Genomic DNA, 576,716 nt, shown 5'->3' with positions numbered 1-576,716 from the left:
TTTCACCAGCCCGTGGTGGTAGAGGTTTTCCTCTAAATTGGCCCCCCTTTCCTTGGCAGCCGTCGACATCTTCATCAGTGACATCCTCAAGTAATAGGGCAAATTTAATGGCTTGTCATGGAAATGGGCGAGGAGCCGAATATGAAACAGGAATGCAAGCCCGAAGCAACCTTCACACGTGATGTATTTCTGCAGGAAAAACAATAAGTTCTAGTACTTACTCTTCAAGAAATCCTACGAGATTCCCTTACTCCAGTCGGGGTTTGAATTCTCTCCATGCAGGAAGGATGCGCACAAACTGTTGTTGAAACACTGGTTCCTAAACTAGCGTTCTCCCAATTGTGAAATCCCGCATGCTCGCATTACCAAACCATCGGTCAACCTGAATTGAACATCCCCAACTTGAGCCTTATCGCCATTCAGGTTCAAGGAGAAATATTTTGTTACCTTCGAGTTGTGGTTGCTGAACCGCTAGAAAAATGGTAGCCACCCTGCTTTTTCCAATCTTGCCTTACTGCGAGGGTCGACCTCCAGCAAGTTAGGCCCTTGTGGCTCAAAGAGGACAGGGGCATGTAATTTCGACATGGTGAAAGACTGGAAGATAGGGCATATGCACCTCTTTGGAAATCTTTGCTTAAGCTTTGTAATAGATTCGTGCAACAAGGGAGGGCTTATTATAGAAAGTTATCGCAAAGCACGAGATTTTCGAGAGACAAGTCATGATCATGATTTTCATCATGATCTGACTTGCAAGAAGATATGGGGAGTATGTCTAATGGTCGTGTCAAAATCATGGCAATTAGGTGAGGAGTTGGAGTCATAATACACCAGATTACGGCTGAGTCTTGCTGAAAGGGTGATCATAGCCAAAAAATCATACAAATATTTAAAAACAAAAGCATTAATTACCCTTTACCTCAAGTGTCACATCACCAGTTGTACTTTACCTTTCTACCTTCCAACAGTCTAGTACTTCGGATGACGTGTGCATGTCCTTGAGATGATAACCAACCTAATAGTTAAATCAGATATATGATTTCATAATTCATGACCTCAACTAGTATTTAAAAATCTATTAGTACTTTTTAAATAATTTGAATTAATGCTCTATCTATGCTTTTTATTTTTCAGAAAACTAGGGTCCCACTTCAGGAAATGGAACTGGGATTGCTGAGCTTTCTGCAGGAAATGGAATCGGGACTGTTGAGTCTTCTAGAAAATCGAACCATGACTTTCGAAACTTCTGTAGGAAATTAGACCATGACTTGTGGAGCTTCTATAGGAAATTGGACCATGACTTGCAGAGCTTCTGCAGGAAATCGAACCACCAACCAACACTTCTCCCTCACTTGTGTATAGTTCACTACACATTAATAAAAGGTGTTGATGTTGAATGTACAATGAGCTCATTGGATTACCAACCATTGAGGTTAGATGTTAACCATTGCGAGGCCCACACCTTTAATGAGAGCGAGGACCAAGGTACCCTGATGCATCCTATCAGGTGTGAATTAATGTGCTATTGTCAAACCCCCTTGTAGGATCCAGCATTCAAGGAGCCATAGTGATTCCCCATTGCTTCTGGCTAGATAGCCTGTCATTAGGGCATACAGGCTTCAAGGCATCATAAGGCTCTGATCTTGCACCCAGATAACTTGCTGATGTCGATGGGATAAGATTGTTGGAAGGAGGGCTTTAATAAATCCCACATCAATCCAACACAAGCAATCCAGATTTAACTGATATTTTTTTTTTTGAAAGAACCTACTTACTTGTAATTTTAACGAGCCCAGGGCAGTCCACGCTCACCAGATTTCATTTTTAGAGAGTCTGAAATACTTGGAAAAGAAGACTCCAGGGGGCTCCTTTTCCATAACTAGTCCATTGGGCCTGGAAAAAGGAATAAACCTATACTCAATAGACATTCCTCTCATATTTTACCGAGAACGAGGAGGAATAGAGTGAACTGATTGCCTCAGCAAGAAATCAGGAAGAGATAGTGGAAGGAATGATCCCTTCTCTCACCATCTCTAGCTCTCTTTTCTTCACAATTTCTTCAACAAATTCATCCTTAGATTGGGGTTTTTTATATAACTTGAGTCTGTGCCCATTCGCCAAGAAGGTAACATTTCCATCATCAATGGTTTTAACATGAACAGATCCATTATCAAAGACTTTTTCAATTTCATAGGGGCCCAACCAATGTGTGTTAAATTTTCCTTTAAAGTTATTAAATTTTGAATCATACAACAATGCCCAGTCTCCCTCTTTGAACTGCTTCTTTTTAATGTATTTGTTGTTCCATTTAGCCCGTCGTTGCTGAATCAAGTCAGTATGCTAAAAAGCATCCTACCTAATCTAATCCAACTCATTGAGTTACAAGATTCTTTGTTGCTGAGATTCATCAACATTTATACCCAAATCTATTGCCATTTTAAAAGTTTTGATCTAAAATTCAATGGGCAATAAAACTTGCTTTCCATACACCAATTCATATGGAGAAAATCCAGTGGTATTTCTCCATGTAATCTGGTAGGCCCACAATGCTTCAAGAAGTCAGTCAGACCAATCCTTCTTATGTAATTGCACCGTCCTGGTAAGGATTGTCTTCAACACCTTATTTTTTGATTCCACATGCCCATTGGCCTATGGATGATAAGGGGTGGACTTCTGGTGAGTAATATGATATTTCTGCACAATTTCCTGCATAAGATTTGATACAAATTGAGTACCTTGATCAATGAATATTTCCCTAGGTACCCCAAATCTTAGAAAAATAAAAAATAAAAAGAAAATCTACCATTGTTTTCTCTGTTGCTCTAGGTAATGCTCTTGCCTCCACCCACTTCGTAACACTATCAGTAAAAACTAAAATATACTTTTTTTTTGAATCAGTGATCGGAGAATCCACAGTTTTAACATCTTTGTACCAACGTTTCAAATCCCAAGTGGGATCCATCATCAGGGTTGAAGAATGATGGATCCCACTTGGGATTTGAAACGTTGGTACAAAGATGTTAAAACTGTGGATTCTCCGATCACTGATTCAAAAAACACTAGCCACAGATCTCTTAAATCTAAAATATACTTCTTACCTTTGGACATAGGGTTGATGGGACCTACAAAATTAAGAGCCCACCTCTCAAAAGGTTCTATGAGAACCTGTGGCTGCAAAGGCATCTCGTCTGATTGTATAGGCCACCCATTTTCTGGCAGCTATCACACTTCCGGACATATTCACTTGCATCTTTCAAAAGACTTGGCCAATAGTAACCTGAGCGAAGGATCTTGTAAGCTGTACGCTTGTCTACAAAATGTCCTACACACGGTTCATCGTGGCAGGCTCTCAAAATGTCATATATCTTGTCTTCCCGGACACACCTACAGATAATCAAATCAGGTCTAGTGAAGAAAAGATCTCCCCTAATCCAAGGGTAATCAACACTTTTTCTAATAATTCTCTTTTTCTGATTAGATGAAAAATAAGGAGGCAACTTTCCTGTAGCAATGTAATTGGCCATGTTTTCAAACCAAGGTGTTTTAACAGAAATAGCAAACAAATTTTCATCCATTAATAGGAACATCCTCACTTGCATGGTTGAGTCTAGATAAGAAATCGGCTACCTAATTTTCCTTTCCAGGCCTATCCAATACTGTGATGTCAAATTTCTATAGCAACAAAAGCCACCTAGTAATCCTGCCATTAGTAACTGGTTTATTCATGAGATATCAAATGGCAGAGTGATCGGTGTGTACAAAAACTTCATAGCCTATGATGTAATGTCTAAACTTATTAATAGCATAAATCACAGCAAGGAATTATTTTTCAGTTACTGTATAATTCAGTTCTACAGGAGTTAAGTTTTTACTAACATAATAAATAACATGGGTTACAAGATTCTCCTTTTGTCCCAATACTACTCCGATGGCTAAATCAGAGGCATTAGTGGAAATATGAAAAGGCAATATCCAATATGGGCCTCTCAGCTTGACACTCATCATCCCAATGAAATTCAGCTTCTTTAGTCAACAATTTAAATAATGGAGAGGCTACTTTTGTAAAATTTTCAACAAACCTTCTATAGTAGCCTGCATGTCCAAGAAAACTTTGGACTCCCTTCTGATTGGTTGGTGGGGGTAGCTTTGCAATGACTTCAATCTTTGTTGGATCAACTTTAATTCCTGCAACAAAAACATGATGACCCAAAACAATACCTTCATTCATAATCATAAAACATTTTTCATTACTTAATGAGAGGTTAGTTTCTCTACATCTCTGCAAAAATTTCTCAAGATTATGTAAATCTTCTTCAAAAGTATCACCCATGACTGTAAAGTCATCCATATAAACTTCTACGCAATCATGCAAAAGATCAGAAAAAATACCAAGGATCGCCCGCTGGAATGTGGCTAGTGCGTTGCATAGACCAAATGGTAGTACCCTATATGCATAAGTTCCCCAGGGACATGTGAATGTAGTCTTTTCCCGGTCTTTCGGGGCTATCCTAATCTAATTGTACCCGCTAAACCCATCTAGGAAGGAAAAATAATTTTTTCCTGCTAAAGTGTCCAACATTGTGTCAATAAAAGGTAAGGGAAAGTGATCTTTCAAGGTGGCCTTGTTTAGTTCCCTCTAATCCACACACGCTCGTCATTTACCATTCTTTTTGGGGACAATAGTCAATGGATATACCCACTGGATATTCGAGATAGAATATGTGAACCCTACATTTAACAATTTCTGCAATTCATCTTTCACAATTTCCCTTAAAGCGGGGTTCATCCTCCTTTGTGGCTGTCTCATGGGCCTGGATTTCTCTTCTATATAAATATGATGAATGCATGTGTCTAGGTGAATGCCTCTCATATCTGTATATTCCCAAGAAAAAGTATCTGAAAAGTTTTTCAATGCTTGAATTAACTGTTTTTCCTGTTCAAGGGTTAAGGCAGAATTAATATTCAAAGGTTTTTCAGGAAAAATTTCAACCACCTTACTCCCCCATTCAGTCATGGAATATGCAGGAAATGCAGATAATAAGGCTGAATGTAATTCGGTTGTTGTACTATATTCATGAAAATCCTGCAGATTAGTAATGAAATCTAAATTATGACTAGACTACCCTTCTTCTTGCTGCAAAAAATCAGGATTAGAAATACAACAATTTATCAAATTTTCTTCTGAATTTTTTTTTAAGGCTCATGGATTGGGCGATTGTCAAAACTGGTCAGGCACATTCTGAATCATGCTCTTCTTCTTCAAGCCAATGTGTATTTTCTGATCTTAAGAGAGGTTGAGCAGGGGGATACAAATTAATGTGCTTTATTTCAGTCCCATGAGTGATGGTCATATTTTCAGACCTACACCCTATATAAGCATCTGCCGTGGCTAACCACGATCTCCCCAAGATCAAAAGATGCCCTCCTAAGTTAGTTTTTGGTTGAAGAACATAAAAATCTGCAGGGTACTTCTAGGAATCTAATGAGATGACAATGTCTTCTAATACCCCCTCTGGCTTTACCTTAGACCTGTCTGCTAATTCTAACATGGTAGGAGTAGGCAATAAGTCAAAGGTTCCTATTCTAGATAAGGTCTCCATAGTCATCACATTAATGGCTGCACCCAAATCAATTAAAGTATTTTTTATAGGTTGTCCATTGATAAAGGTGGTAACCACAGGGATTCTAGGGTCTACATATTTTTTAGTAACAAATCCAGTAGACATTAAACTTGCAAGCTTTCCACCTACTTGAATTGTAGAGAGTTCTTTCTTTTGTCTTCCTAGTCTCTTGGTACATAGCTCCCTTACTGTTTTAGCATAGATTGGGATATATTTAATTTCCTGCAGCAATGGGATCTTAATGCATACATTTCTTAATTCAAACACAAGATCAAACTCGGGTTGTTTTAGTCTCATTTCTAGCTTCTCCGGAAAAGGAGGCTAGATTGTATGGGATGAGGAAGGTTCTTGTGGCCTTGAAGTAGGTTGTTCTACTAGTTCAGGCGTGGTTTCAACTTCAGGCATTTCTAGAGTGTCTTCCTCTACAATCTCTTCAATTCTTCTAGACTGATTCACCACTTTTCCTGACCTCAGCTGGATTTCCTGCAGCGACACAGGAAATTCTTGTAACACAGGAACATAAATTTCCTGCAATGATTGTGGTGCAATACAGTAGGTAGGAAAAGTGGGATAGGTGACCAATCCAATGTTGTGAGCGGATTGGATGGTTTTATTATTAGCATTAGACACTGGTTGGGGAGGAAGTTGTGTCGGACGAGGTTGATTTGGTGGGGCAGGGAACTAAATCTGCTATTGTTGAGGTTGAATCATTTGCTTTTGTGTGGGTTGCAGAGGATAAAAGTTTTGAGAAAGAAAATTCTGAGTGGTAGGGTAAGAAAATTTTCCCTACCAAGGCTGTTGTGGAGGCTAGGTCTACCAAGGCATTGGAATATTCCACATCTAATTTTGATTATAAGGAAGTTGAAAATGTGACTGAGCCATACCTGCAGCACGTGGTTGCCATGATCTTTGAGGTGCCATCACATAAAGTGTGTTGACATCTCCTTGATATGCTAGATATGCTGCGTTGATTTCAGGAAGTGAAGGGCATAGATCAATGGAGTGTTCTGCTTCACATATTCGACATATCTCTATGCTATCTACAGGAAATTCCCTCAAGGCATGATTCTTCCTGCATTTCGAAAAAAACACGGCCAAAGCTTTTTCCAGTTCCTCCTATTTTTCCTGTTTCTTCTTAACCTGCAAAACATCCAATTGAGAAGATAATGTGCTAAGAATATCAGTCTTAAATTTTTCAAATAAATTACCCATTTCAGCTCTGGTTTCTCCAGATCTAGCAACTGACTTGACAAGCCTAGAAGCAGTATCTCTTGTTCCTCCTCCAACTTTAGAATTTCCTCTTGAATATCGACGACATATCTCACACACTTCATCATAGCCCAACTTTGATATGTCACCTCCTCCCATCAGATTCAAGATCTCCAGAGATTCTGGTCTGATTGCTCTGAGAAAAATTGTTCTTTTAGTATCCTTGCTCAGTTGATTCATTTTAGACCTCTGCAGATTGTATTGAAATCTCTCCACTAAGTCCTCAAGACTCTCCCCTCCTTCTAAGTCATGCCAAAAATCTCTTCTCAGAGGTACCTAGTCTTGCAATAATGTTGATACTTTCTTAAGAATACCTTTTTCATTTCCTCCCAAGTTGTAATGGAGTTTGAAGCCAACCCCATAAACCACTTGAGAGTCGCATCCTTCAATGTTGCGAGAAACAACTTCAGCTTTTGAGCATTGGAAGAATAGTCATAGCTCTTGCATAACACATTGAACTCGAATAGAAAGGCATCAAGATCTTCACTGGGAACCCCACGAAAGTTAGGCAAGGCTAAAGGAGGAATATTCTTCATCTGAGTAGCTCCACCAGCCTCCCTAATATGGAATTCGAATGTGACCAGTTCTTCTTCCTTCTCATCGTATCCATCTGTGTGACCAGTCCCCTCTTCATGAGCCAATCTGGACCAAAAGGAAGTGGGGGATTTTTAGACTGCAAATCCTGTGGAACCAATGGTTTGGAGTTCTGGTTCTTGAACATGATTGCCAAGGAATTCCTTTTCAGGCTGACCACTGAGCAAAGATGTTGTTTTCCTTGTGACAAGAGATTAAAAATGGGCAACAATAGAATATTTTCCTACAGAAATTGCTATAGGAGAAGCAAGAATATGTTCTGGGCTTTTTTCAAGACCACAAACCTCCTGACCAGACTCTTCTTCTCTTGCTGCCTTATATCTTGCAAACTTCTTTTTCCTTACTAGTGTATTAGTAAATGAAGTGGTTCTCACACCACCACAAAAGACGTGTAGATGTTGGACCCAATCATCTACTATGAAAACAAATTCAAAAGAAACTACTTACCAAACAATCAGGACACGACTTTGGTGAATTTCTGACCTCCTTTGGTGCATGGGCTTTGCCCTTCGCCTTACCACTTCGACTCCCCTAGTCCTAAAAAATTTCAATCAATGCATGAAATACAAAAACACTTCAGTATTATATCTTTAGAAACTCCCCGACAACGACGCCAAAATGTTGAGTGAAATTAAAGCCTTATAATTTGATTAACATAAATCATCAACTTGGGTAGGTAAAATTGTGAGATGCATGCAAAGTATATGCAAACCTAACACTATAAGTGCTGATTAATCTAACTAGCCAATCACAAAAAACCAATGACTCTTTCCTGCATTAATCACTTAGCAGCAAAGGCTATAGAATGGGTCAAACTTGCCTCTACAGCTCTTAAGATTGCTGATGATGATTAGGAAAAGATATAGAAATCAACTTACAACAAATTTAGAAATTCAATCAACATGAGAAATCAAATATTCATTAACTGAATTCCACACATGAACAGAAAACTAGTTCATTTAATCTAGTGTTGCTGATATATTAGAAAGAGTGCATTAGCTGTGAAAATGAATTATTGCTACATAACAGAAATAAAATGCATAAAAACTAAACTATGGGAGTTGTGAGAAAAGGGGGCCCTCCCTTACTCACAACCCCTTCAAATTAGAAGAGCTTTCTCACTGCAATAGACAAAACATATATCTTTATATTAATATGAAAATACAGTCGAGTACAATATGATACACAGTCTGTGCTAAAACCAACCCAGCACTCTAACCACCCATATCATTGAAACTAGGAAAAAATTTATACATTTACAAAGCCCATATATGGCTCGAAATACAGGAGACTACTAATTTAAGCCATCGGCTAACAGAACTGTTACAAAATATTAATTTTAGCCATATTGGGTCTAGTCCATAACTGAAAGAATGGATTATAAGAAACTCGTTACATCGCTGTAGATTTCCTCCAAAGGACCAACGAGAGAAGGCTTCTGAATGTGGGTGGTATTGTTGGTAGATCTGAAAAGGCCAATAGGATAACAACCATATGTGATATATTCCCTGCAAAACCCATGTTCCCGTTTGACTTAGATATTCATAGAACATGGCTAACCATCGATGTTGCTGTAGGAAATCTAGGTGGTTACAGGAAATCCGCGACTACAGGAAATCCAGAGTATTTACAGGAAATAGAATCGCACAGCTATTTGCAGGAATTATGGCCTATTTCTGAATCAAAGCAAATCTGCACAGGAACTCGAGATTAGTTGGCATGGTAATAAAATAAATAATAGCTAGCTAAGGAATACTCAAAGTTAAGGTAAAAGACGCTTTTTAGTATTAATTTGCATACCTTCAGCCTATGGCACCCTTTTGGCAAAAACATAAGTATTATAACTGAAATAGGCATAGTAGGGGTTAAATATAGTCAAAATAGAAGAGGTAAAGTATAGAAAAAGGTGTCAAATTTGGACAAAACAAAGCCCCAACACTTCATCCTTCAATAAATAATTTAGCAAAATATCTCAACATCTTTCCAATACACATTTTGATTTAAAATGCATAATTTCATAGCTTTTAACTTGAGAAATATAGCTTTTGTTTTTGTTAAACTTGGAGGAGCTTGTAAATTTTGTAAAACAAGCATAATATCTGCATGCCATGGAGAGGTAGCAAATGCTTCTGATATCTGTGGAGTCGCTAACTCTTCCTATTCATCAAGTGCAGCTATAAAATTTATGTATAGTGCATGGAAATTGGACTCAGCCATTAGCTTAGCCAATCCCTGACCTTTGATGAGCTTAGTAGGTCTTATCTCAATGTCATATTCTATAATAACTACAATCCATTTGCCTCTTTTCCCATCTAGATCAGTTTGTGTAAGGATATCTTTTACTACAACACTTGGGACAAATGCAATGATATGGGAATGTAGAATGTAAACTCTAAAGTCTTTCAGTGCCTTTACTAAAGCAAAGGCTTGTTTCTCCATAATATTGTACTTTAAGGAGGCATGTCTCAAATATCTGTTGAAGAAAGCTATAGATTTTTCAAATCCTTCACTGTTTTTCTGCAATAGAACTGTTGCAATGGTGTGTTTAGATGCAAAAGAGAAAATAATGAAATCTTTAGTAAAATCAAGGCTAATTAAAATAGGAGTAGTTGTCAAAGCTAACTTTACTTCACTAAAATATTTTTTGGCTTCACTATTCCATTTTATTTCAATATCTTTCTTTAGCATGTTTGTAATGGCTCTCAAGATCTCGGTCAGGTTTGGAATAAATATTATGAGGAAATTTATCCTACCAATGAAGGACTGAAATTTTTTCTTGTTCCTGGGAGGGTAAATTTTCATTATGGCTTCAACTCTATTGGGAGCTGTTTTGATGCCTTCTTTCGAAATAATGTGACCCAATAGTTTTCCTTCCTCTAAACCAAAAAGAGTTTTCTTGGGGTTCAAGGAAATACCATATTTTCTGCATTTTTCAAAAACCTTTCTCAAGTGTAGCAATTGCTCTTCATTTGCTTTCGAAAACATAGTAATATCGTCCGGGTAAATCACAATGAACCTATCTTTCTCATAAAAAAATGCAATGCTCATTTCTCTCTGGAAAGTGGCCCCTGCATCCATAAGGCCAAAGGGAATTTTTACATACATAAAGGTTCCCCAAGGTGTAGTAAAAGTTGTTGTATGTTGATCATCAAGATGAACCAGAATTTGGTTGTATCCTGAGAAACCATCTAATAAAGAAATTCTGCTGGAACCAACTACTTTTTGTAAGACATGATCCATTTTGGGCATAGGGTAGTTGTCCTTGAGAGACATTTTGTTTAGATTCCTAAAATATACACAATCCTTATTTCTCCTATTTTCGTTCTTGTTGGTATTAGATTAGAGACCCATTTTGAAAATCTTAGGGGACAATGATTTTTTCATCAAAAGTTTTATTGACTTCCTTTTCTATCAAAGGTAACAGAATTGGATTTACCCTCCTTAATCTATGTTTGAAGGGTTTTTGATCTCCTTTGATGGGAATGGTATGATATATGATACTAGTATCATATGATTTTAGATCTTCATAGATCCAAGAAAGCACATCAAAAAATTATTTTAATAACTTAATGTATTCATGTTTTTCGTTAGGAGGAAAGGATTTGGATAGCTTTACAATCTTAGGACTTTTCTCAGTACCTATATTACAGTCCTCAACGTCATATTCTATAGGTTCTATTTTTGGCTTTCTGGAAACATCGTTAAAATAAAAAAGCTCTTCCAATGGCACCAATCCTCTTCGCATCACATTGTGTTTTAATTGTAGAACCTCATGTTCTTTTGGATTATCATCAGTTTAATTTAACACTATTTCCTTTTATTTTCATCTATATCATTATCTATATCAATATGTACACACTCAAATTCATCTTTCAACTGTAAATAAATTTTTACCTACTTATCGCTACCAAAAACCTGCCAAAATCTTACATTATCTAGAACAATTGGCTTGTGTTTTACTTCCACCTCATATTTTATATTTGGATGGAATGGGATTTTACAAGTACTGACTGAAGTAGCCAAATCATCAGCTAGGATATTTTTCCCTCTAGGGATAATAGACAATTGATATTCCAGAAAAAATTGCAAAAAATCCAAGGCCGCATTTATGTAGGCCCTTAGACTAGGGTGTTTAGCCGAGTACTCACCTTTAATTTGGTTAATGATGAGTTCAGAATCCCCATGTACACAAATTCTTTTAGCTCCCAACCTCTTCAAAATTTGCAGTCCCAAAATCAGTGCTTCATATTCAACTATATTATTTTTACATTGGAAATTAAGCTTGTAAGCATGTCCCTTAATTATACCTGTTTGTGAGTTTAAAATCCAAACACCTACCCTTGCTTCTTCCTTGCTCACAACCCCATCAAAATCCATATTCCAAAGGGCTTCACCCTCTTCATATTGTTTTCCAGCCTCTAATTTCATCTCCTCTGTGTTGCTCAATTCAGCTTCTAAGTGTGACACTTCCTCCTCTACACATTCATCATTATACAAAATAAAGGAGTCCAAATCTGAGTGCACAGAGTATAGGAGGTAATTGTTTGGTTTTTCTTGGCTACTAACAATATATTTCATTAATGTTTCCCTGTATAACCTTCTTTACTGACAAAAAACGAGAATGGTAGCATAGGTCATGTCCATCTGCAAAGTACCCTGTAACTTTTCTCCCCATGATCTTGATAGCAACATTCCACACTTGGGAGGTATGTTTGCCACTACAATATCCATTACCAAACTCTTTGCTAGTATTTGGACTAGCATAACACATAAATCTTTGATGAGACCTAAGAATCTCACTTTACTGGAGTCAAAAGAATATAAATCTTTGTAGGGTCTTGTTATGTCTAATACTAGCTTCTCCATGATGGCTCTAGGCATAAGATTGTGTGAAGCACCAGAGTCAAGCATAACATTGTGAAACTTTTTGTCATAAATGTTAAAATTGATATAGAAAGGTGGCACACTACCATCCTGGGACTTTCCTTCAACTTCAGGCCCAAACAATAACTCAGGTTGGTCATCAGTTAAGTTTATTGTGTCTGTCACTTCCCCTATCTTTAGATCCTTCATGAATTGAGATCTATATGCATTCTTGTTAATTAATTCAGTGAGGGTAATAGAAATTTTTACCTTGGACAATTCATTTTCAATACTAAAAGATGTCTGAGGTTTTTCTATTTCTTTGATATTTACATCCTGTTTTTTAGAAGTTTCCTTCTGAGAATCATCCTTTGGCTGGCTAGTAGAAGGGGTGTCATTCTAAATTTTCTTGGGAGGATTTTCAACAGCCTTTTTACTCCTCAAATTGTATTGTTTGTGCACCTCCATGATAGCATTTTGGTATCCTTGTTTATAATCATATGACTCTAAAGGGAGGACCTCTGGTTGCGATAGCAAGAACAGATCTTGATCTTCTTTGGTTTAGAAAATGTGGTCAATTTCACTTTCCTCAAAGAAGTTTATTTGATTTTCTTCATGATCCTGTGGTATCTCGGATTCTTCATCTAATTAATTCTCTTGGAAAGGAGGTCTAATTTGTTGTTGATCAGTTTGGCCTCTCTGTTTGATTTGAGGTGGGTTTTTTCTAAAATTAGGATTTCTAATTGGAGGACCACCTTGATTATCCCTTGGAGGATCCCTGTCAGTTAAACGTATCCTTTCCATCACTCTTTCCATAGTTTTAACTAAGGTATCCATTAACATCTGATGAATAAGAAGCATGCTCTTCTTTAATAGTGACTCTCCTCTCAGTCTTTAACCTAGCTCTCTTTTCCAAAAAATTTACTTCTACACTGACTACACTCCTCTACATTTCCTCAAGGGTATAAATATTCCTCTCCCTCAGTTGGTAAGACATGTCTAGATCAAATCCATCTGGGAATTTGATCAAAACTAATCCTGGTGAGGTTGTATAACGGTTGGGATAGAATTGTAAATGTTATTAAACCTAGTGCAATAGTCTTGGATAGTTTCACTAGGGCTCTCTTTATACTCTCACATTCAGTGAATATTTGGAGAGGATTCTTCTTTAATTCCCATCTTCTGAGGAAAGTTTGGTGAAATTGTGTGAGATCTGGGGTAGAGGCGTTGGAAATGCTTTAAACCATTTCTTAACTTCTCCTGTGAGACTTTGGCAAAATAGTCTCATCTTCACATCACCATTATCAATTTCTTGCAAATATAAATAATCATTCATTTTGTCTATATGTTGTTGAGTAGTAATTGGCCCTGTGCCATCAAATTGAGGTATTCTACTCTGATAATCTTGTGGCATGGCATTAAGTTGTCCAGGTAGGACCAGGGGGGCATAACGTGCTGCCATGATTGGTAAATGAGAGGAATATGTAACTACAATGGATGTGGATGTGGAAGGTATTAAAGGGGGTGGGATGGTACTTTGTTGTGTTGGTGTAGTGGTGGTAGGGATAGTCGATGAAATGGGTACACTGGTGATATGGGAAATTACTGGAGGTGTAGTAGAAATAGGGGGAAATCTTTGGAGGGGTAGTAGAAATAGGGGGAATCTCTGGTGGGATAGTAGTACTAGGTGGAATTAATGGTGGGGTCAGTGATGAAGTAGTGGATGAACAAGGTGAAGATTTAGATGATTCAAGAGATTTCTGCACAACCTGATCTAATTCAGTTATTAACACTTAAATCTTATTAAATTGTTTGATGACATCATCATCAAAGTCTCGATTAATAGGTCGATGCTTTTAAATGTAAGGTTTTAAAACGCTTTCATAAAAAACAATTTCAAGTACAAAGTTGTTAGACTTAGTAGGAAAAAGACTATGCTCAAAAGGTAAATCAAATTCAATATCATCTACAATTACAAAACTTTTAGGGAAAGAATTAAGTCTGGGTAGTGGATTAGTACTTGCTTGGCTCTCAGTAAAATTCTTCTTTTTGACAAGTTTTTCAGGATTATGTACGATTTTTGGTGGTTTAGGATCTAGATTAGCTCTAGTGTATATCTTTTTAGGAGCCAGGTCTACAATACTATATTTACATGTATAACTTATGTTCAACTTTTAAGTGGAAAACAACCTTAAATAAGATCTATTTCATAGCCACACACTTGAAATAGCTTTAAGCTCTAAAATAAATTTTACTAGGGAAAAATTGAATTCATATCAGATTTGTTCGAAGTTCCTAATATGGTCGCCAGAATGTTATCACTCCATAATTTCCCAAGGCTATGAGAGAAACCTAGAGGTAACCACAAAACCACTTGTAATCTTAGAAGCTAGCCCTTCTAAACTTAGAGAGGGATCTCTCAGTTTGATTTAGATTTGTTGTTTTGAGATTTTATGCTAGTTATTGAGTTCCGAGTTTGGTTTTTTCAAATGTTTGGTTAAAACTACAAGGAAAGGCCATTGGGAAATAGAGTTAAAAAGTCTTAGGGTGATCAGATACAAGAATGCCAGAATAGATGTAACAGGTCAATGTAGGCAGGCTATTGGATCTTTGAAGATTTTGTGGAATGAAAGGGAGGAAATTATTGAGATTCAATTAAACATAGAGCATTTTAGAATGAATTATCTATTTAATCTCAATTTGAAAACAAATATATTGTTTACAAGCCAGAGTAGAGTGTAATTAAACAAGTTCAACCCTTAATTTTCTTTAAACAATACAGATAGGAAAAACATATGGAAAAATAGGGAAATGACAATTACACAAGAGGAAAAACATCAACAATTTGCTTGACACATGAATCCTGGAACAACCTTCTGTATTAATTAAATCATCTCCTTAGCTCAGTACATAACTTTACATCAAAGGTCTGCTTTCTTAGTACAAATTCCAACCTTTGTACTTTGAATTATCTAGTATTTATACAAAATTTATCAAAATATCTTGATTTAAAATATCAAGATTTTCTACAAAATATCCTAGAACACTGTTTATAAAAATAGTACAAAAATATAGGCAAATAAAACTGTTGTAGCTCTCTGGCACTATCTTCGAGGATTCTGGTGCTGACTTGGCCTGAAAAGATGTTGCTTTGCTGTTGAATATGAACACCTATTTTACTCAAGTAGCTGGCATACTTTATCCAATATTTCTTCCTTTGGGGTGGAGAATTTAATTAACTTTCTGTAGGTTTCATTCACCTCGGTATATTTCTGGAAGGTGGGATTAATTACAAACAAATGTTTTATCTCATGTTTGATAAGTAAATTGAATTTCAAACCTTAGATGAAATATTTTCCTGTGATGGTTCCTTTGATGGTGGAAAACTTTTACTTATCTCTGGCTATGGCGTATAATTTCTCCTCATAATCATCTAACTAAACCAATTTATCTCCAATTCCTTTTAACCCTGGAAGTCCCTTTTGATTCAGTTCATTGAATTTTCTGTGGAACTTCTGAATGTTGGCCTCCAAGTTATGGCACTTATTCTCTAATTGTAACATCAAGTTCCTTTTGTAAGGACTCTTCTAACTTCAAGGATTGTTTTTGTCCTGTCTGCAATCTCAAATTCCTCTAATTCCTCCTTTTTCTTTGAATTTATAATCCTTATTAATGTAGTGGCTTCACTTGGCTTTTGTCCCAAACTTTCTTTTACTTCTCCAATAACTTCTTTGGATCTCTACACCAATTCCTCTTGCTCGAAAATTATTTCGATGGAAGCCCAGATTTCATTCATAGCTTCATTAATGTTCTCCTTTACCTTTGCAATTGTTTATGCCATGGAAGACTCATTTTCCAACAATTCAATTCTTTAGGTTAACCTACGAGTATTTTGAAGCTCTGCTATGTACACATTATCAATCTTTAATTTCTGTTCTTGGATATTGTTTAGCTAATCTTTACGCTTTTCAATCTCCTGCCCTCTGATAGATGGGTCCTCCATAGCTTTGAGTAGATTGTCCCTCTACTGTGATGGTTGTTGAAGTGGAAGCTCCTATTGTCGATGTACCTACAATCAAAATTGTTGTGACAAGAATGACTGCCAAATGTGTTTACTATTCTCTCTCCTTTAGCAGTTTCTCCATCTCAGTCTCCATCTCTTTATTCTGCCCGTTTTTTTCAATGATAATCATGAACATGTCTTCTTTCTCTTTCTCTAGCTGTCCAATTTCTTTGTCTGAGGCTATTCAATGGATGGAATCTTGAGTTGTTTCTTTAGTGCTGCAAAGTCAACATTCTTTCTTCAAATAATCTCCTCTGCAACTTTCACATTACTAGGATCATATCCTAGTTTTCTTACTAGATCCTCTAAAGACTCAAACTTAGTGTCTTTAGCTAAAGAAGATATATTTTCTAGTTTGAGTTGGGACTGAATGTTGTTGACTGAAGCTTGCAGCCTATAAGTTGTCATTGCTGAGTTTGTCAAGGTTGAATACAACATCTCATTTGTCTATTTGTGTAAGTCCATATGATCAATGGGATGGATTTGATCAAAATTGAAAGGAAAGATAGATTTCTTGTAATCATCTGGAGCTCTTGGAAAAGGAACCTCAACCTGGAGGAAGGCTATCTACATCTTTCCTTTCTTTGTGTCAAAGGCAGAGAAAATCCTACGCTATGAAGATGTTGTCTATTTCCAAAATTGAGAATAGGTAGTAGCTTTTAGAATCTCATTTTTCTTCTTAATTTCCTTATACGTGGAAAATATGTTTGGTTCAGCTTGGTCATGAACCAATTCTCTTGACTGAGATGTGTCCAGTGGCTCTTGGGAGGCTGAAGATGATGGAGATCCTATGAAAATGTCTTCCTTCCTAGCAAAAGTATAGGGGCCTATCAAAATAATGGTGGACTATACATTTTCCTCCAAAAATTCTCTTGCTGGATTGACTTTCTGTCTCTTCTTGTAAATTTTGAACTCCTTTCCCTGGATTTCTGTAACTGAAGGGGAACATCCTCCCTTGGTATTTTTTTCTGTTTCTCCTGTGGTGTTGGAGTCTGTGATGTCATTGTAGAGAGTACCTGTTCTTCTGCCTCCTGCAAAGTATTTTCCTGCCATTGGTCCTGATTCATATACTTTTCTATTTCTGGCCTGGGAGTATGAGTGTAGGGAGTAGTCTTCTATTCCACTCTCAGTTTTGAAATTATTCCCAAAGGGTCATATGACCAGGTAAAGATGAGTTTAAAATTCATATGCATGAGGAGAAGATCTGCTTCTTTGGCTGTTGTCCTAGTATTTCAAATAAAAGGCCCAACCTGTGTTTTGATCTTGAATTGAGATTTCTTCTTGGCTTCCACAAAGTGCAACTCATCCATATTAATCATTTGTCTAATATATTCTAGTGAAAACATTCTCATAGGAACAAATTTGGGAAACCTATATGGAGGTAATTCACATGCATACACTCTGATCTCCGTGTAATTTTGGTACAGGTACCCGTCACCTGTCTTGGTTTGCTCACTGAGGTGTAGAAATATTTTTATCTTAGGTCTTATCCTTGGTTCAACATCACTATTCAATAGGCAAACAACTGTATACAAGAACTGATCTACATAATCACTGAAGGTGAATTCATTGGTATGCTTCCTTACCAAGGAAGTCCAATGAATCACAGACTAGGCATTCCCTTGTTCATCCAATTTTTGTAATGGAAATTGAAACCTGTCTACCTGATGGAACAAAAACAAATACACTAAAACTGAAGCATACTTAAAAACTCCTTCTGTAGAAAACTTTAGGAATTGTTCATGGATGGCATCTGCTAGGAATTCACTGTAATTGAAGATGACTAAGGGATTTTCACCTGTTGAAAAAACTGATAAAAACCCTATGATGGCTTCATCAACCCACTGATCAGATTGATAGGCCAGTAAACAAGAAACTATTGAGATAATCTTCTTTGTCATTTCAGGGAACATGCAGGATGGATAAGGAGGATTTTTCTTAAGCAATTGGACATCCTCAGGTAGAAATGTCTCAAATATTTCGCTCTATGGGGAAAGTGATGTTTTTGTAGAGTTTCATGCGGGAATCTACTAAAAAGGGTTTCAGAGATTCAACATTATGAATCTGAAGCAATTGGCTTATGGAATTAGAGGTAATTGTGAAAAGAATATCATTGTTCTTGGCTACAATTTCCCTTTGACTAGGATTATATCGGAAGTGGCAACATGAAACAAATTCACAAAAATGTTGGGTTTGAGGAAAGAGGAATTTGGGTAGGAAGGAGTCCCATAAACCCAATTCGTCACTAAGATCAATGATTTTTTTTTTTTAACCAGTTGTGGAGTTTGTAGAGATCAAACTCACAACTAGTTTCAATGATTTAGTATTCTTTATCTACCAGGGGATGGTGGTCGAAGTCAATTACAGGGGGCAAAAGGGGGTTTTCAACTATAGATTTGGATTTACCCTTAGAAGACATGCTGGAAAGAAAAGAGCTAAGTGTTGTAATTACCCGGGAATTTGGTCAGATGACACCACGGGGGCTTCACTGGAGGAGCAATATCATACCACGTGGGTTCATATTGGGGGATATATATTGAGGAAAAAATGACATAATATATTGGGGGATATATAGGGGGTAAAGGATTTTTATATTGGAAAATATAAAAAATGGAGCTCAAAGTTAATGAAAAAATATAAAGGGGTATAAAAAATGTTAATGAAAAAATGGATACCTACAATATCTAGTGAAAGTAATGGTTTTTTAAATTGGGAATTTGTATTGGGTTCATATTGTTAGGGGGTTAAATAATGTGATTTTTAGAGGGATTTTCCAATATGTAGTCAAATTAAGGGTATTGTTTAATATGCCATGAACACACGTTATATGTCAGAGGTTCACTGAGTGAATCCCCCGTGGATGACACTTGTGGCTCGATGACTGGTAGCAGTGACAGGTCGACTTGCTGACTAGTCGCTGCAACAGGTTCTGTCGTTCAATGTCTTGGAACAGTAAAGGGAAGGGCCAATTGAACGATTTTATGCTTTATTTAAGCGTGAAAGCATTTACCGTTGAAGAATTATCTGTGTAATGGAGCAGGTCTGTTATTATGGGAACAATTACTTTAACAGTTAAATGACAGGCATGGATGTGACAGGAGTGGGGGCGGGATGGGAAGGGGAAATGCCATGTGGCAGGAGTAGATTGGAATGGAGCGGGAAGGGATGTGACAATAGAGGAAGCAGAGTTGGATGGGATGTGCCACTTGGAAGTAGTGGAGTGGGGCGGGTGGGATGTGCCATGTGGCATGACGGGATGGAGTGGAGTAGGAAACAAAGTTAATAGTCACTTTTCTAGGTGGGAAGAGGGAAAATCTAATTTCGGGGGGGGGGGGGGGGGGGGGGTCTAAAGTCTGCCTAGGAGTGCCACGTCGCAAAAGTTGGATTTGGGGAATCAACTTTTCGGAACCCCACCCCACCCGCCCCCCCCTCCCTTGATTAACTGTTGGAGAGGCAGGGGGGGGGTCCGAAGTGATCGTCTATCGTTGATCTAGGTAGGTTAGGTCACGACCCTTCATTGTAGCTCGAAACTTATTACAAAATGAAAAAAATGTGTATAAAATATAATTTTATTAAGACTAATCTAATCGTGCTTAAATGGTGTGATTAAACTAATTAAACACACTTTATTAAAACTAATATAATCACACTTATACTATATGATTAAATAATCCAACATATTTATTCAAATCTAATGTGCCATTTAGACTAGCTACACATATTTTTATTTTCTAAGGTTGTATTTCATCATATTTTTTTATTTTTTCAATATATCACTGTTTTTTTAATTGAAGTGGCATTTGAATTGGCTCACTTATTGGGGCTATTTTCATTTTTTCATATTTTTTATTTCTTTTGTTTTTTCACACACACACACACACGCACACACACACACACACACACACACACATACACACACACACACACACATATATATCCTTTTTTTTGTATTCACTTTCATTTTTGTTTTTTTCTTTTCTTTTTCTTTTTCCTTGGAAATAATATGCAGAATGAAAAATTATTTACAATATCTCATATAAAAAAACAACATATGATCCTATAAATTATAGGATCCTAACACAATACAACCCTTGATTTGATGTTCAAATCATGTTATACTCAGATCCTAGTTATGTTTTAGTGTTATTCTAGACCTGATATGTGAAGTTATGGGCCTGATTTGTAGTGTTGGTATATCTATGATGCTTAGTGCCCAGGAAATCAACTATCTTTGATGGTATAGTATTCTATGACACTTGTGATAGTGGTAGTTCTCTTGTTGATGTGACAATGATCTCCACAATGGAAGACTCTCTCATAAGCATGTACTTTGATATTGTTATGACCTTACTTGAATATTGATGACCATGATTCCCTAGATGCATATGTCCAAGATTTGTATTGCAGTGATCTTTACATGAATGACAATACTTTGGATGATGATTTTTCTTATGATGGAAACCCTCTTGGATATATCTCATTTTTTTCACAAACATAGTTGTGAACCACTTTGTATTGGCCCTAGGTAGCTTGATGTAATGTTGTACTTTGTATCTCAATTGAACAATTGATGAAATCTAATAGAAGAAGAAGGATTGGATTTCGGGTTTTCCTCCTCATGGGGTTTTTCCTTGGTCTTTGACCAAATTTTGGTGTCTCTTTGTGTGCATGCTTTTAATTTGATGTTCCTTTTAGTGTTTCATTGCATTACTAATGATCTTGTTATTTATACATAATTGTATATGATATAATGATGTTATAATGTTTTGGGGTGAATTCAATGTGTAATGCAATTATCTTAAGCAAAGAACAATATAGCCCTAAAGAAAATTAACATGGTTTTAGAGCTAGCCTAGAAGAAAATCCATTGAGATCACCCCCTTTGAAGACACTAATAATGAAGAAGTGAAGTAGTTGGAGACCTAAAAGAAAGCCAGGGTTTGAAGGAAAACCTAGGCAATCTTGTTTTGTTAAGAGGAGCTATGGTTTTGTAAATAACATGAAGTTAGGGTTCATAATAAACCCCTAAATTATGCTTGGAGGAAGGGTTTGAAAATGATTAGTTCGCATAGTTTTGAAGTTGGTTTGAAAATTGGTTTGTGGAAGTTTGAAATTGTAAGGTCTAACGAAGAGAAGAATTTTGTTTATGGCTACACGTTTGAAAGGTAGAATTCTTGGATGTAGCCATACGCTTGATAGGGTGCTCCATGTAGCTGGAAAGCTTCAGCCACATGCATGGTCACTAGCTCCATGCGACTATGACCTAGGTTTTTGTTGATGTTTGAATGTTTACTTTAACTGTTGAATGCAAGCTTGGAAACCCTCATCTAGATCAGATCTATCTATTGGAATCATCTCTTGGATATTGTTTGATTAGTTCTATTGGATAGTCTCCTAAAGATTCTGTGTAATTCTATATTGGCTAGCCTCAGTTGGGTCTAGAAGCTGATGAAGATGGTTGAAAATATTGATGGAAACATTGACAAGGAGTTGATCATTTCCGTCCATCCTTGTTAAAGATAAGTTCTTCCTAAACCTTTATTATCTCTTTGTGACATTGCTCTTGTTTTGACTTATCATTTAGATTATTCCTTATCATTCCTGAATGTTTGAGTATCCACTTCTAACTTCCTGATGAAGATATGATAAGAAGATTTCATTTGAGGATCATACAGATACTAAATGGTGCAGGAAAAGAGAGATTATATAGGTAGTAATGGAGGAGAAAATCTAGTACTAGAAGAAGTTTGTGTAGGACAAAGGAAGTTCAAGTAGATATGCAAGTGGAAAAGAAACTACAGTATGCAAGTGTTACAACAACCAATGGCAAATACGTGCTACAAATTGCTAAAGATATCTGAATGTTACAAGGTATGTATAGTATATTGTTTATGTGTTATGATTTAGTTGCAATGTTTGATGGCAAGTTAAGCCCTGAGGTATGACAAGAGTATCACCCTCCGTAATTACTTGATTCATGCATACTAGTATCCTCCGTAATTACTTGATTCATGCATACCAGTCACATACATATGTAAGTTTGATTTCCGGTACATGTTATATATTGGCGCACTTTTGGAATTTGGATACCTCTCATATGATTTTATAAAGTAAGGCAAAAAACATTGACTTTCATATGCCATAACTTGATATTGATGTCAATGCTTGTAATGAGTAGGGTAACCTTGATGGAAATAGTGTTATTGATCTACTAACTATCTTCTTGATAGGGTTCTGATATGATATTTATAACATAGTGAATTTGACAATGTAACAAATGGATTCCTTGACTTGATGGTGTTCGTACTCTGATGAAATATGTATGTGTAAATGTTGTGATAAAATTTTTAGTTGCGCTAATTGTATGACACTAACCCTTGATGAATATTTGATGACATGCTCTTATGTCATAATGAAAAAACTGATGGTGACTTGTCATGAATATGGTGTGTATATTTATGAGAAACTGATATAGTTTAACTCTGTGATCTAATAGTTTTTTTGATACATAATAGTAATATGTAAGATAGGTTGATGTATTGATTGATGATCATTGAAGAGCCTTCCCATTCAAAGGGAGAAATGCTTGATGATATCACATAACCTACTATTTATTTACAGTGGATGATTGGAAGTCCCATGATTGCATAATGACACAAACCTTCTACTAATGAACATCTTATATAATTAAAGATATGTCTTTGCCTATTAATTTTATGATCTAATAGTTCTTTACTGACAGGACTAGTTTACCCAATGTAGTATCATGATCCACCTATTGTGTAGAAGTATTTTTATGGAATGTTGGATTGCATTGATGGATTATTGTTATTGGATGGATCCTTGTATGCACTCTAAGTCAGACATAGTCTGATCATAGCTAGGACAGAAACATCTTCATGATTTGAGATAAAATTGTTGTATGCAACAAGATCAGGCTTGGGGTTTCTGTCTCCTTGTGGAAGAGGGAGAAAGGATGAATATGGTGCTCCCTCCTTTATGTCATATATTTGTTATAACATTCGATGTCCTATATGAAGAGGAAACTAGAAAATTGTTGCTCTTGATTCTCATTAGCAACTTTTTTGAGTTGGTATCGGAAATGAGCACTTTGATATGTTTTTTTATCTTCATAGAGAAACATGGATTGATGGATGTGACACTCTTGGGCAAGGATATGAGATGATCGAGGACATTGATCTATTCTCTTCTCCCCTGTTTGAGCTCTCAGGGCAAGGAATTAAGCCTTAGAGCTCTAAGGGTTGAAGGACCTCTATATTTGATAGAGTATACCCCAGTTGGCATCTCCCTTTCCCACCCATATAGCCAATGGGTGGTGACTGCTTGAGTTAGGGGCGATCCTTACCATTTATATTAAGTGGCATCCACTCAAGCTACAGATGCAGGTGTTTTACCACTAATTCTTAAGGGTCATGTTGGGAAGATCAACATAGATTCTCCGGTTGTAGCACTGGCTTCCCACTAGAAGAGTTTCCTGGGTTGTAACATTGGCCCCACTGGCTGAGAATCCCGAGTTGTAGAATTGGCACCCCGCTGGCAGAGATTCTCGAGTTGTAGCATTGGCTCCCCACTTGTAGAATTTCCCGGGTCCTAGCATTGGATCCCCGATGACAATGATTTTAGGTGGTAGCACAGACTCCCCGATGGATAGAGGTTTGTAGCTTTAGCTCCCCTATGTTGTCAGATTCTTCCTCTTTAGATCGAGATTGTTTGACAACTAGAGATGGATAGAAATGAGTTGCAATGAGATATGACTTGATGACGATGATGATTATATTCAGATGACCACATTGATGGAATTTGTATGCTCCCCTAAGGTGATGATTTGGGTTGAGATGGACTCCCCTATTCTTCTTCTTCTTCTAATAGATCGAGATTGTTCATTTGATGATCAAAGGTCGAGTGTGATGAGATGGATGCCTTATTGATATAGTTGTGGGATATGTCTTCGGAACTAGTAGGGTTTGGAGGTCTAATTTCCCCTATCATTGGTTATGTATTTTGTTTCTTTCCTGAGATTATATGAGATGGGTCTTATCGTTGATACAATTTTCTGCCTCCCTTATGTTTGAGATATGTTCACTCAAGATACACCATGATGAAGCTATAATGAGACATCCTAGATGAGTCTTATAATGTAAACGGAAATTCCTCCATAGTTGAGAGGGAGTGATAAAATATGGGGCAGTATTGGGATGAATTTCCCCAAAGGGAAAACTTAAGCCCCAAATGAAATTTCATTTTCCCCATTAGAAATAGAAGAACTTAAAATTGGTCAAAAGAAAATTATAATTATATGGACAAAGAATTATTAAAATGAAATATATCTAAATTATTTTGAACAAAATTAAAATTCATATGCTTCCCTCCTAGAATTCCAAGTTGACATCACAAAAGGGATACCGTATCGAATTTTATATAATGAAGGTCTATATGACTCGTTGGAGATCATCTCACATCCTTATATATTTTATGAGATTCACACTTATTGGATAATGGTTCACATTTTCTTCTAGCACGTATAGGTTCACATTTTCTTCTGGCATGTATAGGTTCACACATTTCTCTGCAATTTGGCATTTTGCAAGCTCACATTTTTTTGGCATCACACTATACAATGAATTCAGGTGGCTCGCATATAGCTATGGTGTAAATATTATCTCTGCAACATCTCTCATGGATAAGTCACACGTCATTGATGGAATTGCATCTTCCTATAGCATGATCGATTATGTTTCTGTTCCATAGTTTGGGCAAATCTTATCCTCTTTCTTAGTTCAGATGACACATAATTCTGGCACATTGAATTTCACAGTTCGGATAGCACTTCGGATGACTCTTCAAATGAAAACCTTTTTGAATGACATATTGGATTGCACATTTTTTCTAGCATTTCGGATGGCACATGTATGTCTGGATTTTCAGATGATTCATATAGTTCAGAGTTTTCGAGTTGCAAGTGTTATGGTTTAGTTCTTCTCTCGTACCTGACCACTAGACTTATGCTCAATATGGTATCTCTCCTCTCACACTACAACAATGTGTCTCCTATCTCATAACATTTTAGTGATTTCTTGCATTACAGTGGTGTGATACCACATTATGAAATGCTCTCAAGTATGGACAACCCTTTCATACAATAAAAATCCTTATTTGATGTTCATATCATGGTAGATTCATATCCTAGTTATGTTTTAGTGTTGTTATAGACCTGAGATGTGAAGTTATGGGCTTTATTGAAGTGTTGGTATATCTATGATGCTTAGTGTTCAGGACATCAACTAGATTTGTGATGGTATAATATTCTATGACACTTGTGATAGTGGTAGTTCTCTTTCTCCTATAATGTTGTGACAGTGATCTCCACAATGGAAGACTCTTTGATGAGCATATACTTTGATATTGTCATGATATTACTTTAATATTTATGATAGTGATTCCCTAGATGCATAAGTCCAATATTTTTATTGCAGTGATCTTTACATGAATGACAGTACTCTAGATGATGATTTTTCCTATTATGGCAACCCTCTTGGATATGTCTAGTTTTGTTCACAAACGTAGTTCTGAACCACTTTGTATTGGCCCTAGGTAGCCTAATGTAATGTTTTACTTTGTATCTTAGCTGAACAATTGATGAAATCTAATAGAAGAAGAAGAATCAAATTTCGAGTTTTCCCCCTTGTGGTGTTTTCCCTTGGTCTCCGACCAAATTTCGGTGTCCCTTTATGTGCATGCTTTTCTTTTAATGTTCCTTTTACTATTCCACTGCATTACTAGTGATGTTGTTCTTTCTACATAATTGCATATGATATAATGTTATTATAATGTCATGGGGTGAATTCTATGTGTAAATGCTATAATGCAATTATCTTAAGCAAAGAACAATATAGCCCTAAATAAAATTAACATGGTTTCAGAGATAGGCTAGAAGAAAATTCATTGAAATCACCCCCTTTGAAGACGATGATAATGAATAAGTGAAGAAGTTGGAGACCTAAATGAAATCTAGTATTTGAGCACCCTGTTTCTCCTCCAATAGTTTAATGTTCTTTTGTTTTCTGCCTTTATTCCTTGAGCTTCAAGAGAGTGTATATCCTACTTTGAATGACAAGACATAGTTTACCTTGGAATTCTTGAGAAAGTTGAAAGGTTGAGAGGTATACGTTTGGAGGAAGGCTAAATTGTTTACCATACATGAGGAAGTAAGGGGAAGTCTATAGACAGGGTTTGGGTGTGACACATCAACCCATAAAGCATTCACCAATTCATTTTGCTAGTTCCTTTTCTCAGATTAAACAATTGTTTTGATGATTTTGATCAAATTCGTGTAGGTAGACTTAGCTAAACCATTTTCCTGAGGATAGTAATTAGATGAGTGCTTTAAAATGATACAATTTTGTAATGAAAAATCGTAAATATTTAGTGATGAAAAATAAGTTGCATTGTAAAAAACAAGTGACGTGGGAACGCCAAACCTGGTGATGATATTCTTCTTAAGGAAGTTGATGACTTCCTGCTCATTCACTTGTTTCAATGGAATTTCTTCAGCCCACCGAATAGAATAATTTGTAGTGGCCAAAATATATTAGTGTTTCTTTGATGAATGTGGAAATATTTTGTCAATAACATCCAATCGCAAAGGTTCCTCAACAACAATGGGATACAATGGGGTGAGTGAGTTTCTATCACGATCAACACATATTTGACAAACATAACACTTACGGATATAGGAATTTGCATCCTTGATTAATGTAGGCCAATAATAACCAACCCACATAACTTTATGTGTAGTAGTATCGCCTACATAGTGTCCACCAACTGGCCCATAGTGTAAGTATTTCAATACCCTTCTGATTCTTGTGCTTCTAGATATCTGAGCATGACACCATTGTGATGCTTCTAGAAAATCACACCATGTACAAGCTGATATGATAAATCTTTAAGTCGAATAGCCCTCTTTTGTTTATCTGATAAATGTGAGGGAAAGATACCATTCTCTAGACACTGACGCAAATTCGCGTACCAAGATGTGGCTACGTTTGTAGGGGTAGCTTGTTCAATGTTGTACATTTCGATTTCTTTCCCTCATCTAGAAGATTCTTGTTCTAGTGAATTAACCACTTCTGCTACAAGATGACAGAGGCCATGACCTTTTATCATATGAATTTTCTTAAATTCTAGGTCATATTCTTGAAGGCTTGTCATCTAGTTCACCCTCCTCTCACCCAACTCATCATCATATTCTTGAAGGCTTGTCATCTTTGTATCTAACCATTGGGTGAGGTACAAAGATGATAACATGACTTTTTAGAAGTAAGGCCTAAAGTGCTTCATCGCCTTGTATACTGCATATGCCTTCTTATTAATAGCGGAATAGTTCAATTCATATCCCTATAAGCCAACACTCATAAATGATATAAGCCACTAATTTCCTTGATTGTCCTTTTGGGTAAGAATGGCCGCAAAAGAAGTGTCAGAAGAAAAAGTATATAACAATAAATCTTTGCCAAAATCTAGGTTATACAATGTTGGGGCTTCGATAATTGCTTATTTAATCTGGGTGAATGCATCTTTTTCCCTTTTATCACACTTGTAAACTACATCCTTCTTAATCATCTCTTGTAATGGCTTAAAAATCTATGAAAATTTTGAGATGAAATTTCAGAGGAAATTAATTTTCCCCAAGAAGGATTGCATGGTTTTTTATTTATGGGAAAGAGAATCTTAGTAATAGTCTTGACCTGTTTCGAGACCACTCTAATATTTCTTTTATCTATGATGTGGCCTAAGGTATTACCCTCAAACACTCTGAATATGCTCTTCTTATGTGATCCAGATTGTATCATTATATTGTTTTTCATCCATCTTGATGCATTCAAAGTTGAAAAAGTGGAGGAATCAATTCATGAGACTGTTTTTACCGACGAGGCCCAGTTTGGAAAAATGGGGACTAAAACTTTCTAAGAGAATTTTGAGGCATCAAATGATGTTTTTTGGGGGTAAAACGTTTCTTTTGTATTTTAACACCTTTTCATGCTATTATACAGACATAGATCTTTCCAACAATGTAAGAAGCGCGTCAATCGAAGTCTATGTGCAATAGTTATGGCACTCAGAAGTTGACCTTCTTGTTTTCACACCTATAGTTTGGGAGGATGTTGCGTCAGACCCCATTATTCATGGAAAAGGGCTAGACACATGTTTTTAACGTAAAAATATATAGAAGAGTCTAAATTGTAACTCTAGTTAAGGGTTGATGTAGTCGCACTTAACCACTAGTAGACTATCAGGTTGTGTTATAATCGGGCCACTAGGAGGAAGAGGCATTTCATTTTTTCGAGAGAATTTTGTTCCATAGTTGAGCAAAGATAGCTAAGAGAGATAGAAGGTAGAGCACATAGAAATTATTTATTCACTGTAGCATCCCACGGGCCACAAACATTACTTCTTTGTTCCTGCAACCATATTTCTAGATAGAGAAAAAGAGCGAAGTGACCTCACCTTCTAGCTGGGTTTTCTCCCGAAAAGGTTTCCCAAAGCATATCTTGTGTCTTATGTGTGTGTGAAATTATTTTTTTTCGTTCTCTACTTTTATACATAATTTTCATTCACATGCATGCACTAATTATAGTTAAATTTACAGATCTAGAAGTGTAATAAAAACTGTAATAGTGTGCAAATCCAAAATTTTAATATATATTATTATAAGATCTGTTGTGACAAACTGTCCAGTGGAATATCCATGGCAGTTTCTGGATCATTAGGATTTAGAAATATGCCATATTTTTTACATCTCTCAAAATTTTTCCTCACATGACAAAAGTGATCAAATCTTTTCTTTGAAAATACTGTGACATCACCCAAGTACACCACTACACTTTTTCCAATCAAACTGTGGAATGTGATGTCCATAGCTCGTTGAAATGTAGCACCAACATTGATGAGTCCAAAACGAATCTGCTTAAAGGCAAATGTACCCAACTTAGTCCTAAATGTGGTTCTATGTCTGTCGGGTTCTACTACTAAAACTTGGTTGTATCCAGAAAATCCATCAAATAGTGAAAACATCTATGACCTAGATATTGTTTGAAGTATCTACTCCATGGACGACACTGGATAATTTTCCTTATCCGAAGCCCGGTTCAAATTGTAGAAGTCAACACATAAGGGTATCTCTCTAAACTTCTTCTTCATGGGAACCAAATTGGACACCAGGTAGAATGAAAAACGCTAAATATGATTTGAGCATCTAGCAATTATATTAGTTCTTTTTTAATGAGGGTTTCAAGCATAGGATGGACTTTTAACTTCCGCTAAAATGGATTTACCCCTTCCTTGACAGGGATCACATATTAGATAATTCACGTATCATAATTTTTCAAATCATCATACGTTCACGTGAACACATCTCGATATTGCTTAAAAAGAAAGATAAAATCTTGTTACTCTTAACATGTGCAACATGTATCGAGATTCACATATTTCGTATCTTCATTGGTACCCAAATTTACTTTTCCATGTGACAGTGTGGAACTATGAGTCTTTGCATTAGTTGGTCCCTTAAAATGGTTATGCAAGTCATACAACTTTTCTAATGATACTACGCCCTTGGGTATGGGATTCCCTTTATTTTCCTGAGCTGATTCCTGCAAGGATTTCTCATGCTTGTCTTCATCAATTGTCATGTCTTTAAAAAAATTAGAATTTTCCATGAAATACGTAATATGTTTGTCATCATTGAAAACATGAAAATTAGTAACATTATTAGGAATAGATGGCTTATAAATAATCTCAACTGAAAAACCATCTCTCAATGGTGATAACCTAGTAGCTGTGTTAATGTATATGTGGATACATTATGAATTCTAGGAACATAATTAATATTAAAATCTTGGAAATATGAAATGAGACGCCATACCTCTTACAAGTGATTTCTAAGATTAGGTGACACACAATGAATAATATTTCGTATGTCGTGTAACAATCTTTGAGTCACCAATTACCTTAAGGGACTTATTTTGACCTTTATGTATTTCTTTAAACCCAAAATAGGTGCCTCATATTCGATAACATTGTGTTTGCAATCAAATTCCAAGTGGCATGAGATCAAATGTTTGTTATTTCGCGAGTCTATCAAAACACAACCAACTCTAGAACCCTCCTTTTTTTTTGAACCATTGAAATACAAAGTCCAAATGTTAACAGCGACAGGGCTAGTTCCTACACTAGTACTATTTACATCTATGTTACAAAAATCATAAGCACCAATTGGATTGCAAGGAAGGAGTTCCAACTATGTATCTGGTGGTACAAGGGAAGGCTACAAAAGATAACATCCATGATCAACTTCTAGAAAATAATTTCTAAAAATCATTTGCACATAATTGATAGGTTCATTAGGATCTTCAAGCACTATGATAGTATGTTTCATGATAGGTTCACTCTCGACTCAGATTTCATTGTTCTTTCCCTTATACAGAAGACATAAATGTGATCAATCTGTAGCAAAGTATCCTTGCAACTTTCTAGACCAATCTATACTTAAAAGTAAGCCATAAGCTTCCGGGATGTACCCAATGAAAATATCAATAAGTTGGTGAACTCTATGATCTGATGATAAATAAATTATAACATTATTAAGCTCACTAACTACTTGTATTAAAGATCTATCTAACTAAATGATCTTGCCAATAGTGTTTTCCCATTTAGCATTGATTTTATTTGCAGTAGATAAAGGCAAGACATTCGTGAATGCCCCAGAATCAACTAGGAAATTATGGACATTATAGTTAAAGATTTCAAAAGTTAAAAGAAAACAGGGGCAAGTGGATCTAGCATTTACGTTAGATGTATTAACAGTCGATTCAAGAATTGTTAGAGACTTACTGGAGGAGGCTTGAGAAGTAGAAATTGCTATCCCTGACATAGTCTGAGATGCAAATGATCAATTCTCGTTGCCCTGCTATCTTAGCTAGTTCATATATGGAAATATTTGCATGAGCCTTTTTCATATCTTCAATAATATTATAATTAATATCTTCATCTTGAGAAACTGTGTTTAGGTGGTAGGTAGTTTGACTTTTTTTGATACCTTAGGGGTGGCAGACTTGTTCTTATTATTTTCAGAAGCACTCTTCTGTGATTATATATTCCCGGATTTATTCTGAGTGCCCTGAGTAGGATTATTAGGAGGTAAGATCTTTCTTAACAATTTCTTTCTCACATATTACTCAGGCACTGGTCCTTTGCTCCTCAATTTATATTTCTTAGTAGGTTGATTTGGATGAGCATCACCAACTGAGGGCTCACAAGCACCTTGTTAATCATTGTTGAATATCATATCAAGAGTGAAAATTGAATCACCGACATTAGATTTTCCCTCTATAGAGGCAGGTTCATTAGTCTCTTGTGTTTGCTATGAATGCTCTTCTGTTGTCAAAATTTATATAACCTTTTCAACCACAACAATCATTTTGTGTTTCCATTGAGGGCATGTTTTCTTTGAATGGGCCTCTTGATTAAAGGTATAATAGTTATCCATGCCCAAGTTCTAAGAATTAAATACAACATTGGAGCTTTGTGAAGACTTAGCTGATTGATTGAAATTCTTCTTAAGAAACAACTTAAAAGACTTGTTGTTAGTAGAAGCCTCACTTGACTTCCTCTTGAGTTCTAATACTTCGTTAGTTAACAACTTCAAAGATTTAGTCAAGTTGTCCATGTCAAAAGGATCTTTCTCTTTAGCTTTGGTGGAAGAGGGCTGGGACTTTTTACTAGTGTCTTTGGAGTCTTTTGAATCTTCTTGATCAACAATGACCCCAATAGACCTTAAGTCCTTCTCAACGGTGATTGCTTCTGCAAATTTAAGATTCAAATAATATTTTGCAGCATGTTTGAAAAAAGAGAAATGTTAGTAGGCAAGGCAACATTATAGAAATCATTAGTAATTGAATCATGTGTTTGTACATCAGTGGGGAGTTTGTTAAAAGTATGAGTGAATATTTGATTGAAATCCTTGACCTTTTCTTTATCCCCCATCTTAAGATTTCTGAGTTCTTTAAGTAACATGGTTGGATTTTTATCATCAACAAACTTTTCTAAGAATAATTATTTAAACTCTCTTCACTTATGGATTGAATTTAGTGGAACAATATGGTACCAAATTGATGCTCTACCTTTTAAAGTGTATGGAAATAATCTACAAGAAACATCATCAAAACTTACCTCTAAAATTCGTAGATGCAAGTAGAAGTCATTAATATGATCTTCGACCTTCACTTTCTTATCAAGATCATACTTTATAAGCAACTTTTTTAGGTTCTTTAGTAAGGGATGGAGATTGCCCGAAAGAGAAAGAGGCCCTTGGGCCATCCAACCCAATTGGTCATCGACCATGTCTTTTTTCTCCTCCTCCTCCTCACTCTCTGATTCAGAAGACTCTTCTCCTTCACCATTCAAATTATCATTATTATCAGGCTTTTCTTCTTCCCTTGGTTGTTCCTCATCGAAAAAATATTCCCCGTCTCCTTCTAGATTTTTCCCAATATGTGGTGGAAGATCCCCTTGGTGTATTTCTTTAAGAGAATTAGCTAAATCATCAAGGGTTGCATTAACCAACTCTTCCATTGAATATATTAACACACCACGAGGGGTTGTCTCTTTCTTTGTTTTCTTATGGGGAAGAAAGGGTGAGACAAGAAGCAATCCAATAGCTTTAGAAACCTGACGAGTGATAGGCCAAAGTGTCTGGAGTTGAAAGTAAATGACTTTGTATACAAGATCTAGACCTTGATGAGAGGAATCTCCTTTCTCAGATATATGAGTTGGAGTTTGGATCAGATGATTTTTTCCTTGTATAGAAGGTTTATGTGAATGTGGTGAGTTATCAGCCACAAAAAGGTGTCCCTCCTTCTAGTGCAAGAAATGTTGATGGTGTTGGATGCAACCAACAGTAAGGGGGTCTCCCCAATATGAAATCCCAATTTGACCTCACACCGTTTGGAATAGGAGCCCCAACTCGAAAGTATGGTTGGTTTCCATTATCTTAAAGATATGCCTTGGTTGCAATAAATGACACAAGAGAAACACATATAATTTTGGGATATACAAGTAAGTTATCCTTGTGATGTATTCAATTGCAAAGTGTATAATGGTTATTTCATGGAAAGGAAAAGAAAGTGAATCTTTAAGGGAAAAGTAGAAATACTATCCTAATAAATACACACACATACATATGAAAGATTCGTTAGTAATCTTGTGAAATAGTTCACAAAGAAATAACAATCATGAAATCATAAGAAACAAAATTAAATGATGCATACTAAATCCAATGAAATAGTTCATTTTCATTAGTATGTGTTAACAAAAAAATACACCACAAACAATGAAATATTAGTCTTATAATTATTCACGACATATGCATGAAAAGTATGTCAGATCCAAGAGCTTCAAATTATTAAGTGAGAGTACCAAGATACACCATTACAATGATACAACATTGGCTCCAATAGTGCAACATTAAGCAACTACTTGCTTCTCAAAAGCCTAATATTGTCTCCTATGCCTAGCTTGAGAATTCAAGGTGAAAAATCTTTTGCTTAATCTATGAGGGTGTATATATAACAAATGAGGTGACTCTTGAGCTTCCATGTGAATTTTCAAACTCCTATGAGACCTTTGGACTTCTACATGAATTTTCACATTTTATGAGTTACCTTTGGACTTCCACACACTTTAAATTTTCCCATTTTGAAAATTACATAATTACATTCACAAATGATGTGGCAAAATACAATGACACATGAGACTCTTGAGGTGACACTTGGACAAGCCATGACTTGGCACTGATGACATGGAACTTCATAGTGATGTGCCAATGTTCAACTTTCCTCCTTGCTGCCATCTTTGTATATTCATGATAGGTTTTGCAAGTGCTTCATCTTCTTCCTCCAAGAGGCTGTAACAATGTGGAGCTCTCTATGTATTCTTGACCTTCCTTCTTTTGTTGTGTTCTAGTGTCCCTTCATATTCTTTCTTGATGACCTTCTTGTATCTTCAGCTTTTCAAGTGTCTTCTTACATGCTATCCTTGGCATCCTCCTTGAGCATCATCCTATAATGACAAGATAAAAACACTTGTAAATGGAATTTACACATGAAAATATGACATCATTCAAAAAATATCTTAGTCTACCATGTTCTCCATGCATCACAATGGTTGATTTGAGACATAGTGCAGGATTGAGGAGGAGGCTCATGGATTGCACGGAGCGTAGTTCCAAGTGGAAGTGATCAGTGTTTGATGAATATGACTATGCAATGCGTAGTGGCTAAGGGATTGGAGGACAAGACTATGCAATTGAAGGATTCAGTGATGTAGTTAGGCAAGCTTGCTCATTGTGATTGCGTAGTGTGCAATTCTAGATAGACTGAGCCAAGTGATTGTGTAGTTGCGCAAGTCAAGGACTAAGACATGCCTGACTGTTGACTGAAACTGTGAAGTGCATAATGGAAGATTGATTGGGACAAGGGTTATGTAGTTTTCAAGTGCAAGACGCAGATATTGAGCACTTAGTACAACATAAAACACTAAAGTTTCCTCTTAAGGATGTGTTAAAACTCCCTTTCACAAAGCATGAAACCGCCCTTACCAAAATACAACACTTTGAATTTCTTCACAAAGGGACTTGGAAACCTAGAAAACAAGCATGAAATGTCCTTTATTACTAGAAATGACAACTCACATGGTTAAAGAAGGCTCCAATGTTTGAATATATGCCAAAATATGGAGGGCGTTGTAGCAGCAACAACAGAGCCTTCTTGAGAATGTTAAACGTTGTTTGAACAACTTCTCCTAGTAATTATGTGGCACCTATTAACATTCACTTCAGAAATTTTGAAATTTCGTAATAACTTGCAAACTTCTTGCCTCTATCATACTTGGTCGCACATTAACTAGCCATAAAAGTTATATTTCAATCATCTTGAAACCTTCTGTTGTGCTACCATGACCAAAAGGGGAGGACCAACGAAGATTCTTTACATAAGATTGCATGCATTATTTCTTGATGATATATGTGTTAATGACTATGCATTCTTGGTTTGAAGTAGAACGGTTGAATATAACGACATGTATATGGTTGAAATATGAAGTGGCCTTGACCAAACTATATATCACTTCTTTTTTACCATTATCAAAACATTGGAATTATATTTTCTTAATGGTTCATGGCACAAACCATGTTACAAAGGGTCGAAATGCTTATTGTTTCTTTAAAGGTATTTAAAGGTATCAAATGCAATATTTGAAATTCCAATTTATGACTCAAGACTTAGCATAACCATACAAGTTTGTATTTTGATCATTTAACTTGCATTAAGCGCTATGGTATAATCACTTGGTGTAAATTTTATGAGGTTAAATTCTATAATTGTTTTGGTGCTTTGATATGGTTATTTAATGTTATGGTTTTAGCAGACATTTATGTTTGGTTTTATTGTGAATATATATCAATGGTTCCTTCATGGCCCTTCCGCCTTACTCCTACGCAGTCAATAGATTATAAATGTTTTGGTATTAACATTGATATGCTATTGGAAGCCTGTTGGGTGCATACATTGGAACTTCCACATTGAAAACCACCTTTGCTCCATGATCATGAGATGTCACATGGCACGACCCATGCATTGGTATACGAGGTAATATTCTCTTGTTTCTACTCATTTGAGACTTGTTGTTTCTTTGAGATGCATGTATTTGGTTAAACCATTAGACCTATGAAAGCTCCACACTATTTCTTGTCTTAAATACATAACCTAGAAAATCACAACTTTGTTTTGCCATTTAAATGCACCAGTTCCGTGTTTGATCTACAGTAAAAAATGGATCTCAATCTAGATTAATGGTTGTTGTTAATGAGGGTTTTTACTCCCTTAATGTTTAATCTTTTGTCTTTGAATGTTCAGGTTCATTTGGTATTTTTACTACCTGGGTTACCACCGTGACCACTAGGAAATATTGAGCTTTAACTGAGGTCTGTGAGTTGTTCAGTGGGATAATTGTGTCTTCCATCAGTATTTGAGTTAGATTACAGATAATTTATTGATGGTTTACTACACATTTCAGTGAATTTTTCACTAGTTGACTAATCTATGTGCATTTTATATCAAATTTGATATTAAAATAAATATTTTATCGTGTTTACCCTATGGTCATTCCTTCTCATCCCTTGCTAAGCTCTTTGCCTCTGCAATTCAAAACTATATTGCGAAATGGGGTTTTAATAGAAGCTTTAGTCATTTTTTAATTCTAAAGGAAACTCTTTTAAAGAGTCTTTACTTTTCCTTAGTTTTGAAAAACTATAAATCCCCCATCCGAAAAAAACCCTATTTTTACTTTGCACTCTTCCAAGTATTCTTTGTAATTATATCCTACTCTCTATAGCTTTTATGCTCTAAGAAAATAAAAAAAGGAGGAAAGGCCCAGATAAATGTCAAGCATCCCCACATGCATAGTCTTTTTTACCTAAGTAATTACCTACGGGAAAATTCCTATTGCATGTTTTCATTACTCAGTCTTGCATCCCCCATTCCATTGTCCAATTCTTTTGATTACCCTAAATCCTCCAATGCCATAAACCCTATTCCAAAAAAAAAATCCTCGTTTGAAGACTGTGTCAGTAAATAAAATTTTGGCATTTTGGTACTTTGAAATTAGATCCCTAGAGTATGAAGGAAGTCTCTGTCAAAATATGATAGAGTTTTGAGTTCAAAACTACTTTGTAAATAGCCAGAAATAATAATAAAAAAAACTAAGAGAAAATGGGCAAAAAAAATTAAAAGGTCAAATGAATAAATGGAATAGTGTGTTTTTTGTCAAATATTTATGGTACTCATGCCCCTGCACAATTTTAACTCCCAACCCATTCTATAATTTGAACTCCCTTATAGGCAATCTTTACTTAGCCACATGAGAAATAGTTAGCCTTTGTTAATGCATCTAGATTGTAGTAATTTAAAAGAGAATTGAGTTGATGTATTAACTTATCATGTTTTGGTTGGTTTCTATTAATTTTTCTTTGATTGCAGACATGAATTTAGGTTCTCTAGGACAAGACAGAGGAAGAGGCAGAAGAAATAGGCCCCCTGGCTAGTGGGATACATGGAGGAATACATAAATTCATTTTTCTATGCATTTCAATGTTGATTTTGAGGAATCCCATCAATTGGCTACTACAGGCCACATGCATCTTAGTTCCACTAAAGTTTTTTGTTTCCCTCTTGTGTACCATAATAGTGCCACTCCTCTCAAGCCACACAAATATACACAATATTCTTGGACCACATCCAGATAATAATGCTTAGGATTCTAATAATGGATGGAACCTTATCCTAGAACCATCCAATGCTAATAATAAATGTTGGGGAGTTGACCCTAAAGAAATTCATCACAATTACAAACATTCTCGTTCCCCTTATTGAAAATGGCAACAAAAAATACTAAAAATAGAAGTGCTAAAAATAGCACTGCTATAAATAGTAGTTTGGGTACCAGTGCTGGAATGAGCAACAGGGAATGAAAAATGGAAGTGCTAAAAATAGCATTCTATCTTTAGCAGTTCGGGATGGATTCCTATTTTAGTCAGTCCCTAGACTAAAATAGGAAGTAAAATTTGAATTTGAACTTAACAGCTGTTTGAAAATAAATTAATTAATTCACCATGAGTTAATTAGTTGTGAAAAATCAAACATGAAGTCTATGTGAGGACATGCAACAGTTTCTCTATTAATTGAGGAATTTATCCATCAGTCAAAGAGATAAGGATGAGTTCTAATTTGAGTTGTAATTATTTGGCTCAGTTAACTGAGTCAAGTCCAGTTAGATTGACTTAAACAATTTTTTTAAATTAATGTGAGTTCAGTTAGCTAATGCATGCTTGCATATAACTGCTGCACTTCAGATAACTGAATATTCTCTCATGAATAAATCATGCATGTTAGTTCAGACAGAGACCCAGTTGAGATCAGAGGAGGGACAGTGTACTATCAGTTGGATGGATTTTTCCTATAAAGGAAGCTCATCCATGGAGAAGAATTTATCTCCTTCAGGACTGCGTATTTGGATCAGAGGTTAGTGAGTGTGTGAAGAGACCAATTCACACAAGTGGCTGCATTGGATCCCAATCAAAATTGCACAAAGAAATAGGAGGCTTGGAGGGTAGAGGAGAAGGTTTGAGAGAGGCCTTTGACTGTCTATGAGCAGCAGAGGGATTGCAGAGAGAGCATAATAGCTTGTGAGCTGATTCTTTTTGTAATCCGGACTATATTTCCACTTGTATGATAATACAAAGATTGTGGTTTTAGGTTGAGGCTTTCCCCGGGTTATTTCTTCTGTGTTATGTGTGATCGATTTCTCCTTATCAGTTATATGTGTTCAATTGATCTTGTTCAATTCAATTAAGCTTCCGCAAAGTGTTGTAGAAGTAGATCTTGTATTGTGTTTTAGTATATTGCATAATCTGTTGGTCTATAGTGGGAATTTATACATGGTATCAGAGCAAAGGTGATCAAAGTGAAGAACAATGTACAAAGAAGAGAAATTGAAGTAAAAAAAAAAAAAAATTGGGCCGCGAGTTTGTAGAGAATATCTGAAAAATATTTGTGCAAAATTTTCAGAAACAAATAGCATATATAGATTCCTTGCGGAAAAATGCCCAAATTCAAAAAAAATCGGCTGAATCGGAGTTCGGATGAGGGATATCGCTGATTTAAAATCAGCTCTTTTTCCAGAAAATTTCGTGACGACGGGAAAGATGAAACAGATTGGTGTGCTATCCAAGAACCTGTATGCACTTGAGGTACAAGATGCATGCAAAGCCTTGAGGAGCAAGGCAAAGGTTAGATACTTGGTGGTTGAGAGGGAGAGTAAATTACCTCTCAACATGCAGCACCAAAAAAGGTCTCAAACAATTGTGGAGGAGCCATAATTGGTGAAGCAGGTTCAAGAGGTTGTGGAGCAGCCACAACTGGAGAAGCCGAGAGGAGACCGAGTGGAGACATCCACTCATGCAGAGACCTCCAGTAGGGGGAAATTTCGAGCCAGGTGGGCAAAGAGATCACATGCATCCATACCTCCAGGTAGGAGGTGTGGCGATGTGGAGTGACAGTCCCAAGAAGGCTGGAATGGGGGCAAGATCCTTGAGGTACCCAACCTCTTTGATTCAACTTTGCTATAGGATCCCTGATGAGGAGTAGTAAGACTGGCTGAGTGGGTAGAGACAAATGCAGATGGAGCGACAGAGAGAGCTATAGTACAGGAATCCCAAGACAGTGTAGAGCTAGCAGGCTGCAACAATGCGAGAGGCACAGGAGTGTTGCACCAGTGCAGGATAGCACAGAGGGGTGTGCAACAGTGTGAGATGCATGGAGTGTTGCAGCAGCTCAGAGGTCAGAGAGGGAGCACTTGTCAGCAGTAGGTAGAGCTTCAGCATCAGAGTATGTTTCTAGCCCAACAGAGAAGTCAGTGGGGAGTTTTTTTGTTTCTAGAGTTGTTGGAGTAACCACACATGGGAGAAGTGTTGCATGCAGAACATTCCAAAGATACAGGATTGGGTTCGAGTTGAATGTCTTTCTTGTTGAGAGGGAGTGTTGAAAATGGCAACAAGAAATGCTAAAAATAGAAGTGCTAAAAATAGCACTGCTATAAATAGCAGTTTGGGTACCAGTGCTGGATTGAGCAACAGAGAATGAAAAATGGAAGTGCTAAAAATAACATTCTATTTTTAGCAGTTTGGGATGGATTCCTATTTTAGTCAGTCCCTAGACTAAAATAGGAAGTAAAATTTGAATTTGAACTTAACAACTGTTTGAAAATAAATTAATTAATTCTCCATGAGTTAATTAGTTGTGAAAAATCAAACATGAAGTCTATGTGAGGACATGCAATAGTTTCTCTATTAATTGAGGAATTTATCCATCAATCAAAGAGATAAGGATGAGTTCTAATTTGAGTTGTAATTAGTTGGCTCAGTTAATTGAGTCAAGTCTAGTTAGATTGATTTAAAAAGTTTGTTTAAATTAATGTGAGTTCAGTTAGCTAATGCATGCTTGCATATAACTGCTGCACTTCAGATAACTGAATATTCTCTCATGAATAACTCATGCATGTCAGTTCAGACAGAGACCCAGTTGAGATCAGAGGAGGGACAGTGTACTATCAGTTGGATGGATTTTTCCTATAAAGGAATCTCATCCATGGAGATGGATTTATCTCCTTTAGGACTGCGTAATTGGATCAGAGGTTAGTGAGTGTGTGAAGAGGCCAATTCACACAAGTGGTTGCACTGGACCCCAATCATAATTGCGCAAAGAAATAGGAGGCTTGGAGGGAAAAGGAGAATGTTTGAGAGAGGCCTTTGACTGTCTATGAGTAGTAGAGGGATTGCAGAGAGAGCAGGATAGCTTGTGAGCTGATTCTTTTTGTAATCTGAACTATATTTCCACTTGTATGATAATACAGAGATTCAGATTTTAGGCTGAGGCTTTCCCCGGGTTATTTCTTCTGTGTTGTGTGATTGATTTCTCCTTATCAGTTATATGTGTTCAATTGATCTTGCTCAATTCGATTAAGCTTCCGCAAAGTGTAGTAGAAGTAGATCTTGTATTGTGTTTTAGTATATTGCATAATCTGTTGATTTGCAGTGGGAATTTCTATACCCCTACTACTCATGCCTCTTCATCTCCTTTTGAATAAGTCAAATCATTATTTGAATTCTATAGATGTTATTCCCCCTACTACAAATGTTGATGCTCTCCTTAGAAATTCCTAGGATGGCATATCTATTGATGTTTTATTTGCTAAACCCACCAAACTTGAGCCATTGTTTGCAAACCTTGCAAGTTTAAATTTGGAAAAAAAAACCTCACCAGGTTTTACCCTTGAACCAATTACTATCTCCACTACTTATTCCTCTAGAGACAAGTGAACAAGAACACATGGATATCAAGCAATCTAATTTTTCATTGGAGAAGTTCTTGGCAGAAAACAAGAACAATTAAGTGGCATTTTCTTATAAGTTTTGATATCTGGTTGCAGGTTTAATTTCTGATACAGTAAGTTTTGACTATGCCTTATATTTTAGGTGTACAATTTCATGGCAACATGAGTTTTTGTTTTAGTGGTTGAATGCACAGATATGCATATTTCTGGACTTGGTCATATATACATATATATGTTTTGAAGTTGTCAATTTAATGATTCGAATTTTATGTGATGCATGCACATGTGATATTTGTATGTAAATTATCTTGCATCTTAATTTCGGATAACAATGGTCACATGGAAATTTCGTTGACATGGATGCGGGTCCTCCCCCCTTTTTGAGTGATTGCATACTCCTATTTTTTAGAAGCATATTTTCATTTGTCTTTCTTTTGACTTAACTAATCATATGGCTAGTTATTAAAACTAAGATTTTTTACTTAAAGAAAAATAAACAATTATATAATTGTCATGAAGACAGCCTGACTACAAATATGGGATTGTACGAGGAAGATAGAATCCCTCAATTTCTACACAATTTGGTATGATATAGATTTTATTCTTCACTTGGGTATTTGATTTGGTGTTTATATATTTGTATATTACAAACTCTAGTCTATAGGGCTTCCTTTAAATAGAAGCATTGATGGAGGCCTGACAATCTTCCTTGCTATCAGAGTTATCTTTTATTTCAGTCATTGATGATTAATATCTTATACACTTTTTTCGATAATGATATATTGACTCCTTTGTAGTAGCATACCAATGCCTGAATTCTTTTTCTAAGTTGGCTGCAACAAGCTTTGATTAATTTGTTGTTCATAGTTGTTAGCATTTGACCTATACGGTCCTAAAAATGTGGTCATTTGTTAAGAATCTCTTAAGCACATATTTCTAAATTTGCTAAGTTTGTTTTATTATATCTGAACATTATTCTTTAAATTATTCAATTAAGGATCTCATGTTGGTTTTTCCATCTTGTGTACTATTATTATTGTTTATATTTTTCATCTTCTTGATTGTTATGACATGTGTATTATACATTGTATCTTGAATGTTTATGGAAATATACTTTAAATGAAGGAAGTCATCTATTTGCACAGAACTTTTAATATTTTTGTAGTTTAAATCTATTGAATTTAACTCCCACTCTTATAGGCCATTTTGTCACATCTGGTCAATAGGCCTACAAACTAGATCCATCAACATCCATGAACACCTTGTCATCATCCCTACACAAAGGCCTAAGAATGACTCTCTTAAATCCTTGAGTTTCTGACCTTTACTACCTCATTTTAGTGCTTTTAAGGCCCAACGCACCTTGGCCCCTTAGGGAGTTTCTTTGAGTGGTAGGTTTCTCAGTTTTGCACCTGCTCTGATCACAGAAGGTCTAGCCATGTTAGGGGTGCGCTGATCAAGAAAATTCGGGAAAATAAGAAGAATACCAAAGGTTCCTCTTCCATAAGATTCCAGGAGTTATTACAACCATTTACCTTGAATAAGAACTTCAAATCCTATCTCCCCTACCTTGGATTTTTCACCTTCTTATCCCTTGAGCTCATCCTCCCATTAAGAGTGGATCTCAAGCCTAGATTGGTAAATGGATAAGAATTCCTAATATACCATCCTCTCCTATATATTTACTTCCATCCACAAGCTAGGGGTTGGATTTTGGATACTAATCATACTCTTATGTTGCTACTTTGACCATAAGAGAGACATCATTCCCATCCATTAGGGTAGCTTTGAGGTGTACATTGTGGCAAGGAAGGACGAGTCAACCTGGGAGGTTCTCTACAAATTAGGTTCCACTTTTGGTTGTAAACTATCTCCCTTCCATTTTAATATAAAGAGTATATCATTTTCCTATATGTGTTATGTTATGTTTATGTATATGTGTTTCATTGCTATGTAGATCGATTGACTAGAATGATTGGATAATGCTACATAGGTGTCGTAGATATTTGGCTTGTGTTGTTTATTTTTGCAGGTTATAATTATAGCAATCAGAGCTACTGTTGGAGCTGACAAGCCAAGAGGAGAGAAGGACTTGCAATGGAGCACAAGTAAGTCATCTTTCCATTCTCCAATTCTTCTAAAGAAAACTCTACGGTCTTTGATTTACATTGTTCTATATCAGGCCACTAGGTTTAGGAAAGATACTTCTATTTGTAGACGTAGATTTTGTATAACAAATTGGTGACTCCGCTGGGGAGTGGTTCATTCCCTTAGTGTTTTCCTTCACTTTTCCCTTGTTACACATCTTCATAAGACCTTCAGTGTCTCACTCAGCTTGAATTGACCCTAAGAAGACCCTTCATTGTGCTGCATTTAACTTGTAGTGTCAAAAAATCCTGTTTCCCTGATCAGCGCACCGCTTGGTCTGCTGACAGAGCAGTGCAAAGCACCCTGGCCTTCTTTGTACCTGCATTGCAGAGCACTTGTAGCCTCTTAGCATCTGCAGTGACCCTTGTTTCATAAAAAACATTCCTTTTGATGTTTTTCTCTCTGATTGACTTGGTTCCAGTTGGTCCTCCTTGTGTCCCTAAGTGTTTTTGGTCCTCTCAGAAGCATTCATCTAGTTTACTTTTGGTTTTGAGTGCCTTTGATAAGAATTTGTTTAGGTTTTACTTTATTCTTATCATTACGTCATTAGTGAACTGATTTTTTGATCATTGGATTGCTTGAAAAAATTGGTGTTTCAGTCATTGTTTTGAAAAGTGTTTTTTATTAGTGGTTAGGCGAATATCTTAGTTTTTATCTAAAAATTAAGTGGAATTGAAAAGAAAAATCTTATGCATTATGCATTGCATCTAGGGTTTTGTGAGTGAAAGTTGTAGTTAAAAACATTAGCATCAGGGGAATTTCTTGACAAATCTTGTTTGTTGCATATTGTATGCTGCATATTCTTTGTCCTCTTCCCTCTTTGTTGGGCAACAGATCCCCCCCCATAGCGGGTTTTGGGGCTTGTAGCCCGAATTTTGGTCATTGTAGGGTAAAGACCCCGCAAAATGCGGGCACGGAGTGCGAGAGTCTAGGGTTGTCCACCCTAAAATAATATAATTTAATGTATGGTGCATCGGTCTACTCATGGTCTGTGGACCATGGGATTGTATAAATACAACAAGGCTCTAAGTGTAAAAGGTAGTTTTTAGTTTGGATCTTAAGTCATAGATGGGTTTTGAATAAGGAATTCACTCTGAGTCTGTAAGTCCGAGTCTTGGGTTGTAGTAGTAGGAAGAGGCTCTGTAGCTAAGTGCGTAGAGGCCTGGTAGAGTCCGCAGCTGTGTGCGTAGGCCCCTGCAGCTGAGTGCGTGGGGTGGAGTTGGGATTGTACGGGAACAAAAGATTAACAAAAGATAAGTTGATTCTAAAATATTGTGCATCTGCTCGTAGATCTGCGTATTTAAGCTTTTGTTATATATTTGAATCTCTTACATTTTATGATTGCACACACTTATTATGAATATTGAATGATTGATGAGAATATTGGGCCCACATAATTAAATTAAGATCTATAATAATAACATAGTAAGCACAAAGAATCTAGACAGCGCCTCTTCACGCTCTTTACAGAGCTACGCGAAGGTCAGATGACTGTGCGGAGCAGGGCAAGCGCGCAGGATCGGTCCGTGAACTTCCTAGACTTCATCAAGACATGCCTAGGGTGTGGAAACCTGGTTCCAGCACCCTCCCATACTACCTCGGGTGAGACCTCAGTCTGCGTATCGTGGACTGCTGCCGAAAGGGCCGGTAGTTTCGAGATTTGTTTGGCTAAACCACTTCTGAACCTGGGTCAGGCCCAACAAGCCAACAAATGGTTCCGTTGCCGGGACCAGGATCTGCCTAAGGGATGTCTGATGTCGAAACACTGGAATCCCACGAAGAAGGAAATTGAAGAGTGGTTGGATCAGAAGATTCACGAATTTGTGATACAGGAAAAAAAAACTCTGCAACTATCTGAGAAAAGGTGGTTGGATCGTTATGTGTATACGGAAATCCACGAGATCTTCTTTGCATCCTTTCCATCAGAGCTGTATGATTGGATCGCGAGGTTAGTCGACAGCCAGGGAAGGCACAAGCTTGATCGACCGATAGTGTGGACTCTGGAGTTAGTGCGTCGACTAGAGGCATCAAAAGATAAGATCGCACGAGTTGTGGACCATTGGCTCGACCGGATAATAGGGGGGTTTATCACTGTGTTCACGATAGACACGATTGTGAGCTATAGCAAAGCAGAACGACATTTTCTCAAAGGACCGCGAGGTAGGTACATTAAATCCCTGAATACCTGGATTAAGATGTTGTTATGTGAGAAGCGGATTATGCGAATACATTAATGTTTGGAATGACGCGGAGTGGAAAGATCTACAAAGGCACCGAGGGGTTAGGGAACAACCCCTTAATTTCACCTTCGCGCGAGAGCGAGGAAGAGCTCGCTCGGGTTTCTCCAAGAAGTGCGGTCAATTTGATAAGGCAGCGCATTCCGCAGTTATCACCTCCACTTACGCCATCACCCACTTCACCTACTTCACCTCCATATTCAACCACCCCACCTCCACCAAACCTACAATTCAGCATGGCGAGCATAATCAAGCTACCCGTATTCATAGGAGTAGGGAATGAGGTTCTAGACCAGTTCTGGTTCGTGGTAAGAGCAGTGTGGCTAGCACAAGGGATCACAGACGATAACATCAAGAAGGCAACATTGGTGAGCACACTGCAGGATCGCACATTGACATGGTATATCAAGCACTCTAGTGATCACCCAAATGCAGGAATCGCGGAGATCTAGAATGCGTTGAACAGAGAATTTAGTTGATCGAAATCAGAGACGCAATCAATCATCGGTTTCAAAGAGATCGCGATGCTTCTGAGCGAAACCCCTTGGGATCTAGATCAGAGGCTGAAGAGTACGATCCGCGAGGCCAATATGATGCTAACGGATGTGCAACACTGCGCATGGTTTGTGGCGTCTTTAACACCACACCTGAGGACGACGCTGTCATAGCAGAAGCTTTCAACCCAGGCCGAAGCATTGGAAATGGCAATGAGGTTGCATGAAACACCGATACAGGATCCAGGATTGGTAGTCCAACAGATCTGCGTGCAACTACAGAATCTATGCTTGGAGATGCAGAGTTTGAAGCAGGATAGGGGCACCACGACCAGAGGCACACGAAGAAGTATGGTGCATAAAATGCAAAGGCCAGGGCCATGAAAAAGACCACTGTCCAGTATTCGCGAACTACTTGGCAGGAGGGGGGCCAATGTCGTTGAGACCGGAGGCATAGGCAGGGCCAAGTGCAGCACCCGCGCTCTAGTACATGATCTGTCATATAGGAGGAAAACACACGGCGGATAACTGTCATTTGTTGCAGAAGTATACATAGACTCACTGCAGCTATTTTGTAATTTATGTAGGTCAGTGGGCCACGACGAGCATACGTGTCACAGCTACGAATTGATGGTGGAGCGGACCCTAGCCTATAGAATGCAGACGGAAACGTGAAGCCTTGACCCGTTGCTGGGATGGCGCGCACTGGATTTCAGGGATGAGGTCGAGGACAATGAGGAATGGGACTGAGAAGGGGTTGCAGGCAGTTAATTTTTTACAATTGGGGAGGACCAAGGCACTACGCCTGCGATTGTACTAACCTAACGAGACTATCTTGTGCATACTATGCTCAATTCGATCATGAAGCAGTAGATTGTCCTACGTTGATCGCGCAGATGCGCGAGAAAGGGGTACTCCAGCCTACTCCGACGCAGAATATTCAAATGATGAGGTCTGAACCACGCGAAGAAGACCCAAATGTGAATATGGTGCTCAGAAGCGGCTCGACCACAGGGAAGATAAGGGGAAGTAGCCTGAGGAAGATACATGGGTTCGTAAGGCTCCTACAAAGGAACTTGAGTTTGACTTGGAATGCGCAAGGGAGATGTTTATGGAAGCTAATAAAAGCTTCATGGAGGCCTCTACTTCAGGTAGTAAGGACCAACCAAAGCCAGGAATGGATCCTTCTATGCTTACTACCTTTTTAGAGACATGCATGAAGCTGCTATGCGACAATAAGGCAATTAAAGGACTACAAGAGCTGATCACTAGGTGCGCAGGGTCGGGTGAACCGCGTGTAGTCCGGAAACTAGGAAAGCATACATTGCGCACTGAGAGGGAAATGAGATTAACGGTGCAGATTGGCAAATATGAGATGGATCAGGTAATCCTAGACTTGGGTTCGAACGCGAATGTGTTACCAAAGCAGACATGGGAACACATGGGCAGGCCCGCGTTGCAGTGGTCCCCGATTCAATTGCAAATGGCAAACCAATAGAAGATTTTGCCCATGGGGAGGTTGCAAGGGGTAACAGTGGATATTGAAGGCGCGAGCACACATACAGACTTTGAAGTAATATAGATTATTGATGACATCAATCCTTATCCCGCATTGCTAGGAATAGACTGGGCCACTGATATGAATGGAGTCATCAACCTGAAGAAGCAGAAGATGATATTTGAGAAAAAGTCCCTACGCGTAGTAGTTCCGCTAGATCCAGCCGAAGGAGCGCGCTACACTGAACTTGTGCACAACGAGGACAACGACGATGAGCTAGATTGCATTTACCAACTAACGGCACAAGATCAGGATTGAGTGAACCCGACGGCAGATGAGAGAGTCTCGTGGGAATGCGACAGTTCCTGTAATTCAGATTCAGATGAAGAAATAGAACGGTGGCAGAACCGGTTGCACGAAGTGACAATGCTGAATTGCAACATGATGATTAGATCACTGCAGTGCGTGACAACATAAGCAAGGAAATTTCCAACATATGATGGGGTAACAACAGTGGATGAATTCTTAAACCAATTTGAAAGTGCAGTACCGGAACAACAGTGGTACGGTGTGCTGGAATGGGCGTTGCGCACAACACCTACACAATGGTGGAGTACACATCAGAAGACTATTGGAAACTAGCGGGAATGTAGAATATGGATGCACTTACGGTTTGGAAGTCCCAAAATAAAAGCTGGGCAGCCAGGACAAAGCAGCTTGCGCGCCCACCTATGTCGATGGTGCAGAAGTGTGTTGTGCAAGTGCGTCCCAGACTAAGGATCGAAAATCAGAACCAGACGCGACAACAAGAAAAGCAACCACAATTCCACGTCAGGGCATTTAAAAAGCTCTGCGGAATCATGAACAAAGTTCACCAGGCGAGATGAACTGACTGGGACCTACGCATACCAGCGATTCGATGGGCCTATAGGGCCATAAGCAAAAACCGGAGCATGGAAGCAATCCCAACACTGACGAGAGGAGATGAGACCATAAGAGCAAAGGAGAATCCTCATACCACAACTCCCGCAGTTAGGACGGTATGCGAGGATCCGGGTAAAGGAATTATACAGTTACAGGAAGACATTCGGCGAGGGAACTTGAAACTTCGTGAACTCGAAGAAGCTCGGGTATGACTGAAGAGAAGAAGCATGGTAATAGACGTGAAAATCAAAAAACTGGAAACCGAAATCGTGCAACCATGTCACGTCGACGGAAGGGCAGGACAAGATACGAGCAGCCATACCACCGCATTAAGAGATTGTTGCCAAGAACTTCTAGCTTTGCTACCATGGCTGCAACCGCACCTTATCACACAAAGTCACCAGGGGAGCACATCGTATAAGGAAGAACGCGAGGTGCTGACTGGCGCAAGGGTAACTAAGGAAGGCCCACGGACCGGGTTGAAAGGTGACTTGAAGCCTCGCACCACGGGTGCGATCACCTGACTATTTGTTGGAATCACAGTCTCAATGCTCCCAGTAGTTGAAAGAGAGCGTGGGAATATAAACAAGTCTGTAGGAGAGCTGTGTAGGACAGAGGTTACGCGCAGGGTCAGTATGTCACAGGGGTCGTGGTCGCGCATAAGGGGTTGCGCTGTTGCGCGGATAGGCTGGAAGATGACCATTGATGTCACTGTTCATGACAAGAGGTCTAATTTAAGGAAAAAAGGAGTAGGCGGCGGGCAATTAAGATAGGAATTAAGAGCTAGATTTGGGACGATCTGCTGCCAAGAAGGTATTAATGACTCAGAAGTGGAGGGAATGATCGAATTCAAATTCAAGCGCTACTATAAAATCCCTTGGGGTAGCCTCGAGATAACACTTGATTTTTTAAGAGTTGATCCAGTACAGAGAATTGAGCGCCACGCATCCTTGCCACTCTTGAGCACGCGACCGAACAAATCCAATATAGACAAAATGACAGCTGCAAGAACCAGAGTTCGATTCAGGGAAGTTACCCCAGAGCCCCATATAATCCAGGAGGAGCCGGGAGAGGCGGCAGCAGCACCAGAGGTTCCAAAGTCACCCCGCACACTGCGACCATAGAAAGATAAGCAGACAATGGGGCTAGTCCACGTATCACCACGGAACCCGCAGTTTAGTAAATTGTCAATGGCAGAGAAGGGCAAAGTCGTCACCCTTGAACCAAAGGAGGAGGAGGAAGATTTGCAAGTCCTGATTGCCCAAATTGAGGTGTAGGACGATGAGGCAGAGAATGTCTCCCAAGTGCCCTCAGTGATAAATTTAACCCCCTACATCCCCTCGTGGAAGGGGAAAGCCAAGATACCGAAGGACCTGGAGGCCATAAAGAGTACGCTCCAAACCTCGCTCCTTCTTGACGAAATAAGGTTTGAAGGTCCGTCGTTGGGATGGGTACCTAATATGAAGTTCGAAGATTGGGACCTCGCGGACAGCGAGAATTTCCCACAGTTGGCCGCGGAGAAATTACGGCAGCAAAAATGGTTGCGCGGCGTGGAGAAGGCTGGGTTACTCCATCTGCGGTGGATACCCTACTACCACCACACGCCTATCATAATTTTTGTCATCCGGCAGCTGTTATGCCTAGTACATGATGGGTATCTCTAGCTGGAGGAGCCGATTCCCATCACGACCGATTTAATTCACCGGATTTCTCGGCTGCCCATCAAAGGAAATGACCCCGCAGCCATAGCAGGAAAGAATGGTGACTTGGCCCTCGCCGAGGCTATGAAGGCCAAATATAAGCTGGAGAAGAGGAAGCGAGGGTACGTAATAGCAAGCATCAAAGACCAAGGGGTGCGTGTAGCCACCCAGTTGCTGGTTGGAAAACTAATGAGGAAATTCCATGCAGACGAAGGCCAGCATCTGTAATTGCATTAGCAGAGTAATGCGCAAAGGGGGTCCAGTTCAACTGGGCGCAGTTCCTCTGTGACGAGTTTTTAACAAATTATAGAGAGGCCCAGGAGCAGGGTAAGACCTTCCACTACGCGTGGTTGCTGTTATCCATCCTGTTGGTTGCAGGAGAGTTGCCGGAAGACAGCCAGTTTCCTACGGTTGAGGGTGAATTACCTGAAGCCGCGAGGTACACCTCCCTTTGGGCAACGAAAGACGCGATGAAGATTCATGAGATAAAGGTGTTTTGGGCGTTCGTAACAGTGAACATACAAACATGGATCAACTGTAGGCTACGCATGTCCCCTATAGTATATAACAGCTTGCAAAGCGCGACAAATTTCAAGGTGGATATGCATAACATGTATATTCGGGTGCGCAAGGATCTAGCCCAAACATGGGTGAAGCTTTCATTCATTGCAACGGATGATGCAATCTTCGATGTGATGGCGGCATGGTCCCTGGAGTGGTGCACTCCGGACCTAGCAGAACTAGAAAATATCGCAACACAACAGTAGAAGAGGGAAACCAAGCTGCGCATCACGAAGCTGGCGGAGAGAAAGCGCCAAGAACAAGAAGCGGCCACGCAGCGGAAAGCGGCTGAGGCAGCGGTAGTACAGATGGCAGAAACCACAACCGCGCCCACCAACAAGATCGAGGAAGGCTAGGAAATGTCCACGGAGTAGGACATACTGAGGGAGGCTAAGACAGAGGAACGCACGGACCCTGCACCAAAATCGACCCAACTCAAGAGGTCACACATCCATGAGAAGCCAACCGTGCGGAAAAAGACAAAGGCAACAAAGACCTCCGAGGGAGACCTTGTTGACATTGACGAACTAGTTCACGATGCTACCAAGGATGCTTTGGAAGACTTGATGACAAAGCAGACAACTATGTTGGGGGTACTTAGAGCGCAGTTGCAGGAATTACAGGTGCGACCCCCAGGAATGATGACACCACACCTTGTGGAAGGTGCATCCGAAGCTGAGTAGATGTTGTGCGCTTGCACAACGAACACCTTTGTGTTACCAGAAGGCGCAGTCTTAGCAGCAGCCGAGGGCGACATGAGGGGCTGGGGGTTGAATTTGGTTGCCCTCCCCAGGGAAACCCTATACCAGCTGCAGGATGGGGTAACTGCTAAGCTTCACGCCAGGGAGGGTCGCACCCTCCAAGTCTTGAGCGAGTAGAAGGTAAATATAGAACAGCTCAGCCTGCAGTGCGACAACTTGGTTGCACAAGCCTAGGGACTGGAACAGGCCATGGAGGAGGCCTGTAGCAGCATACTAGGGTTGGTCGTGCCGGCGGCACTCCCAATAATGGAAAAGATTCACCAGCTAGCAACTGGAGTCCTTAAGGCCCAGGAGGAGGCAGAAAAGGTTCAGTTAGAGTTGAAGTCGTAGATCACGGAACTGCGATTGAAGGGCAGCCCTCTACACCCCCAGAAGTTAGAGAGTAGCACCACCACGCCATTCAATCGGGGTTGGAAGCAATAGAGCACGTCGTACAGGACTGCACGGGATTGTTGGATCAGTCACTCTTCACCCTCAACTCACTGCAAGAAGACCCAACGCTACAACGTTTAGAGACAGAAGCACGGGAGTTGCAGCAGGCCTATGACAATGTTCGGGGGACCACGCAGAGAATCGCCCTTACTCAAAAATTGGCCAAAATGAGGGAAGCCCATGCTCTAAAGGAACAGGTGGACATCGTGCGCCAGAAAGAAGCAGGGCTTAAAGCATGCATCTAGCCTTGGCTCGAGGAAGCATTCACAGTCACAGCCACGATCAAGGGAAAGTTGGCCTAGATGCAGGATACATATGCGCTAAGGTAAGAAGGTGCCTCAGACAATGATGCATCAGTGAGTTGCGCACAACTAATATAGTGGACAGCAGACAGTCAACCTAAGGAGCATTTGTAATATTAATGAAAACATCTAGAGGTCTAGGATAGAGATGTGCTTCGGCGTCTTTAAACATAGAAGTTGTCATTTTTTTCTACTGTTTCATTCCAGGGGTGATATCCCGTTCCACGTATGTAAGTGTATCAGGTCATTATCCACGTACCTTCGGGTATATTAGATGGCACTCCATGCATGAAAAGTATATGGGAACTCTCTCATCATACGGTTATGCATTAGACATCACTAACATGAACTGCACTTCCACGTATCGTCGAGTATATTTTGGAAGTCCACCATAGGTTGCTATCCTCACCATAGGTAACTGAGTTGGTCACCTTGTACACTGTGATACATTGAAAACAACATTTGGGGAGATTTCATGCCCATATGTGAATCTTTTCTTCTCCAAGGTTGTATATTTCATTTCACAGTTGCTTGGTAAGCCTTTATGCGTAGTTTACCCTATTTTATTTATCTTTTGTGTTAATTGTTAAAATTTATTAATCCACCACAGAAGAACAAGACCCTTTACCCCGTCGTTCATGTAGAATGAAAAATAAGCCTCCTCTTCCTCCATAGACAACTCTTGGTCGTCGTTTGAAGCATAAGAAAACATAGAATACTGAATCCAGTACTTCAGGGGCTATTACTTCTGGTCCTTCATCTGAGATAGATCCACTAGAATAATCTTTTCCTGTGAGTATGAAGCCCAAGATCACCTCTCCATTAGCCAGTGAATTTGACATAGTCGATATTGAAGCACCTAAAATCTCTTGACCTGAGGTTATTGAACCTGACTTTCTTGAGTCAAAGACAACTCAACCCAAGGTTATACAACCTAAGGTACCTCAGTCATCTACACTTATCACTTTGGTACCTTTTCCTTCTCTTCCATTATCTCAGACACAACCTCAAACTATATATCTTGGACTCGACGGTGAACCCCTTCCACATGGTCTTGTGAGTATCAAAGATATTCCACAGGAAGGTCCTCAACCCTCCTCTCCCATTCAAGCAGGGACTCATCTTTATCAAGCCCATCCTTTTCGTCTGCTCAAACTCCATTTCAACCTTCTTTGTCTGATTATCTTCTACCATGGTTGAGAAAACCCAAGTTGCAACCTCATCCATGTTTGTAACCACACCATAGGCATAGTAATCCTTGTCTCGTACCTTCTCTGGTGCAGTAACCAATCCATGGACATCTCCCATCGCATATACATATGCCACTTCGTTAATGATTGCTACATAGTATGCTCCTTTTCCTCCATCTACATCTACAATTCAACAGCAGGCTAGCCCTGATGTCAGTGCACATGGTTATTTACTACAACCCAATCCATCTCTTATTGGGAACCCTGCACTTGAGGGGTAGTTGCCTCTGTATTACCCTCCTCTTTTGGCAGGGGGGAAACCTATTACAGGCTCGTTTCCATCTCCTCAAATTAGTGCTTAGTATTAAATGAGTCCTCCTTATTCAGGAATGACTGCTAGTGTTTTGAAACCTACTTTGTCTATTCAACTTGGCTCCATTGTGGCTTCATATTTAGCTTCTCAACCTGTTCCATCTACCCCTCAAATTTTTGTTCAGTAACCCATGACTCAACCCGTTCAAACTCAAATGAATGTGAACCAAACTTCACAAGTTGTACCTTTAACTCAACCCATCCCACCGGTATTTGGCACATCTCAACCATGTATACCCAACCTCTTCAAGGTAACTTACAATCACAACAATTTGGACAGGCCATTCCTCAAGCTCAGATGGGTCAGAATGTGTATGGTATGGCATAGGAACAACCACAACCGAATCCACCTTATGTTGGGATGATACAGAATCCCATGGGGCAGCCATATCCACTGTATCAAGCTATCCCTAATATGCCTTATGGTCGTCAACTCCAAACTTAGTTGCTCCAACCTTTACAAGGTTATCTTGGAACTGGACAATAGGGTTATGTGTATACTAGCTATCAAAATCCTCCATATCCCGGGACACAGATACCTGTTGCTTAGGCTATTCATTCTTATCCAGGATACCCTCCACCAAGCCTTAATATTCAGCTGCCATTCGTGGCAACTCTCGAATTCCCATATTTTACTAGGCTTACCAATTATCCCATTGCATATTCTCCTTGGTGGCCTATTATTCCTACCATTTTTCCTTGTGATATTCCTAAATTCAATGGAAATCCTGGAGAAGACCCATCCACACATATAATGTTGTATCATTTGTGGTGTTCTTCGAATTCCCTCAATGATGATTTTGTTCATTTTCATCTTTTCCAACGTACACTCATTGGTACGACAACTAAATGGTACATAGAATTACCTCGAGCTTCATTTGATAACTTTAGCACCTTAGCTACTACATTCCTAACATATTTCTAGTTACCCATCAGATATGAGACTAGAAAGAAAGTTTTAACTAATTTAAAACAGACCAAAGCCACTCACATCTCTGATCATATTAATGAGTGGCGACGTCGTTGTCGTTTGGTTAAGACTTTAGTTCCTAATCAATTGTTAGCTGAATGGTTCATAAAGTCTATGTTTCCATCTATCACAAAATACGTAGCCAAAGGCGGAGTCGTAATTGAATAACATGTGATCACCCATGCCCAGTACTTGGATCTCATTTATACCCAATTTGACACATTGTATGATAAGATACTTGATGCTACGTGACCTAGAGATATTTTTTCTCAAAGTCCTGGTAAAGAATCACATGCTACTAATGGCATGATTGGTTCTACCAGCCAACATTGATGGGTAAACCATCTAGTTCAACCCTTGTTTTCACTGCTTAAAACCCTCCTTCCACGCCTGTGGCTTCTACTTCTGAGATCAATGTCATTTAATCATCTAAAGGCAAATCTCTGCAATCAGGAAGTAAGAAGAAAAGAAAAGGAAAGAAGAAGAAAGACAATGCTCCGTAGGATAAACAAATAATCAATCTCCTAAATAGAAGAGGAAACCTCGTTACTCATGTCTAATATGTAATGAGGAGCACTTCACTCATGATTTTCCACACAGGGAAAAGGTGAATCAAATCCCTAAATCCTTTGCTACACCTGCTATGTTGATAGATCCTTTCCCAAATCAGGAGACCAATTTGGTTGCCTGAGACCCTACTTCCTCTAATTTAGTTTTAATGCTTTCATCCACTAAGCATTGCAAAATTCTAGTGAGAACCAAGTCACTAGACTTTTTAGCATGAAGTCACTTCTAGGTCACCAATCCTCTCAATTGTGAAATTCATTGAGCTTGTCCCTCAATCACTGCACATTGTGTAGTTATAGTGGCCAGTCTTACCGCTCCTTCTTACTGAAACACCTACTATGCAATCCCTTACCTTTTATGATCTAGATTTAAACATGAACGCAAAAAAATACAAAGATAACCATATAAACAGAGATACAATGGAAATAATACTTCATTTCATTACTGTAAAATACTAAAATATGCTTACAAACAAAAATGGAAATAAACTAGCTAGGGGGATGGTAGCTTATCTCTGAGAAGAGATGTGGTGGCTACATGCCTCTGAACTGTGTTATAATGAGGCTCGAAGGCCTATTTATTGTTGAGAAACAATGAAAAACCCTAAACATTCAAAAGCTTAACCCTAGAAGATGAAACACAAAACAGTGGGCCCTGTTTGGGTAAATTGGTACATCAACTTCTCGGGGTCGTAACTTGGCATACGATCTCTGTTTGACATGCACAATATCTCATTAGAAAGATCTATTTGAGACCCAAGTTGCTCCTAGTTTTCCCAAAAAACGTTGTTTAGGGCCTAAAAACAGCTCTAGAAGTTCAAAACCCGAAAAACTGGTAAAAATAGTAAACTGTGCTACAATTAAGGAAACTGAAAAGCTGAAAGAGACAATTTTGGGTGCCCAAGTGGGATAGGTGGGTGGCCACCAACATCCACCTGGATCATTCCTCCCCCTTAGGAAGCAATGGTCCCCATTGCGTTGAGTTCCTCCATCTGCTGAACTTGGTCCCTGGTGAGTTGTTCTACAATCTCTGATGTGTCCAGTAATGGTGGGAAGCATGGTAGAGGGCATTCCATATTGAACACTCGGTGCAAGCGAAGGAATGGAGGAATGTTGTGCTCCAAAGCATTGTTTCCCATAGCCTTGGTAATGCTGTAAGGACCATGTCGGAGTGGTCTGAGCTTCTGATGGGCTCTTGTAAGGCATTCTTTCTGCAGATGTAACCAAACTTTGTCGCCCACCTGAAACTTGTGTGGTACCCCTATGGGTGAGGAGAAGTTGTTCCTGTGTTCTGTCATGACCGTATCCCTTTGTTGTTGCTGCTACGTGGAGGAACCCTTTGCAGGAGTCATGGATGTGGCGATGATCTTCCCCTTACTTTGGGAGCGAACTAGACAGAAAATAAATTTCCTAGTCTATGAGATGAGCTTGCTGCCTTTCTTAGCAGCGATCAAAGAGGTGGTGGTAGGTGGGAATACCTCCGATATCCTGTATAATGAATTACCCAAAGAAATAATAACAGTGCGAGGCCTTGACTGATACACAACATGTCGCCTCCACAAGTATGGCTGGCCTAATAATACATCACAAACATCCAAAGGTGTAACATCACACAATACCTCATCCGTGAAGGGTTTGATGCTGTAGGGAAGGCGACATTGCTGGTGAGCTTGGAGATCTCGTCCTTGGTGAAGCAACCCAATACTGTACAGCTATGGGTGTGGTGTAGTCGGTAGGCCCAACTGCTTCATGATCTCTACTGAAATGAGGTTCTTTTGGCTCTCACTGTCAACAATGAATTGCAGTGGCGAACCCTTCACCCACATCTGTGAGTGGAAAAGACGCTCCCCCTCCTCTGGATCTTTGAGCTCATTCTTCTGGATCTTGGTAGTGGAAACATTGGCGCTTGGCTCCATGTCAATGATCTGTTTCCCTTTTCCATTCCCCTTGTTGAGTTCTGACTTAGGGTTAGAACATGCATCTGATTCGGAAGCCTTCAACTCGGCCACCAATGACTGCTTGGTCCGACACTCACTTGTGTTATGAGTGGGGCTCTTGTGGAACTCACACCACTTGCTTGTGTCCTTCTTTGACTTCGTGGTGTTGTTTTTTTCTTGCATCTTCGATGGGTTGTCTTGGGTAACCACGCCTTATCTTTGTCCTTTGGTCTTCGGATTCGCAGATCCAAAGTCTCACTTCTTCTTTTTAAACTTCTGCTCGATTTTGACAGCGTATCGGTACGCTGTGTCGAGCGAGGAGATGTTCAGGAACTCCGGCACATCTTGGTCCCTTCCCTGTCATAGCGTGGTCCACTTTATGTATTTTTCTTCATAGCTTTTAACAGGGTAGTACTGCTCCTTGATGACATCCCGGAAGGAATTCCAAGTGGGTGTGGTTGAAGATAGTGAGCCCATACTTTCATCCTTCTGCTCGCAATAGGTTTCCCACTAGTCCTTGACGTGGGGGGTTGCTTTGAGAAGAGCAAAAACAATCTTTTCCCGACTCGAAAATCCATGAACAAAAAAATACCCTTCTAGCATATTTAACTATTTATCTACGGCATCTGCGTCTATTTGACCCTCGAATATGGGGATTTCAAAATTAACTTGTACCTTAAACGGCGTGGCGTTTCTAGAATAGCTGTTGGAAGTCGATGCATCGCCTCTAGGTAACCACTGAAGGATCTGGGCAAAGTTGTCCATCATCGCATTCCTTTACCGCTCAGGGCTTCTTTGAGCAAGACTTTGATAGGATCTCCTACCCCCTCATCTTTCTTTTCATCCACCATGAGAGGCCGTCGGGATTTTCGAGGCTGGTCTTACAAAGGTTCGACCAGTTCAAGCCCTAACTCCTTATATCTCGACCTCGTTGGGGACATGCAAAGAAAAACAGAGAAAAAGCAGACCGCTTTGATACCACTGATCCAGATTTAAAAAAGAACACAACAAAATATAGAGATAACCATATACACAGAGATGCAGCTGAAATAATAACCATTTCATTACTGTAAAAACTGAAATATGCTTACAAATAGAAATGGAAATAAACTAGCTAGGGCGATGGTAGCTTATCTCTAAGAAGAGATGTGGCGGGTACATGCCTCTAAACTATGTTACAATGAGGTTCAAAGGCCTATTTATTGTTGAGAAACAATGAAAAACCCCGAACATCCAAAATCCTAACCCTATAGATGAAACACCAAACAGTGGGCATCGTTTGGGTAAATTGGTACATCAACTTCCTGGGTTCGTAACTTTGGCATACAATCTCCGTTTGATGCGCACAATATCTCGTTAGAAAGATCTATCCAAGAACTACAACTTTGAGAAGTGCAATATCAATCCAGAGACCCATGTTGCTCCCAATTTTCCCAAAAAACGTCGTTTAGGGCCTCAAAATGGCTCTGGAAGTTCAGGACCCAAAAAACTGCTAAAAATAGTAAATTGTGCTACAATTAAGGAAACTGAAAAGCTGAAAGAGACAGTTGTGGGGGCCCAAGTGGGATAGGTGGGTGGCCAACAACATCTACCTAGATCATTTTATTTCCTCCTATTGTGTATTACATGGTTTTAGTGAATAGGGAGGTCATCGCTCAACCCTTGTGGTGCTCAATTACGCAATCCTTAACCTCCTACTCTCAAAACCCTTATTTGTTGCCTCATCATAGTCAACATATTCCATGATCAAAGCAGAGGTAGAATAGGTGGTTTCTGGTTTGATGTTGGCCTGTCATGAGTGGAATTCATCTGTAGGTGTTATCATTTCAACATGGCAAGGTGATGCTCAAGGAATATGTCAAGAAGGATTTATAAGGGAGAACTTATGGAGGAGTAGAATAAAGAACCATCATGAAGGACATGAATGAATCTTGGACCAAGACAAAGACATCACAACTCATGCTGACTTGGAAGGTTCTGACACTCACCTAGACCCTTTGGAGGGTGAAGATAGAGTACAAGCAAAGATCCATCATGAAGAAGATACAAACATGGCAGCTAGGAGAAAGACTTGGCTTGGACACATCACAATCAAGTTCCATGTCATCAATGGCAAGTCATGGCTTGTTCAAGTGTCATCAGAAAGTCATATGTGTCAATGTATCTTGTCATATCATTCATAGATATAATTATTGTGTTTTAAAAATGAGAAAATGTAAAATGTGTGGAATACCAAAGGTTCGACATGGAATGTGAAAATTCACTAGAAAGTTCTAGAGTCATTTAGAAGCTCAAAGGTCACATACTAATTTGAAAAGTCTTTGTAGAAGCTCAAGATTCATGAGGGAGGTCAAGAGTCACATAGGAGGTGAAGAGTCACCTCATTTTTTTATAAATACACCCTCATAATTCAAGAGAGGGGACTTGGGAATTTTCACCTTGGCTTCTCTAGCTTGGCAGAGGAGAGAAGATCTTTCTTTGGATGAGCAAGTGGTGACTTAATGTTCCACTATTGGGGTTAGTGTGGCAGCATTGTAATTATATATATTGGGAATTTCACTTAATATATGAATCTCTAAGAGTTTTCATTCTTTCATGAATATGTTGTGAATGATTGCGAGACTATTCTTTCATTGTTTGTGGTCTATGTTTATGTTAACACATACTAATGAAAATGAACCATTTCTTTGGCTTTGGTATGCATATTATTGAATATGTGTTGTTACTTGCTTTTATTATCATTGTTATCTTGTGAAATACTTTGTAGGTTAATTAACGATTCCTTCCATTATCTTGTGTGTCTCTTTTAGGATAGTACTATTACTTTTCTTCTAGAGGCTCACTCTCTCTTTTCCCTATCGGAAAGTACTTTATGTGCATTGTAATTGTTTACCTCACAGTGTCAACTTGCTTGTTTCAAAGATTATTTGCATAATTTCTTAAGTTGATAATTGCAATCAAGGAAAATTCCTAAGAATGATGGCAACTGGCCTTATTTCTTGGTTGGGGCTCCTACTCCAAACGGTGTGAGGTCTAGTTGGGACTTCATACTAGGGAGACCCCCTTGGTTGACATATTTATAGAATTGTCAACAGAGGGATATGGTAGCATCATATAAGTGTTCTAGTCGTAGAGGATGCTAAGAGGCTAAGGAACATGAGATCTCCAAAACCCAATAAAGGTTTCATGAGATAAGATTGGGAAACACCTTAATTAAATTAATTTGTCATAATTCAATTATTTCCTACGTCTAACCTAGAAAAAGTGGTAAATTAAAGTTAATTAAATAAGAATGTTTGAGATTTCTCTATAGACTTCTATTGATGAAGTATAATTGATATTATTTGTCAATGGAGATTAAATCGTGGCCATTGAGACTCCAACGAGAGATTATAAGAGTAGGTCTAAGGGCTTGGAGATGGCATTAGTGTGATCATTGTGAGCAAGGCAAATTGAGCTACCCAGTTCACAGTTTTTAGTGAGGGAAACGTTCGAGTCAGGGAAAGAGCATCCGAGATAAGAGGAAATAGAGATCTGGGAAGAACAAGATTCCAGATAGTTTCCCACCAATTTTCCATTGTTAGAGATACATGAGAAAGGAGGTCAACTTATATGCAGAGAGTGTCGCTACAACTAGTTCGAATAGCTAGAAACCATAATGAAAGTTGCCGAAAATGGATTGATTCATTTTCCATAGGTTGGATCAGTGTTTGGAAGGTAGAGGGATTTCATTCCAAAAGTAGTGGGAGGAAGGATGACTCATCCAGAGTCAGATTCCAGGTTGTACAAAATTATTTTAGCCAATAATGCACATTTCAGGTGGCTAGTGCAAGGAGTGTGAGTAATCCAAGGGAGGATGAGTCGATTACAAAAGGAGATTCAGATATTTCTCTAGTGATTGTTGGAGGTTTTCCAGTTTGCAAACAGTTGTAATAATTTTCAAACTACTGCATCATAAAATAAACCCTGATTTGTTGCATCAGTTTTCCCTTCAAGGTTTTTCTGGGGATGTTTAGTCCAAAATAACATTGTCATTTTATTGTGTGTGTGCATATATTTCTAAGTTTGTATTCTATTTGGTGAAAAATTGCAGCGTGGTTTATTCGTTATTTTCTATAACAATAATTATAGAAGACAAAGAAACTGATAAGTGAAGAGAATAATACTCAGTTGTCGTAGTTCAAGGAGATTTCACACTTTGACTCCATGTTAATTTTAAGGTTAGATTGTTCTCTATTGTAAATGTTTTCAAAAATTTACACATTACATGCACCACATAACATCATATCACCATTAGCAATTATGTAGAGGGAACATTAACATCAACATTGTAGTGGAATAGTAAGGAACAATAGAAGAAAAACATACAAAACAAAGACACCAAGATTTATGTTAAAGACCAGGGAAAAACCCCACAAGGGGGGAAACCCAATCGAATTCTTATTCTTATATATTCATCAAACGTTCAGCGACGATACAATGTACAAATATCATGTCATCAATCAAATTAGGCCACCTAGGGCCAATCTTGGATCATACAGGATCTTCGTGAGATGGCAGTTGTCAAGACAATCAAGGAGGCATTCAGACTACCTTCAGATATATGTAAGTAGCATAGATATATGCCTTCAAGAAGAGTAGAAGTAACACTATCATACATCACACTGTCTTGATCCATGTATCAAAGTCATAGGGTAATTTCCATACATCACACTGTCTTGAGCCATGTATAACTGTCATGTTAGTTTTTGTAGCCATGGATGGTGTTCTAGTCTCAAAACATTGTGGAGAGGCTAAAACATAGGAGTTCTTGAAAACCCATAAATCATTTTTGGAAATCTCACCTAGAGATAGATAAATTAAATTAATTGAACACCATTTAAATTTTTCTTAAGTCTAACCTAGGAAAACTAGTTAATTAACAATAATTAATTGAGAAAGGTAAGAATTCTCTAGAAACTCACACGAATCGACTTAGAGATGATCTCCGCCATGATTAAGTTTTAATCTTGGTTGTTGGAGTCACAACTGGAGATTATAAGAAGAGGTTGATGGGAAAATGGAGGACACACTAGTTTCAAATACTTAGTGATCAAGGCAGTTCGATTTCCCAGTGGTAGGTGATTCAACAGTGAGATCAAGCCAGTGATTGAGTAGCAGGTGGAAGAGGGGTAGCATAGAGATTTTCGGGAGGAGTTTCTAGTTCCAGAGGATGCCAAAATTATTCTTCAGGAGGTTGCACAAGGGTTGTGCAAAGCCTCAATTGAGAAATTCGATTTAGTTGTGGGGAAGTTTGATTCAGTTGCCAAAGGTCAGGAAGTCTTCCAAAAGTTCAGGAGGATCATTTCCAAAGCGGCAACAGGCATGCCGACTTGTTTTGAGAGGGTTTTCCAGCCACGCGTGTGGAGGCTAGCATAGGAGCAACGCAAAATGGTTTGCGTAGAGGTTGGACGAATAATATTTGAAAGGGATTTATTTGCCTGGATTGCTTGAGGAGGAGGGTAAATTCCACCAGATGTTGTTGCTAGTATTTCTCTCAGATAGAAATGCTAGTTTCACATCATTTTATTGTACTTAGAATTTATGTTTCTACATAATAATAAAAACCCTCACTATTGCATTTGTTTTTCTGCATTGGCTTTTTTTGGAGACATTTGTCCAAAAGTAATGGTGTCAAATTTTTTGTGTTCGTGCTATCATTTCTCTGTTTCCAACTTTTTTATTTCCGCAACGTTTATTTTATTTGTGAAGAAATTACAGTGTGATTAATTCAATATTAATCAGAAAATTAATAAATTGGAAATCGGTTAGGAGAATTAATTCCAGTTATTACATTTCAAGGAACGTTTCACATGGTATCAGAGCATATTTGGTGTACAGGAGGCTTAGATTCAGAAGAGTTAAATTTTGTTGTTCAGAGGAAGCAACAAACCAAGATTTTCTGGGGATGCACAATGCCTAGCCAGGTAGTGCGAATTACTAGGCAAGGTTCGATTGTCTAGTTGCAAGTGGCATGAAAATTCAATTTTTCTAAGAAAGCGATTCTAGCAGGTAGAGGGAGCAGCAACATAGTATTTTTGCAGAGCAGATTCATGTATGGGCACAAAGAGTTTGTAGTATTTTGCTGGAGCAGAATCAATGTCGGGTGGAAGAGAAGGTGGACACACATAGGTAATTTCTCTCAGAGGGATTCTAGCTTCAGAAATCCAAATTTCCAGTTGCATAAGGAAGTAGCAACAAACAATTTTTATCACTGCAAAAGGGAGTGCGAATAATATAGCTAATAGAAAAGCAGGAGAAAGAGGGATATTTCCATCCCAGAAAGGGTTTTTGTAGAAATTTCTTTAGCAAGACTCTGAGATCAAGACAAATTAGAGGGTGCATCGAACTATTGTATCTGGAAGGCTAGGATGTCCTTCCTTCTAGACGAGTATGGTCTAAAGACGTATGCAGAAAATGTTATAGTTGTGCCTATAGATGGAGATCAACTAGAAAATTACAATAACGAGACGACCAAGGAAAAGCAATTGATTCTCGATGGAGTTTGAGATCATATTGTCTCGCATGTGGAGGCCAAGAACACGACCAAAGAAGTGTGAGACGCTATTGCCTCACTATATCAAAATCCTTCCAAGCAGTGAAAGATGTTCCTAAAGGAGAAGCTGAGGAACATTTGTATGCCGAAGGGTGAAGGCATAACCTCTTTCTCACTAGAATTTAGGATATTCGTGATGAGCTTGCAATTGTAGGAGAAGCACCTCAAGCTACATAGCTTGTGCAGTTGGCCTTGAACAATGTCTCTGAGGAATGGAAAATATTCATCCAAGGCATTTTGGGACAAGATACATTACCAAGGTGGGATAGGATGTGGTTATATTTGCAACAAGAGGAGATGAGGCAATCTCTAGTAAAGATCTTTGTCAGCGACGGTAGTAGCAAGGGATCGAAGGGTGTGAAAGAGGAAGACAATGTGGCCCTTGCATTGAAAGAGAAGGAAAAAGGTCCTAGCCACAGACAAGGCTCGCAGGGAGAGAAGAAAGATAAGAATGAACTATCTAAGATCAAGTTCTTCAGGTGTGGCGAGTTTTTCCACTACAGAACTTAATGTCCTCAAAGGAAGAAGGACAAAAAGGAGAAGTAGGCTCAAGCGACAACATTCACAGAGATAGACAAGTTTTCCTCTAGGGTGGAGGAAAATTTCACCATGTATGTGTTGAAATATGTAACTAGGTTTGGTCTTCATAATGACATATGTAATCATGATTTTATGTACTCAATCTAAAGAGAAAAATAAATGTATTATTATTGTTCTTGAGGCATGGGTTTCATGCTCAAGGAAAATTTATTTTTAGTTCAAGCACTCATTGAGTGCTTCTAGGTTTGTCATAAGATCAATTGAGTCATTATCACGTATTGAAGACCCATTGGGCATGTTACATAGTGTAAAAAGAATTTATTTGAGTCATAGATGAGTCAAAAGATCCTCCAAGACCTTGTCAAATGTGTAGGCTACAAGCCGACCTTCTCAAAATACAAGTCAGCTTAGAGATGGTGACAAGTCAATCTACTTGACGAGTCTAGAAGCCTATATATATAAGGCTAGTCAACAACCATAGAGAGAATCCAAGCAAACATAAAAGGAGTTCAATCTAAAGCCAAAAAGAGACTAGAAGATCTAGTGAAGAAGGCAGAAAATAGGGTAAAGAAAGAGGCAGATATTGAGGATTGTTTTGGGTAAATCTCTCACACGTGTAAACTAAGATTAGGACATCATTTCACCTATGGCAGGACTTAGTTGCATTCAAGTTAAGTAGCCATGTGAAGGGTCAAAGAAGCATTGATATTCAAGCCAAGTTCTTGTAAATAGATCTGTTGTCCAAGCAAAGAAGAATAAAAGCCAACTTCACCATATTTCTATCACATGTGCAAGCTAAGGCTACTGTAAGAAGGGTCGAAAATCAAAGTCAAAAGTGTAGGTCTTAATTTTATGTCGAAGAGAAAGGAAGCAATTGTTGGAAGGATAGTTTGACTATCATTGAATTTGTGAAAGAAGAATTCATCCATAAGATGTTTGACTTGGTTTTAGAGGGGTCTTGCTCAAGGGTCATAAGTCTTGGAATTCGGTAATTGAAGTTCTATAAGAAGAGAAGAATTATAGTGGGTTTTCCTCTTAGTTGGAGAGGTTTCGGCCCTGGATGATTGCCTATATCTTGTGTCCTCTTGTATCATTGTTCTTTATGGTTTAGTAGTTTTGATAAGAACAAAATCAAGTTGAAGAATAATCTAATCAAGATAAGTAAAAAGATTTCACAAACAGTTATAATTAAAAAGAGAAATCACCTATCTAGTTGTACTAGTTTTCTCAATAGTATGTAGTTGTAACTCTAGGAGAGGTGGGGCGATATGGAGATTTAGTCCCAGAGTTGCGCAAAGATTTAGTTAGGGTCCATCAAGTTAAGAATTGGATGGTGTTTTCTCATGGATCATTACCCTTGATACAAGGACCCACAATATTTAGTAGAAGGAGGATCAGTGACATCTGATCCATTCGATTCCACAGTGACAGTTGTAGACTAGTTGCAGTCAGATGTTGTAAACCAAAAAAATAGTGTTGATAGCAGAGTAGAAGGCTCAATGCAAAGCCATCAACAGTGTCGTTTTTCCTAGTGGGCAGTGTAGAGGCTGGTAGCAGTTAGAGACTCAGGAGACAATTGCAAGACAAAGGCACAGTTGATTCAAAATTTTGGATGCTTCTCAGTTTCACTAGTTGCAATAGCAACAGAAATAGTGTGAGGGATGTTAGTGAGGTTGCAATTTTGATGCAATGTTGGCAGCAATACAGGTTTTATAGTGCAGTGTTAGCAGTAGCACAGATGCAACATAGTTCAGCTACAGTTAGTAGTAGATGAATCAAAGTTAGCGTAGTGGTTGATGGACAGTGGCAGGTAGTTAAATTTTTCAGACATCAACGATGTGTATGGGGGAATGACGCAAAGACATGGTGTTGTACTAGTAGTGCACTACTAAAGAGAACACCTTCCTTGCTAAGAGGGAGTGTTATTTTTTGTAGCATCGATGGTGTTCTAGTCTTGGAACCTTGTGGAGAGGCTAAAACACGGGGGTTCTCCAAAATCTAGAAATCGTTTCTAGAAATTCCGCCTAGAGATAGCTCAATTAAATTAAATGACCATCATCTAATTTTTTTTCAACTTAGAAAAACTAGTTAACCAATAGTGATTAATTGAGTAAGGCGAGAATTCTCTAGAAACTCACACGGTTCAACTTGGAGATGATCTCAGCCATCAATTAATGTTGAGAAATATAGGGGTAACAACATTGGATGGTTTCTCTTTCATTGATGATTGTTTGTGGTATATTTTTAATTAACTTGATTAGCTTCTTCTTTTACTTGTTTATTATTAGTGTTTTCTTCATCAAACAGCTACCAAACCATAAAGAACAATGAGACAAAGGACACAAGATATAGGCAATCAGCCAGGGCCAAAACCTCTCCAACTGAGAGGAAAACCCACAAGAATTCTTCTCTTCTTATAGACCTTCAATTGACGAATTCCAAGACCTAGACCCTTGACCAAGACTCCTCCAAGACCAAGTCAACCCTTTCCTTTACCTTTCCAAGTCAAACAAAGTCAACCTTGCCTTAATACTGCTGCAACTTCTTCTTCTTCATCCCTGCAAGTCTAGGCTACAATTTTTTGGCCTCTCTTCCTGCAATCCTAGGCCTCCTGCAACTTTTTGCAACCTTCCCACGTGTGATGGGATTAGGGAAATTTTAGCCCTTCTTCTCCTTCACTTGCCTTGAGCTGAACTCTTTGTAACTTCAGCTTGCAAAAGGTATTTTTTCTTACCTTGTTTCATCCTTCCTGAGGTGACTGTACTTCTAATCTATTGCAGTAAGTTTTATCCTAGTCTCCTCGCATGTGTGAACAAGAATAACCCAAAACAAACCCAAAATCACTTTGATCCTTCTTCCTTCTTTACTTCCTTTTCTTCGCTTGATATGAGGATTCTTATTTACCCTTTGATCGAACTTCTTTAGTGAGTGAAATTTGTATCCTTGAATGAGGTCGAATGCTCTATATATAGGCTTCTTTGAGCCTTCTACTAGGCCTACTTGACATTGCTTCTATGCCGACATGTCTTCTTGATAACTTGACCTGCCCTTTGCATTATGACGAGGTCTTGGAGAGTATTTTGGCTTAAATAATTTTCTTTACAATATGTAACATGCCAAAGAAGGGTCTTTAATACATGACAATGACTTTCTTGACTTGTAGAATCGATAACAAGCCCTAGAATCTCTCAATGGGAGCTTGACCTATAAAATAAATTTCTCTTGAGCATGAAACCCATGTCTCAAGAATAAAAATAATAAAGTTATTTTTCTCATTATATCATATACATGAAATCATGAGTACACATGTCATTATGAAGACCTAACCTAGTTATGTATTTCAACACTCCTGTTAACTAAGGAGGTATTCATAATCCATACAAGGTACTTGGACATTCTCAATATGAAGAATTATCATAAGAAGAGTCAGATTTTCAACCCATTTGTTTAGAATCATATCATCCAACATAGTCACATAGAAATTCCTTTACTAACAACTCTTTCCCTTCACAATATTAAAGCACAATGTTAGCGGGACCAATGACTTATAGACACCATCATCTTTATCTCTCAAGGTACATACCCCACCTAGGTGTTCATAGAGTATGTCCTTCCAGGACTATTCTTTCTTAGATTCCCAGTCCTCAAAGAATATTGGTCCTCTTTGACTACTCTTATATTGGATTTCCTACCTTATCCTCAAAGAGTATCGGATGCCATATTCTTACCCAATCCTCCATTATTTCTTCCCAAATTGAAGACAAGAATGATGTGTCTATCTATCGCTCTAAACTAAGGAGAATATACCCGTTCCTATAAAGTTACCGATTCCTATAAAAGGAATGTGCCCAAGCTCCATCTTATTTAGGGACTTGTCTCCCTCTTAACCAGCGACTTGCTTCCAACAACTTTCTTCTCTAGGTGGAGATCATGGGGCTATCAACTGCTTGTTCGTCTCCTTCTCGCAATGTCATGAAGTTCATCTTTCAACATTGTGGAGCCTTCATCTTTTGTAGGGAATCAACCATCCATCACTTTCCTTCATGAGCCACATTGGTCATGTCATCCTTCTTTTTGTTGGGGAATGTCATCCTCTAGTCCCCATCTGGCTTTTTCCTCATACAAATACCTCTTTCAAGTCATGTTTCCTCCATGATCTTTCATCCAATCACATGAGTGATAGTTGTAGGTGGCATCTACAACTCTGTTTTCAGTAGCCCTATATCAACCCATCTAGATGTTGTTCAAAAATAAAAAATGAACATCAAATCAAAGTTACCTTTTGTGATGGCCTTTCATCATGACATCTTGCTTGCCTGCAACATCCTCCACAATCATAAACACATCTCCAATATTTCATATGTAAATGGTATCCTTTATTTACATACCTTATCATGGTCTTCTTCTTTATGGATATGCCATGATCAATTCTTCTAGTCGTTGAATGTTGGCTTCATGTAGTTGCATTTTTCATGATCTCTTCTTTCTTTCTTCACACATTGTTTCCTAGGAACTCATAGTTCCTTCATCTTTGTCAACCACCTCATATTCCATATGAGGACATATTATGTTGATTTCATCTTATCAATATGTGAATCATGCCTTCATGCATCTTTCCAAAGAAAAAGTTCCATTTTTTAATCATGCTTATGAGATAGAGATTTTTCTCATGCTATCTGCAACTATATGATGACATGACTTAATCTATCAAATATATACATACCTCTTTCCTCCTTTTGGTCATCTAGACTTCCTTCGACAACTTCCTTTCCTCGATTGAGAGTACTTCAATCAACTTGTCCTGCTGCACTCCTTTTTCACCATACCATCATCCTTATAAACAATGTATCCCACACAAGTTGGAATGATCAGTGAGACACTTGCTTCATCCAAGTAGAGGTGAACCTTCTAATGAGGATTCAAACAGAGGATCAATATTATCCTCATCTTTCAAATGCTCTTTTTTCATGATGATGATGTATGATGAATTTCTTCCATTATGCTAGATGACTTATTTCAACCATATGTACATCACGAGGTTACCAAGACCTACTTCCTTTATATGACAGCTGATATATCCATGTAGAGTTCTACTTCAACTATTATTTCAAGCTTTTCTAATGATGTCATGAGCTCTTGCTTCAACGGTATGCTTCCAGTATGATGCCATATTCTACTAAGATGCATCTTTTCATAATGCTTCTCATATTGTCATGGTGGAGGTCTTTTCACCTCCTACTTCTCCTAGCTATGCATTAGAGAAATCCTAATAGTGAACATCTATCCCTTTGGATTTCTTCTCATTAGGTTCTTCCACTTCTTTAGTGATATGAGCTTCAATTTTTCTTTCCTTATGTTATCATTCTTGAATTTAAAACAATCTCTTTTGTAATGCCCATATTCCTGACAACCATAGCATTGGATTTTTTATATATCCTTCTTCTTCTTTTTCTGAGGACCAAATTTCCCAAACCTTCCTTTCCTCTTAGCCATGGAATCAAATGCTTGAACTTTCTCGTTTGATCCTACATCATTTTTTTCCTTCCACCTAGCTTCTTCAATCCTACACAATGACCAAAGTTCACTGAATGGGGTGGATTCCTTCTTTCCAAAGATGTTAGATGTGAAATTTCCCCATTCCTCTCGAAGTGCATTGAGTACTATGGTGGTCATTTCTTTATCTGACATTATTTCTCCCAACTCTTGTAGCTGGTCTATTATTTCTGATACCTTCATAAAATATGGGGCTATTCCATCTTCCTTTGATATCTTCATTTTATACAACTCCTTCCTCAAAGATATCACTTTTCCAATAGTACTAACGGAGAACAATTCTACTAGCTTCTCATATATTTCTTTTGATGTCTCCAACTTTGCAACATATGGTATGCGGGGATCCATGATGGATTCTATAAGGATCCTTTGAGCCCTAATTTCCCCTTTCATATAATTGGCTAGGGCATGAGCTTCTTCCTTTGGAGGTTTAGTGGTTGATCCCTTAACATGTTAAACTACTTCATTTTCTATGAGGATCAAATATGTCCTCATCTTCTATTCAAGAAAGTTTGATGACCCAACCAATTTGTTTATTTCCTTGCAAAATGAAGTCATTTTAAAAGATTCAAATATATGTATTAAAGTACTTACTTGTGAAGATGCTCGTTGATGACAATATATTCAACTTTGTTCCTTATTTATTCTGATGATTATGTTTATAATAGAAGATACATTCCTTTGAAATTGATCCTTGGCTCAAAGAGAGGGAGATCACCTTAATTCCTTGATGATGATGACAATGCATCTTTGTGGTTTCTTATATGATAATGTAGAACGAGATGGATTTCCAAAGGTGCTTAAAATGTAGGGTCTTCCTTTGATTTAGTGGATATTGGGTCCTTGTGGTCTTCTATACTTTGTAGATTGTAAGCTTCCCAAGAATGATTTAGTTGAGAAACCCTTTCCTTGAATGAGCTAGGGTTTTGAGGTCTTCTTTATTTGAGATGTGATGATCCTTGAGATGAATGGTCCTTTTTTATGATTGATGATCTTAATTATCTCCTTGTGCTTCATCCCTTCAATTTCATTCTCTAAGTTGCATTTCCTTGTTTTGTCACCTTACCTTTGATACCATGTTGAGAAATTTAGGGGCAACAACATTGGATGATATCTCTTTCTTTGGTAACTGCTTCTCATATACTTTTACTTTGATTAGATTATTCTTTTAATTGTTTATTATTAGTGTTTTATTCATCAAACAACTACCAAACCATAAATAACAATAAGACAAATGACACAAGATAAAGGCAATCAGCCATGGTAAAAACCTCTCCAACTGAGAAGAAAACCCACAAGAATTCTTATTTTCTTATAGACCTTCAATGAACAAATTCCAAGATCTAGACCCTTGACCAAGACTCCTCCAATAACAAGTCAACCATTTCCTTTACCTTGCTAATTCAAATAAAGTCAACCTTGTCTTAATACCACTAGAACTTCTTCTTCGTCATCCTAAACTTCGGCCTTGCAACACTAGATAGTAATTTATCGACTTCTCTTTCTACATTTGTCGACCTCATATAACTTTTTGTAACCTTTGCACGTGTGATAAGATTAGGGAAATTTTAGCCTTTCTTCTCCTTTGCTTGCCTTGAGTTGATCTCCTTATAACTTCGTCTTGCAAGAGGGATCTTCTTCTTTCCTTGTTTTGGCCTTCTTGAGGTGACTGTACTTTTGATCTATTGTAGTAAATTGTGCTCTAGTCTCCTCGCACGTGTGAACACGAATAGCCCAAAATAGAGCAAAAATTACTTCAATCCTTCTTCCTTCTTAAGTTCCTATTCTTCGCTTGATATGAGCCTCCTTATTTACCCTTTGGTCGAGTTTATTTAGTGGGTGAAGTGTGTATCCTTGAATGAGATTGAGTGCCATATATATAGGCTTCCTTGTTCCTTCTATTAGGTTGACTTGACATTGCTTCTAGGTTGACATGTCTTCTTGATAGGCCGACTTGTCCTTTGCATTATGGCAAGGTATTGGAGGGTCTTTTGATTCTAATTGATTCAAGTAATTTTCTTTACAATATTTCACATGCCTAATAAGGGTCTTTCATACATGACAATGACTTTTCTTGACTTGTAGACTCAATAACAAGCCCTAGAAGCTCTCAATGGGAGTTTGAACTATAAAATAAATTCCCCTTGAGCATGAAACCCATGCATCAAGAATAACAATAACAAATTTATTTTTCTCATTATAACATATACATGAAATCATGATTAAATATGTCATTATGAAGACCCGAACCTAGTTACATATTTCAACAATTAAGTTTTAATCTTGGTTGTTGGAGTCCCAACCAAAGATTATAAGAAGAGGTTGATGGGTAGATAGAGGACACAACAGTTGTTGATACTTAGTGATCAAGGCAGTTCAGTTTCCCAGTGGCAGGTGATTCAACAGTGAGATCGAACCAACGATCGAATAGTAGGTGGTAGAGGGGAGACATAGAGATTTTCCAAAGGAGTTTCTTGTTCTGGAGGAGTCAGAAGAGGAGACCGAAATTATTCTTCAAGAGGTTGTGCACGGGTTATGCAGAGCCTTAATTGAGCGGTTCGATTTAGCTATGGGGAAGTTCGATTCAGTTTCTAGAGGTCGGGAAGTATTCAAGAAGGCCAAGAGGATTGTTTCTAGAGCAGTAGCAGTTAGGATGCCTTGTTTTGAGAGGGTTTGTCAGCCACATGTGTGGAGGCCAACGCAGGAGCATCACAGAAGGGTTTGTGCAGAGGTTGGATGAATATACTTTTAAAGGAAGTCAGTTGCCTAGATTGCTTGAGAAGGAGGGTAAATTCCCTCAGATATTTTTTCTAGTATTTATCTCAGATAGAAACCCCATTTTGGTGTCATTTTATTGTACTCAAAATTTATGCTGCTACATAATAATAAAAACCCTCACTGTTGCATTGATTTTCCTGCATTTGGTTTTTTTGGGGACATTTGTCCAAAAATACTGGTGTCAAAATTTTTGTGTGTGTGCTAGAATTTCTCAGTTTCCAACATTTTTATTTCTGTAGCAAAAAAGACAAACATTAGTCTGGGATATAGGCCTTAAGGGATCCATTCATGGTTGGGTGGCATGGAGGCATGGTACCACCCTGTGGTTTGTATGGGATTCAGGTATTGGTTCCCAATTGCACTGGACCACTAGATTGGTTGACAGATATGGATTTCTTGAGGGCAAGCAATCCTGGGGCGGGAGGATTTGTGATGTTCCTTTTTCTGGTTTCCCTTACAGTGTGGTCAAGATAGACTTATAGGGTTGGAGGCAGCTAGGTCACATAAGAAAAGGCTTATGGAGGGGATTTATGGGGTTCAGATGAGTTCGCTTTCCATATTCCATCATTAGGATCAGTTCCGCACAACTTGATTTTATTTTTGTTGCCTTTTGAGTATTCTCCTAAAAAATGGTTATTATTGAGCCTAACTCAATTAATTATGCTTAAGGTGGTATTATGGGAGGAATAGTTTATGGAACACCTTAGTGTAATAGCTCGTTCAAACCGAAACGAGAATATCTACATGATGGTATGGTGAGAACTGACTTTCATTAGCTTGAGGTGGGATGTCGATCGATTTACCATTTCCCAAATTAACAAGGTGTTTTAATCAAAATAAAAAAGGGAAAAAGTACTAAGTGATTAAAATAATAATAAAATAAAGGCCTCTAGAAGGATCCATAAGATCTATAAAAGAGAAGGAGGAGACCATTTGAAGACATATTGGTGTTGAGTATTTTTCCTGTGGAGAGGTTTGGAGAGTCAGGAGTTCCCAGTTTCAGTTGTAGCTCTAGGATAGAAACCCTTCGGTGATTCAGTGAGAGTGGTCAAGTACCCATCTCTCCCCTTGGTGAATTCACTCAGAGTTCACAGGTGAAACTATCAAATCAATTTATTTTTGGAGGCCAATTGTGACTTTATTGTAGATCTTTTGAGGCCATCACCTCAACCATTTATAGTTTCTTGTACCAACATACTTATATTAATAAAATAAGGTTGATATTGTTTGCATGTTTATCTAGTTCATTGTTTAGTTGCAGATTCTATTTCCAAAATTTTCCATCGATTTTGTGGATTAATTTATGAAATTCACGAGATAAATTTCTATAAAAAAATTTTGCAAAAATTATATTTGGAATATAACAAAATGGTTTATAGAGATCAATTTGGCCTCCCTTGGAATGTTGGGTATGCAACCTTAATGTAGACAATAATCTTGAGAAATTTCAACTTGTTTATAAGGGAAACTCGTTCCTCTGAAAGAACAGCCAATTCAAACCACAAATTCCTCAGAAATTTAGCTTTCTCGACATGGTTTGGAGGATCTAGAATACGCTGGAAGAATGGCTTGGCCTCTATAATCAAGATGAAATTCATCCCTCTTTAACATGATAGTCAACCTAGCTTGATGATATAATTGAATATGAATGGACTCATTCTTCTCTTTTTCTTTGCTTCATATTTTGAGTCTCGACCCTTCTCAAGAAAAACTTAGCCCTTTGAGAATAAGAATAATTTCATCCTGTTGCAAAGACAAGAAGTTTCAAAATGTGCCTGCAATAAAACCCAAATTAGATTCTTCACAATCATGTTGGAAATAATCCAACTATGGTGGAAATATTGTCCACCAAAATTGGAGAATTACTAGCTAGGGTGGCAATGAGTTCCACCAAAACTAGTGTGAAGATTTCATTTGAAACCCTCAGACTGAAACTCACTTGAGCTTCTCTTCAATGGAAATGAGAAATCCTGAGATAGAATGAATAGAAAATGAGTCTCACCCTCCTTTTATAATATTTCATTGAGTTTTCTCCAAGCTTCTAGAACCTCTTTTAATATTATTTTATTGATGAAGTCACTTTTTCTCCTAAGTGATTTTTTCCCTCTTCTAATGAAATATGTTTTGCCCCTTTTTTATTAATCATAATTTACCCCTTTTATTTAATAACATCGGAATTGGGTAAATTTCTTTAGGTCTCCTAAATATTTTTTCCTTGTCTCTAGCCTAAAGGAGACAATTAGGCAAGGAGAAACAATAGCTACAAACTCAAGAAATAGGGGACATTATAGTATGCCCCACCCCAAATTGCTTGTATGCGAGAAATTTGAGTCCTAGATGTTGTAATATATGTTCTCCCTCCCATGTAGCATCTTCTGAAGGCAAATATTTCCATTGTATAAGATATTCTCTAATTATTCTTCTCCTTTGCCTTCTTTCTCGTATCTCTAGAATCTCCTCAGGAATTAATACCAAGTGTCCCTCCTCATCCAAGGGAGGTAGCTTGGATGAAGTAACAATTTGTTGTCCAACTGCCTTCTTCAAGAAAGACACATGGAATACATTGTGTATCTTGCTTCCTTCTAGAAGCTCCAACTCATAAGGCATTTATCCTACTCTCCTAATAATCTCGTAAGGTACATAAAACCGTGGCTTAAGATTTTATGCCCTTTTGCTTGAGGGAAGACTGCCTATATGGTTGCAAATGCAAGTACATTGTGTCTCCCACCTTGAAGCTTTTCTCTATTCGGTTTGAATCTGTATATAACTTCTGCCAATTATGAGTTGTGCAAAAGTTTTCCTTGAGTGCCTTAAGGATATCCTAGCACTCTTAGACCCAGTCTCAAGCCATTAGGGGTCAACTATCACCGAACACCATATCAGCAAAGGAAAATGCATCATATCCATACAATGTTCTGAATGGTTTTTAACATGGAAAAACCGTACACACATTTGTAAAATATAGAGGATGCCGAAAGTTGTCTAAACGACCGCACAGGTGAAGACTTTCCAGATAGAAACATCATGAAAGACAAAAATCAAAACTTCTCCAAAGGTTTCAATTATAAAATTTACTTTCTCAACCCATCCAAAGGCCGAAATTAGCGACCACGGGACTTTTCATTGAATAGTGGTGCCGTCAAACAAAAGTCTGACTCAGCAGTCCGGGACCACTTCACACACTTGGAAGGGGGGATTCCCTGATATGTACTAGTCAAGGACAGTTGATTTCGAGTCGATTTAGAGATATGTAGCCCCCAAGGGATCCTCTTTTCCTACTCATAAGTCATTTTCTCATTAGTGGACCAAGAGAGGGAAGAGGAATTAAAAATTATATATAAATAGGCCATTGGAGAACCAAAAACAAGAATTAGAGCATTGTTATGTTGGAAAAATTGCTCCTTAGAAATCTAGCATTCTAGTGGAAGAGGATTTCACCATTGAGAGAGTCTTCATACTTCTTTGAGAGAGAGAGGAAGATTGCAAAGAGATTGAGGGAAAAAACCTCCTTGTTTTGGATTTTTGAGCACCATTGCTCAAATAATTCTCTCCAAGTGTTTAATATTGTATCTCTTTTACATTCGATAGTCAATAAAGAGAGCCCTTTTCCATTACTTTGTTGACTTGTTTGCTTCATTAAGAATTTTTTATGTGTTTATCTTTTAGTTTTTAGTTTATGTTTGTGTATGCATTGTTTTCACCATTTACAGTGCTTTGTTCACTCATGTTTGTCCACTAACAACAACCAATTATCTATGTTTTCTTTGCCGGGAACAACCAACTGCTAATTGGTATCTTTTGGTACCCCAATGATACAAAAACACTACCACATATTTGGTGACTCCACTTGTTTCTTTTCTTTCCTCTAACGGTTGTTTTTGTAGGACCTTCTTTCTACATTATCACTGATTGGGTCGTTCATCACCTCTTTGGAATTTTTGCAGGACCTTTTGGACCTGTTTTTGGCTGGAAAGACCCACTGTTTATTTTTCCCGCCGGTCGTGGAGTTTTTGTCGAGACAGATGTACACGCGCTTCTGTGCATAGGAAAATGCATGCAATTTACGAAGAGCATAAAAAACATTCTAGTTTTTCTTCCCTAGGTGATTGACAACTTTAGTGAATTGTCTTCACCTTTGTAATTTTTTTCCAGTTAGTTCATATTGACTAGTTTCTTTACTAATCATTATTAGTAGAGTAATTAGATTATCTTTTCTTTTTATTTGCATTCTACACATAGCTTAATTAGGGGGAAAGTAAATGGCCACATTACACTTATATTTTTCAATTCATTTTGCTATTTTTCACAAGTCACATAGCTTAATTAGTAAATGAGTAAGTGGTCCATTATCCACACATCTTGTTACCTAACAAAGAATTTTTATTTAATTAGTTTGTGGGACTAGGACCAAGTGTTGCTACAAAAATTAAGTAATGTTTGCTTCCCTTACGTCTTGTAGACGAACTTGGGCTTGCATATGAAAGCTTTCTTAAAGCACTTGAGTTTACCATCTCCCTTTAGGCACACACAGTGTAATAGGACAAGAGTAAGTGGCCTATTATCCACATATTATTTCTTTTTCATGCAAGGAACAATCAAAACTTAGTGTAATTAGCATGTATTGTAAAGGAACATTGCATATCCACATCTTATCACACTTTTTATGTTCACTTTGCCACTTGTACACACATTTCACGTCACACACTAAGCTTCTATAAGCTTTGTACAAAAGGGCATCCAGTTTACATAGATTTTTGTAGTTAGTTTATTTTTTATTACATTCTCACACCATAACTGAAACAAGACTCCTAAAAGCAACCATAACTTGAACCAAATAAAATTCCCCACAGGGGCCACAAAATAATTTATAGTTCAGGTTAAGACCATTGGGGTTAGGCATCCCATAAGCCGCCATGGTCATGTTACATCTTTGAAACATAGAAAATGACTTTTAGGGTGCTTAAAATCCTTCATCATCCCACGGAAAAGACTACCCGATCATGTTAGAGACACGATTTATGTAGTGCCCACTCTAGTTTCCTGACCTTAATACGACATTATCTTAGACACTTTATTCTTCGAGGACCTCAGATTGAGGATCTGGACCCATGACACTATTATTAGCGATTGAGATATTCATGGTTGTGATGTTTATGAATGCTTTCCATTGATATTATGATAGCATGAATGGTTATGTAGCTTATCTATCAGTATTCTGATGATTGCAATATTAAATAATTAAGTTGGTCTCTATTTGAATTTATGATGAGGGTAGTAAAGAATATGTATGCGCTCTACTAAAAGCATAATGAGGATAAATTTGATGGATAGGTATATTTCTACGATGTTACGATGTTGATAGCTTAATGAATAGGTATGTTTCCATTGATGATTATTGATGATAGCCATGAGGGATGTGTCCCCTATGTTACCTACTTCCTTTAGTTCAGACTTACAATGGACAATGATGTGAATGACCAGGAATTGTTAATGATACTATTACGATAATTGACTAACATTGAGAAACCTTGTTACTGATGATTATTGAGTATGGCAGGAAACCATCAGAGGCACTCGCATATGACATGTCGATGACACCTGGTTTGATGAAAGTTCATATTATTTTATTTTTTAAAGTCTAAGTCGATCTTGAAATCTGCCATATATGTTTAACTATATTCTGATGATATGTTAATGGTTGCAGACACAGAGTAGTTGCTTGACCGAATGACCCACATATGGGTGATGGGGTTGTACAGGTGGATGGAACTACATGGGAGGGGTGGGACAGAGTCCCTGATCTCACCCACTAGCACTCCCGCCGTGACTTGGGCTGGAAGGGTTGAAACACCTTCTCCTTGAAGATCACGATGCCATGAGGGCAGGTCCCAAAGTTGGGTCGCTCATGAGGACTTTACCGGGGGGTGCGCATCAAGGCGGATTCCTTGATCCCCGACACCATTAGTCTCACTATGGCAGGCAACATAGGAGATGATAGTGGTCTATGACGTTGCACTATACTTTCCCCTCGTAGTCACTGGATGCTTGAAGGGCAAGTGGTGTGGCACCCTTGGAACTTCAGGTGAATTTCTTGAAGGGCACGACCAACTTGGCACCTTGGCATCACAAATAAACTACTAGGTGTGGCACCCTTGGAACTTCTAGGGAAGTTCTTGAAGGGCACAACCAAACTGGCACCCTTGGCATCACAAATAAACTATTAGGTGTTGCACCCTTGGAACTTCTAGGGAAGTTCTTGAAGGGCACAACCAAACTTGGCATCCTTGGAATCATTAAAAATAAATAATAATAAATAAATATAAGCAAGGAATGAAAACTAGGTAAATTTACATCAAGGGTAAATGATGATTAGAAACCAATGTAATTAAATCAAAAATAAAACTTGGAATAAGGAGGATCATAGGAAGAATTAAAATAGAGTACCTTAAAAACTCTACCCTTCCCATTTTGGAAATACTAGGAAGATTATGTGGTTTAATTAGGAAAAAGGGGAAAGACAAACATAATGGTAAGAATAAAGATTAATCCTAAACTAATTTAAACCTAATTAAGAAAAGAGGAGGGTGAATTAAAATGAGAATAATAAATTAAATTTAGAGAAATGTAGAGAAGCTCCATGTGTCAACAACCAACATAAGAATATCCATCTAGGAGATAACCTGAGTTAAATTAGGGAGTAGATTGGGGATAAAATCTTGACTCATTAATTGACTTCAAGTAATGAACACAAATTAAGGAATAAAAGGGGGGAATAAAGAGACAACTAGGAGAAGAAATAGGAATCTTGTTGAGGTGAGGAAAATATTAGTTTTAAATAAAAATTTAAGTAAATAATTTTGGGAGACCCTTGATGTGAGAATGACACATGGGTGGGTGAATAATCAAGCTATTGAATTATAAAAAAAATAATTAATTATGCATGACATGACAAGTGTCACCGATGAGGACTCCTATAAAAGAAGGGGCAAGCCATGGGAGAAGGGACTTTTGGGGATCCCTATTGTTGGATGGATGAGATGATGTCAGAGCAGTGATTACGAAGCTATAATGAGTTTGGTGAGGTAGAGGATTTTAGAGAGGGGAATCTTGAGCCAAGGTGTGCTCTCCTCTACCAGCTAGTGCTTTCCTCCATTGTACAACCCCATTGCAGCTCGGGGGTCCGCGGGGAAGAAGAGTACCCAAGGAGTAGGCTGGGAGGTTAACCGGTGGGTCTTAGCATTCGGATCAAGTGCGTCATCATTCACTCGCGTTGGCTACAAGGGAATACCAGTAACAACAGAGCAAGTGGAGTCTCGCCTTCTGGTGAACGGTACACATGTATTTCATTACTATTGATCTTAGTTAAACGTATGTAAATGTTATGAAATGTTTTCCTGAAATGAGTGTTAGGAATGTGTGTGCTAAATAAATTTGAAATCTCAAATGTATACAGTCTGGATATGGTCCTTACATTTGGTATCAGAGCCAAGTTTAACCCTTGAGGCTATGGGCCCATGCATGTATGGCTAGTTTTGTTAAATAATATGATGAAAATCTCTAACTAATGTGACGAACTCCGACCTCCTCCTTCATTTATCCCTTGCAATTTCGTCTGGCGGGGGATTTTAAATAATCTCTGCTCACAAATTCGTCAATTTTAGCTGTTGCCCTATTTTTTTTTCCTTTGAAATTCTATCCGCCAAGGAAATATAAAACATCTCTGTTTAAATTTCATGAATTCTGGTTTTTTTTTTCTTCTTCAATACCCTGAAATTCCATGGCATTTTTAAGAAACGCTGTTTAATTTCATAAATTCTGTTTTGCTTTGTTTTATCCCCTGAAATTCCGAACGCTATGGAAGTTTATTAAATTTTTGCTTAAATTATATAATTCTGGCCCTTTTCTTTCCTAATCCGCTTGAACTCCATCTAGTGGGGCACTATAATAATTCTTTCTGTGCTAGAGTGGGTGGCATTAGCAATTCTGAGTGTAACTGGCTCGAAATCGACTTTCTCTTCCGTCTCGCTTTCCGATTGAAGGCCACGCTAAAGTATTCGAAAGCTATTGTGTGCACTTGGAAAAGGAATTGCTCTTAGGTGCTGCTGGACAGAGGATAGAGAGGACTCTACTCAGATTTCTTGAGGTTTCTTCGGACTCCGATAGTGCCAATCACGAGGAGCCCAAGGTTACCGCTGTGCTTCTGCGACAGCCATGATGGTTGGACATCACCCCGATTCTCTCTTTATTTTTAGAAGTTATTTTGCATTTTTCCGTTTTGGGTGTAATGTGAGTAGATTTTTATTTGGAATGACTGATCACTGGCCGAAATTATTTCCTGAGCTGCCAAAGTGATCAAATCATAGTATTTCCAAACTGAGAGTCATAGGTCACCTGTTCAATATCTCCGGGCTCTGTGTTTTTACCTTTGGAATGAGAATAAATGGTATATTTGCGTTCATAATTTTGTATGGTCCTGTATTTTTACCTTTGGAATGAAAAACAAACGGTATATTTGTGTTCGTCATGGAAAGGCAAGAAAATTTTTGCCCTTTAGATGGCAATCCGGTAAAAAGCGTCCTAGATTTTATTGTTTGAGGTATGCGCAAGACTTTTGCCCCAACGGTGAAATATTGGATCTTACCAAATTGACGAGATTTCAAATCTTTAGAGGTTCCCAACAGAGTCTTAGTTAGTTGGTAAAGGGTGCTGCATACCTCAATCGAGGTTCAAGTCCTCAGAGACATGTTTCACCCTTCGTGAACTGGTACCCTGTGAAGATGCAGGGATCTCTTTAGGGTGCGACTACATTCTGTTGTAATATTACTAGAATGTTTCTTATGAAAATGAGCAGATCTTTCTGAAATGTGACTGACATTCTATTCTTATACTTCCAGAATGAGTAATGACAGACCTGCTGCTCAGATATAATTAGTAATATGTGTCAAGACTCAAAAGAAAAACTTTACAGGCATCGGCTACTTGTGTGATGTAACTAGTGGTTGAATGATTTCATAAACAGAGTCCTGAATATATTTGGTGAACAAGTACATAACCAGATAATGAAATCTATTTGGCACTGATGCATTGTAATAATATATTATTACAGGAACAATACATTCCTTGGTTCCTCCGATAAGGTGTGATGATAAAAAATTTGCGTTTTTCGGGTCACCTAGATGTGTCAGAGGTGGTAATATTTCATCCAGTTATGATAGAATTTGTAACCTGCTATGCTGTTACAGGTCCTGCAACCTTACTCTATAGGCCGGTTGTATAACTGTACTGTTTACACTTAGTTGGCATAAGAAACATATTGTTTGTTCATTACAAGAAATCCACGCCTTGGTTTGTCTGTTAAGTGGTTGATTTGATTCAATGGTCGAGATTTATTTCCACCTAGATTTGTTTTGGACAAATGTAAAAGAGGACCGAAGGCTTAATGAGTTGATGGCTATGGCAGTCTTTACAAGGGAGGCGACTTTCTTTGTCATGACCTAAAGTGGCATATTTGGACTTGAAAATGGTAGTAATCTATGTTCTTCGCAGGCTTAAGAAACATATTGTTTGTCACTTTTATTTGACAGTATGTCACTTATATTTGGCCCGGATACAACCTTATTTTATGGGCAGTTATATAACCATCCTACTTACGCTTGACCTAAGGAACATATTGCTTGTTCTTTACAACAAAGCGCTGTCTAGCTTTGTTTGTTAAGTGTTTGATTTGACTCAATGCTCAAGATCTATGCAAATTTGTTTTGGATAGATGGAGAAAAATGTTCAGTGCTTTAGGGCCCAATGAGGGTAAGAAGTTGGTAGATCTGGCAATCATTAATTTCGAGGGAGGTGATTGTAATTGTCATGACTTAAAGTGACATATTTGTACATAAAAATGGTAGTCAGTGACAGTCTTCTTCCTCACGCATAATTGTTTCGTGTAGTAGTGAATCAAATGGTTTTCCAATAGTATTGACCACATTAACATTAAATCCTTTCATGATTTCTACGAACTGTTTATAAATACTCTGGTAACTTTTATCAATTTTATCCTCCCCTTCCGTTTATATCTTAATCTGTGTTTTGGCTCTTTCAATATTGTCCACCATAGGCAACAGATTTTCAATTACATCACCTTGAATGTTAGATGCCAAACTTAGTCGTTGATAATATTTCGTTGAATAATGGTTCTGTGTTGCCATATTCCATGAGTGTCATTGATTATTCCATCTTCTTTCTTGATATTGCTCATGCAGATCTTCTAGTCTTTTTGCCAACTTTCTTGGTAATGACGATGTTCATATAGTTCCATCTTTGGTGCTTTTAGTTCATTCCGCACTACCCTAACATCAATGTTCTTTTGAAAAACAATGACATGTTTTATCCTCTGTGCTTGGTCTTTGATCAATATGGCCTTTGTGATAATACCATCATATTCCCCATCTACATATTCTAGTTTGAGTTCAAATCTTTATGATTTTGTAGGCTCACCCATGGGGGATTTGAAACGGTGACCTATCACAAAGAGTGCCTTAACAGTGCAGTGTGCACTCATTCACCGTCAATCCAAAGCCCGTGGGCCTGATATATTCTATCTTATTTCTCCCTATCTTTTCAAAATAATTTGGCACAGTGCCCTCCATGCCATTGGGTGGTTCTGCTAGGGTTTTGAGGCTGTGATTTTAAATGCCAGTAACTTTCTCAATATTGATCAGGTTTACTATTATGACCCCAATTTGGAAGTGGCATTTCTGTTTTGCTTTTAATGGCTCCTATCTTGCTGCAATCAGGTTCATAACCAAAGAGATAATCTTGTTGCAATGATTTCTCATGAGGGTTTGGTGTCAAACTTAAAATACTTGTAACTTACATGATACCTCTTAGAATTGTTATTATATAACCCCAACTCTGAAATGCCATTGCCACTCTGCTTCTATGGCACAGGTCCTGCTTCAATTTGGTACATAGATAGATAGAAAGGTGCATGACAAGAATTTCCTGGAGGATTTTGTGTCACAACCTAAAAGAGTTGTAACTTCCATTATTTTTCTTAAAATCTCTATTATAACTTCAATTTTGAAATGCCATGGCCATTTTACTTCTAATGGCACTATGGTCTGGCAGTTGGCTGTGATCTCGTGAAGAGACTAAGAGAAAAACCTGCCACAAGAAAATCTGAAAAAAGGAAAAAAAATCTTGCTTCCACTTGGTCTCATAACCACTACAGCATAAAACAGTGACAGTTTATCGTCATTATGCTTCAGTGGTCATCCTGTCTCTTCTGGAGGCCGGTTTAAGATCATATGGTCCCATCCTACATCTGTATCTTGCTGCATCTTGTAATTGACCAAATAATAATTAATTACATTAATTTTTGTTAGCTAGAGTTATCTACATAAGGCAGACACGTCTCTTATGCCTTGTATATTAGAGAACCTTCATTATTGCATATCACTATACCTTTGTAACTGTTACATTTAATATATTTATATGTAACTGCTATATCCAATATATTTATTTGTCTACTGGGCTACAGCCTACATGGCTTTGTGCCTTTATCTATGAATACATAAGATACATTATAATTTACGATTACATTAAGATACACCACAAGTGGTAAACATAGCTTAAGGTAGTCACAGTATGTCATAGGCATTCACAGGAAAAGGTACGAGGGTATGTGGTCCAATAGGCAGAACATAATATTAAATGTAAGTCAATCTCTTTATTTTTCTCGTCAATGTTTCTCATCATTTTTGTGATTTTCGGCTATCATTTAATACATTGGTGATGCACACGGCTGATAGGAATCCTGCTTTCAATGTTGTATATCCTCCATGTTATTTTGATATAATAACTAACTAAGAACAAGTGATGGCTTCATAGGAGATTCTTATAGGTTTGGACATCCTAATAGTCCCAAATGATGAGAGGTAAATATAACCCTGCAAATAATGCACATTGCACGCAGGACCCTGTCAAGAAGATCTACACACAATGGGAGATAGAGCAAGACACGGTGTCTAAGAAATGAGAGATTGAGAGAGTTGAAACTGCAAGTGCATTCACTGATAAACATAAAGAATATTAGCGATTGAGTGGAAAGCCCTTTTACAGGCCTAGGGTTACCCTCCTTAAAGAGATTATCCTAGAATGAATTGTAATTCCTCTACTGCCTCTAGGTTGCTATAAATCCAAATCATTTATACAATGTATTGACTTCATTTTAACCACAAATAAGCCTGTGATTATTTCCTGAATCATTTAAATACTTATCCAACTTTCTTTTGTCATAACTACTTATATCATATAATGGCTCAATATAACATATAAGCCACACTATTAAACATGATAATACCTCATGACTATGCAACTGAAACATTTGGCCCGCTTGCTCCTTGTTTTGGTATGGAAAACCATTCTGGTTTGGAATGCCTAGCAAGCCTATCGAGAACATTTCCTTCGATTTTTGGTTCAGAACTGTTGTTTCTCCACTTAAAAAAGTCAAGAAAACAATTAAGAAAAAGATAGTCTCTACTGCAAAAAAATAGTGTTATCATACAACAATGCTAGTTTTTATTAATAATAAATACTAAAAAATGATATTTCTTTTTCTCTTGAAAACCTTGTGGGGGAATCCAAGGGATGTCTCCCCACATTTTTGGATGTCATTCATAGTGAACCCATTTGCATAGTCAGTGTGTCACCCAGAGGATTCAAATCGGACACCTGCTGGCACAGAATTAGCCAAATGCCCAGTGACATTGACGACAACCAGTTGAGTTAACTTCTTGGGCTTTATATACTAAAATATCTTATATGCATGCATGTTTGTATATATTGTTTCCCCATATCCTGAAAGTTTGAAAGTACCGTGCCAGTTTCCTTATTCCCAATGACAGAAGTTTATGATATATCATATTACATTATTGGCTTGTAACATTTGGATGTCAAAACTGTTCATGCTTACAAGTGGTTATTGTAAAGTTGTAGGATGTATTTGAACTTCCCTGCAGTTGCAACTGAATTCGTTCTCGTGACTACAACTAGACTTGGTCATTGTAACTAATTGTTTCCCAATTGCAACTAGCTTCTCTTGCCTCTTTTTAAGTTTGTATGTAATAAACCTTCCATTGCATATATCTTTGTGGATGTAATTTCTGATTGTGCTCACTAAATATCTTTAGGTAGATTTGTAACTAGCTAAGAGCCCTTTTATGTTCACTGTGCCACTTTTTGTATGTGATAGGTAGCAAGGATAGTCTTCAAACTTTATCCGTATTAGAGAAGTTGTATGTATTTGTTTTTGTTAGACTACGTGCATTATTACTTTTATGTTAGGAAATGAGAATCCCTTTATACATTTTGTTTGATCATCATAGCTTTATCTTCTTGTATACTCACTTCACTGTGGTATTTGAGTTATGTTACGAGATGTCGAAGATCGTGTGTCTTAAAAGGTTTTATGTTGATGACTAAATTTATTAGAGGGATTGAAGTAGGAGATTGTTTGTGTAAGTATTACATTATTTTGCTCCTCTGTGGGCAACCATCTGCAACCAATTTCCTTTTCTAATGTTGGGCAGGACTCCATTGTCTTAGAGTCTCTCTGGGATGCCTAAAAACTATTGGAAACGATAATCTTTTATGGATCAGGCCCAGATTCAGGGTTGAGATAGTTGAGAATAGCTCTTGAAAATATGCTTACGCTGGACCTGAATGTATCTAATGCAATTTTGCCCATGAGAGGTATTAGCAGAAAAGGAAGTAGCTATACGTTTGAAAATGCTGAAGTAATTCAAGAATGGTGTTGAAGGTATGGATAATGGAATTTTGGAGATGAGACTATTAATGTGCTTGTGAAGGAATCTGTATTTTATGTTACATTTTGCAAATTGAGAATATAGGAAGAACATACATGTGCTTCTTTTGAAATGATCAGTGTCAGCATGGACTTGTATAGTAAGTAAGAGGTGTAATGCGATGATAATTCAGTTAGTTGTAAATTCAAAGCAATTAGTTTGTGTGGACCTTGATATCATGTTTCCTGGATATATGACAGTCTAATATGTTTTGATCTAGTGAAAACTAAGGCATGTTATTCTCTTCATTGGTGCTTTGTTATTTGCATTTTTGTGCTAGTAAATCCACATATTGACATTTTACTTAAAGTTAAATTATGCAAAAAAAGAGAGAAAAAAAAAAAGAGACTTGCATTATGAACATAGTATGAAGGATGATCATAACAAGGACAATTGTTGGGCATTACATCTCAAGCTCATGTTCGAAGGAACTATACTTGAAAGACACTCTTGAATATTCAAGAGGTTAAAGGAATGAAAATGAGAAGCATTAGATTTTATGACAATGTTTCATGAGGGCCTAATAGGACTAATTAGGTAAAAATGATAAAAATAATAATAAATAAATTAGTTGAGAAAATTACTTAATCCAGAAGATGAAAACGATTTTGTTAATTGATTTTAATTCCTTAGAAAAAAAAATAAAATAAAAATGTGCTTAATTTAAAAATCAGAGATACCTGTTACCAGAAGGTTAGTAAGAGTTTCAGGAATGATTCCTAGGATATGTGTCGTCGTTTTCCTTTATGTTTCGAGGACTTCGGGACGAAGTCCATTGTTAAGAGGGGGTGTATGTAGTGTCCACTCTAGTTTCCTGACCTTAATACGACATTATCTTAGACACTTTATTCTTCGAGGACCTCAGATTGAGGATCTGGACCCATGACACTATTATTAGCGATTGAGATATTCATGGTTGTGATGTTTATGAATGCTTTCCATTGATATTATGATAGCATGAATGGTTATGTAGCTTATCTATCAGTATTCTGATGATTGCAATATTAAATAGTTAAGTTGGTCTCTATTTGAATTTATGATGAGGGTAGTAAAGAATATGTATGCGCTCTACTAAAAGCATAATGAGGATAAATTTGATGGATAGGTATATTTCTACGATGTTACGATGTTGATAGCTTAATGAATAGGTATGTTTCCATTGATGATTATTGATGATAGCCATGAGGGATGTGTCCCCTATGTTACCTACTTCCTTTAGTTCAGACTTACGATGGACAATGATGTGAATGACCACGAATTGTTAATGATGCTATTACGATAATTGACTAACATTGAGAAACATTGTTACTGATGATTATTGAGTATGGCAGGAAACCATCAGAGGCACTCGCATATGACATGTCGATGACACCTGGTTTGATGAAAGTTCATATTATTTTATCTTTTAAAGTCTAAGTCGATCTTGAAATCTGCCATATATGTTTAACTATATTCTGATGATATGTTAATGGTTGCAGACACAGATTAGTTTCTTGACCAAATGACCTACATATGGGTGATGGCGTTGTACAGGTGGATGGAACTACATGGGAGGGGTGGGACAGAGTCCCTGATCTCACCCACTAGCACTCCCGCCGTGACTTGGGCTGGAAGGGTTGAAACACCTTCGCCTTGAAGATCACGATGCCATGAGGGCAGGTCCCAAAGTTGGGTCGCTCATGAGGACTTTACCGGGGGGTGCGCATCAAGGCGGATTCCTTGATCCCCGACACCATTAGTCTCACTATAGCAGGCAACATAGGAGATGATAGTGGTCTATGACGTTGCACTATACTTTCCCCTCGTAGTCACTGGGTGCTTGAAGGGCAAGTGGTGTGGCACCCTTGGAACTTCAGGTGAATTTCTTGAAGGGCACGACCAACTTGGCACCTTGGCATCACAAATAAGCTACTAGGTGTGGCACCCTTGGAACTTCTAGGGAAGTTCTTGAAGGGCACAACCAAACTGGCACCCTTGGCATCACAAATAAACTATTAGGTGTGGCACCCTTGGAACTTCTAGGGAAGTTCTTGAAGGGCACAACCAAACTTGGCATCGTTGGAATCATTAAAAATAAATAATAATAAATAAATATAAGCAAGGAATGAAAACTAGGTAAATTTACATAAAGGGTAAATGATGATTAGAAACCAATGTAATTAAATCAAAAATAAAACTTGGAATAAGGAGGATCATAGGAAGAATTAAAATAGAGTACCTTAAAAACTCTACCCTTCCCATTTTGGAAATACTAGGAAGATTATGTGGTTTAATTAGGAAAAAGGGGAAAGACAAACATAATGATAAGAATAAAGATTAATCTTAAACTAATTTAAACCTAATTAAGAAAAGAGGAGGGTGAATTAAAATGAGAATAATAAATTAAATTTAGAGAAATGTAGAGAAGCTCCATGTGTCAACAACCAACATAAGAATATCCATCTAGGAGATAACCTGAGTTAAATTAGGGAGTAGATTGGGGATAAAATCTTGACTCATTAATTGACTTCAAGTAATGAACACAAATTAAGGAATAAAAGGGGGGAATAAAGAGACAACTAGGAGAAGAAATAGGAATCTTGTTGAGGTGAGGAAAATATTAGTTTTAAATAAAAATTTAAGTAAATAATTTTGGGAGACCCTTGATGTGAGAATGACACATGGGTGGGTGAATAATCAAGCTATTGAATTATAAAAAAAATAATTAATTATGCATGACATGACAAGTGTCACCTATGAGGACTCCTATAAAAGAAGGGGCAAGCCATGGGAGAAGGGACTTTTGGGGATCCCTATTGTTGGATGGATGAGATGATGTCAGAGCAGTGATTACGAAGCTATAGTGAGTTTGGTGAGGTAGAGGATTTTAGAGAGGGGACTCTTGAGCCAAGGTGTGCTCTCCTCTACCAGCTAGTGCTTTCCTCCATTGTACAACCCCATTGCAGCTCGGGGGTCCGCGGGGAAGAAGAGTACCCAAGGAGTAGGCTGGGAGGTTAACCGGTGGGTCTTCGCATTCGGATCAAGTGCGTCATCATTCACTCGCGGTGGCTACAAGGGAATACCAGTAACAGCAGAGCAAGTGGAGTCTCGCCTTCTGGTGAACGGTACACATGTATTTCATTACTATTGATCTTAGTTAAACGTATGTAAATGTTATGAAATGTTTTCCTGAAATGAGTGTCAGGAATGTGTGTGCTAAATAAATTTGAAATCTCAATGCGTTTCTTTTCTGTTGTATTAGCTGTAAAAAAAAAAAATGTATACAGTCTGGATATGGTCCTTACAATTTAGAGGGGTTCGACTTAGGTCCAGTGTGTGCGGTAGTATTTGGGGCTACTCGACCCATTTAGTGCTCGGTACTGGTAACTGACTGCCAAGAAGCTAAAGACTCGATTGCTCACGTGGGACAAAGGTATCTCAATGGCCAAATTTAGGGCATCCTTTCCCTATAGGTGGAGGTGCGGAAAACACTAAAGCCTCATCTATTACCTTTTTTTATTCTTTGGTTGTTGGAAAGCGTCGCCTGTTCTCTTGGGACGTTGCCCCAATACCCGTCAAAAGATATATCTGCAAGGCCTAGTTACTTTGAAAGTGGTAAGTACAAATAGGTCTTCATAGGATCTTTTATCAAATGCAAAAACAAACGGAAACCATTTTTTGCTTGATTGATCATATAACATAAGTTAAAGGGAAAGTAATCATTTTACTTTTTCGCTTTGTTTTATGTATATTATTTACTTGCTTTGATACTTATCTCCTTCCCTCATCGCACGAAGTGACAGACACTCTACTCAACACCATAGGGGACCCCATGTCTCCTCGTCACTCTAGACACTTCCAAAACCTCCCCCCATTACTAGGAGGTGTACCAGGTCTCTCGCCATGTAGGCATAAAAGACACCACACAACCACCATTATAGGATCCTCCTTTATAGTATCCAAGGAACCATGTTATGACATTTCACCTTTTGTGTTCATCTAACAGTATCATAGAAGATACTATTCGCTTGCGACTGTTTCAATGCACCCTCATAGGGCCTACAACAAAATAGTACATAGGAAAACCCTCTAGGTCTCATGAGGACTTCAGTTCTCTAGCCACAACATTCCTCACCATTTTTAAGCTCCTCGTCCACCAAGACTCAAGACTCAAACTTCTAACTCATTTCAAGCAAACATTTTCCACACACATTTTAGACCACATCCATGAACGACAAAAACATTGTAGCTTGTGCAAGGCCCACCTAGAAGCTAAACTCCTCCTTGAATTATTTTTGAGATCCCCCAAATCTAAAATCTCAAAAGATGTGGTGAATTCCTTCCCGCAAAATGAGGAAGAGGATATCAATGAAGCTCAACAATTAGAGCTCATATATACACAATCCAGATACCTCTACCATGTCCTTCCAAATGCACCCCGTAGACAAAATTTTAAACCAGAGTTACCAGGCGCATCCAATGTTGCCGACAAATTGATTGGGACCATATCCCAAAATCAACCTGATAAAACCTTCCCGTACCTTGGAAATACACATAATTTCCAACCATTCGGTGCCACGCTTGCAACACCTTCACCGCAAAACACATGATATTATCCTAGTCAACCTACCCCTATGCAGAACCCTGCTATACAGGTCGTTCAATACCCTCCCACACAGGGTAGCCAATACCCTCCCATGCAGGATATCCAATATCCTCTCGCTTAAGGAAATGTGTATCCCCCTAAGACCGCAGAAGTGGTTTCCACTTCCCAGAGCACATATGCTAGCCAAGGACCAGGGAATCTATAATTCCCTTTCTCAGCACTTCAACAAAATAACCCATCAACACGAGCTAATTTAGGGGTTAATTTTATGCAACCTTCTCTCCCTCAACAACAACAATCATTTGAAAAACTAAATACATATAACCAACCTAACACTGCTAAAATGAAAGGAAATAACAAGCCAAAAGGGGAGCCTGACTAGGGGGGAAACAACCAACAACAACCTCTGCAAACACCAGCTGGTGGAAACCCCAAACAAAATCCAAAACTAGGGACAAACCAATAATAACCCATAAAGGCAAAACAAGAACCTTAGTCTATGGACTAATCATGCTTGTGCCATTTGTGGGGAATACGGTCATTACACCCATCACCACCCTCAACTCTCGAAGTTGAAAAGGATGAAAGATACTGGGGGTTAGGGGGTAGGGGAAACCAAAAACTTGCAGTAATGTAGAATCCCTTCCCCCATCAAGGAGTGGTAAATACTCAACAAGAACCCTCCCAGCAACAATATCAAAATCCTCCTGGAGGAAGTTCCCAAAATACCTCAAGTCACAACATTTACATGGCAGGGGAAGACATTCTCCTACAAACACGGAACCAAGATTACAAAACTCCACCAGAAACCAACCCGTCCACCGCAACCACTGTAACAATTATAGCACCTTTGACAATCCCTCGATATTCTATAGAACCCATCCCGAAAATGGTCAAAGGACCTTTACATCGAACATGAAACAACTCAAAGGTTGTTCATAGCTACAACATAGTCGATGACTTAGCCCAATCTCCATAATCTATGTTGGCATTGGAGGTCTTGCAAACATGCCTGACCCAACAAAAAGCCTTACTTTCTGCACTAGGAATAATTGACCCTTTCTATTCTCATTTAATGTCTTTCGACTTGGATAATGTTGCCCCGCGTCTTCCATTGATAGTCGCCTTCTAACTTCTAGTCACAGTCCAGAATATCAACATCCACCGTTGCATAATTGATGAAGGAGCATCTACATGTATTATGTCTAAATCAATTTGGCAAAAAAAAGGATCCCCTGAACTCAAACCATCTGACATCACTCTCAAAGCATATGACAGGCACCATTCGACCCTCGTAGGCCTATTCCAAGACGTGACGGTGCAACTCATCGGTAAAACCGTTCTCATTGACATATAAGTCCTGGGTGCAAATTTCGATTACAATATCCTTCTTGGCAGAAGTTACGTGTATGCAATCACTGCAGTGGCATCTTCCATCTTCAGGATAATGATGTTCCCTCATGATGGAAAAATCGTTACAATTGACCAACTTACATACTATGAGAAGGAGATATCCACCACACCTGATGGTGTGTTACCTTTCGTAGGAACTTCCCCTAAGTTGATCACAACCTTCACTGAATTCAGACCTAGACAATTTAAACCATCAACACTCCTCGGTACATACCCTAGAGATCCCGCTTTACTGGAGGCCATTCCTGTAGCCACGGGAGCTCCGGTGTGCATGATGAGTTCATCAAACACCCCCCAGAGTTAGGAACCAATTCCAGACACCACTAGTGTTGCAACTATTGATTCTACGTTCCTACCATATACTATCACCCAAACACCCTTCTTATACCCTCCACCTGGTTTTGTCTCACACCAAGTCATGGCAACACTCGCGCTGCCAAATATGTCTCTCGTGATACCTGTCTGGTATCTGGCCCCTCATGCCATGTCAGAAAATTCAAGTATCACCTCGACATGCATCATTCCTATAGCCCCTCCTCAGGAAACCACCACAAAACGAGCAACACCTGCATCGACACCAATCAGTGCCAGCAAGAGGGATAATTAAAAAGGAAAGAAGGTGGAAGTCTCAAACTCCTCCTCAACCAGGGTACCTCCACCCTATGCTTTGTTGTTTTCTTTCCACAGGGGGCCACAAGAGAGCTTAGTCATTTTTCCAGCCCTGAAATGCCCATTGTATCTCTACACCAAGAGAACTTCTCAGAGCTCACAGATTTTGTCAATGCATTTGCAATATTCTTCAAAGTGTCCACCTTTACCAACAACACCTTTTTGTCTTCTATCATATCCCTCACAAAGTGATATTGAACATCAATGTGCTTTGTCTTTGAATGATATGCAGGTTTCTTTGCCAAGAAAATTTCACTTTGGCTGTCACAGTCTATCCTTATAGCTCCCTGTACTAACCCCATACTTGAACACAATCTTTGCAACCAAACTGCTTCCTTGCTTGCATGAGTGACTGCCATGTATTCTGCCTCTGTAGTTGATAGTGCCACTACAGATTGTTTCTTACTCATCAAACTGACTGCACCTCCAAATAGGTTAAACACATACCCACTTGTAAATCTTCTCTGATCCAGATCTCCAGCCCAGTCTGCATCAACAAAGCCACGAATATCCAACATTTTGTCTAATCCTGATCTTCCTTGGTAGCACAAACCATAATCACTAGTGCCACGCAAATACCTGAAAACCCGCTTCACTGCTGTCCAATGATCCTTTCTTGGTTTTGACATAAACCTGCTCAATACTCCCACTGCATGTGCAATGTCTGGTCTAGTACAGACCATTGCATACATCAGGCTACTGACTGCACTTGCATATGGAACACGAGACATGTCCTCTTCCTCTTCTTGTGTCTTGGGACATTGTTTAGTAGATAACCTCACGCCTACAGGAATAGGAACCTTCACCGGTTTACTATCCTGCATATTAAACCTCCACAGTATTGTCTCGACATACTTCCTCTGATTTAACCAGAGCTTCCTCTTTGCCCAATCTCTTTTAATTTCCATGCCCAAAATATAGTTTGCAGCACCAAGATCTTTCATGTTGAATTTGGAGGACAATTGGGTCTTCAAATCCTGGATAATTTCTTTGTCATTTCCAACTAGCAACATATCATCCACATACAAGACCAGATAAATAACACGGTCACCAATTAATTTAAAATACACACAGTGACCTGCTTTGCTTCTGGTGAAGCCAAGTCCCCGTATAAATGTATCAAATTTTTGATACCACATCCTTGGTGACTGTTTTAACCCATACAGAGTCTTCTTTAACTTGCACACCAGTTCTTTCTTACCCTTCATTGCAAAGCCTTCAGGTTGCTTCATGTAGATTTCCTCTTCCAGATCCCCGTGAAGAAATGTTGTCCTCACATCCATCTGTTCTACCTCAAAATAAAAAGTAGCAGCAACAGATAAAAGTAATATAATAGAAGTTACCCTGGCAACAAGAAAAAAAATATCACCAAAATCAATTCCCGGCACTTAGGAATAACCTTTTGCTACCAAATGAGCTTTGTATTTCTCCACTTTTCCTTCTGCATTTGTCTTCTTTTTGAACACCCATTTGCTGCCAATGGATTTCCTTCCAGTCGGCAACTCCACCAGATCCCAAGCCTCATTTTTGTGCAAAGATGCCATTTCATCAACCATGGCCTCTTTCCAGAGTTTTCCATCCTCTGAATCTACTGCTTCCTTCACAGTTCTGGGATCATCGTCAGTAATAGATAAAGCAAAATTTGAACAGAAAGCAGATGGACTATACCTTTCAGGCTGCCTTCTTTCTCAAACTGATCTTCTCACAGCCGAAGTTTGTGGCTCTTCATCTTTTGATTCCTCCTCTGTTGTAGAGTTTGGTTCTTCCTCCTTTAGCTCAAACTCTATCTTCTCAGGTTCCTTTCATTGGACTTCATGTTTAATAACATCTTTCACCTCTCTGAACACCACATCTCCGCTGTACACAACCTTCCGTATGACTGGGTTCCAAAGTTTATAACCCTTTAAACCATCCTTATACCCAATAAAGATGCACTTTTCATATTTACTATCCAACTTGGTTCGTTTCTCCTTTGGAACATGTACATATGCATCACATCCAAATACCCTCAGATGTGAAAGAGAGGGTTTCTTACCAGTCCATACCTCTTGTGGAGTCTTATCCTCCAACGCTGATGAAGGTGACTTGTTGACCAGGTAACATGCAGTATCCACTGCCTCTGCCCAGAATTCCTGTCCTAACCCGGCACCACTGAGCATGCTTCTTTCCCTTTCCATCAACGTCTTGTTCATTCTTTCTGCAACTCCATTTTGTTGAGGTGTATATGGAGTAGTTTTCTGCCGTGATATACCACACTTCTTACAAAATTCTTCAAATTCCTTGTTGCAAAACTCTCCACCATTATCTTTCCTCAGCACCTTTATTTTATTCTCTGTCTGATTTTCCACTAGAGCCTTAAATTCTTTAAACCTGTCAAAGACTTCAGATTTCTTCTTAAGGAAATATATCCATGTATTCCTCGAGAAGTCATCTATAAATGATACATAGTACACAAAATTACCCAGTGATGGAACCTTCACAGGTCCAAACTCATCACTGTGCACAAGCTCTAATATCTGTTTCGCCTTCTTACTACCAGAGGGGAAACTCACCCGATTCTACTTCCCATATACACAATTTTCACAAAAGTCAAAATCCAAAGAGCTATTATTCATACCTTCTACCATACCTTTACCATGAAGTATTCGAAGGCCCTTCTCTCCAATATGTCCAAGCCTTTGATGCCACAACATGGTCTTCTCTCCAGAGACCACTAGATTTCCTACTCCACTTTCAGGAACCAGAGAACTATTGCACCCATCAATAATAGTGCTACCTTGTAGCTTGTACAGAGTTCCAATCCAAACTCCCCGCATAAATACCAGTGCTCCCTGAACCATCTTGCAGGTATCCTTCTCGAACACTGTTTTTACACCTGCATCATCCAGCTTGCTTACAAAAATCATATTTCTGGCCAATGCAGGAATATGCAGAACACCCGAAAGTGTTCTAACCCTTCCACCTTGCAACTTCAACTTTACTTTTCCACGACCAATGATTCTAGCCTTCCTATCATCCTCTAAGAAGACATCACCACCATCATATTTCTCATACTCACAGAACCACTCTCTATGGGGAGTGAAGTGAAAGGATGTCCCTAAGTCAATCAACCATGCCTCGTGATCTACATGTGTACTTGAAGAAGCCAAGTACACATCCCCACCTTCATCTGAAGTGGTTTTTGCCTTTGCAGAAGGAGCATCATTAGATCCCTTTTCTTTATCAGGAGCTTTAGATTTACAGTCCCTTTTGTAGTGCCCTTCCTTTCCGCATTTCCAGCACACCACCTTTACAGGTTTTCCTGGAGATTTAGATCTCCCTCTAGATTTAGATCTCCCACTCGATGACTTATTTTTGTTTCTGTTCTGGGACCGTCCTCGTACAGACAAGGCATCACCATTCTGGCTCTCCATATTTTTCCGTTTCATCTCCTTTGTCAGCAAGGATGAGACTATTTCATCAAAATGCAAGGCAGTTGCATTGCTACGTATTGCAATAACCAGACTATCCCACGAATCTGGTAGAGAACACAACAAACTGATGCACTTATCTTCATCTAAAATTTTAATATCAACAGATGCTAACTGACTTACCACAGTATTAAATGCGTTTAGATGCTCTGTCACCGAGTCTCCATCTTTCATCCTCAGGTTATACAACTTTTTCCGCAAGAACAGTTTATTCACGAGAGACTTAGATTGGTACAAAGTCCCTAACTTGTCCCACAAAGCCTTCGCCGTAGCTTCCCCTGATACATTCAACAATACTGAATCTGAGACACACAATCGTATTGTGCTCTTTGCCTTTCGATCCAACTTCTTCCATTCTTCATCGGACACTCCTGTTGGTTTAGTACCCAGATCTATCGCGATCCACTGATCTTTATCCACCAATAGATCCTCCATCTTGAGTTTCCACAACTCAAAACTTTGACCATTAAATTTCTCAATCTCTATCTTTCCACTGCTCGCCATATTCTTTCACCACTAGAATCAATCTTGCAGATCTCCCACTGAACAGGGTCTACCACAGGCCCGAGCGAAACCCCTCAGTAACAAAGGCGTCCCCTTGAAGCCAAAACTGCTCTAATACCAAATGTAGGTTTTAACCCCGTACAGAAATTACCTGCATACGAATTCTAAAACACAGAAAATAAATAATGCGAGAGAAGAACACATAAAACACATATACACAGAGATTTTCCCCTGAATCCCAAAACTGGGACTACCAGCTTGATTTTTCATTATTTTCCTTTCAATGTTATAATACATATTTATACATGCCAAAGCATCCAATACCATGGATCGAAAACCATCACGTCCAATACCATGGACCGAAAACCATCGCGTCCAAAAAACATGTGCAAAAATCATGCACAAAACCATAGGTGGGTCCACCCAACCTAACATAGGGTCCAAAACCAAAATTTTCTGGGGCGCTGCCCCGGACCCCATAAAGTGGGGTTATGGGTGCCCCTCAAACCCCCTGTTAACTACATGGAAATAATATAACACAACCCAACATTTAATGTACCAAACTAGGAAACAAATAGTGACATACAAAGCAAATAACAAATGCAATACCATACATTTCAAACATTCAACAAACATCCATGTAAACTCCAAAAATAAGAACTAGTTGAGCCATGGGGTAAATGTACAAAAGTGTGGAAGGAGTGCACCTAGGCTTGCCTCAATGGAAAGCGTGACAAAGCCCAGATGAAAAAATAAAAGCCCAAGTGCCATAATCAACTGCTCCAATGATGCCTTGCACTGCCCCAGAAATTTGCATTGTCTATTGGAAAGAATCTGCTAGAAACCCCACCTTCGGTGCTCATAAAATTCCGTAAAATTAATCTCAAGCTCCTTACCAAAAACCTACCAAAACCCAGAAAGGGTTGGGGTTGGGTTTGACCTCGGAAATTCGGCCTCCCAAGAGCTGTGTTCTCCTCCAAGTGCTATAAGGTACATCCTACCTGTAACTCCTGAATAAGTCCTCCCAAGCACCCAAAAATGGTTGAGATAGTCCTTCCTAAACCTTCCCTTTCTCTCCCATCAATTACCCGCTCCACAGACTAACCCACGAATTCCCACGTGTGCATAGTGAGAAGTAACTACGTTATTCTTGAGTGTTGGTACTCACACTACTCCCAAACATAAATCTCCAGCTCCCAAAATATTCCCAAAGGCTAGTCTTCCCCCGTAGTTCCTTCACCAAAACACCTCCGACAAGTGCTCCCCGAAAAGCCACTGAATTATCTACTACATGTTCCACTATTGCATCTTCTTGGAGTACGTAATGGCTGAATGATGGCTGAGTTGGGGGCTTTTAATATCCACCTGCAATCTCTAGGAATGATAGAAAGAGACCTCACTAGGGTGGCACTTGAAGTGCACCAAAGAGGGTGAGTTTTCTGATTGGGGAGCTCGTGCAAAACAACGAGGCTCGCTAAGCAGCTCAAGCAATTAAGGTTGAGTTTAATATGTCAAAAGATGCCAAATGAGGCTGAACCTCTTATATTTATAACATGTGAGCATCTTTTCCCATGTGGTCCCCCTCCAACTAGCAATTCGACCCTCTCTCTCTAGTCATTCGAAATTCCCTCTAAAGTGGTGCATATTTCCTCATGTGAGTGGCCCCCATGCTTGGCCAATAATACATTTCAACCTCCTTTTTCCTTCATGAGCCTCTCTCCAAAATTCACATGGGTCCCATGCTTCTAGAAATGTCGAAATTGTGGAATAAATAATCTTGTAACAATTTAATTTAAGAAGGGACATTGTAATTCTCCCCTCCGAAATGTTGCTTGTCCCCAAGCAACTTCATCACTGGATTTTGAAGCCTGGAAGCTCATGTTGGACATTGGATAAACCAATGCTCCCCGTGTGTTTTGTGACATGGACTAACCACCTCTCATGGATCCTTATCTCTGGCGATGTGATCGTTGACTAACACCTGCGGGTTTTGGTCTAACGACAATCGTGATTCCCAACAAGTGGTATCAGAGTGTAGGTCACGAGTTCAATACACACCCGACTCACATTGGGGGCGGGGGGGAGATTGTTGGACATTGGATAAACCAATGCTACCCATGTGTTTTGTGACATGGAATAACCACCTCTCATGGATCCTTATCTTTGGTGATGCGATAGTTGGCTAACACTTGCGAGTTTTGGTCTAACAGCAATCATGCTTCCCAAAAGCTCCAGCTCATAAGCCAACTCTCCGACTCTCTGGATCATCTTGTACGACCCATAAAAACGTGGTTGTATCTTCTCAGTCCCTTTCTATTTCAAGGTGGACTGGCAATATTGCTGTAGTTGCAGATAGACTAAGTCCCCCTCTTCAAATTGCTTCTCAATCTAGTGCCTATCTGCATACATCTTCTGTTGGTTTTGGGTTGTCAACAAGTTATCCTTTGAGAGCCTTGAGGATGTCTTGGCTCTCTTGGATCCAATATTTAGCCTTTGGGGCTTTGTTTTCTCCAAAAATGATGTCGGCAAAAGATAAAGCATCATATCCATGTAAGGCACGGAAGGGTGACATACAGATGGACATGTGGTGGGTGGTATTGTAGCAATACTCCCATAGGTTTAGCCATTGAATCCACGCTCTCTGCTTCCCAGTCACATATTTCTGAAGATATCCCTCCAACCATTTTTTCACCCTCTCAGCCTAACTGTCAATCTGTGGATGATAGCGCATGTTAGGTGTGAGCTCGATACCCACTAGTATGAAGAGATCCTGCCAAAACGCCCCCATGAACCGGTTGTCCCTGTCGCTAACTATCATCTTAGGGAGTCCATGCAAATGAAATACCTCCTTGAAGAACAACTCGACCACCTGTGACACTGTATACCGGTTTGGGATGAAAAATAAGTGCACATATTTGGTCAACCAGTCTACTACCACATAGATGCAATCCTTCCCCTGCACTGTTGGAGTCCGGTGATGAAATCCATGGAAATACTTTCCCATTTCCCCTCAGGAATGGGAAGTGGATGTAACAGCCCTATTGGGTGAGTCAGTTCCCCCTTGTTCCTCTGGCAAGCCTTACACTCCTGCACATATCTCAACACATCTCCCTTGAGGCCTTTCCAAGTGAACCGCTCTCTAATTGTCATATATGTCTTCTGGAACCCCTGGTGTCCCGAAAGTGGGGAGTCATGGGTTGCGTGGAGAACCCTCTCCTTCAACTGTGAGCCTAACACCAAGAAGATATGCCCCTTGTAGTAAATGACCTCAGCCATCACCTTGTAGCGCTCATCAGCGTGAATGCCCTCCAGAATCTCGCATGCCTTGCTGTCCTTAGAGTACTCCATGAGTAACTGCACCTTCCAGACATGGAAAATTCTCATGAGTGAAACTGTCGTGGGCCTCCTAGATAATGCATCTGCCACTATGTTGTGCTTTCCCTTCACATACTCAATGTCGAAATCGTGGGCCTGCATCTTGTTGACCCACCTTTGTTGCTTGTCAGTGAGGCCCTGATGCACCTTGTTGACCCACCTCTGCTGCCTGTCATTAAGGCCCTGCTACCCCATGAAATGGAAAACATTGTTGTGGTTCGTCTTCACCCGAAATCTATTCCCCACTAGGTACTGCCAGAGCTTGGCCAACGCATGCATGATGGTCAACATCTCCTTGTCGTAAATAGAGTACGACCTCTCATGTGGGAGGTGTTTCCAACTCTAAAAGGAAATGGGGTGTCCATCCTAAGACAATACTGCGCGCACCACCTCGCCTAATGCATCACACTCTAGTTTGAATGGTTGTGTGAAACCGAGAAGTGCCAAAACTGGAAAATCGCTCATCACCTCCTTAAGGCGATCAAATGTTGACTGTTCTCTATTTGTCCACGTGAAATTCCTATTCTTTGTCAAATATGTGAGGGGATATGCTAGTTCTGATAAGCCCTTCACGAACTTCCTATAATAAGTGCAAATGCCTATGAACCCCCTCATCTCAGTTACATTTCTGGGCTCAAGCCATTCCCGAATGGCTTGGATCTTCTCCTCATGTACCCTCACTCCATTTGTGCCAATGATGGGTCCCAAGTAAAGCATATTCATCATACCAAAGTCACACTTGGCCAACTTGGCATAGAACTGCTGCTCCTCTAGAATACATAGCACCACCTCCAAGCGCTGCAAATGCTCCTCCCATGTGTAGCTGTAAATCAAGATGTCGTCAAAAAATACCAGTACAAACTTCCACAATTGCCTATGGAATACATGGTTCATACACGATTGGAAGGTGGTAGGTGCATTGGTCAACCCAAAGGGCATGACCAGAAACTCAAAATGCCCATAGTGGCATCTAAAGGTTGTCTTAGGAAAGTCCTTATCCCTCACCTTGATCTAATTGTACCCCGAGCACAAATCTATCTTAGAGAAGTACTTAGCTCCTCTAATCTCATCCATCAACTCATTAATGTGCGGAATGGGGTATCGGTTCTTCAAGGTCTTCTTGTTGAGCGTCCTATAATGAATGCACATGCAAAAGGTTATGTCCTTCTTCTTCACCAGCACCACTGAAGAGGCAAAGGGATTGGAAATTGGCCTAATGTGGCCCAATGCTAACAAATCCCTGATGACCCGCTCAATCTCATCCTTATAGGCCTTGGGCTTCCTATAAAGGGTGGTGATCACTGCCTACACAACTAGCTCCAACTCAATGGTGTGCTCGAATCCCCTGTTTGGTAGTTTCCCCAGTGGGATGTCCCCAAATACCAATGCGTATCTGTCTACTATGGTCTATATGTCCGAGTGTGGTGGTTGGGCCTGTCCCCCAACCTCTGAAATCCTCAGCTCCATGGCCCACGCTATGTCTCCATAACTCAAATCTTCCTCCATCTGATGTGTTGAAATTGTCTGTGGAGGATACGAGTGCAAGCCCCTAAGGACTACCAGCTTGCCATCCTACCCGGTGAACTCCATCTCTAGTTTCCTCCAATTAGTGGTGACTCGGCCAAGGGAGTATAGCCATTGGACACCCATCACTACGTTGGTGTCTCGTACATCCACCATGAAGAAATGGTTTGTCATCGAGTAGTCCCCCATGGTCACTTTCAAAGCGAGAAAATATCGAGTACACTACATTGTCCTGTCCCCCGACAATAGAATGGGAAATCCCTTAAAATCTGTTGTGGTGATGCCCCTCCTCTAAACCATCTGAGCATCAATGAAGTTCTGGGTAGCCCCACTGTCTACTAGGACTAAGACACGTTGTCCCTGCATTGTGCCTTTGATTCTCAAGGTCAGAATTTTGGGGACCCCAGATAAGGAAGCAAGGACTCCCCCAAATGGTGTAAAATATGCTCCTCCATGTGGTAGTGGTGGTGGTGGTTCCCTCTCTACCGGATCATCATTGTCTCCCCCACCATATTCTAGCTCCAGATCATCCTCTTGATCACTATCCGAAAAGACCTTGATATAATGGGCCTTGCCCGTTGTGCATCGATGGCCTAGTGCCCAAGGCTCCCAACAAGTAAAGCACAGTTTCCTCCTCCTGAGGTCCCTCCTAGTCTCCTCATCTAGTTGCCCATGTCCTTGGGCTGCTCTAAAAGAGTGGTGGTCTAGCATTACTTCCCTTTTGATGGTAGAGAGTACATGATGGAATAGGTGCCCGGGTCTTGCAGATGGCCCCCTACAGGTCTCTAGCACATGTCACAACCTCCTATAGAGTAGAGGGCTTGCGTGAATTCACCAGTCCACAGAGTGACTCAAGAAACCCGTCTATGAATGTGTACACCTTCCTAGCATCCGACAAATTCGGCACCATGACCAAGACTCGCAAAAATTATGATATGTACTGCTCTGGATGACCTGTCTGTCTGAGTTGGGTTAGCTCCCTGAAGTGAGCCTCCGGATCCCTCTGATCAAAACGCTCCACCACTCTCCTTGTGAAATCCTCATAGGAAGTCACGTTGGCATGCCCAAAGTGGACAAGCCGTGAAACCACCAGTCGTGTGCCTCCCCCTCCAAGTGTAGGGTAGCCATTTTAATGGCTTCCACCTCCGTCATCCTGTTGAGCTGGAAATAAGTATCCAACTTCTCCACCCAAGCCCGAGTTGTGCACTTGGTAGTGCCATCATATGTAGGGAAGTACATCCTCCCAATAGTACACTGCAATTCTGAGCTCTGTGTGCCCTAGCCTCCATAATTCTCACCCTTTTCATTTTTCTTGAGCTGACAATAGTCTTTGAAAGATAGGGCTGCCTTGAAATATTCCCCCATGGGTTGCTATTCCCTGAAATACTCCCCCATGGGCATCTGGTCATCTATTCCACCCTGCTCACTAGGTGTTGATGGTAGGAAATAAGGCAGCATGGTCCTAGTTGGCCTACCTGAGGCTGGTGGGTGAGTAACTGGTGAAGGGTGGTCATACTGTTGGGAGACCCCAGAAGTCTCCCCAAATAGGAAATCTCGATGGATGCTTTGGTCTTGGTTTTGTTGTTTGATCTCATCCAACATCTCCTTCTGCCCCTTCGCTAAATCACTAAGGGCCTTCAATAGGCTGTCAAAGGCCATATCCTCCTTACTCTTGTGTTCCACCATGTCCTCTACTACCACAACCTTCCCACGCTCCTCAATTTCTGGTGTAATCTCTAACACCCTCTCCCGGCTCTAATACCTCTATCTCCTGAAGGTGATATTATGCATGTCCTCCTCACTCATAGTAAAATCTCCCATGACTGAGCTAATTTTTGGGCTCTGATACCACTATAATGTCCCAAACTAGGAAAAAATCAGTGATATACAAAGCAAATAACAAATGTAACACCAGAAATTTCAAACATTCAACAAACATCCATCCCAGAAATAAGAACCAGCTAAGCCATTTTATTAATAAATTAGGGAAAATGTACAATAGTGTGGAAAGAGTGCACCTGGGCTTACCTCAATGGAAAGCGTGACAAAATAACAAGCCCAAGTGCCAGAATCAACTGCTCCAATGATGTCCTTCGCTACCCCATAAATCTGCATTGTCTTCTGGAAACCCCATCTCCGGTGCTTAGAAAATTATATAAAATTAATCTCAAGCTCCTCACCAAAACCTAGGAAGTGTTTGGCTTGGGTTTGACCCTAGAAATTCGGCCTCACAAGAGCTGCATCCTCCTCCAAGTGCTGTAAGGTATGAATTGCCTGTAACTCCTGAATAAGTCCTCCCAAGCACCCAAAAATGGCTGAGATAGTCCTTCCTAAACCTTCCCTTATCTCTCCCAGCAATTACTCGCTCCACAAATTCCCACGTGTGCTCAATGAGGAGTAACTGCATTGGCCCTGACTGTTGGTACTCACACTGCTCCCAAACATAAATATCTAGCTCCCAAAATCTTCCCAAAGGCTCATATTCCCCCATACTTCCTTGACCAAAACACCTCTGGCAAGTGATCCCAGGAAAGCCTTGAATTATCTACTCCGTGTTTCACCACTGCGTCCTCCTAGAGTACGCACTGGTTGAATAATGGTTGAGTTGGGGCCTCTAAATATCCACCTGTAATCTCTTAGAATGATAGAGAGAGACCTCACTAGGGTGGCATTCGAAGTCCACCGAAGAGAGGGTGAGTTCTCCGCTTGGAGAGCTCGTGCTAAACAATGAGTGACCCGGCTAAGCAGCTCAAGCAACTAAGGTTGAGTTCAATATGTCAAAATATGCCAAATGAGGTTGAGCCTCTTCTATTTATAACTTGTGAGCCTCTTTTCCATGTGGGGCCCCTCCAATTAGCAATTTGAATCTCTGCCTCTAGCCATTCTAACTTCCCTCTAAAGTGGTGCGTATTTCCTCATGTGGGTGGCCCCCACTCTTGGCCAACAAGACATTTCAGCCTCCTTTTTCCTTCATTAGCCTCTCTCCAAAATTCACATAGGTCCCATGTGAAAATTCCGCAAACCGGGGAATTCCCACTGCAACACTAATGATATTTCTTCTACTTGTTAGATTTACATGAACAAGTTATTTGAAGTTTCCCACGATAAACATCAAAATATATACACTGCAACTTACACCAATTAAATTATATGCCGAAACAAGAACAAAACAATAGAGAAAGATACACACACATGACAGTTATTTTTGGACAAATGTCGGCGGAAAAACCCAATGCGGGAAAACCGGTGAAGAGGATCTGAGGGTTTTATTATTATGTAGTAGTAAAATCTGAATACATCTTTGGAAGCCTTCTTGACAATCCATTTACAGAGAATAATCCTAACAGAGAGATTTGTGAGGTTACCTCACACTATCACTGGGAATCCTGACTGATCTAGCCCCATAAAGGTTGCCCCTAGATTTTTTGGCTGCCTTTGCACTGCCTCTACACAATGTCTACATCAGCACAACGTCAAGCTCACTCGGGAAAACGTCAATCCTCTGGCTGGTCGATTTGTTTCCCAGGTGATTTGATTTTTGCCTCCCGTTCTCACACCCTGGCTCCTGGATTCTGAAACTTGAATTCCCTCTGCAAATTTTAGACTCCCTCTTGGCTTTTGCACTGCCTCTGCATGGCTCTACGTCAGCCCCTTAGGCTTAACGCTGCCACTTTTGGATCTCCCTCCGCCTTCTCTATTGAGTGTCCTCCGACTGGGAAATATTTCCCTTTGGATACTATCCCTGCCCCTCACTGCAAAATCTCACTATCAAAATTCTCCTAACAGCTACTCTGCTTCAGAAAATCGAACTTCTGAACTCACTCTCTGTGTTTCTTATAAGTGACCGTCAAGCTTCCTTAAATAATTTCCTCTTTGACATTCAACGACCCAGATTAGAAGCTAATCAATGGCTAAGATCATTTCTACTCGATCCTCATCTTCTTCTAGAAGTTACACTCACAGTTAGATTAATACCCATTAATTATTTTATTTTCCTAAGTTTAGACTCGAGGTCCCATTAAAAATAACTAATTATTTTAATAAAACATTTTTTGGGTGGAATTTCCCAAAATTCCCAAAATTCTTTATGGGTTCTTTGGAATACATGTGCCCAAGCATCCCTGCAAAATTTGGGACTTAGATAACATCTGATGCTACTAGAAAAAAACACTCCCTCTTAGCTAGGAATGTGCTATAGCAACGAAACCTGATGAAGCATCACTCTGTTATGTAACATCTCCCTCTGTGTTGTTGATGTCTGACATGTTGTCCACCAACGACTGCGAAAATGTTGCATATGTACTGTTGTTGACCCTGCCACTGTCAACACTGCATCTGTTGTGGGGGAAAGTATCCAACTCGGAATGACCCTAACCCACTCTAAGGGTGACAGTTCCTTAGCAACAGCTGAAAGCAAAGCTATCTAAAGTTACTTCTTTATGACATGCAAGAGATGAAAGGAAGAGATCCACTTACCGATGTCTTGCGCAAATGGTCGATCCAATCTCCTCTATTTGCCGCTTGCTCCCAGCTCCAAGTCTTCTCACGGGCCCAGCTACACGAGATCCTGCGAACAAGACAAGAAAAGGAAACTACAAGAAGCATGCATTCATAATTGATTCAAGGATTAGCATAAATCAAATACGCAAGTAAGACAATACACCATTGAAACACATGCGAATAGAAGAACCTCAAATGCTTTATTAATATAAGGAAGTAAGGTTCAGGCGGTGATACAACCGTGAGAGGTCCAATCCAGCATCACCTTCCTGACGGAAAGAAATCTCCTCTTCACCTCCCTCAAGCAATCACCCAATACTCTCAACTGTAAACCAACAACAATTCTTTGCACAAAATTCCCCGCCTCCCAGATCCCATGGGATGAGATCCTTATATAGAGTTTTGGAGTGAAGATAAGTCAGCTTGATGTGTGACTCGTTGTCCTCTTCAACTCCAGTTGTTCTTCAGTTCTTCACTCGGAGTTTCTACCTTCCACTTGGAGTTTTAGAAGCTCTTAACTCATCATTAGGCGAATCTTATGATCAAGTGTCTTTTTGGAAGCTTCCTGGGCACTGGCACATTGAGAAAAAGATTCCTCCACATGTCAAAGTACGCCCAACGCAGGTAACCTTTTTGCACTTGCTATGCAGCGCAGGTACACCATAGAGCTCTTGACATTCAGCGCAGATGCTTAGTGGAGCAGCTGCTTTGATCCAAAACTGACCTGTTTTTGAGTGTTTTTCAGTGGAGAACTGATTTGCAGTGCTGTGGTTTGCTGACCTTGTTCCTCTAAGGGTAAGAACAACATGTTTAGGGACTTTGGATCCCTTAGATTATTGACATTTCATGCTCTATGCTGTAAGGCACAAAAATGTCTATAACAGTTGCCCCCTAAAGTATGAGGTCGTTTATCGGGTGAAATGCTTTATTAGGAGGATCCGAAGTTCATTCAATCGTCGGGAGGTGACCTGTAACAAAATACAATACAATACATTATCTTTTCATACTTTCTTTTCATGATCTAGCTGATGCGGGCATTTCCCATGCTCAGCTTTATAAATACATTTGCTGTACATAAACAGACGATCGTCTGATAATAGACTGATAATTCTCTGCTTTTAATTATCATCTTTTTAGTAGGATGATCATCTGCTGCACATGTCTATGTTTTTATCTCCTGAATATATATCGCAGCCCGGATGGATGAAACTAGATCCGGGGTCTTCAAAACTTGTCTGATCTTCACTCTAGTACAAGTCGATCCATGTGAGAATTTCTTGAAGTCGAACATGGAAAGGCATCGCTTGATTACCAGTCAATAATCAAAACTGTTAACAAGCGCGAGAGGAATCACCGATAATGATGATGACCCTCAAGGTACTGCAGCACAATTCATGTGGTGTGAATATAGGATCTGACGTCGAACACCACGCAAAGTCCCCCGGTCGAAGGTCATTAATGTATACCTATCGCCGGAAGTGAGAAACTTGCCATTGAGGCATGCAAGCTTCAAAGTACTGAGGGGGTGTTCCTAGATCAACTTCTTGGATAATGAGCTGATGTCGACAAGAAGTGATCCGTCAAAGGAGGGCCTTAATGAATCCCACATCAGTGACACGGAACGGAGCTAGTGATGATGGTGAAAACGATCTGTGAAATATGATTCAGGGTGGCGGTCATGGAAGGATGAAAGATGATGTACAGTAGTGGATGGGACCCGGTTGACACTTTCTGAATGACATCTCTTGAACATATAACGACACTGATGTGATGGATCGGTAGCATTACCCCATGTATGGATGGTATGGCGAGACCATGGTGAAGGGACCGGTGAATGATAATAACCCAACCCGATATTTACGGAGGTAAAAGTGTCATGTTCAAGAGCGACTTGCTACCATTAAGCTTTGAGGTTCTTCCCAATTTTTCCCCAGTCATTTCTGACCAGTACCTCTTTATTTTTGTCAAGCTTGAGGAGGATAACATATGCTTGTTCTATAACCTGCCCTTCGGGCAAGCCCATCGCTATGTTTTAACGAGCCTAGCGATAGGGAAACTCGTTCTCGTCTAAAGACGAGTTTGTCGCTATCTAACATTTTTAACGAGCCCAGCGACAAAGACAACTCGGTCCTTTTCATTTTTAGAGAGTCTGAAAAGGGTACATAAAGTGGACTCCAGAGGTCCTTTTTCGTCATCTAATCCCTTAAGTCCGAAAAAGTATAAAACAATACAGAAGGGATGAATGTTCGATATCTTTATCGAGCCGAACTAGACAAGCGCTCGATCTTTTTGTGCAATAATCCCTCAGGTCCAAAAAGATTAAAATCTAGAGGAGGGATAGCTCTTCCAGTCCTTTTAACGAGCTGGAAGGCCAAAACTCGGCAAACTTTTCATTTTTTACGAGTCAGTGAAAAGAGCTCAAAGAAGACTCGTATTTCGAGGAACGAGTGATAAACAGGGATAGCAGCAGATTCCAGGCACAGGTTGGAATTTTCCAATCACGGCAGTATTACAAGGATGGCTAGGTGGGATCACTCTTCGCAGCTGTTCCTCAAAATAGGTAAACAATCAAGTGGATGTGAATGATCGGCCAAATGAAAAGTGGAGGTGACGGTGCACAAACACGACCAAGGCTTTTATGGCTGATGAATTTACGGTCTCAAATGGTTATTTACCGGTTCATTTTTTTTTTGGATGAGCTTGAACTCTGCGGGAAGCCTGCTCACTAGCTTTGTTTATTTTTTAACGAGCATGAATTTCCACATTAAAACTGCTCGGATCTTGCGTTTATTTTTTAACGAGCATGAACTTTGCCAAAACTGCTCGTTTTTACCAGTCATAAAGTAGGAAGGTCTCATGGAAGATCACTATTCTTTAAAGAGCTTCATCTCCCTACGTATTGCTCCATATCCTCCCTTTGTGCAAGCCGGGTATCGACTTATCTACGGGTTAGCGGGGTTAGTCCTACCTAAAACTAAAAGTCGCCCGTGCTTGCATTCCAAGAGGTTTGCATGCCCCCAGGTGTAAGTCTAATTTCAAGGCCGCCCCTACTTTTCCGTTAAAAACCTTTGTTTTCAACAGGTGAGGCTTACCTCTTTCAGGTTACCCAAAGATTGTTCTGCTAATCCTTTCAAACAGAACTTTCTTCGGCGATGTCTATCATTAGGTTATCCAAAGATGGTTACAATTTGTTGCAGCAATAGAATCTCTTTCTTTGGAGGCTGCCCCTACTTATCCTTTAAAACATTTGTTTTAATGGGTGAGGCTTGCCTTTAATCCAAAGATGGTTACTACTTGCTGCTGCAAACGGATCCCCTTCTTTGGCAGAGCCTACTTATTTAGACAAAGGTGAGTAACGGGCCCCCGTCCTCCCACATAACTTTAACAAAAGAATCTTTTTCCAGAACAACCCCATTCCTAACTGCCCCTTCTTCCGCATGAGAGCTCTTGCCGGCTCTTCTGTTTTACGAGGATGAAGGAGGGGACGGGGTACGGACTAGTCATATTCTCCCGCGGAAATTCTACTTTACACCCAAGGTTTTTTCTGCCTCCAGAGCAGACCAGGATGCATGCCCCCTGGGTTCCGGCCTTCCTTTCCCGAATTACTCGCATTCATCGGGAAGAAGAACCGGAGGTAGAGACCTTTCTTGATCAAATAGACCATTCAGGATAGGTATGTGACTATTTGCGATGCGTGATCCCAGAAGTGAAAGTTGGTCTACGAGCTTGACCATTCTTCCTTCGTATGGAAAACACATTATTCGAAAGAGTGAGGAGACTATTGCTTCCATGCAATATATGTAGTCTCGTCCAAGGAGTAGGTTATAATCCAAGGGTCCTTGGACGACCATCAAGTTCATCTTGACGACCTTCCCTTTCAAGGTAATAGGCACATTAGGTAGAATCCCTAATGGTCGACTGGTTCCTTTGTCAAAACCCGAGAGATTTCTTGTCTCAGGCAAAAGCGCCGGGCAACCCAGTGCTTTCCAAGCAATAGAGGACAGGATACTCACAGACGCCCCCTCATCAATGATAGTTCCAGCCATCACCATTTTGTATATTTGGACTATAATTCTAAATGGTATACCGGCTGGTAACCGGGGTCTGCCTAGTTGGTTCCAATCAAAGGACACAACTAGGTTGCTTGGTGGTGGGACCGAATATACGGCCGGATATGATCCTGACGACGCTCCTTCCTGCGATAAAGGAGTGGGCACATTGCCCTGATGTTCATCAGAATCGGTGTTGATGAAAAGAATCTGGACGGTGTCATCCTTATTCTCTTCGGTAGGGGTGTCAGCTGAAGATGAATCCTCAGTGACTATGGTATTTGAAGATGAAACTTCTCAAGGGAGAACCGGGTCAACTGCCGTTTCGACCTTTGGACTTTCGTCCGGTCCAGATTCAGTAGGTTCACTTTCAGTGACTGACACTTCAGCTGGCCCTATGAGCGGGGCAGCTGTATTTTCGACCAACGAAGGACTTGGCGCGAGTTTTTGGTATCCAGGAGGAAGTAGCATCGGTGCAACTGGTTGATCTTCCAAAACTCTCTTTGCTTCGTCTAAAAAGGGACAACGGCGGAGGGTGTGATTGCCTTCACACAGTTCGCAGGGGAGTCTCATTCCCCTTCGTCATCTAGAACCTTCACTTTCGCTGGTCGACGGTAAGCATTCAACCTGGTTGTCAGAGGTTGACGCTTCCGAACTGTGCAAACGAGGGGACCAGTCCCTTAGTATCCGGGGAATACTGGGACAATCACGGTGTAGGTGGTCTCCTCTACATATGACACATGGCGATTTGGGCCCGGTCCGTGCTGTGTGTGGGTTTTTGTTAGATACCTTTTGCTTGCCCCCACGCGCCTTTGGCTCCTTCTGCTTCTTTTCTTTCTTCTTCTTTTCCTTCTTCTTTTCTATGGGAGCTCCGCTTTCGGCGGCTTGACCTTTCGAAGAAGAAGGATCGGAGGAAGGTTTATAAGAAGTGGAAGGCTGGAGGGTAGCTCTAGATTGGTCTAACTGTTGACTCGACTGTTCAGGAACCGTGGTGGTCTGAACTACAGCGGTTGAGAATAGCCAAACTGGCAGGCCAATTGTCAGTCCTGGAAGCGACAATGTGGCCATGTGGGGCGCACCAACTTCTCCCCAAGAGGAGAAAGGGCTAGGGGTTCCATCATGTGGAATCCCTTGGTTGGTGCGTTCCATGTTCTCAACCTAAAGATCAACGTAGGAATAAGGGGTGATTATGTTCCGCTTAGAGTGAATTTTATATGACGACGCTTTAGACACAACTTGCTTTTTCACTTTTTAAGAGTCGAGAAAAAGCTAAAGATGACTCTAGTCTCCTTCGATGTATTAACGAGCCCGAAGTGACAAATGCTCGGATGGACTTTTTCAGTTATAGAGTTTGAAAAAGGCCAAAAGAAACTACTATGGAGTTCTAGGCAGAGGGTGTGCCAAACCTTTCGCGAAACCACAGAATACGTTTTACGGTACGAGTGGTCGATCTTCGTGAATGCTGTGTTCACTGCATCGCGATCAGTAGGGTGGCCGACACGGCTTCCTATGGATAAAGGCTTTGTTCCTATAGGGGTCCCCCAATATACGCGACGGTACGCGGGGGCACAAGTCCGTATTAGTGCTATCGTCCCTCAGGAGGAATCACCCACCTTCGTAGAGATCGACAGTCACTATGTTTAAAGACGCCGGTTCACGTCTCTACCTAGACCTCTACTGTGTTTCGTTATGTTTCAAAGCGTTGTTAGATAAATTCAGTTCTTTTTAGGTTGATCTTGCTTAGCAGTTTGCCTTTATGGATCACCACGTGATGTATGATACAACTCCTAAATGCAGTCTAAGAATGATAAGTAAGCTTTTTCAATTCTTTCAACTTATGAAAACCTTAACTACTGAAGGAAAAGAAAGACATCATCTTTTCAAACAGATCATAGAGCACACACTGATGCACTTTTCCTAAATCGACATGCAAACTGTCAAAATGCACATGCACAATGCAAGTATTTCTTTTCTTCTTCCTTAATGTTGATGTATTACAAAAAGAAAGTTGTTGTATAATTTCGAATTCGATTTCAAGCGAAAGCAAACAAGTTTATGTCCAATAATCAAAAGAACACCTTAAGATTCACTCGTTTCAACACAAGAAATACTGAAATTCGAACCATATAACGAAAGCAAATGCTCAAGCAGCTATGAACAGCAATAAACTAACTCTTAGAATCACAACGACACTTTCTCATAGGTCTAGATCCAAGAGGTCATAGCAAGACTAGTTCACTTTCGCTATGGGAAACTGTGAATGACAGCAAGAAATACAATAAGAACAATCACGGTTTCTTCATACAACTGAGGCGGAATGAAGGCAAAGAGAAGTGGTTTCAGCTGGGTATACAGGTTGACAACAGGCTGCAAAAACAATACTGAAAACTGAGCAACAGACAGTGGGGAATCCCAGTTGCACAAGGCAAAACTGGATCAGCGCAGGTGCTGCACTGTCAATCTGAGATGCAGCGCAGGTAGCCCCTTCGGGACCTGCGTTGCAGTGCAGGTAGCCTTTGTTGCAACTGCACTGATGAGACAACTCTCGTCTCTCTCAGATTCCGGGTCACAGTTTGCTCAAAAATCAATGGTTTTTGGCCAAATCAGAGGCTATCAGTCAAGTATACACTAGAGGATGATTAAAAGAAGATGAACACTATCACAAAGAGCTAAAAAGAGTCCTTGTGGATCAGCTCTTCAAATCATAAACATGCCCAGCACTGGGCTAGAGTAGCTGCCCTCTACTTTGCATTCGAAGGACTCGAATGCAGTTCGATTTGGTACTCCCTTTGTTTAAGAAATGAATAGCAATAAACACAAGCTACCAACAAGACACGATCCCCAGCGGAGTCGCCAGTCTGTTGTGGGGGAAAGTATCCAACTCGGAATGACCCTAACCCACTCTAAGGGTGACAGTTCCTTAGCAACAGCTGAAAGCAAAGCTATCTAAAGTTACTTCTTTATGACATGCAAGAGATGAAAGGAAGAGATCCACTTACCGATGTCTTGCGCAAATGGTCGATCCAATCTCCTCTATTTGCCGCTTGCTCCCAGCTCCAAGTCTTCTCACGGGCCCAGCTACACGAGATCCTGCGAACAAGACAAGAAAAGGAAACTACAAGAAGCATGCATTCATAATTGATTCAAGGATTAGCATAAATCAAATACGCAAGTAAGACAATACACCATTGAAACACATGCGAATAGAAGAACCTCAAATGCTTTATTAATATAAGGAAGTAAGGTTCAGGCAGTGATACAACCGTGAGAGGTCCAATCCAGCATCACCTTCCCGACGGAAAGAAATCTCCTCTTCACCTCCCTCAAGCAATCACCCAATACTCTCAACTGTAAACCAACAGCAATTCTTTGCACAAAATTCCCCGCCTCCCAGATCCCATGGGATGAGATCCTTATATAGAGTTTTGGAGTGAAGATAAGTCAGCTTGATGTGTGACTCGTTGTCCTCTTCAACTCCAGTTGTTCTTCAGTTCTTCACTCGGAGTTTCTACCTTCCACTTGGAGTTTTAGAAGCTCTTAACTCATCATTAGGCGAATCTTATGATCAAGTGTCTTTTTGGAAGCTTCCTGGGCACTGGCACATTGAGAAAAAGATTCCTCCACATGTCAAAGTACGCCCAGCGCAGGTAGCCTTTGTTGCACTTGCTATGCAGCGCAGGTACACCATAGAGCTCTTGACATTCAGCGCAGATGCTTAGTGGAGCAACTGCTTTGATCCAAAACTGACCTGTTTTTGAGTGTTTTTTAGTGGAGAACTGATTTGCAGTGTTGTGGTTTGCTGACCTTGTTCCTCTAAGGGTAAGAACAACATGTTTAGGGACTTTGGATCCCTTAGATTATTGACATTTCATGCTCTATGCTGTAAGGCACAAAAATGTCTATAACAGCATCCGTATTGCAACTCCCTATTTCTGCATCTGTGCTACTACTGGCACTGCCACTGCCAACTTCCCTTGCACTGCAAACTGTTGTTTCTATTGCATCAACAATGGAAAAACATTCCAAATTATTGAACTAACTGTGTTCAGTATGATACCAACTACCACTCCCTTCCAATTCGATTTCCCGCATTGCTTATTATATAGAAAGGGGGGGCCAGCCACTGCCTTCCCACTTTCTACGTTGGCCCTCCTACATCCCCATACCCACCGTATTCTTCGACCATATCCCCCCTATTCTCCCCATTCAAGTACGTTTCGACCATTCCTTATCTTTCGATTCATCTGATCGGCCACCCTCCTTTATTTCTATCCTGAACCCTCAATCAATAAGTAAATGCCATTGCGTAGGCCGAGCAATAGCGACAACCTGGCAAGCGGTTCCTAGTAGGTCGGGTCTATCATAGTGTCAGAAGTGCTGTCATAGAAGGGGCATTACGCCATACTGAACCTAAACTACTACATGCTCATATAACTAACTACCACCATGCCCAGGTACGTTAGTGACTGATAAGGATGCATAAGCAGGCTCGACTGTTAAGGCCGCCATCGCCCCTACTCCTTTATAGGGGTCACTCACTCATTCTGATGGGTGAGGGTGCGTTAGCACACTCGACTGTCCAGGCCGCCATCGACGGAGTCACTCACTATTCATATGGTGAGGGTCCTCTCCCTATGGTCGAGCGCCTCCGGTCCTTATCAGTCGAGCCCCTGTCGGTCCTAACCAGTGAAGGCGAAGCCCTTACCAGCGCATCGATCAAGTCGGTTCAGAGAGAAAGAGCGAAGCCCTCTCCTCTCCCTCTCCTCACTATTCATATGGTGAGGGTCCTCTCCCTCTCCCTTATGGTCGAGCCCCTCTCCTCTCCCTTGGGGTCGAGTACCTAAAGGTCCTTATTAGTCGAGCGTGCTACGCACCCTGACGGACCTTATGGTCGAGCCTGCTTACGCATCCTTATTAGTCGAGCGTGCTTACGCACCCTAAAGGGTCCTCTCCCTATGGTCGAGCGCCTCCGGTCCTCTCCCTATGGTCGAGCCTGCTTACGCATCCTTAACAGTCGAGCCCCTAGGTAGGTCTCCTCACTCTAGCAACAAATTGATCCATGCATCCATTCTCTCGTATGGCAGGTCTCAGAACCTACTACACAGGGCCAATAGGTTACATTCGAATATATCTCTCCCTCCTTGTCCTTTTCCTCCTCCCTCGTATGCTATCTTTCCTTACCCCATGGGATATGCCGCAGCAGAGATTTAGTATGCGCCCAGGAATAGAATATGGGTTAGGAAGAAGTTAGGGGAGAAGAACCATAATAGCTAGTCCGAGAAGGCTTTCTAGATAGGGCAGCTAGTCGATGCCGGAAGGTGTTAACTCAACCGGGCCATCCATCCGGAAGAAAGTCGTTTCTTAGTTTGGCTGATAACGATAACGGGGTCCTTATCAGTCGAGCCCCCTAAAGGGTCCTTATCAGTCGAGCCTGAATGTTGGAGCTTGACTGCTGCTAGTATTTGTGCTGAACCTTTGAATCCTCTGCGCTACTGTTGACCTTTGCACTGCTGCCAACTCTTCTCTACGCTGCTTAGTCTCTGGCACTCCTAGCTACTGCAATTGTCTCTCTAACACTCCTCGACACCATCTGACACTAGTCCATCCTGCTACCACAAAACTAGGTTCTTGTAACAATGTAATGATCCAAGAGGTGGGTTCCTCAAGGATCTTGCCCATCTGTAACTCCTTCGAACTACAACTCCAAATCATCCACCTCCCTCTTGGAGGTATCTCTACTGTCATGGCAAATTCCTCCTCAATCTTTGCGGGTGCAACCTTCGGATCATGCTTTTCATCTTTGTCCTTTTTCCTGAGAAGACATTGTGTTGCATAGTGACCCATTTCACCACATCTGAAGCACTTTATCTTCGAGACGTCCTTCTTATGTCTCCGCTGCTCCTGCTTCCTTTTCGATGCAAAGGCTACATTCTTCTCCTCCTCCCCGAGCTTCGACCCACTGCTACTTCTTCCGTTAAGCTTACACCTCACTAGATCTCTCCTAAAATCCTCTTGCTTAAGAGCTTCCCACATCTCATCCCAATTCGGCAAAGTCGTCCTGCCCAAGATACTTTAGACAAATACTTGTTGAGAATTGGCAATAAGAAATTCCAGTTTAATTTGTCCTTGAATTAAATTCGAAGTATATTCTCATAAAAACTTAAAATAATTAACTTAAGTTTATTAAACTTACTTATCTTCGGAAATTTGAGCTGGAAGGCTTTTGGAAGTCATGTATATGTTCTCCCTACTTTGTAGCAGTCTAGTGTGAGTTGTAAAATAGAAAACTCAATTTCATGAATCAGTTCAGTTAAATTAATTCTCAAACTGATTGAGAGAACTAATAGTGAGATAACAATCAGTGGTGACATTAATGAACTCCACTAGTGCTACTCTAGTTAATTGAATATTTACTGATTAGAAACTCATGCATGTCGATTCTGAGAAATACCAAGTTAAGACTAGAGTGCAGAGATAATGTACTATTTGTTTTAGATTTTTTTGAGTTGCACTGATAGTGCATGCAATGAGGAACTGATCCTTGAGGAATTACGTTATTTTCAGAGGCTTTATTTCCCTTTAAATACAAGCTATCCTTCATACGAATTACACATTGGAATAAAGACTTGGAGAGCTTGTGAAGAGGCTAAGCTTTGGCCTTGAGCTTGCTTATGAGTTGGAGATTGAATTTGTTGAGTATTGGGATTGTTCTTGAGAGAAAAAGCATTGTAATTTCATCTTGATTTTCCAGATTAATACAAAAAAGATAGTAGGGTTTTGAGCTGTGGCTTTCCCCGGATATTTATTGTGTTATGTGATTTTGGTTCTCTTCCTTTATTGATTATTGTTTGCTCAATGTTTATGGGCTTTCGCTATAAAGAGTAGAATTAGATTCTTTTCTCTTTCTTTAGTAAATTGCATTAGGTTGTGAATCTATAATATTTTCTACATGGTATCAGAGCAAGATTGTTTTTTGGGCTGAGAATTTTTAGAGCAGATATGAGAATTTCTATGCAAAAATTTCAGAAACAAATTGCAGATCTGGATTCCTTGGGAAAATATAACCAAATTCAAAAATTAATTGGCCGAATTAGAGTTCAGATGAGGGAGATATCACTGATTTAAAATAAGCTCCATAGAGGAGATTTCAAAGTTTTGAGTTTCTGGGTTACAAGTGAAAGTCGAATTTGCAATACATACTTTAGGATCAGCAAATGGCATTCCGTGGGTTGAGGCTTGAGTATGCCTTGGATGGCAGCTCAAATTTCATAGCCTGGAGGGGCAGGATGGAGGTTGTGCTAGAGGACAATGGCTTGAAGGAATTTGTTGAATAAGCAATTCATAAGCCAGTAGCTACTGATGCACAAAACTTGGCCAAATGGAAGAAGTGTGTGGCGTAGGCAAGGAAGATAATACTTGAGGGACTTCGAGATCATATTGTCTCGAGTATCCATGGAAAGGAAATCTCGCATGTTATGTGGAAAACATTGACAGGCTTGTATCAGAATAGCAGTGAACAAAGGAAGTTGGCACTGAAGGATAAACTTCGTAAAATCAAGATGGAGAAAGGCGAGATGATTCCAAAGTACTTGACCAAGTTCACTCAATGTCGGGATGAACTTGGAAGTGTTGGAATCACGGTTTCCGAGGAGGATATGGTGAGCCTTTCTCTTCTTGGACTCCCAAAGAGTTCGCATAATTATCAAGACTCTGTCAATGGTCAGAAGAAGATGCCAGATTGGGAATGACTATGGTCGGATTTGATGCAGGATGAGCTCAGGAGGAACATCAAGGATGGCTCTTCATCAAAGACTAATGATGACGAAAATTGTGCCTTAGCGATTAAGGCGAGGAAGGGGAAAGGTAAAATTTCTCATTCCAAATCAGGTTCTTATCATGGAGGTAAGAAGAAGGACATGACGAAAGTTAAATGCTTTCATTGTCACAATATGGGTCACTTTGCTACAAATTTTCCATTGAAGAAGTCCAAGGAGAAGTCCTCAGGAGGAGCGATGGGTGAGGCTTTGGCCTTCCAATTCGAATTGGACTTTTCCCTCATTGCAGGCATGGTGTCTTCAACGATGGGAAGTGTCTGGTACTTACACAGTGGAGCTTCTTTCGACATGACTGGTGACAAAGAGTTATTCAATAAACTAAAGGAGAAATATCTCAAGATGCATATCGAGATGGGTGATGACGGTAAGTATAGTGTTATTGGTGTGGGCACTATTACTTTTCAGAGGGAGCATGCGGCTCCACTCACCTTAAAGAATGTTATGCATGTACCCAGACTGATGAAGAACTTGGTATCCGTTACCAAGCTTGAGGATAGAGGCTATGATGTGATCTTTTTGAAAGGAAAGGCGTTCCTTCGACACATAGCCACGAGTCAAGTAAAGAAGACAGGGATTCGAGTTCAGAATCTCTATAAGATAGAGGTAGAGGATTTTGTTGCTTTGAGTTCAAAAGCAGAAAAGATGTTGAGTCGAGACGTCGGCGAATTGTGGCACAGGCGATTGGGCCACTTGCATCATGGGGCTTTGAAGATATTGCAACAAATATCTACCGGTCTTCCCAAAGGTACGTTTGAGCAATTTGATACATGGAAGGGTTGTACTTTGGGAAAATACACCAAGTCTTCCTTTGGAGACAGAGACAGTCGAGCAGAGTCTATTCTGGAGAGAGTCCATTCAGATATGTGTGGATCATTCTCAACAGCATCCACGACCAAACATAGGTATTATGTTATATTTGTTGATGACTATTCTCATAAATGCTGGGTATTTTTTATGCAGAAAAATGATCAAACTTTCAAAAAGTTTTGTGAGTCAAAGCATTGTTAGAGAAAGAGTCTGACAAGAAAGTTAAAGCTCTACGGAGTGATAATGGTGGTGAGTATGTCTCCAATGAGTTTAAGAACTTATGTGCAACGCAAGGGATTAAATGAGAGTTGACATCACCCCATAACCCTCAACAGAATGGGGTTGTTGAGAGGAAGAACATGAGCATAGTAGGGGCAGCAAGGGTGATGTTGCATTATTAGGGTCTACCACCACACTTGTGGGCTAAGGCATGCAACACAACGGTTTATGTTCAAAACCGTAGCCCACATCGGATACTTGAGATGAAGACACCAGAGCAGGCTTATTCCGGTAAGAGGCCAAATGTTGGTCACTTCAGGATTTTTGGCTTATTGGTTTATTTCCATGTGACCAAAGATGCACAAAAGAAGCTTGAGCCAACAATGGAGTTGGGGATCTTTGTGGGGTACACTGATACACCCCACAACTATCAAGTGTACATCTCGACCAGTCGGATGACAGTGGTTTGCAGGGATATCAGGTTCGATGAGGAGAAGGCCATGCGAGTATCCCTTGAGAGGGGGCTTGAGCTACATGCGGATGAGGATATTTTAGCTTCTAAGGTTGAGGGACGTCTAATTGATGTGGAGAAGACACATGCAGAGGTTAAGAGAGTGGAGACATCCACTCAGGAAGAGTCTTCCGGAGAGGGAAGAAAGTGCACTAGAGAGGCTCACAGATTATTGGATAATGCACGGGAGAATGTGGGAGTAGCCTCTTCTCAGTGCAGACAGAGGAGGTCACTAGAGAGGTACATTGGATACATGGCACTTATGGGTGCATGTGTTGTGACAGAGACGTCTTCCTTTCAGGAAGCAATGCAACAGCCAGTTTGGATTGATGTAATAGTGGAGGAGAATGACTCCATAGTTCGAAACAGTGTTTGGGATGCAGTCCCAAGACTAGAGGACAAGTCAATTGTGAGCTCCTGTTGGCTTTACAAGGTAAATCAAACTACAGATGGTAGTGTGGAGAAGCATAAGGCCATATTTGTGGCATGTGGCTTTTCACAGGTAGAGGGGATTGACTATGATGAGACCTTTTCTCCTGTTGCATGGTACTCGTCAATCATATATATTTTGGCACTATCAGCACAAATGGATTGGAAAATCCATCATATGGATATGAAGACTGGCTTCCTCAATGGCATAATTGAGGAAGAGGTGTACATAGAGTAGCCCGAAGGTTTTGAAACCTTGGACCGTGAGTCGCATGTGTGCCGACTCAAGAGAGCGTTGTATGGGCTGAAGAAAGCACCTCATGCTTGGTACATCGTGATATATAGCTACTTCACTAGGTTGGGCTTCACGAAGAGTGAAGCGAATGCGAACTTGTAACAAATAGTAGTGGAAGGTAAGTTGTTGATCATTATAATTTATGTAGATGATCTCATACTGACAGGTGATGAGAATCTCATCAAATCTTGCAAGGAGGACCTTGCAAGAGAGTTTGAGATGAAGGATATGGGGCTTATGCATTACTTTCTTGGTATGGAGGTATGGCACGGAGATGGGAAGTTGATTGTATCTCAAGGCAAGTATGCCAACGCGATACTCAGGAAATTCCACATGGAGAGTAGTAAACCCATGGAGACTCCTCTAGCTGGTAATTGGAGGAAGGAGGATGCTACCTCAGGGGAAAGAGTGGAAGCTACTGTTTACAGGCATCTTGTGGGTTCACTCATGTACTTGGTGAACACACGATTAGATATGTGCTATGCAGTTAACTAGCTTAGTCAAGTGATGATTAGGCCTACCAAGCTGTATTCAAAGGTGACAAATCATGTATTGGGATACCTCAAAGGCGCTACTCAGTTTGGGTTATGGTACAAACAGACAGAGGCAGTGAAGCTTCAAGGTTTCACCAATGGAGATTGGGCAGGGAGTCCATCTGACAGGAAGAGCACATCAAGAGGGATCTTTAGTATTGGGTCAACATCAGTTTCTTGGTACAATAGGAAACAAAGATTTGTTGCACTCAGTTTGGCAGAGGTAGAGTACATGGCTGCAGGTCAGGCAACATGTGAAGTTATCTGGATGAGGAAGATCCTGGTTGGTTTGTTTGGATCCGACAGTGATTTATTGTGATAATCAGAGTTGTATCAAACTCTGAAAATCCAGTCTTTCATGATCGGTCCAAGCATATTGATATTCGGTATCATCATCTCAGAGATTGTGTATTGAGACGGATCATGTTGTTATATTACATTCTCACGGAGAAGCAAGATGTTGACATCTTGACAAAGGCATTGTCAAGATGTAAATTCGAGTTTCACAAAGACAGGATCAGGGTAGCTGATAATCCCTTTCTTGTTGAGAGGGAGTGTTGAGAATTAGCAACAAGAAATTCTAGTTTAATTTGTCATTGAATTAAACTCTGAATTAAATTCGAATTCTATTCTCATAGCAACTTAAAATATTTAAATTAAGTTTATTAAACTTATTTAACATAGGAAATTCGAATTGGAAGTCTTTTGGAAGTCATGTATATGTTCTCCCTACTTTGTAGGATTCCAGTGTGAGTTAATTGTGAGTTGTAAAATAGAATACTTTCATCAGTCGGATCAGTTAAATTAGTTCTCAAATTGATTGAGAGAACTAATAGTGAGTTAACAGTCAGTGGTGACACTAATGAACTCCACTAGTGCTACTCTAGTTAACTATATATTTACTCATTAGAAACAGATGCATGTCGATTTTGAGAAAGACCCAGTTGAGACTAGAGTACAAGGACAATGTACTATTTGTTTTATATTTTTCTGAGTTGCACTGATAGTGCATGCAATCAGGAACTAATCCTTGAGGGATTGCGTTATTTTTAGAGGCTTTATTTCCATTTAAATACAAGCTATCCTTCATAGGAATTATGCATTGGAATAGAGACATGGAGAGCTTGTGAAGAGGCTAAGCTTTGGCCTTGAACTTTCTTATGAGTTGGAGATTGAATTTACTGAGTCTTGGGATTGTTCTTGAGAGAACAAGCATTGTAATTTCATCTTGATTTTCCGCATTAATACAAAACAGATAGTGGGGTTTTGAGTTGTGGATTCCCCGGATATTTATTGTGTTATGTGCCTTTGATTCTCTTCCTCTATTGATTATTGTTTGCTCGATGTTTATGGGCTTCCGTTGTAAAGAGTAGAAATAGATTCTTGTCTCTTTCTTTAGCAAATTGCATTAGCTTGTGAATCCATAGGATTTTCTACACTTCCCACTCATCTAAGACAGAATTGAGGGCTAGTCTAACCAAATTATAATCTTAAGGTGTAGACCCCACCGCTGATAACTCATCTCGAGTCTCCTGAAGCTTTGTGAGGAATGGATCCACACACTCACCCTTCTTCATCTGAGCAGATATCATTTTCTACTCTAAGTACATCTTCTGCTGCTCGGAAGATCCTTGATATAACGTAGACAATGCATCCCACATCTCCTTAGCAGTCCCTCTGCTAGCGATGTGACAGAAAACATGATCCTTCACTCCATCGAGGGTCATTTGTTTTTCCCTCGCAATTTATGCCTTGTACGTTTTAAGCGGATCAGCATCTGCAGGCACAACCTCCATGTTGTCGACATATGTCTTGAGGGCATGCTCATCTAGAAGGAATGACATCCTTGCCTTATAGATGACATAGTTGGATGCCCCGCAATCTATCTTGATCCCTCAAGCCACTGGTTGCCATCTCTGCCACGAGAATTTGTCAAAATGCTTGTCTCTTCTTCTTACTGTTGCTGCTCAACCAATAAGAGAATGGACTTCTTGGTGTGAAGTCTATTGAGAAAAAGTTTCATCATTGCGCTTCTCTTCTCTTTTGACATCTTTCTGCCTAGAAAAATGACCTGCAGAAAAATTGCGTACCACCATCTCCTCCTCACGCTAAGACTTCAACGTTGCTCCCTTTGCCATGGAAAATTTTCAACTGGAAGTCCTTCCTCTCTGTCAACTCACTCAGAGAGAGACTACCTCGAAATTCAGCCCTCTGGCTTGGACTATGCAAAACCCTCTAGGGATTCGAACTGCCGCCTCTTGCAAATTATTCGACCTCCCTTTTCTACTCAGTGTTGGGTTCTCTGGCATTGTTCTTCTTGCTTCACCTACACTAGCTCTAATACCATGTGAAAATTACGCAAATCGACGAATTCCTATTACAACACTAATGATATTTCTTCTACTTGTTAGATTTACATGAACAAGTTATTTGCAGTTTCCTACAGAAAACATCGAAATACATACCTTGCAGCCTACACCAATTAAATTATTGTAGGAATTTACAGGGTAAGTTCCTCAGAAAGAACACCAAAAGGACACCGCTCACAACCAGATCACAGATCAATACACCAGTATTTTTGACGTGGTTAAAACCCTCAAAGAGGGAAACATTCCACGGCCTGCGCCAACGTGGCTACTACAGGCAATTTATTAATCAAAGAATGAAAATTTACATAAGCTTCTCTCATGCACGGATTACCCGAACAATGACCCTCCATGCGCTTTAAATAGAACTCATGGACCAATCGGGTGTCAAGCCACGGATCAAGTGTCGGTAATACCGAGGAGAGAGTGAACCGTCGGATCACTACATATCGTGACTGTCGGATTGTAAGTTACAAAATGTACAACGGTAAAGAAACACACTTTACCTAACTCTATACCTAACTCTACACTAGACCAAGTTGAACTTAACTATATCCTATGTGTCGAAATATCCTAACATCCCCCCTTAAGAACAACTTGGGATAGGATTGAAGGATTTACAAATATGACACAATAGGAGAAGGAAGGAGGCACTAGAGCCTATCCCCCCTTAGTGACAACTTCCTGAACTCCAAGCATATATCGAAGTTTAGTGAACTTCGCCTCTGTGAGAGCCTTTGTGAAGATGTCTGCAACCTGATCATCTGTTGAACAATATTGCACTTCAAGAACATGGTCATGAATGAGCTTTCTGATGAAGTGCATGTGTAGTTCAATGTGTTTGCTGCGCTGATGCTGGACTGGATCTTTGCATAGCTGAATGGCACTTTGATTATCACACCAAAGTGTGGTAGGATGCTGCTGCTCAAAGCCAAACTCTGATAGGATCTGACGAAGCCACAAGGCTTCCTTACTAGCTTCCATGGCACCACGATACTCTGCTTCTGCTGGCGAAAGAGAAATGGCAGCCTGTTTCTTACAAGCCCATGTAATAGGTCCTGAACCAAGAGTGAAGACATAACAGACAGTAGACTTCCGATCATCAGGGTCACCAGCCCAATCAGAATCAGTGAAACCAACTAATAGAGGAGTTGCTTTGGCACTGTAATGAATCCCAAACTGTACTGTACCTCGAACATAACGAAGTATTCTTTTAGCTGCTTTCCAATGACTTTCACGGGGGTTTTGCATAAAACGAGCAACAAGGCCAACAACAAAGGAAAGGTCAGGACGAGTATGGGTTAAATACAAGAGTTTTCCTACAAGTTGACGGTATAAGGTAGCATCAACTTCAGGAGAAGTACAAGAGACTGAAAGTTTGACTCCAGACTGAAAGGGAGACTGATACCATGTAGGAATTTACAGGGTAAGTTCCTCAGAAAGAACACCAAAAGGACACCGCTCACAACCAGATCACAGATCAATACACCAGTATTTTTGACGTGGTTAAAACCCTCAAAGAGGGAAACAGTCCACGGCCTGCGCCAACGTGGCTACTACAGGCAATTTATTAATCAAAGAATGAAAATTTACATAAGCTTCTCTCATGCACGGATTACCCGAACAATGACCCTCCATGCGCTTTAAATAGAACTCATGGACCAATCGGGTGTCAAGCCACGGATCAAGTGTCGGTAATACCGAGGAGAGAGTGAATCGTCGGATCACTACATATCGTGACCGTCGGATTGTAAGTTACAAAATGTACAACGGTAAAGAAACACACTTTACCTAACTCTATACCTAACTCTACACTAGACCAAGTTGAACTTAACTATATCCTATGTGTCGAAATATCCTAACAATTATAAGTCGAAACAAGAAGAAACAATAGAGAAAGATACACACACATGACAAAGTTATTTTTGGACAAATGTCACTGGAAAAACCCAATGCGGGAAGACGGTGCAACAGATGTGAGGGTTTTATTATTATATAGTAGTAAAATCTGAATACATCTCTGGAAGCCTTCCCAACAATCCAGTTACAAAGAATAATCTTGACAAAGAGATTTGTGAGGTTACGCCACACCATCACTAGGAATCCTAACTGATCCAGCCCCAGAAAGATTGCCCCCGATTTTTCTAGCTGCCTCTGCGTAGTGTCTACATTAGACCAATTTCAAGCTCACTGGGGAAAGCGTCAATCCTCTGGTTGGTCGATTTTCTGCCCAGGTGATTCGATTTTTGCCTCCCGATCTCAAACTTCGACTTCCAGCTTCTGAAACTCGAATTCCCTCTTCAAATTTCAGACTCCCTCTTGGCTTATGCGTTGCCTCTGCGTGGCTATGCGTCAGCCCCTCTAGCTCAATGCTGCCACTGTTTGATCTCCCTCAACCTTCTCTGTTGAGTATCCTCCAACCGGGAAATATTTCTCTTCGGATACTATCCCTGCCCCTCACTGAAAAAGCTCACTATCGAAATTCTCCCGGCAGCTACTCTACTTCAGAAAATCAAACTTCTGAACTCACTCTCTATGTTTCTTCTAAGTGACCTTCAAGCTTCCTTAAATAATCTCCTTGTTGAGATTCAACAACCCAGATTAGAAGCTAATCAATGGCTATGATTATTTATTCTTGATCCTCATCTTCTTCTAGAAGTTACACCCATAGTTAGATTAATATCCATTAATTACTTTATTTTCCTAAGTTTAGACTTAGGGTCCCATTAAAAATAATTAATTATTTTAATAAAATTGTTTCTGGGTGGAATTTCCCAAAACGCTTTCTGGGTTCTTTAGAATAAATCTACCCAAGGCTCCCTGCAAAATTTGGGACTTAGAGCACATGTGATGCTACCAAAAATCAACATCCCATGCTTCCAAAATTGTCAAAATTCTGGAACAAATAATCCTGTAACAATTTAATTTAGGAAGGGACCTTACGTTGGGCACCCTACCAATATGTGCCTAGAATTAGAAGAGTTAAAAGCTCTTTTGCATGCCCCAAAAATGCCAGTGACCCCACCTCCACCTGCTGGAGAGAAGGCCACACTAGCACGTAATAAGGCATTGTGCACTATATGCGCAGAGTATGGGCATTACACTCATCATTGCCCTGAAATACCTCGATATCGAGATGCATTGAGTGCACTCACTCAAGCCAATACCGTGGCTCCATCACTACCTACCACACCAGTGGTAGATGATGGATCCAAAACCATATTTTGTGTTTTTGAGGAAGAAGCTTCATGCTCATATTCCTCTCACACCCATGGTCACACAACCTCCCACCATACAAGGAGGCAACCAAAATTAGTGACACCTCAACCTACCTCCACTTGCGCCTTATGTGATGAACCAGAACATCTGGTTAACAAGTGTCCTGAGTTACATGCGTTTAAAAAATGGTACTTGGTCCCCCAAGTTGTCCCTAGTAACAGACCCAGACACAAACGTCATAGTTTCCACATTTATACATGAAACCATCATACTCGTTTTTTCCCAACCCTTCCCCGATTCCTCAAAACATTGGCTTTTATGCCCCAATTCATTGTTGAGAACTCAACATTTGTCCAAATAGATACCCAATCCCCGGATGATACCACACCAATAAGGGACAATAGATCTAGGACCATCTTAGGCGTATTCGAGGAAAAATCACTACCTGCAATTTAGCCAGACACCCATCACCATGCTACCTCCTACCCTCGGTAAAGGTCTAGAAAGATGGCAAAATGGTCTTGGGCAGTCTTGTCAAAACCGCCCCACACGTGCGCTCTATTCAACAGACCTAGTCATCTGGTCAATCAATGTCAGGAATTGGGCAATATTAGAGACGTATTTCGCTTGTTGGTCTATATTCCTCAACCTACTTGCTCAAATAAGGTTAGACACTCACTCTATGATTGTCACATTTTCTCCCAAGCACATCATACGCAAAATTACCAATACCTTCCACATTTTCTAGAAGCAAGAGAAACATTGAGACACACTGACATTAGGGAAATACAACATGTTGATACTAAGATCCAAAGGTGGCCAGCAGAATGTGTATTAGGATTAATACACTCAGATATCTAAGGTCTTATGTCCACAAGGGCTCTTAGTAGTGGTGAATACCTCATCACCTTTATCGATGATCACTCTAGAAAAACTTAGATCTATTTCTTAAAGACCAAGGATGAGGTCTTTGATCGTTTCTGAGAGTTTAAGGATCTTGTTGAAAATATGTCAGGGAAAAAGATAAAGGCAATGCATTTAGATAATGGTGGAGAATATATAGACAAAGACTTTACATATTTATGTGCAAAGGAGGGCATAAAAATAAGTGGAAAACTCCATATAATTCGGAGCAGAATGGAGTAGCAGAATAGAAGAACATAACTATTGTTGGGGCAACCAAATCTATGTTGTATGATTAAGATCTACCTAGGTATCTATGGGCAGAAGCTTGCAACACAACATTATATATCCAAAATAGAACTCCTCATAGAGTATTTGGGAAGAGAACACCCAAAGGAGTTTTCACAGGGAAGAAGTTGGAAGTCAGCTATCTCAGGATATTCAGAAGCGTGGCTTATTGTCACATTCCAGACAAGAAGCGCAGTAAACTGGATCAGGCTATGGAAAAAGGGTATCTCTATGATAAACTAAGGTTTTCAATTGGTGAAGATTTAAAGCTAGCGGGTGACACATATATATGTAGCTAGTATGGAGCCTAATCTACTCAACCATTACTAGGTAAATTTTGAGTTATGTAATGAGGTTGATTCATAGTTTATGAAAAATCTGAAAGATGTTCATTCAAAGGAGAAACAAGGCATGTTACAAAGTTTGGAAATATCTTGTGGAAGCCAAGAAATCATTTTTCCCCTGGACCCTTATTTTTATGAGCCCTTGTTGCATGCATCATCATGTTCATATGGGAATTCCCAATCCCAAGTGTTTCTTTTGTGTCGACCAAAGTCCATTAAGGATTTGCTGCATTTTTGTCCCTTTTTCCAACTTCACTTGGCAATGGGTAGAGACATTTAGTGGCCATCTTTCCTTGAACCACATTTCTTGGATTTTCCCTATTAGGTGATAAATTGATTTAGCCTGTCTATTTTTAGTTTGCATGGCAACTTGCTAGAACAAAAACTCTTCTTTTAATTTGTGAAAGAAGAAATGGTATCATTTTTAATGAATCCCTTGCAATCAAATGTTTTCTTAAGCTAACAAGGTGGTAGTTTGTATCAATATTTCTTTGCAATAATTGTTTAAGTCTAACAAATTGAGTTGGACATTACCTCACCTCCATCAACACTTGGACAATTAGGGTAGGGTCTGATGGAATAATTTGGCATTTTTTATGTTTTTTTAAATGTATGTATTATAATACACAAAAATACATGCCATATACAAATATCTCTGAAGAAACTTCACTCTCAAGGTTTTTTGGAAATCGTGTTCCAAGTACTCTCATTATAGAAATGTTTTGAACTAAGGAAATTAACCCAACTTAAAAAAAAATTACCCTCTTCTTAGAGGTTTCTTGAATCTTAACCTTATGAAATTTTCAACCTTATGGATGTTATGAAATATAAATAAAATAACAATGACAACAAACAATATTTCACCTCTTAACAACCTTAATCGAGAAGACGATCTAAGAGAAAATATATCAAATTGTGTCAACAAGTTTCAGTGCTCTAACACTATTTTATCATGCAAAAATTAGATATGAAAATCACCTTATAGAAACAATAATTACAATAGTAAATATACCCTATCTTCTTCAATATTAATTTTAAATCACTTATTAATTTCAGCATTAACCTTATGTCAAATCAGCAAGACATACTAGTGTTAGAAATTACAAACCATGAAGATAGAGATAGTTGAAAATCAAATATGCAATGAAACAATTTTGAATTGTTGAAAACTTCATATATATAGGTGTAAAATGAAGTTCATGTACACACCTATAATATTCCTAATAGGAAATAACAGTGACAAACAAAGCAAATACACACATGCAACACACAAATTTAAACCATGCATAAACAACAGTGGTCAACACCATAAACTATGCTAAGGTGAGCCATTTTATTGATTTAACAAGTGGGAGTACAAATATAAATGGACTAGGTGAACTTGGGCTTGCTATAGAAAGCAAGGCAAGAACCCATGTGAGAATAAGAACCCCAAGTGCTGGAAATAACTCAGCTCCACAAACTGTACCCAAACTGGTCAAAGTGATAGAGCTATTGAAGGAAGAACTACTGGTATAGCTCCCAATACTACACAAAAAATTCAGTCAATTTAACCACGAGCTCCTCACCCCAAACCCAAAAAATTGTAGCAAGGAATCCTCCAACGACCCAAATTTGGAAATACCCACAAATTAGTGTGTGTTACCTAGGTTGCCTAGCCATACACATCGTTGGAAAAATGGCTGAAGATGCACGACAATCCCTCCAGAATACTCCCACCAATTCTCCAGCAAATCCCCTCCAAGTCACCTCCCTTGAAGCTTTGACAAACCCCACATTCAATCCTCAACCCTCCCACTTCTGTGCAAACTGCCAGAGAGGCTTGCACAAGCCCTAAAAATGCATAAATTCCTCCTGCAAGACTCCCACTGAATCTGACCTGCAAACCACCCAAATCTCTGGCAAATGTATGAGAGATTTGTCCCTCAAAAGCTTAGCAACATGCATGCACAAAAGTTGCCTCCACAAATAATTCTTCCCTCCTCTTATGTGCCCAGTCTACTTGTCAAATGGGATGAATACTCCAACAATTAGCTCTGGAACAACCCTACAATGGTAGAATAGGACTCCCCTTGAGTGGCACTCGAAGTCCACCAAAGTAGGAGGTGAGATTCCCACCCAGAAATCTCGTGTGCTAAACAACACGATGTAGACTTGGCTAAGCAGCACAAGCGTACAAGAGTTCAATTCTCAATTTGTCAAAAAGTCCCAAAATGAGGTCTTCTCCTCCTATTTATCCTTGAGCTCCTCCTCACTCCATGTGGGCTCCACAACTCGTCCCCCTTTCTTCTCTCCTTCCCCACAAGTGCGAATTTCTCTAAGGGGTGTGAATTCCCTCTTAGAGTGGCCCCCACATTCCACCTACCTTTTGATTTGCCTCATTTTCCTAAGTTCGAACCCCTCATTTTCCACCAAAATCAAGTGGGGTCCTCTCAACCCACTTCTCCTAAGTCAAATATGCCAAAATATCAAAATTGTGCAAAATGTGTTAGCAAAAATTTGCTAAGTAGGAATATCACAGTCCTGCCCACCTAGATGTTGCTTGTCCTCAAGCAACTATAGTGATGGATGTTGAAGTACCTGTCCTCCTTCCCAAGTGGTATCCTCATCAAGTAGGTCCTTCCACTTCACAAGAAACTCCTGGATGGTTTTGTTTCTGAGCTTCCTCTCCCTCACCTCCAAAATGGCCTCTGGCACCAATACCAAATGCCCCTCATCATCCAAGGGTGGTAACTCTGTGGCAATCGTCACTTGTTTCCCCAAAGACTTTTTTAGGTGTGGGACATGGAATACGTTGTGCACCTTACTCCCTGATGAGAATTCTAACTCATATGCCACCTCTACAACTCATCTAGTCACCCTGTATGGCCCATAGAAATGTGGCTTGAGCTTCTCAACTCCCTTCTGCTTCAAAGTGGGTTGCATTGGTTGGAGCCTTAAGAAAACCAAGTCCCCAAACTCAAAGTGTCTCTCAATCTTGTGTTTGCCTGTATACATCTTCTTCGAGTTTTGAGCAGTTTGTAAATTATCCTTGAGAGCTCTAAGGATATCTTGGCTCTCTTGTATCCAATCCTTGGCCCCTGGGGCTCGATTGTCTCCAAACACCATATCAACAAAAGTTGGAGCATCATAACCATATTGTTGGACACCTAATCCTATATGGGTTGGTGTAGAATGTGAACAGCCACGAGAGTCCAAGAGACCTTGGGATGTGGAACCCAATGGTCACACGAATATACTATAAATGTATATCATTGTCAAATAATAGATGCACTCTCTTGCTTATCTTTAATATTCTGTTGTTGCCATGTGTGTGTTTGACATGGTATCAAAGCGGACGATATCCTACCCTGCTCATATTTGAGCCACTTGTTTTGTGGCCATTCTGTGTAGTGTATCAGGCATGAAACCTCCTCAGTGCTATCCTTGGTAGTTTCTCTGTTGAAGGAAGAGCGATATATCGACCACCCATTGGACTCAGGCACCCAAGTGCGAGGATTGTATGAGAGAGCATAGTGGGTGAGTTGAAATCTCTTGTACAGAGATTTCACGATGTTGGTTTTGGAGAAATCATTGTAGTTCTTGATTTTAATATATTTGGGAGGCTTGTTGGGGAAGTCCTCATTTGTTCTGTGACACGGGTTCAGATTGTCCATCCATGAAGGTCATATACCGTCTACACCTGTTGTGATTTGTCACCATCAGCCATGATGCCGCTGTCGTTGTCAATGGGAACGTATTCTGTCTGGACTCGAGGGGCGCTCCAAAGGTAGGTCTTCTTGGCGTCGGAATCGGAGCAGAGAGCCTGCCGCCTGTTTGGGCATCATAGCGTGACATCACCTCCCAATGCGACTTCTCAGCAACAATATCGAGTTTCTCTATATCATACTCTGATTGGTTGGCAGCGTCCTCAAAAGCATTTATGGACAAATATGCACCAATCCTGCTGCACAATAGGTTCCAGTGAATGCCGCACCAATGCTAGATACGTGGTCCGTTGAAGGTAAAACCCCAACTTGAGAAGTTATGAAAATCCTATGAAACTTATCTGCATCATCCCTAGGCATAGACATCTACTGGAATTTTCTGAGAAGATTTGGATTAGAACTATACAAGTAAACCTTTGCGTCCAAACTTGCACCAATTAATTTTCTTGTTCTGGCCATCTCCAAGACTTTGTTCACTTCTGTCCTCACCTCAAGAGCTTTTGTCCAGAATTCAATCTCCTCTTTCACTAGAGAGAGCCAATATTCATCTATTCTTGGCCATTGTACTTCAAAAACAAACTTTGCTAGAGAGCCATCTTCCCATGATTCCTCGACCATGTTAGGTAGAATTGGAGCTATAGCCCGCACTATAATCTGGAAAATCTTATAGAACTGATAGCACTCAAAGCTCTCCTTGATACTATTGATCACATTAACTAGCTGAAAAAGCACATGTTTGTCAATCAATGGAAGATCCTTATACATAATAGCACTCTCTGGTTTCTCTGCCACCTGCTTCTTGAACACTGTTATTGAAAGTTTCGCTTGCGGTCTCTACCTGAGTGAAAGAGCTATCTATATACCAAGAACAAGAGGGGCTCAAAGAAAAGAGCGAGAGCGATAAGAAAAATCAAATCTCAAAACTCAGATATCTAGAGACAGTGAAAGCACGATTTTCTTATTAGTACCAGAGCCATTCCAGTCCCCGAAATATCGTTTTCCAGTTCCTTCCTGTGATTGCCATCTCAAATTCGGTTTCAAGGGAGTCATTTTGTCCGTGATCAAGCCCCGAAGCGCTCAATTTCGTTCACCACAAAGGACATTTTTTGGTTCGAGGGTTGCTTGCTTCAAGCCATGAGCTCCATTGGTGTTTCTCCAAGGTCGCGAGGGTTTCACCCTTACCTAAATTAAATAGTAGACAACGGGCGTTTTGCACAATTTTCGGGAGGTCAATGTATCCTGATACATTACTTGTTTCGGGAGCATTTGATTGGAGTATGGAAACGCAAGGTCGGAACAATGTCGTGTTAGATCCTTTGCAGTGTATATATCTACCTTCCTTACTTTAAAGTTCAGAAACGTTGGGCACTTCTGCTATTTATAGATGTTTTGCAGTCTGGGAGGATGCATACCAAATGAATTCTTGTGTTCCTTCATTCAAACGATGGTGCATGGCATACACAATCCGACGATATGCGTTTCGTTGGATGGTTGTCCTCCATAAATATATGTGATTTTCGGGACGAAGGTCTTCTCTGCTAATCCTGTTGAATTCAGTGAAGCCTGTCACTCAAAACTGTTAGGAACGCCACATAAAAGTATAAAGAGCACAAAAATCACAAATGCCGCTTTGCCCATTTCCATTGCATCGATGGAGGTTTTGAATCCATAGTTCGAAGCATTGTTCCCTTTCTCTTTTTATCAGGCTTTATATATTAAGATATTTGTCTCTTAAAATCCTATGATTGCTGCTCATTCTGCATCAACATAACTGTGAAAAATTGGGCTAGACGAGGAAAGGATTGGTGCAGTCAATATCTTATGTGGTGAAATTCTTATTTATGGACATCATGTTTAGTTTAGCAGAAGAGTTATGGCATATGGGGTTTTGGATATTTAAACTAATTTGGAGATTAGAGACTATTGGGAGCTTCTTTGTCTTGGCATTGTATTGGAGTTTGGAGTGCGTTGAGGTCCTCATTGTTTTACTATTTGTTTTGAGGTTAATTTGTTGAAAATGGCTCTAATTTGTGAAGTATTAGAGTTCTTAAAAACTCTAATACATTCTTTTGATCATGATAAAATAAGAATCAACAAAGTTTCTCTTGTTGACATTAGAACTTGTTTGAAAAATGCACAAGACAAGATTGAATTTTTGCAGCTTGAATCTTAGCTACAACAAGCAGAATTACAACAATGGAGTCGTCATTCTGAACCTGTTTCTGTTCAAAACAATGAAACAGACTCCCATAAACAACAAGTCAATAATGTTACAAATTCAGATTCAGTGCCTAATACAACAACAGATTTGCATGCAAAAGCAGAAATTCAGCCTGCACTTCCCAAGCCCATCATCAAACCTTGGGAAGAGCTTGTCCACAACAAGCACAAAACATGTCTTGGATATGATAAGGATGTGTCCTTTCATATTTCAGATTACTCAAAGCCCATTCAGTTTCAGAGTGTTGGATTCCTTCATGACAATTCACCTTCAGCTGTTCCTGCTCCTCTTCCACAGCAACAACAACAGAGTGTGAAATTCCAACACTGTGACCGAGTTGGCCATATGAAAAATCATTGTTTTGATTTTCATCCATGTAAGCACTGTCATAAAACCAGTCATTCTTCAAACAGATGCTTCAGAAACAAACCTCCTGCAAGAACAAAGATTCATCTTGGATGGATTGTTTCTTGACAATGGGCATCAACAGCCAAGAAGATATTCCAGTCATATGTCAGAACTTGTTCTAGAGTATTGAACAGTCTTGCACTTGAGTTTTCTCCATCATCTCACCTTGCATCTGACGGGGGGGAAATGATGGTCATCTACAAGCTTCAAAGCCACATCAAGCGAGCCTGAGCCACAACCTGCCATACCATATTCAGAGTTGTATCCAGAGACAAAGATGCCTCTGAGCATGCCTTCAGTTGGTGATACCTCTTTAAAGAATTGGGGACACTTCCTCTAGCAGAAGAGTTCAGCTTCTTGCCAGTTTTGGAAGAGTTCCAGGAATTGCATTAAACATTCCAGAGTTGTTGGTCATCCTTAAACCATCACAGGTTGAGACCTCCCTTTTCAGGTTGAGGTTCTCCGTTTTATGCGGGGTGAGACCTCCCTTTCATGGTTGAAGGTTTCCCTCTTCAAAACATCAAGAGCACTTCCTCTAGCAGAAGACCTGAGCTTCATGCTAGACTTGGAAGAGTTCCAAGAACTGCACTAAGCGTTCTAGTGTTGGTGGTCATCCTTAAACCACCTCCCTTTATACCAACATTTCAAAGAGCACATTCAGCCTAGTGCTACCATGCATTTTTGCACATTTTGTATTACAACTCTCTTCTTGGACTCATACATAACCCTTCGAATTAAGGGGGGGAATGTTGGACACCTAATCCTCTATGGGTTGGTGTAGAATGTGAACAACCATGAGAGTCCAAGAGACCTTGGGATGTGGAACCCAACGGTCACACGAATGTACTATAAATGTATATCATTGTCAAATAATAGATGCACTCTCCTGCTTATCTTTAATATTTTGTTGCTGCCATGTGTGTGTTTGACACATATAGAGCATGGAATGGGGACATACCTATCGACATGTGATATGTTGTGTTGTAGCAGTACTCTCTGAGATGTAGCCACCTCACCCACGCTTGTTGCTCCCTCGTAAAAAAGTTACACAGGTACCCCTCTAACCATTTTCTTCACAATCTTGGTATGGCCATCAATTTGTGGATAATAACGGGTATTGGATGTGAGCTCGATCCCACAGGGGCTTCACTCAATAAACCTTGAATATATCACGTGCATTCATGGCATAATAATCAATACCCCTTTATATTTTTTCATTAGCTTTGAGCTCCTTTTTTTATACATGCCAATATAAAAACCCTTTACCCCCTAATATATGTTCAATATATTATGTCATTTTTTCCTCAATATATATCCCCCAATATGAACTCACGTGGTATGGTATTGCTCCCCTAGTGATACCCCTGTGCTCGATCCCCACTAACTAAAACAACTCTTGCCAAAATCCCCCCATGAATCTATTGTCTATGTCACTAACTATGGTCTTGTGAAGACCATGTAGCCTGAACAATTCCCTGAAAAAGAAATCGACTACCTGAGAAGTCGATGAACGTGATGGAATGGAAAAGAAATGAGCGAATTTGGTCAGCTTTTCGACCACTACATAGATGCAATCCCACCCATGGAATGTTGGAAACCTAGTAATAAAGTCCATAGATACACTCTCCCATTTCCTCTTAAGAATGGGGAGGGGCTGCAATTGGCCAACTGGGTAAATTTGCTCCCCCTTGTTCCTCTGACAAGTATCACACTCGCACGTGCTTTAGTATGTCCTCCTTGAGGCCCTTCCATGTGAATATCTCCCTGATGGCCCTATATGCATTGAGGAAACTCTCATGCCCTACCAAGAGAGAATCGTGAGCAGGACAATTTGTAATGTCTTCTAATAATAATAATAATAATAAATAATATAATGTAATATTAAAATATAAGAAAATAAATAATAAACAATAAAGAAAATATAATAATAGTAAATAGATAATAAATAATGAAGAAATATAATAATAATAAATAAATAAAATAGTAAAGTTATAAAATAGTAACAATAAGTAAAGTTATCAAAAAGTAAAAATGGATAAAATAAGAAAAAAACAAATTAAGAGAAAATTTAACTTAAGTAAAACTTAAAATAAAAAGTAAACTTCAAATAAAAGTTGCATGTTGACACATGAAATGTGCGCATGCGGTTCCCCTTCCAATGTTTGGTCTATTTAATAGACGATGAGGAAGATGAGAGATCATTCCATCATCCATTCTCGTGGGAGAAACGTGTTGTGAGACAAAGGATTCCATGGTAGTAGTACGTTGATTGAGGGCTTGGGGGTGGCCAGTTGTAGAAAGAATATGTGCAGCTGAGCCTACGGTTGGGTGGAGAATCGTCCACAAAACTTTGTTGTAGTTAGCATAATTCAAATAGCACTCAACTTCGAAATCACAAGGAATATCATCGTTACATGTAAGTTGTCTCTGCTCATATTTCCGAAATTCTATGTTAAATAGTTGATTAATTGTGTGTTGATGATAAATCGCATAATTGATGTCATAATTTATATATTTTAAATCAGAGTTGTTACATATGGTATTAGAGCAGGTTTAACTTTGTGTGACCTCTAAGTAAAAATTATGGGAAAAACATTGAATTAAATTTTATCAATAATTTTGCTTGTAATGACAAGAAGAAATTTAATCAAATAAATTTAACAATAAAAACAAATTTTAATTTCAATTTTTTTAACAATATATACATTCAAAATAATATACAAAATTATATATATGTTTTCTAAAATTAAATAATTTTAATAAAATAATTATTATATAAATTATTAAATAAATAAATTTTCTAAAGTAAATAAACTTTCATTATTATTAAATATAAATGTGGGGTTCTTCTTAATTTTTGCATGTAATAAATAAACTCCCTTTTATTAAATATATATTTGGACACTTGTGATTTGCATGTAACTATATAATAATATACTTTTAAATCTATTGTTATGGTTTTAATTTAACAGAATTTTATTAAAAATAACATGCATGATATCGCATACATGTTTATTTTATATATATTATCATTTTTTTTTATTTAAACAAATATCTACTCTACTCTACTCTACTTATCTCGTCCTGAGCTACTAAATGGATAAACAAATATGTATAACAATCATGGAATTTTAATTTGATATCAATGATTATAATTTGTACCTCTAGTAATATCTTAAGGATGAATTTCACTAAATTTCCTTGGGGAAGGAGGAATACATGACTAGGGTTTAAATTTCAATATGATGAGGTTTATTGAAAGCTAAACATGTACTTAAATGATTATACCTACTATGAAAATTGCCAACTTCCTAGTGGAAGGAAGTGGAAATGATTATTGAAAGGTAATTGGTAACTTGATGAAAACATGACACTAATAGTATTGATGAGATAACCTAGTTGAATAATCTTATTTCATCATTGACATTCATTTTTTTCATAAACAAATGAAATTGATTTTTTTGATGAATCATGAAAAGAATGCTTATAGTGTCTTAGTGTTCTATATTTGATAAGTGTTGAGATGATTCTCATATTGATGATGCTTCATGATGTGGTTATATGTGGATAATGATGCACATGTGGTTCTTATTCGTTCAATTTGATATGATAATGTTGTTGTATGCTCATAACCTTCGGCAAGCAGCTGCAAGTTGCATTGTTCAGTAGGTAGTGTGCCTCACAGTGTTGGCCCCGTACCATACCTTACCGTATTGTATCGTGCAGGGGTATGGCCTCTCTGTCGGGTATGTATTGAAAGGGTCCTTTTCCTCTTTCGGATATAGTGGGAACTTGGAATGGATGGAGGAAGGATTTAGGGGAATGGGCACTACCTGACCTGCGTGACTGGCTCTATCCCCTCTCCCTGAGGATGCGTAAGCAGGCTCGACTGTTAAGGAGAGGACTATTTGCGTATGATCCTCAAATGGGTGAATCATCGTATGTAACGCTTCCTCATTGCTATTCACTATTTCCCCCCCGTAGAGGTCAGATTCATGAGGGGTATGTGGGACCTCTCTCTTCTCTCGGCGGGTATCCATTGATGTGTTACTTCTCTTCTCCTCTGGGCCAGTGATGTGGTCCCTCTCTCGTCTGGTGGCAACCACTGCGTGCACATGGCCGTCGTTCACTGCGCATAGTCCTGTCCCGGGGTATGGGGGACATATATCTTTCGTGTATGTGGTGAAGGTGACTCAGATATCATGTGATGGTGCACTCTCTCTTTCTCTCGAGTATGTGGATATAATATGCATAGGGATTATGACGTTATGTTGAGGTATATTGACATGTGGTTTATTTATTATGTGAGGACACATCTTTGATGTTGAATGTTGATGTTATAACTTAGGAGGATATTATGATGTGAAGCATATGGTAATTGTATGTAGATTTATGATATGCAGAATTTTGTGATAACAACGATGTTATTCTCATGATGACATGCAAGACCTTTCATGTGGATTATTTTCTATGATACTATGATGTTATCGCTAATGCATTGGATGTATGTTGAGATGTGGTGATGGACGGGAAATCCACAAATGGGCCAAGAGGGCCGGTTTATTTAATGATCTTGTAGGAGCCCATACTTGCGAGGGAGAATATGTAACACCATGTGGGCTGGGGATATACTCAATCAACACTACATATGCCAGTGGTTCCTTTGTCTTGTATAGATCTTGATGGATAGATCTTGAGGGGCTATGGGACCATCTTGAGGAGGTCAAGTGCCTGATATTGTAGGCTAGGTGCTTGGTATTGGATTGGGATGCCGAAGTCTGGTGGGGGTGTAAGGACTTTGATGCTTGGGGCTGTGCACCTTAGTAGTTGTGGAGGGAGTGGGCCAGCCTTGCGAGATGCCCGGAGTCATTGAGTACCGTACCGAATGCCTGCCTTGGGGCGGATGAGGTCTGAATCAGGCGCGAGCCTTGGACTAGGATACAGACCAATGAGACTTATGTCTGATTCTGAAAGTGGGAAAAAGGGACAGAGATTCCTTGAGATTTCCTGGGTGTTGTGAAAACTTTCGATGCCTGCTAGTTATACTAGTTCAGCAAAGGGTGTAGGGCAAATATAAAGTAATAAATAACTAAATAAATAAAATGTTAAATGATTCAATTTAACTTCGGGACGAAGTTCCTTAAAGAGGGGGATTATGTAATGTCCTATAATAATAATAATAATAATATAAGAAAATAAATAATAAACAATAAAGAAAAGCTAATAATAGTAAATAGATAATAAATAATGAAGAAATATAATAATAACAAATAAATAAAATAGTAAAGTTATATATATATAAGTAAAATATAAAATAGTAACAATAAGTAAAGTTAACAAAAAGTAGAATAAAATAAGAAAGAAATAATTAAGAGAACTATAAAAATAGTAAAAGTAAGTAAAGTTATCAAAAAGTAAAAATAGATAAAATAAGAAATAAACAAATTAAGAGAAAATTTAACTTGAGTAAAACTTAAAATAAAAGTTGCATGTTGACACATGGAATGTGTGCATGGGGTTCCCCTTCCAATGTTTGATCTATTTAATAGACGACGAGGAAGATGAGAGATCATTCCATCATCCATTCTCTTGGGAGAAAAATTTTGTGAGACAAAAGATTCCATGGCAGTAGTACGTTGATTGAGGGCTCGGGGGTGTCCAGTTGTAGAAAGACTATATGAAGCTGAGCCTACAGTTGAGTGGAGAGTCGCCCCCAAAAATTTGTTGTGGTTAGCATGATCCAAATAACGTTCAACTCCGAAATCACAAATAAGGAATATCATCGTCACAAGTAAGTTGTCTCTGCTCATATTTCCGAGATTCTATGTTAAATAGTTGATTAATTGTGTGTTGATGATAAATCGCATAATTGATGTCATTATTTATATTTTTTAAAATCAAGGTTGTTACATAATCTTCTCCCGCAATTGGGAGCCAGACACCAAATAAATCCAATCCTTGTAGTATATTACCTTGTTCATCACCTTGTACTTGTCATCTCCAACCAACCCATCCAGGATCTCACATGCACGTTGATCCTTGGAATACTCAACCAACAATAATGCTCTCCAATCTTGATCAATGCTCATGAGAGGGAGAGTCGCAGGCCTCCTAGACAATGCATCTACCACCAAATTATGTTGACCCTTGACATACTCAATGTCAAAATCATATGCTTGTATTTTGCTGACCCATTTCTGCTACCTCTCATTTAGTTCTTTCTGTTCCAAAAAGAACCGAAGACTGTTGTGGTCAGTCTTAACCTTGAATCTATTGCCCACTAAATATTGTCAAAACTTGGCTAACACATGCATGAAGGCCAACATCTCCTTGTCATAGATAGAGTAGAGTCTCTCATGGGGCTGCAAATTTCGGCACTCAAAGGAAATCGAGTGTCCCCTTGCATCAAAACGGCTCCAAGGCCCTCACTTGATGCATCACACTCCAGAACGAAAGGCTGAGAGAAATCTGGCAAAGCCAACACCGGGCAACTACTCATCACCTGCATGAGGCACTCAAAAGCCTCCTACGCTCCAACTGTCCATGTGAATGCCCCTCTCTTGGTCAAATCTATGAGGGGTGTTGCCAACTGTGAGAATCCTCTCACAAACCTCTTGTAGTAAGTGCATATGCCTAGGAATCCCCACATCTCTGTCACATTCCTGGGTGTATGGAAATCTAGGATGGCTCTAATCTTCTCCTAATGAACTCACACCCTGTTCTCTCCAATAATGTGGCCAAGATATAACATTTTTGTTAGCCCAAATTCACATTTGGACATCTTAGCATATAACTGCTGCTCCTCCAGGATGCGAAGTTGTTAAGTTATGGTATGTTCTATGCTTATAGCAGTTTATTTATCTTTCTTATTATTATCCATAGATTAGCAATCACATGTACATTAAGTAAAGTGCAAATAGAACATTTAAACGATCAACCGAAAACAAGCCAAGACAAGAGACACAAGGCTAGCCAGGTACAAACTCCAATATGGGGAAACCCTTTGATCAAATCTTCTTTTATCTCCAATAATTCAGCAGAGAGAAATAGTACAAAGATCTGATTTATATCAGCAGCAGCAAACCCTAGATCAAACTCGTCAAGTTTCCACTAGTGAGTCGTTCACCGTGCACCAGTCCAAGACTTCGCCGTGCACTAGTCCAAGACTTCGAACGACCTGTTTCGGCTTGGGTGAGAGAGAAAGCCTTTCTTCGCAGGAGAGAGAAGAGACTCTTTTTCTACGCAGGAGAGAGAGAGATATGATGAGAAGTGAGTGACCAAATGAGGAGGAATCGTCCTGTATTTATATCCAAACATTGAAGGTGAATAGATGTGTTTGTTGGGCGTCTGAGCCTACATAAGTTGCTGACCGACTTTGATAATTTGTCAATAATCAAAATAAATTCATATCTCCATAAATAATTATTGGAATCGGATGATCTTTAGATCAATCCTACACCTCTCGACGAAAGGAATCTAGGAAAAATATTATCAACCATGAATAAGGTGACCCACATGGAGTTTGACCCTAGTTGCCAATTTTAACACTTCCTCTCAACTAGGGAGAACTCCATCTACAATTCATCTGACCATCGCTACTATTCATCCATCAAATGCACTGCCTTGTACAGCTTGACCCCTGCTCTGCTCTGCTCTACTTTGTTCTGTTCTGCTCTGCTCGAACTATGAAGAAGAAGAAGTGATCGAGGATGTCTCATACCATCCTCCACTGACCCGAAGTCAATCTGGAGTGTGTACCACTTTCACTGGTCCTAGACCAGTCCTCTATTGACCCAAAGTCAGTTTCAGAGGGTGTACCACTCTCACTGGTCCCAGACCAGTATCATTGATCCCAAATCAATGGAGGTCCTCCTAGCATAGGGAGTACGGTAGATACAATGATGCGTCCATCAATAAAACTACTATGGTCCCTATCCTCATTTCCCTGCCCATTGATTAGATGAGAGGTACTTCCCATGAGTCTCAAACTGCATGGGTAAGATGCCTCGACAAGAGAATTAATCATCCTGTCCACAAGAGAACGAATCATCCTATCCAGTGGATGCCACGGAGAACTAATCATCCTGGCCTACAGGAGAACGAATCATCCTGTTCCACAATCGCCATGGAGAACGAATCATCCTGGCCCACAGGAGAACTAATCATCCTGTTCCATAGTCACCATGGGGTGTCAGGGGAAGGTTGAACCTTTTACCCTATACAAAGTGCACCAACAGGGGATGGTGAGTTACCCTGTGGTCATATGTTGCTCCAAGAAGTACCTCGCGCCCCCCTAGAGCTCCCAGAGCTCAGTACATCATACTTGACCCTCAAAAGAGGGTCTCTGAACGACTCCAAGTTGTTCTCAGAAAGTCAGAAATTTGACCTTTCCTAGGGGCTTTGTCAAAATGTCGACAACCTGTTCATCTGTACCGATATGTTGGAGCCTTATAGCTCCCCACTACACCATGTCACGAATATAGTGGTACCTGATAACGATATGCTTGGAGTGATCATGGAATACGGGATTCTCTGATAAACGAATCCTGCTATGGTTGTCACATAGGATCATGGTGGTATCCAATGTAAATCCAAACAGCTCACTGAAGAGCTTTTGTAACCAAACTGCCTCAAAGGAGGCCATGCTAGCAGCAATGTACTATGCCTCTACGGTGCTCAAAGCCACAAACTTCTGCTTCATGCTCATCCAGGATATCGAAGCAGATCCCAAGGAGAAACAACACCCGGAAGTGCTCTTATGGTCCACCACATTGCCTGCCCAATCAGCATCAGTATATCCAAGTAGTCTCACATTTCCGGCAGTGTATCTTAACCCATAAGTAATTGTGCCATGAAGATATCTCAGCAGATTCTTGGCACCAATCCAATGTATGTGGTGAGGTTCAACCATGTGTTGACTCAACATGTTGACTGCAAAACATTTATCTAGACGGGAGTTCACTAGGAACATCAATGCTTCGATGAGTTGACGATACTTGGTGGTATTTCGTAAAACAGGTCCAGCAACACTACCGCTTAACTTCTTGAAGTCAAGCTCCATCGAGGTGGTTATGGGCTTGCAGTCCAGCATGTTGAATCTCTCCAATATCTTCACCACATATTTTCCTTGAGATAGGAAAATATCCCCTGGTTTCTGCCAGACTTCTAGTCCTAGGAAATAGTGCACAAGTCCTAGGTCTTTCATCTCGAACTCAGAAGCCAACTCCCTCTTACATTCGTGAATGAGAGGGTCTGCACCTGTTAAAAAGAGGTTGTCAACATATAGCACCAGTATGAGAGGCTTGTCATCTATAACCTTAAAGTAAAGGTTGGGGTCGGCTTCACTCCTAGTGAATCCCAGCGTCATCAAGTAGCTATCGATCCTCTCATACCATGCTCGAGGTGCTTGCTTTAGCCCATAAGAGGGCCTTCTTCAACCTGCACACATGAGATTCTCAATCATGAATCTCAAATCCTTTAGGTTGCTCCACATAGACCTCTTCTTTGATCGAACCATGTAAGAACGCAGTCTTGACATCCATCTGATGTAGGTTCCATCCTTGCGAAGCAGCAAGGGCTATGATCGAGTGGATGGTGGTATATCAGGCAACAAGTGCAAATATCTCGTCATAGTATATACCTTCCTTCTGGGAAAAGCCACAAGTGACAAAACGAGCCTTATATTTTTATGCACTTCCATCAACTGCATGCTTTATCTTGTAAAGCCATTTTGGAGTGACAACTGCCTTGTCCTGGGGTTTGGGGACTACATCCCAGACATCGTTCTTCGTAATAGACTCATATTCTTCGGTCATAACATCCTTCCATACTTTATGCTTGACGGCATCTGTGAATGATGAAGGCTCATTTTGGATGATCGTGCTCATGATGGTCAGGTATCCCTGATACCTGTTTGGTTTCTTACTTTCACGGAAGGTTCCTCGGGGTGTTGTGTGTCCTTCAACATCATCAAGTGTCCCCCTAAGCCATGAAGGCCTCTTCCTTGAAGAGGAGGGCTCAAGCGGAGGAGGATCAATAAGATCCAGGGGTTCTTCCACATTGGGCATTGTCTCCTCTTCTTTTTCTTTCGGTTCCCTGGTGTCAGCTTCTTGAGTGTTCCTCAAAGTAGGAAGATTGTCCACCTTGCTAAGGGCCATATCTTCGTCAAAGGTGACATCATGACTAATCTCGACTTCCCTTTGACCAGCTACATAGATTCTATAGCCCTTAGTATTTTCACTATAACCCACAAAGATTCCTTTCTTTCCAGATGCACCCAATTTATTCCTTTTCTCTTTCGGCACATGAAAATATATTGGGCTTCCAAAAATTCTAAAATGAGATACGTCAGGTTTCTTACCAGTGAACATTTCTTCAGGAGTTTTGGAACCCAATGCTTGATGAGGGCATCGGTTTTGTACATATACAGTAGTGTTCGCAGCTTTGGCCCATAGAAACTTCGGAAGTCTTTGATCATGGAGCATAGCACGGACAGCTTCCACAATCGTACAATTCTTCCTTTCCGCCACACCATTCTGCTCAGGAGTATAGGGTGTAGTGGTCTCCCTCTTAATGCCAACCTCTTTGCAAAAGTCATGAAACTCATTGGATTCATATTCAGTCCCATTATCAGTCCTTAGGATCTTGATCTTCTTTTTCGGTTTGATTCTCGATCAAGGCTTTGAAGTGTCGAAACCAGGAGAACACTTCATCCTTCTTTTTCAAGAAATATATCCAAGTCTTGCGAGAATAATCATCTGTAAAAGTGAGGTAATATAAATATCCTCCCAAAGAGTTCACAGGCATCATACCGGATATGTCTGAGTGAACCAACTGCAATATATCGGAGGTCTTGCTTTGGCTTGAGGGGAATGGTCCCCTTTTGAGCTTCCCTTCAGCACATCCTGGACATACACCTTCTTGCTCTAATCTGAACTCGAGCATCCCAGTTACCATTTTTCTTACATCAGGTAGAGCTTTATAATGAAGGTGAGCAAACCTCCGATGCCATAATTCAGACTTGCCATCACTGAAAGCCACCTTGCAGCCTTTGTCTTCCATTGCCGAAATGGACACCAGGTTCTTTTTTAGATCAGGTACATATAATACATCTTGTAAGTGGGTGGTATTACCCTGATTTAGTTGAAGAGTGACATTTCCTACGCCTTTCACGGGATATTTTGAATTGTCTCCAAGAACAATTTCTAGGTTGGTTTATTTCTCTACCAGATTATAGAGAGCTTCTTTGTAACCAGTGAAGTGCCTTGAGGCACCACTATCAATAAGCCAATTTCCCAGCAAGTCCGAGGGAGCAGTGGTAGATAGAGTAGCTGGTAGAAAATATTCATCTTGCTTATTGTCAACAGTGTTAGATTCATACCTGGAATTTCTTGCCTTCTTGAATGGTTGTCCTCTTCCTTGATTTCCGGCACTTCTTTTACCTCTGCCATTTGACTTACCATTCCTTTGATTGCTTTGAGAGGGATTTTGATCATCATCCCGGTGTGAGTCCCTTTTATCAGGGCACTCCCTTGCATAGTGACCCGTTTTATTGCAATTGTAACATTTTCCTTTTCTTCCACCCTTTGGTCCAGCCTTTCCTTTGAATTTAGCCCTGGAATTGTTTCTTCTTTTAGTATGAGAAGAAAAGGTAGAGGGATGACCTTTAAGTATGGGTATTTCTTGCTCTTCCATCCTTGTTTCTTCTTGAATGCATTTGGCCATTAATTCCTCAAATCCAAGAATTATGTTATTGTTGAGAAGAGTAGTCCTGAATATATACCATTCAGATGGTAGTCCTACAAGAGTGGTGAGTGTCATTTCCCTGTCAGAGATTACTTCCCCAATAGATAGGAGATCGTTCTTGATCTCGATGATTCTTAAGAAGTATGCTTGCATACTCTCATCTTTGCCCTTCTTAATTTCCTTCAGCTTATTTCTAAGAAACAAGACTTGATTTGCATCATTAACTTCAAATAAACTCACCAGTCTATCGTAGATTTCCTTGGAGGTGTTCAACTCAGAAACATAGGCCACCAAGCATTTGTCGATAGTCCCGGATGATCATCTTTGCTTTGAATTCTCCCTTGGTCCATTTGTTCCTAGCAGCAACGGATGCATTTAATGGAGGCTCAACAATTCCGCCTCTCACATGGTCCAACACTTCCTGTTCTTCTAATGTTAGATCGAGAGACATCTTCCATCTGTGATAGTCAGACTTCTCATGGAGTTTGTCTTCAGCAGGGAAGTGTGTTGAGGACCCCATGATTTCTTTTAGATAGCCTTGCCAACCTTCTCTTCGGTGATTGCTCTTGCTCTTGCTTGGGCTTTGTCTTCACCTCAGCTTTGATACCATGTTAAGTTATGGTATGTTCTATGCTTAGAGCAGTTTACTTATCTTTCTTATTATTATCCATAGATTAGCGATCACATGTACATTAAGTAAAGTGCAGATAGAACCTTTAAACGATCAACAGAAAACAAGCCAAGACAAGAGACACAAGATGTGGCAGCTAGCCAGGGAGAAACCCCAATATGGGGAAACCCTTTGACCAAATCTTCTTTTATCTTCAATAATTCAACAGAGAGAAATAGTACAAAGATCTGATTTATATCAGCAGCAACAAACCCTAGATCAAACTCGTCAAGTTTCCACCAGAGTCATTCACCGTGCACCAGTCCAAGACTTTGTCGTGCACCAGTGCAAGACTTCGCCGTGCATCAATCCAATACTTCACCATGCACCAGTCCAAGACTTCGAACGACCTGTTTCGGCTCGGGTGAGAGAGAGAGCCTTTCTTTGCAGGAGAGAGAAGAGACTCTTTTTCTATGTAGGAGAGAGAGAGATATGATGAGAAGTGAGTGACCAAATGAGGAGTCATCCTGTATTTATATTCAAACGTTGAAGGTGAATAGATGTGTCTGTTGGGAATTTGAGCCTACATAAGTTGCTGGCTGACTTTGATAATTTGTCAATAATCAAAATAAATTCATATCTCCATAAATACTTATCAGAATTAGATAATCTTTAGATCAATCCTACACCTCTCGACAAGAGAACTCTAGGAAAAATATTATCAGCCATGAATAAGGTGACCCACATGGATTTTGGCCCTAGTTGCCAATTTTAACAGAAGCACCTCATCCACATACTGCAAGTGCTCCTCCCATGTCCTGTTGTAAATCATTGTGTAATCAAAGAAAACCAGAACATATTTACGCAACTGCTTGCGGAATACATGGTTCATGGAAGACTAGAAGGTAGCAGGTGTGTTGGTTAAACCAAAGGGCATCACTAAAAACTTAAAATGGTCGTAATGAAATCTGAAAGCAGTCTTTGGGATATCTTTCTCTCTCACCCGAATCTGATGGTACCCCGAGCACAAGTCAATATTAGTGAAATACTTCGCTCCCTGAAGCTCATCCACAAACTCATCTATGCGCGGGATGGGGTATCTGTTCTTCAATGTCCTCTTTTTTAAGGCTCTGTAGTCAATGCACATCAAGAGGGTCCCTTCCTTCTTCTTCACTAACACCACTGAAGAAGCGAAGGGACTAGAGCTAGGCCTGATGTGCCCTAGTGCCAACAACTAATGTATCGCTCACTATATCTCATCCTAGTAGGCCTTGGGATGTTTGTACGGTGTTGTAATCACCATATGCACGCCCTCCTCCATCTCAATGGTGTGCTTGAATCCCCTGTCTGCTGAGCGGCTTGGTGGAATGTCTCTAAAAACTGTTGGATACTAGTCTAATATCGCCTATATGTCCGAATGTGGTGGGCATGGCTGAGTCCCTGCCTTTGAAATCCTGAGCTCTACAACCCACTCTATATCTCCATGCTGCAAATCGACCTCCATCCTATGAGTTGATATTGTCTGCAGTGGGTAGGACTGCATGCCTCTTAGCAAAACCATCTTCCCATCTGGCCTGGGAAACTCCATCTCCAACTTCCTCACATCCATGGTGACACACCCAAGCGAGTAGAGCCACTAAACACCCAACACTACATTGGTATCTGGAACATCATCTATGAAAAAGTGATATGTCATGGAGTAGCTACTCATAGTCACTATCATGCTAGGGACGTATTTGGAGCACTGCATGGTCCTGTCCCTAAGTACCAAAATGGAGAAACCCTCAAAAGTTGTGGGTAGCCCCACTATCCACTAGAACTGATACATGTTGTCCCTGGAATGCGCCCCTTATTGTTGCCTAAAGCGTACACCTAAGGCGCAATGCTCAGAACAAGGGTTGTCACTCTAAATCGCTATTCACTCAATTTAGATTCTCTCCTAGCTAAGCCAAGGGGGGTAGTCCCTAAGAGAAGATGGAAGGGGGGAACTTGTTGGACAACAATCTCTAGGAGACTTTAAGCGCAAGGCAAATTATTATTGGAGTAACTTCATTGTTAATTAGAGCCAATATGAGAAATTATGAGTAATGTATATTAAGACAAATATAATTGAGATCAATAAGGCGGCTTCAAAATATAAATGAAGTAGACAAGTGCCTTTGAAAATGCTCAATGTAAATGAAAGTACTTGCACGGAGATAAATACTTCAAGTCACAAAAATAACAATGCTGCAACATAAGTTAGAAATGGTACAATATCAAATATGAGCAGATAAAAATAACTTGCACAACAAAAATAGCTTGTACTTTCAAGAAAATGCTCAAGATAATAAGGACGACGTTAATAGACACTGAGAAATATAACCAAAGATGAGTACAAGGACAATGATACAATATGCAAGGAAAATATAATGCCCACAATGATAATTATGCCACAAGAGATGAAAATTTAGAAGGATGGAATGCAAAACTAAACTAGGTGGGATGTAAGATCTTGGTTACTTTTAGTTAAATGTCTAGTCTAGATGAATCCTTTTTCTCAATTGTTTTGAAATTAGTCACAAACACAAGTTGTAGAGAGAAGGCCAAGGGAAGAAAGCTAGGGCTTTATTAATGATAACCCCCCTTGCTTCTATCTACGCAAGTGCCTCTGGCACCACAGGAACTATGACCCTCAGGACTGTAAGGTCGCATGTGTTAACCATGAATGAAGGTCTAAATTCTCAAATTAGATGAAGAAGGTTGCCCTAAAACGTTCTATCAACCAAGCTTAAGCTTGGAGGTTAATTTTAAGGATGCTCAACTAGATCTAAAATGCAAAATGAGAATGCAATGCTTCAGTGATATACAATGATATCAATATTGCTTCAAGGAAAGTAAAATGCCAATATGCTTGTAATCACAAAATAATAGATATTTCAAACCACAAGACTACTAGCTAATGAAAATGATCAACGAAATTAAAATAATAGTAAATACTCAAAGAAACAATAACAATTAGAACATGTTAAAACAAAGATCTCACAATGCCTTCGAAAAAGTGTTCTTGTGATTATTCTTCACTCATTTAGACGGTGGAAATAAGTAAAGGTTATATGGTAAAATTACACTTATTATATAGAAAATGACATTGCTAACAAGAAATGAAAGAAATCACTAGTTAGATCTACAGATTACACTTGAAACAACACCAGAGATCCAAATGTTATTAGACCAAATAAATGATTAGAAATGTGACTAGAAGCTAAAGATAATATGCAAATGATATTAAATGCAAGAGGAACAAGTTAATGGCTAGATCTAAAATTAGTGAGTTAGCAAGTTCTTCCTTTTAAATAGGGATAATGTTATTAAACCCAGTAGATGATTAGAGATGTGATTAGAAGCTAAATATAATATGCAAAAATGTATTAAATGCAAGAAGAACAAGTTAATGGCTAGATCTAAAATTAGTGAGTTAGCAAATTCTCCTTTTTAAATAAGGATAAGGGATACTTTTAAATAAGGATAAGGGATACCAAGGGGTTAAGATCCCAAGTTCCCAACACATAAAATTTTACTAATAAAATTGACAAATTTTATTAATGAAATTTACAAATGAGAGACCAAGGGTTACAACATAGTCCCCTACTCAAGACATCAATGAAAGAAAAGTTTAATAATGATTTTACAATATTAAAATTTCCCCCAAAAGTGAAATTCGCTTTTCCTTTCCCCAAAAAAAAAAGTCTAATCAAGTTGTCATTCATCCAAGAGATAGAAGCTTCCAAAATTAAAACCTTTGATTATCGAGCTTCTAAAAAAGATTTTATCTCAGAAAACACCTTTGATTATCGAGCTTCTAAAAAAGATTTTATCTCAGAAAACACTTGATCTCTTCGAAATTGAGCCTGGATAATTTATCAAAAAAGAAATCACTTAATCCTTGAACGTCCAAGATGAGAAATATTTCCGCAGAATAGAGAGAAGTTCACTCCAATGAAAGAACTCACTGTCTTTTCCAACCTGAATCAAAATCCTTCAAGAATCCTCGCTTGAGCTGTTAGACGTCTAAGCAATTGAGGATTGCACCAGAAAAGGGAGATACTTCTCTAGTTTTCGACTCCCCACCTACCCCGCCCTAAAAGAAGAGCTTCAGAAAATGAAGACAACCTCCTAAAAAGGATTTGATCTTGCTTGAAAATGAAATTTGTTTTCCAGAAAAGTTTGAATTCTGCTATCAAATTCTCAAAGGAAAACGGCCTCAGGAAATTAAATCGATTTATGGAAACCCTAGGCGTCCCAATATGATGAGAATTGCTCTCGGTCTTCAAAGAAAAACGACCTTTAAAAAAAATTAAAAAATTCAAGCCCAAAGTAATGTGATATTTCCTTTAGAAAAAACAATCTTGAAATCGCAGATGAGAAACCTTCATGGAAAAAAAACAAGTTAGAAAAATGCGCACCAAAGGAGGATAAGGCTCTCGGCCTTGGAGAAAACATGTCCCTGCAATATGACTTTCATCTGTATCAGATTAGACCCTCACTTAGAAAAATGCTTGCTGCTCAATAAAATTATGTCAACCTCCTAAGAAACTTCCTGCGGTCTCTTCAAAATCTAGCATAAATTTAAAACCCTAAAGAAGCCTTTTCCAAATTAATTTAAGAGTAATTCTTTTTAGGAAAAGATTATAAATCTTTTGCTTGATAAGCCTCTGAAGATCTGCATTAAAAGAGCAAAGATGAGCCTCCTTGAGCTCTCAGATCAGGGAGAAAAATCCTTAAAGGCCTGCGACTTCTTTAAAGTAAAAATTTGCAATTAAAATATAGGCCTCAAGGTTTGAAATAAATTTTCTACTGCAAATAATTAACATTCCTCTGACAAAAATGTCAGGGCTCAATGTAAAAATAAGTATATAATGTCTGCGGCTAAAGTGAGGAGGCTTGGTGAGGCCTGCCACCAGCCTCCGAGGTCTCAAACCCTAGCCATGAAGCTTAGGTAAGAGTTGAGACCTTGCTTGGCTCCTTCAATTCTTCAACGAAAAATCCTGTAAATACAAAAATTTTGAAACCCTGCGCTATCTCCCACCGATCTGCGGAAAACAAAAGAGGATCATACGAATATATACAAGAGATTATAAATACAATGGGTTATATAATGGGTTAGAGAGAAATCTCTATTCACAAATATTTACAGAACCTACAACTACAAATATTTAAAATGATATTAGCGCTTATTTAAAATGATATTAGCTCTTTAAATAGCCAGTGTTTCAATTACCGCTGGATAAAAAAAAAAATTAAAAAAGAAAAATTTAATTTAATTACAAAAATAAATTTACATATATATTCGTATATATAGCAGATCTTTTAGACCAAACTTTTTCTCCGACTATCTTTAAAAGGACAAACACAATAGATCACGAAGTTAAGACACCAATGTCTCAAGAACCAGAAGAGATGAAGGAGATGCAAGATAAAGGAAGTCGGAAAACCATAGAGAAAAAAAAGAAAGCTACAACACCAATCTTGCCAAGAAAGACGAGGAGCCAGCGAATTAAAAACTAAGAAAATTATAGGTTCGATAGACCAATTTGGTCTCAGTGGACGTTAACCACTATCATCATCATCATCATCATCATAAAAAAAACTCTTCAAGTGTTAATTTTTCTTTCGACCATATTGTTTTTTGCTTTGATAATTGCATTTCTTCATTAAGACATTAAGCTCACCCCATAACTTCATAACATTATTCAGATTTGCATCATTATTTAGCAGCGTATGCAGTCATCATCATCAATGCAGTGGAACATAAAGGAACAATAGAAGAAAAACATTCACACATAGATACACCAGGATTGGTCGGAGACCAGGGCAAAACCCACTATGGCAAAAACCCTTTCAAATTCTTCTTCTTAGTGATTGTCATCAAATGATTCAGCAAAAGAGAGTACAATGATCCATATCTTCACCTATGCAACTAACCAGCGAAACAACTACAACGCCCATGAAATGAACCCAACAATGTATATACTCCGAACTTTCATTCTGAACACTGTATTGAACTGTCACTGCATGTGGTCAACTGTCGAACTTTGCGGTCGATGAGCGAGAACTTCGAAAAACTGATATTTCATCTTTTAGGTCCCAATCGCACGAAGGGGGAGATATGCAAGCGACTAAATCTACCCAGTTGCTCCCTTAAGCCTGGCATGTGAGTGACTAGGGTCAGATTTGGATTGCGGAAACCCTAACTCCCATTCGCATGGATGGAGAGTTGTCCATGCGATTGGAAGGCTCCAGTTGCACAGATGAGCTTTTGTGCAAGCGACTGCAATCAACTTCTTTCTGTGTTGTGCCTGCGACTGAGGCCCAAAACCCTAAATCAGAGATGCCAGTTTTGGACCTTGCTATTTCTGCTCAAAGCGAACCTATTCCTCTGGAGACGAGCCTCAGACCTGTGCAAGCCAAAAAACCAAGATAGAAGAGTGTCTCATCATAGTGTCTAAATGAGGTAGAGGTCACTTGTATTTATAGCATTCCAAGGTGGTCCACTTTGCTTTAGGGCCGACCTTATCAAATATGCACATGTGGGCTTTTCTTCATAAGTACACTTTCCCTTATCTGATTTGAGTGAACTTTAGGTCAATTTTGGTCCCCTCGGTAAGAGGAATTCAATGCAATCATTATCTCCATCAAATGCGCTGTCTAAAGTGGAATTTGACTGCAATTTTATATTTTTAACACTCCCTCTCAACTAGAGAGAATTCCACCTACCGATATCTGAACATGTCATCCTGTCATCATATCTTACCCAGTCTCAAGTATCTCATCATCTCATATCATCACTGATCATATTAATTCATCTCTTACTCATTCTTGCTTATCTCTTGATTCTCCCTGCTCATATGCTGAATATTCTCAAATCTAAAAGATGAAGTATTTTGACATTGGAGTGGAGCTCAATCATCCACCTTCTATCCATTCGGCTACTACCCAGAATCTCTGCCAACGAGCTACTACCTGGGGATATCAGCAAGGAGCCAAATATGCAATTTGTATCATCATCATAGAGCATGCCATCAAGTGAGCACATCTCAACCTGGAACCACACCAGGGAGCTCAATCTCAACTTAGATCCCATGGGGGAGCAATACATCTACAACCCCATATCGAGCAATAGGATATCCAAACACGCAAGGGAGCACATCTCAACTCTAGAATCACATTGGGGAGCTCATTCTCAGCCCGAAATCATATAGGGGAGCAAATCTTAACCCAATCCTATTGCCTAGTGATCTTCCCATCGATGACTTTAGGTAGTCATGTGGTAAAACACCTGCATCATAATTGACTTGGGTTGTACACCCCAAGCACACTCTCAACACGTTGGCCAAACAGGGATCGGTATTCCCAACAAGCCCTGCTTGTGGGTATGATGCCAACTGGGGTATTCTCTGCAAAGACTAAGATAGGGGAGCAACATCTTCGATCTTATGAAGATAAGGGAGAAACATCTCCAACCTTATGGGTAACAAATAGGGGTGATACCCCATTGTCCAGAGTTCCTCAACCCCAAGATCCATCTATCTAAATTCCACACCTTGGGAGATCAAATAGGGGAGGAAGAGTTGGCTCAGTGTCCTCGACCAATGTTGCTCTCATCATACTCATCTCTGGTATTGGCTTGATCATCATGTAGCAATAGCAACAGTCTCCAGTTCATGTAGGACCTCAAATCAAATAACATATTAGAACAAGTATACATACATCTATATATATATATATATATATATATATATATATATATATATCACAAAAAGATACCATAGTCATCCTCCCTCTCAAGGAGGGGCCAACCACAAGCCTGAACTTGTCTTGTATAGCAACACTGTCTCAATATATGAAGGTATCTCAGTCCCAACTATATATATATATGGGATTCTCTGTCAATCAGATCCCACTCTCTGTCATCGCAATGTATCAATTTCATATTCGAACATCTCTCCAAAAATATTTCTTCATTCTGCCTCATAGCTAGCCATGCTAGCAACATCGTGCTCAATCTTGGTCGTGCGTAAAGCTATGGACCTCTCATCCAAAAATATCATGGCAGATCTCATACTAAGGCAACACCTAGATGCGCTCATCAATAATAATCTCAAACATCAACCATACATCCAAGCAATCACATATCATTGGAAGAATATCTCAGATCAAAAATTGATCATCCCATTCAAATATCTCGAAGGATGCTCGGTGGCAACTCTATGTGAGTGAAGCGAATCAATCATGAACTCATTCAGGTTCTATGTACATCATATATATATACGGTCGGGTGTTCAAAACAAAACATCAATGCTTCAATCAACTATTGGTTACCAAGATGAGTTCAACAATATTTCTTCACAACATCTTGAAATTCATTTGGAGTGTCCAAGGATTTGCATTTCCACTTTTCAATACTTCTTTAATAGCTTCACAATATAGATTATATTTTCCCAACTTCAGAAATGCCACGATTCATCATTTCGAGCTTCAAAAGCCATCTCCCTTTTACTTAGATAATTGGAGGCTCATTACCTATCAATAGTGGACCATTAGTATATAAAACCAAAACCAAAATCAAAGTCATACCTTGGAACACTTCTGAAGTAGATGTTTGGATCAACACATCATCTTGACTTCATTAGATAACTGTTAATGAGGATATATCAAGATCGAGGAGCTTGCTTCATATAGTGCTATGTGCAAATACTTTTCCAAACCAATATGCTCAGAGTCACAATATTGTACAATCAAATCAACTAAGTTAGCTTATCAAAGTTTAGATGCCAAATCATCACAATATCAAAATCATCACAATATCATAGTATCAGATTCTTTATATGTAATGACCCAAACTAGGAAGAAAACAGTGATATACAAAGCAAATAACAAATGCAACACCAAAAATTTCAAACATTCTACAAACATCCATGTAAACTCCAAAAATAAGAACCAACTGAGCCATTTTATTAATCAATTGGGGCAAATGTACAATAGTGTGGAAGGAGTGCACCTGGGCTTGCCTCAATGGTAAGCGTGACAAAGCCTAGGTGACAAAATAACAAGCTCAAGTGCCAGAATCAGCTGCTCCAATGATGCCTTGTGTTGCCCTAGAAATCTGCACTGTCTGCTGGAAAGAATCTGCTAGAAGCCCCACCTCCGTGCTCAAAAAATTATGTGAAATTAGCTCAAGCTCCTCACCAAAACCCACCAAAACCCAAAAAGGGTTTGACATGGGTTTGACCTCGGAAATTCGGTCGAGCTACATCCTCCTCCGAGTGTTGTAAGGTACAGCCTGCCTGTAACTCCTAAATAAGTCCTCCCAAGCACGCAAAAATGGCTAAGATAGTCCTTCCTAAACTTTCCCTTATCTCTCCCAGCAATTACCCGCTCCACAAATTGACCCACAAATTCCCACGTGTGCCCAATAAGGAATACCTGCACTCGGCCTAAGTGCTGGTACTCACACTACTCCAAAATAGAAATCTCTACCACCCAAAATCTTCCCAAAGGCTGGTCTTCCCCCGTACTTCCTTCACCAAAACACCTCCAGCAAGTGCTCCCAGGAAAGCCACTAAATTATCTATTGCGTGTTCCACTACTGCGTCCTCCTGGAGTACACATTCGTTGAATGATGGCTGAGTTGGGGGTTCTCAATATCCACGTACAATCTCCCAGAATGATACAAAGAGACCTCGCTAGGGTGGCACTCAAAGTCCACTGAAGAGAGGGTGAGTTCTCTGCTTGGAGAGCTCGTGCTAAACAATGAGTAACCTGGCTAAGCATCTCGAGCAACTAAGGTTGAGTTCAATATGTCAAAAGATGCCAATGAGGTTGAGCCTCTTCTATTTATAACTTGTGAGCCACTTTTCCCATGTGGGCCCCCTCCAACTAGCAATTTGACACTCTCTCTCTAGCCATTCGAACTTCCCTCTAAAGTAGTGTGTATTTCTTCATGTGGGTGCCCCCCACACTTGGCTAACAAGACATTCCAACCTCCTTTTTCCTTCATGAGCCTCTCTCCAAAATTCACATGGGTCCCATGCTTCCAAAATTGTCAAAATTGTGGAATAAATAATCTTTTAACAATTTAATTTAGGAAGGGACATTATAGTCGTTCCCTCCCAAATGTTGCTTGTACCCAAGCAACTTCAGCGTTGGATGCTCACGTTTCTGTTCACCCTCCCAGGTGGCATCCTCATCTGGCAAGTTCCTCCAATGCACCAAATATTCTCTAATAATCCTGCTCCTCACCTTCCTCTCTCTAATCTCCAGAATGGCCTCCGGTTCTAGAACCAGATGCCCCTCATCATCCGATGGTGGCAAATCCACTATTGTTGTTACTTGTTGACCCAACACACTTTTTGTTGAAGAAAGTGTAACTAGGTTCGGTCTTCATAAATGTACTTTTGATATTTGTATTTATTCAAGAAAAGAAATATTATTTTTATAATATATGTCAATGAGTTTCTTGCACATTGAATTAGGTCAAGCACATGTTTAAGTGCTTCTAGGAAGTCAAAAGCCAAAGTATTTATGTAAGACCCTTAGAGGGCATGTTACACTATGTATAAAATAGTATAAAGGTCAAAGGAATACCTCCAAGCAAAGTCCAAGTCCTCTCCATGCAGCAACGTCCTCCAAATGAAGCAAAACAATGGAATAAATTCAAGTTGACCTGCAGTGTTCTAGTTGGCCTTCAAGTCAGCCTAAAAGGAGGGACAATCCTCTATATATAGAGGTTGTCCACTCCATTACAACATCAACCAATGACCTCTGAAATCAGTGAGCAAGGAAGACCAAAAAAGGAGAAGAAAAGTCGAAGAAGAAGGAGCCTCTAGTGTAGTGAAGAAGGAGAGACCTAAACCGAAGTTGAAGGGATTGTTTTTAGGGTGAAAAACAGTCACACGTGCGAGAAATAGAGGACAGTCTGCGGTCACTACAACAACAAAATAACAGTCCTATATATCTCATTGTTTGGGCTACCAACCTAGGCCTATAAGACCTCCTCAAGCGAAGAAGAGAGGAACCAAAGTATAGGGGCAACCTCCCACACGTGCGAGAAATTAGGGCTATAGTGCAGCCCTATCAAGTCTGCAACTACACCTCAAGAAGAAGCTAATTTGAATCAAGGGAAGGTATCCTCATTGGTGAAGAATCTCACCTAGGAACAAAGATTGAAGTCTCTTCTAGAGCTCACATAAACAAGGTCCATCACCAGTTCTCGAAAGAAGGAGGACGAAGTGTCGGGGAACGAAGTGCCGGGAAACAAAGTGTAGAAAGGAGAAATGAATTGACTATTGCTTGGAGTATATTCTAGTCAAGGGTCTAGGGTTTGGAATTGATCAAGAAAGAAGCTTCAATAAGAGAAAACTTATCAAAGGGTTTTCCTCTCAAGAGAAGAGAGGTTTTGGCCCTAGCAAAGACCCAACATCTTGTGTTCTTGTTTTATGTTTTGATAGCAGTTTGATGAAGTACACACACATGCATTAATAAGGGAAGAAGAAGATTAAGCTAACAAAGACAAATTGTAAAAAGCCTTCACAAATTGTTATCTAGTCCCGAAGAATCAAACTACACCTAATTGCCCTAGATTCTTCAACACTTTTGAGGCATGAAACATGGAAGATGTTGTGGATTTTGCTTCTTGGGGGAAGTTCCAGCTCATAAGCCACCTCTTTGACTCTTTGGATCACCCTGTATGACTCATAAAACATGGTTGTAGTTTCTCAGTCCCTTTCTGTTCCAAGGTGGACTGGCGATATGGTTGCAGTAGCAGATAGACTAAGTCCCCCTCCTAAAATTGCCTCTCAATCCCGTGCCTATTTGCATAGATCTTCTGTTCATTTTGGGTTGTCAACAAGTTACCCTTGAGAGCCTTGAGGATGTCTTGGCTCTCTTAGATCCAATCTTTGGTCTTTGGGGCCCTGTTGTATCCAAAAACAATGTCAGCAAAAGATAGAGCATCATATCCATATAAGGCACGAAATGGTGACATACTGATGGACATGTGGTGGGTGGTGTTGTAGCAATACTCCCCTAGGTGTAGCCACCGAATCCACGCTCTCTGCTGCCTGGTCACATAGTTCTGAACATAGCCCTCCAGCTATTTGTTCACCCTCTTAGTCTGACCGTCGGTCTGCGGATGATAGCTCGATACCCACTAGTTTGAAGAGCTCTTGCCAAAACTCCCCCATGAGCCAGCTATCCCTGTCACTAACTATGGTCTTAGGGAGTCCATGCAAATGAAAGACCTCCCTGAAGAACAAGTCGGAAGTCGGCCACCTATGACGCTGTATACCGGGTTGGGATGGCAAAGAAGTGCGCATATTTGGTCAACTGGTCTACTACCACATAGATGCAATCCTTCCCCTGCATTGTTGGGAGTCCGGTGATGAAATCCATGGAAATACTTTCCCATTTCCCCTTAGGAATGGGAAGTGGCTGTAACAGCCCAGCTGGGTGAGTCAGTGCCCCCTTGTTCCTCTGGTAAGCCTCACACTCCTGCACATATATCGACATGTCTCCCTTGAGGCCTTTCCAAGTGAACCACTCTCTAACAATCATATATGTCTTCTGTAACACCTAGTGTCTCGAAAGTGGGGAGTCATGGGCTATGTAGAGAACCCTCTCTTTCAACTGTGAGCCCAACACCAAGAAGAAACTCTCGTTGTAGTAAATGACCTCAGCCATCACCCTATAGCGCTCATTAGCGTGAATGCCCTCCAAAATCTCGCATGCCTTCCTGTCCTTAGAGTACTCCACCAGTAACTGCGCCTTCCAGTCATGGAAAATGCTCATGAGTGAAAGTGTCGCGAGCCTCCTAGATAATGCATCCGCCACTATGTTGTGCTTTCCCTTCACATACTCAATGTCGAAATTGTAGGCCTGCACCTTGTTGACCCACCTCTACTACCTGTCATTGAGGCCCTGCTGCCCCATGAAATGGTGAAGACTGTTGTGGTCCGTCTTCACTCGAAATTTGTTCCCTACTAGGTACTATTGGAACTTGGCCAACACATGCATGATGGCCAACATCTCCTTGTCGTAAATAGAGTATGACCTCTCATGTGGGAGGAGTTTTCGACTCTCAAAGGCAATGGGGTGTCCATCATGAGACATTACTGTGCCAACTCGCTCGCTTGATGCAACACACTCCTTCGTGAATGGCTACATGAAATATAGAAGTGCCAAAACTAGACAGCTGCTCATCACCTCCTTGAGGTGATCAAATGTTGACTGTGCTCTGTTTGTCCACGTGAAAGCCCCTTTCTTTGTCAAATCTGTGAGGGGAGCTGCTAGCTGTGAGAAGCCCTTCACAAACTTCCTGTAATAAGTGAATCTGCCTATGAACCCCATCAGATCGGTTACATTCCTGGGCTAAGGCCATTCTTGGATGGCCCGAAACTTCTCATGTACCCTCACTCCTTCTGCGCAAATGATGCGTCCCAAGTAAAGCATCTTTGTCAGACAAAACTCACACTTGGCCAACTTGGCATAGAATTGCCACTCCTCTAGAATACGCAGCACCACCTCCAAGTGTTGCAAATGCTCCTCCCATGTGTGGTTGTAAATCAGGATGTTGTCGAAAAATACCAGTACAAACTTCTGCAACTGCCCACAGAATATATGGTTCATACACGACTGGAAGGTGGCAGGTGCATTGGTCAACCTAAAGGGCATGATCAGAAACTCGAAATAACCATAGTGGCATCTGAAGGCCATCTTAGGGATGTTTTGATCCCTCACCGTGATCTGATTGTACCTCGAGCACAGATCCATCTTAGAGAAGTAATTAGCTCCTCTAAGCTCATCCATCAACTCATCAGTGTGCAGAATGGGGTATTGGTTCTTTAAGGTCTTCTTATTGAGTGCCCTATAATCAATGCACATGCGCAAGGTTCCGTCCTTCTTCAGCAACACCACTAAAGAAGTAAAGGGGCTGGAACTCGGCCTAATGTGGCCCAATGCCAACAACTCCTTGATGGCCCGCTCAATCTCGTCCTTATAGGCCTTGGGGTGCCTATAAGGGGTGGTGATAACTGCCTGCACACCTGGCTCCAACTCAATGGTGTGCTCGAATCCCTTGTCTGGTGGTTGCCCTGGTGGGATGTCCCCAAATACCACTGAGTATCTGTCTAATATGGCCTGTATGTCCGGGTGTGGTGGTTGGGCCTGTCCCCCAGCCTCTGAAATCCTCAGCTCCACGACCCACACTATGTCTCCATGCCTCAAATCTGCCTCCATCCGATGTGCTAAAACTGTCTGTGGAGGATACGAGTGCATGCCCCTAAGGACTACCAGCTTGCCATCCGGCCCGATGAACTCCATCTCTAGCTTCCTCCAATCGGTGGTGACTCAGCCAAGGGAGTATAGCCATTGGACACCCATCACTACGTTGGTGTCTGGTACATCCACCATGAAGAAATGGTCCGTCATCGAGTAGTTCCCCATGGTCACTGTCAAAGCAGGAACATACCGAGTGCACTGCATTGTCCTATCCCCCGACACCAGAATGGAAAACCCCTCAAACTTTGTTGTGGTGATGCCCCTCCTCTGGACCATTTGAGCATCAATGAAGTTGTGGGTAGCCCCACTGTCTACTAGGACTGAGACACGTTGCCCCTGCATTGTGCCTCTGATCCTTAGGGTCAGAAATTTGGGGACCCTGCATAAGGAAGCAAGGACTCCCCCAGATGGTGTAAAAGATGCTCCCCCATGTGGTGGTGGTGGTCCCCTCTCTGTCGAACCCTCATTGTCTCCCCCACCATACTCCAGCTCCACATCATCCTCCTGATAACTATCTGAAAGACCTCGATATAATGGGCCTTGCCTGCTGTGCATCTATGGCTTGGTGCCCATGGTTTCCTATAAGTAAACCACAATTTCCTCCTCCTGAGGTCCCTCCAAGTCTCCTCATCTCGCTGTCGACATCCTCAGGCTAATCTCTGTGGTGGTCTACTATCACTTCCCTTTTGATGGTGGGGAGTACGTGATGGAATAGGTGCTCGGGTCTTGGGGATGACCCCCTAAAAGTCTCTAGCACATGTCACGTGTTGATTTGGGGTTGTTAGGTTCCTATACCAATAGGTGTCATATTTCATGATTGACTGTGGAAATGCCAAATATGATCATCCTTTCCATGCTGCAAAGATTCCATATTTTCAAAAAAACAAAAAAATTTAAAAAATGTAAAGAGGGTATGCCCTAAAAGAAAAATCAAAGGGCAAAAAGAATGAATTGGTCAAGAAAGAAAGAAAATGAACCCCGAAGAAAAGACCAGGAAAGTGTGCTAGTCAAAATGCCACTACTGTCCTATTTTTGCAAAGAAGTTTAAAAATATGCAATCAGTGACTTCTGTCACACTTGATGGATGGCCAAACAGCTCAATCTTGGCCAGTCCATGTTTAAATTTCTTGTTTTAGAACTAGAGAATAAGATCTGTTCCAACAGTTTAAGCTTGGCAGATCAATAGTTAGGTAGAGAAGCAAGGGTGCTCAACAGCTAAATCTGAGCCCCTGGAAGAGATAAGGGCAGACTTAGATAGGAGGACAGCTAAAAGAAAACAAAAGAGAAAAAGGGTTTGCTAGTTCAAATGCACCCAATCAAAAGGAAGAAAAAATGTTAGGTGTATTAGGCTGGGTAAGCAGTTTGATGTTGCAGAAGCAAGTTTGTGAGCAGTTTTGTCTTTTTGAATATGATCTATCTCATAGATATCACAGGTACCATGGCAAAGGGGCTGCAAAACAGTTGAAGCATGACTAATTTCCTTCCTCATTCCTCCAAGAAAACTTACTAATATCCCCCCAAGGACATTGGGATCTGCTCAGTGGTCCTAGTTCACTTCATTTCATGAGAAAAACTAAGTAAAACTCTGTTTTATACTTAGAACATCAAGCCACATTTCTTGTGTAAAAATGTTCTTCTTCTATTATACTAAGTTTCCCAAGTTCACCACTTGGATCCCTTTTGTTCCCTAAGCCTAAGTTTACCTTTTAAACTTAGTGTCTTGTTTAAACCTACCATTTCTCATATTAACATCCTAACTATATTTATATAGCTCCTATTTAAAGTTTTCCCCGCCCCTATTATACATAAAATACATAAAACAACCCCAAACTTTATAATATCCCGCCCCGGGCTTATTAAAGCCATATGTCAATATTTTGGGGGTCCAAGGTTTACCCGAAACCTTGTTGACAACCCTCCCCGCGCACATATAACCATGGGATTTAATTAACGTTTGGTTGATTAAATAACCAACCCGCAAAACCCAAAGTTGAAATACATTAAAATTCTCCGCAAAAACCTTAAAAAATGATGAAATATCATGGCGGGTCCCATATATTACCCCTCCGCCTGTTTATTATGCCGCCAACTGTTGGATCCGATCCCCCAGATCGGACGGCCCACATGCATATCGCAAGCCTTTATATGCCGAACGATAGCGTCTAGGGGATGGGCGGTATTTCCACCGTACAAAGGACACGCGGCAGGTGCCCGGGTGATCGCTGCCCCTGCCTCCAATACCACTATGGCCCAAAAGCGGTGCAGGGGCCAAACCGCTTACCGCCTATTCCCCAGCCCCACTGACGTCACCTGCTCGTCACCCTCACGTCATCAGACACGTCATCCGCCACCCCGCCTCTGTATCATCCGCCGTGTCCACCACGTCACTGCCAAGTCGGCCTCCGTACCCCCGCTATGCGACAAAATCATTACGTCATGCTGACGTCACCCAACCAAAGCGCGCCAAAACCCACCAAAACCAAACTTTTTGTCAAATTGGCATGAAAAGGTCGTTTTTGTCCATTTTTGTTAGTTTATTCTATACGACGCGTTCATGCGATTTTCAACCAAAATACCTGTTTCACTGCACAGTCCGCCACCCAGCTAACTCCAGCCTGCAAACCAGTCTTCAAGCTCAGCCCGCCACCTGCATTTTGCACAGAGCGCCCATTGAAGCAGGTATTTACTCAATTGCTTCCGAACCCTGTGTATTTCCGGTTTTTCTCTCAGTTAAATCCGTGAAACCAAAAATTGTACAAATCCAGTCGACAACTCTTGAGAAATATACCATAACTATCCCTGTTTTTCACATTATTTCCACAAAACAACCTGTTTTATCCATTTTTTCGCAGAAAACCAGAGTTCCATAACTAAAAACACAGTGCTGCCCCCGAACCTCTGCATTTTAACCTCTGTTCTGCCCATTTTTTCCGAGAAATTCCTCAGAATGTGACTCCCTCTGCAATTTCGCCCATTTAGCTGAAATTCAAGTTCATTTCGGCTTTGCAATTCCCGCAGAAAGAACCTAAAAGCACTGTTTTACCTACTATTGCTGTGGAAACCCAAATTTCAAATTCAAAAATCACCAAAGATTGAAAAATGGAGGCTCCAGTGGCCCTCAATGTTGCCCCCTTGAATGCACCACACAAGGAGCTGGAATTGTTGCCCTTAGCTGATAGGGACTTCCAAATACAATACTTAATGGGTATCAAAGACCATTTGCAAACATTTTGTGAAATTAGAAATAGCCACCTAAACAAGACTGATCTCTATGGCATATGGGAGTCCAATCTGCCCATATATTATCTTCCATCAGTCAATGTATTTCCAGATATAATCCGCTTGTGTTGTGCTAACTATGAGCCTACGCAAAGAGCAGTCATGTCCCCAAATGGCACTGTCCTGTTCTATATCACTCCTCACTCAATCAATGAGATGTTGCATTTCAAGCCCAATCAGCCTCTGGCTCCTCTGTCTATGAAGTATTTGTTGGACCAAGGCTCCAAACTATCCTCTGCAGAAATAGGCCGAATTGCCAAGTTATTCATGAGCCCAGACTCTTAGCCCAAAGACTCACCTCCTTTTCACCAGGTCTATTTCAATGAAGTTGGGAGAACTGTCATTGATATGATATGCTATGTCCTGGGTTTTAGAACAAGTGAGTATGTGGATGAGACCATTTTGGCTCTGATGTCCATATTTATTCCAGGACACCCTCCTGCCATCAAGTTTGACTTTGCTACCTTCATTAGCAACAAAATCCATGAACAATTCATGACTCTATATAGAGAAGGAGTTTTCAAGCATACAGCATATATATATCATCTGTTCTTATACTATCAAACAGATAGTTTTCAGTTCCCTGTCAAGAAATTGGATGCAAAAGGAGAAAGGAGATCTGTCATATTTTGGACCTCAGTCTTCCATATAGTCCATAATTCTCCTTATACTTATTGTGAGTTCATTGATATATTCATATATCCAGTCTCATCTTTGCTGATGAGAAGTCCCCCTCCCAGACTCTCAGCTGAAATGCAGAAAATCTTGCAGCTGTCCAAAAGCTATAAAATAGGTGACTGGTACTTTTACCAAAATCAAACAAAGATCATGATTTATGGCTGTGAATTGTGCCCCTACAAGCTACCAAAGTATGTACCTATGAGACTGTTTGCCCTTGAATACTTTAGGCAATTTATTAGCTCAGATTTGACTCATTTTTATGATGCCAAGAAAAAGGCTCAGCTGAAGCTAAGAAACCAACTAGGCCCCCTCATTATTAACAAAAAGGAAGGGTGGAAAGATGCTGAAAAGATATTAGGTGAGCAGCTCAAACTAAAAAGGAGTTTTTGGTGGGTACCCTATGACCCAAATAGATTCATCCATGACAGAAAGATAAAATATAGGCTATCAGGCTATGATCATTGTAGAATCCCTGATATAGAACAGTATGCTAATCAAGATGAATGGGTAGAGGGCACATTGCTAGAACAGATTACCGAGGAAGAGAAAATGGAGCAGGCAATGAAAGACCTTGAAAAAACTCTTGACCTGGACTCTTTTGGACAGGTCTTTTTCAAATTGCCTCAACACATTGGAGCGGGCACATCATCTGCTACAACTTCACAAGAACCTGCCGAAGAAAATACTCCACCTGCAGGGACATCCAAAGGCAAAGAAGTGCTGCATTCAAAGCAACAAGAAATGGCAAATCAGCCAACATCATCACAGCAGCAAGGCCAAGGGAAAATTCCTCTTGCCCAGACCAATGCATCAGAGATACCAGCACTGCAGACTCCTCTCAATGAGGATAAGGGCAGAAAAAGGGACCGGGAAGAGGCCACACCCATAAGTGGGCCAACAGAACAACCAGAAGCAAAGAAATAGAGAGTGGATCCTATACTGAAGAGGAAGTTATAGAGGAGATCATTGAAAGTCCGAGAAGTGAAAGGGCAGCCAGCCCACTAACTTCCCTAGTGATAGAATCACCTACCAGTTCTCATGGACAGCAATTGGGAAAACAACCTAGTATCGAAATTTCATCAGCACGACTACAAAGCAAACAAAGTTCTGATACTAAGAGGCCATTCATGGACATCAAAGCACAAAATGAGCCAATAAGAATGCAGCTTTACGATCAGTTCCTCAAAATGACTCCTGCCAAATAGCAAAGATTGATGTCTGCATATGATATCAAGGAAGGGAAATTGATCTTGAGTCATTTCAAGCCCAAAGTGCAGTAGCCACAGTCAGCTGTCGATTATATTAGAACAAATATGGAGGCTCTTGCCAAAGACATTCACCCTTTGGACCAGGTTGAGCTGCACAAACAAACCGGTGAAATGGTTTATTCCACTTTAGTAGATAAAGCCATACTAGCTCAGCAATTGCAGAATTCACTAAACAATACATCTGCTCAATTAGAGTTGGAAAAGGCATCCTCTCTGGCCAAGGACAACAGAATAAAGTCCTTGGAAGAAATCATCATTGAGCTGGGACATAATCCCAAGGATCCTAAGGCAATAAAAGCACTAATAAAGAAAAAGGAGGATGACATAGCTGCCCTCAAGAAACAGTTAAAACTGCGAGTTACTATGCATCTGCAGACCACAGAGATAGTGAAAGAAAAAGAAGAAGAAGACATGATGGAGTTGTTAATAAAAATGAATCAAAGGCTAAGTGAAACAGAGCAGGCTTTGGAGAAAGCATTGCAGGAAAAACAGGGAGAGTTGGCCTCTCAGCCATCTCAAACAACCCCAATAGCTACAACTGCTCCTCCTACAGCAACAACAACAGTCCCTCCCACTACCCCAACATCGACAACAGGTACATCAGTCACAGATACTTCAGCAGTAGCAGCAGCAACAGTACCAGATACCAGCATGAGCATGGAAAAGACGATGGAGGAAATAAAGGAATTAGAACTCCAAATGGCAGAGCTAAAGGAAGCCAAAGAAAAACTGGCCAAGTTAGAGGTAAGCTATGATAAATCTAAAATAACTGTGGCTGAAAAAACAAGAGAGGTAAAGGCCTTGGAAAATAAGGTAAAATCCTTGGAGAAAGATCTTACTCTTCATAAACCTCTATCAGAAATCAAAACAATTTTGTGGACTAAGATTGGCCAGTCCATCACTGATCAATGGAGATCAATACAGACTATCCATGAGCAAATTGAATTGATAGAAATAGCCCGAGTGGAGATTCAAAAGGCCAGAGCATTATTGAGAAACATGCCCGAACAGGCCAATAGACTAATTCATTTTTTGAATACTCATACCAGAGAACAACTAGCAGCTCTAGATATTGGGGACAAAACAGGTACCATTTTGACAGTTAAAAAGGTGCTGACTATGAAGAATTTGGTACAAAATCTGAAGAGAAAGTGTCAAGAAATGCATATAGAAATAAATGCTTTTACAGAAAAGTTTACAGTCTTGCAACAAAGGGGTCTACCCAGTTTGTTAACCAGCAATCAGAGGCTGTTAACACATGAACAATATGCTCACAGGGTGAATACATATGTTACCAATCAGATCACAGCATCATCAAGCACTCCAGAGGACATAGTACCTCCCTCTGGACAGAGCCTATATGACAAGTTAGAAAATCTGTTCTATATTGAGCATGAAATAACACATCTTTTTGAAGTACAGCCCAATTTCTACAGGTATACTGAAGCTAATGAAATATTGATAAAACTACAAAGACACCAGTTGCCAACAGACCAATGGTGGCAGAGCATGTTAGAGATTTTACCAATGTAGTTTTAGTTCTCTTTTGGTCATCTGCATTAAATCAAATTCAATACATGTGCCACCTATCATAAAAATGAAAACAACAGAGGAAGGAATTCACGCCAAAACGCATTAAAGCAGAATCAGGCACAGATGAAAGGGTCGGGACAGCAACGCAGGAACGCGAAATAAAGAGACAGCTACCAGCCGACTTGTTGAGTTAAAAAGTCAAATATATCAAACCACCTAAGGCAGCCAGTACAGCGGAAATTACTCCTACATTCATTGCGCTCTGTTTTCAATGTCATTTACTTCCTTTGAAGAAGTAGATGGATAAAGTTATTGCTTGATATTTTCTCTATGAGATATTTTGTAACTCTTTTTGTACAAATACCTCCCCAATCCAAGTGTTAGGGGTTGGTGAATATCATTCTGGACCCGCGCTGTAAATTTGAGAACTCTTCTAAAAAAGATTGCTGGAATGCTTTGATGATGAACTCTCTAGTTACGGAATTGATGGCAGAAGCCCATGTTGCAGAATTATTGGATTATCTTATGGATCAATAAGTCTTTTTAACTCTTGTTCTACTTTATCTGTGTTTTATATATCATCTAAGTATCATGTTCTAAATTGCAGGAAAAAAGAATAGCCCAGAATTTATTTTGCTGTACTCTGTGTTCAATTCCTGTCATTTTTATGTTTTCTTCAGGAGTAGCATAGGCAGGAATTCTTGACTGCTCCTGTCTCCCTGGTTCTTACACTTTGAATATAATTAAGGAATTCTTAACTGCTCCTTGGTAATATTTATTCATTTTCCCTCTGTTAGCATAATGAACGATCTTTAATTGCCTTTCATTCCCTGACACCATTTCATCCTATTCCAGCTTGAAGATTGTTCCATGTTTAATTATCTTGCTCTGTAGTTCCTCCTTTGCCAAAGAAACCATACCCAGAAGTTTATTTTCATTTGACTCCATTAACCCAATGGTCTGAACTTCTCACACTCTGCAGCCTTGTTCTATTGAATGTCACCTTACAAAATCAAACAAATACTTGTGCTTCATAACTAGCCTAACATATAGCAAAACAAAGCTAAATCATAAAGAGAGAGCCCTCTCTGGTTGCAGATTGGCTAGAATCTGCAGCTAAAAGATTGGTTAGTGGTTACCTCGGCCGTATTCCCTTTTCCCACTGCTTTTGGGGAACAACCTGAGTGATAACATCATTGGCGACTCCACTGGGGACTGAATGACTGTGTGTTACTGCTGTTTATTTCCTAAAGCTACAGATGGAGCCTGAAGTTAGCCAGGTAGCCTTTGAAACTGTCTTTGCTGTGCAATTACAGGAGTAAATAAAAGCTGCTTCAGTCAATCTCCAGTCTAGCTTTAGGCTTTAAACAACTGTCTCAAAAATTTGATCAGTTTCCTCTTGTTTTCAAAAGATCTTCAGGAAAATTCAAGACCCTCACAATTTATAATTTCCTAGAAAGATATTGTCAAAAGCAGTGTCCTTTAGATACTTTCAGAAAATACCAAAAACAGATTTAGAAGCTGGCTCCAAAGAAGAAAACTCGTTACACTAGATCAAATCCAGATCCTAATCCTCCAGCTATTTTTGAAAATCCTAACTTGATCTCTAAGAACCTTAGAAGACAAGAAAGTCTAGAAAATTCTGCTGATTTAAATCTTGATATACTTCAGCAAAACCTTACCCAATCGCCTCCTGGAAAAGCAACAGTCCTTTCTACTATTGCTGCAGCTTCTTCTAGTTCACCATCATCACTTCAAAGCACCTCTTCCACTCCCCCATCCACTCCGTTTATCTCAGCTGTTATCCCTGTGCTTCCAGCTGTCCCATTTATACCTGTAAATATGGCAAACCGATATGCTCCTCTGCAGTTGCCTGCAAATCCAGGGGCTATGCCTCAAGATTATCAAAGCAAAATTACATATTTTGATGGTATTGGCTCCTACACAGCACAACAACATACTAAGAAAATGATGGACTATTTTGAGAACTATGAAATTGATGATAACGATGTCAGAATGAAAATTTTTGTTCAAAGCTTAACCGGTGATGTAAGGACCTGGTTTAGGGCACTTGCTGTAAACACAATTGCTGATCCAGATGCCCTTTATCAAACCTTTTTAAATAGATGGGAAAAGAAGAAGGACCCATTGCCTATCCTATCAGAATATGAAAGCTTGAAAAGAGGCCCACAAGAAACTGTCTAAGACTATTATGCTAGATTCAATAATGTGTACAATGCTATTCCTCAGAACCTTAGACCTCCACCTGACTTAACCTTGATCAAATTCCCTGATGGATTTGATTCTGATATGGCATATCAACTAAGAGAAAGAGCTCCTACAAGCTTAGAAGACATGCAGAGCATAGTTGTTAGTGTAGAGGCCAATCTGATCTCTAAAAGAGCCCGAGCTAGAGCTGAAAGAAGGACTCCCTTCAAAGAAGAGCCTTCTGCATTTGAGAAAAAACTAGATGCAATCATTAAAGGAATGGATAGACTGGGTGATAGAGTGGAAACCATTGAAAGGAAATCTTCTTGGGAAGGTCAACCAAGTAACACCACTAGAAATCCAAACTTTAGAAAAAATCAAAATCCTAACACTGGGAAGGCTGGCCTTGATCAGAATATCAGACCTCCATTTCAAGAGAACTATGCTGAAGCTTCAACCTCTAGTGAGCCAACAGAGGATACTCAAATCAACCTAATGGGTCTAAACAGTGAACAACAAATCTTTTTAACCCAAGATGACCAAGAGGCTCACACTTTCAACCAATTTCAAACCAAATCCGGAGAATCATTTGATTTCAGAGAAGGATATGATGCAGCTGTCTATGAGGTTCATAAACAATACAAATTGAGAAGCAGAACGGTAGATGTGCCTGAACCTAGCAAGCTGAAAGATACCAAGCAACCTAAGAAAGCAAAGGATAAAACTTCCCTGACAGAACTCCCTGCTAAAACAGACCTCAATCCAAAAGAACCTACGGTTGAGGATATATCAGACTTGCAGCCATCAAGTGATCAGCCATCCACCTCCTTTCCTCCAAAAAAGAATGTAAACAGCTCTCCTGAAAATAATTTCAAAGCAGATTTAGTTCATAACAGCACTCATGATGAAGAAAAAACCACTGAAAACACAGCAGAAAAGGAAAACCTTGCTGCCCGGAATACAAAAATTCAAGTGGAAAAACCTTTCAACCTAGAAACAGAAATAGGCAAGTTAAAAATAGCCATTCCACTGTCCGAATTGGCTAAACATGAGGTTTATAGGGAACAAATCAGTAGGTCACTTCAAATATCAGAGAATAGAGATGCAGTGAATGTTTTAGATGACCAACCAGAACTAATTTTTGGTCCTGAGGTAAATGGTAAAACAGTAGATGGAGGAGTCCCTCCATTCTATGTAAGCTTAAACATTCATGACAAAGTGCTACATAATGCAATGTTTGATTCAGGAGCTTCCCATAATCTGATGCCTAAATCTGTGATGGAAAGATTGGACCTAGATATCACACGGCCATATAAAGACTTGTTTTCATTTGATTCCAGCCAGGTCAGGTGTCTAGGCCTAATCAAAGATTTGTGTGTATCTCTAGTGCAATACCCTGCCAAGACTATTTTAATGGATGTAGTGGTAGCTGATATCCCACCAAAGTATGGAATGCTTTTGTCCAGATCTTGGGGTGCAAAACTCCAAGGATCTTTGCAGCTAGACATGTCCTATGCCACCATTTCAGTCTTTGGCCAGCCAAAGAGATTGTACCGAGAAACATTGATGAAATATGTGGTCAGCAGTCAAGAGAAACCCCAAAATTTCCCCATTTATTCCATGCATTCTGATATGGATTCGTTCATCTTATACAATGCTGAAATGTCTCCCAAAACTGATGACAAGTTTCTAGAATCAGTACAAGCAAGAAGCATAAATGAAGAATCCACTGCTCAAGATCAAAAAATTGTTGAAGTGATTGATGCAACAAACAAACAAGCCAAACCATATGAGTTACAAAATCCAAATCTGCCCACTGAGCAAGTTTTCAAAACTCCTAAGGCTAGTTACAACCAAGAAATCTTATGGTACTTAGAGTTTGATGGGTCAGTGAATAAATTAGGAGCAGGGGCAGGGATTTGGATACACAACATGCAAAATGACCATGCTCAAGGACATGCATATAGGCTGAATTTTAGATGTACAAATGGCCGAATATGAGGCCCTGTTGCTAGGTCTCAAACTGACTAAAAGTCTAGGGGCAACTAGGATTTCAATTCTAGGGGACTCAGATTTGATTATCCAACAGATGAAGGGAAACTTTGTTACAAACGATCTCAGGCTAAGGGCTTATAGAGGGGCAGCAATTGAAATACTCAACACCTTCTTAGAATCTCAGCTAACCAAAATTCCGAGAAACCACAATCTACATGCTCACAGTTTGGCGACATTTGCCAGCACGTGTAAGCTGCCATTCAAGCCCAACCATCACTTTACTGCTGAGATTAAACACAGACCTGTTGTTCCAGAGAATGTCAAGAATTGGCAGGTATTTGAAAATGACACTCAAATCAATAATTTCTTTACTTTGAAAGAGGAATTTTCAAACACAAACATAGACACAAGCACCATTTGTGAAGAACATCAAATAGACAAAATTGAAAAAAATATATCAGCTGAAACAGCAAATCACATTTTGCATCCAACAATCTTTACCAGTAAAAATTTACAAGAGCTGAAACATATGGACCTTGATGAAATTGCTAAAGAAGAATCTGAAGTAATTGAGTTGAAGGATAATTTTTTGCCCACAGGCTTGACTCCTTTGGAGGATATTTTTGATTCAAATGATATACCAAGAAAGCAAAAAATGCAGCCTTTAAATGCAGAAATTGAGGATTGTAATATAGGAACTGCAGGAAATCCTAAAATGATAACACTGTCCAAAGCCTTGCCTCCCGATCAAAAACTGAAATATATTGAGCTGTTTAAAGAATTTGAAGATGTTTTTGCATGGAGCTATGAAGAACCTCAAGTCCTATGATATGTCGGTCATCCAACACACAATACCTTTAAAAGAAAATCAAAAACCTTTTAAACAAAAACTTAGAAGGGTTAATCCAGTCCTCCTTCCTCTCATTGAAAAGGAAGTCAAAAGAATGTACCAAGCTGGAATAATTGCACCTATTAGATTCTCAGAATGGATCTCAAATCTAGTGCCCACTAGGAAGAAAACGGGAGAGATAAGAAAACGGGAGAAATAAGACTGTGTGTTGACTTAAGAAACCTGAATAAAATTTCTCTCAAAGATCACTACCCTTTACCCAAGATGGATCACATTTTACAAAGGGTAGTGGGAGCTTCTAGGATCTCACTATTAGATGGATTTTCAAGATTTAATCAGATCCTAGTTCACCCGGATGATCAAAATAAAACTGCCTTTACAACACCGTGGGGAACCTTCAAATATGTAAAAATGCCTTTTGGACTTAAAAATGCAGGGGCCACATTTCAACGAGCAATGGTCATAGCCTTTGCAAAAGAGATTCATGAATTTTTAGTCATATATCTTGATGACCTCACTGCTTTTTCCAAATCAGATCAAGAACATTTAGAACATCTCAGGCAAGTGTTCCTAATTTGCAGAAAATATGGCATATCATTGAACCCAAAGAAATCATTGTTTGGCCTAGAAGAAGGCAAACTCTTAGGTCACATAATCTCGAAAGATGGCATTAGAATTGACCCGAACAGAATACAAGCTATCCTCCAAGTGCCTCACCCAAGAAATATCAAAGAATTGCAAGCTTTTCTAGGAAAGATCAATTTCCTAAGAAGATTCATACCCAACTTGGCTGAACTAATAAGATTGTTGAATAACATGCTGAAGAAAGATTCCAAAGTCAAATGGACAATAGAAGCTAAGCAAGCCTTTGAGGAAATCAAAATAGCTTTAACCAAAACACCAGTCCTCACAAGCCCAAAGTTTGATAGAGACTTCATAATCTTTTCCTTTGCATCTGAACATACTATTGCTGTTGTCCTATTACAAAAAGATGACCAAGGATGTGAGAAGCCCATTGCTTTTTTCAGCAAAGCACTTAGAGATGCACCACTCAAATATCAAATCATGGAGAAACAAGCTTATGCCCTTGTGAAAGCTATCAAGGATTTCAGAGTTTATATCTTGTACTCTCATTTAATAGCTTATGTCCCAAATGTCGTGGTCAAAGATATTCTAAATCAATAAGGAATAGAAGGCGAAAGAGGAAAATGGATAGCTAACATTTTGGAATATGATATTGAAATTAAGCTAACAAAGCTGATAAAAGGACAAGGATTAGCCAAATTGATGACTGAAACCAATTTTCAGGCCCTTGACATCAATGAACTGGATAACAAACAGGAGATTGCGACTCCACAGATCAATCAAGCCTTCTTACAATCACCTTGGTATACTGATATAATTTATGTATTGTTAAACCTGCAGGCTCCTCCAGGGTTATCCTGAACTAAAAAGAGATTCTTGAAAATGAAAGCTTCAAAGTTTTGTATTGTAGACAATGTTTTATTTTGGAAAAATCATGAAGGCATTCTACTATGCTGCCTAACAAAAGATGAAATTGACAAAGTGCTGAAAGAATTTCATGCAGAGCACTGTGGCGGACATTTGTATTGGAAGTCAATAACTGATAAAATCCTAAGAGCTGGTTTTTATTGGCCCTCCCTGTTTGCTGATGTAAAGAAGTTTGTAGTTTCTTGCCATAAATGTCAAATCTTTGAAGGCAAGAGAAAACTGTTACCTTTACCCCTAAAACCCATTTCCACTAAGAGACCATTTCAACAATGGGGTTTAGATTTCATTGGAGAAATTCACCCTTCCTCCTCTGGACAACATAAGTGGATTTTAACTGCCATTGATTACTTCACCAAATGGATAGAGGCCATCCCTTGTAGACAAGCCAATGACTCAGTCATCATGCAATTTTTAGAAACCAATATCCTATCTAGATTTGGCTGTCCAGAAAAGATAATAACTGACAATGCTGCTGCCTTTAAATCTAAAAGAATGATCAATTTTTGTCATAAATACCATATTACCTTAGGCCATTCCACAACCTATTACCCTCAAGGTAATGGTCTAGCTGAATCATCCAATAAGAGCTTGATCAACATCATAAAGAAAGTATTGGAGGAAAATAAGAAGAATTGGCACAAAAAGCTTATTAATGCACTATGGGCAAACAGGTTGACCACAAAGAGATCTATTGGAACAAGCCCCTATGAGTTGGTTTATGGCATGGAGGCTATATTCCCTTCATCCTTGGGAATCCCTGTGATAAAATTGCTGCAAGAAATATAGGCAGAACCCAATGATATTCAGAGAAGAATCAATCAAACAATTCATTTACAGCAGACCAGAGAAGAAGTGTATCACAGATCTCAGATCCTACAAGAGAAACTGAAGAAGATTTTTGACAAAAGGACAAAGGCAGAGGATTTTTTCATAGGAGACAAAGTGCTGAAATGGGATTCCAGAAGGGAAGATAAAGGAAAACATGGCAAATTTGATTTCCTATGGAAAGGACCTTTTGCTATTCAGGCTATACAAGGAAACAACACTTACTTTTTGAGAATTTTGGATGGTACAAAAGCAGAGGATGGGCCAGTCAATGGGCGGATGCTCAAACATTATTTTGATCCACTTTGATTGAGATGACAGGACTGTATTTTGTACATAATAGTGTCTATTTTCTGCAGTTTATTACAGCAATAAGATAGGGAACAAGATGCAGCAAATTTTGAGGAAAAGAAGCAAAGAATTGTGCTACATTTTGTATGATATTTTGAGTCTATTGGAAGACTTGAAGAAAAAATACTTGGAAGCTTAAAATCTGATCACAAACACTCACACAAACTGTCAAAGATAGAGCTGTAATTCTGTTCAAATCAGCTCATAGGAAAAACATATATGTTACAGAGATACAGTTTTGTTTGTCTTCAGCAAAAGGAAATTTCAGATTACAGCAAGAGTTGAATATAAGGCCCTCTGACTTGTTGTTCTTGGCTTTTCACCTGGAAAGCCATCCCCAAGTGGAGCCATTGTTAGGTTCCTATACCAATAGGTGTCATATTTCATGATTGACTATGGAAATGCCAAATACGATCATCCTTTCCATGCTGCAAAGATTCCATATTTTCAAAAAACAAAAAAATTTAAAAAATGTAAAGAGGGTATGCCCTAAAAGAAAAATCAGAAGGCAAAAAGAATGAATTGGTCAAGAAAGAAAGAAAATGAAACCCGAAGAAAAGACCAGGAAAGTGTGCTAGTCAAAATGCCACTACTGTCCTAGTTTTGCAAAGAAGTTTAAAAATATGCAATCAGTGACTTCTGTCACACTTGATGGATGGCCAAACAGCTCAATCTTGGCCAGTGCATGTTTAAATTTCTTGTTTTAGAACTAGAGAATAAGATCTGTTCCAACAGTTTAAGGAAAGGAAGTTGAATTAAGGGGTATTGCAGGGAAACCAGGAAAGATAATTAGCTCTAATGGCATGACAAAGCTTCTAAAAAAGGAGCAAAGAGGTGTAATTGCACAATTATGTTCGCTAGATGTTTCCACATTGGAATCATCTATTTCTCCAGATCTCCAAAAAGTCCTGGACAATCATTCCAAGGTATTTGAGACTCCCAAAGGTCTCCCACCTATGCGTGATCATGATCATGCTATTCATCTGATTCCAGGAAGTGTTCCTCCAAACATCAGGCCATACAGATATCCATATGTCCAAAAAAGTGAAATTGAACGTATGGTTGCAGAAATGCTAGAGGCTGGTATAATTCAATCGAGTCAAAGTTCTTTCTCAGCTCCAGTAGTATTGGTGCACAAGAAGGATGGATCATGGCGCATGTGTCCAGATTATAGGGAGCTCAACAAGCTCACTATTAAAGATAAGTTCCCCATTCTTGTCATTGATGAATTACTGGATGAATTGCATGGATCAATTTACTTCACCAAGTTGGATCTTCGTTCGGGATATCATCAAATCAGAATGAAGATTGAAGACATTCCGAAAACGGCATTTAGAACTCATGAGGGTCATTATGAATTTTTGGTCATGCCTTTTGGCCTTACCAATGCACCTTCAACATTTCAAGGTTTGATGAATTCAATTTTCAAACCATTCCTTAGAAAATTTGTGTTAGTATTTTTTGATGATATACTAATCTACAGCAAGTCTTGGAAGGATCATGTTGAACATGTTGACAAGGTGCTACAACTATTGGAGGAGAAACAATTATATGCAAAAAGATCCAAATGTTTCTTTGGAGTCCAGGAGGTGGAATATTTGGGTCATATTGTATCTCATGAAGGAGTTAAGGTAGACCCTAGCAAAATTTAAGCCATTAAGGAATGGAAAATCCCCACATCCATAAAGCATCTGCGAGGATTTCTTGGGTTGACAGGGTATTATCGCAAGTTTGTTAAGAATTATGGGAGAATAACAGCACCTCTAACAACATTATTGAAGAAAGATTCATTTTCATGGACTCCGGAAGCAACAAAGGCCTTTAAACATCTTAAGGAGGCAATGTGCCAAGCACCAGTCTTAGCTACACCGGACTTCACAAAAACCTTTATTGTGGAATGTGATGCTTCAGGAAATGGAATTGGTGCTGTTCTAATGCAAGATGAAAGACCCATTGCTTTTGAAAGTCGTCCAATCAAGGGAAAGTTTTTAAGAAAAGCTATTTATGAGAAGGAAATGTTGGCTATACTCCATGCACTTAAGAAATGGCGACCCTACCTAATGGGAAGACACTTCAAGGTAAAAACGGATCATGATAGTCTTAAATACTTTTTAGAACAAAGATTATCCTCTGAAGAGCAACAAAAGTGGGTCACAAAGATGTTGGGTTACGACTTTGAAATCATCTACAAAAAAGGGAAGCAAAATGTGGTGGCAGATGCACTCTCAAGAAAGGATGAGGATATGGAAGCATTGTTGTGTGCCATTTCTATTATCCAACCAGATTGGATAAATGAAGCAAAGGAGGAATGGAAGAATGACGAAGAAGTGTGGGCACTTATTCGAAAGTTACAACAAGATTCAAGTACTTCTGATACATTTCGCTGGCAAAATGATTCGTTATGGTACAAAGATCGCTTATACCTCTGTAAGAATTCCCAGCTAAAACAAAAGATTCTTATGGAATTGCACACTTCTCCCTTAGGAGGGCACTCAGGATTTTTAAAAACTTACCACAGGGTTAAGAAGGAATTTTTTTGGGATGGCCTTAAATCAGATATTCAAAAGTTTGTAGCGGAATGTTTGGTTTGCCAACAAAATAAAGTTGAAACAATTAAGACACCGGGTCTATTACAACCTTTATCCATTCCAAGCCAACGTTGGGAGGAGGTTTCAATGGATTTTATCACAGGTTTACCCAAGTCTGAGGGAAAGAGTGTCATCATGGTGGTAGTTGACAGACTTACCAAGTATGCACACTTTTGTGCATTATCACATCCATTTAAAGCCAGTACAGTTTCTACTGCATTTATGGAAACAGTTCAAAAGCTACATGGAAACCCAAAGATTATTGTAAGTGACAAAGATCCCATTTTCAGTGGAAATTTTTGGACAGAATTATTTTCTTGTCTTGGTATTCAGTTAGCTCATAGCTCATCTTATCATCCTCAATCTGATGGGCAAACTGAGATAGTAAACAAATGTTTGGAAGGATATCTTCGTTGCTTTGTATCTGATAAACAGACACAATGGGTCAAATGGTTGCCTCTGGCTGAATGGTGGTATAACACTTCCTTCCATACAGCAACAAAAATGACCCCATTTATGGCACTTTATGGGTACCAACCACCATCAATCACATCATATTTAAGAGAAAATTCTAAGGTTGAGGCAGTGGAACATCACATCAAACATCAACAACAAGTCCTCCAACTCTTAAAGGATAACCTCGTGTTGGCACAAAATAGAATGAAACAACAGGCAGATCAACATCGCAGTGAAAGAAGTTTTGATGTAGGTGATTGGGTATTCCTACGGCTACAACCATATAAGCAAATGTCCCTAAAGCAAGCTAAGAAGGATAATAAATTATCACCAAAGTATTATGGTCCGTACAAGGTGTTGGAAAAGATTGGTACTATGGCATACAAATTGGAGCTTCTTGCAGCTTCTCGATTGCACCCAGTTTTCCATGTTTCATGTTTAAAGAAGGTTATAGGCGACAAGCTCCCAGTTCAAACAATATTGCCAGAACTTGACGAGGAAGGAAAAATTATATTGGAACCGGAAGAAGTCACAGAAACAAGAACTCGACAGCTACGAAATCGATCAATTTCAGAGTATCTTATCAAGTGGAAGAACTTATCCCCTGAAGATTCCACATGGGAGGATGAGAATTTTATGCAGAAGTATCTAGAACTGCTCAAGCGTTGAGGACAACACTTTTTTTGAAGGAGAGGGGCATGTTGGGTCCCTATAATACTAGTGATTACCCCATTACTATTGTAGTTATACCCCTTATTTATATTGTTGTGCCCCTATTACCCACATATTGTTATTTCTGTGCCCCATAGAATCCCTCTATTATTATTTTTGTGGCTTTATATTATTATTGTTAGGTCGGCTGGATTATATTGTGACTCCTTAGACTCCTATATATAGAAAGGAGGTTTTGTCATTTGTATCATCCAAGAATTGTTCATTTATGTAATGTAAAGGAGGTTGCCCCCTCGAAGAGGCTGAATTCTAAGGCGTTGATCTTTCTTTTCTATCTTTTCTTGAGCTGGTTTCATAACATTAAGCTTGGCAGATCAATAGTTAGGTAGAGAAGCAAGGGTGCTCAACAGCTAAATCTGAACCCCTGGAAGAGATAAGGGCAGACTTAGATAGGAGGACAGCTAAAAGAAAACAAAAGAGAAAAAGGGTTTGCTAGTTCAAATGCACCCAATCAAAAGGAAGAAAAAATGTTAGGTGTATTAGGCTGGGTAAGCAGTTTGATGTTGCAGAAGCAAGTTTGTAAGCAGTTTTGTCTTTTTGAATATGATCTATCTCATAGATATCATAGGTACCATGGCAAAGGGGCTGCAAAACAGTTGAAACATGACTAATTTCCTTCCTCATTCCTCCAATAAAACTTACTAATATCCCCCCAAGGACATTGGGATCTGCTCAGTGGTCCTAGTTCACTTCATTTCATGAGAAAAACTAAGTAAAACTCTGTTTTATACTTAGAACATCAAGCCACATTTCTTGTGTAAAAATGTTCTTCTTCTATTATACTAAGTTTCCCAAGTTCACCACTTGAATCCCTTTTGTTCCCTAAGCCTAAGTTTACCTTTTAAACTCAGTGTCTTGTTTAAACCTACCATTTCTCATACTAACATCCTAACTATATTTATATAGCTCCTATTTAAAGTTTTCTCCGCCCCTATTATACATAAAATACATAAAACAACCCCAAACTTTATAATATCCCGCCCCGGGCTTATTAAAGCCATATGCCAATATTTTGGGGGTCCAAGGTTTACCCGAAACCTTGTTAACAACCCTCCCCGCGCACATATAACCATGGGATTTAATTAACGTTTGGTTGATTAAATAACCAACCCACAAAACGCAAAGTTGAAATACATTAAAATCCTCCGTAAAAACCTTAAAAAACGATGAAATATCATGGCGGGTCCCATATATCACCCCTCCACCTATTTATTATGCCGCCAACTGTTGGATCTGATCCCCCAGATCGGACGGCCCACATGCATATCGCAAGCCTTTATATACCGAACGATAGTGTCCGGGGGATGGGCGGTATTTCCGCCGTACAGAGGACACGCGGCAGGCGCCCGGGGTGATCGCTGGCCCCGCCTCCAATACCATTATGGCCCAAAAGCGGTACAGGGGCCAAACCGCTTACCGCCTATTCCCCAGCCCCACTGACGTCACCCCCTCATCACCCTCACGTCATTAGACACGTCATCCGCCACCCCGCCTCTGTATCATCCGCCATGTACGCCACGTCACTGCCAAGTTGGCCTCCGTACCCCCGCTATGCGACAAAATCATTACGTCATGCTGACATCACCCAACCAAAGCGCGCCAAAACCAAAATTTTTGTCAAATTGGCGTGAAAAGGTCATTTTTGTTAGTTTGTTCTATACGACGCATTCATGCGATTTTCAACCAAAATACCTGTTTCACTGCACAGTTCGCCACCCAGCTAACTCCAGCATGCAAACCAGCCTTCAAGCTCGGCCCGCCACCTGCATTTTGCACAAAGCGCCCATTGAAGCAGGTATTTACTCAATTGCTTCCAAACCCTGTGTATTTCTGGTTTTTCTCTCAGTTAAATCCGTGAAACCAAAAATTGTACAAATCCAGTCGACAGCTCTTGAGAAATATACCATAACTATCCATATTTTTCACATTATTTCCACAGAACAACCTGTTTTATCCATTTTTTCGCAAAAAACCAGAGTTCCATAACTAAAAACACAGTGCTGCCCCCGAACCTCTGCATTTTAACCTCTGTTCTACCCATTTTTCCGAGAAATTCCTCAGAATGTGACTCCCTCTGCAATTTTGCCCATTTAGCTGAAATTCAAGCTCATTTCGGCCTGCAATTCCCGCAGAAAGAACCCAAAAGCACTGTTTTACCTAATATTGCTGTGGAAACCCAAATTTCAAATTCAAAAATCACCAAAGATTGAAAAATGGAGGCTCCAGTGGCCCTCAATGTTGCCCCCTTGAATGCACCACACAAGGAGCTGGAATGGTTGCCCTTAGCTGATAGGGACTTCCAAATACAAGACTTAATGGGTATCAAAGACCATCTGCAAACATTTTGTGAAATTAGAAACAACCACCTAAACAAGACTGATCTCTATGGCATATGGGAGTCCAATCTGCCCATATATTATCTTCCATCAGTCAATGTATTTCCAGATATAATCCGCTTGTGTTGTGCTAACTATGAGCCTACTCAAAGAGTAGTCATGTCCCCAAATGGCATTGTCCTGTTCTATATCACTCCTGACTCAATCAATGAGATGTTGCATTTCAAGCCTAATCAGCCTCTGGCTCCTCTGTCTATGAAGTATTTGCTGGACCAAGGCTCCAAACTATCCTCTGCAGAAATAGGCCGAATTGCCAAGTTATTCATGAGCCCAGACTCCCAGCCCAGAGATTCACCTCCTTTTCACCAGGTCTATTTCAATGAAGTTGGGAGAACTGTTATTGATATGATATCCTATGTCCTGGGTTTTAGAACAAGTGAGTATGTGGATGAGACCATTTTAGCTCTGATGTCCATATTTATTCCAGGACACCCTCCTGCCATCAAGTTTGACTTTGCTACCTTTATTAGCAACAAAATCCATGAACAATTCATGACTCTAAATAGAGAAGGAGTTTTCAAGTATACATCATATATATATCATCTGTTCTTATACTATCAAACAGATAGTTTTCAGTTCCTTGTCAAGAAATTGGATGCAAAAGAAGAAAGGAGATCTGTCATATTTTGGACCCCAGTGTTCCATATAGTCCATAATTCTCCTTATACTTATTGTGAGTTCATTGATCTATTCATATATCCAGTCTCATCTCTGCTGATGAGAAGTCCCCCTCCCAGACTCTCAGCTGAATTGCAGAAAATCTTACAGCTGTCCAAAAGCTATAAAATAGGTGACTGGTACTTTTACCAAAATCACACAGAGATCAGGATTTATGGCTGTGAATTATGCCCCTACAAGCTACCAAAGTATGTACCTATGAGACTGTTTGCCCTTGAATACTTTAGGCAATTTATTAGCTCAGATTTGACTCATTTTTATGATGCCAAGAAAAAGGCTCAGCTGAAGCTAAGAAACCAACTAGGCCCCCTCATTATTAACAAAAAGGAAGGGTGGAAAGATGCTGAAAAGATATTAGGTGAGCAGCTCAAACTAAAAAGGAGTTTTTGGTGGGTACCCTACGACCCAAATAGATTCATCCATGATAGAAAGATAAAATATAGGCTATCAGGCTATGATCATTGTAGAATCCCTGATATAGAACAGTATGCTAATCAAGATGAATGGGTAGAGGGCACATTGGTAGAACAAATTACTGAGGAAGAGAAAATGGAGCAGGCAATGAAAGACCTTGAAAAAACTCTTGACCTGGACTCTTTTGGATAGGTCTCTTTCAAATTGCCTCAACACATTGGAGCGGGCACATCATCTGCTACAACTTCACAACAACCTGCCCAAGAAAATACTCCACCTGTAGGGACATCCAAAGGCAAAGAAGTGCTGCATTCAGAGCAACAAGAAATGACAGATCAACCAACATCATCACAGCAGCAAGGCCAAGGGAAAATTCCTCCTGCCCAGACCAATGCACCAGAGATACCAGCATTGCAGACTCCTCTCAATGAGGAGAAGGGCAGAAAAAGGGACCGGGAAGAGGCCACACCCATAAGTGGGCCAACAGAACAGCCAGAAGCAAAGAAATAGAGAGTGGATCCTCTACCTGAAGAGGAAGTTATAGAGGAGATCATTGAAAGTCCGAGAAGTGAAAGGGCAGCCAGCCCACTAACTTCCCCAGTGATAGAATCACCTACCAGTTCTCATGGACAACAATTGGGAAAACAGCCTAGTATGGAAATTTCATCAGCACGGCCACAAAGCAAACAAAGTTCTGATATTAAGAGGCCATTCATGGACATCAAAGCACAAAATGAGCCAATAAGAATGCAGCTTTACGATCAGTTCCTCAAAATGACTCCTGCCAAACAGCAGAGATTGATGTCTGCATATGATATCAAGGAAGGGAAATTGATCTTGAGTCATTTCAAGCCCAAAGTGCAGCAACCACAGTCAGCTGCCGATTATATTAGAACAAATCTGGAGGCTCTTGCCAAAGACATTCACCCTTTGGACCAGGTTGAGCTGCACAAACAAACCGGTGAAATGGTTTATTCCACTTTAGCAGATAAAGCCATACTAGCTCAGCAATTGCAGAATTCACTAAACAATACATCGGCTCAATTAGAGTTGGAAAAGGCATCCTCTCTAGCCAAGGACAACAGAATAAAGTCCTTGGAAGAAATCATCATTGAGCTGGGGCATAATCCCAAGGATCCTAAGGCAATAAAAGCACTAATAAAGGAAAAGGAGGATGACATAGCTGCCCTCAAGAAACAGTTAAAACTGCCAGTTACTATGCATCCGCAGGCCACAGAGATAGTGAAAGAAAAAGAAGAAGAAGACATGATGGAGTTGTTAATAAAAATGAACCAAAGGCTAAGTGAAACAGAGCAGGCTTTGGAGAAAGAATTGCAGGAAAAACGGGGAGAGTTGGCCTCTCAGCCATCTCAAACAGCCCCAATAGCTACAACTGCTCCTCCTATAGCAACAACAGTAGTCCCTCCCACTGCCCCAGCATCGACAACAGGTACATCAGCCACAGATACTTCAGCAGCAACAGCAACAACAGTACCAGATACCAGCATGAGCATGGAAAAGATGATGAAGGAAATAAAGGAATTAGAACTCCAAATGGCAGAGCTAAAGGAAGCCAAAGAAACACTGGCCAAGTTAGAGATAAGCTATGATAAATCTAAAATAACTGTGGCTGAAAAAACAAGAGAGGTAAAGGCCTTGGAAAATAAGGTAAAATCCTTGGAGAAAGATCTTACTCTTCATAAACCTCTATCAGAAATCAAAACAATTTTGTGGACTAAGATTGGCCAGTCCATCACTAATCAATGGAGATCAATACAGACTATCCATGAGAAAATTGAATTGATAGAAATAGCCCGCGTGGAGATTCAAAAGGCCAGAGCATTATTGAGAAACATGCCCGAATAGGCCAATAGACTAATTCATTTTTTGAATACTCATACCAGAGAACAACTAGTAGCTCTAGATATTCGGGACAGAACATGTACCATTTTGACAGTTAAAAAGGTGCTGACTATGAAGAATTTTGTACAAAATCTGGAGAGAAAGTGTCAAGAAATGTAGATAGAAATAAATGCTTTTACAGAAAAGTTTACAGTCTTGCAGCAAAGGGGTCTACCCCTAAGTTGCAGGAAACGTGGCCCTAGGGGGCGTTTCGCCAGGGGAAACGAAACCAAACGCGTTTCCCCGTACCGTACGGCCTGGAAACGCGTTTCCGGCCGTACGGCCACGTTTCCCGAAATGGAAACGTGGCCGTACGGCCGGAAACGCGTTTCCAAGCCGTACGGGCCACGTTTCCCCAAAAAAAACATTTGTTTTTTAATTTTTTTTTTCTAATGTAGATCTCTTACATTTGTTTGCCCTAGTGTTGATATGCAGTTCATGGTAATGTTAAATTCTTAAAGTAAAAGTGATATTCTCCTTTATTTTTCATTTTCATCCTTTTACTTAAATTTTTAACATTACCATGAAATGACTCAGGATGTTTGAGAGTGGTTTCGCCGTCATTGGATTTCATATGGAGAAAGTAGAATTTTAGATCTTACTCAAAATCCAGCAGACTTATCTGTTTTTCAGGATTTCAGGATTGGGGGGATTTCAACGTTTCCATTGGATTTTATCATGTACTAGGGTATGGAACTTGTATTTAATCGAGAGAACAAAGCCCTCTATGTAGGGGAGACTCCCAATAATCAAGAGAATGTAGGGTACTAGGGTATGAAACTTGTATTTAATCAAGAGCACTAAGGTCATTCGACTATGTAGGAGGAGACTCCCAATCAACCACGAGACAAAAAATTAGAAATTTCTCGTGGCTGATTTTGGATATTTCTATTTTCATTATGTGATTATTCATGAGTAAATGTGATGTAAATTTAGATACTTATAGTCTATGCATTGACAATTGACAATTTTATCATAATGTAATAAATTAGAATGTATCATATATGCTTTATGATTGCACATATTTCTTAAATTCCTAATATATATATATATATATTCGCGTTTCCCCGTTTCCAAAATTTGGGGAGGTCGCGTTTCGTATCGCTTCCCGTTTCGGAAACTCGTACCCGTTTCCCCGTTTCGTGCAACCTTGGTCTACCCAGTTTGTTAACCAGCAATCAGAGGCTGTTAACACATGAACAATATGCTCACAGGGTGAATACATATGTTACTAATCAGATCACAGTATCATCAAGCACTTCAGAGGACATAGTACCTCCCTCTGGATAGAGCTTATATGACAAGTTAGAAAATCTATTCTATATTGAGCATGAAATAACACATCTTTTTGAAGTACAGCCCAATTTCTACAGGTATACTGAAGCTGATGAAATATTGATAAAACTACAAAGACACCAGTTGCCAACAGACCAATGGTGGCAGAGCATGTTAGAGATTTTACCAATGTAGTTTTAGTTCTCTTTTGGTGATCTGCATTAAATCAAATTCAATACATGTGCCACTTGTCATAAAAATGAAAACAACAGAGGAAGGAATTCACGCCAAAATGCATTAAAGCAGAATCAGGCACAGATGAAAGGGCTGGGACAGCAACGCAGGAACGCGAAATAAAGAGACAGCTACCAGCCGACTTGTTGAGTTAAATAGTCAAATATATCAGACCACCTAAGAAAGCCAGTACAGCGGAAATTACTCCCACATTCATTGCGCTCTGTTTTCAATGTCATTTACTTCTTTTGAAGAAGTAGATGGATACAGTTATTGCTTGATATTTTCTCTATGAGATATTTTGTAACTCTTTTTGTACAAATACCTCCCCAATCCAAGTGTTAGGGGTTGGTGAATATCATTGTGGACCCGCGCTGTAAATTTGAGAACTCTTCTGAAAAAAATTGCTGGAATGCTTTGCTGATGAACTCTCTGGTTATGGAATTGATGACAGAAGCCCATGTTGCAGAATTCTTGGATTATCTCATGGATCAATAAGTCTTTTTAACTCTTGTTCTACTTTATCTGTGTTTTATATATCATCTAAGTATCATGTTCTAAATTGCAGGAAAAAAGAATAGCCCAGAATTTACTTTGCTGTACTCTGTGTTCAATTCCTGTCATTTTTATGTTTTCTTCAGGACTAGCATAGGCAGGAATTCTTGACTGCTCCTGTCTCCCTGGTTCTTACACTCTGAATATAATTAAGGAATTCTTAACTGCTCCTTGGTAATATTTATTCATTTTCCCTCTGTTAGCATAATGAAAGATCCTTAATTGCCTTTCATTCCCTGACTCCATTTCATCCTATTCCAGCTTGAAGATTGTTCCATGTTTAATTATCTTGCTCTGTAGTTCCTCCTTTGCCAAAGAAACCATACCCAGAAGTTTATTTTCATTTGACTCCATTAACCCAATGGTCTGAACTTCTCACACTCTGCAGCCTTGTTCTATTGAATGTCACCATCCAAAATCAAACAAATACTTGTGCTTCATAACTAGCTTAACATATAGCAAAACAAAGCTAAATCATAAAGAGAGAGCCCTCTCTGGTTGCAAATTGGCTAGAATCTGCAGCTAAAAGATTGGTTAGTGGTTACCTCGACCGTATTCCCTTTTCCGACTGCTTTTGGAGAACAACCCGAGTGATAACAGGGGTAACATAGGATGTGCTCTAGCCACGAAATTTGGTGGAGAGGTTTGGGCACATGAAATATCTAATACTCAGAAAGGGTTTGGGCAGATTCTAAACAGATCGGGAGATATTAAAATAATTAATATTTTTAATGGAGTCCCTAAGTCTAAACTTAGGGAAAATGAAATATTAATGTGTATTAATATGAATTTATGTTAGAGTGGTCCAAAAGACATGGATCAAGCCAGATCTAATCTTAGCCGTTGATTAGGGACTTAATCTTGGTCGTTGAATCATCAACAAGAAAAGTATAAGAGGCTTGAGGGTCACTTGGAGGGGACACTAGAGTGATCAATCATTCTATTCTCTAGAGCGGGGTTTGCTAAGAGAGGTAGAATTAGTGATCGGGAGAGCAGCTGAGGGGCATTGAGTACGGAGAAACAAAGAAGGCATAGATTGTGCCAGGAGAGTAGCGCAGCAGCCAATGAGAGTGACGCAGAGCCAACAAGGGCTCATGCAGGGCCACGCAGAGGCAGCCAAGTGCTGCGCAGAGCACCAGAGAGGCCAGCGTGTCTGACGCAGAGGCCCAAAAAGCTGACGCAGGGCCTCCTGGGGTTGACACAGACCAAGAAAGATTGATGCAAGGCCAGCATGAGACAAAGAGGGGTTGATGCAGTTCAGATTGGGCAGACGCTGGGGTTGCAAAGCACTTTTGTGCTGAGGAGCTGCTAGAAGGATTTTCCGGGGTTTCAGCCAGGAGATTTCTCTCAAACTATGAGGTATAGTTGCTATAGAAATTCTCTGTTGGGTAGGCCAGTTTCAGCAACCAGATTGTACTCTGATATTGCTTAATAAAAAACCCTCAGATAGCTGCACTGGTTTTCCCACATTGGGATTTTCTGGGGACATTGGTCCAAAAATAATGGTGTCATGTGATGTGTTTGTTCTTGTTTCTTTTAGTTGCTAATCTGTAATATGTTGAGCATGCATTGGTGTTTATTTTCAGTATTTACTTTGTAAATAACTTGTTAAAGAAAAATAACAAGTAGGTAGGAATAAATCATAATAAGTGCATGAAGGGTTTCTAAACTAAATAAACTTAGACACTTCAATATGGTATCAAAGGGTGATTGCAGATCACAGGAGGACTAAAAGACATCAGCTGAGCGGAGCAATAACAGCAAAAAACAACTGTCTCGAGGTGACAAACGTTGTTTCTAGCAATACAAAAGCCAAGGAAGTGTGACGCAGAGCCAGCCAGAGCCACGCAGAAGAAGTCGCGAATTGCGCAGAGCCTCAGAGAGGCCAGCATTGTTGATGCAGAGGGCTGACGCAGGACATCCCAAGGTTGACATAGACCCATATAGGGTGACGCATAGCTAGCGTGGGGCAGAGAGGGGCTGACAGTTCATAGAGAGGCAGTTGCTGGAGTCTAGAAGGCTATAGAAATATTGCAGAGTGGAGTTGGTGAGGTACTGTAGTCAGAACAGTACCTGACAGAGCAGGGCTAGAGGAGTTGTTACCGAGGGTTTTTAGCTGAGGAACCTGGATCAACAGTGCAGTTGCACAAGACGATCAGAGTAGGGCGCATCTCGACAAGCGGTAGAAGGATTTCTAGGAGGGAAATCAGGACTCAAAGGGAGTCCAAAAGAGAACTTCCAGACAGGAAGTAGAGACTTAGAGGAGTCGAATAAAGAACTTTCAGGAGGGAAGTAGAGGAGCGTCATGACACTACACGGGGTAAGAGACCAGGATAGACTGGACAGAGCATCGAACTTCGCAGTGTAGAAGGCCAAAATCTTATCAGTGCTTGACAGGAATCGTGTCAAGAACTTCGCCTTGAAGGTTATAGCTATCCTAATCGACCCCAATGATAATGACAAGTACAAAGAGGCGATGACGAGGGCCAAGTGCATTATCCTTGATGGGGTCAAGGATCATGTGGTACCACATATAGCCAAGAAGGAAACGACAGTTGAGATGTGGGAGGCTCTCAAGAACCTATACTAGCATACTTCTGTGCAGAGAAGAATGCTGCTCGAGAACCAGATGAGGTCGTATCAGATGAAGAAGGGTCAAACGATTGACTCCTTCCTCGGAGGACTGAATGAGATCCGAGATCAGTTGATTGCTATAGGAGCGACATTGGATCAAGAGCTTATGGTGAGGACAACCTTGAATGTTGTCTCAGAAGAGTGGGAAGTGTTTGTCCAAAGCATCCTAGGTAGAGGGACTCTCCTACCTTGGGACGAGATGTGGGCAGCTCTTCGTTAGGAAGAGATCAGACGGCAGTCAAAGACAGGTAGCAGCAGCAAAGGGATCAAGGTCAAGCAGGAGGAGGAAAATGTGGGCCTAGCATCTGAGAGAAAGCAGGAGAAGCGGAAGAAGGAAGATCTCTCCAAGATCAAGTGCTTCCACTATGGGGAGATGGGTCATTATGCGACCCAGTGCCCAAGGAAGAAGAGTAAGGGAGAGTCTTCCGAGACTAAGGCAGCGCTAGCATGGGCAGAGAAGGAAGTTTCGACAGATGATGATTTTGCCATGAGTGCAAACATGCCACTTGAGCAGAAGTGGGGAGACATCGAGCTGTAGTCAAGTGGACTACAGGCGATGAGGGGCAGGATCCTTGTGGTACCCAGCCTCTTGGATTAGACCTTGCTATGGGAGCCCCGACGAGGAGTAGCAGGACTGGTTGGGTGGGTAGAGACGGATGCGGATGAAGCGGTAGAGGGGGCTACAATGCAGGAGTCCCGAGACAACGCAGAGCTAGCAAGTTGCAACAGTGCGAGACGCAGAGGAGTGTTGTACCAGTGCAGGATGGCACAGAGAGGTGTGCAATAGTGCGAGATACAAGGAGTCGCTGCAACAACGCAAAGGTCAGAGAGGGAGCACTTGTCAGTAGCAGAAGGAGTTTCAGCATCAGTGGGTGTTTCTAGCCCAACAGGGAGGTCAGTTACTTACTTCTCAGTAACTGAGTTACAGTGCAGCATTAGGCAGCACGATGCAACATGATGAGAGGAGGTGCAGTGCGGATGCATTGCTGGGAGAAAGGACCAACAGCAGCACGGATGCAGATGGAGCTGTCGTACAGATGCAGCAGTGGCAGTGGCAGAACCTTGGGCAGCAATACAGGATGCAGCAGTGCAGAGAATGTTGGGCAGAAAGGCCTAGCATCAACACAGGTACCGATGCCGGATGATAAGAGTAATACTCAGTAAGGAGTATTGCTAGAGCATAGTCCTCGTTAAGAGGGAGTGTTGATTTTGGGTAGCATCGTATGTGCTCTAGCTACGAAATTTGGTGGAGAGGTTGGGGCACATGAGATCTCCAATACCCAGAAAGGGTTTGGGCAGGTTCTAAACAGATCAGGATATATTAAAATAATTAATATTTTTAATGGAGTCTCTAAGTCTAAACTTAGGGAAAATAAAATATTAATGTGTATTAATATGAATCTGTGTTAGAGTGGTCCAAAAGACATGGATCTAGCTAGATCTAATCTTAGCCATTGATTAGGGACTTAATCTCAGTCGTTGAATCATCAACAGGAAAAGTATAAGAAGAGGCTTGAGGGTCACTTGGAGGGGACACCAGTGTGATCAGTCATTCTATTCTCTAGAGCAGGGTTTGCTAAGAGAGGTAGAATCAGTGATCGGGAGAGCAGCTGAGGGGCATTGATTATAGAGAAACAGAGAAAGCAGAGATTGTGCCGGGAGAGCAGCGCAACAGCCAAGGAGAGTGACACAGAGCAAGCAAGGGCTCACGCAGGGCCACGCAGAGGTAGCCAAGTGTTGCGCAGAGCACCAGAGAGGCTAGCGTGTTTGACGCAGAGGCCCAGAAAGGTGACGCAAGGCCTCTTGGTGTTGACACAGGCCAAGAAAGGCTGACGCAAGGCCAATGTGAGACAGAGAGGGGTTGATGCAATCCAAATTGGGCAGACTTTGGGGTTGCAAAGCAGTTTTGTGCTGAGGAGCTGCAGGAAGGATTTTCTGGGGTTTCAGCTAGGAGATTTCTCTCAAGCTGTGAGGTATAGTTGCTAAGGAAATTCTCTGTTGGGTAGGCCAGTTTCGGCACCCAGACTGTACTCTAATATTGCTTAATAAGAAAACCGTCAGATAGCTGCACTGGTTTACCCACATTGGGTTTTTCCAGGGACACTGGTCCAAAAATAATGGTGTCATGTCCTGTGTTTGCTCTTGTTTCTTTTAGTTGCTGATTTGAGGTATGTTGAACATGCACTGGTGTTTATTTTAATCTCATCCGTCGAAATTTTAAATATTGAGGAAATTTCGAATTTTTCAATTAAATATATTTAATAAATTCAAAAAATTAAAATTTGCATTTATTTCCTCAAAACTTTGACTTTTACTTAACCCCAAGGACCTAAGACATAAAATTTAACAAAATAATCAAATAATCTTAGTCCCTAGACCAGTTAGGATTTAATTTTTTAAAAGGATCCATGAATTTAGCCTTTGGAAAATTTAAAATTACCTAGGACCTAGGACTTATGAGGGGATAAATTATTTTTCTAACCCTCAAGACACTTTACATCATGATTTTTACATTTTTACATCTCAAGGGGGGAAACCCATTTGACATATACCCTCATAGACTACCCAGTTCTGCGACACAAATATAATCCAGCAGATCAAGCAATTTGTAATAAAATAACGTAACCAAATAGTTAGGATTATTTCCAAATCACTTTAACATAGACTCGATCTAGCACACTAGGACTCCCCTAAGATTCTAATGACAAAATCCATTCCGGCTTTGGGGTAAGGCTGAAGGAAAACTTTGTCGATCATGGATCGGTGAGACAAAAAACCTTCTGGAATGTAGATCATCACCAGAAAATTAGGTTTACCTAGGCAATTACATACATGACACAGATCTGCTGAGATTATTTACAATTTACACATGCAGATTGGGTTTACAATATAACATGATCAGGCTGATGATGATAGTCGAACGACACAGACACATTGATCAAGCGCTATCCCTTTTGCGAAAAAAGGGGGTGTATTGCTATGGGTCGTTGACACGTAGTGGTCAACATGTATCATTGCGATGGACGGATGCGATATATCATTAAACCACAACACAATGTTGCAGCAGGTCCGCATGTATATGTCGCTGTCGGGGGTTTCGGGTGATGGCACATAACCGAACCGCCGATTATCATATCGCCAATTTATACACACGCCGCCTCTATACTCCGATATATATGTACTTCTCCGCTCCGATAGTGTATTTGCAATACAACCAAGTCTTCCGCCTTCGATAGTGTAAATGCATATATATATGAGTTTTGGTCTCCGATAGTGTTAATGCACATATATATGAGTTTTGGCCTCCGATAGTGTTAATGCATGCATATATGCTCTCCGATAGCTCTCTGATAGCTCTGTTTTGCTCTCTGCTTCCTTCGATAGCTCTATTTGCTCCGTTTGCTCTTCTGTTTGACCTGTTTGCTCCTCCTATATGTTCTTCTTTGGCATATATATATGACAGATATATATGGCTCCTCCTGTAACTCCGACAGCTCTGTTTTGCCTCTCTTGCTCTGATATTCTGCAATAGCTTTGATATGCCTCCTTTGTTAACTCTTCTGTTTACAGACTCTTGCTTATGGCTTGGCTATCCTGATGGCCTCTTGCTCCTGTCTCTTCATGGATCTGGTCTACTTCCCCTTGGCTTCATATCATCATCTAGTATCTAAAATATTGCCATATTGTGATCAGTGACAACCTAGGTCAATAAGGGGAACCCTTGACTGGTGGACTCTGGGAATGTTGCCATTGGAATTGACCCTAAAGAATTACTAAGGAATATAACTTTAACCAAGAATATTTCGTGGGCAGTTAATTTTAAGACACTGAAACAAAATTTTGCCTTTTAATATTTTAAGAGTCGAGAAAAGGACGAAAGGTGACTCTAGTCGCTTTCGGAATTAACGAGCTCGAAACGACAAGCGCTCGGTGATATTTTATATTTAGGGAGTCAAGAAGATCAAAATGACTACTTAGGGTACTCTAGGCATAAAGGATTACCAGGTTACCATGAACTGTAGAATACCTATTGGCGAACCGAGAAGTATGGGCAGACAATCTCCCTGAATGTTGTTTTCGGTGTATCACATTTACAAGGCGGTAGACTTGGCTTTCGATGGATAAAGGATTGCAGACCTAGTGGGGTCTCCCTTCATATACACGACGATACAGGGAGCACAAGTCCGTACTAGCGCTGTCTAGTGCCAAAGCAAATGGAGCAAGGGAATATAGGGCCAATGAGAGCTAGCACTAGGCCCAATAGAACTAATGTTGGTCTAGGAGAAGGCAGATCTAGGTTTAGGAGCCCCAAAACTTGAAACCCTTGTTCTAAAAAAAATTATTTTGCTTCAGATCTTCAGATTTATTGCAAAATCTTTAATGGCCGACCTTGTAAAAAGATTTGGGATAAGATATTGCCCTCCAGGGCCTAGATCTGTCTCAAAACCCCCAGATTTGCTTGAAAAATCTCAAATCTGAAGATTTATTTGGCTGATTTCTCATATCTAAAGATTTACTTAGCTGATTTCTCAGATCTATTCCTGCAAACAATCTTTGAGCCCAGATCTTTCCCTCCAGGGTTTAGATCTAGCTCAGATCTGAAGATTTACTTGGCTAGTTTCTCAGATCTATTCTTGCAAACAATCTTTGAGCCCAGATCTTGCCCTCCAGGGTCTAGATCTAGCTCAGATCTGAAGATTTTCTTGGCTGATTTCTCAGATCTATTTCTGCACAAGTGAAAAGAGAAAAACCCAATACCCAATATGTACAAAAATAGAGAAAATCCCAAAAAACCCAAGTGTTAAAATTCAAAATTATGTTACAAAATTTCAGATCTACACAAGTAAATAACAGATCTATACAAATAATTTACAGATCTATACAAATAATTTATAGATCTATCAGATCTGAAGAGTATGAGTCTAACTCCGCTCTCAAATCTGATAATCTAAGGCTCTTAATAGCCAGATCTATCAAAATTTCCACAAAATATTTAAAAGATTTTGAAATTTTAGAGAGGTACTAGCCCAAAAACACCCTACAAAAAAAAAATTATCGTTAGATAAATCCTTAGCCTTATATGAAGTAGGTTCTTCAGAAAATATGTGTTGAGAGTTGGCTGGTCCAACCGAGAACTATCCCCAAATGCTCAATGAGAACTTGAGAGATCTTCTACAAACACTAGATCAACCGTCAAATCAAGTAGAGAAATAGAACGACAATAAAATTCAGAAGAAATAGAGATACCTGCCACTTCAATCAAAATTAAAAATGTTACCCTAGATCCAACAAACTGTGTAAGATACTTGTATTCAAATTATTCTAAGAGAGCTATTGATTGATAGTTTTCACATAATATTAAGCAGAAATTAGAACAATGTTACCATAAATTCATGAAGAGGAACACTACAGCACGTTGAACCTCAAAGACTTTTGCATTAATTCAAAAAAGTATACAAGAGAGCTTGAGAGCTTAGTACACAATCAAAAGATCGGATCCCCTCAACTGAGAAATGACCTCCTATTTAATGATAAATCCTCCAACGGCTAGTTTGAGTGATCCTCACCAAAGTAATCTCGACCGTTGATGATGATCAAAATTTCTTTTAATCTCATCTGTCAAAATTTTAATTATTGAGGAAATTTCAAAATTTTCAATTAAATGCATTTTAATTAATTAAAAAAAATAAAATTTTGAATTAATTTCTTTAAAATTTTGACTTTGACTTAACCCCAGAGACCAAAGGCTTAAAATTTAGCAAAATAATTAATTTACCTTAATCCTGAGACCTTTTAAAATTTGAATTTTAAAGGACCCACGAATTTTGCCTTTGGAAAATTTAAATTTACCTAGGACCTATAATTAATTAAATTTCTAGCTTAGGATTTTAATTAATTTTGGCTAGAAAATTTAATTAATTAACCTACGAGGGGATAAATTATTTTTCCAACCCTTAAGACACTTTACATCATGATTTTCACATTTTTTACATCTCAAGGGGGAAACTCATTTTCAGAAGACCCTCACAGACTACCCAATTCTGCGACACCAAAATATAATCTAACAAATCAAGCAATTTGTAATAAAATAACCTAACCAAATAGTTAGGACTATTCCAAAATCATTTTACACAGACTCGATCTACAACACTAGGACTCACCTAAGATCCTGGTGACAAAATTCATTTCGGCTTTGGGGTAAGGCTGAAGGAAAACTCTGCCGACCATCGGAAAATGGATCGGTGAGACAAAAAACCTCCTGGAATGTAGATTGTTACCAGAAAAATAGGTTTACCTAAGCAATTACATGACACAGATCTGTTGAGATTATTTACATCATATACATGCAGAATGGGTTTACATTATAACATGACAATCAGGCTGATGATAATAGGTGGATGACGCAGACACATTGATCAGGTGCTATCCCTTTTGCAATAAAAGGGGGTGTACTGCTATGGATCGTTGACACGTACTGGTCAACACCTCCTCTCCAAAAAATCCTTCACCCAAACTCTTCTGCAAGAAGCCACAAGAAAAATCAACCTCCTCTTCATTGTGTCCTCTAGTAATACGCACCACCTTGAGATGGATGCAATCGTCGGGAATCACATTGGTATCCTCCTCCTGAAGAAATGAAAGAAAACCTTCCTAGGGTGGCACTCGAAGTTCCCCGAAGAAAGGGTGAGCTCTTCACTTGAAGAACTCGTGCTGAAAAGCAAGTGACTTAGCTAAGAAGCTCGAACGACCAAAGAGAAATCGATATTACCAAAAAGATGAATGAAAATGAAGAGAGTTGCCTTCCTTATATAGATTTTGTAGAGCACTTTCCTCTCCAATTTTACCTCCATCGTGGGCCCTCACTTAACCACCTCCATGCAAACCGAACTAGGAAGTGCGTATTTCCCTAGTGTGGATGGTCCCCCTGTGTTATTTAACCACAACATAATAACTTCTCCTAAGTTTAATATCCTAATAAAAATCGAATGGGCCCCACTATCTCCAAAGTTGGCCCCCAAAATGCAATAATTAGTCTTGTTCCAAATTAATTTAGGAAGGGACATGACATCATCATTGATCATCTCAATTCATCTTTTGCTCATTCCTGCTTATCCCTTGATTATCTCTACTCATATGCTGAACATTCTCGAATTTAGAAGAAGAATTTTGTCATTGGAGGGGAGCCAAAGATACCACTCTCTATTCATCTGGCTACTACCCAGAATCTCTGTCAGCGGGCTACTACGCAAAATATCAGTCAGCATGCTACTACCCGAAATATTGGTGGGGAGTCAGATCTATGACCCGCATCATCATCGGAGAGCATATCATCAGGGAGCACATCTCAACCTGGAACCACATCAGGGAGCTACTACTCAACCCAGAATCTCATGGGGGAGCTACTACTACAACCCCATATCGAGCAATAGGTGATATAGGGGAGCTACTACTCAACCCATCCTATTGCCTACTGATCTTCCCAACAATGACCCTCAATAGTCATGTGGTAGAACACCTGCATCATAATCCGAGCTTGGACGAGATACCCGACTTACCAAGAGGTAAGGATCACATGCCTCCAAGCCTCCTCAACCCATTGGCCAGACGGGGAGGGACAATCCCAACAAGCCTTGCTTGTGGGTATGATGCCAACTAGGGTATACTTTGCAAAGACCAAGATAAGGTGAGCTACTACTCCAACCCTATGGGTAACAGATAGGGGTGATACCCTATTGTCTAGAGTTCCCTCAACCCAAGAGCCCTCTATCTCAATTCCACACCCTGGGAGCTCAAACAGGGGAGGAAGAGCTGGCTCAATGTTCGCAATCAGTCCTACTCTCTATAGATCATAAACATATCATCATGATCATATCTAATAATCATCATGTCTCAATAGTAGTTGTCTCCTGTTCATACAAGACATCAAATCAAATATCATATTAAAACATAAATAATCATATATATCACAAAAAGGATACCATATTCGTCCTCCCTCTCAAGGAGGTGCTAATCACAAGCTTGAGCTTGTCTTGTACAACAACATTGTCTCAATTTATGAAGGTATCTCATTCCCAGCTATATGTGGGATTCTCTGCAAATCGGTTCCCACTTTTTGTCATCATAATGTATCCTTGTCATATCTAGATCCTGCTCAGACGACTCTCCAAGGAGCTTCATCTTTCCACATGGCTAGTCATGCTAGTAACATCGTACTCAACCTTGGTCGTTCTATGGACCTCTTATCCAAGATATCATGGCATATCTCATCCTCATCCCATCAATAGAGATCTAATCATCAGTACACCCAAATAGTCACATATCAAAGGAGGATCGTCCTATGCAAGTAATTTTAAGGATGTTAGGAAACAACTCAATGTGAATGAAGCGACTTAATCATGAATCGACTCAGGTCCTATGCACATCATTTATATTTGGATGGATGTTCAAAACGGAACATCAATGCATCAATCAATTGTCGCTTGCTAATTCAAGTTCAACAAGATCTCTTCACACTTCTTGAAATTCAATCAGAGTGTCCAAGGATTTGCATTTCCACTTTCCAATACTTCTTCAATAGATTCGCAATATAGATTTTCTTTTCCCAACTTCAGAAATTGATTCATCATGCCATGATTCATTATTTCGAGCTTCAAAAGCCATCTCCCTCTTACTTAGATCATCAGAGGCTCATTTCCTGTCAAGAGTAGACCATCAGTATATAAAACCAAATTCAAAATCAAAGTCGTACCTTGGAACACTTCTGAAGTAGAGGTTTGGATCAACACATCATCTTGGCTTCACCAGATAACTGTCAATGCGGACATATCTGGATCGAGGAGCTTGCTTCATATAGTGCTCTTTGCAAACATAATACTTTTCCAAACCAATATGCTCAGACTCACAATATTGTACAATCAAATCAACTAAGTCAGCTTATCAAAGTTTAGATGCCAGATCAGAACCAATATCAAGATCATCACAATATCACAGTATCAGATTCTTTAGACCAAGTGACAGGTAGAGCTCTCATCAAGTCATGACTTCATCTATTATCATGCCAACAAGGTGTCATAAGGAATATCAATCCAAATTTCATTGCACCATCCTCATGATCATAAAATAGGTCACTAGATGCAAATGCATACACCGAACATAAGTCATAAAGGTTCCAACCATTCATGGAGATAGCTTCATATTGAATCACAATTGTCATTACTTCAACCAATGTGCTAAGAACGAGGAGGCCAATACAAAACGATTATCGAATACCAATATTAGTCATTGGAAGTTCATATATCATTCTCATCAAGGCAAATCATCAATCGTCAAATCAAATCATTAGTCATCAGGTCAAATCCAAATTTTTCTATCATAAGGAGATCTATAGTCCAAAATGCAAAAATTCCTAACTCTAACAGTATTAGGAATCCTACTGCAACCAACTGAATCTACTTCTCCTAGATTGTAAATAACATTACACAATTTTCAGATTTCTTCATGAAATATCGAAGTAAATTATTGAAGCAGCCTACACCAATTAATTATGATTCTGAAACATAGAAACTGGGCAAGGAAAATAGAAACACATAGGACACAGTTATTCTTGGACAAAAATTCCCTGGAAAAACGCAATGTGGGAAAACCGATGCAACAACTTTGAGGGTTTTATTATTATGCAAGAGAAAATCTGAGTACAATTCTAGGATGCCGAACTAGCAATTCGATACAGAGAGAATACTGAACAAAACACTGGTGAAATGATCTCACCCTGTCGCTGCAGAATCAGTGACTGAACCTGCTGCTCTAGAGGCTTTGCCTCACCCTCTGCATGGCCTTTGTGCAGAACTGCGTCACCCCTCCTCGGTATTACGCTGCCTCTCCTCTGGATCCTCTGCTGGCTGAGAAATCGACCTTCTGCCTCCTAGACTCACACCCTGGCTTCCAGCAACTGAATTTTGAATTCCCTCAAGGACTATGATGCCTTTGCATTAGCACTCCGTGGGCCAACATCAGCCTTCCTCTGGATGTCTTTCTGTTCTCCCTCTGCCTCATACTCTCCTTCCTTCTCCCAGATTCTCATTGCCCCTCTGCTGCAAGATCTCCTCAATCGATTTTCCTCCTGAGAACTTCTCACTTCAGAAAATCGATTTTCTCAATCTCTCTATGTATTTTCCAAATGACCCTCAAGCCCCTTCTTATATCTTCTTGTTGGACAACCAACGACTTAGATTAAACCATAATCAAAGGCTCAGATCGTTTTGGCTTGATCCGTCGCTTTTTCTAGAAGTTTCTGTTGGAAATAATACTGAGAGGGGGGGTGAATCAGTATTATCAAATTCTTTTCAATTTATACAAGGATTTGCAGATCTGACTATTGAAACTTGCATATACCTTCCAGACTTATAATTTAATTTATTCTTCAGATGTTGATCATTAATCTGTGTGTCAGAACCATATAACAGTAAGCAAGAACAGAAAAGTAGAACAGACAGTCACACAAAAGGAACACAAGATATAACGTGGAAACCCAATGTGGGTGAAAACCACCTGCTGCAATATGTTTCTATCTTCTTTCAGTTAGAAACTTCTTTTTACAATGATTCTGTACTGGTGCAGTCTTATACCAGCATGCAGGCTTCAACCTGCAGAAGGCTACAACCTTTTCTCATTTTCCAGACTCTTCTGGAAGGGAGCTACAACCCCCTTAGCTCTTGTACTCGCTGAGGTACTAGTACGTAGGTGCTGACCTACAACAGACTTCTCTTTTCTTCCAGGGACTTCATAAATTTTCAAACTGGATCCATGAATATCAATCAAACATCAAATAGATCTGCAATCAACCAACTTCCTTGTGCAAATACTGAATCAATAACTTTTCAGAACACAGTACCAGTAACCAGACACCAATTCAGAACCCTGAACACTGCAGTAATAGACAAAAGCAGCTAAAACATATTTCAAGGAAAAGTCTGCAACTTCACCAATAGAAACCTGCGTACGTCCGCGCCTTCTCTGTGGCCAACCTGCGGGTATCCGCACCTTCACTCTGTCGGTCCTGCGGACTTTGCGCCTGCGCTATGTAAAACCTGCGGATATCCGCGCCTGCACTGTGACGATCCTGCGGATCTCCGTGCCTGAACTGTGTCGGACCTGCAGGTATCCGCGCTTGCGCTGTGTCAGACTTGCGGGTATAGATAATTTTTCAGACTTCAATTATACCCCAGACTATCAAATTTACAGATCTGATCTTGCGCCAAAGAGATTTCGCCCCATCAGTAGATTCGTCTTGTAATGTTCAGGTTTCTCCTTGGTTTAGGTCCAACTATAACTCACCAACCGATCATAAAATTTCAGATCTTGCTCTTCTTAATATATTCAACACATCAGTGCCCAAACCAAATGATCTCCTTTCCTTTTTATAGTCTAGGCCTCACTCAAACCATGGTCCAAAACCATAGAGATCCAATACTAGGGACCCAATACTTGGGTTCAATACTTTAGATGCAAAACCACAGACCAAAACCATAGGATAAAAAATGTCGGACTAAATACCATGGACCAACCATAAGATTTCCCACGTGCGCGCTTTTTCTCTGCATGAAAGTGCATGTACTTTACGTCTGCACTTTTTGTTCGGAGCACCTGCGTACATGTCCGCAGCTTTTGTTCGGCGCACTTGCGTATGTCCGCGACTTTATGAACAGGAACCTGCGGGTATCTTATTTTCTACTATTTTGAGAGCCTGAACTTGTGATCTGCTATTTGAGTGAGTTGCCATCAAGGACAACACTGATGTCATCGAGCCAAACCTATGCCAATCCTGTGTCATAATGCCAACAATCTCCCCCTTTGGACTTGATGGCAACCCAAAGTCACTCAAAGTCTTTTCTCCCCCTTTGACATCAAGGGAAAAGGGTTATGCACCCCCTGAGTACATGCTAAAATCTCTACTCTGCTTTGCTGTCCAAGCTCCCCCTGACATATAGGCAAGATCTGCAAGAAGATATTCTACAAAAGAAATCTGACATTATACACCATAACAGACCTTCCTATCACCAAAGACTCATACATACAATTCTCAACCAAGTGGGAATATAGCATTGACTCATCCACCCAACCAAATGGGGATACATGATAAGCACATTACATTATCCATCCCAGGCATAGTGGGGCAACCAAGATAGATCGTTACATGACCTTGACAAAAGAAATATAAGACATAGAGGCAAAACATCAGCAGCATCTGTCAATCATTATTCAGATCAGTATCCATGTTCTCCTTCTCCTCCAAGATCTTCAATAATAATGCCAAAAATGCATTATTAGAAGAATATATGCTCCCCCTGAACCTGTGCCTACTGGTCTCTGACAGATCCATAGTGGACTCTTCTCATCCTTGCTTTTCCATATAAACCAGTGAATGTACGCGTATACCCCATATGAAACTCGTACAACCAACAATCTCTAAAACAAATAAGATTCAACAGCAAGATGATGCATCAACTACCCCCAGCTTTTGTCTAAGGTATTCAAAGGTCTCCCTGGGTAGTGGTTTGGTGAGAATATCAGCAACTTGTTCCTTAGAGGGAACATACTCCAATTTGACCTTTTGTTCAAGCACTTGTTCCCTGAGAAAATGATACTTGATTGGTATGTGCTTAGTCTTTGAATGCATGACAGGATTCTTTGAAATACTGATTGCACTTGTATTATCACAGAAGATGGAGATAGGTGGAGTACAAGTGATTTGCATGTCTTGCAATGTTTGCATCATCCAAAGGAGTTGTGTGCAGCAAGATGCAGCAGCTACATATTCTGCTTCTGCTGTAGATAATGCAATAGAGCTTTGTTTCTTGCTGAACCAAGATACTAATCTAGGACCCATGAAGAATGCACCACCACTAGTGCTTTTCTTGTCATCCACGCTTCCTGCCCAATCCGCATCTGTGTATGCATGAAGTGTGAGATCTGTACCTCTAGGATACCATAAGCCATAGTTTTGAGTTCCTTGAAGATACTTGAAGATTCTCTTAACTGCCTGAAGATGAGTTTCCTTTGGATTTGCCTGAAACCTTCCAACAATTCCCACGGCATGCATAATGTCTGGTCGGGTACCTGTTAGATAGAGCAGACTACCAATCATGGATCTAAAGGTTGGTTGATGTACGGCTGCCGATTCATCATTTGCGCTGATGATGCATCTTGTCACCATAGGGGTACATATTGGTTTCGAATCCTCCATCCCATATTTCTTCAAGATCTGCTTGAGATACTTGGTTTGTGATAGAAAAATACCGTCTTTGTTTTGTTGGACTTGTAAACCAAAAAAATATGTGAGCTCACCAAGCATGGACATTTCAAACTTTTTTTGCATCACCAAGGCAAAATTTTGACTCATGTCTTCTTCATTGCTGCCAAAGATGATATCATCAACATACACAAGTATTAGCATCTTTTCATTGTCAACATTTATATATAGATTGCTATCAGTTGATCCTTTTATAAAGCCTTGTTGATGGAGGTACTTATCCAACCGATAATACCACGCCCTAGGAACCTATTTAAGGCCATAGAGAGCCTTTTTGAGTCTGCATACAAGTTTTGGATCATTTCCAAAAATAAACCCATCTGGTTGTTCAATATATACTTCTTCCTCCAAGTCTCCATTCAGGAAAGCAGACTTCACGTCCATTTGAAATACTTTGAACTTCTGAAAGCTAGACAGAGCAAGGAACATCCTTATAGCCTCAAGTCTAGCAACTGGTGCAAATGTTTCTTCAAAGTCTATGCCTTCTTGTTGCGCATACCCTTTACAAACAAGTCTTGCCTTGTTTCTAACCACATCCCCATTTTCATTCAGCTTATTTTTGAAGATCCATTTTGTCCCTATGACATTCTTATCTTTTGGTCTAGGAACCAACTCCCAAGTATTATTCTTTTCAATCTGCTCGAGTTCTTCCTCCATGGCCTTGACCCAGCATTCATCTTTGCAAGCCTCTCTTACATTTTGTGGTTCAGTGGAGGAGAGCAATGCTAGATAACTTGAAGCTTCTAAAATGGTCCTCCTTGTTTGTACACCTGCCTCTTTCTGCCCCAAAATTTGAGATTCTGGATGATTCTTCTGAACGTATCTGGATGGAGTCTTTTCTTCTATCCTTATCTATTCTTCTGGAGCCTCATGAGTTTCTTCTTTGTTATGAATCTGATTTGATGTTGACGGATAGTCTTCGCCATCTTCGAAATCTTCAGATTTTACCTGCCTAGGAGTGTTTCCTTCTTCATCAACCACTACATCAATACTTTCAACAATCTTACCAAGTATTTTATTGTAACATTTGTAAGCTTTGTTGTGGGGAGAGTAGCCAAGTAAAATGCCTTCATCTGCTCTAGGTTCAAACTTGCCAAGATTTTCATCAATCCTTTTAATGTAGCATTTGCTTCCAAAAATTTTGAAGTATTTTACCGTGGGAGTCTTACCATACCAAAGTTCATGAGGAGTCTGAGTGTTGTTTACCCGGACGTTTGTCTTGTTGAGAATAGTAACAGTGGCAAATGCGGCTTCACCCCAGAAGGTTGCTGGAGTTCTAGACTCATCAAGCATAGCACGAGCCATTTGTTGAACCGTTCTGTTCATCCTTTCCACTACTCCATTTTGCTGAGGAGTCCTTGCAGCAGAGAATTCCCTTCTTATTCCATGTTCTTCACAAAAATCGAAGAATTCATCTGAGGTAAATTCCCCTCGATCAGATTTGAGGCATTTGATTCTGCGATCTGGTTCGTTTTCAACCAAAGCTTTGAATGACTTGAACTTTTCGAAGGCTTCATCTTTATACTTCATGAGTCCTATCCAACACATCCTTGAAAAGTCGTCAATGAATAATATGAAATACTCTTCTCCTCGAGGTGACCTTTTCCTAGTTGGACCACATATATCGGTGTGGACAAGTTCAAGTGGCCTGCTAGCTGATCCTTCCTTCTCAGGGAAATTAGTTCTGGTTTGCTTACCAACTTGACATGATTTGCATATTGTATTGTCTGGAATTCTGATGTCAGGAAGATCCCGAACTGCCTGATATTTGCATGCTTTCCTTATCTGAGAGAAGCTAAGATGCCCCAGTCTTCTGTGCCATAGCCAGTGTTCATCATTCTTGCTTAAATAGCATTGTTGTTGTCCTCCCTTGAGTACGTATAAGTTATTTGGAGTTCTAATGCCTCTGATCACTATTTTTCCTATATCGAGCTCACGAACAATACATCCATTTGATCGAAATATTACCTCAATTCCCTGATCACACATCTGACTAACACTCAATAGATTATGCTTTAAGCCATCAACATACATAACATTTCTAGCCTTGACCTTTTCTTTCAAACGAACAGAGCCTTTACCTTTTATGAATGCAGGGGTGTCATTTCCAAATGAGACCTTCTTTTCCTTTTCTAAGGCACTATATGACTGAAGTTTTTCTTTATCACCTGTCATATGTTTCGAGCATCCACTGTCAATGTACCATTGATTTTCCTGTCCTTCCGCATATAAGGCTATCCCACATCTTTCCAGTTGCGTTTCTTTCCTTTTCCATGTTTTGGAACTCAATGAAGTTTTCTCCTTCTGAGTTGTTTGCCGAAACCTGCTTCTGCATTCAGAATCTTCATGACTGAAGTTGTTACAGATAGAACATTCTATTTCATTTTCAAGAGCAGAGAAGTTATTGTAGGTTCTTTTCATGATTCCAGTCATACTCCTTTGTTTTTGAGCTTCCCTAGTCATGATGGTCTTGTAGGCAACACATTGAGCAGCTTTATGACCAAAGTTATGACAAGAGAAACATTGGCCATTGAAGAAAGTCCTGCGATTATCAAATCTACCAACCATATGATTGTAGTTTCCATCCATTCTTGAGCCAAATTGAGAATGAGTTACCTGTGGTTGGTTGAAGCTTTTGTTCATCCTTGAAGTAGATTGCCCCTAATTTACTTGATAATCTTTGATCATTCTTGAAGCAAATTGTCCCTGATTTACCTGGTGATCTGCATTGTGCTTTTGCTGTCGATTGTCAACTTGTTCACTTCTCCTTGCTGCATCAAGATAACTTTTGGAGGTGGATGGCTTCTGTGCTTGCTTCTGAGCTTGAGATGCTTCTTCGAAATATCCGAGACCTGTCTTGATTAGAGGAGAACGCTGCATTTTGATAATCTCATCTAGAGTTTCAGATCCTTTAGCAAATCTGAGATTAAGGGCTTTTGTTTTCTCAATTTATTTTCTAAGTCCCACAATTTCACATTCTAACTCTTCATTGTGTTTATCTTTTTCAGCAAGTTGGAATGTTAGAGTATCTATAATCATATTCTTTTCTTCTAAACAAACTTTAAGTTTAGAAATTTCTTCATAAAGCCCTTCTTCATTTGTAGCATCCAAGAAATCATCATCTTCAAAAGCCATCAAAAGTCTATCATCATTACCTTGTTCATCTTCATCACTATTTGACAATCCATCACTGTCTTCATGTGTGTAATAGCTCTTCTTATTTACATTCTGTTTTCTATTCCATCTAACAGGTTCCTTACCTTTGTCTAGTTTATCTTTATGAGGACATTTTGCAGCATAATGACCAACTCTTCCACAAGCAAAGCATTTGAAAGGCAACTTACCTCTGAATCTTCCAGTTCCCCGTTGAAGGTTCTTGACAAAATTTGATTCCTCCTCTTCTTCTGACATTTGTCCTGACTCATAGTAATCTCCTTTTCCTGAAGCCTTGAATGCAGCTTCTCTCCTGTCTGATGGTCCTCCTTTTCTCATTTCATAAGCAGTTAGAATTCCGTGCAGCTGTGACATGGTAAGGCTTTGTAGATTCTGCTTTTCTTCTATGGCAGAAACTTTTGAATCAAACTTAGAGGACAAAGATCTTAGAACGTTTTCAACCAAAACAACTTCTTTTATTTTTTCACCCAAGTTTTTCATACAATTGACGATCTCATCTATACGTAGGAAATAGCTAGCCACACTTTCATCATTATGCATTCTGATACTTTCATATTGAATTCTAAGAGTTTGTAATTTTGCTCGTTTTACCTGAGCTACGATCTTGTCCCATATTTCTTTTGCACTTTTGAGCTGCATAACCTTGACGAATTCTGATTGAGATAGACTTCCTAATAGAGTATTGACAACTTTTGCATTTGTTTCATACTGCTTCTTACCAGCTGCATCTGTAGGAGTTGCTGATGGAAATGTGTATCCTGTTTCCACAATATCCCAAACTTCTGTACCAAGAGATTGAAGATAAGCAGTGATTCTTACCTTCCAATAGACAAAGTTGCTCCCATCAAAAATCAGTGGCCTGATAGATGCTTCTTTTTCGTAGTTGCTCATGATGATAGATCTTCCTTCAAGCGATCAAGCTTTTCCTGAAGGACCTGCTCTGATACCAATTGTTGGAAATAATACTGAGAGGGGGGGGGGGTGAATCAGTATTATCAAATTCTTTTCAATTTATACAAGGATTTGCAAATCTGACTATTGAAACTTGCATATACCTTCCAGACTTATAATTTAATTTATTCTTCAAATGTTGATCATTAATCTGTGTGTTAGAACCATATAACAGTAAGCAGGAACAGAAAAGTAGAACAGATAGTCACACAAAAGGAACACAAGATATAAGGTGGAAACCCAATGTGGGTGAAAACCACCTGCTGCAATATGTCTCTATCTTCTTTCAATTAGAAACTTCTTTTTACAATGATTCTGTACTGGTGCAGTCTTATACCAGCACGCAAGCTTCAACCTGCAGAAGGCTACAACCTTCTCTCGTTCTCCAGACTCTTCTGGAAGGGAGCTACAACCCCCTTAGCTCTTGTACTAGCTGAGGTACTAGTACGTAGGTGCTGACCTACAGAAGACTTCTCTTTTCTTCCAGGGACCACGTTTCATAAATTTTCAAACTGGATCCATGAATATCAATCAAACATCAAATAGATTTGCAATCAACCAACTTCCTTGTGCAAATACTGAATCAATAACTTTTCAGAACACAGTACCAGTAACCAAACACCAATTCAGAACCCTGAACACTGCAGTAATAGACAAAAGCAGCTAAAACATATTTCAAGGAAAAGTCCGCAACTTCACCAATAGAAACCTGCGTACATCCGCGCCTTCTCTGTGGCCAACCTGCGGGTATTCGCACCTTCACTCTGTCGGTCCTGCGGACTTCGCGCCTGCGCTATGTAAAACCTGCGGATATCCGCGCCTGCACTGTGACGATCCTGCGGATCTCCGCGCCTGAACTGTGTCAGACCTGCGGGTATCCGCGCCTGCGCTGTGTCGGACCTGCGGGTATAGATAATTTTTCAGACTTCAATTATACCCCAGACTATCAGATTTACAGATCTGATCTTGCGCCAAAGAGATTTCGCCCCATCAGTAGATTCGTCTTGTAATGTTCAGGTTTCTCCTTGGTTTAGGTCCAGCTATAACTCACCAACCGATCACAGAATTTCAGATCTTGCTCTTCTTAAGATATTCAACACATCAGTGCCCAAACCAAATGATCTCCTTTCCTTTTTATAGTCTAGGCCTCACTCAAACCATGGTCCAAAACCATAGAGATCCAATACTAGGGACCCAATACCTGGGTTCAATACTTTAGATGCAAAACCACAGACCAAAACCATAGGATCAAAAATGTCAGACTAAATACCATGGACCAACCATAAGATTTCCCACGTGCGCACTTTTTCTCTGCATGAAAGTGCGTGTACTTTACGTCCGCACTTTTTGTTCGGAGCACTTGCGTACATGTCCGCAGCTTTTGTTCGGTGCACCTGCGTATGTCCGCGGCTTTATGAACAGGAACCTGTGGGTATCTTATTTTCTACTATTGTGAGACCCTGAACTTGTGATCTGCTATTTGAGTGAGTTTCCATCAAGGACAACGCTGATGTCATCGAGCCAAACCTGTGCCAATCCTGGTCATAATGCCAACAGTTTCACTCCTGATTAGATTAATACCCATTAATATTTTAATTTTCCTAAGTTTAGACTTAGGAACCCCATTAAAAATGTTAATTATTTTAATAAAATCACTTATGGGTGGAATTTCCCAAAACGCTTTCTAGGTTCTTTGTAATACTTGTGCCCAAGCCTCCTTGCAAAATTTGAGGCTTAGAGCACATCTGATGCTACCCCAAATCGTCACTCCCTTTTAGAGGCTTAGAGGAATGTGCTCTAGCAATACACTACCTCTCTGCATACTGTTCTGACTCTGAAGCATCGTCTTTGCGCTGCTAATGTCTGACCTGCTGTCCACCAACTACTGCGTTGCTACTACTACTGTAATGCTGCCTTTGACACTGCCACTGCCAATGCTACATCTGTACTGCAGCTCCCTCTCAAACGTTGCATCTACTATGCTGCTAGCACTGCCACTGCTAACAATGCATCTGTATTGCAACTCAGTTGCTCAGAGAAGCAACTGAAAACACCCAAAACTGGACAAGTATCCAGTGGATACTCCTCGATGCTAAAATCCTGACTGCTGCTAGCCCCATGCTGCCTCTGAATCCACTGCGATGTTGAAGCTCTTCACTGTGCCTCCTTGCACTGTTGTCTCTTTGCTCTGCGCTGCTCAGTCTTTGGCTGTCCTAGCCACTGCATCTGCCGAATCAACACTCCATGGCACCAATTAAAACTCCACCCTCCAGCTACTACTGATCATGGGCTCCCGTAGCAAGGTGATGATCCAAGAGGTGGGCTCCTCAAGGATCTTGCCCATTTATAGCTCTATCAAACTACAGTTCTATATCAGCCCACCTCCCTCCTGGAGGTATCTTGGCTGTCATGGCGAACTCCTCCTGTTCAACCTTTGCGACTGGAACCTTGGGATCATGCTTCCTCCACTTTGGGCTTCAACCCACTACTACTGCTCCTGTCAAGTTTGACCTTGAGCAGGTCTCTCCTCAACTCTTCTTGTTTTAGGGCTGCCCACATCTCGTCCCAATTTGGCAATGCTGCTCTGCCCAAGATACTCTGGACAAAGATTTTCCAATCATCCGAAACGAAATTTAGAGCCAGTCTCACTAATTCCGAATCTTGAGGTGTATGTCCCGCAGCTGACAGCTCATCACAGGTTTCCTTCAATTTTGTGAGGAACAGATCCACATGTTCTCCCTTCCACATCTAAGCAGATCTTAGCTTCTGCTCTAAGTACATCTTCTGCTGCTCAGAAGATCCCTAATACAATGTGGCCAAGGCATCCCACATCTCCTTAGCGGTCCCTTTGCTTGCAACGTGGCACACCACGTGATCCTTGACTTCATCTAGGATCATCCTCTTTGCCTTAGCCATCTCAGCGTTATACTTCTTCAGCAGATCTGCATCCGTTGGGACAGCTACCACATTATCAACATATATCTTAAGGGCATGCTCATCTAGAAGGAAGGTCATTCTATCCTTCCAGATGGCATAGTTGGAAGCCCCGTCCAACCTGTCCTGATCTCTGAAGCCACTGGTTGCCATATCCTTCGAAAACTGTCGAACAACTCCCTCTTTCTCTCTACTACGTAGCTCATATGCTGACTTACACACTCCTTGATGGAGCTGGTAAGTTGTTGCTCCTTTGTTGCTCTACAAATGAGAAATTCTGATTTCCTCGGCAAGAAATCATTGAGGAAGTATTCCCTCACTATGCAATCTTCTTCTTCCTTCTGATGGCTTTTCTGCCCAACACTCAGCTTGTAGAAAACTGCGTCCCTTTAGCTCTGCGTGGCTCTGCGTAGCTTTCTCTGCCTTGGCAAGTTTTCGATATGGCGGTCTTACCTCTCTGTCGGCTCATTCAGAGAGAGACACCCACAAAAATATAGCCCTCCTGGCTAGAACTGCGCTATCCCTCAGGGGATTCAAACTGTTGCTTGCTGCAGCAAATTGGTCCTTGCTTTAGTGCTAGATCTTCTCTTCCCTGTTTCACATCAACAACTTTGATACCATGTGAAAATTCCTAACTCTAACAGTCTCAGGAATCCTACTGCAACGAGCTGAATCTTCTTCTCCTAGATTGTAAATAACATTACACACTTATTTCAGATTTCTTCATGAAATATCGAAGTAAATTACTGAAGCAGCTTACACCAATTAATTATGATTCTGAAACATAGAAACTGAGCAAGGAAAATAGAAACACATAGGACAGTTATTTTTGGACAAAAAGTCCCCGAAAAAACCCAATGCGGGAAAACCAGTGCAACAGCTCTGAGGATTTTATTATTATGCAGGAGAAAATCTGAGTACAATTCTAGGATGCTGAACTAGCAATCCAATACAAGGAGAATACTGAACAAAAGACTGGTGAAATGATCTCACCCTGTCACTGGAGAATCAGTGACTGATCCTTCTTCTCTGGAGGCTCTGCGTCACCCTCTGTGTGGCCTCTGTGTAGAACTGCATCACCCTCTGCGTAGAACTGCGTCACCCTGGGGAGTTTTTGCATCACCCTTCCTAGGTATTACGCTGCCCCTCCTTTGGATCCTCTACTGGTTGAGAAATCGACCTTCTGCCTCCCAGACTCACACCCTAGCTTTCAGCAACTAAATTTCGACTTCCCTCAACAGGAACTCGACTTCTCCTCAAGGACCGCATTGCCTTTGCGTCAGCGCTGCGTAGGCCACTGCCAGCCTTCCTCTGGACATCTTTTTGTTTTCCCTCTACCTTGTACTCTTCAGAAATTCCTTCTCCCGGATACTCACTGCCCCTCTGCTGCAAGATCTCCTCAATCGATTTTCCTCTTGAGAACTTCTCACTTCAGAAAATCGATTTTCTCAATCTCTCTGTGTGTATTTCCAAATGACCCTCAAGCCCCTTCTTATATCTTCCTGTAGGAAAACCAACAGCCTAGATTAAGCCATAATCAAAGGCTCAGATCATTTTGGCTTGATTTGTGGCTTTTTCTAGAAGTTTCACCCCTGATTATATTAATACCCATTAATATTTAAATTTTCCTAAGTTTAGACTTAGGAACCCCATTAAAAATATTAATTATTTTAATAAAATCACTTCTAGGTGGAATTTTCCAAAATGTTTTCTGGGTTCTTTGGAATACTTGTGCCCAAGTCCCCCTACAAAATTTGAGGTTTAAAGCACATCCGATGCTACCCCAAATCAACACAAAACATATCTCAACATCAAGTCAAAGCTCTACATCAAGCATCATGTCAAAACTCCAAACACTGTTCATCTATATCAATCATCCAAATCATGTCAAACTCTTGTAGCACAAACTTCAAACACAATGACACATCTATATGGATGTTCCGGTCACCTGCAAACACAAGTTCAATCTATATATTCATATTATAGTAAACATTCAAACTTCCCTATTCATAGAACTTTCTGCGGTCTGCTTCACATCTATAGGACTAACATTCTTCAGGTGAACATCTAATCTCATGCAAAAAACTTCATTTTTGTCCCCTACAAGCATATTTGCACCCATAGGCCTTCCTCTATGTGGTTCGAAGACTACAGTCGCACCCTTTACCTTACTTCCGTGCGGTTGGGAGACTACAGTCACACCCTTTACCTTACATTCGTGCAGTTGAGAGACTACAATCGCACTTGTGAACCTGCTTCCATGCAACTGAGGTTTAGGGCAAAGGAAAGCTCTCTCTCCTTAGATCAGAGCTTTGTTGCAGATCATCAATTTCAGATATTTGACTATCCATGCCCATAAATCATATTTCAACAATAATAATGCAAATGACAATAGGAGAAAGGATCTTATGGAGAGGTTCTCCCTCTGAATGGGAATCCACTTCAGTCAACTTCATTCATGTCATCAACCTGTCTATAATACTGTCATGCATCAGCGGATCTGTTAAATAATAAAGTCAAACTTATCACATATTCATCGTGATGTTATCACCAACTACTTCATCATGGCCTCATGACATCAATCTTTCATCAAGGATTAGTGTCAAAGAGCTAATAGGAGTAGACTTCAAGAATCATGATCACATGCATTACGTCTTTGTTACATAACTCAATCCATCAGGTTAGGGCATTCAATTTTATCAAATGCCATAATTACTAAACACATAAAAACATAACCATGGCCAACAAAAGATCCTAGGTATCAGTCTCATACTTATACTCTTATCATCATAGCTGCCATGCATTTAACAAACAAATAGTGTCAAGTTACCATCTACAAGAATCAAGGTGCTAACCTTCTTTATGTAATATGGGATCAAGATATCCAAAATGATAGATGTTGGCCAAACATCAAGTATGCCACTATATCAAAGATTCATAGAATCAAGAAGTTCATTGTGTTTAAGAAGTGAGATGCTTGTTCAATACCAATTGCACCATTTCATCATACGAACCATGAATTCAAATCACTTTCATATGCATGCATGAACCATTTGAGAATGATACATTCTCATCATACATTAGGGCTTACTTTGTCATCTAATATTACAACTGAAACATAACATTGAAATAATATACCATGCATACCTTGTAGTATTCAAATACCTACGCATATTTTCATTTGACATAGGAAGCTTATAGCACTTAGTCATCTTTTCATCAGGTGAATCTTACCTTTTCCAACCCTAGCTTTTCTTTTCTACATCTCAAATGATCCTCAAGAAGGATCCTCTTATTACATTTCATCAAGGAGGTTAGAAACATCCAAATAGTCTAATATACATGCAAGTAGTATAAGTAATGATCAAAACAATAATCAGATCCATAAGTCTAAACAAAAGTAAGGACATCAAGGGGCATCATAAGTCAAGAAATACTTATCTTCAAAGAGAGGTGATCCTCTCCCTCTTGAACCAGCCTTCAAGAGCCATCATTGTCCATATAACAATGTTGCCTTCAATATTTCAGCCAACTTTATCAACAACCGGGCCTACTAGACTATCCCATCTAGGGCTTCATCAAATCTATCACAAGTGCTTGAGCATATTCACATTGACCATGCTAGATTTCATATCTCATATATTTTCCATAAACCAGGGTTTCTCTAAAACCCTAACCTCATCAAACCCTAATACAGAAATTGCCTAAAGTTATCTTCAAACCCTAGAATTATTTTAGGTCTCCTCTATCTTCTCTTGCTTCCATCAAATGTGTCTCCATGGGGGTGATCTCCATGACTTTTCTTCAACCTAGCTTTGATACCATATTAATTTTTCTTAAGGCTGTATTGTTCTTTGCTTTGATAATTGCATTTTTTCATTAAGACATTAAGTTCACCCCATAACATCATAACATTGTTCAAATTTACATCATTAATCATCATTATATGAAACTATGTAGAAAGAACAATATCATCATCATCAATTCAACAGAACATAAAATGAACAATAAAAGAAAAGCATTCACACATAGAGACACCAGGATTGGTCGGAGACCAAGGCAAAACCCACTATGGGGGAAACCCTTGCAAATTATTCTTCTTAGATTGTCATCAAATATTTCAGAAAAAGAGAGTACAATGATCTATATCTTCATCTATGCAATTAACCAACAAAACAACTACAACATCCATGAAATGAACCCAACAATGTATATGTTCAGAAATCTGATTCTGACGTCTACACTGAAATGTCATTATTTGTAGTCAACTGCCGAACCCTGCGATCATAGACCGAAATCTTCGAAAGACTGATATTTCATCTTTAAGGTCCTGGTCGCACAAAGGAGGAGTTGTGCGAGCGATAATGGCTTCCCATTTGTGCCCTTAAGCGTGGCAAGCGAGCGTTTGAGGTTAAAACTAAACTGCGGAAACTCTAATCTCCCAGTCGCATGCATAATGAGATGTTTGTGCGACTAGAATGCTCCAGTCACACGCATGAGCCTCTGTGGGAGAGACTGTGGTCAAGATTCCCTTGTTCTGTGTCTGTGATTGGGGCCCAAAACCCTAAATTAGACATGCGAGCCTCAAACCCTGTAATTTCACCTCAGAGCGATCCTAATCCTCCGCAGATGAACCTCTGACCTGTGCGAGCCAAAAGAAAGATAGAAGAGTGTCTCATCATTGTGTCCAAATGATAGAGGTCACTTGTATATATAGCCTTTCATGGTGGTCCACTTTTCTTTAGGGCCAACCTTATCAAATATGCTCACGTGGGATTTTCTTCATAAGTACACTTTCCCTTTTTCAATTTGAGTGATCGTTAGGTCGACTTTGGTCCTCTCAAAAAGAGGAATTCAATTAAATCATTATCTCTATTAGGTGAGCTGTCCAAAGTGGAATTTGACTGTAGTTGCATATTTTTAACATGTTTGGTCTCTGGAAGCCCTAGTTGGTTTGATTTTGGTTTAACCCATATGATCCCACATTCATGCTTGGAATATGGTGTGGGGGTGATTGGGTGGTAGGTGCAAGTCCCTGACTTGGTTGGCATTTTCATGAGTTATTTTCCTATTGTGATCTATGAGAACTTATACTGGTTATTATGGTGATCTTATGGTTGATTTGTCATGGTTTCTATTTTGGTTATGTGCATGGTTCTATTATGTGCTCTAGTTATGGCTCTTATTCATGATTTGATAAATTTACTGAATAGTTGATGATGCATGGGCTAAAAAGTGTTATTGCAGCTAGCTAGAGAGGGCACAAAGCCTTCTTGGTGATTCTTAGATCAAGTTCAGAAGTTATGATCAAATATGCATTCATGACCTATAGCTTCCATGTTTACAATCTATTTGACAAAATATCTATCTTGCATTAGGCATGTTTAGGTCAAGATCTTGCTCAAGTTTTGATTTTTTAGCATTGTTATCATTATTGTTATGATTATGGAAATTTATAGGTAGTTCTAGGCAATGGTCTAGAGGCTAGCCTAAAAACATGGCATAGATCTTGTGACCGCATGCACAAAACAAGGGATTTTGGTTTATAACCACACGGAGATAGGCTTGTGGGTGCGGTTATAGCCTCCCAATCGCATGCATGAACTGTTATGGGTGCGGTTGGGGAGTAAACCTAGTGAAAAAGAGTTCCATCTCAGTGATTGATCACTTGGGGTGGTTGTTAGGTGCCTAAGTGATCCGTAGTCTCTGAGGAATGTCAGATTACTTCTAGTTTGTAGGCGCCTAAGTGATCCGTAGTCTCTGAGGAATGTCAGATTACTTCTGGTTTGTAGGCCCCACTTCCATAACTGGAACTTGGAGGTCGGGTCATATCATAGTGACACTCAGCGTATGTTTACCTTGGCGTTCTTTTAGAAGTGGATAAATGTGGGAGGAGATGTTACAAGGGTCCATCGAGGTGAGCATCGGATGGTGTTTCCTCATGGATCATTACCTTTGCTACAGGGGCCCACAGTGTTCGGTAGCAGGAGGATCAGTGTCGGTGTAGTCAGTTCCAGAATGACAGCTACAGACTAGTTGCAGTTAGATGCTGAGGAGTGCAGGGAAGTGTTGATAGCAATGCGAGAGGCCCAGTTCAGAATCAACAGTAGCGCAGATTCCCCAATGGACAGAGCAGAGGCTAGTAGCAGTCAGAGATTCATGAGACAATTGCATCACAGAGATAATTGATTTAGTAATTTGGATGCTTCTTAGTTGTGGCAGTAGCAGCAACAGAGAAAGGGAGTATTAGTTGGGTTGCAGTGCAGATGCAAAGTTGGCAGCAATACAAGACGTACAATGCAGCGTCAACAACAACATAGATGCAACATGGTTCAGTTATAGGCAATGGTAGATGAATCAGAGTTAGTGCAGTGGTTGGTGGGCAGTGGGAGGGAACTACAGTTGTCAAACATCAACAATGTGTATAGAGGATGTTATGGAGACGGTTGGAGAACACCTTTCGCGTTAGGAGGGATTGTTAGTTTTTGTAGCATCAAATTGTGTTTTAGTCTAGAAACTTTGTGGAGAGGCTAAAACACAGGAGTTCTCTAAAATCCAGAAATATTTTCTGGAAATTCCACATAGAGATAGCTCAATTAAATTAATTTACCATCATTTAAATTTTTTCCTAAGCCTAACTTAGGAAAATTGGTTAATTAATAGTAATTAATTGAGAAAGGTGAAAATTCTCTAGAAATTCAAACGGATCAACTTGGAGATGATCTCAGCCATTGATTAAGTTTTAATCTTGGTTGTTGGAGTCCCAACTAGAGATTATAAGAGGAGGTCGATGGGTAGATGGAGAAACACCAATCGCAGATACTCAATGATCAAGGCAGTTCAATTTACCAGTTGTAGGTGATTCAACAGTGAGATCGAGCCAGTTATCGAGTAGCAGGTGGCATAGAGGCAGCAAAGAGATTCTCCAGAGGAGTTTCCGGTTCTGAAGGAGTGGTAGAGGAGGCCAAAATTATTCTCCAGGAGGCTGCACAAAAGCCTCAAAGAGAGCATTCGATTTAGCTGGAGCAGTGGTAGTTTCAGGTGCTAATGGCTAGGAAGATTTCAAGAGGGCCATGTCAGAGGCTTCCAGACCAACAACAATCAGTCAATAGCTAATTAGCGGCAGTGTTGATCTAGCAATATTTAGGCCTACATAGAGGTGATGCAAAGGCTTCTAGAGAGGCAGTAGCAGAGCTAGTTCGAGTGGCTAGATTGAGCTGAGATTGCTCATGGAAGACAGTAAATTCCCCCAGATATGTTTGCCAGTGTTTCTCTCAGATAGAAATGTCAGATTAGCATCATATTATTGTAATTAAAATTTCTTCTCTCGCATAATAATAAAACCCTCACCGTTGCACTGGTTTTCCCACATTGAGATTTTCTAGGGACAATTGTCTAAAAAATAATTGTCATTTTATGTGTGTGCTAGGATTTCTCAGTTCCTATTTTTGCTTCTGTGGTATTTTATTTGGTGAAAAAATTGCAGCGTGATTAATTTGATATTAATCGGAAAATTAATAAACTGTTAATCAATAAGGAGAACTAATTCTAGTTGCTACATTTCAAGGAATTTTCACAGTTAGCAACTATAGGAATTTACAGGTTAAGTTCCTTAGATAGAACACCAAAGGACGTCGCTCACAAACAGATTATAGATCAATACACCAGTATTCTTGACGTGGTTAAAACCCTCAAAGAGGGAAATAGTCCACGACTTGAGCCAACGCGGCCTGTTGTCGCACAGATTGACACGACAACACTCAGACCGGGGGCTGTCACTCTGATCCCCGATCCCTCCGTTTAAGCCTGTCTCCCGCGGCTAAGGGGGGTAGACCCTGAGAAATGATGAAGACCAACTGTCGACCAGTTGGTTGGGAGACACGAGACACGATATGATAAGCACTAGATGGATTTTAGAAATTAAAAGACCAGTGCCTTGAGAGATTAAATCTTAAATGATCACTTAGTAAATATTTCGGAAATGTAAACCATGTGTAGCAATCATTTATCATCAAATGACTAAAACAAATGCAAGATATTCGATAATCACACAGGGCTCTTATAATGACCAAAGATCAATAACGATATCCAGTGACTGAGAGTTTTGAACAGATGAATGCTTTCAAATAACCACGCAAAATCATAAATCATTAACCAGATACCAGCTAATCTTTAAGATGATCATTCAAAGACACACACAAATGATAAACATTAATCCCACATCAAAAAATTTCGCGAGAACAACAACGTCTGGCAAACAGGAAAATTTCCACAACATTTTTATAATTTTTCAAAATATTATTATTATTATTATTATTATTATTTTTGAAAATTTTAAAACCTAAAAATCTAAACTAAAACAAAAATTAAAATCTAAAATCTAAATTTAAAACAAAACTAATTAAAACAAATCAAAATCTAATTATAACAAATAAAAAAAAATCGAACTCTAACTATATAAAAAAAAAAAATTCATAAATAAATCTTTTTTTTTTTTTTTAATTTTTTATAAATAAAATCTTTTTTCAATTTTTATTTTTTATATTATAAAACAAATCTAAAAAAAAGAAAAAATGATTTAAAATGAAAAATTTAAAAAAAAATCTAAAAATTAAAATCTAAATACGTTAAATCTAAAAAACCTAACATAAAATCTATTTTAAATATAAAAAGAAACTATACAAAATTTTAAATCTAAACATCTAAACCTATCGGGACCAGAAATAAAACTACGCTAAACCCTTTTACTTTTTCATATGAGTTAATAAAATCCAACAATATGATATGCAACTATTGTAATAAATCTAAAATTCAAACTAGAACTAAACAAAAAATAATAAAATGAACCTAAATCGTATGCCACAAGAAACTGGTGTTGTTACGATCTACGCAGGTAAAATGATAAATCCGAAGACGTAACGCTTGAATACTTTCACGCCTAAAACCCAAAACGAATATGCAGGCAGGGAACAAAAATTCTATCAATGATTTAAACCTACCATAACCACGTACCTGCAGAAGCTAGAACGAAGACGCGTAAATAAAAAAAAAACGATTCCTCAGGTGCACGCAGTAAATAGCATTTGGAAATGGCTCTTCCTTGAAATAATCCGGCTTTGTGTCAACAGGTTCTGGCAAAACAAAGTGCTTCTGCAAGCTGTCTGATACGCAAACGCATTAACGATATTGTTTTGTGTAATATGCTACCTGGTTCGATGGAGCTACGGCACTTAATCAACAGGAGTTGAAACCTCCAACAATCAACGGAAAGAGCAGTGTGGAGACAGGTATCCGCGCGGAGAGATCCTCGACATCATCCACAGGCGTTTTAAAAAAAATTTATGCAGCAAACTGTAATGTATCTCCAGCAATAACATTTGTCGGCTTATCTGTTCGGCTTTCTAGAAAGTTGATTCTCTGCGCGTGATGGAAATTCAGACGGCTGGCCTGATGGAATGCGTTGAATGATTCTTCGATACCTGGTAATCTTGAAGCTCCCGTGCTGAATAAAGATACGCAGATGCTACCTTCTTCGCAATGCTTACAGAGATTTTGACTGCGAACAAATGAAAATCCTATTTTTCGTGGAGATCTGAAGCACGCAGCCTCCAGTAATTACGCAAAGACTGCTGAAGGTTTTTTATCCGTTTGCATATCTGCGTCCTTCACTGCTTTGCACAGGTTTATAATGACTTAATTCTGACTGAAGATAGATTTGCAGGCACTTGAAAGCTGCAGAACCCTTGCTACCGAAAAGATAACCCTGTACCTGCAATGGACAAAATCACTCAAGGAATGATATATGCCTCAAAACCAAAACCGAAAACCCTAATGAAAAATTTGAAACCCTAGATCAGCTTGACTAATTTACAGATTTGGCCCCTTAACAGCCAGATTCAGCAATAGGCACAGAAATATTTTTAAAGAACCAAGACTTCAGATTTTCACTGTGAAGAATTTCAGAAAATCTCTCATGCAAATCGGAAAAATAAAATGAATGATAGACCCAGGATCAAATCCAACTGGGCTCAGCAAAAAATGCTTGTGGGAGTTGGCTGGTTCAGCCGAGAACTTCCCCGAACGCCCACAAAATTCCTTCAGAAAATGTTTTCTGCACAGCTCAAAACAACCGTCAATAAAGAGGGCAAAAATGCTACTAGATCTCAAACAGTAATGGAGATACCTGCCATTACTTCAGAAACCCTAACAACACTCAAACCCTAGCAAGTGGACAAGATACCTGTGCCCACAATACTCTACAAAAAAGCTATTATTAATGGCTGAAAAGAAAATATGCAGAAAATTAAACAATCTCACAGCATTTCAAGAGAGTAACACCAGCAAGATATGGACCCCAAAGTCTTCTTTTATTAACCAGAAACAGATTTACAAGAGAGCTTCCTCAGTACCAGACTCACAGATCTTATTCCAATTTTTATTGATCTGAAAATGACCCCTAGCACCCTACTTAAAGGAAATGATCCCAACGGCTAGTTCGAGTGATCCATGTCGAAATGATCTCGACCATTGATGAGGATCAAGACATCTCTTGATCTCATCCGTCGATTTATTAAAAATAATATTTTGCATTCATTCACTTAAAATATTTTTATTTTATTAGTTAGGGTTTTTGCTCTATTTTTTAATTTTTTATTATTTTTTTCATTTTTTTTTAAATTTTTATTTGTTTTATTATTATTATTTTTTATTTATTTTTAATTCATTTTAAAATGGATCATCGAACTAAGCCTTCAGAAACATCACCTAGGACCTAGAACTTAGGACACATGAGGGGATTTAAAACATTTTCAACCCTCAAGACACATTTCATGATGACTTTTTACAATTTACATCTCAAGGGGACAAACCCACTTAATACAGACCCTCACAAATCACCCAGTTTCTACGACACACTTATAATCTAGCAGATCAACACACTAGGATTCTCCTAAAATTCTAATGACAAAATCCATCCCGGCTTTGGGGTCAGGTTTGAAGGAAAACTCTGTCGATCATGGATCAGTGAGACGAAAAACCTTCCGGGACGTAGATTACCATCAGAAAATTAGGTCCACCTAGGTAATTTACATACATGATTCATGTCTGCTAAGATTATTTACAATTCATATATGCAGACTGGGTTTACAATCAAAATGATTAAGCTGCTGAAGACTGCAGGATGGCACGACACGCTGATCAGGTGCTGCCCCTTTTTGCAAAGAAAAAAGGGGGGTGTACTGCATGGGTAGTTGACCAGTAGTGGTCAACATCTGGCTCTACTTGGGGACACGTTGCTGCTTGCAGGAATGTGAGAATCCAGAATCTGCATCCATACAACACAAAAATAAGTAGCGTCCATCCAAAAAATCATCATATACATTAAGCACATGAAAGATAAAAGCTCTTCATTTATTAACTATCTAAAGCAGAAATAAAAATGCGGAAAAAGCAAGGAGTAGGGTTAGAAATACGATACAAAAGATGCCCCATGGCATCAGATGTGTTCAATATAGTGCATACTGAGCATTTGCCTGCTTTCAGGCAAATCTGTCGGCTGCTTGTCGGATGTGCCATGTCCAATTTTGCATATAGTAGGACTTTTTCCTATCCGAAAATCAAGCTGCTCGCGGCCGTCTGATGCGTCAAATCTTCTTCTTATTTTCTTTCTCTTGCGCTTTTTCTTTCTGGCAGGTTGAATTACTGATGACCTGGAACTTTCTGTTTCAAAACTATCAGATGAAGTATGCGTGATATACCTTTCTTTATCCTGCATCTGATCTTTATCATTCTTAAGTCTATCTGGATCACCTTCAATTAACCATCTTTCAATCGAATCAATGACCTCCTCATAATAAGATGGAACCTGTTGCAATAAATGAGAAGGTTCCTGATCTGTTGATGTCCCCTGGTCTCTCTTATCCTCTGACCATTGTTGAAACCTTTGAACCTGTATTTTAATGGCATCCATTTGACTAGAGTGTTCAACCTTTATAGCACTGATTTGTCTGGCATGATGTTCTTCCATATCTTTTATTACTTTATCCTTCTTTTCCTTTATGTCCATTAAGCAATGTTGCATGGAATTTATTTCTTCTTTATGATTCGCTTGCATGTCAGCCAACTGATTATTATGATTGAACGTCATGATAGTCATTTCTTCATCCATAGTTAATAACTTGTTTTGCATAGAATCAATTTCCCTATCATGATCAGCTTTCATGGTCACCATATTTTCCTCTAAGACTGACATCTTGCTTTGCATGATTCTAATTTCTGTTTCATGATTAGTCTTCATGGCCTCAATTTCTTTAGCATGCTGATTTTGCGTGACCTCCATCTCCCTATTACGTTTTTCCAGGTGGGTGCATAAAGTTTTGACATCATTGATACAACTAGTTTGATTGCTTTCCATATTTTTTACCAGCATCATTAGATCTTGTAAAATTTGCTTTTGCTCTTCCTTTTCATTGTCATTTGTCCCTGATTTCCTGTGGACTTGATCTGAAATAGTACAGGTGGATGACACATTTCGATGTGAAGAATCGTCTTGGGATCTTTCACTGTCAGCTGGACCTTTTATCAAATTGCTTTCATTCTGTTGCACATTTTTAGGGGCAGAAGGCAAGCTGTTTGGATAACCATATCTATCTTTAAAAGCATTGATAATGTCTTCTAAAGAAGTGAAAGAATCCTTAGGAAAATTGTTAAACCAATTCAAAGCATCATCTTCTAAAGAAAGGACAAATAGACACATTTTGATATCTTCATGATTAAACTGAGGGGATCTACAATATATGATCATTATGCGAGTAAACAAGCCTAGATGCCTTCTAACAGCGATTGGATCACCACCTGAAAAAATAGGTAATTTAGAAATGGCCTCTTCTGGAAAATCATGGAGACGGTGAGTAAAACGACATGGTTTAAATGAATAATCCATGATGAATAATAAGGGATCAAATGGATGATAGAAATAGATGCTTGCTCAAGAAAATCAAGAGATGAAAGAAATGGAGTCGCCACTTGAACAATAAATCTGATTCTAAGATCCAAAAAGGTACCAGCAAGCAGATATGAGGAAAGCTTCTTGTTTGGGAAAAATGAGAAAATGGAGTCGCCACCCAAACAAGAAACAAACCGAAAAGATGCTACTGATATGGCAAAAAATAAGGCAATAAAAGATCCAAATGATAACCCCAAAGGTTGAATCTGCCATCTCAAATGAGAGATGAGAAAGATGAGAAGATGAATGTCGATGAAATTCCAGGAACAAAAAAACTCTGTCCCCGGAAACGGCGCCAAAAAATGTTGGCGCTGCCGGGCCAGATGAAAAGATAAAAATGAGAAGGAAGATTGTCGTTGAAACGCCGAGAAAACAATTTCCCCGGCAACGGCGCCAAAAAATGTTGTCGCACAGATTGACACGACAACGCTCAGACCGGGGGCTGTCACTCTGATCCCCGATCCCTCCGTTTAACCCTGTCTCCCGCGACTAAGGGGGGTAGACCCTGAGAAATGATGAAGACCAACTGTCGACCAGTTGGTTGGGAGACACGAGACACGATATGATAAGCACTAGATGGATTTTAGAAATTAAAAGACCAGTGCCTTGAGAGATTAAATCTTAAATGATCACTTAGTAAATATTTCGGAAATGTAAACCATGTGTAGCAATCATTTATCATCAAATGAATAAAACAGATGCAAAATATTTGATAATCACACAGGGCTCTTATAATGACCAAAGATCAATAACGATATCCAGTGACTGAGAGTTTTGAACAGATGAATGCTTTCAAATAACCACGCAAAATCATAAATCATTAACCAGATACCAGCTAATCTTTAAGATGATCATTCAAGGACACACACAAATGATAAACATTAATCCCACATCAGAAAATTTCCCGAGAACAACAACATCTGGCAAACAGGAAAATTTCCACAACATTTTTATAATTTTTCAAAATATTATTATTATTATTTATTTTTATTTTTTTAAAATTTTAAAACCTAAAAATCTAAACTGAAACAAAAATTAAAATCTAAAATCTAAATTTAAAACAAAACTAATTAAAACAAATCAAAATATAATTATAACAAATAAAAAAAAATCGAATTCTAACTATATAAAAAAAAAAAAAAATCATAAATATCTATATATATATATATATATATTTTTTTTTTATAAATAAAATCTTTTTTCAATTTTTATTTTTTATATTATAAAACAAATCTAAAAAAAAGAAAAAATGATTTAAAATGAAAAATTTAAAAAAAAATCTAAAAATTAAAATCTAAATACGTTAAATCTAAAAAACCTAACATAAAATCTATTTTAAATATAAAACGAAACTATACAAAATTTTAAATCTAAACATCTAAACCTATCGGGACCAGAAATAAAACTACGCTAAACCCTTTTACTTTTTCATATGAGTTAATAAAATCCAACAATATGATATGCAACTATTGTAATAAATCTAAAATTCAAACTAGAACTAAACAAAAAATAATAAAATGAACCTAAATCGTATGCCACAAGAAACTGGTTCTGTTACGATCTACGCAGGTAAAACGATAAATCCGAAGACGTAACCCTTGAATACTTTCACGCCTAAAACCCAAAACGAATATGCAGGCAGGGAACAAAAATTCGATCAATGATTTAAACCTACCATAACCACATACCTGCAGAAGCTAGAACGAAGACGCGTAAATAAAAAAAAACGATTCCTCAGGTGCACGCAGTAAATCGTATTTGGAAATGGCTCTTCCTTGAAATAATCCGGCTTTGTGTCAACAGGTTCTGGCAAAACAAAGTGCTTCTGCAAGCCGTCTGATACGCAAACGCATTAATGATATTGTTTTGTGTAATATGCTACCTGGTTCGATGGAGCTACGGCACTTAATCAACAGGAATTGAAACCTCCAACAATCAACGGAAAGAGCAGTGTGGAGACAGATATCCGCACGGAGAGATCCTCGACATCATCCACAGGCGTTTTAAAAAAAATTTATGCAGCAAACTGTAATGTATCTCCAGCAATAACATTTGTCGGCTTATCTGTTCGGCTTTCTAGAAAGTTGATTCTCTGCGCGTGATGGAAATTCCGACGGCTGGCCTGATGGAATGCGTTGAATGATTCTTCGATACCTGGTAATCTTGAAGCTCCCGTGCTGAATAAAGATACGCAGATGCTACCTTCTTCACAATGCTTACAGAGATTTTGACTGCGAACAAATGAAAATCCTATTTTTCGTGGAGATCTGAAGCACGCAGCCTCCAGTAATTACGCAAAGACTGCTGAAGGTTTTTTATCCGTTTGCATATCTGCGTCCTTCACTACTTTGCACAGGTTTATAATGACTTAATTCTGACTGAAGATAGATTTGCAGGCACTTGAAAGCTGCAGAACCCTTGCTACCGAAAAGATAACCCTGTACCTGCAATGGACAAAATCACTCAAGGAATGATATATGCCTCAAAACCAAAACCGAAAACCCTAATGAAAAATTTGAAACCCTAGATCAGCTTGACTAATTTACAGATTTGGCCCCTTAACAGCCAGATTCAGCAATAGGCACAGAAATATTTTTAAAGAACCAAGACTTCAGATTTTCACTGTGAAGAACTTCAGAAAATCTCTCATGCAAATCGGAAAAATAAAATGAATGATAGACCCAGGATCAAATCCAACTGGGCTCAGCAAAAAATGCTTGCGGGAGTTGGCTGGTTCAGCCGAGAACTTCCCCGAACGCCCACAAAATTCCTTCAGAAAATGTTTTCTGCACAGCTCAAAACAACCGTCAATAAAGAGGGAAAAAATGTTGCTAGATCTCAAACAGTAATGGAGATACCTGCCATTACTTCAGAAACCCTAACAGCACTCAAACCCTAGCAAGTGGACAAGATACCTGTGCCCACAATACTCTACAAAAAAGCTATTATTAATGGCTGAAAAGAAAATATGCAGAAAATTAAACAATCTCACAGCATTTCAAGAGAGTAACACCAGCAAGATATGGACCCCAAAGTCTTCTTTTATTAACCAGAAACAGATTTACAAGAGAGCTTCCTCAGTACCAGACTCACAGATCTTATTCCAATTTTTATTGATCTGAAAATGACCCCTAGCACCCTACTTAAAGGAAATGATCCCAACGGCTAGTTCGAGTGATCCATGTCGAAATGATCTCGACCGTTGATGAGGATCAAGACATCTCTTGATCTCATCCGTCGATTTATTAAAAATAATATTTTGCATTCATTCACTTAAAATATTATTATTTTATTAGTTAGGGTTTTTGCTCTATTTTTTAATTTTTTATTATTTTTTTCATTTTTTTTTTTTATTTTTTAATTTTTATTTGTTTTATTATTTTATTATTATTATTTTTTATTTTTTTAATTCATTTTAAAATGGATCATCGAACTAAGCCTTCGGAAACATCACCTAGGACCTAGGACTTAGGACACATGAGGGGATTTAAAACATTTTCAACCCTCAAGACACATTTCATGATGACTTTTTACAATTTACATCTCAAGGGGACAAACCCACTTAATACAGACCCTCACAAATCACCCAGTTTCTGCGACACACTTATAATCTAGCAGATCAACACACTAGGATTCTCCTAAAATTCTAATGACAAAATCCATCCCGGCTTTGGGGTCAGGTTTGAAGGAAAACTCTGCCGATCATGGATCAGTGAGACGAAAAACCTTCCGGGACGTAGATTACCATCAGAAAATTAGGTCCACCTAGGCAATTTACATACATGACTCATGTCTGCTAAGATTATTTACAATTCATTTATGCAGATTGGGTTTACAATCAAAATGATTAAGCTGCTGATGACTGCAGGATGGCACGACACGCTGATCAGGTGCTGCCCCTTTTTGCAAAGAAAAAAGGGGGGTGTACTGCATGGGTAGTTGACCGGTAGTGGTCAACACGGCCACTTCAAGAAATTTATTGATGTAAAAAAAAGAAAATTTACATAAGCTAATCTCATGAACGGTCACATAACAAATGACCCTCCATGCTCTTTAAATAGAGATCATGGACCAACCAGGTGTTAAGCCAAATATCAAGTGTAAGTAATATCGAGGAGAGAATGAACCGTTAGATCACTTCATGTCTAGAACATATTGTGACCATCAGATTGTAAGTTACAAAAAGTACATACTAAAGAAACACACTTTACTTAACTATAAACTAGACTAAGTTATACGTAATTATTTCTTATGTGTTGGAATATCCTAACATCCCCCCTTAAGAACAACTTGGGATAGGATTGAAGGATGTACAAAGATGACACAATAGGAGAAGGAAGGAGACATTAGAGCCTATCCCCCCTTAGTGACAACTTCTTGAACTCCAACCATAAATTGAAGTTTAGTAAACTTCGCCTCTGTGAGAGCCTTTGTAAAGATGTCTGCAACTTGATCATCGGTTGAACAATATTGCACTTCAAGAACATGATCATGAATGAGCTTTCTGATGAAGTGCATGTGTAGTTCAATGTGTTTGTTGCATTGATGTTGGACTGGATCTTTGCATAGTTGAATGGCACTTTGATTATGACACCAAAGTGTAGTTGGATGTTGCTACTAAAAAACAAACTCTGACAGGATTTGACAAAGCCATAAGGCTTCCTTACTAGCTTCAACGGCGCCACAATACTCTGCGTCTGCTGAAGAAAGAGAAATGGCACTTTGTTTCTTGCAAGCCCATGTAGATCTAGGAAACGACAGTTGGATGCAGTTGTACCAGCTTCGGATTTGGATCACCAACAGATACGACCCTCGAATAGCTATGATACCATGTAGGAATTTACAAGGTAAGTTCCTTAGATAGACCACCAAAGGACACCACTCACAAATAGATCACAGATCAGTACACCAGTATTCTTGACGTGGTTAAAACCCTCAAAGACGGAAACAGTGCACGACCAGAGCCAACACAGCCACTTCAGGCAATTTATTAATGTAAAAGGAAGAAAATTTACATAAGCTTCTCTCATGAACGGTCACATAACAAATGACCCTCCATGCTCTTTAAATAGAGAACATCGACCAATTGGGTGTTAAGCCACGAATCAAGTGTCGATAATATAGAGGAGAGAATGAACCGTCAGATCACTGCATGTCTAGAACATATCATGACCCTCGGATTGTAAGTTACAAAAAGTACATATTAAAGAAACACACTTTACCTAACTATACACTAGACCAAGTTATACTTAATTATTTTGTATGTGTCGGAATATCCTAACAGCAATAGCAGTAGCAGAGATATGGGAGAGTTGTGGCATAGGAGGATGGGTCATATCCATCATGGAGCACTTAAGATGCTCAGAGAAATGGTGATAGGTATTCCAGAGGTGAGTACAGAACATGATGACATATGTAAAGGGTGCATACTTGGAAAGTTTTCAAAAGCAACATTTCCAAGGAGTGACAGTAGAACCAAGGGTGTTTTAGAGTTGATACATTTTGATATTTGTGGTCCATTGTCCACAAAGTCTCTTAGGGGTTATGAATATTTCATGACCTTCATTGATGATTTCTCTAGGAAGACCTGGATATACTTCTTGAAGACAAAAGATGAAGTCTTCAATCACTTCCAAGAGTTTAAGGCTCTTGTGGAGAACTCGACAAGAAAGAAGATAAAGGTACTTCAGACAAATAATGGAGGTGAGTATATCGAGAAAGCCTTCAAGGAGTTTTGTGCTAAGGAGGGAATCAAAGAGGGAATGGACAACCCCATACAACCCACAACAAAATGGAGTTGCAGAATGCAAGAACAGAACCATAGTTGGAGCAGCAAATACCATGCTACACGATTAGGATATGGTTAGATATGTTTGGGAAAAAACATGTAGCACAACAATTTATATTCATAATAGGGTCCCACAAAAGGTGTTGGGAAAGATGACACCCGAGGAGGCATTTATAGGGAAGAATCTATAAGTCGGTAATTTCATGATTTTGGTCGTGTCACTTATTGTTATGTTCCATCTAGGAAGCACACTAATCTGGATTCAACTACAGAGAAGGGGTATTTTGTTAGTTACAGCGAAACATCCAAGGCATACATAATCTATATTCCAAGTACTTGGAAGATCATCATGAGATGGGACATTAAGTTTCAGGAGGAGAAAGCCTTAAGGAGATCTTGTGAGTCGCTAGTAGTTGATCAAAGTCAGCAAGCAAAGCTCCAAAGGTTGAACAACAATCTCAGGTGCAGTGCAACAATACAAGTACAATGACTAGTATAAGTACAGGTGTATAGGAGAGTTCGGAGAATAAGTAGTAGAAGCATGATGAGGAGCTTGAAGCTCCATCCAATTAAGTTGGAAGAAGGAACTGTGAGGTGATTTAGATATTGAGAGATGCACAGGAGTTTGTAGGAGTTCCTAGATCGAGCTCCAGGGATAGGATACCACCAAAGCATTGATTTTTGGTAGCATCAGATGTGCTCTAGCCATGAAAATTGGTGGAGAAGCTAAGGCACATGAGATCTTCAAGACCCAGAAATCGTTTGAGGAAATTCCACCCGGATGGAGAGATATTAAAATAATTAATATTTTTAATGGGTTCCTAAGTCTAAATTGAGGAAAATTAAAATATTAATGTGTATTAATATAAAATGGGTGAGAAAGTTCCAAATGATGAGGATCAAGCCAAATCTAATCTTAGTCGTTGATTAAGGACTTAATCTCGGTCGTTGAATCATCAACAGGAAAAGTATAAGAGGAGGCTTGAGGGTCAGTTGGAGATACACCAAGTTGATCAAGAATTCGATTTTCTGGGGCAGGGTTTGCGAGAAATCGAGTTAGTAATCTGTTGTAGCAAGGGGTAGTTCGGTAGAAGCCCGAGAATACATATCAAAGAGGCAGAGAAAGTGTCGAAGAGACAAAACAGAGGCAACCAGGACTGACGCAGAGGTTGAGGAGGTCAGCGCAGGTGATGCAGAGGGCCAAGAGGCTAACACAGAGGCAACAGAGCCTAGCAGTGCTGACACTGGGCTAAAGGGGCAGCGCTGAGGAATTTTTGTGGGGCAGACTGGGAGCTGAGAGACAGATGCAGAGCCGTAGAGGGTGACGAATCCCTGGAGGTTGACACAATTCCAGAAGGAAGCTTGGAGTAGTTTTTGCGCTCCAGCTAAGGAACTATCTAAGTTGCTGTGGATCAATCATCTGGCTATTGATCAATCAGATTATCTGTCTCCGAAGAGAGGTACTCTACCAAGGAAAATCTCTTAATAGTGAGCTATTTCTGGCGCCTTAGTTGTATTCAAAAAACTGCATAATAATAAAACCCTCATATCTGTTGCACCGGTTTTCCCACATTGGATTTTTCCGGGGACGATTGTCCAAAAATAACAGTGTCCCTTGTGTGATTGTCTTGGTTATTTCAGTTGTTGATCTGTATATGTGTTGAGGTTGCATTTGTGTTTATTTCAGTATTTATATTCATAAATAACTTGTTAATGGAAAGAACAAGTAGGAGATAAATAACCAGATAATGCAGTGGGGATTTCTGATGTGTCAGACTTAGAAATTTCAACATGGTATCAGAGTGTTGCCGATTGAAGGAGAATTGAAGACACCAGCAAGAGAAATCTGAAGAATTTGTAGCAAAAGCAACTGTCCCGAGAGACAATGTTGTTCCAGAGCAGAAGCAGTTATCCCGAGAAAGTGACGCAGAGCTTGCGTCATCTTTTCGAGCCAAGAGGAGGGTCAACGCAGAGGCAGAGCGAGGAAGATTAGACCTACACAGTTCCCAATCATCTTTCTCAGCTAGGAAGGATCGACGTTGTGGCCAGGAGGAGCAAATTCAGCCTTTGCCGGTATTGCGCAGAACCTGAAAGGCTCAGTTTCTTCAGTTGCTGGAGATTGGGGAGCTGTGGGTAGATTGTGATTTGAGGAGCTAGTGGCACGTTGTTCCTGTCGAAGCAGAACAATGTCTAAGGAGGTAGGACCAAGGTAGAGGGAGTCACTACCTCGACAGAGTTCTAGCCCAGGTATCCAAATCTGAGTTGCAATTGGAAGGAGGATTGGAGAGGAGCAGTTCAACAATTGGCCAGAGGATTTCCAAAAGGGAAATTAGGACTCAGAGGAAGAATTCCAAGAGGGGAGTCGAGACTCAGAGGGAGCCCAAAAGAGGAGCTGAAATGGTAGTGAACGGACTAAGGCATCAGGACAAGTTGGACAGGGCTTCCAACTTTGTCATTTGGAAGGCCAGGATCCTGGAAGTCCTGGATCGACATCGCATCAAGGACTATGCCTTGAAAACTGTGGCTATCCCAGTTGACCCAGCTAAGAACGAGAAGTATGAGGATGTAATGGCAAGGGCGAAGTGCATGATCCTAGACGGGGTCAAAGATCATGCCATACCACATATTGCTGAGAAGAACACAGCAAAGGAGACGTGGGACACCCTAACCACCTTATACTAGGGCTCTTCCGTGTAGCAGAAGATGCTATTGGAGAATCATTTGTGGTCATATCAGATGCAGAAGGAAGAGCAGATAGATCCATTCCTTCTCAGGTTGCAGGGGATTCTTATCCAGCTTACTTCCGTGGGGTCTACACCGGATCCAGAATTTATGGTCGGGACTGCCCTGAATGCAGTCTTTGAGGAGTGGGAGACATTTGTCCAAAGTATTTTGGGTAGGGCTACTCTTCCCGGTTGGGAGGAGATGTGGGCAGCTCTTCTCCAACAGGAGATCAGGAGGATGACAAAGGCGTGGAGTAGTGGCAAGGGAGGACAAATCAAGAAAGAGGAGGAGGAGGATGCAGTTCTAGCATCTACAGGACAACAAGGGAAGAGGAAGAAGAAGGACATCTCCAAGGTTAAGTCCTTCCATTGTGGGGAACTAGGACATTATGCACCCCAGTGTCCCAAGAAGAAAAACAAGAGAGAGGCTTCCGATTCAAAGGCAACTCTAGCTAAGGCGGAGAAAGAGGTCGAGACTGATGACGATTGTTCCATGAGTGCTCATGCGCCTCTAGAGAAGAGGTTAGGAGACATCGAGTTGTAGTCAGGAGGACTACATACTAGGGGCAGGATCTTTGAGATGCCCAAACTCTTGGATCACATACGGCTATGGGAGCCCTTAACAAGTGTCGAGTGGAGCAAAGTATAGTCAAGCAGCAAGGCAGTGCTTGAGTGTATAAATCTGAGGCAGCGTAGTGGAAGTTGCAGCAGTGCAAAAGGCACAGAGGTGTATGCAGCAGCGCAGTAGCAGCAGAGGGAGCACAGGAGAGCAGCAGAGGCAGCTTCAGCATCATGAGGCTTCTAGACTGACCGGGATGTCAGTATTTGGGAGAAGTCAGTTACTTACTTCTCAGTAACTGAGTTGCAGTGCAGCAGTTAGCAGTGGCAGTGCTAGGGGCAACATGGGCAGCATATTGAGAGGGAGCTGCAGTACAAATGTAGAAGTGGTAGTGGTAGTGTCATGGGAAGTAGTACAGGAAGCAACAGTGCAGATGATGTAAGGCAGCAGGACAAGCATCAACACAGGTACCAATGAGGAGGATCAGTGTGATGTTTCTATAGTGAAGCATTACTAGAGCACATTCCTCGCTAAGAGGGATTGTTTATTTTTGGTAGCATCGGATGTGCTCTAGCCATGAAAATTGGTGGAGAAGCTAAGGCACATGAGATCTTCAAGACCCAGAAATGGTTTGGGGAAATTCCACCCGAATGGAGAGATATTAAAATAATTAATACTTTAATGGGTTCCTAAGTTTAAACTTAGGAAAATTAAAATATTAATGTGTATTAATATAAAATGGGCGAGAAAGTTCTAAATGATGAGGATCAAGTCAATTCTAATCTTAGCCGTTGATTAGGGACTTAATCTTGGCCATCAAATCGTCAACAGGAAAAGTATAAGAGGAGGCTTGACGGTCAGTTGGAGATACACCAAGTTGATCAATTATTCGATTTTCTGGGGCAGGGTTTGCTGAGAGAATCGAATTAGTGATTTGTTGCAGCGAGGGGCAGTTTGGCAAAAGGCCAAGAATACATATCAGAGAGGCAGAGAAAGTGACAGAGAGACAGCATAGAGCCTTGGAAGGCTTACGTAGAGGCAGCCAGGACCAATGTTTTAAAAAACGGAACCGGTCCACCTAATGAACTGGGTTATCGACCGGAACCGGTCGAACCGGGACTGGTTAGGTCTAAACGAACCGGTTTTAGAAAAATACATTAAATAATTAATTTTTAATGAAACAAAACTATTTTTAAGATTTAAAACTATGATTCCAAGCTAATAGAGACAAAATATGCAAAGTTTACTCATTTATATACCATGTAAAGGTGAATATATCAAAATGGCACCGAGTGCAATACATATCATCGACAAAATACATAAGCAACGAGGCTCTAAATGGCCTCTAGAGTGCAAAAAAAAGCCTACAAACTATGGGGCCAGTGGCCTACTACAAGACTCAAGTCTACATATATGATAATAGTGATCAACATTATCACTTGAAACTTCTCATGAGTCATCATGATCAAACTCAGTTGGTTGAGTCTCGACTCCCAAACTTTGCAGTCACAAACTACTATATTGGTTCAGTGACTTGAATCTCAAACTTCTGAAGGTATTCTACCTTAATATGCCCTATTACTTCATTTGGTGCTCCACATGGCTTTACATGGCCTCCTATCCCAGCCAAGTGTTGCTTGAACCTGTTAATACCCCCTCCTTCAATGGATTTTTGGCAATATTTGCAGATCATTTTGCCATCAATCACATCACAATGAGCCCATGCAGTATCTTTGGCTTTTGGAGGCATGATGACTACTACTTAGCTTAAACTCTCTGTTGTTCCACTACTCCAGCAAAAACTCAACACTCTCCAAGCTCCCAATCAAACTCACAAATACTCCAAATGAGATGTGTGAGACAAATGAGAGGGAGAAGGGCCTCTTAAAGGCTTGGAGAGGGTGTTTTTGGAGGGAAAGGACCCTTACTTTCCCTCCAAAACACCCTAACCACCTTGGATAAATCGCTGCGTGGGTCCTCTGCAGTTGTGGCAGTTAACTGGCCGCTTCTGTCCTAAACTGGCTGGTTAGGGCTCAAAATTGGCGAAATGGGGTGGCTAACCGGGTTTTTCAGCTGGTTTGGACCGGTGGCCTTGCTGACCGGCCGGTTTGACCGGTTACCGATTTCGACCAGCCGGTTTTAAAAACACTGGCCAGGACTAACGCAGAGGCTAAGGAGGCCAGTGCAAGTGATGCAGAGGGCCAAGAGGCTGACGCAGAGGCAACAGAGGCTGCGTAGAGGCTAGCAGAGCTGACGCTGGGTTGAAGAGGCGGCGCTGAGGAACTTTCGTGGGGTAGATTGGGAGCTGAGAGGCAGACACAGAGCCATAGAGGGTGATGCAGTTCCAGAAGGAAGCTCCAAGCATCTTTCGCAGTCCAACTAAGGAACTGTCTAAGTTGCTGTGGGATCAATCATCCGGTTTCTGATTAGCTAGAATATCTGTCTCCAAAGAGGGTTACTTCTGCCAAGGAAAATCTCTGAAGAATGAGCCATTTCTAGCACCCTAGTTGTATTCAGAAAACTGCATAATAATAAAAGCTTCATATCTGTTGCATCGATTTTCCCGCATTGGGTTTTTCCGGGGACGATTGTCCAAAAATAACGATGTCCCTTGTGTGATTGTCTCGGTTATTTCAATTGTCGATCTGTATATGTGTTAAGGCTGCATTTGTGTTTACTTCAATATTTATATTCATAAATAACTTGTTAATGGAAATAACAAGTAGGAGATAATAAACCAAATAATGCAGTAGGGATTTCTGATGTGTCAGACTTAGAAATTTCAACACAAAGAGATTAAGGTTAAAAGGCGTTGATGAGTCAACTCATTGACAGTGAGCCTTCCAGTTATGACGAGGATGAATAGCTCCACGTGTGGCAGGATGCTATGGTGGAGGATAGTGATTAGTTTTCGCTGGATTTTTAAGATCAAGCACGATGTAGATGGAAGCATTGAAAAATTCAAAGTCAGGTTCATGGCCATGGGTTTCTCTCAAAACAACAGAATAGATAATGAGGAGATGTTTAATCTCATGGCCAGGTATACTTCCATTAGGGCCGTGATCTCAGTTGCAACACAGATGGGATGACAGATTCATCAGATGGATGTCAAGACAACATTCCTGAATGGAGTCATAGAAGAGGAGGTATACATCGAAAAACCAAAGGGATTTGAGATGCATAGGAGGGAAACCCATGTATGTAGGTTGAAGAGAGTGTTAGATGAACTCAAACAAGCTCCAAGAGGATGGTATGGTCATATTGGAAGCTACTTGCAAGACATAGGGTTCATGAAGAGTGAGGCAGATTTGACCCTCTACTATCTTATGGCTGGAGGTGATTCACTCATTCTTGTTATGTATGTGGATGATCTATTTTTGACTGGGTCACCAGGGCTCATAGAATATTGCAATAGGGACTTAGCAACAAAGTTCGAGATGAAGGTCTTGGGTGTTGAATTGGGGTAGCATCAGATGTGCTCTAGCCATGAAAATTGGTGGAGATTCTAAAGCACAAGAGATCCCCAAGACCTAGAAATGGTTTGGGCAGATTGTACCCGGTTTGGGAGATATTAAAATAAGTAATATTTTTAATGGAGTTCCTAAGTCTAAACTTAGGAAAAATAAAATATTAATGGGTATTAATATAAAACTGGGTTAGAAGGTTCCAAAATTCATGGATCAAGCCAAATCTAATCTTAGCCATTTATTAGAGATGTAATCTTGGCCGTTGAAGAACCAACAGCAAAAGTATAAGAGGAGGCTTGAGGGTCAGTTGGAGAATACACCAAAATGATTAGTCATTCGATTTACTAGAGCGAGGTTTGCTAAGTAAAGTCGAGTCAATGATCAGCAAGGAGGGGCAGTGAGTACTGGACAGAGAGGCAGAGATAGTGCCAAGAGACCAACACAGAAGCAGAGAGGCAGATGCTGAAGCCAGAGTAGGCCACACAAAGCCCAGCAGAGACAACGCAGAGGCCAAAGGGCCTGTGTCATCCACGCAAAAGCTAGTAGGAGTGACGCAAAGGGTCCCAAAGGCTATGCAGTGCCTCAGAGGGCTGACGCAGAGGCCAGAAGGGCCAGCGCAGTGCTTCAGAGTTGTTGGAGAGGGTTTCGTGGGGCAGGTTTTCTGAATACCTACTTCCGAATAGAGAGGTATTATTGTCGGTTATTTTTCTTTGTCAGGTGAGCTAGTTTGGCACCTAGTTGTACTCAAGGATATACTGCATAATAATATAACCCTCAGAATTGCTGCACCAGTTTTCCCGCATTGGGTTTTTCAGGGGACGAGTTGTCCAAAAATAACGGTGTCACTTGTGTGTTTATTTTTCTTTCAGCTATTGATCTGTAGATGGTTGAGACTGTACTATGTTTATTTCGTTATTTATATGTTTTAAATAACTTGTTCGTAATTAACAAGTAGAAGAAATAAACCAAAAGAATACAGATTAAATTTCTAACAGATAGACTTAGAAATTTCAACATGGTATCAGAGCGTGGTTACAGATCACAGAAGAGATGAAGACATCAGTTGAAGCAGAGCATTTGCAGTAGAATTAGTTGATCCGAGTGACAAAATTTGATCCTTGCAAAAAGCGACAGAAGAAGGGTTGACGCAGAGGGACTGCATCATCAGTCTGGGCTAGAGAGAGGCCAGCGCAGAGGCTGAGGAGTGCAGAAAGAGGCTCACGCTGAGCCACACAGAGACCAAGAGGGTTGATGCAGTTGGCCAAGGGAGCATTTTTTCCAGTGCCAGGATTGCGCAGAGCCTAGAGGCTCAGTTCTTCAGTTTATGGGGCATAGGAAGCTGTGGGTAGTTTGTGGGAGTGAAGCTGGTGGGGTACTGTGGACAGAACAATACCTAACAGGGAAAAACCAAGTAGAGGGAGTCATTACCGAGGCGGATTTCTAGCTGAGGAATCCAGATCAATTTTGCAGGTGCACAGAAGATCGGAGAGGTGCAACTTGACGATTGGTAGAAGGATTTCCAGGAGGGGAATCGAGACTCAAAGGAAGTCTAGCAGAGAACTTCCAAGAAAGAAGTAGAGAGACTTAGCAAGAGTCGAAAGGAGAACTTCCAGAGGGAAGTAGAGAGACTCGCAGGAGTCGACAAGAAGAGAAGAGAGATGGCCATGAATGGGCTGAGGGAACAGGACAAGTTGGACAAGGCATCCAACTTTGTGGTCTAGAAGTCCAGGATCCTGTCCATTCTAGATAGACATCGCATCAAGGCCTTCGCCTTGAGAACAGTGGCGATACCTGTTGACCCGGTTGATAATGAGAAGTACACAGAGGCAATGGCCAAAGCGAAATGCATTATTCTTTATGGGGTCAAGGATCATGTGGTCGAACATATTGCTGAGAAGGAGACGGAAAAGGAAATGTGGGATACCTTGAAGACGTTGTACCAACATACTTTCGTGTAGAGGAAGATGTTACTTGAGAATCAGCTGCGATCATACCAGATGCAAAAGGGGGAATAGAAAGATCCCTTCCTCGGGAGATTGAAGGAGATTCGGGACCAACTGACTTCCATAGGGGCCACGCCGAATCAGGAGATGTTGGTGAGGACCACTTTAAACACAGTCTCCGAGGTGTGGTAGACATTTGTCCAGAGCATTTTGGGCAGGGTGAATCTTCTAGATTGGGAAGAATTGTGGGTGGCTCTTCATCAAGAAGAGATCAGACGACTAAGCAAGACGAGAAGTAGCAGCAAAGGAGTCTAGATCAAGAAGGAAGAGGAAGAGGATGCAGCTCTGGCATTTGCAGGGAAGCAGAAGAAGAGGAAGAAAAATGACCTATCCAAGGTTAAGTGCTTCAACTGTGGGGAATTGGGTCATTATGTGAACCAGTGTCCAAGGAAGAAGACTAAGGGAGAGGTGTCTGACTCCAAGGCAGCGCCAACGAAGGCGGAAAAGGAGGTAGAGGAGGATGACGATTGTGCCATGAGTGGTCATGTACCTCTAGAGAAGAGATGGGGAGACATCGAGCTGTAGTTAGGAGGACTACAAGCGATGAGGGGCAGGATCCTTGAGGTACCCAACCTCTTAGATTATACCTTGCTACGGGAGCCCCGAAGAGAGAGTAGCAGGATTGGCGGATGTCAGTAGAGACAGATGTGGATGAAGCGACAGAGAGTGCTACAGTGCAGGAGTCCCTAGACAGCGCAAGGCTAGCTGGCTGCAACAGTGCGAGAGGCACGAAGAGTGTTGCAACAATGTAGGATGGCACAAATAGGTTTGCAACGGTGCTAGATGTAGGGAGTTGTTGCAGTAGCGCAGAGGGAGCACTTGTCAGCGGCAGAGAGAGCTTCAGCATTGGGAGTGTTTCTAGCCAGATAGGGATGTCAGTAGTTGGGTGGATCAGTTACTTACTTCTCAGTAACTGAGTTGCAGTGCAGTATCAGTTTGCAGTAGCACGATGCAGCATGATGAGAAGGGGTTGCAGTGTTGGAAGAAAGGACCAGCTGCAACACGGATGCAGCAGTGGCAGTGGCAGGGCCATGGGATGCAGTACAGGATGCAGCAATGCAGAGGATGTTGGGCGGGGAGGCCTAGCATCAACACAGATACCGGTGCCATATAATTAGAGTAATGCTCAGTGAGGAGTATTACTAGAGCAGAGTCCTCGCTAAGAGGGAGTGTTGATTTGGGGTAGCATCGGATGTGCTCTAGCCATGCAAATTGGTGGAGAGGCTAAAGCACATGAGATCTCCAAGAACGAAAAATGGTTTGGGCAGATTGTACCTGGTTTGGGAGATATTAAAATAATTAATATTTTTAATGGAGTTCCTAAGTCTGAACTTAGGAAAAATAAAATATTAATGGGTATTGTTGTCGAACAAAATGTCTAGACACTGCGACAACGCTTAGAGTAAGGGCTGTCACTCTTAAATCCTTACTCACTTTGTTTAGACTCTCTCCTAGACAAGTCAAGGGGGGTAGTCCCTAGATAAACAGATGAGGGTAGCCTGTGAAAAACAGACTCTAGGAGATTTTAGCGATAGACAACTTAATGAATTTAAATGAATCTCGATTAACTCAGATGAATAGATTAAACTCTAATGTAAACAAGACACGACCACAAGATAAAAACAATTATAGACCAGTGCCTTCGATATTTGAATTAACCATCACTAAAACAAATTATCCAGAACGATTTTCAATATGTGATGAAAAGTGACAATTATAAATAATCCATATCTATGTTGCGGGGGAGCGCCCCCCCCCTCGAACCCGCTCCCGAACCGCGCTCCGGGCGGGAGCGGCTCAGGAGCGCGCTCCCAAAATCGCTCCCGGACGGGAGCGATTTTCGGGAGCGCGCTCCCTTAAAAAAATTTGCGCTCCCTGGTCTGTCAGGGAGCGACTTAGGGAGCGATCGCTCCCGAGCTCCCGGAGCGATTTTTAATGCCCGGGAGCGATCGGGGAGCGATCGCTCCCTGATCGCTCCCGGGCATTAAAAATCGCTCCGGGAGCGATTTCAGCCGGGCCGGGAGCGGGTTGGCAGAAAAAAAATCCGCCGGACCCGAAATTTCAAAAAAATTTAGAAATTTTTTTTTATTCTATAAGCCCAATGGGCCAAAAAAATTTCATTTCAACTTCATTGAGCAAGAGATTGAGAGCTGGAGCAAGAGCAAAGGAGCAAGGAGCAAGAGCTGAGGAGCAAGGAGCCAGAGCTGAGGAGTGAGGAGCAAGTGCCAAGGAGCGAGGAGCAAGCCTGCAGAGGTAAGTAACTTAATCATTTAGTTAGTTTAGCTGGTTAGGTAGTTAATTTGGTTAGTTTAATTTAGCTGTTTGAGTTTAAAGATCATGTATTTAAATTAAATTAATAAATTAAATGAATTAATCCCAATAAACTAAATTAATTTGCAGATTCAAGACTCAAACCCTACAAACATCAAACACCATGGACCTGGGGATATTTATTGGCATTTTCCTCTTCCTGGTCCCTTTTATGGTTATTATGGTGGTGGAGAGTAGGAAACGGAGGGGGCCTGAAACTGAAGAGGTGGATGAAGAAGCCGGAGGAAGTCAAATGGGTGAAAACCCCAGTGAGGAGGAGGTGGAGGAGGGTGAACATGACCCTCAAAAAACTAAACAAGACCAAACTCCACTGTGGAAATATGTTCAAAGGGCTGAAACAGGGAGAGGGGGTGGAACCACTAAATTTCATTGCCCCCATTGCAACACTGATTACACAGGTTCATATACCCGTGCTAGAAGACACCTCTGCGGAAAAAGGCCATGGGATGGAGAAAAACAAATAGGAATCAAAACTTGTGCAGCGGTGTCAACAGCAGATAGAGCCAAATACATAAAGGAAGAGGAGGAAGCCCAATACAGAACAAAAATATCAAGGGATTTCTTTGAACCAAGCTCACAAAGAACTCCTTCAGCATCCTCCCAAGGCAGTGGATATGCCTATGGACATGGAGGCACAGGGTCATCATCTTTACGCCATAGAACCATATCAGATTTCCTTGATGAGGGGTGTAGGAATGATGTGGATTCAAAAGGTTACAGGTTTCTCTATGCATGTGGGATACCATTCAATGTTCTACGCTCACCTTATTGGCACAAAATGGTTTCTGCCATAAATGATGCCCCTAAAGGATACAAGAGCCCTGGGTATGACAAGGCAAGAACCGTTGGCCTTGATCATGAAAAAGCAAAAATATCACATTCTTTGAATAAAATGACAAGTTCTTGGACTGACTATGGGGTGTCCATTGTATCTGATGGATGGACAAATGTAAAAGGCAAGCCATTGATAAGTGTTCTTGCTGTGTCTGTTAGTGGTCCCATCTTTCTAGCTACACATGATTACTCAGACAAGTTCAAGACCGCTATCAACATTGCAAAAGCATTACTTGAAACAATTGAGCGTATTGGCCCATACAATGTCATCCAAGTCATCACTGATAATGCTGGTAATTGTAAGGCAGCGGAAGCAATTATTGAGGATAAATACCCCAACATATTTTGGTCTGGATGTTTGGTTCACACATTGAACCTTTTGTTGCATGATATTGTCAAAAACAAAAATGCACAATACAAATGGATTGGTGATTTGTACAAGAAAGGCAAACAAATGATAAAATTTATTACAAATCATAGCAATACCCATGGCCTTTTCCGCAATCACTCGAGATTGGAGTTGCTGAAGATTGCGAAGACAAGATTTGGTAGCTATTACCTCACCTTCAGGCGCCTTTTGAAGGTAAGAGAGGCATTAGCTAGCATGGTATCAAGTCCACATTGGCAGGTATTAAAGGAAAGGGCTACAAATGCAGCTGACATGGGAGGTTTTGAAATGGTGGAGGAGGCCGCTCTTGATGGGCAGTTTTGGACAAGTGTGAGGCAGGTATTGGATTTCACCAAGCCAATTTATCACATGATTCGGTTTGCAGATACATACAAACCAGTGATTGGCGAGGTGTATGAGCAAATGGATACCATGTTGGGGCAAATAAAAGATATTGTTCATAATAGAGATCCCAACTTGTACAAACTAATTCATGATTGTGTGTGTGAACGGTGGAATAAGCTTAATGTTCCACTACATTGCTTGGCGTATATCCTTACGCCAAAATACTACTCTTCATCTTGGCTGGGCAAACCTGCAGCAGGGGGTGGGGTTAGGACCAAACCCCACTTAGATCAAGAGGTAACTAGAGGATATTTGGAAGCATTAGAAAAATTGATTCCTGACAGGGAGGAATGTGCAGCTGTGCGCCTTGAAATAGGCAAATACCTCAGTGGCAGTGGTTTGTATGGTAACTTCCATGCAATGGACGACAAAGATAAATTTGATACTCTCACATGGTGGGAAACATATGGCGGCCACGGACTTTTGCCAAAATTGGCAAAAAAAGTTCTTTCACAGGTTGTAAATTCTTCTTCTGCAGAGAGGTGTTGGAGCACCTACAGCTATATACATAATGTGAAAAGAAATAGACTCAATGAAAACCGAGCAGAAAGCTTGGTTTATGTGCACTACAACTTGAGGTTGTTGAGTCATTACTGTGATCGGGCTAATGAGGATCCCACATATAAAATTTGGGACAATCACCCAGAGGATGACAATTTGGAGGATGGCGTTGTACATATTGAAGAACTAGAAGATGAACTTGTAAGGGATGAAATTGAAGCAGATGCAGCAGCCATGCCACCTCCACCTCCACCTCCATCATCTACTGGTAGCAGTGCTCGAGGTCCGAGTCTTGTTCCTTTGTTGTCGCCACCTCCATCTACACCCTCGCGTGGAGGTTCTAGTTCTGGTCGTCGGTCTGTGCGGGAGACTCCTAGAAGACCACCACAACCTGCTTATACTCCTGGAGACTCTCGTGGCAAGGGCCACATGTAGATTTACAGTTTACTTGTCTTTTTTAGTTTCTATTAGACTTTAGTTTTCATAACTGTTGAGTTTTGAGTCCTTGACTCTTGACTCTTGACTCTTTCATATCATAATGATATTTTTTGTAAACATTATATCACTGTGACAATGAAAATTTGAAGTTTGAAGTTGGGCCTTGGCAATTATAACTCATTGGTAATGATTGTGAATTATGAATATGATGCTTTGTGAAAGACTAAAGTTGTTTCATTTCATCTCATTATTCATGTTTCATTTTATAAATTTTTAACATTTCATATCATGTTAACAGTTAGAACTAGAAGTTAGGACTTAGAAATATCTTCGATATTACTTGAAGTTTGTAATGGTTAAACTTAGCTTACAAGTACAACTTTGGTGATCAATGATGATAAATGTTATTGAATTTTGAAATTTTCAATTCTGAAAGCTTGAAGTTGGAACTTTAAGATTGAATTTGATGAATCATGATTTATAAGAGTCTAAGACTCAATATGTTGCAGTTGTAATATCTATTTTACTAACTTATGGACATGGTTGATGACGATTATAATTTCTAGATGATTGATGTGATATGGTTCAATGATCAATCTATGTTTTTTTATGTTTTTTATGTCTAATTCATCATTCTACATGTTTTTGTTGACATATATGTATCAAAAATTAAAAAATATAAAATATATATATATATATATATTTTTAAAAAATCGCTCCGGGATTCGCTCCCAAACCGGGAGCTTCTGAAAATGGTCGCTCCCGCTCCCGCTCCCGCTTCCGCTCCCGCTCCCAAGTAACATAGATCCATATAAATGTTGAACACCACATCACACAAGATATTCTAGATTTAAAATGATTATTGTTAATGACCAAGATCTAAAATAGTCAATATGATTTATCGCGCCTTGACCATAGAAAAATCATGAAAATTGCATTTAATGACCAAATAACACCAAGGAACTTTAAATTAGAATTTTAATTATTCCTTAGGCAATTAGTTGAATGAAGAAATCAAAATCTTTTAATGTGACGGAAAAATGTAAAAAATGAATCAAAGGGTTAAAAATTTTAAGATTTTAATGGGCCATAGGCCACATTAAAATATTAAATGTAAAAGTGCAAATCCCCTTAGTTTATTTTGTTCTCAGTCACAAAATATTTTGAGATTTTCTTAATCCTTTGGAAATTTTTTTAATGTTTTACAATTTTTCTAATTTTATATTTTTTTAAATTTTTTAATGTTTTTTAAGACTTTTATATTTTCTTAATCAAAATCAAAATTAAAAAAAATAAAATAAAATCAAAAGAAAACAAAATCGATATATATATATATATTTTTAACTTTCAATGAATTTAACTTAAGTTTGATTTAAATGAAAAAAAAGGGCACTAACCTAAACCCTAAAAAAGAACGAGGGAATCTATTAGAGGACTCGAGAGAGAAACGGGAGTGGGAGCGGGAGAAAAACGCGCAGCCAGGGTTTCGAAGAGGTTCAGTGCTCGCTCCTAAGGGAGGACCGCAGAGGAGGTAGCTCCCCTCCCTTCTACAAAAGCGCCGTTGCCAGCAGAGGCAAATCCCCTCTGGGTAAAGTCAGAGATTCTGTGGAAGAGGTAAAGAGTAATAATGAAAAGGAGACAGACGGGGGCAGGCCCAAGGAAAATGTCAGCACTAAAGACAAGGAGGAAGAAGACAAAAGCCAGGGAACAAGGAACAATAAACAAAAGGGACCGTGCAGACCCAAAATGGAGATTACTCCTAGAGTAGTGTTAAACGATCCTGCACTGCAGGCGCACAGGGAACATATGGGGACCTACGCTATAATCTGCAAGTTTATGGGATTATGGCCCATGGAAAAGGCTTTACAGATATGGATCAAGTATCACTGGAAACCCAAAGGAAGTATAGACCTTCATCTTGGGTCAAAAGGATTTTTCACTATGGTGTTCACAAACATCGAAGACAAAGACAAAATATTCGAAGGAGGACCTTGTTGACCACTATCGGTCAACTACCCATGCAGTACACCCCCTTTTCTTTGCAAAAAGGGGCAGCACTTGATCGACGTGTCCGTGCCATCCTGCAGTCGTCAGCAGCTTGATCATTTTAATTGTAAACCCAGTTTGCATGTATAAATTGTAAATAATCTTAGCAAATATGAGTCGTTTATGTAAAATTGCCTAGGTGGACCTAACTTTCTAATGATAATCTACGTCTCGGAAGGTTTTTCGTCTCACCGATCTATGATCGGCAGAGTTTTCCTTCAGCCTGACCCCAAAGCCGGGATGCATTTTGTTATTAGAACTTTATGAGAATCCTAGTGTGTTGATCTGCTAGATTATAGTTGTGTCGCAGAAACTGGGTGATTTATGAGGGTCTATGATAAAGGGGTTTTCCCCTTAAGATGTAAATTGTAAAAGTCATGATGTAATGTGTCTTGAGGGTTGGAAAATGTTTTAAATCCCCTCATGAGTCCTAAGTCCTAGGTCCTAGGTGATGTTTCCAAAGGCTTAGTTCGATGATCCATTTAAGAAAATAAATAAAATAATAAAATAAATAAAAATTATAAAATTATAAAATGAAATAAATAAAAAATTATAAAATAAAGCAAAAACCCTAAATAATAAAATAATAATATTTTGAGTGAATGCATGCAAAATATTATTTTTGATAATAAGTTAACAATTTCGACGGATGAGATTAAGAGATGTCTTGATCCTCATCGACGGTCGAGATCATTTCACCATGGATCACTCGAACTAGCCGTTGGGATCATTTCCTTTAAATAGGGTGCTAGGGGTCATTTCAGATCATTGGATCTGTGAGTTTGGTACTGAAGAAGCTCTCTTGTAAACTGTTTCTGGTTAATAAAAGAAGACTTTGGGGTCCAAATCTAGCTGGTGTTACTCTCTAGAAATGCTGTGAGATTGTTTAATTTTCTGCATATTTTATTTTTCAGCCATTAATAATAGCTTATTGTAGAGTATTGTGAGCATAGGTATCTTGTTCACTTGCTAGGGTTTGAGTGGTGTTAGGGTTTCTGAAGTAATGACAGGTATCTCCATTACTTTTTGAGATCTAGCAGCATTTTTGCCCTCTTTACTGATGGTTGAAGTGAGCTGTGCAGGAAAACTCTTACTGAAGAAGATTGCCGGGCGTTAGGGGAAGTTCTCGGCTGAACCAGCCAACTCCCGCAAGCATTTTTTGCTGAGCCCAGTTGGATTTGATCCTGGGTCTATCATTCAGTTTATTTTTCTAATTTTCATGAGAGATTTTCTGAAGTTCTTCACAGTGAAAACCTGAAGTTTTTATTCTTTAAAATATTTCTGTGCTTATTGCTGAATCTGGCTGTTAAGGGGCCAAAAATCTGTACATTAATCAGCTGTTCTAGGGTTTCAAATTTTTGCTTTATACAGTTTTCATTAGGGTTTTGTTTTCGTGTACAGGGTTTTCATCAAGATCAAATTTTCAGGAGTCCGCGGCTGCCCAGATTATAGCAATCCTCTGCTTAAGATCGTGGCCATCTTTCACTGCTTTTCTCTCCACTATCGTATCTGCATTTTCACCATTCCATACATCGATTTCAGTTGTCCTCATCACGTCCATCCATTCAGTCACCAAAGCCGTCTCAAACAAGCAAAAATCGAAAGTCTGCGCAGGCAGCTCATCGGTCTAAAACCTAAAAAAAAAAAAAAAAAAAGGTAACCACACGTTTATCGTCATCATCCGGTTGTTGGAGACTTCACATGTCAAAAAGTGGCATGGGGTGGATTTGAATGTGTACGCAGCGATTGTTTTAACCTCCGCCGTCTTCGCGTTTGTCTGCGCAATTCGATTCATTTTTCAGCGTGAGCAGGAGGGTTATGTTTTTTGTTTCGATTTTTTTTGGGCTCATGGTCTTGAATTGTATACGGAGTTTTATCACCGTGGATCCATCTGCAATCGATCCAAATGCCAGCATGCTCGAATCGATCTGAATCGATCTACATTGCCGCCGTCGACTGTGTCTCTTTGAGAAGTTTCGATTTCTGTCATTTACGCACTTTTGATAACGCCATTGGGCCAGCTAAAAGTATTGTGCACAAGTGAGCTATGTATGATCTCTTTTCCGTTTGCGTAGGAGGGTCACGATTTCATTGTTTTATCAGCGTTCAGCCATTTTGGATTTAACATCACGATATGCATGATATTCGATTTAGGTTTATTTTATTTTCATTTATATTTAATTTTCATTTTGACTTAGGTCATAGCTTTATACGTTTAGGTTTTAGATTTGTTATTTAATTTTTTAATTAAAATCATAAAAGTTTTATAAAAAATATAAAAAGGTTCATTTTATTTTAGATTAGATTTTGTAATTTTTTTTAAGTTTTAATTTAGATTTTAATTTTCGATTTTAGTTTTAAGTTAGATTTAAAATTTTGGTAGTTTTAGTTTATGTTTAGAATAGATTTTTTCAAATTCAAGTTTTGTTTTAGTTTAACTTTAGGTTTTGTTTTCGAATAATTTCTTATTAGAGTTTTAGATTTATTTTAGTTAAGTTTCATTTTATTTTATTTATAAAAAATATATATTTAAATCATAATTTTTTTTTTCACAGCTTAGAACTAGATTTTATTTTGCCATTTAAAAAAAAAAAAAAAAAAAAACATAAAAAATTTTGTGGAAAATTTTCTTTTGGCCAGATCCAGTTGTTCTCGGGAAATTAACTGATGTGGAATAAATGTTTATTATCTGTACATGAATGATCATCTTAAAGATTAGCTGCAGCTGGTATCTGGTTAATGATTCATGATTTTGCGTGGTTGTTTGAAAGCATTCATCTCTTTTAATTACTGAATATCGTTATTGAGCTCTGGTCATTATAAGAACTCTGTGTGTTTATCGAATATCCTGCATCTGTTCTAGTCATCTGATGATGAATGATTGCTACACGTGGTTTACATTTCCGAAATATTTACTAAGTGATCATTTAAAATTCAAACCCATAAGGTACTGGTCTTTAAACTTCTAAATCCATCTAGTGCTTATCATATCGTGTCTCCCAACCAGCTGGTCGACAGTTGGTCTTCGTCATTTCATAGGGTATACCCCCCTTAGCCGCGGGAGACAGGCTTAAATGGAGAGATCGGGGATCAGAGTGACAGCCCCCAATTTGAGCGTTGTCGTGTCAATCTGCACGACAACATTTTTTGGCGCCGTTGCCGGGGACATTTTATTCTCGGCGTTTCAACGACAATCATCCTTCTCATTTCTTATCTTTTCATCTGGCCCGGCAACGCCAACATTTTTTGGCGCCGTTGCCGGGGACAGAGTTCTTCTGTTCCTGGAGTTTCATCGACATTCATTTTCTCATCTTTCTCATCTCTCATTTTGAGCTGGCAGATTCAACCTTTGGGGTTATCATTTGGATCTTTTATTGCCTTATTTTTCGCCATATCAGTAGCATCTCTTCGTTTTGTTTCTTGTTTGGGTGGCGACTCCATTTTCTCATTTTTCCCAGACAAGAAGCTTTCCTCATATCTGCTTGTGGTTACTTTTTGGATCCTAGAATCAGATTCATTGTTCAAGTGGCGACTCCACTTCTTTCATCTCTTGATTTTCTTGAGCAGAGATCTATTTCTATCATCCATCTGATCCCTTATTATTCATCATGGATTATTCATTTAAACCATGTCGTTTTACTAACCGTCGCCATGATTTTCCGGAGGAGGCCATTTCTAAATTACCTGTTTTCTCGGGTGGTGATTCAATCGCTGTTAGAAGGCGCCTAGGCTTGTTTACTCGCATAATGATCATATATTGTAGACCCCCTCAGTTTAATCATGAAGATATCAAGATGCGTCTTTTTGTCTTTTCTTTAGAGGGTGATGCTTTGAATTGGTTTAACAATTTTCCTAAGGATTCTTTCACTTCTTTGCAAGCCATTGTTAATGCTTTTAAAGATAGATATGGTTATCCAAACAGCTTGCCTTCTGCCCCTAAAATTGTGCAAAAGAAAGAAAGTAATCCTATTAAAGGTCCAGCTGTTGAAGAAAGATTTCAAGATCAGAATGTGTCATCCACCAGTACTATTGCAGATCAAGTCCATGATAGTGGAAAATCAGGGACAAATGACAATGAAAAGGAAGAGCAAAAGCAAATTATACAAGAACTAATGCTGCTGGTGAAAAATATGGAGAGCAATCAAAATAATTATGTCAATGATGTGAAAACTTTATGCACACACCTTGAAAAACGTAATAGGGAGATAGAGATTATGCAAAATCAGCATGCTAAAGAAATTGAGGCCATGAAGACTAATCATGAAACAAAATTTAGATTCATGCAAAGCAAAATGTCAAACTTAGAGGAAAATATGGCGACCATGAAAGCGGATCATGATAGGGAAATTAATTCTATGCAAAACAAGTTATTAATTATGCATGAAGAAATGACTATCATGACGTTTGATCATAATAATCAGTTGGCCACCATGCAAGCAAATCACAAAGAAATAAACTCCATGCAGCATTGCTTGATGGACATAAAGGAAAAGAACGATAAAGTAATAAAAGATATGGAAGAAGACCATGTCAGGCAAATCAATGCTATAAAGGTTGAACACTCTAGTCAGATGGATGCCATTAAAATACAGGTTCAAAAGTTTCAACAATGGTCAGAGGATGAGAGAAACCAGGGGACATCAACAGATCAGGAGCCTTCTCATTTGCCGCAACAAGCTTCATCTTATTATGAGGAGGTCATTGGTTCAATTGAAAGGTGGTTAATTGAAGGTGATCCAGATAGACTTAAAAATGATAAGAATCAGATGTAGGATAAAGAAAGACATGTCACGCATATCTCACATACTTCATCTGATAGCTTTGAAACAGAAAGTTCCATGTCATCAATAATACAGCCTGCCACAAAGAAAAAGCGCAAGAGAAAGAAAATGAGAAGAAGATTTGATGCATCAGACGACCGTGAGCAGCTTGATTTTCGGATAGGAAAAAGTCCTACCATATGCAGAATTGGACATGGCACATCCGACAAGCAGCCGACAGATTTTCCTGAAAGCAGGCAAATGCTTAGCATACACTATATTGAACACATCTGATGCCATGGGGCATCCTTTGTATTGTATTTCTAACCCTACTTGTTTTTCCGCATTTTCATTTCTGTTTTAGGATTAGATTTACTTTTCTAGATAGTTAATAAATGAAGAGCTTTTATCTTTCCTGTGCTTAATGTATATGATGATTTTTGGGATGGATGCTACTTATATTGTGTGTGTGTTGCGTGGATGCAGATTCTCGATTCTCACATTCCTACAATGCAGCAACGTGTCCCCAAGTAGAGCCAGATGTTGACCACTACTGGTCAACTACCCATGCAGTACACCCCCTTTTCTTTGCAAAAAGGGGCAGCACTTGATCGACGTGTCCGTGCCATCCTGCAGTCGTCAGCAGCTTGATCATTTTAATTGTAAACCCAGTCTGCATGTATAAATTGTAAATAATCTTAGCAGATATGAGTCGTTTATGTAAAATTGCCTAGGTGGACCTAACTTTCTAATGATAATCTACGTCCCGGAAGGTTTTTCATCTCACCGATCTATGATTGGCAGAGTTTTCCTTCAGCCTAACCCCAAAGCCGGGATGCATTTTGTTATTAGAACTTTATGAGAATCCTAGTGTGTTGATCTGCTAGATTATAGTTGTGTCGCAGAAACTGGGTGATTTATGAGGGTCTATGATAAAGGGGTTTTCCCCCTTAAAATGTAAATTGTAAAAGTCATGATGTAATGTGTCTTGAGGGTTGGAAAATGTTTTAAATCCCCTCATGAGTCCTAAGTCCTAGGTCCTAGGTGATGTTTCCAAAGGCTTAGTTCGATGATCCATTTAAGAAAATAAATAAAAATTAAAAAATGAAATAAATAAAAAATTATAAAATAAAGCAAAAACCCTAAATAATAAAATAATAATATTTTGAGTGAATGCATGCAAAATATTATTTTTGATAATAAATTAACAATTTCGACGGATGAGATTAAGAGATGTCTTGATCCTCATCGACGGTCGAGATCATTTCACCATGGATCACTCGAACTAGCCGTTGGGATCATTTCCTTTAAATAGGGTGCTAGGAGTCATTTCAGATCATTGGATCTGTGAGTCTGGTACTGAAGAAGCTCTCTTGTAAACTGTTTCTGGTTAATAAAAGAAGACTTTGGGGTCCAAATCTAGCTGGTGTTACTCTCTGGAAATGCTGTGAGATTGTTTAATTTTCTGCATATTTTATTTTTCAGCCATTAATAATAGCTTATTGTAGAGTATTGTGAGCACAGGTATCTTGTTCACTTGCTAGGGTTTGAGTGGTGTTAGGGTTTCTGAAGTAATGGCAGGTATCTCCATTACTTTTTGAGATCTAGCAGCATTTTTGCCCTCTTTACTGATGGTTGAAGTGAGCTGTGCAGGAAAACTCTTACTGAAGAAGATTGCTGGGCGTTAGGGGAAGTTCTCAGCTGAACCAGCCAACTCCCGCAAGCATTTTTTGCTGAGCCCAGTTGGATTTGATCCTGGGTCTATCATTAAGTTTTTTTTCTAATTTGCATGAGAGATTTTCTGAAGTTCTTTACAGTGAAAACCTGAAGTTTTTATTCTTTAAAATATTTCTGTGCTTATTGTTGAATCTGGCTGTTAAGGGGCCAAAAATCTGTACATTAATCAGCTGTTCTAGGGTTTCAAATTTTTGCTTTATACAGTTTTCATTAGGGTTTTGTTTTCGTGTACAGGGTTTTCATCAAGATCAAATTTTCAGGAGTCTACGGCTACCCAGATTATAGCAATCCTCTGCTTAAGATCGTGGCCATCTTTCACTGCTTTTCTCTCCACTATCGTATCTGCATTTTCACCATTCCATACATCGATTTCAGTTGTCCTCATCACGTCCATCCATTCAGTCACCAAAGCCGTCTCAAACAAGCAAAAATCGAAAGTCTGCGCAGGGAGCTCATCGGTCTAAAACCTAAAAAAAAGAAGAAGAAGGTAACCACATGTTTATCGTCATCATCCGATTGTTGGAGACTTCACGTGTCAAAAAGTGGCATGGGGTGGATTTGAATGTGTACGCAGCGATTGTTTTAACCTCCGCCGTCTTCGCGTTTGTCTGCGCAATTCGATTCATTTTTCAGCGTGAGCAGGAGGGTTATGTTTTTCGTTTCGATTTTTTTTGGGCTCATGGTCTTGAATTGTATACGGAGTTTTATCACCGTGGATCCATCTGCAATCGATCCAAACGCCAGCATGCTCGAATCGATCTGAATTGATCTACATTGCCACCGTCGACTGTGTCTCTTTGAGAAGTTTCGATTTCTGTCATTTACGCACTTTTGATAACGCCATCGGGCTAGGTAAAAGTATTGTGCACAAGTGAGCTATGTATGATCTCTTTTCCGTTTGCGTAGGAGGGTCACGATTTCATTGTTTTATCAGCGTTCAGCCATTTTGGATTTAACATCACGATATGCATGATATTCGATTTAGGTTTATTTTATTTTCATTTATATTTAATTTTCATTTTGACTTAGTTCATAGCTTTATACGTTTAGGTTTTAGATTTGTTGTTTAATTTTTTGATTAAAATCATACAAGTTCTATAAAAAATATAAAAAGGTTCATTTATTTTAGATTAGATTTTGTAATTTTTTTTTAAGTTTTAATTTAGATTTTAATTTTCGATTTTAGTTTTAAGTTAGATTTAAAATTTTGGTAGTTTTAGTTTATGTTTAGAATAGATTTTTTCAAATTCAAGTTTTGTTTTAGTTTAACTTTAGGTTTTGTTTTCGAATAATTTCTTATTAGAGTTTTAGATTTATTTTAGTTAAGTTTCATTTTATTTTATTTAAAAAAAAAAAATATTTAAATCATAATTTTTTTTTCACAGCTTAGAACTAGATTTTATTTTGCCATTTAAAAAAAAAAAAAAAAACATAAAAAATTTTGTGGAAAATTTTCTTTTGGCCAGATCCAGTTGTTCTCGGGAAATTAACTGATGTGGAATAAATGTTTATTATCTGTACATGAATGATCATCTTAAAGATTAGCTGCAGCTGGTATCTGGTTAATGATTCATGATTTTGCGTGGTTGTTTGAAAGCATTCATCTCTTTTAATTACTGAATATCGTTATTGAGCTCTGGTCATTATAAGAACTCTGTGTGTTTATCGAATATCCTGCATCTGTTCTAGTCATCTGATGATGAATGATTGCTACACGTGGTTTACATTTCCGAAATATTTACTAAGTGATCATTTAAAATTCAAACCCATAAGGCACTGGTCTTTAAACTTCTAAATCCATCTAGTGCTTATCATATTGTGTCTCCCAACCAGCTGGTCGACAGTTGGTCTTCGTCATTTCATAGGGTCTACCCCCCTTAGCCGCGGGAGACAGGCTTAAACGGAGAGATCAGGGATCAGAGTGACAGCCTCCAATCTGAGCGTTGTCGTGTCAATCTGCGCGACAACAGACCCTACTTTTATGTAGCAGCTGGCCTCTATATGCGGTCTTGGATGATGAACTTTGTTCCAGAGCGGGAAACTTTCACTTCGGTACCTGTCTGGGTAAGGCTCTATTCTCTACCTCTTGATTATTGGAAAACTGAATCTCTGGCTACCATTGGCAACAAACTAGGATGTTTTGTCAAAGCTTCAGAAGCCACAAGAAGAGGCAAATACACCTCCTATGCAAGGATCTATGTAGAAATGGATCTATCAAGAGCTCTTCCGGATGAAGTCATCCTAGAAGTTTTTGATGAGGAATGGGTGCAAACCGTAGACTATGAGCATATCCCGTTCAGATGTCGTAAGTGTCACGAACATGGACACTTGTTCAGAGATTGCCCTCTTAGTCAAGCAGTCAACAAGGGCAAACCTAAGGAAATGAAGGACACAGATAGCTTCCAGAAAGTTACAAGTAGAGAAAAAGGTGGCAAAAAAGGATCAAAGCAACTTCGTAATGAGGGTCAAAAGGTTAGTGAAAATAGGTATCAAGCACTGGAAGAGAATGAAGAAATGGCAAATGAAGACCTATCTATGGAGGACGGCCCTAATGAAAAGGAAACGGAACAGAAAGAAAACTGCTACCCAACACAAGAGACTGATAATAAGAAAGAAACTATAATGAGTGAAACAGAACTAGAGATGGATCAGGAAATGACCCAGAGTGAAACAGATCTGGAGGATCATGAACTTCAGGAAATTCTAGACAAGGAACATCTAGATCTAGAAGGGTTCTTGATGCAGGGATCCACGGGAGGGATAGATTCACTACCCCAAGAAGACTGCAACAAAATTCAGCAGCTGTTCTTATGGAAAACTCAGGAAAGAGGATTAGCTAAAGGAAAAACCATTGAAAAGCAAGAATACAGAGGCATGAAAATAATGAAATCAACTCCAGGAGTAGCTACTAGAAATGCAGGAAAGAAAAGGGGCAGGAAAAAGTAGAAGGACCTCTTGATGGAGTGTGGAAAGTTAATGATAGACTCGGGTAAGATGAAAGACCTAACCAGTTACTCCTTTACAAATCTTTAAATATGAAGTTCACATCATGGAATATCAGAGGTCTAGGTAGTAAAAGAAAACAAAGAATGCTTAGTCATAGAATGAAACAGGAAATGCCAGATCTTATCTTCATCCAGGAAATGAAATGTTCCATTCAAAAAATAAAACAAATTCATAACAAATGGCTCAATAGATTTGAGTTCCTAGAGGTTAAAGCTAAAAGCACAGCGGGGGGCATTCTAACTCTTTGGAATCCCCAGAAAATCAGTATAACAGATGCAGAAGCATCTAGAAATTACTTATCAGTGGTCATTCAACCAGTGGGGGATCCAAAAACCTTCCTGGTCACAAATGTTTATGGTCCTCAAAGAATAGATGACAAACTCAAATTGTTAGAATCCCTAATGGATCTCAGGAATAGACAGGCTGGGATTCCTTGGATCATAGGAGGGGATTTTAATATGATCAAATCTCTTTCGAAAAAAAGGGAGGCACCAGAGCGCTAAACAAAGACTCCTTAGCGTTCCAAGCTTTCACAGATGATATGAAATTGGTTGATTCAGAACTGAGCAATGGCCTTTTTACCTGGAACAACAAAAGAGGAGGTGAGGCACAGGTAGCCTCTAAATTGGACAGGTTCATGATATCAAAGGAGCTTATGCTTACAGATAAAGAAATAACAACAAAAGTCCTTCCCTTTGGAGGTTCTGATCACTGGTCGATTCAATTGGAAATCAAGGGTTTGATTACTCCCAGGAACAGGCCTTTCAGATTCGAGAATATTTGGCTCTCCCACCCGGATTTCATCAGTAACATCGAAAAATGGTGGTCTGAAGACTTGCAATTTCAGGGCTCAAAAATGTACATCCTTCATAAAAGACTAAAGCATGTCAAGTTCAAGCTAAAAGAATGGAACAAGAAGGATTTTGGTAACATTTTTGTGAACAAAAGATCATTGGAAATCAAAATACAGGAACTCAACCAGGCACTGATCAAAGACGGCTTTGATAAAGTCAAAAGTGAGCAGGTTGATAAGCATCACCAAGAATGGGAAAATTTATGCAAACAAGAGGAAACATTCTGGAGGCAAAAGTCCAGGGTTCAATGGCTCAAGGAAGGAGAGCGGAATACAAGATTCTTCCACCGATCCACTATGGCTAACAGAGCACACAACAGAATCTCTACAATTAAGGATGAGAATGGAAAGCTCCAGAACACCCATAAGAATATTGAAGCTGTGCTTGTTCAGTATTTCCGAAACATCACCCGAGAAAACAATCCAGACAGGGATCAATCCATCAAGGAAATTACAAGGCATATCCCTAAGTTGGTGTCTAGAGAGGACAATTTTAACCTCAACAGACCTGTTACTAAAGAGGAAGTCAGCGAGGTTCTCAAAGACATGAAGAACTGCAAAGCACCAGGTCCGGACGGTTTCAATGTGGATTTTTTTAAAGCTTGTTGGCATATTGTCAAACAGGATATTCTGAATGTGGTGGAGGACTCCAGGGGCAGCAAAACGATCCTAAAAGCCCTCAACACCTCCTTCATCTCCCTGATCCCCAAACAAGACTCAGCTCAAACTGCAGACAAGTACAGACCCATAGCTTTATGCAATGTGGTTTACAAGATAATTTCCAAAGTAGTGGCTAATAGACTTAAACCTCTCCTTCCTTCTTTAGTGTCCGAGGAACAATCAGGTTATGTGGAGGGCAGACAAATCTTAAATAACATTATTCAAGCCCATGAGGTGGTCCACACGCTTACCAGTAAGAAGCAGGCAGGGATGATCATGCAATTGGATATAGCCAAAGCTTATGACAAAGTTAATTGGATCTACATCAAAAAGGTTCTCACTGCTTATGGGTTCGACCACAACTGGATCCGATGGGTCATGGCTCTGGTGACCTCTTCTAGCTTTTCAATCTTGGTGAATGGCTCTCCCTCAGAGATCTTCATTCCTTCTAGAGGCCTCAGGCAGGGAGATCCGCTCTCTCCCTTTCTTTTCATTCTTATGATGGAGGGACTTGGAAGATCCATTAAGCATGCCAAGGCAATGGGAAAAATCAAAGGTCTTCAATTATCTGAGAATGGTCAAGCTCTTACTCACCAACAATTTGTAGATGATACCATGCTGCAAGGACTCCCCACAGTCAAAGAAGCTTCAGCCTACAATCAAATCCTGAAGGAATTTGCCTTGGCTACAGGTATGGAAGTCAATCTCTCTAAGTCAAAAATCTTCTTCTTAAACACTAACATTGCTATTCAGAGAAACATTTCAAGAATTCTTGGCTTCCAAAGGGATTCCCTCCCCACAAAGTACTTGGGAATTCCTCTCACAGCCAGACCAATGCACAAGAGTATCTGGGAACCGGTGCTTAATAAATTGCAAGACAAAGTCAAAAATTGGACCTTCCGGGTCTTGAACCTGGCAGGCAGGTTGGTTCTGATAAAGGCGGTCCTGCAATCTATCCCGATTTTCATGTTATCTACCCTCCTAGCTCCCAAAGGTGTTTTAGAGCAATTCAACAGCATACAAAGAGATTTCCTCCGGGGTAAGGAAGAAACTAAGAAGAAATGGGCCCTGGTCTCCAGGGACAAAATCTATAAACCCAAGAGATAGGGGGGACTAGGCTTGGATGATCAGGAGATTCTTAATAAAGTTCTAGGAGCCAAGCTTTGGTGGCGCTAGGTTCAAGAGCCAAAAGCTCAGTGGGCAAGAATCTGGAAAGAGAAATATGCCAACTCTTGGCACACTAAGGATCTCATAAGAATGTCTGGTAATTTAAAAGGTTCTCACATCTGGAATAGAGCCTAGGAAAACAGAAGCCTAGTTCAAAATAACAGCTTCTGGGAAATCAGAGCAGGAGATCTTGCACTCTTTTGGGAAGACAAGTGGCAACAAGAACCAACGCTGTTAACAGAGGATTTTGCCAGTCTCAAGCAGGAAACAGATCACCAAGGGTTAAACGAAGTTAAGGATTTCTAGGATCTTGCTCAGACCTCAGGAAAGTGGAGAAGCTGGAGAAAAATTGACTGCAGCGATGATAGCCCTATTAAAATTAAAGCAGAGGCACTTGGGAGCTTGCTTAAACAAAGGATGATTTTAGTTACAGAGGGGCAGGATCAATTGAGATGGGGCAATAACAATAAAGGCACCTTTAATCTTAAGGAAGCTAAAAGTATTCTCCTTGGGCTTGATTCCAGTGTCCCAGACAAGACCTGGCAGCACCTCTGGAAGCACCAAGGCTGGATGAAAATCAAGCTTTTCATGTGGTTGGTTCATCATAAGAAAATTTTAACCTGGGACAACATTAGGAAAAGGGGTATTATGGGGCCTTCCAGATGCCAGCTTTGTGAGGAGCAGGAGGAGAATATGGAGCACATTCTTAACAGCTGCTCTTATACCACCTGGTTATGGGATGCTTTCTCTTCCATTTTCCATCAGTCAGATAGGGACAGAAGTAGTATCACTAATACCCTAAACAAGTGGAGAGTGAACTATTCGGAGAATGAGTTCATTAATCTGGCCTGGGCCTTCACGCCAAGCTTCATTATCTGGAATGTGTGGAAAGAAAGGAACAAGAGAATTTTCAAAAATGAAAAGTCCACCCCTCACCGTCTTTTTGAACTGATCCTGAAACAACTTCGGGAGACAGTTAGTACCACAGTTCGTAATCTCCCCAAAAATCCCCCCTCTTTGTCTGAGCTGAGAATTCTCAGACAATTGGGAATGAAAGGGCTTATTCCCCAAGGTCAAATCAGAAAGGACACAGCTATGGATATAGAGAAGGAATTCTGGAAGCCCCCACCAAAAGGATATCTGAAATACAACATTGATGGGGCTTCAAAAGGCAACCAGGGAACCATTGGTTTTGGAGGAGTTTTAAGAGATGAAGAGGGTAGGATTACTTTTATCTTCCACTATCATCTAGGCAGAGCCACAAATAATATGGCAGAATTAATGGCTCTGGAACAATATCTAGAGTTTCTGATCTAGAACCATTGCTCAAATGTCATTGTTGAAGCGGACTCGGAGATTACCATTAACTTTGTGAAAAGAATCAACTGTGGTACACGGCCGAAGAAAGTTTCTAATCACTGGAAACTAATCCTAGTTTACCAAAGAATCCAAGTTCACCTCCAGGGGCTTCGAACTGTGAGTTTCAACCATGTTCGACGTTCGGCCAATAAACTAGTGGACCTTCTGGCCAACCAAGGGGTGAACAATGCAGATTGCGGGATGGCGAACAAGTGGCAGGAGATTCCTCAAAACCATTTAAAGGCTCGCTGCGATGAACAAGCTGCAGAAGACAGAGAAGTGTTTCGTTATCGGACCCGGATGACTAGCATGAATTGATTTATCCGGCAAGAATTTTCACAACCTATCTGAAGCATATGGCAGAAAGGCAAGCTAAGTTATGTCTCACTCTCTACCGGAGTCAGTTGAATGGGGTCCCCAGGTTCTTAGAAGACAATTTAATGGGTCTTTTCACAAACAAGCTCAGTATCGGGGACAGGATCCATAGAAAGTATAGACAGAAAGGGAGATTGGTTTTTCCGGCAGCAGGTATTCTCCCCCTTCCAGCTTTCAGGTCTAAAAACCACGCCCGGGTCAGCTCTACGGTGATCGCACGACTCATGAGCGGTTTGTGGTTTTGTAGTTTCAGGAGCGATCCCATTGGGATTGCGACACATGGCAGAGGGATTGACTCGAAAACCGCCCTTGATCGCACATTATCTTTCAGGCATGTTCGGATGCGCGATATGATTCCTGGCCGTTGGATCCAGCAGCCAGGATCAACGGCAGGGATAGATCGTTTTGTTTTGTGGGGCCAGGTGGGCTTTATACATTAAGCCTGTTTGGCGCGTCTTTTCCCTCTCTTGTGGGGTGTGGGTTTCACGCGGTTGGGGATGTCTGTGGTAGTTGGTTGGCTTCGGGGAATGTATTGGTACGGAACTTCCCTAATAGGTGGGGATTATTGTAGCCTTTCCATGTCAGCTTCTCTTAAGAAGGGTTAATTCATTAGTAGGGTGGGGGGTCTTTGACTTTGGCAAGGATTCTTTTTCCCATGTTCTTGTAAAGAATTGGGTTTTTGTATAATATGTAATTTTTCTTTTGTATTAATGAAATAGAAGGCTCGGCACTTGCTTCAGCAAAAAGAATAAACCCTAAAAAAGAACTAACTAAATAAAAATAAATAAATAAATAAGAGGAAATACCTAATCTAATTCAACGCATAGATAGAAAATTAAAACAAAATCGAATGTTCTTGTTGTTTGATGTGTGCAGGTCTGAGGATATTTGACGGTGGAAAGGATTGAGGAGCGAGGGGAGCAGTGATAGAGCTCGACGGAAAGGGAGGAGGATGCTTGCAAGTGAGGAAATCCGCAGGGAACGAGAAAGGAAGAGAGGAAGAGCAGTGTGAGAAGAAGGGAACTGCAATGGCAACGGAAGGAGAATAGTTGAGCTGTAGGTTTAGGGAATTAAATGGGAGCTGTAGCTGCGGGGTTTTCTGTTGCAGGTTAGGGACAGCGCGTTGGAGAGAGAAACGTGAGAATGGAGCAGCATGGAGTGAAGACGCAGACAGAGAGGGAATGGCAGAGTTGGAGCTGCGTTGATGAGGAGGGAAGGAATGTTGCGACAGGGATGGGGCTGTGATAGCAGCGTGCAGATCTGGATAGCGTGGATGGATGCAGCTGCGCGGAGGGATTGGCAGTGGATGGAGGAAACTGCGTGGAAGGGATGCAGCAGCGTCGAGGGTTTTAAAGAATGCGTGGGCAGCGTTGAAGGCTGTGTGGACTGCGATGAAGGCAGTGGGGTCACGCAGAGAGGAGGTAATGGAGCAGAGGTATGGCAACATTTGCAAAGAGCCGCGGAGGATGAAAGATGGCAGCAGCGTGGGCTGAAGGGAAGGGGTGACGGGTAGCAAAGATGGCGAGGGTTTTACACAGTTTCCCAAAAATTTCGAAATTTTCCTGCAACAAAAAATGAAAACCCCAGGCAGCAGTAGACAGGTGGTCCAGAAACCCCTCAAAACTTTCCAGAAATCTTAAAAAAATTTAAATCCTTCTGCTTCAGATTGCTTAATGAAACCCTCACGAAATTTCCAGATAAAAAATTTAAAACTCTTGGATTGCAAAATCTCTGGACAGAAACCCTGCCAAAAATGATGCTGATGGACCTCCAGAGATCCAGATCTTACCCTCCGAGGCCTAGATCTGGACTCTGCACAGCTTTCAGCTTCAGATCTGTAGCTGCAACAAAAAAAACACCCAAACGATATACATAATGACCCAAAAAACATTAAAACCCTGGAAACCAAAGTCAGAAAACTAAAGAAAGTTACAGATCTATGTACATAAATAGCAGATCTATCAGATCTAAGGAGTGTGAGTCCAACTCCGCTCCCAAATATGATGAACTGAGGCTCTCAACAGCCAGATCTATCAATTTAGCAAAAAAATAAAAATAAAAAAATTTGAATTTTAGAGGAGGTACTGAGCTCAAAAACCTTCATGCATCACAAAAATATATCTTATGATAAGCTCAGGATCAAATTATAGCTGGGCTCTTCAGAAAACACGGATCGAGAGTTGGTTGGTTCAGCCGAGAACTTCCCCGAACACCCGATGATTTAATAATCAAGGATTTTCCTGTGAAACTCAATTCAGCCGTCAACATAGAGCGAGAAAACAATAATAAAATTCAGATCTAATAGAGATACCTGCTATTATATTCAAAACTTAAATTGTCATTCAAACCCGAGCGACTGAGCAAGATACCTGTACTCAAATCGCTCTTCAGAAGCTATTATTAATGGCAAAAAAGAAATTACGCACAAAAATAATACATTTTACAACATTTCCGTGAAGAGTAACACCAGCAGAAATTTAACCCCAAAGTCTTTCTTTATTGCTCATAAAAAGATTACAAGAGAGAGCTTTTCGCTTAGTACACGATCAAAAGATCAAATCATTTCAACTGATAAATGACCTCCTATTTAAAGATAAATCTTCCAACGACTAGTTCGAGTGATCCTCGTCAAAGTGATCTCGCCGTTGATGAGGATCAAAATTTCTTTTAATCTCATCCGTTGAAATTTTAAATATTGAGTTCGAATTTTTCAATTAAATGCATTTTAATAAATTCAAAAATTAAAATTTTGCATTAATTTCCTCAAAATTTTGACTTTGACTTAACCCCAGGGACCTAAGGCATAAAATTTAGCAAAATAATCAATTAACCTTAGTCCCTGGACCTGTTAAGATTTAATTTTTTAAAGGACCCACGAATTTTACCTCTGGAAAATTTAAATTTACCTAGGACCTAGGACCTATGAGGGGATAAATTATTTTTCTAACCCTCAAGACACTTTACATCATGATTTTACATTTTTACATCTCAAGGGGGAACACCCATCTGAAAAGGACCCTCACAGACTACCCAGATCTGCGACACAAATATAATCTAGCAGATCAAGCAATTTGTAATAAAATAACCTAACCAAATAGTTAGGATTATTCCCAAATCACTTTTATATAGACTCGATCTAGAACACTAGGACTCCCCTAAGATCCCACTTACAAAATCCACTCCGGCTTTGGGGTAAGGCTGAAGGAAAACTTTGTCGACCATCCGAGAATGGATCGTTGAGACAAAAAACCTCCCGAAATGTAGATCGTCACCAGAAAAGTAGGTTTACCTAGGTGATTACATATACGACACGGATCTGCTGAAATTATTTACATTATACACATGCAGACTAGGTTTACATTATAAGATGATCCTCAAACTGATGATGATAGCTGGATGGCAAGAACACATCGATCAGGCGCTATCCCTTTTGCGAAAAAGGGGGTGTACTACTATGGGTCGTTGACACGTGGTGGTCAACAGGTATTAATATAAAACTGGCTTAGAAGGTTCCAAAAGTCATGTATGAAGCCAAATCTAATCTTAGCCATTGATTAGAGATGTAATCTCGGCCGTTGAAGGACCAGCAAGAAAAGTATAAGAGGAGGCTTAAGGGTCAGTTGGAGATTACACCAGAATGATCAGTGATTTGAGCGGGGTTTGCTAAGTAAAGTCGAATCAGTGATCAGCAGCGAGGAGTAGTGAGTACTGGACAGAGAGGCAGAGATAGTGTCGAGAGACCAGCGCAGAAGCAGAGAGGCAGACGCTGAAGCCAGAGCAGGCCATGCAGATCCCAGCAAAGAGAGCGGAGTGGCCAGAGGGTCGACATCATCCACGCAGAAGGCAGCAGGAGTGACGCAGAGGATCCCAGAGGCCACGCACTTCCTGAGAGGGTTGACACAAAGGCCAGAAGGGTCAGCACAGTGCTTTAGAGTTGCTGGAGAGGGTTTCATGGGGCAGGTTTTTTGAATACTTGCTTCTGAACAGAGAGGTATTACTGCCGGTTATTTTTCTCTATCAGGTGAGCCAGTTTGGCAGCCAGTTTGGCAGCCAGTTGTACTCAAGGATATACTGCATAATAATATAACCCTCAGAATTGCTGCACTGGTTTTCCGGCATTGGATTTTTCTGGGGACGGGTTGTCCAAAAATAACGGTGTCACTTGTGTGATTGTTTTTCTTTCAGTTGTTGATCTGTAGATGGTTGAGACTGTATTGTGTTTATTTCATTATTTATATGTTTTAAATAACTTGTTCGTAATTAACAAGTAGAAGAAATAAACCAGAAGAATACAGATTAAATTTCTAAAGGATAGACTTAGAAATTTCAACATTGGGGTCGATGCAGTATTTTCTAGGACTCAAGGTGTGGCAGAGAAATGGGGAAATCTTGGTCAAAGGAGATATACTTTGGAGATCTTAAAAAAATTCAGGATGTTGGACTGTAGACCCATGTCTACATCTATTGTAACAAATTAGAGGAATATTGATGGATAAAAGCAGGAGGCAATGGACCCCACCTTATATAGATAGCTTATTGGCTCTCTCATGTATTTGGTCAACACAAGGCTGGAAATTTTCTTTGCAATCAACACTCTTAGTTAGTTCATGGTGTAACCAAAGAGAGTGCATTGGATAACAACAAAGCATGTGCTACGATATCTACTAGGTATTATTTAGCATAGGTTGAAATATACTCAAGGTGATGGTGTTAGGTTGATTCGATACACTAATGCAGACAGGGTAGGTAATGTAGCAGACTTGAGAAGCACTTTAGGGTGTTTCATCGGCATGGGATTAGGGGTTGTCTCTTGGTATAGTAGGAAGCAGAAGTTTGTTGCATTAAGCTCTGTAAAAGCAGAGTACATGGTAGCAAGCAAGCGACATGTGAGACCATATGTCTTCGGAAGTTTCTAGTGGCACTGTTTGGTCAGAGGATAGAGTCGACCATCATTCATTGTGATAATTAGAGTTGCATCAAGCTATCTAAAAATCTAGTATTTCATGGTCGGTCAAAACATATCGACATACAATACCATTTCATCAGGGATTGTGTAGAGCGTGGATAAGTTCAACTACAGTATGTGCTACAGATCAACAGGTGCAACCATTCTGACGAAGTCCTTGAACAAAAGAAAGTTTTTTTTTTAGGGACAAGTTGGGTGTTGTGGAGAACACCTTCCTCGCTAAGAGGGAGTGTTAAATATTGTAGCTTAGACATGTATTCTAGCCTTGAGAGTGTCACTAAGGCTAGGAACATAGAGGAATTAATTATCTCCAAGCCCATGTAATTTTTCCTAAGTTTCACTTAGGGAAAATGTCTTAATTAAGTCAATTAGTGATTTTTAAATATTTCCTAAGTTAAAACTTAGGGAAAGTGGTTAATTAATTGACATTAGTTGAGATAAGATCGATTCACCTCTAGAAGCTTCTTGAAAGTTTCTAAGATGATCTTAGCCATCGATTGGGACAAGATAACTTCTAATCTTAGCCATTCATTTGTGAATGGGAAATTATAAAGGGATATAAATGGGAAACATTAGAGATAGATTAAACATTGAGTTGGGTGAGTTTTTAGTGAGACACCAGGAGGGTTTCAGCAACAGTGATTGAGGAAGAATTTTGTAGGGTTTATTCTTCATCCGAGAGATCTCCGAGTTCTGAGTTTCAGAGGGAAGATTCTACTGGCCAAATTATTTTTTCAGAGGAGGTCGAGATTATTTCCAAAGGGCAGTGCAAGTTTTCTGGAGGTAGTGTGAATTGTCAAAATTGCTAGTGGGAGTTGCTAGAGGCAGTGTGAGTTTTCCATAGGTCATGCAAGTTTGCTATGAGGCAATGTGAATTGTTGGGGAGGCCATGCAAGTGCTATGGAGGCTGTGTGATTTGCAGAAGGGAATCCGTGGGGTTTTCCTTGTTCGATTTGATCAACAATGATGAAGATAAATTTTCCAAAGCTTTGCCAGAGTGAGACAAGTTCTTTATGTAATTTCTCAATAGTAGATTTGTTGAAGATTAATAATAAAACCCTTAGATTGAAAACTGGTTTTCCTCACATTGGGGTTTTTCTAGTGACGCTTGTCCAAAAATGTGTTATTTGTTTGATTGGTTTCTCATGTATTCTGCTGCAAATATTACTCGGTGAATGATGTTGTTCATGTCTTTATTCATTAGTTTTAGTTGATAAATTAATTTTTATATGTATAAGTAATCAGAATAGTAACTAGGTTAATAACACCTTCTGGGCAGTAGAAATTTCACCCAATGCGCCCCCCCCCAAGCCATGTGCTCCATTGGGTCCACTCCCTCTACATGAACATTGTCACAATGCAGGAATGCCAAAGTCAACTCCATGCCTCCCTATGAGAATACAATGAGTCCATGGTGTCACTTGCCATCTTTATATTTCAGAAGATCCTTTTAAATCATGCATTTATTATTCATTTGAGGGATTTACTATGTCAACAATGTGAGAAGGCATCTCCACATGAAAACATCTTTCATCCAAACACATAGAAAATGCATCAAACAAAGTGTTATCACGTTGAAGCCATCCTCAAAGCTAAAACATAGCGTCAAATATGTAGAAAAGGCCTCCAATTGTGTTTCCTTACCCCAAAATATATTAAATGGTGAAATATGCTTCCAAATATGTGAAAATGGAACTTTACCCCAAAACATTCTCCTCAAAAGGGAAACACACCTCCACATATGTGGAAGCTTATCCATTATGATTATTTCTCACCCCTTCTTTCCTTTCACATGTCCTAACCACCTCCTTGAGGAAGGTGTTTGACCTTAGACGGTTCTTTAATCAACACCAAGTGTGGCTTAGTGCCATGTAGAACCCTCCCAAGTAGGACGCTCATCTACTAATGTTATGTTCTTTATCACATTATCCATCCTTGTGGTCCTAGGCCTTGGGTTCAATCGAGGAATAAGAATCTTAATCAATGATGCAACAAAAGTTAGTGCAATCCATGTAATTATGCCTCCAAATCTATGTCATGTGCACCCAAGTGGAGCCTCATCGTGAAATAACTCCAAAAAATGATCCATCGATACCTCTTAAATCTCTTCTTGCAACATGTGACTACTACTAAACATTGAGTATCTATTGAGCTAGTGAGAGAAGAAGGGCCCATGAAAATGTGAAATGAACCGTGCACTTTCAAGGGGTAAAAAAATACCTAAAGAAATTTGTTTAACATTGGACTAACATATGTACAAAAATTCATACAAATGAGGAAAGCATCCATTTAAAAAGAAATCTATGAGTCTAGGTCACATTTGATTAACTATTTTAAAAATATTAGTAATGATGCATACCTAGAGAAATATGTTTAACACTATACTAGCTTATGTACAAATTCATAAAATGAGGAAAACATCTATTTAAAAGGAAACTTATAAGCCTATGCCTACACTTGATTAACTATTTTAAGCATCCATAGTTACTATGTAGGAATTCAAATCTCAAGAAAAAACAAAATGCCACAAATTCTACAAGTACCAAAATTTGTCAATGGGACTAATACGTGTCATATTTTGCTTACATGATCAAGTTTGATGAAAGTAATTATGGCATATGATGTGATTGTATACTATCGCTTTCCTTTGGAAAAAAAATTGCGTACAACAATTTTTCAAGAAAAAGGCTCCTATTTATAATTGAGGGAATTGAGAGTATTGGAAAAGGATTTGTCACTGCATGTCAAATTCAAATTGATGTGCTCAATAAGGGTGTAGATTTTTCACATGTTGGGGCGCAATAAAATATGTTAACCTTCCCAAATTTCATAGAAAGAAAATATTCATCTAACTCTGATGTCTATTAGTTGTAAATGTGGTATTGATTTGCAGCAAAATAAGTTTCATTTAAAAAAACATGTCCTATGTGGATATTGAAGTATATTACTTTCATCTAGTATGCACAACTACTATAGCATTTAGCTATGTCACAATTCGAGGAATATAAATGTAATAAGAATCCATGTATACAATTGGTTTCTTCCATTTGAAATTCCTCCTTTTTCTATCATGTCTTTGTAGTGGATAATATATAAAGAAATGAAAAGGAAACAGGGGAATCCAAACTCATCTCTCACAAAATGAATGAACCTGGAGAACACAACCAAACAATTCGACTTCAAATATAGGATTGTAAAAAGCTAGCCTAGGAGTAAAACATAACTTTGATGTTGCAATTAAAACCTAGAAGATATGATACTACCTAAGTGACTAGTCCTTGTTGATAGAAAATAAATGTTTAGACGACGATTCTATCATAAGAAAAATTCCAAAATATTGTTTCAAATAAAAGTAAACATCTTTCAAAAATTTAAGAATTTAACAAGACGCTGCATTTAGAATTCAACATAATAGTTTTCCATTTTTGGCACTTTGGCAGAAATATTACTTAAGAAACTATGCATGAAGATTAAATTTACCTGGTGAATCATTTTAAGTAAGACTCTTCCTTGCTTTCGCTACAATTTCTTCAGTGGTTATGCCTATAACCTCGTTTACACACCTCATGGATGGAACATAGATTTTTCCCGACAATTCCTCCTATTATTTTTAATATCAATCAATTGTCCTATCAGATAAAATAGAGTTTGACTATAACATCAGATAACAATATGAGACTAATCAAAATAAAAACAAGCTTGCAAGCATCATGTAGATGAATTCAATGTAAAAGTGGAAATACAAAATAACACAAGAATAAATGCATATAACAATTTAAACTAGTATACAGCATGTTGGGCCATAGTGCAATGGTAAGATCCAAGTATGTACCACAATGTAACGAATTAAAACATGGCATGTGGTGCTTGAATAAGAAAACATGGTTGGATGTTAGTACTATGTGATTTTTACATAATAGATGTTATGATAGGCAATGCCTTTTTTTATGGGCCTCCTATTTTTTAAATTCAAGAGTATGGTTAAGATAAGGTAAGATGGACAATTTTTAAATAATATTTGACTATTTTGGGGTGATCTATTCACCAAAGGTCTATCCTTATCCTCAACAACCAAATTTGCAACAAATTTTGTAATCTAGATCCATGTCAGTATGTATTATGGACTAACTAAATTCAGTGTGTGAAATTCATCTTACGCATTCTCTATCATGTGTGTAGGCTCTAACTTAACGGGAAAATTGATAAAGGTTGTAAATGTGTCTACAAGATAGTATAAAGGACAAAGTATATAGTTCAAATGACAAGCACAACGCATGTTCAAATGGGGAAATTAAATATGGTCAAGTTGGTGTTTTCCATGACAATATATATGAAAAGTACCATTCCAAATGAAAATTTTAAAAATTAGGCATACAAGTAACAATCCCAAGGGTTTGTATAGAAGGAAAAGGAACATCTAAGTGTGAAAGGAAAAGCACTGTGTAGGATCAAATAGGCTCCTCAAACTTAGTATATCAACATAATCTAGCACTCTATTGAAAATAGTTTCAAAAAGTGTAATATCCCAAATAGATAAATTTCTAACGATTCTGAGATATTATAAAATGTTCCATTAATTTTAATTCTAAAAAATTTCAACAACATAAATTTTTGCAAAATGGCAGGAATGATTGAAATGGGAAACCATGCCAAACAGATAGAAATGAAACAAACACTAGAACTCAACTTTATTTATATAATATATGTTGTTACAAAAAAAATCACTGAGAGAGAATGAAAAGAAATGAAGCACCAGTTGAGGATTTGAATGATCCTCACTCCAACTCTAGATCTGTTGTAGATATTATCTTTAGTTGTTGTCCCTGAAGCTCTGTGAAATCCCTAGATGGAATCTCCTCAAGGGTGTTGGGTTTTCGTCCAACACAATGGTAAACCCGAGGGTTTTTGTCTTGGGGATTAGCTGAGCTAGGAACTTTGTTCTCCATGTTGGAAATTGTAACTAGGTTCGATATTCATTTAATGTATTTGAGTCATCATGAAATGTACCTATCAAAAGAATAAATAAAAGAATTTTTATTGTTGTAACAATGACTTATTAAAGCATGGGTTTCATGCTTGGGTCATCATTATATTAGTCAAAGTCCCCATTGTGGACTCCTAGGATTAATATTGAGTTTATAGAGTCATTGTACATTCAAAGAGACCCTTCTTAGGCTTTTGAATCATGTAAAAAGGTTAAGTATTGAGTCAAATATGATTTATGTATCCTCTACACCAAGTCAGCCTAAGGACCCTAATTCGACCCACGAGAAGCCTATAAATAAAAGCTAGTTGAAGTCATTTGGAGCATCACATCTCAAGCTAGTTCAATATCTCAAGAGTAGCTGGAGAAGTGCGAAGTTTGTTTCCAGGAAGCCAAAAAAAGTGTGAGTTTGGGGAAGTCTAAGGAGAAGAATAAAATCAAACTTTTGGTGCCTCTCTCTCTCTGTTTCGTGCCCTAGATTGGAATATCAAAGTCTTCCAAGTTTCGATGTTGCCAGAAGCTGCTGCCTAGTCGAAGTTGTTGGAAGTGGTCGAAGATCTGGGAGGCTGACTTGGTGTGGAGGGAAGGTCTACTCTTTGTCTAGGGTGAAGAGTTTCAAAGAATATTATTGAAAGGAAGAATTTTATTGACTAGGTTTTCCCTTGAGGGTGGTTTTTCCCTAGCATAGTGCCTACATCTTGTGACTCTTGTTTTGTGATATTCTTATACACATAATATGGTAATTGCTTGATGAAATATAAGATAATAAAGAAGTAAAAGAAGCCAACACACTCACATGTAACTATCAGGAAAGGAGAATGAAACCCTAATATAACTACTTTGATTTTCTAGCATGGTATCAGAGGTAAGGTCCGGAAGAGTCAAATATCACTTTGTTGGCATGGATTCTGCCTCTACGATGAACTACATAATGTGAAAATTTCTAAACAGAAATTCAATTACTGCAACAACTGATTTATTTTATCTACTTATTTTCCAATAAGTTATTTATGAAATTCCGTCAGTAAATATTAAAATAAATTCTACTGCAGATATCACACCATTATACAAAAACAAATACATGCACAAGAATCAAACACATCAACACAGTTATTTTGGACAATTGTCCCCAGAAAAACCCAATGCGAGAAAATCAGTGAAGTAGAGGAGGGTTTTATTAATCAATTTTCTTGAGTACAAATAGGGTGCCAACTGGCTTACCCAACAGAGATAACAACATGGTAGTAATACCACAAAAATCCTATGGCGCTTCCCCTAGGCTCAGCGTCAACCTAGCTAGCCTTTATGCAGCTCCCAGACCCTCTGCGTTAGCACTTTGCCTCACTGCGTCAGCACTTGGCCTCTCTGTGTCACCCAAGCAGGCCCTCAAGTTATTGCGCAATCCAACTGCCTCTGCGTCTTTCTAATTGGCTCTAGGTCTGCCTTTCTGATCTCTTTGCTGGTCCTCAGACACTATCCCTGCCTCTCTACTATGTACCCACTGCCTCTCCGTTAGTATATCTCCAACTGACCCTCAAGTCTTCTCTTACACTTTTCCTGTTTATAAATCAACGACCGAGATTAAGTCCTTAATCAATGGCTAAGATTAAAATAGACTTGATCCTTATCTTTTAGAAGCTTTTCATCCTTATATTTATTAATACCCATTAATATTTTTATTTTCCTAAGTTGAGACTTAGGAACTCATTAAAAATATTAATTATTTTAATAACTCCTCATCTGGATGGAATTTTCCAAAACGATTTCTGGGTCTTGGAGATCTCATGTTCTTTAGCCTCTCCACCAATTTTCATGGCTAGATCACATCCGATGCTACCCCAAATCAACACTCCCTCTTAGCGAGGAATGTGCTCTAGTAATGCTCCACCACTAAACATCACCCTAATCATCCTGCATCGGTACCTGTGCTGATGCTTGGCTTGCTACCCAACATCCTCTACACTACTGCCTCCTGTATCATTGCCTATGGCTCTACCACTGCCACTGCTACATTTGTACTGCAGCTCCCTCTGCATCTATGTTGTTGCTGGTCCTTCTTCCCAACACTGTATCTACACTGCAACTCTATCTCAAATGTTGCATCATGTTGCTCATAGCACTGCAACACTTGATATATATCCATTTCTGCTACTGAAATGGATTCTTTACCATCCCCATCTTCTCCCTACAATAAGCGAACTTGGTTCTTCCAAGGGCCTTGGTAAGGATGTCCGCCACTTGTTTTCCTGTAGGAGTGTATCTCAATTGCACAACTCCTCGATGGACACAGTCTCTGACAAAGTGACACCAAATATCAGTGTACTTTGGCCGATCATGAAATAATCGATTCTTAGAGAGCTTGATGCAACTCTGATTATCACACATGATCCTAGTCGCTTCCATCCTTCTTCTAAATAGGTTTGCAAGCAATTTTCTAAGCCATATGGCTTCGCACGAAGCTATGCTAGCGGTCATATATTATTCTTCGGCTAAGCTCAGAGCTACAGATTTATGTTTCCTACTGCACCAAGAGGTCATCCCTGATCCAACGTTGAAATAATACCTAGAGGTATTTTTCCGATCTACTGAACTTCCTTCCCAATCTGCATCAGTAAACCCACTCAGTCTGATATCATTGCTTCTGGTGTATAAGAGTCCATAATCAACTGTTCCCTATATATATCCGAGAACATGTTTGATTGCTACCTAGTGCGCCCCCTTCGGTTCCACCATGAACTGACTAAGGGTGTTGACAGCGTAACAAATGTATGGCCTAGTATTGACCAAATACATCAAGGACCCTATGAGCTGCTTGTAGAAGGTGGGATCAATATCCTTGTCTTTTGATGCATCAATTTTCTTCCAGTTGGTGATCATTGGAGTAGCCCTAGGCCTACAGTCCTGCATCTTGAATCTCTTCAGAATTTATGTAGCATATCTCCCTTGTCCAAGGAAGATCTCCCCCTTCTACTGCCAAACTTTCAACCCTAGAAAATAATGCATCTATCCCAAATCCTTCATGTCGAATTCTGTGGCTAGATTCTTCTTGCAGTCCTCGATTAGCCTGGATGATCCTGTCAAGAAGAGATCATCCACATATAATACTAGGATTAGAGGCTTATTCTCTACAACTAGATAGTAGAGATTTGGATCTGCGTCACTCTTGACAAACCCCATCTTCTGCAGGTAGCCATCAATTCGACAATACCATGCTCTAGGTGCCTGTTTGAGCCCATATAGGGCTTTCTTCAATATGCATACATGGAATTTCTTTTCATGTGTCTCAAAGCTTTCTAGTTGTTCAATGTATACTTCCTCTTCTATCACTCCGTTCAAGAATTTCGTTTTGACATCCATCTGATGAATCTCCCACCCCATCTATGCTGTAAGAGATATCATGGTTCTAATAGATGTATACCTGGCTACTAGGGCAAAGGTCTCTTCATAGTCTATTCCTACCTTTTGAGCATACCCCTTAGCCACAAACCTGGCTTTCTATTTTTCCACACTGTCGTTTGTAGCGTATTTAATCTTGTAGATCCATCTCGAACCTACCACTGATCTGTCTTGAGGCCTAGGCACTACTTCCTAGAACTCATTCACCATTATAGAGTTGTATTCTTCTACCATCGCATCCATCCAAACCTGATGTTGAGCTGCCTCCTGAAAACTAGAAGGTTCCCCATCCTGAGCTACTAAGGCCTGATATCTATCTGGCTATCTTCGCTCCCTTTTATTGTTCCTGGGTGCACCAATGAAATCTTCTGCATCCCGCAGAATCTGTCAAAGTTCCCAACTCGTTCTTCCCCTGGTAGTAGGTGCATATGTTAGCTCTTCCTCTTCCTGTGATTCCTCCTATTCTGAAGGAGAATTATTGGTACTGGCTTCCGCTGGTTGAAGTGGTTTGACCAACGTCTCATCTTTTCACTGCTCCTCGGAAGGCATTTCTCGAGATTTTTTGAAGGCCCTATTTTCCATGAACTTCACATCTCGTCGAACTACTACCTTCTTGCTCCCTGGAAGATAGATTCTATATGCCTTAGCATTCTCGCTATATCCCACTAGATATCTTTTCTCTGTAGTTTGATCTAACTTCTTCCTCCTCTCCTCGAGAAAATGACAAAATGCTAAACTCCCAAATATCCTGAAATGCCTAACTTCAAGTGTCTTCCCAATGAAGACTTTCTCTGGAGTAATCTTGCCCAATGCCCTATGAAAAGTTCTATTCTGGACATAGACTATCGTCTTGCATGCTTCCTCCCACGGGAATTTTGGCATATCCTGATCATACATCATAGCCCTAGCTGCTTCCACGATAGTCTTGTTCATTCTTTCTGCTACTCCATTCTACTCCGGGTTGTAAGGAGCTGTCCACTCTCTTCTAATGCCCTCCCTAGCGCAAAGATCAGTGAAGTCCTTGTTGACATATTCTCCACCATTGTCTGAGCGCAAGACTTTTATTTTCTTTCCAGTCAGATTCTCCACTAGAGCCTTGAACTCTTTGAATCGAAAAAAAACCTCGTCCTTGGTTTTCAGAAAATAAATCCAAGTCTGGAATGGTCATTGATGAAGGTGACGAAGTATTCGGCACCACTAAGATCTTTTGTGGACATCGGTCCGCAGATATCTGAGTGTATCAATCCTAGTACACTCTTGGCCCTGTTTTTACTTCTAGGAAACGCTGCTTTGGCATATTTGCCTAGAGCACATCCTCTGCATACATCATCTCGTTCTGTACTAAGATCTGGAACTCTTGTCACAGTTTTCCTGAGAATTCTCAGAGCCCCATGGTGCAAATGTCCCATCCTTTTATGCCATAGTTCATTCAAATCCTTGTCTCCATTATTGCCTATCAATGCTATTAGTGATTCTAGCTGCAACCTGTTACTTCTGATTCTGATATGTACTTTCTTTTTCCAGCTAGGGTGTTTAATGTATACTTTCTCCTTAATGAAGAAAACATCATAGCCCTTGCTTTGAAGTTGTGATACGGAAAGTTCATCCCCAGTCCTCGCACATGCAGCACATTGGTAGCTCGAAACCGCTCTCCTGTTTCTGTTTGAAAAACTATGGTACCCTTCCCTACTGGAGTACACTTTGCCTTATTCCCCATGGTGATCTGAAAATCCATTCTGTCCTCCTGATAATCTGAGAAACATTCCTGAATTCCTGTCATATGCCCCTTCCCTACTGGAGTAAACTTTGCCTTATTCCCCACAGTGATCTGAAAATTCATTCCTTCCTCCTGATGATCTAAGAAACATTCCTGGATTCCTGTCATATGCCAGGAGGCTCCACTATCTATATACCATACCCCTAATGATGCAGAGATTGTTGCGCAAGAAACTTTTTCTTCCAATCTAGAAGCTAGCATAGAGAAAACGAAAATTTTATCTCTTGTGCAATTTTCTGAAAATCTGCATGAGTCTCCTAACGTGGATGCCTCTGCATCACGATCTTGACCCATAATTTATTTTCCTTTCCTGTCTCTAATTCTTTGCTCTGATACCATGTGAAAATTTCTAAACAGAAATTCTATACTGCAGCAACTGACTTATTTTACCTACTTATTTTCGAATAAGTTATTTACGAAATCCCTTCAGTAAATATTAAAATAAATTCTACTGCAGATATCACACCATTATACAGAAACAAATACATGCACAAGAATCAAACACATCGACACAGTTATTTTGGACAATTGTCCCCGGAAAAACCCAATGCGGGAAAACAGTGCAGCAGAGGAGGGTTTTATTAATCAACTTTCTTGAGTACAACTAGGGTGCCAACTGGCTTACCCAACAGAGATAACCACATGGTAGTAATACCACAAAAATCCTCTGGCGCTTCCCCTAGGCTCAGCATCAGCCTAGCTAGCCTTTGCGCAGCTCCTAGACCCTCTGCGTCAGCACTCTGCCTCACTGCGTCAACACTTGGCCTCTCTGCGTCACCCATGTGGGCCCTCCAATTACTGCGCAATCCAATTGCCTCTACGTCTGCCTTTCTGATCTCTGTGTTATTCCTCAGACACTATCCCTGCCTCTCTACTATGTACCCACTGCCTCTCACTACAATCCAGACCACTAATTCGAATTTCTCAGCAAGCCCCGCTCCAAAAATCGAACTGACTGGTCTCCGTAAGTATATCTCCAGCTGACCCTCAAGTCTTCTCTTATACTTTTCCTGTTGATAAATCAATGACCGAGATTAAGTCCTTAATCAACGGCTAAGATTAAAATAGACTTGATCCTTATCTTTTAGAAGCTTCTCATCCTTATCTTTATTAATACCCATTAATATTTTTATTTTCCTAAATTGAGACTTAGGAACTCATTAAAAATGTTAATTATTTTAATAACTCCTCATCTGGATGGAATTTTCCAAAACTATTTCTGGGTCTTGGATATCTCATGTGCTTTAGCCTCTCCACCAATTTTCATGGCTAGATCACATCCAATGCTACCCCAAATCAACACATAAGAATGGGTATCAACACTGCTAGAAGTTGGATCAAGAAGATCATCTACTACTTGTTCAACAAGGTCAAAAGTAAAGGATTCTTGGCTGCTCTTACAGGTTCTCTTACTGATGACAATGCATGGATAATTGATAGCGGAGCATCGAGACACATGACAGGATAAAATAAACAACTTCATACACTATAAAAAGAGCCATCTTCTCATGCAATGGAATTGGGTGACAACAAAAGCTATGATGTTAGAGGCCTCAGATCAACATCGTTGAAGTTGGATAATGGATTGAAGCTGCATCTCAACAAAGAATTACTTTTGTTGATGGAAAAGTATTGGTTTGAGGAAAAGACTCTAGCATTGATAAAGCTAGGGTTATTGGAGTCTGTGAAGGAACTATTTATAGAGTCATTACACCACCTCCTCAAGCTCTAGTTCATATGGAAATAAGTCCCATTGAGCTATGACATAGGAGGTATGGTCATCTACACCATAAGGTCATCCCTACTCTTAGTCAACTGGTTCATGGTATTCCTAATATGAAGTTGGATCATGAAGGTGTGTGCAAGGGATGCTCTTTGGGAAAACATACAAGAAATCCATTTCACAATAGTGAAACTCTAATATTCCTAATTAACCATGGCTAATTGGAATATTCGATTTTGCTCAATTTTGCCTTGTATAGCTGTTTATAAATAAAAAGGTGAGGAGAGGGGGACATACTCACTTCATGAATAAAGACACTCCCTAGTAGCACAACGTTGTAACTTAAAAGGTGAGCCAAGGGGGGCCAAAGAACCATGTAGAGGAGGGGCCCACGTAGACACATGGAGTGACTGCGTAGATGGTGAGAAACATGTGGCAAGAGGAAAGCTATGTTGGAGGAGGTGAGCCTTGGGATTGAGAGAGGCCAATGCTATAAAGGAGAGAGAAGCCTCCTCATTTTGGCATTCGATTATGTGCATTTGAGCTAGTCACTTCGACTTAGAGCATGCTAGCTGTTTAGCTAGTCTGCAGCACTATTTAGTGCATTGAGTGTCTTTGTTCGGAGATCTCACCCTTAGCCCCAGGGGACATCGAGTGCCTTCTCGGGCAAGGTATTTCCATCAATATTTTTGCAGTAGTTTCATCAACATTTTGGCAGGAGGATTGAGCCTCTTAGATGACTGCGCAGTCTTAGGAGGGATGACGCAGTTCTTTCTGGCAGGAGTTCTAGATTGAGGTTTTGCAAGGGAATTTGTGCTGGAGGTTGAGCAAGGGATCAGCCCTTGCATATTGGAGGATTTTGGCTGAGTTTCAGGCAGAGTTGTGGTGGGTTTATTTTAGTGGCAGTGCAGAGCCTTGAGGGATAGCGTGGGTCCTCAAGGGGGCGATTTTCGGGGGTCGGCCATTTCAAAAAAGCTTTCTGGGCTTTTCTGGGTTTCTTGAGTAGAGTCTGATTCCAGAGTTTCAACATTTTTTGAAGAGGGGAACAGCCCCAAATACTCATTTGATTTTCAGCAGCAACAGCACGGTAGTTCTCCAGTAGCTTGGACGCAGTTCAGAGAGAGGCCATTCCTTTGCTATTCTGAGTGTACTTCTTCATTTGCCTTGTGCAAGTAGAGGTGCCATCTTTCTGATCACCTCCTGTACTCATTCTATTACTCAGTATAATAAAATGGCTTAGCATTTCTCTCTGCATTTCTTGAGTATTTGCTTATATCTCATGGTTATATTGTTATATGTTGCACCATTGTTATTTTTATCTCTTTGAGCTTCCCGGCTACTATACCACTTGTGTGTTTTCTCCTATACTCTTAGACAGAGTCTGGGAAGGGCCAGGTAGCCTCCAGATCTCGTCCTCTTTTAAGAGGCGACATATCTGGTAAATGCCCTCACAGTCCATCTCTGGTTGGAGTTTGCTTGTGTTTGAGGAATATTCCTGATAAGGGATATTACAGTGGTATCAAAGCATAGATCTGGCTCAGCTTGTGGAGTTAGCAATCTATGACACCGGGGAAAAGCCCTACATTTGTTACAGAGGTAGGAGATACAGAGACACTGAGCGAAGGTTGGAGAACACTTACGGAGAGGGAGACTGTGTTCCGGTGGTGGACGCAAAACAGGAGGAGCCTATGGTGGACGCTGAACAGAAAGAGCCTGTGGTGGATGCAGAGCAGGAGGATCCGATGGCAAATGATGACGAGAAGATATTTGCGGACATGCTCCTCAAATTAGTACAGGATCTGTCGAGGCAGATTGAGGTGATGGGGCAGAGATTCACGACAGTAGAGGCTAGACAACGTGAGAGCCCACGGGTTTTCCAGATTGGTGAGGGATCGGGTGCATCCCACCATTCGCTAGAGCAGCGTGATACTACTTAGCAGGTGGCCTCACATGCCCCTACACGTTCTACCATGCCCACTTTCTTAGGAGCAAACACGGGGGCTGGAGCCCAGCAGGAGGCAGAGCCCGGTCATATGGGCGATTATTATGCAGAATACCAAGCCTATGGGCAGGAGTTTAGGGAGGCTCTCTCATTTAGAGATTTTGTTCAGCTCCAGCGGGATAGTAGACCTCGTGACCATCACAGAGGGTACCGACATTATCATGATGATGACACCCACCGTGCAGCTGGTAGATTCCACTTGCCCACGTTTGATGGTTCATCAAACAGTTCAGCAAAGTCTTGGGTGGAGAAGCTGGACATTTACTTCCAGCTTAACCAGATGTCGGAGAAGGAGGCCATCAAGGTAGCGACATTACATTTGGATGGTGAGGCCTAGGATTGGTGGTTCCATGGGATGGTTACACTCGAACACTCCAAAGTGACGACATATGCCAAGTTCACCTAGAGATTGATGGAGAGGTTTGACCGGAGGGATCTGGAACAGCACTTTGTGGAGCTGACGAGGTTCAAACAGACTGGGAGCCCAGAGACCTACATTTCAGATTTCTTGAGGGTTTCAATGATGGTGCCAGATTTGTTCGCAGCACAGAGGATTTACATGTATGTTGAGGGGTTAGCAGAGCCACTTCGGGGTCTAGTCAGATGCGCTAGACCAACCACCCTTCAGGATGCTATTAGCAGGACCCGGGACTTACAGGATGTCTTACCTAGGACCCAGACACCTTACCCCCAGCGACAGGCTTTCTAGCCTAAGGGGAATGATGTGAGGATTCCGCCTCCAAAGGGGAATCCAGGACGAGTACAGATTGATGATGATGCCAAGAGGGAGTTGAAGAAGAAGCAATTGTGCTTCACCTGTCAGGAGCTGTGGGCAACGGGACATAGATGTGCTGCTGGCAAAGCACATTTTATTGAGGTCTTCTCCGAGAGCAGCGGGGAAGAGGATGAGGAGGATGACGTGGAGGCAGGAGGTATTCATGCCGTGCATGATCGTTTGCCACCTCCTCCACCAGCAGCAGGTGGTGCAGCTTTTGCACCTACCAGAGGAGCCCTTGCATCATTGAGAGGAGTTCCCAAGTATTTGACGCTGCGCGTACGGGGGACAATACATGGCCAGCGAGTATCAGTTTTGGTTGACAGTGGGGCAACCCACAACTTCATCGATGCACAGATGGTTGAGCGGAGAGGTATACAGGCAGAGAGCTTTGATGGGTTTTCAGTTTTGGTCCCAGGAGATCAGACCATGGTGTGTGCACGTTATGTACCAGAGTTATCCGTGACGATGGGCACTTACACATTGACTAACCACTTTTTCGTGGTCGATATTCCGGACACCAACATGATACTGGGTGTTCAATGGCTCATCACTCTAGGGAAGGTCACGACAGATCGGAAGACCCTAGAGATGGAGTGGGATGATGAGAAGACAGTGAGGCATGATGTAATATCCCTTATCAGGAATATTCCTCAAAAACAAGCAAACTCCAACTAGAGATGGACTGGGAAGGCATTTACCAGATATGTCGCCTCTAAAAAGAGGACGATATCTGGAGGCTACCTGGCCCTTTCCAGACTCTATCTAAGAGTATAGGAGAAAACACACAAGTGGTATAGTAGTCGGGAAGCTCAAAGAGATAAAAATAACAATGGTGCAATATATAACAATATAACCGTAAATAGATACTCAAGAAATGCAGAGAGAAATGCTAAGCCATTTTATTATACTGAGTAATAGAATGAGTACAGGAGGTGATCAGAAAGATGGCACCTCTACTTGCACAAGGCAAGTGAAGAAATACACTCAAAATAGCAAAGGAATGGCCTCTCTCTGAACTGCGTCCAAGCTGCTGGAGAACTGTCGTGCTGCTGTTGCTGCTAGAAATCAAATGAGGATTTGGGGCTGTTCCCCTCCTCAGAAAATGCTGAAACTATGGAATCAGACTCTACTCAAGAAACCCAGAAAAACCCAGAAAGCTTTTCTGAAATGGCCGACCCCCGAAAATCGCCCCCTTGAGGACCCACGCAATCCCTCAAGGCTCTGCGCTGCCACTGAAATAAACCCACCACAACTCTGCCTGAAACTCAGCCAAAATCCTCCAATATGCAAGGGCTGATCCCCTGCTCAACCTCCCAACACAAATCCCCCTGCAAAACCTCAATCTAGAACTCTTGCCAGAAAGAACTGCGTCATCCCTCTCAAGACTGCGCAATCATCCAAGATGCTCAATCCTCCTGCGAAAATGCTGATGAAACTACTACAAAAATACTGATGGAAATACCTTGCCCGAGCAGGCACTCGAAGTCCCCAGGGCTAAGGGTGAGATCTCTGAACGGAGACACTCAATGCACTAAACAGTGTTGTAAACTAGCTAAACAGCCAGTGTGCTCTAAGTCGAAGTGACTAGCTCAAATGCACATAATTGAATGCCAAAATGAGGAGGCTCCTTTCTCCTTTATAGCGTTGGCCTCTCTCAATCCCAAAGCTCACCTCCTCCAACATAGCTTCCCTCTTGCCATGTGTTTCTCACCATCTGCACAGTCACTCCAAGTGTCTACGTGGGCCCCTCCTCTACGTGGTTCTTTGGCCCCCCCTAGCTCACCTTTTAAGTTACAACATTGTGCTACTAGGGAGTGTCTTTATTCATGAAGTGAGTATGTCCCCCTCTCCTCACCCTTTTATTTATAAATAGCTATAGAAGGCAAAATTGAGCAAAATCGAATATTCCAATTAGCCATGGCTAATTAGAAATATTACAATCTCCCTCGGAAAAATGTTGCTTGTCCTCAAGCAACTAAAGTGATGCATGCTGCAAGATCTTCTCACTCTCCCAAGTGGCATCCTCATCTGGTAAATTCTTCCACTTCACCAAGAATTCCCGAACCGTCCTGCTTCGTGGCTGCCTCTCCTTGGTATCAATAATAGCCTCTAGTTGCAACACCAAATGCCCCTCATCATCCGTGGGTGGTAGCTCATCTGTCACTGTCACATGCTGTCCCAACGCCTTCTTCAGGCATGATACGTGGAAAACGTTATGAATCTTGCTGCCTTGGGGCAGATCCAACTCCTGCGTATCACCCTGTATGGCTCATAAAAGCGGGGCTTAAGCTTTTCAGCCCCCTTATGCTTCAGTGACGACTGTCAGTATGGCTGTAATCGTAGGTAGACCAAGTCTCCTACCTCAAACTGTCTCTCCACCCGACCCTTGTCAGCATACAGCGTCTACTAGTTCTACGCTGTAACCATGTTATCCTTGAGAGCTCGGAGAATATCCTGACTCTCTTAGATCCAAATCTTGGCTCTCGGAGACTTGCTAGCACCAAACATCACGTCAGCAAAAGATAAAGGATGATATCCATACAAAGCATAGAATGGTGACATACTGATGAACATGTGATGTGTAGTGTTGTAGCAGTACTCCCCAAGATGCAACTACTTCAGCCATGCTCGCTGCTGCCCACTGACATAGTTACGCAAGTAGCCCTCCAACAACTTGTTAACTATCTCTGTCTGCCCGTCCATCTGTGGGTGATAACTGGTGCTTGGAGTCAACTCCGTCCCCACCAACCGGAAAGCTCCTGCCAAAACCCGCCCATGAAATGGCTGTCCCTATCAGTGATGATAGTCTTAGGAAGACCATGTAGCCTGAAGACCTCTCTGAAGAACAGCTTGACCACCTATGTTGTTGTGTAGTGTGCGAATATGGCGAAAAAATGTCCGTACTTTGTCAGTCGATCAATGACGACAAAGATACAATCCTTGCCATGCACCATGGGCAACCCTATGATGAAGTCCATTGAAATACTCTCCCATTTCCCCTCCGGAATGGGAAGAGGCTGCAATAATCCTGCAGGATGGTTCATCTCCCCCTTGTTCCTCTGGCAAACATCGCACTCCCGGACATGCTGGAGTACGTCCTCCTTGAGGCCCTTCCATGAGAACCTCTCTCTAATGGCCCTGTAGGTTTTGGTAAACCCCTGATGACCTGCCAATGGTGAATCATGTGACGCCTAAAGTATCTTCTTCTTGAGCTGAGACCCCTCAGTCAAGAAGATCCGGTCCCTGTAGTAGATGATCTCATCGACCACCTTGTACCTGTCATCCGCCACTTGCTCATCCAAAACCTCACATGCAAATCTGTCCTTGGAGTACTCTACTAAGTTATGTTAGTATGCAGCTATCTCATATTAGCATAAGAATTAATTATTTGCTTTAGGAAAATAAATATTCTAGTGGATAATAGATGTATCTCTAGGAATTCTTTCCACTGCACTTATTTAATTTCATGTCGATTTAATGATTTGTGGTGAAGTTTTGTAAATGAATCATTATTTGATCAAGCTTTTCAAGCGTGAGGGGAAATTCTCGGAGGAATCAACCCATTCTTGAAAAATATTCAAAGAGAACCCGCATGTTTTGATTTCCAAAGTCTCATCTATATCTTATTTGTGTCTTGCAGGGATTCTTTCAATTTTCTTAAAGCTTTTATTTCTTACATCAAAATATCAAACTTGGAAAAAAATAATTTTTATTCAAAGAGCTAAGTCATGGCTAGTCAAAGAGGAGAACTTGCTCATACTCTTTGGCCTAGCCTCTTGTAGATTATTTTTGTAACATACTTTGTTGTCATATTGTTCTAACATTTGAGTTATTTTTGTAACTTTTTGAGCAAGATAGTTTCCATGCTTTGATTTGTAGACTAATTCACCTTGAAAGCATTTATAATATCTTGTGCTAACAATTTAGTGTTTCACTTTTCAAGGTTATTTTGGCTCTCCATTTGAAAGAGTTTTACTTCATTTAAAGCAAAATACAATTTCATATCTTAAAGAGAAAATACTTGGAAGACACTGGTTGTTTATGTATTTCATGCTTATCTTATGATGGTTATTGCTCATATCAATGTTTTGCTTATAAATCTTAAAGAGCTAATCTATTTAACTCTAACAATTCTCCTAGAAACTCGAATCCTTTTTAAATTAACTTTTCATTAGGGACCAACCCCCTTAGCTAACCTAGGAGATAGCTCAAATGGAGAGAGTCGAGATTAGTGTGACAACCCCTTCACTGACTTGTAGGTAGGTGTAGGCGAAAGGGTCAACAAGTATTTATAGTGGTTAGCCTCCTATATTGAGCCGACATACATTCATGAACCGACGTGTCCTTTTATCAAGCCGACATAACTTTCATTTATGTATTTAATTCATATTTGGAGCCGACATGAAGTATTCTTCCTTGTTTTTGCTTGCAGACTTTGGTAGGTTTGTTTTTGAGGCATTGATCTTGGTCTTGGAGGGTTGTTACACAACTTTGAAGACTTGTACATATTTACATGAACTCATAAAAAGTTTTTATACACATGACATGACTCTTTGACATTTATAATAAATCCTAAAGACATCAAGAAGAATTCTTTTAACTAGAGAAACTTATTGCTCTTGAAACCTATTGTCGCACAGAAGGTCTACGCACCACGACAACGGCTCAGATCGGGGGCTGTCACCTTGATCCCCAATCTCTCCGTTTAAGTTGTCTCCTTACAGCAGGCTAAGGGGGGTAGACCCTAAAGAAAAATGGAATGAAGAAGAACTAGTTGGGAACCAACTAGTTTGAGAGACACAATGAAGCGACCAAGTACTTGATTAAGATTTAGCAAGACTTATAGGAATGGATTATATTTTAGATGATTGATACCAATGCCTTATGGAGTCAATGATCTTGCTAAGGAAATTAAGACCAAGTAATTGATTAGAAATTGTTGCTTAAATGAATGACTATCTTTTATGAAATGCAGATCCTAAAGCTAATGTGAGATGAAAGAATCTTGGTTAATTTTAGTTAAATGGCTATTTAAATGTGAATCCTTCGATTCTTTCTGTGTTTAGCCTGATTTTGTAGTAATTGGCAGAGAGAAGATAAGGTGAAGCACATTAAGGCGTGATTAACGATACCTCTCCTGATAATCTAACATATCCCGGTGCCTTTGGCACTGTAGAGAGCTATGGCTTTGATGACTGCAAGGTCACCGTTTTAAGTACTATTAAAAGCATGTTTCTCAAGCAAAGATGGATGGTGTTGATTTGTGGTAGCATCGGATGTGCTCTAGCAAGTTATAACTTATAATCCAGTAGTCCTGTTGTTTTAAACATAATATCATTTGTGTAATTTATTCTCAAAGATGTTACTAAATGCCAAATGGTATAGCAGCTGTACAAGTTGATTGTCTGAAGTTCATTAAACAAAATGGAGGGCAACAGCATATTACATCATATTAATTCATTAAATTATGATCTCATAATCTTGCTACGGAAACCATAACTTCAGGCTAGAGGCAGAGCATAGCATCATTATCATATGACTCTATGACTCCAAACAGTAAATCAACTCTAGAAGATAACTCTAGGTCTCTGTTGAAGGAACCAGATCCAATTATGGATTGCATTTAGGTGCCTTCTCATTAAGTTTAGTATGTTTTCAGTCAAATTACAGATGGAATCATGGAAACACTGAATCATGGTCATATGACTCATATCTGTCAAATTTCTGTCCAAAAGAAGCTTAATCTGCTGAAAGAAGTGAGATATGTAATAGATCTGCCAAATTAATGATAAAAATGTAATAGTGAAAATCTAGCTTCTGTCTCGTTAAAATGTGGCTTTAAAATGGAAAAATGCAAACTAGGTTCAATTCTAAATAAAAAATTATGAATCGTGTTTAACCGAAAAACTAGACCTAGCTTTCTTTTATCCAAAATCCTTTGTTTTTTCAATGGATACCAAAATGCAATCTCTTTCTATCACTGAACTATGTAGTCCCTAGAGGCAAGGCCTACTTGTTTTTTCCTTCTACTATTTTCGGTGTTTGGTTGTATAGACACTAACTATTATCCAAGCCAGCTTTAGAAATACAGTGAGAGAAAATCATATGGTATTGGTTACTCCTTGTTTTTGTGCATTTATTGCACAGTTACCAAAAAATATACAGAGACACACCAAGCAGTATATTACAGCCAGCTTACAAGTTAGAGGTAGCATCATGATTCATAAGTACCTAGCATGAGACTTCTTTTGCTGATAAAAAGCAGAAGCAAAAGGAAGCCCTCTCTCTTTCATCACAGTGAAAAGTTTGCTATTGGTACTGCACTTACACACACTAGCCTAAGAGTAATGGGTTCTCTCTAACAAAACTAATATCCAGATACCAGTCATGGTTAACTTGGGTTATTTGCCCCCTCTAACCGGATACAGCTGCTTATTTGCCAAACTTCATTAAAAACATTTTGTATACAGGACATAGGAATCAATCACCACTTAACGCACAATGTGTCTAAACAATTTCAGATCATTTTTTATCTGAAAAAGCTAGATTAGATTAATACAGTAAAATTGATCACCCGATACCAGTCTCAGTTATAAAGTTATAAATATTATATATATTTTACTCTGTTGGCCATAGCAGAGATGCTTATTCATCAACCCTCTCTAATGGAACCAATTTTTCTCTCAAAACACATTATTGGAAGAGGCTTAACTAAAAGCTTGTAATTTGTAAACAATGAGTTTAAAAACAAGCAGAATGAAATTCAAGCTATAGCTCTCCTATATCAAACTCCTAAATGTATGCCCACTTCAAAGACCATTCCACGTAGTGAGCTTAAAGCTTGCATTATTAAAAAAAAATCTACAGATACAGTCTATTGTCACTACCATGGGGTTCCTCTTTGAATTTTTATGTGCAGACTGCTACACTCCTATCAATTCCATCTACAAGATTTCCAAGGATAATTCATTGTGAGGTGATTCCTGTAACTTCCACCATTTCAACTAAAGGTTATGCTCTTGGGAGGATTCCTTGTGATGCTAAGACAACCTTTCTATTTATGTTAAAGGGACCAGCATGGCATTTTGTGTATTGGCAGGGTTCTGGCATTCCTATCACAAAAGGAGCATATCATATTTAACTGGAAAATCAACAACAGCCTTGGCATTTTTTTTAGTTATATCTGTTGTTGTAACTTGTACAGTGCCAAAAAAATTCTTGGTTGGCATTTAAAAGAGACTTATGGGAGCTATTGGCCATCGGAATCCATTCAAAGGGGAAGAGTCATGATATCTATTTCTAACGGGATTCGTTCCCACCGTAACAGCCAGTTCGTTGCCACCATGGACATCGCATACAACCCACTTTAGTTAGATGTCGTCATGAATGTTGTTGCCCTATAAAATATTGGATAACCATAAGAAATAACTATAGCAGACTAGAACTGTCACGATAGAACTGATAAGTGATATAAGTGATATAACGATAGAACTGTCACCGAACCTGGAGGCTGGAGGCTGGCGGTGCAATTGCGAAGTTCAACTTCAAACTGGTGCCGTGCCGGTGCAGCGTCGACGGTCGAATCTCGATGGCCTCAGGCCTGGACTCTGCGTGCAGCACAACTTCAAACGTCGTCCACGGTCCGACGTCGTCTAAGTTTCTAACCGACTCACAGTCACCGACTCACGACTCACCACTGACCAGTGACCACTACAGACTCAGACAGAGACTCACTACAGTGACCACTCTACAAACAAACGCTCAGGCGCTTCAGCAATTCAGCAATGAACTTTCAAGTTCAACCCGACAGTGTGTGCCAAAACACAAAGGGCTCGACTGTTTATAAAGTGATATTTGGCGCGAAATTGGAAGAACAGGTATGCGGCCCACTGTTTTCCACGAAAACCGCCCACGAAAACCGTCCAGAAAACCACCGATTCGTTCCAGTTCGTTCGGGTTCGTTTAAATTCGCCAGGTTCGATGAGGTTCGGTTTCAGGTTCGGGTTCGAATTCGCCAGGTTCGATTAAGTTCGGGTTCGAATTCGACAGGTTCGATTAGGTTCGAGTTCGGGTTCGGGTTCGGCTTTCAGGTTCGCCGAACCTGAACGAACCTCATTTTTTTTCTACAGGTTCGGCGAATTTCGAACCTGAAGGTTCAGGTTCGCCGAACCCTGTGACTTAGGTTGAGCATGCACTAGTGTTTATTTTCAGTATTTACATTGTAAATAACTTGTTAAGAAAGATAACAAGTAGGTAGGAATAAATCAAATAAAGTGCATGAAGGGTTTTTAACTAAATAAATTTAGAAACTTCAACAGATGGATGCCTATCTCTCTATCGACCAAGATTATGCTTGGAAGTAAATTTTATTTATGCAAAGCTAACTTATATGAAAATGCACTAGATGATGAGAAGAAGTTAGACCCGAGGATTAGAAACACTATTGTCGCAAAAGCCCTTAATCACCAAAATAAAATGTTCGATTTATTGGATGAAGACTTAGAAATAAACTCCTAAAAATATTACAATTAAACCATAAGATTATTTCAAATCTTTTTGATACAATTATAGCTCAAAAAGAACAAAAACTTCCTTGAAATAAATGTCAACAGATGCTCAAAAAATACTCAACTTAGGAAACAAAGATATGCAATTTATTACAATTCCACGACAGAGTACTTTAACAATTACTTGAAAATATTCTCAAAATATCTGGCATGTAACGAACATCAAATAATTCAAGCAATGACGATCAATTTCAATAGATGCAAAATATTCTAACAATTAAATTTCTAGAGATCCAAATACTTTATGAAATTTAAATACTAATCAATTCACAATCCTAGAATTAAAAAGATTTGTGCTTAGTGACCCAAATCTAGGAAAACTTACCACTTTTCTATAGTCAATCTTAGATACAAAAAATTTTAAGTATGTTTGACTATGGAGAAGTTAAAATGCTTAATACCACAAAAGTTCTCATTTAGATTTTACCCTTAACACACGAAAAGAACACCAAGAAGGAACTCTAGATTAACAATTTAACTAATCCTTAGGAAAAAAATTTGATGTGCTAAGTTTTATGAAGCAAGACTAATGTGGTAAATGATTAATCAAGAATTTTTTTTAATGTGACCAAAGCAAATCAAAAGGATTTAATAACTTTCAAATTTTTCAAATGAGCCAAAGGCCATATAGAAAAAAAAAAAAAAAAAAAAAAAAAAAAAAAAAAAAAAAAAAAAAAAAACACCTTTAAATGCGAAAAAATACTTTTGATTTAAATTTTTTTAGAAAGTCTCAAAGTCACATGAAAAATAAAAATGGAAATGAAGTCATTTTTTATTTTTTAGTTTTATTTTTGGGTTTTTAGGGTTTTGGATTTATATCTTTTATTTTCAATAATAATAAAAAATAGAAATCCAAATCCAAATCAAAACAAATTAAAATGAAATTTAAAATACAAAAAGGGTCAAGGTCAAAAATAAAAAAGAATCAAAATCTTTTCCATTTTTCTAGATTTCTTTTAAATAAAGAAAATCAAAACAAATAAAAACAAAAATGAAAGCTCATAAAAAAAATCGAACTATCTAAAAGAAACCTAAACTAAATGGAGTCAAAACAAATTAAAACAAGAAAAAACAAAGGCAAGTCCACTTTTATCATTTTGCAAGTTTGGCGGCAGCATGAAAGAGCTCGATGGCAACGGACAGTAACGAGGAGCGATGGTAGCAAGGAGGTTTGAAGAGGCAATGACAAAGGAGCTCGATAGTGGAGCGATGAGGGTTATGCAGGTTTAGGCATTCAGAAGAACGCGCGGAGGGAGGAAGGAATGAAGAGTTATGAGGTGCAGATCTGTTGCAGGTCGATGGAATGGACGCAGATGGGAAGCTGACGGGAGGGAGGTTGTGAGGGGAGAGCACGAAGCAGAGCCGCGGCAAGAGAAGGATCTATGGATCAGAGAAATGAAGGCAGGCAAAGGGCAACAAAGAAAGGCAGCAATTTTTTGCAGGGTTTGAGGGACGCAGAGCTGTAGTAATGGCTTGGCAGGTTTCAAAAGGAGGAAAACGCAGGTTTAGAACCACAGCAAGAGGGAGGAGGGTTTTGTAGGATCAAGGAAGGGGTGTGAGGACGGCAGACAGCAGAAGAGAAAAACGCAGGAAGGCAGCAGATCAAGCAGCGTTTGAGATAGAGATAAGGAAAAAAAAGTAGGCAGTGAAAAAAATTCGAAATCTTTGCAGCAAAAATGCAAAACAAAAACCCCAGGCAACAGACAAAATGGAAAATGGTGGCCCAATAAAACCCAGAAATTTTTGATTAAGTTGATATGTTCTGCTTCAGATTTATTAATGAAACCCCTATAAAATCGTTTCCAGATTAAAAAAATTTAAAACCCTTGGACTGCAAAAGGCTGGATAATATTCCTGCAAATATGATTTTGAAGCCAGATCTTACCCTCCAGGGCCTAGATCTGGCTTCAAATCAAACTTCACCCTCAGATCTGCAACCTGTACTGGAAAGCAAAAACACCCAGAACCCAGATATACAAAAATAAATAAAACCCAAGTTAGAAACCCAAAAATTTTACAAATCTATGCACAGGAATGGTAGATCTATCAGATCTGAGGAGTGCGAGTCCAACTCCGCTCCCAGATCTGATAATCTAAGGCTCTCAACAACCAGATTCATCAATTTCACACATAAAAAATAATAATTAAAGGAGGTGCTTAGCTCAAAACCCTTCATGCATCACCAATAAAAATCTTATGTTAAGCCCAGGATCAAATTAAGTTCGGCTCTTCAGAAAATATGGATCGGGAGTTGGCTGGTCCAACCGAAAACTTCCCCTAACGCCCGAAGATCTAAAGAATTAAAACTTTCCTGCAAAACTCAATTCAGCCATCAAAATAGAGTGAGCAAATAATAATAAAATTAACATAAATAGAGATACTTGCTATTACATTCAAAATTTAAATTATTACTTAAACTCCAGCAACTGAGAAAAATACCTCTACTCAAATCACTCTTCAGAAGCTATTATCAATGGCTAAAAAAATTATGCATAAAAAATTACATATCTTACAGTATTTCCATGAAGAGTAACACCGGCAAATATTAACCCCAAAGTCTTCCTTTATTATTCAAAAAAAGATTACACGAGAGCTTTTCGCTTAGCACACGACTCAAAGATCGGATGAAGCAACTGACAAATGACCTCCTATTTAAAGATAAATCTTCCAACGGCAAGTTCAAGCGATCCTCGTCAAAAAAATCTCGACCATTGATGAGGATTAAAATTTATTTTAATCTCATCTGTCGAAACATTAAATTCTTGAGGAAATTCGAATTTTTCAGTTAATGCATTTTAATTAACTCAAAAATAAAAAATTTGAGCTAATTTCCTTAAAAATTTGACTTTGACTTAACCCCAGGGACTAAAGGCTTAAAATTTAGCAAAATAATTAATTTACCTTAGTCCCGGGACCTTTTAAATTTTGATTTTTAAGGACCAACGAATTTTGCCTTTGGAGAATTTAAATTTAACTAGGACCTAGAATTAATTAAATTTTTGACTTAGGATTTTAATTAATTTTTGACCAGAAAATTTAATTAATTAACCTATGAGGGGATAAATTATTTTTCCAACCCTCAAGACACTTTACATCATAATTTTCATATATTTTACATCATAAGGGGGAAAACCCATTTGTAATAGACCCTCACAGACTACCCATTTCTGCGACACAAATATAATCCAGCAGACCAAGCAATTTGTAATAAAATAACCTAACCAAATAGTTAGGATTATTCCCAAATCACTTTTACATAGACTCGATCTATAACACTAGGACTCGCCTAAGATTCCAGTGACAAGATACATTCTGGCTTTGGGGTGAGACTGAAGGAAAACTCTGCCGACCATTCGAGAATGGATCGATGAGACAAAAAACCTCCCAGAATGTAGATCGTCACTAGAAAAGTAGGTTTACCTAGGCCATTACATACATGACATGGTTCTGCTAAGATTATTTACATCATATACATGCAGAATGGGTCTACATTATAACATGATAATCAGGTTGATGATGATAGCTGGACGGCACGGACACATCGATAAGGCACTATCCCTTTTGCGAAAAAAGGGAGTGTACTGCTATGGGTCGTTGACATGTAGTGGTCAACATCTGGCTCAACTTGGGGACACGTTGTTGCATCGAAAGAATGTGAGAATGCAGAATTTGCATCCACGCAACACACAATATAATATAAGTAGCGTCCATTCAAAAATCATCATATAACATCAAGCACAGGGAAAATATAATCTCTTCATTTATTAACTATCTAGTAACATGAAAAGTAAATCTAATCCTAAAACAAAAATGAAATGCTGAAATCACAAGGTGTAGGGTTAGAAATACAATACAAAGGATGCCCCATGGCATCAGATGTCATCTTTCAAGAATAGCTTGAACATTTGGCCATTTGCAGGTAATTCAAGTGGTTCGCCATCCAATCTGCTCAAGTGAAATGAATTTGGCCCAAGAATGTCTCGGATAATGTATGGTCCCAGCCACAAACTGTCAAATTTATGTTTTCTAGGTTTTTCATTCATGCGATCCCAAAGGAGTACCATATCTCCAACCTACAAAGATCTAGATCGAGATGATTTATCAAAGCTTTTCTTAATTTTAGATTGATTTTTACACATATTATCAAATGTTGTCCTACGAGTTTCATCCAACTCCACAATCTGATCAATTCTATTTTGAACAACATCTTTATTAGTAGAAAAATGCTTAAGGAGTTGATAAGTTGGCACTTTAAGGTGCACAGGTAAAGTTACATCCAAGCCATAAGCTAATTCAAAGGGACTTTTATCAGTAGCTTTCTTCTTAGTAATCCTATCTGCCCATAAAGCATACTTTATTTTACTTTCCTGAGATCGCTTATTATCTCCTACTATCTTCTTGATAATGGTTATAAAAATTTTATTACTTGATTCAGCAAGTCCATTACCCTGAGGATAGTAATTATATGAATGAGATAAGACAATGCCATACTTGAAACAAAAAGATGAAAATTCTGAAGAACTAAAAGCCTTGGCATTATCAGTAGTGATCTTAGCAGGGACACCAAATCTAGTAATGATATTATTTTCAATGAAATCCATGATGACCTTTTCAGTGGCATTCTTAGTAGGGTTGGCTTCGACCCATTTAGTGAAATAATCAGTAGCAGTCAAAATCCATGAGTAGCCATTGCTAGAATCTTCATGAAACTTCCCAATGAAGTCCAGACCCCAATGCTAAAAAGGTGCCTCCACAACCACAGGTTGTAAGGGCAAGGCAGCAAGCTTTTGTTTCCCAATGAACAGTTCGCAGGCTTGACAACTATTAACAAACTTATGCACATCAGAAAAAATCGAAGGCCAATAATAACCAGCTCTCAGAATTTTGTGGGCAACAGTTCTAGCAGCATAATGACCACCACAAAATCCCGAATGAAACTCAGAAATTAACTTCTTGGACTCAATTCCATCAACACACCTAAGTACTATGCCCTCAGGATTTCTCCATCCAAGGTCATCCTTCATGAGGCAATACTTAGTGACTTTAATCTAAGAGCCCTTCTCTTATGAGCGGCTAAATGGTTAGGACATGCAAGATTTAACAAGTAATAAATAATGTCCTTGTACCACTCATGCTCTCCTAATCTTTACAGCTCAGGGGAAGATGAACCGTTAAGACAAATCAAACCAAGAGCTTTCTCATTACCTTCAGTCATCATTTCAGCCAAGCCTTGACCTTTGACTAACTTGGTGGGTCTAATCTCTAAATCATATTCTTGTATTTTAGTAACCCACCTAGTATGAGTCCCTAAGCAATCAATTTGAGTTAATATATCTTTAACCGCAGAATGTGGGACAAAAGCAATGATTTTGGAATAGCCCACATAAGTTCTGAAATGTTTAAGAGATTTGACTAAGGCATAAGCTTGCTTTTCCATGGTATTGTAATTTAATTCAGAATTTTGAAGTGCTCTACTCATGAAAGCAATAGGCTACTCGTGACCATCCTTATTTTTCTGCAATAAGACACCAGCAATGGTATCTTTAGAAGCGAAAGAGAAAATCTTGAAATCCTTCGAGTAATCGGGACTAAATAAAACAGGGGCTTTGGCAATAGCACCTTTGATTTCCTGAAAAGCCTTTTTGCCATCTTCTTTCCATAAAAATTGAACATTCTTTTTCAGAAGACTTTGAATAGGCTTAGCTATTTCTGCGTAATTTGGAATAAATCTTCTAAGAAAATTATTTTTTCCAAGAAAAGACTGAAGGGATTTAAGATTATGGGGGAGAGGAATCTTTTGGATTGCCTCAACTCTTTCAGGATCAATCTTGATTCCATCTATAGAAATGACTTATATGAGAGCCCGATGACTTGCCTAAGATGACTAATACCATCCTTAGAATAAACAATAAGATTATCCTGATAAATGTATCAAAAACTTGCCTAAGATGACTTACATGACTAATACCATCCTTAGAATAAACAGTAAGATCATCCTGATAAATTTCGATAATCTTCCCAATTAAACCCTTGAAGGCATCATCCATAGCCCTTTGAAACGTAACCCCAGCATTGGTTAACCCAAATGGCATCCTAATATATTCGAAAGTACCCCATGGTGTGGTGAATGTACTTTTGTGACGATCCTCCTTAACCCATACCTGATTATATCCAGAAAAACCATCTAGCAATGACATCATTCTAGAACTAGTTACTCTTTGCAACATAGTCTCCATGTTTGGCAAAGGGTAATTATCTTTCTTACATGCTAGGTTAAAGTTTCAAAAATCAACACAAAGTCTAATTGTACCATTCTTTTTCCTTAACAATCACCAAGTTGGAACACCATGTGGAATGCCTTGTTTGAGCAATAATTCCTGCTGCAAGCATCTTTGAAAACTCCTTTTCAACCGAAGGGGCTAACTTAGGATTTATCTACCTAAGCTTTTGACAAAAGGGGTTATCATTTTCATCTTTCAAGGGGATAGTGTGCTCCATGACATCTTCCCTATAACCTTTTAATTCATCATAAGGAAATGATAAAACATCCCGATATTCACGAAGTAAATTGGTTAACCTTTTCCTTTCTCCATCGTTAGTACCCTTACCAATTTTGATAATCTTGGGATCACCAGAGGTACCAATGCTTACCTTGATGAATTCGCCTGGATCCATTTTATTTTCCCCTTTCATCTTTGTGGCATCATGTCAATCGAAGCGTTGTTCTAAAGAAACAACATTCCTAGGAGTAGGATTTATAATATCTTCATGATCATTAGATCCATCCTCCTTAGAATCTATCTGAAAATTTTCAAACTCATCCAAATTATCAAGAAAACGAATCACTTGTTTCTCGTCATCAAAATCTTGCCAATGCTCTAAGTTATCTAGAACAGAAGGCCTAAATATAACTTCCATCTTTATCTTATCCTTGATCAACTCATCAGATAACTGCAAAGTAGAAGCAACTACGACAAGCTCATCTGCTGAACTATTATGTTCTCTCGGGATAGCTTCAAGGTCAAGGGCATCCAAGTATTCCATAGTATCCCATACAACATTTCGATAATTCCTTAACCTTTGATTTTTACATGTAAATTTATTTTTAATTTGCATGATAATTAAGTCAGAATCCCCCTTGATGCTAAGAAACTTAACTCTTAAAGCCTTTGCCAACTCAAGACCCAACAACAAAGCTTCATATTCAGCAACATTGTTGGTTGCTTCAAATTCCAATCGATAGGCAAACTTGAAAATATGACATAGGGGAGATTTTAATACTATTCCTGCACCTTTACAATGCCCAGATGATGCACCATCAAAATACATCCACCAAACTTTATCCTTGAGATCCCCAATCTTTTCATCAACCTTATCATTGGGAAGAACTATGGAATTAGATAGAATAGCATAATTCCCAATGTCAGATTGTTCTTTAATTATCTCATTATGAGGTCTCTTAGGATCTTCAACATGGAATCTTCTCTCGTGCATTCCTGTAGATTATGCAAATTATAAACCCTCTGCCCCTCTCTGGTATGATTGTCAAGGATCTCAGTACAAATGCAAAGGCTTTGCCTTTTGTCTTCGCCTATTTTAATAGGTCTCGGGCAGGTTCCAAGGTCGAACCTCCCAGGCTCAATATAGAAACTGTTTTGGTTAACCACTTTTACAAGGTGCAATGAGGATTTAACATTGTGGCATACAACAAACACTCTTATCCAAAGTTTTTGGCGCATTGTTTATTGACATTGCGTTAAAATTTAATGTCTTTACATTAATACCATACCTCTTGGTGCGTTAAATTAATATATGGTATTTGTTTATTGGATCAGCGCTAACTAAACATTGTTATATATATATTAATTCACCAATTAATATAACCCGCGGGATATATATTACAATTCTGGCATTAACAAAGTCCCAACCTCCGGCGGTCTCGACCAGCGGTGACCTGCTCTCCGGTGGTTACGACAACCACCCGACGTTTGGACCCGTGGCACTATGACTCAACACGCCAGCGGTTTAGACCTGCTCTGTGCCACCTCCGCACTTGTGGCTCCGACGTTGCTGACATGTATTAACTCCGCACCGAATGGACTGTCATAACTCTGCTTCGTGCCACTGTTCTGACGGTGACTACTCCATTCGCCTCAGGACTATAGCATAAGTTTTATATCATAGTTATCCGCCATCGCATAAATGCCACCATATATTATATTTGCCATATAGTTTGATTAACATGGTTTTGATACATATAAATTTTCTGCACCAAACTTTTACCATAGGTTAGATACATATAAATCCGCTCCATGGTTTGCTACATCATGAACTTTGATATATATTTCATTGCCGCTAGGTTTTCAACCATAGTTTATAACCATATATGCACCCACCATGGAAAGCACCATAGGTATAACATCAATATTATGCTTCAAATTATATTAATATAATTTCGTAATATATATTTTTTTAAATTATAAATTTATTAAAGAAATGTAATTTATATTTAAAAAAAAAAAACAAAAAAACTTATATATTATGCGGCTACTTTAATCTATGGTAAATGTATTTTAAAGTGGAAATTTATTATATTAACATTTAAAGTTAATATATTCAGACCTTAAAAGAGAGATAATATTAAAATTAGAGTTCTTTCATTCATGATGTTTTCTATAAAGGGGCATAAATTCTTTTTAGTAAAATTATCTAGGACATTATTTCAACTATTTACTTTACTATTAAAGCATTTGTGTGAAGATATTTTAGTGATTATAACTCTAAAGCATAAGACAATTGTTAACATCAAAGGTATAGTTGTAATATAGAGGTGTTATTTGTCACTTTATTAGTTTTAAAGGTATTTGTATATACTATATCATTATGTTCAATATACCTTTAGAATAATTGATTTGAATGAAGAATTATTCTTGTTCAATTCATTAGTTTTTATATAGTTTTCTAATAATATGTTATAACATAATTATGCATATCCTAGATTTTATATATATATATTCTAATTTGACACCTCAAATATTGTGGTTCCTGTCTTCTTTCAATGTTATTATTCGTTCACTACTTCCTCTAAATCTAGGTCTTGTAGAATATTCAAAACTTGGATTCCAATTGTTACAAGACTTGCCAAACAACATCCTTGGACTTCCACAACTAACAACTATACCTATGTTTAGCGTTAAACATGTAGGAATGAAAGCATATACCACAGATATAAGATCAGTTTCAAAACTATGTTATGGGTTGTTAAAGCTGATACTAAAGGATTTAAATTCGAAAGGATATCTTGAAGGAGTGTCAATGTATATCTTATTACTGTCTACATGACTCTGTAAGTGAAATCAAACTCTTGTTTCTTGATTTTCTCAAAAAAAACAAAAATAGCTTAATTAAAGGGCATTGGTAGTGTATTTAGTTGGAGTGCAGAGTTAATGTTGCTTAGACCAGGTTGTGCAAATTTCAATCTGCAAAGTTCTGTTGGATGATTTGCAATAGCAACACCATTACTACTACACACATTATTGATCGGAGTATATCTTGCAGAATGGTGCTATCCCTGTCACATGAGAAATATCGTTTGTGACTAATAGGATTTTGTATCATTTTCAGCTGCTTTTGATATTTTGCTGATCTAACTTGAAGGAAAGTAATGTGATTGTATTATTATAAACGGCCGCAGAGACAGTTGAGTGAATTTACAAATCCTTCACAATAAACGCTGAATGAAACACGGAATATAAGTCGAAATGTTCAATAATGCAGAGCACTTTCTAGTGGCGCTATGGTATTGGAGCTATTATAAAATGGAATGGTTGATTCTAGAAGGCTAGGATTATGTAGTTATATACCCTGTTAATAAAATTACTATTGAACCTAAAAATCTGCTAATGTCATGTAAGTAATTACAACGACAATTCAAAAATATGTTGTCAGCATTTACTTTAGATACTTAGAAATTGACAAATGATATGGATATCAAAAGCTTCAGTGGGAAACCATCCACAGCTATAAAGAATGCTGAAACGTATCATTCACTTGAGATATTAGCAAGGGAACAGCTGGATGGAAGGAATTGCTGATTGAGATTCCTCATCACTCAAGAGTTTAGGCAATGTACTACCATATCTAAGATTGTGTTCCAACAAACATCAGGGCATTGAAAAGGTTACTTAAGGTTTGAAAAATAGGGATAAGGTACTATAGAAATGATATATCAAACAAGTTGTTCAGGACGAGCCTAGCATTGAAATCAAAAAAAACAAAAATGTTTGATTTGGACTCTTCTAATGTGAAAGTTAATAGAATTATGTAGAATCTAAAAATTTGCATGAAGGGAGATATTTCTTATTATATTATATTTCATGGAGAGGAAGGAAAGAACAAAGGATGATATTATGCCTCTAAACTCTTTGATCAAGCATTCAAGGAATCTTAAATTTCATGAACAGGAAATGGCCGAGCTAGTGTGCAAGACACAGTTATCTACATGGGCAGCACATAAATTAAAGCAAGGGTGGTACTCTGAGTTGGATAATTCTAGTGATTTTGATTCAATGCGTGGTAGTTGGAGAGATGAAGATAGTGCTCCTGACATTTCTGGGGAGAGTAGGTTATTGTCTCCTGTTAACACTCATAGAATTGAGATTTTACAAAATAGTATTTTGGGGAGAGAATTCCAGAATGTACATTCTGATGTTGGAGAATCTCTCAGCCCTTCTATAGAAACAGTTAGAGAAGACATTAATGATTCCTCAGTGTTTGAAGGCAACACTTTGGCAAATGAAGAAACACACTTGGATTTGCAGAACCGATATGTTGAAGCTTTTTACCATGAATCTCAGGACATAGAGAGAGGTTTCCTTAAAAGAACACTTCCAATTAAACTAAGTGGCGAATTAATTCATGAATATGTAGAATTTAACATTATGGAGAGAATAATTGAATTCACAGGTAAAAGTTGAATTTAGATTCTTCAAAAGATTCCCATATCTTGAATAAAGGATAAAGATTGGGACTTAATGGATAATTTGTTTGAAATATAAAATGATGTCGACATAGCAATGCAATTGGTTCCAATTAGTAGGTTATGTGCCTTATCTTCTGTTATGATAAAGTCTGAGAGCATTGACTTGATGAAAATGATGGGCAAACGGAAGTATACGAACAAGGTGCTTCTATAGCAAGGTGAGGCATAAATCCAAAACAACCATGGAAATAAATGTTGAATGTTATATTAGTAATAATAGAATGAAAGTACAATGGAAAGGTACGAAGGATCTAGCGAATTGGACTCTTTAGAGATCATGGCAGGGTCCAAATACCACAATAATACCTATGAGCTAGTGAATTTGTAGAACAAATATTAAAGCTAGTACAAGTAGTCATAAGTGATATTGTGGAAAAATAAGAAGCAAGAAAAGGTCATAAAGCTACATATTTTCTGTTGTAAACAAAAGCATTGGAACTCGATACAAGACATGGGCTTCAGGACAGAGAAAGGAAATTTATGAGCAATGCTTATCACTTTGGCATGACATTTTGCACTAACTTTTCAAGGAATGATTGTTGGGACAACATTCAGACCTAATTTAGCAATTCTTATAATTGATGAATACAACCTAAGCACAGGTTCCATGAGCATAAATACAACCTATAGGGCCGAGGTATTGAAAGAGTACTACCATTTAAACATAAAGCAATGTATGGTGTATTATTGTTAGAGGAAATGTTGAGTACAAGATATGTTCCCCAAATGTTGTTGCATACCATGCTTTGATCTAGGTATTTCAAACAATATATATATATATATATATAGATAGATAGATATATATATATATATATAAGAGCACAACAAACAACATTATTGTTAAAAGGAATGAATTGAGGTCTATCTTTGCTAATGACTATCCGTATGATGCATTTTGTTACCAAGTAAGATAATAACCCAGCTAGTTGTTACTGGAGCAAAAACATACAGATCAATGAATGTTTGGGACATAACGATATGTGCTGGTAAGATCAAATATCAAGTGTCAGTTAGCAATCCAAAGTCATAAGTTTTATGCACAATCAATACACGAAAGAATGATTTCAAATTATTATGCTTAACATTGCTGGTACATGGATACCTATATAAATCATGACTTATGTTATGAATGTGATATCTATAAAGTTATTTTTATTTTACATATCAACTCTAATATAATTTATTAATATTATGGGATATATAAATATATAACCATATTTATAATTAACTTAAATTTTACATTTATTTCTTTATAACCATATTTACTTTATACTTTTAAATTTAAATTATTGAAATTATTTAGGGTATTTTCTCCTTAATTATGACACATTTAAGCAATATGCTTGGTGATGGGTGAGGGTGTAACTTCTATCTGAAGCAGTGTCGTGATATTCAACATTTATAGTTAATTTAGAATATATATATAATAGTGCAGTACATGCAATACATGCATATGTAGCTATGATATGCATGCTAATACTCTTGTGCTCTCTATATTAAAGATGGGTCATTACATACACCCCTCCTTCAGAAAACTTCGTCCCGAAGTTAGAGTTTTTACCGTATATCAATACTTATTTTAGCGATTAGTACATTCTTGTTAGGGTTGCGTATCGAGGTTAAATTCTTATTTAATGTGAGGACACTATAAAATTGGTGTTTTTGAATACTTCTAGGTTTATAACTTTAATGGTCATGCCTTGCCCCAACCAGGTTCCCAAGCTATCATAAAATCATCCTATCCTTCCTAATCTCTTCCGCTCCCATCCTATCCGTCCTCTACTGGAGTATGCCATGGCATCAGTTATACTGACCTAACCATTCATAAACTCTAAGGATGGCAGTGTCGACTATATCGACTTGATTTCCCAGTAGGCATCCGGCAATCATCATCACACGTCTAAGGGAGCGTGACTCGCATAATCCTCCTATGACTCCAGGTTTTGGAGGATAAATGGCAGGCAACACCTCCACCCCTCCTAGTAGAATTAGGGTCAATACCCTATCATGGAATCTCATTGAGCCTCAATTGTTCTTGGAGTTTTGTCATCATGTAGTCGGTTTGGTAATGATACTATCTACAATGTAAACACTAGCCCACAAATTATAACATATGGATCGATATATTCAAAATCAATTGTATTCAGATAACGATTTTCTATGCATTTTAATAAACTCTCATCTATGATATTAATCTTTGAGTTCATATAACATACTTGGCTATGTCTAACTAATATATTTGTAAATTCATTTTCACATCAAGTAATCAAGTGTATTCATTATTTTATTTCCATCTCATCATTCGTGTTGATATGTAAAATAAAAATAATGAATACACTTGATTACTTGATGTGAAAATGAATTTACAAATATATTAGTTAGACATAGCCAAGTATGTTATATGAACTCAAAGATTAATATCATAGATGAGAGTTTATTAAAATGCATAGAAAATCGTTATTTGAATACAATTGATTTTGAATATATCGATGCATATGTTATAATTTGTGGGCAAGTGTTTACATTGCAGATAGTATCATTACCAAACCGACTACGTGATGACAAAACTCCAAGAACAATTGAGGCTCAATGAGATTCCATGATAGGGTATTGACCCTAATTCTACTAGGAGGGGTGGAGGTGTTGCCCATTGTTTATCCTCCAAAACCTGGAGTCATGGGAGGACTGTGCAAGTCACACTCCCCTAGAAGTGTGATGATGACTGCGGGATGCCTACTGGGAAATCAGGTCGATATAGTCGACGCTGCCATCCTTAGAGTTTATGAATGGTTAGGTTAGTATAACTAATGCCATGGCACACTCCAGTAGAGGACAGATAGGATGGGAGCGGAAGAGATTAGGAAGGATAGGAGGATTTTATGATAGCTTGGGAACCTGGTTGGGGCAAGGCATGACCATTAAAGTTATACAACTAGAAGTATTCAAAAACACCAATTTTATAGTGTTCTCACATTAAATAAGAATTTAACCTCGATACGCAACCCTAACAAGAATGTACTAATCGCTAAAATAAGTATTGATATACGGTAAAAACTCTAACTTCGGGACAAAGTTTCTGAGAGAGGGGTGTATGTAATGACCCATCTTTAATATAGAGAGCACAAGAGTATTAGCATGCATATGATAGCTACATATGCATGTACTGCACTATTTTATATATATATATATATATATATATATATATGCTAAATTAACTATAAATGTTGAATATCACAACACTGCTTTAGATAGAAGTTACACCCTCACCCATCACCAAGCATATTGTTTAAATGCGTCATAATTAAGGAGAAAATACCCTAAATAATTTCAATAATATAAATTTAAAAGTATAAAGTAAATATGGTTATAAAGAAATAAATGTAAAATTTAAGTTAATTATAAATATGGTTATATATTTATATATCCCATAATATTAATAAATTATTAAAATGTGAAATTTAAATCAAAATAAAATAAATATTATAAACTAAGGGCATTTAAAGAAAACTAATAAAAATCATAAAGGTAAACCTAATACACGTCAATATCCCTGTAGCTTTGGACAAATAGAGTTACACGTTACAAAGGAAGGTGTCACCATGTAGGGAGTAGTGACCGCCAAGAAATGATACATAAAGATGGAAGAGGAGCATGAAAAGGGGAGGGGGGAATACAGAGAATGGGGGATAGAAAATAAATCTGTTTGAGGGATGAGCCAGGGGCTCGATTTTGAACTGAAAATCGGAAATCTTTGAGCTGTTCTTGGAGTTTTGGGCACGGGGGCCAGTGGACTTCCATTTCGAAGTCCTCTGGATCTGGGAACCGCAAAGGTTGATCCCAGATAGGCAGGGAGGAATCGGTTGGTTTGGTAACGAAACCAGAAAACTCGGAGCAACATGGACCGACACCAGATGGGAGAATCAGGTACGCAATTGCATTTAATTTGATAGAAATAATTTGATAGAATTTTACAAGAAATTTGTCCATTTAGTCGAATCTTAACAATAGTCCTTACAACTTCCCTCCAAGGCTATTCGAACTCTTTACTTGGCCAAGTGCGTGGGTGGCCCCCACACTCAACTAACAAAATAATACAGCCTCCTTTTCTTCTCTAAGCCCTTTTATCAAAATCGTTGCTAAATAGCAAGTGACCTGGCTAAGCAACTCAAGCAACTAAAGTGAGTTCGATTGGAAAAATATCCTTAGTGAGGATGACCTCCTCCTATTTATAATTTCATGGGTCTTCCTTCCCACGTGGGACCCTCCACCTTTCCATTCGACTTCCCTCCAAGGCTATTCAAACTCTTTACTTGGCCAAGTGTGTGGGTGGCGCCCACACTCCACTAACAAAATAATACGGCCTCCTTTTCTTCCCTAAGTCCTTTTATCAAAATCATTGTTAAACAGCAAGTGACTTGACTAAGCAACTCAAGCAACTAAAGTGAGTTCGATTGGAAAAAGATCCTTAGTGAGGATGAGCTCCTCCTATTTATAATTTCGTGGATCTTCCTTCCCACATGGGCCCCTCCACCTTACCATTCGACTTCCCTCCAAGGCTATTCGAACTCTTTACTTGGCCAAGTGGATGGATGGTCCCCACACTCCACTAACAAAATAATACGGCCTCCTTTTCTTCCCTAAGTCCTTTTATCAAAATTGAGTAGGTTCTATGGCCTCCAAAACTATCCAAAATTATGGGAAATTAAACTTGTAACCAAATAATTTAGGAAGGGACATTACACAATGGCAACTTATAGTGAGACAATGATAAACTAAACTTTTCAACTTGTGAAGATTCAAAGCTAGTGGGTGACACATGCATATACAACTAGGGTAGAGTCTAATGTACTTAATACTACTAGGAAAAATATGAGTTATGTAAACGGGGTTGGTTCACGATTTATAAAAAATATAAAAGATGTTCACTAAAAAGGAGAAAATAGGATACCTAGGTATGTTACAATGTTTGGAAATATCTTGTGGAAGCCAAGAAATCCTTTTTCTCTTAGACCCTTATTTTATGAGGCCTTGTTTCATGCATCATCATGTTCATATGGGAATTCCCAATCCCAAGTGTTTGTTTTGGGTAGACCAAAGTTGTCATGTCCCTTCTCAAACACATTTGTAATAGGGCTCTGCTACACAATTTTGCATAATTTTGGCTAAAGAAGAGAACCCATCATTTTCTTAGGGACTTAGGAGGTAATTCGACTTAATTTGGTTGCTAGTGGTGGAATGTGGGGGTCACCCACATGGGAATTCGAATTGGCCCATCCGAATAGCTTGGAGGGAAAGTCGAATAGGTGGATGGCGGGGCCCACATGAGACAGGGGAGGCCCAAGGAGTTATAGGGAGGGAGGGCTCTCATTTTGGGTTTCATTCATACATCTTGCAAAAAAAAATCACTTGATTGTTCACTCTATTGTTTAGCTGAGTCAACTGGCTATTTAGCCACAAATCTCTCAAGCAGGAGATTCAACCTCTACTTCGGGGGATCATCCATGCTCGCGCTAGAGAGGCAGTTCTACAAGAATTTCAGGAGTTTCGCGGCAGTGACATAGCACCACCAACCAGCGAAAAGAAGGGAGTGCATATTTCTGGGCAGCCAAAGAATACGCAGAGGGAGATAGAGGCCAACAGAGATCATAATGTAGATATAAGTCTTTTGAATTAATCACATTGTAGGATTTGGTCAACATTTCGAACCAACTAATGTGGTTCATCCTCAGGACGAGGTTTGCCAGAGAGTTAGCGAGCTGAGATAACAACAATAGACCAGCATTCTCGCTGAGTTTTACAGCCAGCAGAACCAACATTCCAGCAGTTCGAATTGCTGGGCTAGAGGACAGTGCAGAGGCCACTTAACAGTTTTTCGTGGAGCTTAGGAGCAACTGTCTTAGGCCAAGATCTCACCCAACAAGTCAAGGATTGGATAACAAGGGTCAGCCCAGCCCTTTGGGGGCATTTCCAGGGGGATTTATAGGTAGTTTCCAAGCAGGCCGAGTTTTGCAGTTGCAGCTGAGGTTGGGTTCCAAAGGGGTCTAATTTCATAAATCTAAACCAGCCAAAATCCTTTATGGGTTTTTTTGGGTTTTTGACAAGGATCCCAAATATAAAGTTTCATAGTTTTCTAAGCAACAGAGATGGGGTTTTAAGTGGTATATTTGCAGCAGACAATGTAGAATTGTTGGGGATTGAATAGTGCCTTTGGGGGTCGATTTTGGGAAGTCCAAATCAGGCCAAACCATTTAAGTGGTTCTATGGTTTTGGCCAAGGACTTTGTGGCTGAAGTTTCATCATTTTCTGAGCACCAAAGGAGGCGTTTCTTGCAGTCCTTTTCCAGGAAGCGGTGAAGTTTTCTAGGCAGCGCAAAACATTAGAGGAGCCGTCATTTCCAGCATTTGAGATCATTGTATTATCACCTGGGTTCTGTCACGCTTTCCATTGAGGCAAGCCCAGGTGCATTCCTCCATACTATTTTACTTGATCCATTGATTAATAAAATGGCTTAGTTGGTTCTTAATTCTAGAGTTTTTATGAGCATTCACTGATTGTTTAAAATTTTTGTGCTGTAAATCATTTTTGCTTTTCATATCACTATTTATTTAAGTTTGGAACATTACAAAATTCCATTAACCATTTGTTGTAGTTTATTCCTCTTTTCCAAGTTGGCAATGGTTAGTGACATTTAGTGGCAGTAATTCCCTAAACCCCATTTCTTGGTGTTGCCCTATAAGGTGATAAATTAACTTGGCCTATCTATTTTTAGTTTGCAAGGAAACTTGCTAGAATAGAAAATTTTCTCTTGATTTCTGAAAGGAGGAATGATATCATTTTTAATGAATCCCTTGTAGTTAGCAATTTTCCTTAAGCTAACAAGATATTTTTTGTATCAATATTTCTTTGCAATTATTGTTTAAGTCTAGAAAATTGAGTTGCAGATTACCTTGCCTCCATCAACACTTGGACTAGTAGGGTGGGGTCCAATAGACTAACTTGGCATCTTTTATGTTTTTTAAATTATATATTATAATATACAAAAATATCTCGGGAAGATTCACTCTCAGGTTTTCTTGGAAATGGTGTTCCAAGAAATGTTGCACGAAGCGGGGACGTTTTTTGGAAGCGGATCCTTGGAAGCGTCATTTCCCAAAATTCTAAGAAGCAAAGCATCTACTAATATATATATATATATATATAGATATAGATATATATCTTTGCATTTATATTAAAAAAAAAACATCCAAAATACCAAATTAGTTGTAGAGGACATGAAAACATGCATATTTTTTAATTTTTACAAAAATCCGGATAGATATGGCATCCGTTGTACATCAATGGTTAATTATTCTAGTATCAACCATCTAGAATCTAGATTCCTCTTCTCTTGTCTAGCCTTTGCCTTTGCTTCGATTCTCTAGGGACATTAGTCAACATTGCCCAACTTTGATCAAACAACCTAATCCAAGTCGTATAATATGGTAGAGGAAGCTTAACATGTCTAATCAATGATTTTGACTTGAGTGAAGGGTACATTTTTTCTAAGGCCATGACAAAGAGTTCAACAATCAACAACACCAACACTGGGGTACATATAGGGCTCGGTGCTCTTGATTAAATGCCAATCACATGCCCTCATACATTATATAATCCAATGAAATGCCACATTCTCATTGATCCCAAAAACTGTTAAGTCTGTTGAATTTTGAATGGGATGTGAAATTTTATTTTCTCCATGTGAAGTCTGATGAGGTTGGAACCACTTTCAAACATCGTGAGTCATTTCATGGTAATGTTAAAAATTTAAGTAAAAGTCACTTTTACTTTAAGAATTTAAGATTACCATTAGGGAGCATCTAAGAAGCGTTTAGGGAGCATCAAGGGTCACCTTGGGAGTATTCAGAAAGCATAGTTCCTCACATAACAATTCTTAATTTCAAAACAAAAGAAAACGAAAAAGCCCTACAAAACCATGTGAACCATCCACCTTCTCTCGAATCCGTGGCGGATACATGCCCGAACCTCCACGGATTCGCAACCGATCCTTTCCAGATCCACAGATCGGGCAACCAAAACCATGGATCGGGCCCCCACAAATCCGATTTTCCAGGAATCGCCAAAAAATGGAGGAACCGCGAATCCAATTTTCAGATCCACAATTCCCCCAAAGGATCGGTGGCGAATCCGTACGGGACGCGGTTCCACCTCCTAATACTTGGGGGGGGGGGATCTTGCAACATTGGTTCCAAGTACTCTCATTGTAGAAATTTTCTTAACGAAATTAGTGCAACTTCAAAAATTTTACCTTTTTCCAAGAGGTTTCCCATATCTTCACCCCATGAATTTTAAGCATTAGGGATGTTAGGAAATATAAATAAAACAACAATGAAAAAAAACAATACTTCACCTCTTGACAACCTCAAATCAACAAGGCAATCTAAGAGAAAATATACCAATCTGTGCCAATGATTTTCAGCCTTCCAATGCAATCTTATCATGCAAAAACCAGATCTGAACATCATATTATAGAAACAATATTACAATAGTAAATCTGTCATATTTTCTTCAAGGTTAATTTTAAATCACTTATTAATTTCATTCTTAGATTTATGTCAAACCACCAAGACATATTAGTGTTGGAAATTACCAAACCATGAGGATAAAGATAGTCGAAAATCAAATGTGCAATGAAACAATTTTAGAAGTTGAAAACTTCATATATATGTAAAATTTCCTTAATTACAGCAATTGGAATTTAATCTTCTATCTACTAGAGATTATTTGTCTTCAGAAATTTAATTCGGAAAATAACGATTAATTCACTACTGCAATTTTCACAAATAAATACAGGAACTGAGAAATAATGCACACACATAAGATACTCAACACCAATAATTTTGGACAAATTGTACCTGGAAAAACCCCAGTGTGGGGAAAACCAGTTCTGCAAATGAGGGTTTTATTATTAATAATCTTCAACAATCAGAGAATTACAACAACTGCTTGTCTCTCACTAGCAAAGCTCCAACAAACAATTTTCTCCACTGCCAAAATCAACTGGAAATGCAAGTTCCTTTCTACAAAAACAATTCTGCCTCCCTCTCCCTATTCGCTCCTCCTCTTGTTGCTCGCATTGGTGACTAGAAATGCGCACTACTGGCTCTAGGAAATTATCTCAGCCTCTGGAAATTCGTTCCAGCAACTACACTACCTCCTGCAACACAATAAAGCCACTCACACCTCTGTCAGTAGCTAACTCTGGCACTGGAAATCGAACTGTAGCCTCTTCAACTTGCACTGTGTAAACTAGCAATGCGCACTAGCTGAATCGACCTCCCTATCTGTAACATTCTCAAATTTTGTGAGTGCAAAATCCACTTAGGAGTTTTGCCAATTTTTGGTGATATTAAATTAAAAGGGAGAAAATATTATTTTGTGGAGAAATCAGAAATTATTATTTTAATGGAGAATGGCAACAAATAACATTTTATTGGAGAAGGGAAAAAATTTATTATTTTATTGGTAAATGGCAGAAAATTAATATTTTATTGAGAAAGGAGGCAAATTATTATTTTATTCAAAATGGCGTCAAAAGTCTCCTATGGAAATTGGGCCCCACCAATAAAATAATAGGGAAAAAGAGGATCTAGAAGCTGGAGGGAGGCTCCATGTAGAATTATCAAAGGAGGAGGAATTCAATGGCAAGGCATTCTATTCCTACCTATCTTTTCACATAGAAAAGAAGCTCAAGCGAGTTTCAAGGGTTTCAAGTGAAACTCAAAGCTAATTTCAGTGGACTTCAAGTGCCACCCTAGTTAGCTCATTGGGAAGATTATTTCAGATCTTCCATTGTGTTTATTGCAGGGTTTCATAAATCTCCAAGGCCAAGTTGATTAATTACTTCAGATCTCAAGAACCAAGTGATACTCCTGTAGCTGAAGTTGAAGTGCATTTCTAGGGAACTGAGGTTGAATAATTTTGCCAATTTTGGAGAGGCTGAGATGGCTCTTTCTAGGACTCATTTGTTCAGCCATATTATCAGAGTTTGCTTCAGAACTTATGCACTGCAGGGAAGCCATTGTGACCATTAGAAACAGTGATTTAATTCAACTGAGGAAGGGCCGAATTCACTCTTAATCTGTTGGCTGAGTGGTCATATTCATCATTGCTAGTTAAGCTGGGTTTATCAGTGACAAGGGAACAAATTTGTTTGCTAAACAAGGCTGACTTCTATCCCTTGCTGCCTGAGTATTTCATGTCTTTGTTGGGTGAGAGTAATATGCCCAAAAGGAGGAATAGTTCATTAACACTATGAGATCTTAAAAAAAAATGGTCATGGTGTTGTGGTTTGGTTGGCTGCTCAAATGCTGAAGTGTACAGGAGCTGTGGAGGTCCATGAGTTCCTTATTTGATGGCTGGAAGTGCTGATATATCCATTCACAATATAGCATGGAGGTTTTTTGCTTATTGGGAGGCCAAATCTCTGCTTGAAAGGGGGACAAATACCTTGTTGTGGATGTGCCTATATGGTTGAAAGAAACCACTGTCATTCTCTGGCTGAAATTTACTCAGGTTCCTCGTTCTTATCTGTATTTATCAGCCATAGTATTGGTGCATAAATCTAAAGCTTCATTTCTTATTATCCATATCAGAAGTTTGTACCCATGTGAAGTGTTACCTAAATGATGTGTTGCTGAAATCTTATTGGCACGAAGTATTTTTTTTTAATGTCCATTTAATATTATGCACTGAATGGAATAAACTACACCAAAAATGCACCTACAACCATGTGCCATTAAACTGTTTGACAGAACGTGCCACTAGAACCCAAGTCAAAACTGTTGAAGTTTCTAAATTTACTTAGTTAGAAACCCTCCATGCACTTTATCTGATTTATTCCTACCTACTTGTTATTTTCCTTAACAAGTTATTTACAATATAAATACTGAAAATAAACACTAGTGCATGCTCAACATATTACAGATCAGCAACTATAAAAAAACAGAAACAAACACACCATATGACACCATTATTTTTGGACTAATGTCCCTGGAAAAACCCAATGTGGGAAAACCGGTGCAGCTATATGAGGGTTTTCTTATTAAGCAATATCAGAGTACAATCTGGGTGCCAAAACTGGCGTACCCAATAGAGAATTTCCTTGGCAATAATACCTCTCAATTTCTAACAAATCTCCTGGCTGAAACCACGGATAATCCTTCCGGCAGCTACTCAGCACAAATCTGCCCCAGAAAACCCAGTGTCAACCTCTCTCTAGACTGTGTTAGCCCCTCTCTGCCTCACACTGGCTCTGTGTCACCCCGGATGGCTCTACGTCAGCCCTGGGAGGCCCTGCGCCAGCTCTCTGGCCCTCTGCGTCAGCAACGCTGGACTCTCTAAGGCTTTGCGCAGCTCCCAGTTACCTCTACGTGGCCCTGCGTCATACCTGGTTGGCTCTGCGTCACTCTCCTTGGCTACCGCACTGCTCTCCCGGTGCTATCTCTGCCTCTTTGTCTCTCTGTATTCAAATGCCCCTCAGCTGCATCACTAATTCTATCTCTCTTAGCAAACCCCGCTCTAGAGAATAGAATGACTGATCACTGAATCACTAATTCTATCTCTCTTAGCAAACCCCGCTCTAGAGAATAGAATGACTGATCACTCTGGTGTGTTCTCCAAATGACGCTCAAGCCTCCTCTTGTACTTTTCTTGTTGACATCTCAACAGCCTAGATTAAGTTCCTAATCAATGGCTAAGATTAGATCTAGCTTAATCCATGTCTTTTGGACCATTCTAACATAGATTCATATTAATACACATTAATATTTTATTTTCCCTAAGTTTAGACTTAGGGACTCCATTAAAAATATTAATTATTTTAATATCCCCTGATCTGTTTAGAATCTGCCCAAACCCTTTCTGGGTATTGGAGATCTCATGTGCCCCAACCTCTCCACCAAATTTCGTGGCTGGAGCACATCCGATGCTACCCTGAATCAACACTCCCTCTTAGCGAGGATTGTGCTCTAGCAATACTCCTCACTGAGTATTACTCTGATCATCCGACATCGGTACCTGTGCTGATGCTAGGCCTTCCTACCCAACATCCTCTGCACTGCTGCCTCCTGTACTGCTGCCCATGGTTCTGCCACTGCCACTGTTGCATCTGTACGATAGCTCCCTCTGCATCTGTGTTGTTGCTAGTCCTTTCTCCCAGCACTGCATCCGCACTGCACCTCCTCTCATCATGCTGCATCGTGTTGCACACTGCTGCACTGCAACTCAGTTACTGAGAAGTAAGTAACTGATCTCCTAACTGACCTCCCTGTTGGGCTGGAAACACCCACTAATGCTGAAGCTCCCTCTGCCGCTGAGAAGTGCTCCCTCTCTGACCTCTACGCTGTTGCAACAACTTCCTGCATCTCGCATCATTGCACACCTCTCTATGCCATCCTGCACTGGTGCAACACTCTTGCGCCTCTCGCACTGCTGCAGCCTGCTAGCTCTGCACTGTCTCGGGACTCCTGCACTGTAGCTCTCTCTGCCACTCCATCTGCATCCATCTCTACCCACTCAACCAGTCCTGCTATTCCTCGTCGAGGCTCCCGTAGCAAGGTCTAATCCAAGAAGCTGGTTAACTCAAGGATCCTGCCCCTCATCGCCTGTAGTCCGCCTAACTACAGCTCGATGTGTCCCCACTTCCACTCAAGTGGTGCGTGTGCACTCATGGCACAGTCATCGTCTGTCAAAACTTCCTTCTCTGCCCTTGCTGGCACTGCCTTAGTCTCGGAAGACTCTCCCTTACTCCTCTTCCTTGGACACTGAGTCACATAATGACCTAGCTCCCCACACTGGAAGCACTTGATCTTGGAGAGATCTTTCTTCTTCCACTTCTCCCGGTTTCCCTTAGATGCTAGGGCCACATCTTCCTCCTCTTGCTTGACTTTGATCCCCTTGCTGTTGCTACCCGTCTTTGACTGCCGTCTGATCTCTTCCTGGCGAAGAGTTGCCCACATCTCGTCCCAAGGTGGGAGAGTCCCTCTGCCCAGTATACTCTGGACAAACACCTCCCAGTCTTTTGAGACAGCATTTAAGGTTGTCCTCACCATCAGCTCCTGATCCGGTGTCGCCTCTATAGCAGTCAACTGATCTCGGATCTCATTCAGTCCTCTGAGGAAGGTGTCAATTGGTTCTCCCTTCTTCATCTGATACAACCTCAACTGATTCTCAAGCAACATTCTTCTCTGCACAGAAGTATGCTGGTACAGCTTCTTGAGAGCCTCCCACATCTCAAATGTCGTTTCCTTCTCGGCTATGTGTGGTACTACATGATCCTTGACCCCGTCAAGGATAATGCTCTTGGCCCTCACCATTGCCTCCTCATACCTGTCATTATCATTGGGGTCGACTGGGATAGCTATTACCTTCAACGCGAAGTTCTTGACACGATCCTTGTCAAGTACGGAGAAGATTCTGGCCTTCCAGACTGTGAAGTTCGATGCTCCATCCAGTCTATCCTGGTCACTTACTCCGTGTAGTGCCATGATGCTTCTCTACTTCCCTCCTAGAAGTTCTTTGTTCGACTCCTCTAAGTCTCTACTTCCCGTCTGGAAGTTCTCATCTGGACTCCCTCTTAGTCCTGATTTCCCTCTTGGAAATCCTTCTACCGCTGTCAAGATGCCCCCTACTCTGATCGTCTTGTGCAACCGCACCCCTGATACGGGTTCCTCAACTAGAAACCCTCGATAGCAGCTCCTCTAGCCTTGCTCTGTCAGGTACTGTTCTAACTACAGTACCTCACCAGCTCCACTCTACAATATTCCCGCAGACTTCTAAACCCCAGCAACCTGAAGGTGAGAGCTCCTAGGCTCTGCGTAATCCCGGCACCAGCAACCCGACCTCCTCAGCCAACTGCGCCAGCCCTCCCAGCTACTGCATGGCTTTGCGTGAAGCTTCTTTTGCCTTCCTTAGCCTCTGCGCTGCCTCTTCCCGGCTCACCCTTGATGACGCAGGCACTATGTCACCCTTCCTTGTTGCTACTATGCTATAAATAGCTTTTGTCACCTCAAGACAGCTGTTTTCTGCTGTTATTGCTCCGCTCATGTTAAAATTGGCAACTAGGGCCAAACTCCATGTGGGTCATCTTATTTATGGCAACTGATATTTTTCTTGGATCCCTCTCATCAAGAGGTGTAGGATTGATCTAAAGATCATCTGATTTCGATAAGTATACATGGAGATATGAATTTATTTGCGTTATAAGACAATTCGTCAAGGTCGGCCAGCAACCAAATAAACCCCACATGTGCTCAACGTTTTAGTATAAATAGAGGTGGCCTTCAAGTCATTTCAACACACTTGGGATCTCTTCCTCTCTCTACTTGTCTTTGGGTTTTAGTAGGAGGAGAGATCCTAAGGAATAACGCTGCCTTAATCCAGAAGGCAAAAAGCCGGAACTGCCGGAAAAGCCAGAACTGCCGGAAAAGTCGGAACTGCCAGAAAAGTCAGAAAAGTCGGAACTGCCAGAAAAGCTGGAAAAGCCAGAACTGCCGGATAAGCTAGAACTGTCGGAAAAGCTGAAACCGACAGAAAAGCTGGAAAAGTCGGAAATGCCGGAAAAGCCGAAACTGCTAGAAAAGCCAAAAATTCCAGAACTGTAGGAACTGCCAGAAAAGCCGAAATTGTTGGAAAAGCCGGAACTACCGGAAAAGCCGGGACTTCCAGGACTTCCGGAACTGTTGGGAACAACCGGAACTGCCGGAACTGCCGGGAACAACCGAAACTGCCAGAACTGTTGGGAACTGCCGAAACAGCCGGAGCATCTGTCTCCGAAGGAGAGCAGCATGCAAGGGACAACTAACTAACATTGGGACAGTTGTATGGTACTTAGCAGCAAATACACCAAGCATGCAATGTTACAGCTAGCATGCAAGGGACAACTAGCATGCAACAACAAGCATGCTAGGGACAACAAGAAAGCAAGGTGCAACCAACACATAGGTCAGGATGGCAACATGGTGCAACAATGGCACATAATGCAGTACAATGATGGGTACAGTCATGATTAATGAAGCGTGATGAGATGCAGCATAGTGATGATGGGTGTAGCATGGTGCAGCGCGGTGAGGTGCACCATGATAACGAAATGCAGCACAACGATAGGTGAAGGAGTCACCTTGGAGAATTAACTGAATCAGCATGTCTTCAACTGATCTCATGTATCATCTTCTTAGAGATGATCTATGCCTTTATCTAGATAAGTCAAAGTGTTGACTTCTGTTGTAAACATACTATCTCTCTCTCTCTCTCTCTGCTGAACTATTGAAGATCATATAAGAAGAATTGATCAAGGGTTTCCCCACATTGGGGTTTGTCCCTGGCTAGCGCCACACCTTGTGTCCTCTTGTCTTGGCTTGTCTTCTGCGATTTATGTTTATATTCTATCTACAATTTACTTTAATGCTGATGTGATTGCTAATCTAGAAAAGATATGGAGCTAACTGTGAAAATTGAAATAAATTGCTCTAAGCATAGAACATAACTAAAATTAACATGGTATCAGAGCTGAGGTGAAGACAATGCCCAAGCAAGAGTGAAAGAGCAATCACCGAAGACAGTTAGGAAAGGACAAAAGGATCAATGGATTCCTCATCCCTCTTAAAATTCACCAAGGGTGAAGTCAAAGCAGAGAATATTATCAGAATGGCACAGCGGAATATGGCCTACCTAAAGATCACTTCATTGGAAGACCGGATCTCAGGGTGGAAGGAAAGGCAGATAACTAGTTCGGGCATTATGCGAAGGAGTGTTCGAATGGTAGGGACACATCACTTGATGATGATAACAATCATTTCAGGGACATCTTCAATGATCAGAGGAATGACAAGTAATGCAAGTCATCAAGGAAACGACCGACTCTTCAGAGAAAGCAAGGAACCCCAGTTATGAAGAATCAAATGTTGTTTCTGATAAGATAAAGAAGCGTTATCTTGTATTGGCCCTCTCCTTCAGATTCTTTGGGAATCTGGATTATAGATTGTAGTGCTTCAAGGCACTTCATCGGATAGATGGGTGCACTCTCTAATTTGGTAGCGATGGAAACAATCGTGGGATTATACTTGGAGTCAATTCCACCTATCCCGGAAAGGGCGTAAGGAATGTTAACTCTCAATTGAATAAGGGTAACTCGATTAATTTACAAAATCTCTTTTATGTACCTGATCGCAAGAAGAACCTGGTGTCCATCTCGGAAATGGAAGTCAAAGGTTTCAGGGTGGTATTCATCGATGGAAAGGTACGTGTTAAAAAATATAGTTTTCAAAGATGCTTTTTCTCATGGGTTCAGGGTTGGCAATTTGTGTCAAGTTGTAGGATGGTCCATTAGGGATCATGTCAATTGACATATCGCATCTATAACACAAAAGGTCTACCTATGGGGCCCTACCTGATGTGAGTCAAATGGTGATAGGGATGTCTGAATTCAAGTAGAGCATGAAGGTACATGTCTGAGATGTACCGAAGGAAAATCTTATAAGGGGACCATTCCCCTCATGTAGCAAGTCCACAAATTTGGAACAACCCGAGGAGTTTGAGATTCATGATCGGGAATCTCATAAATACAGGTGGAAGAAAGCCCTCTATGGCTTGAAGCAAAACACCCCGGGCGTAGTATGAGAGGATTGATAGCTGTCTGATGAAGCTGAGATTCACTAGGAGTGAAACCGATCCAAACCATTACTTGAAGGTTGTGGATGATAGACCTCTCATACCAGCACCTTCTGAGGGCGGCCTATTTCAAACATGTGCAGACCCTCTCACTTGCAGAAGTAAGAGGGAGTTGGATTCTGGATGTGGAATGGTAAACTGCAAGCCCGTGACTACCTGGAGGATCTTAACTTTCAGAAGTTATATGGTAGTGATCTCGGACCAGATTTGGGAAATGCCTCTGAGTTTCATAAACTCATTTGCATTGATGTTCTTGGTGAACTTCCGTCCGGACATATGTTTTGCAGTTAGCATGGTGAGCTCATATTTGGTTGAGCCTCACTAGATTGGTGCTAAGAATCTTCTGAGATATCTTTGGGGCACAATCTCTCATGGATTGAGATACACTGCCGGAAATATGAAGCTGCATGATTATTCAAATGCTGACTGGGCAGGCAGTGTGGAGGATCACTAGAGCACTTCTCAACGCTGGTTCTCTTTGGGTTCTGCTTCGATATCATGGATGAGCAGGAAGCAGAAGTCGGTTGCTATAAGCACCGCCGAGACCGAATACATAGCTACGAGTATGATCTCGTATGAAGCTGCCTAGTTGTGGAAGCTCTTCAGTGAGCTGTTTGTACACATGATGAATACCACTGTGATTCTCTGTGACAACCAGAGGGGGGATTCGATTATTGAGGAATCCTGTATTCGATGATTGCTCCAGCAGATAGACATCATATACTGCCTTATCTAGGATATGGTAAGTCGATGAGCGAGGAGGCTCCATCGCATTGAGACTGATGTACAAGTCGCAAACATTTTGTCAAAGCCCCAGGGAAAGGTCAAATTTGTGACTTTCCCGAACGACTTGGAGTCGTTGAGAGACCTTCTTATAAGGGTCCTACATGTTGCATGCATTGAGCTCTGGGAGCTCTGTCGAGCCTTTTGAGTGGTCATGGAGGAGAGACTCTTCTTCTCCTTTATCTTGTTTGGACCCTGATGAATCTTCATCTTTATGTTTTCTAAAGTCCTTATACATTTCCTCTACCATGGACCTTATGGCCAGGAAACTATCTATAAATTGAGGGTCTGGCCCCATAGAACCTTCCTCTGACATTGTCTTCTGAGGATAGATTCTTCCAATCTCAGGATTAGTTTCGACCAACTCTCCTCCTAATTTAATGTATGATCTCAGTTAATTAATGTAGGTATTACAGACTCATGTGCTGGTGTGCCTATGTTATTTTAAGCAACAGATCGATAAGATTGTGAAATACACAGGCATTGGAAAACAATAAGAGAAACACAGCAAGCAAATGCAAAAACACAATAATTTAATAAGGAGTTCACCCAATCCTCCTGGGCTACGTCTCCTGGTCCAGTGTTTAGTGATGGCCTTTTCTATTGTGTCTTTAAGCAAAGTTTTTACAATGAGGAGCTCAATTTGAGTCTCCTGTAACAGATGATGCTTAGTAGGGTGGCACTTGGATTCCCCAAGCCACTAGAGTACACAGACTCCCCCTTACCAAGTCTCGACCTCAACTGGTCTTAATGGGATGAGTCCAATTTGGTACTCAGTTCCCGACAGATATCCTCACAGGGATTGCTTGAACCTCTCAAGCCTTCTTGATTCTGTCTGCTCGATGCTGCCTTAGCTCTATAGGTCAACTTGACTTCTCTGTTCTCTGCTTCTTGCTTCACTCTCTATTTTGTCTCCTCTCTGTTCTTTGTCTGTTCGTGGCTTAAAGCCAATCTGTCCCTTGACTATTCGCTTCCTCTTCCGTCTCTTCGGATCGCCTGCCTCTGTCCGCTGGAATTCCCTGCTTCTGTGTCATCACCACTGTGTAATGTTCCACAGAGAAGTGGCCACTTGTCTCCTCACGGACTGAGCGCCATCTCTTCCTCGAACGGTCATTATTTCGGTTATTTTGTGAAATGATTCATCCGCCAGCTCAGCGGTCAAATCGGACTTCAAACCTTTATGTGTCGTAGCTTATTTCTCCCTCGGGTCTGGTCATCCATCAGGTTGAACCTCCGCCGTTTGATCTAGGGCCTCCAGATCCTACGGTCATCGCTTTTATCGCACGGGTGACTTGCTTGACCATTAGCCCGCGATGAGAGTGGTTTTCTCTCTCATCCGCCAGACACGCATCATTCAATGTATGGCATTGCTCGGTCCTCTGACAAACCCACTTACCGCCTGAAATGCCTCCGATATTCCACCGGTTTTGGAGCGCGGGACCCACCTTTTGGTTTTAGCGCTTTTCCCATGGTTTTCCCTTTTTTTCACATGACCAGGGGCCGGGGCTTTTCTTCTCTGAAGTTTTTATCCCGCAAAGCGCCTTTGCGCTAATCGCGCATCAGAAATGGCCTCTATTTTCTGATCTGGAATCCCATTTTGCTAGTTTGCGCCATTGCGCGGTCTCCATGGACCAACGATCAGCGCGCTTTGACCGAGGGTCCTCGTTATTCCGTGCTAGCTACAAACTACCATTGTCCAAAGGTCCTTGATAGCTCGTTATTCACAAGATTTTGGAGTCTGACATAGTTTGAAACAGTCATAGAAACTCTGATAATTTTCAAGGATCCAATTCGGATCACTTGGAAGGTTGACGTAGAGGTAGCCTAAGTTGACGCAAAGGCTTAGAGGGCCAGCGCAAAGGACGTAGGATGCCGAGAAGCTGATGCAGAACTGACACAGGCAGACGCAGAGGCTAGCAGAGCTGACGCTAGGCTGAAGGAGTTGTGTTGTGGTGTTTCTGTGGGAAGACAAAGAGCTGAGAGGCAGACACAGAGCCACTGATGGTGACGCAGTCCTTGGAGGGTGACACAGTTCCGAAAGTTAACTTGGAGCAGCTTTCAATGTCCAGCTAAGGAACCGTCAAAATCACTGTGGGGCCAATCATCCGGTTGTTGATTAGCTAGAATATCTGTCTCCGGAGAAAGGTACTTCTGCCGAGGATAATCTCTGAAGAGTGAGCCATTTCTGGCACCCTAGTTGTATTCAGAAAACTGCATAATAATAAAACCCTCGTATCTGTTGCACCGGTTTTTCCGAGGACGATTGCGCAAAAATAACGGTGTCCCTTGTCTTGTCTCAGTTTATTTCAGTTGTTGATCTGTATATTTGTGAAGGTCGCTATTGTGTTTATTTCAATGTTTATATGATTAAATAACTTGTTAATGTAAGGAACAAGTCGGAGATAATAAACCAGAAATAGCAGTAGGGATTTCTGATGTGTCAAACTTAGAAATTTCAACATGGTATCAGAGCATTACAAATCACAAGAGGACTGAAGGCACCAATAGAAATCTGAAATTTGCAGCAATAGCAGCTGTTCCGAGATACAACCTTGTTCCAGAGCAGAAGCAGTGAAAGAAGAAGTGACGCAAAGCCTGCGTCATCATTTCGAGCCAAGGAAAGGGCCAGCGCAGAGGCAGAGAGAGGTAGAAGAGGCTCACGAAGAGCCATGTTATCCTGCTAGCTAGGTAGGATTGACGCAGTTAGCCAAAGGGGCAGATTCAGCCATTGTCGGGGTTGCGCAGACCCTGAAAGGCTCAGTTTCTTCAGTTGTCGGGGCTTGGGGAGCTATGTGCAGATTGTGATTTGAGGAGCTGGTGGCACACTGTTTCTGTCGAAGCAGAACAGTGTCTAAGGGGACGGAGCCAAGGTAGAGGGAATCACTACCTCGACGAATTTCTAGTCAAGGAATCTAGATCCGTGTTGCAGCGGCAAAGGAGGATTGGAGAGGAGCAGTTCGACAGTTGGCTAGAGGATTTCTAAGAGGGAAATCATGACTTAGAGGGAGATTTCCAGGAGGGGAGTCGAGACTCAAAGGGAGTCCAGAAGAGGCGCTGCAATGGTAATGAATGGATTCAGGGATTAGGGGGGATTCCAACTTTGTCATCTAGAAGGCCAAGATCTTGGCAATCTTGGACAGACATCGCATCAAGGACTTCGCCTTGAAAACCGTAGCTGTCCCAGTTGATCTGAATGCTAATGAGAAGTATGAGGATGCTGAAGCAAAGGCAAAATGTTTGATTGTAGACGGGGTCAAAGATCATGTCATACCACATATTGCTGAGAAGAACACAGCAAGGGAGATGTTGTGGGAGACGCTGACCACCTTATACCAGGGCTCTTCCGTGTAGAGGGAGATATTATTGGAGAATCAGATGCGGTCATATCAAATGCAGAAGGGAGAGCAGATAGATCCATTCCTTCTCAGGTTACAGGAGATTCGCGACCAACCTACTTCCCTGGAGTCTACACCGGATCCAGAGTTTATGGTCAGGACTGCCCTGAATGCACTCTTCGAGGAGTGGGAAGACATTTGTCCAAAGTATTTTGGGAAGGGCTACTCTTCTCAATTGGGAGGAAATGTGGGTCGCTCTTCGCCAAGAAGAGATCAGGAGGATGACCAAGGTGAGGAGTAGTGGCAAGGGAGGTCGAATCAAGAAAGAGGAGGAGGAGGATGCAGCTCTAGCATCTGCGAGACTATAAGGGAAGAGGAAGAAGAAAGACATCTCCAGGGTTAAGTGCTTCTATTGTGGTGAGTTGGGACATTATGCATCCCAGTGTCCCAGGAAGAAAAACGAGGGAGAGGCTTCTGATTCAAAGGAAGTTCCAGCTAAGCTAGAGAAATAGGTCGAGACTGATGACGATTGTGCCATGAGTGCTCATGCACCTCTAGAGAAGAGGTGGGGAGACATCAAGTTGTAGTCAGGAGGACTACATACTAGGGGTAGGATCCTTGAGATGCCCAAACTCTTGGATCACATCTGGCTACGGGAACCCTTAACGACAGTGGCATGATGACAGATGTCGGGTGGAGCAAAGTGTGGTGGAGCAGCAAGGCAATGCTTGAGTGTAGAAATTTGGGGTAGCGCAGTGGAGGTTGCAGCAGTGCGAGAGGCATAGAGGTGTATGTAGCAACGCAGTGGCATCAGAGGGAGCCCAGGATAGCAACAGAGGTAACTTCAGCATCACAAGGCTTCCAGGCTGACTGGGATGTCAGTTTTTGGGGGAAGTCAATTACCTACTTCTCGGTAATTGAGTTGCAGTGCAGCAGTTAGCAGTGGCAGTGCTAGGGGCAGCATGTTGAAAGGGAGTTGCAGTACAGATGTAGCAGTGACAGTGTCATGGGAACCAATACAGGAAGCAACAGTGCAGTGGATGTCAGGCAGCAAGCCAAGCATCAGCACAGGTACCGGTGCAGAAGATCAGTGTGATGTTTTTATGGTAAAGCATTACTAGAGCACATTCCTCGCTAAGAGATAGTGTTGATTTGTGGTAGCATCGAATGTTCTCTAGCCATGAAAATTGGTGGAGAGGCTAAGGAGCATAAGATCTCCAAGACTTAGAAATCGTTTGGGGAAATTCCACCCGAATGGATAGATATTAAAATAATTAATATTTTTAATGGGGTTCCTACATATAAACTTAGGAAAATTAAAATATTAATGTGTATTAACATAAAATGGGTGACAAAATTCTAAATGACGAGGATCAAGCCAAATCTAATCTTAGCCGTTGATTAGGGACTTAATCTCGACCGTTGAAGACTCAACAGAAAAAGTATAAGAGGAGGCTTGAGGGTCAGTTGGAGACACACCAAGTTGATCAAGAATTCGATTTTCTGGGGTAGGGTTTGCTGAGAAATCAAGTTAGTGATCTGTTGCAACGAGGGGCAGTTTGGCAGAAGGCTGAGAATACATATCAGAAAGGCAGAGAAAGTGTCGGAGAGACAGCGTAGAGCCTTGGAAGCCTGACGCAGAGGCAGCCAGAGTTGACGCAGAGGCTTAGAGGGCCAGCGCAAAGGACGCATGAGGCTGAGAAGCTGACGCAGAACTGAGGTAGATAGATGCAAAGGCTAGCAGAGCTGACACTGGGCTGAAGGAGCTGTGTTGTGGTGTTTTTGTGGGGCAAACTGAGAGACGAGAGGCAGACGCAGAGCCATAGAGGGTGGCACAGTCCTTGGAGGGTGACGCAGTTCCGGCAGTTAGCTTGGAGCAGCTTTTGATGTTCAGTGAAGCATCAATCGAAGTCACTGTGGGGACAATCATCCGATTGCTGATTAGCCAGAATATCTGTCTCCGAAGAAAGGTACTTCTGCCGAGGATAATCTTTGAAGGGTGAGCCATTTCTGGCACCCTAGTTGTATTCAGAAAACTGCATAATAATAAAACCCTCATATCAGCTGCACCGATTTTCCCGCATTGGGTTTTTCTGGGGACGATTGTCCAAAACTAACGGTGTCCCTTGTCTGATTGTCTCAGTTATTTCAGTTGTTGATTTGTATATGTGTGAAGGTTGCTTTTGTGTTTATTTCAGTATTTATATTAATAAATAACTTGTCAATGGAATGAACAAGTAGGAGATAATAAACCAGATAATGCTTTAGGGATTTCTGATGTGTCAGACTTAGAAATTTCAACATGCTACTAGCAGGCCACCAGACAGGGCATTATATGGAGATGATGCTCTTTGATTGTTGTGTAATGCACAAGAGGTATTGAGGATTGACAGAGAAGTGTTATTTGAATTTCCATTAGCATGAGCGGAGTAAGGCCGCTCAGGTCTACCAGGACAAATGAGGGGGTGTAGCTCACATCATGGTGGGTTCGCTAGCATAGAGGCGAATGCATTAGCACATGTGGGATACTAGATGATATTGGGTGATACAACAGTAGGCGATGGTGAATAGCACTTCACGAGATTTTGCCATGGAATTCAGTGTTATGTAGAGGAGTGCGGGGGTACGTGCTTGCATACAACTGAGTATGATGATGCACAATAAGTTGTTGGAGCATCTCCCCCGAAGAGATCTCCTGATAAGGATAACAGGTGTATCATTGGGTTGGGCTTACCCAGGATCATTGAGGGAATTGGCAAGCATCCCGTAGACATATCCCACGGGACTCACACCTATTCCTCCCTCTTATTGTTCACAGCCTTTGGGAAACCGACTGTTGTTCCTTGACACTCTCAACATGAGCAACAAGGTGTGGGGAGATCACTTCAGGCAATTGCATGGGATCAATGCAACATGGGACAGACCTTTGAGCTGTGGCAAATGGTCAGGGTGCAAGCTAGCAGATGCAAGCCTAGGGATGGGTCGATCTTTTGCAAAGGTAGCATGTGCTCCATCTTTGAGCCCACACTTAGGGATATGCCTAACACCTTTTGGGTGGGGTGTTCTGAGGTGCCTCAGGAGCATATACAACAGGTGGTGGACCTTCCTTATAGACAGATGTTTAGAATCAAGACAATATTGGGGAGTGCCTTCAGGAGACCGGATAACAGAGCTCGTTGTGGGGTATGGCAATCATAGGGCATTTTTTCATACACCAGATTTATTCATGGTGTGTGGAGTCTTTGTACTAAGTGCATGCAGGGACCAAAGACACGACACAAGTGGGTCTCAGCCATCGTCAGGACAACGCCACATCAGATCTGGTCATGGGATCCATGGATTTAGTAGGCTGATAGGACACTTCATTATGTGATGAGCAGGATCATGGGTGAGGGTGATCTAGTTCACCTTGTGTTTGACGCATGGGAGATCATTGAGACCTGCATTGTATGGTGAGGCAAATTTATCCTATTGTTTCTCAGGACCGAGATTAATAGTGAATGGGTAGACATTAACATCATGGAGATGCTTGGGCATGATGAGCTTGGCCTTCACAGATATTCTGCCATCCAGTTCCAAGACGGGAGGATACAGTCTAAGCACAATGGGTAGTTTGTCATAGTCAGAGTGGCACAACGTCAACATGGTGGCACCCTTATGAGACTAGCATGGGATCTAGGTATAATAAGATTTGGTGGTTCAGCTACCCTCAGGGGTGAGCTGGTTTCTACAAGGGGAGATCATACAGATCTTCCATTAGGTTTTAGTGATTTGTTGTTGACATGGGGAGCGTCACCAGTATGGTAGGATGTTCAACAACGAGGAGTTGTTCAGTGGCACATTTGGGACCCTAGCATTAGCTAGGCCAACTTTTGGAGTGACAACATATTGCTTAAGGACGAGTAATTTTTGGCAGGGAGGACTATAATGTTCCCAAATTTTGTGAGTGCAAAATCCACTTAGGAGTTTTGCCATTTTTTGGTGATATTAAATTAAAAGGGAGAAAATATTATTTTGTGGGGAAAGAGGAAATTATTATTATTATGGAGAATGGCAACAATTAATATTTTATGTGAAAATTCCGAAAACTGGAATCCTTTTGCAGCAACTGGTATTTTTTCTCCTAACTGTTAATTAATTTAAAAATTTATTTGCTACAACAAATATCGAAATAAACACACTACAACCTTCACAAATAAAACTGCAGAAAAATAATGTGCTGGAAACTGAGAAATGCTAGCACAGACATAAAATATTAGACAATTATTTTTGGACAAATGTCCCCGGAAAAACCCAATGCGGGAAAACCAATGCAACAATGAGGGTTTTTATTATTATGCAATAGTGAAAATATGAGTACAATCTGGATGCCTGAAACTGGCAATCCACAACAAGAAAAACTGCGCAAAATTATTTAAGGGAATTTACCATTCCTCCACAAGCAATCCCGACACAACTTGTCTATAGAAAACTTGGCCTCCTAAAGCTTCAGCATTGTGAAAATTCGGTGACCCCGAATCCTATTGCAGCAACTGATAATGTTTCTTCTATTTGTTAAATTAAGCAACCAAATTATTTGCAGTTTCCTACGGAAAATATTGAAACATATACACTGCAGCCTTCACAAAATAAATACTGCGGAAGAAATAAAAACACTAGAAGAATAGATGCACACACACACTAAAACACCGTTATTTTTGGACCAATGTCCCCAAAAAACCCAACTTGAGAAAACCGATGCAACAACTCAGGGTTTTATTATTATGCAGTAGTAAATCTAAGCACAAATCTATGGAAGCTCAAATCTAGCTTTCCATATAGAGATAATGACTGACAGAAGGTTTTTCAGCGTTCTAGCCTTTGCCCTAGCCTTGTATTCAGTCATCTCTGGTTTTGCATTGTTTTAGTAGGTTAACATTGTGGTTTTGCAAAAAATATTAGAGCTAATTTGGTGGTTACATGTATCCAAGCTCATTGGAACTCAAGCTAGCCCTCAACTATGCCTCTAGGCCTCTTGGTTTGCCCTTCTTCCCTTGATTTTCTCTCTGTTTTTCTACAGCCATTTTATGCAGACATATAACTCAAATTAAGTCATTAAAAATAACCTATGATCATCAAACCATCACTCAACTTAATTAGCTAATCATTGGAGTTATTGTGGCATTGATAATTTGGCACTTCATTGGTTTATTAAGGACTAAATCACTGAATTTCTGAGTTATTTCAAGTCTGATATGCATCATTTTGAGGTTTGATCTGAACACAGTAAGTCTGATCTATAGCCTCTAAGCAGTCTCATAGTCATTGATCATTGGAAAGTTGAAAGCATAAATTTTCTAGCTTATTTTGGGCATTGAACATTGTCATTTGACAGCTGATATAAAATTGCAGACCTTTGAAATACAGGGTTGCAATGGTAACAAAACACATATAAGTCCCTAAAATTGGCTAGGGGAATTCTATAATTCATTGTTATTGAGGTTTGATGTGATTTAGGCTTAATTTTGGTTATTGGCATCTTTTGCACTCTTCCATTTTAACACATAAGTGCTCTAATCAAATTGATAAGTGTTTAATTGGTTAATTGCTCTAAGTGACATTGTGATTTCATTGTTATTATGGTCATTGGATAAGCAGATTCATTGCTCATTGTTAAATTAGATATCTCTTGTGGATGTTTCCTTGAATCATAAGTGTGATAAGAGAATCTAATTGTGTATCTGATTGGCATATTGATTGTCTATTGATTATAATCTTGAAGTTGCTAATTGTATCAAAGTAGCATTAATCTTGTATTGTTTATCTTTTGAGTAATTGCCTATTTGTTTTATCACATTTTACGGCACCGTTAAGCTTAAGCACTTTCTCTTGTGGTTGAGATTGTCTATTGTTCAAGTATTTCATTGTTCATAATTAAAAGATCATTGTAATTGAATACTTAAGTAACTAAATAATCTCACCTTAAGAGCACTCACCAATCTCTTGCACTTGCATGCTAGGATTGGTATCTTTCATTAACGAATTTGCTTCCAAGCATAAGCTTGGTTGTAATGTTCCGAACTAGGAAAAATAGTTCTATGCAAAGCAAACAATAGAAACAACACCATAAAATTGAAATATTCAGAGCACACCCATAAAAAGTCCAGGATTAATCAACAGCTAAGCCATTTTACTATAATCTGGGAGAAAAGTACAATAATGTGGAAGTGGTGCACCTAGGCTTGCCTCAATGGCAAGCGTGATCAAGCCGAGGTGGTAATATGTCATGCCCAGTTGGCACAAATAACTGCTGCAATGATGTTGTGTGTTGCCCTTATGAAACTGTGTTATCTGCTGCAAAGATGTTGCTGGAAACCCCACCTCTGGTGCTCAAAAAATTACAAGAAATTAACCCCGGCATCTTCACCAAATACCCAAAATAACACACAAAGGAATTGGCCAAATGTTGACCTCAGAATTTTGGCCCAAATTCCACCTTAGCTCCTCTAGCAGTTGGCTGAGTTGGGGCCCCTGTTTGACCCTTTAGATCTGCCCAAAAATCTCTATAAAATTAGGAGTGTGATCCTTGCCCAAAACCCAGCAAAACCCAGAAAGGGTTTCCCTTGGTTCCAACTTTCAAAAATTGACCTTTCACAGCGTGGCCCTCCTCCAATTTCGAATTTTGTTGTTGTGACTGATCCTGTCAATCTCTGCTCTCCCAACTCTAGCAATACTCCTCAAATGGCGCTCCAAATGATCTCCCAGCCTCCCAGCCCCAAACTCCCCTAGATGGTGCTGCCCCAAAGAGTCTCACTCCAATCACTGCGCAGTCATGGAGGAGATGACACAGTCCTGCGTGTGATGAAATGAGAGCTACGTGTAGGATGGCCCTCTTGTCTGTAGCTTCCCTCTATACTCCTTAAAATGATGAAAGATGCTCCTGTCTCCCCAACTTCTTGGAGTGCCTCACGCTGTGATTGCGCAATCCTTGCATTGTTGTTACTCCCTCCTACTATTGGTACTCGACTTATAGTTGTTGTAACTCATCTGCCTGTTGTTGCTACGAACTGAGATGAAGAAGAACTCCTTTCTAGGGCTGGCACTAGAATTCCATAGAAGCAAGGGTTAAGATCTCCACTTGGAGACACTCGTGTGCTAAATAACTGTTAAGTTATGGTATGTTCTATGCTTATAACAGTTTACTTCTTTTTCTTATTATATTCCACCGATTAGCAATCACATGTACATAAAATAAAGTGCAGATAGAACATTAAACGATCGACAGAAAACAAGCCAAGACAAGAGACACAAGATGTGGCGGCTAGCCAGGGACAAACCCCACAATGTGTGAGGAAACCCTTTGATCGAATCTTCTTTTATCTTCAATAATTCAGCAGAGAGAAATAGTACAATAAATCTGATTCATATCAGCAGTAGCAAACCCTAGATCAGTAGCATCAGCATTAGCGGCTTCATTATCAAACTAAGGCAGACCATATCTCACAAACCGACAGTCGGATTGACTTCATTCCACCACCAAAAGTTTCGGCTTCTAGAGGAGGTTCAGATGAACCTACAGCGCAGTTCAGATGAGGAGATCTTCTAGGCCACGCAAGTCAATCTTTACTTCTGCAGTTGCAGCTTCAGTTTCAGCAGTTTCCGGCTTCAAACTAGGGCAGTCGATATCTTGCAAACCATTCGTCGGATTGACTTCATTCCACCACCAAAAGTTGTGGCTTTCAAAGGAGGTTCAGATGAACCTACAGCGCAGTTCCAAAGAGGAGATCTTCTAGGCCACGCAAGTCAATCTTTACTTCAGCAGTTGCAGCTTCAAATTCAACAGCTTCTGGCTTCACATGTGTGAGAGAGAGAGACCCATTTCAGCGCAGTAGAGAAGAGACTCATATCTGTGCAGTAGAGATAGAAAGATGTGATGAGATGAGTGAGTCCAAATGAGGAAAAGTCCTCTTATATTTATACACAACGTTGGTGGGTGAATAGATGCGACTGTTGGGCTTCTGAGCCTACATGAGTTGTAGGTCAGCTTGATAATAATTCCATAATCAAAATAAATTCATATCTCCATGAATACTTATCGGAATTGGATGATCTTTATATCAATCCTACACCTCTCGACGAGAGGAATCTAATAAAAATATTATTAGCCATGGATAAGATGACCCACATGAAGTTTTGCCCTGGTTGCCAATTTTAACACTCCCTCTCAACCATGGAGAACTTCATCTGCAATCTGTCTATCGGTCGTTACTATTCATCCATCAAATGCACTGCCTTGTACAGCCTGACCCTTGCCCTGCTCTGCTCTATTTTGCCTGTTCTGCTTTGTCTTGTTCTGCCCTGCATTGATCTGTATTGTTTTGTTCTGTTCTGCTCTGCTCTTGCATTGTTCTGTTCTACTCTGCTTTTGTCCGAATTATGAAGAAGAAGAAATGATCAAGGATGTATCATACTGACTCAAAGTCAGTCTCAGAGTATGTACCACTAGTCCCAGACCAGTCTCAACCAACCCAAAGTCAGCGTCATAGTGAGTACAACTCCAATGGTCCCAGACCAATATCATCCTCCACTGACTCAAAGTCAGTCTCAGAGTATGTACCACTGATCCTAGACCAGTCTCAACCGACCCGAAGTCAGCGTCATAGTATGGTACAACTCCTACCACTGGTCCCAGACCAGTATCATTGATCCCAGATCAATGGAGGTCATCCTAGCATAGGGAGTACGGTAGTTACAACGATGCGTCCATCGGTACTACTATGGTCCCTAACTTCATTTCCCTGCTCATTGATCAAATGAGAGGTACTTCCCATGAGTCCCAGACTGCATGGGTAGGATGCCTCGACAGAAGAACTAATCAATCCTGTCCTCACAGGAGAACACATCAATTCTGCTACAATTGCCATGGAGAACACATCAATCCAGGCCTCACAGGAGAACACATCAATCCTGCTACAATTGCCATGGAGAACACATCAATCCAGGCCACCATGGAGAACACATCAATCCAGGCCTCACAGGAGAACACATCAATCCTGCTACAATCGCCATGGAGAACACATCAATCCAGGCCTCACAGGAGAACTAATCATCCTGCTACATAGGAGAGCGAATCATCCTGTTCCACAAGAGAGCGAATCATCTTGTCCCACAAGAGAGCGAATCATCTTGTTCCAGTGTGCACCACCAGGTGAGGGTGAGTCACCCTATGGTCGTATGTTGCTCCAGTAATAACCGCAAGCCCTCAGAGCTCCCAGAGCTCAATGTATGCAACATGCAGGACCCTTGTACAAGGGTTTCTTACCGACTCCAAGTCATTTGGGAAAATCACAGATTAGATCTTTCCTCGGGGCTTTGACAAGGTGTATCAACCTGTACATCATCTTAATGCGATGGAGCCTCCTTGCTCATCAACTTACCATATCCAAGATGATGTCTATCTGCTGGAGCAATCGACGAATACGGGATTCCTCAATAATCGAATCCCACCTCTGGTTGTTATAGAGAATCACAGTGGTCTCCAATGTAAATCCAAACAGCTCTCTGAAGAGCTTTCGCAACCAGACTACCTCACACGAGGTTATGCTAGCAACAATATATCCTGCTTCGGCGGTGCTCAAAGCCACCGACTTCTGCTTCCTGCTCATCCAGGATATCGAAGCAGATCCCAAGGTGAAACAGCACCCGGAAGTGCTCTTACGGTCCACCACACTGCCTGCCCAATCAACATCAGTATATCCAAGTAGTCTCACATCTCCGGCAGTGTATCTTAATCCATGAGAGATTGTGTCCTGAAGACATCTCAAAAGATTCCTGGTATCAATCCAGTGAGGCTCAACCAAATATGAGCTCACAATGCTAACTGCAAAAAATATGTTCGGACGGAGGTTCACCAAGAACATCAATGCGAATGAGTTTATGAAACTCAAAGGCATTTCCCAAATCTGGTCTGACATCACTACCATATAACTTCTAAAAGTTAAGATCCTCGAGGTAGTCACAGGCTTGCAGTCCATCATACCAAATCTTTCCAATATCTTTACCACATATTTCCCTTGAGATAGGAAAATTTCCCTTGGCTTCTGCCATACTTCAAGTCCTTGGTCCTTCATTTCAAATTCAGAAGCCATCTCCCTCTTACATTTGTGAATGAGAGGGTTTGCACCTGCTAGAAAAAGGTCATCCACATACAACACCAGTATGAGAGGCTTGTCATCTTCAACCTTAAAGTAAAGGTTAGGATCAGCTTCACTCCTAGTGAATCCCAACTTCATCAAGTAGCTATCGATCCTCTCATACCATGCTCGGGGTGCTTGCTTTAGCCCATAGAGAGCTTTCTTCAACCTACATACATGAGATTTTCGATCATAAATCTCAAATCCTTCGGGTTGCTCTACGTAGACCTCTTCTTTGATCGAGTCGTGCAAGAACGCAGTCTTGACATCCATCTGATGTAGGTTCCATCCTTGTGAAGCGGCAAGGGCTATGATCGAGCAGATGGTCGTATATCTGGAAACAGGTGCAAATATCTCATCATAGTCTATACCTTCCTTTTGGGAGAAACCTCGAGCAACAAAACGAGCCTTATACTTTTCCATACTTCCATCTGCTGCATGCTTTATCTTGTAAATCCATTTGGAAGTAACAACTATCTTGTCCTGGGGTCTGGGAACTACTTCCCAAACATCATTCTTCATGATAGACTCATATTCTTCGGTCATAGCATCCTTCCATACTTGATGCTTGACGGCATCTGAGAATGACGAAGGCTCATTTTGTATGATCGTGCTCATGATGGTCAGGTATCCTTGATACCTATTAAGTTTCTTACTTTGATGGAAGGTTCCTCAGGGTGCAGCATGTCCTTCAGCATCATCAAGTAACCCCTTAAGCCATGAAGGACTCTTCCTAGAAGAGGAAGGCTCATATGGAGGAGGATCAATCGGATCCATGGGTTCTTCTACATCAGGCATTGATTCATCATCCTTTTCTTTCGGTTCCCTGGTGTCGGCTTCTTGAGAGCTCCTCAAAGTCGGAAGATTCATCCCCTTGCTGAGAGCCATATCTATGTCAAAGGTGACATCATGACTAATTATGACTTCCCTATAGCCTTTAGTATTTTCACCATAGCCCACAAAAATTCCCTTCTTTCCAGATGCTCCCAATTTGTTTCTTTTCTCTTTCGGCACATGAAAGTATACAGGGCCTCCAAAAATTTTAAAATGAGAAACATCAGGTTTCTTACCGGTGAATTTTTCTTCAGGAGTCTTGGAACCCAATGCTTGATGAGGGCATCAATTTTGTACATATACGACGGTGATTGTAGTTTTAGCCCATAGAAACATCAGAAGTCTTTGATCATGTAGCATGGCCCAAACAGCTTCCATCATCATGCGGTTCTTCCTTCCCACCACACCATTCTGCTCAGGAGTATGTGGTGTAGTAGTCTCCCTCTTAATGCCAACCTCAGGTATGCCTGAGTGAACCAATTGTAATATATCAGAGGTCTTGCTTTGGCTTGAGGGGAATGGTCCCCTTTTCAGCTTTCCTTCAGCACATCCTGGACATACACCTTCATTCTCTATTCAGAATTCGGGCATCCCTATCACCATTTGTCTTACACCGAGTATAGCTTTATAATGAAGGTGGGCAAACCTCCGATGCCAAAGTTCGGACTGAAGAGATGTGTCATAAGACATGACACCTAGCAGACTTCCATCGACCTGATATAATGAATCAACACTAAACCCAAGAGTAAAGGCATCTTTAACATTATTTTTCCATATACATACCTTGCCATCGCTGAAGGTTACCTTGTGGCCTTTGTCTTCCGTTCCCGAGATGGACACTAGGTTCTTTTGAGGTCAGGTGCATTTAATACATCCTGGAATTTCTGGCCTTCTTGAATGCTTGTCCTCTTCCTTGATTCCCAGCTCTCCTCTTACCTTTGCTGTTGAATTTGTCATTCCTTTGATTGCCATCAGAGGGATTTTGATCATCGTCCTAGAGTGAGTCCTTTCTATCAGGGCACTCCCTTGCATAGTGACTTGCTTTATCGCAAATGTAACATCGTCATTTTCTTCTAGCCTTAGGTCCAGCCTTTCCTTTTGATTTAGTCCCGGAATTATTTCTTTTCTTTGCATGAAAAGAAAAGGCAGCAGGAGGACCTTTAGGCATGGGCATTTCTTACACTTCTTCCCTTGTTTCTTCTTGAATGCATCTAGCCATTAATTCCTCGAAATCGGGAATTACATTATAGTTCAGAAGAGTAGTCCTGAACACATACCATTCAGATGGTAATCCTTCAAGAGTTGTGAGTGCCATTCCTCTGTCAGTAATAGTTTCCCCAATAGATAGGAGATCGTTCTTGATCTCGGTGATTCTTAAGAATTATGCTTGCATACTTTCATCTTTACCCTTCTTGATTTCCCTCAGCTTATTTAAAAAAAAAACAAAACTTGATTTGCATCATTAACTTTAAATAAACTCACCAGTCTGTCGTAGATTTCCTTGGAGGTGTCTAGATCAGAGATGTAGGCCACCAAGCGCCTGTCGATAGAGTCCCGGATGATCTTCTTTGTTTTGACTTCTCCATTTTTCCATTTGTTCCAGGCAGCAGCAGATGCATTTGATGAAGGCTCAACAATATTGCCTCTTACATGGTCCAGCACTCCTTGATCTTCAAGGGTTAGATCGATAGACATCTTTCATCTGTGATAGTCAGCTTTCTCACGGAGCTTGTTTTCGGCAGGAAAGAGTGTTGAGGACCCCATAGTTCTTTTAGGATAGCCTTGCCAATCTTCTCTTCAATGATTGCTCTTGCTCTTGCTCGGGCTTTGTCTTCACCTCAGCTCTGATACCATGTTAAGTTATGGTATGTTCTATGCTTATAACAGTTTACTTCTTTTTCTTATTATATTCCACCGATTAGCAATCACATGTACATAAAGTAAAGTGCAGATAGAACATTAAACGATCGACAGAAAACAAGCCAAGACAAGAGACACAAGATGTGGCGGCTAGCCAGGGACAAACCCCACAATGTGTGAGGAAACCCTTTGATCAAATCTTCTTTTATCTTCAATAATTCAGCAGAGAGAAATAGTACAATCTGATTCATATCAGCAGTAGCAAACCCTAGATCAGTAGCATCAGCATTAGCGGCTTCATTATCAAACTAGGGCAGACCATATCTCACAAACCGACAGTCGGATTGACTTCATTCCACCACCAAAAGTTTCAGCTTCCAGAGGAGGTTCAGATGAACCTACAGCGCAGTTCAGATGAGTAGATCTTCTAGGCCACGCAATTCAATCTTTACTTCTGCAGTTGCAGCTTCAGTTTCAGCAGTTTCCGGCTTCAAACTAGGGCAGTCGATATCTTGCAAACCGTTCGTCGGATTGACTTCATTCCACCACCAAAAGTTGCGGTTTTCAAAGGAGGTTCAGATGAACCTACAGCGCAATTCCAAAGAGGATATCTTCTAGGCCACGCAAGTCAATCTTTACTTCAGCAGTTGCAGCTTCAAATTCAACAGCTTCCGGCTTCACATGTGTGAGAGAGAGAGACCCATTTCAGCGCAGTAGAGAAGAGACTCATATCTGTGCAGTAGAGAGAGAGAGATGTGATGAGATGAGTGAGTCCAAATGAGGAAAAGTCCTCTTATATTTATACACAACGTTGGTGGGTGAATAGATGCCACTGTTGGGCTTCTGAGCCTACATGAGTTGTAGGTCGGCTTGATAATAATTCCATAATCAAAATAAATTCATATCTCCATGAATACTTATCGGAATTGGATGATCTTTATATCAATCCTACACCTCTCGATGACAGGAATCTAATAAAAATATTATTAGCCATGAATAAGATGACCCACATGAAGTTTTGCCCTGGTTGCCAATTTTAACAATAACACAGTAACCCGACTAAGCAGCTCGAGCAACTAGGATTGAGTTCAATATGTCAAAAGATACCAAATGAGCCTAACCCTCCTCTATTTATAATTCATGGGCCTCTTTTCCCATGTGGGCCGCCTCCAACTAGCAATTTGACTTTCCCTCCTTAGTCATTCTAACTTCCCTCTAAGGTGGTGTGTATTTACTCATGTGGGTTACCCCCACACTATGCCAACAAAACATTTCGGCCCCTTTTTCCTTCCTAAGTCTTTTCCAAAATTCACATGGGTCCCATGGCCTCCAAAATTGTCAAAATTGTAGAATAAATAAACATGTAACAATTTAATTTCGGAAGGGACATTACATTGGTCGATAGAGAGACAGACCCACCTTTCTCATCTAGCTTGAGGAGTTTAGCACCTCTTTAGTGGTTAACACAGTGACCTCGCAGTCATCAAAGCCACAGTGTCTACAACACCAGAGGCATCAAGTGGCTAGAACCCCAGGGGAGGTATCGTTAACTGTTAAAATTGGCAACTAGGGCCAATCTCCATGTGGGTCTTCTTATTTATGGCAGCTAATATTTTTCTTGGATTCCTCTCGTCGAGGGGTGTAGGATTGATCTATAGCTCATCCGATTTCGACATGTATTCATGGAGATATGAATTTATTTGAGTTATGTGACAACTCGTCAAGGTCGACCAGCAACCAAATTACCCCCACTTGTCCTCCACGTTTTATTATAAATAGAGGTGGCCTTCAAGTCATTTTCACACACACTCACATTCTTGTGATCTCTCTCTTCATTTTATTTTGGGTATTGATGAAGGAGAGATCTAGAGGGAGTGCCCAAGGCTCTACACTGCCCTAATGAAGAAGCCCTAACACAGTCAATAAAGAAGCCTTAACGCAATCTTGGAGGAGTCTTACAAGCAGTCATGAAAGAGTCTAATACGTTGGCCTCATGATGCCTATGCACTCATGAAGGCTAGATCCTATCACTGTCACGAGAGACCTGAATGATGTCATGAAGGACAACCCTTAACTCGGTCATGGAGGAGTCTAAGAAAGGCTCCTACGTTGTCCTAAAGAAGGCCCTTCTATGCAGCAAGGAGAAGCCTTAAGGAAGCCTCTATACACTACCAAAGGATGCTCCAAAAAAACCCTAGCTGCATTTCACACAGCGAACCCTAGCCGCAGACGAAGAATACACCTAGCCGTTGTAGAAGGGAGCTTTTATAACCAGCAAGAGGAGACCTATTTACGCAACAAGGAGATATCTATGGGACCCTCCATTTGCTATCAAGGGAAGCTCTAAAAGAGCCCTTGCTGCAGGTCTGAAAGTCACCTAATCTATACGTTGTCTGGTCACAGTCAAAGAGGTTTATATGCAGCAAGAAAAGGTACTTGCACGCAGCAAAGGGGAGGCTTCTATACATAGCAATTGAGGGTTTCTTAAGATGTTGTAAGGAAAGTCAGCTAAAATTAATCATATCACAGCGTGGAGGATATGTCCTAATGCCACATTGTTGTAGGTGATAGCGTGGCTCATTTGAAATTTGTTCTAGGCATGTTGACATTGTTCTTGAGGGGCAAAACTACAACGAAGAAATAGCCTAACCAGTCACCATGTTATGCAACAAGTGACTGTGTCCTAAAAGAGTGGTGATTGTGCAGTAATAAGGTTGATCTTAGGTCTAGTGCAGCCTCAGAGAGAAAGTCAAACAAGTCTGTTGGAAGACATTGTTGTTCAAGGGCAAAGATAGTTGAGTACTATGTGTAGACCTTACTTGTTGTTGGGCTAGGCCGCAGGCCATAGCCAGCAACATATATTGTGTTAAGGGTTGCACAAGTCAGTATTGAAAGTATGGCAGCGTTGGAACCTCAAGTTGGATCATGACTATGTCAAGGATGAGGACTGAAGTTTGATGCACCATCTCATGTAGCAGTGTTTGCTAGTACTGCAGGAGGAGGGCAACATTCTGTTAGATGCAGCATGTTTGGATGGAGCATGGTGTTGGATGGAGCATGGTGTTGGATGTAGCATGGTGATGGAATCACCTTGGAGAATCAACTGAAGAAGTATGGCTTCACCTAAGTTCGGATCTGCAGTCCTTGTCATCAGATTTTCAACCTCATTGTGTCATCTTCATGGGAAGATCTCTGATGTTTGATCTTGTCAAGTCAAAGTGTTGACTTCTGATGTGTATGTACTATCTCTCTCTTTGCTGAACTATTGAAGAATATAAGAAGAATTGATCAAGCGTTTCCCCACATTGGGGTTTTTCCCTAGCTGGCGCTACATCTTGTGTCCTCTTGTCTTGGCTTGTTTTCTGCGATTTATGTTTATGTTCTATCTGCACTTTACTATCATGCTGATGTGATTGTTAATCTGAATATTGTCATTGGGCTAATATGAAAAATTGAAGTAAATTGCGCTAAGCATAGAACATACCTAAAATTAACATGGTATCATAGGTGAGGCGAAGACAAAGCCCAAGCAAGAGTGAAAGAGCAATCACCAAAGACAGTTGAACAAGGTCAAAGGCTCAATGGGTTCCTCATCCCTCTTCCCGGCTGAAGACAAGATCCAGTCATGGATGGAAGATGTTTTTGAATCTGACATTGGAAGAGCAAGAAATGCTACCATCAAATGCACCAGCTCCAAAGATCAAGTACACTAAGGGTGGAAGGAAAGGCAGATGCCTTGCTTACAATGAGTTTGACCATTATGCGAAGGAGTGTCTGAATAGAAGGGACACATCACTTGATGATGATAACAATCATTCTAGGGGCATCTTCAATGATCGGAGGAATGCATGTAATCAAGGAAATGGTTGACTCTTCAAGAAAGCATGGAACTCCAGGTATGAAATGTTGTTTCTGATATGAAAAAGGAGTATTATCTTATATTGGCCCTCTCCACTCTAGACTCGTTCGGAAATTGGCTTATTGATAGTGGTGCCTCGAGGCACTTTACTGAATACAAGGAAGTGCTCTCTAATCTGATAGAAAAGGAGACAATCATGGAGATTATTCTTGGAGAGGATGCCACCTATCCCGGAAAGGGTGTAGGGAATGTTACCCTTCAATTAAATGAGGGTAACATGATTCATTTACAAGAAGTTATGATCTCAAAAGGAACGTGGTGTCCATTTCGGCAATGGAAGACAAAGGTTAAAAGGTGGCATTCATTGATGGAAAGGTACGTGTTTGGAAAAATGAGTTTTAAAGATGCTTTTACTCTTGGGTTCAGGGTTGGCACTTTGAATCAAGTTGCAAGAAGTCCATTGGGGACCATGTCATGTGATGCATCTCTTCAATGACACCGGAGGTCTGCCCATCTTCATTGTAAGGCCCTACCCGATGTGAATTGGATGGTGAAAGGGATGCCTGAATTCAGAGAAGAGCATGAAGGTACATGTTCAAGATGTACCGAAGAAAATCTTACAAGGGGACCATTCCCCTCATGCAATAGCAAGATCACAGATGTGGAACAACTCGAGGGGTTTGAGATTCATGATCAGGAATCTCATGTATGCAGGTGGAAAGCTCTCTATGATTTAAAGCAAGTACCCCGAGCTTGGTATGAGAGGATTGTTAGCTATATGATGAAGCTAAGATTCACTAGGAGTGAAGTCGATCCAAACCATTGCTTTAAGGTTGTGGATGATAAACCTCTCATACTGGTACCTTATGAGGACGACCAATTTCTGACAAGTGCAGACCCTCTCATTTGCAAAAGTAAGAGGGAGTTGGATTCCGGATTTGGAATGGTGAACTGCAACCCTATGACTACTTCAATGGAGCCTACCTTTAGAAGTTATGTAGTAGTGACGTCTGTTGGAATTTATAAGTCTAACTGTTAGAAACCCTTCATGTACTTTCTGATTTATTTATGCCTACTTGTCTTGATTAATTAACAAGTTATTTACCATGTAAATACTGAAAATAAATACGAGTACATGTTCAACACATTACAGATCATCAACTGAAGGAAACAAAACAAGCACACAAGTGACATTGTTGTTTTTGGACTAATGTCCTCGAAAAAACCCAATGCGGGAAAATCAGTGCAGCTATCTGAGGGTTTGTATTGTTAAGCAGTTTCAGAATACAATCTGGGTGCCAAAACCAGTTCACCCTGTTGACCTCTACTGGTCAACTACCCCTGCAGTGCACCCCGTTTTTCTTGACAGAAAGAAGCAGCACCTGAATCAGCATGTCCGTGCCATCCTGCCATCATCAGCAACTTGATCTTTTTGATTGTAAACCCAGTCTGCATGTATTAATTGTAAATAATCTTAGCAGACATGAGTCATGTATGTAATTTGCCTAGGTGGACCTAACTTTCTGATGATAATCTACGTCCCGGAAGGTTTTTTGTCTCACCGATCCACGGATCGGCAGAGTTTTCCTTCAAACCTGACCCCAAAGCCGGGATTGATTTTGTCATTAGAACTTTAGGAGAATCCTAGTGTGTTAAATCTGCTAGATTATAGTTGTGTCGCAGAACTGGGTGTTTTGTGAGGGTCTGTATTAAATGGGTTTGTCCCTTAAGATGTAATTTTGTAAAAGGCATGATGTAATGTGTCATGAGGGTCGGGAAATGTTTTAAATCCCCTCATGAGTCCTAAGTCCTAGGTCCTAGGTGATGTTTCCGAAAGCTTAGTTCAGTGATCCATGTTAAATGAATTAAAAAATTAAAAAATGAATAAAAATAATAAAATAATAAAATGAAGCAAAAACCCTAACTAATAAAATAATAATATTTTAAGTTAATAAATCGACGGATGAGATCAAGAGATGTCTTGATCCTCATCAACGGTCGAGATCATTTCTACATGGATCACTCGAACTAGCCGTTGGAGGCATTTCCTTTTAGTAGGGTGCTAGGGGTCATTTCAAATGATCTGATCTGTGAGTCTGTACTGAAAGCTCTCTTGTAAATCGATTTCTGATTAATAAAGAAGACTTTGGGGTTCAAAACTGGCTGGTGTTACTCTCTGGAATTGCTGTGAGATGTTTGTTTTTTCTGCATATTTCAGTTTTCAGCAGTAAATAGTAGCTGGTTTTCAGAGTATTGTGAGTACGGGTATCTTGCTCATGTGCTAGGGTTTGAATGTTGTAGGGTTTCTGAAATAATGGCAGGTATCTCCATTATTTCTCGAAATCTAGCAGCATTTCTTGCCCTCTTTACTGATGTTTGCTTGAGGTGTGCAGGAAAATTTTAAGTGAAGGATATTTGTGGGCGTCTGGGGAAGTTCTGGGCTGAACCAGCCGACTCCCACAGGCTTTTATGTGCAGAGCCCAGCTGATTGGGCCCTGGGTTAATCATTTAAAGTTTACTTCCTGTTTTGCATGAGAGACTTTCTTTCTGTTCACAGCAAAGTTCAAATTTCTTTTCTTTGAAATATTTTCCTGTGCCTATTGATGAATCTGGCTGTTAAGGGGCCAAATCTGTAAATTATTAAGCTGTTCTAGGGTTTCAAATATTTTTTTTGATCTAGGGTTTCAAAATTTTGCTCATATACAGATTTTTAATTAGGGTTTTCAGTGAATTTGTCCCTTTCAGGTTGCCAGAAACGATGACAGGAACCTGTGATCAGCAATCCAAGAAACATGTGGACTGCATGCCTAGGCATTATTATCATGAAGGCTTCGAAATTTTCCAGTAAGCCGTTAGCAAGTGAACTAATTCGTGCCTGAAGCCCTGCACCTGCAGTTTCAAATCCATTAGTTGGATCAGCATTTCTGTATGACGGCAGTAGACATTTGGTTTAAAATGAATCTGCCTTTTTTTTTTATTAATATCAGCTAAGCATCGTTGATACATTTCGGAAACAAAGCATCGGACCAAATTCTTGGTTCAAATCGAGGTCATACTCCGAATGCTCATATAAGTGCGGTAACAGTATTGCGTGGTTTGCTGCGTTGTGCGTGGAAATGGATCGAAATCGCCAGGCATCGAAAATCAACCACCGCAGGTAGCAATCACGCAATCGATAGTTCAGGTAAATTTCTTACATGCCTGCACTTTGTATCAATCATCGATTCAGCTGTAAGGAGATAGCAGTAAAGCCGTGACCCCTTTCTTGCCATCGGAGAACCTTCGAGATTCCATTTGTTCACCATCACTTGCAGAGAACCAAACAAATTCCAAGCCGTCGACAGGGTCATCCGCATCTTCAGAACGATTTTCGACCCTCAATCTCGCCTTCGAAACCCTGTCATGTAAATTCTTTTGGTCTGCCTAGTATCTATTTTCCTCTTGCCGCCGCAAATCTTTGATTTCCGATTTCCATTTCTGCGTGCTGATTTTCTTCTGGTCGGGATTTCCTTTTCAACGCAGTCAGAACAGGTAAATTGATTTCATTTTGGTGCACGTTTTGGGTTTATGTACATATTTGCGTAGGTAATGAAACCGATTTTTTTTTTTGTGGTCATAGTATTGTGTGGTTACGTTTAGGATAGTGTTAGTTCTTAGTTAGATTTAGTTTTCGTGTTTTATTTTTCTTTAGATTCTAATTACCTTTTTTAATAGTTTCATATAAACTCATAAAAAAAAAAATGTCGTATATGCCCTTTTTAGGATTTAAATTTTTTGGTTTTATAAGATTTATGTTTTAGATTTTTTAAATTAGATTTTATTTGGTTTAGTTTAGAGTTCTTTAATTTTTAATGTATTAGCGTTAGTTTTAGTTGTAGTTAGATTTTAAATTTGATTTTGTTTTAATGAAATAAATAAATAAAAAAACAAAAATTTGTATAGTTTTATTTTTAGATTTAATTTTATGTTCTAGATTTAATATTAGTTTAGTTTTAAAATTTTAAATTTTTTAATTTCCATAACATTGAAAAATAAAAATTGAAAAAAGATTTAAAAAATTTTGAAAAAAAAATAAAATTTTGTGGAAAATCATTTTGCCAGTTTCAGTTGCTTTCGCGATATATCTTTTATGCTGAGATCTGAAATTTTCAAGTCGAAACACGAAATCCAATGTCTGGTTAATAATTCATGATGCTCATGGTGGTTTAAGGCATTTATCTCTTCAAAGCTTTCAGTTGCCGGATATCATTTTGGTCACATGATTTAGCTGATGATAGATGGTTGCTGTTCATGGTCCATGTTTCTTTATCATCTAAAAAGTAATCATTTAAAAATTGACTCCACAAGGCACTGGTCTATTAAATCTCTAAATCCATCTAGTGCTTATCATATCGTGTATCGTGTCTCCCACCCAACTGTTTGGCAGTTGGTCTTCACTATCGCGCAGGGTCTACCCCCCTTAGCCGCGGGAGACGGGCTTAAATGGAGGGATCGGGGATCAGAGTGACAGCCCCCGGTCCGAGCGTTGTCGTGCCAATCTGCGCGACAACATTTTTGGCGCCGTTGCCGGGGAAACTTTGTTCTCGGTGTTTCAAACGACAATCATTCATCTTCTCATCTTTCTCATCTCTCATTTGAGCTGGCAGATTCAATATTTTGCATCTTTTCATCACGTATCAGCAGTACCTCTTGGGTTTGTTTCCTGTTTGGGTGGCGACTCCATTTTTCTTATTTTTCCCAGACAAGAAGCCTACCGCATATCTGTTTGTTGATTGCTTCTCGGATCTTAGAATCAGATTTGTTGTTCAAGTGGCGACTCCACTTCTTTCATCTTTTGATTTTCTTGAGCAAAGATCTAGTTCTATCATCCCTTATTGTTCATCATGGATTATTCATTTAAACCATGTCGTTTTACTCACCGTCTCCATGATTTTCCGGAGGAGGCCCTTCCTGAATTGCCTATTTTTTCAGATGGTGATCCAATCGCTGCTAAAAGGCATATTGACTTGTTTATTCGCTTCATGATCATATATTGCAGACCCCCTCAGTTTCATCATGGTGATATCAAAATGCGTCTATTTGTCCTTTCTTTAGAAGATGATGCTTTGAATTGGTTTAACAATTTTCCTAAGGATTCTTTCTCTTCTTTGGCTGATATTATCAATGCTTTTGAAGATAGATATGGTTATCCAAACAGCTTGCCTTCTTCCTCCAAAATTGTGCAACAGAATGTAAGTAATTTGATAGGAGGTCCAGCTGAAAGATCCCAGGACGATTCTTCATGTCAAAATGTGTCATCCACCGAAAATATTGCAGATCAAGTTCATGATAGTGAAAAACCAGGGACAAATGACAATGAAAAAGAAGAGCAAAAGCAAATTATACGAGATCTAATGATGCTGGTAAGAAATATGGAAATCAATCAAACTAATTATGTCAATGATGTGAAAACTTTATGCACTCACCTGGAGAAACGTAATAGAGAGATGGAGGTCACGCAAAATCAGCATGCTAAGGAAATTGAGGCCATGAAAATTAAATATGAAACAGAAATTAGAAGCATGCAAAGCAAGATGTCAGTCTTAGAGGAGAATATGGTGACCATGAAAGCTGATCATGATAGGGAAATTGACTCTATGACATTCAATCATAACAATCAGTTGGCTGACATGCAAGCGAATCATAAAGAAGAAATAAATTTCATGCAACATTGCTTGATGGACATAGAGGAAAAGAATGATAAAGTAATAAAACACATGCAAGAACACCATGCCATGCAAATCAGTGCTATAAGGGATGAATGCTCTAGTCAGATGGATGCCATTAGAATACAAGTTCAAAAGATTCAACAATGGTCAGATGATAAGAGAAACCAGGAGCCTTCTCATTTGCCGCAGCAAGTTCCATCTTACTATGAGGAGGTCATTAGGTGGATAATTGAAAATGATCCAGATAAGCTTAAAAACGATAAAAATCAGATGCAAGACACAAAAAGACTTAGCATGCATATCTTGCACACTTCATCTGATAGTTTTGAAACAGAAAGTACCAGATCATCAGTAATTCAACTTGCCAGAAAGAAAAAGCGTAAGAGAAAGAAGATGAGACAAAGATTTGATACATCAGACGGCCGTGAGCAGCTTGATTTTCAGATGGGAAAAAGTCCTACCATATGCAAGATTGGACATGGCACATCCGACAAGCAGCCCACAGATTTGCCTGAAAGCAGGCAAATGCTCAGTATGCACTATATTGAACACATCTGATGCCGTAGGGCATCCTTTGTATCGTATTTCTAACTCTACTCCTTGCTTTTTCCGCATTTTCGTTTCTGCTTTAGATAGTTAATAAATGAAGAGCTTTTATCTTTATTATGCTTAACGTATATGCTGATTTTTGGATGGACGCTACTTATTTTTGGTGTTGTATGGATGCAGATGCTGGATTCTCACATTCCTGCAAGCAGCAACGTGTCCCCAAGTAGAACCAGATGTTGACCTCTACTGGTCAACTACCCCTGCAGTGCACCCCGTTTTTCTTGACAGAAAGAAGCAACACCTGAATCAGCATGTCCGTGCCATCCTGCCATCATCAGTAGCTTGATCTTTTTGATTGTAAACCCAGTCTGCATGTATTAATTGTAAATAATCTTAGCAGACATGAGTCATGTATGTAATTTGCCTAGGTGGACCTAACTTTCTGATGATAATCTACATCCCGGAAGGTTTTTTGTCTCACCGATCCACGGATCGGCAGAGTTTTCCTTCAAACCTGACCCCAAAGCCGGGATTGATTTTGTCATTAGAACTTTAGGAGAATCCTAGTGTGTTAAATCTGCTAGATTATAGTTGTGTCGCAGAACTGGGTGTTTTGTGAGGGTCTGTATTAAATGGGTTTGTCCCTTAAGATGTAATTTTGTAAAAGGCATGATGTAATGTGTCCTGAGGGTCGGGAAATGTTTTAAATCCCCTCATGAGTCCTAAGTCCTAGGTCCTAGGTGATGTTTCCGAAAGCTTAGTTCAGTGATCCATGTTAAATGAATTAAAAAATTAAAAAATGAATAAAAATAAAAAATAATAAAAAATTAAAAAATGAAGCAAAAACCCTAACTAATAAAATAATAATATTTTAAGTTAATAAATCGACGGATGAGATCAAGAGATGTCTTGATCCTCATCAACGGTCGAGATCATTTCTACATGGATCACTCGAACTAGCCGTTGGAGGCATTTCCTTTTAGTAGGGTGCTAGGGGTCATTTCAAATGATCTGATCTGTGAGTCTGTACTGAAAGCTCTCTTGTAAATCGATTTCTGATTAATAAAGAAGACTTTGGGGTTCAAAACTGGCTGGTGTTACTCTCTGGAATTGTTGTGAGATGTTTGTTTTTTCTGCATATTTCAGTTTTCAGCAGTAAATAGTAGCTGGTTTTCAGAGTATTGTGAGTACAGGTATCTTGCTCATGTGCTAGGGTTTGAATGTTGTAGGGTTTCTGAAATAATGGCAGGTATCTCCATTATTTCTCGAAATCTAGCAGCATTTCTTGCCCTCTTTACTGATGTTTGCTTGAGGTGTGCAGGAAAATTTTAAGTGAAGGATATTTGTGGGCGTCTGGGGAAGTTCTGGGCTGAACCAGCCGACTCCCACAGGCTTTTCTGTGCAGAGCCCAGCTGATTGGGCCCTGGGTTAATCATTTAAAGTTTACTTCCTGTTTTGCATGAGAGACTTTCTTTCTGTTCACAGCAAAGTTCAAATTTCTTTTCTTTGAAATATTTTCCTGTGCCTATTGATGAATCTGGCTGTTAAGGGGCCAAATCTGTAAATTATTAAGCTGTTCTAGGGTTTCAAATATTTTTTTTGATCTAGGGTTTCAAAATTTTGCTTATATACAGATTTTTAATTAGGGTTTTCAGTGAATTTGTCCCTTTCAGGTTGCCAGAAACGATGACATGAACCTGTGATCAGCAATCCAAGAAACCTGTGGACTGCATGCCTTTCGATACTACGCAGTCACCTAGGCATTATTATCATGAAGGCTTCGAAATTTTCCAGTAAGCCGTTAGCAAGTGAACTAATTCGTGCCTGAAGCCCTGCACCTGCAGTTTCAAATCCATTAGTTGGATCAGCATTTCTGTATGACGGCAGTAGACATTTGGTTTAAAACGAATCTGCCTTTTTTTTTTTTATTAATATCAGCTGAGCATCGTTGATACATTTCGGAAACAAAGCATCGGACCAAATTCTTGGTTCAAATCGAGGTCATACTCCGAATGCTCATATAAGTGCGGTAACAGTATTGCGTGGTTTGCTGCGTTGTGCGTGGAAATGGATCGAAATCGCCAGGCATCGAAAATCAACCACCGCAGGTAGCAATCACGCAATCGATAGTTCAGGTAAATTTCTTACATGCCTGCACTTTGTATCAATCATCGATTCAGCTGTAAGGAGATAGCAGTAAAGCCGTGACCCCTTTCTTGCCATCGGAGAACCTTCGAGATTCCATTTGTTCACCATCACTTGCAGAGAACCAAACAAATTCCAAGCCGTCGACAGGGTCATCCGCATCTTCAGAACGATTTTCGACCCTCAATCTCGCCTTCGAAACCCTGTCATGTAAATTCTTTTGGTCTGCCTGGTATCTATTTTCCTCTTGCCGCCGCAAATCTTTGATTTCCGATTTCCATTTCTGCGTGCTGATTTTCTTCTGGTCGGGATTTCCTTTTCAACGCAGTCAGAACAGGTAAATTGATTTCATTTTGGTGCACGTTTTGGGTTTATGTACATATTTGCGTAGGTAATGAAACCGATTTTTTTTTTTGTGGTCATAGTATTGTGTGGTTACGTTTAGGATAGTGTTAGTTCTTAGTTAGATTTAGTTTTCGTGTTTTATTTTTCTTTAGATTCTAATTACCTTTTTTAATAGTTTCATATAAACTCATTAAAAAAAAAATGTCGTATATGCCCTTTTTAGGATTTAAATTTTTTGGTTTTATAAGATTTATGTTTTAGATTTTTTAAATTAGATTTTATTTGGTTTAGTTTAGAGTTCTTTAATTTTTAATGTATTAGCGTTAGTTTTAGTTGTAGTTAGATTTTAAATTTGATTTTGTTTTAATGAAATAAATAAATAAAAAAACAAAAATTTGTATAGTTTTATTTTTAGATTTAATTTTATGTTCTAGATTTAATATTAGTTTAGTTTTAAAATTTTAAATTTTTTAATTTCCATAACATTGAAAAATAAAAATTGAAAAAAGATTTAAAAAATTTTGAAAAAAAAATAAAATTTTGTGGAAAATCATTTTGCCAGTTTCAGTTGCTATCGCGATATATCTTTTATGCTGAGATCTGAAATTTTCAAGTCGAAACACGAAATCCAATGTCTGGTTAATAATTCATGATGCTCATGGTGGTTTAAGGCATTTATCTCTTCAAAGCTTTCAGTTGCCGGATATCGTTTTGGTCACATGATTTAGCTGATGATAGATGGTTGCTGTTCATGGTCCATGTTTCTTTATCATCTAAAAAGTAATCATTTAAAAATTGACTCCACAAGGCACTGGTCTATTAAATCTCTAAATCCATCTAGTGCTTATCATATCGTGTATCGTGTCTCCCACCCAACTGTTTGGCAGTTGGTCTTCACTATCTCGCAGGGTCTACCCCCCTTAGCCGCGGGAGACGGGCTTAAACGGAGGGATCGGGGATCAGAGTGACAGCCCCCGGTCCGAGCGTTGTCGTGCCAATCTGCGCGACAACACACCCAACAGAGAATAATCTCGACAGTAGTACCTCTCTTTCGGAGACAAATATTCCAGCTGAAACCCCGGATAAACACTCTGACAGCTCCCAACTCCAATCTGCCCCACGAAAACCCCAGCGTCAACCTCTAGGGACTGCGTCAGTCTCTCTAGCCCAGCGTCAACCCAATAACCCCTGCGTCAACCTCTGGAGGCACTGCGTCAGCCTCTAAAGCCTCTGCGTCACCCACGCTGACTCTCTGAGGCACTATGCAGCTCCTGGCTGCCTCTGCGTGGGCCCTAGCTGGCTCTGCGTGGCTTCTAGCGGGCTCCGCATCCCTCTCTCCCAGCTTCTGCGTTGATTCTCCCGGTACTCTCTCTGCCTCTTTGCTTCTGTATTCATTGCCCCTCAACTGCAACTCTGATCACTCCTTCGATTTCCTCAGCAAACCCTGCCCCAGAAAATTGAATTCTTGATCAATTCGGTGTGTTTTCCAAGTGACCCTCAAGCCTCCTCTTATAATTTTCTCATTGACAATTCAACGGCCGAGATTAAGTCCCTAATCAACGGCTAAGATTAACTCTGCCTTGATCCATGACTTTTAGACCCTTCTAACACAGTTTTATATTAATTCACATTAATATTTTATTTTCCCTAAGTTTAGACTTAGGGACTCCATTAAAAATACTAATTATTTTAATATCTCCCAAACTGTTTAGAATCTACCCAAACCATTTCTGGGTATTGGAGATCTCATGCACTTTAGCCTCCCCACCAATTTTCGTGGCTAGAGCACATCCAATGCTACCCCAAATCAACAATGTCGGACCTGATTTGGGAAATGCCTCTGAGTTTCATAAACTCATAATAGCATTGATGTTCTTGGTGAACTCCCATCTGGATATATGTTTTGCAGTTAGCATGTTGAACTCATATATGGTTGAGTCTCACTAGATCCAAGAATCATTTGAGATATCTTCAGGGCACAATCTCTCATGGATTGAGATACACTACCAGAAATGTGAAGGTGCACGATTATTCTGACGCTGACTAGGCAGGCAATGTGGAGGATCACAAGAGCACTTCTGGGTGTTGGTTCTCTTTGTGTTCTGCTTCGATATTCTAGATTATCAGGAAGCAGAAGTCAGTTACTTTGAGCACCGATGAGGTCGGATACATAGCTACGAGTATGACCTCTTGTGAAGCTTCCTGGTTGTGGAATCTCTTTTGTGAGTTGTTTGGACACGTGCTAGATACCATCGTGATCTTCTGTGACAACTAGAGGGGGATTCGATTGTTGAGGAATCCTGTGTTCTATGATCGCTCCAAGCATATAGGCATCAAGTACCATTTTATCTGGGACATGGTACAACGGGGACCAAGAAGGCTCCATCACTCTGGGACTGATGTGTAGGTCGCCGATATTTAGATGAAGCCCCTGGAAAGGTCAAATTCTTGACTTTCCGAGAATGACTAGGAATCGTGGAGAGACCCTCTCCTGAGGGTCCTGTATGATATGGACATTGAGCTCTGGGAGCTCCGGGGAGCTTGGGGGTACTTCTTGGAGCGATGAGCAACCATAGGGTGAGTGGTTCAGCCTTCCCCTAGTGATCTACTATGTAGGCAAGATGAGTGGTTCATCCTTCTCCTGACGAGATACAATCATAAGGTGAGTGGTTCAGCCTTCCCCTAGTGATTTGTTGTGTATAGGGTGAGTGGTTCAGCCTTCCCCTGGGATACCCCTGGAGACATGTAGGTAGGATGAGTGGTTCATCCTTCTCCTGCTGAGACATCCTACCCATGCAGTCTGGGACTCATGGTAAGTACCTCTCATCTGGCCAATGAGTAGGGAAATGAGGATAGGGACCATAGTAGTACCGATGGACGCATCATGTAACTACCGTACTCCCTATGCTAGGATGATATTGATCTGGGATCAATTGGAACTGACTTCAGGTCAGGAAGAGTGGTATGATACACTCTATTTGGAACTAATTTCGGATCAGTAAGAGAGTTATGACACACTCTCTTTATTGTAACTAACTTCGGGTCAGTAAGAGTGGCATGAGACACTCTCTTTTATATGGGACTGACTTCGGGACAGTAGAGGATGGTATGACACATTCTCGATCACTTCTTCTTCTTCATAGTTCAGCAGAGCAGCGCAGAGCAGTTCAGGGCACTGATGGTAGAGATAGTACAGACTGTCAGATGGAGTTCTCCCTATTTGAGAGGGAGTGTTAAAATTAAAAACTAGGGCCAAATTCCATGTGGGTCTTCTTATTTATGGCCGCTGATATTTTTCTTGGATTCCTCTCGTCGAGAGGTGTAGGATTGATTTATAGGTCATCCGATTTCAACATGTATTCATGTAGATATGAATTTATTTGTGTTCTGTGACAATTCATCAACGTCGGCCAACAACCAAATTACCCCCACTTGTCCTCCACGTTTTATTATAAATAGAGGTGACCTTCAAGTCATTTTCACACACACTCACATTCTTGTTATCTCTCTCTTCATTCTGTTTTGGGTATTGATGAAGGAGAGATCAAGAGGGAGTGCCTTAGGCTCTATGCTGCCCTAATGAAGAAGCCCTAACATAGTCAATAAAGAAACCTTAACGAGGTCTTGGAGGAGTCTTACAAGCAGCCATGAAAGAGTCTAATACACTGGCCTAATGATGCCTACACAGTCATGAAGGCTAGATCCTATCGCTCTCATGGAGAGACCTGAATGTTGTCATGAAGGACAACCCTTAACTCGGTCATGGAGGAGTCTAAGAAAGGCTCCTAAGCTATCCTAAAGAAGGCCTTCTACACAGCAAGGAGAAGCCTTAAGGAAGCCTCTATACGCTGCCAATGGATGCCCCAAGAGAACCCTAGTTGTAGTTCACACAACTAACCCTAGCCACAGAGGAAGAAGATACCTAGTTGCTGTAAAAGGGAGCTTTTATAAGTAGCAAGAGGAGACCTGTCTACGCAGCAAGGAGATATCTGTGGGACCCTCCATCCGCTGTCAAGGGAAGCTCTAAAATAGCCCTTGCCATGGGTTTGAAAGTCACCTAATCTATACGCTGTCTAGTCACAATCGAAGAGGTTTATATGCAGCAAGAAAAGGCACTCACATGCAACAAAGGGCATGTAAGAACCTTAATCTCAAGCTAATTTCAAAATAGCAGAACATAAGATTTTAAATACAGAATTTAAAATAAATTAATCTAATGAATACCAACCTTTCTTCTTTGCTGAAAATTTGTCTACTCTACAGCAATTCTTGTCCGGCTGTCTGCTTTGCTGAAAATCTGTCTGCTCTACTGCAATTCTTGTCCCGCTAAACGGCCAAAAACCAACCTGTTGAACTGAGTACAACCGGGGTACACAATTTCAAAATGCTTTTCAGTCGAAGCAATCTAATTCCCCCTGCCCAAAAACCTCAATATAATCAAGACTCAAGTTCCCTTCATAGTTGTACTACAGTGTCCAAAAATTGTTTTCAACTCTGCTGCCTTTCCTCCCCAAAATGGTTTTTCCCTTCTCCTTTTATTTCCTCATCCACCGCCTTCTTCTCACCTCCGTGTCAATATTTTGGTTACATGTCACTGTTACATGTCGCTCGCTTTGGTTAGGGTAGTCTGTTGTGAAGACTTTTGGCTGGTCGATATAATGTAGCTGAGTCTATTAGACTTGCAATGTTTCTGTTCTGGGTTGTTGTTGTAGGTTTGTTTACAGTTAGGGTTTCTAAAACCCGTCCACTATTACAATCTCATTCGATTTGTACAATGTTATTTGTATATATTATATTGCGACCTTATATAATATGAAGATTTTATTAAAATAAATTCCAAATATATATATATATATATATATATATATTTGGAATTTATTTTAATAAAATCTTCATATTATATAAGGTCGCAATATAATATATACAAATATGCCCCTTGTAGGCTCCTTCCTTGACTTGATATGTTAAATTGAGCAGGTTTGATTGTTTGGAGGACTTCTATAATATATATAGTAAGGTCTATTAAATATAAAGTCTCAATAATTATTATAAAATCAGATATATTACATTAATTATCATTTATTAATTTTATAAAGTTATGGTACAAAACCTAAAACGTTAGTTCTCCTCCAGGCATCTATCTTATTATTTCACTATGAACATATTCTTGAGACCTTTCCAAACAGTGTGGGGAAAGACTAATTTCAACAATAATATTATAAACTCGCAAATTACTTCAGCTGTAATGGGTTCGACCCTAACCCCGAAATGCTAATCTTTCATATGAGGACATGTAATGGTTTTAATATTCTTACACATTACATATTTATAATATATTTTCACGGCTGCATTTGATGTAATAAGAGAATTTCCAATTAAATTCGTGGAGTATATGATTTATAACCTATGCTAATTATGTCATAGGAATTTACGAGAGCCATCGACTAGGTGTTTTTAATTTTAGCATAGGTTAATAAATTTTAAAAGCCTTTAGACACAGATTTGCTTCATTCCAGATTATAATTTCATTCCGGCTACGATTATAAAATTAATATAATTTTAGTGATGAGTGATAGACCTATCATTTGTATATATATATATATATATATAATATTATATATAATGCGTAAATAAACAGTGGTCCCTACCGAATTCTATAATGCATCGATCATATAACTGGAACTATGGCTATGTTACTTTATATACTTGATCATTTATTATTTGCGGAAAACTTATATAATGATAGGTTATTGGTTGATACGTTCTCTGCCTCTACCGAGAAGCTATCATTATATTACTTATAGGCTTATATAACCCTTTATATATGTTAAAGATTAAAGGTATCTCCTGATGATTTGGGCACTAACCTAACATACGTAACGCGTTCGAAACAAGGGGGAGAATACCCAAAAAAAAAAACTTGAAAATCTGAACCCAATGATTCTTACATTAAACCTTTATATATGTTAAAGAAAAGCAATATTTAATAAATATATTTATATTTGTTTCGTCTAAGCGGTGGCGTTGAGGTGGAGTTTTGAGCTATATTGCGGTAGGTCCACAGTTCGAACTTCCGAGAGGCCCTACAGACTTATAAACGAATTTTTCTAACTTGAAATGAATAATTTCCACATTCATAGTGTGACGGTAGTCATTTGGTTATGCGGTGGTGCAAGTTTTTAATTCCATTGCGTCGTTTCCAGAACTTTGAATTAATAGAATGTATTATCATAACTATATTTTCAAAATATAAATTTAAATTTAAAATTTAAAATTAAGCAAATAATAATATATCGATACATTTAACTGTGCATAAAATAATTTATGATGTGGTGGAGCGTCTGTCTTATAACTAAGAAGTTATATGTTTGAATTCCGCTGGTGGTTGACATACGTCAAACAATATCATATGACACCAAGTTCCACTCACGAATTGGGTTCTCACGCGTCAAACTATTGAGAAAGGGTGAGTAAGGACCATGGCATTCTTAGCGCATGGAGGTCTATAACTTTGTGGCTGATATATATTGTGTAGCTACAGACCGTTCTCTCTGCTCAGTCCATTTTTCTGCTAGCAGAGGTCAAGGTATCGAATCACGCTGCTTATACATTTGCGGCTTGATACATCGAGTTCGAATTTGATAGTGGAACAGCTATGGATGAGTAAAGAGGCATGGGAAAGACAGAATAATGAAGACAGCTAATGCAAATTTCCTTGAATAGAAAGTATGAATTTATAAAAATTTCACAGCATTTATTTATATATGTATATATATTTTATTGACTATCTGCAATTTCGACTTGTAACTTATTGCCATTGACACCAGGTATGGCAGCCGTGGGCATAAACCAGTTCAACAAGGGTTTAAACAAATTTACCCAAAAGAAAGGAATTAAGACAAGTGCGTAAGGGTTTACTACTTCGGCTAGTGCTCAATTGTACAAACGTACACACTCTGGTCACTTCCCATAATGACCGTAAAGCAGGTGCAAATATATCGTTGCAGATGTAAATCATCGTGCCAAAGTTGGCTTGTTCTCTGAGGAAATCATCTTTAAAATCCTCATCAATGTATTATATTTTTTCTTTTTTAAACAGTTGCATACAGAAGACTTGATATAATACTATGGCTTATTCGATATAATACTGTGGCTTATTCATTAGTGACTCTCTTATTTTCTGAGCTTGGATGTACCTTTGCTTCAGCCAGTGTAAGACCTTTCTATTTGTCTGTTCATCACTCAAAAGTTCAGTAATTTTTTTTTTTTTGAATTCAACTGTAACCTTATCTTAACAGATTTAAATCTGTAAATCTTAACAGACTTAACAGACAATTTAAACTAGGCTCTAATACCAGAATGTAAGAACCTTAATCTCAAGCTAATTTCAAAATAGCAGAACATGAGATTTTAAATACAGAATTTAAAATAAATTAATCTAATGAATACCAACCTTTCTGCTTTGCTGAAAATCTATCTACTCTGCTGCAATTCTTGTCCGGCTGTCTGCTTTGCTGAAAATCTGTCTGCTCTGCTGCAATTCTTGTCCGGTTGTGTTACCAAAATGGCCAAAAACCACCCTGCCGAACTGAGTACAACTTGGGTACACAATTTCAGAATGCTTTCCAGTCGAAGCAATCTGATTCCCCCGTGCCCAAAAGCTTCAATATAATCAAGACTCAAGTTCTCTTCATCGCTGTACTACAATCTCCAAAAATTGTTCTCAACTCTGCTGCCTTTCCTCCCCAAAATGGTTTTTCCCTTCTCCTTTTATTTCCTCATCCACCGCCTTCTTCTCATCTCCGTGTCAATATTTTGGTTACGTGTAACTATTATGAAATCAAATCTCATTTGATTTCATTGAATTTTATTTGAATGCGTAGTTTGATTTAATAAGGTATATTTATTTTTTAATGAATTAATTAAATTTATAATTTTAATTAATTTATATTATTATTTTATTAATTTTAAATTGTAAATTTTAATTTGTACTTTAAAATTAATATTTTCTGCTGGTTTTAAGGACTTATCATATATATGATACTCTGGTGAGGTATTAATTTATTACCTTAATTTATATCTCCTCCTGTAGTAACTAGTTTACATATAGTGCGATACATGCGGGTCCATGCATACGTAGCTATCGTATGGAGGTCTCGTATGTATGCTAATACTCGTATTTTATTTATAGGCAGGTCATTAAAGGGGAGGCTTCTATACATAGCAATTGAGGGTGCCTTAAGACGCTGTAAGAAAAGTCAACTAAAAGCAATCATATCACAGCTAGGAGGATATGTCCTAATGCCACATCGTTGTAGATGATAGCGTGGCTCATTTGAGATATGTTCTGAGCATGTTGACGTTGTTCTTGAGGGGCAGAACTACAATGAAGACATACCTTAACCAGTCATCATGTTATGCATCAAGTGACTATCCTAAAAGTGTCGTGACTGTGCAGTAATAAGGCTGATCTCAAGTCTAGTGCAGCCTAAGAGAGAAGGTCAAACAAGTATGTTGGAAGACATTGTTGTGCAAGGGTAAAGATAGTTGGGTACTATGTGTAGACCTTACTTGCTGCTGGGCTAGGCCGCAGGCCATAGCCAGCAACATATATTGTGTTAAGGGTTGCACAAGTCAGTCTTGAAAGTATGGCAGTGCTGGAACCTCAACTTGGATCATGACTGTATCAAGGATGAGGACTGAAGTTTGATGCACCATCTCATGTAGCAGTGTTTGCTAGTACTGCAGGAGGAGGACATCATTCTGTTAGATGCAACATGATGGATGCAGCATGTTTGGATGCAGCATGGTTGGATGCAGCATGGTGTTGGATGCAGCATGGTGATGGAATCACCTTGGAGAATCAGCTGAAGAAGTATGCCTTCACCTGAGTTCGGATCTGCAGTCCTTGTCATCAAATCTGCAACCTCATTGTGTCATCTTCATGGTGAAGATCTCTGATGTCTGATCTTGTCAAGTCAAAGTGTTGACTTCTGATGTATATGTACTATCTCTCTCTGCTGAACTATTGAAGAATATAAGAAGAATTGATCAAGGGTTTCCCCACATTGGGGTTTGTCCCTAGCTGGTGCCACATCTTGTGTCCTCTTGTCTTGGCTTGTTTTCTGCAATTTATGTTTATGTTCTATCTGCACTTTACTATCATGCTGATGTGATTGCTAATCTGAATATTGTCATTGGGCTAATATGAAAAATTGAAGTAAATTGCGCTAAGCATAGAACATACCTAAAATTAACATTAACCAAGCCTCAACTTGCTTCCCCCTAGTTTCTCTCTCACAACCTACTCTAGAAACTAGCTTCAAAACAGTTAAAACAAAGGACACACTTAGAATAGGCATACGATCTAAAATTAACCAAGATTTTTTATTTCACCATATTGTAGCATTTGCATCTTATTTAGGAAAGTGAAGCATTCCTCAGCAACAATTTTTCATCCGGTGACTTGGTAAACAATCTAGAGCAAGTAATTGACTCCATTTAAGGCACTGGTCTTTCACAATAGTTTAATGTTGAAGTTTCTAAGTTTACTTAATTTAGAAACCCTTCATGCACTTTTCCTGATTTATTCCTACCTACTTGTTAATTTTTCTTTAACAAGTTATTTACAAAGTAACTACTAAAAATAAACAACAGTGCATGCTCAACATATTACAGATCAACAACTAAAAGAAACAAGAACAAACACACCACATGACACCATTATGTTTGGACCAATGTCCCCAGAAAAACCGAATGTGGGAAAATTGATGCAGCTATCTGAGGGTTTTCTTATTAAGCAATATCAGAGTACAATCTGGGTGCCGTAACTGGCCTACCCAACAGAGAATTTCCTTAGCAGCTATACCTCACAGTTTAGAGAAATCTCCTGGATGAAACCTCGAAAAACCCTTCCGGTAGCTCCTCAGCACAAACTGCTCCTGCAACCCCAGCGTCTGCCCAATCTAGACTATGTCAACCCCGCTCTGTCTCACGTTGGCCCTGTGTCAGTCTTTCTTGGCCTGTGTCAGCCCCAGGAGGCCCTGTGTCAGCTCTGGGAGCCTTTGCGTCAGCTACGCTGGCCCCTCTGGTGCTCTGTGCAGCACTTGGCTGCCTCTGTGTGGCCCTACATGAGCCCTTGCAGGTTCTACGTCACCGTCTTTGGTTGTTGCACTACTCTCCCGACACAATCTCTGCCTTCTTTGTTCCTCTATACTCAATGCCCCTCTGCTGCTCTCCTGATTACTGATTCTGTCTCTCTTAGCAAACCCCGCTCTAGAGAATAAAATGACTGATCATCTGGTGTAATCTCCAAGTGACCCTCAAGCCTCCTCTTATACTTTTCCTGTTGACAATTCAACGGCCGAGATTAAGTCCCCAATCAACGGCTAAGGTTAGATCTGGCTTGATCCGTGTCTTTTGAACCACTCTAACACAGATTCATATTAATACTCATTAATATTTTATTTTCCCTAAGTTTAAACTTAGGGACTCCATTAAAAATATTAATTATTTTAATATCTCCTGATCTGTTTAGAATCTGCCCAAACCCTTTCTGGGTATTGGAGATCCCATGTGCACCAACCTCTCCACCAAATTTCGTGGCTAGAACACATCCGATGCTACCCCAAATCAACATTTAATATAATATTTAACTTTTTAAATATTGATTTGGGGTAGCATCGGATGTGTTCTAGCCATGAAAATTGGTGGAGAGGCTAAAGCACATGAGATATCCAAGACCCAAAAATGGTTTGGACATATTGTATCCGGTTTGGGAGATATTAAAATAATTAATATTTTTAATGGATTTCCTAAGTCTAAACTTAGGAAAAATAAAATATTAATGGGTATTAATATAAAACTGGGTTAGAAGGTTCCAAAAGTTATGGATCAAGCCAAATATAATCTTAGTCGTTGATTAGATTTAATCTCGGTCATTGAAGGACCAACGAAAAAAGTATAAGAAGAGGCTTGAGGGTCAGTTGGAGAATACACCAGAGTGATCAGTCATTCATTTTGCTAGAGCGAGGTTGCTACGCAAAAGTGAATCAGCGATCAGCAACGAGGGCCAGTGAGTACTGGACAGAGAGGCAAAGACAGTACTGAGAGACCAGCGCAAAAGCAGGGAGAGCGAGAGTAGCAACCAGTTCAGGGCACGCAAAGCCTAGCAGAGACAGTGCAGAGGCCAGAGGGACTGCGTCATCCAGCAGAAGGCAAAGGGAGTGACGCAGAGGGTCCCAGAGGCTGCGCAGTGCCTCAGAGGGCTGACGCAAAGGGTCCTGGGGTTGATGCAAGTCAGCAAGAGGCTGACGCAGAGGCCAGAAGGGCCAGCGCTGAGCTTCAGAGTCGCTGGAGAGAGTTTCGTGGGACAGGTTTTCTAAATACTTGTTTCCTAATATAGAGGTATTGTTGCCTTGTATTTTTCTCTGTCGGGTGAGCCAGTTAGGCACTCAATTGTACTCAAGGAAATACTACATAATAATAAACCCTCATAATAGTTGCACCGGTTTTCCCGCATTGGGTTTTTCCAGGGACATTTGTCCAAAATTAACGGTGTCACTTGTGTGCTTGTTTTCTTTCAACTGATCATCTGTAGGTGTTATAATTGTATTGTGTTTATTTCGGTATTCTAATGTTTTAAATAACTTGTTCTTAATTTACAAGTATAAGAAATAAACTAGTAGAATACAGATTAATTTTCTGACGGATAGACATAGAAATTCAACATGGTATCAGAGCGTGGTTGCAAACCACAAGAGAGCTGAAGGCATCAACTAAGCAGAGCATTTGCAGCAAAATCAGCTATCACAAGTGACAGTAGCTGATCCTTGCAGAAGCAACAGAGAAAGGGTTGACGCAGAGGGACTGCATCATCAATCCGGGCCAGAGAGAGGCCAGCGCAGAGGCTGAGAAGGGCAGAGAGAGGGTCACGCACAGCCACACAGAGACCAGAAGGGTTGACGCAATGGCTGAGGGAGCTATTTTTGTTGTAGTCGGGATTGCGTAGAGCCTAGAGGCTCAGTCCTTCAGTTATTGGGGCGAAGGAAGTTATGGGCAGTTTGCAGGAGCGAAGCTGGTGGGGTACTGTGGTCAGAACAATACGTAACAAGGCAAGACCAAGGTAGAGGGAGTTGCTGCCAAGGCGGATTTCTAGCCAAGGAATCTGGATCAGTGCTGCATTTGCACAGACGATCGGAGAGGGGCAACTTGACGGTTGGCAGAAGGATTTCCAGGAGGGAAATCGGGACTCAGAGGAAGGCCAGAAGAGAACTTCCAGGCAGGAAGTATAGAGACTCGGAGGATTCTACAGATAAGAGCAGAGAGATGGTTGTGAATGGGCTGAGAGATCAGGACAGGCTGGACGGAGCGTCCAACTTTGTGGTCTGGAAGGCCAGGATCTTGTCCATTCTAGATAGACATCGTATCAAGGGCTTCGCCTTGAGAGTAATGGCTATTCCAGTTGACCCGGTAGCTAATGAAAGGTACGAAGAGGCAATGGCTAAGGCAAAGTGTATCATCCTTGATGGGGTCAAGGATCATGTGGTCCAACATATTGCCAAGAAGGAAACGGAAAAGGAGATGTGGGACACTTTGAAGACATTGTACCAGCATACTTCCATCAAGAGGAAGATGCTCCTAGAGAATCAACTAAGGTCATACCAGATGCAGAAGGGAGAGCAGATAGACCTTTTCCTCTGTCGTTTGAAGGAGATCCGTGACCAACTGACTTCCATAGGGGCCACGCTGGATCACGGGTTGATGGTGAGGACCGCACTTAACGCAGTCTCTGAGGGGTGGGAGACATTTGTCCAAAGCATATTAGGCAAGGCAAGTCTTCCAGATTGGGAAGAACTGTGGGCGGCTCTTCATCAAGAAGAGATCAGACGACTGACCAAGACGAGAAGTAGCAGCAAAGGGGTCAAGATCAAGAAGGAAGAGGAAGAGAATGCGGCTTTGACATCTGCGAGAAAGCAGAAGAAGAGGAAGAAGAAGGAACACTCCAAGGTCAAGTGCTTCCACTCTGGGGAACTGGGTCAGTATGCGAACCAGTGTCCGAGGAAGAAGACCAAGGGAGAGGCTTCTGACTCTAAGGCAGTGGCAGCGAAGGCAGAGAAAGAAGTCGAGGAGGATGAGGATTGTGCCATGAGTGCTCATGTGCCCCTCGAGAAGAAGTGGGGAGACATTGAGTTGTAGTCAGGAGGACTATAGGCGATGAGGGGCAGAATCCTTGAAGTACCCAACCTCTTGGTTTATACCTTGCTACAGGAGCCCCGAAGTGAGAGTAGCAGGACTAGCGGATGTGAGTAGAGACAAATGCGGATGAAGTAGCAGAGAGTGCTACAGTGCAAGAGTCCCCAGGCAACGCGAGGCTAGCAGGGTGCAACAGTGCGAGAGGCACGGGAGTGTTGCACCAGTGCAGGATGGCACAGAGAGGTGTGCAACGGTATGAGATGCAGGGAGTTGTTGTAGCAGCACAGAGGTCAGTAGAGGGAGCACTAGTCAGCGACAGAGGGAGCTTCAGCAGCGAGAGTGTTTCTAACCTGACAGGGATGTCAGAAGATGCGTGGATCAGTTACTTACTTCTCAGTAATTGAGTTGCAGTGTAGTAGCACGATGCAGCATGATGAGAGGGGGATGCAGCACTGGGAGTATGGACCAGCAACAACACGGATGCAGAGGGAGCTGCCATACGGATGCAGTAGTGGCAGTGGCAGGGCTATGGGCAGCAGTACAAGATGCAGCAGTGTAGAGGATGTTGAGCGGGGAGGCCTAGCATCAACACAGGGACCGGTGCCGGATAATTAGGGTGATGCTCAGTGTGGAGTATTACGAGAGCACAGTCCTCGCTAACAGTGAGTGTTGATTTGGGGTAGCATCGGATGTGCTCTAGCCATGAAAATTGGTGGAGAGGTTAAAGCACATGATATCTCCAAGACCCAGAAATGGTTTGGACAGATTGTACACGGTTTGAGAGATATTAAAATAATTAATATTTTTAATGGAGTTCCTATGTCTAAACTTAGGACAAATAAAATATTAATGGGTATTAATATAAAACCAGGTTAAAAGGTTCCAAAAGTCATGGATCAAGCCAAATCTAATCTTAGTCGTTGATTAGAGATTTAATCTCGGTCGTTGAAGGACCAACGAGAAAAGTATAAGAAAAGGCTTGAGGGTCAGTTGGAGAATACACCAGAGTGATCAGTCATTCATTTTGCTAGAGCGGGGTTGCTAAGAAAAAGTGAATCAGTGATCAACAGCGAGGGCCAATGAGTATTCGACAGAGAGGCAGAGACAGTACTGAGAGACCAGCATAGAAGCAGGGAGAGCGAGAGCAGCAACCAGTTCAGGCCACGCAGAGCCCAGCAGAGACAATGCAGAAGCCAAAGGGACTGTGTCATCCACGCAGAAGGCAGAGGGAGTGATGCAGAGGGTCCCAGAGGCTGCGCAGTGCCTCAAAGGGATGGCGCAAAGGGTCCTGGGGCTGACTCAGGTCAGTAGGAGGATGACGCAGAGGCCAGAAGGGCCAATGCTGAGCTTCAGAGTCGTTGGAGAGGGTTTCGTGGGACAGGTTTTCTAAATACCCGTTTCTGAATATAGAGGTATTGTTGCCGTGTATTTTTCTCTGTTGGGTGAGACAGTTAGGCACCCAGTTGTACTCAAGGAAATACTGCATAATAATAAACCCTCAAAATAGCTACACCAATTTTCTTGCATTGGGTTTTTCCGGGGACATTTGTCCAAAAATAACGGTGTCACTTGTGTGCTTGTTTTCTTTCAGCTGATGATCTGTAGATGTTGTGACTGTATTGCGTTTATTTCAGTATTTACATGTTTTAAATAACTTGTTCAAAATTTACAAGTAGAAGAAATAAACCAGCAGAATACAGATTAATTTTCTAATGGATAGACTTGAAAAATTCAACACTAAATTCAAATCAAATTGCTAGGCCATTCATTTGTGTCTCCCTGACTTTTTCGTTTCCAACAAGTCCCTTATCTTCACATTTCAGAGGGACTACCCCCCATAGTTTTTTGTAGGGAGACAACTAGAATGGAGAGGGTGGGGATCAAAGTGACAGCCCCCGCCCTAAGCGTTGTCGCATCTTGCCTATACAGTTTGGGTGACAACAGACCCATTATAAAATAGACTACAATAAACTTCATCAAACTCTTAGAATTGAACTCAACACTTCATAATCAACATTAAATCAATTTTGAAAACATTAACTTTCAAGCTATGACATTATGCAAATTATCTACTAATGCCAACATAATGAAGAGTATTAGAAAAGCTTAATGTACAACAACTAAAATTTTCTTTTAAAGAAACTAAGAATCTTACCCGAAAAACAATTCCCAATTTCTCCAGTTTCTGTATTGTATCAACCACATCAAAATGACACTTCTCACCAAACTCCGACTCTAGGAGTTCCTCACACCAACAATTAAGATCCTATTGACAGGACAAAACAGTAATGTAACCTAGTTGGAATTTTTTTTTTCTGAATACAATAATGGTAACAAGGATATGTAGTGATTGTCTAAAAATGGTATCAAACAAAGCCTTAAAGACGTGAGGTTAACTCCTACCTCTATCGAAGTCTTTCCTTGTATCATCAAAAGGAACAAAGATATGATCACTTCTTTCACCTGTGCGTGCCATAATAAGTGGCCAAAAATAACAACAACCAATTCCAAAGAATATCAGTACAACCTTTCCAAATTACTATAGAAAATCACTCTCTTTAAAACTAAAATTGTCTGTCATGTATGTCAATATTGTACATTATATTAGTATTTTAAAATCATAATAACATGTCTTAATTTTACCTACTTCTTGGTCAATAACATCATGACAGAGATGGAGAAGAGTTCCATTGCCACTGTCAATCTGCTTATCATACATTAACTTTGTCATAAGGTTTTGGTAGTTCTCCTTACTTTGGTAGAACCTGTAGAATGCCACATCAGATACTCAAGTTATGAAATATCTAAATCATCTGAAGTGTTCCTTCTAACATATAAAGTCATTTGTCCTAAATATGGTGGCTAGGTTTAAATTTTGATGTCCCGTGTCATTAGGAATATCTTTCTAAGATAGATAACATTTATGATTGCCAAGGAATTAAGTTGATTTGCACAATTTTGAGGTGTCATTTTCGGGAATATGAATTATGTAATACTTATTAAAAAAAAATCCATAAAGCTATTCCCTAATGGATAGAAAAGAGGGAAAAAATATACAAACAAAGCCCTTCTTCTAACTAGATGAATTTCTATAATAGAGAACCAGATCACGAGAGCAGATCCATTCAGAAGAGATCTTTATATTTGTGAGTGCAGAATGCGACCTATATGACTAGAGGAAATCGTTCCAGTAATAACAATCAATAATATGTTATTAATACGTTATTAATACTTATGTCATAGTAAATGTTAGACATGTGACCAATGCAATGTTCAGTGTTGTGGTTAGGTGGTTAAACTACGCTAACCACCCAGGAGTAAATTATAACTGTGTAAAGTGATACACAATGAGTTTAAGAGAGAAATGTATAGTTGCAACACGGCTAATAAAATATTTCTTTGATTTGTTCTTTTCCAAGATTATGCATACATAAATCAAGCACTGCTGAACAATTATGAGGTCTCTCATAGATTAACATGTATTAAGTAGGAGCTCCTTAAAGAAAAACCACATTTTCTGATATCAAGTTGAGAACCAAAGAAAAGGAATACTGCTTAGATGATCTTATCCAACTAGAAGCTTGCAGAATCCAATTGATTTATCATGCTCCTCTTCTTTTCATGCTCTTCTACCTAAGATATGCTGCTTGGCATATATATTCCTAGCTGGAAAATCTAGGATAGAATCAAACAAAAATTAAACTAAAAAGTATGGGTAAGGCTAAAGCAACACCACAACGAATTTCTGAGCAGATTGCATTAATAATAACAAGGATAGCCTATATAGAGAGGTAATACACTATTCTTTCTGTACTTTTCAACCTAAGATATGCTTCTTAGGATATATATTCCTAGCTGGCAAATGTGAGGATAGCATGAAAAGGACAATTGAACTTGATAGCATAAGGTAGACAAGGCTAAAGAAATACCATAATGATGGTATGAGGCGTTTGCATTAAAAATAGTGAGGATGGAATAAGCAAAGACATAATGCATTGTGGATGCTTAGTTAGTAAGGTACTACGAGTGTTAGCGGCCAGCAGAAAAGGAAAACTACATGTATCTATCTTGCACGAAACTTCTAAGAACCTGGCGTTTTGGGCAGTACCTGTACCCGAAACTCGACCATAATGTAATCATCTATGAGAGTTAATATAGACTTGGTTTTCCTTCTAAATTGTCATCTATGGGTCTTATTCCCTTTTTACTTGCAAGATAATGTGTTATTCACTTATTTATAACTTTATATATATATATATATATATATGATGTTTCAGTGGGCGTTTCGGCTAGCGTTTCCATTTTTGGAAGGTGGCATTTATAAATGTACCCATTTTGGAAACTCCAAAACATTTCGGCGTTTCATGCAACTTAGAAATGTATCTAAAACTAATATATCGAGGAACAAGTAGTGATGTAGCCTGGAGTGAACCTCTAATTTTGGAGAATAAGTAATGTGTTTATGTCGCGCTCATAAATAATAATTAGAGACATCAATGGGAGGACAGGATACCTACCAATGGCAAGCTACAAAGAAAACGGTCATCCACATTGGCTGGATGAAAACTCAACGCAGAGAAAGGAAATTATCACTTTAGAGAGGATATTATACAGATTTAGAATGCTCGATGGAAGGACTTAGGAGAAGCCACATGGTTCACTCATAATGGGAAAAGTGTGGGAGACTATGTTATATTTTCAACCAATAATATAGATCAAATGTTGAACTTCTTACTGTACAAATGTCAAGTAGAAATGACTTCAGAACAGAGCCCTTTTTAGTAAATGTATACAATGGTTGCAGAAAATAAGTACACTAGCAAAGTGAAAGGGAAAGCATAGGAATGGAATAGTGTTAATTTTTTCAAAAAGTACGACATATGTGAGTACATGAAGAAGTGACTCTTGTAGAAGAATCTAGGGCATGCATAATTACATTGATTCTTCGTTGCATGATAACAGTTTGTGAAGTATTTAAACAATTTATCTTAACTTGATGTTTACTTCATTATTAGCATGTGTATGTTAACTTCATCAAACTGCTATCAAAAACAAAAGAGACAAGAACACAAATGTTTTGGCTTTCTGCCAGGGCCAAAACCTCTCCCTCTTGGAGAGGAAAACCCATGCATAAATTCTTCTTATAGAGATTCCATTGACAAATACCAAGACCATGACCCTTGACACACTCTGCCTCTCCAAGACCAACATATCAATCCTCCTTTCTATTGCTGTTGAGATCACCCTCGTTGCTGCACCATTGAAGGCATCATTACAGCATCCCTGAGATCTTCATTGTTGCTTCTTCACCATATCAATGAGATCCATTGAGATCCTCATTGTGATCTCTATGCACTGAGATCTTCATTATGACAGTCATTACATTATGTCAACGAGGTCTTCATTGAAGTCTTCATCATGATGACTGTGCATTATATCTTCATCATCACTGAGACAGTGATTCTCATGATGCTGGGACTATATCATTCCTTCATTATCAGTTTGCTGGAGTTTTAGTACTGCTTCTCCTTATAGACTGTAATACTGCTCCTTATGCCGAGACAGTGGGATATAGATCTAGTCTCACTGTGGTGTATTCATGATCCTTCTATATCACTGTGATCATTACCAAGACTATATGTTGTCTACTACAGGAATACCATCCTTGAGACCAACGTGATCTCTGTGTCCTCATCCGAAGCTTGTATTGATCCTTCTATCTGAGATAGATATACCAAGAATGAGATAGTGACATGCCCAGACTCTGTTGCTCTCTCCATGCGAGGATACCACCTTCAGATCATAGGTATGTCAAGACTGCTATACGAGATCCATTAACACACTGTACCTTTGTCCTAGATCTTTGTTGCTCCATTTAGCCGAGATCACTTAGCTGTGCAGTTGAGATATGTCTAGGTAGATTTGTGTACTTAAAACAGAGATGTCGAGAATGTTTAATCCTCCAATCATTGCAGCGTCCATTATACAAGATTATTCTACTCCATTTATGCGAGGTTTTGACTGCATCTAAACCCTAAACGAGGTGTAGTCAAACCCTAACTGCGGCTTCTCTTCTCCATGCGAAATCTCAGAGGCATCTGAATTTTCTTCATCTAATTTTCGTTGACATTTCATGGGTATTGTTGACCACTGGAGTGGCACCTGATGATTATATGAAGACTCCATGCCCAAGGATGATCTATAGAACACTTGTACCATCAAATATCATTAGTAAATAGAGTTTTTTAACTCTACTTCTATCTTTTCATCATCTTTCTTGTACCCAAATTCCACACCCTACAGAGAATTGTAATAAGTGATACTAATAATGACGAGTTTTTGAGTCTGTAACAGGCCTAGGATGTTGGGACTCGATCATCAAACGAATACACCTTGGAGTGTTTTTTATCTTGTTAATTATCCCTTCTTTTTCAAAGGCGGATAAATTTCTGGGTTTTTTCACTCACGTTTTACCCCAAAGCAGGGTGACGGTTTGAAGGTTGAGTCGCTAACACATATTATTGTCTCGAATTGATGTATATTACCATACTAGGTCACACAAAAAATTTTGTGGAATTTGGTTACGTCTAGGTAGTTATTTTTTAATTTTTTAGATTTTCTGCACTATGGAAATTACTAATAAAATTGTATTTGTAATGTAATAAGTAATGTCTAGAGAAGTTGTATGGGGTATGAGTAATGAAATTTGCACCTCTCACCCTCAAATTTCTACTATGACACACATTGAGAGGTTAGAAATGTGTTTTGAATCTTGAAAACCCACTTTCCCTAAGTTTAGTGGAAAATCTAGCAATTAATTAAGCCAGAAATTAAATAAATGGAGAAAAATAAATATCCACACATGCTAAACATTGTCGAAATGAGGTGAAAAATTATGAGAGAGTTAAAGTGAAGTCCCAAGGTGGCGTGGACTCCTAAAATCAAGGAAAGGACATGTGCTCAAATAAAATCGAATTTCTGGCATTAAAGGAGAAAGTTAAAAAGTTAATGGAAATTTGAATTTGTGAAGTTAATGCACATTTGGGAGGATTTGGGAGAATATTTGGTGGATATTTTTGTGGGAAATTGTCCCCACATGGGTTACCAGCCATATACACTTGTCATTCTATCATAAAATTCGAATATGGCACATAAGAGAAGAAGAAAATGATGTCTACTTGCCAGAATTCGATTTTTACACTTGGCATTGAAGCTCCATTAAACAAATTTGAGTTTCTCGTTGGGATTGTCACCTCATGCCACTTGTCTAATCACTTCTACATTGGGATTGGCTCCAATACCATTTGTCATTGTCATTCTTCATTGGGATTTGCTCCCAACTCTCTATATAATAGAGCAATGGGCTCTCATATTGTATCATGTAATATGAACTATTGTGCTTGAGGAGACTCTGCAGGATTGTATTCACTGCTTGCAATACAATACCACAGTGTTTGGGGTAAAGCATAATGGTGTTCTTCTCCTTGCATGTGTGGTAAATTCTTGACTTGTTGTTATACTTTTATCTATTTCCTCATGTCATTATTTCTTTCATGCTTGCTTCAAGTTATATTAGTATGCAACTATCTCATATTAGCATAAGAATTAATTATTTGCTTTAGAAAAATAAATATTCTAGTGGATAATAGATGTACTTCTAGGAATTATTTTCACTGCACTTATTTAATTTCATGTCGATTTAATGATTTGTGGTGAAGTTTTGTAAATGAATCATTATTTGGTCAAACTTTTCAAGCACGAGGGGAAATTCTCGGAGGAATCAACCCATTCTTGAAAAATATTCAAGGAGAACCCGCATGTTTTGAATTCCAAAGTCTCATCTATATCTTATTTGTGTCTTGCAGAGATTCTTTCAAGTTTCTGAAATCTTTTATTTCTTGCATCAAAATATCAAACTTGTAAAAAAATTATTTTTTATGTATTGTACTTCATCTATCAATATCTGGCTATTTCAAAGAGTTAAGTCATGGCTAGTCAAAGAGGAGAGTTTGCTCATACTCTTTGGCCTAGCCTCTTGTAGATTATTTTTGTAACATACTTTGTTGTCATCTTGGTCTAACATTTGAATTATTTTTGTATCATTTTGAGCAAGATAGTTTCCATGCTTTGATTTGTAGACTTATTCATCTTGAAAGCATTTATAATATCTTGTGCTAACAATTTAGTGTTTCACTTTTCAGGGTTATTTTGGCTCTCCATTTGCAAACATTTTACTTCATTTTAAGCAAAATACAATTTCATTTCTTAAAGAGCAAATACTTGGAAGGCACTTGTTGTTTATGTATTTCATGCTTATCTTATGATGGTTATTGCGCATATCAATTTTTTGCTTATAAATCTTAAAGAGAATCTATTTAACTCTAACAATTCTCCTAGAAACTCACATCCTTTTTAAATTAACTTTTTATTAGGGACTACCCCCCTTAGCTAACCTAGGAGATAGCTCAAACGGAGAGAGTCGGGATAGTGTGACAGCCCCTTCTCTGAGTTCCCTGCCACCAACCACACCTTGTGGGGTTGAAAGCTTTTCTTATTGACTTGTAGGTAGGTGTAGGTGGCAGGGTCAACATTTTTGGTGTCGTCGCCAAGGACAAGTCTTCTTGTACCTGGGAAATACGACTAACTTTTGGTTTTTGCGTGTTGGATTTTAGAGTTAGATTGTTGTTCAAGTGGCGACACCAGTTATTTCATTTTCTACAAGGATTTCTGCTTGAAGCTTGCTTCTTGTAGATTTCTTGCTAACCTTAGACAGGAGCCTCTCTCTGGTATCCATTTGCTCTTACATGGTCAAGTGGGCATGACATCATGAATAATTTGTTCGCCCCTTTGATTTTACTAACATTTCAGGCTATCCGAATTTCATTCCAGATGAAGCCATTGAGGCTATTGAAGAGTTGCCTAGTTTTCTAGGTGACAATGCCATCAATACTGAAACTCACTTTAGGAATTTCCACCTTTGTGTGAGCAAATATGCCATGATATTAACCATAGGGATGTTAAAATGAGACTTTTCATCTTTTCATTAGATGGAAATGCAATGGATTGGTTCATAGAATTACCTACTAATAGTTTTGATTCTCTAGAATCAATCATTGACGCCTTTGAAGAAAAATATGGAGATGAAAAAAAGATCAAAGTGAAAGCAAATGAGAATGATAAGGATCTCATCAAGGAGTTGACTCAAATGATTAAGGATATGAAACTCAACCAAGTTCAACTCATTAAGACCATGGAGGTAAATCATGCACAAGCAATAAAAGCCATGAAAGTCAATCATTCTAATCAGATGACCTCTATTCAAAATAAGTTGCTCACCATGGAAGAAAAACAAGTACAATTAATCAACACCATGGAAACAAATCATGCCAAGGAAATAAGTCTTATGAAGGCTAATGAGGTCACTTTTCATAATAGGTTGGATGAAATGGAAAGATTACAGGTACAAAAATTCCAACTTTGGTTAAATGACGAATGTGAAGAGAACAAAGAAACAAATCATAAGCCTCCTAGTCCACTGAAGCAATCTTCATCTCATTATGAGGAGGTCATTTACTCCATTGAAAAATGGCTAATTGATGGAGACTTGGATAGCAAGGAAACTGAGGGGAATCAAGTTTATACTTATGAGATTGATCCATCACCCATGTCAGAGCAGAAGCAAAATGGACAAAGGCAAGTCAAAGAAGTCTTGGATACTTCGAATTTTCCATCAAAGCATCTTCAAGATCGGGCAGAAAGGTCTACTTTGATCACCTCAACATCAACATCACAATCTATTAAGAAGAAAAGAAAAAAGCGGAAAGGATTTGGTAAATCTGATGGCCATGTACAACACAGTGTTGGGATTGATCAAAGTCCTCAAATATTCAAAATTGGACAGGGCACATCAGAAAAGCAGCCCATGGATCTGCCTGAAAGTAACTAGGTTCTCAGCATGAACTTCATTAAGGACATCTAATACTATGGGGCATCTTTTTGTATCATATTTATAACCTTATCCCTTGTCATTTTTGTGTTAATTAGTTTTATTTCATGAATAAATTTTCATTTATACTCATAGAATAAATTTCCATTTCTTTGTTTCTATACTTTATTTCATTTGATGATATTTTGAATGGATACTGTTGATATATGTCTTTTGTCGGTGGATGCAGATTCTAGGTTCTTGCACACTATCACTTTGTATCTAGCATGCATCTCCATATGGAGCCAAATGTTGACCACTGGAGTGGCACTTGTTGATTATATGAAGACTCCATGCCCAAGGATGATCCAGAGAACACTTGTACCATCATATATCATCAGTCAATAGAGTTTTTTAACTCTACTTCTATCTTCTCATCATCTTTCTTGTACCCAGATTCCACACTTTGCGGGGAATTGTAATAAGTGATACTAGTAATGATGAGTTTTTGAGTCTGTAACAGGACTAGGATGTTGGGACTCGATCAAAAAATGAGTACACCTTAGAGTGTTTTTGTTATCTGGTTAATTATCCCTTCTTTTTCAGAGACGGATAAATTTTTGGGTTTTTTCACTCACGTTTTACCCCAAAGCCGAGGTGACAGTTTGAAGGTTGAGTCCCTAACACATCTTAGTGTCTCGAGTTGATGTATATTATCATACTAGATCACACAAAAAAAATTGTGGAATTTGGTTAGGTCTAGGAAGTTATTTTTTAATTTTTTAGATTTTTCGCACTACGTAAATTACTAATAAAATTGTATTTGTAATGTAATAAGTGATGTTTAGAGAAGTTGTATAGGGTATGAGTAATTACATTTGCACCTCTCACCCTCAACTTTCTACTATGACACACTTCGAGGGGTTGAAAATATGTTTTGAACCCTCAAAACCCACTTTTCCTAAGTTTAGTGGAAAATCTGACAATTAATTAAGCCAAAAATTAAATCAATGGAGAAAAATAAATATCCACACATGCTAAATCTTGTGGAAATGAGGTGGAAAATTATGGGGGAGTTAAAGTGAAGTCCCAAGGTGACGTGGACTCCTAAAATCAAGGAAATGACATATGCTCAAATAAAATCAAATTTTTGGCATAAAGGAGAAAGTTGCTTACTTGGGAATTCGAATTTGTGAAGTTAATGCACATATGGGAGGATTTTGAAGAATATTTGGTGGAGATTTTTGTGGGAAATTGTCCCCACATGGGTTACCACCCATATACACTTGTCATTATATCATAAAATTCGAATTTGGCACATAAGGGACGAAAAAAATGATGTCCACTTGCCAAAATTCGATTTTTACACTTGGCATTGATGCTTAATTCAACAGATTCGAATTTCTCTTGGGGATTCTCACCTCATGCCACTTGTCTAATCACTTCTACATTTAGATTGGCTCCAATACCATTTTTCATTGTCATTCTTCATTGGGATTTGCTCCCAACTCTCTATATAATAGAGCCATGGACTCTCATATTGTATCATGTAATACGAACTATTGTGCTCGAGGAGACTCTGCAGGATTGCATTCACTGCTTGCAATATAATACAACAACCTTTGGGGTAAAGCGTGATGATGTTCATCTCCTTTCATGTGTGGTAAATTCTTGACTTGTTGTTATGCTTCTATTTATTTCCTCGTGTCATTATTTCTTTCATGCTTGTTTCAAGTTATGTTAGTATGCAGCTATCTCATATTAGCATAAGAATTAATTATTTGCTTTAGGAAAATAAATATTCTAGTGGATAATAGATGTATCTCTAGGAATTCTTTCCACTGCACTTATTTAATTTCATGTCGATTTAATGATTTGTGGTGAAGTTTTGTAAATGAATCATTATTTGATCAAGCTTTTCAAGCGTGAGGGGAAATTCTCGGAGGAATCAACCCATTCTTGAAAAATATTCAAAGAGAACCCGCATGTTTTGATTTCCAAAGTCTCATCTATATCTTATTTGTGTCTTGCAGGGATTCTTTCAATTTTCTTAAAGCTTTTATTTCTTACATCAAAATATCAAACTTGGAAAAAAATAATTTTTATTCAAAGAGCTAAGTCATGGCTAGTCAAAGAGGAGAACTTGCTCATACTCTTTGGCCTAGCCTCTTGTAGATTATTTTTGTAACATACTTTGTTGTCATATTGTTCTAACATTTGAGTTATTTTTGTAACTTTTTGAGCAAGATAGTTTCCATGCTTTGATTTGTAGACTAATTCACCTTGAAAGCATTTATAATATCTTGTGCTAACAATTTAGTGTTTCACTTTTCAAGGTTATTTTGGCTCTCCATTTGAAAGAGTTTTACTTCATTTAAAGCAAAATACAATTTCATATCTTAAAGAGCAAATACTTGGAAGACACTGGTTGTTTATGTATTTCATGCTTATCTTATGATGGTTATTGCTCATATCAATGTTTTGCTTATAAATCTTAAAGAGCTAATCTATTTAACTCTAACAATTCTCCTAGAAACTCGAATCCTTTTTAAATTAACTTTTCATTAGGGACCAACCCCCTTAGCTAACCTAGGAGATAGCTCAAATGGAGAGAGTCGAGATTAGTGTGACAACCCCTTCACTGACTTGTAGGTAGGTGTAGGCGAAAGGGTCAACAAGTATTTATAGTGGTTAGCCTCCTATATTGAGACGACATACATTCATGAATCGATGTGTCCTTTTATCAAGCCGACATAACTTTCATTTATGTATTTAATTCATATTTGGAGCCGACATGAAGTATTCTTCCTTGTTTTTGCTTGCAGACTTTGGTAGGTTTGTTTTTGAGGCAATGATCTTAGTCTTAGAGGATTGTTACACAATTTGAAGACTTGTACATATTTACATGAACTCATAAAAAAATTTTATACACATGACATGACTCTTTTACATTTATAATAAATCCTAAAGACATCAAGAAGAATTCTTTTACCTAGAGAAACTTATTGCTCTTGAAACCTATTGTCGCACAGAAGGTCTATGCACCACGACAACGGCTCAGATCGGGGGCTGTCACCTTGATCCCCAATCTCTTCGTTTAAGTTGTCTCCTTACAGCAGGCTAAGGGGGGTAGACCCTAAAGAAAAATGGAATGAAGAAGAACTAGTTGGGAACCAACTAGTTTGAGAGACAGAATGAAGCGACCAAGTACTTGATTAAGATTTAGCAAGACTTATAGGAATTGATTATATTTTAGATGATTGATACCAATGCTTTATGGAGTCAATGATCTTGCTAAGGAAATTAAGACCAAGTAATCGATTAGAAATTGTTGCTTAAATGAATGACTATCTTTTATGAAATGCAGATCCTAAAGCTAATGTGAGAAGAAAGAATCTTGGTTAATTTTAGTTAAATGGCTATTTAAATGTGAATCCTTCGATTCTTTCTGTGTTTAGCCTGATTTTGTAGTAATTGGCAGAGAGAAGATAAGGTGAAGCACATTAAGGCATGATTAACGATACCTCTCCTGATAATCTAACATATCCTGGTGCCTTTGGCACTGTAGAGAGCTATGGCTTTGATGACTGCAAGGTCACCGTTTTAAGTACTATTAAAAGCATGTTTCTCAAGCAAAGATGGATGGTGTTGATTTGTGGTAGCATCGGATGTGCTCTAGCCACGAAATTTGGTGGAGTGGTTAGGGCACATGAGATTTAAAATACCCAGAAAGGATTTGGGCAGATTCTAAACAGTTCATGAGATATTAAAATAATTAATATTTTTAATGGAGTCCCTAAGTCTAAACTTAGGGAAATTAAAATATTAATGTCAATTAATATGAAACTGTGTTAGAATGGTCCAAAAGACATGGATCAAGCCAGATCTAATCTTAGTCGCTGATTAGGGACTTAATCTTGGCCGTTGATATGTCAACAAGAAAAGTATAAGAGGAGGCTCGAGGGTCACATGGAGAGCACACTAGAGTGATCAATCATTCTATTCTCTAGAGTGGGGTTTGCTAAGAGAGATAGAATTAGTGATCGGGAGTTGCCGCTGAGGGGCATTGAGTACAGAGAGACAGAGAGGCAGAGATAGTGTCGGGATAGTAGCAGAGCAGCTAGAGAGAGAGACGCAGGAGCAGCCAGTGCTCACGCAAGGCCACACAGAGATAGCTAAGTGTTGCGCAAAGCACCAAAGGGGCCAGCGTAGCTGATGCAGAGGCTCAAAGAGCTGACGCAGGGCCTCCTGGGGCTGACGCAGGCCAAGATAGGCTAACACAGTGCCAGCGCTGGGCTAGGAGAGGCTGACGCAGTCCAGATTGGGCAGACGCTGGGGTTTCTGGGGCAGATTGGTGCTGAGTAGCTACTGGAAGGATTATTCGGCGTTTCAGCCAGTAGATTTGTCAGAAACCGAGAGTTATTACTGCTAAGGAAATTCTCTGTTGGGTAGGCAAATTTCGGCACACAGATTGTACTTTGATATTGCTTAATAAGAAAACCCTCAGATTGCTGCACCGGTTTTCCTGCATTGGGTTTTTCCAGGGACATTGGTCCAAAAATAATGGTGTCATGTGGTGTGTTTGTTCTTGTTTCTTTTAGTTGTTGATCTGTAATATGTTGAGCATGCACTAGTGTTTATTTTCAGTATTTACATTGTAAATAACTTGTTAAGGAAGATAACAAGTAGGTAGGAATAAATCAAACAAAGTGCATGGAGGGTTTCTAACTAAGTAAATTTAGAAACTTCAACATGGTATCAGAGCGTGATTGCAGATCACAAGAGGACTAAAAGACATCAGCCGAGCGGAGCAATAGCGGCAGAAAACAGCAGTCCGAACGTAACAGACCTTGTTTCTAGCAACGTAGAAGCCAAGGAGTGTGACGCAGAGCTAGCCAGGGCTCACGCACGACCACGCAGAGGCAGCCGGGAGCTGCGCAGAGCCTTAGAGAGGCCAGCGTTGTTGACGCAGAGGGCCAGAGGGCTGACACAGGGCTTCCCAGGGCTGACGCAGACCCATCTGGGGTGACGCAGATCCAGCGTGAGGCAGAGGGGCTGATGCAGTTGACAGTGAGGCAGTTGTGGGGATCTAGAAGGTTGTATGAATATTGCAGAGTGGAGCTGGTGAGGTACTGTAGTCAGAACAGTACCTTACAGAGCAAGGACAGAGGAGTTGCTATGAAGGGTTTCCAGTCGAGGAACCCGGATCAGTGGTGCGGTTGGAAAAGACGATCAGAGTAGGGGGCATCTCGACAAGCGCCAGAAGGATTTCCAGGAGGGAAATTAGGACTCAGAGGGAGTCCAGAAGAGAACTTCTAGACAGGAAGTAGAGACTCAGAGGAGTCAAACAGAGAACTTCCAAGAGGGAAGTAGAGGAGTATCATGGCAGTACACGGAACGGAGTAAGAGACTAGGATAGAGTAGACGGAGCATCAAACTCACAGTCTGGAAGGCCAGAATCTTATCCGTACTTGACAGGAATCGTGTCAAGAACTTCGCCTTGAAGGTAATAGCTGTCCCAGTCGACCCCGGTGATAATGACAGGTACGAGGAGGCGATGGTGAGGGCCAAGAGCATTATCCTTGATGGGGTCAAGGATCATGTAGTACCACATATAGCCGAGAAGGAAACGACATTTGAGATGTGGGAGTCAAGATGTTGTACCAGCATACTTTTGTGCAGAGAAGAATGCTGCTTGAGAATCAGATGAGGTCGTATCAGATGAAGAAGGTACAATCGATTAACACCTTCCTCGGAGGACTGAATGAGATCCAAGATTAGTTGACTGCTATAGGAGCGACACCGGATCAGGAGCTAATGGTGAGGATAGCCCTGAATGTTGTCTCAGAACACTCGAAGGTATTTGTCCAGAGTATACTGGGCAGAGGGACTCTTCCACCTTGGGACAAGATGTGGGCAGCTCTTTGCCAGGAAGAAATCAATCATCAAACGGCAGTCGAAGACAGGTAGCAGTAGCTAGGGGATCAAAGTCAAGCAAGAGGAGGAAGATGTGACCCTAGCATCCAAGGGAAAGCAGGAAAAGTGGAAGAAGAAAGATCTCTCAAAGATAAAGTGTTTCCACTGTGGGGAGTTGGGTCATTATGCGACCCAGTGTCCAAGGAAGAAGAGTAAGAGAGAGTTTTCCGAGACTAAGGCAGTGCCAGCACGGGCAGAGAAGGAAGTTTTGACAGACGATGATTGTGCCATGAGTGCACACGCGCCACTTGAATGAAACTGGGGAGACATCGAGTTGTAGTTAGGCGGACTATAGGCGATGAGGGGCAGGATCCTCGAGGTACCCAGCCTCTTGGATTAGACCTTGCTACGAGAGCGCCGAAGAGGAGTAGCAGGACTAGCTAATGTGGGTAGAGACGAATGCAGATGGAGCGACAAAGAGAGCTACAGTGCAGAAGTCCTGAGACAGCGCGAGGCTAGCAAGCTGCAGCAGTGCGAGAGACACGGGAGTGTTGCACCCATGTAGGATGGCACAGAGAGGTGTGCAATGGTGCGAGATGCAGGGAGTTGTTGCAACAACGCAGAGGTCAGAGAGGGAGCACTTGTCAGCGACAGAGGGAGGTTTAGCATCAGGAGGGTCTCTAGCCCAACAAGGAGGTCAGGTTGGGAGATTAGTTACTTACTTCTCAGTAACTGAGTTGCAGTGTAGCAGTGGGCAGCACGATGCAACGTGATGAGAGGAGGTGCAGTGCTGGGAGAAAGGACCAGCAACAGCGCAGATGCAGAGGGAGCTATTGTACATATGCGGCAGTGGTAGTAGCAGAACCATGGGCAGCAGTGCAGAGGATGGTGGGCAGTAAGCCTAGCATCAGCACAGGGACCAATGTCGGATGATCAGAGTAAGACTCAGTGAGGAGTACTGCTAGAGCACAGTCCTCGCTAAGAAGGAGTGTTGATTTGGGGTAGCATCGGATGTGCTCTAGCCACGAAATTTGGTGGAGTGGTTAGGGCACATGAGATATCCAATACCCAGAAAGGGTTTGGGCAAGTTCTAAACAGTTCAGGAGATTTTAAAATAATTAATATTTTTAAGGGAGTCCCTAAGTCGAAACTTAGGGAAATTAAAATATTAATGTGAATTAATATGAAACTGTGTTAGAATGGTCCAAAAGACATGGATGCAAGATCTAATCTTAGTCATTGATTAGGGACTTAATCTCGGCCGTTGATATGTCAACAGGAAAAGTATATGAAGAAGCTTGAGAGTCACTTGGAGAGCACACCAGAGTGATCAATCATTCTATTCTCTAGAGTGGGGTTTTCTAAGAGAGATAGAATTAGTGATCGGGAGTTGCAATTGACGGGCATTGAGTACAGAGAGACAGAGAGGCAGAGATAGTGCCGGGATAGCATCAAAGTAGCCAGAGAGAGACGCAGGAGCAGCCAGTGTTCATGCAGGGCCACGCAGAGACAGCTAAGTGTTGCGCAGAGCACCAGAGGGGCCAGCATCGCTGACGCATAGGCTCAGAGAGCTGACACAGAGCCTCCTGGGGTTGACACAGGCCAAGATAGGCTGACACAGTGCCAGTGCTGGGCTAGGAGAGGCTGACACAGTCCAAATTGGGCAGACGCTGGGGTTCCTGGGGCAAATTGGTGCTGAGTAGCTGTCAGAAGGATTATTCGGGGTTTCAGCCAGTAGATTTGTCAGAAACCGAGAGTTATTACTGCTAAGGAAATTCTCTGTTGGGTAGGCCAGTTTGGGCACCCAGATTGTACTCTGATATTGCTTAATAAGAAAACCCTCAGATAGCTGCACCGGTTTTCCCACATTGGGTTTTTCCGAGGACATTAGTCTAAAAATAATGGCATCATGTGGTGTGTTTGTTCTTGTTTCTTTTAGTTGCTGATCTGTAATATGTTGAGCACTATGTCACACGGTTCGAGTTCGAGTTCGAGTTCGACAACGATTAAGTTCGATTCGAGTTCGAATTTTCCGATCAGGTTCGAATGAGGTTCGGCATTAGGTTCGACTATACATATTTTTCAATATATATATATATATATGACAAAATAATAGAAAATTCAAAATCAATCCATAAACACATGAACACAAATTCTTATTAGTAAACATACATCAATAATGTAATCATTCTAACATCTAGTTAAATGTAAACATACACAATAGTAGTTTGCAAAAAGAAATGACATAATTTTCAGTCTTCAAAATTTAAATGAATGTCAAATACTAGTAATCTTTTAAAAAATCACATAATCAAAACATGATCAAAATTTAAACGTACACATCATTGTAGGACATCTTCAAATTTCAAAATTTTAAACATCATCAAAGTCATAATATCATCAAAGTCATCAACACATGGAATTCCATCATTTGGCTCATCATCATCAATGCTAATATAATAAGGAAGTCATAAAGACCATTGCCAAATAGTTATAATCCATAAAATTGTTCTAGGAAATTCAAAAAACATAGATAGTCTATACTTATGGCCTACTAGACTCTAGTATGATCAAAAAGCTCTCAATCATCATGTGCATATGGGCCTATGGCATAGTAAAGGCACTAGAATGGGGATCATCAAAGTCATCAATAGATGGAATTCCAACATTTGGATCATCTAGTGAATCACCATCACTGCTAATATCATCTTCTTCTGGCTCTAAATCAGCATCAAACCATGGCTCGTAGGAACTAGATGCATCTTTGGCCACACTACTCAAGGCCAACTTCAAATTACTGCGAACATAAACAAGGTCTTCCAACCTTGTAGACAATAATTTGTTTCTTTTCTTGGACTGGATATGGTTAAAGCTACTCCAGTTCCTTTCACAAGCAGAGGCACTTGATCCCTGGCTCAAAATACGAACTGCAAAACGTTGCAATTCAGGAGTCTCTGATCCATAAAACTGCCACCATCTCCCTGGAGGAATATTGGGCCTATCTTGTACTGCACTAGACCTTGCAAATATTCCCTCTTCCAACCTGTATGCTCGGAGCTGCTCTCTAATTCTCCTGCATTCTTCTTGATCAGGGACCAACCGTTCAACTGCATCATAAAGGCCATTCATGACTTCTGCATCATTTGTTCTTTCTATCCCAAAGAGTCTAGGATCCAAATAACAAGCTGCTGCATGTAAAGGACTATGCAACATCTTCCATCTTTCATCAATCATCTCCCATATTGCAATGTACTCATTTTCCTCATTATTAAAAGATTTTGCAATGGCTTCTTTAGCACGATCCATGCCCTCATAAACAAAACCCATGGAAGGGGTATCACTATCAACCATGCGAAGCATATCAACAATTGGTTCACATATTTTTAAGACCTTCTCAGCATTGTCCCAAAAAGCAGTCCCTAAAATCACCTGTTCCAACTCCTTTCCTTTAGCTTCCTTTGAAAGATGAGACCTTTCCCACTCATTGTTGCAAAAAACACCTCTTATACTCCCTTTTTCTTCAACTAACCTTTTGATAGTAATATAATATGTGGCAAACCTGGTGTCACAAGGCCTGAGCAACTCTCTAGATGCATTATTCCTGTACAAGCTCAATGTGAGTTGATGGTTAAATATGAAGTGAGAAATTTGTTTCCCCCTCCGAACTGTCTCATTAATCCATGGAAACTTTGCCAAGTCATGTAACAATAAGTCAAGACAATGGGCAGCACAAGGTGTCCAATATATTCTTCTGTATTTATCCATGACCATTTTTCCTGCTCCAACACAATTTGAAGCACTATCTGTTATAACCTGGACCACATTTTCTTCTCCAACCTCAAGAATAGCTTCCTCTAAAATCTTGAAAATAAATTCAGAGGTCTTCTTATTCCCTGATGCATCAACTACTTTCAAAAAAAGTACCCCTTTAGGGCAAGAAACCAACACATTAATAAGAGGTCTATGATTCATATCTGACCAGCCATCTGATAAAATTGTGCACCCTGTTTCCTTCCAAGAGTCTTTGATCTTCTGCAAATTGTTTGTAACTCTTTCTTTTGACCTCTTCAAAATAGTGGTCCTTATGGTCTCAGAACTAGGAGGGAGATATCCATTACCAAAACCTGCCATCATCTTACATGCGTTGATGAAGTAAGGGCTTCTTGCCACATTAAATGGAATTGCACATTCAAAAAACATATCACCTACAGCATCATCAACTGCTTGTTTCTGCATGGGCTTCCAAAAAGTATTTAATGTGGCTGTCCCACTTGATTTACTGATCTTTGACTGAGATGAATCCCCAACACCAACCGTGCTTGAAGAAAATGCAGAGAATGAATTGTAATTCATTGCAATTTCTGTTTGAACACGTTGTCTTTTGTTTTCATTCACTTTCTTAGCCTTTTGTATATTGTCATAATCTTTCTGAAGTGTCTCCTTGAGCTCTGCAGACACATTCTTGCAACCTTCAACGCCACCTCCTTTGCCATTAGTGACAGACAGCAAGTGGTCCATGACTCTAGTTAAAGATCCAAAAAATTCATTATTACATAACTTGCATTTCAAATGCCTCCCATGAGGCCCGTCCAATTTCTCCACATATTTCCATCCTTCTGCCGTTGACTTTGGAGGTGCCATAACAAATATGTCTGCATTTTTGTTGGCAATGGCATATTAAAATTCGAATTTAAACAAATGATAAAATAGTGAAATGGAATTTTCAAATACAAATAAAACTTGATATTTTGATGAGCATTCAAATCATGCATAACTTGTTCAAATTTCAGTTTTCCAATTTCTTCAAATCTTTCAAATTTAAATAACAGTAATTATCACTTCCTATTGTAATTATCACTTAACAGTAATTATAGGCTATAAGTTATAAGTTTATAACATGTGTATTTAGTGAATTTGAGGAGAAATAAATTGGTAGCAAGCTTTATTGAATTTCCATTAGAAAGTCAAAGCAGCCCAAACGACTGCAAAATGAAATAAAGTGGCATGTAAGGCTGAATTGTTGGATCATATTCACCAAGCAAGTTATAACTTATAATCCAGTAGTCCTGTTGTTTTAAACATAATATCATTTGTGTAATTTATTCTCAAAGATGTTACTAAATGCCAAATGGTATAGCAGCTGTACAAGTTGATTGTCTGAAGTTCATTAAACAAAATGGAGGGCAACAGCATATTACATCATATTAATTCATTAAATTATGATCTCATAATCTTGCTACGGAAACCATAACTTCAGGCTAGAGGCAGAGCATAGCATCATTATCATATGACTCTATGACTCCAAACAGTAAATCAACTCTAGAAGATAACTCTAGGTCTCTGTTGAAGGAACCAGATCCAATTATGGATTGCATTTAGGTGCCTTCTCATTAAGTTTAGTATGTTTTCAGTCAAATTACAGATGGAATCATGGAAACACTGAATCATGGTCATATGACTCATATCTGTCAAATTTCTGTCCAAAAGAAGCTTAATCTGCTGAAAGAAGTGAGATATGTAATAGATCTGCCAAATTAATGATAAAAATGTAATAGTGAAAATCTAGCTTCTGTCTCGTTAAAATGTGGCTTTAAAATGGAAAAATGCAAACTAGGTTCAATTCTAAATAAAAAATTATGAATCGTGTTTAACCGAAAAACTAGACCTAGCTTTCTTTTATCCAAAATCCTTTGTTTTTTCAATGGATACCAAAATGCAATCTCTTTCTATCACTGAACTATGTAGTCCCTAGAGGCAAGGCCTACTTGTTTTTTCCTTCTACTATTTTCGGTGTTTGGTTGTATAGACACTAACTATTATCCAAGCCAGCTTTAGAAATACAGTGAGAGAAAATCATATGGTATTGGTTACTCCTTGTTTTTGTGCATTTATTGCACAGTTACCAAAAAATATACAGAGACACACCAAGCAGTATATTACAGCCAGCTTACAAGTTAGAGGTAGCATCATGATTCATAAGTACCTAGCATGAGACTTCTTTTGCTGATAAAAAGCAGAAGCAAAAGGAAGCCCTCTCTCTTTCATCACAGTGAAAAGTTTGCTATTGGTACTGCACTTACACACACTAGCCTAAGAGTAATGGGTTCTCTCTAACAAAACTAATATCCAGATACCAGTCATGGTTAACTTGGGTTATTTGCCCCCTCTAACCGGATACAGCTGCTTATTTGCCAAACTTCATTAAAAACATTTTGTATACAGGACATAGGAATCAATCACCACTTAACGCACAATGTGTCTAAACAATTTCAGATCATTTTTTATCTGAAAAAGCTAGATTAGATTAATACAGTAAAATTGATCACCCGATACCAGTCTCAGTTATAAAGTTATAAATATTATATATATTTTACTCTGTTGGCCATAGCAGAGATGCTTATTCATCAACCCTCTCTAATGGAACCAATTTTTCTCTCAAAACACATTATTGGAAGAGGCTTAACTAAAAGCTTGTAATTTGTAAACAATGAGTTTAAAACCAAGCAGAATGAAATTCAAGCTATAGCTCTCCTATATCAAACTCCTAAATGTATGCCCACTTCAAAGACCATTCCACGTAGTGAGCTTAAAGCTTGCATTATTAAAAAAAAATCTACAGATACAGTCTATTGTCACTACCATGGGGTTCCTCTTTGAATTTTTATGTGCAGACTGCTACACTCCTATCAATTCCATCTACAAGATTTCCAAGGATAATTCATTGTGAGGTGATTCCTGTAACTTCCACCATTTCAACTAAAGGTTATGCTCTTGGGAGGATTCCTTGTGATGCTAAGACAACCTTTCTATTTATGTTAAAGGGACCAGCATGGCATTTTGTGTATTGGCAGGGTTCTGGCATTCCTATCACAAAAGGAGCATATCATATTTAACTGGAAAATCAACAACAGCCTTGGCATTTTTTTTAGTTATATCTGTTGTTGTAACTTGTACAGTGCCAAAAAAATTCTTGGTTGGCATTTAAAAGAGACTTATGGGAGCTATTGGCCATCGGAATCCATTCAAAGGGGAAGAGTCATGATATCTATTTCTAACGGGATTCGTTCCCACCGTAACAGCCAGTTCGTTGCCACCATGGACATCGCATACAACCCACTTTAGTTAGATGTCGTCATGAATGTTGTTGCCCTATAAAATATTGGATAACCATAAGAAATAACTATAGCAGACTAGAACTGTCACAATAGAACTGATAAGTGATATAAGTGATATAACGATAGAACTGTCACCGAACCTGGAGGCTGGAGGCTGGCGGTGCAATTGCGAAGTTCAACTTCAAACTGGTGCCGTGCCGGTGCAGCGTCGACGGTCGAATCTCGATGGCCTCAGGCCTGGACTCTGCGTGCAGCACAACTTCAAACGTCGTCCACGGTCCGGCGTCGTCTAAGTTTCTAACCGACTCACGACTCACACTCACCACTGACCAGTGACCACTACAGTGACCACTCTACAAACAAACGCTCGCGGCTCAGGCGCTTCAGCAATTCAGCAATGAACTTTCAAGTTCAACCCGACAGTGTGTGCCAAAACACAAAGGGCTCGACTGTTTATAAAGTGATATTTGGCGCGAAATTGGAAGAACAGGTATGCGGCCCACTGTTTTCCACGAAAACCGTCCAGAAAACCACCGATTCGTTCCAGTTCGTTCGGGTTCGTTTAAATTCGCCAGGTTCGATGAGGTTCGGTTGCAGGTTCGGGTTCGAATTCGCCAGGTTCGATTATGTTCGGGTTCGAGTTCGGGTTCGAATTCGACTGGTTCGATTAGGTTCGAGTTCGGGTTCGGGTTCGGCTTTCAGGTTCGCCGAACCTGAACGAACCTCATTTTTTTTCTACAGGTTCGGCGAATTTCGAACCTGAAGGTTCAGGTTCGCCGAACCCTGTGACTTAGGTTGAGCATGCACTAGTGTTTATTTTCAGTATTTACATTGTAAATAACTTGTTAAGAAAGATAACAAGTAGGTAGGAATAAATCAAATAAAGTGCATGAAGGGTTTTTAACTAAATAAATTTAGAAACTTCAACAGATGGATGCCTATCTCTCTATCGACCAAGATTATGCTTGGAAGTAAATTTTATTTATGCAAAGCTAACTTATATGAAAATGCACTAGATGATGAGAAGAAGTTAGACCCGAGGATTAGAAACACTATTGTCGCAAAAGCCCTTAATCACCAAAATAAAATGTTCGCTTTATTGGATGAAGACTTAGAAATAAACTCCTAAAAATATTACAATTAAACCACAAGATTATTTCAAATCTTTTTGATACAATTATAGCTCAAAAAGAACAAAAACTTCCTTGAAATAAATGTCAACAGATGCTCAAAAAATACTCAACTTAGGAAACAAAGATATGCAATTTATTACAATTCCACGACAGAGTACTTTAACAATTACTTGAAAATATTCGCAAAATATCTAGCATGTAACGAACATCAAATAATTCAAGCAATGACGATCAATTTCAATAGATGCAAAATATTCTAACAATTAAATTTCTAGAGATCCAAATACTTTATGAAATTTAAATACTAATCAATTCACAATCCTAGAATTAAAAAGATTTGTGCTTAGTGACCCAAATCTAGGAAAACTTACCACTTTTCTATAGTCAATCTTAGATACAAAATTTTTTAAGTATGTTTGACTATGGAGAAGTAAAATGCTTAATACCACAAAAGTTCTCATTTAGATTTTACCCTTAACACACGAAAAGAACACCAAGAAGGAACTCTAGATTAACAATTTAACTAATCCTTAGGAAAAAAATTTGATGTGCTAAGTTTTATGAAGCAAGACTAATGTGGTAAATGATTAATCAAGAATTTTTTTTAATGTGACCAAAGCAAATCAAAAGGATTTAATAACTTTCAAATTTTTCAAATGAGCCAAAGGCCATATAGAAAAAAAAAAAAAAAAGACACCTTTAAATGCGAAAAAATACTTTTGATTTAAATTTTTTTAGAAAGTCCTAAAGTCACATGAAAAATAAAAATGGAAATGGTCATTTTTTATTTTTTAGTTTTATTTTTGGGTTTTTAGGGTTTCAGATTTATATCTTTTATTTTCAATAATAATAATAAATAGAAATCCAAATCCAAATCAAAACAAATTAAAATAAAATTTAAAATACAAAAAGGGTCAAGGTCAAAAATAAAAAAGAATTAAAATCTTTTCCATTTTTCTAGATTTCTTTTAAATAAAGAAAATAAAAACAAATAAAAACAAAAATGAAAGCTCATAAAAAAAATCGAACTATCTAAAAGAAACCTAAACTAAATGGAGTCAAAACAAATTAAAACAAGACAAAACAAAGGCAAGTCCACTTTTATCATTTTGCAAGTTTGGCGGCAGCATGAAAGAGCTCGATGGCAACGGACAGTAACGAGGAGCAATGGTAGCAAGGAGGTTTGAAGAGGCAATGACAAAGGAGCTCGATAGTGGAGCGATGAGGGTTATGCAGGTTTAGGCATTCAGAAGAACGCGCGGAGGGAGGAAGGAATGAAGAGATATGAGGTGCAGATCTGTTGCAGGTCGATGGAATGGACGCAGATGGGAAGCTGACGGGAGGGAGGCTATGAGGGGAGAGAACGAAGCAGAGCCGCGGCAAGAGAAGGATCTACGGATCAGAGAAATGAAGGCATGCAAAGGGCAACAAAGAAAGACAGCAATTTTTTGCAGGGTTTGAGGGACGCAGAGCTGTAGTAATGGCTTGGCAGGTTTCAAAAGGAGGAAAACGCAGGTTTGGAACCGCAGCAAGAGGGAGGAGGGTTTTGTAGGATCAAGGAAGGGGTGTGAGGACGACAGACAGCAGAAGAGAAAAACGCAGGAAGGCAACAGATCAAGCAACGTTTGAGATAGAGATAAGGAAAAAAAAGTAGGCAGTGAAAAAAATTCGAAATCTTTGCAGCAAAAATGCAAAACAAAAACCCCAGGCAACAGACAAAATGGAAAATGGTGGCCCAATAAAACCCAGAAATTTTTGATTAAGTTGATATGTTTTGCTTCAGATTTATTAATGAAACCCCTATAAAATCGTTTCCAGATTCAAAAAAATTTAAAACCCTTGGACTGCAAAAGGCTGGATAATATTGCTGCAAATATGATTTTGAAGCCAGATCTTACCCTCCAGGGCCTAGATCTAGCTTCAAATCAAACTTCACCCTCAGATCTGCAACCTGTACTGGAAAGCAAAAACACCCAGAACCCAGATATACAAAGATAAATAAAACCCAAGAAACCCAAGTTAGAAACCCAAAAATTTTACAAATCTATGCACAGGAATGGTAGATCTATCAGATCTGAGGAGTGCGAGTCCAACTCCGCTCCCAGATCTGATAATCTAAGGCTCTCAACAACCAGATTCATCAATTTCACACATAAAAAATAATAATTAAAGGAGGTGCTTAGCTCAAAACCCTTCATGCATCACCAATAAAAATCTTATGTTAAGCCCAGGATCAAATTAAGTTCGGCTCTTCAGAAAATATGGATCGGGAGTTGGCTGTTCCAACCGAAAACTTCCCCTAACGCCCGAAGATCTAAAGAATTAAAACTTTCCTGCAAAACTCAATTCAGCCATCAAAATAGAGTGAGCAAATAATAATAAAATTAACATAAATAGAGATACTTGCTATTACATTCAAAATTTAAATTATTACTTAAACTCCAGCAACTGAGAAAAATACCTCTACTCAAATCACTCTTCAGAAGCTATTATCAATGGCTAAAAAAATTATGCATAAAAAATTACATATCTTACAGTATTTCCATGAAGAGTAACACCGGCAAATATTAACCCCAAAGTCTTCCTTTATTATTCAAAAAAAGATTACATGAGAGCTTTTCGCTTAGCACACGACTCAAAGATCGGATGAAGCAACTGACAAATGACCTCCTATTTAAAGATAAATCTTCCAACGGCAAGTTCAAGCGATCCTCGTCAAAGAAATCTCGGCCATTGATGAGGATTAAAATTTATTTTAATCTCATCTGTCGAAACATTAAATTCTTGAGGAAATTCGAATTTTTCAGTTAATGTATTTTAATTAACTCAAAAATAAAAAATTTGAGCTAATTTCCTTAAAAATTTGACTTTGACTTGACCCCCAGGAACTAAAGGCTTAAAATTTAACAAAATAATTAATTTACCTTAGTCCCGGGACCTTTTAAATTTTGATTTTTAAGGACCAACGAATTTTGCCTTTGGAGAATTTAAATTTAACTAGGACCTAGAATTAATTAAATTTTTGACTTAGGATTTTAATTAATTTTTGACCAGAAAATTTAATTAATTAACCTATGAGGGGATAAATTATTTTTCCAGCCCTCAAGACACTTTACATCATAATTTTCATATATTTTACATCATAAGGGGGAAAACCCATTTGTAATAGACCCTCACAGACTACCCATTTCTGCGACACAAATATAATCCAGCAGACCAAGCAATTTATAATAAAATAACCTAACCAAATAGTCAGGATTATTCCCAAATCACTTTTACATAGACTTGATCTATAACACTAGGATTCGCCTAAGATTCCAGTGACAAGATACATTCCGGCTTTGGGGTGAAACTGAAGGAAAACTCTGCCGACCATTCGAGAATGGATCGATGAGACAAAAAACCTCCCAGAATGTAGATCGTCACTAGAAAAGTAGGTTTACCTAGGCCATTACATGCATGACATGGTTCTGCTAAGATTATTTACATCATATACATGCAGAATGGGTCTACATTATAACATGATAATCAGGTTGATGATGATAGCTGGATGGCACGGACACATCGATCAGGCACTATCCCTTTTGCGAAAAAAGGGAGTGTACTGCTATGGGTCGTTGACATGTAGTGGTCAACATCTGGCTCAACTTGGGGACACGTTGTTGCATCGAAAGAATGTGAGAATGCAGAATTTGCATCCACGCAACACACAATATAATATAAGTAGCGTCCATTCAAAAATCATCATATAACATCAAGCACAGGGAAAATATAATCTCTTCATTTATTAACTATCTAGTAACATGAAAAGTAAATCTAATCCTAAAACAGAAATGAAATGCTGAAATCACAAGGTGTAGGGTTAGAAATACAATACAAAGGATGCCCCATGGCATCATATGTCATCTTTCAAGAATAGCTTGAACATTTGGCCATTTGCAGGTAAGTCAAGTGGTTCGCCATCCAATCTGCTCAAGTGAAATGAATTTGGCCCAACAATGTCTCGGATAATGTATGGTCCCAGCCACAAACTGTCAAATTTATGTTTTCTAGGTTTTTCATTCATGCGATCCCAAAGGAGTACCATATCTCCAACCTACAAAGATCTAGATCGAGATGATTTATCAAAGCTTTTCTTAATTTTAGATTGATTTTTACACATATTATCAAATGTTGTCCTACGAGTTTCATCCAACTCCACAATCTGATCAATTCTATTTTGAACAACATCTTTATTAGTAGAAAAATGCTTAAGGAGTTGATAAGTTGGCACTTTAAGGTGCACAGGTAAAGTTACATCCAAGCCATAAGCTAATTCAAAGGGACTTTTATCGGTAGCTTTCTTCTTAGTAATCCTATCTGCCCATAAAGCATACTTTATTTTACTTTCCTGAGATCGCTTATTATCTCCTACTATCTTCTTGATAATGGTTATAAAAATTTTATTACTTGATTCAGCAAGTCCATTACCCTGAGGATAGTAATTAGATGAATGAGATAAGACAATGCCATACTTGAAACAAAAAGATGAAAATTCTGAAGAACTAAAAGCCTTGGCATTATCAGTAGTGATCTTAGCAGGGACACCAAATCTAGTAATGATATTATTTTCAATGAAATCCATAATGACCTTTTCAGTGGCATTCTTAGTAGGGATGGCTTTGACCCATTTAGTGAAATAATCAGTAGCAGTCAAAATCCATGAGTAGCCATTGCTAGAATTTTCATGAAACTTCCCAATGAAGTCCAGACCCCAATGCTAAAAAGGTGCCTCCACAACCACAGGTTGTAAGGGCAGGGCAGCAAGCTTTTGTTTCCCAATGAACAGTTGGCAGGCTTGACAACTATTAACAAACTTATGCACATCAGAAAAAATCGAAGGCCAATAATAACCAGCTCTCAGAATTTTGTGGGCAACAGTTCTAGCAGCATAATGACCACCACAAAATCCCGAATGAAACTCAGAAATTAACTTCTTGGACTCAATTCCATCAACACACCTAAGTACTATGCCCTCAAGATTTCTCCATCCAAGGTCATCCTTCATGAGGCAATACTTAGTGGCTTTAATCTAAGAGCCCTTCTCTTATGAGCGGCTAAATGGTTAGGACATGCAAGATTTAACAAGTAATAAATAATGTCCTTGTACCACTCATGCTCTCCTAATCTTTACAGCTCAGGGGAAGATGAACCGTTAAGACAAATCAAACCAAGAGCTTTCTCATTACCTTCAGTCATCATTTCAGCCAAGCCTTGACCTTTGACTAACTTGGTGGGTCTAATCTCTAAATCATATTCTTGTATTTTAGTAACCCACCTAGTATGAGTCCCTAAGCAATCAATTTGAGTTAATATATCTTTAACCGCAGAATGTGGGACAAAAGCAATGATTTTGGAATAGCCCACATAAGTTCTGAAATGTTTAAGAGATTTGACTAAGGCATAAGCTTGCTTTTCCATGGTATTGTAATTTAATTCAGAATTTTGAAGTGCTCTACTCATGAAAGCAATAGGCTACTCGTGACCATCCTTATTTTTCTGCAATAAGACACCAGCAATGGTATCTTTAGAAGCGAAAGAGAAAATCTTGAAATCCTTCGAGTAATCGAGACTAAATAAAACAGGGGCTTTGGCAATAGCACCTTTGATTTCCTGAAAAGCCTTTTTGCCATCTTCTTTCCATAAAAATTTAACATTCTTTTTCAGAAGACTTTGAATAGGCTTAGCTATTTCTGCGTAATTTGGAATAAATCTTCTAAGAAAATTATTTTTTCCAAGAAAAGACTGAAGGGATTTAAGATTATGGGGGAGAGGAATCTTTTGGATTGCCTCAACTCTTTCAGGATCAATCTTGATTCCATCTATAGAAATGACTTATATGAGAGCCCGATGACTTGCCTAAGATGACTAATACCATCCTTAGAATAAACAATAAGATCATCCTGATAAATGTATCAAAAACTTGCCTAAGATGACTTACATGACTAATACCATCCTTAGAATAAACAGTAAGATCATCCTGATAAATTTCGATAATCTTCCCAATTAAACCCTTGAAGGCATCATCCATAGCCCTTTGAAACGTAACCCCAGCATTGGTTAACCCAAATGGCATCCTAATATATTCGAAAGTACCCCATGGTGTGGTGAATGTACTTTTGTGACGATCCTCCTTAACCCATACCTGATTATATCCAGAAAAACCATCTAGCAATGACATCATTCTAGAACCAGTTACTCTTTGCAACATAGTCTCCATGTTTGGCAAAGGGTAATTATCTTTCTTACATGCTAGGTTAAAGTTTCAAAAATCAACACAAAGTCTAATTGTACCATTCTCTTTCTTAACAATCACCAAGTTGGAACACCATGTGGAATGCCTTGTTTGAGCAATAATTCCTGCTGCAAGCATCTTTGAAAACTCCTTTTCAACCGAAGGGGCTAACTTAGGATTTATCTACCTAAGCTTTTGACAAAAGGGGTTATCATTTTCATCTTTCAAGGGGATAGTGTGCTCCATGACATCTTCCCTATAACCTTTTAATTCATCATAAGGAAATGCTAAAACATCCCGATATTCACGAAGTAAATTGGTTAACTTTTTCCTTTCTTCATCGTTAGTACCCTTACCAATTTTGATAATCTTGGGATCACCAGAGGTACCAATGCTTACCTTGATGAATTCGCCTGGATCCATTTTATTTTCCCCTTTCATCTTTGTGGCATCATGCCGATCGAAGCGTTGTTCTAAAGAAACAACATTCCTAGGAGTAGGATTTATAATATCTTCATGATCATTAGATCCATCCTCCTTAGAATCTATCTGAAAATTTTCAAACTCATCCAAATTATCAAGAAAACGAATCACTTGTTTCTCGTCATCAAAAACTTGCCAATGCTCTAAGTTATCTAGAACAGAAGGCCTAAATATAACTTCCATTTTTATCTTATCCTTGATCAACCCATCAGATAACTGCAAAGTAGAAGCAACTACGACAAGCTCATCTGCTGAACTATTATGTTCTCTCGGGATAGCTTCAAGGTCAAGGGCATCAAAGTATTCCATAGTATCCCATACAACATTTCGATAATTCCTTAACCTTTGATTTTTACATGTAAATTTATTTTTAATTTGCATGATAATTAAGTCAGAATCCCCCTTGATGCTAAGAAACTTAACTCTTAAAGCCTTTGCCAACTCAAGACCCAACAACAAAGCTTCATATTCAGCAACATTGTTGGTTGCTTCAAATTCCAATTGATAGGCAAACTTGAAAATATGACCTAGGGGAGATTTTAATACTATTCCTGCACCTTTACAATGCCCAGATGATGCACCATCAAAATACATCCACCAAACTTTATCCTTGAGATCCCCAATCTTTTCATCAACCTTATCATTGGGAAGAACTATGGAATTAGATAGAATAGCATAATTCCCAATGTCAGATTGTTCTTTAATTATCTCATTATGAGGTCTCTTAGGATCTTCAACATGGAATTTTCTCTAATCTAAAGAAAAAAAAAAGAAAAAATCTAATTCAAAACCTAAAACTCAAACGAATTTTCCTTTTTTTATTATATAGAGTTCTAAATTCTAAGATATAAATAGAGCAAAAATGAAATAAAATATTTAAACTAAAATCTATATAAAAAATTCAGATCTAAAAAATATTAACCCTAAGTCCTATATCCAACGCATATAACCACAAAACTAAAAGAAACAAAATCGGATGGGTTGATCATGTGCAGGTTTCGACGGCAGGCAAGGAGGGGAGACGTGAGGAAGTAGGGAGATTGCGCGAATGATGGACAGGGATGCGAAAGGGAACGCTGATGGTGAAAGTCGTAGAGACCAAAAGACTCTGTGGGTGTTTTGAGTTCTGATTTTGTTTGCAGGTTCGATGAAGTTTGACAGCAGAGAGAGAACAGCGTGGGAGATTTCCGACCTGCGGGTTTGCTGGAGGATTGACAACAGCGTGATATAGGTTTGAAGCTAGAAATTGCAGACAGCAAGGGGAAATGCGTGGGAATGCTTTTGCTGCGTTGAAAGGGGCAGAGGTTTTATTTTGCAAGTTTGATAGCTCGACGGGAGAGGGAGAGCAGCGTGAAGGAGGTGACTGTGTGGGGACTTTTTGCATGAAACAGAGGTGCTGAGGGTTATGCGTGAAGCTTAAATGAAGAAAACGCAGGTTTGATGGCAGCAAGGAAAAGATGAAGCGTGAAGACTGCGGATGCATAGAAAAAAACGTCCTTGCAGGAAAACCGAGACTGCCAGAGGGTTAGCTGGCAGTAGTCAGGCAATCACAACTTAAAAAAATTTCGAAAAAATTCTTGTAAATGGAACCCCAGCAAGCAGATAGCCTGGACCCTATAAATGGAACCCCAGCGAGCAGTCAGCCTGGACAGAACCTCGACTTTCTTCAGAGAAAACCCTGTAAATTCTCCAGTAAATTTTAAATTGCCCTGCATTCAGATTTGTTTAAAGAAAACCCCGAAAAAATTTCAAGATCTGTACCTGCAACCTGCAATGGCAAAAAACAGAACACCCAAAAGTAAAATGTGGAAGAAACAAAACCTAAAAACCCTAAAACCAGCTAAATAATTATAGTATTTACAGATTTCGACTCTTAAGCAGCCAGATTTGTCAATAATCCACAGTAATATTTTTAGAATTTTAAACTTAATGTGAGATACTTCAGAGAACCCTTCTTGCATTCATAAGAATAATTCAAATGATAAGCCCGGAATTAAAACTGGCTAGGCTCTTTCAGAAAGTGCAATCCGGGAGTTGGCTGGTTCAGCCGAGAACTTCCCCTAACGCCCAGTAAACTCAAAACTAAGATTTCCTGCACAGTTTAGAATCAACCATTAACATAGAGGGAGAAAACAATAGTGAAATCCAGATCAAATGGAGATACCTGCCATTATATTTCAGAATCTAAACTATCATTCAAACCCCAGAGATTAGAGAAGATACCTGTGCCTAAATCAATCTTCATCAAACTATTATCAATGGCTGAAAATAAAATTATGCAGAAAAATAAATCATCTTACAGCACTCCCAGAAGAGTAACAACAGAAGTCTTTTTTTATTGCACAAAAAATGGCTACAAGAGAGCTTTCTTTAGCACCAGACTCTCGGATCCAATCTGATCTCAAATGACCCCTGACACCCTATTTAAAGGAAAAATTCCCAACGGCTAGTTCGAGTGATCCATGTCAAACTAATCTCGACTGTCAATGAGGATTAAAATCCCTTTCAATCTCATCCGTCGAAATTTTAAATGCATTTTAATATATTAAAAAATTAAAACCCTGCATTTATTTCCTCAAAACTTTGACTTATTATTATTTTATTATTTTATTTTATTTTTCAATTTTTATTTTTATTTTTTTAATTTATTTATTTATTTATATTTTATTTTGTTTTTTATTTTTTAGTTATTTTTTAATTTTTTTATTTTATTTTTTTTATTATTTATATCTTTAATTTTTTATTGTTTTTTTTTTTTGGATCCTCGAACTTAGCCCTTTGGAAAAATCACTTAGGACCTAGGACTTAGGACTTATGAGGGGATTAAAACATTTTCTAACCCTCAAGACACTTTACATCATGACTTTTACAATTTTACATCTCAAAGGGGAAAACCCATTTGACATAGACCCTCATAGACCACCCAATTCTGCGACACAACTATAATCTAGCAGATCATTTACATAGACTCGACCAAGTACACTAAGATTCCCCTAAGATTCTAATGACAAAATCCATTCCGACTTTGGGGTTAGGCTGAAGTAAAACTCTGCCGATCATGGATCGGTGAGACAAAAAACCTTCCAGAACGTAGATTATCACTAGAAATTAGGTTTGCCTAGGAAATTTACATACATGACTCAGATCTGCTAAGATTATTTACAATTTACACATGCAGACTGGGTTTACAACATAACATAATCGCGTAGATGATGACAATTGAATGGCACGAACACGTCGATCCAGCGCTATCCCTTTTGCGAAGAAAAGGGGGTGTACTGCTATGGGTAGTTGACACGTAGTGGTCAACATCTGACTCTACTTGCGGACACATTGCTGCACTGTAGGAATGTGAGAATCCAGAATCTGCATCCACGCAATACACAACAAAACATAAGTAGCGTCCATTCAAAATTCATCATATAACATTAAGCACAGGAAAGATATAAGCTCTTCATTTATTAACTAGTCTAACAACATGAAAAAGTAAATCTAATCTTAAAACAAAAATGAAAATGCTGAAAAAACAAGGAGTAGGGCTAGAAATATAGAGGATGCCCCATGGCATCAAATGTGTTCAATATAGTGTATACTGAGCATTTGCCTGCTTTAAGGCAAATCTGTCGGCTGCTTCTCGGATGTTCCATGTCCAATTTTGCATATGGTAGGACTTTTCCCTATCCGAAAATCAAACTACTCGCGGCCGTCTGATGCATCAAATCTTCTTCTCGTTTTCTTTTTCTTGCGCTTTTTCTTCGTGGCAGGCTGTATCACTGATGACGTGGAACTTTTTGCTTCAAAGCTCTCAGATGAAGTATGTAAGATATGTGTGACATGTCTTTCTTCATTCTGCATCTGCCCTGCCAAGGATGATGGATCAATCTCACAGGTGCCATGAGTTATAACTTGATCTTCTATGACTGGTGGATTAACCGTGTGAGCATCAACATGATTATTAATTTCCCTTTTATCCAGGTCACCTTCATTTATCCACTTTTCAATGGAACAAAAGACCTCATAATAAGATGGAGCTTGTTGTAACAGATAAGGAGGCTCCTGATCTATTGACATTCCCTGGTTTCTTTCATCCTCTGACAGTTGTTGAAATTTCTGAACTTGTATTGTAATAGCATCCATCTGACTAGAGTGTTCAACCTTCATAGCATTGATTTCCCTGGCATGGTCTTCTTCCATGGTCAGTAACTTATTTTGCATAAAATTAATTTCCCTATCATGATTAGCTTTCATGGTTGTCATATTTTCCTCTAAGCTTGATAACTTGCTTTGCATAAAACTAATTTATGTGTCATGATTAGTTTTCATGGCCTCAATTTCCTTAGCATGCTGATTTTGCATGATCTCCATCTCCTTGTTATGTTTTTCCAGGTGGGTGCATAAAGTTCTCACATCATTGGTGTAGTTAGTTTGATTGATCTCCATATTTTTTACTAGCCGCATTAGTTCTTGTATAATTTGCTTCTGGTCTTCCTTTTCATTGTCGACATTGATTTTATAATTTGTCCCTGCTTTTCCACCATCATGGATTTGATCTGCAATGGTACAGGTGGATGGCACATTCTGATATGAAGAATTGTCTTGAAATCTTTCATCGACAACTGGACCTTTTATAAGATTACTTTCATTCTGTTGCACAATTTTAGGGGCACAAGGCGAGCTATCTGGATCACCATATCTATCTTTAAAAGCATTGACAATGTATTGTAAAGTAGTGAAAGAATCTTTAGGACAACTATTAAACCAATTCAAAGCATCATCCTCTAAAGAAAGGACAAATAGACGCATTTTGACATCTTCATGATTACACTGAGGAGATCTACAATACATGATCATTATATGAGTAAACCCACCTAGATGCTTTTTAACAATGACTGAATCACCACCTGAGAACATAGGTAATTTGGAAATGGCCACTTCCGGAATATCATGGCGAACATCAGTAAAATGACATGGTTTAAACGAATAATCCATGATGAATAATGAGGGACCAAATGGATGATAGAGAGAGATCCCTGCTCAAGAAAATTAAGAGATGAAAGAAGTGGAGTCGCCATTTGAACAATGAATCTAATTCTAGGATCCAAAAAGAAACAAATAAGCAGATATGAGGGAGGCTTCTTGTCTGGGTAAAATAAAAGAAATAAAATGGAGTCGCCACACAAACAAGAAACGAACTGAAGAGTAATTGCTAATATGACGAAAGATAAGGTGATGAAAAGATCCAAATGATGCCAAAAAATGTTGAATCTGCCAGCCCAAATGAGACATGAGAAAGATGAAAGAATGATGAGAAATGAGAAGATGAATGTCGTTGAAACGCCGAGAATAAAATGTCCCCGGCAGCGGCGCCAAAAAATGTTGTCGCACAGATTGTCACGACAATGCTCAGACCGGGGCTATCACCCTGATCCCCGATCTCTCTATTTAAGCCGTCTCACGAGGCTAAGGGGGGTAGACCCTATGGGATGAATGAAGACCAACTGTGGACCAGTTGGGTTGGGAGACACAGCAAGGCAATTTAGCACCTGATTGATTTAGAAATTAATGTACTAGTGCCTTATGGAGTTAATGATTAAATAATTGTTTATCAAAAGCTGCAAAAACATGAACTTTATAATTCCATGATCAACAATCATTTATCATCAAATAACCCAAGCAAAGATTAATTTTGCCAGATGCGAGGTAATCAACAACTACACAATGCCTTGACAATATTCCAGCAATTAAATTTCTAAGGAATGAATGCTTTAAACAACCATGGAATTTTAAATGTTGACCAGATTTCAAATAGTTAATCTCCGGATATAAACATTTTAAGCACATTTAACTATATCACAACAAAAAAAGGACTTTAAAAGAATTTCCAATTTTTAATTAGTCTTTTTCAAAAAAAAAATATTTTTATATTTTTTATAAAATTTTAAGTCTAAAAATAAAACAAAACTAAGATCCTAAATAAAAATAAAATCTAATCTAAACTAAAGTCTAAAAAATAAAAAGAAACTTTTTAACATTTTATGAATTTTTTTTATTTTTTATGTTATTTTTTAAAGTCAAAAATTAAACAAAACTAAATAAATCTAAAACTAAAAACAAAAATTTAAGGTCTAATTATTAAACTAATCTAACTCTACCCTAACTATCCCACACTAACATATATACGTGGACTAAAACAATCTAATCTTAAAAAAAAAAAATCTAATTCAAAACCTAAAACTTAAACGAATTTTCCTTTTTTATTATATAGAGTTCTAAATTCTAAGATTTAAATAGAGCAAAAATGAAATAAAATATTTAAACTAAAATCTATATAAAAAATTTAAATCTAAAAAATATTAACCCTAAGTCCTGATATCCAACGCATATAACTACAAAACTAAAAGAAACAAAATCGGATGGGTTGATCGTGTGCAGGTTTCGACGGCAGGCAAGGAGGGGAGACATGAGGAAGTAGGGAGACTGTGCGGACGATGGACAGGATTGCGAAAGGGAACGCTAATGGTGAAAGTCGCGGAGACCAAAAGACTGCGTGGGTGTTTTGAGTTCTTATTTTGTTTGCAGGTTCGATGAAGTTTGACAGTAGAGAGAGAACAGCGTGGGAGATTTCCGACTTGCGGGTTTGCTGAAGGATTGACAATAGTGTGATATAGGTTTGGAGCTAGAAATTGCAGACAGCAAGGGGAAATGCGTGGGAATGCTTTTGCTGTGTTGAAAGGGGCATAGGTTTTATTTTGCAGGTTTGATAGCTTGACAAGAGAGGGAGAGCAGCATGAAGGAGGTGACTGTGTGGGGACTTTTGCATGAAACAAACGTGCTAAGGGTTATGCGTGAAGCTTAAATGAAGAAAACGAAGGTTTGATGGCAACAAGGAAAAGATGAAGCGTGAAGGCTGCGGAAGTATAGAAAAAAACGTCCTGGCAGGAAAACCGAGGCTGCCATAGGGTTTGCTGGCAGCAGTCAGGCAATCACAACTTAAAAAAAATTTGAAAAAATTCCTGTAAATGGAACCCCAGCAAGCAGATAGCCTAGACCCTATAAATGGAACCCCAGCAAGCAGATAGCCTGGACAGAACCTCGACTTTCTTCAGAGAAAACCCTGTAAATTCTCTAGTAAATTTTAAATTGCCCTGCATTCAGATTTGTCTAACGAAAACCCCGAAAATTTTTCAAGATCTGTACCTGCAACCTACAATGGCAAAAAACAGAACACCCAAAAGTAAAATGTCCAAGAAACAAAACCTAAAATCCCTAAAACCAACTAAATAATTATAGTATTTACAGATTTTCGACTCTTAAGCAGCCAAATTTGTCAATAATCCACAGTAATATTTTCAGAATTTTAAACTTAATGTGAGATACTTCAGAAAACCCTTCTTGCATTCATAAGAAAAATTCAAATGATAAGCCCGGAATTAAAACTGGCTGGGCTCTTTCAAAAAACACAATCCGGGAGTTGGCTGGTTCAGCCGAGAACTTCCCCTAACGCCCGGTAAACTCAAAACTAAGATTTCCTGCACAGCTTAAAATCAACCATTAACATAGAGGGAGAAAACAATAGTGAAATCCAGATCAAATGGAGATACCTGCCATTATATTTCAGAATCTAAACTATCATTCAAACCCCAGAGATTAGACAAGATACCTGTGCCTAAATCAATCTTCATCAAGCTATTATCAATGGCTGAAAATAAAATTATGCAGAAAAATAAATCATCTTACAGCACTTCCAGAAGAGTAACACCAACAAGATTTCAACCCCAAAGTCTTTCTTTATTGCACAAGAAATGGCTACAAGAGAGCTTTCTTTAGCACCAGACTCTCGGATCCAATCTGATCTCAAATGACCCCTGACACCCTATTTAAAGGAAAAATTCCCAACGGCTAGTTTGAGTGATCCATGTTAAACTAATCTCAACTGTCGATGAGGATCAAAATCCCTTTCAATCTCATCTGTCGAAATTTTAAATGCATTTTAATATATTAAAAAGTTAAAACCCTGCATTTATTTCCTCAAAACTTTGACTTATTATTATTTTATTTTTTTTATTTTTTTTAATTAATTAATTAATTAATTTTTATTTTATTTTATTTTTAGTTATTTTTTAATTTTTATTTTTATTTTTTATTAATTATATCTTTTATTTTTTTTATTTTTTTTTTTGGATCCTCAAACTTAGCCCTTTGGAAAAATCACCTAGGACCTAGGACATAGGACTCATGAGGGGATTAAAACATTTTCTAACCCTCAAGACACTTTACATCATGACTTTTACAATTTTACATTTCAAAGGGGAAAACCCATTTGACATAGACCCTCATAGACCACCCAGTTCTACAAAACAACTATAATCTAGCAAATGATTTACATAGACTCGACCAAGTACACTAGGATTCCCCTAAGATTCTAATGACAAAATCCATTTCGGCTTTGGGGTCAGGCTGAATGAAAACTCTGCCGATCATGGATCGGTGAGACAAAAAACCTTCTGGAACGTAGATTATCACTAGAAAATAGGTTTGCCTAGACAATTTACATACATGACTCAGATCTACTAAGATTATTTACAATTTACACATGCAGACTGGGTTTACAACATAACATAATCGCGCAGATGATGACAATCAAATGGCACGGACACGTCGATCCAGCGCTATCCCTTGTGCGAAGAAAAGGGGGCGTACTGCTATAGGTAGTTGACACGTAGTGGTCAACAAGGTGAAGGAGTCACCTTGGAGAATTAGTTGAAGCAGCATGTCTTCAACTGATCTCATGTATCATCTTCTTAGAGATGATCTATGCTCTTATCTAGATAATTCAAAGTGTTGACTTCTGTTGTAAACGTACTATCTCTCTCTCTCTGTGCTGAAATATTGAAGAACATATAAGAAGAATTGATCAAGGGTTTCCCCACATTGGGGTTTGTCCCTGGCTAGCGCCACATCTTGTGTCCTCTTGTCTTGGCTTGTCTTCTGCAATTTATGTTTATGTTCTATCTGCAGTTTACTTTAATGCTGATGTGATTGCTAATCTGGAAAAGATATGGAGCTAACTGTGAAAATTGAAATAAATTGCTCTAAGCATAGAACATACCTAAAATTAACATATTGTCACTCAAATAACCATATAATCACTGTTAAAGTGCTGATATTTATATGTGTGTAAATCTGAGCTTTTTTTCTATGCTAGAAGGTTAATAGTTTCAGTGATATAACTCTCATATTTCAAGTGGTAAATATTATGATGTGTCTTTCCTTTGAATGGGGTCATTTGTTTAAGCAACTATTCATCTCTGTACTTTAAGTATTGGCAAACAAACAAGGAATCACACCTACACTGCTCTGTCATCAAACTGGTTGACTAAACACTTCTCTGGAAATAAACTTCATTAGCTCAGAAAACTCAGTAGTTGGAGCCACTTTAGAAAGGGGAATATTACAAAACCAAGCCCATTCTGCCGAATCCCCTCACTAACCCATGCCCAAAAGTGTCCATGATAAGTAAGCAAAAACACCCAACATACATAATGAAAGCCATAACTTTGGGGTTGGAAGGCCCACCTTCAAACATACGATCATAATAGATGGGCGAGGAAGCATAATGGCTTGCTCAGATGGTGAAGATGGTGGTACATCGAGCTATCTGGTGGCTGCAAGGAGCTGCTGGCTGCCAGCTGAGGACCATCTAGGAGAAAGTTTTCTCCTATGGGTGTCACCCACAGGTGGTGGGTAATAGTACCACTACCATGATAAGTTGAGGCTGCCAAAGAGCAACAGGATTAAAATAGCTCAATATGATAATTCGAAAAAGGTTGAACAAGTGTGGGTGACAATTTGGAGTCAAAAATGAAGGCACGGGCCTATCATTCTGGGATAGATTTCATTTTCACTTAGCTTTGTTATAAAGAATTTTAAGTTGAAATTACAACTAACCTGAGGAACAATCGTAAGAAAAGCAATAGTTAAAAATGTTTGTAAATGTCTATTATGTCACTTATAACTTATGGTAAAATGGTAGGTCTCTATTCACCACTGCAACAGACCAAAAATAAACACGAAACAGATCAGCATGTCAGCTGTGTTCCGTATGCTAGAGTGCAGGACATGTGCCTTTGACTAAGATGATTGAACAAGCTGATGACATGTTAAATTATTCTATATCATGTGAAATTGAAATGCAAGAATTGAGAAGTAGATATAGAAAAATTTAAACAATGCAAGATTTAATGGCTTTAACCTTTGAGAATAGAAAAACGTACATAGAGTAAATGTTTGTACAATAACCAACCAGTGCACTTGAAATTGCAAATGCAACACAAAAATTTCCTGGCATTTCAAGAGAACCAATCAAGGAAACCTGCAAGAGGGAACTTATCCTGTGTAAAATTATGAGTTTTACACGTCAACTATACAAGAATAATCTGTAATTAGTGCATACCATTTTTTGCACAAAGACAATTAAGACCTACCCAACCAACTACGGCCGAAATAAGAAATTGGACCCAATCCATGGGTGTCAAGCCTGGATTCCTCTTTGCTGGCTGCACAATTTGCGTATTGAGTTTTAGTCTCTCAACACATTTTTGTTATGGTTTATCTCATAGTGCATTCCAAATCTTACCAGAATTGTCTCCATGTCTGCCATGGGAATGTCCTTATAGTGTTTAATGTGGATACTCCTATTACCAGATTGAAATTTGTCACTGTGCGGTGTTGCTGGCCTGCAAAGCCAATAACATAAATAATTATACCTAGCTGTTCCAGACAAATTTTACTTTGGGCTCTTTGAACAGCAATGCTTTCCTGGCTAACATGTTTCCAGCAAACTAAATAACATTACAGTCGTGCTAAACTATGCTGGACAGTTTTTACTTCATCCCTTTTAGGAAGTTTCCCAAGTTTTCAGCTATCATCTATGACTCTAATAACTTGAACTGTGGACCACGATAGATACAAAATTTGTTGAGGTCAATAAAGCTAAAATTATTATGATTTTATTACCCTCAAGAAACATGGATTGCTAAACACTTGGGCACAGTAAAAAGACGAAAAAAACTCCTAAATTTTTTCTTTGTTTTTGAATGTAGTTCATGATGAACATGCTACCTGTATATAATAATCATCTGCTCAAATGTTGGCTCTTGAATTGTGCTTTTTCCGAACAAATTTCTCAAACTGCAAAGCATTGAATGAAAATAAGTCACAGGTTCTCATTTCAGATGTCAAAATCAATATAGTTTCCTTCATTTATACAAACTATAAGCTATACACAATAACACAGCATGCTGAAACAAATTCATTTTAACATTAACCATTACCTGCATTCCATGTTCTCAAATCGTATGCGCTCAACATAAAGACCCTTGCCCAATGGGTTTCCATCTTTCTCGTTCATTTGTGTTGACTCTTTGCTACTTATATAACGGGAAAGCAACAAGCTTGTCTGGTAGCCCGAACGCACAATTGTTTTACCTTTATCAGTGGAGGTTCTCATAAAAAAATATCCAAGTCTGTTTATGAAAAGGAGGTGAAGTAAGAAATGACAAACTACCAAATCAGAATTAATGCTTCATATAAATTAGATCCCAATTGAAATTCAATCCAATGTTAAGAGAAAGTTTCTCCATCGTACTAAGTATCCATTATAAATCATGCCCAACCACTAGCTGCCTACCCTGTCAGCAGAAGCAGCCAGTTCCAAGCTCGAGAGAGAAGCATATCCACCTTCTCCATAATAAAATAACCACTGGTGTGGTCAATCCCAATACCTCTACGGAAAATAACAAACTTCATAACAAAAGAAGGAGAAACAGATTATTAGAGAATATTCAAATTTTCTATTTCTATAATATTCTAATTATAAAGTTGTCTTTCCTACAACCAGATACAATATGTAATGACAACAATTAGTTTGTTTAAAATCCAAAACGAAAAATTATCTTTGATGATTCATGAAGGAAAAATTGGAGATGGGAACAGAAAAAATACAAGGTGTGTTGCATATATAGTCAATTTTTTCCATTTTTGACAAAGGAAGGGATATGTGCCTATGAAAAGTATCAAGTCTACTTGAAGAAATAGGCATTGAACTAGCATTGACTTAGAGTATGTAATATTCCTAATGAAAATATTAAGTGAATAACAGAAGCATGAACTATGTACAAGAACCAAAATTCCAACACACACACAAAATATATCAGATTCCAGAATAGTAATACACAAGAAATTGCACTAAAATTCTGAGCCATTTTATTGTTTATGAGCATAATGGAGTACAAATAGATAGCAGTACAGGATGCAACAGTGCAGAGGATGTTGGACAGGAAAGCCTAGCATCAACATAGGTACCGATGTCGGATGATCAGAGTAATACTCAGTGAGGAGTATTGCTAGAGCACAGTCCTCGCTAAGAGGGAGTGTTGATTTGGGGTAACATCGGATGTGCTCTAGCCACGAAATTTGGTGGAGAGGTTGGGGCACATGAGATCTCCAATACCCAGAAAGGGTTTGGGCAGATTCTCAACAAATCAGGAGATATTAAAATAATTAATATTTTTAATGAAGTCCCTAAGTCGAAAATTAGGGAAAACAAAATATTAATGTGTATTAATATGAATCTGTGTTAGAATGGTCCAAAAGACATGGATCGAACCAAATCTAATCTTAGTCGTTGATTAGGGACTTAATCTCGGCCATTGAGATGTCAACAGGAAAAGTATAAGAGGAGACTTGAGGGTCACTTAGAGAATACACCAAAGTGATCAATTATTCTATTCTCTAGAGCGGGGTTTGCTAAGAGAGATAGAATTAGTGATCGGGAGAGCAGCTGAGGGGCATTGAGTACAGAGAAATAGAGAAGGCAAAGATTGTGTCGGGAGAGCAGCGCAGCAGCTAAGGAGAGTGACGCAGAGCCAGCAAGGGCTCACGGAGGGCCACACAGAGACAGCCAAGCACTGCGCATAGCACCAGAGAGGCCAGTGTGTCTAACGCAGAGGCCCAAGAAGCTGACGCAGGGCCTCCTGGGGCTGACGTAGGCCAAGAAAGGCTGATGCAGGGCCAGCGTGAGACAAAGAGGGGCTGACACAGTCCAAATTGGGCAGACGCTGGGGTTGCAGAGCAGTTTTGTGCTGAGGAGCTGCCGGAAGGATTTTCCAGGGTTTCAGCCAGGAGATTTCTCTCAAACTGTGAGGTATAGCTGCTAAGGAAATTCTTTGTTGGGTAGGCCAGTTTTGGCACCCAGATTGTACTCTGATATTGCTTAATAAGAAAACCCTCAGATAGCTGCACCGGTTTTCCTGCATTGGGTTTTTCCGAGGACATTGGTCCAAAAATAATGGTGTCATGTGGTATGTTTGTTCTTGTTTCTTTTTGGTTGCTGATCTATAATATGTTGAGCATGCACTAGTGTTTATTTTCAGTATTTACTTTGTAAATAACTTGTTAAAGAAAAATAACAAGTAGGTAGGAATAAATCGGAAAAAGTGCATGAAAGGTTTATAAACTAAGTAAACATAGAAACTTCAACAGAAGAAGGACCTCTCTAAGGTCAAATGCTTCCATTGTTGGAACTGGGTCATTTTGCGAACTAGTGTCCTAGGAAGAAGAGTAAGGGAGAGGTTTCTGAGACCAAGGCAGCGCCAACAAGGGCGGAGAAAGAAGTTGAGGAGGATGACAATTGTGCCATGAGTGCTCATGTGCCACTTGAGAAGAAGTGGGGAGACATAATGATGTAGTCAGACGGACTACAGGCGATGATGGGTAGGATCCTTGAGGTACCCAACCTCTTGGATTATACCTTGCTACGGGAGCCCTAAAGAGGAGCAGCGGGACTGGGGAATGTCAGTAGAAACGGATGCGAATGGAGCCACAAAGAGTGCTATAGTGCAGGAGTCCCGGGAAAGCGCGAGGCTAGCAGGCTGCAACAGTACGAGAGCCACAGGAGTGTTGCACCAGTGCAGGATGGCACAGAGAGGCATGCAACGATGCGAGACGTAGGGAGTTGATGCAGCAGCGCAAAGGTCAGTAGAAGGAGCACTTGTTAGCAGCAGAGGGAGCTTCAGCATCGGGAGTGTTTCTAGCCTGACAGGGATGTCAGAAGTTGGGTGGATCAGTTACTTACTTCTCAGTAACTGAGTTGCAGTGCAGTAGCAGTATGTAGTAGCACGATGCAACATGATGAGAGGGGATGCAGTGCTGGGAGGATGGACCAGCAGCAGCATGGATGCAGAGGGAGCTGTTGTACAGATGCAACAATGGCAGTGGCAAGGCCATGGGCAGCAGTACAGGATGCAGCAATGCAAAGGATGTTGGGCGGGGAGGCCTAGCATCAGCACAGGGACCGGGGTCGGATAATCAAGGTGATGCTCAGTGTGGAGTATTACTAGAGCATAGTCCTCACTAAGAGGGAGTGTTGATTTGGGGTAGTATTAGATGTGCTTTAGCAACGAAAATTGGTGGAGAGGCTAAAGCTCATGAGATCTCCAAGACCCAGAAATGGTTTGGACAGATTCTAACCGGTTTGGGAGATATTAAAATAATTAATATTTTTAATGAAGTTCCTAAGTCCAAACTTAGGAAAAATAAAATATTAATGTGTAGTAATATAAAACTGGGTTAGAATGTTCCAAAAGTCATGGATCAAGCCAAATCTAATCTTAGTTGTTGATTAGAGATTTAATCTCGGTCGTTGATGGACCAACGAGAAAAGTATAAGATGAGGCTTGAGGGTCAGTTGGAGAACACACCAGAGTGATCAGTCATTCTATTCTCTAGAGCGGGATTTGCTAAGAGAGATGGAATTAGTGATCAGCAGCGAGGGGCGGTGAATACATAGTAGAGAGGTAGAGTTGGTACCAGAGGAACAACACAGAGCCAGGAGAGGTTGACGCAGAGGCAGCAGGGTGCTACACAAAGGCAGCCAAGAGAGGCCAGCGTGTGAGACACAGAGGGTCTAGGGGCTGACGCAGAAGCTCCAGAAGCTGACGCAGATGCTAGCAGAGCTGACACAAGGCCAAGAGGTAGCGCTAGAAGGATTTCGTGGGACAGACTGGGTGCTGGTGAGTTGGGTAGGGTGACGCAGTCCCTATCAGAGTGGCACAAAGCAGTGGTAGCTGCAATTGTTGTTGTGGAATTGTTCATCCGGTGATTAATCAGCTAGAATACCTGTGTCCGAGGAGAGGTACTACTGCCGAGGGCATTCTCTGTTGAGTGAGCCATTTCTGGCACCCTAGTTGTATTTTGAAAACTACATAATAATAAAACCCTCTGAATAGTTGCATCGGTTTTCCCGCATTGGGTTTTTCCGAGGACATTGGTCCAAAAATAACGGTGTCACTTGTGTGCTTGTTTTCTTTCAGTTGATGATCTGTAGATGTTGATACTGTACTTGTGTTTATTTTCAGTATTTACATGGTAAATAATTTGTTATGTAATTAAACAAGCAGGAAGAAATAAACCAGATAGTACAGGAAGAATTTCTAATGGGTTAAACTTAGAAATTCCAACATAAATTGGCACATATAGGGTGTGCAGAGAGTCATTCGCCTCCACAACAGAAAACAACACTCCACGGATCTTCATTGATGCTCAGAGAGACTACTAGTGATCCACTTTTGCGATGATGGTAATATGCTTGGTACATTATGCCCAGCAGGCCCCCACAGGAGCCCCATACCCTTGGCAGGTGTCCCAAGACTTATACGATGTCATGGCAGCATTCACTCCACCACTCAGACCCTTGCAAAGGATCTACAACCCTCTCCGATCCATATGGAGACCCATGGGGTCATTTATGTGCCCTCAGACCCACTAGGAGCACCACAGGTCTACTACTTGGAGAACAAGGGGCCATCCCCTTGTCCATCATATTTCGAGGAATTTATTCCTCGATATGGCACTTCAGGACATTATTAGGCCTTTGGAGGGCCCCACTACGTGCACATATTATTATTTGGCCTCATGTGAGGCTTATTTTTCCACTTGTGAGCTAGTTTGGTGGGCTTGTCACCAATAGGGGTCTTATTTGCACATTATTTTATCATTAGGGGCTAATGTAGGCCCATAGGCTAATTTGTACTCCTTAGGGGGCTATATATTGATGTTAGATACATTCATTTGGATCATCACTTGACTTGGGATCTCTCTAATCATAGAGAACTTTGCATTTGTCCTTGGAGGATATTTTTTGGAGATGGATGAATTTTGACGTATGGATTTGGGCTATTTATGTTGTCTTGGAGCTTTGTCTTGTAAATGAAATTTTGGTTGGATATACTCTATAACGTTGTAAGTAAATTTTGATGTTATTATTCTTGTTGTTGCATGCTGCTAAAATTAGGGCTAGTTGCTGCATTATTGAAATGTGGAATTGAGCATGTTTTAGCTAATTTAATGTATGGGCCAATGTTATATGAACGAAATGTGAAAATTCGAGAATCCCACCCGAATCTACTACTGCAACAACTGATTAAAGTTTTAAACTTCTCCTATTTGTTAATTACTAAAACAAATTATTTACTACTTTCTACAACAAATATCGAAGCTAATACAACTACAGCCTTAACTTAATTAATTAATTTGCCCAAAACAAGAACAGAACAATAGAGAAGGTTACACACAAGTGACAACATTTTTTGCACAAATGTCCCCTGAAAGACCCAATGCGGGAAAACCGGTGTAGCAGATCTGAGGGTTTTTATTATTATGCAAGTATTATGAATACAACTCTGGATGCCCTCCCGACAATTCAGTTACAGAGAAAATGACTAGGCAAGAAAGACTGGTGAGATTACCTCACTCAACACTGTTGATCCCGATTGATCCGGCAGCTAAACTGCAAGTTCCCCGGCTACTTCTGCGTTGCTCCTGCATGGGACCTGCGTTAGCCTCTAAGTCACTGTGTCAGCCCAACTGAGAATCGATCTACCTTCAGGAGCCTTTTCTAGCCCTCCTAGCTCAGAAACATCAGCGCCTTCAACAAATTTGGACCTCTGCATTGGAAGTTGCTATGCTGCTCTGCGTGGGGCCTGCGTGAGCCCTTCCTGTCTCTGCGTCACGCTTTCTACCCTCTGGGCTTCCTCCTCTGTGTGTCTTTCTGCCTCTCTTTTGAGCATTCTTGGCTCCAAAGAAGATCCTCCAGCCAAAACTCTCTCTGCCCCTCTCTGCAACAGCTCACTATCGAAATTCTACCGACAGTTGCTCTACTTCAGAAAATCAAACTTTTGAACTCTCTGTATGTCTTCCAAGCGACCCTCAAGCCTCCTTAAATAATCTCCTCGTTGATATTCAACGGCCCGGATTAGAAGCTAATCAATGGCTAAGATCATTTATGCTTGATCCTCGTCTTCTTCTAGAAGTTACACCCACAGTTTATATTAATGCCCTTTAATTATTTTATTTTCCTAAGTTTAGACTTAGGGTCCCTTTAAAAATAAATAATTATTTTAATACAACTATTTCTGGGTGGAATTTCCCAAAACGCTTTCTGGGTTCTTTGAAATACATGTGCCTAAGCTTCTCTACAAAATTTGAGACTTAGAGCACATCCGATGCTACCAGAAATCAATATGAAATGTCCTAGAGATTTTTTGTCTCGATAAGCTTGCATCATTTGCTTTGAAGTATAAATGCTTGAAGGTCACTTTTCTTTTCTTTCTCTCAACACTGGATGACGCTGACTTTCTGGGCCTCCTTGATCAAGAAACCAAGTTCTTACTCATCATCATCCTTGAATCCATATCCCCAAGTGAATTAGGCACTAATCCCTAAAAAGGGTGGTCATCCCCTTCACCTTTTATCACTTTTTCCCAGGTCTAGCCCTCAAAGGTCACCTAGGGCATCAATTTCCCGAGAATTGACCCAATGAAAAACATCTATCTCCTACAAGCTACTGCGTTGGTGGGTCCCCTCCCTCTCCTCCAAATTTGAGGCAATTCTAACGATGGAATCTTCGAGAATCCTGAGCCCTAGCTACAGGATCAAATTTTGCCTAGGCATCCCCAAGGCTAGACCTCAATAGGATCAATTCAATCTTTTGAAGTAAATATTCTTGTTTGGTCTTTTCCCTTCACCTTGTCCAGGATAGGAACATCATTGGTTGCTGCATTCCATCCCTGAACTTGGGTTGGTCCACTTGGCCCCATGTGGTCCCACTTCTCAATAAAGATTATTTGTCAAGGACCATTTGGGAATCCAAGTTTCCCAAGGATTATAGGGATTGAGAACCTCATCCGTAAGTCTATTCCCTCTCCCTCAACCCTCCAATCCTCACCCCTTACCCTTGGAAGACCAAGTCCCTTGCTTAAAGAGAAAGCAAGTTCCATTCTTCACTCCATCCTTGGGAAAGGGTTTCTAGGGTCACCTTCCACCTATTCATTGACATATACTTTACAAGTGATCCCTACACTACCGGGACTCCTCCCATCGGTGAAAGTCCGTAAAGAGCAGGGAGACTTAGTTGTGGTGACAGTGGGCTAAGCCTCCACTGTTGTCTTGAACCTAGTAGTTGACCTCTTATAAACCCCTTTAGGTCCCTTGCTAGTTTGAGTGGTAACAGGGAACATTCCCAAGAAGTGATAGCAGAGCAGAAGGCGTGTTAGGACTCATACACTTAGATATTTGTGCCCCAATGTCCACTAGAGCTCTCAGTGGGACCAAATATTTTGTCACCTTTAATGATGACCATTCCAAGAAAACCTAGATCTACTTCTTGAAGACCAAGGATGAGGTCTTCGATCATTTTAGAGAGTTTATGCCCCTCATGGAGAATGTGACAGGGAAAAGGATCAAGGTGCTTCGCTCAGATAATGGTGGAGAGTATATTAATAAATACTTCACAATTTTTTGTGCGAGGAAGGCATCAGAGTAGAGTTGAAAACTCCATATCCATAACAGAAGGGAGTAGCGGAGCGAAAAATCAGAGCTATAGTCGGGGCTGCAAAAGCTATGTTATATGACGAGGATTTGTCCAGATTCCTATGGGAAGAAGCATGTAACACACAGTGTATATTCAGAACGGGAGTCCTGATAGAGCATTGGGGAAGAAAACGCCAGAAGGAGTCTTCACAGGAAAGAAGCCAAAAGTTAGTCACTTCAGGATCTTTGATAGCGTTGCTTATTGCCACTTGCCAAATGAGAGGTGCACCAAATTGGATCAAACTGTAGAAAAGGGTTTTCTCGTTGGGTATAGTGAAACCTCCAAGGCATACAAGATCTACATTCTAGCAATAGGAAGAATGTGGTGAGACGAGACGTGAAGTTCATGGAGGACCGAGCTTTCAGAAGATCTCGTGAGATGCCTGTAGGTGATGAGAATCATCCAGTAGAAGCTCCATTGGTCCAGAAGCAGGGGCAGCCAGCGGGACTGCCAATAGGACAATCATAGGGATCTAGTACGGTAACTAGTACCAACATTCCTCAAGTACAGGAGATCCAATGAGTTCATAGGAGATGGAGCAACAAAGGCAGGATGAGGAGTTGGTCGAACCTCCCACCACTAGTGGTCTTGCCAGTAGAGAGGTTCATCAAACATTGAGAGATGCTGAGGAGTTTGTTGGAACTCCTAGGGTGAGCAAGAGACAGCACAGACAACCTGACAGGTACCAAGCATTAGTGGCCCAGGTTGCAGAACCTTCCAGCTTTCAGGAAGCCGCACAACATCTGATGTGGGTGGATGCCATGGTGGAAGAATACAGTTCTCTCATGAAAAATGATGTCTAGGAGGTAGTATCAAGATATGTGGATAGGTCAATTGTAGGTTCGCTGTGGATCTACAAGATCTAGTACACTACAAATGGCAACGTGGAGAAGTACAAGGCGAGATTCATGGCAAAAGGGTATGCACAGAAAGAAGGGATAGATTATGAGGAGACCTTCGCCCCAGTTGCCAGATACACTTCTATCCGGTCAGTTATATCCCTAGCAGTTCAAATGGGATGGAAAATTCACCATATGGACGTCAAGACAACATTCTTGAACTAGGTGATAGAGGAAGTGTATATAGAACAAACAGAGGGCTTTGAAACTCATGAGAGGCGCACTCATGTGTGCAAGCTGAAGAAATCTCTTTATGAGCTCAAGCAGACTCTCAGGGCATGGTATGGTCGGATTGACAGCTACTTGCAGTAGATGGGATTCGTCAAGAGTGATGTAGATCCCAACCTTTACTATTTGATGGTAGAGGATGAGCCACTCATCCTAGTATTGTATGTGGATGATCTCTTCCTGACTGGGTCATCAGGGCTCATAGAGGACTGCAAAAGGAACATGGCAGCAGAGTTTGATATTGTTAAATTTAGATAACATTGGTATGTTCTATGCTTATAGCACAATTACTAGAATGTTCCTTTAGCAACCCAATGACAATTTGCATTTCAGTTTTCCAATAGCAATCACACTAACCATAAATAACATTGACACTAACTATAGATATAAAATAAAACGCAGAAGGCAAGCTAAGACAAGAGGACACCAGATTTGATGGATGCCAAAGAAAAACCCCAATTTGGGGAAAACTCTTTGATCAATTCTTCTTATTGTTATATCAAATGTTCAGCAGAGAGAGAGTACAAAAGTGAAAATTTGACTTGCCAAATCACAGTCAAAACAGCCCTGTCAAATCTACAGCCAAATTAAGCCCTAACCAGAAAGTCAAAGATGGTCAATGCAACAACAAATCTTCCTTTTTGGAGCTCGGTCATACCCAGCCAAACTCAGCCTGATAAGGTGGTCAAAGTCAGCCCAAAACAGTCCTAAAAACTATAGTCAAACTTGGTCAACTCTGTGGTCAGGGCTGCGATCAACCTTGCAATCAAAGTGCCCATAAATTCTCGGTTCCTATAACAAACTGTGTGGCCTGTGAAAAAAGAAATTTTCAAACAAAAATCACAGTCAAAGGATGAGTCAAAGTGCTCAGTCAACACTGGTCAAACTCCTGCAACAGTCCTGAAATTTGGCCCTGCAATTTGCCCAAAAAATTCAACCTCCTTGTGCCATACTTGTGACAGAGAGAATGCCCAATAGCTGTACGAAGTTACGAACCAATGAGAGAAGGAGAGAGGAGAAATGTGTGTGATGATGATGCCAAATGAGGTGAGAGGGAACTTGTATTTATACAAGTCGTTGAGGGTGAAGAGTCACGTCCATTGGGCTTCATGAGCCTATGTGATGATGGCGCCGACCTGAACAATCTGCACATTTGTGGGCATAAATTCAAAAACACACTTATGCTTGTCCAAATTGGATGATATTTATATCAATTCTAGTCCTCTCGAAAAGAGGAATTTAATGCAATCATCATCTCCATAAAGTGAGTTGTCCCAAGGTGGAATTTGGCCCTGGTTGTCAATTTTAACAGTCCCTCTCAACTAGGGAGAATTCCACCTACCAATCCACCCATCATCATCGATCATCATGAACCATCTTTGTATCTCATCTCATCTCTGCTTTGCTGAACACTGATATGATTAATAAAGAAGAATCGATCGAGAGTGAATCACAAGACCTTACCACTCTCCACTGACAAAAGTCAATCTAGAGGTAGAACCTCAATCAAACTTGATCCCAAATCAAGTTGTTGTTGAACACCATGCATCCTAGACATAGGGAGTATGGCAGTACATGATGCATCCATCGATATTGTTATGGTCCCTATCCACTTTTCCTAACACACTTGCCAAATGAGATGTACTTCCCATTAGTCTCAGACTACATGGGTAAGATATATGTTGGGGCATCAGTAGGAGAAGGTGAACCACTCACCCTACATACATGTTAATCATCATGGGGTATCATAGGAGAAGGTTAACCACTCACCCTGTACACAACGCACCAATAGGGGAAGGTGAACCATTCACCCTATGGTCGTTCATAGCTCTAAGAAGTACCTCAAGCCCCCATTAACTCAATGTCCAACTCAAGCGGAACCCTCATGGGAGGATCTTTGTCATGTCCCTTCTCAAATGTATTAGTCACAGGGTGCAGCACCACATTTTTGGCATCATTTTTGGCTTAGGAGGAGGACCCCACACGTAGAACTTAGGAGCTATAGGGAATTCGACTTTATTTCCGGAAGCTAGTGGAATGTGGGGGCCACCCACATGAATAATCCGAACTTGGCCTTTGCATGAGCTTGGAGGGAATCGAATTAGTGGAAGGAGAGGCCCACATGGGGCCAAGAGGGCCCAAGGTGATAAAAGAGGAAGGAGCTCTCATTTTGCAGCATCATGATCATTTTACAAACAAACACACCTTTGTACGCTCTACTGCTTAGCGAGTCTACTCGCTATTTAGCCACGAATCTTCCAAGCGGGAGATTTGTTAAATTTGGCAACTAGGGCCAAACTCCATGTGGGTCATCTTATTTATGGCAGTTGATATTTTTCTTGGATCCCTCTCATCGAGAGGTGTAGGATTGATCTAAAGATCATTCGATTCCGATAAGTATTCATGAAGATATGAATTTATTTGTGTTATGGAACAATTCGTTAAGGTTGGCCCGCAACCAAATAACCCCCACGTGTGCTCAATGTTTTAGTATAAAAGGAGGTGACTTGATAGTCATTAGCACACACTTCACTCTTGATTTCTCTCCACTTGTTTTGGGTTTTAGTGGAAGAGAAGTCTAAGAGGAGGAAGCCCTAGACGTAGTAGGGAAGGAGCCTAAGCTTGAAGTCTAAATGCAATCCTAGATGATGCCCTAGCAGGCAACGCACAAGAAGAAAAGGAACTCATTGGAGGCAAGGGAAGCTCTATCTTAGCTGCAGCAAAGGAGAACTGAACAACGTGGTAATAGAGGTATGTTTTATGGGTCATTTGGAGGGCCGAGTTTGCTGTAAGGGAGGCCAAGGAAGCTCCCTAAAGAGCCGAGACAAGGGAAGGTCGTTTGAGCCTGCGTGGAGGTGTTCTTGGGTGCTAAACTCTTGGTGAAGGGCAGTGTAGGCTGCAAGCCCTACGAGTTGTTTCGAGGGCAACGTAGGGTGTATTGAGGGCTGTCTATGCCCAGAACAACAGTGAAGGGAGCCACCACTTCTCCTTGGGTAGGTCGCAGGCCTTAACACCAAATCAGGGCATGTGTAGGACTGTCCAAGGGTATTAAAGTGCTCTGATCAGCAGCGTGGAGGCAAAGGATACTTGTGGAGGAAGACAGCTGTTTAAGGGACTGTGTGGATATGTTTTAGGGCTGACTTGGGCCACAGTGATGCCCTAACCAGAACACAGTCATAACAACAGTGGTACTTGGTGCAGCAGTGGTACATTGGTGCAGCAATGGTACATAGGAGCAACAATGGTACTTGGTGCAACAATGGTACATGGTGCAGCATTGGTACAGCAATGGAAACAGCAATGAGTACATGTTGTACAGTGCAGCATGGTGCACATAGGAGCAGCAATACATAGCATGATGTACAGTGCAACATAGTAGTGATAGTGAAGCAAGGTGTAGATCAGTACTGCTAGACATTGGTGCAGCAATGGGACAGTGTGGTAATGATGGACATATAGCAGCTACAAGAATGTATTGTAGCACTAGGATATTGCAGCAGCAGGATGATGAGGTATTGCAACATGCATTTGGGGGCAGCATAGTGCAACGAAGAGCTCAGCATAGTGCAGCAGTACAGTGATGGGTACAATCCTGATTAATGAAGCATGATGAGATGCAGCTTAGTGATGATGGATGCAGCATGGTGCAACACAGTGAGGTGCAACATGATGATGAGGTGCAACACAATGATAGGTGATGGAGTCACCTTGGAGAATCAATTGAAGCAACATGTCTTCAACTCAGTTCAACTACCTCATGTATCATCTTCGTAGAGATGATATATGCTCTTATTTAGATAAGTCAAAATGTTGACTTTTGTTGTATATCTACTATCTCTCTCTCTCTCTGCTGAACTATTGAAGAACATATAAGAAGAATTGATCAAGGGTTTCCCCACATTAGGGTTTGTCCTTGGATAGCGCCACATCTTGTGTCCTCTTGTCTTGGCTTGTCTTCTGCAATTAATGTTTATGTTATATCTATAATTTACTATTATGCTAATGTGATTGCTAATCTGGAAAATATATTGAGCTAACTGTGAAAATTGAAATAAATTGCTCTAAGCATAGAACATACCTAAAATTAACATGGTATCAGAGCTGAGGTGAAGACAAAGCCCAAGCAAGAGTGAAAGAGCAATCACCGAAGACAGTTAGGAAAGGACAAAAGGCTCAATGGTTTCCTCATCCCTCTTCAAATTCACCAAGGGTGAAGTCGAAGCAGAGAATATCATCGGAGTGGTGCAACTGAAGCTTCTGATAGCCTACCTAAAGATCACTTCAATAGGAAGTGTAGATCTAAGGGTAGAAGGAAAGCCAGATGCCTTGCTTGCAATAAGTTCAACCATTATGCGAAGGAGTGTCTGAATGGTAAGGACACATCACTTGATGATGATAACAATCATTCCAGGGACATCTTCAATGATCAAAGGAATGACAGGTAATGCAGGTCATCAAGGAAATAGCCGACTCTTCAAAGAAAGTAAGGAACCCCAGGTATGAAGAATCAAATGTTGTTTCTGATAAGATAAAGAAGCATTATCTTATATTGGCCCTCTCCTCCAGACTCTTTGGGAATCTGGCTTATTGATTGTAGTGCTTCAAGGCACTTCATCGAATAGAAGGGTGCTCTCTCTAATTTGGTAGAGATGGAAACAATCGTGGGATTATACTTGGATTCAATGCCACCTATCCCGGAAAGGGTGTAGGGAATGTTACCCCTCAACTGAATGAGGGTAACCCGATTCATTTCCAAGAATCTCTTTTATGTACTTGATCGCAAGAAGAACCTGGTGTCCATTTTGGCAATGGAAATAAAAGGTTTCAGGATGGCATTCATCAATGGAAAGGTACGTGTTTGAAAATAGAATTTTCAAAGATGCTTTCATTCTTGAGTTCAGGATTGGCAATTTGTATCAAGTTGCAGGAAGTCCATTAGGGACCATGTCAGTTGACACATCTCATCAATAGCACCGAAGGTCTACTTATTATGGGGCCCTACTCAATGTGAGTCAGATGGTGACAAGGATGCCTGAATTCAAGAAGAGCATGAAGGTGCATCTCTGAGATGTACCGAAGGAAAATCTTACAAGGGGACCATTCTCCTCATATAGCAGGTCCACAGGTTTGGAACAGCCTGAGGGGTTTGACATTCATGATCGGGAATTTCATGTATGCAGGTGGAAGAAATCCCTCTAAGGCTTGAAGCACAACACCCTAGGGCTTAATATGAGAGGATTGATAGTTGTCTGATGAAGCTGAGATTCACTAGGAGTGAAGTCGACCCAAACCATTGCTTGAAGTTTGTGGATGATAGACCTCTCATACTGGCACCTTCTGAGGACAACCTCTTTCTGACAGGTGCAGACCCTCTCATTTGCAAAAGTAAGAGGGAGTTGGGATTCCGAAGTTGGAATGGTGAACTGCAAGCCCGTGACTACCTCAATGGATCTTAACTTTCAGAAGTTATGTGGTAGGGATATCAGACCTGATTTGGGAAATGCTTCTGAGTTTCAAAAACTCATACAAGCATTGTGTTAATTTGGGGTAGCAACGGATGTGCTCTAGCCATGAAATTTGGTGGAGAGGTTGGGGCACATCAGATCTCCAATACCTAGAAAGGGTTTGGGCAGATTCTAAACGGATCAGGAGATATTAAAATAATTAATATTTTTAATGGAGTCCCTAAGTCTAAACTTAGGGAAAATAAGATATTAATGTGAATTAATATGAATCTGTGTTAGAATGGTCCAAAAGACAGGGAGCAAGCCAGATCTAATCTTAGCTGTTGATTAGGGACTTAATCTCGGCCGTTGAAATGTCAGCAGGAAAAGTATAAGAGGAGGCTTGAGGGTCACTTGGAGAGTACACCAGAGTGATCAATCATTCTATTCTCTAGAGCGAGGTTTGCTAAGAGAAATAGAATCAATGATCGGGAGAGCAATTGAGGTGCATTGAGTATAGAGAAACAAAGAAGGTAGAGATTGCGCCGGAAGAGCAGCACAGCAGCCAAGGAGAGTGACGCAGAGCCAGCAAGGGCTCACGCAGGGCCACGCAGAGGCAGCCAAGTGCTGCGCAGAGCACCAGAGAGGCCAGTGTATCTGATGTAGAGGCCCAGAAAGCTGACGCAGGGCCTCCCGGGGCTGACGCGGGCCAAGAAAGGCTGACGTAGGGCCAACGTGAGACAGAGAGGAGCTGACGCAGTCCAGATTGGACAGATGCTGGGGTTGCAGAGCAGTTTTGTGCTGAGGAGCTGCCGGAAGGATTTTCTGGGGTTTCAGCCAAGAGATTTCTCTCAAAGTTTGAGGTATACCTGCTAAGGAAATTCTCTGTTGGGTAGGCCAGTTTCAACACTCAGATTATACTCTGATATTGCTTAATAAGAAAACCCTCAAATAGCTACACCAGTTTTCCCGCATTGGGTTTTTCCAGAGACATTGGTCCAAAAATAATGGTGTCATGTGGTGTGTTTGTTCTTGCTTCTTTTAGTTGCTGATCTGTAATATGTTGAGCATGCACTGGTGTTTATTTTCAGTATTTACTTTGTAAATAACTTGTTAAAGAAAATTAACAAGTAGGTAGGAATAAATCAGGAAAAGTGCATGAAGGGTTTCTAAATTAAGTAAACTTAGAAACTTCAACATGGAATCAGAGTGTGATTGCAGATCACAGGAGGACTAAGAGACATCAGCCGAGCGGAGCAATAGCAATAGAAAACAGTTGTCTCGAGGTGACAGAAGTTGTTTCTAGCAGCGCCGAAGCCAAGGAAATGTGACGCAGAACCAGCCAAAGCCACGCAGAAGAAGCTGGGAACTGCACAGAGCCTTAGAGAGGCCAACGTTGCTGACGCAAAGGGGTAGAGCGCTGACGCAGGGCATCCCAAGGCTGACACAAACCCATTCAAGGTGATGCAAAGGCAGCGTGAGGCAGAGAGGGGCTGACGCAATTCACAAAGAGGGAGTTGCTGGGGTATAGAAGACTGCAGGAATATTGCAGAGTGGAGCTGGTGAGGTACTGTAGTCAGAACAATCCCTGACAGAGCAAGGCCAGAGGAGTTGTTACCGAGGGGGCATCTCGACAAGCAACAGAAGGATTTCCAGGAGGGAAATCAGGATTCAGAGGGAGTCCAGAAGAGAACTTCTAGACAGGAAGTAGAGACTTAGAGGAGTCGAACAGAGAACTTCCAGGAGGGAAGTAGAGGAGCGTCATGGCACTACACGGGGTAAGAGACCAGGATAGACTGGACAGAGCATCGAACTTTGCAGTCTCAAAGGCCAGAATCTTATCAGCGCTTGACAGGAATCGTGTCAAGAACTTCGCCTTGAAGGTTACAACTATCCCAGTCGACCCTAATGATAATGACAAGTACGAAGAGGCGATGGCAAGGGCCAAGTGCATTATCCTTGACGGGGTCAAGGATCATGCGGTACCACATATAGCCAAGAAGGAAACGGCAGTTGAGATGTGGGAGGCTCTCAAGAACTTGTACCAACATGCTTCTGTGCAGAGAAGAATGCTACTCGAGAACCAGATGAGGTCGTATCAAATGAAGAAAGGTCAAACGATTGACTCCTTCCTCGGAGGACTGAATGAAATCCAAGATTAGTTGACTGCTATAAGAGCAACACCGGATCAGGAGCTTATGGTGAGGACAACCCTGAATGTTGTCTCATAAGAGTGGGAAGTGTTTGTCCAGAGCATCCTGGGCAGAGGGACTCTCCTACCTTGGGATGAGATGTGGGCAGCTCTTCGCCAGGAAGAGATCAAACGGCAGTCAAAGATAGGTAGCAGCAACAAAGGGATCAAGGTCGAGCAGGAGTAAGAGGATGTGGCCCTAGAATCTGAGGGAAAGCAGGAGAAGTTGAAGAAGAAAGATCTCTCCAAGATCAAGTGCTTCCACTGTGGGGAGATGGGTGATTATACGACCCAGTGCCCAAGGAAGAAGAGTAAGGGAGAGTCTTCCGAGGACCGAGACTAAGGCAGCACCAACACAGGCAGAGAAGGAAGTTTTGACAGACGATGATTGTGCCATGAGTGCACACACGCCACTTGAGCGGAAGTGGGGAGACATCGAACTATAGTCAGGTGAACTACAGGCGATGAGGGGCAGGATCCTCGAGGTACCCAGCCTCTTAGATTAGACCTTGCTACGGGAGCCCCGACGAGGTGTAGCAGGACTAGCTGAGTGGGTAGAGACGGATGTGGATGGAGCATCAGAGAGAGCTACAGTGCAGGAGTCCCAAGACAATGCAGAGTTAGCAGGCTACAGCAGTGCGAGAGGCACAGGAGTGTTGCACCAGTGCAGGAAGGCACAGTGAGGTGTGCAATCGTGTGAGATGCAGGGAGTCGTTGCAGCAGCGCAGAGCTCAGAGAGAGAGAGCACTTGTCAGCGGCAGAGGGTGCTTCAGCATCAGTGGGTGTTTCTAACCCAACAGGGAGGTCAGTTGGGAGATCAGTTACTTACTTCTGAGTAACCGAGTTGCAGTGCAGCAGTGGGCAGCATGATGAGAGGAGGTGCAGTGCGAATGCAATGCTGGGAGAAAGGACCAGCAGTAGCACGGATGCAGAGGGAGTTGTTGTACAGATGCAGCAGTGGCAGTGGCATAACCATGGATAGCAGTACAGGAGGCAGCAGTGTAGAGGATGTTGGCCAGGGAGGTCTAGCATCAACACAGGTACCGATGCTGGATGATTAGAGTAATACTCAGTGAGGAGTATTGCTAGAGCACAGTCCTCGCTAAGAGGGAGTGTTGATTTGGGGTAGCATCGGATGTGCTCTAGCCACGAAATTTGGCGGAGAGTTTGGGGCACATGAGATCTCCAATACAGAGAAAGGGTTTGGGCAGATTCTAAACGGATTAGGAGATATTAAAATAATTAATATTTTTAAAGGAGTCCCTAAGTCTAAACTTAGGGAAAATAAAATATTAATGTGAATTAATATGAATCTGTGTTAGAATGGTCCAAAAGACATGGATCAAGCCAGATCTAATCTTAGCCGTTGATTAGGGACTTAATCTCAGCCGTTGAGATGTCAACGTGAAAAGTATAATAGGAGGCTTGAGGGTCACTTGGAGAGTACACCAAAGTGATCAGTCATTCTATTCTCTAGAGCGGGGTTTGCTAAGAGAGATAGAATCAGTGATTAGGAGAGCAGCAGAGGGGCATTGAGTACAGAGAAACAGAGAAGGCGGAGATTGTGCCGGGAGAGCAGCATAGTATCCAAGGAGAGTGACGCGGAGGCAGCAAGGGCTCACGCAGGGCCATGCAAATGCAGCCAAGTGCTACGCAGAGCACCAGAGAGGCCAGCGTGTCTGACGGAGAGGCCCAGAAAACTGACGCAGGGCCTCCTGGGGCTAACGTAGGGCCAGCGTAAGACAGAGAGGGGCTAACACAGTCCAGATTGGACAGACACTGGGGTTGCAAAGCAGTTTTGTGTTGAGGAGTTGTTGGAAGGATTTTCCAGGGTTTGAGCCAGGAGATTTCTCTCAAACTATGAGGTATACCTGCTAAGGAAATTCTCTGTTGGGTAGGACAGTTTCGGCACCCAGATTGTACTCTAATATTGCTTAATAAGAAAACCCTCAGATAGTTGCACCGGTTTTCCCGCATTGTGTTTTTTTGGGGACATTGGTCCAAAAATAATGGTGTCATGTGGTGTGTTTGTTCTTGTTTCTTTTAGTTGCTGATCTGTAATATGTTAAGCATGCACTGGTGTTTATTTTCAGTATTTACTTTGTAAATAACTTGTTAAAGAAATATAACAAGTAGGTAGGAATAAATCAAGAAAAGTGCATGAAGGGTTTCTACATTAAGTAAACTTAGAAACTTCAACACATTGATGTTCTTAGTGAACTTCCGTCCGGATATATGTTGTGAAGTTAGCATGTTGAGCTCATATATGGTTGAGCCTCACTGGATTGGTGCCAAGAATCTTTTGAGATATCTTAAGGGCACAATATCTCATGGATTGAGATACACTGTCGGAAATGTGAAGCTACATGAATATTCGAATGTTGACTAGGCAGGTAAGGTGGAGGATCACAAGAGCACTTCTGAGTGTTGGTTCTCTTTGGGTTCTGCTTCGATATCCTGGATGAGAAGGAAGCAGAAGTCGGTTGCTATAAGCACTGCTGAGACCTAATACGTAGCTACGAGTATGACCTCGTATGAAGCTTCCTGGTTGTGGAAGCTCCTCAGTGAGCTGTTTTGACACATGATGGCAACCACCGTGATTTTCTGTGACAACTAGAGGGGGATTCGAATGATGAGGAATCCCGTGTGTTATGACCACTCCAAGCATATAGACATCAGGTACCACTCTTTTTGGGATATGGTACATCTATAAGCAAGAAGGCTCCATCGCATTGTGATTGATGTGCAGGTCGCAGACATTATGTTGAAGCCCCGAGGAAAGGTCAAATTTGTGACTTTCCAAAACGACTTCGAGTCATTGAAAGACCCTCTTATGAGGGTCCTATATGATGCATGCATTGAGCTCTGGGAGCTCCGGGGGGCTTGGGGTACTTTTTGGAGCAACAAATGACCATAGGGCGACTCACCCTCCCCTAATGGTGCGTTGTGTACAAGGTGAATGGTTCAACCTTCCCGTGTGATACCCCGTGGCGACTTATGGACAGTATGAGTGGTTTGAGACACTCTCTCGTGATATTGATCTGGGATCAATGAAACTAACTTCGGGTCAGTAAGAGTGATATAACTCACTCTCTCTTGGTACTGATCTGGGATCAGTAAGAGTGGTATGACACACTCTCTTCATATGGGACAGACTTTGGGTCAATAGAGAATGGTATGAAACATTCTTGATCAATTCTTCTTCTTCTTCATGGTTCAGCAGAGTAGTGCAGGGCACTAATGGTAGAGATAGTACAGTCGGGCAGATGGATCAGCGGATGGAGTTCTCCCAGGTTGAGAGGGAGTGTTAAATTTGGCAACTAGGGCCAAATTCCATGTGGATCATCTTATTTATGGCAGCTGATATTTTTCTTAGATCCCTCTCATCGAGAGGTGTAGGATTGATCTAAAGATCATCCGATTCCGATAAGTATTCATGAAGATATGAATTTATTTGTGTTATAGGACAATTCGTCAAGGTCGGCCAGCGACCAAATAACCCCCACGTGTGCTCAACGTTTTAGTATAAAAGGAGGTGAATTGATAGTCATTAGCACACACTTCACTCTTGATTTCTCTCCACTTGTTTTGGGTTTTAGTAGAAGAGAAGTCTAAGAGGAGGAAGCCCTAGACGCAGTAGGGAAGGAGCCTAATCTTAAAGTCTAAACGCAGTCCTAGATGATGCCTAGCAGGCAACGCACAAGAAAAAAGGAACTCATTGAGGGCAAGGGAAGCTCTATCTTAGCCGCAGCAAAGGATAACTGAACAGCATGGTAATAGAGGTTTGTTTCATGGGTCATTGGGAGGGTCGAGTTTATTGTAAGGGAGGCCGAGGTAGCTCCCTAAAGAGCCGAGACAAGGGAAGGTTGTTTCAACCTGCGTGGAGGTGTTCTTGGGTGCTAAACTCTTGGTGAAGGAGAGTGTAGGCTGCTATGGGTAGGCCGCAAGCCCTACGAGATGTTTGGAGGGCAACATAGGGTGTATTGAGGGTTGTCTATGCCCAGAACAGCAGTGAAGGGAGCCACCACTTCTCCTTGGGTAGGTCGCAGGCCTTAACACCAAATCAGGGCATGCATAGGACTGTCCAAGGGTATTAAAGTGCTCTGATCAGCAGCATGGAGGCAGAGGACACTTGTGGAGGAAGCCGCAGTTATTTAAGGGACTGTGTGGGTATGTTTTAGGGCTAACTTGGGCCACAATGATGCCCTAACCAGAACACAGTCATAACAGCAATGGTACCTGGTGCAGCAGTGGTACATCGGAGCAGAAATGGTACATAGGAGCAGCCATGGTACTTGTTGCAGCAATGGTACATGGTGCAACATTGGTACATCAATGGACGCAACAATGAGTATATGTTGTACAGTGCAGCATGGTGCACATAGGAGCAACAATACATAGCATGATGTACAGTGCAGCATAGTAGTGATAGTGCAACAAGGTGTAGATCAGTGTTTCTAGACATTGGTGCAACAATGGGACAGCATGGTAATGATGTGTAATATCCCGTTTAAGAGGTTTTCCCCAAAACCCCAGTAAACTCCAACCAAATACGCACAAATAATATAATAACCGGGAAACTCAAAATGATAAAAATAACAGTGGTGTAACATATAATAATATAAGCATGAAATATAAGCAGATACTCGAGAAATGCAGAGAGAAATGCTAAGCCATTTTATTATACTGAGTAATGGAATGAGTACAGGAGGTGATCAGAAGGATGGCACCTCGACTTGCACCAGGCAAGTGAAGAAATACACTCAGAATAACAAAGGAATGGCCTCTGCGTGGATGCTGCTGGGAAACTGCCGTGTTACTGCTACTACTGGAAATCAAATGAGGATTTGGGGTTGTTCCCCTCCTTAGAAAATGCTGAAACTTTGGAATCCGCCCCTACTCAAAAAACCCAGAAAAACCCAGAAAGCTTTTCTGAAATGGCCGACCCCCGAAAATCGCCCCCTTGGGGAATCACGCAATCCCTCAAGGCCCTGCGCTGCCACTGAGTAGAATCCTCCAAAATACTGCCTGAAACTCTGCCAAACCCCTCCAATATGCAAGAGTTGATCCCTTGCTCAATATCCCAGCTCAACTCCTCCACAAATCCTCAACCCGGAACTGCTCCCAGAAGAACTGCGTCCCTCTCTCTCAAGACTGCGCAGTCTCCCAATGCTCAGCTCCACCTCAATGCCAAAGATCAAAACTACTGCAAAAAGACTGTTGAAAATACCTTGCTCGAGTAGGCACTCGAAGTCCACCGAGGCTAAGGGTGAGATCTCCAAACTGAGACACTCAGTGCACTAAACAATGCTGCAGACAGGCTAAACAACCAGCATGCTCCAAGTCGAAGTGACTAGCTCAAATGCTCATACTTGAATGACAAAATGAGGGGGCTCCTCTCTCCTTTATAGCATTGGCCTCTCCCAATCCCAAGGCTCACCTCCTCCAACGTAATCCCCTCTTGCCACGTGTTCCCTTTCCATCTGCGCAGTCCCTCCAAGTGTCTGCGTGGGCCCCATCTCTGTGTGGTCCTTTGGCCCCCTTGGCTCCCCTTTAAGTCACAATGTTGTGCTACTAGGAAGTGACTTTTTATTCTAAAAGTGAGTTATGTCCCCTTTTCCTCACCTTTTTATTTACAAATAACTATAGAAGGCAAAATTGAGCAAAATCGAATATTCTAATTAGCCATGGCTAATTAGGAATATTACAGTCTCCCCCGGCAAAATGTTGCTTGTCCTCAAGCAACTGAAGTGACGGATGCTGCAAAATTTTCTCACTCTCCCAAGTGGCATCCTCATCCGGTAAATTCTTCCACCTCACCAAGAATTCCCGGACCGTCCTGCTCCGTAGCTGCCTCTCCCTGGTATCAATAATAGCCTCTGGCTGCAATACCAAATGCGCCTCATCATCCATGGGTGGTAGCTCATCTGTCACTATCACATGCTGTCCCAATGCCTTCTTCAGGCATGATACGTGGAAAACGTTATGAATCTTGCTACCTTTGGGCAGCTCCAACTAATATGCTACTTGTCCAATCCTGCGTATCACCCTGTATGGCCCATAAAAGCGGGGCTTGAGCTTTTCAGCCCCCTTCTGGTTCAGTGATGACTATCCATATGGCTATAATCGTAGGTAGACCAAGTCTCCTACCTCAAACTGTCTCTCCACCCGACCCCTGTCAGCATACAACTTCTGCTGGTTCTGCGTTGTAGCCATGTTATCCTTGAGAGCTCGGAGAATATTCTGACTCTCTTGGATCCAAATCTTGGCTCTCGGAGCCTTGCTAGCACCAAACATCACCTCAGCAAAAGATAAACGATGATATCCATACAAAGCATAGAATGGTGACATACCAATGGACATGTGATGTGTAGTGTTGTAGTAGTACTCCCCCAGATGCAGCCACTTCAGCCATGCTCGTTGCTGCCCACTGACATAGTTACGCAAGTAGCTCTCCAGCCACTTGTTAACTATCTCTATTTGCCCGTCCATCTGTGGGTGATAACTGGTACTCGGTGTCAACTCCGTCCCCACCAACCGGAAAAGCTCCTGCCAAAATCCGCCCATGAAACGGCTATCCCTGTCACTGGTGATGGTCTTGGGAAGACCATGTAACCTGAAAAGCTCTTTGAAGAACAGCTCGGCCACCTGCACTGCTGTGTAGTGTGCAGATATGGCGAAAAAGTGTGAGTACTTTGCCAGCCGGTCAACGACGACAAAGATGCAATCCTTGCCCTGTACCATGGGCAACCCTATGATGAAGTCCATCGAAATACACTCCCATTTCCCCTCCGGAATGGGAAGAGGCTGCAATAGTCCTGCTGGATGGTTCATCTCCCCCTTGTTCCTCTGGCAAACATCGCACTCCAGACATGCTGGAGTACGTCCTCCTTGAGGTCCTTCCATGAGAACCTCTCTCTAATGGCCCTGTAGGTTTTGGTAAACCCCTAATGACCTGCCAATGGTGAATCATGTGACGCCTAAAGTATCTTCTTCTTGAGCTGAGACCCCTCAATCAAGAAGATCCGGTCCATGTAGTAAATGATCTCATCGACTAACCTGTACCTGTCATCCCACCTGCCCATCCAGAACCTCATATGCAAATCTGTCCTTGGAGTACTCCACTAAGAGTCGAGCCTTCCAATCTGTGTCCAAGCTTATAAGAGACAACGTGGCTGGCCTTCGTGAAAGGGCATCTACTACCACGTTGTTCTTACCCTTGACATGCTCAATGTCAAAGTCATATGCTTGGATCTTGCTGATCCACTTCTGTTGCCTCTCCTGTAGCTGCTTCTGCTCCAAAAAAAACTTGAGGCTGTTGTGATGAGTCCTCACCCTGAACCTGTTCCCACCAAATACTGCTGGTACTTAATCAACACAAGCATGATGGCCAGCATCTCCTTGTCGTATATAGAATACAACCTCTCGTGCGGAAGGAGCTTCCAGCTCTCAAAGGCTATAGGGTGACCTCCCTGCATCAACACTGCATTGATCCCCTCTCCCGATGCATCACACTCCAAAACAAATGGCTACGTAAAATCTAGCAACGCAAACACTGGGCAGCTGCTCATAACCTCCTTGAGCCTGTCAAAGGCTCGCTGCGTTGTATCCGACCAACTGAATGCCCCCTTCCTCGTCAAATCTGTCAGGGGTGCAGCAAGCTGTGAGAAACCCTTGACGAACTTCCGGTAGTAAGTACAAATGCCAATGAATCCTCGAAGTTCCGTCACGTTTCTTGGCTCCGGCCAATCTCTCATGGCTTCTCCTCGTGGACCCTCACTCCGTCCACTCCTATGATGTGTCCCAAGTATAACATCTCCGTCAACCCGAACTCACATTTGGAGAGCTTGGCATAGAACTGCTGCTCCTCCAAGATGCGCAATACTGTCTCAATGTGCTGGAGATGCTCCTCCCAAGTCCTGCTGTAAATGAGGATATTATCAAAGAACACCAACAAAAACTTCCTTAAGTGACTGCGGAAGATGTGATTCATGGAAGACTGAAATGTAGTTGGGGCGTTGGTTAACCCGAAGGGCATCAACAAAAACTCAAAGTGCCCATAGTGACACCTGAAGGCGGTCTTGGGAATGTCCTGCTCCCTCACGCGAATCTGATGGTACCCAGATCTCAAATCAATCTTTGAGAAGAACCGTGCTCCTCTCAACTCATCCATCAACTCATCAATCTTGGGTATGGAGTATCTGTTCTTCAGGGTCTTCTTGTTCAAGGCCCTGTAGTCAATGCACATCCTCAATGTGCCGTCCTTCTTCTTCACCAACACCACGGAAGAAGCAAAAGGACTCGTGCTCGGCCGAATGTGCCCAAGAGCCAGCAACTCCTAAATGGCCTGCTCAATCTCATCTCGATAGGCCTTGGGATGCCTATAGGGGGTAGTAATCACTGCCTGTATGCCCTGCTCAAGCTCAATGGTGTGCTCAAACCCCCGGTCCAGTGGCTGTCCCGGTGGAATCTCCCCAAACACTGTGGCATACTGGTCAAGGATGGCCTGTATCTCTGGGTGCACCGTCTGCCCTATAGTCCCTGCCTCTGATGCACGCAGCTCCACTGCCCACTCTATGTCTCCCTTCCGGAAGACTGCCTCCATCCGATGAGCTGAAATAGTTTGAGGCGGGTATGTGTGTTGTCCCCGTATCTTCTCATGCCTCCCTGTCTTCTCATCATCCCACTCCATCTCTAGGGCCTTCCAATCTGTAGTGACCTTCCCTAGAGTGATGAGCCACTGAACACCCAGTACTATGTTGGTGTCCAAAATATTGACCACGAAGAAGTGGTCAGTCAGTGTGTAGGTGCCCATCGTCACTGATAACTCTGGAACATAACGAGCACACACCATGGTCTGATCTCCTGGGACCAAAACTGAAAATCCATCGAAGCTCTCTGTCGGTATACCTCTCCGCTCAACCATCTGTGCATCGATGAAGTTGTGGGTGGCCCCACTATCAACCAAAACTGATACTCACTGGCCACGTACTGTCCCCCGTACGCGCAGCGTCAAATACTTGGGAACTCCTCGCAATGCTGCAAGGGCTCCTCCGGTAGGTGCAAAAGCTGCACCACCTGCTGCTGCTGGTGGAGGCGGCAAGGGACCCTGCATGGCATGACTATCTCCTACCTCCACATCATCCTCCTCATCCTCTTCCCCGCTGCTCTCGGAAAAGACCTCAATAAAATGTGCTTTGCCAGCAGCACATCTATGTCCTGGTGCCCACGACTCCTGACAGGTGAAGCACAACCGCTTCTTCTTCAACTCCCTCCTGGCATCATCATCAATCTGTACCCATCTTGGATTCCCCTTCGGAGGCAGAATCCTCACATCCTTCCCCTTAGGCTGAAAAGCCTATTGCTGGGGGTAAGGTGTCCGAGTCCTGGTTAAGACATCCTGTAAGTTCCGGGTCCTGCTAATAGCATCCTGAAGGGTGGTTGGTCTAGCGAATCTGACTAGACCCCGAAGTGGTTCTGCTAACCCCTCAACATACATGTAGATCCTCCGTGCCGTGGATAGATATGGCACCATCACTGAAACCCTCAAAAAGTCCGCAATGTAGGTCTCTAGGCTCCCTGTCTGTTTGAGCCTCCCCAGCTCAACAAAGTGTTGTTCTGGATCCTTCCGATCAAACCTCTCCATCAATCTCCTAGTGAACTCAGCATACGTCGTCACTGTGGAATGCTCGAGTGTAACCATCCCATGGAACCACCAATCTTGGGCCTCACCATCCAAATGTAATGTCACCACCTTGATGGCCTCTGTCTCCGACATCTGGTTAAGCTGGAAATAGATGTCCAGCTTCTCCACCCAGGACTTTGCCGAACTGTTTAATGAGCCATCAAACGTAGGCAAGTGAAATCTACTAGTTGGGCAGCCTTAAGCTCAGTTATTCCATCACCTAGGTTTTGTCAAGCTTGTCCTTGAGACAAGCCCAGGTGCACCACTCCATTTTATATTGTACCTATGCTCCCAGATTTTATAATATATGCCTCAGCAGTTCCAGATTTACAGTGTTTTCATGGATGTATAATGCATGTTTTTAATTTTCTGTTGTGGCACTGTTTATTTGTTTAAATATCACTCATATTCCTACAAAGAAACATTACATTGGTATCAGAGCCTAGTTCTTGGTTCAGTTGTGGGGTTTGTTTCCTATGAGAGGAGAAGTCAAGCAGAACATCACTCACCGGAGGCAGATGTATAGGAGCAAAAAAAGGGAGTTAGAAATTACGCCAGATATGGAGGAAAGAGGGAAAGCAATGGCCAGAGAGGAGGAAATGGCAGAGCCCAAGAGCAGGGAGGAGATGGCTTTCGATAGCCTCCTGAGGGCCTTGAGTGATTTGGCCAAGGGGCAGAAAGACATGTTGGAGGAGATCAAGTCACAGAACAGAGACAGGGCCACACCTAGAGGGTTTTTATGTGGAGAAACTTTCAAGGCCTCTCAGCCTTTCGATCATCCCTCACCAACAACACAGCGCCCTTTAGTTAGTGTGCCAACTAGGGCTACACTACCCTCTTTCATGCCAGTGGCACAAATCGAACCAACAAGGGAGGAAGACACCCCTCAGATGGGGGATTACTTCAGAGAGTGGCAGGCGATGGACGAAGACTTCAAAGAAGCCCTCTCCTTCAGAGATTACTGCAAGCTCAAGCAGAGTGAGAGGAACAAGGGGTACGAAGGACAAGGGACCCAAAACTATGAGCTGCAGAGAACTATAGGGAGGATGTATTTCCCTACATTTGATGGCACTGCCAAGTGCACAGCCAGGGCTTGGGTTGAAAAGATGGACACATACTTTCAACTCAACCGGATGATGGAGCAGGAAGCCATTAAGATGGCAATGCTGCACTTGGAGGGGGAAGCCCATGATTGGTGGTTTCACGGCCTGACCACTTTGGGGCATGCCCAGATAGTTTCTTATGAGGACTTCACTCGAAGGGTGGTGGAGTGATTTGATCAAAGGGATCCGGAGGCATCTTTCAGGGAACTGACACAACTGCGCCAAACAGGCAACCCAGAGCAGTACTTCTCAGACTTTCTGCATGTGTGAGTGATGGTCCCGAATCTATCCGAGGCAAGGAAGGTATACACCTTCATTAAGGGCTTGCTTGAGCCCCTGCGTGGATTAGTGAAGTCACGCAGACCCTCCACGCTGCAAGAAGCGGTGGTGTGTGCCAGAGATTTACAGGGGGCCATCCCCAAGACCAGAGCGCCATTTCCTGCATGGACCCCTTTTCCACAAAAGGGGCATGAGACTAGACCCCCACCACCGAGGACCACACAGGGGAGGGTGCAGTTAGACGAGGAGACCCGGAATGACCTCTGGAGGAGGAAGTTGTGCTTCACATGTAGAGAGCCCTGGGAACCTGGCCATAGGTGCACTGCAGGTAGAGCACATTACATTGAGGTCTTTTCTGACAGTGACCAAGAGGACGAGTTTGAGCAGGATTGTGGTGGGAAAGATGGAGAGATTCTGGCGGACAAAGTGCCACCACCACCACCTCCACAGGGAGGGGCATCTCTAGCCACATCAGGAAGAGTCCTTGCTTCTTTATACAAGATTCGTAAGTTTTTGACACTCAGGATCAGAGGTACGGTACAAGGACAGAGGGTGTCGGTGCTGGTGGACAGTGAGGCTACCCACAATTTCATAGATGCACAACTGGTCAGAGGAGGGGCCTCACCACAACAGAGTTTGAGGGGTTCTCAGTCCTAGTACCAGGTGACCATACCATCCAGTGTACTAGATACGTGCCCTCCTTGACAATAGTTATGGGAAACTACTCGATGACAGACCACTTCTTTGTGGTCGATGTGCCAGACACCAACGTGGTGATGGGTGTCCAGTGGTTGTATTCCCTTGGGCGAGTCACGACATATTGGAGGAAACCTGAGATGGAATTCAGGGGGCCAGATGGAAAACTGGTGGTATTGAGAGGCATGCAGTCTTATCCGCCTCAGACATTTTCTGCCCATTGGATGGAGGCAGATCTCCGGCATGGGGACATTGCATGGGTAGTCGAGTTGATCTCAGAGGTTGGGGGCAGGCGCAGCCACTACCAGCAAACATACATGCTTTACTGGACAGATATGCGATAGTGATCGAGGACATTCCACCAGAGAAGCCAACATATAGAGGGTTTGAGCACACCATTGAGCTAGAGCTGGGTATACAGGCAGTTATCACTACACCTTACAGGCACATTAAAGCCTATAAGGACGAGATAGAGAAGGCCATCCAGGAGTTGTTGGCGTTGGGCCATATCAGGCCAAGTTCCAGTCCTTTCGCTTCTTCCGTAGTGCTGGTGAAGAAGAAGGATGGAACCCTCTAGATGTGTATCGACTACCGAGCCCTTAACTGGAAGACTCTTAAGAACCGGTACCCCATTCCCCGCATTGATGAGCTGATGGATGAGCTTAGAGGAGCCAAGTACTTCTCTAAGATTGATCTGTGTTCAAGGCACCACCAGATCAGAGCACGAATCAGGACATCTCGAAGACAGCATTCCGGTGCCACTATGGCCACTTTGAGTTTCTAGTCATCCCATTTGTGCTGACCAATGCTCCAGCCACATTCCAGTCTTGCATGAATCATATCTTTCGGGGACAACTAAGGAGATTCGTGCTAGTGTTCTTCGATGACATCCTGATCTATAGCCGAGCGTGGGAGGAGCACCTCCAACACTTGGAGGAGGTACTGCGCATTCTGGAGGAGCAATAGTTTTATGCCAAGCTCTCCAAGTGAAAATTTGGACTGACAAAGATGCTTTATCTCGGGCATATCATTGGAGCAAAATGGGTGAAGGTTCACGAGGAGAAGATTCGGGCCATCCGAGATTGGCCAGTACCTCGAGATGCATTTGCACTTACTACATAAATTTTGTCAAAGGGTTCTCACAGCTTGCAGCACCTTTGACTGACTTGACCAAGAAAGGGGCCTTTGCATGGACTGATGGAGCACGGGTCGCCTTTGATCGCCTCAAGGAGGTGATGAGCAATTGTCTTGTTCTTGCACTCCCAGACTTTTCCCAACCATTCACGGTGGAGTGTGATGCATCCGGGGTAGGAGTTGGAGCCATATTGTCACAGGAGGGGCATCCCATAGCTTTCGAGAGTCGAAAGCTCATATTGCACGAGTTGTCATATTCCATATATGACAAGGAGATGCTGGCCATTATGCATGCATTGGCCAAGTTTCGCTAGTACTTGGTGGGCAACCGGTTCCGAGTGAAGACTAATCACAACAGTCTTTGACATTTCATGGGGTAGCAGGGCCTCAATGACAGGCAGCAGAGATGGGTCAGCAAGGTGCAGGCCTATGATTTTGACATTGAGTATGTGCAAGGCAAGCACAACGTGGTGGCCAATGCTCTATCCAGGAGACCAACTAGGTTATCTCTCATGAGCATCTTCCAGGATTGGAAGGCTCAGCTATTGGTGGAGTACTCCAAGGACAGAAGGGCATGCGAGGCGCTGGAGGGGACACATGCAGATGAGCGTTACCGTGTGATGTGTTGATTTGGGGTAGCATCGGATGTGCTCTAGCCATGCAAATTGGTGGAGAGGCAAAAGAACATGAGATCTCCAAGACCCAGAAATGGTTTGGACAGATTGTACCCGGTTTGGGAGATATTACAATAATTAATATTTTTAATGGAGTTCCTAAGTCTAAACTTAGGAAAAATAAAATATTAATGGGTATTAATATAAAACTGGGTTAGAAGGTTCCAAAAGTCATGGATCGAGCCAAATCTAATCTTAGTCGTTGATTAGAGATGTAATCTCGGTCATTGAAGGACCAATGAGAAAAGTATAAGAAGAGGCTTGAGGGTCAGTTGGAGAATAAACCAAAGTGATCAGTCATTCATTTTGCTAGAGCGAGGTTACTAAGAAAAGTTGAATCAGTGACCAACAGCAAGGGGAAGTGAGTACAAGGCAGAGAGGCATAGACAATACTGAGAGACCAGCGCAGAAGCAAAAAAAGCGAGAGGATCAACCAGTCCAGGCTACGCAGAGCCCAACAGAAATAGCGCAGAGGCCAGAGGGACTGCATCATCTACGTAGAGACTGCTGTAGTGATGCAAAGGGTCCCTGAGGCTATGCAGTGCCTCAGAGGGCTGACGCAGAGGGTCCTGGGGCTAACGCAAGTCAGCAGGAGGCTGACGCAAAGGCCAGAAGGGCCAACGCTGAGCTTCAGTTGTGCCGAAGAGCATTTCGTGGGACAGGTTTTTTGAATACCTGTTTCCGAATATAGAGGTATTGCAACTGTGTATTTTTCTCTATCGAGTGAGCTGGCTAGGCACCCAATTGTACTGAGATAGACATCATAATAATATAACCCTCTTAATAGCTGCACCGGTTTTCCTGCATTGGGTTTTTCCAGGAACATTTGTCCAAAAATAACAGTGTTACTTGTGTGCTTGTTTTCTTTCAGTTGATGATCTGTAGATGTTGTGACTGTATTGTGTTTATTTTGGTATTTAAATGTATTAAATAACTTGTTCGAATTTAAACAAGTAGAAGAAATAAACCAGCAGAATACAAATTAATTTTCTAACAGATAGACTTAAAAAAATCAACATGGTATCAGAGCGTGGTTGCAGATCATAGGAAAACTGAAGGCATCAACTTAGCAGAGCATGTGCAGCAGATTCAGCTGTCCCGAGTGATAGAGCTGATCCTTGCAAAAAGCGACAGAGGAAGGAGTGACACAGAGGGACTGCGTCATCATTCTAGGCCAGAGAGAGGCTGCGCAGAGGCTGAGGAGGGCAGAAATAGGGTCACACAGAGCCATGAAGAGGCCAGGTGGGCTGACGTAGTTGGCTGAGGGAATTGTTCTGCCGGTGTCGGGATTGTGCAGAGCCAAGAGGCTCAATCTTTCAGTTGCTGGGGCATAGGAGGCAGTGGGTAGGTTGCAGAGCGAAGCTGGTGGGGTACTGTGGTTAGAACAATACCTAACTGGGCAAGACTAAGGTAGAGGGAATTGTTGCCGAGGCAGATTTCTAGCCAAGGAATCCAAATCAGTGTTGCAGTTGCACAGATGATCGGAGAGGGGCAGCTTGACGGTTGGCAAAAGGAATTCCAGGAGGGAAATCGGGATTCAGAGGGAGTCCAGAAGAGAACTTCCAGACAAGAAGTACAGAGACTCAACACGAGTCAAACTAAGAACTTCCAGGTGGGAAGTAGAGAGACTCGGAGGAGTCGACAGAGAAGAGCAGAGAGATGCCCGGGAATGGGCTGAGAGATAAGGATAGGCTGGACGGAGCGTCCAATTTTGTGGTCTGGAAGGCCAGGATCTTGTCCATTCTAAACAGATATCGTATCAAGGTCTTTGCCTTGAGAGTGATGGCTATCCCAGTTGACCCGATAGCTAATGAAAGGTACGAGGAGGCAAGGGTTAAGGCAAAGTGCATCATCCTTGATGGGGTCAAGGATCATGTGGTACCACATTGTCGAGAAGGAAATGACAAAGGAGATGTGGGACACTTTGAAGACATTGTACCAACATACTTCTGCGCAGAGGAAGATGCTCCTGGAGAATCAGCTAAGGTCATACCAGATGCAGACGAGAGAGCAGATAGATGTCTTCCTCGATCAGTTGAAGGAGATCTGTGACCAGTTAATTTCCACAGGGGCCACGCCGGATGAGGAATTGATGGTGAGGACCGCACTTTACGCAGTCTCCAAGAATTGGAAGATATTTGTCCAGAGCATACTAGGCAAGACGAGTCTTGCAGATTGGGAAGAACTGTGGGCAGCTCTTCGTCAAGAAGAGATCAAACGACTGACCGAGGCGGGGAGTAGCGGCAATGGGGTCAGGATCAAGAATGAGGAGGAAGAGGATGCAGCTTTGGCATCTGCGGGAAAGCAGGATAAGAGGAAGAAGGACCTCTCCAAGGTCAAGTGCTTCCATTGTGGCGAACTGGGTCATTATGCGAACCACTGTCCAAGGAAGAACAGTAAGGTAGAGGTTCTAACTCGAAGGCAGCGCCAACAAGGGCAGATAAAGAAGAAGTGGGGAGACATCGAGCTGTAGTCAGGAGGAGTACAAGCAATGAGGGGCAGGATCCTTGAGGTACCCAAACTCTTGGATTATACCTTGCTACAGGAGCCCCAAAGAGGAGTAGTAGGACTGGCGGATGTAGGTAGAGACAGATGCGGATGAAGCGGCAGAGAGTCCTACAGTGCAGGAGTCCCTGGGTAGCATGAAGCTAGCAGGCTGCAATAGTGCGAGAGGCACGGGAGTGTTGCACCAATGCAGGATGACACAGAGAGGTGTACAACGGTGCGAGATGCAGAGAGTTGTTGCAACAATGCAGAGGTCAGTAGAGGGAGCACTTGTTAGCGGCAGAGGGAGCTTCAGCATCAAGAGTGTTTCTAGCCTAACAGGGATGTCAGATGTTGGGTGCATCAGTTACTTACTTCTCAGTAATTGAGTTGCAATACAACAGCAGTATGCAGTAGCACAATTCAGCATGATGAGAGGGGATGTAGTGCAGATGCAGTGTTGGGAAGATAGACCAACAACAACACGGATGCAGAGGGAGATGTCGTACGGATGCAGCAGCGGCAGTGGCAGGGCCATGGGCAGCAATACAGGATGCGATAGTGCAGAGGATGTTGGGCGAGGAGGCCTAGCATTAGCACAGGTACCGGTGTCAGATAATTAGAGTAATGCTCAGTGACGAGTATTTGTAGAGCACAGTCCTTGCTAAGAGGGAGTGTTGATTTGGGGTAGTATCGGATGTGCTCTAGCCATGAAAATTGGTGGAGAGGCTAAACCACATGAGATCTCCAAGACCCAAAAATGGTCTGGACAGATTGTACCCGGTTTGGGAGATATTAAAATAATTAATATTTTTAATGGAGTTCCTAAGTCTAAACTTAGGAAAAATACAATATTAATGGGTATTAATATAAAACTGGGTTAGAAGGTTCCAAAAGTCATGGATCAAGCCAAATCTAATCTTAGCTGTTGATTAGAGATGTAATCTTGGCCGTTGAAGGACCAACGAGAAAAGTATAAGAAGAGGCTTGAGGGTCAGTTGGAGAATTCCCGAGAGTGATTAGTCATTCATTTTGCTAGAGCGCGGTTGCTAAGCAAAGTTGAATCAGTGATCTAGCAGCAAGGGGCAGTGAGTACGAGGCAAAGAGGCAGAGACAATACTGAGAGACTAGCACAGAAGTAGAGAGAGCGAGAGCAGCAGCCAGTCCAAGCTACGCAGAGCCCAGCAAAGACAGCATAGAGGCCAGAGGGACTGCATCATCTACGCAAAGGCTGTTGGAGTGACACAGAGGGTCCCAGAGGTTGCGCAGTGTCTCAGAGGGCTGACGCAGAGAATCCTGGGGCTGACGTGGGTCAGCAAGAGGCTGATGCAGAGGCCATAAGGTCCAACACTGAGCTTCAGTTGTGCTGGAGAGGGTTTCGTGGGACAAGTTTTCTGAATACCTGTTTCCGAATATAGAGGTATTGTTGCCGTGTATTTTTCTCTGTCGGATGAGCCGGTTAGGCACCCAGTTGTACGCAGATAGGCTGCATAATAATATAACCCTCTGAATAGTTGCACCAGTTTTCTCGCATTAGGTTTTTCCTGGGACATTTGTCCAAAAATAACGGTGTCACTTGTCTGCTTGTTTTCTTTCAGTTGATGATATGTAGATGTTGTGACTGTATTGTGTTTATTTCGGTATTTAAATGTATTAAATAACTTGTTCGAATTTAAACAAGTAGAAGAAATAAACCACCAGAATACAGATTAATTTTCTAACGAATAGACTTAGAAAATTCAACATGATGGATGAGGTCATCAATTACAAGCGGTGCATTTACTTGGTGCCCAACTCGTAGTTAAGGGAGAGGGTGCTCCAGGAAGCTCGCGATTCACCACTATCCGGATACGAGGGGTTCCGGAAGACTTACATGATTGTTCGGGAGAGGTTCATGTGGAAGGGCCTCAAGGAGGACGTGCTACAGCACGTACGTGAGTGTGAGGCCTGCCAACGGAACAAGGGGGAGCTGACTCACCCTGCAGAGCTACTACATCCACTTCCCATTCCAGAGGGGAAATGGGAAAGTGTTTCGATGGATTTCATCACTGGGCTCCCCAAGGTACAGGGGAAGGATTGCATATATGTAGTGGTCGACAAGTTGACCAAATTTTCCCACTTCTTCGCCATCCCCACTAGGTACACAGCTGCACAGGTTGTCGAGATGTTTTTCTAGGAGGTGTTCAGGCTACATGGGCTCCTCGAGAACATTATGAGCGACAGAGGCAGCAGATTCATGGGTGGCTTTTGGCAAGAGCTCTTCAGGTTGGTTGGGACGGAGCTCACCCCTAGCACCAATTATCACCCTCAGACAGACGGCCAGACGGAGAGGGTCAACCAATGGTTGGAGGGGTACCTAAGGAACTATGTGATAGGTTAGCAGAGGACATGGATTCAGTGGTTACACCTGGGCGAGTTCTATTACAACACCACGCACCACATGTCTATCAGTATGACTCCTTTCCGTGCCCTCTATGGATATGATGCACTAACTTTTGCTGATATTGTTTTCGGAGACAGCCAGGCCCCAAAGGCCAAAGACTAGGTCCAAGAGAGCCAAGATATCCTTAAGGCTCTCAAGGATAATTTAGCGACAACCCAAAATCAGCAAAAACTATATGCAGATCGGCACAAGATAGAGAGGCACTTTGAGGAGGGGGACTTAGTATACCTTCGATTGCAGCCTTACAAACAGTCTATGCTAAAATATAAGGGGGCCGAGAAGCTACAACCATGCTTTTATGGGCCCTACCAGGTAACCAGGCGGGTTGGGGAGGTGGCTTATGAGCTAGAGCTGCCTCTGGGGAGTAGAATCCATAATGTATTTTATGTCTCATGCTTGAAGGTGGTGTTGGGACAACAGGTGACAGCAGCGGTTGATCTACCCCGTTGGATGATGAGGGCCATTTGGTGTTGGAACCAGAGGCCATTTTGGAGAGCAGGGAGAGGAAATTGAGGAGCAGGACCATCAAGGAGTTCTTGGTACACTGGAAGAACTTGCCAGATGAGGATGCCACCTAGGAAGGTGAGCACATACTGGAGCAACCAGCTTTGAGGTTGCTTGAGGGTAAGCAACATTTGGGAAGGGAGGATTGTCATGTCCCTTCTCAAATGTATTAGTCACAAGGTGTAGCACCACATTTTTGGCATCATTTTTGGCTTAGGAGGAGGACCCCACACGCAAAACTTAGGAACTATCGGGAATTCGACTTTCTTTCTAGCAACTAGAGGAATGTGGGGGCCACCCACATGAATAATTCAAACTTGACCTTTGCATGAGCTTAGAGGGAATCGAATTAGTGGAAGGAGAGGCCCTCATGGGGCCAAGGGGGCCCAAGGTGATAAAAGAGGAAGGAGCTCTCATTTTGCACCATCTTGATCATTTTACAAACAAACTCATCTTTGTACACTCTGTTGCTTAACGAGTCTACCGGCTGTTTAGCCACGAATCTTCCAAGCGAGAGATTCAACCTCTACTTCGAGGGACCATCCGTGCCCGCCCTAGGGAGGCTATTCCATCGGGATTTCAGAGGTTCTAGCATAGTCATACACTTCATCCAGCCATGCAGAGGAGACTGCGTATTTCTTAGGCAGCCAGAAACACGCAGAAGGAGATTGAGCCAACAAGGAGGTCCATAGCTTGCTGGGAGTTCCGAGAGCTCGAAACGCTATTGATTGAGGACATTTTTGTTGGGTTTTACAACCAACTTGACAGGTGTTTCAGTAGTACGATTTTCTGGACAAAGGGATTGAGCAGAGGCCTCTAGCAGCAAATTCATGGTGCTTGACAAAGCAGTCATTCGGGCCAAGAATCATCTGGGAGCAAGGAGTCAGTTAGCACAGGTGAACCCAACATTCTAGGGTTGTTTTCAGAGGGATTTGCAGGATATTTCCTGCAAGTCGAATTTGGCAGCAGCAGCTAGGGAGGAGCTCCAAGTTGCCCGAAATTCCAAAGTCAAAACTAGAGAAATTCCCTTGTGGGTATTGTCCAAGGAGTCCGAAGCTTAAAGAAAATAAATTTCTGGGCAGTTTTTTGGCACATTCCAGCAGGTCAAAGTTCAGGAGGGCAGTAGTTTTACTGGGATAGCACAGTGCAGAGTGGTGCAACAACTGGGCAACCTTAAGCTCAATTATTCCATCACTTGGGTTTTGTCAAGCTTGTCCTTGAGACAAGCCCAGGTGCACCACTCCATTTTATATTGTACCTATGCTCTCAAATTTTATAATATATGGCTCAGCAGTTCCAGATTTACAGTGTTTTCATGGATGTATAATGCATGTTTTTAATTTTTTGTTGTTGCATTGTTTATTTGTTTAAATATCACTCATATTCATACATAGGAACATTACAGTCTTTCTACGAATCCAAGTCTCTCTCGCAAGGCTAAGAATTTTACCTTCCCTAAGGGCTTCGTGAAGATGTTTGCGACCTGCTCATCAGTCCTGATGTGTTGGAGACTTATTGCTACCTGTTGTACCATATCTAGATAAAGTGGTACCTAATATCAATGTGCTTGGAGCGATTGTGGACCACGGGATTCTCTGAAAGGAAAATCCCACTTTGCTTGTCGTAGTATATCACAGTGGTATCCAGTACATGCTCAAATAGCTCACTAAAGAGCTTTCTCAACTAAACAACTTCACAACAAGCCATACTAGCAGCAATGTATTTGACCTCAGCGGTGCTTAAAGCAACCAATTTCTGCTTCCTGCTCATCCATGAAATAGAAGCAAACCCTAATGAGAAGCAACATCCTGATGTGCTCTTTGGATCCACCACACTAACAGCCTAGTCAGCATCAAAATATCCATGTAGCCTCAAAATCCCGACAGTGTATCTCAGTCCATAGTTAATTGTTCCATGGAGATATCTCAAGAGATTCTTAGCAGTAATCCCATGTATGTGATGAGGCTTGACCATAAATTGTCTCAACGTATTCACAGTGAAGCATATATCCGGTCAAGAGTTTACCAAGAACATCAAGGCCCTCACGAGTTGTCGATACTTGGAAGGGTTTGCCAATTCGGGCCCAGCAACACTTCCATAGTTTCTTGAAGTTGAGTTCCATCGCAATAGACACAGACTTGCAATCCACCATCCCACATATCTCGAGCAGCTTCACAATGTATTTTCCTTGAGAAAGGAAAATCTCACCTGGCTTTTGCTAGACCTCTAGGCCTAGGAAGTAATGCATCAGACCTAGGTCCTTCATTTCGAATTCAAAATCCAACTCCCTCTTGCATTGATAAATGAGAGGGTCTGCACCTGTCAGAAAGAGATCATCTACATAAAGGTCCAAGATGAAAGGCATCTCCTTTTGAACCTTGAAGTATAAGTTAGGATCAACATCGCTCCTCGTAAATTCCAGCTTCATAAGATAGCTATCAATCCTCTCATACCAAGTCCTAGGGGCTTGCTTCAACCCATAAAGTGATTTCTTCAACCTGCATACGTGTGTCCTTCGATCTTGTACTTCCAACCCCTGAGGTTGTTCCAAGTAGACTTCCTCCTTAAGCGGGCCATGCAAGAAAGTAGTATGAACATCTATTTGATGTAGGCTCCATCCTTGAGAGGCATCGAGAGCAATAATCGATCAGATAGTGGTATATCAGGCAACAGGTGCAAATATCTCGTCAAAGTCCACTCCTCCCTTTTGAGAGAAGCCTCTAGCAATGAACCTAGCCTTGTATTTCTTAGCATTCCCATCTGCTCCATGTTTGATTTTGTATGGCCATTTTGAGGTGACTACGAACTTGTCCTTTGGTCTAGGCCAATGTTGCACGAAGCGGGAGCGAAGCGGAAGCGCGGAGCGCGGAAGCGTCATTTTCCAAAAATCTAGGAAGCGAAGCGTCCGCGGAAGCGTCTGCTATATATATATATATTTTTTTATATTTTTTTGCATTTATACTCAAAACAAACATCCCAAATACCAAATTAATTGTAGAAGACATGAAAACATGCATATTTTTGCATAAATCAAGATAGATATGGCATCCATGATTCCATTGTAGTTACTTACTAGTACAACAATCATCTATATTCTAGCTATTACAAACATACATCAAATTTTTAAGCATATTATAAAACATAAAACATTTAAGCATATTATAAAACATAAAACATAGAGCATATTATGATTTATCTAGCAAGTGAGCAACTGTCAACATTTGTCATGTCCAAAATTCAAATAATAATGTTTACAAAATATGTCACTTGGTCACCGCCAAGCCAAAAAGGTTCAAAATTCAAATTCACAAGTCTACAAGTCTAATGAGTAATCTATGACAAAAAGAAGTAGATTGTGAATATATCTACTAATCTCTCCTCCTTCCACCACGAATAGAACGTGATGGCGAGCCTCCACGTGGTGGCAATGAAGAAGATGGTCCCTGTGTAAGTCGTGGCACTGGAACTGATGAAGAAGAACCCCCTGTTGTTGGTGTTGAACCATGGAACCTAGGAACCAAGGGACCAGATGGGGGTGGGGGTGGTGGCATATCAACACGGTCATCATCATCCTAGAATCGCTCAAAAAATTCATGCAAAAAAAAAAAACACTAGTTAACAAAAAAATTAAAAACATGAATTAGAGAAATGTTTTATAAGGGAAAATTGGAAAATTCATACCACAATGGACATACCTGGATAAGAGCATCCTCTAATTGCTCTAGTCGCAACACTCCATCCTCCAAATTGGGCTCCTCTGGATTCTTGTCCCAAGTCAACAAGTCTTTATTAGACTTTGCATCTTCACAGTAATGGGACAACAATCGCAAGTTGTAATGAACATAAACCAAGCTCTCTGCCCAGTCTAAATTCAACCTGTTCCTTTTAACACTGTGGATGAAAGAATAAGAGCTCCAACACCTCTCTGGAGAAGAAGTGTTTACCACCTGTGATAGCACCCGCAATGCCAAACTCTGTAGAAGTGGAGTAGCCCCTCCATGCATGTTCCACCACTCAAGAGCAGAAAAATGCTCTCGATCTTGAATTGCATGCATGCTCCCAAATGGACCAGTGTTGAGCGTATAGTTGCTCACCTGTCTCCGTACCAATGCAGCCTCCTCATTATCAGGGATTAATCTACTCAATGCAGCCATATATTTTTCATGAACCTCTCTATCTTGGTGTGGTTTTTTCCTGCTTCCCCCCCCAAGTGCTGGTGTTGAAAGCCATGATGGATGATAGTATTTAGGTATCAAAACATATGCTAATGCATGCAATGGAATATTTAGCATTTCCCATCGGTTTTGCACCTCTACACAAATATAATTGTACAAGGTGGTATCTCTAGGCTCAACAATGTCTTTAATCTGCCCCAACATGCTATCCATTTGCTCATACACCTCCCCAATTACTGGTCGATCTGAATCTGCAAACTTGATAATGTAATAAATTGGTTTGGTGAATTGCAAAACATATTTAACCTGTGACCAAAAGTAACTGTCAAGAACAGTGTCCTTGACTACATTAGCACCATCTGTGTCAGTGTTAATTTCATCCCATGTTTCAGCACACACCAGATTAGTTAAAGCTTGTCTCACCCTCACTAGCCGCCTAAAGGTGAGGTAATAACTAGCAAATCTTGTCTTTGCAATTTTAAACAATTGCAACTTGGAGTAAGTGCCATAGAAGTAGTTTACCCTTGTATGCCCTGTGATGAATTTAATGAGCTGCTTCCCTTTCCTGTAAACCTCAGCAATCCACCCACAATCTTTGTGTTTCACAATATCATGCATCAAAAGGTTCAATGTGTGAACCAGGCACCCAGACCAAAAGATGTGTGGATGAGTACGCTCAATAATTTTTCCTACTGCCTTACAATTTGCTGCATTATCTGTGATCACTTGAACCACATTATTCGGACCAACATCTTTGATTGATTTCAATAGGAGATCTGCAATGTTTTGTGCAGTTGCACTGATGGAGGAGGAGTCATGACATGCAATAAATACTGCACCACTAGAAGAAACACCAAGAACATTTATCAAATGTTGGTTTCTAATATTTGTCCACCCATCTGATACAATGGTTACCCCAGAATCCACCCACTCATGTGTAAAACGTGTCAAAGCTCTTTGAACCTTAGCTTTTTCTCTTTCTAATAACACTGTTCTAGCTTTCTCATAGTTGGGGGCCTTGTATCCTTTTGGGGCTTCATTGATGGCCTTTACCATGTCATGCCAATAGGGAGAGCGAAGCACATTGAATGGTACACCGCAAGCACAAAGAAAACGGACTATCTTTCCATCCACATCATCCCTCCCAGCAACATTAAGGAAATCCCCTATTGTTTTTCTACCTCCAGAGGTTGCAGAAGTACCATGAGGAGATGGGCAACTACCAAATTTAGAGGTTGCACTTGATTCAGAATGAGTTTTTTGTTTCTTGTTTTTTCGTTGTGCAGCCATCTCTATTTGGATGTATTTTCTTCTTTCTTCAGTTGAAATGTTTGGGCAAATTTGTACCCCCACAGAACCCTTTTTTTCATCACTGTCCAGCACCCCACAAAGATGCCTCCTCAGACGGGTATATGAACCCGTATATGGTTTTCCTCCATGACAACCATGAGGGCACACAAATTTGTAAGATCCACCACCCTTTCCCCCATCAAGTTTGGTCACATAGTTCCACAAGGGTGTTGATGTACCTTTCCCATCTTGTGCTTCAGTGTCCCCTTCAAGTTCATCCCCTTCCTCTTCAAACCCTTCCTCCTCATCATACATTGGGTCACTACTATTAGGACCAAGTTCATCCCCTTCCTCTTCCCCTCTATTCCTCACCCTTGCCATCATTAAAACCAAGAGTGGAATGATACATAGAAGCCAAAAGAACACCATCTTGGAATATGGATATAGGTGGTGGACAACCTGTAAATAAAGGAGCAAGTAGAAACAATGGGAAAGAGTAGGAGAGGGAGGAGAAAAATACAATTTTTTTTTCAAAAAAACAAGGGAGTTTGGGGTTTGAACTTACCTCTTTAGCTCTTGTAGATGAAGTCCTCCAAGCTCTTGCTCCAAGCTCCTCCTCCTTCTCCTAGCTCCTCCTTCTTCACTCCTCCAAGCTCTCCTCTCTTCTCCTCTCCTTTCCTCTCTTCTCTTCTCCTCTCCTCTCTTCTCTTCTCCAACTCTCATAAACTCAAAGTGAGAAAATGAGAAGAGAATGGGGGCTTTATTCTTTTCTAAACTCACCCTAAACTCACCCTAACCTCACCCTAACCCACCCCCTCAATGCAAACTCAAGTTAACTTTTAAAAAAAATTAAAAAAAATTCAAGTTACATTGCTACCCGCGCGGAAATTTCCGGAAGCGCGGATCCGGAGCTCGTGAAGCGTGCGCTTCCGGGCCCGAAGCGTGGCGCTTCCGGAGGCCCGAAGCGCCCTCCGAAGCGCGGATCCGGGGCAACGCAACCCATATTCCAGGAATCGTTTCAAAAAACCGGAATCGCGCTTCATGAATTTTGGAATCGCGCTTCGCCTGGAGGTTCCGGAACGCTTCCGTACGGGACGCGATTCCGGCCTAGGATCCGGGGGGGGGGGCGATTCCTGCAACGTTGGTCTAGGCACCACATCCCAGACATCATTTTCCATGATATATTTATACTCTTCATTCATCGCATCCTTCCAGACTTGGTGCTTTACGGCTTCTTTGAATGTACATGGCTCAGATTGAATAATAGTACTCATAGCAGCTAAGTAGCCTTGATACCTGTTCGGCTTCTTACTTTCACGAAATGTCCCTCTTGGAGCAATATGTCTTGAGCATCTTCGAGAGTATCTTTGAGCCATAAAGGTCTTTTTCTTGAGGTAGAGGGATCACCAAGAGGTGGATCAATGGGATCCATCGGGCCTTCAACATCGGGCATAAGCTCATATGTCGGAGGTTCATCCTGATTTTCTGCAACATCATCATTATCCTTCCTTGGAATGGGGAGATCTCTAGCTTTCCCAAGGGCAGTGTCTTCATCGAAGGTGACATCACGGCTTACTTCCACATCTCTTTGACCAGGCACATAGATTCTATATGCCTTTGAATTTTCATTGTAGCCCACAAATATAAGTTTCTTCCTAGATGCTTCCAACTTGTTTCTTTTCTCTTTAGGCACATGAAAATACACGGGACAACCAAAATTTCTAAAATGAGAAACATCAAGTTTCTTACCAATGAAAACTTTTTCGGGTGTCTTGAAATCCAGTGCTTGATGCAGGCTCCTATTTTGAACATACATAGCAGTGTTGGCAGCGTCTCACCATAAGAAATTTGGTAGACCTTGATCATGGAGCATGGCATGGGTGGCTTCCATAATTGTTCGATTCTTCCTTTCAACAACTCCATTTTACTCAGTAGTGTATGGAACGGTTGTCTCCCTCTGTTAATTTTAGGTATGTTCTATGCTAGGGCAATTTATTTCAATTTTTACAGTTAGCTAAATATCTTTTCCACATTAGCAATCACATCAACATTAAAGTAAACTGCAAATAGAACATAAATATAAATTGCAGAAAACAAGCCAAGCCAAGAGAACACAAGATGTGGCGCTAGCCAGGGACAAACCCCAATGTGGGGAAACCCTTGATCAATTCTTCTTATATGTTCTTCAATAGTTCAGCAGAGAGAGAGAGAGAGATAATACATTTACAACAGAAGTCAACACTTCGACTTTCAAGATAAGAGAATAGATCATCTCTACATGAGATCAGTTGAAGACATGTTGCTTCAACTGATTCTCCAAGGTGACTCCTTCACCTATCATTGTGTTGCATCTCATCCATATGCTGCACCTCACCGTGTAGCACCATGCTGCACTCATCATCACAGTGTTGGACCTAATGACCATGCTAGGCACTTCATGCTGCTGCTCCTGTCACTGTGTTGCTCCAATCACTGAGCTGCTCTCATCACGGATCTGCACTCAATGCTACACTCATCACTGATCTGCACTCAATGACTACTATGTTGCACTTCACTGTTGTCTCTAATACCATGCTGCATCTAACCAAGCTGTCTAACATGCTGACCACACAAGCAGTCACATCAACCTTCAGTCCTTATCCTTGTGCAACCCTTAACACAATATGCTGCTGGCTATGGCCTGCGGCCTAGCCCAGCAGCAAGCAAGGTTATCATACAATACCCAGCTATTACCCTTGAAGAACAATGTCTACCAATCAGCCTTATTGCTGCACAGTATGCCCAGAACAGATCTCAAATGTGTCACGCTGTCACCTACAACAATGTGACTTTAATGCTGATGAAATACTTCCTTTAGCTGCGGCATAAGACCACTTCTTCTTGTTGCGTCTTAGGTCTTTGTATGCCGCTGATTAGGGCCTCTTCTATTGCGGCTAATAGAGCTGCGTATAAGACCTTTTTCATGATGGCAAATAGGAGCTAGATGAGGGCTGCCAATTAGGTCTCTAGATTGACAGCGTAATACATCTTCCTTTCAGATCTCCTCACTGCTGCTAGGGCTTCATGACCTTCCACTAGACAGCATATAGAACTCTTCTCAATACAGTGGCTAGAGTCTCCATTATGACAGCGGATTAGGATCTTTATGGACAGCGGTTTAGGAGCTACTCAAACATCAGATCAAGGTTCTCTTTTGCTGTGTTTTGAGGGTTACTTGTGACAGCAAATCATGACCTGCGGCTAGGGTATTTAGGACAGTGTATGAGGGCTTATCCTTCAGCTGTGTGTAGGCTTCTTTTCACTGCGGCTAGGGCTCCCTCTAGTACTCCTTAGATCTGCATTGAAGCTCCTTAGACTAGAGAGCCTTTTCTTGACAGCATTGAGGGCTTATACTTTACTTCCTTCCTTGACTGTGGCTAGGGAATGTATACCTGCGGCTAGGGCTCCTCCAAGATTCCTCCTTTAGGGCTGCGTAGAAGGAAGCCACATGGAGATATGAATTTATTTGTGTTATGCAACAATTCGTCAAGGTCGGCCAGCAACCAAATTTCCCCCATCTATCCTCAACGTTTTACTATAAAAAGAGGTGGCTTGCAAGTCATTTGACACACACCTCTTGTGATCTCTTCCTCTCCACTTGTCTTTGGGTTTTGGTGGGAGGAGAGATCTTAAGATGATACGCTGCCCTAAGAGGAGATGCCCTAGATGCTGTCATGGGAAAGAAGGATCTATGCAGCCCTAAAGAAGATGCCCTAGCTCCTAACGCTGGCATGGAGATGAAGGCCTAACACAGTTATGAAGATAGGCTTCTAACGCTGCCCTAATAAAGCCCTAACGCTGCCCTAACAAAGAACCTAATACGTTGTCCTAGGCCGCAGTCATTGAGGGAGTGTATGCAGCAAGAGGAGGCACTTAATGCAGTCATGAAGGAGGCTTCCATACGCTGTCAAAGGGAGCCTCTATATGCTGTCAAAGGAAGCCACATAAAAGCCCTAGCCGCAGTCCTCCATACACAGCTAGACACAGTCAAAGAGAGCCTAAATGAACTCCTAATCCGCAGTAAGAAAGAGACTCATACACAGTCCTCAAAGATGTGATTTAGGTGTTGTTCAAGCAAGGAGAATTAGCACATCTTAGCCGCAGTCCTGAAGCCTAAACTGCAGGTCAAGAGGTGACCTCTATCCACAGTGAAGAGTGATTCAAGAAACCCTTATTCGCTGTAATAAGGTGTCTCAAGCACGCTGTCTCAATCTCTGATCTCAGATGGACAGTGGAAGAGGTTAGTTTGAATGTAACTTTGAATAGACAGTAGCAGCATAATCTTTGGATGTAATCACAGGAAAGATAAGGGATAGCGGAGTTCTGTCTAGGACTAATATCAGTCAACAGAAGCTCGGATTCATCTCTGATCTCATACAGTGATAAGGTCGGATAAACTGCAGTGGGATGTTTGGTAATGAGGCGTGATAAGGGTACAATACGTTGTCTCACAGTCAATGAGTTCGGATGGCTTGTAGTGTCAAATTCGGAGGACAAGTATTTCATCATGTGGGAACTCGGATTACAGTGATAAGAATTTCGGTGCTACTACAGTGGTCACATTTTGGTGACACTTGTTTGAAAGGGCTGACAGCAGAGTTAAGTTCTTATGATGCTTGGAGGCTGGTTGATAAAGGACTGGAGGTCTATCTTGTTGCTAGGCTAGGTCGCAGGCCATAGCCAGCAACAAGGCTATTCTCAAGAGTGCCTATCCAGTGGACAGAGCTATTGTCATGGGTTAATATTACTATGTTGAGGATTAGTCAGCTAACAAGGATGTAGCATGGTGATAGTGTTGATTTGGGGTAGCATCAGATGTGCTCTAGCCACGAAATTTGGTGGATGGGTTGGGGCACATGGGATCCCCAATAGCCAGAAAGGGTTTGGGCGAATTCTAAACAGTTCAGGAAATATTAAAATAATTAATATTTTTAATGGAGTCCCTAAGTCTAAACTTAGGGAAATTAAAATATGAATGTGGAATAATATAAAACTGTGTTAGAATGGTCCAAAAGACATGGATCAAGCCAGATCTAATCTTAGCTGTTGATTAGGGACTTAATCTCGGTTGTTGATATGTCAACGAGAAAAGTATAAGAGGAGGCTTGAGGGTCACTTGGAGAGTACACCAGATGATCAGTCATTCTATTCTCTAGAGCAGGGTTTGCTAAGAGAGATAGAATCAGTGATCGGAGTTGCAGCTGAGGGGCATTGAGTACAGAGAGACAGAGAGGCAGAGATAGTGCCAGGAGATCAGTGCAGGAGCTAGAGAGAGTGACACAATAGCAGCCAAGGCTCACGCAGGGCCACACAGAGGCAGCCAGAAGCTGCGCAGTGCTTCAAAGAGGCCAGTGTATCTGACACAGAGGGCCAGAAGGCTGACGCAGGGCCAGCGTTGGGCAGAAAAAGGCTGACCCAGACTAGAAAGGCAGACGCTGGGGTTTCTGGAGTAGATTGGAGCTGAGGAGCTGCCAGAAGATTTATCCGGGGTTTCAACCAAGACATTTGTCTCAGACTGAGAGGTACTACTGCCAAGGAAATTCTCTGTTGGGTAAGCCGGATTTGGCACCCAGATTGTACTCTGAAATTATCCCCATGGTGCACTGCAAATCGGGACCATGTGCATAGCTTCCTCCACCTTGCCCCTTTCCCCTATTGTTACCCTTCAGCTGGCAAAAGTCCCTAAAGGTAATAGCCTCTCTAAAGTTGGGCCCATAGGACTGATACTCCACAAAATAGTCCCCATGGGCATCTCCTCTTTCCCTTGCGGCCCTCCAACACCAGATGCTAAAAACATGGGGATAGTAGACCTGGGTGGTGTACTGGGAATGAGAGGTGCATTAGGGCCATGAGCCCCGTGGTGATGCGAAGTGTCGGAGCCTTCACCAAATTGGAATTCCCCTTGAATCCCTTTTCCCTTGTTGCTGCAAATTTGTTTCCTCAGTTCCTAAATACTCTTAGACAAATCTTGAACGACCTTTAGAAGGTGTTGGGCAAAATCCTCCTCTTTACTCCTTTTGTCTCCCTCATTATCTCCCATGTTTGGCCTTTCAACCTCCAATTCAACTATCACTTAGTCTGGGGTAATTTTCAATTGCCTTTCTATGCTCCTGTACTTCTGCCTCTTGTAAGTCACATTTTGTTGGTCTTCTGGTGTCATAGACCAATACTGCTCCCATAGGCTGAGCCAAGAATATGAGCTCTGATACCACTGTAATATTCCTAACTGAAATATACAATGATAAACAAAGCAAACACAACAAAAACACACATGAAATTTACACACATATCAGACACCATGAATTTAGCCAAAAATTGCGCTGCTCTGAGCCATTTTATTATAAAATCATGGGGTTACAATTTGGCGTTTGGAAAGTGTGCACCTAGGCTTGACCAAGGCAAGATAGCAAAGCCCAAGTGATGAAAGCAAGTCCCCAAGAGTTTTTGGTTGATCCCTCTATGGCTCTATGTTGATCTCCTGAGAAAACTACACTGCTCGCTGCAAGAAATGATTGCTAGGGCCTCCTCTGATGCTCAGAAAATTCTGCGAAATTAACCCCGGGCTCTCCTCCAATAACCCACAAAAAAAAACGAAGGAATTGGACAAATGTTGACCTCAGAATTTCGGCCCAATTTCCCCTATCTCCTCCACCTGCCAGGTATTTCGACCCACCTATAATGATGTTGCCAAATGCCCCCAAAATAGCTCAGATATTTAGCAAAATTCCCTTCTGGGCTTCTCTCCCAAGCTCAGCCCCAAAATCCTTCTCCTCCTTCTGTCCCACGTGTGGTACTAAGTTGATCGAATTCTTGATCAACTTGTTGTGTCTCCAACTGACCCTCAAGCCTCCTCTTCTTTTCCTGTTGACGATTCAACGGTCGAGATTAAGTCCCTAATCAATGGATAAGATTAGATTTGGCTTGATCCTCGTCATTTCGAACTTTCTCACCCATTTTATATTAATACATGTTAATATTTTAATTTTCCTAAGTTTAGACTTAGGAACCCCATTAAAAATATTAATTATTTTAATATCTCTCCATCCGGGTGGAATTTCACCAAACGATTTTTAAGTCTTGGAGATCTTATGTGCCTTAGCCTATCCACCAATTTTCATGGCTAGATCACATCCGATGCTACCACAAATCAACACTCCCTCTTAGCGAGGAATGTGCTCTAGTAATGCTCCACCATTGAAACATCACACTAATCCTTCGCACCAGCACTTGTTCTGATGCTTGGCCCGCTGCCTCACATCCTCTGCACTGTTGCTTCCTGTAGTGCTTCCCATGACACTGCCATTACCAATGATACATCTGTACTGCAGCTCCCTCTCAACATGCTGCCCATGATGCCCCTAGCACTGCCACTGCTAACTGTTGCACGACAACTCAGCTACCGAGAAGTAGGTAACTGACTTCTCCCAAATACTGGCATCCCAGTCAGTCAGGAAGCTTCGTGATGCTAAAGTTGCCTCTGCTGCTAACCTATGCCCCCTCTGCTGCTAACTTATGCCCCCGTTGCTGCATACACCTCTGTGCCTCTCGCACTGCTGCAAACTCCACTGCGCTGCCTCACAATTTTGCACTCAAGCACTGCCTTGCTGCTCCACTACACTTTGCTCCACCCGACACCTGTCATCATGCTACTGTCGTTAAGGGCTCCCATAGCTGGATGTGATCCAAGAGTTTGGGCACCTCAAGGATCCCGTCCCTAGTATGTAGTCGTCCTAACTACAACTCGATGTCTCCCCACTTCTTCTTTAGAGGCGCATGAGCACTCATGGCACAATCGTCATCATTCTTGACCTCTTTCTCCGCCTTAGTTGGAGATGCCTTTGAATCAAAAGCCTCTCCCTTGATTTTCTTCCTAGGACACTAGGAAGCATAATGTCCCAGCTCCCCACAATGGAAGCACTTCACCTTAGAGATGTCCTTCTTCTTCCTCTTCCTTTGTTGTCCCGTAGATGCCAGAGCTGCATCCTTCTCCTCTTTCTTGATTCGACCTCCCTTGCCACTACTCCCCGCCTTGGTCATTCTCCTGATCTCTTCCTGGCGAAGAACTGCCCACATCTCCTCCCAATCGGGAAGAGTAGCCCTAGCCAAAATACTTTGGACAAATGTCTCCCACTCCTCGGAGACTGCATTTAGGGCAGTCCTGACCATAAACTCTGGATCTGGTGTAGACCCCACGGAAATAAGCTAGTCGTGAATCTCTTGCAACCTAAGAAGGAATGGATCTATCTGCTCTCCCTTCTGCATCTGATATGACTGCAGCTGATTCTCCAATAGCATCTTACTTTGCACGGAAGAGCCCTGGTATAAGGTGGTCAGGGTGTCCCACATCTCCTTTGTTGTGTTCTTCTCAGCAATATGTGGTATGACATGATCTTTGACCCCGTCTAGGATCATGCACTTCGCCCTCGCCATTACATCCTCATACTTCTCGTTCTCAGCTGGGTCAACTGGGATAACCACAGTTCTCAAGGCAAAGTCCTTGATGCGATGTCGATCCAGGACTACCAGGATCGTGGCCTTCCAGATGACAAAGTTGGACGCTTCGTCCAACCTATCATGATCCCTTAGTCCGTTCATCTCCATTTCAGCTCCTCTTTTGGACTCCCTCTGAGTCTTGACTCCCCTACTGGAAATCTCCCTCTAAGTCCTGATTTCCCTTCTAGAAATCCTCTGGCCAACTGTCGAACCACTCCTCTCCAATCCTCCTTGCAACTGCAACTCGGATCTGGATTCCTTGGCTAGAAATCCATGGAGGTAGTGACTCCCTCTACCTTGGTTCCATCCCCTTAGACATTGTTATGCTTCTACAGAAACAGCGTCCCACCAACTCCTCAAATCACAATCTTCCCACAACTCCCCAAGCCCCAGCAACTGAAGAAACTGAGCCCTTCAGGCTCTGTGTAATCCCGGTTGTTGTCGCACAGAATGTCTAGGCACCGCGACAACGGCTCAAATCGAGGGTTGTTACCCTAATCCCCAATCTCTTCGTTTAAGTTGTCTCCCTACACCAGACTAAGGGGGGTAGACCCTATGGAAAAGTGGAATGAAGAAGAACTAGTTGGGAACCAACCAGTTCGAGAGACACAGTGAAGCGATCGAGTACTTGATTAAGATTTAGCAAGACTTATAGGATTTGATTAGATTTTAAACGATTGATACCAGTGCTTTATGGATTCAATGATCTTGCTAGGGAAATTAAGACCAAGTAATCGATTAGCAATTGCTGCTTAGATGAATGACTATTTTATATGAAATGCATATCCTAAAACAATGTGATATGCAAGAATCTTGGTTAATTTTAGTTAAATGCCTATTTAAATGTGAACCCTCCAATCCTTTCTGTGTTGAGCCTAATTTCGTAGTAATTGGCAGAGAGAAAATCAGGAGAATCACACTACGGTGTGATTAACGACACCTCTCCTGAAATTATAACATACCCAATGCCTCCGGCGCTGCAGAGAACTGTGGCTCTGACGACTGCAAGGTCACCGTTTTAAGTACTATTAAAACAGATTTCTCAAGAAAAGACGGATGGAGATCTATTTGTATATCGACCAAGCTTATGCTTGGAAGTAAATTTTATCTATGCAAAGTTAAATTATATGCAAATGCATCGGAAGATGAGATGAAGTTAGACTCGAGAATGGGAAAACACTTATGCCGCAAAAGCCCTCAATTACCCAAATGAAATGCTCGCTTTTTTTTTAGATGAATACTTATAAAATAAACTCTTGAAGATACTATAGTTAGAACACCAGCTTATTTCAAATCTTCTTGATACAATTTAGCTCAAGGAGAACAAAAACAACTTTGCAATTCGATATCAATGTCAACAGATGCTCAAAAAAAATACTTAGTTTATGAAACAAAGGATATGCATGTTACTTCAACCAAATGGTCAGAGTATCTTATTGAGGACAGATTGGTTGTCGATGGACTGACACCAAGTCCCAGTTTTGTATCTTGTACTAAGGGTCATTATCCCTGGTACGGGAGCCCTAGACTGTTGTATTATATGTTGTTAATATAACGAAGTTGGGTTGAAAAATTAAAAAGTTGTCTATGTTCTGTGCATGTGTGATTTACTGCTTTATATTTCTACTGTGCAAAGTAGTTTATGGTTGAGATTCTTGGTTTGGTAGCGTCAGAGATTTTAAAACTCTAACCTAGACCCAAGGTCGTGGAAAATCAACATGAACAAGGTTATTTGTTGTCGTAATATATTTTTCAAAGGGTCAGAATTAATTTTATTTTCTCTTCCATCCAAGCCGAGCACTTGATTTAGTGAGTGCATACTATGGAAGTCAAGAAAAAGACCGAGTACTTTCAATCTAACATTAGAGGAAATTTTAGCCTAAAAGTGCCCATGAAATTTTCACGTAATTTCCATGTCATAATATGTAAACCAACCAAAATCGTTTAAATTTAGAAAGAGGTACATGTCCTAAATAATTTTAAATTGTTTAATTTGGGTATCCGTGAAATATTTTATTATTAATCTAAGTATCAGTGAAATATTTTATTATTAATTTGGGTATTTGTGAAATATTTCATTAATGTTATTTACCTACCTTACCCGTATGAATAAAAATATCTAAAAAGTTATTAATGCAATGTAAATTTTGATATTAGTGAAAAGATATAAATTAAAAATGTGGGCTCATTTGACATTTATAACCATGCCCAAAAAAACACCCAAAAAAGTTAAATATTAAATATATATCGAGTCAAGTCTCACTAGCACAACCGGTTGAGGATGTGCCTCGTTAGCAAAGCAACCCAGGATCAAACCTCACGGAGGCTGTTGCGCCTGTGCTAAGGGGAGGAGACATGCTAAAATCCAGTCAGCTTAGGGTTGATGTGGCCCAAGCCGGGTGCACTCCCCGGGTGACTTTGATGGCTTAGATGCCCCTGGGTCACGGTTTCTCAAGCCACAAGTCAAGCCTGGAGGAACACAAACAACTTGACAAAAAAAAAAGATGTATATATATGTATATACTTGTGGCTTGAGAAACCATGACCCAAGGGAATCTAAGCTGTCAAAGTCACGCGGGGAGCGCACCCGGCCTGGGCCACATCAACCCTAAGCTGACTTAAACATAAAATATAAATATAGACAATTATAGTTAAATAAATAAATATAAAATACAAAATAGTTAAAAGTAAAATATAGTTATAGTTAAATATTAAATAGTTAAATAGTTAAAAACGTATTCTAGAAAGGACAAATTACCGAATTCTGGCAAAAATATCAAATATATAGTTAAATAGTTAAAAATAGTTAAAAAACATATTGTAGAAAAGACAAATTACTAGATTCCGGCCAAAAATATGGAATATATAGTTAAATCTAAAATAGTGAAATAGTTATATATAATTTTAAATAGTTAAAAAAATGTATTCCAGAATGGACAAATTACTGGGTTCTAGACAAAAAATATATTCCGGGCGAAATTGTGGCCTCAGTAGACAATGCCATTAAAAAACACCCAAAAAAGTAGTTAAATATAATATATATATATAGTTAAATATAATATATATATAGTTAAATATAAAATATAGATATATATAGTTAAATATAAAATATAAATATAAACAGTTAAATTTAAATATAAAATATATATAGACAATTATTTTAATAAAAGTGTCATATATTGAGGGATTTTAATAAGAGTAAAAAATTATAAATAGTATATTAAATTTTTTTATTAAATCTAGTGCTAATAAATATTGTGTAACATAGATAAAAGTAAAGTAATATTACAAAATTGTCTACATGGCATTTTTTTATTAATTTCCTGATTTTTCCGTAGAAGGCCACTTTTAGGCTGAAATTTCTTCTAATGAGACAAGAAGATTTTGGTGACGGCTGAGACCTTTTACAAATCAAGAGTTTTCCCAATGAACCAATAATTTCAGAAATCGTGATTGCATTTCCGGGGAAGCCGCATCCATTTGGTAAGGGTTTCCCAGTGCATAATTTTCAGACTCTCAAAAATCAAGTTTTGTTGGTGCCAGGGGTTCCATATATCGGTCTAAGTGTATTCCCATTATATTGGACGAATCTATTCCATAGGAGTTTCTTCTTGTTAATTTCTAAATTTCTGATGTTATTCCTACCTGCCTGAGAGATTTGATCTTATCAACGAACCAAAAGCAAGCCTTACAGGGGATTGTTGGCACCATAACTTGTATTTGCAAGTCTATTTCTCCTACATCCAGGATCGAGCCCAGTTCCTTTTCAAAAGATCGACTGCCAAAGGTTAAGAATTTGATTTTGAAGTTGTGACTCCAAAGGTCTAGCGTTAATCTCCAGGCTTGAGATTTATTTCCATGGGGCCAAATTGCAAAAAAATAGAATGGGAAGAGTTCTAATTTTGAACAAGAGAAGGATGCACATAGAAGGAGGTCGAGCAATCATTTTATCCCAGACTTAGAGGCCGAAGCTTGATAATTATTGAGGAGATCGATTGTTCCAGATCAAGGTCGTGATCTTTCATCAATCAAATCAAGGATTTAAGAGCCATATTCCCACGAATTTTACGATAACCTGGATGGCTTGCTAGCGGGGAATCTTGTCTCACCTATATAACTTTGTTCTTCAGCCGTGACTCTGGCACCAAGTAAATCCTGTCATTGTAATAGATATTGTCCTGCACAACTTTGTACCTGTTGTCCGATATCTGCCCATCCAAGATCTCACATGCCAACCTGTTCTTAGAATACTCTACCAGTAGTTGGGACTTCCAGTCCAAGAAAGTGTCCATTAAAAAGTATGTCACAGGGCTCGTAGAAAGTGCATCAACAACCACATTGTTTCCCCTTTGACATACTTAATCTCGAAATCATATGTCTGTACCTTTTTCACCCATTTCTATGTCCGGTCATTTAACTCTTGATCTAGGAAGAATCAAAAGTTAATGTGATAAGTTTTAAGTTTGAACTGGTTGACCATCAAATATGGCCTAAACTTAGCCAGTGTGTGCATGATGGAGAGCATCTCTTTGTCATAAATAGAGTAGTGACGCTCATAATCCTGGAGCTTCCTACTCTCAAAAGTTATAGGGTGGCCATTCTACATTAGTAATGCTCTAATCCTGTCACATTGATATTGTGTAGAGCATGGATCAGTTCGGCTACAATATGTTCCCACAAATCAGCAGGTTGCAGATATTCTCACGAAGGCTTTGGGTAAGGCAAAGTTTGTCTACTTTAGGGATAAAATGGGAGTAGTGGAGAACACCTTCCTCTCTAAGAGGGAGTGTTAGTATTTTGTTAGTAGCAGACAGGTGTTCTAGTCTTTATGGTGTCTATGAGGCTAAGGAACACAGGAGGATAATTATCTCCAAGACCCAGAAAATATTTCTAAGAAAAATGTCTTAATTAGATTAATTAGCCAATTATTAAATATTTTCGTAAGTCTAACTTAGGAAAAACGGTTAATTAAATTAGATTATTCGATTTTTCTCTAGAGACTTCCGAAAAAGTCATTTGATGGGATCAAGATGATCTTAGCCATTGATTGTGATTAAATCATGGTCATTGGTTACTCAACAAGAGATTATAAGAGCAAGTCGATGGGGCATTGGAGATCACTCAAAGATAGTGATTTGCAGTGATAGCAAGGGCGCATAGGGAGACATCAGCAACGGGGTTTCAGCAGAGGATTGGGAAGAGAATTTTTGTAATAAATAATGGTTTAAGTTAAATGCATGTTTGTAAATTAATTTGTAAGTTTTATTTTAGAAGGATAAAATAATTTAGGATAGGTTCATCTACTTTAAAGAATCTAAGACTGCAGAGATTGTGCAAAGCACTTCACAAGTATATAATAACTCTGAGTTGACACAATAATGAAACAAAATTTATTGCACATATAAATTGACTTCCAATAGGACTAAAACGATTGAAAATAGTAGAGCATACCATGTAATCTATATGGTAAATATGGTTAGTTCTTGTAATAACAATATCATATCTGCTTTTTATTTACATAAGTGACAGTTCTAAAAAATGGGACCACGTGGGACCATCCATATCAATAAAAAACAATAACCAATTTACAAGCCCAATCATACAGCCACATGGAATCATCCACAAAGTCAAGTATAGGAAACTTTTCAAATACCTTGTTTGCAAATTGAGGAAGATTTTCGTGAGGATTTTCCTGGAAATATCTTGTCAGTGGTCGGGAATCAAACTGCAGCCCCGAAGTACAAAACAACCCCATGCAAAAACCACATGAAATATTAGAAGATTATATACACTTTGAAGAGCTAGAAAAGAGAAATTGATAAGTACTACTATATACCGATATGATTACCACAAAATAACTAACGAAGAGACAAAATTTGCACCTGTGACTCATCCACAGATATTGGAAGAGTGAGGAGATAATCTGATGAAGCTGCTACATCTGCCTCCTTATCACTATATAGCTTGAAATGGCCCTTTTCCATCACCTGAACAAAAAATAGAAGTGCATGAAAAAAAGATGGGAGTACTAAATGAAAACATATATTTCACAATGAAATTTATATATAGTATATTATGTGCAATTAAAAGAAAGTAGGAAGAATTTAATTTAATAAATTTCAAGAAATAGATAAATTGCACTAAATGTAGCCCCAATTAAACACCAAACATGATATATTTGGATCAACTGAGATCACTCATTCTAAATAAAAGCTAACACCATGAACAATTGTTATAGTTATAGCCACCACAATGAATGATTGTTATAGGTCGAAAAATAAGAGGGTACTATCTATTAACTAAATTATCTCGAATACCATATTAACTAAATAAATTACAAAGAGATCAGTTGATGAAAACCCACAGACAGAGATTTGCATCTATCATTATTTACAACCATCTGATTACGCATAAAGCCCCATATAGTGATCTGGAATACTTCCAATAATCTGCTACAGTGAAGGCCTAAAACAGTTGTTTCTGTTGCAGCGAAGTCGATTGGTTGTGTAATGTTCCTAATTAGGAAAAACAGTGATATGCAAAGCAAAACAGTACATACAACAAAAAAATTCAGAACATTTAGTGAACACCCATAAAAGCTCCAAAAATGTCAACCAGCTGAGCCATTTTATTAAATAATCGGAGCAAGAGTACAATGGTGTGGAAGCAGTGCACCTGGGCTTGCCTCAATGGCAAGCTTGACAAGACCCAGGTGATAAAATAGAAATCCCAGATGAGAGAATGAGCTGCTCCAATGATGCCCTGCGTTGCCCCAGAAAACTGCAGTCTGCTGGAAAGATACTAATGGAAACCCAACCTCCGATGCTTAGAAAATTCTGTAAAATTAGTCCAAAGCTCCTCTCAAATAACCCACCAAAACCCAGAACGGGTTTGATCTGGTTCTGACCCCCAAAATTCTGCCCCAATTACCACGTCCTCCTCCAACAACTGGGAAGTGCGGTCTGTCTGCAATCTCCCTCAAAAATCCCTCCAATCACTCCCAAAATGTCAAGCCTCACTACCCCAAAGTTATCCTTATTTCACCCGGCAAAACCTGGCTCCAAAACACTTCCCTCAAACTCCCACGTGTGCCCAGAAAATAGCTACTGTGCAGGTCCTAGATGCACAAATTCGTGCTGCCTTCAATCAACAACCTCCTGCCCCAAAACCCCTCAATTAGGCTGATTTTACTCTCAAGCTCCTATGCCAAATTTCTCCCGGAAAACACTATCCGGAAGACAGCTGAAATGAGCCAAGCATGATCCCCTCCTACGTCCTCTTGGAATACGCACTCGCTGAGTGAGTGACTATATGTATAGCTTTGAATCCCTCCCAACTCTTCTCCAAATTGGTACGACCTGACTTCTCTAGGGTGGCACTCGTAGTCCCCCGAAGAAAGGGTGAGCTCTCTGCTTGGAAAACTCGGTGCTGAACAGCAGTGTGACCCGACTAAGCAGTCTGAGCAACAATAGAAAGTTCAATTGGCAAAAGACCCCAAAAGTGACTGAGCTCCTTATATTTATAATTTGTGAGTTCCTTTTCCCATGTGGGCCCCTCTAACAAGCTTTTCGACCCCCTTCCTTGGCTATTTGAATTCCCTCCCTAGGCAAATGTGTTTTCCCCATGCATGTGGCCCCCACACTCCACTAGCAAAAACATTTCAACCTCCCTTTTCTCCTAAGTCTTTCTCCAAAAAGTTTTGGGTCCCATGGTCACCAAAATTCCTAAATTGTGGAAATACCTTAAGGTAAATTAATCTAGGAAGGGACATTACAATCCTCCCCTCCCAAATGTTGTTTGTCCCCAAGCAACTTCAGCGTTGGGTGCTCAAGTATGTGCTCACCCTCCCAAGTGACATCCTCATCCGGCAAACTCCTCTAGTGTACTAAGTACTCCCTGATGGTTCTTCTCCTCAGCTTCCTCTCCCTGGTCTCCATAATGGCTTCCGATTCCAGAATTAGATGCCCCTCATCATCAAGTGGAGGCAACTCCTTGGCTGTTGTCACATGCTGCCCCAACACCTTGAGGCACCAGCAGTGTGGAAAAAGTCGCGATTAAATCAGTAAATTCTGATTTTTTGGACTAGCCGATTTAATCGGCCGACTTTTTGACCTCCCAAAAAGAGACGTGCGTAAGAATTGAATGAATTTCAAGTGAAAGAAATGACTTAATGGTCTGGGCTTTTTAACTATTGAAAAAGTCGGGACTAAATCGTAAAAGTCGCGATTAAATTGGAATTTGACCCAAAAAGTCGTGGAGCCCGCCCAAGCCATAGATAAGTGAGGGAAAAGCAAAAAAAACACTCATTTTTCACTCTTCTTGCTGCCATTCATCCCTGTGGAGAGAGGAGGTGTTTGCCATTGCCCAAGAGGAGGAGATTTGTTAGTTTTGTGGTGTGGATTTGGAGATTTGTCCACTACTCAGCGTGAGAGATTCAAGGTGCCGATTTGTTACTGCCAGGTATGTATTCTAATTTCTCTCTTAGTATTTGTTACACAAATGGCTTCTTAAATCTTTATATAATTCTATTAGTTTGTTTTTATCTTATTTTTGCTTAGAAATTTGAATCAAAACATTGTTTAGAATCTAGATTGAATCAAAACTTCAACTTTCAACTTTCAAGAATCAAATGACAAAAATTCAAACCCTTGTTTAGTGAATTCGAGTGTGTTCAAGTGAGTGAGAAGAGGTATTTAAAATTTAAAATCAACAATTACATTTGTGTTTGCTTCTTATGTGATGGTCAATTTTTTATTTTTTTTCAATTTCTTTCGTGGCCAGCTTCAGATTCAAGTTCAAATTTCAAACAAAATGCCAAGGCTTTTAGACCTTGTTGACCCCTACTGGTGAACTACCCATGCAGTACCCCCCCCCTTTTCTTTGCAAAAAGGGGCAGCACCTGATCAGCGTGTCCGTGCCGTCCAGCAGTCATCAGCAGCTTGATCAATCTAATTGTAAACCCAGTCTGCATGTATTAATTGTAAATAATCTTAGCAGATATGAGTCGTGTATGTGAATTGCCTAGGTGGACCTAAATTTCTAGTGGTAATCTACGTCCCGGAAGGTTTTTCGTCTCACCGATCCATGGATCGGCAGAGTTTTCCTTCAAACCTGACCCCAAAGCCGGGATGGATTTTGTCATTAGAACTTTAGGAGAATCCTAGTGTGTTGATCTGCTAGATTATAGTTGTGTCGCAGAACTGGGTGGTTTGTGAGGGTCTATGTTAAAGGGGTTTTCCCCCTTAAGATGTAAATTTGTAAAAGTCATCATGAAATGTGTCTTGAGGGTCGAGAAATGTTTTAAATCCCCTCATGAGTCCTAAGTCCTAGGTCCTAGGTGATGTTTCCGAAGGTTTAGTTCGATGATCCATTTTAAAATGAATTAAAAAATTAAAAAATGAATAAAAATAATAAAATAAATAAAAATTTAAAAAATGAAATAAATAAAAAATAATAAAAAAAAAAAAAATTTAAAAAAAATAAAGCAAAAACCCTAACTAATAAAATAATAATATTTTAAGTGAATAAATCGACGGATGAGATCAAGAGATGTCTTGATCCTCATCAACGGTCGAGATCATTTCTACATGGATCAATCGAACTAGCCGTTGGAGTCATTTCCTTTATATAGGGTCTTAGGGGGTCATTTCAGATCATTCGATCTGTGAGTCTAGTACTGAAGAAGCTCTCTTGTAAATCTGTTTCTGGTTAATAAAAGAAGACTTTGGGGTCCATATCCTGCTGGTGTTACTCTCTTGAAATGCTGTGAGATTGTTTAAATTTTCTGCATATTTTCTTTTCAGCCATTAACAATAGCTTTTTGTAGAGTAGTGTGGGCACAGGTATCTTGTCCACTTGCTAGGGTTTGAGTGCTGTTAGGGTTTCTGAAGTAATGGCAGGTATCTCCATTATTGTTTGAGATCTAGCAGCATTTTTGCCCTCTTTATTGACGGTTGTTTTGAGCTGTGCAGAAAACATTTTCTGAAGGAATTTTGTGGGCGTTCGGGGAAGTTCTCGGTTGAACCAGCCAACTCCCACAAGCATTTTTTTGCTGAGCCCAATTGGATTTGATCCTGGGTTTATCATTCGTTTTATTTTTCTAAGTTGCATGAGAGATTTTCTGAAGTTCTTCACAGTGACAATCTGAAATCTTTGTTTCTTTAAAATATTTCCGTGCTTATTGATGAATCTGGCTGTTAAGGGGCCAAATCTGTAAATTAATTAGCTGATCTAGGGTTTCAAATTTCAAGATTTTGCTTTGTTCAGTTTTTTGATTAGGGTTCTCTGTTTTCTTGTATCCACAGGCAGCTCATCTGTCCAAAACAATGGCGTAAGTTATATTTGAATGAACACACAGAGATCCGCCGGCAGCTGGTTTCGATTTGATCTGCGGCTCAGGCAAACGTGGAAAACATTCAGTATTCACCCTCGGCCCAGCGTGTTCAGTGGTCTGCCGTCAGTCTTTGCTTTGACTGGGGTCACGTATCAACATTCTGTTATTGACTCTCTGCCGTCAGAAGCCTCTGCCGTCCCCCTCAAACTGCAAACGCAGTCAATAGCATAAAAAATCGAAAATTTGTTTTGATGCACGTTTGCGTAGCAGCTCGATTTTGCCGGCGTAAGGTTATCTGAGAGGGTCCAATATCGATTGCCGCTGTCAAGGCTTTATCAGAATATATGCTAATGTTTTGATGCGTTTTCCGTAGCAGAAAAATCGATTTACGTTTTCTTTTTCATGGTCATATCACGCGATTTACATGCTGGGGTTACGTATTCACGATGGCAGCCAGGTAAGGAGCCCGTTCCAAATAGTTTTCGAAATGCTCAGGTAAAATCCGCTGTCAGATCCATTCGCTGCGTGGTTCGTGGAGGCATCAAAGCGTTAGCAGTGGGAGAACCAGGTAAGAAAGTCAGTTTCGATTCGATCCTCAAATCACTGCATTCGTCCATCGTCTTCATCATCGGGGCAGGTGACATCTTTAATCGCATTCCTATTCTCCTGAAAAACATTTGCGTCAGCGTCAACAAATTTTCACGCACGGTAACAGTTAATCTGGTTTGGGCGTAACAGGTAATTAGATTTTTTTTGGGTTATATCATAACATTTGGGCTTTGCATGTCGTATTTAGCTAGGGTATTAACTTTTTTTTTTTTTAGAATTATATGCGTTTAGTTTTTGGTATATGTCATAAGGGAATAAAAAAAAATAAAAAAAATTCGAAATCGTTGTAATTAGATTTTCATTTTTTCCTTTTATTTAGACTTAGGTTATATGTATATACCTTTTAGATTTAGATTTTAATTTTTTTTTAAATTTTGATCTTAGGTATGGTTTTAACATTTTTCGTAGTTTTACTTTTAAGTTTAAAGTTTTATAATTTTTAGATTTTTTAATTTTCATTTTTTATAATATAAAAAATAAAAAAGGATTTTTGGTTTAGTTTAAATTTTTTTTATTTATAGTTTAGTTTTAGATTATTTTTTTTGATTTTATTTAAAAAAAAAAAAAAAATTAAAAATTCGAAAAAATATAAAATTTTCGTGGAAAATTATTTTGCCAGATTCAGTGGTTTTCACGATATATCTTTCATGCTGAGATCTGAAATTTTCAAGTCGAGATACGAATATGATATCTGGTTAATGGTTTATGACTCGTGGTGGTTTAAAGCATTTATCTTCTTAAAATTTTCAGTCGCTGGATATCGTTTTGAGCATTGTGATTTAGCTGATACCTTTTGATGACAAATGATTGCTGTTCATGGTTCATGTTTCTATATCGTTTAACAAGTAATCGTTTCTACACTAATCTCTTAAGGCATTGGTCTGCTAAATTAAATAAATCTTTTTAGTGCTTATCTTAATCGTGTCTCGTGTCTCCTAACCAACTGGTCGACAGTTGGTCTCATCATTTCTCAGGGACTACCCCCCTTAGCCGCAGGAGACAGGCTTAAACGGAGGGATCGGGGATCAGAGTGACAGCCCCCGGTCTGAGCGTTGTCGTGTCAATTTGCGCGACAACATTTTTTGGCGCCGTTGCCGGGGATACTTTTTCTCGTTGTTTCAAACGACAAATCATTTTTCTCATTTCTTATCTCTTCATCTGGCCCGGCAACGCCAACATTTTTTGGCGCCGTTGCCGGGGATAGAGTTTTTCTGTCCTTGGTGTTTCAACATCTTTTCATCATTCATCGTTCATCTGTCTATCATTCGTTTGAGCCGGCAACGCCAACATTTTTTGGCGCCGTTGCCGGGGACAGAGTTTTCCTGTTCCTGGAGTTTCATCGACATTCATCTTCTCATCTCTCATCTCTCAGTTGAGCTGGCAGATTCAATATTTTTGGCATCTTTTCATCCCATATCAGCAGCATCTCTTGGGGTTGTTTCTTGTTTGGGTGGCGACTCCATTTTCTCATTTTTCCCAGACAAGAAGCCTTCCTCATATCTGCTTGTGATTCCTTTTTGGATCTTAGAATCAGATTCATTGTTCAAGTGGCGACTCCACTTCTTTCATCTCTTGATTTTCTTGAGCAGAGATCTAGTTCTATCATTCATCTAATCCCTTATCATTCATCATGGATTATTCATTTAAGCCATGTCGTTTTACTGAACGTCTCCATGATTTTCCGGAAGATGCCATTCCTAAGTTACCTATTTTCTCGGGTGGTGATCCAATCGCTGTTAGAAGGCATCTAGTCTTGTTTACTCGCATCATGATCATATACTGTAGATCCCCTCAGTTTAATCATGAAGATATCAAAATGCGCCTATTTGTCCTTTCTTTAGAAGATGATGCTTTGAATTGGTTTAACAATTTTCCAAAGGAATCTTTCACTTCTTTAGAAGACATTGTCGATGCTTTTAAAAATAGATATGGTTATCCAAACAGCTTGCCTTCTGCCTCTAAAATTGTGCAACAGAATGAAAGTAATTTGATAAGCGGTCCAGCTGAAAGATCCCAAGACGATTCATCATGTCAGAATGTGTCATCCACCGGAAATATTGCAGATCAAGTTCATGATAGTGAAAAATCAGGGACAAGTGACAATGAAAGGGAAGAGCAAAAGCAAATTTTACGAGATCTAATGATGCTGGTGAGAAATATGGAAATCAATCAAACTAATTATGTCAATGATGTGAAAACTTTATGCACCCACCTGGAAAAACGTAATAGGGAGATTGAGGTCACGCAAAATCAGCATGCTAAAGAAATTGAGGCCATGAAAACTAAATATGAAACAGAAATTGGAAACATGCATAGCAAGATGTCAGTCTTAGAGGAAAATATGGTGACCATGAAAGCTGATCATGATAGGGAAATTGACTCTATGCAAAACAAGTTACTAACTATGGAAGAGGAAATGACTATCATGACGTTCAATCATAATAATCAGTTGGCTGACATGCAAGCGAATCATAAAGAAGAAATAAATTTCATGCAGCGTTACTTGATGGACATAAAGGAAAAGAACAATAAAGTGATAAAAGACATGGAAGAACATCATGCCAGACAAATCGGTGATATAAAGGTTGAACACTCTAGTCAGATGGATGCCATTAGAATACAAGTTCAAAGGTTTCAACAATTGGAAGATGAAAGAAACCAGGTGACATCAATAGATCAGGAGCCTTCTCATTTGCTGCGACAAGCTCCATCTTATTATGAGGAGGTCATTGGTTCAATTGAAAGATGGTTGATTGAAGGTGATCCAGATAAGCTTAAAAACGATAAAAATCAGATGCAAGACACAAAAAGACTTAGCATGCATATCTTACACACTTCATCTGATAGTTTTGAAACAGAAAGTACCAGATCATCAGTAATTCAACCTGCCAGAAAGAAAAAGCGCAAGAGAAAGAAAATAAGAAGAAGAAGATTTGACGCATCAGACGGCCGTGAGCAGCTTGATTTTCGGATAGGAAAAAGTCCTACCATATGCAAAATTGGACATGGCACATCCGACAAGCAGCCGACAGATTTGCCTGAAAGCAGGCAAATGCTCAGTATGCACTATATTGAACACATCTAATGTCGTAGGGCATCCTTTATTCTGGATTCTCACATTCCTGCAAGCAGCAACGTGTCCCCAAGTAGAGCCAGATGTTGACCCCTACTGGTGAACTACCCATGCAGTACCCCCCCCTTTTCTTTGCAAAAAGGGGCAGCACCTGATCAGCGTGTCTGTGCCATCCAGCAGTCATCAACAGCTTGATCAATCTAATTGTAAACCCAGTCTGCATGTATTAATTGTAAATAATCTTAGCAGATATGAGTCGTGTATGTGAATTGCCTAGGTGGACCTAACTTTCTAGTGGTAATCTACGTCCCGGAAGGTTTTTCGTCTCACCGATCCATGGATCGGCAGAGTTTTCCTTCAAACCTGACCCCAAAGCCGGGATGGATTTTGTCATTAGAACTTTAGGAGAATCCTAGTGTGTTGATCTGCTAGATTATAGTTGTGTCGCAGAACTAGGTGGTTTGTGAGGGTTTATGTTAAAGGGGTTTTCCCCCTTAAGATGTAAATTTGTAAAAGTCATCATGAAATGTGTCTTGAGGGTCGAGAAATGTTTTAAATCCCCTCGTGAGTCCTAAGTCCTAGGTCCTAGGTGATGTTTCCGAAGGTTTAGTTCGATGATCCATTTTAAAATGAATTAAAAAATTAAAAAATGAATAAAAATAATAAAATAAATAAAAATTAAAAAAATGAAATAAATAAAAAATAATAAAAAAAAAATTAAAAAAAAAATAAAGCAAAAACCCTAACTAATAAAATAATAATATTTTAAGTGAATAAATCGACGGATGAGATCAAGAGATGTCTTGATCCTCATCAACGGTCGAGATCATTTCTACATGGATCAATCGAACTATCCGTTGGAGTCATTTCCTTTATATAGGGTCTTAGGGGGTCATTTCAGATCATTCGATCTGTGAGTCTAGTACTGAAGAAGCTCTCTTGTAAATCTGTTTCTGGTTAATAAAAGAAGACTTTGGGGTCCATATCCTGCTGGTGTTACTCTCTTGAAATGCTGTGAGATTGTTTAAATTTTCTGCATATTTTCTTTTCAGCCATTAACAATAGCTTTTTGTAGAGTAGTGTGGGCACAGGTATCTTGTCCACTTGCTAGGATTTGAGTGCTGTTAGGGTTTCTGAAGTAATGGCAGGTATCTCCATTATTGTTTGAGATCTAGCAGCATTTTTGCCCTCTTTATTGACGGTTGTTTTGAGCTGTGCAGAAAACATTTTCTGAAGGAATTTTGTGGGCGTTCGGGGAAGTTCTCGGCTGAACCAGCCAACTCCCGCAAGCATTTTTTTGCTGAGCCCAGTTGGATTTGATCCTAGGTTTATCATTCGGTTTATTTTTCTAAGTTGCATGAGAGATTTTCTGAAGTTCTTCACAGTGACAATCTGAAATCTTTGTTTCTTTAAAATATTTCCGTGCTTATTGATGAATCTGGCTGTTAAGGGGCCAAATCTGTAAATTAATTAGCTGATCTAGGGTTTCAAATTTCAAGATTTTGCTTTGTACAGTTTTTAGATTAGGGTTCTCTGTTTTCTTGTATCCACAGGCAGCTCATCTGTCCAAAACAATGGCGTAAGTTATATTTGAATGAACACACAGAGAGCTGGTTTCGATTTGATCTGCGGCTCAGGCAAACGTGGCCCAGCGTGTTCAGTGGTCTGCCGTCAGTCTTTGCTTTGGCTGGGGTCACGTATCATCACGTATCAACATTCTGTTATTGACTCTCCGCCGTCAGAAGCCTCTGCCGTCCCCCTCAAACTGCAAACGCAGTCAATAGCATAAAAAATCGAAAATTTGTTTTGATGCACGTTTGCGTAGCAGCTCGATTTTGCCGGCGTAAGGTTATCTGAGAGGGTCCAATATCGATTGTCGCTGTCAAGGCTTTATCAGAATATATGCTAATGTTTTGATGCGTTTTCCGTAGCAGAAAAATCGATTTACGTTTTCTTTTTCATGGTCATATCACGCGATTTACATGCTGGGGTTACGTATTCACGATGGTAGCCAGGTAAGGAGCCCGTCCCAAATAGTTTTCGAAATGCTCAGGTAAAATCCGCTGTCAGATCCATTCGCTGCGTGGTTCGTGGAGGCATCAAAGCGTTAGCAGTGGGTGCACCAGGTAAGAAAGTCAGTTTCGATTCGATCCTCAAATCACTGCATTCGTCCATCGTCTTCATCATCGGGGCAGGTGACATCTTTAATCGCATTCCTATTCTCCTGAAAAACATTTGCGTCGGCGTCAACAAATTTTCACGCACGGTAACAGTTAATCTGGTTTGGGCGTAACAGGTAATTAAATTTTTTTTGGGTTATATCATAACATTTGGGCTTTGCATGTCGTATTTAGTTAGGGTATTAATTTTTTTAGAATTATATGCGTTTAGTTTTTGGTATATGTCATAAGGGAATAAAAGGAAAAGAGAAATTCGAAATCGTTGTAATTAGATTTTCATTTTTTCCTTTTATTTAGACTTAGGTTATATGTATATACCTTTTAGATTTAGATTTTAATTTTTTTTTAAATTTTGATCTTAGGTATAGTTTTAACATTTTTCGTAGTTTTACTTTTAAGTTTAAAGTTTTATAATTTTTAGATTTTTTAATTTTCATTTTTTATAATATAAAAAATAAAAAAGGATTTTTGGTTTAGTTTAAATTTTTTTTATTTATAGTTTAGTTTTAGATTATTTTTTTTTATTTTATTTAAAAAAAAAAAAAAATTAAAAATTCAAAAAAATATAAAATTTTCGTGGAAAATTATTTTGCCAAATTCAGTGGTTTTCACGATATATCTTTCATGCTGAGATCTAAAATTTTCAAGTCGAGATACGAATATGATATCTGGTTAATGATTTATGATTCTCGTGGTGGTTTAAAGCATTTATCTTCTTAAAATTTTCAGTTGCTGGATATCGTTTTGAGCATTGTGATTTAGCTGATACCTTTTGATGACAAATGATTGCTGTTCATGGTTCATGTTTCTATATCGTTTAACAAGTAATCGTTTCTACACTAATCTCTTAAGGCACTGGTCTGCTAAATTAAATAAATCTTTTTAGTGCTTATCTTAATCGTGTCTCGTGTCTCCTAACCAACTGGTCGACAGTTGGTCTCATCATTTCTCAGGGACTACCCCCCTTAGCCGCGGGAGACAGGCTTAAACGGAGGGATCGGGGATCAGAGTGACAGCCCCCGGTCTGAGCGTTGTCGTGTCAATTTGCGCGACAACAGACCTTATGTGGGAATATGGTGAACCTGATACTATATCCGAATCTGGGGGATCAATAGAATGTATTTTAATTCCAAGTTCTGTGGCAAGCATATGTCAGGGGGTGTTAACAGATTAAAATTCCATTTGGGGCAAATTCCGAGGCAAAATATAAAACTTTGTCCAAATCCAACTCTAGAAATCATTCAACAAGCCATTAAATCATTGATGGATAAAGAGGAGGGCAAAGACACTAGGCCCTAGGGCAGCACTAAAAAGCCAACTTGTAGGGGCCTCAAGGGCGGGGGGGAGTGAGAGTGGCTATTCAGCATCACCTTCCACACCCACATGCCCCAACCCCTCAGTTTTCTCATCTTTTTTTATTCCTAGAACCACACCTGGTGAACAACCCTGCATAAAATCGACACTTAAAAAAAAGGAAAAGGCAGAAGCTAACAGGTCGGTCAGTAAGTGTCTTCTATGGAGTGATGTTCCTTTCAACATTGCCAAGACAAACCCATTCTACCAACCTATGTTTGATGTTGTTATTGTCATTGGCCCCGAGGTACAAAGCCCCTACCTTTGCAAAGTTGAGAGGCTCTCTTCCTCGAGATGAAAAGACTGATTGCACTACTAGATTGGAGGAGTTTAGGGCATCATGGGAACACACTGGATGCACAGTCATGTCAGATGGTTGGACTAACCAGAAGGGTAGGACCCTTCTAAACTTCTTGATTAGTTCTCCCAAGAGGACAATGTTTATGAAATATGTTGATGCATTGGCACACATTAAAGATGCACGTTTATTATGTGAGTTGTTGGACATCTTCATATAGGAAGTAGACCCACAAAATGTTGTCCAAGTCATAACAGACAATGTCGTAAATTATGTTGCAGCTCGCAGGTTTCTTATGGAGAGGTATCCTAACTTGTTTTGGACACCTTGTGCTGCTCATTGTATTGACTTGATGTTGGAGGATATAGGTAAGATTCCTCTTGTGAGGGATATTGTTGAATCATCCAGGAGCATAACAAAATTTATATATAATCATGTATCTATGCTTAGCTTGATGAGAAGATTCACCAACAACAAAGAGTTGGTGTATCCTGCCATTACACGATTTGCCACTACTTTCATATCTCTTCAGTCTCTGTTGAATTCTATGTGGGATGTGAAGAGCATGTTTCTTTCACAGGATTGGCATGCTTTATCTATTAGCTGCAAACCAGAGGGAGAGGGCATATGCAGACTAGTTTCATATGATCAGAGCTTTTAGGCAGGAGTAGAGAAGGTGTGTGCCATTTCAGAACTTTGGTAAGGGTTCTTCAGTTGGTTGATGGAGACAAGCTCGCAATGGGCTACTTGTATGAGGCCATGGACAGGGCCAAAGAAGCCATTCGTGCTTATTATGAAGATAAGGGAGACGAGGGCTTAGAGAAACAACAGGTCATATGGAGAGTGATTGATGAGTGATGGAACAATACCCTCCATCGCCCCATTCATGCTCCAGGTATCTACCTCAACCCTACATTTTCTTACTCCCGTGGTTTCAGATTTGATGCCGAGGTGATGGATGGATTCTTCACTTGTGTTGAGAGGATCGTGGCATCTGAGAAAAAATGTGAAGATATTTCTAAATAAATGGAGATATATAGGATGGCAGGTGGCACATTTGGTTTTACCATGGCTATTAAGAATAGGACGACCAAAATGCCAAGTAAGCTTCAGTTTGTTTCAACTTTCAACTTTCGAATTTCATAATTCATTGTCTCTTCATAATTGGTTTCAAGTTTAGAATTCCAACGTTTTAACTTTTTTTATGTTTCTCACTTTTCTTTTATCTTGTAGATGCTTGGTGGACAAGCTATGGTGGCAGAGTACCCCATCTCCAAAAGCTTGTCATTCGAGTGCTCTGCCAAACATGCAGTTCCTCTAGGTGTGAGCACAACTAGAGTGTATTTGAAAAAATACACAACAAAAAATGCAATAGGTAAAAAAATTTCAATTTTAATTTTTGAATTCATTTGATTATTTTTAATATTTAAATTTTCTAAGTACTAATTTACAATCTATGACCCTTATAAAAATTGGAGTCCCAACGCCTCAATGACATGGTCTACGTCTACTACAATCTTCGATTGTGGGTGAGACAACTTCAGAAAACTCCTGATGCGAAAGCCATCTCATTGGACAATATTGATACCCCTGCTGCATGGAGGGTCGAGAATGAGAGGCCGACCATGGACTCAATCCCTGATTGGTTATATGTGGATCCAGAGGCACTAGTGGCAGAGGAGGTAGCAGTTGTAGGGAAGGGAGCACCAGAGGTAGAGGAGGAGCAGGGTAAGGAGGATGAGGAGAAGGAGGTGACACCATCTAGTATGGGCAGCAGCAGAGGACAGAGACCACCTCTTTTATTGGCTTCTAGAGGACAACTGAGTCCATTTGTATCCCCAGGGGCAAGGCCTTCTTCCTCTAGAGGAAAAGGCAAAGCCATTTTCTGTTCCCGTAAAAGGGGCAGAGGATCTCAGTGACTAATTACTTTATGACATGTAGATGACTCATGATATACGTTTATTATATTTTTTGTTGATATTTTGACTCTTAAGAGTTGAGACTAAGACAGGACTCAAGATTCAAGACTTGATTCACAATTTTGATATGTGATGTAGCACTAGACTTCATATACATATTATAAATTATATTTCTTTACATGTTTATGTGTAAATTCATTTATTTGATGTCGTGGATACTTTAGATGCTAAAAAATAAAAATAAAAATGAATGTTTTTGTATTTTTTTTTTTGCCAACTTTTTCAAAAACCTCCCGACTTTAACGACTTTTTCAATTTCTAGACCCTTGCCGATTTAATCCAGATTTCGACTTTTTCCACATTGGGCATGAGACATGAAAGACGTTATGAATCTTGCTCCCTAATGGAAGCTCCTACTCATAGGCCACCTCCCCAACTCTCCTAGTCACCCTGTACGACCCATAGAAGCGTGGTTGTATTTTCTCAGCCCCCTTCTGCTTCAATGTACACTGGCGATATGGTTGTAGCCGTAGGTAGACCAAGTCCCTCTCCGCAAATTGCCTCTCAATCCTATGCCTATCCGCATACATCTTCTGTGATTCTAGGTTGTCAATAAGTTATCCATGAGAACCTTGAGGATATCTTGGCTCTCTTGGATCCAATTTTTGGCCTTTGGGGCCAGGTTATCTCCAAAAACAATGTCAGCAAAAGAAAAAGCATCATAACCATACAAGGCACGAAAAGGTGACATACCAATGGACATGTGATGGGTTGTGTTGTAGCAGTATTCGCCTAAATGCAACCACTAAATCCATGCTCTCTGCTGTTGGGTCACATAGTTTCGTAGATAGCCCTCCAACCATTTGTTGACCCTCTCAGTTTGTCCATCAGCCTGCGAGTGGTAACTAGTGTTGGGGGTAAGCTCAGTGCCCACTAATATGAAAAGATCCTACCAGAATGCCCCATGAACCGATTGTCTCTGTCACTAACTATGGTCTTAGGGAGTCCATGCAAGCGAAAGACCTCCCTGAACAACAACTCGGCCACCTCTAATGCTGAATATCGTGTCAGAATGGTGAAAAAGTGAGCATATTTGATTTACCGATCCACCACAACATAAATACAATCTCTGCCCGGCACCATAGGGAGCCCCATGATAAAATCCATGGAGATACTCTCCCACTTCCCCTCAGGGATGGGAAGTGGCTACAACAACCTAGCTGGATGGGTCAACTCTGTTAGTTTTTTGTAGCATCAGGTGTGCCCTAGCCATGAAAATTGGTGGAGAGGCTAAGGAACATGAGTTCTAAAGAACCCAGAAACCATTTGGTGAAATTCCACCCGGATTGTATTTTATTAAAATAATTAATCTTTTTAATGGGGTTCCTAAGTCTAAACTTAGGAAAATTAAAGTATTAATGGGTATTAATCAAAATATGGGTGAGAATGTTCTAGAAAGCGGATCAAGTCAAGTTTTAATCTTAGTCATTGATTAGAGACTTAATCTCGATCATTGAAGTCTCACTGAGAAAAGTATAAGAAGGAGGCTTGGGGTTCATTTAGAAACAAACCAAGAGAACGAATTGATCTAGAGTTCGAAATTTCTAGGGCTAGGAAGCTAAGAAATTCGAACTAAGTGATCATTCTGCAGTAGAGGGGAAGGTATAGTTCGGGAACACTGGGCAGAAAGGCGAAGAGCCACCAGTGGAGGCAGCGTAACACCTAGAGGGACTGATGCTGGGCGAGTTTGGGCCCACGCAGGCTTGACGCAGAGCCAGAAGGGCCAGCGCAGAAGGGAAGTCGCCTTCACACAAAAATCTAGAACTGTTGGAAACAGCCGGAAGAGGTTGACGCAGAAGCTCCAAAAGGCAGAAGAGACAGCGCAGGGCTCTCGCAGAGCCTCTGAGAATGACGCAGGGCCTACGCAGGGCCAGCGCAAAGATAGCCAGGGGTTTTGCCAGTTATGTTGTCGGATCAATCATAAACTATCGGGTGAAGTGAGGTAATCTCACTCAGTTTTTTGTCATTATATTTTTCTCTGTAACTGGATTATCGGGAGGGCATCCAATATTGTATTCAGAACTACTGCTTAATAATATAAAACCCTCAGAGCTGTTGCACCAGTTTTCCCGCATTTTGTCCAAAAATAACGGTGTCCTGTATCTTGTTCTTTACTCAGTTTCTTGTTTCATGTAATCAAATTAAATTGGTGTAGGCTGTAGAAGTAATTTACTTCAGTATTTTTCATAATAACTTGATAATGTATATTAAAATCAAGTAGGAGAAGTAAATTCAGTTTTGCTACAGTAGGGGTTCCTTGAGTATAGGAATTTTCACATGGTATCAGAGCATTGATTTTGAAACAGGAAGAGCAGATCTAGCACTGAGCAGAGAGGCCAATAGCTGCACTTGGAAACAATTCGAATCCCCTTGAAGGGATTGCGCAGTCCTTGCTTGGAAAACAAATATTTCGAGGAAATCTCTCTCTGAGAGAGTCGACAGAGAGGTACGATTTCTGGTTCGTGAGCTTGCAGAGGTAGAGGGAGTGACACAGAGCCTTAGCACAGTGCTTGAAGGGCGCAGTTTCTGTTGGGGCAAAAATTGTCGAAAAAGAGCGAAGACACATAGAAGGGGAATTTTTCTCCTCAGAGGACTTTTCTCGCCAAAAGTTCAAATTTTTCACTTGTTGGGCAACAGACCAGTGCTACGCAGTGACTAGACGAGTCAATTCGACAGTTTGGGTGAGATGGTATCACATGGGCTCAGAGATCAGGACAAGTTGGAAGGAGTTGCCAACTATGTCATATGGAAGACCATAATCTTAGCTGTTCTGGAGGAGTACGATCTCAAAGCTTATGTCAAGAGTGTTGTGGTTGTTCCCGTGGACAATGATCACAAAAAGAAGTATAAGGCCAAGCAGGCAAAGGCGAAGAGATACGTACTCGATGGACTTTGAGATCATGTGGTCTCACACTTGCAAGGCAAAGATATAGCCCGAGAAATGTGGGAAGCTTTGTCTTCACTGTATGAAGGTTCTTCCGAATAGCGGAAGATGTACTTAGAACAAAAGTTGTAGTGGACATTGAAGCAGAAGGGAGAAGGAGTTAACTCCTATCTTCAACGTCTTCAGGACACCAGAGACCAGGGTGCTACAGTAGGGTCTACTCCTCAGTCTACCGCGATTGTAAGGACAGCCCTGAATGGAGCCTTGGATGAATGGCAAGTCTCCGTCCAAAGTATATTGGGCAGGGAAAGACTACCTTCATGGAAAGAGATGTGGGCAGCCCTTCAATAGGAAGAATGAAGGAGGGATCTGGTTAAGGTCAACCTCAATGGCAGTCGTGTGAGTGGCACAAAGACCAAGGAGGAGGAGGAGAACGCAGCTTTAGCATCAAAGGGACAACAGAAGCAGAAGCGGAAGAAAGACATTTCAAAGGTGAAATGTTTCAGATGTGGCGAGATGGGCCACTTTGCATCCCAGTGCCCTTTGAAGCAAAAGCATAAGGATGAGAAACATGATCCTAAGGCTGCTCCAACAAAAATTGACGAAGATGAGTTTTCCATGAGTGCCCACATATCTCTAGGAGGGAAATGGGGCGATATAGAACTGTTGTAGGGAGGACTACATGTGGGCAAGATCCTTGAGGAACCCACCTCTTGGATCAATTCCTTGCTACGGGAGCCCGAGATTCAGAAGTAACGAGATGGACTTAGTGTCAAATGATGCAATGGGTTGGTTGGAGAGACAGATGCAGTAGTCTAAGACCAGAGATTGATCAGCGCAAAGCAAGGCTGGTAGCAGTGCAGATGGCACAGTGCAGAAATCAGCAACAATGCAGAAGATTCAGAGGGTCAAAGACTAGTAGCAGTTAGATTCCAACATTCACATGCTATTATGCTGAACACAGTTAGTTCAATAGTTTTGGGTGTTTTTTAGTTGCTTCTCTCAGCAACTCAGTTGCAGTACGAATGCAGTGTTAGCAGTGGTAGTACTAGCAGCATAGCAGATGCAGCATTTGAGAGGGAGATGTAGTACAGATGCAACAGCAGCAGTGGCAGTGTCATGGGAAGCACTACAGTAGTAGTAGTAGAATAGTGTTGATGTCAGCAACAATGCGGAAAGGAGATGCTTCAAAGACAAAGAAGCATGCAGTTGGACATTGTTGCTAGAGCACATTCCTCGCTAAGAGGGAGTGTTAGTTTTTGGTAGCATCGAATGTTCTCTAGCCATGAAAATTGTTGGACAGGCTAAGGCACATGAGTTCTAAAGAACCCAGAAACCGTTTGGTGAAATTCCACACGAATTGTATTTTATTAAAATAATTAATATTTTTAATGGGGTTCCTAAGTCTAAACTTAGGAAAATTAAAGTATTAATGGGTATTAATAATAATATGGGTGAGAATGTTCTAGAAAGCGGATAAAGTCAAGCTTTTAATCTTAGTCATTGATTAGAGACTTAATCTCGGTTGTTGAAGTCTCAACGAGAAAAGTATAATAAGGAGGCTTGGGGTTCATTCAAAAACACACTGAGAGAACGAATTGATCTAGAGTTCGAAATTTTTGGGGCTAGGAAGCTGAGAAATTCGAATTAAGTGATCATTTTGCAGCATAAGGGCAAGCATAATTCAGGAATATTGGGCAGAGAGGCAGAGTAGAGGGACTAACGCTGGGCTGGTCTGGGCCCATGCAAGCTTGACGCAGAGCCAAAAGGGCTAGTGCAAAAGAGAAGTTGCCTTCACACAGAAATCCGAAACTGTCGGGGAGCTGCCAAAACAGCTGGGAGAGGTTAACGCAGAGCCTCCAAGAGGCAGAAGAGATGGCACATGGCTGACGCAGGGCCTCTGAGGCTTACGAAGGGCTAGCGCAGAGATAGCCAGGGGTTTGCCAATTTTATTGCCAAATCACCCCGAAACTGTCGGGTGAAGTGAGGTAATCGCACTCAGTTTTCCGCCATTATATTTTCCTCTGTAACTGGATTGTCAGGAGGACATCCAGCATTGTATTTAGAACTACTGCTTAATAATATAAAACCCTCGGAGTTGTTGCACCAGTTTTCCCACAAACTCCCCCTAATTCCTCTGGCAAGCCTCACACTCCTGCACATATCTCAATACGTCCCCCTTGAGGCCCTTCCATATGAATTGCTCTCTAACTGGCATATATGTTTTCAAGAACCCCTAGTGCCCTGATAGTGGTGAGTCATGAGCTGCGTGGAGAGTCCTCTCCCTCAACTGTGAACCCGACACCAAAAATATGAGCCCCTTTTAGTATATGACATCAGCCATCACCCTATAATGCTCATCAATGTGAGTACCCTCTAGAATCTCACATGCCTGCCAATCCTTGGAGTACTCCGCCAACAACTACCCCTTCCAATCATGGAAAATGTTCATGAGTGAAAGTGTCGCAGGGCTCCCGGATAATGCATCGGCTACCACATTGTGCTTGCCCTTGACATACTCAATATCAAAGTCGTAGGCCTGCACCTTGCTAACCCACCTCTGTTGCCTGTCACTGAGGCCCTGCTGCCCCATAAAATGGCAAAGACTATTGTGATCAGTCTTCACCCGAAATCTGTTGCCCACCAGATACTACCGGAATTTGGCCAACGCATGCATGATGGCCAACATCTCCTTGTCGTAAATAGAATACGACCTCTCATGCGGAAGGAGCTTCTGGCTCTCAAAAGCGATGGGGTGTCCCTCTTGAGATAAAATTGTGCCAACCCCCTCACCTAATGCATTGCACTCCAAGGTGAATAGTTGAGTGAAATCCGGGAGTGCCAAAACTGGGCAACTACTCATCACCTCCTTGAGGCGATCAAATGTCGACTGCGCTCTGTCTGTCCATGCAAAAGCCCCCTTCTTCGTCAGATCTGTGAGGGGAGCTACTAACTGTGAGAAGCCCTTTACGAACTTCCTATAATAGGTGCATATGCCTATAAATCCCCTCAACATAGTCACATTCCAGGGCTCAAGCCAATCCCGGATGGCCCTGATCTTCTCCTCATGCACCCTCATTCCATTTATGCCAATGATGTGCCCCAAGTAGAGCATCTATGTTAGCCCAAACTCACACTTGCACAACTTGGTGTAAAAGTGTTGCTCCTCTAAGATGCACAACACCACCTCTAGGTGTTGCAAATGCTCCTCCCACGTCTAGTTGTAAATCAAAATATCATCGAAGAACACCAATACAAACTTCTGCAACTGCTCACGAAATACATGATTCATGCACGACTGAAAAGTGGCAGGTGCATTGGCCAGCCCAAAGGGCATGACCAAAAACTCAAAATGCCCATAGTGGCACCTTGAAAACCGTCTTGGGGATGTCCTGATCTCTCACCCTGATCCGGTGGTACCCCGAGTGCAAATCTATCATAGAGAAGTACTTGGCTCCTCTAAGCTCATCCATCAACTCATCAATGCGCGGAATGGGGTAGCGGTTCTTCAAAGTCTTCTTATTGAGCGCCCTATAATCAATGCACATGCGCAAAGTCCCATCCTTCTTCTTCACCAAAACAACTGATGAAGCGAAGGGACTAGAGCTCGGCCTAATGTGCCCCAACGCCAGCAACTCCTTAATGGCACGCTCAATCTCGTCCTTGTAGGCCTTGGGATGCCTATAAGGAGTGGTGATAACTGCCTGCACCCCATGCTCCAGCTCAATCATGTGCTCAAATCCTCTGTCAGGTGATTGCCCTGGTGATATGTCCCCAAACATTGTCAAGTACCTGTCCAAGATGGCTTGTATGTCTAGGTGTGGTGGCTTGGGCTGTCCCCCAACCTCCGAATCCTCAGCTCCATTGCCCATGCTATGTCCCCATGCCTCAAGTCAACCTCCATCCTGTGCACTGAAACTGTATATGGAGGATATGAATGCATGCCCCGAAGAACCACCAGCGTACCATCCAGCGTGATGTACTCCATCTCCAGTTTCCTCCAATCAATGGTGACCCAGCCAAGGGAGTAGAGCTACTGGACACCCATCACCACGTTGGTGTCTGACACATCCACTACAAAGAAATGATCTATCACCTAGTAGTTCCCCTTGGTCACTGTCAAAGTGGGGACATATCGGGTGCACTACATAGTCCTGCGTCCCAACACCAAAATTGAGAACCCCTCGAACTCCTCTGTAGTGATACTCTGCCTCTGAACCATCTAGGCATCAATGAAATTGTGGGTGGCCCCACTATCTACCAGGATTGGGACACATTGTCCCTGCACTATGCCCTGGACCCTTAAGGTCAAAAATTTGGGAATTCCATGCAAAGAAGCGAGGACTCCCCCAGATGGTACGAAAGGTGCTCCCTCAGGTGGTGGTGGTGGTGGTCTCCTCTCTGCCTGAACCTCACTGTCTCCCCCGCCAATCTCCAACTCCACATCAACCTCCTGGTCACTATTCGAGAAGACCTCGATGTAGTGGGCCTTGCCCACTATGCATCGGTGGCCTGGTGCCCATGGCTCCCGACAAGTAAAACATAGTTTCCTCCTCCGGAGGTCTCTCCTGGTCTCCTCATCTAACTGCCCACGCCCCTGGGTTGCTCGCTGTGGTGGGGGCCTAGTGTCATTCCCTTTTTGTGGGTAAGGAGTCTGTGATGGAATTGGTGCTCTAGTCTTGGTGATTTCCCCTTGCAAATCGTTGGCACAAGTCCTGGCTGTGTAAATTAGGAATCCCCGAATCACTACTGCAACAACTGATTATATTTCTCCTACTGAATTAAGTTATTTATAGTTTTATACGGTAAACATCGAAATAAATACAACTGCAATCTTCACAACTTAAATAATATGCAGAAACAAGAACTGAGCAAGAAATAAATAGCACACACAAGTGACACCGTTGTTTTTGGACAAATGTCCTCGAAAAAACCCAATGTGGGAAAACCAGTGCAATAGCTGACGATTTGAATCAATGTTCCACTGAGTTTTCAGGACGGGGAAACGCGAGAGCGGGAATACGCACAAGGGGGACGTATATAAGCAACCCTAAAATTAGGGAAATTTCGGGGAAATGGGCGGATGTCAAAGTCATAAAAATTATATAATTATAAAACATTTAACATATAAAAATAAAAAGTAAAATCTCAACAATATGTAAATAACTAAGTTATTAAATAATAATTCTTAATAATTATGAAATGTACATCTAAATATGATCATCATTTCGTATTAGACTATTATGAATCATAATTATCATTTGACATTTCTGCAATCATCAAAGTAAACTCGTAAACCTAAAAGTAAGTTACTTAATTGCATCCATCATTTGACAATATGCAATGTTCCATCTAAATTCATCATTTGGCAATGGGCATTAATATTATGCAAGGTACATCTAAATTAAATTAATCATTTGACAATTGAAATTACAAAATGCACATCGAAAGTAAATTCATCATATGACAATGACATTATGCTGAAGTCTAAAATAGCCATAGAATACTAAACTAAAAGTAAACATAGAAAGCAGTGAAATACTAGTAAATTTCTCAAAAAGTACTAAATAATAAATCACAACTCCAATCTGGTGGCTCCAAGTCACAAAATGAAAATCGCAACTCCAATCCGACAACTCCAAATGTCTCAGGCCCCCGGCTAATGGTAAATCTGAATCACAACAAATTGCAGATGGAAAATGTCGAGTAGTGGCAGTAGGAAAATCTCGGGTGGCAGGGTAAAATGTTGAGCGACAGTAGAAGGAAAATGTCGAGCGACAAGGTAAAATTGTAGGGTTAATGAGAAATGTGAATGATTATGTTTTAAAGTTTTAATTTATCCTTTAGTTTTATTTTCATTTTTTAAAATAATATTAAAATTTGTAATTGTTTATGTTTTTAATTATTATTAGCAAAAAATTGGGGGGGGAGGATGCTTTTTGTCACCAGGAAAAAGTCCCACCAGAGTTTCCCCAAGTTTCCCCAGGAGTTTCCCCGTCCCGAGAGCGTTGGGGAGCGAGGAAGCGCTTCCCCCAACCTTAGGGGCGCATTCCCATGGAACACTAGTTTGAATTATTATGCAGTAATTTCTGAGTACAATTCTTCGGATGCCCAAACTGGGAATCCTATATAGACATCTAACTGGACAAAAAGATAGTGAGATGATCTCACCCTATCAATGGGAAATCCAGCACTTATCTACGCTAGAGATGAGCCTCTGCATAGTCTCTGCGCAGTACTGCGTCACTGCTGCTAGCACTGCGATGCACCTCTTCTCGATCCTCTGCTCACTAGAAACTTCAGCCCTCTGGCCTCCCTATCTCACACCCTAGCTCCAGCACTAGATCCCGACTGTTCCCTAGCAGAAATACGGACTCCCTCTGAAGCTCTACGCTGCCACAACATAGCTCTACGCTGCCTTTGCGTGGCCCAATGCTGCCTCTCTAGACTACTCTCTACCTTCTCTGCCTTGCACTCTCTGAATCAAACAACTTCCTCCAGAAAATTATCCCTGCCCCTCACTATAAGAAATCTCCTCGATCACCTTCTCCGGCACCTGTTGCACTGCTCTCTTGAGAAAATCGATCTCTGATCTCTCGATGTGTTTTCCAAATGCCCATCAAGCCTTTTCTTATAATCTTCTCGTTGATCAATCAACGACACAAATTAGATTCTAATCAATGGCTCAGATCATTTTGGCTTGATCCTCGTCTTCTTCTAGAAGTTTCACCCCCAGTTTAATTAATACCCTTTAATTATTTTAATTTCCTATGTTTAGACTTAGGCATCCATTAAAAATAATTAATTATTTTAATAAAATTGTCTTCGAGTGGAATTTTTCAAAACGATTTCGGGGTATCCTGGAATACATGTGTCCTAGCCTCCCTGTAAATTTTTAGGCTTAAAGCACCTTCAATGCTACCAGAAATTAACAACAACCTCCTGCAAAGTAGTGGGTCTGCAAGACTTCACTAGTCCACGCAATGGCTCAAGCAACCCCTCTATATATGTGTACACTCTTCTGGCTTCGGACGAATCTAGCACCATGACTGAAACCCTCGAAAACTCTTATATGTAATGCTCTAGGTGGCCAATCTGCCTAAGTTGGGTCAACTCCCTGAAGTGAGCCTCCGAGTCCCTCCTATCAAAACGCTCCACCACTCTTCGTGTGAAGTCCTCATAGGAGGTCACGCTGGCATGCCCTGGTGTGGACAAGCCATGAAACCACCAATCGTGTTCCTCCCCCTCCAAGTGCAAGGTAGCCATTTTGATGGCTTCCACCTTCATCATCCGATTAAGGTGGAAATAGGTATCCAACTTCTCCACCCAAACTCAAGTTGTGCACTTGGTAGAGCCATCATACATGGGAAAATACATCCTCCCAATAGTACGCTACTACTGTGAACTTTGTGTGATCGGTCCCCCACTGTACCTGCCCTTCTCATTCTGTTTGAGCTGACAATAATCTCTGAAGGGAAATCTTCTCCCATGGATTGTCACTCCCTGAAATAATCTCCCATGGGTATCTGATCATCCAACACACCTTTCTCACTGGGTGTTGATTGTAGAAAAGTAGGCAACGTGGCCCTGGTTGGCCCACTGAAAGCTGGTGGGAGAGTGGCTAGTGAAGGGTGGTCGTACTGTTGTGAGGCCCGTGAAGTCTCTCCAAATAGGAACTCACGATGGATGCTCTTGTTCCCTATTTTATTGCTTGATCTCCTCCAACATCTCCTTCTGGCCCATGGCTAAATCATTTAGGGCCTTCAAGAGGCTATCAGCTTTTGCTTCCTCCTTACTCTTGGCTCCCCCATATTTGCTACTACTACTTTCTTCCCACATGCCTCAACATCAGGTGTAATCTCCAACACCCTCTCCCTGCTCTGATACCTCTGCCTTCGGTAAGTAACGTTCCGCCTATCCTCCTCGTTCATAGGAAAGTTCCCCCACGGCTGATCCAAGATCAGAGCTCTAATATCACTATAATGTTCCTAATTAGGAAAAACAACGATATGCAAAGCAAAACAGTACATGCAACAAAAAATTTTAGAACATTCAATGAACACCCATAAAAGCTCTAGAAATGTCAACCAGTTGAGCCATTTTATTAAATAATTGGAGCAAGAGTACAATGGTGTGGAAGGAGTGCACCTGGGCTTGCCTCAATGGAAATATTGACAAGACCCAGGTGATAAAATAGAAATCCCAGATGAGAGAATGAGCTGCTCCAATGATGCCCTATGCTGCCCCAGAAAACTACACTGTCTGCTGGAAAGATACTAATGGAGACCCCACTTCTGGTGCTCAAAAAATTCTGTAAAATTAGCCCCAAGCTCCTCTCAAATAACCCACCAAAACCCAGGAATGGTTTGATCTGGTTCTGACCCCCGAAATTCGGCCCCAATTACCACATCCTCCTCCAACAACTGGGAAATATGGTCTGTCTGCAATCTCCCTGAAAAAACCCTCCAATCAGTCCCAAAATATCGAGCCTCAATACCCCAAAGTTCTCCTTATTTCTCTTAGAAAAACCCAGCTCCAAAACACTTCCCTCAAACTCCGATGTGTGCACAGAAAATAACTTCTGTGCAGGGCCTGGATGCACAAATTCGTGTTGCCTTCAATCAACAACCTCTTGCCCCAGAACTCAATTACGTTGATTTTCCCCTGAAGCTCCTATGCCAAATTTCTCCCAGAAAACACTACCCGGAAGACAGCTGAAATGAGCCAAACGTGATCCCCTCCTGCGTCCTCCGGGAATACGCAATAGTTGAGTGAGTGACTATAGGTATAGCTTTGAATCCCTCGAAACTCTTCTCCAAATTGGTATGATTTGACCTGCCTAGGGTGGCACTCGTAGTCCCCCGAAGAAAGGGTGAGCTCTCCGCTTGGAAAATTCAGTGTTGAACAACAGTGTGACCCGGCTAAGTAGCTCAAGAAACAATAGAAAGTTCAATTGGCAAAAGACCCCAAAAGTGGCTGAGCTTCTTTTATTTATAATTTGTGAGTTCCTTTTCCCATGTGGGCCCCTCCAACAAGCTTTTCGACCCCCCTCCTTGGGTAAATGCGTTTTCCCCATGTGTGTGGCCCCCATGCTCCACTAGAAAAAAAAAAATCGGCCTCCCTTTTCTCCTAAGTCTTTCTCCAAAAATGCGTGGGTCCCATGGTCACCAAAAATGCAAAAATTGTGGAAATAACTTAAGGAGAATTAATCTTGGAAGGGACATTACAGGTTGTCTCCTTTTGTCTTTATTAGTTCTTGTATTATTCATACTCCCCCCTAAGAAGAAAAACAATTTAATATGATAGATATAAATATGGCTCATACATGCCACTTTGGATCTTACAGTGTGTTATGTACTTTTAACAGTCATGTCAATTCACCCTTTATGAGGTATTCAAATTTGTGGTTCATCTTCTTGACATTGATGTATGACATGTTAGGGAACTTTTACCGCTCAAACTAACAGGGGCCCTGTTACCACTCAAACTAGCAGGGGACCTAAAGGGGGGTCCTAAGAGGGCAACTACAAGGTCAAGGGCAACGGTGGAGGCTTAGCCCACTGTCACCACAGCGAAGCCTCCTTGCTCTTTACGGACTTTCACTGATGGGAGGAGTCTCCGTAGTGTAGGGATCACTTTATAAAACAGATTTTAATGGAAAGGAGAAGTGACCATGAAAACCCTTTCCCAAGGATGGAATGAAAAATGGAACTTGCTTGCTATTTAAGCAAGGGACTTGGTCCACTAGGGGTAGGGGTGAGGATTGGAGGGCTGAGGGAGAAAGAATAGGCTTATAAATGAGTTTCTCAATCCCTATAATCCTTGGTAACTTGGATTCCCAAATGGTTTTGAAAAATAGTCTTTATTGAGAAGTGGGACCACACGGGGCCAAGTGGACCCAGCCCAGGTTCGGGGATGGAATGTAGCAACCAATGTTGTTCCTATCCTGGACAAGGTGAGGGGAAACGACCAAAAAAGAATATTTACTTCAGAACGCTGAATTGATCCTATTAGTGTCTAGCCTTGGTGATGCCTAAGAAAAATTTGGTCCTAGAGCTAGGGCTCATGATTCGCGGAGATTCCACTAACAGAATGGCCTCAAATTTGGAGGGGAAGGAGGGGACCCACCAGCGCAGTAGCCCAGAGAAGATCAAAGTTTTTCCTTGGGCCAATTGTCGGGAAATTGATGCCATAGGTAACCCTCTAGGGCTAGACTCAGGAAAAAGGGGGAAAATGGTGAAAAGAAGGTTAACGTGATCACCCTTTTTATGGAACCAGTGCCTAATTCACTTGGGGCTGAGTCAAGGATGGTAATGAGTAAGAACTTGGATTCTTGATCAAGGAGGCCCAGAAAGTCAACTACATCCAATGTAGATAGTAAGAAAAGAAAAGTGAATTTCAAGCATTTATACTTTAAAGCAAATGATGCAAGATTCTCGAGATAAATCATCTCTAGGACATTTCATTCATATAACATTGGCCCATACATTTAATAACTAAAACATTGCTCAATTCCACATTACAATAATGCAACAACTAGCCCTAATTGTAGCAGTATGCAGCAACAGGAATAACAACGATAAAAAGAACTTACAATGCTATAGAGTATATCCAACCAGCAATTTGTTTGCATAACAAAGCTCCAAGATAAGAGAAATAGCCCAAATCCATACATCAAAATTCATCCATCTCCAAAAATATCCTCCAAGGAAAAAAGTGTGAAAATTCTCTATGATACAAATGAATGTATCTAACATCAATATATATCCTCCTAAGGAGTTCGAATTAGCCTATGGGCCCCTAAAGATAAAATGATGTGTAAATAATAACTCCTAATGGTGACAAGCCCACCATACTAGCTCATAATGCAAAAACAAGCCTCAAAGAGGACCAAACAATGATGTATGCATGTCATAGGGCCCTCCAAAGGCTCCATAGCATCCTAAAGTGCCATATTGAGGAATAAATTCCTCAGAATATGATGGACAAGGGGTGGCCCCTTGTTCTCCAAGTAGTAGACATGTGGTGCTCTCAGTGGGTCTGAAGGCACATCAATGACCCCATGGGTCTCCATATGAATCGGAGATGTCTGTAGATCCTCTGCAATGGTCCAGGCGGTGGAATGAATGCTGCCATGACATCGTACAAGTGCTAGGACACTTGCCAAGACTGTGGGTCTCCTGTGGGGGCCTACTGGGCATAGTGTACCAATCATGTCACCATTGTCCCAAAAGTGGATCGCTAGTAGTCTCTGAACATCCATGAAGATCTGTGGAGTGTCGTCTGCTGTTGTAGAGGCCCATGGCTCTCTATGCACACCCTACATGTGCCATTGTGGGACTCTGGGGGTCATGTTCCCATATAGTGAAGCCAAACCCAAATGGAAACCACCTGCGATCTTGCATAAGATCCAATGTGTCCCCTAGGATTCCAGTACAATCAGTCATTAGAATAATAGGGCAAAATAGCTTACAAACCATGGATAACAAAGTGGGCACTTCATAATGGCATACCCTTTCGTAGTGGGCTATGGCATGTGCTAGTGTCTCCAAACTCCAAAGGGGGTTATCCAGGTACTTTATTAGGTAGTTTCAGCCCTTAAAGGGGATAGTATGTCCGAGGTACACCCTCCTAATGGGGGTGGCAAGTGAAAAATAGGTGAGATGGAATAGGGAATGAGAGGGGCAACCCTAGGCCACATAATGGAGCATATGGGTAGCTAGATAAAGGGAAGCCCACACTTGGGTATATAATGTATGGGAGGGAGCAGTCGAGGTACATGAGGTGCCCCGGACTTGATTTTTCCACCCTTCTTTATATCCCTTTTGCCTTTTATGAATTTCATTTAGTTAATTGTTTGAGGCTCAAAGGACAAGAGCATGATGTGTATAATATAGCAGTGATTACCCCTTTTGAGGCAGGGCAGTTCATTACCCTCCAGGGGTTGGGACAATCATGGGTTCCTGAATGATAGAGGAGGCTCATCTAGGGCCTATGGAACCAGGGTGATGGCCATGGATGGGGTAGAGCTCACGTGTCAGATTTTGCCCACGTGCTAATTATTTTTGTCTCGACCATCTTTTGCATTTTGTGGTACAATTTCCTGTTAAATGTGGTCATTTATGCTTTTCACTTTCTCTTTTAATTGCTTCAACCTCTGGGGCATCATTCTAGGCCTGACCCAAGGTGGGGTAAGTGTGTAGGGAGGCTAGCCCTATGTGGACCCAAAATGGGAATGTGGACCCAGGTGGGAGAAAAGATGAATGGGGGTATAGTGAGGGGAAAGGGAGTGATATGTGCAGATAAAGGAGCAGGACCACGCACCCAAAATCAGGGTTTCCCAAGTAGTACCACCCTAAAACCAAATGGTCAATAAAGGAGATCCCACAGGACTAAGATCCAAGGGTAACAACCCAAAAGAAATCAAGGGGATAGGAGCACAAACTAAGCCTACTCTTTTCCGCCAAATCCCCCCATCAATCCATACCCAAAGGTATCCATGATAAGTAAACCCAATACTCAATTACCAAATGACATGACAAACCTTTAGATTTGGGAGGCCCACCTTCAAACATATGATCAATACAGGTGGGTGAAGGACCACATGGCTGGCTCAAGTGGCAGAGAAATGGCACAACGAGCTAGTAGGAGGCACCAAGGGGCTGTTGGTTGCCAGCTGAGGCTAATCATGGAGAAAAAATTCTCTCGGGAATATAACCCACAAGGTGGTGGTTAACAGGCCCTAGAGGGGCACTTGCTAGGTTAAGAGCAACAATGGAGCTATAGCCACTGTCACCACAGCTAAAGCTCCCAACACTTTACAGACTTTCACCGATGGGAGGAAACCCAATACATATAGAGAATCACCTATGAAGGCTAGATCAATGAAATAAATGAGGCGATTCCAATAACCCTTTCCGAAGAGATACTCAAAATTAGGGCTTGCTTGCTTTTTAAGCAAGGTGTAGGGTTCTCTAGGAGGGGTTGATGAGGATTTGAGGGCTAGGTTTAAGGGATATGACTTGCAAAGGAGCTTCCTAATCCCTAAAATCCTAATGGAACATGGTTTCCCAAGTGGTTTTTGAAGAATCACTTTTGGTATGGAATGTGACCACACAGGACCAAGTGGACCCCCAGATAGGTCAAGGTAATTGGATTTGGCAACCAACGATGTACTTGACCGAAATAGGGAAGAGAAAGGGATCAAAGGAAAATTTTGATAAAGGCAATATGATGATCCCAATGAAGCCACTAGTCCAAGGAAACCAAGGGCAAGATTAAATCATGAGACTAGGGCTTCGGATATCTCACAATCCCACCGTCGGAATTCCCTCAAGTTTGGAGGAGATCTAGGAGACACACCAGCGCATTAGGATCCAAGAGATCGAATTTTTTGGGTGAGTGGTTTGCTAGAAAAGTGATGCCCTAGGAGACCTAATGGGACTAGGCCTAGAAAAAGAGAGAAGGGAAAAGTTTATGGTTTAGGGTGATCACCTATGGTAGACCAGTGCCTAATCCTTTGGGGAGATTGGATTCAAGAATGATTATGAAAATGGATTTGATTTTCTAGGTCAAGGAGGCCTTAAAGACAGCTTCGCTTAGCATTAGGGCAAAAGAAAAGCAGCTTCAAAGACTTTACACTTCATTTGGAAAATAGATGGCTTGTCAAGATGAATTTCTATAATGAAATATCCCTAGGAACATTCATTCATTATACATGGCCCATACATGAAGCATCACTATCTAGAAACAAAATTTCCACAACTTCATATAAATGGATGCAGTAAATTAGCCCTAGTATAGCGAAATCCCAACAACAATGTATGTGACAAAATAGAAATAAAGAATAGCATTTAAATTGCACTTACATGTATAAGAATATATCCAACCATCAAAACTTTTCCAATCAAGAAGCTCCAAGACAAGAGAAAATGATCCAAACATCAAAATTCATTCCATGCTCCAAAATTTCGTCCACCAAGAAGGATAGCGAAAATCTCTTAAGAGATACAAGTCCAAACCAAGTGATGATGCTAAAATGAAATCACATCACTTGTATTTATACATGTCCAAATGAATTTGATTTGCCTAATGAGGCCTAACTAAGCACCTAAAATAAAATAATGTACAAGATAACTAACTTTTGGTGACAAGCCCACCAAACTAGCTCAAAATCAAAAGAATAAGCCTCTCAAGAGGTCGAATGATCAATAATGCATGTCGTTGGGCCTTGGAGGAGGCCTAATGAAGTCCATAGGTGCCATAATGTGAAACAGGACTCCCAAAAGTAGTGGACAAGGGGGTGGCCCCTTGTTCTCCAAGTAGTAAACCTGTGGTGCTCCCAAGTGGGTGTGGGGCCACACAAGTGTCCTCATGGGTCTCCAAACAAATCGAAGATGCCTGTAGACCATCTGCAAGGGCTCAGATGATAGTATAAATGATGCCACATCATCATACAAGTCCTGGGTCATCTGCCAAGTGCATAATGTAACTGTGGGGCTGGATGGGCATGGTGAACTAGGTTCATCTTCTTCGTCCAATAGGTGAACCATAAGCGATCTTTGAATGACTCTAGGGATCCATGGAATGGTACCTGCTGCTGTGGAGGCCCATGGATCTCTACAGACACCCTACATGTGCCAATGTAGCCCTCTGGAGAGTTAAGACCTTGTACAGGGAGACCAAACCCAAAATGGAGACCATCTGCAATCTTGCATAAGATCCAATGTGCCCCCGTACCTTCCAACATATCAAGTCATTAAAGCAATCAAGTAAGAGAATTTACAAACCATGGAAAACAAGTGGGCACTTCATAATGGTATGCCCTTCCATAATGGGGTTTGGCAGGTGCCAATGTCTCCAAGCTCCAAAGGGGGTTAACCAATCATTCTATTAGGTGGTTTCTGATTCCAAAGGGGGTGATATGTCCATGGTACATCCTTCAAATTGTGGTGGCATGTGATACAATGATGGAACGGAGTAGGGGATGAAAGGGAACAACCTAGGTCACATGCCATGGTACAAGGGTAGCCAATAAAAAGGGAAGCCCACACTTGGGTAAATGATGTGTAAGAGGCAGCTATCGTGGGACATGAGTTACCCCGACCCTTCTTTGTATGCCTTTTGCCTTTTATGATTTTCTTTGGTTAACTGCTCGAGGCTCAAAGGAATGAGAGCATGATGTATAAGGTATAATAGTGGATAGCCCCTCTTAAGGTGGGGCAATTAATCGCCCACCAGGGGTTGGGACTATCATGGGTTCCTGAATGATAAAGGAGACTCATCTAGGGCCTCTAGAAACCAGGGTGATGCCCATGGAAAGGGTAGGGCTCATGTAATGGCTTCTGCCCACGTGCTAAATGTTTTTGTCCCAACCATCTTTTGCATTTTGTGATGCAATTTCCTATTGAATGTGGCCAATTATGTTTTTTCTTTTCTTTTGCATCAACCTCTGGGCATTGTTCCAGGCCCGACCTAAGGTGTGGGCAAAGGGGATGGGGTGGCTAACTCTTTGTGGACCCAGAGGAGGAATGTGGACCCAAGTGGGAGGAATGACGAACGGGATTATAATGAGCGGAAAGGGGGTGATATATGTGGATCGAGGAGCGGGACCATGCAACCAAGATTAGAGTTTCCCATGTAGTACCATCCGTAAAGCCCAAAGGTCAGTAAAAGAGATCCCACAAGACTAGGGTCCAAGGTTAACATCCAAAAGAGACCTAGTGAAAAGAGCACAGACCTAGTCCACTCTTTCCACCAAATCCCCCCATTCATCCATGCCCAAGAGTTTCCATGATAAGTAAACTAAAATAATCAATCACCAAATGACAAGGCATACCTTTAGGTTTGGGAGGCCCATATTCAAACATACGATCATGACAGACGGGTGAGGGACCACATGGTTGCCTCAGGTGGCGGAGAAATAGCACAATGAGCTAGTTGGTGGCTGCAAGGGGATGCTAGCTGTTGGTTGAGGACCATCATGGAGAAATTTTTCTCCTAGGGATATCACCCACAACATGGTGGGTAACAGGCACCAATAACAAGAATGATATTGTTGATCCAATCGATATTATTCACAACCAACTAAAATAAGTGACTCACCATACATACCTAAATCATTGGTCATCGACTACTTTACCTTAACCATGTAATCATTATCAATTACAATTTCCATAGATTAACAATGAGTTTTAAAGCATGAAAAAGGATTAAATTGTTTAGATAATCTTACCATATCCCAAGACATCCCTCAATCACTGCTTCAAAAACACCCTTACTCCCAATCAAGAATGGCACATCCACGACAGTCCTATCATACACCTTGTCCCCATTCCAAAGGGCCCTTGCTACCTCTGAGCTCTAACAATGGTGATACTTGCTAACAGAGACCTCTTAGAAGAATGCCTATTGTTGATCCGGATTGGATCATTGTATTACTTGTCATCCATATTAATGCTTTTAGAGTGGAAAACATGGAGAAATCAACTTGCAGGAGTAGTTTTCTTGACAAGACCCAGTTTGGAGAATTGGGGTCTAAAACCTTTCAAGGGGATGTTGAAGCCTTAAATAATGAATTTTGGAGTAAATTTTTGTTTAATTTGGTAGCTCAAGGATAAATTCCCTCCATCGAACAACCTTCCTCATCCAAAGAAGACCCCCTTTGCCCTTACAACAATTTAATTTGGTTAAGGAAAAATATATTTTTAAGCTGAAAACTAACATGTGCACAAAAGTACAAGTCGACTTTAAATAAAAATTGGGAACCCCTTGGATGAATATAAATACAAGTTAAGTCAACCTCATTTGGACATCAAATCAAGCATTTTCTTCTCTCTCTTATTTGGATTGGTTTATACAGTTTTGAAATTGCAGGGTCCGAGCTCACACGTGCCAGGAAAAGAAATCAAGCTAGAGGCGCAGGGTCTGATCAAAGAAAATTCAGCTCTAGACGCGATGTTGATAGGGTGCTCCTTGCGGCTTGATGGCTATAGTCGCATTGTCTGTCACTAGGTCCCAACGGTTGTGACCTAAAATACTGTTAACTGTTGACCACATAATTTTATCAAGTTTGGAGACTTTGAGTTTAATTTGATTTGTCCATTGCCCTAATCTCTTGGATATTGTTTCGTTGGTTTTGTTGGATAGTCAAAGGATTGACTTTGACTCTTAATTGATGAATTGGAACATTGTACTCTCTCTGCTGAACATTTTATGACAATCTAAAAAGAAGAAGAATTTGAAAGGGTTTTTCCCTAGTCTTTGACCAATCCTGGTGTCTCTTGTTATTGCTCTTGATTATCTATTTATAATGTCCCTAATGGGAAATTACGGGTATCTTCCTTGAATGCCTCTTGAACAAAATTTTCACAACCAAATTCTCATAAATTTAACAGAACATTGCCATGTAAATAAAGCAATCAGCATGTGGAAAACAAGTACACAATAAACTGGAAACAATCTCAACTTTATTATGATATATAAACTGGGGTTTTACATGCTCAAATAAAAAAATAGTTGATATAGATGAGATAGAACTGGCCTCAATGTTGCACAGGCCCTCCAACGAAACAAAATTGAACTTCCACTGCTAAGCCATCCTATGAATTTGGATGAATTCACCAAGGAGAGACAGGTACTCGCCCGATCTCACTGAATCACCCGAGGGTTTCCGTCCTAGGGCTACTGCTAATGTAGAGAACTGGGTTCTCAACCTCTCATACAAGAAGAAATATCAAATCCAAGATGTCCTCTAATGGGCCTCCTCTTTTCATAAATCTAATGGACCCCTCTAGAACCTCCTATTTTATTATTATTTTAACCATGGAACACTTTTCCCTCTTTTATTTCAATTAAAATATTCTTTTTAATGTGGGAAAAGGGTAAATTGGCCACCATGTCTCCTTAGGTCACTAAAAATCACTTCAACCATCTCGTCCTGTAGATCTTCTCATTCCGATTCCAACAAGCTATTACACTAAGTTGTTCTGCCAAGTATTCCTCCCGAAATGCCACCCTAAGCATAATTAATTGAGGCCCATTAATAACTTTGTTTTTTGAAAGTTGTTGGAATGCAACCGAACGAAAGGCAAACTGTGCGGATGATGGAATATACCAAGTGAATGCCATCAGACCTCATAAAAAATCTTCAAAACCCCTTCCAAAATCCCTTGGGCACACTAAGGATGCCAACCTACACCTGTGACTAGTCTGCCCCCAACTCTGAAAGTCCATCCTATCCATGCCATAAGGAACACCAGAAAAAGGAACATTTCAAATCCTCCCACCCCAAGATTTCTTGCCCTCAAACAATCCAAACTTGTGGACCAGTCTGGTGGCCCAATGTAATTGAGACCCAATGCCTGGATCCCATACAAACCACTGGGTGATGGTATGCCTCTATGTTAACCCACCATGAATGGACCCCTCAATGCCTGGATCCCAAACCGATCTTTGATTGAACCTGTCATCAACCAATCCTTCTAGTTCCCAATTCCACAAAGAACAAGTATCAATGCTCCATGGCTCTTATTGTGGTATAACTCCAACCATGAGTGTTTCTCCATCAACCGTGTACCAACTCATCACCTCTCTCCAATCCAACCATTGGCATAGACCAAGGTCAATCTCACCATGCTGATTCTGTGCTGAAATATTGATGAGTAGCCAACCTACATCCTGCTGCCAACTGGAGCGTGTAGTATCCCTCACATCTAAGGGCTCCTGTAGTGCAATGCTCCTCACTAAAAATGATACTCCATCAATAGGGTACCAACTCATGATCTCTCGCCAATTGAATGCACGAACACTTGCATAAGAAACAAGTCGACTAGGTTGATATGGGTTCCTACTCAACTCAGGATGCTCTATCTGGTCAATCAACAAGATTTGTCTAAGGAAACCTGTCCCTTGCTCTATAATAGGCAAAAGTGGGCAAGATGTGTTACAAGCCCTCTCTATGTACTCATGGAGAGGGATGCTCCCTGCAACTAATGCAACTTTGCCAGTTGCCTATGCAAGTACCTGCACCTCATCAGTGGGTTGGCCCAAAGATGGATGCACCACCATCTCAAAAGGGTCCACCCTCATCTGGATGAAAACTCCATGCTCCTCCAGTCTACCAACCTCCTGCAAAACTATCTCGTCAGACCCTCCCACCTCCTGAGGACATATGTCTGCAAATACTTCCACCCTGCTAGCTATCTATACATTTGCTTGCTGCTCATCAATGGTTGGGCCCGAGGATGGATGTTCATCCTCCTCCATCATGGGCTCAACATGAACCTCCAACTGGCTCTCCCCGAAAGTCTCATCATGCATACTGTGCACATCCTCCTCCTCAACTGACTCATGCTCCACCATATGCTTCTCATGCTGAATCATCGTTGGTGACTCATCATCCTGAATGTATCCCATAGGGTCCACTGACTGCTCACCATACACACTCGAATATAAATCTGGCCTACTGTCAACAACTCGACATGACTTCTCATGCTCCCCAAAGGCATCCTCGTATGACCCCACGGACTCATACAAAGAAGAGTCCTCATCCTAAGAGACAGAAGGAATATATTCCTGCTTTACCTTTGCCATCTCCTCTGCATCTCTCAAGCATGAGTGGTCAGGTCCCCAAGGTTCTTTGCAAATGAAGCAAAGACCCTTCCTCCTTAACTCATTCTTGCTACATGGTCCACCAATCCTGAGAAACTCCTTCTGGTCAACCGTCTCTGGAACAATCTAATATTCTGCTCAACCAACCTTTCGACTAGCTCATAAGCAGTGGGCAAGACCATTTGTTCCTCTCTCTAAATGGCCAACAACTTAGACTGTAACTTCTTGCAAATGGCATCACGATCTTCCATAACTAAAGACTCGATGGACTACATGTGTGCTTTGACCATGTTTGGATGATGTTTTCGAATGCTGAAAAAGGATTAGAACATTTGAAAAATCAGGTCATCACACTCTAGATCAAACATGATGTCATAGGTTCGGAGTTTGGCCATATCTTCCAAAATCTTAAGCTTCTTCCCAAAGGTAGAGCCTGCATTACTGTCCAAGTCCTGGAAAGTCTCTACTATCAATCTAAAAGCTCTCCTCATAACATCATCATTGTAAGGAGGTATAGGTGCAGTCAACTTCATAATGTTACTGAGACAAGATGCAACTGGAACTCTCGCCCATTCAAAAGGTTCCGCCAAGAAATTGTGTTGTAGGAGAGCAAGCATAGTTGGTTTTAGAGCACACATTAGTTTCTTCCCTTCTAACTGATTTACTTTGGAAAGGAGTGCATCTAGTTCATCTAGTTTGAAAAGGACTTTCCATGTGACCCTCATGCGTTTCAAATTTGTCCCAAGGGGTAAGATTTTGTGCCCTATCTCATGTTTTTCCTACAAATTCTTTGGTTGCTCTTGTTGTAGCTAAGTGAGTATCCCCTTGGAAAGGGATATGTTGATTTTTGCTGCTAGTTTATTAACGGAATTTTTAAATGTTTGATTCATGATTTTCTAAATAATCACAAGTACATCAAGTTGTTTTTATATGTTTATGATTGATAGTGATACAACCAGTTGACTCAAAAATATCTCACATTCAACTCAACAAAATGCTCGTCATCCCCTAGCATACAAACAGGCTACTCAAACCCCAACAACTCATCATACAACTCGGAACATTGGCCCAAAAGATAGAATCGCACTCACCAATGTCAAGACTCAAGACTTAGACCCTTACAACTGACAAGAGGCTCTCTACTATAATTAATTTAGTCCTCCCTAAGACGACTATATAGATTTCAGTGATCAACTAGTTCTAAAGTAATTTCTATCTGTGAGGGTGATTATTCAAACAATATGCTACAAACACTAGAATTTTCCCCTCGACAACATTAATTTGATAAAATTATTCAAGCACTTTGACAACAATTTGAAGACAAGCTTAGACTGCTCCAGTTATATATAAAGAAACAATATAATTTTCAAATGAACTTACCTCCAAGGCTCCAATAAAATATCTTCCTAATGACAACAAATAATGGCACTTCTACTGCAGCTCTTTGGGAACTAACTTTAAAACACTCGGAGTTGACAAGTCAAGTTAGCTTTCAGAAAATGTGCTAAGAGAACTTGATCTTGAAACGGCGTGCCTGTACAAGGTACAACTGCCCAATGTCGCTCCAATGTATGATTTTAAACCTCTAAACAAGCCCTGAATTCTGGCATTTTTCCTACTTACACATAAGGGAAATGTCGACCTCCTCCAATCATCATGTGGTACCAATGAGCAACCTAATTTGTGGCAATGAAGACCAAGCAACTCAGCTCTCAAAAAAAATGGTTAAGGGAAACTCGGCCTGGGAGTGATCTGACATCCCCACAAGTGCATCAACAAGTCATACGTGTGTCAGAACTCCAATATGTTGATTTGGGGTAGCATCGGATGTGCTCTAGCCATGAAAATTGGTGGAGAGACTAAAGCACATGAGATATCCAAGACCCAGAAATGGTTTGGGCAGATTCTACCTGGTAAAGGAGATATTAAAATAATTAATATTTTTAATGGATTTCCTAAGTCTAAACTTAGGAAAAATAAAATATTAATGGGTATTAATATAAAATTGGGTTAGAAGGTTCCAAAAGTCATGGAACAAGCCAAATCTAATCTTAGCCGTTGATTAGAGATTTAATCTCGTCTGTTGAAGGGCCAACAGGAAAAGTATAAGAAAAGGCTTGAGGGTCAGTTGGAGAATACACCAGAGTGATCAGTCACTCAATTTACTAGAGCAAGGTTTGCTAAGTAAAGTTGAATCAGTGATCAAGTAGCAAGGGGCAGTGAGTACTAGACAAAGAGGCAAAGATAGTGCCGAGAGACCAACGCAGAGGCAGAGAGGCAGATGCAGAAGCCAAAGCAGGCCACGCAGAGCCCAACAAAGACAGCGCAGAGGCCAGAGGGCCTGCGTCATCCATGCAAAGGGCAACAAGAGTGACGCAAAGGGTCCCATAGGCTACGCAGTGCCTCAGAGAGTTGACGCAGAGGGTTCTGAGGCTGACGTAGAGGCCAAGAAGGTTGATGCAGTGCTTCAGTGTTGCTGGAGAGGGTTTCGTGGGACAAGTTTTCTGAATACCTATTTCTGAATAGAGAGGTATTATTGCCGGTCATTTTTCTTTGTCGGGTGAGCCAGTTTGGCACCCAGTTGTACTCAAGGATATATTTCATAATAAGAAACCCTCAGAATTGTTGCACTGGTTTTCCTGCATTGGGTTTTTCCAAGGAGGAGTTGTCCAAAAATAACGGTGTCATTTGTGTGTTTGTTTTCTTTTAGTTGTTGCTCTGTAGATGTTCGAGACTGTATTGTGTTTATTCCGTTATTTATATGTTTTAAATAACTTGTTCATAATTAACAAGTAGAAGAAATATACCAAAAGAATACAGATTAAATTTCTAATGGATAGACTTAGAGATTTCAACACAATCAACCCAAAATTTATACATAGCAGTATGTGCGCTTCTACTACATTCAATTTGCATCAATTGCCATCACATTGCAGCTATATTATTCGGTCGACTCTGGGACGCATTCTTTATACACACGAAATCGACTTCAATTAATCTTGATTGCCTCAACCACAAAGAGACTGTCGACAATCTTCATCACTCTGGTGTAATTCGCTTGCTTAGAATACTGACTCAGCTCGATCCTATCGAATGCACCGTAGACTGATATTTGGCATCGATAATCTCGGTCCCTGTCAGCAAGCACGACCTTCTTTAGTCGCGACGAATTCGGCGACTCTCAAAACAATGGATATGATGGCTCAGCAGGTCCCTAGTGTTCGAATCGATGGCCACTCAACTTGCTATGATATTGCGGTGCTCCTGCGATCCAATTTGACCACCAAGTCTTTCATGCATAGGTGTTCACGTTTTCGTCCCCAAATGCTCTAACTGATAATTGCAAAGTAAACAACCATCCAACATGGCTCAACCCTCCCAGCAATGCAAGACCATCGCACAAAACTTTATGGGTCGCTCTAGTGTCAATTTATATGAGAGGAATTCGCCCCAATTGATGCTTGGACCACTGAGCATTTCTTAATTGTGCCCCTGGAGAATACAATGTGGTCGCATTGCTAGATCAACATCGTTCAACCTTCTGGACGCATTGTCGCAACGTACCTTGCCACAAAGACAATATCACGCCATTTGAATTCGTATGACGCGAAAAGATCTATGATGGTTGGTCTAGCCTTTGCGTATAGTCACGAAATTTGCAGTGCGTTGACCATAAAATAACTTCGCCCCTTTTTATTTTCGCCTTATACCTTGGCCAAAATAATTTTCCTGTGTGGCTTTGATGGGTTTGGCGTCAAACATTAATTCAAAAATTGTACGATACTCAATACACAGGCAACAATATGACCACCAATTTGGAACAAACTGTCAAATACTTAAGGGAAGAAATCTTCAATAATTTTGATCTATCTTCAACACTAGAAATTTCCCAAAAACTAGTTCTCGTGAAACTCTTGATTTTCTCCAAGGCTGTTCTATAATAAGCCCTCAGGCTAGCAAGATGCACAACTCTGATGCCACTGCAATATCTCTAATGGGAAATTACGGGTATTTTCCTGAAATGCCTCTTGAACAAAATTTTCACAACCAAATTCTCATAAATTTAACAGAACATTTTCATGTAAAATAAAGCAACCAGTGTGCGGAAAACAAGTAAACAATAAACTGGAAACAATCTCAGCTTTGTTATGATATATAAACTGGGGCTTTACATGCTGAAATAAAAACATCACTGGTATAGTTGAGATAAAACTGGCCTCAAAGATCTACTCCAATGCTGCACGGGCCCTCCACTGAAACAAAACTAAACTGCCACTGCTAAGCCATCCTATGAATTTTGGATGAATTCGCCAAGGAATATGGGTACTTGCCCGATCTCACTGAATCACCCAAGGGTTTCCGTCCTGGGGCTACCGTTGAAGTAGAGAACTGGGTTCTTAACCTCTCATACAAGAAGAAATATCAAATACAAGATGTCCTCTAATGGGCCTACTCCGCCTCTTTTATAAATCTGATGGACCCTCTAGAACCTCCTATTTATTATTATTTTAATCATGGACCACTTTTCCCTCTTTTATTTTAATTAAAATATTCTTTTTGATGTGAGAAAAGGGTAAAGTGGCCACCATGCCTCCTCAAGTCACTAAAAATCACTTCTAGTCATCCCGTCTTGTAGATCTTCTCGTTCCGATTCCAACGATCTATTACACTAAGGTGTTTTGCCAAATATTCCTCCGGAAATGCCACCTTAAGCATAATTAATTGAGTCAAGCCCATTAATAACTCTATTTTTTTAAGTTGTCGGAATGCAACAGAACGAAAGGCAAACTATGCGGATGAGGGAATATACCAAGTGAATGCCATAAGACCTCATAAAAACTCCTCAAAACCCCTCCAAAATCCCCTGGGCCCGCTGAGGATGCCAACATGCACCTGTGACCTGTCTACTCGCAACTCTGACAGTCCATCCTATCCATGCCATAAGGAACACCAGAAAAAAGAACATTACACTATTGCATTTACAGTTCTATCTACAATTGCTATTGAAAGATTGCTAATTGAAGATAAGAATTGGTCTGAGTGATTGTAATAACATAGAACAGTGGAAAATTAACATGGAATCAGAGTCAAGGTGAAGATAAGTCCAAGGAGACAAGAGACAAGAGCAATCATCTTTGGACGAATTTGAGGGAGCCTATTTGACTTGGTCAAGATGTCTGCCTCTTACTTCAAGGATTCTGAGAAGTTGAGTGACTCATCCAACTTTGTTGCTTGGAAGATCAAGTTGGAAATGATATTGGATGTGAAAGATGTCTTGGAATGGGTAGAGGGAAAAGTACCCGAGCCTCCGGAAAATGTTACTGCTGCTTCCAAATCCAAGTACAAGAAAGGTGAGCTCAAAGCCGAGAAAATTCTTATTGATTGTTTGCAAGATCATTTACTTGTTTATGTTGGTAGCTTGAAGAAGTCTAAGGATATTTATGACAAGTTGGTCGGGATTTATGAGATCAATAACTTGAATTACTTCCTCTATTTGAAAAATCAACTCAAAGAGATGAAGATGAACAAGGGGGAATCCATGAATTCCTATGTCATGAGGGTATCCCGCCTAATGGGTCAATTGCAATCTGTTGATGAACAAATATCTCACAGAGAGCAGGTGGTGATGACTCTTCAAGTTCTTCCTCCTATTTGGAAACCTTCATTACTACTCTAAGCAAGAATAATGTTCTTCCGACATTTGATGAGCTTGTTGGTAAATGCACTCAAGAGGAGACCAGGGTGATTGCCAAAGGGAGGATTCAAAAGCATGAAGAAGGAGAGCCCTCTGCATTTGTTGCTCAAGACAAGAAGAGAAAGGGAAGGGGAAGACCATCTGGTTCAAGAAGGTCTCCTCCTAAATCAAAGGACTTCAATAGAAGAGAGAGAATTGAATGCTTCAACTTCCACATGCATGGTCACTATGCTCGAGATTGTCTAGAAAGGAGAAATGATTCAAGATCCAACTATAACAACAATCAAGGCTTCAACAACAACAGGTTCAATGATCGAATAAGAGAAGATGATTGAAGAAGAAGGGATGATAGAAGTGTTGAAGTTTCTAAGTCTAACAGTTAGAAACCCTCCATGTACTTTCTGACTTATTCCTTCCTACTTGTTCTAATTAATTAACAAGTTATTTACCATGTAAATACTGAAAATAAACACAAGCACATGCTCAACACATTACAGATCATCAACTGAAGGAAACAGAAACAAGCACACAAATGACACTGCTATTTTTGGACTAATGTCCCCAGAAAAACCCAATGCGGGAAAGCAGTGCAGCTATCTGAGGGTTTGATTTATTAAGCAGTTTCAGAATACAATCTGGCTGCCAAATCCGGCTCACCCAACAGAGAAAAATCTCGGCAGTTCCGGCTTCTGCCCTATGCGTCAACTTTCCCAGCTATTCCAGCAGTTCCGACTGTTCCCGACAGTTCCAGCTTCTGCCCTCTGCGTCAGCTTTCCCGGCTGTTCTGGCAGTTCCGACTGTTCCCGACAGTTCCAAATTCTGCCCTCTGCATCATCTTTCCCGGCTGTTCTGGCAGTTCCCGGTTGTTCCGGTAGTTCCAGCTAATCCCAGTAGTTCTGGCTTCTCCCCTCTGCGTCAGCTTTCTTGGCTATTCTGGCAGCTCCCAACAGTTTCGGCTTCTGCCCTCTGCGTCAGCTTTCCCAACTGCTGCGCTGATCCTCTCGACACTATCTCTGCCTCTCTGCTTCTGTATTCACTACCCCTCAGCTACAACTACTAATCACTCTCTCAACTTTCTCCGCAAACCCAGCCCCAGAAAGTCGAAATCTTGATCTCTTGATCTGTTCTCCAAGTGACCGTCAAGCCTCCTCTTATACTTTTCTCGTTGACAAATCAACGGCCAAGATTAAGTCCCTAATCAACGGCTAAGATTAGATCTGGCTTGATCCATGACTTATGGACCATTCTAACACAGTTTTATATTAATTCTCATTAATATTTTATTTTCCTAAGTTTAAGCTTAGGGACTCTATTAAAAATATTAATTATTTTAATCTCTCCCAAACTGTTTAGAACCTGCCCAAACCCTTTCTGGGTATTGGAGATCTCATGTGCCTTAACCTCTCCACCAATTTTCGTGGCTAGAGCACATCCGATGCTACCCCAAATCAACAAGAAGAAGAAGAGATGCTCCGGATGATCAAGGAGAAGTCTATCATCCTTGTGAAAATTCCTTAAATTGCAGCAACTGGAAGTTTATTCTTCTAACTGATTAATTATGAAGCTTATTTGTTACGACAAATAACAAATAAATCACACTGCAATTCTTCACAATAAAATTACACTGCGGAAAATAAACTAGAACTGAGAAAATAGATGCACACACACAATAAAAATGACACCAATATTTTTGGACAATAATCCCCAAAAAAAAACCCAAAGGGAAAACCAATGTAGCAAATGAGGGTTTATTTTATTATTATGTAGCAACAAAATTTGATTACAATATTTGGATGCCTTATTGGCAATCCTCCAACAAAAATATCACCAAAATAATTAGGAGAAAATTTCTCCCTCTGCTAAACAACTATGCCCCCTCTTGGCCTACTTGCACTGCCTGACTAGCTTCTTACACTCCTAGCCTGTGCAGTTCTTACGGCCTCCTGGAACTTCTCCAAACTGGCCATATAGCCTTCTCCTGCCACTAGAAAATTGCGCTCTGCCTTTCGAAATAACTTTCCGGCCTCCAACAATTGATCTGAACTCTTCCCGACACTTCACTCTACTAATCTAGCTAACTCGCACCACCTGGACGGCTTCCCTGCAAAATATTTCAACTTCCTCTTTGCTAGCTCTTCGGAATTGGAAATCGCTAGGAAATCCCTCTGAAATTTCTCTGTTGTTGCTCCCTCTTTCTTTTTCTCTCCTTCTGGCTCAAACTCTACTTCCCTGCATGATCTTTGCAACTAGATAACTCAATCTGCCAAGGAACTCGCTCTCCCTGTGTCTCATAAATGTCTCATCTCCAACCCCACCGACTTGCTCTTATAATCTCTCGTCGGATCACCAACGACCATGATTAAATCTTTATCAACAGCTAATATCATCTCAAACTCGGTCTGTCTAAGTTTATAGAGCTTTCTCAACTTTCCTTAATTAACTCCTATTAATTAACTAGTTTTCCTAAGTTAAACTTGGGAAAAATTTAAATGATGGTTAATTAAATTAAGGTGTTTCACAAGCTTATCTCACGAAAGGTGTTCTCTCTCGAGAGGTGTTCTCTCGCGAAAGGTGTTCTCTCCCATAACATTTTCTCTCATGCTATTGATGTTTGACACTGCACTGTGACACCCTGCACTACTACCAACTCTGCTCTACACTACATTTGATGTCATGTTGTTGTTGTTGCAACTACTACAACTGAGAACTAAACTATGGACCCACCATGTCCCTATATCGGTGTATAGGGTCGCTGGAAGGCCAATATAAGTCCTCCATGTGCAAAGATGAAGAGGAGGGCCCTCAAAGTGATGACTAAGGGGGTGGTCCCTTGGTTTCCAAGCAAAAAATCAGTGGTGCTCTCAAGTGGCTAAGGGGTAAATGAATGGTCTCATGGGTCTCCAACTGGATCAAACAAGTTGATACTCCATCAATAAGGGCTACAATGATGATACAAGCCCTCCCATGTCTCCCCGGGTGAGACAAAAACCCCATCTGGGCCCTGGATCAACTACCAAGTGTTTGGTGCAAGTATGTGGCCGGCTAGGCAATGTGGTCCAAGTGCATCATCACCTCTATATGACTAGGGCACAAAATAGTAACAGGAGGTGCTGAAGAATCCCATGGCGTGATAATCAATGCTCTGCTGCGTTGGAGGCCTGTGGATCTCAATGCTCACCCTACAAGTGCCATCATGACCCCCAGGAGGGCTTGGATCCCGTAGAGAGATTCAAACCTAAGATGAAGACCCACCTGCAATCCTGTATAATATCCAATGCATCTCCTCACCTTCCAGTACAACAATTCACTAGAGAAATTGAGTAAATAAGCTTGCAAATCAGGGGCCCAAGTGGACACTTCATAGTGGCATGCCCTTCCAAGTGGGCTTTAGAATGTACAAGTGTCCCCAAGCTCAAGAGGGAGGTTAATAAAGGACCCTATTAGGTGGTTTCAACCTCTAAGGGAGTGACAGGTCCATGGTACATCCGTCAACTACTCAATGTCATGTGAAATAATGGTGTAACGGAGTGGGGTGGTAGGGATGGCTCCAAGCCACATGCCATGGTACAAGGGTAGATATAATGAGGAAAGCCCACACATGGGTGTATAGATGTAGGAGGGAGAAATCGTGGTACATGAGTTACCCGGACCCTTTGCTTTTCCACCCTTCTTCTTTTGTCTTTTGCCCTTTATTGATTTTTCTTTCCTTTAATTGTGTGGGGCTCCAAGGAATGAGAGCATGATGTGTATCATTAAAGTAGTGAATACCCCCTTCAGGTTGGGGCCTTGGGCATTTCATCGCCCACCAAGGGTTGGGACAATCATGGGTTCCTTAATGATGCAAGGGGCACACATAAGGGCCCTAAGAACAAGGGTGATGGCCATAATGATAGGGGGTAGAGCTCATGTTTGGCATTTTATGGTACATTAGTTGTAAATGGCCAAATTATGCTTTTAACTTTCTTTTTAGCTGCATCAACCTCTGGGGCATCGTTCCAGGCCCGACCCAAAGCGTGGACAAAGGGAGGGGGAGGCTAACTACTTGTGGACCTAATGGACAAATCGTAAAAATTCGAAAACCTAAATCCTATTGCAGCAACTGGAAACTATTCTCCTAATTGTTAATTAATTTTAACAATTTATTTACTGTTTCCTACAACAAATACTGAATAACTCACACTGCAACCTACACAAATAAAACTGTGGAAGAATAAACGCTAGAAGAAATGCTAGCACACACACAAATTTACACAGTTATTTTTGGACCAATGTCCCCGGAAAAACCCAACTTGGGAAAACCGGTGCAGCAGTGAGGGTTTTATTTTATTATGCAGCAGTGAAATCTGAGTACATCTATGGATGCCCAACTGGCAATCCAAACAGCAAGAAAATCTGAGTAAAATACTGAAGGGAATTACCCTTCTCCCACAAGCAATCTCTGGCTGGACTTTCCCTATCAAAAACTCAGCCTCCTGGAGCATTGCGTCAACCTCTGCGCTGCTCTGCATAGCTGGATGGACAGCTTGCTTCGGACTGGGCTCAGATGAAGTTGTTCTGCCTCTGGATGCTGGAAAAATCGTCTCTCCGGCCCTCCCGTAATATCCCGTTTCCGAGATATCCCTCAAACCCAAGCAAACTCCAACCAAACACGTCCAAATGATATAGTGACCGGGAAACTCAAAGTGATAAAAATAACAGTGGTACAACATATAATAATGTGAACATGAAATATAAGCATATACTCAAGAAATGCAGAGAGAAATGCTAAGCCATTTTATTATACTGAGTAATAGAATGAGTACAGGAGGTGATCAAAAAGATGGCACCTCGACTTGCACAAGGAAAGTGAAGAAATACACTCAGAATAGCAAAGGAATGGCCTCTCTCTGAACTGCGTCCAAGCTGCTGGAGAACTGTCGTGCTGCTGCTACTACTAGAAATCAAATGAGGATTTGGGGTTGTTTCCCTCCTCAGAAAATGTTGAAACTCTGGAATCAAACTCTACTCAAGAAACCCAGAAAAACCCAGAAAGCTTTTATGAAATAGCCGACCCCCGAAAATCACCCCCTTGGGGATCTATGCTGTCCCTCAAGGCTCTGTGCTGCCACTGAATATAATCCACCGAAACTCTGCCAAAATCCTCCAATATGCAAGATTTGATCCCTTGCTCAATCTCCCAGCTCTAATCCTCCACAAAACCCCCAATCTGAAACTCCCACCAAAAGAACTGCATCCCTCTCTCTCAAGACTGCGCAGTCCTCAAATGCTCAGCTCCTCCACAACGCCAAAGATCAATCCTATTGCAAAAGACTGCTGGAAACTACCTTGCCCGAGTAGGCACTCGAAGTCCCCCGGGGCTAAGGGTGAGATCTCCAAACGGAGACACTCAATGCACTAAACAGTGTTGTAGACAGGCTAAACAGCCAGCGTGCTCCAAGTCGAAGTGACTAGCTCAAATGCACATAATCGAATGATAAAATGTGGAGGCTCCCCTCTCCTTTATAGCATTGGCCTCTCTCAATCCCAAGGCCCACCTCCTCCAACACAGCCCCTCTCTTGCCACGTGTTCCTTTCCATCTGCGCAATCCCTCCAGGTGTCTGCATGGGCCCCATCTCTGCGAGGTACTTTGGCCCCCTTGTCTCCCCTTTAAGTCACAACGTTGTGCTACTAGGGAGTTATGTCCCCCTTTTCCTCACCTTTTTATTTATAAATAACTATAGAAGGCAAAATTGAGCAAAATCGAATATTCCAATTAGCCATGGCTAATTAGGAATATTACATGGGACTCCTTCCCGACCTCTGGAACTGAGAACGAATTTCCTTCTCTCCAAATCGATCTGCCTGACTGAAGCACTGCGCAGTCCCTCAGCGCTGCCTCTCTGGGATAATTCGACTCACTTGCAGCTGCCTCTCCGAATCTAGAAAATATTTCCTCTGGATCATTGTCCCTACCCCTCTCTCACTGCTTCGATCTCTAGCTCTCTCTCCGACAACTAACTAGTGCTACTTTGGAAATTGATCTGCTCAGAAATCAAACCTCTCAAGTGTCTTCTCCAAGTGCCCATCGAATTCTTCTTATAATCCTCTGTTGAGACTTCAACGGCCAAGATTAAATCTTAATCGATGGCTAGGATTAACTTGAAGTCGATCCGTGTGAGTTTCTAGAACATTCACACCTTGACTTAATTAATTCTGATTAATTAGTCATATTCTCTAAGTTTAGACTTACAAAATATTTAAAAACTGACTAATAAACTAATTAAGTCATTTCTAGACGGAATTTCTAGAAACAATTCATGGGTTTTGGAGATCTCATGTATTCTAGCCTCTCCATAAAATTTCAAGGCTAGAACACATCCAATGCTACAAAAACTAACACAAATGTGGACTTGGATGGGAAAGGTGTGGAGAGAGATTATACTGAGCGGAGGGAAGTGATGTATATGGTTTTGGGGAGCAGGACCATGCAACCAAAATCAGAGTTTCCCATGTAGTGCCAATGAAGGAGATCCCACGGGACTAGGACACAAGATTAACCACCAAATTGGGACAAGGGAGCAAGGGTACAAACCAAGCTCATTCTTTCCGTCGAATCTCCCACTAGTCCATGTCCAAATGTATCAAAGATAAGCAAGAAAAAACACCCAATTGCATAATCAGAAGCCATACCTTCAGGGTTGGAAGGCTCACCTTCAAACATACGATCATGACAAATGGGCAAGGGCACATAACAGTTGGCTCAAGTGGTGGAGAATGGTGGCACATCGAGCTATCTGGTGGCAGCAAGGGGTCACTGACTACTGGTTGGAGACAAATCTAGGAGAAAAAAATTCTCCTATAGGTGTCACCCATTGGTGGTGAGTAACAGTGACTTTATTAAAATAAAAGGGTAAAAAGGTGGCAAATGAGTTATAAAAAGGGAAAATGAAGAGTCTCTCATTATTCTTGCATTTGTTCACTTGAAAATTAAAATTTTGGAAAGCTCTTGAGAAAGAGTCTAGGGTTTTGGGAAACCCTCATTCTTGGTTGTTGGTTTCAATGTTGAAACTATACACTCTAGCCGGTTTGAGAGCGAAATCACTCAGATTTCACCATTGGACTTCATTGTTCAAAAAGATAAAGACAGTATCAAAAAGAAGTAAGTGATATCAGTTGATTTTATACTCTACTATTGAATATTCTATAATACCTCATTGCACGCCATATCTGAGACAATATGGGAGGCAGAGTTCATATCTTACCAGAAGTCGAGTTCCCCCCCTTGCTGGTCAAAACCCACGAATCTGAGCACAAGAGGACCGAGTTTATGTCAAGAAGGAGGCCGAGTATCTCTGCATTGGAGGAATGAATTTTCTCACTGTTGACGGGCCAAGTTTATCATAGAGTTTACCATTGCTAAAAAGGGGCCGAGTATACCTTGGTTTGCTGAACGAGTTTGCTAGAGGGTCACGACTTAGTGGCTGAGTTTGTCATCATAGCACGTCAAGATTATACCTTCCATAGTGACCACGAGTATCATTGTTTGTTGGTTGAGTGGACTGATACCTATACACAGTCATTCATGGAGGCTGGGAGTCAAGAGAAGGGGTCGAGTTGCTGCTGGTTTATGGGATTGTACTAATGCCTTGTGTGGGACTGATATTCCTGTGGGAAAGGGGTCGAGTTACTGGCATTCTGGGGCTGGTATCCCTGAAGAATATAATGCTGAAGCTGCTCATAAAAGTGGACTGACGTACAGAAGCCTGCACTGTTAAAACTAAAATCAGGTTCCTCTTTCCATTGCACAATGTTATCTCTGTTGTAAGCTAATGGAATGACTGAGTATTGCTGAATCTATTGCTCTGGTGAACATATTTATGTGGTATTTGTATTTCTGAGTTTGTTATAAAATATATTCAGCTGGGTTAAAGCATTTCCCTGGGATATTTTTGGCACTGTGTTCATCTCTTTTGAAATACATCGTAAAAAGTGCACCTACAGCCATTTGTACCAAAACTGTTTGATGAAATCACGCACTGAAAACTTAGACAAAACTCAGAAAGTAAAGGGGGAAATTCTAATATATTCCTAGAGGGTATCTTACATAATAGTTTCTCCACAGTAATGTTGATTTGTGTAGCTTGGGAGGTACTCCAAGCCCTAGGGTTCAGGGTTTGGAGAGCAAAGCACCACAAGGGCAGCTTGTGGGCTTGGAACCCAAGTGTGGGGTTTTGGCACCCATCGAGATTTGGGACAAAACAATGATGGATTTACGACATGTGATGGATGAGGATGATAGTGCTCAACGATACGATTCCAACGCATCAAGAATCATCTGAATCCGAGTTGTCATTAGAGAGATACTGATTTTTGAAGTTGACAAATTAATTATTGGTTGTCAAGTAGGCTGACTTGATGTAAAAGAGAGCCAATAAATGTGTCACTTCAAATGAGACGTTGAGCCCTTAAAGGTCTATAAATTAAGGGTGAATGATTGTTGTTTGAGCATCCAAGAAGTGGCAATACATCTCAAGAAGAGCTCTGAAATTTGCGTGGAGAAAAAGGCTTGGAACAGCGTGAAGGAGTCTGCCCTAGACAGCGTGAAAGGAACTGGAGGGACAGCGTATTTCTGAGGAATGTTTGTGGGCTAGACAGATCCATTTGGGCTTGTTTCAAGTGCAGATTTAGTGCAGGAAAGACGGGCAGTCAAGACCGCAGCAAGGAAGCCAAAAGGAAGTGTGAGGAGGCCTAGACAGCATGGGTAATTCTGTGATAAAGCCGCATTGCTGTAGGTGACAGCGTGGTTTATTCTAGGGCTGTTTGGGCATGATTAAGGCTGTTTTTGGGCTCAGTTTGCAGGGCAGAAGAGGAACCAGAAAATAGGAGCAAGGGACTGTTGTTTAAGGGTTGATTGGGGCACTGTTTGAGGGGACTAAAGTTACAGTCCACTGCTGGGCTAGGCCATAGGCCATAACCAGCAGTTGGAGTCCTTTAGGAGCTGCATTCAGGGAGGATAGCAGCCCTATAAGGCAGTGTATGCATGGAGGGTCTCTTCTAGGATGAACCACAGTCTTTGGAGGCTGTTTCGTTGAGCTGCGTGGAGGTTGAGGGCAGCGTGGTGTGCCCTAACCAATGGTGCAGTATTACAACATTGCAGCAAGGTGTAAACAACAGTGTTTTGGAGGTGTATTGAGTCAAGGTATTTGACCATGTTTGGATCATGTTTTGAGCAGCTTGCTGAAGCCAAGCGTATGACATTCCGCGGTGGCGAAGCATCATACTAGGAGCAGATTCAGCAGTGACGAGATTGGCTGTCTGAAGCGAACAAAGTTCCTTCTACAAATAAATTACTCCAAAAAACATGGAATATATAGCTATCCATTGAGGATATAAATATTATATTAAATAAAATGAATAAGAATGATAATGAATGATTTACAAATGAAAACGAGAGGCTTGCTTATATACCAAGCAAGTGTCTCTTCATGAAGAGTCATGTCCTATTAGACATGCCTCTTCAACCTAATTACTAGCTTAACTAACTATTATTTATGATTATTATCTTTTACATTATATTTATATTATTTATATGTTTTATTCGTTACATTGCCTCCTTTCTCAAAAAGCTTTGTCCTCAAAGCTTGTTGATGACAAAAGGCTTGATATCTTTTTCGGCTTCAAGCGTCTTTCTATCTTGGAACAGTCATCTTCGTCGATACAAGCTGATATGATCTTCTTAGAGACAAACAGAATTGTCGCACTGAGAAGGGATCAGACCATCCCAGATTAATCTTCTGTATAGTACTCTGATCACTGGAATTTTGTAACGACTTGTTAGCATAACACTGTATTGAGGTTACATCACTATTATCTAGAATATCAATTTGTTGTTTCTGGTCTGAATGGTCCTAATACGTAGCATGGTTGAGTTGTCTACTCTCATGATTCGGATGTCGATATAAAGTTTTTAGATTTTCTTCTGGCGAAGATGTTGTTGAATTGGTTATGGAACATTCACTTGGGATGTCTATTATCTGAGCTGCAACATCTACATGTGCCGTTTCTTCAACTGACTTGTCTTCTTGAGTTGTCATATTCATGGGGTCAGTATTCGTTCCCTTATTTTCAACTTGAACGGTTGCAAATAGAGATTCTGATACTTCTACTTGAGTGACTTGTTCCAACTTATCTTTTAATGCTTTCTTATCCTCCTTAAGTTTCTTAGTTTGATTGAGCAGACTTTGATTATGGTTTCTCAAACGTAAAAGTTCTTTGGTTTTTGATTTATCAACCTTATTTTCAGTGTTTTGAATTTTAAGTTTTTCATCTTTTAGATCTCTGATTTGTTCTAATAAATTTTTATTAATGTTCTTTAAACGCAAATTTTCCTCTTCTTGTTCTGATAAATGCTGCTTGAGTTCTTTCTTTGAAACTTTAGTCTTCTTCACTTGTGCCAGTAATTTTTCGACGTGGTCCTTGAGACGAGAAATTTCTTCATCCTTTTCCATTATTTCTTTGTAATGTATATCCACAAGATTTTTATGTTCGCATTCTAACACTTCCTTGCTTTGTTGAATTTTGGCTATTTTGTCATTCTCTTGATCTTTTAACTGCACTTTTTCGGTACACTGGATAACATCATTCTGTGGAAGTGATGATGGATATAGAGAATCGAATAAGGAACTCATTCTCTTTCTCTCCTCAACCCGTCGCTCCATTCTTATAATTAGTTGTTCTATATCTCTTGCGATTGATTGTTTTTGTTCCCAACTCAGGGATTCCATTTTTTTTCTTTTTTTCTTTTTTTTAAATTTACTTCTCTCTTTTAAAAATTTAATATTAATATATATTTATATATATTTCAAATATTCTCTTCTTCTTCTTCTTCTTTTGTTCTCTTTTTATAAAAAAATTATATAATAATAAAAAAAAATTAATATATATAATTATAAATTATATATATTATATAATTTTAATTTATATATATTATAAAATTATAATTATATAAAATTTATATATACTTTTTGGAGACCCACTTTTCCTTTTATATGTAACTATATAAGGCTTATATAGTATCCCTTTTTATTATTATAATAATATTTTTTCCTGAGAAAATTTGGATGAGACGTGTACGGTCACAATCTTCAGATTTGACGATTAAAATTATTTAGATCACACCTTTTTTCTCCAATGTTATCAAAATATCTTTTACTTTTAAAATACCATGGGTTGTTTCTAAAACCTTGATTAATGTTCTCCACATAAAACGTAAAACTTACTACTGGTTTTTAAAACCACGGGCAATTACCATTGGTTTCTAAAATACCATGGGCAATTACCATGGGTTGTTTCTAAAACCTCGGTTAATGTTCTCCACGTAAAATGTAAAACTTACCACTGGTTTCTAAAACCACGGGCAATTACCATTGGTTTCTAAAACCATGGGCTTCTCCATGTAAAAAGTCTTAAATATACTTGAAAAGATTCCCGCTTATCTTTATTATGCACTTTTTATCAATAATGTAAAACCTTATATATATATATATATATATATATATATTTCACTTTTTTTTTGTTTGTTTAGAATATATTATTTCCTTTCCTCTTTTTTTATATACCCTTCTTCTTTATTCTTTATTATTATTATTTTCTTTTAAATAGTAGCAAATGGCCAAAGACCTAAAAAATGGAGAATCTCCAAACGTGTGGTGAATCGCTTCAATTATGACAGCAACAAGGTTGATGATAGGTTGATAGCCAAAGGCCTCGTGATCAGCCAAATGTGGCTCCGATACCAAATGAAGCGAACAAAGTTCCTTCTACAAATTAATTACTCCAAAAAACATGGAATATATAGATATCCATTGAGGATATAAATATTATATTAAATAAAATGAATAAGAATGATAATGAATGATTTACAAATGAGAACGAGAGGCTTGCTTATATACCAAGCAAGTGTCTCTTCATGAAGAGTCATGTCCTATTAGACATGCCTCTTCAACCTAATTACTAGCTTAACTAACTATTATTTATGATTATTATCTTTTACATTATATTTATATTATTTATATATTTTATTCGTTACAGTGTCATAAAGCTGGTTGGAGAGCAGCGAGTTGGCTACCCAAAGTAACCCTAGATGAGCTATCTTGAAGGACAAAGAGCAGCTGAAGGTTGGGTGAAGATAGGTGCCGAAGTGCAACACTTTGATGGACGAAAGTTGTTGCTAGCCTAGCAGATTGGAGCTCAGGAATTAGGCCTACCCAAAGAGCAGTTTGATGAGCCCGTGTTCATTGTAGCAAATGTGACTTGCAGCAGTGATAGGAGGCAGCCCTCTTGGAGTCTCGATGTGTAGATGCCTTGATGGACTAAGGCACTACTAGTGAGCAGTACAGAAGCGAAGGACCGGCAGGACAAGATACGACATAGAAGCTGCAGCAAAGTTTGTCATTGTATCTTGTATACCATAGACTATTGTATTATTCAGAATTTGGTTTAATATAACGAAGATTGGGATTGTACAATATTGTACAATCTTTTTTAAAACTGAGTATATTGTGCATATGTGATTCACTGCGTTATATTTCTGCTGTGCATAGTTTTTGGTTGAGATTCTTGATTTGGCAGCATCAGTGATTTTAATACTCTAATCTAGACCCAAGGTCGTGAAAATTCAACAAGTCACTTTAAAACAAAATATACGATAGTGACTATTTTGGGGTTAATACTTATCATACACTCACTGTTTTGAAAAGATTGTTTTGACAATGAAATTGCATACTTGTTCCTCTTCTCATTCAAGTTGTATTGATCAATAAATACTAAATAGGCAAGGCATAGCTTTATTCCAAGAACAAAAATAGCATTAAACCATGTGTTTTAACACAAATATTGAAGGTACCTTTCATGTGAACATCTCTTAATGGACTTCTCACCTTAAATAAGTTCTTCAAAAAGTTTTGTTCAAGATTGTCCACATTATCTGGGGTTAAATTCTGTTGCTGCAGCTTCTCAGCTCCACCAGAAGGATCAAATAGAGAGTACAATTGCTGCACCAACAACAAAACAGGCCCCTTACAATGAACCAGAAATAAGTACAAGAAAGGAAATGCCAGCTTTATTGAGTTTATACAGAGATGGGTACTGCAAGTTTTTAATGTAATCATTCACAACAATTCAAAAGAAAGTTGTTTTTCAAAATAACATAAAATAAAATACAAGCTTCAATAGCATCCAGTGTTTAACTTCACAATAAAAAATTACAGTAATGCAACAGAAGACAAATAGTACTTAAAACTGTCATACCATCAGATCTTCAAACTGTTCCAAATACCAAGAATGAAAAATGTACTCAAGTCGCTTGCACATTTTCAAAAATTCTTCCTTGTCAGAGTCCAACTCTGCAATAGTATGTCAAAAAACTCAGCTGAAATTATATCATTCGGAATCCCAAAGCATTGTCTAGTTAGATGATTGTAAAGGTGTAAGCATTCATTCCTACATCATACAATATTAAGAGTTAGTTGCGTGAGTATTGCATAATGAGTGATTCAGTGTAACACCAACATCCCAGTGAGTTGGATGATTGTGAATGAGGGAGGATCAATCCTCGCCTCCTCTTATTTTGAATGTTAGATGTACCAATGGTTCAATACGTGCATCATTAGTTGCACTGTTTTGTTGTGTTTTTCCATGAAATTGAATAGTAAGGTCCCTTAAACATTGCGAGAACTGGAATCACATAGATATGGATTTTGTTTTTAAATTGAAACTGGGAAAATTTATATTATAAAAGCTGTAGCAAGGATAAACAGCAAAAGTTCAAAATACAGCTGTCCTGAATTTTCAAATAACATAGGCATCTCCCATATGCTGCAAACAGAGCTAGCGAAAGTACACAGTTAATACAACCCAGAATTCCTTAAGGTATACAACTTCAAAAAAAACACCTAAAATTCCAATTGCTTTACTAAACATAGAAATTAATGAAAGACATGATGACTATTGGCCTCTTCCTACCCAATGTTGGAAGGAAGGGACTTCCAGTTTCCAGGATCCATTTCTTCCATCATTTGGGGAACTAAGTCTTCCTCCTTAAAATCAGCTTGGACTAAATTTGTTTACATCCTATGGTTGGAAGCTGCAGTCAAAATCTTTCCTAAGATTGACGTTGTTTTGGGGTAGCATAGATGTGATCTAGCCAAGAAAATTGGTGGAGAGGCTAAAGCACTTGAGATCTCCAAGACCCAGAAATGGTTTGGGCAGATTCTACCCGGTAAAGAGATATTAAAATAATTAATATTTTTAATGGAGTTCTTGTGAAAACCTGAACTATAAGTTAATTTCTAAATAGCGGAATCTGAAATAATGAATACAGAATTTTAAAGAAATTTAATCTAATGGATACTAACCTTTCTGCTTTGCTGAAAATCTGTCTACTCTGCTGCAGTTCTTGTCCAGCTGTCTGCTCTACTGAATAATTCTTTCAAATTAAATGCAATTGCGTACCTGATTCTTCCATCTGGTGTCGGTCCACGTTGCTCTGAGTTTACCAAACCAACCGATTCCTCCCTGCCTATCTGGGATCAACCTCTGTGGTTCCCAGATCCAGAGGACTTTGAAATGGAAGTCCACTGGCCCCCGTGCCCAAAACTCCAAGAACAGCTCAAAATTTCCCAATTTACAGTTCAAAATCGAGCCCCTGGCTCATCCCTCAAACAGATTTATTTTCTATCACCATTCACTGAATTTCCTCCTCCTTGCACTCTATTCCAAAGGTGAAGGCAATCCTCTGTTTTTCCCCAAAAACTGATTTCCCCCTCCCCCCCATTTCATGCTCCCCTTCCATCTATGTATATTATTTCTTAGCGGTCACCCCTCCCTACATGGTGACACCTTTCCTCCTTTGCAACGTGTGACTCTATTCATCCAAAACTACAGGGATATTGACATGTGTATAAAGTTTACCTTTAGGATTTTTATTAATTTTATATAAATGCCCTTAGTTTATAATATGTATTTTATTTTGATTTAATTTCACATTTTGATAATTTATTAGTATAATTTATTAATATTATGGGATATATAAATATATAACCATATTTACTTTATACTTTTAAATTTATATCCTTGAAATTATTTAAGGTATTTTCTCCTTAATTATGGCGCATTAAGCAATATGTTTGGTGATGGGTGAGGGTGTAACTTCTATCTGAAGCAGTGTCGTGATATTCAACATTTATAGTTAATTTAAAATATATATAATAGTGCAGTACATGCAATACATGCATATGTAGCTATCATATGCATGCATTGTAGGCATGCTAATATTCTTGTGCTCTCTATATTAAAGATGGGTCATTTACATACACCCCTCCTTCAAAAAACTTTGTTCCGAAGTTTTTTTTTTTTTTAATCATATATCAATACTTATTTTAGCGATTAGTATATTCTTGTTAGGGTTGCGTATCGAAGTTAAATTTTTATTTAATGAGAGGACACTATTATAATTGGTGTTTTTAATTACTTCTAGGTTTATAACTTTAATGGTCATGCCTTGCACCAACGAGGTTCCCAAGCTATTACAAAATCATCCTATCCTTCCTAACCTCTTCCACTCCCATCCTATCCATCCTCTACTGGAGTATGCCATGGCATCAGTTATACTGACCTAACCATTCATAAACTCTCAGTAGGCATCCGACAGTCATCATCACACGTCTAGGGGAGCGTGACTCACACAGTCCTCCCATGACTACAGGTTTTGGAGGATAAACGGTGGGCAACACCTCCACCCCTCCTAGTAGAATTAGGGTCAATACCCTATCATGAAATCTCATTGAGCCTCAATTGTTCTTGGAGTTTTGTCATCACGTAGTCGGTTTGGTAATGATACTATCTGCAATGTAAACACTTGCCCACAAATTATAACATATGCATCGATATATTCAAAATCAATTGTATTCAGATAACGATTTTCTATGCATTTTAATAAACTCTCATCTATGATATTGATCTTTGAGTTCACATAACATACTTGCCTATGTTTAACCAATATATTTGTGAGTTCATTTTCACATCCATAACATAAGTCATGATTTATATAGGTATCCATGTACCAGCAACGTTAAGCATAATAATTGGAAATCAATCTTTCGTGTATTGATTGTGCATGAAACTTATGGCTTTCATTCCTACATGTTTAACGCTAAACATAGGTATAGCTGTTAGTTGTGAAAGTCCAAGGATGTTGAAGTAGTGAATTGTAATATTCCTAATTAGCCATGGCTAATTGGAATATTCGATTTTGCTCAATTTTTCCTTCTATAGTTAGTTATAAATAATAAAAAAAGTGAGGAAGGGGGACATAACTCACTTTATGAATAAAGACACTCCCTAGTAGCACAACATTGTAACTTAAAAGGGGAGCCAAGGGGGCCCAAGGACCACGCAGAGAAGGGGCCCACACAGACACTTGGAGGGACTACGCAGATGGAGAAGGAACACGTGGCAAGAGAGAGGCTACGTTGGAGGAGGTGGGCCTTAGGGTTTTGAGAGAGGCCAATGCTATAAAGGAGAGAGGAGCCTTCTCATTTTGATCATTCGATTATGTTGCATTTGAGCTAGTCACTTCGACTTAGAGCACGTTGGCTGTTTAGCCTGTCTGCAGCACTGTTTAGTGCATCGAGTGTCTCCGTTCGGAGATCTCACCCTTAGCCCCGGGGACTTCGAGTGCCTGCTCAGGCAAGGTAGTTCCATCAGTATTTTGCAGGAGGAGCGATTTCTGGAGTTGAGGAGGAGCTGAGTATTTTGATGACTGCGCAGTCTTGAGAGGGGAGGACGCAGTTCTTTTGGGTAGGAGCTCCGGATTGGGTTTTTGTGGAGGATTTGAGCTGGGAGATTGAGCAAGGGATCAGCCCTTGCATATTGGAGGATCTTGGCAGAGTTTCGGGCAGAGTTTTGGAGGTTTCTCTTTAGGAGCAGCGCAGAGCCTTGAGGGATTGTGTAGATCCCCAAGAGGGTGATTTTCGGGGGTCAGCAATTTTAGAAAAGCTTTCTGGGCTTTTCTGGGTTTATTGAGCAGAGGTTGATTCCAGAGTTTCAGCATTTTCTGAGGAGGGGAACAGCCCCAAATCCTCATTTGATTTCAGCAGTAGCAGCAGCACAGGAGTTCCCCAGCAGTTTGGACGCGGTTCAGAGCAAGGACATTTCCTTACCATTCTGAGTGTATTTCTTCACTTGCCTTGTGCAAGACGAGGTGCTATCCTTCTGATCACCTCTTGTACTCTTTCCATTACTCAGTATAATAAAATGGCTTAGCATTTCTCTCTGCATTTCTCGAGTATCTGCTTATTTTCTATGTATACATTATTGTATGTTGCACTATTGTTATTTCTCTAGTTGGAGTTTGCTTGTATTTGAGGGATATCTCTGGTAAGGGATATTACAGTGGTATCAGAGCATAGATCTGGCTCAGCCTATGGAGCTAGCAGTCTATGACACCGAGGGAGAAGCCCTACATCTGTTAAAAAGGTAGGAAATATAGAGATATTGAGCGTAGGTTGGAGAACACCTACAGAGAGGGAGACTGTGTTCAGGTGGTGGACACAGAATAGGAGGAGCCTGTGGTGAACACAGAACAGGAGGAGCCTGTGGTGGACGCAGAGTAGGAGGATCCGATGGCAGATGATGACGAGAAGAAATTTGCGGACATGCTCCTCAAATCAGTGCAGGATCTGTCGAGGCAGATCGAGGTGATGGGGCAGAGATTCACGGCAGTGGAGGCTAGACAGCGTGAGAGCCCACGGGTTTTCCAGGTTGGAGAGGGATCGGGTGCATCTCACCATTTTCCAGAGCAGGGTGCCACTTAGCGTGATACTACTCAGCAGGTGGCCTCACATGCCCCTATACGCTCTACCATGCCCACTTTCCTAGGAGCAGACACGGGGACCGAAACATAGCAGGAGGCAGAGCCCGGTCATATGGGCGATTATTTTGCGGAGTACCAGACCTATGGGCAGGAGTTCAAGGATGCTCTCTCATTCAGAGACTTTGTTCACCTCTAGTGGGATAGTAGACCCCGCGACCATCACAGAAGATATCGGCATTATCATGATGGAGACACCCACCGCACAGCTAGTAGATTTCACTTGCCTACGTTTTATGGCTCATCAAACAGTTCGGCAAAGTCTTGGGTGGAGAAGCTGGACATCTATTTCCAGCTTAACCAGATGTCGAAGACAGAAGCCATCAAGGTGGCGACATTACATTTGGATGGTGAGGCCCAGGACTAGTGATTCCATGGGTTGGTTACACTCGGACACTCCACAATGACGACATATGTCGAGTTCACCAGGAGACTGATGGAGAGGTTTGACCGGAGGGATCCGGAACAGCACTTTGTTGAGCTGACAAGGCTCAAACAGACCCGGAACCCAGAGACTTACATTGCAGACTTCTTGAGGATTTCAGTGATGGTGCCAGATCTATCAGCGGCACGGAGGATCTACATGTTTGTTGAGGGGTTAGCAGAGCCACTTCAGGGTCTAGTCAGATCCACTAGACCAGCTACACTCCAGGATGCTATTAGCAGGACCCGGGACTTATAAGATGCCTTACCCAGGACCCGGACACTTTACCCCCAAAGACAGGCTTTCCAGCCTAAGGGGAAGGATATGAGGATTCCGCCTCCAAAGGGAAATCCAGGATGAGCACAGATTGATGATGATGCCAGGAGGGAGTTGAAGAAGAAGCGGTTGTGCTTCACCTGTCAGGAGCCGTGGGCACCAGGACACAGATGTGCTGCTGGCAAAGCACATTTTATTGAGGTCTTCTCCGAGAGCAGCGGCGAAGAGGATGAGGAGGATGATGTGGAGGTAGGAGATAGTCATGCCGTGCAAGATCCTTTGCCACCTCCACGACCAGCAGCAGGTAGTGTAGCCTTTGCACCTATCAGAGGGGCCCTTGCAGCATTGCGAGGAGTTCCCAAGTATCTGACGCTGCGCGTACGGGGGACAGTACGTGGCCAGCGAGTATCAGTTTTGGTTGACAGTGGGGCAACCCACAACTTCATCGATGCATAAATGGTTGAGCGGAGAGGTATACAGACAAAGAGCTTTGATGGCTTTTCAGTTTTGGTCCCAGGAGATCAGACCATGGTGTGTGCTCGTTATGTTCCAGAGTTATCAATGACGATGGGCACCTACACACTGACTGACCACTTTTTCGTGGTCGATATTCCGGACACCAACATGATACTGGGTGTTCAGTGGCTTACCACTCTAGGGAAGGTCACGACAGATTGGAAGGTCCTAGAGATGGAGTGGGATGATGAGAAGACAGGAAGGCATGAGAAGATATGGGGACAGCACACATATCCACCACAGACTGTTTCGGCTCATCGGATGGAGGCAGTCTTCTGGAAGGGAGACGTAGAGTAGGCAGCGGAGCTGCATGCATCAGAGGCAGGGACTATAGGGCAGACAGTGCACCCAGAGATACAGTCCATCCTTGACCAGTATACCACAGTGTTTGGGGAGATTCTGCCGAGACAGCCACCGGACCGGGGGTTTGAGCACACCATTGAGCTTGAGCAAGGCATACAGGCAGTGATTACTACCCCCAATAGGCATCCCAAGGCCTATCGGGATGAGATTGAGCGGGCCATTCAGGAGTTGCTGGCTCTTGGGCACATTCGGCCGAGCACGAGTCCTTTTGCTTCTTCCGTGGTGTTGGTGAAGACGAAGGACGGCACATTGAGGATGTGCATTGACTACAGGGCCCTAAATAAGAAGACCCTGAAGAACAGGTACCCCATACCCAGGATCAATGAGTTGATGGATAAGTTGAGAGGAGCACGGTTCTTCTCAAAGATTGATTTGAGATCTGGGTACCATCAGATTCGCGTGAGGGCACAGGACATTCCCAAGACTGCCTTCAGGAGTCACTATGGGCACTTTGAGTTTTTGGTGATGCCCTTCAGGCTAACCAACGCCCCAGCCACATTCCAGTCCTGCATGAACCACATCTTCCGCAGTCACTTAAGGAAGTTTGTGTTGGTGTTCTTTGATGACATTCTCATTTACAGCAGGACTTGGGAGGAGCATCTCCAGCACATTGAGACAGTGTTGCGCATCTTGGAGGAGCAGCAATTCTATGCCAAGCTCTCCAAGTGTGAGTTTGGGTTGACGAAGATGTTGTACTTGGGACACATCATAGGGGTGGACGGAGTGAGAGTCCACGAGGAGAAGATCAGGGCCATCAGAGATTGGCCGAAGCCGAGGAATGTGACAAAACTTCGGGGATTCATTGGCATTTGTACTTACTACTGGAAGTTCGTCAAGAGTTTCTCACAGCTTGCTGCACCCCTGACAGATCTGACGAGGAGGGGGGCATTCAGTTGGTCGGATAAAGCGCAGCGAGCCTTTGACAGGCTCAAGGAGGTTATGAGCAGCTACCCAGTGCTTGTATTGCCAGATTTTTTGTAGCCATTTGTTTTGGAGTCTGATGCGTCGGGAGAGGGGATCGGCGCAATGTTGATGCAGGGAGGTCACCCTATAGCCTTTGAGAGTCGGAAGCTCCTTCCGCATGAGAGGTTGTATTCTATATACGACAAGGAGATGCTGCCCATTATGCATGCATTGGCCAAATTCCGGCAGTATTTAGTGTTGGAAATACTGAGAGGGGGGGTGAATCAGTATTTCTTTTTCTCACTATTGTTTTAGTAGTTAAAACATATATGTTCAGAAACACAAAATGAACAGCAGAAATAAATGCTTTTATTAATATAACTGTGCAGTAAAATGAATACAATAAATAGATTGTCACAATTGGTTGCCAAGCTCCAACTTGGACTTTGGTGAGGCTCCAACCTCCTGAGCACCAACTCTATTTTGCCAAGACACCAATCTTGGACTTAGGAGCACCAACTCCCAAGGACTTCAATCCTGTTCTATTCTGAGGCTCCAACCTCTTTGGTATACACTGGTGTGCTGCTGCGCTCTTTTCAGGTTTCCACTGCTTCTGCTGCCCCCTTTTCTTCTGCTGCTTTCACTATCTCATGCTCAGGTTATACCGTCCACGAACGACTACAACAGTTCTCTGTTTTTGCTGCTTTTATATGCTCCATGCCCCTGTCCATTCGTTTCCTCTTACATGCTGGCTCTTTGGCTTCCTCCTCACTTGATCGCTTGACACTTCGGCTTCCATTTCTTTTCTTTCTTTTTTTTTTCTCTTTACAGGCTTTATCGGTGCTTTTAATCACCCATCGGAAGCCACCACCTGAGCGTTTTAATCAACCATCGGAAGCCACCACCCGAGCGTTTTAATCACGCATCGGAAGCCACCACCCGAGCGTTTTAATCACGCATCGGAAGCCACCACCCAAGCGTTTTAATCACCCATCACCGAGCGCTTTAATCAACCATCACCGAGCGCTTTAATATATACCTTAACCCCGCGGCCATGTATCATATAATACACGGAAAACATTATAAACCCCCGCTCTAATTCAAATGCCGGACTTCAATTATTATGCACTCGCCTTTACAATTATCGGCGGGTCCGGATTTCGGCGGTCGCAATAACTCTTAAGTCCTGACCTCCAACGAGGTGCGGACCCAATGCCCTTTTAGACTCCCTTCTATGTTGGTTTCGGGTCCGATGTATATCGGCACTCGCTGTAAACAATAGTCCCGATCCTCCGACAGAACGCGGACCCGATGCCTTCTTATACTCCCGTCTCTATATTGAATTCGGGTCCGGGATATCGGCAGGTTCACTTCGACGGATTTGTAACGCGAAGGTTTAGCGGACCCGATCTCCCTTTAGGCTGCTCTCTAATATGATTTCGGCTCCGGATGATTTCGGCGATCGCTACCTCCGCTGCTCCGATGCGATACAAGAGTTCTGCGGACCCGATATGATTTTACACTCCACTTGATAAGGGACTCGGCTCCGGAAGTCGGAACTTTGCACTGCTGAAGGCCCTTTCCGGACCCGATCTACTTTATACTGGCTTCATAATATTTCGGCTCCGTTAATTCGGAGCTTTCACTTCGGCAGTTCCAAAAGGCTCCACTCCTCCAATGCACATATATATGCCGATTGCCGATTAGATCTCCGCCGTCCATTATTCCTTCAAATCGGACGGTCAGCGCTAAATCGCATATTGCGTCCATCGCATATCGCATCCTCCATTCTCCATTCCCCGATCGCCGATTTGGCGAAATATATATATATATATGCCATCGGGTCCATATGTGCCGAAACACATTTAACTTGTGTTGTTTCCGCCAAAAAGGAAAAAGGCCTTTGATTATTATAAATGCATATATGTAGATTTTGGGCGCTCAAACACTCCCGATAGCATTAATACATGCATATGTGGGTTTCCATTGCCCGAACAACTCCCGATAGTATTAATGAAGGCATATATGGGTTTTGATCGCCCGAACAGCTCCCGATAATGTTATCTGAGGCATATATGGCTCTGTTTGCTTCATTTGCTCCTCCGATGGCTCCTCTTGCTCCGATATGCTCCGATAGCTCCTCCGATGGCTCCTCTTGCTCTGGCACTCCTCCGATATGGCTCCTCTTGCTCTGATATATGTGGCTCCTCCGATATGGTCTGCTCCTCTTGGCTCCGATATGCTCTGTCTCCTCCTCTTGAATATTGCCATATTGACATCAATGACAATCTGTGTCCAACATTTAGTGGGTAACAAGTTCAGGGTGAGCACTGATCGCAACAGCTTCAAGTTCTTTTTGGAGCAGAAACAGCTATAAGAGAGGCAGCAGAAGTGGATTAGTAAGATCCAAGCGTATGACTTTGACATTGAGTATGTCAAGGGTAAGAACAACGTGGTAGCAGATGTCCTTTCACGTAGACCAGCCACGTTGTCTCTTATGAGCTTGGACACAGACTGGAGAGCTCGACTCTTAGTAGAGTACTCCAAGGACAGATTTGCATGTGAGATTCTGGATGGGCAGGTGGCGGATGACAAGTACAGGGTGATCGATGAGATCATCTACTATAGGGACCAGATCTTCTTGACTGAGGGATCTCAGCTCAAGAAGAAGATACTTCAGGCATCACATGATTCACCATTGCCCGACCATCAGGGGTTTACCAAAACCTATAGGGCCATTAGAGAGAGGTTCTCATGGAAGGGCCTCAAGGAGGACGTACTCCAGCATATCCGAGAGTGCGAGGTTTGCCAGAGGAACAAGGGGGAGATGAGCCATCCCGCAGGATTATTGCAGCCTCTTCCCATTCCGGAGGGGAAATGGGAGAGTATTTCGATGGACTTCATCACAGGGTTGCCCATGGTGCAGGGCAAGGATTGTATCTTTGTCGTCGTTGATCAACTGACAAAGTACGCACATTTTTTCGCCATATCCGCACACTACACAGCAGCGCAGGTGGCCGAGTTGTTCTTCAGAGAGGTCTTCAGGCTACATGGTCTTCCTAAGACCATCATCAGTGACAGGGACAGCCGTTTCATGGGCGGGTTTTGGCAGGAGCTTTTCCGGTTGGTGGGGACGGAGTTGACACCGAGTACCAGTTATCACCCACAGACGGACGAGCAGATGGAGATAGTTAACAAGTGGTTGGAGGGCTACTTGCGTAACTATGTTAGTGGGCAGCAGCGAGCATGGCTGAAGTGGCTGCATCTGGGGGAGTACTACTACAACACTACACATCACGTGTCCATTGGTATGTCACAATTCTATGCTTTGTATGGATATCATCCTTTATCTTTTGTTGACGTGATGTTTGGTGCTAGCAAGGCTCCGAGAGCCAAGATTTGGATCCAAGAGAGTCAAGATATCCTCCGAGCTCTCAAGGATAATATGGCTACAGCGCAAAACCAACAGAAGTTGTATGCTGACAGGGGTCGGGTGGAGAGACAGTTTGAGGTAGGGGACTTGGTCTACCTACGATTACAGCCATACCAATAGTCGTCACTGAAGCAGAAGGGAGCTGATAAGCTCAAGCCCCGCTTTTATGGGCCATACAGGGTGATACGCAGGATTGGACAGGTTGCGTATGAATTGGAGCTGCCCCAAGGCAGCAAGATTCATAACATTTTTCATGTATCATGCCTAAAGAAGGCATTGGGGCAGCAGGTGACAGTGACAAATGAGCTACCACCCACGGATGATGAGAGGCATTTGGTGTTGTAGCCAGAGGCTATTATCGATACCAGGGAGAGGCAGCTGCGGAGCAGGACGGTCCGGGAATTCTTGGTGAGGTGGAAGAATTTACCGAATGAGGATGCCACTTGGGAGAGTGAGAAAATTTTGCAGCATCCATCACTTCAGTTGCTTGAGGACAAGCAACATTTTGTCGGGGGAGACTGTAATATTCCTAATTAGCCATGGCTAATTGGAATATTCGATTTTGCTCAATTTTTCCTTCTATAGTTAGTTATAAATAAAAAAAAGTGAGGAAGGGGGACATAACTCACTTTATGAATAGAGTCACTCCCTAGTAGCACAACGTTGTAACTTTAAAGGGGAGCCAAGGGGGCCCAAGGACCACGTAAAGAAGGGGCCCATGCAAACACTTGGAGGGACTACGCAGATGGAGAAGGGACACGTGGCAAGAGAGAGGCTACATTGGAGGAAGTGGGCCTTAGGGTTTTGAGAGAGGCCAACGCAATAAAGGAGAGAGTAGCCTTCTCATTTGGATCATTCGATTATGTTGCATTTGAGCTAGTCACTTCGACTTAGAGCACACTAGCTGTTTAGCCTGTCTGCAGTATTGTTTAGTGCATCGAGTGTCTCCGTTCGTAGATCTCACCCTTAGCCCCAGGGGACTTCGAGTGCCTGCTTGGGCAAGGTAGTTCCATCAATATTTTGCAGGAGAAGCGATTTCTGGAGTTGAGGAGGAGCTGAGTATTTTGATGACTGTGCAATCTTGAGAGGGGAGGATGCAGTTCTTTTGGGTAGGAGCTCCGGATTGGGTTTTTGTGGAGGATTTGAGCTAGGAGATTGAGAAAGGGATCAGCCCTTGCATATTGGGGGATCTTGACAGAGTTTCGAGTAGAGTTTTGGAGGTTCCTCTTCAGGAGCAGCGCAGAGCCTTGAGGGATTGCGTAGATCCCCAAGAGGGTGATTTTCGGGGGTCAGCAATTTTAGAAAAGCTTTCTGTAATATTCCTAATTAGCCATGGCTAATTAAAATATTCGATTTTGCTCGATTTTGCCTTCTATAGTTATTTGTAAATAAAAAGGTGAGGAAAAGGGGACATAACTCACTTTTAGAATAAAAGTCACTTCCTAGTAGCACAACGTTGTGACTTAAAGGGGAGCCAAAGGACCACGCAGAGATGGGGCCCACACAAACACTTGGAGGAACTGCGCAGATGGAAAGAGAACACGTGGCAAGAGGGGATTACGTTGGAGGAGGTGAGCCTTGGGATTGGGAGAGGCCAATGCTATAAAGGAGAGAGGAGCCCCCTCATTTTGTCATTCGATTATGTTGCATTTGAGCTAGTCACTTCGACTTAGAGCACGCTGGCTATTTAGCCTGTCTGCAGCACTGTTTAGTGCATCGAGTGTCTCCGTTCGGAGATCTCACCCTTAGCCCCGGGGGATTTCGAGTGCCTGCTCGGGCAAGGTAGTTTCATCAGTATTTTGCAAGAGGAGCGATTTCTGGAGTTGAGGAGGAGCTGAGTATTTTGATGACTGTGCAGTCTTGAGAGGGGAGGACGCAGTTCTTTTGGTAGGAGCTCCGGATTGGGTTTTTGTGGAGGATTTGAGCTTGGAGATTGAGCAAGGGATCAACCCTTGCATATTGGAGGATTTTGGCAGAGTTTCGGATAGAGTTTTGGAGGATTCTCTTCAGGAGCAGCGCAGAGCCTTGAGGGATTGCGTAGATCCCCAAGGGGGTGATTTTCGGGGGTCAGCTATTTTAGAAAAGCTTTCTGAGCTTTTCTGGGTTTATTGAGCAGAGGTTGATTCCAGAGTTTTAGCATTTTCTGAGGAGGGGAACAGCCCCAAATCCTCATTTGATTCTAGCAGTAGCAGCAGCACAGCAGTTCTCTAGCAGTTTGGACACAGTTCAGAGAGAGGCCATTTCCTTACCATTCTGAGTGTATTTCTTCACTTGCCTTGTGCAAGTCGAGGTGCTACCTGTCTGACCACCTCTTGTACTCTTTCCATTACTCAGTATAATAAAATGGCTTAGCATTTCTCTCTGCATTTCTCGAATAATTGCTTATATTCCATATATACATTACTAAGTTGCACGAAACGGGGAAACGGGTATGAGTTTCCGAAACGGGAAGCGATACGAAACGCGACCTCCCCAAATTTTGGAAACGGGGAAACGCGAATATATATATATATAGAAAATATTTAAATATATATATATGTGTGTGTGTGTGTGTGTGCAATCATAAAGCATAAATGATACATTATAATTTATTACACTTAAACATTAAGATTTAATTTACATCACATTTACTCATGAATGATCACATAATGAAAATAAAAATATCGGAATATCCAAAAGCAACCTTTATTAGATATCCAAATCTCAAAATCAGCCTTTATTTATATTAATATATGAGGCTGCAAGTACAATAAAGACTATAAGGTTGCAAGAGAGAGATCCAAATCAGGATTTTCTGCATCCACATCCCATTCTTTAGAAGGACCACTGTTGTATTGGGAGTCTCCTCCTACATAGTCGAACGACCTTAGTGCTCTTGATTAAATACACGTTTCATACCCTAGTACCCTACATGATCTTGATTATTGGGAGTTTCCCCGGCATAGAGGGCTTGGTTTTCTTGATTAAATACAAGTTCCATACCCTAGTACATGATAAAATCCAATGGAAACATTGCAATCCCCCCAATTCTGAAATCCTGAAAAACAAATAAGTCTGCTGGATTTTGAGTGAGATCTAAAATTCTACTTTCTCCATATGAAATCCAATGAGGGCGAAACCACTCTCAAACATCCTGAGTCATTTCATGGTAATGTTAAAAATTTAAGTAAAATGATGAAAATGAAAAATAAAGGAGAATATCACTTTTACTTTACGAATTTAACATTACCATGAACTGCATATCAACACTAGGGCAAAAATTCACTTTTATAACTTTAGACACCCATCTAGAAAATTAAAAAACAAATTTGAAAAAAAAAAAAAATTAAAAAAAACACAATTCAATTGGGAAACGCGGGCTGTACGGCCGGGAAACGCGTTTCCGGCCGTACTGCCACGTTTCCGTTTCGGGAAACGTGGCAGTACGGCCGGAAACGCGTTTCCTGGCCGTACCAAACGCGTTTCCGCGTTTCGTCCCAGTTTCCAACCGGAAACAGGCCCCCCCCTACGTTTCCTGCAACATAGATACATTATTGTATGTTGCACTACTGTTATTTTTGTTTTATCTCTTTGAGCACCCCGCTACTATATTGCTTGTGTTTGAGGGATACCCCTGATAGGGGATATTACAGTGGTATCAGAGCATAGATCTGGCTCAGCCTGTGGAGCTAGCAATCTATGACACCGGGGGAAAAGCCCTACATCTGTTACAGAGGTAGGAGATACAGAGACGCTGGGCGTAGGTTGGAGAACACCTACGGAGAGGGAGACTGTGTTCCAGTGGTGGACGCAGAACAGGAGGAGCCTGTGGTGGACGCAGGACAGGAGGAGCCTATGGTGGACGCAGAGCAGGAGAATCTGATGGCAGATGATGACGGGAAGAAATTTGCGGACATGCTCCTCAAATCAGTGCAGGATCTGTCGAGGCAGATCGAGGTGATGGGGCAGAGATTCACGGCAGTGGAGGCTAGACAGCGTGAGAGCCCACGGGTTTTCCAGGTTGGAGAGGGATCGGGTGCATCTCACCATTTGCCAGAGCAGGGTGCCACTCAGCGTGATACTACTCAGCAAGTGGCCTCACATGCCCCTATACGCTCTACCATGCCCACTTTCCTAGGAGCAGATACGGGGGCCGGAGCACAGCAGGAGGCAGAGCCCGGTCATATGGGCGATTATTTTGCAGAGTACCAAGCCTATGGGCAGGAGTTCAGGGATGCTCTCTCATTCAAAGACTTTGTTCAGCTCCAGCGGGATAATAGACCCCGCGACCATCACAAAGGATACCGGCATTATCATGATGGAGACACCCACCGCACTGCTAGTAGATTTCACTTGCCTATGTTTGATGGCTCATCAAACAGTTCGGCAAGGTCTTGGGTGGAGAAGTTGGACATCTATTTCCAGCTTAACCAGATGTCGAAGACAGAGGCCATCAAGCTGGCGACATTACATTTGGATGGTGAGGCCCAGGATTGGTGGTTCCATGGGATGGTTACACTCGAGCATTCCACAGTGACAATGTATGCCAAGTTCACCAGGAGATTGATGGAGAGGTTTGACCGGAGGGATCCGGAACAACACTTTGTTGAGCTGACGAGGCTCAAACAGACAGGGAGCTCAGAGACCTACATTGCGGACTTTTTGAGGGTTTCAGTGATGGTGCCAAATCTATCCACAGCACAGAGGATCTACATGTATGTTGAGGGGTTAGCAGAGCCACTTCGGGGTCTAGTCAGATCCACTAGACCAACCACCCTTCAGGATGCTATTAGCAGGACCCGGGATTTACAGGATGTCTTACCCAGGACCCGGACACCTTACCCATAGTGACAGGCTTTTCAGCCTAAGGGAAGGGTGTGAGGATTCCGCCTCCGAAGGGGAATCCAGGACGAGTACAGATTGATGATGATGCCAGGAGGGAGTTGAAGAAGAAGCGGTTGTGCTTCACCTGTCAAGAGCCGTGGGCACCAAGACATAGATGTGCTGCTGGCAAAGCACATTTTATTAAGGTCTTCTCCGAGAGCAGCGGGGAAGAAGATGAGGAGGATGATGTGGAGGCAGGAGATAGTCATGCCATGCAGGGTCCCTTACCGCCTCCACCACCACCAGCAGGTGGTGCAGCTTTTGCACCTACCGGAGGAGCCCTTGCAGCATTGCGAGGAGTTCCCAAGTATTTGACGTTGCGCGTACGGGGGACAGTACGTGGCCAGCGAGTATCAGTTTTGGTTGACAGTGGGACCACCCACAACTTCATCGATGCACAAATGGTTGAGTGGAGAGGTATACCGACAGAGAGCTTCGATGGATTTTCAGTTTTGGTCCCAAGAGATCAAACCATGGTGTGTGCTCGTTATGTTCCAGAGTTATCAGTGACGATGGGCACCTACGCACTGACTAACCAGTTCTTCGTGGTCAATATTCCGGACACCATCATAGTACTAGGTGTTCAGTGGCTCATCACTCTAGGGAAGGTCACTACAGATTGGAAGGCCCTAGAGATGGAGTGGGATGATGAGAAGACAAGGAGGCATGAGAAGATACAGGGACAGCACACATACCCACCTCAAACTGTTTCAGCTCATCGGATGGAGGCAGTCTTCCGGAAGGTAGACATAGAGTGGGCAATGGCGCTGCTTGCATCAGAGGCAGGGACTATAGGGCAGACGGTGCACCTAGAGATACAGGCCATCCTTGACCAATATGCCACAGTGTTTGGGGAGATTCCACCGGGACAGCCACTGGACTGGGGGTTTGAGCACACCATTGAGCTTGAGCAGGGCATACAGGCAGTGATTACTACCCCCTATAGGCATCCCAAGGCCTATCGGGATGAGATTGAGCGGGCCATTCAGGAGTTGCTGGCTCTTGGGCACATTCGGCCGAGCACGAGTCCTTTTGCTTCTTCTGTGGTGTTGGTGAAGAAGAAGGACAGCACATTGAGGATGGGAATTGACTACAGGGCCCTGAACAAGAAGACCCTTAAGAACAGATACCCCATACCTAGGATCGATGAGTTGATGGACGAGTTGAGAAGAGCACGGTTCTTCTCAAAGATTGATTTGAGATCTGGGTACCATCAAATTCGCGTGAGGGAGCAGGACATTCCCAAGACCGCCTTCAGGTGTCACTATGGGCACTTTGAGTTTTTGGTGATGCCCTTCGGGCTAACCAACGCCCCAGCTACATTTCAGTCTTGCATGAATCACATCTTCCGCAGTCACTTAAGGAAGTTTGTGTTGGTGTTCTTTGATGATATCCTCATTTACAGCAGGACTTGGGAGGAGCATCTCCAGCACATTGAGACAGTATTACGCATCTTGGAGGAGCAGCAGTTCTATGCCAAGCTCTCCAAATGTGAGTTCGGGTTGACGAAGATGTTATACTTGGGACACATCATAGGAGTGGACGGAGTGAGGGTCCACGAGGAGAAGATCAGGGCCATCAGAGATTGGCCGGAGCCGAGAAACGTGACGGAACTTCGAGGATTCATTGGCATTTGTACTTACTACCGGAAGTTCGTCAAGGGTTTCTCACAGCTTGCTGCACCCCTGACAGATTTGACGAGGAAGGGGGCATTCAGTTGGTCGAATACAGCGCAGCGAGCCTTTGACAGGCTCAAGGAGGTTATGAGCAGCTGCCCAGTGCTTGTGTTGCCAAATTTTACGCAACCATTTGTTTTGGAGTGTGATGCGTCGGGAGAGGGGATCGGCGCAGTGTTGATGCAGGGAGGTCACCCTATAGCCTTTGAGAGTCGGAAGCTCCTTCCGCATGAGAGGTTGTATTCTATATATGACAAGGAGATGCTGGCCATCATGCATGCATTGGCTAAGTACCGGCAGTATTTGGTGGGTAACAGGTTCAGGGTGAGGACTGATCACAACAGCCTCAAGTTCTTTTTGGAGCAGAAGCAGCTACAGGAGAGGCAGCAGAAGTGGATCAGCAAGATCCAAGCATATGACTTTGACATTGAGTATGTCAAGGGTAAGAACAACGTGGTAGTAGATGCCCTTTCACGTAGGCCAGCCACGTTGTCTCTTATGAGCTTGGACGCAGACTGGAGGGCTCGACTCTTAGTAGAGTACTCCAAGGACAGATTTGCATGTGAGGTTCTGGATGGGCAGGTGGCGGATGACAAGTACAGGGTGGTCGATGAGATCATCTACTACAAGGACCGGATCTTCTTGACTGAGGGGTCTCAGCTCAAGAAGAAGATACTTCAGGCGTCACATGATTCACCATTGGCAGGTCATCAGGGGTTTACCAAAACCTACAGGGCCATTAGAGAGAGGTTCTCATGGAAGGGCCTCAAGGAGGACGTACTCTAGCATGTCCGGGAGTGCGATGTTTGCCAGAGGAACAAGGGGGAGATGAACCATCCAGCAAGACTATTGCAGCCTCTTCCCATTCCGAAGGGGAAATGGGAGTGTATTTCGATGGACTACGTCATAGGGTTGCCCATGGTACAGGGCAAAGACTGCATCTTTGTTGTCGTTGATTGGCTAACAAAGTACTCACATTTTTTCGCCATATCCACACACTGCACAGCAGCGCAAGTGGTCGAGCTGTTCTTCAGAGAGATTTTCAGGTTACATGGTCTTCCCAAGACCATCACCAGTGACAGGGACAGCCGTTTCATGGGCGGATTTTGGCAGGATCTTTTCCGGTTGGTGGGGACGGAGTTGACACCGAGTACCAATTATCACCCACAAACGGACGGGCAGACAGAGATAGTTAACAAGTGTTGGAGGGCTACTTGCGTAACTATGTCAGCGGACAGCAACGAGCATGGCTGAAGTGGCTACATCTGGGGGAGTACTGTTACAACACTACACATCACATGTCCGTCAGTATGTCACCATTCTATGCTTTGTATGGATATCATCCTTTATCTTTTGCTGACGTGATGTTTGGTGCTAGCAAGGCTCCGAGAGCCAAGATTTGGATCCAAGAGAGTCAGGATATTCTCCGAGCTCTCAAGGATAACATGGCTACAACGCAGAACCAGCAGACGCTGTATGCTGACAGGGGTCGGGTGGAGAGACAGTTTGAGGTAGGGGACTTGGTCTACCTACGATTACAGCCATACCGACAGTCGTCACTGAAGCAGAAGGGGGTTGAAAAGCTCAAGCCCCGCTTTTATGGGCCATACAGGGTGATACGCAGGATTGGACAGGTAGCATATGAGTTGGAGTTGCCCCAAGGCAGCAAGATTCATAACGTTTTCCACGTATCATGCCTGAAGAAGGCATTGGGACAGCATGTGACAGTGACAGATGAGCTACCACCCACGGATGATGAGGGGCATTTGGTGTTGCAGCCAGAGGCTATTATTGATACCAGGGAGAGGCAGCTACGGAGCAGGACGGTCCGGGAATTCTTGGTGAGGTGGAAGAATTTACCGGATGAGGATGCCACTTGGGAGAGTGAGAAAATTTTGCAGCATCCATCACTTCAGTTGCTTGAGGACAAGCAACATTTTGCCAAGGGAGACTGTAATATTTCTAATTAGCCATGGCTACTTAGAATATTTGATTTTGCTCGATTTTGCCTTCTATAGTTATTTGTAAATAAAAAGGTGAGGACAAGAGGACATAACTCACTTTTAGAATAAAAGTCACTTCCTAGTAGCACAACGTTGTGACTTAAAGGGGAGCCAAGGGGAGCCAAAGGACCACGAAGAGATGGGGCCCACACAGACACTTGGAGGGACTGCGCAGATGGAAAGGGAACACGTGGCAAGAGGGGATTACGTTGGAGGAGGTGAGCCTTAGAACTGGGAGAGGCCAATGCTATAAAGGAGAGAGGAGCCCCCTCATTTTGTCATTCGATTATGTTGCATTTGAGCTAGTCACTTCGACTTAGAGCACGCTGGCTGTTTAGCCTGTCTGCAGCACTGTTTAGTGCATCGAGTGTCTCCGTTCGGAGATCTCACCCTTAGCCCCGAGGGACTTCAAGTGCCTGCTCAAGCAAGGTAGTTTCATCAGTATTTTTCAGGAGGAGCAATTTCTGGAGTTGAGGAGGAGCTGAGTATTTTGATGACTGCGCAGTCTTGAGAGGGGAGGACGCAATTCTTTTGGTAGGAGCTCCGGATTGGGTTTTTGTGGAGGATTTGAGTTTGGAGATTGAGCAAGGGATCAGCGCTTGCATATTGGAGGATTTTGGCAGAGTTCCGGATAGAGTTTTGGAGAATTCTCTTTAGGAGCAGGGCAGAGCCTTGAGGGATTGCATAGATCCCCAAGGGGGTGATTTTCGGGGGTCAGCTATTTTACAAAAGCTTTCTGGGCTTTTTTGGGTTTATTGAGCAGAGGCTGATTCCAGAGTTTCAGCATTTTTTGAGGGGAACAGCACCAAATCCTCATTTGGCACATGAAAATATACGGGGTAGCCAAAGATACGAAGACGACCAACATCGGCCTTGACACCTGTAAATACTTCTTCGGGGGTCTTGTTGTCCAATGCTTGATGAGGTACCCTGTTTTGAACATATACAGCGGCATTTGTTGCTTCTCCCCAAAGGAACTTCGATAGCTTTTAATCATGGAGCATGGCACGAGCAACTTCTGTAATGGACTTGTTCTTCTTTCAGCCACTACATTTTGTTCGGGAGTATAAGGCACAATCGTTTCTTTCTTGATACCTTCCTTCTTGCAAAAATCAATGAACTCCTTTGATGTGTACTCTCCACCAATGTTGGACCTGAATATTCTGATTTTCTTCCATGTTTGATTTTCGATCAAAGCTTCAAACTCCTTGAACATTTCGAAGGCTTCATCCTTGTGCTTCAAGTAATATACCCATGTCTTCCTTGAGAAGTCATCAATAAATGTGATGTAGTAGATATGGCCACCAACAGAATGTACAGGCATCGAACCACATATATCGAAATGGATGAAATGGAGGATGTCATTTGACTTGTTCTCGCTAGAGGGGAATGGTCGCCTTGTCTTCTTTCCACTGGCACAACCTAGACATACTCTACCATGTTGGGCTTGAACCTTGGGAATCCCTGAGACCAATTTCTCTAATTTTGGAAGAGCATCATAATGTAGATGGGCAAATCTTCGGTGCCATAGCTCACTTAGATGATTAGTACCATGGACTAATGCTAGAAGTGGCCTTCCAGTAACCCTGTAGATGTTGATTTTTGGTAGCATCGAATGTGCTCTAAGTCTCAAATTTTGCGGGAGGCTTGGGGACATGTATTCCAAAGAACCCTAAAAATGTTTTTGGAAATTCCATCCGAAGACAATTTTATTAAAATAATTAATTATTTTTAATCGGTCCCTAAGTATAAACTTAGGAAATTAAAATTAATGGGTATTAATCTAACTGGGGGTGTAACTTCTAGAAGAAGATGAGGATCAAGCAGAAATGATATTAGCCATTGATTAGCTTCTAATATGGGTCGTTGAATTTCAACGAGAAGATTATTTAAGGAGGCTTGAGAGTCATTTAAAACACACACACAGAGTTGATCAGTCAGATCGAATTGCTTTGTCTTCCAACACGGATATTGACACCAAATTCTTCTTTAACCCTAGCACATACATTACATCATGGAGCAAAATAGATTCTCTTGAATTCATATGAAATTTGACAGACGCAAACCTTTAACGAGATGAGTGGAGTTATCTCCAAGAATGATTTTCAAATTTCACTCCCTCTCTGCCAAATTAGAGAGAACCTCCTTATAACCAGATAAGTGATAACTGACCCCACTATCAATCAACCAACTATCCCACGAATCTGGAGGAGATGAACTAGTAAGGGCAAAAATAAGAATATATTTGAATTGATTTGCAACATTACTTTCATACATGGAGAATCTTGACTTCTTTTGACGACGATATTCTTCATGAACACTTGGACCGTCTCTTCTTCTTCTTTTATCTCTTCCATTATGGTCATTCCTGTTAGTTTTTGTAGCATTGGATGTGTTCTAGCCACGAAATTTTGCGGAGAGGCTAGAATACATGAGATCTCCAAAACCCAGAAATCATTTTTGGAAATTATGCCTAGAAATGACTTAATTAGATTATTAACCAGTTTTTAAATATTTCCTAAGTCTAAACTTAGGGAATATGGTTAATTAATTAGTATTAATTAAGTCAAAGCGAGAATCATATAGAAACTCACACAGATCGATCCAAAGATGATCCTAGCCATCGATCATGCTTTAATCTTGGCCGTTGGTGCTCCAGCAGTGCATTATAAGAGTAAGTCGATGTGGTGATGGAGATTACACTAGTGTAGATTCTCAGTTGCCCAGGCAGTTCGATTTTCTCAATAGCAGTAGCTCAAAAGAGAAGATAGAGCCAAAGGGTGAGTAGCAGGTGGAAGAGGAGGGAAGCAACATTCCAGGAGGAAGGTTTCCAGTCCCCGGAAGAGGAAAAGGAAGGAAAGCCGAAATTCTCAGAGGGCCAGCGCAAGCTTTGTGCAGAGGGTGACGCAGGGAGCTCAGCGTAGAGGCTAGAGAAGCAATTTCAGTCGCAGAAAATAGTTGTGGGGTGAGAGAAAATTCTCACAATAATTTTGTCAATATTTTCCTCAATTTAGATTTCTAGTTGAGCATCTAAATTATTGTACTCATAATTGTTGCTGAAGAATACTAATAAAACACTCATTTGTTGCACCAGTTTTCTCACATTGGGTTTTTCAGGGACAATTGTCAAAAAATAACTATGTCAAAATTCTCGTATGCGTGATAGAATTTCTTAGTTTTCAGTGTTTTATTTTCAGCAGTATTTTTATGGTGAAAATTGCAATTGCGATTTTATTTGTTGTTTGTCGTAGCAAATAAACTGCATAGTTAAATTTTCAGTTAGAAGAATAATTTATAGTTGTTGCAATAGATAAAAATTTCACATGGTATCCGAGCACAGTTGATCATCCGGAGAGCTTAGGTAAACGAAGTAAAGAAATTTCGCTGCTCAGCAAGGGTAGCAGGCCAAAATTCCCATGGCCAGTGCAATATTTTGCCAAGAGACCGAGTTGCTTGAGGAAAGACCGATTGTTTCAGGAAAGGGGTAGAAACATTTGATCCTTCCAGATCGAGTGATTCCAGAGGCAGAGGGAGTAGCTCAGTACCTTCATTGGGCAGCTCTCTAGCTGGACGCAAATATTTTTTTAGCAGTTTGTTAGAGAAGAGCCAGCGTCGGGGTGGAAAATAGGAATAGCACACTAAATTCTTCAACATAGCCATGGACAAAAGTAACATTCGAGAGACTTCAGATTTGTCTTCCAGATTGGAGGATGAATTTGCTTACTTATCAGGATCAGCTTCTCAGGGAGTTTGGTATATAGACAGTGGAGCATCAGCTCACATGACAAGGGTTAGAGAATATTTTTCTAGCTACAAAGAGGAGCAGATGGACTTCCAGATTACTATGGGAAACAAAACGATATGCACTCTAGTAGGGAGAGGCGCCATAGATTTTCAGAAGGAGTCAGGAGCAAGCACCAGTGCTATAGATGTATTGCATGTGCCAGGATTGAGTATGAACCTGATTTCAGTATCCTAGTTATAGGATAAGGGGTATGACATTCACTTCGTAGTGAAGAAAGTGTATGTCAAACACCCAAGTTTGAAAAAGGTAAGACAAATTGGAGTTCGAAGTAACAAATCGTACCGGTTACAGATTGATTCTCCAATAGCACTAATAGGCAGTGACAGTGGCAATGGGAAGGAGATGAATGAGTTATGGCATAGGTAAATGGGACATCTACACCATGGAGCACTCAAGATGCTCAGAGAAACGGTTACAAGAGTTCCAGAACTTGGCACGGAACATGATGATGTGTGCAGAGGATGCATACTTGGGAAGTATGCTAAGGCAACATTTCCAAGAAGTGAAAGCAGAGCTGAGGACGTGTTAGGACTCATACATTCAGATATTTGCAGCCCAATGTCCACTAGAGCTCTCAGCGGTGCTGAATATTTCGTGACCTTTATTGATGACCATTCCAGGAAAACCTGCATCTACTTCTTGAACACCAAAGATGAGGTCTACGGGCGTTTCAGAGAGTTTAAAGCTCTCGTGGAGAATGCGACAGGGAAGAAGATCAAGATGCTTCGCTCAGATAATGGTGGAGAATATATTAATAAATATTTCACATATTTTTGTGCGAAGGAAGGCATTAAGAGGGAAAGGACAACTCCATATAATCGACATCGGAAAGGTGTAGCGAAGCAAAAAAAAAGAACCATTGTTGGAGCTGCAAAGGCTATGTTATATGACCAGGATCTACCCAGATTTCTATGAGCAGAGGTATGTAACACAACAATATATATACATAACAAGACTCCTTGTAGAGCATTGGGGAAGAAAACGCCAGAAGGAGTCTTCACTGGGAAGAATCCAGAAGTTAGCCACTTCAGAATTTTTGGCAGCGTTGCTTATTGTGATGTGCCAGATGATAAACATACCAAACTAGACTACAGAGAAGGGTTTCTTCATTGGGTATAGCGAAACCTCAAAGGCATACAGAATCTAAATTCCTAGCAATAGGAAGATTGTAGTAAGGCGACATGTGAAGTTCATGGAGAACCGAGCTTTCAGGAGATCTCGTGAGATGCCTGCAGGTGATCAGAATCAATCAGCAAAATCTCCTTTGGTCCGGCAACAGGGGAAGCCACAGGGGAAGCCACTGGAATAGGCAGGAGGACAACCACAAGGATCGAATACTGTGACCAATACCAATATTTCCTCAGGTGCAAGAAATATGGGGAGTTCTCAGCAGATGGAGAAGTAGAGGCAGGATGAGGAGTTGGCTGAACCTCCGACGACTAGTGGTCGAGCCAGTAGAGAGGTTCGTCAGAGATTGAGAGATGAAAAGGAGTTTATTGGAACTCTTAGGACAAACAAAAGACAACGCAGACAGCCTAACAAGTAACAAGCATTGGTGGCTCAGGTTGCAAAACCTTCCAGCTTTCAGGAGGTCGCACAGCATCAAGTGTGGGTAGATGCCATGTTAGAAGAATATAGCTCTATCATGACGAATGATGTTTGGGAGGTAGTGCCAAGGATGGAAGACAGATCAGTTGTAGGTTTTAGATGGACCTATAAGATCAAATATGCGGCATACGGTAGTGTGGAAAAGTACAAGGCTAGGTTTGTGGCAAATGGGTATGCAAAAAAAGAAGGGATAGATTATGAGGAGACCTTTGCTAAAGTTTCCAGATACACTTCTATCCGGTCAGTTATATCCCTGGCAGCTCATATGGCATGGCAGATTCACCAGATGGGCATGAAGACAACCTTCTTAAACGGGGTGATAGAGAAAGAAGTGTACATAGAACAACCAGAGGGATTTGAGACTCATGAGAGGCACACTCATGTGTGCATATTGAAAAAAGCTCTATACGGACTAAAGCAGGCTCCCAGGGCATGGTATGGCAAGATTGACACCTACTTGCAACCTTGACACCCACAAAAGTCCCAACCTTTACTATTTGATGGTAGAGGGTGAACCACTCATTCTAGTTTTTTATGTGGATGATCTCTTTTTGACAAGATCATCAAGGCTCATAGAGGACTACAAGAGGAACCTAGAAGTAGAATTTCACATCAAGGATTTGGGGTTGATGCCCTATTTCCAAGGATTGGAAGTGTGGCAGCAGGATGGGGAGACCTTCCTTGGGCAAGGAAGATACACTACAGATATTTTGAAGAGGTTTAGAATGCAGCATTGCAGACTCATGTCTACGCCCATGTAAGAGCCCTAAATTCGAAACTTAAGAGGGTTTAACAATAATTTGTTCATAAAATACCAGAATATGTAATTTAAATACAGAATTTAACAATTCATCTAATGAATACCAACTTGTCTGCTCTGTCACAAATCTTGTTCTGGTTGCGTTACCAAAATGGCCAAAACCTCCCTACCGAACTGGGTACAACCTAGGTACTCAGTCTCAGAATGCTTCCCAATCGATGCAATCTAATCCCTCGTGCCCAAAAACTCCAGTACAATCAAGACTCATTCCTTCATGTCTGTACTCTATGTTAAAATTGTTATCCTTCCTCCTCCCTCAATTTTTCCTCCTTTGCCTTCTTATATATAATGGATTCTTTTTAGTTAGTTTAGTCGGTATATTACATGTTGACAAACACATTGAACTACACATGCACTTCATCAGAAAGCTCATTCGTGACCATGTTCTTCAAGTGCAATATTGTTCAACCGATGATCAAGTTGTAGACATCTTTACAAAGGCTCTCTCAGAGGCGAAGTTTACTAAACTTCGGTTTATGGTTGGAGTTCAGGAAGTTTTCACTGAGGGGGATAGGCTCTAATGCCTCCTTCCTTCTCCTATTGTGTCATATTTCTACATCCTTCAATCCTATCCCAAGTTGTTCTTAAGGAGGGATGTTAGGATATTCCGACACATAGGAAATAGTTAAGTATAACTTAGTCTAGTGTAGAGTTAGGTAAAGCGTGTTTCTTTACTATGTACTTTTGTAACTTACAATCCGACGATCACGATATGTTCTAGACATGAAGTGATCTGACGGTTCATTCTCTCCTCGGTATTACCGACACTTGATCTGTGGCTTAACACCCGATTGGTCCATGATCTCTATTTAAAGAGCATGGAGGGTCATTTGTAAAAGAAAGAAAAATTACATAAGCTTAAAGAGCATGGAGCATGGAGAGAAGCTTATGTAAATTTTCTTTCTTTTATTAATAAATTGCCTGAAGTGGTCGTGTTGGCTCAGGCCGTGGATTGTTTCCCTCTTTGAAGGTTTTAACCACATCAAGAATACTGGTGTATTGATCTGTGTGAGCGGTGTCCTTTGGTGTTCTATCTGAGGAACTTACCCTGTAAATTCCTACATTATAATTTCTCTCCTTTTTTTATAACTTTATAATAATATTTTTCTATAATTCCTTTTTATATTTTATATGATCTGTATTTATTCAATTTATTTTTGTATTAGATATATTATATCCCTTTTTATATAATACACGTCTTTCCTTTGTATTTTGTATATTTATATATATATATATGGTGATGGTACATACATTAAGTACCTGACTCATTATATTTAGTATTTTTTCAGTTATGTATTCGCTTAGAATTTTCATAATTAATTCATTTATCTTTCACTTGGTAATTTCATAATAAGTTAATATGTCTACTAGCACAGTACATTCGATGCATGCATATGTAGCTATCATATGCATGCTTCGTATGAATGCTAATAATCGTGTTTTATCCGTAATTTGAGATGGTCATTACAGCCTATGATCACCAACTAGAAGAATATACGTGCATCACATGACAAGGATGTCAACCCCAACTTGTATAGACATCTTATTTGGTCTCTCATGTATTTGGTCAACATAGGCCAGATATCTGCTTCACAGTCAATACCTTAAGTAAGTTCATGGTAGAGCCGAAGAGGGTACATTGGGCAGCGGTGAGGCATATTCTGAGGTATGTTCGCAACACGGTTGAGTATGGGTTGAGACATACTTGAGGAGTGTTGTTGCACAAAATGTCTAGGCACTGCGATAACGGCTCAGATCGGGGGGTGTCACCCTAATCCCCAATCTCTCTGTTTAAGTTGTCTCCCTATAGCAGGCTAAGGGGGTAAACCCTATGGAAATGGAATGAACAAGAACTTAGTTGGGAACCAACCAGATCGGGAGACACAGTGAAACGACCAAACACTTGATTAAGATTTAGCAAGACTTATAGGATTTGATTAAATTTAAACGATTGATACCAGTGCCTTATGGAGTCAACAATCTTGCTAGGGAAATTAAAACCAAGTAATCGATTAGCAATTGCTGCTTAGATGAATGACTATCTTATATGAAATGCAGATCCTAAAACTAATGTGAGATGCAAGAATCGTGGTTAATTTAAGTTAAATGCCTATCTAAGTTTAAACGCTTCGATCATTTCTATATTGAACCTGATTTTGTAGTAATTTGCTGAGAGAAGATAAGTTGAAGCACACTATGGTGTGATTAACGATACCTCTCCTGAAAATCTAACATACCCGGTGCCTCCGGCGCTGCAAAGAATTGTGGCTTTGACAACTAGAGGTCACCGTTTTAAGTACTATTAAAAGTAGGTTTCTCAAGTAAAGATGGATGGGTACCTATCTATCTATCGACCAAGCTTATGCTTGGAAGTAAATTTTAATTATGAAAAACTAACTTAATATGAAAATGCATGATATGATGAGATGAAGTTAGACTCAAGGATTAGAAACGTTTGTATCGCAAAAGCCCTTAATCACCAAAATGAAATGTTCACTTTACTAGATGAAGACTTAAAGATAAACCCCTTAAAATATCACAATTAAACCACAAGCTTACTTCAAATCTTTTTTTTATATAATTATAGATCAAAGAGAACAAAAACTTCTTTACAATCTAATATCAATGCCAACAAAAATACTCAGCTTAGAAACAAAAGATATGCAATTTATCACAATTCTATGACAGAGTACTTTGATAATTACTCTAAATATTTGCAAAATATTTAACATGCAATGAACATCAAATAATTCAAGCAATTAATATGACGATCAATCTCAATAGATGCAAAATATTCTAGCAATTAAATTTCGAAAGATCTAAATACCTTGAAGAACCATGAAATTCAAACGCTAAGCAATTCATAATCCTAGAATTAAAATGATTCCTCTTTAGTGACCGAAATCTAGAAAATTTTGTCGCTCTCCTACAGTGAATCTTAGAGACAATTTAAAAAATATCTAAGCGTATTTTGACTATAGAGAAATAAAAATGTCAATACCACAAAATTTTACCCTTAACACGAAAAGACACCAAGAAGGAACTTTAGATTAAAAATTTAATTATTCCTTAGGCAATTTTTTTTTAATGTGCTAAGTTTTATGAAGCAAATTTAACATGGTAAATGATCAATTAAATTTTTTAATGTGACAAAAACAAAAATCAAAATCAAAAAAGACTTTAACAAGTTAAATTTTTAATGGGCCAAAGGCCACATAAAAATTTAAATTTTTAATGTGAAAGCGCAAAGTCTTCTTTTGATTTAAATCTCTAGGAAAATCAAAGTCACATTAATAAAAATATTTATATTTTTTATTTTTTTTATTTTTTAGATCTTTATTTTTGTTTTTTGTTAAAAATAAAATCAAAATGTCATGAAAATCAAAACACAAAAATTAAAAATTAAAAAGCCAAATTAAAAAAAAAAAATGAAACTTGATTCTAAAAAAAGTTAAAGTCGACATGATTTCAAAGTCGAAGTATCACTATGAACGGGCGCTGAAGAAAAACACGCAGAGCTAGGGTTTGCAGCAGAAGAACAGTGTTGGGCACCATGGAGAGGCGAGAGGGGGGGAGTTCCACTCCCTCCTACAGTCAGGCAGTCTCCAATCAATTCAAGAAACCACTGGAAGTTGAAACCAGGGTTTTAGGAAGAGGGAAACAGGAAAACAGAAGCTCACAGGGGCAGGCAGATACACAGGAAGAAGTCAGACGAGAGAAGCGAATAGGAGGAGATAATCAGAATGCTAACCCCAGAAATTGAACTGGACCATGTAAGCCTAGGGCAACCATCACACCCCGAGTGGTGTTAAGTGATCCAGCGCAAAGGGAGCACATGGCGACTTATGCAATGATATGTAAATTCATGGGGTTATGGCCAACGGAAAAGGCTTTACATGCATGGATAAAGAATCATTGGAAACCGAAGGGAGATATAGATCTGCACCTTGGATCCAAGGGTTTCTTTATTGTAGTTTTTACAAACATAGAGGATAAAGACAGGGTGTTTGAAGGAGGTCCATACTTCTATGTTGCAGGCCTCTATATGCGACCTTGGGTGATGAATTTTGTCCCGAAGAGTGAGACATTCACTTCGGTGCTAGTATGGATAAGGCTCTATTCCCTACCTCTAGATTATTGGCAGCCAGAATCATTAAAAGCCATAGGCAATAAACTAGGGCATTTTTAAAAATATCAGAGGCCACAATGCGAGGAAAATATACCTCCTTTGCCCATATATGCGTAGAGATGGACCTTTCTGGAGCTCTACCGGATGAAATAATTCTAGAAGTATATGATGAAGAATGGGTGCAAGCGGTGGACTATGAGCATGTTCCTTTCAGATGTCGCAAATGCCATGAACACGGGCATCTATTCAGAGACTGCCCCTTAAACAAAATGGAGAGCAGAATTAAAGCAACCTCAGGGAAAGAAACTGAAAGCTTTAACAAAGTGGGGAGCAGAGGTAAAGGAGGGAGAAAGAACCAGAAGAAAATCAACGAGGAAAAGCAGATTAGTCATAATAGGTTCAAGGTATTAGAAGAAGAAGAGGAGCACGATAAAGCGAACCAGATACTGGAGGACAGCCCTGCAGAGAAGGAAAAGGATGATAGCATGGAGGATATACCTGAAAACAACCAACAAAAGGAGGATCTTCCGAACACTATGGAACTTGACAGGGACCAAGAGATGACCTCGAGCGAGGTGGGAACAGAGGATCATGAACTGCAGGATATTCTTGAAAGGGAGCATCTCGATCTGGAAAAGTTCCTGGAGCAGGGAACTACCAAAGGAATGGATTCGCTACCTCAAGAGGAGTTTAATAGAGTGCAACAGCTATTCCTCTAGAGAACTCAGGCAAAAGGTTCGGGGGTCAAAAGAAACCATGATAGTCAGGACAACGGAGGGGTTAAAACGATGGAGGCAACATCGGGACAAGCTCCTAAGAACCCAGGCAGGAAAAGAGGAAGGAAAAAACAGAATGAGTTGCTGATAGAGTGTGGAAAACTCATGATCAACTCAGGTAAGATGAAAGACCTAACTAGTTACTCATTTACAAATCTTTCTTAATGAAGCTCACAACATGGAATATTAGGGGTCTAGGAAGTAAAAGGAAACAAAGAAATCTCAGCAATAGAATGAAAGAAGAAAAACCAGATATGGTTTTTATCCAAGAAACAAAATGTTCAGTAGACAAAATAAGAGAGATACATAGCAAATGGCTTATCAAATATGAATATCTAGAAGTTAAAGCAGACAAAGCAGCAGGAGGAATTCTCACACTTTGGAACTCTCAAAAACTTGGTATCCTGGATGCTTCAGTAATTCTCACACTTTGGAACTCTCAGAAACTTGGTATCCTAGATGCTGAAGCATCCAGGAACTATCTATCAGTGGTCATCCAACCTTTGGGGGACAAGGAAGTTTATTTGCTCACAAATGTTTATGGTCCACAAAAGCCGGAAGATAAACTCAGACTTCTAACCTCATTGGAGGAGTTAAGAGGAAGACATCCGAGTATCCCCTGGATTCTGGGAGGGGACTTTAATATGATCAGGTCTCTATCGGAAAAAAAAAAGGTGGGACCAAATCACTAGGCAGAGATTCCATAGAATTTCAGAATTTCATAAACAACATGAGGCTAGTAGATACAGAGACAAGTAATGGTATCTTCACCTGGAATAATAAGAGGGGAGGAGCATCTCAAGTGGCCTCTAAACTTGACAGATTCATTATCTCGGAGGACCTCATCCTCACAGGCCATAACTTGGCAGCTATGATACTTCCTTTTGGAGGCTCAGACCACTGGCCTATTCAACTTGAAGCGTCCTTTATAGGAACTCCAAAAAATAGACCTTTCGGGTTTGAAAACATTTGGCTTACTCATCTTGACTTCACCAGCAATATTGAAAGATGGTGGACAGAAGATACGCAATTTTAGGGTACTAAAATGTTCCTTCTGCATCAAAGATTGAAACACGTCAAACAAAGGCTTAAAGATTGGAATAAGAATGAATTTGGCAATATATTCGAAGCCAAAAAAACAGCTGAACGGAAACTATAGGAAATTAACCAAACCCTTATCACAGAGGGCTTCACCGAGGAGAGTAAGGAACAAGTTGATTATGTTCAACAAGAATGGGAAGGCTTATGCAAGCAAGAGGAGATCTTCTGGAAACAGAAATCGAGGGTACAATGGTTAAAAGAAGGAGAAAGGAATACAAGGTTTTTTCACAAATCTACCATGGATCATAGGTCGCATAACAGGATTTCAAAAATCAAAGATACTCAAGGAAAACAGCTCACTACACACCAAGAAATAGAAACTGTTCTGGTTCAACATTTCCAAGGCATAGCCGAGGAGCCTCTCATAGACAGATCACAATTTATCAAGGACTTCACAAAGCACATTCCTAAGCTAGTGACAAGAGAAGACAATTATAATCTTAACAGGCCAGTGAATGAAGAGGAAATCAACGAAGTCATCAAAGAAATGCAAAATGGGAAAGCTCCAGGTCCGGATGGTTTCAACGTTGACTTCTTCAAAGCATGCTGGGAAATAGTCAAGCAAGATATCCTCGATGTGGTGGAGGACTCAAGGAAAAACAAAATTGTTCTGAAGGCGCTCAACACCTCTTTCATAGCCCTGATTCCAAAGCAGGAGAATGCTATCACACCAGATAGATTTAGACCCATAGCATTATGCAATGTGGTGTACAAAATTATTTCCAAAGTAATTGCGAACAAACTTAAGCCCCTTCTCCCAACTCTCGTGTCTGAGGAGCAAACTGGATATGTGGAAGGCAGGAAAATTCTTAATAACATCATTCAAGCTCACGAGGTGGTTCACTCACTTAAGAGCAATAAGCAGGTAGGTATGATCATTCAACTTGACCTAGAAAAGGCTTATGATAAGCTGAGCTGGGCATACATCAAGGAAGTATTGATAGCATATGGCTTTGACCATAACTGGATAAGATGGGTAATGGCCCTTGTAACCACCCCAAGTTTTTCAATCCTGCTAAATGGCTCACCATCCAAGACCTTTAAGCCCTCGAGAGGACTTAGACAAGGAGATCCGCTCTCACCCTTCCTCTTTATTCTCATGATGGAAGGGCTAGGCAATGCGATTAAATATGCCAAAGGAGAAGGCAAAATCCAGGGTCTTAAACTCACTTTAAATGGGGATGCCTTGACCCATCAACAATTTGTGGACGACACCATGCTGCAGGGTACACCCATGGTCAAGGAAGCTCAAGCCTTCAAACAAATCCTGAACGACTTTGCTATGGCTACGGGGACAGAGGTAAGCCTAAACAAATCAAAGATTTTCTTTTTTAATACTGATATTGCTATTCAGAGAAACCTCACCAGAATTCTAGGCTTCCAAAGAGATATGCTACCCTCCAAATATTTGGGAGTACCTCTAACAGACAAACCTCTGAGCAAGGCAGTTTGGGAGCCAGTTACTAATAAACTACAGGACAAAATCCGGAAATGGACAAACAGGTCTTTGAATTTAGCAGGACGGCTAGTGCTTACAAAAGCTATCCTACAAACTGTCCCCATCTTCATGCTTTCAGCCCTTCCAGCTCCTAAAGGAGTAATGCAACACATCAAAAATATCCAAAGGGATTTTCTTTGGGGCAAAGGGGAAGAGAAAAAGAAATGGGCTTTGGTAGCCTGGGATAAGATATGTAAGCCAAAGATACATGGAGGTTTGGGACTTGATGACCCTGAAACCCTAAACAAAGTCTTGGGGGCAAAACTATGGTGGAGATGGCTAAAAGAATCGGTTTCCCCTTGGGCCAAAGTATGGAAACAGAAATATGCAAGCAATTGGCAAGAAAGGGATTACATTAGGATGTCTGGACTCATCAAAGGCTCCCACATTTGGAACAAAGCTTGGGAGAATAGAGCCATAGTTCAGAAACACAGTTTCTGGGAGATCAGAGATGGAAACCTTGCTTGGTTTTGGGAGGATAATTGGCAACAGGAACCTAAACTGTTAAAAGAAGAATTTGTCAATCTCAAGAATGATACTGACGACAAAGGGTTACTCAGAGTAAATGACTTTTGGGATCAGGATAGAAGTGATGGAAAATGGAGAAAATGGAAGAACCTAGTATACAATGATGACTCCCCATTGAAAACCCAGGTAGAAGCTCTTACAGTCATCTTGGAACAGAGAAAGATTCTGAAATCAACATCTTCAGACCAACTAAGATGGGGTAAAAACAATGAAGGCAACTTTAACCTCAAAGAGGCCAAGCGAATAGCCCTGGGGCTCGACTTCCCAAACCCTGATAAGGTATGGAAGGACCTATGGCAGAACCAAAACTGGATGAAAATTAAACTGTTCATGTGGTTAGTGCAGCATAAAAAAATTCTGACTTGGGAAAACCTCAGGAAAAGAGGGGTAGCTGGTCCATCTAGATGCCAGCTATGTGAATTACAAGAAGAAACTATGGAACACCTTCTCAACCTCTGCCCATTCACAGCAACAAAGGACACACTCAGCCAAAAGATGCACACAATGACTTAGTTACATGGATATGGATCCTTAACCAGAAGATGAAAATGGGCCCTTTATCAAGGTATCCACTATCATCAATATGTTATTCCAGTGTCTTGTTAATAGACTTTCCTATAAAAAAGGAGTTGAGTCATTAATTGTGCATCACAATGCCTATATCATCCAAAGGAATTAGGTCATAACAAGAAACCTACAGGATTTTCAACCTCTGCAATGCGACATACAACCATGACAGTGAGACTATGAACTTTAGAAAGTGTCAGTACGGTCTTACTTGCTGGAATCAACAAAGAAGTGATCGGTACAATTTAGCAGGGGAAGACAAAAATTTCGGGAAGAGAAGAGCGATAGTACCCAAAGACTAGCCTAAAATGCTGCTACCTTTCAATGCTCATTGCCCCATTAGATAAAATGATCTTTGCATAAATCAGCCCAAAGTTTCCACTTTCGCAACCAAATGAAGCTCTTAAGATATCATTTTCTATTCCATTAGTTGAACCAGCATTAACTTATGGGGAAATCACCCTAAGCAATGGAAAACAAGCAGTTGACGTTATTTTGTAGCATTAAATATCTGTAGATTTTTAAAGCAGTAGCACAGTATTAAAGTCTCGTGTGTTTCTCGTAAATTTATAGAAAAAATTTAAGGCCCTCAAAAGGTAAATCATACATTACTTTCTTTAACTTCAGAGAAAACAAGACACCTGCCTGTACGGTGAGCTAGTTTCACACAAGACTTCCATCAAATTTAGAGAAAATAAGATAAGACCTCTTTAATTGATAAGCGAGTTGCATACGTTTTCCTCGTTGAATACATAATTTCTTTTCTGTTTAAGGAAAGCGATAGACTTACCTACAAGGGAAGCCAATCTCGCGATGATCTTTGACTTCATAGTCTTAATAACAGCTTCTCGTTCCAGGAGAATCATATCCTTCTTATTTCGTTCCATTATTTTCCTTGAAAGTCGAAAAGCTTCGACACCTGATTTCACTCATTTGCCCTCTTCCAGCGACCAGGCTGTGTCGGGTATTTTGACTTCTCTGTTTCGAGTCTTAAATAAACAAGACAAATTTTTCATACTAATTTCAAGGGGGATTTCTAGATGATTAAGACTGGAGAATGAATGATCATGTGGTGGAGGCGAAAGCGAATTTGTCAAACTGTTTGTAAGTCTCTCAATCAAACACACAGTTTTCAAATTCCTCCTCTTCTTTACACAACATTGGGGCATTATCACCAATCTATTAAAATTTTAAAATAATTGACATGAAATGATTGTCACAGAACGATCAATGGACGGGTTTGTCATGGAGAGAGAAAGCCCGTGGGGAACTTCCTACATGGAATGGTAATATTTATATTGTTTAAGCAAGGAAAAGGGAACACCGGCAGCGTTCATGCTCAATAATGGGATTGGTGCTGGAGTGAAGGGATGAATGCAACCGGGACGCTCACGTCGCCACCCAGCGCTTCTTGTCATGTTTATTTTAAAAAGGCTGTCTGAATTTTTTCGATTGACTTTTTACTTTTTGTTGCTTTAATTTCGTCGTGACTGAGGAAATTTATTTCTTAATATTTTAATTCGGGTCGTCTCGACGTGGTAGATGGACTTCTCCGTTACTGTTTAATTTTGTGATAACCGAGGAAATTTATTTTATATTTCTTTTAAGCCAGCTTCTGTGCATGTTTTCCATGACTTTTTAATTAATTGTTTTAATTTCACTGCCAGGCTACTTTACAAAATCTATTTTAAATGTTCATAAGCCAGGATTATTTAGTGAAGGCATTATCTTATGAAATTTATTTTATACTTTTATAAATTTAAATGGAATATCTTATTTCAATGAACTAAGATTATTGAGGGAAGGGGTTATCTTATGAAATTTATTTTATTCCATTATAGATGTAAATGTTGAAATTTATTTTATATTTTATAAATTAAAATTGTTTTAAGGTTGATGTGAAGAATTATTGAATTTGTTTATAAATTAATATTAATATAAATTTATCTTAATTTTGGGTCAATCAAATTTTTTTTATATGAAAGTTTTTTTCTAGTGTAAAATTGAGGAAAAGTTTGCACCCAAGAAATTTGGTTCCTCCAAATTATTATTAATATTTTCAAAATGTTACATCTCAATTCCATATTAAACATGGAAAAAATATCTTAGAATAATCAATCCTTACTTATAGCTAACACTATTTTTTTATTATTAATATAATTTTGTTTTAAATATTACATCTCAACTTGACATAAATGAATTACACATTATAGAAGAAGAAGAAATTATTTTAACGTCCACTAGGCTATCACGAGGCTAAAGATAGCCTATGGCCGACATTAATTTTTTTGTTATTTCTATTTTTTAATTTGTTAATGTAAGTATTATTTTATTATTTGGTAATGTAACTTGACGTGATAACATCTTCTTCATTTTAAGTTGTAGAACTCCTCACCGTTCAACAATTATCCATTTTATTTGATCTCGGACTTTTGTGATCCATTTTTTTTTCAATTTATTTTTATTCTACTTTATATTTTTTCATTATATTTTTATATTTATATTTATTTTATTTTATAATTGTTAATTCTTTTTATCATTCTTTAATTTATTTTTATTTTAATCATTTTTTCTTATTTTTATTCTACTTTATATTTTTCATTATATTTTTATATTTATTTTTATTTTATTTTATTTTATAATTGTTAATTCTTTTTATCATTCTTTCTTTATCTCCTTTATTTTAAGCTATGATAATAATAAGAATTAAAATAAAATATATTTTTGTTCCCTTCTCCTTTAACCATATTAAAAATAATTATTAAATAATTATTAATAATTTAAATTATTAGTAATTTAATAATTTCTTACTTATTAACAAAAACTAAATTAGTTATAATTTCTTACCTATTAACCAAAATCTAGTAGTTAATATTAGTTTTGGATTAAATATTATTTAATAATTAATAATTATTAAAAAATTTAATAATTAATTTAAACTATTACTAATCTAATCATTTCTTTGACTAAATTAGTTATAATTCCTTAACTAAAAACTAGTCGTTAAGGTTAGTTTTGATTAAATAATATTATAATCGTAACGGCTACCTAGAACTTCTCGTTGCTCTTTAATTCCATTGATAGATCGATTTTCTCAACTTGGTCCTGAAGATGAACCTCATTAGTAGGTTTGAAATGTTGACCATAAAACATTGACGATGTGATTTATCTGAAAGCAAGCTACAAAAATTATCTATTTTATTTCATATTTTACTTGGATGATTATAAATAAGAAATAATGTTTCCTCGTTCTTTCTTCAATAGAAGAAAAGTATTGGAATCTAATGTTACCTTATGGCTTTAGCATGCAATACTGATGTCAAAGATAGGGTTTGGCCCTAGGCGAACGTTGCCTCCCTAGTTTCTACTCTTCTTTTACGATGGGAGCTTCTTCTTCTTATTACATCATTGCTAAGATTTTGGCCTCCTTTTTCTCTAAGGTGAATTGATTGTTACCTTTTGTTTCCGGCGTTGTTCTTTTTTTCCTCCTATAATGGCTCCCTTGGGAGACAAATCAACATCTTAGTCTGTCAAGGAGGTAGGCTCGATTTCTGGTTCTCACAATGTGAAGTATATTGTTCCTCATTGTGTCTCACTTCAAGCTCACTCGGTGGCGACCACTACTGCGATATTTGTTCCTATTGAAGCTTCCTTGTCGTCGAGCCCAGTGCCATCGCATGGCTTTGTCCCCTCTTCAAGCACAAATTTCCCTATATTGGCTATTCCTTCCTTCATCTATTATGATGCGTTGAAATCTGCTCCAGACTATCACTCTTCGGAGTTGTCCTCTAAGTTAAAATGTATAAACTCCATTATTGTAAATTCTATTTCTGGTTACACCCATCGAGGGCCTCACTCCACACCTACTCGTGATCCTTTAAAAGTCCCTGTTTCTGGTGTTAATTTTCAAATTGTTCTATGTTGTATCGATTACTTAAGCCTAAATCAACACTTCAATTAGCAATCTTTTCAATATCAAATAATATTTCCAACCATCAAGAGTAATTGAAGATAGAACAATAAATGCAATGAAAAAGGAGACAATGAATACATCAACAAGAGACAACATATTTGGTCAAAGACTAGGGGAAAACTCACTATGGGGAAAACCCTTTGAAAATTCTTCTTTTATTAGATTGTCATAAAATGTTCAGCAGAGAGTACAATGAGGCGAATACAAAATCATTAACAAAATTAACCCAATCAACATTCAAAATATGTTCCCAACATCAATTTGTATTAAAGACAACTCTTCCTGTCTGTGGTCAACTGCGGTCATAAGTCAAAATTTAGCCCTAGAGCTCAACCACACAGATGAGGAGTTATGCATGCGGTTGAGACCTTCCAACCACTCCCATGAGCTTGCTAGCTAGTTATTGTGACCAAAATTTTCCTTTGACGAGCCTGCAGTTATGACCCAAAAACCCTAGAACACGTGCGAGCTTCATACCCTGTATTTTCAAACCTATGAGAACCTCTTTCATCGACCCAAGCTCAAACCTATGTGAACCAATCAATGAAGAAGAGAAGAAGAAGATGCTTGGTGGTGTCCAAATGAGCTTGAGGTTTCTTGTATTTATAGGCTTCCAAGGGTGACCAATTTCCTATTAGGGCCAACCTGTCCAATTTTGCATATGTGGGATTTTCTTCATAAGTACACTTTCCCTTGTCCAAATTGAGTGCTTCAATAGTCAAAATTGGTCCCTTCGAAAAGAGGAATCTAGTCCCGTGGTTGGAATTTATCACTGAGCTTCCAAATTAACATTTGGTTCCCCCCCCACTGAAATTCCAATCCTTAATGGTCCTGTAATCGAGGTTTTGAGTGTGGCTAAGACTATAAGCGAAGCTAAGTTCTACTCAGTGTTGGTTTAATAAGAAGGTTCTTTGGATTGTTGCCAAATTTGGTTGCTCTTCACTCTTGGATCTCCAAGTGGTGAAAATAGTATCTTTCTAACAAGGTGAACATCTACCCTATGGAAAGAGGATTTTTCATAACAATTTTCAACAAAGCTAACGATAAATCTCAGATCTTGAATTATGGTCTGTGTATTTGGGGAAACACAGGGCTCTCCATCCAACCTTGATATTTGTCCTTTGAACCCCTCATAACATCACTCACATCTGCTTTGGTTTGGGTAAGGTTGCCTAACCTTCATCTTCATTAGTGGAATATTCCCTTTCTGTCTGCAATTGGTAACGCATTAGGAAAAATTCTATGTAGAGGGATTGGTATAAAATTATACTTAAATCCAACATATGCATGCATATGTGTGGAAATGGACTTAAGTAGAGGATTCCTTGCTGAAATAAAATTAACAAGTCCTAGATTTTCATGGATTCAAAAACTAAACTACAAAAATATCTTATTTTGTTGTAGAGGTTGTTATGAGACGAGAGTTTCCATCAAAACTTGCCTCAAATCTAGGAAAAATGCAACAAATAAATTCAACGAGTCACCTCCCTCAGCCTCTAGTAAAGAGAACAAGTTGTAAAAGGAAATCCAAGGAAAAATGAATTCAAATGTGGAAGATTCTGGCACTTCATTCAATGATAGCACATCAAGTGCTTCGTCAAGCACTTATTCAATGAAATTTCATGCTTCCCACAATGAGAAATGTGTGCAAAAGGGCCATCCAATCTCAGAGACAGAATAAATTTTCTGAGGCATCTCTTGTCCCATCTAAAATATTAATAAAGACAACCAAATTTGAAGCAACTATGGTTATAGCTATGGAAATAAACAACTCTTCCACTCCTCCAGAAGTCCTCCAAATGAAAAAGAACGAGCAATATACTTCTTCCTTGGATAAAGATAAAGGAACATAGATCTTCATTGGATTCAAGTTTCTAACAGGCAATAGTAGAAAGGTAGTATCATGGACGGACCAGTTAGAAGTGATCCCCCCTCATCTGGCGCAAAAGATAGATTCCAAAAGCATACCAACCCCAAATATGGGTAACTCTACCGTATCAACAAAAAATGGGGCTTGGACCCAAGTTAAAAGAAACTTGAAAGGAAATTCTCTAGGAAAGGTGAAATCCAAAGCAAATACAAATCTTAAAAATTTGTTGTAAAGTTATTTGGATTTTAGGAATTTTCGGAAAGTTTTCAAGTGGAACAGTTTCAATCTTCAAGTAGAATGGCGTCATTGAACAAGGTTTTGGGTTGCTTCTATGCATTCTAACCTAAACCTTCAAGGACATTTGGAACTTCCAATCTTCAAAAGATATGTAATGGTATCGACAAGACCCCACTTTTATTAAGACAAAATACGAGTCATTATATATATATATATATATATATATATATATATATATAATTATTAAATGTGTTTAGAAAACCTTCGGCAAAATCACATAATCAAACTTTTGTCTTTGATTATGTGATTTTGCCGAAGGTTTTCTAAACAATGTTATGGATCACAGAAGTCTAAATTCCTTAATAATTATTAAATGTGTTTAACTAATATGAAGAATTATTGAATGTTTAACTAATTAAATAAGTAGATCAAACAAGTTTTTTTTTTATAATAAAATATTTATATTAAATTTATATAATAAAGTAAACTAAGTATGTGTTTTCAAAAGTAAAATATTATCTATTCAAATGTATTGGTTTTCCCCATGATGGGTGCAGAGACAAGGCACCTCATTCAAGCTCCGGAAGAGAGCCATCGTGAATGAAAGGGAGAGAAATAGAAATGCATATCAACCTAGCTTATGAATAGATGGGAGCAAGGTAAGTTGGAAAGTTGGACCGAGATACTACACTCAATTAAGAAGCCACAATCCTGGGACCGCTCCGACATTGTCTCTTGTATTCACAGTTGAACCATGAACTCACATCTACACCGAACTCTGTTTTTCTTCACCATTTGGGGCATATGGCAGACTCAAAACACTCTTACATTTGAGAAAATTTAGCCCAATATCTAGCGTACCTACTACCAAATTTTTACCTTTCATCAAGAGTTATGTGCACCTACTTCTCCAAATCACCTACATATCCCTCCTCCTTGCAATATTTGGGAATCATTCCTAGTTGGTTTCTTTGATGGGTCTTATTCCTTCAACACGTACAAATGTGGCATGGTTATTTTCATAGATGCAACACATTCATACCATTTCCATTGGCTTGGTGGGATTGAAACCAACACGCGAGCTGAGATCGATTCCATGTGGGGCATTCTTCACTGTGTTATATGGCTCAGACTTCGGGAGATCAATATTTTTGGAGATTCCAAAGTTGTCACTGATTGAGCAAATGGGAAAGGCTTGTTGCACTCTCTATCTCTTGATAACTGGAACACCAACACTAAATCATTGATCAAAGAATTCCATACCATCACCATTGCCCACATATATAGGTGACAAAACATGATTGCATATCGACTATCTAAGGATTGATGCTCAACTAAACTCAATCGAATATATTACTAATCACTTCTGCAAAACTGTCTACGCGATTTGGGTCATATCGATCTCTAAACAATCCCTAAACAAAACCTCTATGGGCTTGCTGCTATCCCAAACTCCTCAAACATATCACAAATTAGTGTTTTCCAAGGGAATTTGAATGAATAACAGAGAAATACTTTGTTGTGAGCCCGAGGATGAAGCAATTTTTCTAGGACACTAGCTAATTTCTCAATAGATAGAGAAATACTCTATTTTGAGCCTGAAAATGAAGATGATTTTTTCCCAGATCAGGTTCAACTCACTGATAAGGTTTGTCCTACAAGAGGAGGGACACTACATCTCACAAGGTTTATGATCCAAAATCACTTCTCAAGGGCTATCAACTGCTCGACTGAGATTACATATTCTTAAAATCTAGTTTAATATGTTCTATGTATCACACAGGGAGAGTCGTGGTGAGTGATAATAACTCAAATATTGTAAACCTCATAAGATTAATCTAGAACCATCAAATACAATTGTCAATGTACTTCTTTTACACCTCTAAGTAATAGGAACGTTTTTTCGATTTGCAAAAAAAGTTGGAAGATTTTGCAGTGAAACAAATTTAGTTCATGCGGGGGAAGGTACACTCATCTTGGTTTTTGTACAACTAAGGAAGATGGTTGATCATTTGAGAGATTATGGATAGAGTCGAGTAAATAATGTTAAGAGGTGGCAAGAAGGAGATCGATTGGTGAGGAGAGAGGCCTCTACATTCATTTAAGCAACCAATAATGATGGATGGAAAACAAAATTGGAACTATGGTATTGGAAAAATTAATCCATGGAGCAATTGAGGCTCGAGGGTTTGGTCTTTATCTTGGGTGGAAACTATTTCAGACATATCTCTCCATCTCAGGGGCCATATCAGAAGAAGATAATGAAGCTACTGAAGATAATAAAGTGATTAACTGTAGAGTGTGAGGCACCTACAGTAGATGCTCCAGAGCAACATGAAACGAGGATCGATGAAATGAGCGAGGACCTTGCCAATGTTCTGTGTTTCCAATGGTCGGAAGAAACTGAAAATGCTGACATTATTGTGTCTGGGGCAGTGGTTGAAGAATAATATTTTTCTTAGTATTAATCTATGCTATATATAAATATGAAAAAATATTAGGGGTCTTCTTAAGGGTTTATAAAAGTAGTTGCATTAGTTGCATTAAAATAGTAGTAAGTATAAAGGGTTTATAAAAGTAGTTGTATTAAAATAACAATGTGTACAGAATCGTGGAGTTTCAAGACTTTTTTTGGTCATTTTTTAGCTTAGCAAACCAAGATTTTATATCAATCATAAAAAGTTCTGGCCTTCGCATGAAATTCACTTAATAGAAAAAACTTACTCATCTCTTTAAAAAAAATTCGTAAAGAGTTTCAATGTAGTAATATAGAAGAACTAATGTCATTGGTTTACTTTTAAAAATTATATATAATTGATATATAATAAAAATAAAATTATAATTTAAGTAATGAATTTAAGTTTTTGATCTATATCTATATTATAAGGAGATTTTTTTAGGAAAAATCACATAAAAATATTTATCAAACATTCTTTGATGTGATTTTTTCAAAAAAAAAATCTTCTTAGGATTATAATGTAATATTAACATATAACTAAAATAATATTATAATTTAAAAATAATTATACAATTAAAATAAATTAAAGTATTATAACTTTAAGAATAAATTAATTAAATGATTTAAAAAAAAATTATATATAGAACTCCTAAAACTTAAGTTCTCTAAATATTGTTATTACAAATTTTCAACTTTAATTGTAATTGAGATACTGAGTATAAAATGGTATTTAGTATAAATAATTGATGGTCAATGAGACTTGAGTGGAACAATTCATTTTATTTATATTTATTTTATTTTAAAATTATTTTAAAATGTGTAATTTATATAAAAATAAAAATAATAGATTATAATGATTACGATATATATATATATATATAATAAAAATATGTGGTAAAATATAATGTTAAATTAATTAAAAAATAATAAATAATAAATTTATTCAATTAAATTTGTTATATTGTTATTTTATTTTTATTAATAAAATTATAAATATTTTGTCAAAAACAATTATAATATATTTTTTATATTAAAATAAATTTATATAATAATAATTAATATAAATAATTATATAGAAATTTATATTTACAATCAATTATAATATATATTTATATTTTATTTATTTATTATTCCTGCCGCAACCGTGGATATATGCATTCGATAATGGATTGAAATTCAATTAGTTAGGAGCTGATCAAAAATTAAACATCCATGTTATAATGTTGACCTTATAAAACAAAAAAAATTAATTTTTTTTTCCTAATAAAAATATGTCATAAATATAATGTTAAATTAATTAAAATAATAATAAAAATAATAAATAATAAATTTATTCAATTAAATTTGTTATATTATTATTTTATTTTTATTAATAAAAATATAAATATTTTGTTAAAAACAATTATAATATACATTTTACATTAAAATAAATTTATATAATAATAATTAATATGAACAATTATATAGAAATTTATATTTACAATCCATTATAATTATATATTTATATATTTATTTATTTATTATCCCCGCCGCAACAGTGGATATATGCATTCGATAATGGATTGAAATTCAATTAGTTAAGAGCTGATAAAAAATTAAACATCCATGTTATAATGTTAACCTTATAAAACAAAAAGAAATTAATTTTTTTTCCCTAAGCTTTTGATTGACTATCTCTTGAGGTCTTATTGTGTAATTATTTCAGCGCCGCCAATTGGATGGATAGAACGAGTACGACGACCAGTGTGTCAATTCATCGTTCGCTAGATTGAAGGCGTTAGAATCTCCATTACTGAAGCATTGGTCTGAGTCCACTTCAATCTGAGAACGGATAGTACACTGAATTAAATTGTTAGATGCCCAGGATAGTACACTGAATTAAATTGTTAGTTGCAAAAGTACACTGAATGTGTCTCGGCAGGGTGGATCTACCTGATAAACGGATGCTTTAAAGAGTTCAAGGCAGGTTGAGTAGGATAGACGCAGTGCTTTGGCCACATGAATCTACATGCATCTCTAATAACATGGTTGAATTCCAAGTCTTCAAATCCTTTTATTTTTTTGTGGAATAGAGGGTTACGTGCGATTATGGATTTTCCCTTCTTCAAATTTGTTGGATTGGTTATGTGGGATGAGTTAAAATATTTAAAATAAAAAATTAAGATTGCTATTATAATTATAATGTGATGTTTAGAAGATGGGATTAAATTATTAAAAAAAATGGTGTTGAAGAAGGGGAGTATTGAAAACAAAATGTTTTAAATAATATTTACATGGATTGGTTGGAAATAATTAACAAACATTTTTATCAATTTTTTTTGCTCTTTTAAAATTTTGAAATATTTTTTTTTATCCAAACAAATATTTTTTGGATAACACTTATATAGCTTATTTAGTCAACAAGATGTTTATATATCTTATTAGTCCCTGCCTGGGACTCTTAGCGATCGATTGTGCGTTGACCGCATATTAATCTCTTGTTTGACCAAAAAACATCGCTCTGCATCACAACTTTAACCAAAGTTTTCATAGTAGAAAATAATATAAAATTTATTATGTAATTTTTGATTGGACAACAAAGTTGGGGGTCTTATTGCGGGCTTCGCAGGTTTCAAGACATTATGTTCGGCTTAAAAATAAGATATCCAAAGTTTTCAGAGATGAAAAGTTTTTGTTATCCAAAGTTTCCTCATATTGCCGAGCTTTTCCAAAACAACCTTTTCGAAATATGAGAGGTTAAAAATATTAGACAAGCAGTAATGTATATTTGTAATAAATAATTTTTTTTCCGAAAACATTAAAATATATATATATTACAAATAATCAGGAAAATAAAAATTAGTCATCTAATTTTAATATTACTTTAATATTAAAAAAATGTAAAAAGTTAAAAAAAAATAATAATCTAACCTTATCATAGTTATCGATGTAAAAAGCTAAAAACTAACCTAAGCTTATAATAATTACATCACCACATCCTAAACATTTCCAATTTCTCACCCAAAAAAAATATAATAAAATTAGCTCTAATAACTTTTTCAGTTATCCGAAACTCATTTTTCCAATTATAACTCATGAAATCCTACATTTCAAATTTTTTTAACAAATATATCTCATAAAAAATATTTTTTGGGGGGTGTATGTTTCCAATAATTTTCTGTTATTAATTTTTTGTTATTTTCGGTTACTTTTTGTCTTTTTTTTTTTACTGTTACCAAATTATTAGTAAGAACTCATATTTTACTGAAATATTTGACATTACTTTTTAGAATAAAATAAAACAAAAGTCACTAAACATTATTTAAATGATTCTAAAATTTTCTGAAATCTAATTAAATATAAATTACTTGATAAGAAAAACATAATAATAGGATGTTTATTGAAAAACAATTTGGCATATCAAAATTTATTTCTCCAGGGATTTCTCATGTCCTGCATGCAGTGTCGTGCATCCTGCAAGTGCCAGTTGTTTGCATATGCAGAGACGTCCACAGTGGTTTACAAATGCCTTGTCCGGAGTCCCGTTGGTTTACAAATGCCTTGTCTTGAATCTGGAGTAAGTTCAGAGCATGCCAGTTGTTTGCATATGCAGAGACGTCCACGGTGGTTTACAAATGCCTTGTCCGGAGTCCCGGTGGTTTACAAATGCCTTGTCTTGAATCTGGAGTAAGTTCAGAGCAGAGAGTGTCGAGCAGCTAATTCTCTGGAGTAAGGTCAGAGCAGAGAGTGTGGAGCAGCTAATTCTCTGGAGTAAGGTCAGAGCAGAGAGTGTGGAGCAGCTAGTTTGAGGAGTAAAGGAGCAGAGAGCGTCGAGCTGAGGTTCACCTTTACAACTTGTAAGTTCCATTTTACAGTGACTTAATATTACTTTCCACGATTACAGCAGTTCCACCATTACAATAGTTGTTTTTGTTCATGCCATTTCTTCGTCTAGTCCAAGTTCAGCCACTCGTCTTCAATAGTTAGTTAGTTCCTTAAGTTGAATATATTAGTTCCATTTCCATTTTAATTTTGGGATTTGTAAGTTAGTTCCTTAAGTTGAATATATTAGTTCCATTTCCATTTTAATTTTGGGATTTGTAGATGGTGTTTAAGGGCTTTTTTAATTGCGAAAAACTCTATTTGTTAGGATCATCCATAACTCACATTCGCGGAATTTACAGCAATAGGCTCTTACAGTGACTTATATATTGTGTTTCGTACCTTTATTAGAACATCTTTTTATCATAGAACCCAACACAAGGGAAGGCGAGGTCACAAGTTGAGATCTTCCCTATGATATGTTGTTTTGCAGGTTCTTTGTAGTGGCGAATGCAATTGCATGTGGGTACACATTGTTTTCATTCATCTTCTCCGTAACCGACAAATTTTCCTCCTCTACACTGTCAACCTTTCTTCTCTCTGTCACTGATTTGGTAATGCCTTTTTCTTCTTCTTTACTATGAAGGTGTGAAAGCTGCGTTATAAATGTTGTTCAAATCTCGAATTGAATTTCATAACTGTGTGCAGGTGATGGTGGCGCTGGTATCGGCGGGGGTCTCTGCAACGACTGCCATTGCTTACGTCGGGTACAAAGGAAATTCTCATACTCACTGGGGAAAACTCTGCGGTATATATGATTGCTTCTGCCACTCCATTAAAATTCAATATGCTGTAAGATATATCCGAAGGGTTGTTATACATGAATATCAAGTGGGAGACGGCAGCAAAATAGGCAACCAGAAGCAAAGTAGAAATAATAAGGGTGATAATTGAGAAGCTCATTCTCTCCAACCCAATCTAACAGACAGAAGATAAACAAAGAAGTGAGTTTATGAGCGAAAATAGAGATTCATTTCTATATATCTGCTTAAATAATTTGTTATAAAAAGTTGTTGATTCAGGATCTGTTAGATTTTTTTTTAATTATTTGAATATTCATAGTGGTATTTGAAACGTGGACAATGTTAGCAAACGTGACGCCAGAGCACGCATGGTGTGTTTTAGAATATAAATTCGCGTGTAGCCCATGAAGCTTTCTCATCAAATAGTTAATGACTTTCGTTCGCAAACGATGGTTCTGCGTGGCTCAACATTTGTTTATTTGTTTTAATTCTTTTATTATAAATTATGACGAGTATATAAATTTAGTTCTTAAATAAAGTTAAGAAAATAACATTTTATAAATTAATATTATTAATTATAAAAGTAATAGTTAGATATCTACATTTAAAGGGATTTGCTAGAAAAATTTTAATAGTGGAGATTATTCATCAATTTATTATATTTATTTTATAAATAAAATTATTTAAGATATTATTGGTAAATATTATATTTTATTAATATTATTTTTAATTTAGAAATAAGCTTGCTTAAAATATTATGAGTCAATATCATACTTTATTAATATTAGGTGAGAAAAAATTATGATTCATTTCACATTTAATATATTGTACATAAATGTCCTAACATATGACTAATATTAGCAAGGAACTAATATTTCGATATTTATGGTTCTTACGCTGCATTTTACTATTTATAGTTCCCTATCTCTTTATTACTATTTAAAATTTTCCTATATTATGATTTATTTTGTTTAACATAATTATTATAAATATACTCTTAACATTTTCTTTTTCTTTTTACATAAATCATATTTTATAACAATTTCTTAATTCTTTATCTTTATTCATTTTTTGCAATATTATAAAATTATTTAATATATTTAAAATTATTAAATACACTCTTAACTACTTTATAAATATATAATATCTTTATAGCAATTCTTAACCCTATCCTTTATAAATCTATTAAAATTTTGTTATTATAATTAGTTTATTTAATATAATGAAAACCTCCAACAACTACTTTATATTAAATATACTAATTCTTATTTTTTAGAGTTTTTTTTAATTAATTATATTATTTTTTTAATTAAACTGAAAAGTAAAAAACTTTTAAATTACTAAAATATTTTATCAATATTTTGTAAAATTCAACTCTTTATTATTTATCTATAATTATAATTATTGATAACTGATTAAAATTTAAAAAATTATATTTAATTTTTTTTTATACATTAAAATATTTGAAAAATAAATTTTTTATATTAAATTATTTATCAAATAAATTATAATATATATATATATATATATATATATATATATATATATATATAATTTAGAGTTAAAAATTTATTTAAATAAAAATAATAAAGAAAAATATAATAAATTTATTAATTTTTAATTAATGAAAGTAAACTATTCCCATATACTTATTTGAATATACCTACAATATTTTTTTACTCGTAACGTTTCACACGCTCTTACGTGAAAACCATGTTCTAGGGATTTCGAAAAATTTAAGTTATTGAGTAATAGGCCTAAACTACAAGGAAATATTATAACAATAAAATCACATTCGTGAATGTTAGTTTTTTTATTATCATAAAACCATCTATTTTTATGTCTTTCATTATGAACATCCAGTTCAACATCTTATATCATGTATTCCAGAACATCTTATATCATGTATTCCAGAATGAACGAGTTATGAATAACAAGTTCAACGTCTTATATCATGTATTTTAGAATGAACGAATTATGAATAACAACTTCAGTGTCTTATATCATGTATTTTAGAATGAACAATTAATTCAGTAATTACATCGTGTATTTCATAATGACCAACAGTTCAATGTCTTATATAGTGTATTGTATTTCAGAATGAACAATTAATTCAATAACTATATTGGATTTCCCATTCATGGTTATACCACCACTGCTTTGCCAACAATAGACAAGACATATTTGTTAAAAAATAAAAAATAAAATTACTTCCCTTACGATTTCAGTATTGTACTATGAGTAATACAAATCATTTAAAAATAATTTCGAAAAAATTTCGGCGGGTATGCCATCTGCAACGTAGACCTTCTGGCAGACCCCGGCAGGGACTACCGGCTGCATGCAGCACTTGTTTATATTTAATTATCACATTTTTCTTCAAAGGTAGAACTATACAATTCCGTTCTATAACATAGATTGTTCATACTTGTTTTTTTAATACGCTCCTACTTCTCAACCATTTTTTTTTGGATTATTTTTTCGAAGTTATCATCATTATTATCTTTCGTATTTATTTTTATTTGTCAAAAAAATATATATATATTTTTATATTTATTTTTAGTTATCATTTAAATATTATATATTTTTATATTAAAAATATATTTTACCAATAGATTTTGTCCAATACTAGTGCATCAATATTATTTGTTTCTAGTTATTGTTAAATTTTCCACACTACTCTAGTTGTTAAAGGTACTATTTCTAATCCACACCACTCTAGTTGTTAGATGTACTATTCCTAGTCCTAGGTCATTAGCAGTGTTGTAGGACTACTGAAGAACACTTTGTTTGCCCATTCATGTATGTCTTTGAGGCTAACTTAACTATACTTAAACTAAGCAAGAATATCTACAATGTAGCCCTTATTCAAATGTGTCATTTATTTCATACCTTTTAAAATTCAATAACTAAACTAAGCTTTTAAAATTCAATAACTAAACTAAGCGGTAGGGAATGCTAGCTATGCAACCTTGTATATATATAGAGAGAGAGTGTTTTGAAGAAGTGATTAAAATTCTCTTTACCCAAATTCAATTTTCTCAAGTTCATGATGAATTTTTATTTTTTTTGTTAAACTTGGATTTAAAATAAATTTCCATTAATTGTTTTTCAAATTTTCAAATTAACCTTTAATGCCTAGAATTTAACTTTTTAGGAAAAAAATCAGCAATGTGGTAATGAAACAAAGTACAAATAGTTGAAAACGTCTGTCGACAAATTTCAAAGTGCTTAGAATACCAAGCACTAATGGTATTGAACTTAGTAAATTGTTTGATATCTCTCTTGATTGTCAGATTCCAAGAATATCTTTGGATCTACAATTGACATAAACATGCTTTGCACAAATGATGTATTCTACTTAGCCACACATTTGCAAAAATTATGCGTAGACAACTCCAACTCTCCAATAGAAGGCCATAAAACTCAACTTAAAATAAACCACCTAGAATCCCAAAGCATTGTCTAGTTGGATCACTGTATGGATGTAAGCATCTCTTTCTACTATATTCATTATTAAAGTTATAACAATATCAATGCTCCAGTATAATACCAACATCCCCCTAGACTAGAAGATTGTCAAGGGTGGATTAACTTTGTCCTCCATTTCCTTTAGAATTAAATGTATCAATGGTTCAATATGGAATCATTATCTACATATTGATGGTTCAATACACGAATCATTATCTACATTGGATTATTTTGTTTTTAACTACTAGATGGATTAATAAGGTCCTTAAACATTTCCAAACTCTAACCTCTAATTTTGTTTTTTCACTGTTAGATGGAATGATAAGGTTCTTCAAACATTGGCAAACTCTAAACCTCATATAGGTGGATATGTATTATAAAACCTTCACTGAAAGATAATACCAGGTTCTTTCGCAAGGCACCCATTACCATTAATTTTTCATTCCAATAACTTGCTAATAGATTTGCTATATTCGAATATAATCATTAGTTGTGCATCATAATCCCTTGTATCATCCAAATGATTTAGGTCACAGGAGAATACCTATAGATTGGGAATTATAAACCTATTGAATGCACCATTTACATCCATGACAGTGCAATTATAAAATTTAGATAGGAAGCAGGACAATCTTCCTTGCTGGAAGCAACTCAAAGGTAAATTGTACAACTTAGCACAGGAAGTTGATAACTCCATAATGGAGAGACTTACCTAAAATATTGTTATCTGTTAATCTTGCCTCATTAGATGAATCCATCTCTACATAAGGAAGAGACTTGCCTAAAATATTACCATCTATCTTTTCCATTAATCTTGCCCCATTAGATGAATTCAACCCTGTATAAGTCAACCCAAAGTTTCCACCTTCACACTTGGTTGAAGCTTTTTGAAGCTTCATTTTCTATTCTATTACTTGAACCAACATTAAATTATGGGGATTTCACGTGAAAGTACTGGCGAACGAGCCACTTATATGTGAATATTTTTGAAGCAAGAATACATATGTGTAGATTTTTAAAGCAATAACAAAACTAATATCACAAGTTGTATACAACTCTTTTTAATTTATAAATATAGAGAAAATAAGAAGGATTTATAGTATAATATTAATAATATAATGTTTATAATATTAATAATCCCTTGAGTTTATTAATCCTTTGGTTCATAATATTAATAATCATTTTATTATATTAATCCCTTGGGTTTATAATGTTAATCACAAGGGTTTCTAACATTAATATTAATATAATACTAATATTGTTATAATCTTAACCCTTTGAGTTTACTAATCCCTTGAGTTTTAATATTAATAATTCCTTGGTTTTTTTTATTAGTTTATTTTATAATATTAATAGTAAGCCAATATTGTTATATAAAATTAGAAATAGTAATAATTCTTTGGGTTTATAATATTAATATTAGGGCTTTAAATTAAGATTTAATACTATGACATTGGAATGGTACAAAAATCTATACATGTCATATCACAACAAAAATTGTCTCTATACAACAATGAATCTGACAACCATTGTCGCAATGTTACATTTCATCGCAATCTATTTAAGCTCACATTGTTACATTACAAAACTGAGAATTAATATTAGGTTTGTAATATTAAGGCCTTTTAGTATTTGATTTATAATATTAAGGTTTAACATTGGGTTTATAATTTATAATGTTAGTGTTTATAATATTAAGCTTTAACATTAGGTTTATAATTTATAATATTAAGGTTTATATTATTAACCATAGGGTTTATAATATTAATCAATTTCACAATAATTGTTGCAATGTTGATATTATAAACCCAAGGGATAAATGTGATTGACTCTATTAGTGTTTATAACATTTATACATTAACACATGTTATATATGGTTGACTATTATTAACATGGTCAACTGTAGTCAACATGGGAATCATAGTGAATAAGAGCCAACGTGACTACGAAGGTGAACCATAGTAAAATCAGGAATTGTGGTCTATCAATAAGTGACCTATAGTGAATAGTTGATGGTGATGATTGACCATCGAAACATATATTGGAGGGCTAGGGTTAACAATATTATTCCTAAGGTTTATAGTATTAATCCTGGGGTTTATAATCCTAGGGTTTAATATGTTAAACTTAGGGTTTATAATAATAATATTAGAGTTTATTATATTGGGTTTTTTAATGTTATAATTTTGTATTAAGGTTTAATATTGTGACTTTGGAATGGTAAAAATCCAATCAAACGTCACATTGTGACAAACATTGTCTCAATGTGACAATCAATCTCACAATCATTGCCACAATGTTACATTACATTGCAATTCATTCAACATTGCATTTTTAATGTTATAATTTTGTATTAGGGTTTAATATTGTGACTTTGGAATGGTAAAAATCCAATCAAACGTCGCATTGTGACAGACATTGTCTCAATGTGACAATCAATCTCACAATTATTGTCACAATGTTACATTACATTGCAATTCATTCAACATTGCATTGCGAAATTACAATATTAGAATTTAATATTAGGGTTTATAATGTTCAAGTTTTTAATATTGGGTTTATAATATTAGGGTTTAGTATTAGGTTTATACTTTATAATAGTGATGTTTAATATTAGGGTTGATAATATTAATCTTAGGATTTAGTATGTTGGGTTTTATAATGTTAGGGTTTTAAATTAGGATCTAATACTATGACGTTGGAAAGGTACAAAAATCTATGCAACATCACATTGCGACAAACATTGTCTCAATACGATAATGAATCTAACAATCATTATCAAAATGCTACATTACATCACAATCTATTTAATGTCGCATTGTTAGATTACAAAATTGGGGTTTAATATTATATTTGTAATATTAGGGTTCTTTAATACCGGGTTTATAATATTAAGGTTTAATATTGGGTTTATAATTTATAATATTAGGGTTTATAATATTAAAGTTTAATGTTGGGTTTATAATTTATAATATTAGGGTTTATAATATTAAAGTTTAATATTGGGTTTATAATTTATAATATTGAGGTTTACATTATTAATACTTGGGTTTATAATATTACTCAATCTTGCTACCATTGTTGCAATGCTTATGATCCCTTGGGTTTATAATATTAATTTTAGGGTTCATATTGCTAGGGTTTAATATTAATCCCAGAATTTTGTGTCTTTGGGTTTATAATATTAATCCTAGTGTTTAATATTAATTTCTTATGTTTATTAATCCTTGAGGTTTATAGTATTAATAAATAATTGTGTTTATTCATCCCTTGGGTTTATAATATTAATCCCTTCGGTCTATAATATAAATCTCTTAGGTTTATTGATACTTTGGGTTTATAATATTAATAATTCTTTACATTTTTAATCCATTTGGTTTATAATATAAATCACTTTAGTTTATAGTATAATATTAATAATATAAGGTTTATAATATTGATAATCTCTTGGTTTTATTAATCCTTTGGATTCATAATATTAATAATCGCTTTATTATTTGATCCCTTGTGTTTATTAATGCCTTGGGTTTATAATATTAATAATCCCTTGGATTTGTAATATTAATAATCTCTTGGGGTTTATTAATTCATTGAGTTTATAATATTAATCTTTTGGATTTATAATATTGATACTTTATATATATGTGTGTGTGTGTGTTTTTTAATATATAGTTTATATTATTAATAAACTCTAACTAAATATATAAAAGCTATTGACAAATGTAATAATAAATATATAATAATTATTAATAATAACATAATTGTGAGAAATAAATAAGTACTATTAATAATAACTAAATAATATTTATACATTATACGTGAATTTTATTATAGTTTGAAATATTATTATCAATATATTAACAAAATTTTATATACTATTTTAATAACTTATTAATATATACAATAATATTGTTATTATTTATATAGTGAGAAATAGTTAGCTTTTAGTAAGATATACTTAAGATATACCTAATAGTTATTAATGTGGTTGGTGGTAGATATAGGTTTATCGGTGTATATCAACCATATTGGTAAATATGGTTGTAGATAAGCTTTATATAAGCCTATAAGTGTGTATCAGCCACATTGGTAAATGTAATTATATTAGTTTATAAACTTATAAAAAAATAAAAATATTCGTAAAACATAAGATATGTGATTGTATTAGTTTATAAACTTATAAAAAAATAAAAATATTCGTAAAACCTAAATCATATCTTATTTTATTAAATTCAAGAAAACAAGAGACACATTTGTGAGATTAGCAAAAAAGACCACCTAGTTACCTACGTCATTGATTCAATACATTATTATAAAACAGACCAAGCCAATTTCTAAATGATTTTTAATTGAATTTAATTTAAATGCAGATTTTTAAAATATTCTGACTGCTTTTATTTGTCAGATTTCAAAATATTCCCAAATCCTCTGGGAATATTTTCCCAAACAGTTTCCCAAATCCTTATGTTACACAACTTTTATTCGTACAAGTGGACCTTATCTCCCATTCAGTCGAACCGTTAAAACAATTGCGATGAAATGATTGTTGTAGAACCATCAATCCATGGTTTGGCATGAAGAGAGAAATACGGTGTGGATCGAATTTTCCACAAGACATGAACCGATAATATTGTTATTGCTTCTGCACACGGTGATGGCCATGTTTAGTAAAATCTGGATGATGGTGATGGAGAAACGTTTTTAAATGGAGTTGTTTTTAGTGCGATTTTTATGGAGATTCCGGTGACGGAATCCGGCGGAAAAAATTGAAGTTAAATCTTGATTTGTATTATTTAAAATGGTTTTTAACTGCATATTTGGATTCAACACCCTGAAAACCCCCTAGGACGCTTTGATTGTGCAGAAATTAGCTATCAAACTTGCGATTTCAATAAATTGCTTCCAGATTTTGACCAGAAAAGCTTCCAAAAAATCTCATTAAAAACAACTCCCTTTCAAATACATTAATAATTCAAAATATCAAATTTTTTTCAAGTACTTTAAAACTTTTGAATCATTGACCGGAGAATCCACAGTGTTATCATTTTTGAACCAACGTTTCAAATCCCAAATGGGATCCATCTTCAGGATGAGAGAATGATGATGACAGAAGAGCAGCGGAGGAATAATAAATAGTGATGAGGATAAAACATTAATATTAATTAATATATTAATAATAATAATATGTAATTAATATAATTAATAATTAATATTAATAAATAGTGATGAGGATAAAACATTAATATTAATTAATATATTAATAATAATAATATGTAATTAATATTAATGTTTTTCAAGTACTTTAAAACTTTTGAATCATTGACCGGAGAATCCACAGTTTTATCATTTTTGAACCAACGTTTCAAATCCCAAATGGGATCCATCTTCAGGATGAGAGAATGATGATGACAGAAGAGCAGCGGAGGAATAATAAATAGTGATGAGGATAAAACATTAATATTAATTAATATATTAATAATAGTAATATGTAATTAATATAATTAATAATTAATATTAATAAATAGTGATGAGGATAAAACATTAAAATGTTTTATCCTCATCACTATTTATTAATATTAATTATTAATTATATTAATTACATATTACTATTATTAATATATTAATTAATATTAATGTTTTATCCTCATCACTATTTATTATTCCTCCGCTGCTCTTCTGTCATCATCATTCTCTCATCCTGAAGATGGATCCCATTTGGGATTTGAAACGTTGGTTCAAAAATGATAAAACTGTGGATTCTCCGGTCAATGATTCAAAAGATTCAAGCCACAGATCCCTAAAATCCATACTTTAAAACTCACATATCATTTTAGTTTTATGGGAAAAATGGATAACGAGAAAGACGATACCTATTTCTAGATTATAGAGAGGCTAACAACTATACACATATATATATACATGGGGTAAAATAGAATTTTGTAGCATGAAAAAAATATATCTACATAATTTATTTTATGTTGTTATCAATTTATTAATTGGAAAATTTATTTTATGTTGTTATCAATTTATTAATTGGAAAATTAGATTAATAAATTAAATTTTTATTTATATTTATATTATTGGTAATCAGTTTTCAAAATTAATTGAAAAGTCTAATAAAATTTAGAATAAAATCATAAAAAAAAATTATTTAGTTTGAGATTAATAGTCATGTTACTTCTAAAATATAAAGGTAAAGAGACAAGATAGACATTAAATTGTGGGAGAATCCATTTGAATAATGGTTGTTTCTTTTATGGGGAATTCCATATCCACTACTTTCTTTGCCGAGATAGATACTTTATCATTCAATTTTCCGATTTACCTCTGAACGCCATCAATGCATAAGATAGTTTCATGTTGGGTCTCCAACCTTTTCACAAGAACTTTCCCTATGATAGTTTTAAGCTACCAATACAAATCCACAGTTTACATATAATGAGTTTTTCTTGTGCGAGTGTTTCTAGTCTTAGGTATGCAACTGCTTATTTCTTGTTAAATTCAATATTAGGGATAAACCTTCTCTCTGCTCAAGATTCTTCTTTTTTCTTTCTTTCTTTTTTGTAAGCTTGGTAGGACCTTTCTTTTCATTATCTTTCAAAATCAAGCAGGTTACATCCATGTGCTAAATGGTTAGGTGGCCTCAACTTGCCCTAAGGGAAACCAAGTCTTTTGACCACCTAATGACATGATAAGCCATCTAGAAACAAAATAGAATAAGTCTATACAACCATGCTAAAAAGGTCTGATTGTCTTTATATTGCCTAACATCTAGATATCTATAAACATATTGAAAGTACTGAAAATATAGAAATTGTTGCATACACTAAAAGTCAAAACAAAGGTGATACACAAGACTACTCATCGTCAGCTGAGTCAACTGGGGTCGAGTCCTTTGCACTTGACCCAGGAAGTTCAGATTATGGAATGCATGGGATGTGTTATTCTATGCGGCTGAGGTGTCCATTTTTCTTCTGAAACTGGAATTTGATTGGTTGAATGTAGATTTTCACCGCAGATTCAACACATTATGTGATATGCTAAAACAAAAGACAAGAATCTACTATATTCATAAGCAGAAACTAAAATTGATTGATTAAAACACTAAGCAGAAAATGAAGAATTTCAATCACGCATAACACAATATTTTTCTGGGGAAAGCAACTGCTCAAAACCCCGACTATCTATATTGCATTAATTAGAAGATCTAAGAAGAAAATACAATGCTTGTTCAACCTGAACAATTCCTGCACAAGTACAATCTATCTTTCTGCTTCAAAAACCAGCTCAAGCCAACACTTAGCCAATTATGCTGCCTGCCAAGCCCCTACTTCCTTGCACAATTCTTGAGAGAATTAGCCCATATTTAATTGGGAAATTCCTCACTCATAATTACACAATCCATCATAGGCCTTCTACTGTTGCATGCATCACTGTACAACTCAGAAAATTCTACAATTTATAGTACATTGTCCTTGAACTCTAATCTCAACTGGGTCTTCCTCTGAACTAACATGCATGAGTTATTTATGGGTGAATATTCTTTACTGGTGGAGAAATGAAGCTGCACTGAAGCTACTCCCCATTACTAGACCTCCTACCAGTTCCTCCAATTGTTTGAACTAGCTTAACTTACTTTAACTCAATTAGACTGAGTTAATTAATTACAACTCAAAATAACTCAACCTGGACCCCTAAAATTTAGAAATCACTCTACATGACTCTAGATAGACTTCTAACTCGAATTTACTAAGCTAACTAAGTCAAATTAACTTAGTTAACTATTACAAGTTTTTATAAGAATAGAATTTTGATTTAATTCCTAATTTAATTCAAGGACAAATTAAATTAGAATTTCTTGTTGTTATTTTTAACACTCCCTCTCAATAAGAAAGAGATTATCTGCTACCCCGATCCTGCCTCTGTGAAACTTGAATTTTTATCTTGACAATGCCTTTGTCAAAATATCTGCATCCTGCTCCTCTGTAGGAATGTACTCCAACAACATGATTCTCCTTTGCACACAATCTCGAAGATGATGATACTAGATATCAATATGCTTGGACCGATCATGAAAAACTGGATTCTCAGAGAGTTTGATACAACTCTGATTGTCACAGTAAATCATTGTTGGATCCATCTAATGACCAAACAAACCAACAAGAATCTTCCTCATCCAGATAGCCTCACAAGTTGCTTGACTAGCAACCATGTACTCTTTTTTTGCTGAATTGAGTGCAAATGATCTCTGTTTCCTATTGTACCAAGAAACAACTATTGATTCAATACTGAAGATCCAAACTTATGTGCTCTTCTTGTCGAATGGACTCTCTACCCAATCTGTATCGTTGAAGCCTTGAAGCTTCACTCCCTCTATCCGTTTGTACCAAAGACCAAATTGAGTGGTGCCTCTGAGGTATCTCAACACATGTTTGGTTGCCTTCTAATACAGTTTGGTAGGCTTAACCATAGCTTGACTAAGTTGGTTAACTACATATTACATGTCTGGTCGTGTGTTCACCAAATACATCAGTGAACCCACAAGCTGTCTATAAATTTTAGCCTCCACTACTTCACCGAAAGTAGAATCCTCCTTCCTCTAGTTACCAACTAGAGGAGTCTCCATGGGTTTACTTCTCTCCATGTGGAACTTCTTCAGTATATTGTTGGCATACTTGCCCTGAGAGACAAACAGTTCCTCATGTCCTTGCCATACTTCCATCCCCAGAAAGTAGTGCATGAGCCCCAAGTCCTTCATTTTGAACTCTCTTGAAAGATCCTCTTTGCAAGACTTGATCAGCTTATCATCACCTGTCAGAATCAAATCGTCAACTTATAAAACAATAATCAACAATTTACCTTCAACCAAATTGTGGTAAAGGTTCACATCTGCTTCACTTTTGGTGAAGCCCAACCTCGTGAAATAACTATCAATCCTAGTGTACCAAGAATGTGGTGCTTATTTCAGTCGATACAATGTTTCTTTGAGTCTGTACACGTGACTCTCTGTTGAAAGTCTCAAATCCTTCATGATGCTCAATATACACCTCTTCCTCAATCATGTCGTTGAGGAATGTTGTCTTTACATCCATCTAATGTATCTTCCTTCCCATATGCGTTGACAATGCTAGAATGGATCTGATTGATGAGTACCTTACTACAGGATCAAATATCATCATAATCAATCCCCTCCACGTGAGAGAACTCTTTGGCCACAAATCTGGACTTGTATTTCTCCACACTACCATCAACTGCTTGCTTTACCTTATAAAGTCATCTGGAACTCACCACTGACTTTTCTTACAATCTTGGGACCACTTCCCAAACATTGTTCCTGATAATGGAGTCATACTCCTCAACCATGGCATCAACCCAAACTGGTTTCTGCATTGCTTCCTCAAAAGAGGATGGCTCAATCTCTACACTCCCGCTCATCAGAGCCATGTAGCCAATGTACCTCTCTGGTGACCTCCTCTGCCTACGTTGTGATGTGGGTGCTCCCACATTCTCTCTAGCATCATGCAATAACCTATCAGCCTCTCTGGTGCACTTTCTCCCATCTCTAGAAGACTTTGCATGAGTGGGTGTTTCCACTCCCTACTCCTCTACATGTGGCTGCTCCACATCATCCCGAGGTTCCTCCTTTGGAGCTAAAATCTCCTCAACCGCATGTAGCTAAAGCTCCCTCTCAAGGGAACATCTCATGGCCTTCTCTTCATCGAAATTCACATCTCTGCGAACCACTATCATCTTGTTGGTTGGTAGGTACACCCGATAGTTGTGAGGTGTATCAGTGTACCCCACAAATATGCCCAACTCAGTTGTTGGCTCTAGATTTTTCTGTGCATATTTGGTAACATGGAAGTAGACTAATGAACCAAAGATCCTGAAGTGTGCCACATCTGGTTTCTTCCCTGAAAATTCCTCTTCTGGTGTACTCATCCCGAGAATTTGACGAGGGCTTCTGTTATGCAAATAAACAATTGTGTTGCATGATTCAACCCACAAGTGTAATGGTAGGCCCTGATCATGCAACATCGCCCATGCTGCTCCCACAATACTTATGTTCTTCCTTTCATCCACCCCATTCTGTTGTGGGTTATGAGGTGCTATCAACTCTTGTTGAATGCCTTCTAAAGCACATAAGTTTTTGAACTCATTTGACACATACTCTCCACCGTTGTCACTTCTGAGAGCTTTAACTTTCTTTCCAGTATCTTTCTCGACAAGTGGTTTAAATTCACAAAACTTTGCGAATGTCTAGTCTTTCTTTTGCATGAAGAAAACCCAACACTTACGAGAAAAATCATCAACAAACATTACATAATACATGTGCTTGGTCGTGGATGTTGTCGAGAATGGTACACACACATCTAAGTGAACTCGATCAAGGATCACTTGTGCTCGATTGTCTTTGTCATGAAATGAAGCTTTGGTGTACTTCCCCAATGTACACCCTTTGCATGTGTTTCTCTGCTCTAGTGTACCCTTATGAAGCCCTGTAGAAATTTACTACAAGATCTTCAAAGTTCCATGATGCAAGTGAACCAATATCCTTTGTCACAACTCACCGATGTCTTGGTTTTGAACCTTCTATGCTTTAGTGCCCAAAGCAGCGCAGTCTTCTACCTCTAATTTGTAGATGTTCTTCACTCGAACCCCTATCCACTTCACCTGTCTTGTGGCTGTGTGACGAAGGAACACCTTTCCCTTACTAAATATCACATCATAGCCTATATCCTCCAACATGGAAACAAAAACCAAATTCTTCTCCAAACTTGGAACATACATAATATCTCTCAAAGTGAGGGGAGAACCAGACTCCCTCTGAAAGGTAACTGTACCGATTCCGATTGCGCTATACCTCCAATCATCACACATCTCAATATGCATCTGGAGATCATTCTCCTGCAAGTTACTGAAGAGCTCTTTATTACCGGTCATATGGAATGAAGCTCCACTATCCAAGTACCAAACAATACCCATCATCGATGACACTATACAAGCGTTGAAGGTAAAATCCAGTTCGAACTATGAAGTAAGAGCTTCACCTGCTACTCCTCTTGAGGGATTCTTACTGACCTTCTTGTGAAGACACTTTGTGGCAAAGTGTCCTAGCTCGTGATAGTGAAAAAACTTGATTTTCAACATGTCCTTCTTGCCTCCCTCACAGCAATATGATTTGGAATGGGATCACTTCCCCTTCCCTTTCTCTGCCTTACCAGCTAAGGCATAATTCTCCTCATCATCATGCTTTGATGAGGATTCGTCTATGGTGTTCTGCGGAATCTCTTCCTATACCAAATTAGACCACAATCGCTCCCACTCTGATAGCTTCTCCCTCCCATTAACTGAGTCCTAGTAATTGTGCTAGCTCTTGGGAAGTCCTAGAAGTGCTAGGCTCACCAGATCATCTTCGACAATAGTAATCCCGATACTTCCAAGCTCATCTTGACATTGGGTGAACTTGGTCAAGTACTTGAGAATTGAGTCACCCTTCTGCATCTTGATCTTTTTGAGTTTGTCCTTTAGTGCCAACTTCCTGTATTCATTGATATTTTGAAACATGCCCATCAATTCCTTCCACATTGCAAATGGAGTTTCCTTACCATGGAGATTCAAGACAATATGATCTCAAACTCCTTCTAGGATAATCCTTCTTGCCTTTTCCACACACTTTCTCCATTCAGCTAGATCTTTAGCATCAGATGCTGGAGGCTTCAAAATATCATGATCTATGAATTCCTTCATCCCGTTGTCTTCTAGCACTGCCTCCATTCTTTCCTTCCAAGTTATGTAATTCGAGCTACCCTTCAGGGCATAATGAAGTCTCAAACCATAGAATGACATACTATTGACTCTGAAGTATGAACCTACAAATTCTATTTCACTCGCACAACAAACTCATATTCTCCTCTTCTATAATGTCTTCAACTCCGATACCATGTGTTGGATGCAGGAATTATGCTTGAGAAAACTCCTCAACACTTAATTGTCAACACGAGGATTTCGTAAACTTAGAGAAGAAGCACAGCCAATGCCAGAAATGGTATGAACTTTTCCTATCTTTGATCCTACTACTTAAAGAAAATTATTTGTAGAATTAGACAGAAAACAATCGGAAAGGCAATTAACACCAAGGAAACTCTAGTGCTGGAATGTAAAAGACAATTTGCAAGTAAATCAAGTAAAGAAATTCCACACAATGGAAACAATATTAAATGCTGGAATGAAATGATATGTTCATCTTCAGATGGATGGTCAACAGTCTAACAAGTGGGCCCTTGCATAATCCTGTCTTCCATATGATCTTCCTCTTACACAAACAACTTGTCCTTGCACTGTTGCAATTTGCTTGCACTAGTGCAGGTACAATATTTATGTGTAAGAGTATATTTGACCTTCCTTACTGAAGACTTATGTCTGAGTGAAGGTGCTCTAAGCCTCAAGGCTTAGAGCACTCTGTTTCTGTGACAAGAGACTTGCTCTTGCACCGAGGCAGAGTTCCCTTCACTTAGTTTCCAAGTTACTTTCGAAAGAACTGAAAGATGTGCTGAAAAAGAATTGCAACTGTAAATGAAATTCTGAAGTAAATTATCTGTGAAAAAGGAAATGCTTCAATTCATTAAACTTTGCAAAGGAAATAAACTTCATGAAATAAAAGCACTTTAAAAGAATCAAACAATAGCCTAAGTATTTTGCATGTGTTAATCAACTTTGGTACTTCACCCAAAATGCTTATGTTCTTTGCAAGTATAATATGATAATTTGATACAACTGCTTCCAGATCTTTTAAAGATGAACTTTTAATACTGAAGACAGTTACTCAATTAATGGTTCATTCACTTGCGAAATAACTGAAAATAATATGCAGGTAAGTGATTCACTGTTTGCTGCAACGAATGACTAGACCAAAGTGCAGGCAACAACATGCACTGGTGCAGGAAAGAGTTCCTTGCACGATCCGATTGAAAACGAATTAAAACAGAGAATGAGAGTAAAGGAAATGCGAGAAAGATATTTCATAAGCAAAATAAACACAGCTACTCTCAAACCACGGATCCGTTTCACACGTTAGCTACAAAAGATATTTTAATTTAGAACTTAAAGATTAATGATTAAAACTATAACATCACATAGTTGCAAAAGAAATAACCACACCGTCTTACTGAATAGCGAAAGTGAGAGGGGTAAACAAGCTGGGTTGGCTGGGCCCTAGCCAACTAGCTCGTTCCCCTTCTAAGGAACAAAAAAGCTCAGCACTTCAAATGGACATCAAAGATAAACTAAACGTTGTGTATGAAAATCATGGCGGTTCTCTTGTATTACTCGATTTGGCAAATATACATTACAGAGCAGTCCAGCCCCAGAGCTGAGGTGATAACCAAATTACATAAAACAAAATGACAGTCGATGGTTCGCTAGCTTCCTACCTATGATCTATATCATATATATCCTTTCAGCTCTAGGTCGTTTACACTAATTACAAATATTTCTTATTCAGGCCTTTCGGCCAAACAGACTTAGAAAACTGAAATTACAAACTTTGCTAGCAGTTATAATACACATGAACTTCGCTTGGTCGTAACCTAACTTTGGAGAATAAACCTTGAATGCACACCACCTATTATCCCGCTTCAGTTCATCAGCATTTAGACTCAGAGTCCAGGATCGAGACCTGTCCTCGTGGAAGATTTAACTTCTCGGAAATCTCGGGCAGTCTTCGTGGCGGTGCAGGAATCTACCTGCACTAGTCAACTCATTCATCATTAACACTAAGTTCCACGATTATTCTAGGAAATCAATATGATTTACAAGAAGTATGTAAATAGGCATGAAATATGTATAAAAAGATTAATAAAGTGTTGTAATAAATCTTAATATAAAATATGAGCATGTGCAGGAATGGGTAACTATCTTGTACTAGTGTAGGAAAGAAGGGTATTTCATTGAGATAAAACAGAGATTGTTTTTGATGGAAATGGGGTAGAAAATAGGGCAATTTAGGATACCAACATCCTCCCATCCCTATGTTGTTGTGTGTCCTCACACAACGTTTTACCTCTGTAAAAAACCTTCAAAAATGAATGGCCAGCTCCTCAGTCCTGAACTTCAATGTTTATTCATGTTGTTACTATCTTTGGCTTCTTGTCTCGGGCTTTTCACAACTACTTAGTCACCTTCTTGAGGCATTTGTAGCATTTCGAAGCCCGATATTTCCATACCTTTACTTGCTACTTCTGCCAGTAACTCCACCTCACTCTGTTTCTGCCAACTCTGCTCTTTCATGACCTAGTTCAAAGCTTCCAGGTCATGGACTTGTTGCTCCAGGTCTACTATTCTACTATTGAGGAAAAGAGTGGAGGGTGCTGTGCTAAGATCTTCGGGTGTGAACGTCTTTTCTACCACGGACTCGAAACAAGTCCCATCATCATCAAGGTCAAGGCTGTCAAAAGCCTGCTTTATGACATCGCCGAGGGTTTCTATACTCGGGGTTTTCTCATTATTGAGGGTTTTGATGCCCTCACCAATCTCTGTGCCTTATGCACTCAATTCCTCGGGGCTCTTAACACCTTGTTTTCTCGACTTCTCAGGGGATTCAACACCCTGTCCTTCCAAATCAGTAGGGGTTTCGATTCCCCATTCTTCTACCACTACAGGGACTTCAGTACCCTGACCTTCTAACACTGCAGGGTCTTCAATACCGTGGCCTTTTAAAATTGCAGGGTCTTCAATGCCCTGATCTTTAGAAATTGTAGGGTCTACAATGCCCTAACCTTAAAAAACCGCAGGGTCTTGAGTACCCCGCTCCTCGAAATCATTGAGGGTCTCCACATCTGGTTCGTTGAAATTATCAAGACCCTCTACATGTTGTTCCTCTTCGTTCTCTTCTGCTTGCACTTCACTAGTATGTGGTGTCGATGTCCTCTTTCTGCTCCTTAGCCTACTGACAAATTTTAACAACAGGATGTCGTCTTCTACATTCTCCTAATCCTCCACAGTGTGTGCCACTGTGTCTGCAAGCATTGAGAGATTATGAACTGTGGGGGAACTTTGGTGTGTTTCATTGATTACGATTGGAGAACTCGACTTGTTCGTTTCTTAGGCGACAATTTTCCTCCTCATCGAGGCTCTAGTCTTCCTCTTCTTTGTCGCGGGTGGAGTGTTCTCAATGACCCTCTTCTCTGCTTGCACTGGTGAACTCTTACCTTGCCGCTTGGTAGGAGACAATGTCCCTGCCTTTCTCTTCTTACCTGTACTGGTGCTAGTAGACTCTTTTGCACCCCTTGCTTAGAATTCTTTTAGAAATGCCCCCAATGTTATTCCCTTTTTTTCTAACTTCTTCTTAACCAACATCGTAATGAGTCCATGATGGCAAAGTTTGTTTGCAACCTGGCTTGCACTTCCACTCTGCATGTTTTTCGCCATCTTTTCAAGGCTTCTGAGCAAGAAGTGAGGAAAATTAATCAATTTTCCTGCCTCAAAATGCAATAACAATCGAAGGTGGTATACGAACACCAAGGTATAACGTCCTTCCCCTGTGACAAACTTCTGTAATATAAACAGTAAATCTCGCCACTTCCCAACCATGGCGGTCTGTGGAAGTCCCTTTCTCCAATCGACTTTAATTTTCTTATCAACCACGAACCGGTGCCAACGCTTCTTTGCAAGTCGTTCCTTTTTAAACCATCGCTCCCTTGTGAGTGGCAGGCTTGTGGCTTGTGCAATGAACTCTTCTATAATTTTGAACTTTAAGGACCCGACCCTGACTCGGCCTTCTTTGAA

The 576,716-nt window shown here is 40.0% G+C and overlaps 1 protein-coding gene across 2 annotated transcripts; it reads right to left on the bottom strand.

Moving 5' to 3' along the window:
* Positions 1–152,383: 152,383 nt before the first annotated feature.
* LOC149203911 (uncharacterized) lies at positions 152,384–545,206 on the bottom strand. 2 transcript variants are annotated; one of them, XM_089403607.1, is made up of 16 exons: positions 545,108–545,206; positions 510,408–510,502; positions 510,038–510,151; positions 454,987–455,091; positions 454,758–454,829; positions 400,105–400,217; positions 399,749–399,940; positions 399,537–399,605; positions 399,052–399,151; positions 398,900–398,971; positions 398,690–398,787; positions 360,217–360,334; positions 359,973–360,032; positions 359,725–359,835; positions 267,273–267,393; positions 152,384–152,445 (listed from the first exon to the last, which is right to left on the bottom strand). In XM_089403607.1, exons 1-15 carry the CDS (start codon positions 545,202–545,204, stop codon positions 267,286–267,288), a joined length of 1,524 nt encoding a protein of 507 aa, XP_089259733.1. In that variant the 5' UTR covers positions 545,205–545,206; the 3' UTR covers positions 152,384–152,445; positions 267,273–267,285. The 2 variants fall into 2 exon arrangements, with proteins under 2 accessions (XP_089259733.1, XP_089259734.1); XM_089403608.1 differs by lacking the exon at positions 152,384–152,445 and adding an exon at positions 266,894–266,943.
* Positions 545,207–576,716: the final 31,510 nt, after the last annotated feature.

Source organism: Pinus tabuliformis, chromosome 2_1 (genome assembly GCF_031772625.1).
Source record: "Pinus tabuliformis cultivar Carrire ecotype Pingquan chromosome 2_1, CPIR1, whole genome shotgun sequence".
Lineage (NCBI taxonomy): Eukaryota > Viridiplantae > Streptophyta > Pinopsida > Pinales > Pinaceae > Pinus > Pinus tabuliformis.
This window is presented reverse-complemented; position numbering and strand designations above follow the sequence as displayed.

Bases quoted from the DNA above. Each gene is read 5' to 3' on its own strand.
- LOC149203911 (XM_089403607.1), bottom strand. From the start codon at position 545,204: ATGGAACGAAATAAGAAGGATATGATTCTCCTGGAACGAGAAGCTGTT. The intron at 510,152-510,407 runs GTATGACAGTTT...TTGTTGGTGCAG, and splicing joins AACAGTTTGAAGATCTGATG to CAATTGTACTCTCTATTTGA. The intron at 398,972-399,051 runs GTAAGATTTGGA...CAAATTGTGCAG, and splicing joins CAGACATGGAGACAATTCTG to CCAGCAAAGAGGAATCCAGG.